Genomic DNA, 490,792 nt, shown 5'->3' on the forward strand with positions numbered 1-490,792 from the left:
GACCATCTAAATACATAAAGCATATATTAACGAACATAAAGAAAGAAACTGACAGTAACATAATAATAGTACAGGACTTTAACACCACACTTACCTCAGTGGACAGATCAACCATACAGAAAATCAATAAGGAAACACTAAGCTTAAATGAAACATTAGATCAGGTGGCCTTAATAGATATATGTAGAACATTCCATACAAAAGCAACAGAATAAACATTATTTTCAAATGCACATGGAACATTCTGCAGGATAGATCACATGCTAGGCCACAAAACAAGTCTCAATAAATTTAAGAAAATTGAAATCAGATCAAGCATTTTTTGCAACCACAGTGATATGACACTAGAAATCAATTACAGGAGAAAAAATAGCAAAAAATGCAAAAACATGGAGTCTAAACAATATGCTACTAAATAGCCAAAGTGGTAATAAAAATATACCTGGAGACAAATGAAAATGTAAACACAATTTTCCAAAATCTTTGCAGCAAAAGCAGTTCTAAGAGGGAAGTGTATAGTAGGTTATACAAACCTACTTTAGAAAACCAACAAATAAATCTCAAACAGTATAACCTTACACCTAAAGGAACTAGAAAAAGAGCAAACAAACCCAAAGGTTATTAGAAGAAATAATAACAATAAGAGCAGAGATAAAAAAACATAGAGACTAAGAAGCAATAGAAAATTCAATGAGACCAAGAATCATCAAGAAAGAAAGAGAGCAGACCCAAATAACTAAAATCAGTAATAAAAATGAAAAGTTACAATCAGCACCAGAGAAATACAAAAGGTCATAGAGATTACTATGAACAACTATGCACCAATAAAATGGAAAACCTAGAAGAAATGAATAAATTCCTAAAAACATACAATCTGCCAGGATTGAATCAGGAAAAAATAGAAAGGATAAACACCCAATTACCAGTAATAAAATTGAATCATTAATTTTAAAACTCTTAACAAACAAAAGTCAAGGACTAGATGGCTTCACAGGTGAATTCTACCAAACATTTAAAGAAAAGTTAATGCTCATCCTTCTCAAACTATTTCAAAAAATTGAAGAGGAAAGTACATTTTCAAACCCATTCTACAAGGCTAGCATCACCTTGATACCAAAATCAGACAAAGACAATATAAAAAAAGGAAAATTACAGGTCAATATAACCAATGAATATAGATGTAAAAATTCCCAAAAATATATTAGCAAACCGATTTCAACAATACACCAAAAGGATCACACTTGACCATAATCAAGTGGGATTTATCCCAGGGATGCAAGAATGGTTCAATATTAACAAATCAATCCATGTGATACTCCTCATTATCAAATTGAGGAATAAAAATCATATGACCTTCTCAATAGATAGAGAAAGCTTTTGACAAAATTCAACATCTATTTAATATAAAATACCAACAAATTAGTTATAGAGGGAACATAACATAATATAGGCCATTTATGACAAACCCACAGCCAACATCTTATTCAATGGTGAAAAACTAAAATCATCTTCTCTAAGATCAGGAGCAAGACAGGGATGCCCATTCTTACCACTTTTATTTAGCATAGTATTGGAATTCCTAGCCACAGCAATCAGACAAAAAAAAAAAAGGGAAACTAAATTGGAAAGAAGTAAATCTGTCACTGTTTGCAGATGACAGGATACTATATATAAAAAATCCTAAAGATTCCACCAAACAACTACTAGAACTCTTCTATGACTTCAATAAAGTTGCAGGATACAAAATTAACACACAAAAATCTGTTGCATTCCTATACACTGATAACAAACTATCAGAAAGAGAAATTATGAAAACAGTCATTTACAATTGCATCAAAAAGAATAACATACCCAGGCATAAATCTAACCACGGAGGTAAAAGATTTGTACTCAAAAAACTATAAGACATTGATGAAAAAAGTTGAAGATGACATAAATAAATGGAAATATACTCCATGCTTATAGATTGGAAGAATTAATATTTTTAAAATGACCATAGTACCCAAGCCAAACTTAGATTCAATTCAATCTCTATCAAAATACCAATGGCGGGCTTCCCTGGTGGTGCAGTGGTTGAGAATCTGCCTGCAAATGCAGGGGACATGGGTTCGAGCCCTGGTCTGGGAGGATCCCACATGCCGCCGAGCAACTAGGCCCGTGAGCCACAATTACTGAGCCTGCGCGTCTGGAGCCTGTGCTCCACAACAAGAGAGGCCGCGATAGTGAGAGGCCCGCACACCGCGATGAAGAGTGGCCCCCACTTGCCACAACTGGAGAAAGCCCTCGCACAGAAACGAAGACCCAGCACAGCCATAAATAAATAAAAAATTAAAAAAAAAATACCAATGGCATTTTTTACAGAACAAGAAGAAATAATTCTAAAATTTTATTAAAAGCTTTAAAAAAAAGCCAAAACAATCTTGAGAAAAAGAACAAAGCCAGAAGTATCATGGTACCTAATTTCAAACTATAATACAAAGCTACAGTAATCAAAACAGTATGGTACTGGCACAAAAACAGACACATAGATCAATAGAACAAAATAGAGAGCCCAGAAATAAACCCATGCTTATATGATCAATTAATCTACAACAAAGGAAGAAAGAATATACAGTGGAGGAAAAGACAGCCTCTTCAATAAATGTTTTTTGGAAAACCAGACAGCTACACTCAAAAGAATAAAAATGGACCACTTCCTCACATCATATACAAAAATAAACTCAAAATTAATTAAAGACTTAAATGTAAGAGCACAAACCATAAAACTCCTAGAAGAAAACCTAGACAGTACATTCTTTGACATCATTCTTAACAATGTTTTTTTGGATTTGTCTCAGGCAAGGTATAAAAAGGCAAAAAAAAAGGGGGGGTGGGACTACATTAAACTAAAATCTTTTGCATAGTGAAGAAAACTATCAACACAATGAAAAGGCAGCCTAATAAATGGTAGAAGATATTTTCAAATGATATATCTGATAAGAAGTTAATATCCAAAGTATGTAACAAACTCATACAACTGAACATCAAAAAAACAAACGACCCAATTAAAAACGAGCAGAGAACCTGAACAGCCATTTTTCCAAAGAAGATATACAGATGGACAACAGATACATGAAAAGATGCTCAACATTACTAAACATCAGGGAAATGCAATTAAAAAACAACATGAGATACCACCTCACACCTATCAGAATGACATTAAATAATCAAAAAGACAACAAATAACTGTTGGTGAGGATGTGGTGAAAAGTGAACTCTTGGGACTTCCCTGGTGGCACAGTGGTTAAGAATGTGCCTGCCAATGCAGGGGACATGGGTTTGAGACCTGGTCCGGGAAGATCCTACATGCAGTGGAGCAGCTAAGTCCGTGCACCACAACTACTGAGCCTTTGTGCCACAACGACTGAAGCCTGCGCACCTAGAGCCTGTGCTCTGCAACAAGAGAAGACACTGCAATGAGAAGCCTGCGCACCACAGTGGAGAGTAGCCCACGGTCACCTTAACTAGAGAAAGCCTGCACCCAGCAACGAAAACCTAATGCAGCCAAAAAATAAAGAAAGACATTTATTTTAAAAAATCATTGAAAAAAATAAATTTGAACTCTCATGCACTATTGGTGGGATTGCAAATTGAGGCAGCCACTATGGAAAACAGTATGGAGTTCCATAAATACAACTGTTATATAATCCAGCAATTTAACTTCTGAGTATTTACACAAAATACACAGTATTTACACAAAGAAAACAAAAACTCTAATTCAAAAAAATATAGATGTACCCCAATATTTATTGCAGCATTATTTATATAGCCAAGATGTGGAAACAGGCTAAGTGTCCATTGATAGGTGAATGAATAAAAATGATATGGTATATATATGCAATGGAACATTACTCACCCATAAAAAGAATGAAATCTTGACATTTATGAAAACATGGATGGACCTATAGGGCATTATGCTAAGTGAATTAAGTCAAATAGATAAAGACAAATACCATATGATCTCAATTATCTTTGGACTCAATTAACAATACAAACAAAAAACCAAAATAAAAACAGACTCACAGATACAGAGAAAAAAATGGGTGGCTTCCAGAGGGATGATGGGCGGGGGATGGGCAAAATAGGTGAAGGGAACTAAGAGGTATAAATTTTCAATTATAAACTAAATAAACCACGGGAATGTAGTATATAGCATAAGGAATATGGTCAATAACATTGTAATAACTTTATATGAGGACAAATGGTTACTAGATTTATTGTGATTATTTCATAATGTATGTAATAAATGTCAAATGACTGTTAGTACACCCGACACTAATATAATATTATACATCAATTGTATTTCAATAAAAAATAAAATATATTAAAAGCTACAGTGACACCATTTTATGTAAGGGACTTGAGCATCCCAGGATTCTATTATCCTCATGGGTCCTGGAACAAATCCCCTGTGGACACCGAGGGACAACTGTACTTACTGTTCTGAAGCTAGCATGGTTGCTGAATGCTTATTCAGAAAATATCTTCACAGGAGTGGAATGGCTATTCAAGGGCTGAGCTGCCCAGCTCAATTTTTCAGATGACTCACGTGGTGAGATCTGAACTGACCTGAGGGAGCCAGCAGCCTGGATGCAAGGCTGATGGTGGAGTAGAAGGACCTGATCTCACCTACTCTCATGAAAACACCAAAATCACAACAAACTGCTGAACAACCATTGACAAAAAAGACTGGAACCTACAGAAAGGATATTCTACTTCTGAAGAGGAAGCCACAACAAGATGGTAGGACAGGCACATTCACAATACAATCAAATCCCATAGCCACCAGGTGGGTGACCCACAAACTGGAAAATAATTATACTGAAGAGGTTCTCCCACAAGAGTGAGAGTTCTGAGCCCCATGTCAGGCTCCCTAGTCTGGGGTCTGGCATCAGGCAGAGGAGCCCCCACGGCATTTGGCTTTGGAGGCCAGTGGGGCTTGATCACAGGAACTCCACAGGATTTGGGGAAACAGAAACTACACTCTTGGAGGGTGCACATTAACTCTTGTGTGCACCAGGACCCAGGGGAAAAAGGAGTGACTTCAGAGGAGCCTGGGACAGACCTACCTGCTGGACTTGGAGGGTCTCCTGAGGAGACATGAGGTGACTGTGGCTCACTAAGGTGACAAGGACACTGGTGGTGGAGGTACTGGGGAGGAATCATTGGCATGAGCTGTTCTAGAGGCCATTTAGATGCCAAGACGTGGCCCCACCCAAGAGCCCTTAGGCTCCAGTCCTAGGATGCCTCAGGCCAAACAACCAACAGGGCTGGAACACAACCCCACCCATTAGCAGATAGGCTACTTAGAGTCTTTCTGAGCCCACAGCCACCACTAAACACACACCTTGTCATTGCCCTGTCCACCAGAGAGACAAAACCCAGCTTCACCCACCAGAGGGCGGGCACCAGTCCCTCCCACCAGGTAGCCTGAAAAAGCCTCTTAGGCCAGCCTCATCCACAAGGGGCCAGACACCAGAAGCAAGAGGAACTACAATACTGCAGCCTGTGGATTAGTTAGACAAAATAAGATGGCAGAGGAATATGTTCCAGATGAAGGAACAAGATAAAATTCCAGAGGAACAACTAAGTGAAATGGAGATAGGCAATGTACCTGAAAAAGAATTCAGACTAATGATAATAAAGATGATCCAAGATATCAGAAAAAGAATGGAGGCATGGACTGAGAAGATACAAGAAATGTTTAATGAAGAGCTAGAAGATATAAAGAAAAAATAGAGATGAACAATAAAATAATTGAAATCAAAAATACACCAGAAGGAATCAATAGCAGAATAAATGAGGCAGAAGAACAGATAAATGAGCTGGAAGACAGAAAGGTGGAAATCACTGCTGCAGAACAGAATAAAGAAAAAAGAGCAAAAAGAAATAAGGACAGTTTAAGAGGCCTCTGGGACAACATTAAATGCACCAACATTCACATTATATGGGTCCCAGAAGGAGAAGAGAGAGAGAAAGGGCCTGAGAAAATATTTGAAGAGATAATAGCTGAAAATTTCCCTAACAAGGGAAAGGAAACAATCACCCAAGTCCAGGAAGTGCAGAGAGTCCCAGGCAGGATAAACCCAAGGAGGAACATGCAGAGACACATATTAATCAAACTGAAAAAAAATAAACACAAAGAGAAGATATTAAAAGCAACAAGGGAAAAACAACAAATAACATACAAGGGAATTCCCATAAGGTTATTAACTGATTTTTTAGCAGAAGCTCTGCAGGCCAGAAGGGAGTGGCATGATATATTTCAAGTGATAAAAGGGAAAAACCTACAACAAATAATACTCTACCATCAAGGCCCTCATTCAGATTCAACAGAGAAATCAAAAGATTTACAGACAAGCAAACTCCAAGAGAATTCAGCACCAGCAAACCAACTTTACAACAAATGCTAAAGGAAGTTCTCTAGGTGGAAAAGAAAAGGCCACAACTAGAAACAAAAAAATTACAAATGGGAAAGCTCACTGGTAAAGGCAAAGAAAAAGTAAAGGTAGGAAATCATCCACATACAAATATGATATCAAAACCAGCAATTATCAGGAGTGTACAAATGCAGGATATTGAAAATGCATTGGAAATTAAAAGACCAGCAACTTAAAACAATCTTGTTTATACATAGACTGCTATATCAAAACCTCATGGTAATGACAAACCAAAAAACTACAATAGATGCACACACAAAAGAAAAAGGAATCCAAATACAACACTAAACATAGTCATCAAATCAGAAGAGAAAGGAACAAAAGAGGAAGAGAAGAAAAAAAACCTACAAAAACAAATCCAAAACAATAAACAAAATGGCATTATGAACAAACATATCAGTAATTGTCTGAAATGTAAATGGATTAAATGCTCCAACCAAAAGACACAAACTGGCTGAATGGACACAAGAACAAGACCTGTATGTATGCTGTCTACAAGAAACCCACTTAAGATCTAGGGACACATACAGACTGAAAGTGAGGGAATGGAAAAAGATATTCCATGCAAATGGAAGTCAAAAGAAAGCTGCAGTAGCAATACTCATATCAGATAAAATAGACTTAATATAAAGACTGTTACAAGAGACAAAGAAGGACACTATATAATGACCAAGGGATCAATCCAAGAAGAATATATAACATTTGTAAATATATATGCACCCAACATAGGAGCACCTCAATATATAAGGCAAATGCTAACAGACATAAAAAGAGAAATTGACAATAACACAATAATAGTGGGGGACTTTAACATACCCCCTTACATCAATGGACAGACCATCCAGACAGAAAATCAATAAGGAAACATAGGCATTAAGTGACACATTATACACTTAATTGATATTTATAGAGCATTCCATCCAAGCAGAAAACACATTCTTTTCAAGTGCACATGGAACATTCTCCAGGATAGATCATAACTTGGGCCAAAATTTGAGCCTCAGTAAATTTAAGAAAATTGAAATCATTTCAAGCATCTTTTCTGCTCACAACGCTATGAGATTAGAGATCAAGTACAAGAAAAAAAACTGTAAAAAACACAAATATGTGGAGGCTAAAAAAATGCTACTAAACAACCAATGGATCACTGAAGAAATCAGAGGAAATCAAAAAATACCTAGAGGCAAACAAAAAAGAAAACACCACGATCCAAAACCTATGGGACACGGCAAAAGCATTTCTAACAGAGAAGTTTATAGCAATACAATCTAACCTCAGGAAACAAGAAAAATCCCAAATGAATGATGTAACCTTACACCTAAAGCAACTAGAGAAAAAATAACAAACAAAACTCAGAGTTAGTAGAAGGAAAGAAATCATAAAGATCAGAGCAGAAATAGTTGAAATAGAGCCAAGGAAACAATAGCAAAGATCAATGAAACTAAAATCTGGTTCTTTGAGAAGATAAACAAAATTGATAAACCTTTAGCCAGACTCATTAAGAAAAAGGGGGAGAGGATTCCAATCAATAAAATTAGGAAGGAGAAAGGAGAAGTTACAACTGACACCACAGAAATACAGAGGATCATAAGAAACTACTACAAGCAAATATATATCAATAAAATGGACAACCTAGAAGAAATAGACAAATTCTTAGAAAGGTACAACCTTCCAAGACTGAATCAGGAAGAAATAGAAAATATAAACAGACCAATCACAAGTACTGAAATTGAAACTGTGATGAAAAAACTTCCAACAAACAAAAGTCCAGGACCAGATAGTTTCACAGGCGAATTCTATCAAGCTTTTACAGAAGAGTTAACATCTATCCTTCTGAAACTCTTCCAAAAAATTGCAGAGGAAAGAACACTCCCAAGCTCATTCTACGAGGCCACCATCATGCTGATACAAAAGCCAGACAAAGATATCACAAAAAAAGAAAATTATAGGCCAAATCACCAAGGAACATAGATGCAAAAATCCTCAACAAAAATACTAGCCAACCAAATCCAACAATACATAATAAAGGATCATACACCATGATCAAGTGGGATGTTTCCCAGGGACTCAAGAATTTTTCAATATCCACAAATCCACAGCTTTCAAAAGAAAGCTGGAGTAGCAATACTCATATCAGACAAAATAGACTTTAAAATAAAGACTGTTACAAGAGACAAAGAAGGACACTACATAATGATCAAGGGATCAATCCATCAATCAGTGTGATGCACCACATTAACAAATTGAAGGAAAAAAACCATATGATCATCTCAATAGAAGCAAAAAAATAATTTGACAAAGTTCAACATCCATTATGATAATAACTCTCCAGAAAGTGGGCAGAGAGGGAACCTACCTCAACATAATAAAGACCATATATGACAAACCCATAGCTAACATCATACTTAATGGTGAAAAGCTGAAAGCATTTCCTGTAAGATCAGTAACAAGACAAGGATGTCCTCTCGCCAATTTTATTCAACATAGTTTTGGAAGTCATAGCCATGGCAATCAGAGAAGAAAAAGAAATAATTGGAAAAGAAGAAGTAAATCTGTCACTGTTTGCAGATGCATGACACTATACGTAGAAAATCCTAAAGATGTTAGCAGAAAACTACTAGCACTCATCAATGAATTCAGTAAAGTTACAGGATACAAAATTAACACACTGGAATCTGTTGCATTTCTATACACTAGCAAGGAATGATGAGAAATTAAGGACGCAATCCCCTTTACCACTGCATAAAAAAGAATAAAATACCTAGGAATAAACCTATCTAAGGAGGTAAAAGACCTGTATTCAGAAAAATATATGATGCTGATAAAAGAAATTGAAGATGACACACACAGGTGGAAAGATATACCATGTTCTTGGATTGGAAGAATCAATATTGTCAAAATGACTATACTACCCAAGGTAATTTACAGATTCAATGTAATCCTTATCAAATTACCCATGACATTTTTTCCAGATCTAGAACCAAAAAAATCTTAAAATTTGTATGGAAACGTAAAAGACTCAAATATCCAAAGCAATCTTGAGAAAGAAAAAAGGAGCTGGAGGAATCAGGCTCCCTGACTTCAGACTATACTACAAAGCTACAGTAATCAAAACAGTTTGGTACTGACACAAAGACAGACTTATAAATCAATGGAACAGGATAGAAAGCCCAGAAAAAAACCCATACACCTATGGTCAACTTATCTATGCCAAAGTAGTCAAGACTATACAATGGAGAAAAGACAGCCTCTTCAATAAGTGGTGCCAGACAGTTACATGTAAAAGAGTGAAATCAGAACGTTCTCTAACACCATACACAAAAATAAACTCAAAATGGATTAAACATCTAAATGTATGACAAGATACTATAAAACTCTTAGAGAGAAATATAGGCAGAACATTCTTTGACATAAATTGCAGCAATATCTTTTGGGATCCATCATCTAGTGTAATGAAAATAAAAACAAAAATAAACAAATGGGACCTAATTAAGCATAAATGCTTTTTCACAACAAGGGAAACCATAAACAAAATGAAAAAACAATCCAGAGAATGGGAGAAAATATTTGCACATGATGCAACTGACAAGGGCTTAGTTTCCAAAATATACAAACAGCTCAGGCAGCTCAATATAAAAAAACAAACAACACAATAAAAAAAATGGGCTGAAGATGTAAATAGACATTTCTCCAAAGAAGACATACAGATGGCCAAAAAGCACGTGAAAAAATGCTCAACATCGCTAATTATTACAGAAATACAAATTAAAACTACAATGAAGTATCACTTCACACCAGTTAGAAAAGCCTTCATGAAAAAGTCTATAAACAATAAATGCTAGAGAGGGTGTGGAGAAAAGGGAATCCTCCTACACTGTTGGTAGGAATGTAAATTGGTATCGCCACTATGGAGAATAGTATGGAAGTTCCTTAAAAATTAAAAATAGAGGTACTATATGATCCAACAATCCCACTACTGGGCATATATCCAGAGAATATATATCCATAATCTGAAAAGATACATGCACCCCAATGTTCATTGCAGCACTATTTATAATACCCAAGACATGGAAACAACCTAAATGTCCATTGACAGATGAATGGATAAAGAAGATGTGATATATATATACAATAGAATATTACTCAGCCATAAAAAAGTATGAAATAATGCCACTTGCAGCAACATGGATGGACCTAGAGATTATCATACTGAGTAAAGTAAGTCAGACAGAGAAAGACAATTATCACATGTTATCACTTATATATGGAATCTAAAAAATTATACAACTGAACTTATTTACAAAACAGAAACAGACTCACAGACTTAGAAAACAAACTTATGGTTACCAAAGGGGAAAGGTGGGGGGAGGGATAAATTAGGAGTTTGGGATTAACAGATACACTCACTACTATATATAAAATAGGTAATCAACAAGACCTACTGTATAGCACAGGGAACTCTACTCAATATTCTGTAATAACCTGTATGGGAAAAAATGTGAAAAATAATAGATATATGTATATGTATAACTAAATCACTCTGCTGTACACCTGAAACTAACACAACATTGTAAATCCACTATACTTCAATATGAAATAAAAATTTAAAAATAAAATAAAAGCTACAATAATTTAAAAAGTATGTTACTGGCATAAAGACAAATATATAGATCAATTGAACAGAATAGTGAGCCCAGAAATAAACCCACACATATATATTCAATGGACCTTCAACAAGGGAACTAAGAGTACACAATGGAAAAATAGTCTCTTCAATCAGTGGTGTTGGGAAAACTCCATCACCACATGCAAAAGCATGAAACTGGACCCTTACCTCACACCACTCACAAATGTTAACACAAAATGTATTAAAGATTTAAACATAAAACCTGAAGCCATAAAACTCCTAGACGAAAACACGGGTAAAAGGGTTCTTGATGTTGGTTTTGGCCATAAATTTTTGATATGATACTAAAAGTGCAGGCAACAAAAGTAAAACTAAACAAGTGGGACTACATCAAATTGAAAAGCTTCTGCACAGCAAAAGAAACAACTAGTAAATTGAAAAGACAACCTACAGAATGGGAGAAAGTATTTGCAAACCATGTATGTGATAAATGATGAATACACAAATACATAACGAACTCGTACAACTCAATAGCAATCATCATCATTCAATTAAAACTGGGCAAAAGACCTGAATATATATATTTCCAATGAAGACAAATGCAAAAGAAGTTCAATATAATTAATCATTAGGGAAATGCAAATCAAAACTACAATGAGTTATCACCATTATGAAAAACAGTATGGAGTTTTCTCAACAAATTTAAAATTGAATATTATATGATCCAGCAATCTGACTCCTGGGTATATAGCCAAAGGAAATGAAATCAGTATCTCAAAGAGATATCTGCACTTCCATGTTCTTTGTAGCATTATTTACAACAGGCGAGATATGGAAACAATGTCCATTCATAGATGAATTGAAAAAGAAAATGTATACATATATAAAATAATGATATATTATGCATAGAAAATAAGAAAATTCTGTGATTTGTGATTACATGGATGAACCTGGAGGGCAGTATGCAAAATGAAAAAACCCAGACAGAGATACAAAAATACAGTATGGTATCACTTATATGTAGAATCTTTTAAAAGGCCAATTTTATAGACACAGAATAGAATACCAGGGGGTAGAGGGGAGGGGGAATTAGGAAGATATAGATCAAAGGGTACAAACTTTTAGTTACTAGATTAGTAACTAATTTAATCTAGTATATAGATCTAATATACAGCATGGTGAATATAGTTAAGAATACAGTATTGCATACTTGAAATTTTGGGGAAGATTTTAAGCATTTTCAACACACACACACACACGAATTAACTGTGGGGCGGGGGATGGATGTGTTAATTGTCTGCATCTTGGTATTTATATTATGATGTAGAGTGTATCAAACCATCATGTTGTACACCTGAAATATATTCAATTATATTTGTCAATTATTCGTCAATAATTCTGGGGAAAAAGAAAAGCTCTTATTGATTTGAACTATAAAACTACCCACAGATATAATCATTTTGTCCCGAAAATTCTTACCAGATATATGTATCCTTAAGCCCTGGTGTTAGAGTAAACTGGAGACTGGAACATTTATTACAACATTCCTGGGTAGCTACCAGGTGTTTCAGGAGATTGAGATTTCATTTTTTCATTATTATTCAATTTGAAAATAACAGTAGTCAGGGATGAGAACTTATCTCTATGTATGTATTGTTCATGTGGACTGTTCTATAATTCTACACAAGGAATATTTTTCTTACTCTAAAAAGTCCAAAATACTTCTGTTGTAGACTAGAGATATATCAATCACAGACATAAACAGATATTTGACAAGTCCTTGGACTTGCATATCTTCAAGGATGCAATATCAAGAACAATAATAATTAATCACATCATGTACTTCCTTTCTAAGGAAAGAAGTAAAGCAATGTAAAAGTCAGGAACATTAAAAGGGATATCAGTTTGCATATATTTCATCCAAGATCACATATCATAGGCAAAACATATATATGAATCTCAAACTTGAGACCTCAATTGCCTGGGTGTCTTAATTATGAGTAGTTTGCCAATGATTAAAACATATCACAACACTATAACCACCCTGGAAATATACAATAGGAATGAATATGTCTAAACATTTTTAGGTTATAATAAATATCACCACAGAATAACAAAATTTCTCGTTTCAATTAAAGCAAATTCAGAAGAAAAACAAAAAATTTCTCATAAGAATCTTGGAAAGTAGGCCAGTCTTTTATGAGAAGAAAACCCATTATAATATTTATGCTTCCCAATTGAATAAAACTATCAGAGAGCCCTGTTTTTCACTTGTCTAATGTTTTATTCGGAATTTTACAGCCACCACGTGGTACATTGGTGCTGTCACTCACATAACATCATAGACTGGGATATCACCTATTAACCAGACATGCAGAAAGAAAAAATGAGAACAAAAAGCACCGTGAATTAGTATCAAAATTCCAAAGCATTAAAAACTGAAGAGTACTAAAATCAAACTCAAACATTTGGAAACTTCCTGCTAATTAGGATCAGATATTAAGAATTTATTCAAGAAATAACTAATTTTTATCAAAAACACAAAACATGACTATTCACAAATATAAATAAAACAGTTCCAGAAAACTCTTACCTGGAATGGAAAGCTTTAATTTTGGTGTACAAGTGACCAGATTGAATGCAGGAAGATCTGATGGTAAAAGTACAGTCAAAAACAATGTCCAAAAAGTCATCTTACTAAATAGTCTTTAATCTAAAAGAAAAATAATGGAGAGTATTAAATGATTAGACATAAAATTTTTATAGGTAAATGACTTACGTTTGACATTCCTTCATATCTAAAGAGAAATATACATTAAATGCACAAAAAGAATCATTAATCATGCAATAGTTGATTCATTCAACATAGGATGATTAAAGAATGAAGGAATTCATACTGGTTCTTCATTGTCTCTTAAAACAATGGGTAGCAGACAGGACATTGGGGTTGTATTCTTGTCAATAAACACACAGACAATGTGGCTGTGAAGTCACGTGGATTTATGCTCTAGGAAGCAAATATCTGGAGACTAGCCCATGGGCTCACCATCAGTCAAACTGGCAAAAACATGCAAGGGAACCTTCAGGCCTGAAATGAGAGCCAACAACTTTTAGTTTTGGGACCCCATCCACAGCCAGACAATGAACAACAAAAAACAGAAAGGCAACTACTCCTCCCTAGGACCACATCTTGAGCCACCACTCTAACTCATGCTTCAAAATGGTCTAACGTTGGAGATGATACAATGGCACCAAAGAGCTGTAAACAGATTTTCCAGAACTGTGGGGGTGGGAGGCAATATAAGAGGGCAGTGTCCACAGAGAAGAAGATTCCACACGAAATGCAGTGGGACCCACTGAAAGTAGGAAAACAAAGAGAAGGGCCCATCAAAACCAACTGGCATTAACGAGAGCCCACTATCCCTGAAAATGTCCTGGCAAAGCCCTACATAATATCAGGGGCCACACTTCAGCTCAAGTAATAAGCAGCAGTGTCTACAAACCAAGTTCGGTGGACTGGTTCATGAATGCATCTGAATGAGTCCAGGCTGGGGCTAGATCATACCATATAATAGATTCTTGGGAGACCACAAAGCACACACCACAAGTGACTGTCCCCTCAATAGATCAGCATTCTATGCCTCCAAATGCGCAGAAACGTGTGGGGATGTATATCAGGGTGCCAGGGAAGGAAACATTGACTCCATGTGCAATCTGACCAGAATTCAAGTCTAACAAAAGGCTATTCAGAGCCTGAGATCCTAGAATGTAGAAATGGCACCAGAGAAGGAATCCCATCTTTATGAGGATTGCAGTTCCCAAAATAACTCCCCCCTCCTGATGTTTTAAGATGGGCCTCTCTCATAGTCCAAAGTCCTCTGAAGCCTGTGTCAAGGACCAAAGAGAGTCTCTCACCTTGAAACATTCAGGTCGTGGAAAAACCTTGCCAGAAGTTATAAGAGAAAAACACAAATCAAAGGAAAGAGATAAGGAAAAGTCACGCCTATGGCATCTGGGCGGGCGGTGGAACTAGGGATCAGGAAAGAAAGCCAAAGACAAGACCATGTCTTGGCCATGTGGCAGCCCCTAAACACGGTAGAGTCTCAAGGGCTTTCCTTCCCCCATACTCACAGCCCAGGGCTCTGTAAGGGACAGGGGGATCCCCAACCTCCTGCCCATGGATGGCCACCTCCATTGCGCCTCAGTGTAATCCTATTGAGCATGACGTTTAGGTCATCCTCTCTCTTCAGGACCATATGAGTTCTCATCATAGACCCAACCAAGGCACTCCCCACACATTGGTGCACTGGCACCTGAGTAACCTTACCTCAGATGCTTTCTGGAAATGAGGGTGCCCAAAAGGAAGTGGGTAGCTGTCTCTTCCAGGTGCTGGACCAAGGCTGACATTGATTGACCCATGGGAAGCAGGCCAAACAAGGAACTGAATTCCTCTGGGGAGTTGTCTGGCTAGAGAGGAGTAGGACAGCAGTGAGAACTCCTACTCCATCACTTTAGGAATTGGGAATCATGCATGCTACACCTTCATGGATCAAATGATGCTACAAGACACACCAACAGTGATACATTCAGGAACACAAAGAGTGACAAAATGTACCTATACACATTACATAAACAAGTAGCTGAAATGCATACCTAAAACCTAAGTATCTACCTACATACCTACCAAAACACATACCTACCTCTCTACTCCTTACCTCCCTAAATCCTTACTTTTCTCCCTCCCTCCAACCCGCCATACGTTATTACAAACATGAAGGAACCAGTGGACGAGTGGATCAGCGCATGAATGTATATATGAATAACGTGTCAAGATATGTAGAAATAACGAATCCCTAAAAAACTTCCAACAGAAGGCAGAGCATCATTGGCTCTCCTTCTAAAGTGAGAGATTCTCAGCCTGCAAAGTTCTAAGGATGAGTCTTGGGGAACAGAGATGTTCCTCTGGGCTCTATCCTGGTCTGTGCAAGCACAGCTGATGGCACATTGGGCTTGGCCACTTGCCCACCAACACTCAAAAAACGAGGACATGAGTCCCAAAATTGGTTGATCAAGGAAGCAGATATATGGAGATGGGCAAATGGGCTCAGCACCAGTGAAACTGGCAAAGCCCTGAATGGGAATGTTCAGGCCGGGACAAGAACCATTGACTATTGGTGCAGCGTCTCCATCCATGGCATGCCCAAGGCCTGCAAACAACAGCAATGCAATTACTCCATACTAAGCCCATATCATGGGGTCATGACTCTACTTCAAGCATACAGGGGCTCATGGTGGAGATGATACCAGGGCTCCTAAGGTCTCTCAACAGCTTTACTAAAAATGGACAGTCAGGAGTTTCTACTCTGGAGGGTGCTCTCTTCAAAGGCATTGGCTCCCACAGAGGAAGAGCTCCCCAGGAGGATCACTGGATGAGAGTGGGAGGCAAAACCCATCAGAGGGCCCATCAAGAACAACTGGCCTCACTGAGACACCACCATCCCTAAAAGTGACCTGGCCAAGTCCCATTAAAGTTCAGGGACCGCCCTTCAGCTTCTCAAAAGCAAGCAGCGTCTACCTGCCAAGAGCCAGTGGACGGGTTCTTGAATGACTCTCCCCACCTCCTGGCCTGGGGCATGATTCTTCCCTACCGATGGTTCTTTGGAGACGGCAAAGCACACATCACAGTGACTGTCCCCTCAGTAGATCAGTGTGCTCTGCCTTGGGGTGGGCACGGACCTGTGTGGATGTTCCCCAGGGACCCAGGGAAGGAAATATCTCCATGTGCAGCCTGACTAGACCTCAGATCTAATGAAATGCTTTTCATTGCCCAAGATCTGAGTCCTTAGATGTGGTGCCATAGCAGAAATCCCCCGTTTGTGAGGACTGAGGTTCCAGAAAGGACTACCCCCTCTTGATGCCTTTGACGTGGGCCTCCCCCATAACCCAAAGTCCATTGAGGTCTCTGTCAAAAATCAAAGACAGCCACTCACTCAAATCATTCTGGCTGTGAAGAGACCTTTGCCAGAACGTCTGACTGAAAGACACAATTTGAAGAGAAAGAGCTAAAGAAAGGCACTGCCTAGGGCCTCCGGGCAGGCAGTGGAACCAGGGATCAGGAAAGAAAGCTGAAGACAGGATCACGTCTTTGCCACATGGAAGCCTCTAGACATGGTAGAGTCCCAAGGGCTCTCCTCCAGGGATAGGTGGCCTCCACACCCACACTCCAGGGCACTGGAAGGGACAGGAGAATCCCTAAACTCTGGCCCCTGGATGGCCACCTCCTTTGGGCCTCAGTGTAATCCTATTGTGCATGATTGTTAGGTCATAATATCTCTTCAGTACCATATGAGTTCTCATCATTGACCCAACCAAGGCACTCCCCACTCATCTGTGCCCTGGCACCTGAGTAGGCTTACCTCACATGCTTTCTGGAAATGAGGATGCCCAAAAGGAACTGAGTTTCTGTTTCTTACAGGTGGTGGACAAAGGCTGACATCGCTTGCTCCATAGGCAGTGGACCAAACTCAGATCTTCCTTCCCATGGGGACTTTGGCTAGAGAGGAGCAGGACAGCTGTGTCAAATCCAAGTCCATACCATTGGCATTAGGGGGTCATGTGTGTACATGTACATGCATTGAATTATGCTACGAGACATACCAATAGATGTCTTGTACATCTAGGAACACTTCCATGAACACAAAGTGTGCCCAAATGTACTTGTATGCATTAAAATAAACACCTACCTGAAACGCATACCTAACACTCATCTACCTACCTATCTGCCTACTTACCTACCAACCCACATACCTACATTTCTAGCTCCCCACCTCTCTACCTCTTTGCCTTTCTCTCTCCCTCCCTCCATACATACATACAAACATAAAGGAACCAGTGGACAAGTGGATCTGTGTATGAATAATTACATAACTAATGTGTCAGGGAAGGAAGAATTGACGAATCACTAAAGACTCCTAGGTGAAGGCAGAGCATCGTTGGCTCTCCTCCCATCAGAAGGCCTGGGGCAAGGGCTTCTTGGCCAGTAAAACTCTATGGACGTGTCTTGCGGAATGGAGATGTTCCTCTGGGCTCGATCCTGGTCTGTGCAATCATGGGATGGTGGACACTGGGCTTGACCACTTGCCCACCAACACACAGAAAATGGGGCCAGGAAGTCCCACGGAATGGATGCTGGGAGAATCAGATATCTGGAGATGGGCCCATGGGCTCAGCAGCAGTCCACCTGGCAAAGCCCTGCATGGGAACGTTCAAGCCAGGGACAAGAGCCATCGTCTGTTGGTTCAGCGTCCCTTCTTGTGGCCCACAGAAGGCCCCCAAACAACAGCAATGCAAGTACTCCCTCCTCAGCCCACGTCATGGGGCCACCCCTCTTCTTTGGTAAACAGGCCCTCACGATGGAGATGATATCAGGGCTTGGAGGGCTCTCAACAGCCTTACTAAGAATGCACACTCAGAAGGGGTTTCTCCTCTTGAGGGTGCTCTCTTTGAAGGCAGTGGCTCCCGGGGAGGAAGGACTCCCCAAGAGACTCAATGGGCACTAGTGGGTGAAGCAAAATCCATCACAGGTCCCATCAGGAAGAACTCGTCTCACCGAGACCCCACCATACCTGAAAGTAACCTGGTCAACTCCCATTAAAGCTCAGGGGCCGCCCTTTAGCTTTCTCAATAGCCAGCAGCGTCTACCTACCAAGCCCCAGTGGACGGGTTCTTGCCTGCCTCTCAACTTCTCCTGTCCTGGGGCACGATTCTTCCCTACCGATGGTTCTTTGGAGATGGCAAAGCACACCACAAGTGACTGTCCCTTCAGTAAGTCAGCGTGCTCTGCCTTCTGGTGCTCACAGATCTGTGTGTATGTTCCCCAGGAGCCCAGGGAAAGAAACGTTGCCTCCAGGTGCAACCTGACTAGAACTCAAGTCTAATGAAAGGGTTTTCAGTGCCCGAGAAACTGGTCCTTATATGTGGTGCCACAGCAGAAATCCCCTCCTTTGCGAGGACTGAGGTTCCCAAAAGGATTTCCCCCCTCTTGACAGCTTTGAGATGGGCCTCCCCAACTGTCTGGGCCTCCCCAACTGTCCAACGTCCACTGGGGCCTGTGTCAAAAATCAAAGAGAGCCACTCTCCTCGAATCATTCAGGCCATGGTGAGACACTTGCCAGAACGTCTGACTGAAAGACATAATTTGAAGAGAAAGCGCTAAGGAAAGGCCCCACGTATGGCCTTTTGGTGGACTGTGAAACCAGGCATCAGGAAATAAAGCCAAAGACAAGACCATGTCTTCGCCACATGGAAGCCCCTTGACGTGGTAGAGTCTCAAGGGCTTCCTCGAGGGATAGGGGCCTCCACACCCACACCTCAGGGCTCTGGAAGGGACAGGAGGATTCATAAACTCCTGCCCCTGGATGGCCACCTCCACTGGGCCTCAGCATAATCCTATTGAACATGATTGTTAGGTCATAATGTCTCTTCAGGACCATATGAGTTCTCATCATTGACTAGACGGAGGCAATCCCCACACCTCCGTGCCCTGGCACTTGAGTAGTCTTACCTCAGATGCTTTCTGGAAATGAGGATGCTCAAAAAGACGTGACTTTCTATCTCTTCCAGGTGTTGAACCAAGGCTGACATTGGTTTCACCATAGGCAGCAGTCCAAACTCAGATCTTCCTTTCCCTGGGGACGTTGTCTGCCTAGAGAGGAGTAGGACATTTGTGTTAACTCCTAGTCCATAGCGTTAGGCATTGGGTGTAGTTGCATGTACATCTTCATGCATCAGATGATACTACAAGACATACAAACAGGGATACATGCATAAACACAAAGAGTGACCAAATGTACCTATATGCATTGACATAAATGCCTATCTGAAACGCATACATAACACCTACCTACCTACCTATCTACCAACCTACTTACCAACCCATCTACCTACCTTTCTAGGTCCCTACCTCCCTAGCTCCTTATTTTTCTCCCTCCCTTCCTCTATATATACTAACAAACATAAATGAACCAGTGGACGTGTGGATCTGTGTATGAATGCGTACATAAATAATGTGTCAAGGAATGAAGAAATGACGAATATCTAAAGGACTGCTGAGAGAAGGCAGAGCATCAGTTGCTCACCTCCTGTCAGAAGGCCTGTTGTCATGGCTTCTTGGCCACCAAAACTCTCTGGACATGTGCTGGGGAGCAGAGACATTCCTTTGGGCTCGATTCTGGTCCATGCAAGCATGGGGAGGTCAATGGGACATTCGGCTTGGCCACTTGCCTGCCAAAACACAGAAAATGAGGCCATGAATTCCCATGGAATGGATGCTTGAAGAAGCAGTTATCTGGAGATGGGCCCATGGGCTGAGCACCAGTCAACCTGGCAAAGCCCTGCATGGGAACGTTCAGGCCGGGAATAAGAGCCATCATCTTTTGGTGCAGCAGCCTGTTTTATGGACCACTGAAGGCCCCCAAAGAACAGCAGTGCAACTACTCCCTCCTTGGCCCACATCATTGGGTCCCCCTCTACTTCGGGCAACAGGGCCTCACAATGGAGATGATACCAGGGCTCAGAAGGGCTCTCAACAACCTTACTAAGTAGGCACACTCAAAAGGGGTTTCTCCTCTTGAGGGTGCTCTCTTTGAAGGCAGTGTCTCCCCTAGTGGAAGAACTCCACAGGAGATGCAATGGCTGCTAGTTGTTGAAGCAAAATCCACCAGAGGGAGTATCAGGAACAATGAACCTCACCGAGACCCCACCATCCCTGAAAGTTACCTGGCCAAGTCCCATTAACTCAGGGGCCGCCCTTCAGCTCTCTCAATAGCCAGCAGTGTCTACATGCCAAGACCTGGTGGATGGGTTCTTGCCTGCCTCTCACCATCTCCTGTCCTGGGGCATGATTCTTCCCTACCGATGGTTCTTTGGAGACTGCAAAATACACACCACAAATGACTGTCCCCTCAGTTAATCAGAGTACTCTGCTTTGAGGTGTGCTCCTCAGGGTCCCAGGGAAGGAAATATTGCTTCCATGTGCAATCTGATTAGAATTCAGGTCTAATGAAAAGATTTTCATTTCCTAAGAGCCTAGCCCTTAGTTGTGGTGCTACAGCAGAAATCCCTCTTTTGGACGATTGAGGTTCCTGAAAGGACTCCTCTCTCTTGACTGCTTTTAGTTGGGCATCCCACATAATCCAATGTCCTTTGGGGCCTGTGTCAAGGACCAAAGAGAGCCACTCACCTCGAATCATTCAGGCCGTGATGAGACCCTTGCCAGAACGTCTGACTGAAAGACACAATTTGAAGAGAAAAGGCTAAGAAGGCCCCGCCTATGGCCTCCGGGCGGGTTGTGGAACTAGGGATCAGGAAAGAAAGCCAAAGACAGGACCATGCCTTGTCCACGTGGAAGCCCCTAGACAAGGTAGAGTCTCACATGCTTTCCTAGAAGGATAGGGTGCCTCCACACCCACATCCGAGGGCTCTGGAAGGGACAGGAAGATTCCAACCTCCTGGATGGCCAATTCCCTTGTGCTTCAGCACAATCCTGTTGAGCATGATTTTTTTTCTCTTGATGATAATATAATTTTTATTTTCTAATCTTTTCTGCTATTTTCATGTATCATTTTCCTCTTTCTTCAACATGCTTACCACAAAATATTTTAAAATTAATACATTATGCTGAATATTATTTCCATAATATTTTTTGACATTTCGCAGAAATATTTTTAGTGTTATTTTTTATTATATACAATATTTTTTGTTCTTTCCTTTTTTACTTTCTCAATTTTAGGATTGATGTAATTGTGTATGTTCATTTAAACATCCTAAATATTTCTGTTTTTTAATTATCATTATATATTTTTTGAATGTTATTATAGTTTTATTTATCTTTTATTTTTTCCTGTAGAATTAGAATGTTTGTGAATTCGTTTTCCTTTTTTCCACCTTTAGTGTTCAGGAAACATGAGGTCATTTCACTGATCAATTTTATTTTATTAAACACTGATCTATATTGTTATCTCTGTATTTTTCTCTTTGCATAAGAACTTCCTGAAGTTCTATTTTTGAAGCCACATGAGTCTTTGGATTACAAATAAAATAACAATACAGTTGTCATTTTGATTTTTTAGTGATGCTTGAAAATGAATTTTAGCCTTTTTGAACATGGTTAATAAGCCATTGTTATATTGTGTGTTTTCTTCAATATCTTACCCACTTTACATGTACAGAAGAAATGAATTTCATAATCAATGTAAATATGCCTTCTTATACATATAGTTAAAAAAAAATCACACCATCAGCTGGCAACCACAGCTCAGTAAATATCTCATCAAAAATACTGGATTTGCCCTTGATAATTCTTTAAAGTTAGTTGGTCACTCATTGAGAAAAAAATGCTTCTCATTCAGTGACACTAGCATAGTCAATTGTAAATGAGAATCTTCTGGCATCATTTATAGCAGGGGTCCCCAACCCCCAGACCACAGGCTGGTACCGGTCCTTGGCCTGTTAGGAACCGGGCCACACAGCAGGAGGTGAGTGGCGGGTGAGTGAGCTAAGCTTCATCTCTATTTACAGCCACTCCCCATTGCTCACATTACCACTTGCGCTCCTCCTCCTTTCAGATCAGTGGCAGCATTAGATTCTCATAGGCGTGCGAGCCCTACTGTGAACTGCACATGCCATGGATCTAGGTTGTGTTCTCTTTATGAGGATCTGATGCCTGATGATCTGAGGTGGAGCTGAGGTGGTGATGCTAGCACTGGGGAGTTGTTGAAAATACAGATTATCATTAGCAGAGAGGTTTGATTACACAGAGACCATAATAAATCAATTGCTTGCAGACTCATATCAAAACCCTATCTGTGAGTGGCAAGTGACAATTAAGCTGCATCTGGTGGCAGATTTATAGTGGCAAGTGAGTTGATGTACTTCAATTGTACAGCTGCATCTGGTGGCAGGCTTTAAGTCAGAATCCAACAATCATTTTAGTCTGCGTGTGGCCTGCCCATTGTTTTATTTACTACTTCCATCCACAACTCTTTCCCACACTGCACACTTTTCTCAGTCACAGTTTTGGTAAGCCCACAAGCTAACCCTAGCCAAAATGAATAAAAAACAAACTTTGCTGGAGAGCTTCTTTAAAAATCGGGAAAGACCCAATGATGAGACAGCAGAAGACTCCAAGACTGCCAAATAAAAAAAGCTGCATTTAAAAGAAAATACCAAGAGTCCTACTTAAATTATGGGTTCATTGCAACAGGTGATTCACATTTTCCAAGCCCACTTTGTATTATATGTGGCAACTGACTATCCAACAAGGCCTTGAAACCTTCAAAACTGCTTCACCACATGGAGACTAATCACCCTGCATTAAAAGACAAGCCTTTGGAGTTTTTCAAAAGAAAAAAACATGGACATGAAGAACAGAAGCAATTATTGAAGGTCAGAACTTCATCAAATGTGTCTGCACTGAGAGCATCATTCTTAGTGGCTAACGGCATTGCTAAAGCTAAGAAGCCCTTTACTATTGGTGAAGAGTTGATCTTGCCTGCTGCTAAGGACATTTGTTGTGAACTTTTAGGAGAGGTTGCAGTTCAAAAGGTGGCACATGTTCCTTTTTCAGCTAGCATCATAAATAGACAAATTGATGAAATAGCAAAGGATATTGAGGCACAATTGTTAGAGAGGATTAATGAGCCACCGTGGTACACAATCCAGGTTGAGGAGTCTACCAATGTTGACAACAAGGCAACAATGCTTGTTTTTGTGCAATATATTTTCCAGGAGGATGTGCATGAGGATATGTTATGTGCACTTTTGCTGCCAACCAGCACCACAGCTGCAGAACTATTCAAGTCTTTGAATGATTACTTATCAGGAAAACTGAATTGGTCATTTTGTGTCAGTATATGCATGGGCAGAGTGGCTGCCATGACCAGACAGCTTTCTGGTTTCACTACTCGGGTCAAAGAGGTCACTTCTGAATGTGAGTCTACACACTGTGTCATCCATAGAGAAATGCTGGCTAGCTGAAAAATGTCACCTGAACTTATTAGCGTTTTGCAGGATGTGATTACAATTATCAACCGTATTAAAGTACATGCCCTTAACTCACGTCTGTTCGCGCAGCTCTGTGAGGAGATGGATGCAGAGCACATATGTCTTCTCCTATACACAGAAGTGACATGGCTTTCTAAAGGTAGATAATTGGTCAGAGTTTTTGAGCTATGAGAGCCGCTCCAGGGATTTCTTTTAGAAAAACAGTCACCACTGGCAGCACACTTCAGTGACACAGAATGGGTCACAAAACTTGCTTACATGTGTGACATATTCAACCTGCTCAATGAACTCAATCTGTCACTTCAGGGGAGAATGACAACTGTGTTCAAGTCAGCAGATAAAGTGGCTGCATTCAAAGCCAAACTGGAGTTATGGGGGCGACAACTGAACATGGCTTTTTGACATGTTTCAAACATTAGCAGAGATTTTGAAAGAGACTGAGCCAGGGCCTTCTTCCTCCCAGCTGGTGCATGATCACCTATCTCAGCTTTCAAAAGAGTTTGAGCATTACTTCCCAACCACAAAAGACCCCTGAACTGGGAAGGAATGGATCCATGACTCATTTGTGAATAAACCAGGTGAATTGACTTTGTCCGTGCTAGAAGAGGATCAACTGCTTGAGATCGCAAATTACGGTGGCCTTAAAAGTATGTTTGAGACAACTTCAAATCTCCATATGTTCTGGATTAAAGTCAAGACGTAATATCCTGACATTGCCACAAAAGCACTGAAAAGCCTGCTTCCATTTCCACCATCCTGTCTTTGTGAAGCAGGGTTTTCTGCAGTGACAACAACCAAAACGAGATTATGGAGTAGACTGGACATAAACAACACACTTCGGGTGTCACTGTCTCCCATCACCCACAGCTGGGACCATCTAGTTGCAGGAAAACAAGCTCAGGGCTCCCACTGATTCTGCTTTATGGTGAGTTGTATAACTATTTCGTTATATATTACAATGTAATAATAATAGAAATAAAGTGCACAATAAATGTAATGAGCTTGAATAATCCCAAAACCATCCCACCCCTCCCCCACGGTCTGTGGAAAAATTGTCTTCCACGAAACTGGTCCCTAGTGTCAAGAAGTTTGGGGACTGCTGATTTATAGCAAATTGTTTATTATATTATATACAGTCGGTCCATATTAAGATCTGTAATTTTGTGTGTTTCTTAGTGTATGTATTAAATTTTAAGCTTAAAATTTTAGTTCTTTAACAGTCCAACTACTGTATCTCAGATCTCTTCAATGGCATTTTCCTTCAGCTATGGGAGATCCTTTAGTACTTGAAAGTAGCGCAAAGCTACTTTTAGAATCCTGTAAAATTATAAAAATATTGTTCTCATCTTGTTTGTTGAATTAGATTAAACATTGTACTGGGGGCCAGTGAATCAAAATTTCTCAACTTCAATATTATTAATTTCATGTTCAAATGAAACTTATAAATTTACATCAAGTAAGTCAGTCACTGTTTAAAAAGGAAATTCCATATTCCTATTCAGTTTACCTTCTGCTTAAATCTATTATGCTTAGGAGTGCATCTTCTCCAGACAATTTTCTATTTGGAATGTAACTATGACTACAGGAATCTAGACACCTATCATCAATGCAGTGTTGCATTCCTTGGTTGAATGTCTTACTCAAAGACACATTGAGAGAAAAGCAGTGGACTAATCCCTGAATGTACCTTACTATTAAAAATTATAAATCTCTGAAACAAAGTTTATAGGATGAGTATTTCTTTTTACTTTTTAGCAGATAGACAGGATTGGTTTACATAAGTTTCCTTTAAGGTTTCATTGCCTCAAGCCCCAAACAAAATGTCTATAAAGGAAATAATGATTAAGTATATATTTTCTTGTATTGTCACCTAGATTTATCTTCATTTTAATTCTATTGATCATGATTTCTAGGTCATCATCTCACTTCAAGACTGTAAGTTCTCATCATTGACTGAAGCCCTGGCTTTCCACACACATATATACACTTGGACCTGAATATATGTGCCAGCCAATTATGGTGCCAATTTGGACTGGCATATTGACATATTCAGTGGTAGGCACCTGACTCACATTAATTCTCCAAGGCTGCAGGTCAAACCATGCTCTTCCTCTGTACTCATTATTTAAGTGTACAGGAGTAGGACAAGTATCAAAAAATAGAACAGTCTTTCATGGAACATGGCTCTTGAAAGTTTTTCCTTAACGGAACAATATGATAAATACTCAGAAAATGACCTAGTATAGAGGTTGTAGACTATTGACAACCCTACACAGGAATGACACAGAATACAGGTTTCTTTGGAGAACCACTCAGAACGTGTCAGGAAAACACAAGAGCATCCCAATTATCATCCTTTATCTATGTATCAAAAGATGCCATACTGGTAACATTTGGCATTGTCTATTGCATATGAACTCTCCTAAAATGACACACCTGAAGCCACTTGAAACTTGGAGTTTACAAATCAAGTATCAGGTTACTGGAAATAGTATTCATTTCCAGGCAGCCTCCATCATTCATAGCACATACATCATTATACTGAAAATAATGCATTAACATGATAGCCAGGCACTGAAATTTATATATGGGTTTCCTCATTAACATAATCAACTTTAGGGTTAATAGAAAATTACTGAATTTCACATTTTAATCTATGTTGGCAGAATTTTCATTTATTAAAAGTTATTCAATGACCCTAAAGCAGCAAGACACTATTAGGATCCCATTCAATATTATATAAATATTGTTCTAGTCATTATAGAGACCTAGATGAGTATTGAACATTGATCTATATGCCAGTTAACAAAATTTTTCTTAACTGTTAATCATGTAAAATTCAAATAATAAGCAAAGGTTTTGTCATAAGATTACATCAAGTAGATCAGTCAATCAATAAGAACACCCCATATCAATATTCAGGCTGACTAAATGAATAAGTCTAAGTGCTTTAGGGTGAAATTTCTCTAGTCCACTGATCTATTTGGAATGAATTTATGAGTAAGGCTGTCATTTGCCACTTACTGAGAAGGTGTAACTCTTAGCAGTATATCTTACTGTAATATGTAAAGAGAGAAAAAGAGCAAAGGATAGAACCCAAAGGTGCAACACTATTAGGAATTATAAATCATTAAACAAAGCTTAATAGATGAACAATTTTTCTTCACTTATAAGCACATAGATTGATTTAGACACATGTGTTTTTCTTAAGGTTCCATTGTCTCAATTCAAATATATCTCCTTGAAGGACTGGCACCCATCTAACATATTAGTTTCACATATGTATAGGAGAAAACTTATGTTCTTTAGTGAAGTTAGTTTTAGTAGTTTTGCTTTCAGAAGTTTCAATCTGCAATTGCCAAGTTTCAGCTCTTCTATGATTAATCTTTTTACAGCATTATTTAATCTCTCCATATATAGTAACATGCCCAAATCTAACTGTTGTTCTAAGTATGTACAATCTTGTATTTCAGTACTAGTAAGAGTATATTGCAATTGTTGAATAACTAATTGTTCAGTTATATGAGTGAAGCCTTGTGAAAAATATTTAGGTACATTTTTTTTTGCAGCAGGGTTTCATTCCCAGGTGTCCAATTCCAAATTATTTCTCAATTCCATTTTCACTTTTCTCTATAGTTGTATTCTGTATTAGGTTTTGATTCCACCCTGTTTGCATCTGAATTACATCTTTCTGCAATTGTCCCAAAGCACTAAGTATGTTTGTCCATATTTCTATATCAATAGAGCTTGCAATTGTTGTCCCAGCTTCTATTTACCTATAAATATGGTATTTAGTAAATCTCTTTTAGTTTGATCATGATACATTTTAATATTCATGTAAAAACTTTTCATAGTCATAAAGCCTATTGCATACAGGTAGAATTGAGTTGAATTGACTCAAATTAGAAGTAGCAATATTAAAAGCAATAGTCCATTTAATGACCCTAGAAATCTTAAGTATGGAGACTGGAGATTGCTAAGTTCTAAATAAGGTAGACTTATTTTTAATGGGACGCTATATTTGGGGACTTTTAAAGGAGTTATGCTATATAATTTGGGCTGGGATATGTCTTCCTCATTGTACATTCATTTCAGTTTTGTCAAACTGGGCTCCAATGGCTATATAATGTAGAGAGAAGTTGGAGTTTTGTGTTATTGTTCAGGGACTTTCAATTTGAATATACCTGTATTTAGTTTGACTGGTTAAAAATTTCTTCCCATTAGTATATTCAATAACACAAAGGGTGATATTTAAGATTGTTTTATTTGGGTAAATAGATCAATAGATAGTCTGTGGGTTTCATTCTTCTAAATTTAAACTATCCAATTGAAGGATCTGAAGTATTATGACAAAATATGTGTTTCTTGAGTCCTCACTCCATATTCAGAACATTTGTAATCAATTCAAAATTCCCTGAGTTTAATATACTCACTTTTAAAGGAAGAAGGTCTAATACTATAAGCTTCATGTTCAACTGATATAAAATAGAATAAGTATCAAAATTATAATGGTCAAGATAATTAAGAAGTAACACAACAATCTATGTCTCCTACTGTCTGTCCACTAGACAAACTTTTTCTTCAGCCTGCATATTATTTTATATTACTATCTAGAGGATTTAACCTTAAGGTTCTTAATGGAAATTGTGGCCCACTCAATCATAGGTGTTGGTCTCACAAGAGAAGCATGCATCTACTTGGGTTTCTTCTTCACCTTGATGTGAATTATCAACAAACCTTGATGTGAATTATCAACAAACCTGGTAGGATTCTCTCTGGTGTGATGACCATCAGTCTGATATTGGAACAATTTGATATATACCAGGTCTCCTGTTCACTATTGATGACATACCTCCTCAGGGGAATTTTTCCAGCATCTGGCAAAATAAGTCCAGGGAAGCCTGCAAACTCTTTAAGTATTATATTTGATCATGACTACTTTTTATTGCATCAGATAATGGGTTAGGCTTAAACCCTAAATTCAAATATCTTCTAATTGAAATTTGAAATTTGTTTACTAGGAGGACTTAACCTAATTTTAATGAAACCAATGGTAAGGCTTTGGGCCACCGTAAGTGAGTGGTTTGGTGTAATTTAGCCAAATAAATTTTAGGATATGGTTCATTAATTCCACTTGTCCAGGAACTGGAAATGATAAAAAGTAGGCAAATTTTGAGTACTTGTAGGATGTTACAAAGCTCCTAAATTACAAAATATAGAATTACTTTCTCTACTGGATTCTAGGTATTTAGGAATTCCAAAAGTTGAGATGATATACTTTAGAAAGGTGTTTTTCAGTGCTCGAGCATCAGTTTTAGCCTATGGAAACATGTCTGTCCATCTAAACATCATACTCAGCATTACTAAAAATATTTGATACCTTCTAAAGGTCTAATCTTGATCAAGTCCATTTGCCACCATATTCCAGGTAACATTGGCTTTAGATGGCTTCCTTGACTTATCTTAGATGTTACCTGTAAATAATTTTTTTCAAACAACACATCTTTGTATTATTTCCTGAATTATAAGTGTTGAATTTTCCAAAATATTCAGTATATTCTTTCTGTTTGAATGAGTCTGTCAGTGGCATGGAAAAGCCACTCAAGCATACAATGGAAATATTGTAAAGAAAAATTCCCATCATGTAATTTCCATTTTCCTATGGTGTTATTCTTATTTACCTTTGATTTATAATTTTCTAATTCTTATAGAGTTAGATATTTCTGAAATTATGAATAGGAGTTTCTGGGTAGAAATAATGGGCATTTAATTTTTCCAGTCCAAAACTCAGTAGCTCTTTTCACAACTTGGTCTGAAAATTCTTTTTTTAGATAATTTTTTTCCAGAGTATGAATTTTACAATCAATAATATAATTCTGTTAGAGAATTTTCAATGACTCTGATACATTGGTGATTCATTTCCCATGTAATATTTTAGTTTCTATCAACGTTTGAAAACCTCCATTCTTCCAAAGTTGGCTGGTGGCCTAACAGACCATAAAGATATTTATTATCAGCATAGATATTCATTTTAAGACTAAAAGCTAGTCTAAGGTAACATTGGCAAGATGGTAAATAGGCATCCCTGTCCCTAGTTCCCTCACAGAAAAACAATTTAGCAACTATACACAGATGAAAATGCTGTTCTGAGTGTCTGACACCTCAGGGGTAAGGCTATAGTACACTGGTGGAGAACAATAAACAAGAAAACTACATAAAAAAGGGTTATAATAAACATTTCACTTTGTACATGTCACCCCTTCTCTGAGCTGGAACAGCAACACACTGAGAAGGATCTCTTTGGCCCATGATTTCTCCAGTTGGGGAAAGAGAAACTAAGACATACATCCAACTTCCCCAGGGTTTCAGGACATTGTCTGAGAGGCCCATTTCTCTCTCAGCTCACATGGAACACTGAGGGAACTGGCACTGGTATACCACCTGGGGACAGCTAGGAACAAGGAAAAGGGTTATGGTCTCACAGTAACATACTGCAGATCTTGACAGAAGCCTTGTGCTCCTAACAGCAACATTGCCTTGTCCAACCAGGGCCCTTGCTACCAACATTGCTAGAACAAGGGGTCCCCCACAAATCCCACCCTGCCAGAGAACACAGGTGCAGCCTTGTCCAACTATAAGGCCCAACTCACACTTCCCCCTATGACAGATCCCAGCGAGTGTCTTCACCCAACCTCAGAGTATTGGTAGTTTGCCTCTCCTGTCTATGGATGCCAAGAACTAGCCTTCTCATAATCCCAGGCTGAGCTGACTGGTGAATGACTTTTTCTTCTGAAGCCAAGCTTTAATGAGTTGCTTTAATGAGTTTGTATAAAGGAAACCAATAAAGCCACAATAACTAACCCTAAAGAAATAGAGATCTACCAACAACCTGATAAAGAACTTAAAATAATTGTTTTAAAGAAGCTCAGAGAACTAAAAGAGAACACATATGAACAACTGAATGAAATCAGAAAAATAATACATGGACAAAATGTGAAGTTCAATAGATAAATAGAAACAAGAAAAAATCAAACAGAAATTCTAGAGCTAAAGAATACAATCATTGCACTAAAAATTTCAATAGAGAGCTTCAGCAGTGTACTTGATCAAACTGGAGAAAGAATTAGTGAACTTGAAGACAAGTCATTTAAAATTATTCAGTCAGAGGAACAAAAAGAGAAAAGAATTTTAAAAAGAAGAAAGGCTACAGGAGTATGGAACACCATCACATGGAACAATATTTGCATTATGGGAATTCCAGAAGGAGAAGAGAAAGAGAAAGAGACAAAAATTCTACTTTTTAAAAAAATGGCTGACAAATTCCCAAATTTGTGGAGAGAAATGGAATTCATGGAGCTTAAGAGTCACCAAATAGCTTGAACCCAAAGAGGTGTACACCAAGGCACATTATAATTAAATTGGCAAAGGCAAAGGCAAAGAGATATCCATGAAATCAGCAAAAGATAAGTGACTTATCACACACAAAGGAACTCACATACGACTATAAGTGGATTTATCTGCAGGAACCTTGTAGACCAGGAGAGAAAGAGATAATATATTCACAATACCGAAAGGAAAAAAAACCTTGCCAATCAAGAATATTAAACTGGTAGGACTGTCCTTTAAAAATAAAGGTGATATTAAGACTTTCCCAGTTAAATAAAAAATTGAGGGAGTTTGTCACAACTAGACCTACCTTACAAGAAAAGTTTAAGGGTGCTCTTCAAGTTGAAATGAATAAACACTAAACAGAAACACAAAAGTGTATGAAAGTACAAATCTCACTTGTAAAAGTAAATATATAGACAAACACAGAATAGTGTTAATAGTTTTAATAATGTATAAATTAGTTTAATTCTGCTATAAAAATGAAAAGACAAAACTATTAAGAATAACTATAACCACAAGAACTTTTTAATAGATTCACAATTTAAAAACAGAAATAAAATACGACATCAATAAATAAAGTTGAGCTTATGGGGGAAAATAAAAGTGTAGAACTTCTTGTGCATTTGAAGTTAAGTTGTTATCAGTTTAAATTAGACCATTATAACTATAGATAGTTCAATGCAAGCCTCATGGAAACCACAAAAGAAATAACCTATGGTAGATCCACAAAAGTTGAAGAGAAAATAAACAGTATAACTGCAAAAAGAATTATCAAACCACAAGAGAACAGGGGAACAAGGGAACTACAAATCAGACAGAAAACAAATTGACAATAGTAAGTCCCTACCTGTGAATGATTACTTTCAATGTAAATGAATTAAACTCATGATTCAAAAGATAGAGTGACTGAATGTCCTCTAAAATAACAAGGCCCAACCATATGCTGTTTACAAGAGACTCAGATTTATGTACATATATAGGCTGAAAGTGAGGAGAAGGAAAAAGTATTTCATGCAAATGACAACAAAAGAGAGCAGGAATGGCAATATTTACATTAGATGAAATTGACTTTAAGACAAAAAAACTGTAATAAGAGACAAATAAATCATCATACAATGATAAAAGGGCCAATTCAACAAGAAGATGTAGCAGTTATGATTATATATGCATCCAACACCCAACATCAAAGCACCTAGCTGACTTAAGAGATTTGACAGAATGAAGGGTGAAATAGCAAGAACAGAATAATAGTAGGTGACTTTAATAACCCTCTTTCAATCATAGATAGATAATCCAGACAAAAAGTCAATAAGAAAACATCAGACTTAACACTATAGACCACTATAGACCTAATAAATATATACAGGACATTCTATCCAATAGCTTCAGAATACATATTCTTTTAAGTACACAAATATTCTTCAGGATAGATTATATGTTAGGCCACAATGCATGTTTTAACAAAATCAAGATTATTGAGATTATCATGTGTCTTTTCCAACCACAATGGTATGAAACTAGAAATCAATAACAGAAGGAATGTTGGAAAATTCACAAATATGTGGAAATTAAACAACACACTCCTGAACAACTAATGAGTCACAAAAAGAAATAAAAAGTCATAAAAGAAATAAAAAGTAAAATTAAAAAAATCTTGAGACAAATGAAAATGGAAACACAACATGCTTATGAGGTGAAGCAAAAGCAGTTCTAAGAGGGAATTTTATAGGAATAAATGCCTACATTAAGAAAAAAAGAAAGATCTCAAATAACCTAACTTTACAATTCAAAAAACTAGAAAAAGAGAAAACTAAGCTCCAAGTTAGCTGAAGGGAGGAAATAATAAAGATCAGAGCAGAAATAAATGAAATAGAGACTAGACAAAACAATATAAATATTTCTAAGGTTTTTTTGTAAAAGATAAACACCATTGACAAACCTTTAGCTAGACTACCTGAGGAAAAAAGAAACACAAATAAATAAAATTATAAATGAAAGAGGAGACATTGCCACTTGGACTAACTTTATGTTTGAGGGAACAGAAGCATCTAAAATCTCATGAGGGTTGACTACTGCATAACATACTATTATAGTCTCTTGTGGGCCAGTGAACAATATTAAGTCAGCTTTGGGAATAGGAATATTAGGTGAATCAGACCAAGGTCCAATATCTACATCAGTGACTGTGAGACAGTCATATTCAACGTGTTTTGTCAGGATAAGGCAACATAGTAGCTGGGTTCAAGAGGCTACACTTGCCCAGAATAGTATTAGGATTAGAAAATAAGATTTGTTCATAGCTAGACTGGCAACACAGTGAGAAATGAATCTAAAAACTTGTAAAATAGTAACATCATGAGGTATCTATAAGTAAATTGTGTTCCAAGATTAAAGCCTGAGTCTTTCAATCAAGAGAGTTTTTGCTATTGTGCCTTGTAAATACCTTTGCATTCCCAGAGCAACAAAATCCAATAACACAGAAAAGTAAGCAATATGCCTATAATTAGGGCCTAATTTTTGAAAAAGCTATTAGAAACACCCTAAATCTTATGACAGAACATGTAGAAGGTTTTATCAAAGTTAAAAACTAACACACATGGAGAAACAACAGCTATTCTAAGAATGTGAAAGGCTTCTTGATTTTATCTGTACTACAATTTTGGTATTTCATGTAACATACCAGGAGAGGTTTAACCATTTCATAAAAGGCAAGGATCCACAACCAACTCTCAGAATCAGTGGAGGGGTGTGTGTGTGTGTGTGTGTGTGTGTGTGTGTGTGTGTGTGTGTGTGTGTGTGTGACATTGTTTCATTTGTATATTAGGGTGAGTTCAGGATGCAACCATCTTCTGTCTGTTGGCCAATAATGCATATCTCAAATATTTGACTTCAGTTTGATAATATTGCAACATATTCAGGAAGACATTATGTCTTGGGAGACTAAGAAATTTAGTAAAGCTAAAGTATCTTCTTTACTAGCATGTAAGATATTAGCAGCTATCAATAAATCAACCAGCATTGAATTAGTTTGGAGCCTCAAGGCAGAGACAATTTGTTAGGTTTTCTTGTAAATACCTAGAGAATACAGTAAATAAATCTCTGAATTTCTGGGGAATCAATTGCCACAAATATTAAAAGCCTACATGGGTAAAGTCAAGTAAGAACATTGACTCCTTAGCTAAAGGTAAAGGAAAGAAAGCGGAACATAAGTCTATTACATAAAAATAATTAGCTTACTCAGACACAGAAGTTAATGTAGTAGCAAGAATGTGTACCACGGGTATCAGACCAATTATGACTTATTTATTGCTCTCAGATCATGGACAAATCTATAAACACATTGACCTCCTTGTCAAATTTTTCTTTCTTTCTTAAGGTAATATGGGAGAATTATAAGGTAAATATACTTTCTTTATTATGCCTATTTTCACATTTCTCTAATTACTGGTTCTATACATTGTATTTGAGCTACAGATAGAGAATATGTTTTATACATGGCCATGTTTTTTCTTTATTGTAAACTATAACAATGAAATTCATCCCTTTTATTAAATTTCTCTATTTTTTTCTGCCCATAAATATAGATTTCCTGTAATTTGGGTGTACTTTTTCAGCACTAGGTGAGACTGCTGTTCTCCCATAGTCCCCTTTTGTTTTTGAAAGCACATATTTACCAACCTAGATGCCTTGCATCCCAGGTGCTCCAACAACACTCTATCCAGAATATAGAATATCATATCCCTTTGTTACATAGTAAGTCCCTTTTTGGCATTATCAAGCATATCAGGAGACAAGGCATATTATTCTATGGAAATACCTGTTTGCGTGGAAACTTCAGAGGAGAAAGAACAGGTAGGTCATCCAGAAACACCCATATCTTGGATATTTTTCTGAGTTAGAGTAAAACAAGAAAGGTAGTAGAAATTTCAGAATTCATGGCTTCAGTATCCACAAGAAAGGACTGGAAAAGTTTAAGACGGGGAAAAGAAACAGACATGTAAGTTCATTCCATTCCCATTTCTAAGGTTCTCTCATTATGTCAATTTTGTCCATAAGTTTGCACCATTTGCCAATTATTTTCTGTCTGATTTCCTGGGGTGGGAAAGAACCTCTTGAGGAGGTGGTAAAGCTTCAGAGTTAGGTTGTATCCCTTGCATCTTCCTCAGTCTCTTCCAGCATTATTTTTGCCAATGTCTTGACTTTTCAATAGTGAATTTATTGACTTTCCATCAGGGTGTGCCCTCTTATTTGTTGGGGTCCCCAGATAATATTGTGTTCCCTTGTAAATAATTATAACTAGGCAGCTAAGCTGCAGTCTTAAGTTTCTTTATGGCTTATCTTCCTACATATTTTCTTAAAGCTAGATTGTAGCCACCAATATCTGAGAAATTATCTGTTCTTATCATCAACCTACTTTTTCTCCTACTTGTATTTATATTCCTGGCAACAAAAGTGCCATAAGTCTATTCTGATCTTCTATTCTGATTTATATATGTAAACTTAGAAAATGCCTCAGTGAACTGTGTTGAAAAACAATGAAGGACTCAGCTTCTGAGTACAGCATTTAGCTTCTCTCTGTTTACTTTCTGCAGAAAGGTTTCAAGGAATCTTGTCAGTAGTCTCTCATGTTAGGTTTCCAAGGTACAAAGAATAGAATAGCCTGAGTTGTTGGAGGAAGTGTACAGTTGGATTCCTGAGGACTTGGAACTCCCTAATATGGGGATTACCATTTTACCTTCATTGTGCCTGTTCCATTAGTCAACTGGAGGCAACAGTTTGTGTAGCAGCCAGTATGCATCCCCATGTATAGGGCCGTAGACTGAAAACACAGTGCAGAGCACCTCAGGAAAATTTTGTGGATCTCTCCAGAGCACTAGGGAAAAGGGCATATGGATTCTTACCATTTCTAGTCCTTCCAGCAGCCCTTAATACATTCTACCAGGTATTTGAGTTGCTGGAGAAACAAAAGTATAGGGATGATATTCTTCATATTGAAATGAAAAATAAATTGTTTTCTATGACAATGTAGTTTCAGTTCCCATTTTGCCATTTAGTAGCATGACTGTTTTGATTCCCTTTCTTCCAGGTCATTAGGCAACCACTGCCCAACCTGATGCTTTCATTCTATGACAGTCTCTTACACAACTTTTCAATGACTACTTGTTTTTTACTCTTAATCATATCTGCTTCCATAGCTCTATTTTGCATAGCCTAGAACACTCCTACATCCTTTCCCAAGAATGGCGCCTATGCTGGGGGTTAGCATAATGACACAAGCCATGGCACTCCCCTTATACATTTATTTGATCCTGAAAAGTCTAACTAGGGTTGGCTTTCTTAAAAACCTTGTGCCAAAGTAGATTGGGGTTTGGGTAGATTTAGTGAAGTTAGTCTGTGTAGCTTTCATGTGTCCCTGGTGTAGCAGGACAAAAAGTCATCTTTCTCAGTAGTCTTTGTCTAAGAGGACAGTAGTCAAAAATGAAAACTGTATTTCATGGGTACTATTCCTAAAAAGTAAATAGGATACCAGGAAGCTCCTAATTTTATTGATTTTTACATCCACAGGAAAACAAATATCTGGATCACAAGGATTCACACTTCCCAGAATCCTTGAATAGTCATAGTCCAAAAACGATCCACAAGTGTAACACATTAAAACTCTGAAATAATATAACAGGTTTCAATTTGTCTACTTGGACATTTAGAACCAAGCAAATATTGCACCATAGAGATGGTATTGATGAATCACAAACCTTTTCCAACTTCCAGTAAAGCACACTCAGGTGAAAAGCGAAATTCTTCTATGAAGGTCCCATTATATATATATCACTCATGGAGAAAAAGAACCCATAATGATATTTATATCATCAGAAAGAATAAAGCTAAATGCCCTAGAAGTAAGTCTTTATTAGTTTAGAAGTCTGTTTCACACTTAGCAGTTATCAAAGGCAGCCTAATCCATTTAATGTACACACAATGTAAAAAAAAAGGAGAGTTGAGGTATAATTTCAAAAAAATATGAGAATAAACCACCAAAATCTGATTAATATAAAAGAAACCATTGTTTACGTGGAAGGAGGTAGAAGAGGTGGATGAAACAAATTTCCCATATGGGCTTTATTACCTGAAGCCCATGAATAGAGTTTCCACTACAGTGAAGCTAAGAACCCTCACTCCCACTTCGTAATCCAGGATTGTCACCTCTGCTGGGCCCCAGAGTAATTTTATTAAGCATGATTTTTATGCAATCACATCTCCTCAAGACATGATGTCCTCATTCACTCAAACCATGGCACCACCCACACCTACAATTTCTTTGTCCTGTAATTTTTTACTAATGGCATCCTTAAGTTCTGGGTCCCAAGTGGACTGGAGATCTGAGAGATTCAGTGCAGGACAACTGGGTAGTTAATCGTGCCCCAGGGGAAGTGAGCTCAAGTGTCTTCTTCCCCATTTGTTTTTGTCTATGAAGAAGGATCAGGGCGGTAGTCAAAGAAGAAAACTATGTATCTCATGTTTGCATTGCTCATGTGTTCCTCTGTGATTTATACAGGAAAGATATTACTAAAAAAAAAAAAAAAAAGACAGGACCACATTCCTTTGTATATAGACCAGTGATTCACCTAACATATTCAAATTGAAGCAAATAAGATACCTTGGCCTCAAGAACCTGTCAGGAGCCTTTATGCAGAAATAAAATCTTACTATTAACCAGCTCTTGGCTGTATCTTCTAGGAAGCCAGAGCAGAAAAAATGGCATCACTCATAGCATGGATTTTCCATTTAAAATAAATCTAATGAAGCCACATGATATTCAGAAGCTAGATATCGGTATCAGGCTGCTTATAATTTTATTCAATCTCACTTATTATACCTGAATCTCAAACCTCAGGCTGCAGTTGCCATGGCCCTTCAATTGTGAGTAGTTCATTTATGATCCACAAATATCACAACACCTTAGCAAACTCAAAATAATCTAACAAGTAAATTTGTCTATATATGAATTTAGATCTAACCAAACAATGCACCGTAGAAATAATACTAGTGAATGATAAGATTTTTCAAATTTAATCAAAGCAAAGCTCAGGTACAAACTACAGTTTTTTTCTCATGAGAATCATATCATCAATATGAGTCACTCATGGAGAAGAATTAGCCATAATAATATCCATGTTTCCTTAAAGAACTAACTTAAACACCTTAGATGCTAGTCTCTATTAGTCCATAGATCTATTTGGAATTATAGCTCTCTGTAATCACTGAAAAGGGTGAGGGTCCAGATTAATTTTCATTTTTGGTAATTCTCATTCTACTTGTACTTCATACCTATTGCTACTGCAGACTATTTTTTCAACCCAGCTCTGAAAACTGTGAATGAGTTATTCCTGTGCTAAAGAATTTTTTTTAGCTTAGCTCTGTAGCTTGTTATTCCACACTGTGTAGGTATTTATTATCTAGCCCTGTGCAGTCCAGATTTTAGTAAAGCAGCATTGTGCTTCTTGGCTCAGCTCCAACAAATGTGGTCATTCTATATGTGAGAGAGCCCCTGCTGAGGCTCTCCCTCCTCTACTGTGTTAGCCTCTCCATTTTTATTTCCCCAGATCTATCTGTTGTTTCACGGTGTGCATATTCCGAGGTTTACTTATCCTTTCAACTCTGGATGGACACTTGGTTTTCAATGTTGTTGCTGTTAGAAATGGTGCTACTGTAAGCATTCACGTGTATGTTTTTTAGGGCATAGATATATGAATTTTTCTTGTACCTGGGATAATGTTTGTGGACACAGTCTAAGAGTATTCTAAATAGACATATAGATAGATTTTTAAATTTTTATATATCTTGTTGATTGTTTATTGTTTGAATGTTCTTTTCTCTCATGGCTAATGACCTTGAGTACCTTTTCGCATGCTTATTAGCCATTTGAATATCCTCCTCTGTGATGGACCTGTTTAAATGTCTTCTTTCTCACTTTTTGACATGTACAAGTTTACTATGTCTTATGTATAATTGTCTTTCATTGAGTATACACTTTGATAAACAGAAGTTTTAATTTTGATAAACAGAAGTTTTCATTTTGATGCAAACCAACTCATCAATTTTTCCTTTATGGTTAGTGCTGTTGTTATTCAATTTTAATTTTTTGCATTCACCAAAATCATGATACTACTCTCCTATGTTATGTTCAAGAATCTTTATTGTTTTGCTTTTCATATGTGTCTACATTACACCTAGAAATTATTTCTCAGCATGGTTGGAAAATGGACTCAAAACAAAAGTTATTTGTTTTGTAGAGTGTCTCTCAAGTGGGATTTGTCTAATTATCATCTCATAATTATGCTGGGCTTATGGGTTTTGGGGAGGAAGACCATAAAGTACCATTCTCATCCTGTCATATCAAGGGTACATCCTATCAATACGACATGACTATTTATATTAGCCTTGATTACCTGGCTGAGGTAGTGTTTGTCAGGTTTCTCCACTGTAAAGTTATTTTTCCTCATATGCAACAGCGACACCTTTATTATAGATCAAGTAACCATATAACATTTGATCTGTTTGTGAAGTCTCTATTTTTTCCCATTAGGCTAGTTTTCTATCTTTTGTCAGTACACGCAGTCTTAACTACTGTAACCTTATGAAATGCTTTGAAATTTTGTCATGTAAGTTATGAAGTTTTTTTTTCAAGTTGTTGACATTTAGACAAAAACTAGCATGTTCCTTTTTTTAAAAAAAACATCTTTATTGAAGTATAATTGCTTTACAATGGTGTGTTAGTTTCTGCTTTATAACAAAGTGAATCAGCTATACATATACATATATCCCCATATCTCCTCCTTCTTGCGTTTCCCTCCCATCCTCCCTACACCACCCTTCTAGGTGGTCACAAAGCACTGAGCTGATCTCCCTGTGCTATGCAGCTGCTTCCCACTAGCTATCTATTTTACATTTGGTAGTGTATATATGTCCCTGCCACTCTTTCACTTCGTCCCAGCTTACCCTTCCCCCTCCCCATGTCCTTAAGTCTGTTCTGTATATCTGTGTCTTTATTCCTGTCCTGCCCATAGGTTCTTCAGAACCAGTTTTTTTTTTGATTCCATATATATGTGTTAGCATACGGTATTTGTTTTTCTCTTTCTGACTTACTTCACTCTGTATGACAGACTCTAGGTCCATCCACCTCACTAAAATAACTCAATTTTGTTTCTTTTTATGGCTCAACCTTGACTCTTCTTGGCTCTTTGCATTATATGTAATTCTTGAAATCAGACTGACAATTTACAAAACACCTAATGGGATTTGGATTTGGAATGCTATTCCATTGAATATTTAAAATGAATCTGGGGGAGAATTAACATCTATATAAATCAAATCTGCCAATCTGAATATATCTCTTCATTTACACGGTATTACTTACTTCCTTTCAATAATGTTTTGTAATGATATATGTTGATCTTTTCTTATGTAATTGATATTTTTGATGTTCCTCAAAATGTTATATTTAAAAATCTTTATTTTTTATGTTTGTTGTTTTACATAAACACATTTCATTACACTTATTTGCTTATTAATACAGCAACTTTGCTAAATTAACTTTCTAATTTTTTTTACTTCAAGTCATTTGGGGATATAGATAGATAGATAGATAGAGGTATATATTAACACACACATACATATAGACACCATTTTGTTGTCTGTAAATAATGATGTTTACATATACCTTTCCATCTCTAATCCTTATACACCTTTTATTCCTTTTCCATGACTTACTGCACTAAAACATCCAGTATAGTGTTGAATAGAAATCGTGATAGAAAATTTGTTTTATTCTCAATTTCAGGAGAAAAGCTTTCAATAGCTCCATTATCAATGATTTTACAATTGACTTATTTTGTAAATACTCTTTATCTCATTAAAGAATTTTGGTAAGTTCCCAGTTCCCATGAGATTTATGAGGAATAGGTTTTTTATTTTATCAAATGCTTTTTATTTTTGAGATGATCATATGATATTTCCCCTCTGTTGTGTTACTACAATGAATTACATTGAATGATTTTTAATTACTTAAAATTATACTTAATTTAGAATAGCTTTAGGCTTGTTTTAAAAAGTTGTGAAAATAGCACAGTTGCCAAATATCCCATACCACATTTCACATATTATTACCATCTTATATTAGTATGGTATATTTGTCACACAACTAATCGATATTGGTACACTGAGTCTACACTTTTTTCAGATTTCCATTGTTTTTGCCTAATGACCTACTACTGTTCCATGATCCCATACAGGATGCTACATTTTAATGTCATGTCTACTTAGGATCCTCTTGACCATGACACATTCTCAGATTTTCCTTGTTTTGATGGTCTTCCCATTTTTGAGAACTAGTCAAGTGTTTTGTACAGTGTCTCTCAAGTGGGATTTGTCTAATTATTATCTCATGATTATGCTGGGGTTATGGGTTTTGGGGAGGAAGACCATAGAGATAAAGTACCATTCTCATCCTGTCATATCAAGGGTACATTCTATCAACATGACATGACTATTTATATCAGCCTTGATTACCTGGCTGAGGTAGTGTTTGTCAGGTTTCTCCACTGTAAAGTTATTTTTCCTCCCACCTGCCATTTTAATACTGTATTCTTCACAAGGAAGTCACTATGCAGAGACCACACTTGAGGAGTGAGGAGTTGTGTTGCACGTCCTTGAAGTCAAAGTATCTACAAAATTTATTTTTAATTATTCTGCATAAGAAATTTGTCTATTCTCCCAATGTATTTATTCATTTTTTTATATTAGTGTGGATTCATGGATAATTAAATTTTGGTTTCTAATTCAATACCATGGTATGTATTTGTTCAAATTGCTCCAGCTTTGATCACTGGAATCTTTTTTGGTTAGCTCCTGTCACTTTGACACTTTGACATGCTTCCATCAATGTGTGTGTGTGTGTGTGTGTGTGTGTGTGAGCGAGAGAGAGAGAGAGAGAGAGCGAGCGAGAGAGAGATTAGCACTTCCTTACTTTCTGGCCATCTAAGATGCTCCAGGTTTATCTTTTATATTTCCTGCCCCTTCATAGAATCAGCCATTTTTGAAAGGACCCCTGGCTTGTTTTATTGGAGAGTGGTATTAGAAACCAAGATATGGGTTCTAGGTGTGATATTTGTTACTAGATTATCATTGCTTCTAGGCTTTCTCAACTGACAGATTAAGGAAAAATGTACGTGCACAGTAACTGTGTGTATATGTATATTTATAACTATTCATATGTGTAACTACATATGTATATACATATATACTTGGGTTGGCCAAAAAGTTCGTTCGGGTTTTTTGTGTTATGGAAGAACCTGAACGAACTTTTTGGCTAACCCAATATATAGAACATAAGTTCACAGTGATGTTTCCAACTCGAATCCATTATTACATGGATTATTCTAACCTCTTTTTGTTTGTCTGTAACCTTCTACTCCAACAGCAAGAAACCTTACACCATCTGCCAACCATTTACTTAATTGTTTAAATCTAGTATACATATGTAGTGGTTTCATACACCGATGAGAAACGACTTTATCTAGTTAAGTACAGGACTATGTACAGTTGTTTTGCCTTTAATCTTACAGATTGCACTAACTCCCCTAGTTACTTAAATTAGCACCTTTTCCTTCCAACCCCATCAGTGAGGTTGTTTCATGCATTTGTAATACAGTAAATCCTTTTTTCACATTTTATATTCCATCCTGGGATCCCCCAACTACTAAATGGTTTTTAAAAATTCATGTATCTTAAGGTTTACTCTTTGCGCTGTGAAGTTCTATGGGTTTTGACAAATGCATAATGTCATGTATATGCCATTACAGTATCACACAGTATCAAGACCTGGGCTGAGGACAGCAGGAGGTGAGCGGCAGGCTAATGATCAAAGCTTCATCTGTCTCTCCCCATAGCTCATATTACCGCCTGAACCAGCCCCCCCATGGCTCGCATTAGTGCCTGAACCATCCCCCAGATAACTTGCATTACCGCCTCAACCATCGCTCACATTGCCACCGGAACCAATCCCCGCCCCACCCTGTCGGTGGAAAAATTGTCTTCCATGAAACCGGTCCCCCTGGTGCCAAAAAGGTTGGGGACTGCTGTACAGGATAGATTCACTGTGCTTTATCTATTCAGCCCTTGCCTTCCCCCTGACAACCACATGTGTTTACTGTATCTTTAGTTTTGCCTTTTCCAGAATGTCATATAAATGGGAGCACACCATATGTACCCTTTTCAACTGGCTTCTTTCACTTAGCAAAATGCATTTAAGATTCATCTGTGTCTTTTTTTTTCTTTTTTTGGTAAAAGTGGATGTACCACAGGGTTTTTTGTTGTTGTTGTTTTTTAATGTCTTTATTGGAGAATAATTGCTTTACAATGTTGTGTTAGTTTTTGCTGTATAACAAAGTGAATCAGTAATATGTATACATATATCCCCATATCCTCTCCCTCTTGTGTCTCCCTCTCACCCTCCCTATCCCACTCTTCTAGGTGGTCACAAAGTACCGAGCTGATCTCCCTGTACCACAGGGTTTTTAAGCATTAACCTATTGGAGGATATCTTACTTACTGCCAGTTTTTGGCAATTATGAATAAAGCTGTTATAAATGTTCATGTGCTAGTTTTTGTGTGGACCTAAGTTTTCAACTCATTTGGTTAAATACCTAGGAGCACAGTGGCTAAATGTAGAACATTTAGCTTTGTAAGAAACTACCACACTGTCTTCCAACATTGCTGTACCATTTTTCATGCTAGCCACCAATGAATAATAGTTTCTGTTGCTTGCATTTTCACAAATAATTGGCATTGCCAGTTCTTTGGATTTTAGCCATTCTCCTAGGTGTGTACTTATATCTTTTTGTTTAATTTGCATCTCCCTAATGACAGATAATGTAGGGCATCTTCACCTATGCTCATTTGTCATCTGTATGTTTCTGTGGTGAGGTCTCTATTCAGATCTTTTGCCCATTTTAAATGGGTTGTTTATTTTCTTTTTGCTGAATTTTAGGAGTTCTTTGTATATTTGGATTGAAGGCCTTTAGCAGATATGTATTTTGAAAATGTTTTCTCCTAATCTGTCCTGTCTTTTCATTAACTTACTAGTGTCTTTTGCCAGAGCAGAGCTTTTAATTTTAATAAAGCTCAACTTATTTTTTTCTTCATGGTTTTGTGCTTTGGGTATTGTATCTAAAAACTCACCATAAAACCCAAGGTCATGTCGATTTTCTCCTATGTTTACTTTTAGAAGTTTTATAGTTTTACATTTCACATTTAGTTCTATGGTTTCTTTTGAGTTAGTTTTTATGTAACATGTAAGGTCTGTGTCTAGGTCCCCTTTTTGCACATGGGCATCCCCTGTTCTAGCATCATTTATTGAAAAGACTATTTTTTATGCATTAAATTGCCTTTGAACACCTGTCAAAGATCAGGTAATTATAAGTGTGTGTATCTACCTTTGGATTCTCTGTTCTGTACTATTGACCTATGTCTATTTATTTGCCAATACTATGTTGTCTTGATTATGGTAGGCTTATAGTAAGAGTCTTAAAATAAGGTAGTGTGAGTCCTCCAAATTTGTTCTCCTTCAGTATTAGGTTGGTTAACTCTAGTTCTTTTGTCTTTCCATATAAACTTTAAAATCAATTCACTGATATCTACAAAATAACTTGCTGGGGTTTTGAAAAGGATTGAATTGTATCTCTATGTAAAGTTGGGTAACAATATTGAGTCTTCCAATCCATGAATACAGAATATCTGTCCGTTATTTACATCTTCTTTGTTATTTTTTAGCAGAATTTTGTATTTTCTGCCTTTAGATCATATACACACACATGTTGTGTGTGCGTGTCTATGATGTATACCAAAGTTTTTTCTTTTTTATTGCAACTGTAAATGGGATTTAAAAGAAACATTATTTATTTCAAACTCCAATTGTTCTTAACTGGTATATAGAAAGCAATTGACTTTTTAAATACTAACCTTATATCTTTTATCTCTGTTATACTCATTTATCTCAATTCCAGGAGGTGTTTGTTTTGTTTACCTTAGTAGATTCTTTGGGATTCTCTATAGATAATCATGTCATCTCTGAATAAAGACAGTTTTATTTCTCTCATTTTCAATCTGTATGCCTCTTAATAGTTTTCTTGTCTTATTGCACTAAGACTTCCAGTATGATGTTGCATAGGAGTGGTGCAAGAGGACATCCTTGCCTTTTTACTGAAATTAGCATAAAGTCTCTCATCAGGAAGTATGATATTAGCTATAAGGCTTTTTGTAGATGTTCTTTATCAAACTGAGAAAATTTCCCTGCGTTACTAGTTTACTGAGAGTTTTTATCTTAAATGAATATTGGATTTTGTCAAAAGCTTTTACAGCATATGACCATATGATTTTTTTATAGCCTTTTAATGTAATGGATTATGTTGATTGATTTTTGAATGGTGAAAAAGTCTTGCATACCTGGAAAAATTTCACCTGGTTGTGGCGTACAATTTTTCTTATACATTGTTGGATTTAATTTGTTAATATTTTTTGAGGAGGCTCATGACAGATATTGGCCTGTAGTTTTTCTTTCTTGTAATGTCTTTATCTGGTTATGGTGTTAGGGTAATAATGGTTTAATGCAGTGAATTACCAAGTGTCTCCTCTCTTTCTATTTTATGGAAGCAATGGTGGAGGACTGGTATTATTTCTTCATTAAATGTTTGGCAAAATAAACCAGCAAAACTATCTGGGCTTGGTGTTTTCTTTTTTGAAGGTTATTAACTATTAATTAATTTCTTTAATAGATTTAGGGCTATTCAGAATATGTATTTTTCCTTGTATGAGTTTTGGTAGTTTGTCTTTTGAGTAATTGGTCTATTTCATCTAAGTTATCTAATTGGGAGCATAGAGTTCATAGTATTCTGTTATTATTCTTTTAATATCCATAGCATCAGAACTGATGATTCTTATTTCTGTTGTTGGTCATTTGTGTGTTTTTATTCCTTTGCTTAACATGGGTAGAGTTTTAGCAATTTTATTGGGCTTTTAAAAGAACTACCTCTTGTTTTTGTTCATTTTCTCTACTGTTTTCCTTTTCTTAATTTTACTGACTTCTAATTGTTATTAATTTTCTTCTACTTGCTTTAGGCTTAAAGTGTTCTTTCTCTATTTTTTTAAGGTAAAAGCTGAGATTATGGATTTAGGTCTTTTGCATTTTCTAACATAAATTTAATGTTAAATTTTTTTCCTGTAAGCAATGTTTTAGCTGCATCTGACAAATTATGATAAGTAGTATTTTCATCTTGACTTCACTCAAAATATTTTAAAAATTTCTCAAATGTTCTTTGATATATCTGTTAGTTAGAAATGTTTTGTTTAATCCAAATATTTGGGGATTTCCCAGCTGTATCTTTATCAACTACCAGCTTTATTCCATTGTTGCTTTGTATAACTTCTAATCTTTTACATTTGTTAAGGTCTGTTTTATGGAACATAATATGATCTATTTTGGTGACTATTTCATATGAGATTTAGAAGAACGTGTATTCTCCTTTTGATGGATGGAGTAGTCTATAAGCATCGGCTGGACAAACTAATTGATAGTGCTCTTTAGATCACCTATATCCTTACTGTTTTTCTGCCTGCTTGATCCATTACTGCCAGAGGGGTGTTGAAGTCTCCAACTGTAATAGTGGACCTGTCTATTTCTACTTTTGGTTCTTTCAACTTTTACCTCACGTATCTTGACACTTTGTCGTTAGGGACATACACGTTTATGATCGTTATGTCTTCCTTAAGAACTGATCCTTTAACATTAAATAATCTTCATGCCTGAGAACCTTCCTTGTTCTGAAGTTGGTTTTGTTTGAAATCAATATAGCTTCTCCAGCTATCTTTTGATTAGTTTTAGCATGATGTATCTTTCTCAATCCCTTTACATTTTTCGACCTAAATCTTTAATTTTAAAGTAAGTTTCTTGTAGACAACATTTAATTGTCTTGCTTCTTTATTCATTCTAGCAAGCCCTGTATTTTAATTTAAACCATTCACATTTAAAATAATTATTAATATTGTTGGATTAGTATCTACCATGTTTATAACTGTTTTCTAGTCACTGCATTACTGTTTCTTCATTCCCCCATTTTACTGCCGTCTCTGATTTTAGTTGATCTTTTTACACGATTCCTTTTTATCTCCTCTCTTAGCATATCAATTATTCTTTCTTTTTTATTTTTTCATTAGTTTCTCTAGAACTTAACAATAAAAATTTTCAACTAACGCAAACTCACTTTCAAAGTACACTATACCACTTCACGTGTAGTACAGGTTCTATAGATCAGAGTATTCTCAACTTCTCCTTCTCATCTCTTGTGACATTGCTGTCATTTATTTCACTATCCATATGCCATAATCAACCAATATTTTGTTACTATTATTACTTTAGACATTTTTTAGATTATTTAAGAATAATGGAAATAATAATTTTATTTTACCTCATTTATTTCTTCTCCAATGCTCTTCTTTTCTTTATGGAGATCCAAGTTTCTGACCTGTATAATTTTCCTTCTTCCTGAAGAACTTGTAACATTTCTTGTAGGGCAGGTCTATTGGCAAGAATTTCCTCATTTTTGGTTTGTCTGAGAGTATTTATTTCTCCTTTACTTTTGAAGTATAATTTTGCTAGATATAGATTTTAGGTAGATTTTTTTTCCTGCAACATTTTAAATATTTTACTTCACTCTCTTTTAACTTTCCTGGTTTCTGATAAGAAGTTCACTGTAATTCACTGTAATTCTCTATAGGTAATGCATTGTAGGTATTTTTCTAGCTTCTTTGAAGATTTTGTCTTTGGTTTTCTTCAGTTGAATATGATATGCCTAGGCTTTAATGTTGTTATTGTCTGTGTGGTTTGCATTTTTTTCCTGCTTTGTGTTCTCTAAACTTCCTGCACCTGTGGTTTGATGTTTGTTATTCATTTAGAAATATCCTTGACGATTATTATAATAGTTTGAAAATTTCTTCTGCTCTGTACTCTCTCTCTCTTCTCATCCTGGTATTCCAATTATATCTATTACATTTTAAAAAATGTTCAACTGTTCTTGGATGGTCTGTTCTGTCTTTCCATTATTTTTTTCTCTTTGTATTTCATTTTGTGAAATTTCTATTGGACTCTTTTCAACATCACTGATTTTTTTCCCTCTATCTTGTTGAGTCTAGTGAAAAGTCTGTTGAAGGCATTCTTCATCTGGGTTACAGTGTTTTTTATTTTTAGCATTTCCTTTTGGTTCTTACAGTTTTTATTTCTCTGCTTATATAACCTACCTATTCTTGCATGATATCTTCTTTTCCTCTAAGAGCTCTTAACACATTGATCACAGTTATTTTAAATTCCCCATTTGATAATTTCAACATCTGTATTCTGAGTCTGGTTTCACTAATTGTTTTGTCTCTTCAGAGTGTTTTTATTTTTTTTTCTTGCCATATAACTTCACTGTAATTGTTTGTTGAGTTGTGTCTGGTATTAGGAATTGAGATAAAAAGTCTTTAGTATGAGATTTATGGTAATCTAACTAAGGGCTGTGTTCTGTTTAATGTTTGCTGTTGCTAGAGGTATCAGAAGTGTCAAATTCCTTTAGTGTGTTTGTTTTTGCCTCCTCTCTTGACTCTGGGTTTCCCTAAGTACCCCTGAGAGAGTTGGTGTCTTTCAGCTCTTTCAACTCTAATCCACTGTTATTATAGTGAAGCCTATTGGTGGAATGGTAAGTTTGTGGGGGAGTTGGGTGATCCACAACGTTTTTGAATAAGTCTCTGTTTTTATGTGCCTGTGTCTTAGAACTGTGACCTTCACAAGTATTTCTTCAGTAATATAGTTTTTTCCTCCTTGTTCTGACTCTAGTGTTCCCAATCTATTTCCTCAAAGCATTGACCTCTATTGACAATTGTGTGTGTGTGTGTGTGTGTGTTTTCTGATTGGTAAGATAGAATGGCTAGAGGCCAGAGTTAGATGAATGCCCTTCCCTCAACTGTGATAATACTTTGCCCAAGTCTTTCCCTTGAAGATAAGGCCTTTGTCATGGAAAATTCTTTGGGTGTATTTCACAATGATCACTCTAGCTTAGCACTCCAGTTCCAGAGTCATTAAGGATATCTTGGGGGTTTTTCTTAACTCTTTACCATAAGAAACATGTGAGGTTCTTCTAGGCAAAGCCCACAGGAGTGTGAGAGTTTCCAGAAGTTTCTCCCTTTCACTCTAGTGAAAAGTCCATTCAGTCCAACTATTCATCTAAATTGCCACTCAAGTTTTCCTACCAATTTGTAGCTTCTGTTTCAGATAAGCAAATCTCACCTGTATCTCAATGGATGTCTGTATCTCCAGAATTTGGGGTGGCAGTTTTCCCTGCAGCTTCAGATCTCTGATGGATACTAGGAAATCAATTGATTTTCTCAGTTTTCCCACCTTTATCTTGTAAGAGCAGAAATAATGATTTCTGATCCCTTCACATGTCAGAGTTGGAATCAGAAGTCTTATATAATTTTTTGAATGTAAAGAAAAACTTTTATTAAATAAGTAAACCCCAAGTGGTTCTGATGCATCAGTTTTGACATGTTTTATGCAATTTGATTTACCATTATTGTATTTAGGATGTTTGCATCTGTATTCATAGTAGTCATATTCTGTAAATTCATTTTTTACAATGTTTAGTTAAGGTTTAGTTAAGCTATTCTGAGAAAATGAGAATTAATAATATATTTTTCGTAAAATACTTGTAAAAATCTACTAGTGAGAATATTTATGCCTGGAGTATTCTCGTTTGGAAAGATTTTCACTTTGGATTCAATGTCTTTAACAGATATAGGACAACTTATACTTTCTATTTTTTTCTGCAATTTTTTCACTAGTTATGTTTTTAAGGAAATTTCCCATTTCATTGGTAGAGTTGACCCGTGAACAACATGGTTTGAACTGCGTAGATCCACTTATACATGGATTTTTTTCAATAAATATGTGCTACAGTACTACAGGATCCGCAGTTGGTTCAATCTGTGAATGCGGGTCATAGGATGCAGGACCACAGATACAGAGTGCTGAATGTAAAGTTACATGCAGATTTTCAACTGGGGAGGGGGGACTTGTTTGCACCTCTAACCCATGTTGTTCAATGGTCAACAGTATTTATTAAGGGGAAAAAAAAGTTAGCTTTCAAATGTTATTTATATTAAAAAAATTTTAATTTAGGAAAATTGCAATTATCTACAAAGGCAAATAAGAGTATCTAGATGATTAGGAACATTATGTTCCCACTTTTATGTTCCCTGTACTTTTCCAGGTTTTGATGGTTAGATTTTAACAAATGCCACCCTTGCCTGAAGGACATCATCCACACATACAAAAATGCTGCAAATTCTACTTTCCCTTGGTAGAATTACCCAGTACTCAGGAAGCTGCAAAAGTGGTCAAAACTGGTTTTTAACTAAATCCCCACATTTAGCAAACACTACTGAAACTGACTTGCTCTCCAATCCTTCCAATCATCTCTATTTGGCTTTGGTCAAATCAACCCCATCCAACCAGCTCCACTTTTGCTTTGATCTACCCAAAATACTGCTTATTATAAATTTGGCCTAAATTCCACTCATCTTCAAAAGTCTATGTAATTTTGCTCTTTTCTTCAACAAGCAAAAAGTTGAAATTTCTCTTGCAGTTTCTCCTTTACCAGACTAATAATTTGAAGTAAATTTATCATTTGATTTTCAAATTTAAGTGAATTTTTATGGTATTAGTATAGTAAAGGACACACAAAAATCTCTATGCTCAGCATGTTTACATTCTAGTGCAAGAAGGAAGACACTCATTAAAAAATATTAAATAAAGTACTTCATATTAGATGATAAGTACTAAAAATCATGGAACAGGATACAAATAAACTTAAAGCCAGAAATAGAGGATTTAATATGAAAAAAAAAACCCTAGAATGGGAAATAGTCACATTATCAGATCTCTAGTACCTCACTAAACATTTTGAGTTTTATAATAAAAACAAAATCAGACTAGAGACAAAACTACATCCTCTCATCCTAGACACCTGTAAACATTAAGTACATTGGGAAAATAATTGTCCTGCATTAGCTGAGAATCTAAACAGGAAAAAAAAAAAGAAATAAGTAATCAATCAAGGTGCTTCAAGTGTGTATCAAGCAAATAATAATCCATTTTACCCTTAAAGTCAAAAGGAAAATTTTCTTTAAATGTTAAAGGATAAACTTGCAATTAAAAAAATTAATATTGGTGCTACATCAATTTTACACACTACCACTATTACATGCATTTCACAATTTGTTCCTCAGAAATGACAAAGTATTCAGGTGGTAGGTTTCTCCAGTAACTCTCACATGTTCCATGTTCCCCATGTTCCAGCTTAGGACAAATCACCCTCAGCCTTTAACTTAATTTCACTTTCTTCCACTGTAATACCATCTCTGCTTTCTTGCTAGGTAGAGATTTACTGTACAAATGGAATTGCAAACTAAACACTCTCTGGATGGTCTGGACCTCAAGTCTCTGAGGATTCCCCTCCTCATAAAGAATTTATAGATAATCTGGAAATTGATTTACTGTTACTTTTGTATCTAAACTGAATCCAAATAGAAGATCTCAAGGAAGAGCCCAATATTCCTGTGCACAAGAATTTCTACTAATATACATAGGATTGTTTGGGCTAAACCCAGTAAGGTTTACATTTATCCATCTAAATTGCTATCCAAACTTGCACAGTATCTTCTAAAACCAGGAACTGAAAAGGACTAAAAACACAAGTCAAAAACTTGTACCAGTCCTTATAATACTTTTACCCTCCAATTCCAAAAACCTACCTGACAAAGATTGAGATTTGTTTAGGACCTCAGAGCCATAAATAGAATCATTATTCCCTGTTTCCCTATAGTACCACACACAAATACCATTTTATTTTCAGTGACTCCTTGAGGCAGTATATTTTATAGTGATAGATTTGTGTTCTAGTTTTTTGTTAGTGTCACTTTGGATCAAAATAGTCTATACTTATTTGTCCACTCAGGAAAATCAACAGCATATTTGGACTATGTCCCAAGGCAAAATATATCCAGAAGGCAGAACTCATTACACTCCACAGATCTGATCATTTAGAGAGAGATAAGAGAGTGATACAGAGTGATAATGAGTATACTTTGAGTGTAGTCCATGATTTTGGAATTCTTTGAGAATAAACAGGGTTCTTGATCTCAGCAGGAGCCTCGATGAAGAATAGTCAGCAAATTAAGTAACTAACTTTAGTTTGAATTTTCCTAAAGAGGTGGCTATTATAAAAGTAAACACTCTGAAGTTTCCTAAAGAGGTGGCTATTATAAAAGTAAACTCTCATACAAGAAGGGATACCATGGAAGCTAAAGGAAATGCCCCAGAAGGCAGTGCTCACTAAGCTCCTATCCCTCATGATTAAATCTTTTGAGAGATTAAAATAGCCTGTTATACAATGCCAGACATTGGCTCCAGAGTTGGCAAAGTGTTACTGGGAGAAATCTGCAGGTAAATTACTTGAGAATAATCTCTAGCACTCTCATTATGGACACTTAGTAGTAGCAGGCAACCTGAAATGGAAAATTGCAAACATTTAACATGAAATTATCCACCACAGCAAAGACGAATTGGCTACTATACATAATCAACATTAGTGGAGAAACTTTACTAAGATCACTCAAGGTGTTTGTGGTGATTGTCACATTTGTTTTCTGGTAAAACTGTAAAGGTGGAGCATGGATAAGAGCTCAAACCTCAGGGTTCCTTTGAACACGACCAAACAGATTTCATATTTTCTGGAATGGGTTTTAAATACATATTGAACCAGTACCATACTGTCTTGATTACTGAAGCTTTGTAGTATAGTCTGAAGTCAGGGAGCCTGATCCCTCCAGCTCTGTTTTTCTTTCTCAAGATTGCTTTGGCTATTTGGGGTCTTTTGTGTTTCCATACCAATTGTGAAATTTTTTGTTCTAGTTCTGTGAAAAATGCCATTGGTAGTTTGATTGGGATTGCATGGAATCTGTAGATTGCTTTGGGTAGTATAGTCATTTTCACAATGTTGATTCTTCCAATCCAAGAGCATGTTATATCTCTCCATCTATTTGTGTCATCTTTAATTTCTTTCATCAGTGTCTATAAGTTTTCTGCATACAGATCTTTTGTCTCCTTAGGTAGGTTTATCCCTAGGTATTTTATTCTTTTTGTTGCAATGGTAACTGGGAGTGTTTCCTTAATTTCTCTTTCAGATTTTTTGTCGTTAGCGTATAGGAATGCAAGAGATTTCTGTGCATTAATTTTGTATCCTGCTACTTTACCGAATTCATTGATTAGCTCTAGTAGTTTTCTGGTAGCATCTTTAGGCTTCTCTATGTATAGTATCATGTCATCTGCAAACAGTGACAGTTTTACTTCTTCTTTTCTGATTTGGATTCCTTTTTCTTCTCTGATTGCTGTGGCTAAAGCTTCCAAAACTATGTTGAATAATAGTGGTGAGAGTGGGCAACCTTGTCTTGTTCCTGATCTTAGAGGAAATACTTTAAGCTTTTCACCATTGAGAATGATGTTGGCTGTGGGTATGTCATATATGGCCTTCATTATGTTGAGGTAGGTTCCCTCTATGCCTACTTTCTGGAGAGTTTTTATCATAAATGGGTGTTGAATTTTATCAAAAGCTTTTTCTGCATCTATTGAGATGATCATATGGTTTTTCTCCTTCAATTTGTTAATATGGTGTATCACATTGATTGATTTGCATATATTGAAGAATCCTTGCATTTCTGTGATAAACCCCATCAATGGAACAGGATAGAAAGTCCAGAGATAAACCCACGGACATATAGTCACCTTATCTTTGATAAAGGAGGCAAGAATATACAATGGAGAAAAGACAGCTTCTTCAATAAGTGGTGCTGGGAAAACTGGACAGCTACATGTAAATGAATGAAAATAGAACACTTATTAACACCATACACAAAAATAAACTCAGAATGGATTAAAGACCTATATGTAAGGCCAGACACTATAAAACTCTTAGAGGAAAACATAGGCAGAGCACTCTATGACATAAATCACAGCAAGATCCTTTTGGACCCACCTCCTAGAGAAATAAATAGATATAAAAACAAAAATAAACAAATGGGACCTAATGAAACTGAAAAGCTTTTGCACAGCAAAGGAAACCACAAACAAGACAAAAAGACAACCCTCAGAATGGGAGAAAATATTTGCAAATGAAGCAACTGACAAAGGATTACTCTCCAAAATGTACAAGCAGCTCAGTATCAGATAAACAAACAACCCAATCCAAAAATGGGCAGAAGACCTAAATAGACATTTCTCCAAAGAAGATATACAGATTGCCAACAAACATATGAAAGGATGCTCAACATCACTAATCATTAGAGAACTGCAAATCAAAACTACAATGAGGTATTACCTCACACCAGTCAGAATGGCCATCATCAAAAACTACAAATAAATGCTGGAGAGGGTGTGGAGAAAAGGGAACCCTCTTGCACTGTTGGTGGGAATGTAAATTGATACAGCCACTATGGAGAACAGTATGGAGTTCCTTAAAAAACTAAAAATAGAACTACCATACGACCCACCAATCCCACTACTGGGCATATACCCTGAGAAAACCATAATTCAAGAAGAGTCATGTACCACAATGTTCATTGCAGCTCTATTTACAATAGCCAGGACATGGAAGCAACCTAAGTGTCCATCCACAGATGAATGGATAAAGATGTGGCACATATATACAATGGAATATTAGCGATAAAAAGAAACAAAATTGAGTTATTTGTAGTGAGGTGGATGGACCTAGAGTCTGTCATACAGAGTGAAGCAAGTCAGAAAGAGAAAAACAAATACAGTATGATAACACATATATATAGAATCAAAAAAAAAAAGGTTCTGATGAACCTTGGGGCAGGCAGGAATAAAGATACAGATGTAGAGAATGGACTTGAGGACATGGGGAAGGGGAAGGGTAAGCTGGGACAAAGTGGGAGAGTAGCATTGACATATATACGCTACCAAATGTAAAATAGATAGCTAGTGGGAAGCAGCTGCACAGCACAGGGAGATCAGCTCGGTGCTTTGTGACCACCTAGTGGGGTGGGAGGGAGACACAAAAGGGAGGGGATATGGGGATATATGTATACATATAGCTGATTCACTTTGTTATACAGCAGAAACTAACACAACATTGTAAAGCAATTATACTCCAATAAAGATGTTAAAAAATATATATATATAGTAATTGTTTGTTTATTTGGGGGGTGGATTAAAGCTTTTTTGGAGAATTCCAGCTCTGCCAGTAGCAATATATTACATGATTTTGTGTTCCCAAACTATCTGTGAGATAGTATTAGGCAAAATTATTTTAATGAGACCATTATTGAAGAGTTTGCACATCTTTTCCAGTCACACAGTAACCCTATTGTCCATATTGCTCCAATCTTCAGAAAGGATAGAACAAACAGAAATCTGAAACTCAGATTAGCAACATTCTCAGATACTCTAAAACTCCCATGGCCTAAGGTTTGCTTTAATGACAATGAGCTTAACTCTTGGGGTTCATTGAATTGTTCCTTTTGAGTTAGCAACAGGACAATGTATTAGTGTAGGAATATCACCTCTGCACTATTGTAAGTAATCCTAGTCAAATACTGCAGGTGACTCAAGCAATTCATCCAGTTGTAATTATAATAAAACTTTCTACCAATTTGTATCTGAGTAATGTGGACAGAAAAACTCTTGGTGTTCTGATTCAACTTCATTGGAATCCTCAGAGACCACCTTACTAAAATATCTGTCTTGACCCAGTGGCAATAGGCATAGCAGCTAAACTGGTGGAAACTTCTGCTGGCTTGGTTTTAGGTTAGGGTCTCCTTTAAATCAAGAGACACAAATAGCTTTCCTCAATATCCTCCTAAACAACTATTAAATTCTGGAGGTCTGGTCTAATATTTGTGAGAGAAAGATAGCCTTCAAACTCTGGGGGAAAAAACCTTATCGGATACTGTTGAGGCTAGTGCAGAAGTAAAATTCCATGAGGTTGATACTTAGAGTGATGTCTTTCAATCAAAGATGCATAAACCATATTAAATCATTACTGGAGATATCAAGCTAAGAAATTTTAGGAACCCATTAGAAGCAGATGTTCTTTGGAAAGAAATGGCTTCTACTGAAGACCTTCTAACCAAGTAGATGGCTATGTAGACAGCTTCCACTCAAGATTCACAAAAAATATGATAAATTATCATCGTTTAATCTGTATTCCTTTATTGTTTATTTTCTTATCTACTTGGTTTAAGGTTTAGGTTACATTTAATTATGTTACTTATAAGGCATTTATTATTTATATTGCTTTATTTGTTTTGCATGTAATCACTCTTTAGTACAAGTCTAATATCTGTTACAGTGTGTGTGCGAAGGGTTAAAGCATACAATCAAACTGACTGCTGAGTTTGTACACATTTTCCCTTGTGAGCCACACAATTTCTCTTGGTTCCAATTCTTTGAAATGAATCAGTAACTGAGGCCCGACTAATAGATTACAAGGCAAACACAACAATATACTAGACAGCCAGAAATCTAAAATCACTATCCTTTCATATCTGGAAAAGGAGTTTCCTATGTCTACGAAGACAATACTGGCGGGTGGAAGTCAGCTTTTGTAACTAACTTTCACAGGAATAGAACTTGCATGAGAACTACAGAGCAGACAGTATTTATTTGGAGGTGTCTAATTTTCTCAGATCTTATAAGTAAGACCCACTACTTTTCTTTTGCTTTAGATCTACTAATGATATTGATACTACAAAATTCATTGTCTAGCACTAAACTATTCTTGATGAGTAGCACTGAAACATTACAAAACTATTTGACAATCTCATAAGGGTATTTTGGCTTTAAACAGATCATTGTGTACCTCTGAAAGACTGGTATTGGATCAGTGAAGCAAAAGTCTCTTGGCTACATCCTGCACACTGGAGGAACCTGCTACCTTGATAAACTAAATTCTGCCTTTCGTATACTCTCTGACATCATCCAGGTTCTACTTTGACCCATTAGTTTCTCCTCTAAGAGGAGATCCTCAGATAATTCTAGAAGAAGAAAAACGAGACCTTGATGTTAGAACCCAAGCCCTACTACTCAAGGGGAATTCTGTATTGCTTTCTTTCTCAAGCCCCCATACTGAAAGATTCACCTTGAATGAAATTTCAGAATGTCCTTCCCTCTCTGATATACTGCTGAGACTCTGCCAAGGTGGGCTATATCTTGCTGTCATAAGGGAGTAAGGTAGATTTGGCGATATTTTTCAGGAGCCAGCATTTGATGTATGTAACATAATCAGTTATTTTTAAATGTATGTTTTCTCAAAGAGTCACAAGTAAAATTTATTGAACACATAATGTGCCAGATGTTGAGCTAAGTGAAACTTTCCCCAACATATCTCCCTTAATTGTGGTAATGGCTGGCACATCTCACTTCCTCTCACCACAGAGACAATTAGGAAACCATGGTGAATGGAATTTGAATCCAGGAAATCTATCCTGGCATCCATTTCTTTGTACCTACTAATATATTCTATTTCCATGATTGCAGGGACCCTTACTATCTTGCTCACAGCTATTTCTCCACTGCCTAGAACAGTTCCTTTCTCATACAACATGATCCACAAATATTTTTAGGGTGAATAGATGAATTTAAAACATACTGCATGATGGTACACAAGAGTGATATCCTAGAACATGGGCTTTGAATCCAGAAGTTCGACTAATATATATGCTACTTGGTTATTATTTACCCTACCTTAAGGTAAATAATTTTTGCAATGGAGAAAATAATACCTAGGCTTGCTTTAAAGATTATATGGTAGAATTATATAAAGCAACAGCCATAGGGGCTAGAATAGACTGGTACTATAAAAATGGTATCTAATATGATGATGATAATGATGATTCTTATATTGTTTTCCCCCCAGTAGTTTTCTTCCCTAACTATGATTTCATTAAGTGATATACTCCCTTACTTTTTCTGGTTATTTAGTAACATAAAATAAGCTGTTGTATAGTTTTAGTTTTGATTCTTTTTTTTTTTATTTTGGAGGTTTCTGAGTGTCTGGAGACAATGCATGAAAGTGGATTGTAACCATTTAATGCCTATTACATCTCATCCAGAATCAGGGATTAAAAGGGGATAGGAAAAGTAGGTAGAATATGTGAGGGAGTAAACTTGTATTTTTATTGTAGTGGGGATTCTGCCCAGCTGCTGTAGAGGTAAACTTCTCTGTCACTAGAGCAATGTATGTCCCAAGACACCTTTCTTGATCTCTAAACATTGGAGTTTCTTCTTAAGTGGGTATAAGCCCTACATAGATGTACATATGTAGATTATATAAGAAAGATGACATAGATACAGGGTAAAGCATGTGGCTGGTATATAGCAAAACCTCAATAAGTGGTAATGAAGGGAAAGTATTATCACATTTACTTCTGCACTATTTGCTCATTCAATGCATAATATTAATCAAACAACAGATAACCCTCAAAAGGAAGGAATTGTGTCAGGTTAAGCACATACAGTATTATGTTTGTAATCTTCTTCATTGATATGACAGGCTAAAAAAAGACCCATCATGACTTCAAAAAATGAAATTTCATCATGATTTTAGCTATGGGTTCTCTCCAGATACTACTCTCTTTCATGGAGGTAATAACTATAAGAAACTTCCCACAGCAGGTAGGGAAAAAAATCCTCTTGCCCATTCATGTTTTTGGTAATTTATTCAATAGACAAGCATTGCTGTAGCATGTCCTCTATGCCTGGTATTGTACTAGACACAAGAAGAGTACAGTCTTTCCTCTGGCTGATTTCATGGAACTCAGTATAGTGCTGACAGCCAATGTGAAGTTGCCAATGCCCTCTTGGCCTCTATATCATATCCACCTGCATCTCTGACACTCACCTCAAATAAGTTTTCTTTATTGTATCCTTTGAACTTTACACATTTGTTCATACTCACTAAAACTCACACCAGATTGAAAGAATAATGTATATGTGTGTGTATGTATGCAGCTGCATATTCCTGAATCTCTATATAGCTTTTTATATGTGTGTGTATGTGTAACATACATACATGTGACTATATATATAATACATATAATAACCCATTTCTTTAATCATTGCATTTATTGAGCACATACTATGATCAGAAAGTGTGAGAAGCACTAATATCTCAATATGAAAAAGACGATCTGAAGCTTATAGTTTACCAAAGATGAAAGGAACACTGACAATAATTAAAAATGATAACTGAACGAACTTACAAACAGGTCTAAGAATGATGACACAACTTATTCCTGAAGTTTTATTTAGAAGATAATATTTTTTTCTAATTTTTTCTCAATTTATACTTCTAATTTTGTTAATGATGAATCTAATTGTCCTCCAAACCAGGATAGAGGAAGGTCAAGCCTACCCAGAAGAGTGTGGAACATGCTGAACAGGGTTCCCTGTGGTCTGACACCAGCTATGTTGTCTAGGGCAGGATTCTCAGTTAGAGGTAAGAGACAGAAAATACTGAGCACTGCCATTTTAAATTGTATAAATATAACATGCAGTTGGTATTGTTTCCTCTGTGGTCTACCCAGAACAATAGTAGCTGCTTCTTCAAGTTGAGAGTTGCTAATACTGCATTTATATGTCTGTGACTAAAATTTAAAAATATGTACCCTGATTGCAATTAGAAAAATGAATGATCCCCAGTGTTTTCCTTTATCTGGTACTATTTTCATTTATGTGGATGAAACCTTTCCATTTGTAGTACAGGTCCTATTTCTATAACAGAGACATAGTTTCTTTTTCAAATTTGTTCCTTTTGTTTATTTTACAAGTGTTACAAGGAGAAATATTAATTTAATTCTACACACTCAATTCCACAACAGCCTGAAAATAGCCTCACTGAGGTGAAGGATGAGCAGGTAGGGTGGGGGTTGGGAGCTCACTCATAATTCAGTGGAAAGGAATCAAAGGTAAAAAGAACGATAATTTGTGTGCCTAACGTATATTACATTCTTCATTCCCCTAGTTCCTTTGAGGAAGTTCTACCATATTCTTATATTCTATGTCTAACTGGTTGGGCTTTCCAATGGAAAACTGGCAGTTACTTTGAGATTATACCAAAGAAGTGTATTACCATATCTTTTGGGATAGTCTTGACCTGAAGTCTTTGGGTCTTGATCAAGAAATGTAATAATGTTAAGGATGTGGTATCTAGTCATAATGGTGCTGCCACAATGAAATAAGTGCCATCCCGAGCTGCCCTTTTAAAAGCAGAGAATAGCATACAGCTTTGTGGAGAAGTCTTTTCTGTGTACAAAATGCAAGGAACCTGAAGGTCGAATTGTCATGAAAGTAGAAAATTTGCAATAGCCATATTCTTCCCAAGCCAGAGTGAGATAAGAAATCTTTACCAATGCCTCCAGATGCACACTTCCTTCCTGAATGGAAGGTGTACACCACTGGCCCTAAAAAGAATCCATTTAGGAGGTTACTGCCTCAGGAAATAAGTGATGCTCTGTTACTCACTTCAGCAGCCTGAAGCCAAGACAGAAAGAACCACTTTTTCTCTAAAGGTAGAGTCATGATTTAAATACCATGATAAGTAATGGTGTCTGATAATGTTTCATATCACAAGAAGTTTCCTCAATCGAACTGCCTGTGTTCTTCAAGAGACCTGCATATTCAAATTAGAAACCTAAAGCCTAACCCTGAAGCCCTGATAAAAGGAATTTTTAAGTCATAATAGTCCACAAAGAAGGAACTCTCCAACCGTTGTCATCATATAGCTTCTAAGGCCTCTAGAAAACTGAGCTCTTCCACAAAAGCAAAACAGGAACAACTGGATTAATTGACCAATGAACTTACTCCAGTAGGGAGGGAGCCCTTGCTGTTGTCTACCAGGCTATACTTCATATTTGGTCGTATGTAGGGTTGTTTGATAATGTAAGCTTGTTGTAATTATTAACATGACATACATGGTCATAAAGGCTTGCATTAGAGCACATGGCACACTAGTGGTGCGTGGTGGCACTTATGCTTTATAGCTGCCTAGCCATGTTTGCAACTAACTCTCTTTCCCTTTCTCTTAGGCGACATTCTCTTCTAGACTATGAGATATTGGAAGGGCTGATAATCATGGGTTACCTTACCTCCACTGGGGATATAACCAGACTACCCAGAGTTCCTATTCTTGGGTCAGTGAATATCTTAGTGACTCAAGTCAGGCCCATCCCTCGACCCTTGGACTTCTATATAGAAAAGCGGAGAGAAAAATTCACATTTTACTAAAATTGCAAAGTAGATAATTGAATTTAGAACTTAAAAAGGCTTTTTTGCCAATCATCTAAAGAAAAAATTGACTGCAGAATTAATTGAAGCCAAGAAACATAGAATTAAGAACTAAGAGATGTGGAATGAGCACAAGGTCAGTGATTCTTTAGATCCTGGACTCCTGGATTCCACTGAGACTGAAGCTAGACTCATCATGATTATAGAAGCTTATGAATTTCCTTTCCTCCTTTTAAGGTATTGTGTTGTATATCTTTCATTTATAACTGAGAGATATGACTAATCAAGACAATTATGAGGAAATGTAAAGAAGGGTTAATAATATCAAGATTGAGGAATTATATTATTCCCAGAGTGCTTCTTGAACAATTCTTCTTGAGAACATAATACTGCCAATGGGGGGAAAAAGAAGATAAAATAAAAGTGATGTGAAGGTGGTACCATGGAGCAAGAGGTGACAACCAAATTCTCTTTTATATGTGATTAATTGTTGATCATGTTGTATCTAGTGCTGTAAAACAGAATGCAATGATGAAATAAATTCAATAATTTGACTTTGTGTAATGTTATGTATTTGTACAGATATTATAATTGAATATAACTGTGCAAATGTAATATGTGACCATGGGATTAAAATTTCAGATTATGCCAACAAAGTGAAGCAAAGATGTGGAGAGAATCAAGGTATAATGGTTAAGCAAACAGTTCTGCAGTTAAGACATATCTGGGTTCAAATGTTCCCTCAACCAGTTACTATAATGATTACCATTACTGTTGCTGTTCCCAGCATCTGTTCACTGCAGCATTATGTTCTAAATTTTTCCAAGCTTCTTTATCTATATGAAGACATTTACTACTTAAAAGAGCAATGTGAGAAAGGCAGTATGAGTATCCTCACTATTTAGGCACATATATAAAATATATTATATATATATCAAATTTATAACATTCTAATACATATCTCATGGGGTAACTGGAAAATTTTTAAAATTCAAGGTTTACAAACCAAAAAAATTCAAGATTTACCCTACCACATTTAAGTGTGCACTTAATAAATAAAAACATTTATTATCAGTCATTAATTATTTTATTACATGAATAAGGAATTCATAGACGTGTTATTTTCTTCTTTCAAAAAAGGAAGCCTCTATTAAGATGATCAAATTAAAAAATATGTTTGCTTCCCAATATAATTTAAAGGTATGTAAGTAACCTAAACTAATCAAAACACACATGCAACACATCTTCTAAATAAGTGAAATGGAGGAAACAGAAGTTATATAAAAACAGATTAAAGTCAAATAAAACACCACAAATCACTTTTTAAAAAGGGAGGATTATAAAATGGTAGGTAATAAAAACAACACTGCCTGTTATATAAATAAGAATAATAGGATTATAATATCTAATTTAAAAAGTAACATTAAATTAAAATAATGCGACAAATTTTTTTTCAAAATGACACATCTGAGATTAAAAAGATCTTTCAACAGAAAAATAAGATGGTTACAATCCACAAGAAGATAAAATTAAATTGACCCCATTAAGGGTAAATATCATAGCATCGGATTTTACAAAGCGAAAATTGTACAAAATCCATGAGATTTAAAGAAAACTACGAAGAAGCTTTAAAGCATTTTACCCAGTATTAGACAAATCAAAGCAATGAAAAACTAGAGTATAAAGTAATTATCAGTATGGTTGGCTTTAAGTCTACTATTTTGCTTTTTATTTTCCATATACCCCTGTATTATTTTTCTTCATTCTTTCCTGCACTATTTTGGGTTAATAAAATATTTATTATCATTATATTTTAATTCTGTTATTGGCTTTTTAGCTATACTTCTCTGTATTTTTTAGTAATTGTTGTATGGTTATAATATGCACCTTTAAATTATCAGAGTCCACTTATAGTTAATATAATATAGCTCCATATAAAATATAAAAACCATGCACCACTATTGTTACATTCTTCCTTGCCCCATCCTGTGTACTACTGTTGTAATATAGATTATATTTACATATGTTACAACACCCATGACCTAGTATTATAATTTTAGGTTTCAATATTAATATGGCTTTCAAATATTGAAAGAAAAGTTAAACTTCTTTTATAACAGTCAACGTATTTCCTAAATTATTTTTTCTCCCCACTCTCTCTTCTTCCAAGACCCCAATTACATGTATGTCAATAGAAACATATTCTAAAATGACTCAGATGTGGTATTAATAGATAAGGACTTTAAAGAACCCATTAAAATATGTTCAGAATAGTTAAAGAAAAAAGATGCTTATAATGAATGAATAGGGCATATAAACAGAGAAAGGGAAATTATAAAAATGAACCAAATGAAAATTCTAGAAATAAAATATTAATTCTAAGATAGTTGTAAGTTAAAGGTACATACTATAATCCATATGAAACCCCTAAATAAAGCTAATTAGAAGTAAAGATAAATGTAAATAGAGAAGTTGATACAGAACACTAAAATATTCAATAATTTGGCAGTTATTCAATTCTTTGCCAAAAGAATAAAGCAAAGCATGGAGAGAAGAGAAAATTAAAAGGGACAAAAAAAAAAAAAGCTAAATGGTAGGCATAAGTCCAATTATATCCAAATATATAAGTATATTTAATGTAAATGGACCAAAAGACTACAAACGATTTAAAAGGAATGATGGGAGGCTTCCCTGGTGGCAGAGTGGTTAAGAATCTGTCTGCCAATGCAGGGAACATGGGTTCGATTCCCAGTCTGGGAAGATCCCACATGCTGTGGAGCAACTAAGCCTGTGCACTAGAACTACTGAGCCTGTGCTCTAGAGCCCACAAGCCACAACTACTGAAGCCCATGCACCTAGAGCCCATGCTCCACAACAAGCGAAGACACAGCAATGAGAAACCTGTGAACCACAATGAAGAGTAGTCCCCACCCGCCGCAACTAGAGAAAGTCCACTCACAGCAACGAAGACCCAACCCAACCAAACATAAATAATACATAAATAAATAAATTTATTAAAAAATAAAATAAAATAAAATAAAAGGAATGGTGGTTAAACTGGATAAAGATCAAGACCGGTCTATATGCTGTCTACAATAGAAAAACTATAAATATAAAGACACAGATAGACTGAAAATAAAGAGATAAAAAAAAATCAGACAAACAGTAAGCATAAGAAGTCTGCTATTACTACTCCAATATAAGACAAAGTAGACTTCAAGACAACAAATATATCTAAGATAAGAGAGATATACAAAATTGGAAAAGAGACAATCCATCAAGAAGTTTTGATAGTCATAAAAGTGTAAAAAATGAAAGATCTTCAAATACATAAAAAGCAAATGAGAGAACCAAAGAAAGTAATTCACAATCACAGGCAGAAAATTTTAACACTTCCTTCTAGAAGACAGAAAAAGAAAATCATCACTAAAGATATAGAAAATCTAAATATTAACTGAACAAAATCTGAACAAACACCCTGAATTATTGACATTTGTATACCATTATACTCAATGACTGCCAAATACACATTCATGTGCATGTGAACTTTCATCAAGATAGACTATATGCTAGACCACAACACAAGTCTCAACAAATTTGGGAAAGCTAAAATATTAGAGTTCTATTTTTACTATAACAAAATTAAAATATAAATCAGTAATAAGTTACCAGGAAAAGTCCCAAATATTTGGAAATTAAATACTTCACTTAAAAATAACTAATAGGTCAAAATAAACTGCAAGAGAAGTGAGAAAAATTTTGAACTAAATGATGATAATTAAAATAACATATCAAAATTTGTGGGATCCATTAATGCAGTGTTTGTAGACTTAAACCATTTACATGAAGATAGAAGATCCACCAGGAATGATCCAAGTTTCAACCTTAAGTAGCTATCACAGAAAAGGAAGAAGGAAAGAAATATGGATAAGAAAATCCCAGGCTAATGGCCATTAAGAACATTGATAAAAAATCCTTAAGTAGTAAACTGAACATAGAAATATAAAGGATAATCGTGACCAAGTGGAGTTTATATCAGGAATGCAATGCTGGATTAACATTTAAAAATTGATCAGTAGGGACTTCCCTGGTGGCACAGTGGTTAAGAATCTGTCTGCCAATGCAGGGAACACGGGTTCAAGCCCTGGTCTGGGAAGATCCCACATGCCGCAGAGCTACTAAGCCTGTGCACCACAACTACTGAGCTTGCACTCTAGAGCCCATGAGCCACAACCACTGAAGCCCGTGTACCTAGAGCCTGTGCTCCACAACAAGAGAAGCCACCAAAATGAGAAGCCCATGCACTGTAACGAAGAGTAGCCCCCACTCGCCACAACTAGAGAAAGCCTGTGTGCATCAATGAAGACCCAACGCAGCCAAAAATAATCAATCAATCGATTTTTTAAAAATTTAAAAAAAATAAAAATTGATCAATATGATTTCCCATAAGAGAATAATGGGAAAATGTGATTACATCAGTAAGTGTAGAAAAACATTCAATAAAGTTAACACTCATTTATTGTAAAAATTATCAGCAAACAAGGGCTAGAAGAAAAGTTGTTCAATATGGTAAAGGGTATTACAAAAAACTTACAGCTAGTGTCTTCCCTAATGGTGAGAAACTGTATAATCTCACCTAAGAATAGGAAAAAAGCAAGAATACCCACTCACATCACTTCTGTTCAGTGTTATACTAGAGGTCCCTGGCAATGTAATAATGCAAAAAAAGGAGGGGAATCCATAGAGATTCAAAAATAAGTAATAAGCTGTTTTATTAACAGATGGCATAACTGCTTATGTAGAAAATTGTAACGTATATGAACAATAATTGCAAGAACTAATAAATTAACTTAGTAGGGCCACAGGACAGAGGCTCAATGTACTAACTCAGTTTTATTTTTATATAATAGCAACAAAGTCTGTAAAAATTTTTAATATTTATTTACAATATTAGCACAAAAACAAATAAAATAGATAAATTTAACAAAGTATGTTTCTCTACTGACAACTACAAAGTATGCTTCTATACTGAAAATTATAAAAGATTACTGTGAGAAATTAAAGATGACCTAATACATGGAAAATAGACCACTTTCATGGATCAGAAGACTCGATCTTGTTAAGATGTCAATTCTCCCTAAATTGATCTATAAGTTCAAGGTAATTAAAATCAATATCTCAGCAGGGTTTCGTGTTTAGGAAGTTGACAAGTTAATTCTAAAATTTAAGTGAAAATACCATAAACCAGCTCCCTCCTCTACAAAAACATTGAAATAAAAGAACAAAGGTTTGGATTCACACTACCTTACTTAAAGATTTACTATGAAGCTTCTATGAAAATGAATGACATAAAAAAGGAAAAATAAAGAGTTCAAAAGAGATCTATACATATATAGTCAACTTATTTTCAACAAAGACATCAGGTGATTCAAAAGAAAAAGAAAAGTCTTTTCAGCAAATTGTTCTGGGACAACTGGAGAAACACATGAAAAAAAAAAAAACAAACAATCCCTTGACCTTGATATCACACCACACATAAAACTGATTTGAGATAGATGCTATATTTATGTGCAGGAGTAATCAATATAAAGTTTCTAAATAGCCAGGACATAGAAGCAACCTAAATGTCCATTGAAAGATGAATGGATAAAGAAGATGTGTCACATATATACAATGGAATATTACTCAGCCATAAAAAGAAATGAAATTGAGTTATTTACAGTGAGGTGGATGGACCTAGAATCTGTCATACAGAGTGAAGTAAGTCAGAAAGAGAAAAACAAATACTGTATGCTAACGCATATATATGGAATCTAAAAAACCGGTTCTGATGAACCTAGTGGCAAGGCAGGAATAAAGATGCAGGCGTAAAGAACAGACTTGAGGACACAGGGATGGGAGGGGAAGCTGGGACGAAGTGAGAGAGTAGCATTGACATACATACACTACCAAATGTAAAATGGATGGCTAGTGGGAAGCTGCTGCATAGCTCAGGGAGATCAACTCCCTGCTTTGTGACGACCTAGAGGCGTGGGATAGGGAGGTTGGGAGGGAGGCTCAAGAGGGAGGGAATATGGAGATACATGTATACATACAGCTGATTCACTTTTTGTTGTACAGCAGAAACTAACACAACATTGTAAAGCAACTATACTCCGATAAAGATGTGAAAAAAATAAAGCTTCTAGAAGAAAACAGAATATATTTGTAAACTTTAGCAGTGAGTTCTCAATAAACACTAAAAAGTAAAGAATCAAACTGATATACTGAACCTTCATCAAAATTAAAAATGTCTGCTTATAAAAACACAACTTAAAAATGAAAAGGTAAGGAAAGGGCAGTGGTACTGACTGCTTGATGGGTATGGGTTTTCTTCTGGGGTACTGAAGATGTTTTGGAATTAGATAAAGATGATGGTTGTACAATATTGTGAATGTATTAAATGCCATTAAATACTACACTTTAAAAGGTTTAATTTTGTGTTATGTCAATTTCATCTCAGTTAAAAAAAAGAGAGCAAAAGAAAAAGGAAAATAGAGTGAGAATAACAGCAGTAAGGGATGAACAATTAGAAAGTTTGGGCTATTTAAAAACTTAGACCACATGGTCATTTAAAGGAAAATAAAGAGAAAGAAAGAAGGAAAATGTAAGCTACTTAATGGGAGAAATATTTGCAATACAAATATTGGTCAAGAAATGTGTATCCTCATAATATAAAGAACCCTTACAAATGAAGAGTGAATAAACAAACCAATTTAAAAGTTTCTGCAATTTAAAATTACTGCAAACAATTCTCATAGAGCACAGTGGTGGAACATATTGCAGTATGTACAGAGTTAAGTATCAACCAAAACACTGAGGAAGACCTCTTTGAATCTCCATACTGATGAAATGATTTCCATGATAATGAAGTGGAAAAGGCAAACTGTAAAAGACCATCTATAATATGCTGCCATTCATGTAAGAAGGATGGGGATATGAAAAAATATACATGTATTTACCCAGTTGTGAACAAGAAAAAAAAGAAAAGATAAACCAGAAACTAAGGAGACTAGTTACCTGGAAAGGTGGGAGGAATGGGACCAGTAATAGGGGAAGAACAACAATCCTCAGAGTTCTAATTCTTAGAACTACAGTAATGCTTCATATTGCAAAAATAAATAGAGTCAACCATGAGGGGGAGGAACTCAAACTGGAATATAAACAATAAGAGAAGTACTTGACTCTAAGATTAACATATGTAGGGGGTTCGGGGGAAAAACTAACCTATCTATTTAGCATGTTGACTGGATACTGTAAGGGTAAAGAAACAAAAGCCCTGTATTTGAACATTGTATTTTAGTTAGTGCTTTCATTTTTAAAGGGGTATGTTTTAGCAATTCTGAAACTACTACATATTGGATTAAGGAAATAAGAAACTATTGTGGATAATGAAAGGTAAGTTTCTTGCTGTTAGAGAAAGGAGTTACAAATAGGGAAAGAGGGAAGAATAAAATAAGTCGTAATCAGAAACATCAGTATGGAGATACAAACACACAGATGGAGAGAGATAGAATTTATTTAGGTGGGTGCATGTGTGTATGAGTAAACCTAAAAATATTTCCCAACTCTGTACATTAGTAGGGCCTAGAAGAAATGATTTCCCAGTAGCAATGAGCACACATAACACTCAGATCTTGGTTTCTAAATACTATTTTCCAATACAAAGAACCAGAGCTCCTTGAACAAATGGTTGATTCCAGGTTTGGGGAAGGAAAATATAAGATAAACCTAGAACATCTGTGGAAGCAGAAAATAAAGAAGTGCTCAAAAAATTATGTGAGCATGGTAAAAGAACACAGGGGCCAACTTAAAAGGAGCTCCCAATGGTCACATCTTAAAAAAAAATTTAGAAGTAAAAATAAATAATTATAACAATATATGAAAACCCATAGACTCAAGTAAATATCATAAATCCATACTGATGTAGAACAACAACAGAATACATAAAAAATGGAGTGGGGGGCATGGAAGAGTTCTGCCCTATAGTTAAATTCTGATGAATAAGTGTAGAAAGCATTATGGAAATAGAAAACTATCATTAGGCAAACATCATAGCATTAATTTATGTAGGCAAGAATGATCAATGGGTACTAAAATTAGTGAGTAAATGTATGATGAGAAAGACAATATTTGCATAGTATCAAAGTATCTCCTCACAAAATATTTGTTAATTGAAAAAAGTAGTAACTTTGTAGTGGAGAAGGCTGGCATACACCACCTTAACCAAAAGTGACCACATTTAACATTTGCCGAAATAAGACGTTGACTTCATGCACTCCTGATATGATCCACTAAAAGCACACACTATCATCACTGTGTTATCTTTACCAAAATTACATAACCCCAATCTCATCATTAAAGTATCAGACAAGCCAGATTGAGGACTCTTGTACAAAATTACAGCCTAGTTCTTCTCAAATGTGTCAAGGTTATGAAATACAAAGAAGGACTGAGGTACTCCCCCAGATTAGGGGGTTGGCATAGAGAAAAAGGAAACATGACAAAGAAATGCAATATGGAATCTTGAACTGGATTCTGAACTAGAAAAAAGAACATTAGTGGACAATTGGCAAAATTAAAATTATGGTCTTCAGACTAAATAGTATTTACATATTTCAAAGATTGTTACATGTATTAACTTTATAATAATGGTTATATAAGATGTTAACATTAGGAGATCAGGGTAAAGAATATATAAGAACTCTCTGTACTATTTTTGAAAATTTCCTGTAAGTCTAAAATTACTTCAAAATAATAAATAAAATTTTGGGAAAAATTAAACAGAAACTTTACCTAAGATTTATAACTGGCAGATAAACTTATGAAAATTTTTTATCTTCTTAAGTGACCAAACTGTAAACTGAAGTCACAGTAAGATAACATCTCACACTCACTCAAGTGAATAAGATTTAAAAGAATGACAACTTCAAATGTTGGTGATGATGGATAGTAATTGAAAATATCATATGTCACTGATATATATGGAGAGTGTGAAAAATTTCCACCTCTTTAGAAGACTCTTTGACAGTTTCTTATAAAATTAAGCAAAATATATCTTATAATCAAGCAAATTCCATTTTTAGGTAATTGCATAAAAGATTTGCTAACATATTCAAAATAGCTAAAGACTGGAAACAACCCAGATGTCCATCAACAGGAGAATGAGTAAACAAATTGCAATATGCCCGTTCAATGGAATGTTACTCTATAACTAAACAGAAAAAAAATTTAAACTTACTGATACAGGGAATAACATGGATAAATCTTAATATCATTATGATGAGTGGAAGAAGTCAGACATATACTGTGTGATTTCATTTAATTAATTGTGAGAACAGGCAAAACTAATCTATGATGATAGAAATCAGAACATTGTCTCCTATGAGAATTAGGCTTAGCTGGAAGGAGGCAGTAGGGGAGGTTCTCAAGTAATAAAAAAAATTCTACCTCCTGAATAAAGTAGTAGTTACATGGGTATATACTTTTAAGAAAAGTCATTGAATTACACTATTAAGATCTATGCATTTAACTATGTAAATTTTACCTGTGTAAAATTATATATATATATATTTAAACATCTTTATTGGAGTATAATTGCTTTACAATGTTGTGTTAGTTTCTGCTGTATAACAAAGTGAATCAGCTATATGTATACATATATCCCCTCCCTCTTGCGTCTCCCTCCCACCCTCCCTATCCCACCTCTCTAGGTGGTCACAAAGCACTGAGCTGATCTCCCTGTGCTATGCAGCTGCTTCCCACTAGACATCTATCTTACATTTGGTAGTGTATATATGTCCATGCCACTCTCTCACTTCATCCCAGCTTACCCTTCCCCCTCCCCGTGTCCTCAAGTCGGTTCTCCACATCTGCATCTTTATTCCTGTCCTGCCCCTGGGTTCATCAGAACTAGTAAAGTATAAATTTTAAAAAATAAGGAAGCTCCTCATTACTGATATAAGCTGATCTGCTAGAAATATTAAAAATATTTATACATTACATAGATATATAAAATAAAAGGAAGTACAGAACACTATAAAAGTATGTGTGTGTATCTATGCATATACTCACACACATTTTGGGATGTGTGTGTGATGTGTGTATGTGTATGTATGTGTATATGTATGTCCGAAAGGAAACACAAGAAACTATAACACTAGTTGTCTCCAGGAAAGGGAAATTGAGTGGTTATAGAAGACAGAATTGAAAAGATAAATTACCTTTCACTGAAAATCTCTTTTTCAATTTTGAATTTTGTAACATATATTATGATTTTAAAAATAAAATTTAAAAAATGCTTCTGGGGGAAAGCAGTGTTATGATTTCTCTAGCTTATTTAAAAATACTTTAAAAATAACATGAAGTGAACATGGCAAAATGTGGTAGAACCTGGGTTACCGGTATTTGCAAAGTCACTGTTCTTTTCTCCTTATACTCTGTATGAAGTTTTATAAAATTCAGAACAGAGAAAATCTTTCATTGCCAAGAACAAGTGAAAATCAGTGGATTACACATGTTTAAGAATTTATTAGGAAAAAACCACAGAGCAATACAGAAAAAATATATAAATAAATTAGAACATTAAAAAAAAAACACTGATAAATTATATCAAAGAGCTGATTGGGGGACAGGGGAATGGAGAACTAGTGATGCTAAAAATCCATGAGTCAAACTCATTTCATTAAAAAAGACATAGCAGAAACAACCAAGACTGGAATGAAATGGATATTAATTGAGACAAGAGAAATTAACAGAGTGATGAAAGAACACTTTGTATTACTTCATCCTATCGTGTTTGCAAATCTACTTGGACTGTGATTTTCTAGTAGAAAGCAAGTTAAATATAAGATATAAAACAAAAAATAAGCAATAACCATAGAAAAAAGTGAGAACACTTTCTAGATAGTTAGCCTCAGTTCTACTCCAAACCACCAAAAACAAAGGAGAATTCAGATGATTTAAATGATGTGTTTGCTTAACTGCTGATGTTAATGCTAAACCTTTTCAACCCATTCTAGAGCACAGAGTAAAAAGAAAATCCTTAAAATTATTTAACACAACCAGAAAATCTAATATACAAACATGACAAAAATAGAACAAAAAAGAAAATTACTGATCAGTTCCATCTAAGTAGTACACCTGCAAAAATTCCAAATCAAATTAAGATACTCATAATTCAGTAGTAAATTTAAAAAGCAAAACTTTTTTTTAACCTAAATGAGTTTGTTGAATGAACAATAAAAGGAATATAAGGAAATTTCAATATTAAAAATGAATTATTTCACAATGATATAAGTTTAAAGAATAATATAATTGTTTATGCAAAAAACATTTGATTACATCTACCACTTGGTTTTGATTAAAATTCTTTAGAAATATATAAAAGGCAAGAGACTTTTCCTAACACAATACACAAGAATCTCAAATTTAAAATTAGCATCTTACTTTGATGACTGAGACCACTTACATCAAAATAACTTACCTATTGGAACTAAGACCTGATACCACCCCTAGCAGGGTTCTATAAACAAGATAGAACTGTAAACCAACAAATAAATTCAGTTTGTTCATCTAAGCAAATAGTTCTTCCATCACTGAAAAAATATTACTCATATAGGGAAGTAGCTCATTCATCAGACAAAAATTTGATTATCTAAACTCACATCAAGGTCCTCATCTTACTCTTTCACCGACTTCAAACTATCGCAGGACAAATTTTGCCCACTCCTAACAAGTTCCCTGCCTTGAAAATCCTGCCTTAAACCACATCAGCCCATCCCTCGAAGCCCTAATTTCCTGCTTTTGAAACCCTACTAAACCTTGTCAAAGTGGTGTTTTCCTTTGCTGCAGTAGGTTTCTGAGAGCCTTTTGCTTAATAGAGCAGCAAAAACATGCTGGTCAAACCCAAGAAGTATCCATTAAAACCTAATTAAATCAACGGTGGGTAATATTTCCACAACTGTTTAAGTGCTCTGAAAGTACCAGTCAGTGAATTTTATCAACATAACTAAAATCCAGATCATTTGGAAGAGGAGAATCACAACTATCAGTATTTTCAAAGGATTTAGTACATAATTTGAAAAAAAATCTGAAAAGCCATGAGAAAGAGTAAGGAGATCACTTACCCCCAAAACAAAACAAAACTTTCAGGTATAGAAAAATTATCAAGTAAGAAAATAAACTGAAAGAAGATACCCCCACCACAAAGTGAAAATATTAACAGTAATTAAAATTATTGAATAAAAAGAAAGACATACCTTGTCCTTGGATAGGAAGACTATTGTTAAAAACCAATTCTCCACTAAATTAATTTATTGAAGTTGATGAAATTGCAGTCTAAACTGTAATTTCTTCCAATGAGAAGACATATGAGACAGGAGGCAGAAGAAGAGACACACAGACCCACAGAACAAAAATGGAGCCAGTCACAGATGAGAATACAGCATATATGCAAGATGGCATTACAGATAAATGGGCAATTATTGGCAAATAATCGCAAGTAATGGCAAATAACTTGGCAACTTTAAGATTTGAAATAAAAAAAAATTCTCATGATTTAAGAATTTGAATTAAAAAACACAAAAGAATTAGAAGTTAACATAGGTGAAGAGTTTTATGGGATCAGTGTAAATATCTTTCTAAAATGACATGAAACTCAGAAGCCATAGAAGCAAACATGGTTATACTTGGACACATAACAATCATACACATTCTTATAACAAAAATGAAGTTTAAAAGTGTGTAAAAAATATCTGTAATGCTTGACAATCGAAAGCTTATTCCCCCAATAATAAATAACTCTCTGAAATTAGCAAGAGATTAAAACCTCCACCCACCCCCAAAATTGGACATAAAAAGAAAATTAAAATTACAGATGGCTAATAAACATATGAAAAAATGATCAAACTCAAAAACGAAAGAAATACAATTTAAGACAATAGTTTGGGCTATCACACTGGCAAAGATTTTAAATAGTCATAAAATTCATTATCTGTGAGGTTGTGGGAAAGCTGGCAATCTCATTCATTGCCATTTGAGGATAAAGTTGTTACTACATTTTAAAGGAAATCTTGTGATCATTTTCAAAATTTGAAATGTGCATATACTTAATCCCAGTATTTCCACTGCTAAGTAATTTATTATGATATAATAGACAAATGCAAATTATTGATATATAGGGAGGTTCATTGCACAGAAATTTGGTGCTAACATAAATATCTATGAATGAGAAATGCTTAAAACATTTAATTATATTTCATGTACAAAACAATCATGCAGTCATTCAACAAATGACACAGATATGTATTACTGAAACAGAAAAAGGGTATTTAAAAAACTGTTAAATGAAATGCAACTTGCAGAATAATGTGTACAATATAGCTCCACTTCCAGAACCCCCCAAAATAGCTTGTGTGTGTGTGTTTGTGTGTGTGTGCATCTATCCACTTAAAGAATGCACACAACTCACTTAATAGAGGATAACTCTGGGAGATAGAATTGGGAGAGAGGAGGGCACTTAATTTATATATTAGATATTTAGATATGCTTTGAATTTTTGAAAAAATTTAATAGATCTTAATTTTTAAATTTACCGCATGGCAAATGAAAATTATAAATGTATATTTATGGGAGCACTGAGCAATTCCATCATTCTGAGTTTCTTGTGCAATAATATTTCCTCTACTGAGGCTCCTGGGATTGAGTCAAGTGGAAGCAAGGGAAACAGTCACCATGCCCAAATTAAAGTCTCATCGATGATATCCCAACATGAGCATTTCTCAGTTAAGCATTTCTTATCTGCAGGAGGAATCCACTGCAACACAGGAAAGAGAAGAGTTTCCATGCACAAAGAAGACTGTATCATTGTTTTGGAGAAGCTGATGGTAGAAGTAATGGTACCCACAGTAACAAATCCACCTCGTCTCTGTGGTCATCACCTGCAAGGACAGAGTGGGGAAAATTGGCAAAGGTGAGGCACACATTTTCTAAGGAGCCTGTCAGGGGGGCTATGAAATCCTTGTACACTCTTCCTCTACATGTTCTGGAAAAAATCTACCCAGAATACACAGAGAAAACCACATTTTCAGCAGCTGGGTGGCTGCTATGGCCAGAAAAGTGACTTTAAGACTTCTTAAAGGATGCCAAACACTGGTGATACTTTTTCTCCTTTGCTTGGCCAAAAAATGATGGAGATCTCCAACTATCTCAGATTTTTATCTGTCTCTTCCCCTCTGAATTTGGCTCTTTAAAGTTCTAGGTCACTCATTCACTGACACAATTATTTCACGCAAAACTACTTGTCTACATTCCAGTCTAATAATTATTGAGAATCTATTATATCTCATGCATATAATAATTCTCTGGTAACACAATGGATCCAGCCAAGGAGTTTAGTTTGTTGGTTAAGAAAAGTTAAGGAAATTTTTCATATTAACAGTAAATGTACTAACTGAGATGTAGAAAAGTTATGAAGGTATACAAGAAAAGTTGTATCTCTTTTTTTTCCCCCCACATCTTTATTGTAGTATAAATGCTTTACAATGTTGTGTTCGTTTCTGCTGTACAACAAAGTGAATCAGCTATATGTATACATATATCCCCATATCCCCTCCCTCTTAAGCCTCCTTCCCACCCTCCCTATCCCATCTCTCTAGGTCGTCACAAAGTACCAAGATGATCTCCCTGTGCTATGCAGTAGCTTCCCACTAGCCATCCATTTTACATTTGGTAGTGTACATACATCAATGCTACTCTCTCACTTCATCCCAGCTTCCCCTTTCCCCCCCACCCCGTGCCCTCAAGTCTGTTCTCTACATCTGCATCTTTATTCCTGCCCTGCCACTAGGTTCATCAGTACCGCTTTTTAAAACTCCATATATATGCATTAGCATATGGTATTTGTTTTTCTCTTTCTGACTTACTTTACTCTGTATGACAGATTCTAGGTCCATCCACCTCATTACAAATAACTCAATTTCGTTTCTTTTTATGGCTGAGTAATATTCCATTGTATATATGTGCCACATCTTCTTTATCCAATCATCTGTTGATGTACATTTAGATTGCTTCCATGTCCTGGCTATTGTAAATAGTGCTGCAGTGAACATTGTGGTACATGTCTCTTTTTGAATTATGGTTTTCTCAGGGTATATGCCAAGTAGTGGGATTGCTGGGTCATATGGTGGTTCTATTTTTAGTTTTTTAAGGAACCTCCATACTGTTCTCCATAGTGGCTGTATCAATTTACATTCCCACCAGCAGTGCAGGAGGGTTCCCTTTTCTCCACACCCTCTCCAGCATTTATTGTTTGTAGATTTTTTTGATGATGGCCATTCTGACTGGTGTGAGGTGATACCTCAAAATGGATGAAAGACCTAAATGTAAGGCCAGACACTATAAAACTCTTAGAGGAAAACATAGACAGAACACTCTATGACATAAATCACAGCAAGATCCTTTTTGACCCAACTCCTAGAGTAAGGGAAATAAAAACAAAAATAAACAAATGGGACCTAATGAAACTTAAAAGCTTTTGCATAGCAAAGGAAACCATAAACAAGACGAAAAGACAACCCTCAGAATGGGAGAAAATATTTGCAAATGAAGCAACTGACAAAGGATTAACCTCCAAAATATACAAGCAGCTCATGCAGCTCAATATCACAAAAACAAACAACCCAGTCCAAAAATGGGCAGAAAACCTAAATAGACATTTCTCCAAAGAAGACATACAGATGGCCAACAAATGCATGAAAAGATGCTCAACATCACTAATCATTAGAGAAATGCAAATCAAAACCACAGTGAGGTATCACCTCACACCAGTCAGAAGTTATATCTCTTAACTCATTATACAATCTGGCCTTTCAATTAGAATGGAACCATAAGTCATCAATCTTCAGAAAATTAACGTCTAACTTTCTACCCAGATGTGGTTGCTCCTAGAAAGCAATGACTATTCTGACAAAAACCTTACCTTCAGAGGGTAGCCCTTGGACAACACGTAGGTGAATAGGCTCTGTCTGAAGAATCTTGCTTCAGGGATTTACTGATATCATTCATTCCCAAAAGAGTTCCCAAGAAGTCATCCTCTGAGGGGGAAAAAAAGAAAAAAAAAAGAAAAGAAACACCACTTCCAGTGAAAAAGGCAATTCAGCTGGAAGCTGGGAAGTCACCCTTCAGTACTCTCCCAGATTGATTTCATTTGGAAGCTGCTTTCTACTCCGTTACGCAGCTCTGAAATTATACCTAGCTGCTCATAACTCTATACATTTCAATATCAGCACCTTGTATCAGAGACGTTCTCTCTTGTACATTTCCAAAGCTGACTAGATTGCCTGGATCCTGCTGAAAATTGTTTCTTTTTTATCATTTATTATTTTCTGCTTAGTTGGCCAGGTTATTTATAAAATCACTCTATATCATCTATTCATATACCTATTCTCAATAAAATTTTATTGAAAGCCTACTCTATGTCTGACAGCCCATTAGGTGCCTGTGTCACAAAATTGGTGACAATTTTGACACTAAAAACATCAGGCCATAAGAAATTAAAACTCCATTTGATGAATCAATCATACAAATAAAGAGCTGAGAAGTAACTTAGTAAATGGTATTATAGAGGTAGCTTTAGTTTTAGGATAGAATAGTTGAGGAAAGACCCCCATTTAGGAAGACCTGTTATGACCCAAAGCTGTAACTTCCAATTACTATTCTCACTCTCATCTGGCTCTTGGATTGGTTTTTAATGCTATTTAGCTACAACCAAATGTCATCAAACTTAAGAAGAGCAAGATCTATCAATGCCTATCCATTTGAGACCTTTTTCTAATAAACATGTAGTTCCCTGCCTGTATAGTCATACCTGCGAGGGTGTCCAAAGGACCACAGGTAGGAAGAGAGAGCATTGGTTGAGAAGTAAGTTGTCACCTCCTTCTCTAGAACTGACATTCAAAAGTTAAGGCAAAGGCATAGACAGTTTCCCTTTCCTTCTAGGCTCTATCACCTGACAGGAAAAAAAAAAAAGAGGAAAAGTAACAGTTTAAGAAAGAGTATATGCAGATATAAATGCACCTATGGGTACATATAAACGGTACACAAACACACATGCATGTAATCTAATTTAACAATAAAACATTCATAAAATGTGAGTATCCTGTGCTACACACAGACTGGGCAGGGTGGATGTTGCTAAGTCCTTTGTGTGTTAAGTGCACAACCTTCAGACATGCACTGTTCTCCCTTCCCCCTGAGGTCCAATAGACACAGAGAGTATCTGACCAATAATTATGTTAGCAAGGTAAAATATTCTCATTCCATTAAGACTAAATGTTAGAAAACAATTTTTTTACTATTATGTACAGATCAATGAAAACATGGTTTCTCTATTACAACCCAGTGAAGTCCAACAGAAGCTCCCAACAATTCCAATGGCAAAAGAAAATTGTTTCTAGTTTATCAATTATCATAAGACCATCTTTAGAAAAAATGTCTGTCAATAATATCCAAATACCTAGAAACATTGGATTAAGCTAAATTACTCTTTTTAAAAAAGTAGTCTAAAATTTGCCCCAAAACAATAATCTAGTGAAAAGGTACAGTTCTGTGCAATAATCAGAAGTGTACTAACTATTCTTCATCTAAAACATATCGATAAATACAATATTTTAATATATGATTTTTAAGCTATCTCAATATAACTATAGATGTGACAAAATGAAGAACACATTTGATTACTATGTTCAGATTATCTTCAAAAATGCAGAGAACAATGGCTTACATGTGATTTACTGATCTCAACTTTGCTGATCACCCGATGAACAAATGAAAAACTGTATCTATCTTAAAGTGATGTCTAAATACTCTTTCTGAAGTCATCTGCAGAACACTATATCACAAATTTTATCAAATGTATTTACAGGTTTTCTTCTATTATCATGTCAACCATTAAAATATATTGAAATACTAGATTTATGTAAAGGAGTAAAATTTTAACTTTTATATTAAAGTTAAGCAAAAAACATACCCTTGTTAAAACATGCATTGGTCTTCTGAATATAAACATATTGATACAAGGCCACTGTCTTATTTCATTTTCTTGCTTCCTGACAAGTCAATAAACAAATTTAGAAACATTTGTCATAATGTGATAGCTTATAATTCTATTTTCCAACATATTTTTCCAAAATAATCTTACCTAAAATTTCAACAAGTATTTTAAAGATGTTATTTTTATAATAACTACATCTCTTATCATATAGTAACATACATGTAATAGCTCTAGATAACTTGTGTCCAATAGAACTTTGGTTTCTGCTGAACAAAGGTCTGGAAATCTTAGGGGTGAGAAATGGCATATCACTGTGCCTATGTTATTGCACAATGGCAATAGCTATTGGTCTCAGACACAGCAAATTTAGTCCTAAATATTCCTGCTGGAAAATATATAGTTGTGGACTTTGAGTTTTCTGAAAGTCCCAATAGAAGATAAGCAGCCATTGCCTTCAAAGGAACCTACACAGACACACTTCTTCAGAAAATATTTAAGACCTAAGTTAAGATAATGTATTGAGGAAGAGAAAGATATTAAGTGCCTCTAATGGGAAAAGAAACACAACCTTCTTAAATCACTGTCTCTGTAAAACCTGCTACTACTAAGGAAATCTTGGCAAATGGTAGCAAGTGCTCTGGCTTACATCACACCTGATTTTTATATAGTTGGACGGCAGAAACATGTTCAACAGTGTTTCACAACCTTTTTTTCCCATCGCCTTCCTGGATATCCTTCTTAGACATTTTCTCCTAGTTTTCAACCCTGCCCCCAAATTTTAGTACCACAGATATGCTGTATATCTGCTTATGTACTATGGCTGTTTGGAGGACAATGAACTACTGTAATATTTAAGATTTCTTTTGATCCCCAAGAACCAATTTTTCACCCCAGGATGATGACATCGACTATGTTGAGAATACACTGTGAATACTCATTAATTTGAGAAAAATAACTAAACAGGTAAGGAGTGCATAGAGTGTTCCATTCTGTCATGAACTGTGTTTGGGGCAGTTTCCCATTCTCTTCAAATGGTCACTCAACAGGACACACTGCTGAGGTTTCAGGGACCTTCTCTCAATCATATACCTCATTTTGGCCCAACATCATCTTCATTCCTAAAAAGGAAGGAACTATTCAAGCACTCTCAATGTCCAATGCTTTTATGCTTTGAGCTAAGCACAGAAGTGTGAAAAATCCTAGAATCTACAGGAATGGAAACCACAGAGGACTCACCATATTATTAATGTATGTATCTGATGTTATAACAAGGGTCCTCCCAAAATAGATTAAACTATTGACAAGCAAAATAAAGTGAACAAATAAACAAAAACAAATCAAAAAAACCACTGGCTAGCAACAGGTAAATTTGAACGGTGGTATATTGTCAATGAATCTTCTGGAAACTTCACAGAGATCAGCACTGATACTGATAGTAATGCAAACCTAATATCAATGGCATGTTACTGAGTTTAGAAATTTTTTTTTAATTTTTTTTATTTATGGCTGTGTTGGGTCTTTCTTTCCTGTGCGAGGGCTTTCTCTAGTTGTGGCAAGCGGGGGCCACTCTTCATCGCGGTGCGCGGGCCTCTCACTATCGCGGCCTCTCTTGTTGTGGAGCACAGGCTCCAGACGCGCAGGCTCAGTAATTGTGGCTCACGGGCCCAGCTGCTCCGCGGCATGTGGGATCTTCCCAGACCAGGGCTCGAACCTGTGTCCCCTGCATTGGCAGGCAGATTCTCAACCACTGCGCCACCAGGGAAGCCCCTGTTACTGAGTTTAAAGTGCAACTAGAACGTTGCTTTCCTCCAGAGCCACTTTCTCTCAAGAAAACACAATGAGACAAATAGTAGCATTCCTCCAACCAATCTAGCTTTCAGTTTCATGGGTTTTCCCTATAGCTATTCTGGGTTTTACTTTTATGTCATTGACCTTTGCTCAGAAATGTATTATTTACTCCCTTTTACTTGATTTGGGTTTAATTCTCTAGTTTAGTCTTTTTCTTGCTTCTTAGTGTTAAAGCTTAGATTATTTGTTTGATATTTTTCCTCTTTTCTAATATAATCATTTAAAACTATAAATTTCCATCTAGGCATGTCTTTAGTTGTATCCCACTCAGTTCTAAATGTTTTCTTTTATAATTTTGTCTTTGACCATGGGTTCTTGTAAAAGATGTTAATTTCCAAATATTTAGTAATAACCCAGATTGACTTGTTTGATTTCTAATTTAATTCTTCTGTGGTCACAGAACATACTCTATACAATTTCAATCTTTTAAAATTCACTGAGTTCAGTTTTATAACTTAGCATATGACCTATGCCAGAAAATGTTCCAGATGTGTTTGAAAATAATTTGTGCTCTGCTATTGTTAGGTAGAGTGTTCTATATATGTCAGGTCAAGTTGGTTGATAAGATTGCTCAAGTATGCTATAACCACACTGATTCTCTATATTGGTCTATCAATTATTAAGAAGAGGGTACTCTTCAGTACCTCTTCAGGCCAGATGTTACTGCTTAATTGCCTATTTATCCTTTTGATCATGTCGGTGTTTGCTTTATGTAATTTGAGACACTATTACTTGATGATTATGTAATTAAACCTTCTATCGTATAATATCCTTCTTCTTTTCTAGTAATATTTTACCATAAAGACTATTTTCTCTGATGTCAGTATAGCCACTCTTGCTCTATTCTGGGTATTCTCTGCATGATATAATTACTAATCTTTTACTTTCAGACAGTTTGTGTTTTTTGTTCTAAAGTATCTCTTTTATGAACAATGTATACCTGTTTAATTTTTTAAATGAAATCTCCCAGTTTCTGTCTTTTAAATTTAATATAATGGTCATGTGGTTGGATTTATGCCTGCCATTTTCCTGTCTGTTTTCTAGAAGTCATATCATTTTGGTTTCTCTGTTCATTCTTAGCTGCCTTTTTTGTATTAAATAGATACTTCTTATTGTACTATTTTAATTCTTCGGTAGTTCTTTTAATGTTTTTGAGTTATTTGCTTAGTACTGACCCTAGGGTTTACAAATGCACCTTAAATTATCACAATCTACTTCAGAGTAACACTAATTTTGTTATATGTCCTTTTATATATATTGAACTCAGTTTCAGAGAAGTGATTCTGTCACTCATTTTGTCCAGATTTTCCAACAGATCAATTATTGAAGCCATCATTGGCCCCAGCATGTTTATAAAGCAACTGTGAGCCTGAGATAGGTGACAAACACTGAACAATAAGGATCCCATCACCACTGGATACACAGTCCATGCTATTAAGTCATGGAGACCAGCAAACACAATCAGTGACCCAGTTCCATGTTTGACTAATGCAGATAGACTCTCAGTGTCATTGGAACATTGCAAGTCCCTAAAAGAATATCAGTATCCTCAGGACAAAATGCTTACCTTTGTGAGAATTCACACAGGCCTTTGAGGATGGAAAGCAGAATTATTCCCAACACTTTCCTTCATGTCTCATCTCAAGGGGAAGGGATAAACTCATCCATATGAAACCCAGTTTTTGGAACACATCAACCTGTGGGAAAGAATAAATGTGCATTTAGATGAGAAGTAGGATGAGTCCATTTGTCAACTATATACAAGACAGGAGCGTTCACTATGTATATGCATGTAATACATATTATCACTCTACTGAGATGTTTCTGAAATTATTCAAAAGACAGATGATAGTGCAAAAATTTGGGGTGGAAAAGTGCCTCATATGACTCACCAGATTATTAATGCCTCACACTCTTTGGATTAACAGACACCTCACAAAAGCAATAAAATTCTAAATTGTTTAATAAAATAATAAAATAATCTAGGAACATACATTTATTAAAATTGGATATTACATATGGAAAGCATTGTTTTGATTTTTCCCAGAGAAAGGAGCTGGTGCAAGTGACAAAAACAGCACTTCTTTGGTGTGGCAGTGAGAATTCCAAGCAGCAAAATGTCCCTTCTCTCTAACATCACTTCCAATCTGCAAAGCACAAGTGAAATTAGGGAGTTGAGCAACAAAACTTTCCTAATGTAATATTTAGTAACAAGTTGCTATAAGGAATACATCAAAGATATTCAGTGGCAATCAATATGACAAGAACTATAAATGCTCACTCCTTGGAACATATCAGTTTAGAAATATTTGTTCTAAGACATTTGTCTCAAAGTTTCCTCAGTGTACCCACCATAACTTCATCCATTATAACTAGGATCCTTCTTTAAACACATTAGAAATCCATTGGGGGTATATAAAAGTGGCTAAGGAAATCCATGTAAAACAAACAAACAAACACAAGAACTGGAAATTTAATCATTTCACATCTGAAAATGTTTAATGCAGTATATAGTTGAAACCAGTACTTGTGTGTTGCTCTTTTGGTTGATGAGAAAAACAAAAAACAAAGAAACAATAATTCAATCCTAGTGACTGGTTGGCAAGCAAATTAAAATATATTGTGAAGGTCTCACATATAGTACCTACTTTTTAATTATCATATATTTGTTTCACTTACTAGGGAAAAGTAAAAATCCATAATTTGTATTTTGACCACCTATAAATAGCCCTCAAGAGAGGACTCCAGCAGCTCAGACAACTGTGTGAATGGCTCAAGTGTAGGTACAACCATTTCTAGAATCTTCGGTGCTCATGTGTTAGTTCCCCAGGGTCTGTTTACTACAAGTGTATTTATGCTGCCAGCTAAAGACTCAAAGGGTTGCAATTTCACCTGAAAATTAGATATGAATAGACACTGTACAGTTCAGTTCCTCTAATGCAGGCAAGCAGCTTAGCTTTCTAATACCACAGTTCTTCCTGATACCACATGAATGACATCACTGATCTCCACCCTGTAAATATTTTGCTTAGGGTGGGTATCTATGCTAGACCTCAGTTTCACAGAAGTGATTGTGTAACTCATTTTGTTCAGATTTTTAAATGAGATCAATTATTATAGCAATCATTGATACACATGAGTTTCTAAAATAGGGCACTGCTCACCTCAGAAAGTGAAAGAAACTCCTAAGTTAATCACTTATCTACTCTACTCAGTTATGGAGACCAGACCCCACATCAGTGATCCAGGCTCCACAGCTGACTATCATAGACAGTGCCTTACGGTAATTGGAATATTATATAATCCTTAGAAGGAAGGTCAATATTTTAGGGACAAATGCTTACTGACTTGAGAATTTCCACTGGCCTCTTAGGATGGGCCTTTCCTTCATGTCGCATCTCAAGGGGAAGGAATAAACATTTTCATAGGAAACCTGAGCTCTATCCTTGTTACCCTGTGGGGGTAGAATAAAAATGTGGAAAGATTAGAAGTAAACCTGTCCATTGGTCTGTCAGGCATAAGACAGTAGGGTTCAATAATGTACCCTCCTATTAAATAAGCTAATGCATTGCTCTGCTAGGATGTTTTCAGTGTTATTCCAACAACATTAATTGTGTTAGGCTCTCTGGCCTCCATAAGAGCAAATATTGTCCAACATTTTCTGCCAGACAAATTAAACGTGCAATCAGACTGTCGGAATGTGCTTAAAGTTCCAGGAAAATGTTGGCCTGGTGAACAATTCAATCAAAACAATACATATAATGCATATATATTCTGTAAATTAAATCTCAGAATTATTTTATCCTCAAAGATGACCGAATGGATTGGGGAGGAGAAAACTGCAAAAAGCCATGATAGGCAAATAAAGAACAGTCGTCTAAAAATCACCTATAGCACTAAACTTGCTTGAGCTCAGGAACCTGGCAATTTGCAGAGAATGCACAGTTACTCTATGCCTGATTCTACATGGTATGGTCACAGCAATGCAGGCAGGACTCACACAGGCACAGTAAATACTGACATGTGACTAGAGAGGTTGGGATGGTGCAGAGAGGAAAAGTCAGACACTGAGCCCTCTCACCATGAAATACTTCCCGTCCTATTGTCAGGGTGGTGCTCACCAGGCCACACTGCTGAGGATTCAGTGACATTTGGCCAAGCACACCGCTCAGTAGAAACAATTTCTCTCTGCCACACTGGTGAGGAATGGCTTTACCATCATCTCCATGCTTAATTCCTGTATGAGGCATTAGTAGGAAGACTGAGAAAATGCAAAAATTCTGGAAAAGAACAGAAAGAAGCCTCAAAGAATCACCAGATTATTAAGTCCTCACACTGTTTGAATTGACAGACTCTACACAACACCAATTAAATTCTTGATTACTTAAAAAATAATAACTCAGGAAAAATTTATAAAAGATTAAATGTTACCTTGAGAGTGCATCATTTGATTTCTTCTTAGATAAGGAGCTGGCAGAAGTGACAAAACCAGCTCTTCTTTGGTGGGGTGGTAAGAATTCCATGCAATTCCAATATTACTTCCAACCTACAAACCACAGAGGAAATTAGAGGAGTTGAGAAAGAAAACCTTCCAAGTTGAATATTAATTGATAAGAGGTTATAAGGAATTAATTACATACATTTGTTGACCACCTGTATGATAAGAATAAAAATAGCATTGTTCCATGGAACAGGAAAGTATAGAAACTCATTTGTTCTAAGACCTAGTCAAAATTTCTCCAAAGGACGCTTAGAATCACTCATTAAAACTGGGATCTCCCTTAAAACACATGTGAAACAGACTGAAGGAATATGAATACTAACCAATAAAATGCCAAGAACTGGAAACGCAATAATTTCACAAATAAAAATATTTAGTGCAGCATATACTTGACTCCATCACTCAAATGTCTAGAAAATTTCTCTTTGGGTGAGAAGAAAAATAACTGTATGAATTTTTGTGACTGAGTTAACAATCAAATCAAAACATGCCCTAAGATATTCCTGTAAATACAAACTACTTTTAAATTTCCATATATTTGCTTTATCTAAAAAAAATGACAAGTAAAGACATAATATCTTTTGAACTGACTATGTAATTGACCTCAATAGACTACTGCTCACTCACAAGATTGTAGCATCTAAGGAAATCTTGTGAATGGCTCAAGGGTAGACAAAAACATATATCCTGGGTCTCACTACTCATTTGCTGGTTCTCCAGAGTCTGATTACTATGAGTGAATGGATGCTGTCAGCCAAGCACTCTAAGAGTTTCCACGTCGTCCCTAAACCAGACATTTATAGATCTCTGTACAGCTCATTTCCCTTAATGTATGCAATCATGTGAGCTTTCAAACACTTCAGTCCTGGCTGGTACTTCTACTAGACCAATTGAGCTCCCTCCACATTTTTTGCCTAGCATGGTACCTGGGAGGGACCTCAGCTGACAAATGATTTTATCACTCAATATGTTCATATTCCAATGAGAAACATATGTGAAGTTATCATTAATCCAGGCACATTAGTAAAAGGGACTTTGATCCTGAGATATGTGGCAGTCACTGAGCACTCAGGGATCTGACACCTTCAGACACATTGACCCACAGTATTCAATAATGCAGACCAGTCATCACAGTCGATGACAGCCCCATGACTGACTAGCACAGCCAGAGTCTCATTGTCATATGAGTGTTACAATGTCCTAAGAGGAATGTCAGTATTTTCAGGATGAAATGCTTACTGATGTTACAATTCCCACTGGCTCTTGAGGATGAGATGGTAAAATTATTTTCAATACTTTCCTTCATGTCACCTCTAAAGAAGAGGGATAAACTCTTTCATATTAAACTCAACCAGTGGTCCATACCTGTGGAAATAGAGTAAAAATATGGAAAAATGAGATGTATATATGTCTATTTGTCAAACATGCACAAGACAAGCAGATTTATTATGTACCTTCATATTAAATATACACATATTACTTTACTAGAATGTTTCTGATGTTATTCAAAGGGAGAAAGCACAAAAACCTTGGAAATAAAGGAGACAAAATATTGGACCTCACCAGATAATTAATAACTCACATTATTTGGATTAACAGATACTTCACAAAACCAATTACCTATCTGATTACAAAAAATATAATAAAAATAAGCCATAAAAAGAAAATTTGTTTAAAATTGGTTATTAGCTTTGGAGTTCATTATTCTGTTCCATCCCAGGAGAGGGAACAGGTGAAAGCAAAAAAATCAGCACTTTTTTATGGTGGTGAGTATTCCATGCAATTCCAAAGTCACTTCTATTTTTCAAAGCACAGAGGAAATAAAGGAAGTTGTGAAATAAAACCTTCCCAATTGAATGTCAATTGATAAAAAGTAATAAGGAATTAACCACAGATATTCACTTGACCATCTATATAATGAGAAAAAATTATGTTTGTTCCTTGGAAAAGGGTAGCATAGGAAATCAATTTTTCTAAGACCTTCATCTCAAAGTTGACCCAAAATTCCCCCTATTACTTACTAAAATTACAACTTCTCTTTAAACATATAAACCCATTGAAGGAATATGAATATTAGCTGATGATATCCACATAAAATTCCAAGAATTAGAAATTTAATCATTTCATGTTAAAAATGTTTAATGACATATCTAAATTTAATCCATCATCAAATATCTAGGAAATTTCTCCCTGAGTGACAAGAAAAAGAAAAAAACATATTCTACTCTTTGAATTGATAGGTTAACAAGCAAATTAAAACATGATATAAGATAATCTCACGAATGCAATAAACTTTTCTATTTTCCCATATTTCTTTTACGTAAGAGATAAATGACAAGCAAAAACTAATAATTTCTTTCTAATTGGCTATCTAATAGACCTAAACAGGCTGATCTTCACAAAAGACTGCAACATCTAAGGAAACTGCGAATGCCCTAGTTTAAGCACAACCATTTCATGTGCTGGTTCTCCACTGTTTGTTTACTATGGGTGTAAAGATGCTGCCTGCCAAACACTCAGAGTTGTCATTCCACAATGGTTATTTATAATTTCTGTACAATTCATTTCCTCTAGCATATGCCAGCATCTTAGTTTTCTAATATCATAGTCCTTTTATGGGGGTTACAACACAAGATGTTTACTATGCACAAGTATACAAAAATACTATTTCTCTAGTAGGATCTTCTGATGTTATTCAAAATGGAGGAAGCATTAAAATCCTGAGGAAAAAGTACACAGAAACCTCAGATGACCCAGACTATTAAAAGCCTCACATTGTTCGGATTAACAGGCTCCAAAACACCATCTGTAATCTTGCTCGCTAAAAACACATACTAGAAAAACCCAGGAAAATACATTTATTAAAAATTGCAATGTTACCTCTGGAGTGCATTGTTGTGATTATTTCCGTAGAAGGGAGCTGGTATGAGTGACAAAATCAGCAGTTCCTTGAAGAAGTGGGAGGAATTCCATCCAACTTCAATATCACCTCTAATCTACTGAATATATTGGGAAATTAGGGAATTTGACAAACCAAACCATCGTAATTGAAAGTTTACTAACTAATAACAGATTATAAGGAATAAACCATAAATATTCCCTTGACTATCTGTATAAGAAGAAAAATAATGCTCACTACTTGGATCAGGGTAACACTGAAAGTCATAAGACTTTGGTCTCAAAGTTTCCCCAAAGCCTTCCCTCAGCATCAGGCATTAATACTAGGATCTCCCCTTCAATACTACGAAACCCACTAACACAATATGAATACTGGGCAATGAAAACTACCTAAAATATAAATAACTGGAAATATAATAATTTTTAATTTAAAATGTTTAATACAGCATCTATTTGGATCCATAACATAAACGTCTAGAAAATTCCTCTTTGGGTGACAGGGAAAAAAACTCTTCCAATACTTGTGACTTGGTCAGCAAGGAAATTAAAACATTCTGGAAGACATTTTGACAAATAGAAACTGCTCTTCAATTTCTATATTTTTCTTTTACTTTAAGAGATAAATAAACACTCATATATTCTGCCTTGAATTGACTTCACTCTGAAGACTTAGGCACCTAAGAAAAATGTGTGACTGGCTCATGGGTAGACATAACCATTTACCACCAGCCTCTCTATTCCTGTGCTGGTTCTCCAGGATCTGGTTACTATGAATGCATGGATACTGCCAGCCAAGCATTCAAAGAGTTGCCATGTCATCCTTAAGTCAGATATTTATAGACCTCTGTGAAATTCAATTCCCTTAATGTATGCAATCAGGATAGCATTCAATTACTATGGACCCTATAGGTTCCACTAGCTGACCAAACTGAGCTCTACCCCAACATTTTTGCCTAGCATGGTCTCTTGTGCTGGACCTCAGTTCACATCAGTGATTTTGTCACTCATTTTGTTCAGATTCCAACAAGATCCATTTTTTAAGTCATCATCGATCCAGGCACATTTGTGAAAGAGACCTTGATCCTTGGATATGTGGCAGACACTGAGCTCTCAGGACTCCGTCTCCCTGGGATGGAGTATTTTCAGGAAAAAATACTTACTGATATTAGAATTCCCGCTGGCCCTTGAGGATGGAGGGCAGAATTATTCCTAATACTTTCCTTCATGGCACATATCAAGGAGTAGGAAGAAACTCGTCCATATGAAACCTAGTTTTTGGTCCATATCTACCTGTGGGAAAGTATAAATGTGAAAAGGTGAAAGGTATACATGTCTATTTGTCAAAATTGCATAAGACAAGAAGATGTGCTATGTATCTTTATGTAAAATATATCCTAATTTATTACTCCTCTAGGATGTTTCTGGTTAAAGTAGAGAAAAGCATAAAATCTTAAAAATAAAGGAGACTGAAGCCCCAGATGCCTCAACAGATTATTAATGCTAGTAAAGTTGTTTGTATTAACTGACTATTCATCAACTCAATACAATTTTTGATTACTTAAAAAATAATAAAAATAATCCAGAAAAGTAAATTTACTAAAATTGGATGTTACCCTAGGAGTGTATTGTTTTGTTACTTCCCAGTTAAGAGAGCTGGCACAAGTGACAAAATCAGTACTTCAATGGTGTGGTGATGATATTCATGGAATTCTAATGTCATGGCCAATAAAAAAGTGCACAGGAAATTAGGGAAACTGCAAAACAAAGTTTTCCTAATGGAATATTCAGCTATAAGAAGTTATAAGAATTCATAATAGATATTCCTTAGATCATGAGATGACAAGAACAATTATGCTCACAACTTTGATCACAGTAGAATAGATATAATTTTTTCTAAGATATTTGTCTCAAAGTTTCCCCAAAACACTCACTGCAAAATCATTTACTGTAACTAGGATGTCTCTTTAAACACATTAGAAACCCATTGAGAATATATGAAAGGGGCCAATGATATCCATGTAAAAATCTAAGAATTTGAAGTATAATCATTTCACATCTAAAAACGTTTAGTAGTTGAAGCCAGCATTCAAAATATATGAAATTACTTGCTCAGTTTGTAGGAAAAATGAAAAACAAAGAAACAACTGTTCTAATTCTGGTGTCTGGGTTGGCAAGCAAATTAAAATATGTTGTGAAGATTCCACACATCTACTCTTCAATTTACATATAATTGTTCCACTTAATAGAAAAGGAAAAGTAGAAGTTCATAATACAATATCTTTGAATTTTGACAATCTAAGCACATTAAAGATATCAATAATCACTCAGAAGATTTTGGTAGCTCAGATAAATGTGTGAATGGTTCAAGTGTAGTTACAAAGATTTCTCATGGAACTCATTATTCAAGTGGTGATTACCCAGAGTTTATTTACTACGTTTGTACATGCTGGCAGCCAAGTACCCAAAGAGTTATCATATCATCCCCAAATTGGTTATTTATTGACCTTTGTACAATTCAGTTCCTCTAGCGTATGCCAGCATCTTAGTTTTTCAATACCATAGTCCTTTCTGGGGGACACCTGCTGAGCAAATTGAATATCCCTCCACACTTTTGCCTAGCATGGTCCGTGGACTGGACCTCAGCTCACATAAGCGATTTTGTCACTCATTACGTTCAGATTCCACTGAGGTCCATTTTTGAAGTCACCATTTATCCAGGCACACTTATAAAAGGGAACTTTAGAATGAAACATGTGGCAGACACTGAGCTCTCAGGAATCCATCTCCCTGGGACACACTGGCCCACACTATTCAACCGTGGAGGTCAGCATCACTGGTGACCCCAGAGTCCCATTGTCACTGGAGGGTTACACTCCCTGAGAGGAATGTCAGTATCTTCAGGACAAAGTGCTTACCAGCATGAAAATTCCCACTGGCCCTTAAGGATGAGAGGCAAAATTGTTACTGAAATACTCCTTCATGTCAGATCTCAAGAAGAGGGAATAAACTCATTCATATGAAACCCAGCTCTTGGTCCATCTTGAATTGTAGTAATAGAATGTAAAGATGTAATATGTAAAGATGAGAAACGATAATGTCCATTTATCAACCAAGCAAAAGATGGAATGGTTCGCTGTGCACCTGCATTTAACTGTATTAATTTATTTCTTTACTTAGGTATTTAAAAATAATATTCCAAACAAAGAAAGAGCAAAAGTTATGGAAATAAAGGAGACAGAAAACATGAATAACTCACCATATTATTAATGCCTCACAGTATTTGAATTAACAGTCTTCAAAAAACCATGTGAATTCCTGATTTCTTAAAAACAATAACAAAAATAATCCTGCAAAAAACTTATTGAAAATTGAGTTATCTCTGGAATACATTGTTCTTGCCATTCCCAGGTGAGAAAGCTGTTATAAAAACAGCAGTTCCTTGGTGTAGTGGTGAGAATTCCAAGCAATAAAATGTACCTTCCATTCAACATCACTTCCAATCTACAAAGCACAAGCAAAAATTAGGGAGGTTGAGAAAGAAAATCTTCTTAATATAATGTTAAATGATAAAAGCTTACATAACATTCACCATAGATAGTCACTGGACAACTGATATCACCAGAAGAGTTACACTCACTATTTGGAACATGGTAGTATACAGATTAATTTTTTTTATAAGACATTAGTTTCAGAGTTCCCCAGAGCACATGCCTCAGAACCATGCATTACAACCAGGATCTCTCTTATACACATTTGAAACACACTGAGGGCAGAAGTCATGAAATCCATATAAAAATGCAAGAATTTTAAACATCATTTCACATCTAAAAATGTTTATTACAGCATATAATTGAAGCCAGCAATCAAATGTATATGAAACTTCTTCTTCACATGATAGGAGGAAAAAGAGAGACACAACTAAACAACAGTTGAAAACTTAAGACTGGGTTGGCGAGCAGATTAAAATATACTGTGAAGACATTCCAAAATATAGTACCTATGCTTCAATTTCCATGTAATTGTTTCACTTAATGTAGAAATGAAGAATAAAAACCCATGAAACCTGTGATCTCTTTGAGTTTTGACCATCTAATTGCCCTAAAGAGCCTGTTACTCAGAAGATTCCAGCAGCTCAGACAAACATGTGTAAGCATAACCATACCCACATTTTCCGCTCTCATGTGCTGGCTCTCTAGAGTCTGTTTACTAAGTACATAAATAATGCTGCCAGGTGAGCACTCAGAGAGTTTCACTATTATCCCAACACTGTAGAAGTACAGCTCTCTGCCTAATTCAGTTTATCGAACGCATGCACGTTCGTGAGCTTTCAAATACAACAGTCCCTGTTGGTACCTCACAGCTGAACAAACTCAACACTCCCTCCACGTATTTTGCACAGGGTGGGTATCTGTGCTGGACCTCAGTTTCCCAGAACTGATTAGGTCACTCATTTTGTTCAGATTTTCTGAGATCAATAATAACAGTCATCATCAATCCAGAGACATTATTAAAAGCGGTACTTTGAGGCTCAGTTAAGCAACAGACCAAGCACTCAGGAGTTCATCACCCATGGACACACTGACCTATCAAATTCAGTCATGGAGACCATATATCACATATACTTCCCAAGGTTCCAAGGCTGACTAGCATAGTCAAAGACTTACTGTTATTAAAATATTACATTACCCCTATGAAAAATGTCAGTATTTCCAGGACAAAATTCTTACCAGTTTGAGAATGGACCTTAAGGATGGAAAGGCAGACTTATTCTGAATCCTGTCCTTTATGTCACCTCTCTTTCATATGAAACACAGTACTTGATCCATGCTGCATGTAGGAATAAAATAAAATGTGGAAAGATGAGAAGTAAATGTGTCCATTGGTCTGCCAGGCACAAGATGGTAAGGTTCACAAATGTACCCTGACATTAAATAAAATAATGTATTTCTCTCCTGAAATATTTCTGATGTTATTCTAACAATATTATTTGTGTTAATCTCTACCCTCCATCAGAGCAAATACTGTCCAGTATTTTCTGCCACCAGATAATCAGATGTTTATAGACAATTAAAAAATTTATCTCCTATAATTTATGCAACCAGGTTAACTTTCAAATACCATAGTCACTATTGGTAGTACTTCTTGATCCATTGAACTCCCTCCATTTTTTGCCTAGTATAGTCCTTTGTGCTGGACCTCACCTCACAGAAGTAATTTTGTCAGTCATTTCATTCAGACTCCACTGAGATCCATTTCTGAAGTCATCATCAATACAGGTACATTTGTAGAAGAATATTAAACGTGAGATATGCGGCAGAGACTGAGCACTCAGGATTCCAACACCCTCAGACACAATGACTCGCAGTTTTAAATCACAGAGACCAATCATCACAGTCAATGACCTAGTCTCACAGTTGACTAGCTTGGCCAGAGTTTTATTATCATTGGAATGTTACAATGTTCTAATGTCAGTATTCTCAGGACAAAATGCTTACCAGTGTGAGAATTCCCACTGGACTGTGAGGTTTGGATGGCAGATATAGTCATGATATTCTCCATCATTTCACTTCTCAAGGTGAAAAAAATTAGTTCTTTCATAAAAAAACAAGTGCTGATTCTAAGTTGAATTACAAAAATAGAGCAAAAGTGAGCAAAGATTTGTAACACATTCACTGATCAGTTGGCCTAGGAATCCCTACACTGCAGGTATTCTCATTTACTTAGCCTCAAAGATGTCTAGAAGAGAGAAACTCTTTCTGTACCTAAAAAGGCTAAAAGCTGGGTGACAAAGGTCAGGTCATCCCTTGTTATTGAGCAACCTTAATTAAGAGGAACTCTTCATTTCTGTATGCTGAAGTCTCCCTTACCCCAGTGAGAGCCTTAGGTAACCCAGTCTAGAAAAAACTTTCCAACACCTTATACAGGACTAGTAGGAGATATGTGAAGGTCCAGCAAAACCAAAGAAACCAAGGGATCAAAACAGCAGCAAATCGGCTCTGACAATCGGACTGCAATTGAAACCACACCTTAGAAAAATATGATAAGACATTGAAATAAACCAACACAAGGATCATGGAACTAAAATAAAAATTTAAGTAGAAATCAGGTATCCTAATTTAATATGAAAAACTGCCCAATAGAGATGCAAATAGACATTATCATATTAAGTGAAGTAAGTCAGAAAGAGAAAGACAAATACAGTATAATATCACTTATACATAGACTCTAAATTATGGCACAAAAGAACCTATCTACAAAACAGAAACAGACTCATAGACATAGAGAACAGACTTGTGGTTGCCAAGGGGGATGAGAGGAGAAAGAAGGATGGACTGTGAGTTTGGGGTTCATAGATGCAAACAATTACATTTAGAATGGATAAACAACAAGGTCCTAATATATAACATGGGGAACTATATACAATATGCTGTGATAAACCATAATGGAAAAGAATATTAAAAAAGAATGTGTATGTGTGTATAACAGAGTCACTTTGCCAAACAGCAGAGATAGTTACAACATTGTTTATCAACTATACTTCAATTAAAAAAAAAACAACTGCCCAATAGGAATGAAAAAATCACACTATACAAGAAAAATAATCATGAACAGAATGTGACCAGAAAATCAATGAAGGAAACAAAAGCTTAAAAGTGCAATTATAGAAAAAATATTAAAATATTGATGAAAAACTTTACAGTGTAAATAAAAAATACCTTAAAACAAATAAAAAAGAAAATAATCTCCAGTAAATAATATGAATTGTAAATAAATAAATAACTGAAATACAAATTAACCTATATAATAAATATGAAAATCTCACCAGATAGGTTCACTATTAGAGCTGACAAAACAGGAAAAATATTAAGAGAAATTAGTGTGGATCAATATATTAAAATCATTTTAAAACCAGAAAATAAAATCTAAGAAACAAATCCTAATAAGGATCTGTGTGATTAAAAAGAAAAGATGCCTAGATATTAAATAACTCATTAAAAAAGAATACTAATCAACTAAAGGTTAAAAATACAGCAGTCGTAGGACAAACATATAAAAGCGTGAATTCAGAATTTTTAAAAATCTACAGTTAAAACACTGTAATCAAAAAGACAGCTGGAAATAAAATGTAAAACTAAAAAGTTCAATTATATAATAACATTTCAGGAAAATATGAAAGCAAAAAATGAAAGAAGGTGTACCTGACACAGCACGGAGAAATATTTAGCTGTAGTTTATTAATTTAAAAAATATCTAGGGACTTCCCAGGCTGTTCAGTGGTAAAGACATTGCCTTCCAATGCAGGGGGTGGGGGTTCAATCCCTGGTTAGGGACATAGGATCCCACATGCCTCGTGGCCAAGAAAAATAAAAAATAAAAAAAAAACAGAAGCAATATTGTAACAAATTCAATAAAGACTTTAAAAACGGTCCATATAAAAAAAAGAGGAAAAACAGAAGACTATGACAATGACATTAAAAGGACAAATAAATAACAAAATAAGGTCAAAAAAGACACTATCCCCTATGAACACACAGGGTCTATTAAAATTCTTGCTGGAAACCATTTGAAAATGTAAAACGTAGGCTCTGAAAAAAACAAACAAAACAACACTGTCTGAAGAAAATGGCAACTGTATCACAATATAACACATATAATAAAAGGTCAAGGAAAAAAACTGGCCAATGACAAAAGATGAATATTTACTATAAAAAATAATCATGATTAACAAAGCTAGAATAAATTAGTTTGCTGGGACACATTACAAAAAGAATGGAAAAACTGCAAGGATATAAGATACAAAGTCAACAAACCACCTGGACCTGGCTCACTTAACTAGGTAAGGGGGACTAACGAGCACAGTTCCATATGAAATTAAAGCCAAGCCAAAGTCTCTTCATTTGGACAACATGGACAGCTAATGGCATAGGAGCCATTCCGATGCCCAAAGTTGCGGGACAAAACCCTTGCAGCAACTGGGTAACTTGCCGTGGTGCTTTGCACTTTTGCACTCTGGGCCTGTCAGTGCCATGACCTCGGAGAAACCGTGAGACCCAGGTCCTTCAGAACTAACGTACCTCCCACAGCCGCAAAAAGAGAGAACCGAGACAACAGCGTGGATTCTTGAAATGGCATGACTTCTCTGGCCTGAGACCAGAAATGCCGGAGAACACAGGCTTGCCGCACCAGCGGGTGGCAGGACGAAATGACCCCCGTACCACACAGCCTCTCCTGCCCTTAAACCTACTGTAGCCTTTCCTTGGCAGCCGACTCCCTTGTTTCCGCATGGAGGCGCCCAATAACATCCGGGAAGAATTATAAACCTCAGGGAACGCTATGTGGGTTTGGTATAGAAAAGACGTTGGGCTGTCCTGAGGAACACCCTCACATCTTCAACACAGGGGGACCATGGCAAAAAGGGGACAAAATACCACCCAGCCTCTGAATCGGCCCCCATGCAAAGACACTATACTATGCCACGAAGGCAAACATTTGATGGCACAGGGACCAGTCATGAAGCAAATCAACAAAGGAGAGGCAAAGGGTGGGATGATCCACAAAATTGCACCCGTATTTCTTCCTTACACGTGCCTCCAACGCGCCTGAGAGCATCACAAAGGAATGGCCTATGGCCACCATCGATCAACACACCCACCAGTAAACCTGTGGGATTAGCCAACTATCTCACGTGTATTTCCTATTCGCCTTGCTTTCTCTCTGGGCCAGGATCCAAACATCTCACGGCAAGGTGCCAGAGCAACCCCTTGCCACAGAAGGTTGATTTCACAGGGAATTGCCTAAGGCATTTTTGAGTCCCTCCGCAAACAAGAAACAAGAGGGACACAACCCAAGGAGGAGCCATCAGCTTGGCCCAACTCCCAGGGACATTGGCCCACTTGATTTCCCCCGATCATGAGGAGAAACCTAAACTGCATCTGGTCTCCCAAGCAGAACATGACAAAGAAGCGTGGCCTAGGCCAGGACTCATGCTCTGACCCTGAGCATACAGACTTCTGTTTCTTTGAGGGCACAAGGCAATGACCAGGGGTTAGGGGAGGCCTGTAGAACTCAATTGCAGGCAACAGGCCCACCAATGGCTCACGCTTCCTCTCCCACCCGCATGCTGAACCGTGGTAGGGGACAGCAGTCGTGGCTAGACAAAGGCGCCCAGAGACGGCATGCTATCCCTAGCCTTCCCACTTGGATGGGCACCTCAGGCTCCTTTCCCAGTGGCTCTTCTCCCCACAAGAAGACCACCACCCTCAACTTGAACAATGAGGCTGTGGACACCCATGGCAGCAAATGCAACGTGAACCTCTCCCTACTTTCCTTTTGGGAGCCACGTGCTGGACCTCAGTTCCAGTGAGGAGACAGTAGGGATTTCTCACTCATTTTGTTCAGATTTCCAAGGAATGCATCTGTGGGAGTCATCATCGATCCAGGTACATGCTCAAACGCTGAACATGCAAAGTTGCCGATTCCACCACGGGACGGCCAGCGAGCTCAATCATGTCAGCATTCGGGAGTGGCCAGAGCAGAGCCATGGGGCAGGTAGTGCAGTAAAGTCTCAGGGCGTCGCAGCTGGTGTTCCCCAGGAAAAGACCAGAGGTGAGGGTGTAGCCCTGGTGCACAAGTTCCCGTGGCCAAACATCTAGGCTTCAGCAAAGAAGTGCTGCTTACTGCCACAAGGGTTAAACCAGGATCCTTACAGATTGCACGCCAACACCCCTCCGAGACGCCTACGCCACGCCTTGCCTTGCCACATCGTCCTCACTTCGCTGGGTATCACGGACTATATGGAGGGCCCCAGGCTGCTGCTGACATTCGTTCCCTGGCATTCCACCTGACTCGGGGTGAGAGAACACACGTACGCTTGATGATGGTGCATGGCACACCGAGGGAAAGGGCAATACCACCCAGGGATGTGCATTCTATCTCGCCTAAACGTTTCATTTGCTGCCCACCTTGTCTGTGTATCAGCAACCAAATGTGAATACCTCGGGATGCGGATGCCTTCAGAGCATGCAGCCATCAGGACAAAGAGCACCACTGTCCATCAATCCCCTGTTCTGGGGCCCTGCAATTCCTCTCCTGAGCTCTCTCCTCTCCGACAAAGGAAAAGGATGTCATCCTGAACAACAGAGACACCCTCAGGGGAACTGGGCTCCCTCAGCCTAAGAGCCACTGCCCTCTAGGGAAACACACCTGCTCTAGGAACGTACACTTCTGCACAGCTGACTCGCCATCAAGTGGAAACAGGGTCCCTGTGATCTTCCACAACGGAACGGCCATGACTGAAAGTGATGACCTCCATCAAAAGGGGTTCCTCGGGCCCCAGGACAAAGGGCACTGAGGCACCGCTGGACTGAACAAGGGCGACTAGCAGCAGGCATGCTTCCTGGTCTCTGGCCAAGCCAGAGGACCTTCACTTGGACCACATGGAGAGCTAATGGCATCGGAGCCATTCTGATGTCCAAAGGTGCAGCGAAAGACCTTTGCAGGAACTGGGTAACTTGCCATGGTGCCTTGTACTTTCACAATTTGGGCCCATCAGTGCCATGTCCTTGGAGATACCATGAGACCCAGGTCCTCCAGAACCAACGTGTCACGCAGAGTCGTACAAGAAGAGAACTCAGCCAACAGCCTGGACCCTTGAACAACCATGACTTCTCTGACCTGAGGCCAGGCATGCCGGAGACCACAGGTTCACCGCACCAGTGGGTGGCAGGATAAAATGATCCCCGCACTCCACATCCTCTCCTGCCCTTAAACCTGTAGCCTTTCCTTGGCAGCCGACTCCCTTGTTTCTGCATGGTTGTGCTCAATGACCTCCAGGAAGAGCTCCAATCCTCAGGGAATGCTATGTGGGCCGGGTATAGAAACGATGCTGGGATGTCCTGAGGAACACCTTCACATCTTCAACACAGGGAGAACGTGGCCAGACGGGACAAAACACCCCACGGCCTCCAAATTGGCCCCCATGAGAAGACACAATACTGTGTCGGGAAGGCAACCATTTCCTGGCACAGGGACCCACCATGAAGCAAATCAACAAAGGAGAGGAAAAGGGCGGGATGGTCCATGAACATGCACCCTTAATCCTTTTCTACACGTGACTCCAAATGTGCCAGAAGGCATCCCAAAGGAGTTCTGGGAACCCTATGGCCACCGTCGATCCATCTACCACCAGTAAAACTTGAGGGCTTAGCCAGCCTTCGCACGTGTATTTCCCGCTCACCTTGCTTTTCTTTCTCTGCCAGGATCAAAATCTCTCACCGCAAGGTGCCAGAGCCACCCCTCACCAGAGAAGCTAGATTTTCCCGTAATTACCTAAGGCATTTTCCAGCCCCTCCGCACATAACACACAAGAGGGACACAACTCAAGGAGTAGCCATCAGCTTGACCCAAGTCCGGGACAGTGGCCCATTTTTTAAAAAAATTATTTATTTAATTTATTTTTTTTGGCTGCATTGGGTCTTCGTTCTGTGTGAGGGCTTTCTATAGTTGTGGCGAGCGGGGGCTACTCTTCATTGTGGTAAGCAGACTTCTCATTGCAGCGGCTTCTCTTGTTGTGGAGCATGGGCTCTAGGCACACAGCTTCAGTAGTTGTAGCATGTGGTCTCCGTAGTTGTGGCTCACGGTCTCTAGAGTGTAGGCTCAGTAGTTGTGATGCACGACTTAGTTGCTCTGCAGCATGTGGGATCTTCCCAGACAAGGGCTTGAACCAGTGTACCCTGCATTGGCAAGCAGATTCTTAACCCCTGCGCCACCAGGGAAGCCCAACAGGGGCCCGTTTGATTTCCCCGATCAGCAGGAGAAACCGAAACTGCATCCTGTCTCCCAAGGAGCCTGGCGTAGGCCAGGACTCCTGCCCTGACCCTGAGGGCAGAGACTTCTGCTTCCTTGAGGACACAAGGCAATGACCAGGGGGCAGGAGACGCCTGTAGAACTCAGTGGCAGGCCATAGTACCGCCAATGGCTCATGCTTCCTCTCCCACCAGAAGGCTGAACCACAGCAGAGAACAGCAGTCCTGGCTAGACTCAGGTGCCCAGAGATGGCACGCTGTCCCTAGCCTTCCCACGTGGATGGGAATCCCAGGCTCCTTCCCAATGGCTCTTTCCCCACAAGAAGCCTGCCACCCTCAAACTGAACAAAGTTGCTGCAGACGCCCACGGTAGCAAATGTAACGTGAACCTCTCCTTATTTTTCCTTTGGGAACCATGTGCTGGACTTCAGTTTCAATGAGGAGATGATGGGGATTGCCCACTCATTTTGTTCAGATTTCAAAGGAATGTATTTATGGGAGTCATCATCGATTGAAGCACCTGCTCAAAGTCTGGATGTGCAAAGTTGCAGCCTCCACTGCCGGAAGCCAGCAAGCTCAATCATGTCCACAGTCAGGAGCGGACAGAGCCGAGCCATGGGGCAGGAAGTGCAGCCACATCGCAGGGCATTGGAGCTCGGGTGCCACGGGAAAAGCCCAGAAGGTGAGAGTGTAGTCCAGGTGCACAAGTCCCCATGGCGAAACATCTAGGTTTTGGCAAAGAAGTTCCACTTACTGCCACAAGGTTTCCACCAGGAAGCTCAAGGACTTCACGCCAACACCTCTCTGAGACTCCTTCACCTTGCCTCACCTTGCCTCGCCTTGCCGCATTGTCCTCACTTCACTGGGTATCATGGACTATACAGAGGGCCCCATGCTGCTGCTGCCATTCGTTAACTGGCACTCCACCTGGCTTGGGGTGAGAGAACACACGCAAGGTTGAGGATGGTGCACGGGTGCACAGAGGGACAGAGCGATACCACCCAGCGATGTGTGCTCTATATTGCCTCAGCATTTCATTTGCTGCCCAGCTTGTCTGTGTGTTCGCAGCCAAACGTGAATGCGTCGTGGGGCAGATGCCTTCAGAGCACGTGGCCATCAGCAAAAAGAGTGCTGCTGTCCATCAACCCCCTGGTACGGGCCCTGCAATTCCCCTCCTGAGCGACCTCCCCACTGACACAGCATAAGGATGTCATCCTGAACCCCTGAGACACCCTCAGGGGAACTGGGACCCCTCAGCCTTACAGCCACTGCCCACCAGGGGAACACACCAGCTCTTGGCAAATACGCTTCCTCACAATGGACTCCCCATCAAGGGGAAACGTGGTCGCTGCAATATTCCACAAGGGAAGGGCCCTTGGCCGAATTCGATGACCTCCATTAAAAGTGGCTCGAAGGGACCCGTGACAAAGGGTACCTGAGGAACCCCTGGACTGACCAAGGGGGACTCACCAGCAGGCATGCTTCCTGGCCTCCAGCCAAGCCAGAGGCCCTTCCCTTGTACCACATGCAAAGCTAATGGTGCCAGAGCAATTCCAAAGCCCAAAGTTGAGGGTCAAACCCTTGCAGCAACTGGGTAACTGACTGCAGCACCATGCGCTTTCGGACTCTAGGCCCATCAGTGACATGACCTTGGAAAAAGCGTGAGACCCAGGACCTCCAGAACCAATGTGTCATCCACAGTCGCACAATGAGAGAACCCAGCCAAGAGCCAGGACCCTTGAACCGGCATGGCCTCTCTGGCCTGAGGCCAGGTACGCCGGAGACCATAGGCTTGCCGCACCAGCAAGTGGCAGGACAAACTAACACCTGCACCACATATCCTCTCCTGCCCTTAAACCTGTAGCCTTTCCTTTGCAGCCAACTCCCTTGTTTCCGCATGGTTGCGCCCAGTGACCTCCGGGAAGAGCTCCAAACCTCAGAGAATGCTATGTGCGCCGGGTATAGAAATGATGCTGGGCTCTCCTGAGGAACACCTTCATGTCTTCAACACATGGGGGAACGTGGAAAGACACTGACAAAACACCCCACGGCCTCCAAATCGGCCCCCATGAGAAGACACAATACTGTGCCACGAAGGCAACCATTCGCTGGAACAGTGACCCTCCATGAAGCAAATCAACAAAGGAGAGGAAAAGGGGAGGATCGTCCATGAACATGCACCATAATCCTTTCCTACACGTGTCTGCATATATGCCTGAAGGCATCCCAAGGAGTTCCGGGAACCTAAAGGCCACCATCAATCTATCCACCCACGAGCAAACCTGTGGGTTTAGTCAACACTCTCACGTGTATTTCCCACTCGCCTTGCCTTTCCCTCTCCACCAGGATCCAAACGGGTCACAGCAAGGTGCCAGACCACCCCTCACCAAAGAAGCTTGATTTCCCAGGGAATTGCCTAAGGCATTTTTCAGCACCTCCACACACAACACACAAGCAGGACACAACCCGAGGAGGAGCCAAGAGCTTGGCCAAACTCCGGGGAACAGTGGCCCATTTGATGTCTCCCCATCATCAGAAGAAACCTAAACTGCACCCCGTCTCCCAAGCAGAACATGACACAGAAACCAGGCTTAGGACAGGACTCCTGCTCTGACCCTGATCGCAGAGACTTCTCTTTCCTTGAGGGCACAAGGCAATGGCCAGGGGGCAGTGGAGGCCTATAGAACTCAATGGCAGGCCAGAGGTCCACCAATGGCTCACACTTCCACGCCCACCCGCATGCTGAACTGCAGAAGGGGACAGGAGACCTGGCTAGACTCAGGGGCCCAGAGACATCAAGCTGTCCCCAGCATTCCCACGTGGATGGGCATCCCTTGCTCCTTTCCAAATGGCTCTTTCCCCACGAGGAGGTTGCCACCCTCAACGTGAACAACGTGGTTCAGATGCCCAAGGTCGCAAATGCAACGTGAACCTCTCTGTAATTTTCTTTTGGGAACCACGTGCTGGACCTCAGTTCCGATGAGGAGACAGTAGAGATTGCTCACTCATTTTGTTCAGATTTCCAGGGAATGCATTTATGGGAGTCATCGTTTATCCAAGCACCTGCTCAAAGGCTGGATGTGCAAAGTCACAGCCTCCACCGCGGGAGGGCTAGAGAGCTCAATCATGTCAGCAGTCAGGAGTGGCCAGAGCCGAGCCATGGGGCAGGAAGTGCAGCCAAGTCTCGGGGCATTGGAGCTCGGGTGCCCCTGGAAGAGCCCAGAAGGTGAGGGTGTAGTCTCGGTCACAAGTCCCCGTCGCCAAACATCTAGGTTTCTGCAAAGAAGTTCTGCTTACTGCCACAAGGTTTCCACAAGGAACCTCAAGGACTTCACGCCAACAGCCCTCTGAGACTCCTTCACCTTGCATCACCTTGACGCACTGTCCTCACTTCGCCGGGTATCACGGACTATACGGAGGGTGCCACGTTGCTGCTGGCATTTGTTCCCTGGCACTGCACCTGGCTCAGGGTGAAAGAACACATGCACTTTTGAGGATGGTGCTCGGGTGCACAGAGAGAAAGGGCGATACCACCCAGTGATGTGCGCTCTATCTCGCCTCAACATTAAATTTGCTGCCCATCTTGTCTGTGTGTCCACAGCCAAACGTGAATGCATCGTGGTGCAGACGCCTTCAGAATGCACAGCCATTAGCACACTGAGTGCTGCCGTCCATTAACCCCCTGCTACGGCCCTGCAGTTCCCCTCCTGAGTGACCTCCACACCGACACAGCAAAAGGATGTCATCCTGAACCCCTCAGAAACCTTCAGGGAAAATGGGCTCCCTTAGCCTAAGAGCCACTACCCTCCAAGAGAACAAATCCGCTCTTGGCATATAGGTTTTCACTTAATGGACTCGCCCTCAATGGGAAATGTGGTCCCTGAGATCTTCCACAAAAGAACGGTCTTGGACCTAATGTGATGACCTCCATTAAAAGCGGCTCATAGTGATCCATGACAAAGGGCACCTGAGGAACCCCTGGACTGACAAAGGGGGACTCAACAGCAGGCATAGTTCTGGCCCTCCTGACAGGCCAGAAGAGCTTCCCTTGAACCACATGCAAAGCTAATGGCATAGGAGCCATTCAGAGGCCCAAATTGCCAGGGCAGACCATTGCAGCAACTGAGTAAGCTGCTGTGGTGCCTTGCACTTTCACACTCTGGACCCGTCAGTGACATGACCTCAGAGAAGCTGTGAGACCCAGATCCTCCAGAACCAACAGGTCACACACAGGTGTGCAATGAGAGAATCCAGCCAACAGCCTGGACACTTGAAACGGCATGACTTGTCTGGCCTGAGGCCAGCCAGCCAGAGACCACAGGCTCACAGCACAAGCGGGTGGCTGGACAAAATGACCCCCGCACCACACATCCTTTCCTGCCCATAAAACTGCAGCCTTTCCTTGGCAGCCGACTACCTTGTCTCCACCGGGTTGCACCCAATGACCTCCGGGAAGAGCTAAATACCTCAGGGAATGCTATGTGGGCTGGGTATAGAAACGATGCTGGGCTGTCCTCAGGAACACCTTCACATATTCAGTACAGGGGGAACGTGGTCAGGCAGGGACAAAACACCCCACGGCCTCCAAATCGGCCTCCATGAGAAGACACCATACTATGCCACGAAGGAAAGCATTTGCTGGCACAGGGACAAGCCATGGGGCAAGCCATGTGTGCTCCCGTATTCCTTCCTTACATGTACCTCCAAACGCTCCTGAGGGAATCCCAAATGTGTTCCGGGAATGCTATGGCCACCGTCAATCTATCCAACCACCAGTAAACTGTGGGCCTAGTCAGCCATCTCACGTGTCTTTTCCACTCTCCTTGCCTTTCTCTCTCCACCGGGATCCCAATGTGTCACAGCAAGATGCCAGAGCCACCCTTCACCAAAGAAGCTTGCCATGACCAAGCTTGACTAAGGCATTTTCTAACCCCTTCACACAGCACACACAAGCAGGACACAACCGGAGGAGGAGCCATCAGATTTGCCAAATTCCCGGGAACAGTGGTCCATTTGATTTCTCCCCTCATCAGGAGAAACATAAACTACATCTGGTCTCCCAAGCAGAACATGACAAAGAAGCCCGACCTAGGCCGGGAATCCTGTTCTGACCCTGAGCATACAGACTTCTATTTCTTTGAGGCCATAAGGCAATGACCAGCAGGTGGGGGCGGCCTGTAGAACTCAAGTGCAGGCGACAGGACCATCAATGGCTCACGCTTCTGCTCCTATCTGCATACTGAACCGTGGCAGGGGACAGCAGTCCTGGCTAGACCAAGGAACCCAGAGATGGGACGCTGTCCCGAGCCTTCCCACTTGGATTGGCATCCCAGGCTCCTTTCCCAATGGCTCTGCTCCCCATGAGAAGACCACAACACTCAACCTAGAACAAAGTGGCTGTGGACACCCATGGCAGAAAATGCAACGTGAAACTCTCCCTACTTTCCTTTTGGGAGCCACGTGCTGGACCTCAGTTCCAACGAAAAGATGGTAGGGATTTCTCCCTCATTTTGTACAGATTTCCAAGGAATGCATTTGTGGGAGTCATCATCGATCCAAGCACATGCTCAAACGTTGGACATGGCAAGTTGCAGATTCCACCAGGGGACGGACAGCGAGCTGAATCATATCAGCATACAGAAGCGGCCAGAGCTGAGCCACGGGGCAGGAAATGCAGCCAGATCTCAGGGCATCGAAGCTCGTGTTCCCCGAGAAAAGACCAGAAGGGGAGGGCGTAGCCCCGGTGAACAAGTTCCCGTGAACAAACCTTTAGGTTTAGCAAAGAAGTGCCGCTTACAGCAACAAGGGTTAAAGCAGGATCCTCATGGAATGCACGCCAACACCCCTCCAAGACTCCTTCGCCTGGCCTCGCCTTGCCACATCGTCCTCACTTCAATGGGTATCAGACATTATACGGATGGCCCAGGCTACTGCTGGCATTTCTTCCCTGGCATTCCAACTGGCTCGGGGTGAGAGAACACACGCATGCTTCAGGAGGGTGCAGGGGCGCTCCGAGGGAAAGGGCGATACCACCCAGCGAATTGGGCTCTATCCCTCCTCAAACATTTCATTTGCTGTCCATCTTGCCTGTGTGTCCACAGCCAAATGTGAAAGCATCGTGGCACAGACGCCTTCAGAGCGTGCGGCCATCAGGACAAAGAGCACCGCCGACCAACAACTCCCTGGTTTCCGGCCCTGCAATTCCTCTCCTGAGCACTCTGCCCTCCATCACAGCAAAAGGATGTCTTCCGGATCCCCTGAGACACAGTCAGGACAACTGGGCCCCCTCAGCCTAAGAGCAAGTGCCCTCTACGGGAACAAACACGCCCTTGGCACTTATGACTCCACACAGTGGACACGCCCTCAAGGGGAACAGATCTTCCACAAGGGAGGGGCCCTTGGCCGAATATGACGCCCTCCATCAAAAGCGGCTCGCAGGGATCCACGACAAAGGGCACCTACGGAACCCCTGGACTGATCAAGGGAGACTCACAGCAGGCATACATCTTGGTCTACTGCCAAGCCAGAGGAACTTCCCTAGGACCGCAACCAAAGCTAATGGCGTGGGAGCCATTCCAATGCCCAAAGTGGCGGGGCAAACCCTTGCAGCAACTGGGTAACTTATCGTAGCACCTTGCACATTCGCACTCTTCTCTTCAATGACAAGACCTTGGAGAAACCGTGAAGCCCAGGTCCTCCAGAACCAAAGTGTCACCCACAGCCGTGCAATGAGAGAACGCATCCAACATTCTGGACCCTTGAACCGGCATGACTTCTCTGGATTGAAGCAATGCACGCTGGAGATCACAGGCTCGCAGCACCAGAGGGTGGCAGGACAAAATGACCCCTGCAGCACACATTCACTCCAGCCCTTAAACCTGTAGCCTTTGCTTGGCAGCCGACTCCCTTCTTTCTGCATGGTTGGGCCCAAAGACCTCTGGGAAGAGCTCCAAACCTCAGGGAATGCTATGCGGACTGGGTATAGCAATGACGCTGGGCTGGCCTAAGGAACACCTTCACATCCTCAACATAGGGGCAGTGAGGCCACACAGGGAAAAAACATCCCAATGCCTCCAAATCGGTCCCAGTGAGAAGACACCATACTGTGCCATGAAGGCAACCATTCGCTGGAACAAGGACCCACTGTGAAGCACATTGAAAAAGGAGAGGAAAAGGGTGGGATGGTCCACGAATGTGCACCTGTATTCCTTCCGTACACGGGCCTCCAAATGCTCCTGAAGATATCCCAAAAGAGTTCTGGGAACCCTATGTCCACCGACCATCTATCCACCCAACAGTAAAACTGTGGGCTTAGCCAACACTCTCACATGTATTTTCCGCTCGCCTTGCCTTCCTGTCTCCACCAGGATCCAAACGTCTCACGTCAAGGTGCCAGAGCCTCCCTCACCTAAGTAGCTTGATATCCCCTGGATTTACCTAAGGCATTTTCCAACCTCTCCACACACAACACAAGAGCAGGACACAACCCAAGGAGGAGCCATCAGCATCGCCCAAATCCCGGGGACAGTGCCCATTTGATTTCCCCGACCATCAGGGCAAACCTAAACTGCATCCCATCTCCTAAGCTGAACATGACAAAGAAGCCTTGTCTGGCCAGGACTCCTTCTCTGACGCTAAGTGCAGAGACTTCTGTTTCCTTGAGGGAACAAGGGAACGACCTGAGCTCGAGGGTGTCCTGTAGATCTCAAAGGCAGGCCAGAGGGCACCAGTGGCTCACGTTTCCTTTCGCACCCGCACGCTAACCGTGGCAGGGGATAGCAGTCTTGGTTGACTCAGGTGCCCAGAGACGTCAAGATGTCCTTAGCCTTCCCACGTGGATGGACATCCCAGGCTCCTTTCCACATGGCTCTTTCTGCACGAGAAACCCGCCACCCTCAAATTGAACAGTGTTGCTGCGCACACCCACAGTAGCAAATGCAACATGGACGTCTCCCTACTTTTCCTTTGGGAGCCACGTGCTGGACCTCAGTTAGGATGAGAAGACGGTAGGTATTGCTCATTCATTTTGTTTAGATTTCCAAGGAATGCATTTATGGGAGTCAACACCGATCTACACACCTGCTCAAAGGCTGGACGTACAAAGTCGCAGCCTCCATAGCGGACTGCCAGTGAGCACAATCATCTCACCAGTAGGGATGGGCCAGACTCGAGCCACGGGGCAGGAAGTGCACCCAAGTCTCAGGGCATCAGAGCTCGGGTGCCCCAGGAAGAGCCCAGTATGTGAGGGTGTAGTCTCCGTGCACAAGTACCCGTGGACAAACATCTAGGTTTCTGCAAAGAAGTTCCGTTTACTGCCACAAGGTTTCCACCAGGAATCTTGTTGAGCCAGAGGTGATGCCCTTGGATCACACAGAAAGCTATTGGCATTGGAGATATTCCGATGCCCAAACTGGCAGGGCAAACCCTTGCAGCAACTGGGAAACTTGTCCTGGCGCCTTGTATTTTCGCACCCTGGGCCCGTCAGTGACATGACCTCGGAGAGACCAGAGACCCATTCATTTTGTTCAGATTTCCAAGCAGTGCATTTATGGAAGTCATCATCAATCCACGCACCTGCTCAAAGGCTGCAGGTTCAAAGTCGCAGGCTGCACCACGGGGCAGCCAATGATCTCATTCATGTCAGCAGTCAGGAGCGGCCAGAGCCGACCCACGGGGCTGCAAATGGAGCTAAAGATCATGGCATCGGATCTGGGGTGTCCCTGGAAGATCCAAGAAGGTGAGGTTGTAGTCTCAGTGCACAAGTCCCCATGGCCAAACATCTACGTTTCTGCAAAGAAGTTCCGCTCAAAACCACAGGGTTCCTACGAGGATCCACAAGGACTTCACGCCAAAACCACTCTGAGACTGCTTCACCTCGCCTTGCCTCACCTTGCCGCACTATCCTCACTTCACCAGGTATCATGGACTATACAGAGGGGCCCATGCTGCTGCAGGCGTTGGTTCCCTGGCACTCCACCACCTGCCTCAGGGTGACAGAACACAGGGATGTTTGAGAAAGGTGAACGGGCGCACAGAGGGAAAGGGTGATACCGCCCAGCGATGTGCGCTATATCTCCCCTCAACATTTCATTTGCTGCCCATCATGTCTGTGTGTCCACAGCCAAACGTGAATGCATCGTGGCACAGATGATTTCAGAGCGCACGGGCATCAGCACAAAGAGCACGGCCGTCCATCAACAGCATGGTACGGGCCTTGAACTTCCCCGCCTGAGCCACCTCCCCGCCGACAAAGCATAGGGATGTCATCCTGAACCGCTGAGACACCCTCAGGGGAAGTGGGATTACTCAGCGTAAGAGCCACTGCCCTCTGGGGAAGAAAACCACTCTTGGCATATATGCTTCCACACAATGAACTCACTCTCAAGGGGAAATGTGATCCCTGAGATCTTCCAAAAGGGAACGGCCCTTGGCCAAATGTGACGACCTCCAAGAAAAGAAGCTTATAGGGACCGGTGACAAAACGCACTGGAGGAGACCCTGGACTGAACAATTGAGATTCACCTGCAGGCATACGTCCTGGCCTACTACCAAGACTGACAACCTGCCCTTGGCCCACACACAAAGCTAATGGCATGGGAACCATTCCGATGCCCAACGTGGTGGGGCAAACCCTTGCAGCAATTGCGTAACTTGCAGTGGTGCCTGGAACTTTCGCCCTCTGGGCCCATCAGTGACGTGACCTTGGAGAAACCGTGAGGCACAGGTCCTCCACAAGCAACTTGTTACCCACAGCTGTGCAATGAGAGAACCCAGCCTACAGCCTAGACACTTGAACCGGTATGACTTTTCTGGCCTGTCGCCAGGCTCGCCAGATACCACAGTCTTGGCGCACCTAGCGGGTGGCAGGAAAAATGACACCCACACATCACACCCTCTCCTGCCCTTAAACCTGTAGACTTTCCTTGGCAGCCGACACCGCTGTTTCCGCATGGTTGCGCCCAATGACCTCCGGGAAGAGCTCCAATCCTCAGGGAACCCTATGTGGGCGGGGTGTAGAAACGATGCTTGGCTGTCCTCAGGGACACCTTCACATCTTCAACACAGGGGGAACGTGGCCAGACAGGGACAAAACACCCTACGGCCTTCAAATCGGCCCCCATGAGAAGACACCATACTGTGCCACGAGGGCAACCATTCGCTGGTACAAGGACCCGCCATGAAGCAAATCGACGAAGGAGAGGAGAAAGGCGGGACAGTTCACAAAGGTGCTCCCGTATTCCCTCCCTACACGTGCCTCCAAACGCTCCTGAGGGAATCCCAAATGTGTTCTGGGAACCCCATTGCCACCGTCGATCTATCCACCCACCAGTAAACCTGTGGGCTTAGCCAGCCATCTCACGTGTCTCTTTCGTTCGCCTTGCTTACTCTCTCTCCACCGGGATCCCAACGTGTCATGGCAAGATGCCAGAGCCACCCCTCACCAAGGAAGCTTGTCATGACCAAGCTTGAGTAAGGCATTTTCGAGCCCCTTCACACAGCACACAGAAGCAGGACACAACCCATGGAGGAGCCATCATATTGGCCAAACTCCCGCGAACAGTGGCCCATTTGATTTCTCCCCTCATCAGGAGAAACCTAAACTATATCTGGTCTCCCAAGCAGAATATTACAAAGAAGCCTGCCCTAGGCCTGGAATCCTGTTTTGACCCTGAGCATACAGACTTCTGTTTCTTTGAGGCCACAAGGCAATGACCAGAAGGTGGGGGCGGCCTGTAGTAGTCAAGTGCAGATGACAGGACCACCAATGGCTCACACTTCCTCTAATACCTGCTTGCTGAACCGTGGCAGGGGACAGCAATCCAGGCTAGACCAAGGAACCCAGAGACAGCATGCTGTCCCAAGCCATCATACCTGGATTGGCATCCCAGGCTCCTTTCCCAATGGCTCTTCTCCCCATGAGATGACCACAACCCTCAACTTGAACAATGTAGCCGTGGACACCCATGGCAGAAAATGCAACCTGAACGTCTCTCTAGTTTCCTTTTGGGAGCCACGTGCTGGACTTCAGTTCCAATGAGGAGACGGTAGGGATTTCTCACTCATTTTGTTCAGATTTCCAAGGAATGCATTTGTGGGAGTCATCATCGATCCAAGCACATGCTCAAACGTTGGACATGCAAAGTTGCAGATTCCACCATGGGACAGCAAGCGAGCTGAATCATGTCAGCGTATGGAAGCGGCCAGAGCCGAGCCATGGGCCAGGAAATGCAGCCAGTTCTCAGGGCATCGAAGCTCGTGTTCCCCGAGAAAAGACCAGAAGGTGAGAGTGTAGCCTTGGTGCACAAGTTCCCGTCACCAAACCTTTAGGTTTAGCAAAGAAGGGTCCCTTACCGCAACAAGGGTTAAAGGAGGATCCTCATGGAATGCACGACAACACCCCTCCGAGGCTCCTTCGCCTGGCCTCGCCTGGCCACACCGTCCTCACTTCAACGGGTATCAGGGGTTATACGGATGGCCCCAGGCTGCTGCTGGCATTCCTTCCCTGGCATTCCACCTGGCTCGGGGTGAGAGAACACACGCATTCTTGAGGAGGGTGCACGGGCGCACCGAGGGAAAGGGCGATACCACCCAGCGATGTGTGCTCTATCTCTCCTCAACATTTCATTTGCTGTCCATCTTGCCTGTGTGTTCACAGCCAAACGTGAAAGCATCGTGGCACAGACGCCTTCAGAGCGTGTGGCCATCAGGACAAAGAGCGCTGCCGACCAACAACCCCCTGGTCTCGTGCCCTGAAATTCCTCTCCTGAGCAATCGGCCCTCCATCACAGCAAAAGGATGTCTTCCTGATCCCCTGAGACACCCTCAGGACTCCTGGGCCCCCTCAGCCTAAGAGCAAGTGTGCTCTACGGGAACAAACACGCCCTTGGCACTGATGATTCCACCCAGTGGACACGCCCTCAAGGGGAGAGATCTTCCACAAGGGAAGGGCCCTTGGCCAAATATGACGATCTCCATCAAAAGCGGCTCATAGGGACCCGTGACAAAGGGCACGTGAGTAACCCCTGGAATGATCAAAGGAGACTCACCAGCAGGCATACTTAATGGTCTCCTGCCAAGCCAGAGGAACTTCCCTAGGACCGCAACCAAAGCTAATGGCATGGGAGCCATTCCAATACCCAAAGTGGCGGGGAAAACCCTTGCAGCACCTGGGTAACATATCGTAGCACCTTGCACATTCGCACTCTTCCCTTCAAGGACAAGACCTTGGAGAAACCGTGAGACCCAGCTCCTCCAGAACCAACGTGTCACCCACAGCCATGCAATGAGAGAACACATCCAACATCCTGGACCCTTGAACCGGCATGACTTCTCTGGCTTGAAGCCATGCACGCTGGAGATCACAGGCTCGCAGCACCAGAGGGTGGCAGGACAAAATGACCCCTGCAGCACACATTCACTCCAGCCCTTAAACCTGTAGCCTTTCCTTGGCAGCCGACTCCTTTCTTTCTGAATGGTTGGGCCCAAAGACCTCCGGGAAGAGCTCCAAACCTTAGGGAATCCTATGCCGACTGGGTATAGCAATGACGCTTGGCTGTCCTAAGGAACATCTTCACATCCTCAACATAGGGGCAATGAGGCCACACAGGGACAAAACATCCCAACGCCTCCAAATCGGTCCCAGTGAGAAGACACCATACTGTGCCGTGAAGGCAACCATTCGCTGGAACAAGGACCCGCCGTGAAGCACTTTGACAAAGGGGAGGAAAAGGTTGGGATGGTCCACGAATGTGCACCTGTATTCCTTCCGTACACGGGCCTCCAAATGCTCCTGAAGATATCCCAAAAGAGTTCTGGGAACCCTATGTCCACCGACCATCTATCCACCCAACAGTAAGCCTGTGGGCTTAGCCAAGACTCTCACGTGTATTTCCCGATCGCCTTGCCTTCCTGTCTCCACCAGGATCCAAACGTCTCACGGCAAGGTGCCAGAGCCACCCCTCACCTAAGTAGCTTGATATCCCCTGGATTTGCCTAAGGCATTTTCCAACCTCTCCACACAACACACAAGCAGGACACAACCCAAGGAAGAGCCATCAGCGTCGCCCAAATCCCGGGGACAGTGGCCCATTTGATTTCCCCCGACCATCAGGGCAAACCTAAACTGCATCCCATCTCCCAAGCTGAACATGACAAAGAAGCCTGGCCTGGCCAGTACTCCTTCTCTGACCCTGAGTGCAGAGACTTCTGTTTCCTTGCGGGAACGAGGCAATCACCTGTGCTCGAGGGTGGCCTGTAGATCTCAATGGCAGGCCAGAGGAGCACCAGTGGCTCACGCTTCCTTTCGCACCCGCACGCTGACCGCGGCAGGGGATAGCAGTCCTGGCTACACTCAGGTGCCCAGAGACGTCAAGTTGTCCTTAGCCTTCCCACGTGGATGGACATCCCAGGCTTCTTTCCACATGGCTCTTTCCGCACGAGAAGCCCGCCACCCTCAACTTGAACAATGTTGCTGCGCACGCCCACAGTAGCAAATGCAACATGGACCTCTCCCTAATTTTCCTTTGGGAGCCACGTGCTGGACCTCAGTGAGGATGAGAAGACGGTAGGTATTCCTCATTCATTTTGTTTAGATTTCCAAGGAATGCATTTATGGGAGTAATCACCGATCCACGCACCTGCTCAAAGGCTGGACGTGCAAAGTCGCAGCCTCCATGGCGGACTGCTAGGGAGCTCTATCATCTCAGCAGTAGGGAGCTGCCAGACTCGAGCCACGGGGCAGGAAGTGCACCCAAGTCTCAGGACATCGGAGTTCGGGTTCCCCAGGAAGAGCCCAGTATGTGAGGGTGTAGTCTTGGTGCACAAATCCCCGTGGCCAAACAATTAGGGTTCTTCAAAGAAGTTCCATTTTCTAGCACAAGGTTTCAACCAGGAACCTTGTCGAGCCAGAGGCGATACCATTGGATCACACAGAATACTATTGGCAGTGGAGATATTTCGATGCCCAAACTGGCAGGGCAAACCCTTGCGGCAACTAGGGTAACTTGCCCTGGCGCCTTGTATTTTCCACCCTGGGCCCGTCAATGACATGAACTCGGAGAAACCTGAGACCCATTCATTTTGTTCAGATTTCCAAGCAGTGCATTTATGGGAGTCATCATGAATCCACGCACCTGCTCAAAGGCTGCATGTTCAAAGTCGCAGGCTCCACCGTGGGGCAGCCAACGATCTCAATAATGTCAGCAGTCAGGAGCGGTCAGAGCCGACCCACGGGGCTGGAAATGGAGCTAAGGATCATGGCATCGGATCTGGGGTGCCCCTGGAAGAGCCAAGAATGTGAGGTTTAGTCTCAGTGCACAAGTCCCCGTGGCCAAACATCTACGTTTCTGCAAAGAAATTCCGCTCACCACCACAAGGTTCCTACGAGGATCCTCAAAGACTTCACGCCAAAACCACTCTGAGACTCTTTCACCTCGACTTGCCTCACCTTGCCGCACTGTCCTTACTTCACCAGGTATCACAGACTATACACAGGGCCCCATGCTGCTGCAGGTGTTTGTTCCCTGGCACTCCACCACCTGCCTCAGGGTGACAGGACACAGGGATGTTTGAGAAAAGTGAACGGGCGCACAGAGGGAAAGGGTGATACCACCCAGCGATGTGTGCTATATCTCCCCTCAACATTTCATTTGCTGCCCATCATGTCTCTGTGTCCACAGCCAAACGTGAATGCATGGTGGAACAAATGCCTTCAGAGCTCACGGGCATCAACACAAAGAGCACGGCCGTCCATCAACCCCCTGGTATGGGCCTTGAACTTCCCCGCTGAGCCACCTCCCTGCCGACAAAGCATAGGGATGTCATTCTGAACCGCTGAGACACACTCAGGGGAAATGGGATTACTCAGCGTAAGAGCCACTGCCCTCTGGGGAACAAAACCACTCCTGGGACATAAGCTTCCACACAATGGACTCACCCTCAAGGGGAAATGTGGTCCCTGAGATCTTCCCCTAGGGAACGGCCCTTGGCCTAATGTGACGACCTCCAACAAAAGCAGCTTGTAGGGACAGGCGACAAAACGCACCAGAGGAACCCCTGGACTGAACAATGGAGACTCACCTGCAGGCATACTTCCTGGCCTGCTGCCAAGACTGACAACCTACCCTTGGCCCACACACAAAGCTAATGGCATGGGAACCATTCTGATGCCCAACGTGGCGGGGCAAATTCCTGCAGCAATTGTGTAACTTGCAGTGGTGCCGGGTACTTTCGCACTCCGGGCCCATCAGTGACGTGACCTTGGAGAAACCGTGAGGCCCAGGCCCTCCACAAGCAACTTGTTACCCAGAGCTGTGCAACGAGAGAACCCAGCCAACAGCCTAGACACTTGAACCGGTATGACTTGTCTGGCCTGTCGCCAGGCTCACCGGATACCACAGTTACGACGCACCAGCGGGTGGCAGGAAAAATGACACCCACACCTCACACCCTCTCCTGCCCTTAAACCTGTAGCTTTTCCTTGGCAGCCTACTCCCTTGTTTCCACATGCTTGTGCCCATTGACTTCCGGGAAGAGCTCCAATCCTCAGGGAACCCTATGTGGGCAGGGTGTAGAAACGATGCTTGGCTGTCCTCAGGGACACCTTCACATCTTCAACACAGGGGGAACGTGGCCAGACAGGGACAAAACACCCTACGGCCTTCAAATCGGCCCCCATGAGAAGACACCATACTGTGCCACGAGGGCAACCATTCGCTGGCACAAGGACCCGCCATGAAGCAAATCGACGAAGGAGAGGAGAAAGGCGGGACAGTTCACAAAGGTGCTCCCGTATTCCCTCCCTACACGTGCCTCCAAATGCTCCTGAGGGAATCCCAAATGTGTTCCGGGAACCCCATTGCCACTGTCGATCTATCCACCCACCAGTAAACCTGTGGGCTTAGCCAGCCATCTCACGTGTCTCTTTCGCTCGCCTTGCCTTACTCTGTCTCCACCGGGATCCCAACGTGTCATGGCAAGATGCCAGAACCACCTCTCACCAAGGAAGCTTGCCATGACCAAGCTTGAGTAAGGCATTTTCCAGCCCCTTCACACAGCACACAGAAGCAGGACACAACCCATGGAGGAGCCATCATATTGGCCAAATTCCCGCGAACAGTGGCCCATTTCATTTCTCCCCTCATCAGGAGAAACCTAAACTATATCTGGTCTCCCAAGCAGAACATGACAAAGAAGCCTGCCCTAGGCCTTGAATCCTGTTTTGACCCTGAGCATAAAGACTTCTGTTTCTTTGAGGCCACAAGGCAATGACCAGAAGGTGGGGGTGGCCTGTAGTAGTCAAGTGCAGACGACAGGACCACCAATGGCTCACGCTTCCTCTAATACCTACTTGCTGAACCGTGGCAGGGGACAGCAATACAGGCTAGACCAAGGAACCCAGAGACAGCATGCTGTCCCAAGCCAGCCCACCTCGATTGGCATCCCAGGCTCCTTTCCCAATGGCTCTTCTCCCCATGAGATGACCACAACCCTCAATTTGAACAATGTGGCTGTGGACACCCACGGCAGAAAATGCAACCTGAACGTCTCTCTAGTTTCCTTTTGGGAGCCACGTGCTGGACTTCAGTTCCAATGAGGAGACAGTAGGGATTTCTCACTCATTTTGTTCAGATTTCCAAGGAATGCATTTGTGGGAGTCATCATCGATGCAAGCACATGCTCAAACGTTGGACATGCAAAGTTGCAGATTCCACCATGGGACAGCAAGCGAACTGAATCATACCAGCATATGGAAGCGGCCAGAGCCGAGCCATGGGCCAGGAAATGCAGCCAGTTCTCAGGGCATCGAAGCTCATGTTCCCCGAGAAAAGACCAGAAGGTGAGAGTGTAGCCTTGGTGCACAAGTTCCCGTCACCAAACCTTTAGGTTTAGCAAAGAAGTGTCGTTTACCCCAACAAGGGTTAAAGCAGGATCCTCATGAAATGCACGCCAACACCCCTCCGAGACTTCTTCGCCTGGCCTCGCCTTACCACACCGTCCTCACTTCAACGGGTATCAGGGATTATAAGGATGGCCCCAGGCTGCTGCTGGCATTCCTTCCCTGGCATTCCACCTGGCTTGGGATGAGAGAACACAAGCACGCTTGAGGAGGGTGCACGGGCGCACCGAGGGAAAGGGCGATACCACCCAGCGATGTGCGTTCTATCTCTCCACAAGATTTCATTTGCTGTCCATCTTGCCAGTGGGTCCGCAGCCAAAAGTGAAAGCATCGTGGCACAGACGCCTTCAGAGCGTGCGGCCATCAGGACAAAGAGCACCGCCGACCAACAACCCCCTGGTCTCGTGCCCTGCAATTCCTCTCCTGAGCACTCTGCCCTCCATCACAGCAAAAGGATGTCTTCATAATCCCCTGAGACACCCTCAGTACAACTGGGCCTCCTCAGCCTAAGAGCCAGTGCCCTCTAGGGGAACAAACACGCCCTTGGCACTGATGATTCCACCCAGTGGACACGCCCTCAAGGGGAGAGATCTTCCACAATGGAAGGGCCCTTGGCCGAATATGACGATCTCCATCAAAAGCGGCTCGTAGGGACCCGTGACCAAGGGCACCTGAGGAACCCCTGGACAGATCAAGGGAGACTCACCAGCAGGCATACTTCCTGGTCTCCTGCCAAGTCAGAGGAACTTCCCTAGGACGGCAACCAAAGCTAATGGCATGGGAGCCATTCCAATGCCCAAAGTGGTGGGGCAAACCCTTGCAGCAAATGGGTAACTTATCATAGAACCTTGCACATTCGCACTCTTCCCTTCAAGGACAAGACCTTGGAGAAACCATGAGACCCAGGTCCTCCAGAACCAACGTGTCACCCACAGCCGTGCAATGAGAGAAAGCATCCAACCTCCTGGACCCTTGAACCGGCATGACTTCTCTGGCTTGAAGCCATGCACGCTGGAGATCACAGGCTCGCAGCACCAGAGGGTGGAAGGACAAAATGACCCCTGCAGCACACATTCACTCCAGCCCTTAAATCTGTAGCCTTTCCTTGGCAGCCGACTCCCTTCTTTCTGCATGGTTGGGCCCAAAGATCTCTGGGAAGCGCTCCAAACCTCAGGGAATGCTATGACGACTGGGTATAGCAATGACGCTGGGCTGTCCTAAGGAACATCTTCACATCCTCAACATAGGGGCAATGAGGTCACACAGGGACAAAACATCCCAACGCCTCCAAATCAGTCCCAGTGAGAAGACACCATACTGTGCCGTGAAGGCAACCATTCGCTGGAACAAGGACCCGCCGTGAAGCACATTGACAAAGGGGAGGAAAAGGGTGGGATGGTCCACGAATGTGCACCTGTATTCCTTCCGTACACGGGCCTCCAAATGCTCCTGAAGATATCCCAAAAGAGTTCTGGGAACCCTATGTCCACCGACCATCTATCCACCCAACAGTAAGCCTGTGGGCTTAGCCACACACTCACGTGTATTTCCCGATCGCCTTGCCTTCCTGTCTCCACCAGGATCCAAACGTCTCACGGCAAGGTGCCAGAGCCACCCCTCACTTAAGTAGCTTGATATCCCCTGGATTTGCCTAAGGCATTTTCCAACCTCAACACACAAGCAGGACACAACCCAAGGACGAGTCATCAGCGTCGCCCAAATCCCGGGGACAGTGGCCCATTTGATTTCCCCCGACCATCAGGGCAAACCTAAACTGCATCCCATCTCCCAAGCTGAACATGACAAAGAAGGCTGGCCTGGCCAGGACTCCTTCTCTGACCCTGAGTGCAGAGACTTCTGTTTCCTTGCGGGAACAAGGCAACGACCTGGGCTCGAGGGTGGCCTGTAGATCTCAATGGCAGGCCAGAGGAGCACCAGTGGCTCACGCTTCCTTTCGCACCCGCACGCTGACCGTGGCAGGGGATGGCAGTCCTGGCTAGACTCAGGTGCCCAGAGACGTCAAGTTGTCTTTAGATTTCCCACGTGGATGGACATCACAGGCTCCTTTCCACTTGGCTCTTTCCGCACGAGAAGCCCGCCACCCTCAACTTGAACAATGTTGCTGCGTACGCCCACAGTAGCACATGCGACATGGACCTCTCCCTACCTTTCCTTTGGGAGCCACGTGCTGGACCTCAGTGAGGATGAGAAGACGGTAGGTATTGCTCATTCATTTTGTTTAGATTTCCAAGGAATGCATTTATGGGAGTCATCACCGATCCACGCACCTGCTCAAAAGCTGGACGTGCAAAGTCGCAGCCTCCATGGCGGACTGCTAGGGAGCTCTATCATCTCAGCAGTAGGGAGCTGCCAGACTCGAGCCACGGGGCAGGAAGTGCACCCAAGTCTCAGGGCATCGGAGCTCGGGTGCCCCAGGAAGAGCCCAGTATGTGAGGGTGTAGTCTTGGTGCACAAGTCCCCGTGGCCAAACAATTAGGGTTCTTCAAAGAAGTTCCATTTTCCACCACAAGGTTTCCACCAGGAACCTTGTCGAGCCAGAGGTGATACTCTTGGATCACACAGAATACTATTGGCATTGCAGATATTCCGATGCCCAAACTGGCAGGGCAAACCCTTGCGGCAACTAGGGTAACTTGCCCTGGCGCCTTGTGTTTTCGCACCCTGGGCCCGTCAGTGACATGAACTCGGAGAAACCTGAGACCCATTCATTTTGTTCAGATTTCCAAGCAGTCATCATCAATCCACGCACCTGCTCAAAGGCTGCATGTTCAAAGTCGCAGGCTCCACCGCGGGGCAGCCAACGATCTCAATAATGTCAGCAGTCAGGAGCGGTCAGAGCCGACCCACGGGGCTGGAAATGGAGCTAAGGATCATGGCATCGGATCTGGGGTGCCCCTGGAAGAGCCAAGAAGGTGAGGTGTAGTCTCAGTGCACAAGTCCCCGTGGCCAAACATCTACGTTTCTGCAAAGAAATTCCGCTCACCACCACAAGGTTCCTACGAGGATCCTCAAAGACTTCACGCCAAAAACACTCTGAGACTCACCTCGCCTTGCCTCACCTTGCCGCACTGTCCTTACTTCGCCAGGTATCAAGGACTGTACAGAGGGCCCCATGCTGCTGCAGGCGTTTGTTCCCTGGCACTCCACCACCTGCCTCAGGGTGACAGAACACAGGGATATTTGAGAAAGGTAACGGGCGCACAGAGAGAAAGGGTGATACCGCCCAGCGATGTGTGCTATATCTCCCCTCAACATTTCATTTGCTGCCCATCATGTCTGTGTGTCCACAGCCAAACGTGAATGCATGGTGGCACAGATGCCTTCAGAGCTCACGGGCATCAGCACAAAGAGCACGGCCGTCCAGCAAACCCCCTCGTATGGGCCTTGAACTTCCCCGCTGAGCCACCTCCCCGCCGACAAAGCATAGGGATGTCATTCTGAACCGCTGAGACACCCTCAGGGGAAGTGCGATTACTCAGCGTAAGAGCCACTGCCCTCTGGGGAACAAAACCACTCCTGGGACATAAGCTTCCACACAATGGACTCACCCTCAAGGGGAAATGTGGTCCCTGAGATCTTCCCCAAGGGAACGGCCCTTGGCCTAATGTGACGACCTCTAAAAAAAGCAGCTTGTAGGGACAGGTGACAAAACGCACCAGAGGAACCCCTGGACTGAACAATGGAGACTCACCTGCAGGCATACTTCCTGGCCTGCTGCCAAGACTGACAACCTACCCTTGGCCCACACACAAAGCTAATGGCATGGGAACCATTCCGATGCCCAACGTGGCGGGGCAAATGCTTGCAGCAATTGTGTAACTTGCAGTGGTGCCTGGTACTTTTGCACTCCGGGCCCATCAGTGACGTGACCTTGGAGAAACCGTGAGGCCCAGGTCCTCCACAAGCAACTTGTTACCCAGAGCTGTGCAACGAGAGAACCCAGCCAACAGCGTAGACAATTGAACCGGTATGACTTGTCTGGCCTGTCGCCAGGCTCGCCGGATACCACAGTTATGACGCACCAGCGGGTGGCAGGAAAAATGACACCCACACCTCACACCCTCTCCTGCCCTTAAACCTGTAGCCTTTCCTTGGCAGCCTACTCCCTTTTTTCCGCATGCTTGTGCCCACTGACCTCCGGGAAGAGCTCCAATCCTCAGGGAGCCCTATGTGGGTGGGGTGTAGAAACGATGCTTGGCTGTCCTCAGGGACACCTTCACATCTTCAACACAGGGGGAACGTGGCCAGACAGGGACAAAACACCCTACGGCCTCCAAATCGGCCCCCATGAGAAGACACAATACTGTGCCACGAGGGCAACCATTCGCTGGCACAAGGACCCGCCAGGAAGCAAATCGACGAAGGAGAGGAAAAAGGCGGGATAGTTCACAAATGTGCTCCCGTATTCCCTCCCTACACGTGTCTCCAAATGCTCCTGAGGGAATCCCAAATGTGTTCCGGGAACCCCATTGCCACCGTCGATCTATCCACCCACCAGTAAATCTGTGGGCTTAGCCAGCCATCTCACGTGTCTCTTTCGCTCGCCTTGCCTTACTCTGTCTCCACCGGGATCCCAACGTGTCATGGCAAGATGCCAGAGCCACCCCTCACCAAGGAAGCTTGCCATGACCAAGCTTGAGTAAGGCATTTTCCAGCCCCTTCACACAGCACACAGAAGCAGGACACAACCCACGGAGGAGCCATCATATTGGCCAAACTCCCGGGAACAGTGGCCCATTTGATTTCTCCCCTCATCAGGAGAAACCTAAACTGCATCTGGTCTCCCAAGCAGAACATGACAAAGAAGCCTGCCCTAGGCCTGGAATCCTGTTCTGACCCTGAGCATACAGACTTCTGTTTCTTTGAGGCCACAAGGCAATGACCAGCAGGTGGGGGCGGCCTGTATCACTCAAGTGCAGGCGACAGGACCATCAATGGCTCATGCTTCCTCTCCTCCCTGCTTGCTGAACCATGGCAGGGGACAGCAATCCTGGCTAGACGAAGGAACCCAGAGACGGCACACTGTCCCAAGCCTTCCCACCTGGATTGGCATCCCAGGCTGCTTTCCCAATGGTTCTTCTCCCCATGAGATGACCACCACCCTCAACTTGAATAACGTGGCTGTGGACACCCACGGCAGCAAATGCAACGTGAACCTCTGCCTACTTTCCTTTTGGGAGCCACGTGCTGGACCTCAGTTCCAACGAGGAGACGGTAGGGATGTCTCACTCATTTTGTTCAGCTTTCCAAGGAATGCATTTGTGGGAGTCATCATCGATCCAAGCACATGCTCAAAAGTTGGACATGGAAAGTTGCAGATTCCACCAGGGGACGGACAGCGAGCTGAATCATATCAGCGTACAGAAGCGGCCAGAGCCAAGCCACGGGGCAGAAAATGCAGCCAGTTCCCAGGGCATCGAAGCTCGTGTTCCCCAAGAAAAACCAGAAGTAGAGGGTGTAGCCATGGTGCACAAGTACCCGTTGCCAAACCTTTAGGTTTAGCAAAGAAGTGCCGCTTACCGCAACAAGGGTTGAAGCAGGATCCTCATGGAATGCACGACAACACCCCTCCGAGGCTCCTTCGCCTGGCCTCGCCTTGCCACACCGTCCTCACTTCAACGGGTATCAGGGCTTATACGGATGGCCCCAGGCTGCTGCTTGCTTTCCTTCCCTGGCATTCCACCTGGCTCGGGGTGAGAGAACACACGCATGCTTGAGGAGGGTGCACGGGCGTACCGAGGGAAAGGGCGATACCACCCAGCGACGTGTGCTCTATCTCTCCTCAACATTTCATTTGCTGTCCATCTTGCTATGTGTCGGCAGCCAAACGTGAAAGGATGGTGACACAGACGCCTTCAGAGCGTGCGGCCATCAGGACAAAGAGCGCCGCCGACCAACAAGCCCCTGGTCTCGGGCCTTGCAACCCCTCCCCTGAGCACTCTGCCCTCCATCACAGCAAAAGGATGTCTTCCCGATCCTCTGAGACACCCTTAGGAAAACTGGGCCCCCTCCGCCTAAGAGCCAGTGCCCTCTAGGGGAACAAACACCCCCTTGGCACTCATGCTTCCACACAGTGGACATGCCCTCAAGGGGAGAGATCTTCCACAAGGGAAGGGCCCTTGGCCGAATATGACGCCCTCCATCTAAAGCGGCTCGTAGGGACCCGTGACAAAGGGCACCTGAGTAACCCCTGGACTGATCAAGGGAGACTCAACAGCAAGCATACTTCCTGGTCTCCTGCCAAGTCAGAGGAACTTCCCTAGGACCACAACCAAAGCTAATGGCATGGGAGCCATTCCAATGCCCAAAGTGGTGGGGCAAACCCTTGCAGCAAATGGGTAACTTATCGTAGCACCTTGCACAACCGCACTCTTCTCTTCAAGGACAAGACCTTGAAGAAACCGAGGGACCCAGGTCCTCCAGAACCAACGTGTCACCCACAGCCGTGCAATGAGAGAACGCATCCAACATCCTGGACCCTTGAACCGGCATGACTTCTCTGGCTTGAAGCCATGCACGCTGGAGATCACAGGCTCGCAGCGCCAGAGGGTGGCAGGACAAAATGACCCCTGCAGCACACATTCACTCCAGCCCTTAAACCTGTAGCCTTTGCTTGGCAGCCGACTCCCTTCTTTCTGCATGGTTGGGCCCAATGACCTCCGGGAAGAGCTCCAAACCTCAGGGAATGCTATGCGGACTGGGTACAGCAATGACGCTGGCATATCCTAAGGAACACCTTCACACCTTCAACATAGGGGCAATGAGGCCACACAGGGACAAAACATCCCAACGCCTCCAAATCGGTCCCAGTGAGAAGACACCATACTGTGCCGTGAAGGCAACCATTCGCTGGAACAAGGACCCGCCGTGAAGCACTTTGACAAAGGGGAGGAAAAGGGTGGGATGGTCCACGAATGTGCACCTGTATTCCTTCCGTACACGGGCCTCCAAATGCTCCTGAAGATATCCCAAAAGAGTTCTGGGAACCCTATGTCCACCGACCATCTATCCACCCAACAGTAAGCCTGTGGGCTTAGCCAAGACTCTCACGTGTATTTCCCGATCGCCTTGCCTTCCTGTCTCCACCAGGATCCAAACGTCTCACGGCAAGGTGCCAGAGCCACCCCTCACCTAAGTAGCTTGATATCCCCTGGATTTGCCTAAGGCATTTTCCAACCTCTCCACACAACACACAAGCAGGACACAACCCAAGGAGGAGCCATCAGCGTCGCCCAAATCCCGGGGACAGTGGCCCATTTGATTTCCCCCGACCATCAGGGCAAACCTAAACTGCATCCCATCTCCCAAGCTGAACATGACAAAGAAGGCTGGCCTGGCCAGGACTCCTTCTCTGACCCTGAGTGCAGAGACTTCTGTTTCCTTGCGGGAACAAGGCAACGACCTGGGCTCGAGGGTGGCCTGTAGATCTCAATGGCAGGCCAGAGGAGCACCAGTGGCTCACGCTTCCTTTCGCACCCGCACGCTGACCGCGGCAGGGGATGGCAGTCCTGGCTAGACTCAGGTGCCCAGAGACGTCAAGTTGTCTTTAGATTTCCCACGTGGATGGACATCACAGGCTCCTTTCCACTTGGCTCTTTCCGCACGAGAAGCCCGCCACCCTCAACTTGAACAATGTTGCTGCGTACGCCCACAGTAGCACATGCGACATGGACCTCTCCCTACCTTTCCTTTGGGAGCCACGTGCTGGACCTCAGTGAGGATGAGAAGACGGTAGGTATTGCTCATTCATTTTGTTTAGATTTCCAAGGAATGCATTTATGGGAGTCATCACCGATCCACGCACCTGCTCAAAAGCTGGACGTGCAAAGTCGCAGCCTCCATGGTGGACTGCTAGGGAGCTCTATCATCTCAGCAGTAGGGAGCTGCCAGACTCGAGCCACGGGGCAGGAAGTGCACCCAAGTCTCAGGGCATCGGAGCTCGGGTGCCCCAGGAAGAGCCCAGTATGTGAGGGTGTAGTCTTGGTGCACAAGTCCCCGTGGCCAAACAATTAGGGTTCTTCAAAGAAGTTCCATTTTCCACCACAAGGTTTCCACCAGGAACCTTGTCGAGCCAGAGGCGATACTCTTGGATCACACAGAATACTATTGGCATTGCAGATATTCCGATGCCCAAACTGGCAGGGCAAACCCTTGCGGCAACTAGGGTAACTTGCCCTGGCGCCTTGTATTTTTGCACCCTGGGCCCGTCAGTGACATGAACTCGGAGAAACCTGAGACCCATTCGTTTTGTTCAGATTTCCAAGCAGTGCATTTATGGGAGTCATCATCAATCCACGCACCTGCTCAAAGGCTGCATGTTCAAAGTCGCAGGCTCCACCGCGGGGCAGCCAACGATCTCAATAATGTCAGCAGTCAGGAGCGGTCAGAGCCGACCCACGGGGCTGGAAATGGAGCTAAGGATCATGGCATCGGATCTGGGGTGCCCCTGGAAGAGCCAAGAAGGTGAGGTGTAGTCTCAGTGCACAAGTCCCCGTGGCCAAACATCTACATTTCTGCAAAGAAATTCCGCTCACCACCACAAGGTTCCTACGAGGATCCTCAAAGACTTCACGCCAAAAACACTCTGAGACTCACCTCGCCTTGCCTCACCTTGCCGCACTGTCCTTACTTCGCCAGGTATCAAGGACTGTACAGAGGGCCCCATGCTGCTGCAGGCGTTTGTTCCCTGGCACTCCACCACCTGCCTCAGGGTGACAGAACACAGGGATATTTGAGAAAGGTAACGGGCGCACAGAGAGAAAGGGTGATACCGCCCAGCGATGTGTGCTATATCTCCCCTCAACATTTCATTTGCTGCCCATCATGTCTGTGTGTCCACAGCCAAACGTGAATGCATGGTGGCACAGATGCCTTCAGAGCTCACGGGCATCAGCACAAAGAGCACGGCCGTCCAGCAAACCCCCTCGTATGGGCCTTGAACTTCCCCGCTGAGCCACCTCCCCGCCGACAAAGCATAGGGATGTCATTCTGAACCGCTGAGACACCCTCAGGGGAAGTGCGATTACTCAGCGTAAGAGCCACTGCCCTCTGGGGAACAAAACCACTCCTGGGACATAAGCTTCCACACAATGGACTCACCCTCAAGGGGAAATGTGGTCCCTGAGATCTTCCCCAAGGGAACGGCCCTTGGCCTAATGTGACGACCTCTAAAAAAAGCAGCTTGTAGGGACAGGTGACAAAACGCACCAGAGGAACCCCTGGACTGAACAATGGAGACTCACCTGCAGGCATACTTCCTGGCCTGCTGCCAAGACTGACAACCTACCCTTGGCCCACACACAAAGCTAATGGCATGGGAACCATTCCGATGCCCAACGTGGCGGGGCAAATGCTTGCAGCAATTGTGTAACTTGCAGTGGTGCCTGGTACTTTTGCACTCCGGGCCCATCAGTGACGTGACCTTGGAGAAACCGTGAGGCCCAGGTCCTCCACAAGCAACTTGTTACCCAGAGCTGTGCAACGAGAGAACCCAGCCAACAGCGTAGACAATTGAACCGGTATGACTTGTCTGGCCTGTCGCCAGGCTCGCCGGATACCACAGTTATGACGCACCAGCGGGTGGCAGGAAAAATGACACCCACACCTCACACCCTCTCCTGCCCTTAAACCTGTGGCCTTTCCTTGGCAGCCTACTCCCTTTTTTCCGCATGCTTGTGCCCACTGACCTCCGGGAAGAGCTCCAATCCTCAGGGAGCCCTATGTGGGTGGGGTGTAGAAACGATGCTTGGCTGTCCTCAGGGACACCTTCACATCTTCAACACAGGGGGAACGTGGCCAGACAGGGACAAAACACCCTACGGCCTCCAAATCGGCCCCCATGAGAAGACACAATACTGTGCCACGAGGGCAACCATTCGCTGGCACAAGGACCCGCCAGGAAGCAAATCGACGAAGGAGAGGAAAAAGGCGGGATAGTTCACAAATGTGCTCCCGTATTCCCTCCCTACACATGCCTCCAAATGCTCCTGAGGGAATCCCAAATGTGTTCCGGGAACCCCATTGCCACCGTCGATCTATCCACCCACCAGTAAACCTGTGGGCTTAGCCAGCCATCTCACGTGTCTCTTTCGCTCGCCTTGCCTTACTCTGTCTCCACCGGGATCCCAACGTGTCATGGCAAGATGCCAGAGCCACCCCTCACCAAGGAAGCTTGCCATGACCAAGCTTGAGTAAGGCATTTTCCAGCCCCTTCACACAGCACACAGAAGCAGGACACAACCCACGGAGGAGCCATCATATTGGCCAAACTCCCGGGAACAGTGGCCCATTTGATTTCTCCCCTCATCAGGAGAAACCTAAACTGCATCTGGTCTCCCAAGCAGAACATGACAAAGAAGCCTGCCCTAGGCCTGGAATCCTGTTCTGACCCTGAGCATACAGACTTCTGTTTCTTTGAGGCCACAAGGCAATGACCAGCAGGTGGGGGCGGCCTGTATCACTCAAGTGCAGGCGACAGGACCATCAATGGCTCATGCTTCCTCTCCTCCCTGCTTGCTGAACCATGGCAGGGGACAGCAATCCTGGCTAGACGAAGGAACCCAGAGATGGCACACTGTCCCAAGCCTTCCCACCTGGATTGGCATCCCAGGCTGCTTTCCCAATGGTTCTTCTCCCCATGAGATGACCACCACCCTCAACTTGAATAACGTGGCTGTGGACACCCACGGCAGCAAATGCAACGTGAACCTCTGCCTGCTTTCCTTTTGGGAGCCACGTGCTGGACCTCAGTTCCAACGAGGAGACGGTAGGGATGTCTCACTCATTTTGTTCAGCTTTCCAAGGAATGCATTTGTGGGAGTCATCATCGATCCAAGCACATGCTCAAAAGTTGGACATGGAAAGTTGCAGATTCCACCAGGGGACGGACAGCGAGCTGAATCATATCAGCGTACAGAAGCGGCCAGAGCCAAGCCACGGGGCAGAAAATGCAGCCAGTTCCCAGGGCATCGAAGCTCGTGTTCCCCAAGAAAAACCAGAAGTAGAGGGTGTAGCCATGGTGCACAAGTACCCGTTGCCAAACCTTTAGGTTTAGCAAAGAAGTGCCGCTTACCGCAACAAGGGTTGAAGCAGGATCCTCATGGAATGCACGACAACACCCCTCCGAGGCTCCTTCGCCTGGCCTCGCCTTGCCACACCGTCCTCACTTCAACGGGTATCAGGGCTTATACGGATGGCCCCAGGCTGCTGCTTGCTTTCCTTCCCTGGCATTCCACCTGGCTCGGGGTGAGAGAACACACGCATGCTTGAGGAGGGTGCACGGGCGTACCGAGGGAAAGGGCGATACCACCCAGCGACGTGTGCTCTATCTCTCCTCAACATTTCATTTGCTGTCCATCTTGCTATGTGTCGGCAGCCAAACGTGAAAGGATGGTGACACAGACGCCTTCAGAGCGTGCGGCCATCAGGACAAAGAGCGCCGCCGACCAACAAGCCCCTGGTCTCGGGCCTTGCAACCCCTCCCCTGAGCACTCTGCCCTCCATCACAGCAAAAGGATGTCTTCCCGATCCTCTGAGACACCCTTAGGAAAACTGGGCCCCCTCAGCCTAAGAGCCAGTGCCCTCTAGGGGAACAAACACCCCCTTGGCACTCATGCTTCCACACAGTGGACATGCCCTCAAGGGGAGAGATCTTCCACAAGGGAAGGGCCCTTGGCCGAATATGACGCCCTCCATCTAAAGCGGCTCGTAGGGACCCGTGACAAAGGGCACCTGAGTAACCCCTGGACTGATCAAGGGAGACTCAACAGCAAGCATACTTCCTGGTCTCCTGCCAAGTCAGAGGAACTTCCCTAGGACCACAACCAAAGCTAATGGCATGGGAGCCATTCCAATGCCCAAAGTGGTGGGGCAAACCCTTGCAGCAAATGGGTAACTTATCGTAGCACCTTGCACAACCGCACTCTTCTCTTCAAGGACAAGACCTTGAAGAAACCGAGGGACCCAGGTCCTCCAGAACCAACGTGTCACCCACAGCCGTGCAATGAGAGAACGCATCCAACATCCTGGACCCTTGAACCGGCATGACTTCTCTGGCTTGAAGCCATGCACGCTGGAGATCACAGGCTCGCAGCGCCAGAGGGTGGCAGGACAAAATGACCCCTGCAGCACACATTCACTCCAGCCCTTAAACCTGTAGCCTTTGCTTGGCAGCCGACTCCCTTCTTTCTGCATGGTTGGGCCCAATGACCTCCGGGAAGAGCTCCAAACCTCAGGGAATGCTATGCGGACTGGGTACAGCAATGACGCTGGCATATCCTAAGGAACACCTTCACACCTTCAACATAGGGGCAATGAGGCCACACAGGGACAAAACATCCCAACGCCTCCAAATCGGTCCCAGTGAGAAGACACCATACTGTGCCGTGAAGGCAACCATTCGCTGGAACAAGGACCCGCCGTGAAGCACTTTGACAAAGGGGAGGAAAAGGGTGGGATGGTCCACGAATGTGCACCTGTATTCCTTCCGTACACGGGCCTCCAAATGCTCCTGAAGATATCCCAAAAGAGTTCTGGGAACCCTATGTCCACCGACCATCTATCCACCCAACAGTAAGCCTGTGGGCTTAGCCAAGACTCTCACGTGTATTTCCCGATCGCCTTGCCTTCCTGTCTCCACCAGGATCCAAACGTCTCACGGCAAGGTGCCAGAGCCACCCCTCACCTAAGTAGCTTGATATCCCCTGGATTTGCCTAAGGCATTTTCCAACCTCTCCACACAACACACAAGCAGGACACAACCCAAGGAGGAGCCATCAGCGTCGCCCAAATCCCAGGGACAGTGGCCCATTTGATTTCCCCCGACCATCAGGGCAAACCTAAACTGCATCCCATCTCCCAAGCTGAACATGACAAAGAAGGCTGGCCTGGCCAGGACTCCTTCTCTGACCCTGAGTGCAGAGACTTCTGTTTCCTTGCGGGAACAAGGCAACGACCTGGGCTCGAGGGTGGCCTGTAGATCTCAATGGCAGGCCAGAGGAGCACCAGTGGCTCACGCTTCCTTTCGCACCCGCACGCTGACCGCGGCAGGGGATGGCAGTCCTGGCTAGACTCAGGTGCCCAGAGACGTCAAGTTGTCTTTAGATTTCCCACGTGGATGGACATCACAGGCTCCTTTCCACTTGGCTCTTTCCGCACGAGAAGCCCGCCACCCTCAACTTGAACAATGTTGCTGCGTACGCCCACAGTAGCACATGCGACATGGACCTCTCCCTACCTTTCCTTTGGGAGCCACGTGCTGGACCTCAGTGAGGATGAGAAGACGGTAGGTATTGCTCATTCATTTTGTTTAGATTTCCAAGGAATGCATTTATGGGAGTCATCACCGATCCACGCACCTGCTCAAAGGCTGGACGTGCAAAGTCGCAGCCTCCATGGCGGACTGCTAGGGAGCTCTATCATCTCAGCAGTAGGGAGCTGCCAGACTCGAGCCACGGGGCAGGAAGTGCACCCAAGTCTCAGGGCATCGGAGCTCGGGTGCCCCAGGAAGAGCCCAGTATGTGAGGGTGTAGTCTTGGTGCACAAGTCCCCGTGGCCAAACAATTAGGGTTCTTCAAAGAAGTTCCATTTTCCACCACAAGGTTTCCACCAGGAACCTTGTCGAGCCAGAGGCGATACTCTTGGATCACACAGAATACTATTGGCATTGCAGATATTCCGATGCCCAAACTGGCAGGGCAAACCCTTGCGGCAACTAGGGTAACTTGCCCTGGCGCCTTGTATTTTTGCACCCTGGGCCCGTCAGTGACATGAACTCGGAGAAACCTGAGACCCATTCGTTTTGTTCAGATTTCCAAGCAGTGCATTTATGGGAGTCATCATCAATCCACGCACCTGCTCAAAGGCTGCATGTTCAAAGTCGCAGGCTCCACCGCGGGGCAGCCAACGATCTCAATAATGTCAGCAGTCAGGAGCGGTCAGAGCCGACCCACGGGGCTGGAAATGGAGCTAAGGATCATGGCATCGGATCTGGGGTGCCCCTGGAAGAGCCAAGAAGGTGAGGTGTAGTCTCAGTGCACAAGTCCCCGTGGCCAAACATCTACGTTTCTGCAAAGAAATTCCGCTCACCACCACAAGGTTCCTACGAGGATCCTCAAAGACTTCACGCCAAAAACACTCTGAGACTCACCTCGCCTTGCCTCACCTTGCCGCACTGTCCTTACTTCGCCAGGTATCAAGGACTGTACAGAGGGCCCCATGCTGCTGCAGGCGTTTGTTCCCTGGCACTCCACCACCTGCCTCAGGGTGACAGAACACAGGGATATTTGAGAAAGGTAACGGGCGCACAGAGAGAAAGGGTGATACCGCCCAGCGATGTGTGCTATATCTCCCCTCAACATTTCATTTGCTGCCCATCATGTCTGTGTGTCCACAGCCAAACGTGAATGCATGGTGGCACAGATGCCTTCAGAGCTCACGGGCATCAGCACAAAGAGCACGGCCGTCCAGCAAACCCCCTCGTATGGGCCTTGAACTTCCCCGCTGAGCCACCTCCCCGCCGACAAAGCATAGGGATGTCATTCTGAACCGCTGAGACACCCTCAGGGGAAGTGCGATTACTCAGCGTAAGAGCCACTGCCCTCTGGGGAACAAAACCACTCCTGGGACATAAGCTTCCACACAATGGACTCACCCTCAAGGGGAAATGTGGTCCCTGAGATCTTCCCCAAGGGAACGGCCCTTGGCCTAATGTGACGACCTCTAAAAAAAGCAGCTTGTAGGGACAGGTGACAAAACGCACCAGAGGAACCCCTGGACTGAACAATGGAGACTCACCTGCAGGCATACTTCCTGGCCTGCTGCCAAGACTGACAACCTACCCTTGGCCCACACACAAAGCTAATGGCATGGGAACCATTCCGATGCCCAACGTGGCGGGGCAAATGCTTGCAGCAATTGTGTAACTTGCAGTGGTGCCTGGTACTTTTGCACTCCGGGCCCATCAGTGACGTGACCTTGGAGAAACCGTGAGGCCCAGGTCCTCCACAAGCAACTTGTTACCCAGAGCTGTGCAACGAGAGAACCCAGCCAACAGCGTAGACAATTGAACCGGTATGACTTGTCTGGCCTGTCGCCAGGCTCGCCGGATACCACAGTTATGACGCACCAGCGGGTGGCAGGAAAAATGACACCCACACCTCACACCCTCTCCTGCCCTTAAACCTGTGGCCTTTCCTTGGCAGCCTACTCCCTTTTTTCCGCATGCTTGTGCCCACTGACCTCCGGGAAGAGCTCCAATCCTCAGGGAGCCCTATGTGGGTGGGGTGTAGAAACGATGCTTGGCTGTCCTCAGGGACACCTTCACATCTTCAACACAGGGGGAACGTGGCCAGACAGGGACAAAACACCCTACGGCCTCCAAATCGGCCCCCATGAGAAGACACAATACTGTGCCACGAGGGCAACCATTCGCTGGCACAAGGACCCGCCAGGAAGCAAATCGACGAAGGAGAGGAAAAAGGCGGGATAGTTCACAAATGTGCTCCCGTATTCCCTCCCTACACATGCCTCCAAATGCTCCTGAGGGAATCCCAAATGTGTTCCGGGAACCCCATTGCCACTGTCGATCTATCCACCCACCAGTAAACCTGTGGGCTTAGCCAGCCATCTCACGTGTCTCTTTCGCTCGCCTTGCCTTACTCTGTCTCCACCGGGATCCCAACGTGTCATGGCAAGATGCCAGAGCCACCCCTCACCAAGGAAGCTTGCCATGACCAAGCTTGAGTAAGGCATTTTCCAGCCCCTTCACACAGCACACAGAAGCAGGACACAACCCACGGAGGAGCCATCATATTGGCCAAACTCCCGGGAACAGTGGCCCATTTGATTTCTCCCCTCATCAGGAGAAACCTAAACTGCATCTGGTCTCCCAAGCAGAACATGACAAAGAAGCCTGCCCTAGGCCTGGAATCCTGTTCTGACCCTGAGCATACAGACTTCTGTTTCTTTGAGGCCACAAGGCAATGACCAGCAGGTGGGGGCGGCCTGTATCACTCAAGTGCAGGCGACAGGACCATCAATGGCTCATGCTTCCTCTCCTCCCTGCTTGCTGAACCATGGCAGGGGACAGCAATCCTGGCTAGACGAAGGAACCCAGAGATGGCACACTGTCCCAAGCCTTCCCACCTGGATTGGCATCCCAGGCTGCTTTCCCAATGGTTCTTCTCCCCATGAGATGACCACCACCCTCAACTTGAATAACGTGGCTGTGGACACCCACGGCAGCAAATGCAACGTGAACCTCTGCCTGCTTTCCTTTTGGGAGCCACGTGCTGGACCTCAGTTCCAACGAGGAGACGGTAGGGATGTCTCACTCATTTTGTTCAGCTTTCCAAGGAATGCATTTGTGGGAGTCATCATCGATCCAAGCACATGCTCAAAAGTTGGACATGGAAAGTTGCAGATTCCACCAGGGGACGGACAGCGAGCTGAATCATATCAGCGTACAGAAGCGGCCAGAGCCAAGCCACGGGGCAGAAAATGCAGCCAGTTCCCAGGGCATCGAAGCTCGTGTTCCCCAAGAAAAACCAGAAGTAGAGGGTGTAGCCATGGTGCACAAGTACCCGTTGCCAAACCTTTAGGTTTAGCAAAGAAGTGCCGCTTACCGCAACAAGGGTTGAAGCAGGATCCTCATGGAATGCACGACAACACCCCTCCGAGGCTCCTTCGCCTGGCCTCGCCTTGCCACACCGTCCTCACTTCAACGGGTATCAGGGCTTATACGGATGGCCCCAGGCTGCTGCTTGCTTTCCTTCCCTGGCATTCCACCTGGCTCGGGGTGAGAGAACACACGCATGCTTGAGGAGGGTGCACGGGCGTACCGAGGGAAAGGGCGATACCACCCAGCGACGTGTGCTCTATCTCTCCTCAACATTTCATTTGCTGTCCATCTTGCTATGTGTCGGCAGCCAAACGTGAAAGGATGGTGACACAGACGCCTTCAGAGCGTGCGGCCATCAGGACAAAGAGCGCCGCCGACCAACAAGCCCCTGGTCTCGGGCCTTGCAACCCCTGCCCTGAGCACTCTGCCCTCCATCACAGCAAAAGGATGTCTTCCCGATCCTCTGAGACACCCTTAGGAAAACTGGGCCCCCTCAGCCTAAGAGCCAGTGCCCTCTAGGGGAACAAACACCCCCTTGGCACTCATGCTTCCACACAGTGGACATGCCCTCAAGGGGAGAGATCTTCCACAAGGGAAGGGCCCTTGGCCGAATATGACGCCCTCCATCTAAAGCGGCTCGTAGGGACCCGTGACAAAGGGCACCTGAGTAACCCCTGGACTGATCAAGGGAGACTCAACAGCAAGCATACTTCCTGGTCTCCTGCCAAGTCAGAGGAACTTCCCTAGGACCACAACCAAAGCTAATGGCATGGGAGCCATTCCAATGCCCAAAGTGGTGGGGCAAACCCTTGCAGCAAATGGGTAACTTATCGTAGCACCTTGCACAACCGCACTCTTCTCTTCAAGGACAAGACCTTGAAGAAACCGAGGGACCCAGGTCCTCCAGAACCAACGTGTCACCCACAGCCGTGCAATGAGAGAACGCATCCAACATCCTGGACCCTTGAACCGGCATGACTTCTCTGGCTTGAAGCCATGCACGCTGGAGATCACAGGCTCGCAGCGCCAGAGGGTGGCAGGACAAAATGACCCCTGCAGCACACATTCACTCCAGCCCTTAAACCTGTAGCCTTTGCTTGGCAGCCGACTCCCTTCTTTCTGCATGGTTGGGCCCAATGACCTCCGGGAAGAGCTCCAAACCTCAGGGAATGCTATGCGGACTGGGTACAGCAATGACGCTGGCATATCCTAAGGAACACCTTCACACCTTCAACATAGGGGCAATGAGGCCACACAGGGACAAAACATCCCAACGCCTCCAAATCGGTCCCAGTGAGAAGACACCATACTGTGCCGTGAAGGCAACCATTCGCTGGAACAAGGACCCGCCGTGAAGCACTTTGACAAAGGGGAGGAAAAGGGTGGGATGGTCCACGAATGTGCACCTGTATTCCTTCCGTACACGGGCCTCCAAATGCTCCTGAAGATATCCCAAAAGAGTTCTGGGAACCCTATGTCCACCGACCATCTATCCACCCAACAGTAAGCCTGTGGGCTTAGCCAAGACTCTCACGTGTATTTCCCGATCGCCTTGCCTTCCTGTCTCCACCAGGATCCAAACGTCTCACGGCAAGGTGCCAGAGCCACCCCTCACCTAAGTAGCTTGATATCCCCTGGATTTGCCTAAGGCATTTTCCAACCTCTCCACACAACACACAAGCAGGACACAACCCAAGGAGGAGCCATCAGCGTCGCCCAAATCCCAGGGACAGTGGCCCATTTGATTTCCCCCGACCATCAGGGCAAACCTAAACTGCATCCCATCTCCCAAGCTGAACATGACAAAGAAGGCTGGCCTGGCCAGGACTCCTTCTCTGACCCTGAGTGCAGAGACTTCTGTTTCCTTGCGGGAACAAGGCAACGACCTGGGCTCGAGGGTGGCCTGTAGATCTCAATGGCAGGCCAGAGGAGCACCAGTGGCTCACGCTTCCTTTCGCACCCGCACGCTGACCGCGGCAGGGGATGGCAGTCCTGGCTAGACTCAGGTGCCCAGAGACGTCAAGTTGTCTTTAGATTTCCCACGTGGATGGACATCACAGGCTCCTTTCCACTTGGCTCTTTCCGCACGAGAAGCCCGCCACCCTCAACTTGAACAATGTTGCTGCGTACGCCCACAGTAGCACATGCGACATGGACCTCTCCCTACCTTTCCTTTGGGAGCCACGTGCTGGACCTCAGTGAGGATGAGAAGACGGTAGGTATTGCTCATTCATTTTGTTTAGATTTCCAAGGAATGCATTTATGGGAGTCATCACCGATCCACGCACCTGCTCAAAAGCTGGACGTGCAAAGTCGCAGCCTCCATGGTGGACTGCTAGGGAGCTCTATCATCTCAGCAGTAGGGAGCTGCCAGACTCGAGCCACGGGGCAGGAAGTGCACCCAAGTCTCAGGGCATCGGAGCTCGGGTGCCCCAGGAAGAGCCCAGTATGTGAGGGTGTAGTCTTGGTGCACAAGTCCCCGTGGCCAAACAATTAGGGTTCTTCAAAGAAGTTCCATTTTCCACCACAAGGTTTCCACCAGGAACCTTGTCGAGCCAGAGGCGATACTCTTGGATCACACAGAATACTATTGGCATTGCAGATATTCCGATGCCCAAACTGGCAGGGCAAACCCTTGCGGCAACTAGGGTAACTTGCCCTGGCGCCTTGTATTTTCGCACCCTGGGCCCGTCAGTGACATGAACTCGGAGAAACCTGAGACCCATTCGTTTTGTTCAGATTTCCAAGCAGTGCATTTATGGGAGTCATCATCAATCCACGCACCTGCTCAAAGGCTGCATGTTCAAAGTCGCAGGCTCCACCGCGGGGCAGCCAACGATCTCAATAATGTCAGCAGTCAGGAGCGGTCAGAGCCGACCCACGGGGCTGGAAATGGAGCTAAGGATCATGGCATCGGATCTGGGGTGCCCCTGGAAGAGCCAAGAAGGTGAGGTGTAGTCTCAGTGCACAAGTCCCCGTGGCCAAACATCTACGTTTCTGCAAAGAAATTCCGCTCACCACCACAAGGTTCCTACGAGGATCCTCAAAGACTTCACGCCAAAAACACTCTGAGACTCACCTCGCCTTGCCTCACCTTGCCGCACTGTCCTTACTTCGCCAGGTATCAAGGACTGTACAGAGGGCCCCATGCTGCTGCAGGCGTTTGTTCCCTGGCACTCCACCACCTGCCTCAGGGTGACAGAACACAGGGATATTTGAGAAAGGTAACGGGCGCACAGAGAGAAAGGGTGATACCGCCCAGCGATGTGTGCTATATCTCCCCTCAACATTTCATTTGCTGCCCATCATGTCTGTGTGTCCACAGCCAAACGTGAATGCATGGTGGCACAGATGCCTTCAGAGCTCACGGGCATCAGCACAAAGAGCACGGCCGTCCAGCAAACCCCCTCGTATGGGCCTTGAACTTCCCCGCTGAGCCACCTCCCCGCCGACAAAGCATAGGGATGTCATTCTGAACCGCTGAGACACCCTCAGGGGAAGTGCGATTACTCAGCGTAAGAGCCACTGCCCTCTGGGGAACAAAACCACTCCTGGGACATAAGCTTCCACACAATGGACTCACCCTCAAGGGGAAATGTGGTCCCTGAGATCTTCCCCAAGGGAACGGCCCTTGGCCTAATGTGACGACCTCTAAAAAAAGCAGCTTGTAGGGACAGGTGACAAAACGCACCAGAGGAACCCCTGGACTGAACAATGGAGACTCACCTGCAGGCATACTTCCTGGCCTGCTGCCAAGACTGACAACCTACCCTTGGCCCACACACAAAGCTAATGGCATGGGAACCATTCCGATGCCCAACGTGGCGGGGCAAATGCTTGCAGCAATTGTGTAACTTGCAGTGGTGCCTGGTACTTTTGCACTCCGGGCCCATCAGTGACGTGACCTTGGAGAAACCGTGAGGCCCAGGTCCTCCACAAGCAACTTGTTACCCAGAGCTGTGCAACGAGAGAACCCAGCCAACAGCGTAGACAATTGAACCGGTATGACTTGTCTGGCCTGTCGCCAGGCTCGCCGGATACCACAGTTATGACGCACCAGCGGGTGGCAGGAAAAATGACACCCACACCTCACACCCTCTCCTGCCCTTAAACCTGTGGCCTTTCCTTGGCAGCCTACTCCCTTTTTTCCGCATGCTTGTGCCCACTGACCTCCGGGAAGAGCTCCAATCCTCAGGGAGCCCTATGTGGGTGGGGTGTAGAAACGATGCTTGGCTGTCCTCAGGGACACCTTCACATCTTCAACACAGGGGGAACGTGGCCAGACAGGGACAAAACACCCTACGGCCTCCAAATCGGCCCCCATGAGAAGACACAATACTGTGCCACGAGGGCAACCATTCGCTGGCACAAGGACCCGCCAGGAAGCAAATCGACGAAGGAGAGGAAAAAGGCGGGATAGTTCACAAATGTGCTCCCGTATTCCCTCCCTACACGTGCCTCCAAATGCTCCTGAGGGAATCCCAAATGTGTTCCGGGAACCCCATTGCCACCGTCGATCTATCCACCCACCAGTAAACCTGTGGGCTTAGCCAGCCATCTCACGTGTCTCTTTCGCTCGCCTTGCCTTACTCTGTCTCCACCGGGATCCCAACGTGTCATGGCAAGATGCCAGAGCCACCCCTCACCAAGGAAGCTTGCCATGACCAAGCTTGAGTAAGGCATTTTCCAGCCCCTTCACACAGCACACAGAAGCAGGACACAACCCACGGAGGAGCCATCATATTGGCCAAACTCCCGGGAACAGTGGCCCATTTGATTTCTCCCCTCATCAGGAGAAACCTAAACTGCATCTGGTCTCCCAAGCAGAACATGACAAAGAAGCCTGCCCTAGGCCTGGAATCCTGTTCTGACCCTGAGCATACAGACTTCTGTTTCTTTGAGGCCACAAGGCAATGACCAGCAGGTGGGGGCGGCCTGTATCACTCAAGTGCAGGCGACAGGACCATCAATGGCTCATGCTTCCTCTCCTCCCTGCTTGCTGAACCATGGCAGGGGACAGCAATCCTGGCTAGACGAAGGAACCCAGAGACGGCACACTGTCCCAAGCCTTCCCACCTGGATTGGCATCCCAGGCTGCTTTCCCAATGGTTCTTCTCCCCATGAGATGACCACCACCCTCAACTTGAATAACGTGGCTGTGGACACCCACGGCAGCAAATGCAACGTGAACCTCTGCCTGCTTTCCTTTTGGGAGCCACGTGCTGGACCTCAGTTCCAAAGAGGAGACGGTAGGGATGTCTCACTCATTTTGTTCAGCTTTCCAAGGAATGCATTTGTGGGAGTCATCATCGATCCAAGCACATGCTCAAAAGTTGGACATGGAAAGTTGCAGATTCCACCAGGGGACGGACAGCGAGCTGAATCATATCAGCGTACAGAAGCGGCCAGAGCCAAGCCACGGGGCAGAAAATGCAGCCAGTTCCCAGGGCATCGAAGCTCGTGTTCCCCAAGAAAAACCAGAAGTAGAGGGTGTAGCCATGGTGCACAAGTACCCGTTGCCAAACCTTTAGGTTTAGCAAAGAAGTGCCGCTTACCGCAACAAGGGTTGAAGCAGGATCCTCATGGAATGCACGACAACACCCCTCCGAGGCTCCTTCGCCTGGCCTCGCCTTGCCACACCGTCCTCACTTCAACGGGTATCAGGGCTTATACGGATGGCCCCAGGCTGCTGCTTGCTTTCCTTCCCTGGCATTCCACCTGGCTCGGGGTGAGAGAACACACGCATGCTTGAGGAGGGTGCACGGGCGTACCGAGGGAAAGGGCGATACCACCCAGCGACGTGTGCTCTATCTCTCCTCAACATTTCATTTGCTGTCCATCTTGCTATGTGTCGGCAGCCAAACGTGAAAGGATGGTGACACAGACGCCTTCAGAGCGTGCGGCCATCAGGACAAAGAGCGCCGCCGACCAACAAGCCCCTGGTCTCGGGCCTTGCAACCCCTCCCCTGAGCACTCTGCCCTCCATCACAGCAAAAGGATGTCTTCCCGATCCTCTGAGACACCCTTAGGAAAACTGGGCCCCCTCAGCCTAAGAGCCAGTGCCCTCTAGGGGAACAAACACCCCCTTGGCACTCATGCTTCCACACAGTGGACATGCCCTCAAGGGGAGAGATCTTCCACAAGGGAAGGGCCCTTGGCCGAATATGACGCCCTCCATCTAAAGCGGCTCGTAGGGACCCGTGACAAAGGGCACCTGAGTAACCCCTGGACTGATCAAGGGAGACTCAACAGCAAGCATACTTCCTGGTCTCCTGCCAAGTCAGAGGAACTTCCCTAGGACCACAACCAAAGCTAATGGCATGGGAGCCATTCCAATGCCCAAAGTGGTGGGGCAAACCCTTGCAGCAAATGGGTAACTTATCGTAGCACCTTGCACAACCGCACTCTTCTCTTCAAGGACAAGACCTTGAAGAAACCGAGGGACCCAGGTCCTCCAGAACCAACGTGTCACCCACAGCCGTGCAATGAGAGAACGCATCCAACATCCTGGACCCTTGAACCGGCATGACTTCTCTGGCTTGAAGCCATGCACGCTGGAGATCACAGGCTCGCAGCGCCAGAGGGTGGCAGGACAAAATGACCCCTGCAGCACACATTCACTCCAGCCCTTAAACCTGTAGCCTTTGCTTGGCAGCCGACTCCCTTCTTTCTGCATGGTTGGGCCCAATGACCTCCGGGAAGAGCTCCAAACCTCAGGGAATGCTATGCGGACTGGGTACAGCAATGACGCTGGCATATCCTAAGGAACACCTTCACACCTTCAACATAGGGGCAATGAGGCCACACAGGGACAAAACATCCCAACGCCTCCAAATCGGTCCCAGTGAGAAGACACCATACTGTGCCGTGAAGGCAACCATTCGCTGGAACAAGGACCCGCCGTGAAGCACATTGACAAAGGGGAGGAAAAGGGTGGGATGGTCCACGAATGTGCACCTGTATTCCTTCCGTACACGGGCCTCCAAATGCTCCTGAAGATATCCCAAAAGAGTTCTGGGAACCCTATGTCCACCGACCATCTATCCACCCAACAGTAAGCCTGTGGGCTTAGCCAAGACTCTCACGTGTATTTCCCGATCGCCTTGCCTTCCTGTCTCCACCAGGATCCAAACGTCTCACGGCAAGGTGCCAGAGCCACCCCTCACCTAAGTAGCTTGATATCCCCTGGATTTGCCTAAGGCATTTTCCAACCTCTCCACACAACACACAAGCAGGACACAACCCAAGGAGGAGCCATCAGCGTCGCCCAAATCCCAGGGACAGTGGCCCATTTGATTTCCCCCGACCATCAGGGCAAACCTAAACTGCATCCCATCTCCCAAGCTGAACATGACAAAGAAGGCTGGCCTGGCCAGGACTCCTTCTCTGACCCTGAGTGCAGAGACTTCTGTTTCCTTGCGGGAACAAGGCAACGACCTGGGCTCGAGGGTGGCCTGTAGATCTCAATGGCAGGCCAGAGGAGCACCAGTGGCTCACGCTTCCTTTCGCACCCGCACGCTGACCGCGGCAGGGGATGGCAGTCCTGGCTAGACTCAGGTGCCCAGAGACGTCAAGTTGTCTTTAGATTTCCCACGTGGATGGACATCACAGGCTCCTTTCCACTTGGCTCTTTCCGCACGAGAAGCCCGCCACCCTCAACTTGAACAATGTTGCTGCGTACGCCCACAGTAGCACATGCGACATGGACCTCTCCCTACCTTTCCTTTGGGAGCCACGTGCTGGACCTCAGTGAGGATGAGAAGACGGTAGGTATTGCTCATTCATTTTGTTTAGATTTCCAAGGAATGCATTTATGGGAGTCATCACCGATCCACGCACCTGCTCAAAGGCTGGACGTGCAAAGTCGCAGCCTCCATGGCGGACTGCTAGGGAGCTCTATCATCTCAGCAGTAGGGAGCTGCCAGACTCGAGCCACGGGGCAGGAAGTGCACCCAAGTCTCAGGGCATCGGAGCTCGGGTGCCCCAGGAAGAGCCCAGTATGTGAGGGTGTAGTCTTGGTGCACAAGTCCCCGTGGCCAAACAATTAGGGTTCTTCAAAGAAGTTCCATTTTCCACCACAAGGTTTCCACCAGGAACCTTGTCGAGCCAGAGGCGATACTCTTGGATCACACAGAATACTATTGGCATTGCAGATATTCCGATGCCCAAACTGGCAGGGCAAACCCTTGCGGCAACTAGGGTAACTTGCCCTGGCGCCTTGTATTTTCGCACCCTGGGCCCGTCAGTGACATGAACTCGGAGAAACCTGAGACCCATTCGTTTTGTTCAGATTTCCAAGCAGTGCATTTATGGGAGTCATCATCAATCCACGCACCTGCTCAAAGGCTGCATGTTCAAAGTTGCAGGCTCCACCGCGGGGCAGCCAACGATCTCAATAATGTCAGCAGTCAGGAGCGGTCAGAGCCGACCCACGGGGCTGGAAATGGAGCTAAGGATCATGGCATCGGATCTGGGGTGCCCCTGGAAGAGCCAAGAAGGTGAGGTGTAGTCTCAGTGCACAAGTCCCCGTGGCCAAACATCTACGTTTCTGCAAAGAAATTCCGCTCACCACCACAAGGTTCCTACGAGGATCCTCAAAGACTTCACGCCAAAAACACTCTGAGACTCACCTCGCCTTGCCTCACCTTGCCGCACTGTCCTTACTTCGCCAGGTATCAAGGACTGTACAGAGGGCCCCATGCTGCTGCAGGCGTTTGTTCCCTGGCACTCCACCACCTGCCTCAGGGTGACAGAACACAGGGATATTTGAGAAAGGTAACGGGCGCACAGAGAGAAAGGGTGATACCGCCCAGCGATGTGTGCTATATCTCCCCTCAACATTTCATTTGCTGCCCATCATGTCTGTGTGTCCACAGCCAAACGTGAATGCATGGTGGCACAGATGCCTTCAGAGCTCACGGGCATCAGCACAAAGAGCACGGCCGTCCAGCAAACCCCCTCGTATGGGCCTTGAACTTCCCCGCTGAGCCACCTCCCCGCCGACAAAGCATAGGGATGTCATTCTGAACCGCTGAGACACCCTCAGGGGAAGTGCGATTACTCAGCGTAAGAGCCACTGCCCTCTGGGGAACAAAACCACTCCTGGGACATAAGCTTCCACACAATGGACTCACCCTCAAGGGGAAATGTGGTCCCTGAGATCTTCCCCAAGGGAACGGCCCTTGGCCTAATGTGACGACCTCTAAAAAAAGCAGCTTGTAGGGACAGGTGACAAAACGCACCAGAGGAACCCCTGGACTGAACAATGGAGACTCACCTGCAGGCATACTTCCTGGCCTGCTGCCAAGACTGACAACCTACCCTTGGCCCACACACAAAGCTAATGGCATGGGAACCATTCCGATGCCCAACGTGGCGGGGCAAATGCTTGCAGCAATTGTGTAACTTGCAGTGGTGCCTGGTACTTTTGCACTCCGGGCCCATCAGTGACGTGACCTTGGAGAAACCGTGAGGCCCAGGTCCTCCACAAGCAACTTGTTACCCAGAGCTGTGCAACGAGAGAACCCAGCCAACAGCGTAGACAATTGAACCGGTATGACTTGTCTGGCCTGTCGCCAGGCTCGCCGGATACCACAGTTATGACGCACCAGCGGGTGGCAGGAAAAATGACACCCACACCTCACACCCTCTCCTGCCCTTAAACCTGTGGCCTTTCCTTGGCAGCCTACTCCCTTTTTTCCGCATGCTTGTGCCCACTGACCTCCGGGAAGAGCTCCAATCCTCAGGGAGCCCTATGTGGGTGGGGTGTAGAAACGATGCTTGGCTGTCCTCAGGGACACCTTCACATCTTCAACACAGGGGGAACGTGGCCAGACAGGGACAAAACACCCTACGGCCTCCAAATCGGCCCCCATGAGAAGACACAATACTGTGCCACGAGGGCAACCATTCGCTGGCACAAGGACCCGCCAGGAAGCAAATCGACGAAGGAGAGGAAAAAGGCGGGATAGTTCACAAATGTGCTCCCGTATTCCCTCCCTACACGTGCCTCCAAATGCTCCTGAGGGAATCCCAAATGTGTTCCGGGAACCCCATTGCCACCGTCGATCTATCCACCCACCAGTAAACCTGTGGGCTTAGCCAGCCATCTCACGTGTCTCTTTCGCTCGCCTTGCCTTACTCTGTCTCCACCGGGATCCCAACGTGTCATGGCAAGGTGCCAGAGCCACCCCTCACCAAGGAAGCTTGCCATGACCAAGCTTGAGTAAGGCATTTTCCAGCCCCTTCACACAGCACACAGAAGCAGGACACAACCCACGGAGGAGCCATCATATTGGCCAAACTCCCGGGAACAGTGGCCCATTTGATTTCTCCCCTCATCAGGAGAAACCTAAACTGCATCTGGTCTCCCAAGCAGAACATGACAAAGAAGCCTGCCCTAGGCCTGGAATCCTGTTCTGACCCTGAGCATACAGACTTCTGTTTCTTTGAGGCCACAAGGCAATGACCAGCAGGTGGGGGCGGCCTGTATCACTCAAGTGCAGGCGACAGGACCATCAATGGCTCATGCTTCCTCTCCTCCCTGCTTGCTGAACCATGGCAGGGGACAGCAATCCTGGCTAGACGAAGGAACCCAGAGACGGCACACTGTCCCAAGCCTTCCCACCTGGATTGGCATCCCAGGCTGCTTTCCCAATGGTTCTTCTCCCCATGAGATGACCACCACCCTCAACTTGAATAACGTGGCTGTGGACACCCACGGCAGCAAATGCAACGTGAACCTCTGCCTGCTTTCCTTTTGGGAGCCACGTGCTGGACCTCAGTTCCAACGAGGAGACGGTAGGGATGTCTCACTCATTTTGTTCAGCTTTCCAAGGAATGCATTTGTGGGAGTCATCATCGATCCAAGCACATGCTCAAAAGTTGGACATGGAAAGTTGCAGATTCCACCAGGGGACGGACAGCGAGCTGAATCATATCAGCGTACAGAAGCGGCCAGAGCCAAGCCACGGGGCAGAAAATGCAGCCAGTTCCCAGGGCATCGAAGCTCGTGTTCCCCAAGAAAAACCAGAAGTAGAGGGTGTAGCCATGGTGCACAAGTACCCGTTGCCAAACCTTTAGGTTTAGCAAAGAAGTGCCGCTTACCGCAACAAGGGTTGAAGCAGGATCCTCATGGAATGCACGACAACACCCCTCCGAGGCTCCTTCGCCTGGCCTCGCCTTGCCACACCGTCCTCACTTCAACGGGTATCAGGGCTTATACGGATGGCCCCAGGCTGCTGCTTGCTTTCCTTCCCTGGCATTCCACCTGGCTCGGGGTGAGAGAACACACGCATGCTTGAGGAGGGTGCACGGGCGTACCGAGGGAAAGGGCGATACCACCCAGCGACGTGTGCTCTATCTCTCCTCAACATTTCATTTGCTGTCCATCTTGCTATGTGTCGGCAGCCAAACGTGAAAGGATGGTGACACAGACGCCTTCAGAGCGTGCGGCCATCAGGACAAAGAGCGCCGCCGACCAACAAGCCCCTGGTCTCGGGCCTTGCAACCCCTCCCCTGAGCACTCTGCCCTCCATCACAGCAAAAGGATGTCTTCCCGATCCTCTGAGACACCCTTAGGAAAACTGGGCCCCCTCAGCCTAAGAGCCAGTGCCCTCTAGGGGAACAAACACCCCCTTGGCACTCATGCTTCCACACAGTGGACATGCCCTCAAGGGGAGAGATCTTCCACAAGGGAAGGGCCCTTGGCCGAATATGACGCCCTCCATCTAAAGCGGCTCGTAGGGACCCGTGACAAAGGGCACCTGAGTAACCCCTGGACTGATCAAGGGAGACTCAACAGCAAGCATACTTCCTGGTCTCCTGCCAAGTCAGAGGAACTTCCCTAGGACCACAACCAAAGCTAATGGCATGGGAGCCATTCCAATGCCCAAAGTGGTGGGGCAAACCCTTGCAGCAAATGGGTAACTTATCGTAGCACCTTGCACAACCGCACTCTTCTCTTCAAGGACAAGACCTTGAAGAAACCGAGGGACCCAGGTCCTCCAGAACCAACGTGTCACCCACAGCCGTGCAATGAGAGAACGCATCCAACATCCTGGACCCTTGAACCGGCATGACTTCTCTGGCTTGAAGCCATGCACGCTGGAGATCACAGGCTCGCAGCGCCAGAGGGTGGCAGGACAAAATGACCCCTGCAGCACACATTCACTCCAGCCCTTAAACCTGTAGCCTTTGCTTGGCAGCCGACTCCCTTCTTTCTGCATGGTTGGGCCCAATGACCTCCGGGAAGAGCTCCAAACCTCAGGGAATGCTATGCGGACTGGGTACAGCAATGACGCTGGCATATCCTAAGGAACACCTTCACACCTTCAACATAGGGGCAATGAGGCCACACAGGGACAAAACATCCCAACGCCTCCAAATCGGTCCCAGTGAGAAGACACCATACTGTGCCGTGAAGGCAACCATTCGCTGGAACAAGGACCCGCCGTGAAGCACATTGACAAAGGGGAGGAAAAGGGTGGGATGGTCCACGAATGTGCACCTGTATTCCTTCCGTACACGGGCCTCCAAATGCTCCTGAAGATATCCCAAAAGAGTTCTGGGAACCCTATGTCCACCGACCATCTATCCACCCAACAGTAAGCCTGTGGGCTTAGCCAAGACTCTCACGTGTATTTCCCGATCGCCTTGCCTTCCTGTCTCCACCAGGATCCAAACGTCTCACGGCAAGGTGCCAGAGCCACCCCTCACCTAAGTAGCTTGATATCCCCTGGATTTGCCTAAGGCATTTTCCAACCTCTCCACACAACACACAAGCAGGACACAACCCAAGGAGGAGCCATCAGCGTCGCCCAAATCCCAGGGACAGTGGCCCATTTGATTTCCCCCGACCATCAGGGCAAACCTAAACTGCATCCCATCTCCCAAGCTGAACATGACAAAGAAGGCTGGCCTGGCCAGGACTCCTTCTCTGACCCTGAGTGCAGAGACTTCTGTTTCCTTGCGGGAACAAGGCAACGACCTGGGCTCGAGGGTGGCCTGTAGATCTCAATGGCAGGCCAGAGGAGCACCAGTGGCTCACGCTTCCTTTCGCACCCGCACGCTGACCGCGGCAGGGGATGGCAGTCCTGGCTAGACTCAGGTGCCCAGAGACGTCAAGTTGTCTTTAGATTTCCCACGTGGATGGACATCACAGGCTCCTTTCCACTTGGCTCTTTCCGCACGAGAAGCCCGCCACCCTCAACTTGAACAATGTTGCTGCGTACGCCCACAGTAGCACATGCGACATGGACCTCTCCCTACCTTTCCTTTGGGAGCCACGTGCTGGACCTCAGTGAGGATGAGAAGACGGTAGGTATTGCTCATTCATTTTGTTTAGATTTCCAAGGAATGCATTTATGGGAGTCATCACCGATCCACGCACCTGCTCAAAGGCTGGACGTGCAAAGTCGCAGCCTCCATGGCGGACTGCTAGGGAGCTCTATCATCTCAGCAGTAGGGAGCTGCCAGACTCGAGCCACGGGGCAGGAAGTGCACCCAAGTCTCAGGGCATCGGAGCTCAGGTGCCCCAGGAAGAGCCCAGTATGTGAGGGTGTAGTCTTGGTGCACAAGTCCCCGTGGCCAAACAATTAGGGTTCTTCAAAGAAGTTCCATTTTCCACCACAAGGTTTCCACCAGGAACCTTGTCGAGCCAGAGGCGATACTCTTGGATCACACAGAATACTATTGGCATTGCAGATATTCCGATGCCCAAACTGGCAGGGCAAACCCTTGCGGCAACTAGGGTAACTTGCCCTGGCGCCTTGTATTTTCGCACCCTGGGCCCGTCAGTGACATGAACTCGGAGAAACCTGAGACCCATTCGTTTTGTTCAGATTTCCAAGCAGTGCATTTATGGGAGTCATCATCAATCCACGCACCTGCTCAAAGGCTGCATGTTCAAAGTCGCAGGCTCCACCGCGGGGCAGCCAACGATCTCAATAATGTCAGCAGTCAGGAGCGGTCAGAGCCGACCCACGGGGCTGGAAATGGAGCTAAGGATCATGGCATCGGATCTGGGGTGCCCCTGGAAGAGCCAAGAAGGTGAGGTGTAGTCTCAGTGCACAAGTCCCCGTGGCCAAACATCTACGTTTCTGCAAAGAAATTCCGCTCACCACCACAAGGTTCCTACGAGGATCCTCAAAGACTTCACGCCAAAAACACTCTGAGACTCACCTCGCCTTGCCTCACCTTGCCGCACTGTCCTTACTTCGCCAGGTATCAAGGACTGTACAGAGGGCCCCATGCTGCTGCAGGCGTTTGTTCCCTGGCACTCCACCACCTGCCTCAGGGTGACAGAACACAGGGATATTTGAGAAAGGTAACGGGCGCACAGAGAGAAAGGGTGATACCGCCCAGCGATGTGTGCTATATGTCCCCTCAACATTTCATTTGCTGCCCATCATGTCTGTGTGTCCACAGCCAAACGTGAATGCATGGTGGCACAGATGCCTTCAGAGCTCACGGGCATCAGCACAAAGAGCACGGCCGTCCAGCAAACCCCCTCGTATGGGCCTTGAACTTCCCCGCTGAGCCACCTCCCCGCCGACAAAGCATAGGGATGTCATTCTGAACCGCTGAGACACCCTCAGGGGAAGTGCGATTACTCAGCGTAAGAGCCACTGCCCTCTGGGGAACAAAACCACTCCTGGGACATAAGCTTCCACACAATGGACTCACCCTCAAGGGGAAATGTGGTCCCTGAGATCTTCCCCAAGGGAACGGCCCTTGGCCTAATGTGACGACCTCTAAAAAAAGCAGCTTGTAGGGACAGGTGACAAAACGCACCAGAGGAACCCCTGGACTGAACAATGGAGACTCACCTGCAGGCATACTTCCTGGCCTGCTGCCAAGACTGACAACCTACCCTTGGCCCACACACAAAGCTAATGGCATGGGAACCATTCCGATGCCCAACGTGGCGGGGCAAATGCTTGCAGCAATTGTGTAACTTGCAGTGGTGCCTGGTACTTTTGCACTCCGGGCCCATCAGTGACGTGACCTTGGAGAAACCGTGAGGCCCAGGTCCTCCACAAGCAACTTGTTACCCAGAGCTGTGCAACGAGAGAACCCAGCCAACAGCGTAGACAATTGAACCGGTATGACTTGTCTGGCCTGTCGCCAGGCTCGCCGGATACCACAGTTATGACGCACCAGCGGGTGGCAGGAAAAATGACACCCACACCTCACACCCTCTCCTGCCCTTAAACCTGTGGCCTTTCCTTGGCAGCCTACTCCCTTTTTTCCGCATGCTTGTGCCCACTGACCTCCGGGAAGAGCTCCAATCCTCAGGGAGCCCTATGTGGGTGGGGTGTAGAAACGATGCTTGGCTGTCCTCAGGGACACCTTCACATCTTCAACACAGGGGGAACGTGGCCAGACAGGGACAAAACACCCTACGGCCTCCAAATCGGCCCCCATGAGAAGACACAATACTGTGCCACGAGGGCAACCATTCACTGGCACAAGGACCCGCCAGGAAGCAAATCGATGAAGGAGAGGAAAAAGGCGGGATAGTTCACAAATGTGCTCCCGTATTCCCTCCCTACACGTGCCTCCAAATGCTCCTGAGGGAATCCCAAATGTGTTCCGGGAACCCCATTGCCACCGTCGATCTATCCACCCACCAGTAAACCTGTGGGCTTAGCCAGCCATCTCACGTGTCTCTTTCGCTCGCCTTGCCTTACTCTGTCTCCACCGGGATCCCAACGTGTCATGGCAAGATGCCAGAGCCACCCCTCACCAAGGAAGCTTGCCATGACCAAGCTTGAGTAAGGCATTTTCCAGCCCCTTCACACAGCACACAGAAGCAGGACACAACCCACGGAGGAGCCATCATATTGGCCAAACTCCCGGGAACAGTGGCCCATTTGATTTCTCCCCTCATCAGGAGAAACCTAAACTGCATCTGGTCTCCCAAGCAGAACATGACAAAGAAGCCTGCCCTAGGCCTGGAATCCTGTTCTGACCCTGAGCATACAGACTTCTGTTTCTTTGAGGCCACAAGGCAATGACCAGCAGGTGGGGGCGGCCTGTATCACTCAAGTGCAGGCGACAGGACCATCAATGGCTCATGCTTCCTCTCCTCCCTGCTTGCTGAACCATGGCAGGGGACAGCAATCCTGGCTAGACGAAGGAACCCAGAGACGGCACACTGTCCCAAGCCTTCCCACCTGGATTGGCATCCCAGGCTGCTTTCCCAATGGTTCTTCTCCCCATGAGATGACCACCACCCTCAACTTGAATAACGTGGCTGTGGACACCCACGGCAGCAAATGCAACGTGAACCTCTGCCTGCTTTCCTTTTGGGAGCCACGTGCTGGACCTCAGTTCCAACGAGGAGACGGTAGGGATGTCTCACTCATTTTGTTCAGCTTTCCAAGGAATGCATTTGTGGGAGTCATCATCGATCCAAGCACATGCTCAAAAGTTGGACATGGAAAGTTGCAGATTCCACCAGGGGACGGACAGCGAGCTGAATCATATCAGCGTACAGAAGCGGCCAGAGCCAAGCCACGGGGCAGAAAATGCAGCCAGTTCCCAGGGCATCGAAGCTCGTGTTCCCCAAGAAAAACCAGAAGTAGAGGGTGTAGCCATGGTGCACAAGTACCCGTTGCCAAACCTTTAGGTTTAGCAAAGAAGTGCCGCTTACCGCAACAAGGGTTGAAGCAGGATCCTCATGGAATGCACGACAACACCCCTCCGAGGCTCCTTCGCCTGGCCTCGCCTTGCCACACCGTCCTCACTTCAACGGGTATCAGGGCTTATACGGATGGCCCCAGGCTGCTGCTTGCTTTCCTTCCCTGGCATTCCACCTGGCTCGGGGTGAGAGAACACACGCATGCTTGAGGAGGGTGCACGGGCGTACCGAGGGAAAGGGCGATACCACCCAGCGACGTGTGCTCTATCTCTCCTCAACATTTCATTTGCTGTCCATCTTGCTATGTGTCGGCAGCCAAACGTGAAAGGATGGTGACACAGACGCCTTCAGAGCGTGCGGCCATCAGGACAAAGAGCGCCGCCGACCAACAAGCCCCTGGTCTCGGGCCTTGCAACCCCTCCCCTGAGCACTCTGCCCTCCATCACAGCAAAAGGATGTCTTCCCGATCCTCTGAGACACCCTTAGGAAAACTGGGCCCCCTCAGCCTAAGAGCCAGTGCCCTCTAGGGGAACAAACACCCCCTTGGCACTCATGCTTCCACACAGTGGACATGCCCTCAAGGGGAGAGATCTTCCACAAGGGAAGGGCCCTTGGCCGAATATGACGCCCTCCATCTAAAGCGGCTCGTAGGGACCCGTGACAAAGGGCACCTGAGTAACCCCTGGACTGATCAAGGGAGACTCAACAGCAAGCATACTTCCTGGTCTCCTGCCAAGTCAGAGGAACTTCCCTAGGACCACAACCAAAGCTAATGGCATGGGAGCCATTCCAATGCCCAAAGTGGTGGGGCAAACCCTTGCAGCAAATGGGTAACTTATCGTAGCACCTTGCACAACCGCACTCTTCTCTTCAAGGACAAGACCTTGAAGAAACCGAGGGACCCAGGTCCTCCAGAACCAACGTGTCACCCACAGCCGTGCAATGAGAGAACGCATCCAACATCCTGGACCCTTGAACCGGCATGACTTCTCTGGCTTGAAGCCATGCACGCTGGAGATCACAGGCTCGCAGCGCCAGAGGGTGGCAGGACAAAATGACCCCTGCAGCACACATTCACTCCAGCCCTTAAACCTGTAGCCTTTGCTTGGCAGCCGACTCCCTTCTTTCTGCATGGTTGGGCCCAATGACCTCCGGGAAGAGCTCCAAACCTCAGGGAATGCTATGCGGACTGGGTACAGCAATGACGCTGGCATATCCTAAGGAACACCTTCACACCTTCAACATAGGGGCAATGAGGCCACACAGGGACAAAACATCCCAACGCCTCCAAATCGGTCCCAGTGAGAAGACCCCATACTGTGCCGTGAAGGCAACCATTCGCTGGAACAAGGACCCGCCGTGAAGCACTTTGACAAAGGGGAGGAAAAGGGTGGGATGGTCCACGAATGTGCACCTGTATTCCTTCCGTACACGGGCCTCCAAATGCTCCTGAAGATATCCCAAAAGAGTTCTGGGAACCCTATGTCCACCGACCATCTATCCACCCAACAGTAAGCCTGTGGGCTTAGCCAAGACTCTCACGTGTATTTCCCGATCGCCTTGCCTTCCTGTCTCCACCAGGATCCAAACGTCTCACGGCAAGGTGCCAGAGCCACCCCTCACCTAAGTAGCTTGATATCCCCTGGATTTGCCTAAGGCATTTTCCAACCTCTCCACACAACACACAAGCAGGACACAACCCAAGGAGGAGCCATCAGCGTCGCCCAAATCCCAGGGACAGTGGCCCATTTGATTTCCCCCGACCATCAGGGCAAACCTAAACTGCATCCCATCTCCCAAGCTGAACATGACAAAGAAGGCTGGCCTGGCCAGGACTCCTTCTCTGACCCTGAGTGCAGAGACTTCTGTTTCCTTGCGGGAACAAGGCAACGACCTGGGCTCGAGGGTGGCCTGTAGATCTCAATGGCAGGCCAGAGGAGCACCAGTGGCTCACGCTTCCTTTCGCACCCGCACGCTGACCGCGGCAGGGGATGGCAGTCCTGGCTAGACTCAGGTGCCCAGAGACGTCAAGTTGTCTTTAGATTTCCCACGTGGATGGACATCACAGGCTCCTTTCCACTTGGCTCTTTCCGCACGAGAAGCCCGCCACCCTCAACTTGAACAATGTTGCTGCGTACGCCCACAGTAGCACATGCGACATGGACCTCTCCCTACCTTTCCTTTGGGAGCCACGTGCTGGACCTCAGTGAGGATGAGAAGACGGTAGGTATTGCTCATTCATTTTGTTTAGATTTCCAAGGAATGCATTTATGGGAGTCATCACCGATCCACGCACCTGCTCAAAGGCTGGACGTGCAAAGTCGCAGCCTCCATGGCGGACTGCTAGGGAGCTCTATCATCTCAGCAGTAGGGAGCTGCCAGACTCGAGCCACGGGGCAGGAAGTGCACCCAAGTCTCAGGGCATCGGAGCTCGGGTGCCCCAGGAAGAGCCCAGTATGTGAGGGTGTAGTCTTGGTGCACAAGTCCCCGTGGCCAAACAATTAGGGTTCTTCAAAGAAGTTCCATTTTCCACCACAAGGTTTCCACCAGGAACCTTGTCGAGCCAGAGGCGATACTCTTGGATCACACAGAATACTATTGGCATTGCAGATATTCCGATGCCCAAACTGGCAGGGCAAACCCTTGCGGCAACTAGGGTAACTTGCCCTGGCGCCTTGTATTTTCGCACCCTGGGCCCGTCAGTGACATGAACTCGGAGAAACCTGAGACCCATTCGTTTTGTTCAGATTTCCAAGCAGTGCATTTATGGGAGTCATCATCAATCCACGCACCTGCTCAAAGGCTGCATGTTCAAAGTCGCAGGCTCCACCGCGGGGCAGCCAACGATCTCAATAATGTCAGCAGTCAGGAGCGGTCAGAGCCGACCCACGGGGCTGGAAATGGAGCTAAGGATCATGGCATCGGATCTGGGGTGCCCCTGGAAGAGCCAAGAAGGTGAGGTGTAGTCTCAGTGCACAAGTCCCCGTGGCCAAACATCTACGTTTCTGCAAAGAAATTCCGCTCACCACCACAAGGTTCCTACGAGGATCCTCAAAGACTTCACGCCAAAAACACTCTGAGACTCACCTCGCCTTGCCTCACCTTGCCGCACTGTCCTTACTTCGCCAGGTATCAAGGACTGTACAGAGGGCCCCATGCTGCTGCAGGCGTTTGTTCCCTGGCACTCCACCACCTGCCTCAGGGTGACAGAACACAGGGATATTTGAGAAAGGTAACGGGCGCACAGAGAGAAAGGGTGATACCGCCCAGCGATGTGTGCTATATCTCCCCTCAACATTTCATTTGCTGCCCATCATGTCTGTGTGTCCACAGCCAAACGTGAATGCATGGTGGCACAGATGCCTTCAGAGCTCACGGGCATCAGCACAAAGAGCACGGCCGTCCAGCAAACCCCCTCGTATGGGCCTTGAACTTCCCCGCTGAGCCACCTCCCCGCCGACAAAGCATAGGGATGTCATTCTGAACCGCTGAGACACCCTCAGGGGAAGTGCGATTACTCAGCGTAAGAGCCACTGCCCTCTGGGGAACAAAACCACTCCTGGGACATAAGCTTCCACACAATGGACTCACCCTCAAGGGGAAATGTGGTCCCTGAGATCTTCCCCAAGGGAACGGCCCTTGGCCTAATGTGACGACCTCTAAAAAAAGCAGCTTGTAGGGACAGGTGACAAAACGCACCAGAGGAACCCCTGGACTGAACAATGGAGACTCACCTGCAGGCATACTTCCTGGCCTGCTGCCAAGACTGACAACCTACCCTTGGCCCACACACAAAGCTAATGGCATGGGAACCATTCCGATGCCCAACGTGGCGGGGCAAATGCTTGCAGCAATTGTGTAACTTGCAGTGGTGCCTGGTACTTTTGCACTCCGGGCCCATCAGTGACGTGACCTTGGAGAAACCGTGAGGCCCAGGTCCTCCACAAGCAACTTGTTACCCAGAGCTGTGCAACGAGAGAACCCAGCCAACAGCGTAGACAATTGAACCGGTATGACTTGTCTGGCCTGTCGCCAGGCTCGCCGGATACCACAGTTATGACGCACCAGCGGGTGGCAGGAAAAATGACACCCACACCTCACACCCTCTCCTGCCCTTAAACCTGTGGCCTTTCCTTGGCAGCCTACTCCCTTTTTTCCGCATGCTTGTGCCCACTGACCTCCGGGAAGAGCTCCAATCCTCAGGGAGCCCTATGTGGGTGGGGTGTAGAAACGATGCTTGGCTGTCCTCAGGGACACCTTCACATCTTCAACACAGGGGGAACGTGGCCAGACAGGGACAAAACACCCTACGGCCTCCAAATCGGCCCCCATGAGAAGACACAATACTGTGCCACGAGGGCAACCATTCGCTGGCACAAGGACCCGCCAGGAAGCAAATCGACGAAGGAGAGGAAAAAGGCGGGATAGTTCACAAATGTGCTCCCGTATTCCCTCCCTACACGTGCCTCCAAATGCTCCTGAGGGAATCCCAAATGTGTTCCGGGAACCCCATTGCCACCGTCGATCTATCCACCCACCAGTAAACCTGTGGGCTTAGCCAGCCATCTCACGTGTCTCTTTCGCTCGCCTTGCCTTACTCTGTCTCCACCGGGATCCCAACGTGTCATGGCAAGATGCCAGAGCCACCCCTCACCAAGGAAGCTTGCCATGACCAAGCTTGAGTAAGGCATTTTCCAGCCCCTTCACACAGCACACAGAAGCAGGACACAACCCACGGAGGAGCCATCATATTGGCCAAACTCCCGGGAACAGTGGCCCATTTGATTTCTCCCCTCATCAGGAGAAACCTAAACTGCATCTGGTCTCCCAAGCAGAACATGACAAAGAAGCCTGCCCTAGGCCTGGAATCCTGTTCTGACCCTGAGCATACAGACTTCTGTTTCTTTGAGGCCACAAGGCAATGACCAGCAGGTGGGGGCGGCCTGTATCACTCAAGTGCAGGCGACAGGACCATCAATGGCTCATGCTTCCTCTCCTCCCTGCTTGCTGAACCATGGCAGGGGACAGCAATCCTGGCTAGACGAAGGAACCCAGAGACGGCACACTGTCCCAAGCCTTCCCACCTGGATTGGCATCCCAGGCTGCTTTCCCAATGGTTCTTCTCCCCATGAGATGACCACCACCCTCAACTTGAATAACGTGGCTGTGGACACCCACGGCAGCAAATGCAACGTGAACCTCTGCCTGCTTTCCTTTTGGGAGCCACGTGCTGGACCTCAGTTCCAAAGAGGAGACGGTAGGGATGTCTCACTCATTTTGTTCAGCTTTCCAAGGAATGCATTTGTGGGAGTCATCATCGATCCAAGCACATGCTCAAAAGTTGGACATGGAAAGTTGCAGATTCCACCAGGGGACGGACAGCGAGCTGAATCATATCAGCGTACAGAAGCGGCCAGAGCCAAGCCACGGGGCAGAAAATGCAGCCAGTTCCCAGGGCATCGAAGCTCGTGTTCCCCAAGAAAAACCAGAAGTAGAGGGTGTAGCCATGGTGCACAAGTACCCGTTGCCAAACCTTTAGGTTTAGCAAAGAAGTGCCGCTTACCGCAACAAGGGTTGAAGCAGGATCCTCATGGAATGCACGACAACACCCCTCCGAGGCTCCTTCGCCTGGCCTCGCCTTGCCACACCGTCCTCACTTCAACGGGTATCAGGGCTTATACGGATGGCCCCAGGCTGCTGCTTGCTTTCCTTCCCTGGCATTCCACCTGGCTCGGGGTGAGAGAACACACGCATGCTTGAGGAGGGTGCACGGGCGTACCGAGGGAAAGGGCGATACCACCCAGCGACGTGTGCTCTATCTCTCCTCAACATTTCATTTGCTGTCCATCTTGCTATGTGTCGGCAGCCAAACGTGAAAGGATGGTGACACAGACGCCTTCAGAGCGTGCGGCCATCAGGACAAAGAGCGCCGCCGACCAACAAGCCCCTGGTCTCGGGCCTTGCAACCCCTCCCCTGAGCACTCTGCCCTCCATCACAGCAAAAGGATGTCTTCCCGATCCTCTGAGACACCCTTAGGAAAACTGGGCCCCCTCAGCCTAAGAGCCAGTGCCCTCTAGGGGAACAAACACCCCCTTGGCACTCATGCTTCCACACAGTGGACATGCCCTCAAGGGGAGAGATCTTCCACAAGGGAAGGGCCCTTGGCCGAATATGACGCCCTCCATCTAAAGCGGCTCGTAGGGACCCGTGACAAAGGGCACCTGAGTAACCCCTGGACTGATCAAGGGAGACTCAACAGCAAGCATACTTCCTGGTCTCCTGCCAAGTCAGAGGAACTTCCCTAGGACCACAACCAAAGCTAATGGCATGGGAGCCATTCCAATGCCCAAAGTGGTGGGGCAAACCCTTGCAGCAAATGGGTAACTTATCGTAGCACCTTGCACAACCGCACTCTTCTCTTCAAGGACAAGACCTTGAAGAAACCGAGGGACCCAGGTCCTCCAGAACCAACGTGTCACCCACAGCCGTGCAATGAGAGAACGCATCCAACATCCTGGACCCTTGAACCGGCATGACTTCTCTGGCTTGAAGCCATGCACGCTGGAGATCACAGGCTCGCAGCGCCAGAGGGTGGCAGGACAAAATGACCCCTGCAGCACACATTCACTCCAGCCCTTAAACCTGTAGCCTTTGCTTGGCAGCCGACTCCCTTCTTTCTGCATGGTTGGGCCCAATGACCTCCGGGAAGAGCTCCAAACCTCAGGGAATGCTATGCGGACTGGGTACAGCAATGACGCTGGCATATCCTAAGGAACACCTTCACACCTTCAACATAGGGGCAATGAGGCCACACAGGGACAAAACATCCCAACGCCTCCAAATCGGTCCCAGTGAGAAGACACCATACTGTGCCGTGAAGGCAACCATTCGCTGGAACAAGGACCCGCCGTGAAGCACATTGACAAAGGGGAGGAAAAGGGTGGGATGGTCCACGAATGTGCACCTGTATTCCTTCCGTACACGGGCCTCCAAATGCTCCTGAAGATATCCCAAAAGAGTTCTGGGAACCCTATGTCCACCGACCATCTATCCACCCAACAGTAAGCCTGTGGGCTTAGCCAAGACTCTCACGTGTATTTCCCGATCGCCTTGCCTTCCTGTCTCCACCAGGATCCAAACGTCTCACGGCAAGGTGCCAGAGCCACCCCTCACCTAAGTAGCTTGATATCCCCTGGATTTGCCTAAGGCATTTTCCAACCTCTCCACACAACACACAAGCAGGACACAACCCAAGGAGGAGCCATCAGCGTCGCCCAAATCCCAGGGACAGTGGCCCATTTGATTTCCCCCGACCATCAGGGCAAACCTAAACTGCATCCCATCTCCCAAGCTGAACATGACAAAGAAGGCTGGCCTGGCCAGGACTCCTTCTCTGACCCTGAGTGCAGAGACTTCTGTTTCCTTGCGGGAACAAGGCAACGACCTGGGCTCGAGGGTGGCCTGTAGATCTCAATGGCAGGCCAGAGGAGCACCAGTGGCTCACGCTTCCTTTCGCACCCGCACGCTGACCGCGGCAGGGGATGGCAGTCCTGGCTAGACTCAGGTGCCCAGAGACGTCAAGTTGTCTTTAGATTTCCCACGTGGATGGACATCACAGGCTCCTTTCCACTTGGCTCTTTCCGCACGAGAAGCCCGCCACCCTCAACTTGAACAATGTTGCTGCGTACGCCCACAGTAGCACATGCGACATGGACCTCTCCCTACCTTTCCTTTGGGAGCCACGTGCTGGACCTCAGTGAGGATGAGAAGACGGTAGGTATTGCTCATTCATTTTGTTTAGATTTCCAAGGAATGCATTTATGGGAGTCATCACCGATCCACGCACCTGCTCAAAGGCTGGACGTGCAAAGTCGCAGCCTCCATGGCGGACTGCTAGGGAGCTCTATCATCTCAGCAGTAGGGAGCTGCCAGACTCGAGCCACGGGGCAGGAAGTGCACCCAAGTCTCAGGGCATCGGAGCTCGGGTGCCCCAGGAAGAGCCCAGTATGTGAGGGTGTAGTCTTGGTGCACAAGTCCCCGTGGCCAAACAATTAGGGTTCTTCAAAGAAGTTCCATTTTCCACCACAAGGTTTCCACCAGGAACCTTGTCGAGCCAGAGGCGATACTCTTGGATCACACAGAATACTATTGGCATTGCAGATATTCCGATGCCCAAACTGGCAGGGCAAACCCTTGCGGCAACTAGGGTAACTTGCCCTGGCGCCTTGTATTTTCGCACCCTGGGCCCGTCAGTGACATGAACTCGGAGAAACCTGAGACCCATTCGTTTTGTTCAGATTTCCAAGCAGTGCATTTATGGGAGTCATCATCAATCCACGCACCTGCTCAAAGGCTGCATGTTCAAAGTCGCAGGCTCCACCGCGGGGCAGCCAACGATCTCAATAATGTCAGCAGTCAGGAGCGGTCAGAGCCGACCCACGGGGCTGGAAATGGAGCTAAGGATCATGGCATCGGATCTGGGGTGCCCCTGGAAGAGCCAAGAAGGTGAGGTGTAGTCTCAGTGCACAAGTCCCCGTGGCCAAACATCTACGTTTCTGCAAAGAAATTCCGCTCACCACCACAAGGTTCCTACGAGGATCCTCAAAGACTTCACGCCAAAAACACTCTGAGACTCACCTCGCCTTGCCTCACCTTGCCGCACTGTCCTTACTTCGCCAGGTATCAAGGACTGTACAGAGGGCCCCATGCTGCTGCAGGCGTTTGTTCCCTGGCACTCCACCACCTGCCTCAGGGTGACAGAACACAGGGATATTTGAGAAAGGTAACGGGCGCACAGAGAGAAAGGGTGATACCGCCCAGCGATGTGTGCTATATCTCCCCTCAACATTTCATTTGCTGCCCATCATGTCTGTGTGTCCACAGCCAAACGTGAATGCATGGTGGCACAGATGCCTTCAGAGCTCACGGGCATCAGCACAAAGAGCACGGCCGTCCAGCAAACCCCCTCGTATGGGCCTTGAACTTCCCCGCTGAGCCACCTCCCCGCCGACAAAGCATAGGGATGTCATTCTGAACCGCTGAGACACCCTCAGGGGAAGTGCGATTACTCAGCGTAAGAGCCACTGCCCTCTGGGGAACAAAACCACTCCTGGGACATAAGCTTCCACACAATGGACTCACCCTCAAGGGGAAATGTGGTCCCTGAGATCTTCCCCAAGGGAACGGCCCTTGGCCTAATGTGACGACCTCTAAAAAAAGCAGCTTGTAGGGACAGGTGACAAAACGCACCAGAGGAACCCCTGGACTGAACAATGGAGACTCACCTGCAGGCATACTTCCTGGCCTGCTGCCAAGACTGACAACCTACCCTTGGCCCACACACAAAGCTAATGGCATGGGAACCATTCCGATGCCCAACGTGGCGGGGCAAATGCTTGCAGCAATTGTGTAACTTGCAGTGGTGCCTGGTACTTTTGCACTCCGGGCCCATCAGTGACGTGACCTTGGAGAAACCGTGAGGCCCAGGTCCTCCACAAGCAACTTGTTACCCAGAGCTGTGCAACGAGAGAACCCAGCCAACAGCGTAGACAATTGAACCGGTATGACTTGTCTGGCCTGTCGCCAGGCTCGCCGGATACCACAGTTATGACGCACCAGCGGGTGGCAGGAAAAATGACACCCACACCTCACACCCTCTCCTGCCCTTAAACCTGTGGCCTTTCCTTGGCAGCCTACTCCCTTTTTTCCGCATGCTTGTGCCCACTGACCTCCGGGAAGAGCTCCAATCCTCAGGGAGCCCTATGTGGGTGGGGTGTAGAAACGATGCTTGGCTGTCCTCAGGGACACCTTCACATCTTCAACACAGGGGGAACGTGGCCAGACAGGGACAAAACACCCTACGGCCTCCAAATCGGCCCCCATGAGAAGACACAATACTGTGCCACGAGGGCAACCATTCGCTGGCACAAGGACCCGCCAGGAAGCAAATCGACGAAGGAGAGGAAAAAGGCGGGATAGTTCACAAATGTGCTCCCGTATTCCCTCCCTACACGTGCCTCCAAATGCTCCTGAGGGAATCCCAAATGTGTTCCGGGAACCCCATTGCCACCGTCGATCTATCCACCCACCAGTAAACCTGTGGGCTTAGCCAGCCATCTCACGTGTCTCTTTCGCTCGCCTTGCCTTACTCTGTCTCCACCGGGATCCCAACGTGTCATGGCAAGATGCCAGAGCCACCCCTCACCAAGGAAGCTTGCCATGACCAAGCTTGAGTAAGGCATTTTCCAGCCCCTTCACACAGCACACAGAAGCAGGACACAACCCACGGAGGAGCCATCATATTGGCCAAACTCCCGGGAACAGTGGCCCATTTGATTTCTCCCCTCATCAGGAGAAACCTAAACTGCATCTGGTCTCCCAAGCAGAACATGACAAAGAAGCCTGCCCTAGGCCTGGAATCCTGTTCTGACCCTGAGCATACAGACTTCTGTTTCTTTGAGGCCACAAGGCAATGACCAGCAGGTGGGGGCGGCCTGTATCACTCAAGTGCAGGCGACAGGACCATCAATGGCTCATGCTTCCTCTCCTCCCTGCTTGCTGAACCATGGCAGGGGACAGCAATCCTGGCTAGACGAAGGAACCCAGAGACGGCACACTGTCCCAAGCCTTCCCACCTGGATTGGCATCCCAGGCTGCTTTCCCAATGGTTCTTCTCCCCATGAGATGACCACCACCCTCAACTTGAATAACGTGGCTGTGGACACCCACGGCAGCAAATGCAACGTGAACCTCTGCCTGCTTTCCTTTTGGGAGCCACGTGCTGGACCTCAGTTCCAACGAGGAGACGGTAGGGATGTCTCACTCATTTTGTTCAGCTTTCCAAGGAATGCATTTGTGGGAGTCATCATCGATCCAAGCACATGCTCAAAAGTTGGACATGGAAAGTTGCAGATTCCACCAGGGGACGGACAGCGAGCTGAATCATATCAGCGTACAGAAGCGGCCAGAGCCAAGCCACGGGGCAGAAAATGCAGCCAGTTCCCAGGGCATCGAAGCTCGTGTTCCCCAAGAAAAACCAGAAGTAGAGGGTGTAGCCATGGTGCACAAGTACCCGTTGCCAAACCTTTAGGTTTAGCAAAGAAGTGCCGCTTACCGCAACAAGGGTTGAAGCAGGATCCTCATGGAATGCACGACAACACCCCTCCGAGGCTCCTTCGCCTGGCCTCGCCTTGCCACACCGTCCTCACTTCAACGGGTATCAGGGCTTATACGGATGGCCCCAGGCTGCTGCTTGCTTTCCTTCCCTGGCATTCCACCTGGCTCGGGGTGAGAGAACACACGCATGCTTGAGGAGGGTGCACGGGCGTACCGAGGGAAAGGGCGATACCACCCAGCGACGTGTGCTCTATCTCTCCTCAACATTTCATTTGCTGTCCATCTTGCTATGTGTCGGCAGCCAAACGTGAAAGGATGGTGACACAGACGCCTTCAGAGCGTGCGGCCATCAGGACAAAGAGCGCCGCCGACCAACAAGCCCCTGGTCTCGGGCCTTGCAACCCCTCCCCTGAGCACTCTGCCCTCCATCACAGCAAAAGGATGTCTTCCCGATCCTCTGAGACACCCTTAGGAAAACTGGGCCCCCTCAGCCTAAGAGCCAGTGCCCTCTAGGGGAACAAACACCCCCTTGGCACTCATGCTTCCACACAGTGGACATGCCCTCAAGGGGAGAGATCTTCCACAAGGGAAGGGCCCTTGGCCGAATATGACGCCCTCCATCTAAAGCGGCTCGTAGGGACCCGTGACAAAGGGCACCTGAGTAACCCCTGGACTGATCAAGGGAGACTCAACAGCAAGCATACTTCCTGGTCTCCTGCCAAGTCAGAGGAACTTCCCTAGGACCACAACCAAAGCTAATGGCATGGGAGCCATTCCAATGCCCAAAGTGGTGGGGCAAACCCTTGCAGCAAATGGGTAACTTATCGTAGCACCTTGCACAACCGCACTCTTCTCTTCAAGGACAAGACCTTGAAGAAACCGAGGGACCCAGGTCCTCCAGAACCAACGTGTCACCCACAGCCGTGCAATGAGAGAACGCATCCAACATCCTGGACCCTTGAACCGGCATGACTTCTCTGGCTTGAAGCCATGCACGCTGGAGATCACAGGCTCGCAGCGCCAGAGGGTGGCAGGACAAAATGACCCCTGCAGCACACATTCACTCCAGCCCTTAAACCTGTAGCCTTTGCTTGGCAGCCGACTCCCTTCTTTCTGCATGGTTGGGCCCAATGACCTCCGGGAAGAGCTCCAAACCTCAGGGAATGCTATGCGGACTGGGTACAGCAATGACGCTGGCATATCCTAAGGAACACCTTCACACCTTCAACATAGGGGCAATGAGGCCACACAGGGACAAAACATCCCAACGCCTCCAAATCGGTCCCAGTGAGAAGACCCCATACTGTGCCGTGAAGGCAACCATTCGCTGGAACAAGGACCCGCCGTGAAGCACTTTGACAAAGGGGAGGAAAAGGGTGGGATGGTCCACGAATGTGCACCTGTATTCCTTCCGTACACGGGCCTCCAAATGCTCCTGAAGATATCCCAAAAGAGTTCTGGGAACCCTATGTCCACCGACCATCTATCCACCCAACAGTAAGCCTGTGGGCTTAGCCAAGACTCTCACGTGTATTTCCCGATCGCCTTGCCTTCCTGTCTCCACCAGGATCCAAACGTCTCACGGCAAGGTGCCAGAGCCACCCCTCACCTAAGTAGCTTGATATCCCCTGGATTTGCCTAAGGCATTTTCCAACCTCTCCACACAACACACAAGCAGGACACAACCCAAGGAGGAGCCATCAGCGTCGCCCAAATCCCAGGGACAGTGGCCCATTTGATTTCCCCCGACCATCAGGGCAAACCTAAACTGCATCCCATCTCCCAAGCTGAACATGACAAAGAAGGCTGGCCTGGCCAGGACTCCTTCTCTGACCCTGAGTGCAGAGACTTCTGTTTCCTTGCGGGAACAAGGCAACGACCTGGGCTCGAGGGTGGCCTGTAGATCTCAATGGCAGGCCAGAGGAGCACCAGTGGCTCACGCTTCCTTTCGCACCCGCACGCTGACCGCGGCAGGGGATGGCAGTCCTGGCTAGACTCAGGTGCCCAGAGACGTCAAGTTGTCTTTAGATTTCCCACGTGGATGGACATCACAGGCTCCTTTCCACTTGGCTCTTTCCGCACGAGAAGCCCGCCACCCTCAACTTGAACAATGTTGCTGCGTACGCCCACAGTAGCACATGCGACATGGACCTCTCCCTACCTTTCCTTTGGGAGCCACGTGCTGGACCTCAGTGAGGATGAGAAGACGGTAGGTATTGCTCATTCATTTTGTTTAGATTTCCAAGGAATGCATTTATGGGAGTCATCACCGATCCACGCACCTGCTCAAAAGCTGGACGTGCAAAGTCGCAGCCTCCATGGCGGACTGCTAGGGAGCTCTATCATCTCAGCAGTAGGGAGCTGCCAGACTCGAGCCACGGGGCAGGAAGTGCACCCAAGTCTCAGGGCATCGGAGCTCGGGTGCCCCAGGAAGAGCCCAGTATGTGAGGGTGTAGTCTTGGTGCACAAGTCCCCGTGGCCAAACAATTAGGGTTCTTCAAAGAAGTTCCATTTTCCACCACAAGGTTTCCACCAGGAACCTTGTCGAGCCAGAGGCGATACTCTTGGATCACACAGAATACTATTGGCATTGCAGATATTCCGATGCCCAAACTGGCAGGGCAAACCCTTGCGGCAACTAGGGTAACTTGCCCTGGCGCCTTGTATTTTCGCACCCTGGGCCCGTCAGTGACATGAACTCGGAGAAACCTGAGACCCATTCGTTTTGTTCAGATTTCCAAGCAGTGCATTTATGGGAGTCATCATCAATCCACGCACCTGCTCAAAGGCTGCATGTTCAAAGTCGCAGGCTCCACCGCGGGGCAGCCAACGATCTCAATAATGTCAGCAGTCAGGAGCGGTCAGAGCCGACCCACGGGGCTGGAAATGGAGCTAAGGATCATGGCATCGGATCTGGGGTGCCCCTGGAAGAGCCAAGAAGGTGAGGTGTAGTCTCAGTGCACAAGTCCCCGTGGCCAAACATCTACGTTTCTGCAAAGAAATTCCGCTCACCACCACAAGGTTCCTACGAGGATCCTCAAAGACTTCACGCCAAAAACACTCTGAGACTCACCTCGCCTTGCCTCACCTTGCCGCACTGTCCTTACTTCGCCAGGTATCAAGGACTGTACAGAGGGCCCCATGCTGCTGCAGGCGTTTGTTCCCTGGCACTCCACCACCTGCCTCAGGGTGACAGAACACAGGGATATTTGAGAAAGGTAACGGGCGCACAGAGAGAAAGGGTGATACCGCCCAGCGATGTGTGCTATATCTCCCCTCAACATTTCATTTGCTGCCCATCATGTCTGTGTGTCCACAGCCAAACGTGAATGCATGGTGGCACAGATGCCTTCAGAGCTCACGGGCATCAGCACAAAGAGCACGGCCGTCCAGCAAACCCCCTCGTATGGGCCTTGAACTTCCCCGCTGAGCCACCTCCCCGCCGACAAAGCATAGGGATGTCATTCTGAACCGCTGAGACACCCTCAGGGGAAGTGCGATTACTCAGCGTAAGAGCCACTGCCCTCTGGGGAACAAAACCACTCCTGGGACATAAGCTTCCACACAATGGACTCACCCTCAAGGGGAAATGTGGTCCCTGAGATCTTCCCCAAGGGAACGGCCCTTGGCCTAATGTGACGACCTCTAAAAAAAGCAGCTTGTAGGGACAGGTGACAAAACGCACCAGAGGAACCCCTGGACTGAACAATGGAGACTCACCTGCAGGCATACTTCCTGGCCTGCTGCCAAGACTGACAACCTACCCTTGGCCCACACACAAAGCTAATGGCATGGGAACCATTCCGATGCCCAACGTGGCGGGGCAAATGCTTGCAGCAATTGTGTAACTTGCAGTGGTGCCTGGTACTTTTGCACTCCGGGCCCATCAGTGACGTGACCTTGGAGAAACCGTGAGGCCCAGGTCCTCCACAAGCAACTTGTTACCCAGAGCTGTGCAACGAGAGAACCCAGCCAACAGCGTAGACAATTGAACCGGTATGACTTGTCTGGCCTGTCGCCAGGCTCGCCGGATACCACAGTTATGACGCACCAGCGGGTGGCAGGAAAAATGACACCCACACCTCACACCCTCTCCTGCCCTTAAACCTGTGGCCTTTCCTTGGCAGCCTACTCCCTTTTTTCCGCATGCTTGTGCCCACTGACCTCCGGGAAGAGCTCCAATCCTCAGGGAGCCCTATGTGGGTGGGGTGTAGAAACGATGCTTGGCTGTCCTCAGGGACACCTTCACATCTTCAACACAGGGGGAACGTGGCCAGACAGGGACAAAACACCCTACGGCCTCCAAATCGGCCCCCATGAGAAGACACAATACTGTGCCACGAGGGCAACCATTCGCTGGCACAAGGACCCGCCAGGAAGCAAATCGACGAAGGAGAGGAAAAAGGCGGGATAGTTCACAAATGTGCTCCCGTATTCCCTCCCTACACGTGCCTCCAAATGCTCCTGAGGGAATCCCAAATGTGTTCCGGGAACCCCATTGCCACCGTCGATCTATCCACCCACCAGTAAACCTGTGGGCTTAGCCAGCCATCTCACGTGTCTCTTTCGCTCGCCTTGCCTTACTCTGTCTCCACCGGGATCCCAACGTGTCATGGCAAGATGCCAGAGCCACCCCTCACCAAGGAAGCTTGCCATGACCAAGCTTGAGTAAGGCATTTTCCAGCCCCTTCACACAGCACACAGAAGCAGGACACAACCCACGGAGGAGCCATCATATTGGCCAAACTCCCGGGAACAGTGGCCCATTTGATTTCTCCCCTCATCAGGAGAAACCTAAACTGCATCTGGTCTCCCAAGCAGAACATGACAAAGAAGCCTGCCCTAGGCCTGGAATCCTGTTCTGACCCTGAGCATACAGACTTCTGTTTCTTTGAGGCCACAAGGCAATGACCAGCAGGTGGGGGCGGCCTGTATCACTCAAGTGCAGGCGACAGGACCATCAATGGCTCATGCTTCCTCTCCTCCCTGCTTGCTGAACCATGGCAGGGGACAGCAATCCTGGCTAGACGAAGGAACCCAGAGACGGCACACTGTCCCAAGCCTTCCCACCTGGATTGGCATCCCAGGCTGCTTTCCCAATGGTTCTTCTCCCCATGAGATGACCACCACCCTCAACTTGAATAACGTGGCTGTGGACACCCACGGCAGCAAATGCAACGTGAACCTCTGCCTGCGTTCCTTTTGGGAGCCACGTGCTGGACCTCAGTTCCAACGAGGAGACGGTAGGGATGTCTCACTCATTTTGTTCAGCTTTCCAAGGAATGCATTTGTGGGAGTCATCATCGATCCAAGCACATGCTCAAAAGTTGGACATGGAAAGTTGCAGATTCCACCAGGGGACGGACAGCGAGCTGAATCATATCAGCGTACAGAAGCGGCCAGAGCCAAGCCACGGGGCAGAAAATGCAGCCAGTTCCCAGGGCATCGAAGCTCGTGTTCCCCAAGAAAAACCAGAAGTAGAGGGTGTAGCCATGGTGCACAAGTACCCGTTGCCAAACCTTTAGGTTTAGCAAAGAAGTGCCGCTTACCGCAACAAGGGTTGAAGCAGGATCCTCATGGAATGCACGACAACACCCCTCCGAGGCTCCTTCGCCTGGCCTCGCCTTGCCACACCGTCCTCACTTCAACGGGTATCAGGGCTTATACGGATGGCCCCAGGCTGCTGCTTGCTTTCCTTCCCTGGCATTCCACCTGGCTCGGGGTGAGAGAACACACGCATGCTTGAGGAGGGTGCACGGGCGTACCGAGGGAAAGGGCGATACCACCCAGCGACGTGTGCTCTATCTCTCCTCAACATTTCATTTGCTGTCCATCTTGCTATGTGTCAGCAGCCAAACGTGAAAGGATGGTGACACAGACGCCTTCAGAGCGTGCGGCCATCAGGACAAAGAGCGCCGCCGACCAACAAGCCCCTGGTCTCGGGCCTTGCAACCCCTCCCCTGAGCACTCTGCCCTCCATCACAGCAAAAGGATGTCTTCCCGATCCTCTGAGACACCCTTAGGAAAACTGGGCCCCCTCAGCCTAAGAGCCAGTGCCCTCTAGGGGAACAAACACCCCCTTGGCACTCATGCTTCCACACAGTGGACATGCCCTCAAGGGGAGAGATCTTCCACAAGGGAAGGGCCCTTGGCCGAATATGACGCCCTCCATCTAAAGCGGCTCGTAGGGACCCGTGACAAAGGGCACCTGAGTAACCCCTGGACTGATCAAGGGAGACTCAACAGCAAGCATACTTCCTGGTCTCCTGCCAAGTCAGAGGAACTTCCCTAGGACCACAACCAAAGCTAATGGCATGGGAGCCATTCCAATGCCCAAAGTGGTGGGGCAAACCCTTGCAGCAAATGGGTAACTTATCGTAGCACCTTGCACAACCGCACTCTTCTCTTCAAGGACAAGACCTTGAAGAAACCGAGGGACCCAGGTCCTCCAGAACCAACGTGTCACCCACAGCCGTGCAATGAGAGAACGCATCCAACATCCTGGACCCTTGAACCGGCATGACTTCTCTGGCTTGAAGCCATGCACGCTGGAGATCACAGGCTCGCAGCGCCAGAGGGTGGCAGGACAAAATGACCCCTGCAGCACACATTCACTCCAGCCCTTAAACCTGTAGCCTTTGCTTGGCAGCCGACTCCCTTCTTTCTGCATGGTTGGGCCCAATGACCTCCGGGAAGAGCTCCAAACCTCAGGGAATGCTATGCGGACTGGGTACAGCAATGACGCTGGCATATCCTAAGGAACACCTTCACACCTTCAACATAGGGGCAATGAGGCCACACAGGGACAAAACATCCCAACGCCTCCAAATCGGTCCCAGTGAGAAGACACCATACTGTGCCGTGAAGGCAACCATTCGCTGGAACAAGGACCCGCCGTGAAGCACATTGACAAAGGGGAGGAAAAGGGTGGGATGGTCCACGAATGTGCACCTGTATTCCTTCCGTACACGGGCCTCCAAATGCTCCTGAAGATATCCCAAAAGAGTTCTGGGAACCCTATGTCCACCGACCATCTATCCACCCAACAGTAAGCCTGTGGGCTTAGCCAAGACTCTCACGTGTATTTCCCGATCGCCTTGCCTTCCTGTCTCCACCAGGATCCAAACGTCTCACGGCAAGGTGCCAGAGCCACCCCTCACCTAAGTAGCTTGATATCCCCTGGATTTGCCTAAGGCATTTTCCAACCTCTCCACACAACACACAAGCAGGACACAACCCAAGGAGGAGCCATCAGCGTCGCCCAAATCCCAGGGACAGTGGCCCATTTGATTTCCCCCGACCATCAGGGCAAACCTAAACTGCATCCCATCTCCCAAGCTGAACATGACAAAGAAGGCTGGCCTGGCCAGGACTCCTTCTCTGACCCTGAGTGCAGAGACTTCTGTTTCCTTGCGGGAACAAGGCAACGACCTGGGCTCGAGGGTGGCCTGTAGATCTCAATGGCAGGCCAGAGGAGCACCAGTGGCTCACGCTTCCTTTCGCACCCGCACGCTGACCGCGGCAGGGGATGGCAGTCCTGGCTAGACTCAGGTGCCCAGAGACGTCAAGTTGTCTTTAGATTTCCCACGTGGATGGACATCACAGGCTCCTTTCCACTTGGCTCTTTCCGCACGAGAAGCCCGCCACCCTCAACTTGAACAATGTTGCTGCGTACGCCCACAGTAGCACATGCGACATGGACCTCTCCCTACCTTTCCTTTGGGAGCCACGTGCTGGACCTCAGTGAGGATGAGAAGACGGTAGGTATTGCTCATTCATTTTGTTTAGATTTCCAAGGAATGCATTTATGGGAGTCATCACCGATCCACGCACCTGCTCAAAAGCTGGACGTGCAAAGTCGCAGCCTCCATGGCGGACTGCTAGGGAGCTCTATCATCTCAGCAGTAGGGAGCTGCCAGACTCGAGCCACGGGGCAGGAAGTGCACCCAAGTCTCAGGGCATCGGAGCTCGGGTGCCCCAGGAAGAGCCCAGTATGTGAGGGTGTAGTCTTGGTGCACAAGTCCCCGTGGCCAAACAATTAGGGTTCTTCAAAGAAGTTCCATTTTCCACCACAAGGTTTCCACCAGGAACCTTGTCGAGCCAGAGGCGATACTCTTGGATCACACAGAATACTATTGGCATTGCAGATATTCCGATGCCCAAACTGGCAGGGCAAACCCTTGCGGCAACTAGGGTAACTTGCCCTGGCGCCTTGTATTTTCGCACCCTGGGCCCGTCAGTGACATGAACTCGGAGAAACCTGAGACCCATTCGTTTTGTTCAGATTTCCAAGCAGTGCATTTATGGGAGTCATCATCAATCCACGCACCTGCTCAAAGGCTGCATGTTCAAAGTCGCAGGCTCCACCGCGGGGCAGCCAACGATCTCAATAATGTCAGCAGTCAGGAGCGGTCAGAGCCGACCCACGGGGCTGGAAATGGAGCTAAGGATCATGGCATCGGATCTGGGGTGCCCCTGGAAGAGCCAAGAAGGTGAGGTGTAGTCTCAGTGCACAAGTCCCCGTGGCCAAACATCTACGTTTCTGCAAAGAAATTCCGCTCACCACCACAAGGTTCCTACGAGGATCCTCAAAGACTTCACGCCAAAAACACTCTGAGACTCACCTCGCCTTGCCTCACCTTGCCGCACTGTCCTTACTTCGCCAGGTATCAAGGACTGTACAGAGGGCCCCATGCTGCTGCAGGCGTTTGTTCCCTGGCACTCCACCACCTGCCTCAGGGTGACAGAACACAGGGATATTTGAGAAAGGTAACGGGCGCACAGAGAGAAAGGGTGATACCGCCCAGCGATGTGTGCTATATCTCCCCTCAACATTTCATTTGCTGCCCATCATGTCTGTGTGTCCACAGCCAAACGTGAATGCATGGTGGCACAGATGCCTTCAGAGCTCACGGGCATCAGCACAAAGAGCACGGCCGTCCAGCAAACCCCCTCGTATGGGCCTTGAACTTCCCCGCTGAGCCACCTCCCCGCCGACAAAGCATAGGGATGTCATTCTGAACCGCTGAGACACCCTCAGGGGAAGTGCGATTACTCAGCGTAAGAGCCACTGCCCTCTGGGGAACAAAACCACTCCTGGGACATAAGCTTCCACACAATGGACTCACCCTCAAGGGGAAATGTGGTCCCTGAGATCTTCCCCAAGGGAACGGCCCTTGGCCTAATGTGACGACCTCTAAAAAAAGCAGCTTGTAGGGACAGGTGACAAAACGCACCAGAGGAACCCCTGGACTGAACAATGGAGACTCACCTGCAGGCATACTTCCTGGCCTGCTGCCAAGACTGACAACCTACCCTTGGCCCACACACAAAGCTAATGGCATGGGAACCATTCCGATGCCCAACGTGGCGGGGCAAATGCTTGCAGCAATTGTGTAACTTGCAGTGGTGCCTGGTACTTTTGCACTCCGGGCCCATCAGTGACGTGACCTTGGAGAAACCGTGAGGCCCAGGTCCTCCACAAGCAACTTGTTACCCAGAGCTGTGCAACGAGAGAACCCAGCCAACAGCGTAGACAATTGAACCGGTATGACTTGTCTGGCCTGTCGCCAGGCTCGCCGGATACCACAGTTATGACGCACCAGCGGGTGGCAGGAAAAATGACACCCACACCTCACACCCTCTCCTGCCCTTAAACCTGTGGCCTTTCCTTGGCAGCCTACTCCCTTTTTTCCGCATGCTTGTGCCCACTGACCTCCGGGAAGAGCTCCAATCCTCAGGGAGCCCTATGTGGGTGGGGTGTAGAAACGATGCTTGGCTGTCCTCAGGGACACCTTCACATCTTCAACACAGGGGGAACGTGGCCAGACAGGGACAAAACACCCTACGGCCTCCAAATCGGCCCCCATGAGAAGACACAATACTGTGCCACGAGGGCAACCATTCGCTGGCACAAGGACCCGCCAGGAAGCAAATCGACGAAGGAGAGGAAAAAGGCGGGATAGTTCACAAATGTGCTCCCGTATTCCCTCCCTACACGTGCCTCCAAATGCTCCTGAGGGAATCCCAAATGTGTTCCGGGAACCCCATTGCCACCGTCGATCTATCCACCCACCAGTAAACCTGTGGGCTTAGCCAGCCATCTCACGTGTCTCTTTCGCTCGCCTTGCCTTACTCTGTCTCCACCGGGATCCCAACGTGTCATGGCAAGATGCCAGAGCCACCCCTCACCAAGGAAGCTTGCCATGACCAAGCTTGAGTAAGGCATTTTCCAGCCCCTTCACACAGCACACAGAAGCAGGACACAACCCACGGAGGAGCCATCATATTGGCCAAACTCCCGGGAACAGTGGCCCATTTGATTTCTCCCCTCATCAGGAGAAACCTAAACTGCATCTGGTCTCCCAAGCAGAACATGACAAAGAAGCCTGCCCTAGGCCTGGAATCCTGTTCTGACCCTGAGCATACAGACTTCTGTTTCTTTGAGGCCACAAGGCAATGACCAGCAGGTGGGGGCGGCCTGTATCACTCAAGTGCAGGTGACAGGACCATCAATGGCTCATGCTTCCTCTCCTCCCTGCTTGCTGAACCATGGCAGGGGACAGCAATCCTGGCTAGACGAAGGAACCCAGAGACGGCACACTGTCCCAAGCCTTCCCACCTGGATTGGCATCCCAGGCTGCTTTCCCAATGGTTCTTCTCCCCATGAGATGACCACCACCCTCAACTTGAATAACGTGGCTGTGGACACCCACGGCAGCAAATGCAACGTGAACCTCTGCCTGCGTTCCTTTTGGGAGCCACGTGCTGGACCTCAGTTCCAACGAGGAGACGGTAGGGATGTCTCACTCATTTTGTTCAGCTTTCCAAGGAATGCATTTGTGGGAGTCATCATCGATCCAAGCACATGCTCAAAAGTTGGACATGGAAAGTTGCAGATTCCACCAGGGGACGGACAGCGAGCTGAATCATATCAGCGTACAGAAGCGGCCAGAGCCAAGCCACGGGGCAGAAAATGCAGCCAGTTCCCAGGGCATCGAAGCTCGTGTTCCCCAAGAAAAACCAGAAGTAGAGGGTGTAGCCATGGTGCACAAGTACCCGTTGCCAAACCTTTAGGTTTAGCAAAGAAGTGCCGCTTACCGCAACAAGGGTTGAAGCAGGATCCTCATGGAATGCACGACAACACCCCTCCGAGGCTCCTTCGCCTGGCCTCGCCTTGCCACACCGTCCTCACTTCAACGGGTATCAGGGCTTATACGGATGGCCCCAGGCTGCTGCTTGCTTTCCTTCCCTGGCATTCCACCTGGCTCGGGGTGAGAGAACACACGCATGCTTGAGGAGGGTGCACGGGCGTACCGAGGGAAAGGGCGATACCACCCAGCGACGTGTGCTCTATCTCTCCTCAACATTTCATTTGCTGTCCATCTTGCTATGTGTCAGCAGCCAAACGTGAAAGGATGGTGACACAGACGCCTTCAGAGCGTGCGGCCATCAGGACAAAGAGCGCCGCCGACCAACAAGCCCCTGGTCTCGGGCCTTGCAACCCCTCCCCTGAGCACTCTGCCCTCCATCACAGCAAAAGGATGTCTTCCCGATCCTCTGAGACACCCTTAGGAAAACTGGGCCCCCTCAGCCTAAGAGCCAGTGCCCTCTAGGGGAACAAACACCCCCTTGGCACTCATGCTTCCACACAGTGGACATGCCCTCAAGGGGAGAGATCTTCCACAAGGGAAGGGCCCTTGGCCGAATATGACGCCCTCCATCTAAAGCGGCTCGTAGGGACCCGTGACAAAGGGCACCTGAGTAACCCCTGGACTGATCAAGGGAGACTCAACAGCAAGCATACTTCCTGGTCTCCTGCCAAGTCAGAGGAACTTCCCTAGGACCACAACCAAAGCTAATGGCATGGGAGCCATTCCAATGCCCAAAGTGGTGGGGCAAACCCTTGCAGCAAATGGGTAACTTATCGTAGCACCTTGCACAACCGCACTCTTCTCTTCAAGCACAAGACCTTGAAGAAACCGAGGGACCCAGGTCCTCCAGAACCAACGTGTCACCCACAGCCGTGCAATGAGAGAACGCATCCAACATCCTGGACCCTTGAACCGGCATGACTTCTCTGGCTTGAAGCCATGCACGCTGGAGATCACAGGCTCGCAGCGCCAGAGGGTGGCAGGACAAAATGACCCCTGCAGCACACATTCACTCCAGCCCTTAAACCTGTAGCCTTTGCTTGGCAGCCGACTCCCTTCTTTCTGCATGGTTGGGCCCAATGACCTCCGGGAAGAGCTCCAAACCTCAGGGAATGCTATGCGGACTGGGTACAGCAATGACGCTGGCATATCCTAAGGAACACCTTCACACCTTCAACATAGGGGCAATGAGGCCACACAGGGACAAAACATCCCAACGCCTCCAAATCGGTCCCAGTGAGAAGACACCATACTGTGCCGTGAAGGCAACCATTCGCTGGAACAAGGACCCGCCGTGAAGCACATTGACAAAGGGGAGGAAAAGGGTGGGATGGTCCACGAATGTGCACCTGTATTCCTTCCGTACACGGGCCTCCAAATGCTCCTGAAGATATCCCAAAAGAGTTCTGGGAACCCTATGTCCACCGACCATCTATCCACCCAACAGTAAGCCTGTGGGCTTAGCCAAGACTCTCACGTGTATTTCCCGATCGCCTTGCCTTCCTGTCTCCACCAGGATCCAAACGTCTCACGGCAAGGTGCCAGAGCCACCCCTCACCTAAGTAGCTTGATATCCCCTGGATTTGCCTAAGGCATTTTCCAACCTCTCCACACAACACACAAGCAGGACACAACCCAAGGAGGAGCCATCAGCGTCGCCCAAATCCCAGGGACAGTGGCCCATTTGATTTCCCCCGACCATCAGGGCAAACCTAAACTGCATCCCATCTCCCAAGCTGAACATGACAAAGAAGGCTGGCCTGGCCAGGACTCCTTCTCTGACCCTGAGTGCAGAGACTTCTGTTTCCTTGCGGGAACAAGGCAACGACCTGGGCTCGAGGGTGGCCTGTAGATCTCAATGGCAGGCCAGAGGAGCACCAGTGGCTCACGCTTCCTTTCGCACCCGCACGCTGACCGCGGCAGGGGATGGCAGTCCTGGCTAGACTCAGGTGCCCAGAGACGTCAAGTTGTCTTTAGATTTCCCACGTGGATGGACATCACAGGCTCCTTTCCACTTGGCTCTTTCCGCACGAGAAGCCCGCCACCCTCAACTTGAACAATGTTGCTGCGTACGCCCACAGTAGCACATGCGACATGGACCTCTCCCTACCTTTCCTTTGGGAGCCACGTGCTGGACCTCAGTGAGGATGAGAAGACGGTAGGTATTGCTCATTCATTTTGTTTAGATTTCCAAGGAATGCATTTATGGGAGTCATCACCGATCCACGCACCTGCTCAAAAGCTGGACGTGCAAAGTCGCAGACTCCATGGCGGACTGCTAGGGAGCTCTATCATCTCAGCAGTAGGGAGCTGCCAGACTCGAGCCACGGGGCAGGAAGTGCACCCAAGTCTCAGGGCATCGGAGCTCGGGTGCCCCAGGAAGAGCCCAGTATGTGAGGGTGTAGTCTTGGTGCACAAGTCCCCGTGGCCAAACAATTAGGGTTCTTCAAAGAAGTTCCATTTTCCACCACAAGGTTTCCACCAGGAACCTTGTCGAGCCAGAGGCGATACTCTTGGATCACACAGAATACTATTGGCATTGCAGATATTCCGATGCCCAAACTGGCAGGGCAAACCCTTGCGGCAACTAGGGTAACTTGCCCTGGCGCCTTGTATTTTCGCACCCTGGGCCCGTCAGTGACATGAACTCGGAGAAACCTGAGACCCATTCGTTTTGTTCAGATTTCCAAGCAGTGCATTTATGGGAGTCATCATCAATCCACGCACCTGCTCAAAGGCTGCATGTTCAAAGTCGCAGGCTCCACCGCGGGGCAGCCAACGATCTCAATAATGTCAGCAGTCAGGAGCGGTCAGAGCCGACCCACGGGGCTGGAAATGGAGCTAAGGATCATGGCATCGGATCTGGGGTGCCCCTGGAAGAGCCAAGAAGGTGAGGTGTAGTCTCAGTGCACAAGTCCCCGTGGCCAAACATCTACGTTTCTGCAAAGAAATTCCGCTCACCACCACAAGGTTCCTACGAGGATCCTCAAAGACTTCACGCCAAAAACACTCTGAGACTCACCTCGCCTTGCCTCACCTTGCCGCACTGTCCTTACTTCGCCAGGTATCAAGGACTGTACAGAGGGCCCCATGCTGCTGCAGGCGTTTGTTCCCTGGCACTCCACCACCTGCCTCAGGGTGACAGAACACAGGGATATTTGAGAAAGGTAACGGGCGCACAGAGAGAAAGGGTGATACCGCCCAGCGATGTGTGCTATATCTCCCCTCAACATTTCATTTGCTGCCCATCATGTCTGTGTGTCCACAGCCAAACGTGAATGCATGGTGGCACAGATGCCTTCAGAGCTCACGGGCATCAGCACAAAGAGCACGGCCGTCCAGCAAACCCCCTCGTATGGGCCTTGAACTTCCCCGCTGAGCCACCTCCCCGCCGACAAAGCATAGGGATGTCATTCTGAACCGCTGAGACACCCTCAGGGGAAGTGCGATTACTCAGCGTAAGAGCCACTGCCCTCTGGGGAACAAAACCACTCCTGGGACATAAGCTTCCACACAATGGACTCACCCTCAAGGGGAAATGTGGTCCCTGAGATCTTCCCCAAGGGAACGGCCCTTGGCCTAATGTGACGACCTCTAAAAAAAGCAGCTTGTAGGGACAGGTGACAAAACGCACCAGAGGAACCCCTGGACTGAACAATGGAGACTCACCTGCAGGCATACTTCCTGGCCTGCTGCCAAGACTGACAACCTACCCTTGGCCCACACACAAAGCTAATGGCATGGGAACCATTCCGATGCCCAACGTGGCGGGGCAAATGCTTGCAGCAATTGTGTAACTTGCAGTGGTGCCTGGTACTTTTGCACTCCGGGCCCATCAGTGACGTGACCTTGGAGAAACCGTGAGGCCCAGGTCCTCCACAAGCAACTTGTTACCCAGAGCTGTGCAACGAGAGAACCCAGCCAACAGCGTAGACAATTGAACCGGTATGACTTGTCTGGCCTGTCGCCAGGCTCGCCGGATACCACAGTTATGACGCACCAGCGGGTGGCAGGAAAAATGACACCCACACCTCACACCCTCTCCTGCCCTTAAACCTGTGGCCTTTCCTTGGCAGCCTACTCCCTTTTTTCCGCATGCTTGTGCCCACTGACCTCCGGGAAGAGCTCCAATCCTCAGGGAGCCCTATGTGGGTGGGGTGTAGAAACGATGCTTGGCTGTCCTCAGGGACACCTTCACATCTTCAACACAGGGGGAACGTGGCCAGACAGGGACAAAACACCCTACGGCCTCCAAATCGGCCCCCATGAGAAGACACAATACTGTGCCACGAGGGCAACCATTCGCTGGCACAAGGACCCGCCAGGAAGCAAATCGACGAAGGAGAGGAAAAAGGCGGGATAGTTCACAAATGTGCTCCCGTATTCCCTCCCTACACGTGCCTCCAAATGCTCCTGAGGGAATCCCAAATGTGTTCCGGGAACCCCATTGCCACTGTCGATCTATCCACCCACCAGTAAACCTGTGGGCTTAGCCAGCCATCTCACGTGTCTCTTTCGCTCGCCTTGCCTTACTCTGTCTCCACCGGGATCCCAACGTGTCATGGCAAGATGCCAGAGCCACCCCTCACCAAGGAAGCTTGCCATGACCAAGCTTGAGTAAGGCATTTTCCAGCCCCTTCACACAGCACACAGAAGCAGGACACAACCCACGGAGGAGCCATCATATTGGCCAAACTCCCGGGAACAGTGGCCCATTTGATTTCTCCCCTCATCAGGAGAAACCTAAACTGCATCTGGTCTCCCAAGCAGAACATGACAAAGAAGCCTGCCCTAGGCCTGGAATCCTGTTCTGACCCTGAGCATACAGACTTCTGTTTCTTTGAGGCCACAAGGCAATGACCAGCAGGTGGGGGCGGCCTGTATCACTCAAGTGCAGGCGACAGGACCATCAATGGCTCATGCTTCCTCTCCTCCCTGCTTGCTGAACCATGGCAGGGGACAGCAATCCTGGCTAGACGAAGGAACCCAGAGACGGCACACTGTCCCAAGCCTTCCCACCTGGATTGGCATCCCAGGCTGCTTTCCCAATGGTTCTTCTCCCCATGAGATGACCACCACCCTCAACTTGAATAACGTGGCTGTGGACACCCACGGCAGCAAATGCAACGTGAACCTCTGCCTGCGTTCCTTTTGGGAGCCACGTGCTGGACCTCAGTTCCAACGAGGAGACGGTAGGGATGTCTCACTCATTTTGTTCAGCTTTCCAAGGAATGCATTTGTGGGAGTCATCATCGATCCAAGCACATGCTCAAAAGTTGGACATGGAAAGTTGCAGATTCCACCAGGGGACGGACAGCGAGCTGAATCATATCAGCGTACAGAAGCGGCCAGAGCCAAGCCACGGGGCAGAAAATGCAGCCAGTTCCCAGGGCATCGAAGCTCGTGTTCCCCAAGAAAAACCAGAAGTAGAGGGTGTAGCCATGGTGCACAAGTACCCGTTGCCAAACCTTTAGGTTTAGCAAAGAAGTGCCGCTTACCGCAACAAGGGTTGAAGCAGGATCCTCATGGAATGCACGACAACACCCCTCCGAGGCTCCTTCGCCTGGCCTCGCCTTGCCACACCGTCCTCACTTCAACGGGTATCAGGGCTTATACGGATGGCCCCAGGCTGCTGCTTGCTTTCCTTCCCTGGCATTCCACCTGGCTCGGGGTGAGAGAACACACGCATGCTTGAGGAGGGTGCACGGGCGTACCGAGGGAAAGGGCGATACCACCCAGCGACGTGTGCTCTATCTCTCCTCAACATTTCATTTGCTGTCCATCTTGCTATGTGTCGGCAGCCAAACGTGAAAGGATGGTGACACAGACGCCTTCAGAGCGTGCGGCCATCAGGACAAAGAGCGCCGCCGACCAACAAGCCCCTGGTCTCGGGCCTTGCAACCCCTCCCCTGAGCACTCTGCCCTCCATCACAGCAAAAGGATGTCTTCCCGATCCTCTGAGACACCCTTAGGAAAACTGGGCCCCCTCAGCCTAAGAGCCAGTGCCCTCTAGGGGAACAAACACCCCCTTGGCACTCATGCTTCCACACAGTGGACATGCCCTCAAGGGGAGAGATCTTCCACAAGGGAAGGGCCCTTGGCCGAATATGACGCCCTCCATCTAAAGCGGCTCGTAGGGACCCGTGACAAAGGGCACCTGAGTAACCCCTGGACTGATCAAGGGAGACTCAACAGCAAGCATACTTCCTGGTCTCCTGCCAAGTCAGAGGAACTTCCCTAGGACCACAACCAAAGCTAATGGCATGGGAGCCATTCCAATGCCCAAAGTGGTGGGGCAAACCCTTGCAGCAAATGGGTAACTTATCGTAGCACCTTGCACAACCGCACTCTTCTCTTCAAGGACAAGACCTTGAAGAAACCGAGGGACCCAGGTCCTCCAGAACCAACGTGTCACCCACAGCCATGCAATGAGAGAACGCATCCAACATCCTGGACCCTTGAACCGGCATGACTTCTCTGGCTTGAAGCCATGCACGCTGGAGATCACAGGCTCGCAGCGCCAGAGGGTGGCAGGACAAAATGACCCCTGCAGCACACATTCACTCCAGCCCTTAAACCTGTAGCCTTTGCTTGGCAGCCGACTCCCTTCTTTCTGCATGGTTGGGCCCAATGACCTCCGGGAAGAGCTCCAAACCTCAGGGAATGCTATGCGGACTGGGTACAGCAATGACGCTGGCATATCCTAAGGAACACCTTCACACCTTCAACATAGGGGCAATGAGGCCACACAGGGACAAAACATCCCAACGCCTCCAAATCGGTCCCAGTGAGAAGACACCATACTGTGCCGTGAAGGCAACCATTCGCTGGAACAAGGACCCGCCGTGAAGCACTTTGACAAAGGGGAGGAAAAGGGTGGGATGGTCCACGAATGTGCACCTGTATTCCTTCCGTACACGGGCCTCCAAATGCTCCTGAAGATATCCCAAAAGAGTTCTGGGAACCCTATGTCCACCGACCATCTATCCACCCAACAGTAAGCCTGTGGGCTTAGCCAAGACTCTCACGTGTATTTCCCGATCGCCTTGCCTTCCTGTCTCCACCAGGATCCAAACGTCTCACGGCAAGGTGCCAGAGCCACCCCTCACCTAAGTAGCTTGATATCCCCTGGATTTGCCTAAGGCATTTTCCAACCTCTCCACACAACACACAAGCAGGACACAACCCAAGGAGGAGCCATCAGCGTCGCCCAAATCCCGGGGACAGTGGCCCATTTGATTTCCCCCGACCATCAGGGCAAACCTAAACTGCATCCCATCTCCCAAGCTGAACATGACAAAGAAGGCTGGCCTGGCCAGGACTCCTTCTCTGACCCTGAGTGCAGAGACTTCTGTTTCCTTGCGGGAACAAGGCAACGACCTGGGCTCGAGGGTGGCCTGTAGATCTCAATGGCAGGCCAGAGGAACACCAGTGGCTCACGCTTCCTTTCGCACCCGCACGCTGACCGCGGCAGGGGATGGCAGTCCTGGCTAGACTCAGGTGCCCAGAGACGTCAAGTTGTCTTTAGATTTCCCACGTGGATGGACATCACAGGCTCCTTTCCACTTGGCTCTTTCCGCACGAGAAGCCCGCCACCCTCAACTTGAACAATGTTGCTGCGTACGCCCACAGTAGCACATGCGACATGGACCTCTCCCTACCTTTCCTTTGGGAGCCACGTGCTGGACCTCAGTGAGGATGAGAAGACGGTAGGTATTGCTCATTCATTTTGTTTAGATTTCCAAGGAATGCATTTATGGGAGTCATCACCGATCCACGCACCTGCTCAAAAGCTGGACGTGCAAAGTCGCAGCCTCCATGGCGGACTGCTAGGGAGCTCTATCATCTCAGCAGTAGGGAGCTGCCAGACTCGAGCCACGGGGCAGGAAGTGCACCCAAGTCTCAGGGCATCGGAGCTCGGGTGCCCCAGGAAGAGCCCAGTATGTGAGGGTGTAGTCTTGGTGCACAAGTCCCCGTGGCCAAACAATTAGGGTTCTTCAAAGAAGTTCCATTTTCCACCACAAGGTTTCCACCAGGAACCTTGTCGAGCCAGAGGCGATACTCTTGGATCACACAGAATACTATTGGCATTGCAGATATTCCGATGCCCAAACTGGCAGGGCAAACCCTTGCGGCAACTAGGGTAACTTGCCCTGGCGCCTTGTATTTTCGCACCCTGGGCCCGTCAGTGACATGAACTCGGAGAAACCTGAGACCCATTCGTTTTGTTCAGATTTCCAAGCAGTGCATTTATGGGAGTCATCATCAATCCACGCACCTGCTCAAAGGCTGCATGTTCAAAGTCGCAGGCTCCACCGCGGGGCAGCCAACGATCTCAATAATGTCAGCAGTCAGGAGCGATCAGAGCCGACCCACGGGGCTGGAAATGGAGCTAAGGATCATGGCATCGGATCTGGGGTGCCCCTGGAAGAGCCAAGAAGGTGAGGTGTAGTCTCAGTGCACAAGTCCCCGTGGCCAAACATCTACGTTTCTGCAAAGAAATTCTGCTCACCACCACAAGGTTCCTACGAGGATCCTCAAAGACTTCACGCCAAAAACACTCTGAGACTCACCTCGCCTTGCCTCACCTTGCCGCACTGTCCTTACTTCGCCAGGTATCAAGGACTGTACAGAGGGCCCCATGCTGCTGCAGGCGTTTGTTCCCTGGCACTCCACCACCTGCCTCAGGGTGACAGAACACAGGGATATTTGAGAAAGGTAACGGGCGCACAGAGAGAAAGGGTGATACCGCCCAGCGATGTGTGCTATATCTCCCCTCAACATTTCATTTGCTGCCCATCATGTCTGTGTGTCCACAGCCAAACGTGAATGCATGGTGGCACAGATGCCTTCAGAGCTCACGGGCATCAGCACAAAGAGCACGGCCGTCCAGCAAACCCCCTCGTATGGGCCTTGAACTTCCCCGCTGAGCCACCTCCCCGCCGACAAAGCATAGGGATGTCATTCTGAACCGCTGAGACACCCTCAGGGGAAGTGCGATTACTCAGCGTAAGAGCCACTGCCCTCTGGGGAACAAAACCACTCCTGGGACATAAGCTTCCACACAATGGACTCACCCTCAAGGGGAAATGTGGTCCCTGAGATCTTCCCCAAGGGAACGGCCCTTGGCCTAATGTGACGACCTCTAAAAAAAGCAGCTTGTAGGGACAGGTGACAAAACGCACCAGAGGAACCCCTGGACTGAACAATGGAGACTCACCTGCAGGCATACTTCCTGGCCTGCTGCCAAGACTGACAACCTACCCTTGGCCCACACACAAAGCTAATGGCATGGGAACCATTCCGATGCCCAACGTGGCGGGGCAAATGCTTGCAGCAATTGTGTAACTTGCAGTGGTGCCTGGTACTTTTGCACTCCGGGCCCATCAGTGACGTGACCTTGGAGAAACCGTGAGGCCCAGGTCCTCCACAAGCAACTTGTTACCCAGAGCTGTGCAACGAGAGAACCCAGCCAACAGCGTAGACAATTGAACCGGTATGACTTGTCTGGCCTGTCGCCAGGCTCGCCGGATACCACAGTTATGACGCACCAGCGGGTGGCAGGAAAAATGACACCCACACCTCACACCCTCTCCTGCCCTTAAACCTGTGGCCTTTCCTTGGCAGCCTACTCCCTTTTTTCCGCATGCTTGTGCCCACTGACCTCCGGGAAGAGCTCCAATCCTCAGGGAGCCCTATGTGGGTGGGGTGTAGAAACGATGCTTGGCTGTCCTCAGGGACACCTTCACATCTTCAACACAGGGGGAACGTGGCCAGACAGGGACAAAACACCCTACGGCCTCCAAATCGGCCCCCATGAGAAGACACAATACTGTGCCACGAGGGCAACCATTCGCTGGCACAAGGACCCGCCAGGAAGCAAATCGACGAAGGAGAGGAAAAAGGCGGGATAGTTCACAAATGTGCTCCCGTATTCCCTCCCTACACGTGCCTCCAAATGCTCCTGAGGGAATCCCAAATGTGTTCCGGGAACCCCATTGCCACCGTCGATCTATCCACCCACCAGTAAACCTGTGGGCTTAGCCAGCCATCTCACGTGTCTCTTTCGCTCGCCTTGCCTTACTCTGTCTCCACCGGGATCCCAACGTGTCATGGCAAGATGCCAGAGCCACCCCTCACCAAGGAAGCTTGCCATGACCAAGCTTGAGTAAGGCATTTTCCAGCCCCTTCACACAGCACACAGAAGCAGGACACAACCCACGGAGGAGCCATCATATTGGCCAAACTCCCGGGAACAGTGGCCCATTTGATTTCTCCCCTCATCAGGAGAAACCTAAACTGCATCTGGTCTCCCAAGCAGAACATGACAAAGAAGCCTGCCCTAGGCCTGGAATCCTGTTCTGACCCTGAGCATACAGACTTCTGTTTCTTTGAGGCCACAAGGCAATGACCAGCAGGTGGGGGCGGCCTGTATCACTCAAGTGCAGGCGACAGGACCATCAATGGCTCATGCTTCCTCTCCTCCCTGCTTGCTGAACCATGGCAGGGGACAGCAATCCTGGCTAGACGAAGGAACCCAGAGACGGCACACTGTCCCAAGCCTTCCCACCTGGATTGGCATCCCAGGCTGCTTTCCCAATGGTTCTTCTCCCCATGAGATGACCACCACCCTCAACTTGAATAACGTGGCTGTGGACACCCACGGCAGCAAATGCAACGTGAACCTCTGCCTGCTTTCCTTTTGGGAGCCACGTGCTGGACCTCAGTTCCAACGAGGAGACGGTAGGGATGTCTCACTCATTTTGTTCAGCTTTCCAAGGAATGCATTTGTGGGAGTCATCATCGATCCAAGCACATGCTCAAAAGTTGGACATGGAAAGTTGCAGATTCCACCAGGGGACGGACAGCGAGCTGAATCATATCAGCGTACAGAAGCGGCCAGAGCCAAGCCACGGGGCAGAAAATGCAGCCAGTTCCCAGGGCATCGAAGCTCGTGTTCCCCAAGAAAAACCAGAAGTAGAGGGTGTAGCCATGGTGCACAAGTACCCGTTGCCAAACCTTTAGGTTTAGCAAAGAAGTGCCGCTTACCGCAACAAGGGTTGAAGCAGGATCCTCATGGAATGCACGACAACACCCCTCCGAGGCTCCTTCGCCTGGCCTCGCCTTGCCACACCGTCCTCACTTCAACGGGTATCAGGGCTTATACGGATGGCCCCAGGCTGCTGCTTGCTTTCCTTCCCTGGCATTCCACCTGGCTCGGGGTGAGAGAACACACGCATGCTTGAGGAGGGTGCACGGGCGTACCGAGGGAAAGGGCGATACCACCCAGCGACGTGTGCTCTATCTCTCCTCAACATTTCATTTGCTGTCCATCTTGCTATGTGTCGGCAGCCAAACGTGAAAGGATGGTGACACAGACGCCTTCAGAGCGTGCGGCCATCAGGACAAAGAGCGCCGCCGACCAACAAGCCCCTGGTCTCGGGCCTTGCAACCCCTCGCCTGAGCACTCTGCCCTCCATCACAGCAAAAGGATGTCTTCCCGATCCTCTGAGACACCCTTAGGAAAACTGGGCCCCCTCAGCCTAAGAGCCAGTGCCCTCTAGGGGAACAAACACCCCCTTGGCACTCATGCTTCCACACAGTGGACATGCCCTCAAGGGGAGAGATCTTCCACAAGGGAAGGGCCCTTGGCCGAATATGACGCCCTCCATCTAAAGCGGCTCGTAGGGACCCGTGACAAAGGGCACCTGAGTAACCCCTGGACTGATCAAGGGAGACTCAACAGCAAGCATACTTCCTGGTCTCCTGCCAAGTCAGAGGAACTTCCCTAGGACCACAACCAAAGCTAATGGCATGGGAGCCATTCCAATGCCCAAAGTGGTGCGGCAAACCCTTGCAGCAAATGGGTAACTTATCGTAGCACCTTGCACAACCGCACTCTTCTCTTCAAGGACAAGACCTTGAAGAAACCGAGGGACCCAGGTCCTCCAGAACCAACGTGTCACCCACAGCCGTGCAATGAGAGAACGCATCCAACATCCTGGACCCTTGAACCGGCATGACTTCTCTGGCTTGAAGCCATGCACGCTGGAGATCACAGGCTCGCAGCGCCAGAGGGTGGCAGGACAAAATGACCCCTGCAGCACACATTCACTCCAGCCCTTAAACCTGTAGCCTTTGCTTGGCAGCCGACTCCCTTCTTTCTGCATGGTTGGGCCCAATGACCTCCGGGAAGAGCTCCAAACCTCAGGGAATGCTATGCGGACTGGGTACAGCAATGACGCTGGCATATCCTAAGGAACACCTTCACACCTTCAACATAGGGGCAATGAGGCCACACAGGGACAAAACATCCCAACGCCTCCAAATCGGTCCCAGTGAGAAGACACCATACTGTGCCGTGAAGGCAACCATTCGCTGGAACAAGGACCCGCCGTGAAGCACTTTGACAAAGGGGAGGAAAAGGGTGGGATGGTCCACGAATGTGCACCTGTATTCCTTCCGTACACGGGCCTCCAAATGCTCCTGAAGATATCCCAAAAGAGTTCTGGGAACCCTATGTCCACCGACCATCTATCCACCCAACAGTAAGCCTGTGGGCTTAGCCAAGACTCTCACGTGTATTTCCCGATCGCCTTGCCTTCCTGTCTCCACCAGGATCCAAACGTCTCACGGCAAGGTGCCAGAGCCACCCCTCACCTAAGTAGCTTGATATCCCCTGGATTTGCCTAAGGCATTTTCCAACCTCTCCACACAACACACAAGCAGGACACAACCCAAGGAGGAGCCATCAGCGTCGCCCAAATCCCGGGGACAGTGGCCCATTTGATTTCCCCCGACCATCAGGGCAAACCTAAACTGCATCCCATCTCCCAAGCTGAACATGACAAAGAAGGCTGGCCTGGCCAGGACTCCTTCTCTGACCCTGAGTGCAGAGACTTCTGTTTCCTTGCGGGAACAAGGCAACGACCTGGGCTCGAGGGTGGCCTGTAGATCTCAATGGCAGGCCAGAGGAGCACCAGTGGCTCACGCTTCCTTTCGCACCCGCACGCTGACCGCGGCAGGGGATGGCAGTCCTGGCTAGACTCAGGTGCCCAGAGACGTCAAGTTGTCTTTAGATTTCCCACGTGGATGGACATCACAGGCTCCTTTCCACTTGGCTCTTTCCGCACGAGAAGCCCGCCACCCTCAACTTGAACAATGTTGCTGCGTACGCCCACAGTAGCACATGCGACATGGACCTCTCCCTACCTTTCCTTTGGGAGCCACGTGCTGGACCTCAGTGAGGATGAGAAGACGGTAGGTATTGCTCATTCGTTTTGTTTAGATTTCCAAGGAATGCATTTATGGGAGTCATCACCGATCCACGCACCTGCTCAAAGGCTGGACGTGCAAAGTCGCAGCCTCCATGGCGGACTGCTAGGGAGCTCTATCATCTCAGCAGTAGGGAGCTGCCAGACTCGAGCCACGGGGCAGGAAGTGCACCCAAGTCTCAGGGCATCGGAGCTCGGGTGCCCCAGGAAGAGCCCAGTATGTGAGGGTGTAGTCTTGGTGCACAAGTCCCCGTGGCCAAACAATTAGGGTTCTTCAAAGAAGTTCCATTTTCCACCACAAGGTTTCCACCAGGAACCTTGTCGAGCCAGAGGCGATACTCTTGGATCACACAGAATACTATTGGCATTGCAGATATTCCGATGCCCAAACTGGCAGGGCAAACCCTTGCGGCAACTAGGGTAACTTGCCCTGGCGCCTTGTATTTTCGCACCCTGGGCCCGTCAGTGACATGAACTCGGAGAAACCTGAGACCCATTCGTTTTGTTCAGATTTCCAAGCAGTGCATTTATGGGAGTCATCATCAATCCACGCACCTGCTCAAAGGCTGCATGTTCAAAGTCGCAGGCTCCACCGCGGGGCAGCCAACGATCTCAATAATGTCAGCAGTCAGGAGCGGTCAGAGCCGACCCACGGGGCTGGAAATGGAGCTAAGGATCATGGCATCGGATCTGGGGTGCCCCTGGAAGAGCCAAGAAGGTGAGGTGTAGTCTCAGTGCACAAGTCCCCGTGGCCAAACATCTACGTTTCTGCAAAGAAATTCCGCTCACCACCACAAGGTTCCTACGAGGATCCTCAAAGACTTCACGCCAAAAACACTCTGAGACTCACCTCGCCTTGCTTCACCTTGCCGCACTGTCCTTACTTCGCCAGGTATCAAGGACTGTACAGAGGGCCCCATGCTGCTGCAGGCGTTTGTTCCCTGGCACTCCACCACCTGCCTCAGGGTGACAGAACACAGGGATATTTGAGAAAGGTAACGGGCGCACAGAGAGAAAGGGTGATACCGCCCAGCGATGTGTGCTATATCTCCCCTCAACATTTCATTTGCTGCCCATCATGTCTGTGTGTCCACAGCCAAACGTGAATGCATGGTGGCACAGATGCCTTCAGAGCTCACGGGCATCAGCACAAAGAGCACGGCCGTCCAGCAAACCCCCTCGTATGGGCCTTGAACTTCCCCGCTGAGCCACCTCCCCGCCGACAAAGCATAGGGATGTCATTCTGAACCGCTGAGACACCCTCAGGGGAAGTGCGATTACTCAGCGTAAGAGCCACTGCCCTCTGGGGAACAAAACCACTCCTGGGACATAAGCTTCCACACAATGGACTCACCCTCAAGGGGAAATGTGGTCCCTGAGATCTTCCCCAAGGGAACGGCCCTTGGCCTAATGTGACGACCTCTAAAAAAAGCAGCTTGTAGGGACAGGTGACAAAACGCACCAGAGGAACCCCTGGACTGAACAATGGAGACTCACCTGCAGGCATACTTCCTGGCCTGCTGCCAAGACTGACAACCTACCCTTGGCCCACACACAAAGCTAATGGCATGGGAACCATTCCGATGCCCAACGTGGCGGGGCAAATGCTTGCAGCAATTGTGTAACTTGCAGTGGTGCCTGGTACTTTTGCACTCCGGGCCCATCAGTGACGTGACCTTGGAGAAACCGTGAGGCCCAGGTCCTCCACAAGCAACTTGTTACCCAGAGCTGTGCAACGAGAGAACCCAGCCAACAGCGTAGACAATTGAACCGGTATGACTTGTCTGGCCTGTCGCCAGGCTCGCCGGATACCACAGTTATGACGCACCAGCGGGTGGCAGGAAAAATGACACCCACACCTCACACCCTCTCCTGCCCTTAAACCTGTGGCCTTTCCTTGGCAGCCTACTCCCTTTTTTCCGCATGCTTGTGCCCACTGACCTCCGGGAAGAGCTCCAATCCTCAGGGAGCCCTATGTGGGTGGGGTGTAGAAACGATGCTTGGCTGTCCTCAGGGACACCTTCACATCTTCAACACAGGGGGAACGTGGCCAGACAGGGACAAAACACCCTACGGCCTCCAAATCGGCCCCCATGAGAAGACACAATACTGTGCCACGAGGGCAACCATTCGCTGGCACAAGGACCCGCCAGGAAGCAAATCGACGAAGGAGAGGAAAAAGGCGGGATAGTTCACAAATGTGCTCCCGTATTCCCTCCCTACACGTGCCTCCAAATGCTCCTGAGGGAATCCCAAATGTGTTCCGGGAACCCCATTGCCACCGTCGATCTATCCACCCACCAGTAAACCTGTGGGCTTAGCCAGCCATCTCACGTGTCTCTTTCGCTCGCCTTGCCTTACTCTGTCTCCACCGGGATCCCAACGTGTCATGGCAAGATGCCAGAGCCACCCCTCACCAAGGAAGCTTGCCATGACCAAGCTTGAGTAAGGCATTTTCCAGCCCCTTCACACAGCACACAGAAGCAGGACACAACCCACGGAGGAGCCATCATATTGGCCAAACTCCCGGGAACAGTGGCCCATTTGATTTCTCCCCTCATCAGGAGAAACCTAAACTGCATCTGGTCTCCCAAGCAGAACATGACAAAGAAGCCTGCCCTAGGCCTGGAATCCTGTTCTGACCCTGAGCATACAGACTTCTGTTTCTTTGAGGCCACAAGGCAATGACCAGCAGGTGGGGGCGGCCTGTATCACTCAAGTGCAGGCGACAGGACCATCAATGGCTCATGCTTCCTCTCCTCCCTGCTTGCTGAACCATGGCAGGGGACAGCAATCCTGGCTAGACGAAGGAACCCAGAGACGGCACACTGTCCCAAGCCTTCCCACCTGGATTGGCATCCCAGGCTGCTTTCCCAATGGTTCTTCTCCCCATGAGATGACCACCACCCTCAACTTGAATAACGTGGCTGTGGACACCCACGGCAGCAAATGCAACGTGAACCTCTGCCTGCTTTCCTTTTGGGAGCCACGTGCTGGACCTCAGTTCCAACGAGGAGACGGTAGGGATGTCTCACTCATTTTGTTCAGCTTTCCAAGGAATGCATTTGTGGGAGTCATCATCGATCCAAGCACATGCTCAAAAGTTGGACATGGAAAGTTGCAGATTCCACCAGGGGACGGACAGCGAGCTGAATCATATCAGCGTACAGAAGCGGCCAGAGCCAAGCCACGGGGCAGAAAATGCAGCCAGTTCCCAGGGCATCGAAGCTCGTGTTCCCCAAGAAAAACCAGAAGTAGAGGGTGTAGCCATGGTGCACAAGTACCCGTTGCCAAACCTTTAGGTTTAGCAAAGAAGTGCCGCTTACCGCAACAAGGGTTGAAGCAGGATCCTCATGGAATGCACGACAACACCCCTCCGAGGCTCCTTCGCCTGGCCTCGCCTTGCCACACCGTCCTCACTTCAACGGGTATCAGGGCTTATACGGATGGCCCCAGGCTGCTGCTTGCTTTCCTTCCCTGGCATTCCACCTGGCTCGGGGTGAGAGAACACACGCATGCTTGAGGAGGGTGCACGGGCGTACCGAGGGAAAGGGCGATACCACCCAGCGACGTGTGCTCTATCTCTCCTCAACATTTCATTTGCTGTCCATCTTGCTATGTGTCGGCAGCCAAACGTGAAAGGATGGTGACACAGACGCCTTCAGAGCGTGCGGCCATCAGGACAAAGAGCGCCGCCGACCAACAAGCCCCTGGTCTCGGGCCTTGCAACCCCTCCCCTGAGCACTCTGCCCTCCATCACAGCAAAAGGATGTCTTCCCGATCCTCTGAGACACCCTTAGGAAAACTGGGCCCCCTCAGCCTAAGAGCCAGTGCCCTCTAGGGGAACAAACACCCCCTTGGCACTCATGCTTCCACACAGTGGACATGCCCTCAAGGGGAGAGATCTTCCACAAGGGAAGGGCCCTTGGCCGAATATGACGCCCTCCATCTAAAGCGGCTCGTAGGGACCCGTGACAAAGGGCACCTGAGTAACCCCTGGACTGATCAAGGGAGACTCAACAGCAAGCATACTTCCTGGTCTCCTGCCAAGTCAGAGGAACTTCCCTAGGACCACAACCAAAGCTAATGGCATGGGAGCCATTCCAATGCCCAAAGTGGTGCGGCAAACCCTTGCAGCAAATGGGTAACTTATCGTAGCACCTTGCACAACCGCACTCTTCTCTTCAAGGACAAGACCTTGAAGAAACCGAGGGACCCAGGTCCTCCAGAACCAACGTGTCACCCACAGCCGTGCAATGAGAGAACGCATCCAACATCCTGGACCCTTGAACCGGCATGACTTCTCTGGCTTGAAGCCATGCACGCTGGAGATCACAGGCTCGCAGCGCCAGAGGGTGGCAGGACAAAATGACCCCTGCAGCACACATTCACTCCAGCCCTTAAACCTGTAGCCTTTGCTTGGCAGCCGACTCCCTTCTTTCTGCATGGTTGGGCCCAATGACCTCCGGGAAGAGCTCCAAACCTCAGGGAATGCTATGCGGACTGGGTACAGCAATGACGCTGGCATATCCTAAGGAACACCTTCACACCTTCAACATAGGGGCAATGAGGCCACACAGGGACAAAACATCCCAACGCCTCCAAATCGGTCCCAGTGAGAAGACACCATACTGTGCCGTGAAGGCAACCATTCGCTGGAACAAGGACCCGCCGTGAAGCACTTTGACAAAGGGGAGGAAAAGGGTGGGATGGTCCACGAATGTGCACCTGTATTCCTTCCGTACACGGGCCTCCAAATGCTCCTGAAGATATCCCAAAAGAGTTCTGGGAACCCTATGTCCACCGACCATCTATCCACCCAACAGTAAGCCTGTGGGCTTAGCCAAGACTCTCACGTGTATTTCCCGATCGCCTTGCCTTCCTGTCTCCACCAGGATCCAAACGTCTCACGGCAAGGTGCCAGAGCCACCCCTCACCTAAGTAGCTTGATATCCCCTGGATTTGCCTAAGGCATTTTCCAACCTCTCCACACAACACACAAGCAGGACACAACCCAAGGAGGAGCCATCAGCGTCGCCCAAATCCCGGGGACAGTGGCCCATTTGATTTCCCCCGACCATCAGGGCAAACCTAAACTGCATCCCATCTCCCAAGCTGAACATGACAAAGAAGGCTGGCCTGGCCAGGACTCCTTCTCTGACCCTGAGTGCAGAGACTTCTGTTTCCTTGCGGGAACAAGGCAACGACCTGGGCTCGAGGGTGGCCTGTAGATCTCAATGGCAGGCCAGAGGAGCACCAGTGGCTCACGCTTCCTTTCGCACCCGCACGCTGACCGCGGCAGGGGATGGCAGTCCTGGCTAGACTCAGGTGCCCAGAGACGTCAAGTTGTCTTTAGATTTCCCACGTGGATGGACATCACAGGCTCCTTTCCACTTGGCTCTTTCCGCACGAGAAGCCCGCCACCCTCAACTTGAACAATGTTGCTGCGTACGCCCACAGTAGCACATGCGACATGGACCTCTCCCTACCTTTCCTTTGGGAGCCACGTGCTGGACCTCAGTGAGGATGAGAAGACGGTAGGTATTGCTCATTCGTTTTGTTTAGATTTCCAAGGAATGCATTTATGGGAGTCATCACCGATCCACGCACCTGCTCAAAGGCTGGACGTGCAAAGTCGCAGCCTCCATGGCGGACTGCTAGGGAGCTCTATCATCTCAGCAGTAGGGAGCTGCCAGACTCGAGCCACGGGGCAGGAAGTGCACCCAAGTCTCAGGGCATCGGAGCTCGGGTGCCCCAGGAAGAGCCCAGTATGTGAGGGTGTAGTCTTGGTGCACAAGTCCCCGTGGCCAAACAATTAGGGTTCTTCAAAGAAGTTCCATTTTCCACCACAAGGTTTCCACCAGGAACCTTGTCGAGCCAGAGGCGATACTCTTGGATCACACAGAATACTATTGGCATTGCAGATATTCCGATGCCCAAACTGGCAGGGCAAACCCTTGCGGCAACTAGGGTAACTTGCCCTGGCGCCTTGTATTTTCGCACCCTGGGCCCGTCAGTGACATGAACTCGGAGAAACCTGAGACCCATTCGTTTTGTTCAGATTTCCAAGCAGTGCATTTATGGGAGTCATCATCAATCCACGCACCTGCTCAAAGGCTGCATGTTCAAAGTCGCAGGCTCCACCGCGGGGCAGCCAACGATCTCAATAATGTCAGCAGTCAGGAGCGGTCAGAGCCGACCCACGGGGCTGGAAATGGAGCTAAGGATCATGGCATCGGATCTGGGGTGCCCCTGGAAGAGCCAAGAAGGTGAGGTGTAGTCTCAGTGCACAAGTCCCCGTGGCCAAACATCTACGTTTCTGCAAAGAAATTCCGCTCACCACCACAAGGTTCCTACGAGGATCCTCAAAGACTTCACGCCAAAAACACTCTGAGACTCACCTCGCCTTGCCTCACCTTGCCGCACTGTCCTTACTTCGCCAGGTATCAAGGACTGTACAGAGGGCCCCATGCTGCTGCAGGCGTTTGTTCCCTGGCACTCCACCACCTGCCTCAGGGTGACAGAACACAGGGATATTTGAGAAAGGTAACGGGCGCACAGAGAGAAAGGGTGATACCGCCCAGCGATGTGTGCTATATCTCCCCTCAACATTTCATTTGCTGCCCATCATGTCTGTGTGTCCACAGCCAAACGTGAATGCATGGTGGCACAGATGCCTTCAGAGCTCACGGGCATCAGCACAAAGAGCACGGCCGTCCAGCAAACCCCCTCGTATGGGCCTTGAACTTCCCCGCTGAGCCACCTCCCCGCCGACAAAGCATAGGGATGTCATTCTGAACCGCTGAGACACCCTCAGGGGAAGTGCGATTACTCAGCGTAAGAGCCACTGCCCTCTGGGGAACAAAACCACTCCTGGGACATAAGCTTCCACACAATGGACTCACCCTCAAGGGGAAATGTGGTCCCTGAGATCTTCCCCAAGGGAACGGCCCTTGGCCTAATGTGACGACCTCTAAAAAAAGCAGCTTGTAGGGACAGGTGACAAAACGCACCAGAGGAACCCCTGGACTGAACAATGGAGACTCACCTGCAGGCATACTTCCTGGCCTGCTGCCAAGACTGACAACCTACCCTTGGCCCACACACAAAGCTAATGGCATGGGAACCATTCCGATGCCCAACGTGGCGGGGCAAATGCTTGCAGCAATTGTGTAACTTGCAGTGGTGCCTGGTACTTTTGCACTCCGGGCCCATCAGTGACGTGACCTTGGAGAAACCGTGAGGCCCAGGTCCTCCACAAGCAACTTGTTACCCAGAGCTGTGCAACGAGAGAACCCAGCCAACAGCGTAGACAATTGAACCGGTATGACTTGTCTGGCCTGTCGCCAGGCTCGCCGGATACCACAGTTATGACGCACCAGCGGGTGGCAGGAAAAATGACACCCACACCTCACACCCTCTCCTGCCCTTAAACCTGTGGCCTTTCCTTGGCAGCCTACTCCCTTTTTTCCGCATGCTTGTGCCCACTGACCTCCGGGAAGAGCTCCAATCCTCAGGGAGCCCTATGTGGGTGGGGTGTAGAAACGATGCTTGGCTGTCCTCAGGGACACCTTCACATCTTCAACACAGGGGGAACGTGGCCAGACAGGGACAAAACACCCTACGGCCTCCAAATCGGCCCCCATGAGAAGACACAATACTGTGCCACGAGGGCAACCATTCGCTGGCACAAGGACCCGCCAGGAAGCAAATCGACGAAGGAGAGGAAAAAGGCGGGATAGTTCACAAATGTGCTCCCGTATTCCCTCCCTACACGTGCCTCCAAATGCTCCTGAGGGAATCCCAAATGTGTTCCGGGAACCCCATTGCCACCGTCGATCTATCCACCCACCAGTAAACCTGTGGGCTTAGCCAGCCATCTCACGTGTCTCTTTCGCTCGCCTTGCCTTACTCTGTCTCCACCGGGATCCCAACGTGTCATGGCAAGATGCCAGAGCCACCCCTCACCAAGGAAGCTTGCCATGACCAAGCTTGAGTAAGGCATTTTCCAGCCCCTTCACACAGCACACAGAAGCAGGACACAACCCACGGAGGAGCCATCATATTGGCCAAACTCCCGGGAACAGTGGCCCATTTGATTTCTCCCCTCATCAGGAGAAACCTAAACTGCATCTGGTCTCCCAAGCAGAACATGACAAAGAAGCCTGCCCTAGGCCTGGAATCCTGTTCTGACCCTGAGCATACAGACTTCTGTTTCTTTGAGGCCACAAGGCAATGACCAGCAGGTGGGGGCGGCCTGTATCACTCAAGTGCAGGCGACAGGACCATCAATGGCTCATGCTTCCTCTCCTCCCTGCTTGCTGAACCATGGCAGGGGACAGCAATCCTGGCTAGACGAAGGAACCCAGAGACGGCACACTGTCCCAAGCCTTCCCACCTGGATTGGCATCCCAGGCTGCTTTCCCAATGGTTCTTCTCCCCATGAGATGACCACCACCCTCAACTTGAATAACGTGGCTGTGGACACCCACGGCAGCAAATGCAACGTGAACCTCTGCCTGCTTTCCTTTTGGGAGCCACGTGCTGGACCTCAGTTCCAACGAGGAGACGGTAGGGATGTCTCACTCATTTTGTTCAGCTTTCCAAGGAATGCATTTGTGGGAGTCATCATCGATCCAAGCACATGCTCAATAGTTGGACATGGAAAGTTGCAGATTCCACCAGGGGACGGACAGCGAGCTGAATCATATCAGCGTACAGAAGCGGCCAGAGCCAAGCCACGGGGCAGAAAATGCAGCCAGTTCCCAGGGCATCGAAGCTCGTGTTCCCCAAGAAAAACCAGAAGTAGAGGGTGTAGCCATGGTGCACAAGTACCCGTTGCCAAACCTTTAGGTTTAGCAAAGAAGTGCCGCTTACCGCAACAAGGGTTGAAGCAGGATCCTCATGGAATGCACGACAACACCCCTCCGAGGCTCCTTCGCCTGGCCTCGCCTTGCCACACCGTCCTCACTTCAACGGGTATCAGGGCTTATACGGATGGCCCCAGGCTGCTGCTTGCTTTCCTTCCCTGGCATTCCACCTGGCTCGGGGTGAGAGAACACACGCATGCTTGAGGAGGGTGCACGGGCGTACCGAGGGAAAGGGCGATACCACCCAGCGACGTGTGCTCTATCTCTCCTCAACATTTCATTTGCTGTCCATCTTGCTATGTGTCGGCAGCCAAACGTGAAAGGATGGTGACACAGACGCCTTCAGAGCGTGCGGCCATCAGGACAAAGAGCGCCGCCGACCAACAAGCCCCTGGTCTCGGGCCTTGCAACCCCTCCCCTGAGCACTCTGCCCTCCATCACAGCAAAAGGATGTCTTCCCGATCCTCTGAGACACCCTTAGGAAAACTGGGCCCCCTCAGCCTAAGAGCCAGTGCCCTCTAGGGGAACAAACACCCCCTTGGCACTCATGCTTCCACACAGTGGACATGCCCTCAAGGGGAGAGATCTTCCACAAGGGAAGGGCCCTTGGCCGAATATGACGCCCTCCATCTAAAGCGGCTCGTAGGGACCCGTGACAAAGGGCACCTGAGTAACCCCTGGACTGATCAAGGGAGACTCAACAGCAAGCATACTTCCTGGTCTCCTGCCAAGTCAGAGGAACTTCCCTAGGACCACAACCAAAGCTAATGGCATGGGAGCCATTCCAATGCCCAAAGTGGTGGGGCAAACCCTTGCAGCAAATGGGTAACTTATCGTAGCACCTTGCACAACCGCACTCTTCTCTTCAAGGACAAGACCTTGAAGAAACCGAGGGACCCAGGTCCTCCAGAACCAACGTGTCACCCACAGCCGTGCAATGAGAGAACGCATCCAACATCCTGGACCCTTGAACCGGCATGACTTCTCTGGCTTGAAGCCATGCACGCTGGAGATCACAGGCTCGCAGCGCCAGAGGGTGGCAGGACAAAATGACCCCTGCAGCACACATTCACTCCAGCCCTTAAACCTGTAGCCTTTGCTTGGCAGCCGACTCCCTTCTTTCTGCATGGTTGGGCCCAATGACCTCCGGGAAGAGCTCCAAACCTCAGGGAATGCTATGCGGACTGGGTACAGCAATGACGCTGGCATATCCTAAGGAACACCTTCACACCTTCAACATAGGGGCAATGAGGCCACACAGGGACAAAACATCCCAACGCCTCCAAATCGGTCCCAGTGAGAAGACACCATACTGTGCCGTGAAGGCAACCATTCGCTGGAACAAGGACCCGCCGTGAAGCACTTTGACAAAGGGGAGGAAAAGGGTGGGATGGTCCACGAATGTGCACCTGTATTCCTTCCGTACACGGGCCTCCAAATGCTCCTGAAGATATCCCAAAAGAGTTCTGGGAACCCTATGTCCACCGACCATCTATCCACCCAACAGTAAGCCTGTGGGCTTAGCCAAGACTCTCACGTGTATTTCCCGATCGCCTTGCCTTCCTGTCTCCACCAGGATCCAAACGTCTCACGGCAAGGTGCCAGAGCCACCCCTCACCTAAGTAGCTTGATATCCCCTGGATTTGCCTAAGGCATTTTCCAACCTCTCCACACAACACACAAGCAGGACACAACCCAAGGAGGAGCCATCAGCGTCGCCCAAATCCCGGGGACAGTGGCCCATTTGATTTCCCCCGACCATCAGGGCAAACCTAAACTGCATCCCATCTCCCAAGCTGAACATGACAAAGAAGGCTGGCCTGGCCAGGACTCCTTCTCTGACCCTGAGTGCAGAGACTTCTGTTTCCTTGCGGGAACAAGGCAACGACCTGGGCTCGAGGGTGGCCTGTAGATCTCAATGGCAGGCCAGAGGAGCACCAGTGGCTCACGCTTCCTTTCGCACCCGCACGCTGACCGCGGCAGGGGATGGCAGTCCTGGCTAGACTCAGGTGCCCAGAGACGTCAAGTTGTCTTTAGATTTCCCACGTGGATGGACATCACAGGCTCCTTTCCACTTGGCTCTTTCCGCACGAGAAGCCCGCCACCCTCAACTTGAACAATGTTGCTGCGTACGCCCACAGTAGCACATGCGACATGGACCTCTCCCTACCTTTCCTTTGGGAGCCACGTGCTGGACCTCAGTGAGGATGAGAAGACGGTAGGTATTGCTCATTCGTTTTGTTTAGATTTCCAAGGAATGCATTTATGGGAGTCATCACCGATCCACGCACCTGCTCAAAGGCTGGACGTGCAAAGTCGCAGCCTCCATGGCGGACTGCTAGGGAGCTCTATCATCTCAGCAGTAGGGAGCTGCCAGACTCGAGCCACGGGGCAGGAAGTGCACCCAAGTCTCAGGGCATCGGAGCTCGGGTGCCCCAGGAAGAGCCCAGTATGTGAGGGTGTAGTCTTGGTGCACAAGTCCCCGTGGCCAAACAATTAGGGTTCTTCAAAGAAGTTCCATTTTCCACCACAAGGTTTCCACCAGGAACCTTGCCGAGCCAGAGGCGATACTCTTGGATCACACAGAATACTATTGGCATTGCAGATATTCCGATGCCCAAACTGGCAGGGCAAACCCTTGCGGCAACTAGGGTAACTTGCCCTGGCGCCTTGTATTTTCGCACCCTGGGCCCGTCAGTGACATGAACTCGGAGAAACCTGAGACCCATTCGTTTTGTTCAGATTTCCAAGCAGTGCATTTATGGGAGTCATCATCAATCCACGCACCTGCTCAAAGGCTGCATGTTCAAAGTCGCAGGCTCCACCGCGGGGCAGCCAACGATCTCAATAATGTCAGCAGTCAGGAGCGGTCAGAGCCGACCCACGGGGCTGGAAATGGAGCTAAGGATCATGGCATCGGATCTGGGGTGCCCCTGGAAGAGCCAAGAAGGTGAGGTGTAGTCTCAGTGCACAAGTCCCCGTGGCCAAACATCTACGTTTCTGCAAAGAAATTCCGCTCACCACCACAAGGTTCCTACGAGGATCCTCAAAGACTTCACGCCAAAAACACTCTGAGACTCACCTCGCCTTGCCTCACCTTGCCGCACTGTCCTTACTTCGCCAGGTATCAAGGACTGTACAGAGGGCCCCATGCTGCTGCAGGCGTTTGTTCCCTGGCACTCCACCACCTGCCTCAGGGTGACAGAACACAGGGATATTTGAGAAAGGTAACGGGCGCACAGAGAGAAAGGGTGATACCGCCCAGCGATGTGTGCTATATCTCCCCTCAACATTTCATTTGCTGCCCATCATGTCTGTGTGTCCACAGCCAAACGTGAATGCATGGTGGCACAGATGCCTTCAGAGCTCACGGGCATCAGCACAAAGAGCACGGCCGTCCAGCAAACCCCCTCGTATGGGCCTTGAACTTCCCCGCTGAGCCACCTCCCCGCCGACAAAGCATAGGGATGTCATTCTGAACCGCTGAGACACCCTCAGGGGAAGTGCGATTACTCAGCGTAAGAGCCACTGCCCTCTGGGGAACAAAACCACTCCTGGGACATAAGCTTCCACACAATGGACTCACCCTCAAGGGGAAATGTGGTCCCTGAGATCTTCCCCAAGGGAACGGCCCTTGGCCTAATGTGACGACCTCTAAAAAAAGCAGCTTGTAGGGACAGGTGACAAAACGCACCAGAGGAACCCCTGGACTGAACAATGGAGACTCACCTGCAGGCATACTTCCTGGCCTGCTGCCAAGACTGACAACCTACCCTTGGCCCACACACAAAGCTAATGGCATGGGAACCATTCCGATGCCCAACGTGGCGGGGCAAATGCTTGCAGCAATTGTGTAACTTGCAGTGGTGCCTGGTACTTTTGCACTCCGGGCCCATCAGTGACGTGACCTTGGAGAAACCGTGAGGCCCAGGTCCTCCACAAGCAACTTGTTACCCAGAGCTGTGCAACGAGAGAACCCAGCCAACAGCGTAGACAATTGAACCGGTATGACTTGTCTGGCCTGTCGCCAGGCTCGCCGGATACCACAGTTATGACGCACCAGCGGGTGGCAGGAAAAATGACACCCACACCTCACACCCTCTCCTGCCCTTAAACCTGTGGCCTTTCCTTGGCAGCCTACTCCCTTTTTTCCGCATGCTTGTGCCCACTGACCTCCGGGAAGAGCTCCAATCCTCAGGGAGCCCTATGTGGGTGGGGTGTAGAAACGATGCTTGGCTGTCCTCAGGGACACCTTCACATCTTCAACACAGGGGGAACGTGGCCAGACAGGGACAAAACACCCTACGGCCTCCAAATCGGCCCCCATGAGAAGACACAATACTGTGCCACGAGGGCAACCATTCGCTGGCACAAGGACCCGCCAGGAAGCAAATCGACGAAGGAGAGGAAAAAGGCGGGATAGTTCACAAATGTGCTCCCGTATTCCCTCCCTACACGTGCCTCCAAATGCTCCTGAGGGAATCCCAAATGTGTTCCGGGAACCCCATTGCCACCGTCGATCTATCCACCCACCAGTAAACCTGTGGGCTTAGCCAGCCATCTCACGTGTCTCTTTCGCTCGCCTTGCCTTACTCTGTCTCCACCGGGATCCCAACGTGTCATGGCAAGATGCCAGAGCCACCCCTCACCAAGGAAGCTTGCCATGACCAAGCTTGAGTAAGGCATTTTCCAGCCCCTTCACACAGCACACAGAAGCAGGACACAACCCACGGAGGAGCCATCATATTGGCCAAACTCCCGGGAACAGTGGCCCATTTGATTTCTCCCCTCATCAGGAGAAACCTAAACTGCATCTGGTCTCCCAAGCAGAACATGACAAAGAAGCCTGCCCTAGGCCTGGAATCCTGTTCTGACCCTGAGCATACAGACTTCTGTTTCTTTGAGGCCACAAGGCAATGACCAGCAGGTGGGGGCGGCCTGTATCACTCAAGTGCAGGCGACAGGACCATCAATGGCTCATGCTTCCTCTCCTCCCTGCTTGCTGAACCATGGCAGGGGACAGCAATCCTGGCTAGACGAAGGAACCCAGAGACGGCACACTGTCCCAAGCCTTCCCACCTGGATTGGCATCCCAGGCTGCTTTCCCAATGGTTCTTCTCCCCATGAGATGACCACCACCCTCAACTTGAATAACGTGGCTGTGGACACCCACGGCAGCAAATGCAACGTGAACCTCTGCCTGCTTTCCTTTTGGGAGCCACGTGCTGGACCTCAGTTCCAACGAGGAGACGGTAGGGATGTCTCACTCATTTTGTTCAGCTTTCCAAGGAATGCATTTGTGGGAGTCATCATCGATCCAAGCACATGCTCAAAAGTTGGACATGGAAAGTTGCAGATTCCACCAGGGGACGGACAGCGAGCTGAATCATATCAGCGTACAGAAGCGGCCAGAGCCAAGCCACGGGGCAGAAAATGCAGCCAGTTCCCAGGGCATCGAAGCTCGTGTTCCCCAAGAAAAACCAGAAGTAGAGGGTGTAGCCATGGTGCACAAGTACCCGTTGCCAAACCTTTAGGTTTAGCAAAGAAGTGCCGCTTACCGCAACAAGGGTTGAAGCAGGATCCTCATGGAATGCACGACAACACCCCTCCGAGGCTCCTTCGCCTGGCCTCGCCTTGCCACACCGTCCTCACTTCAACGGGTATCAGGGCTTATACGGATGGCCCCAGGCTGCTGCTTGCTTTCCTTCCCTGGCATTCCACCTGGCTCGGGGTGAGAGAACACACGCATGCTTGAGGAGGGTGCACGGGCGTACCGAGGGAAAGGGCGATACCACCCAGCGACGTGTGCTCTATCTCTCCTCAACATTTCATTTGCTGTCCATCTTGCTATGTGTCGGCAGCCAAACGTGAAAGGATGGTGACACAGACGCCTTCAGAGCGTGCGGCCATCAGGACAAAGAGCGCCGCCGACCAACAAGCCCCTGGTCTCGGGCCTTGCAACCCCTCCCCTGAGCACTCTGCCCTCCATCACAGCAAAAGGATGTCTTCCCGATCCTCTGAGACACCCTTAGGAAAACTGGGCCCCCTCAGCCTAAGAGCCAGTGCCCTCTAGGGGAACAAACACCCCCTTGGCACTCATGCTTCCACACAGTGGACATGCCCTCAAGGGGAGAGATCTTCCACAAGGGAAGGGCCCTTGGCCGAATATGACGCCCTCCTTCTAAAGCGGCTCGTAGGGACCCGTGACAAAGGGCACCTGAGTAACCCCTGGACTGATCAAGGGAGACTCAACAGCAAGCATACTTCCTGGTCTCCTGCCAAGTCAGAGGAACTTCCCTAGGACCACAACCAAAGCTAATGGCATGGGAGCCATTCCAATGCCCAAAGTGGTGGGGCAAACCCTTGCAGCAAATGGGTAACTTATCGTAGCACCTTGCACAACCGCACTCTTCTCTTCAAGGACAAGACCTTGAAGAAACCGAGGGACCCAGGTCCTCCAGAACCAACGTGTCACCCACAGCCGTGCAATGAGAGAACGCATCCAACATCCTGGACCCTTGAACCGGCATGACTTCTCTGGCTTGAAGCCATGCACGCTGGAGATCACAGGCTCGCAGCGCCAGAGGGTGGCAGGACAAAATGACCCCTGCAGCACACATTCACTCCAGCCCTTAAACCTGTAGCCTTTGCTTGGCAGCCGACTCCCTTCTTTCTGCATGGTTGGGCCCAATGACCTCCGGGAAGAGCTCCAAACCTCAGGGAATGCTATGCGGACTGGGTACAGCAATGACGCTGGCATATCCTAAGGAACACCTTCACACCTTCAACATAGGGGCAATGAGGCCACACAGGGACAAAACATCCCAACGCCTCCAAATCGGTCCCAGTGAGAAGACACCATACTGTGCCGTGAAGGCAACCATTCGCTGGAACAAGGACCCGCCGTGAAGCACTTTGACAAAGGGGAGGAAAAGGGTGGGATGGTCCACGAATGTGCACCTGTATTCCTTCCGTACACGGGCCTCCAAATGCTCCTGAAGATATCCCAAAAGAGTTCTGGGAACCCTATGTCCACCGACCATCTATCCACCCAACAGTAAGCCTGTGGGCTTAGCCAAGACTCTCACGTGTATTTCCCGATCGCCTTGCCTTCCTGTCTCCACCAGGATCCAAACGTCTCACGGCAAGGTGCCAGAGCCACCCCTCACCTAAGTAGCTTGATATCCCCTGGATTTGCCTAAGGCATTTTCCAACCTCTCCACACAACACACAAGCAGGACACAACCCAAGGAGGAGCCATCAGCGTCGCCCAAATCCCGGGGACAGTGGCCCATTTGATTTCCCCCGACCATCAGGGCAAACCTAAACTGCATCCCATCTCCCAAGCTGAACATGACAAAGAAGGCTGGCCTGGCCAGGACTCCTTCTCTGACCCTGAGTGCAGAGACTTCTGTTTCCTTGCGGGAACAAGGCAACGACCTGGGCTCGAGGGTGGCCTGTAGATCTCAATGGCAGGCCAGAGGAGCACCAGTGGCTCACGCTTCCTTTCGCACCCGCACGCTGACCGCGGCAGGGGATGGCAGTCCTGGCTAGACTCAGGTGCCCAGAGACGTCAAGTTGTCCTTAGATTTCCCACGTGGATGGACATCACAGGCTCCTTTCCACTTGGCTCTTTCCGCACGAGAAGCCCGCCACCCTCAACTTGAACAATGTTGCTGCGTACGCCCACAGTAGCACATGCGACATGGACCTCTCCCTACCTTTCCTTTGGGAGCCACGTGCTGGACCTCAGTGAGGATGAGAAGACGGTAGGTATTGCTCATTCGTTTTGTTTAGATTTCCAAGGAATGCATTTATGGGAGTCATCACCGATCCACGCACCTGCTCAAAGGCTGGACGTGCAAAGTCGCAGCCTCCATGGCGGACTGCTAGGGAGCTCTATCATCTCAGCAGTAGGGAGCTGCCAGACTCGAGCCACGGGGCAGGAAGTGCACCCAAGTCTCAGGGCATCGGAGCTCGGGTGCCCCAGGAAGAGCCCAGTATGTGAGGGTGTAGTCTTGGTGCACAAGTCCCCGTGGCCAAACAATTAGGGTTCTTCAAAGAAGTTCCATTTTCCACCACAAGGTTTCCACCAGGAACCTTGTCGAGCCAGAGGCGATACTCTTGGATCACACAGAATACTATTGGCATTGCAGATATTCCGATGCCCAAACTGGCAGGGCAAACCCTTGCGGCAACTAGGGTAACTTGCCCTGGCGCCTTGTATTTTCGCACCCTGGGCCCGTCAGTGACATGAACTCGGAGAAACCTGAGACCCATTCGTTTTGTTCAGATTTCCAAGCAGTGCATTTATGGGAGTCATCATCAATCCACGCACCTGCTCAAAGGCTGCATGTTCAAAGTCGCAGGCTCCACCGCGGGGCAGCCAACGATCTCAATAATGTCAGCAGTCAGGAGCGGTCAGAGCCGACCCACGGGGCTGGAAATGGAGCTAAGGATCATGGCATCGGATCTGGGGTGCCCCTGGAAGAGCCAAGAAGGTGAGGTGTAGTCTCAGTGCACAAGTCCCCGTGGCCAAACATCTACGTTTCTGCAAAGAAATTCCGCTCACCACCACAAGGTTCCTACGAGGATCCTCAAAGACTTCACGCCAAAAACACTCTGAGACTCACCTCGCCTTGCCTCACCTTGCCGCACTGTCCTTACTTCGCCAGGTATCAAGGACTGTACAGAGGGCCCCATGCTGCTGCAGGCGTTTGTTCCCTGGCACTCCACCACCTGCCTCAGGGTGACAGAACACAGGGATATTTGAGAAAGGTAACGGGCGCACAGAGAGAAAGGGTGATACCGCCCAGCGATGTGTGCTATATCTCCCCTCAACATTTCATTTGCTGCCCATCATGTCTGTGTGTCCACAGCCAAACGTGAATGCATGGTGGCACAGATGCCTTCAGAGCTCACGGGCATCAGCACAAAGAGCACGGCCGTCCAGCAAACCCCCTCGTATGGGCCTTGAACTTCCCCGCTGAGCCACCTCCCCGCCGACAAAGCATAGGGATGTCATTCTGAACCGCTGAGACACCCTCAGGGGAAGTGCGATTACTCAGCGTAAGAGCCACTGCCCTCTGGGGAACAAAACCACTCCTGGGACATAAGCTTCCACACAATGGACTCACCCTCAAGGGGAAATGTGGTCCCTGAGATCTTCCCCAAGGGAACGGCCCTTGGCCTAATGTGACGACCTCTAAAAAAAGCAGCTTGTAGGGACAGGTGACAAAACGCACCAGAGGAACCCCTGGACTGAACAATGGAGACTCACCTGCAGGCATACTTCCTGGCCTGCTGCCAAGACTGACAACCTACCCTTGGCCCACACACAAAGCTAATGGCATGGGAACCATTCCGATGCCCAACGTGGCGGGGCAAATGCTTGCAGCAATTGTGTAACTTGCAGTGGTGCCTGGTACTTTTGCACTCCGGGCCCATCAGTGACGTGACCTTGGAGAAACCGTGAGGCCCAGGTCCTCCACAAGCAACTTGTTACCCAGAGCTGTGCAACGAGAGAACCCAGCCAACAGCGTAGACAATTGAACCGGTATGACTTGTCTGGCCTGTCGCCAGGCTCGCCGGATACCACAGTTATGACGCACCAGCGGGTGGCAGGAAAAATGACACCCACACCTCACACCCTCTCCTGCCCTTAAACCTGTGGCCTTTCCTTGGCAGCCTACTCCCTTTTTTCCGCATGCTTGTGCCCACTGACCTCCGGGAAGAGCTCCAATCCTCAGGGAGCCCTATGTGGGTGGGGTGTAGAAACGATGCTTGGCTGTCCTCAGGGACACCTTCACATCTTCAACACAGGGGGAACGTGGCCAGACAGGGACAAAACACCCTACGGCCTCCAAATCGGCCCCCATGAGAAGACACAATACTGTGCCACGAGGGCAACCATTCGCTGGCACAAGGACCCGCCAGGAAGCAAATCGACGAAGGAGAGGAAAAAGGCGGGATAGTTCACAAATGTGCTCCCGTATTCCCTCCCTACACGTGCCTCCAAATGCTCCTGAGGGAATCCCAAATGTGTTCCGGGAACCCCATTGCCACCGTCGATCTATCCACCCACCAGTAAACCTGTGGGCTTAGCCAGCCATCTCACGTGTCTCTTTCGCTCGCCTTGCCTTACTCTGTCTCCACCGGGATCCCAACGTGTCATGGCAAGATGCCAGAGCCAACCCTCACCAAGGAAGCTTGCCATGACCAAGCTTGAGTAAGGCATTTTCCAGCCCCTTCACACAGCACACAGAAGCAGGACACAACCCACGGAGGAGCCATCATATTGGCCAAACTCCCGGGAACAGTGGCCCATTTGATTTCTCCCCTCATCAGGAGAAACCTAAACTGCATCTGGTCTCCCAAGCAGAACATGACAAAGAAGCCTGCCCTAGGCCTGGAATCCTGTTCTGACCCTGAGCATACAGACTTCTGTTTCTTTGAGGCCACAAGGCAATGACCAGCAGGTGGGGGCGGCCTGTATCACTCAAGTGCAGGCGACAGGACCATCAATGGCTCATGCTTCCTCTCCTCCCTGCTTGCTGAACCATGGCAGGGGACAGCAATCCTGGCTAGACGAAGGAACCCAGAGACGGCACACTGTCCCAAGCCTTCCCACCTGGATTGGCATCCCAGGCTGCTTTCCCAATGGTTCTTCTCCCCATGAGATGACCACCACCCTCAACTTGAATAACGTGGCTGTGGACACCCACGGCAGCAAATGCAACGTGAACCTCTGCCTGCTTTCCTTTTGGGAGCCACGTGCTGGACCTCAGTTCCAACGAGGAGACGGTAGGGATGTCTCACTCATTTTGTTCAGCTTTCCAAGGAATGCATTTGTGGGAGTCATCATCGATCCAAGCACATGCTCAATAGTTGGACATGGAAAGTTGCAGATTCCACCAGGGGACGGACAGCGAGCTGAATCATATCAGCGTACAGAAGCGGCCAGAGCCAAGCCACGGGGCAGAAAATGCAGCCAGTTCCCAGGGCATCGAAGCTCGTGTTCCCCAAGAAAAACCAGAAGTAGAGGGTGTAGCCATGGTGCACAAGTACCCGTTGCCAAACCTTTAGGTTTAGCAAAGAAGTGCCGCTTACCGCAACAAGGGTTGAAGCAGGATCCTCATGGAATGCACGACAACACCCCTCCGAGGCTCCTTCGCCTGGCCTCGCCTTGCCACACCGTCCTCACTTCAACGGGTATCAGGGCTTATACGGATGGCCCCAGGCTGCTGCTTGCTTTCCTTCCCTGGCATTCCACCTGGCTCGGGGTGAGAGAACACACGCATGCTTGAGGAGGGTGCACGGGCGTACCGAGGGAAAGGGCGATACCACCCAGCGACGTGTGCTCTATCTCTCCTCAACATTTCATTTGCTGTCCATCTTGCTATGTGTCGGCAGCCAAACGTGAAAGGATGGTGACACAGACGCCTTCAGAGCGTGCGGCCATCAGGACAAAGAGCGCCGCCGACCAACAAGCCCCTGGTCTCGGGCCTTGCAACCCCTCCCCTGAGCACTCTGCCCTCCATCACAGCAAAAGGATGTCTTCCCGATCCTCTGAGACACCCTTAGGAAAACTGGGCCCCCTCAGCCTAAGAGCCAGTGCCCTCTAGGGGAACAAACACCCCCTTGGCACTCATGCTTCCACACAGTGGACATGCCCTCAAGGGGAGAGATCTTCCACAAGGGAAGGGCCCTTGGCCGAATATGACGCCCTCCATCTAAAGCGGCTCGTAGGGACCCGTGACAAAGGGCACCTGAGTAACCCCTGGACTGATCAAGGGAGACTCAACAGCAAGCATACTTCCTGGTCTCCTGCCAAGTCAGAGGAACTTCCCTAGGACCACAACCAAAGCTAATGGCATGGGAGCCATTCCAATGCCCAAAGTGGTGGGGCAAACCCTTGCAGCAAATGGGTAACTTATCGTAGCACCTTGCACAACCGCACTCTTCTCTTCAAGGACAAGACCTTGAAGAAACCGAGGGACCCAGGTCCTCCAGAACCAACGTGTCACCCACAGCCGTGCAATGAGAGAACGCATCCAACATCCTGGACCCTTGAACCGGCATGACTTCTCTGGCTTGAAGCCATGCACGCTGGAGATCACAGGCTCGCAGCGCCAGAGGGTGGCAGGACAAAATGACCCCTGCAGCACACATTCACTCCAGCCCTTAAACCTGTAGCCTTTGCTTGGCAGCCGACTCCCTTCTTTCTGCATGGTTGGGCCCAATGACCTCCGGGAAGAGCTCCAAACCTCAGGGAATGCTATGCGGACTGGGTACAGCAATGACGCTGGCATATCCTAAGGAACACCTTCACACCTTCAACATAGGGGCAATGAGGCCACACAGGGACAAAACATCCCAACGCCTCCAAATCGGTCCCAGTGAGAAGACACCATACTGTGCCGTGAAGGCAACCATTCGCTGGAACAAGGACCCGCCGTGAAGCACTTTGACAAAGGGGAGGAAAAGGGTGGGATGGTCCACGAATGTGCACCTGTATTCCTTCCGTACACGGGCCTCCAAATGCTCCTGAAGATATCCCAAAAGAGTTCTGGGAACCCTATGTCCACCGACCATCTATCCACCCAACAGTAAGCCTGTGGGCTTAGCCAAGACTCTCACGTGTATTTCCCGATCGCCTTGCCTTCCTGTCTCCACCAGGATCCAAACGTCTCACGGCAAGGTGCCAGAGCCACCCCTCACCTAAGTAGCTTGATATCCCCTGGATTTGCCTAAGGCATTTTCCAACCTCTCCACACAACACACAAGCAGGACACAACCCAAGGAGGAGCCATCAGCGTCGCCCAAATCCCGGGGACAGTGGCCCATTTGATTTCCCCCGACCATCAGGGCAAACCTAAACTGCATCCCATCTCCCAAGCTGAACATGACAAAGAAGGCTGGCCTGGCCAGGACTCCTTCTCTGACCCTGAGTGCAGAGACTTCTGTTTCCTTGCGGGAACAAGGCAACGACCTGGGCTCGAGGGTGGCCTGTAGATCTCAATGGCAGGCCAGAGGAGCACCAGTGGCTCACGCTTCCTTTCGCACCCGCACGCTGACCGCGGCAGGGGATGGCAGTCCTGGCTAGACTCAGGTGCCCAGAGACGTCAAGTTGTCTTTAGATTTCCCACGTGGATGGACATCACAGGCTCCTTTCCACTTGGCTCTTTCCACACGAGAAGCCCGCCACCCTCAACTTGAACAATGTTGCTGCGTACGCCCACAGTAGCACATGCGACATGGACCTCTCCCTACCTTTCCTTTGGGAGCCACGTGCTGGACCTCAGTGAGGATGAGAAGACGGTAGGTATTGCTCATTCATTTTGTTTAGATTTCCAAGGAATGCATTTATGGGAGTCATCACCGATCCACGCACCTGCTCAAAAGCTGGACGTGCAAAGTCGCAGCCTCCATGGCGGACTGCTAGGGAGCTCTATCATCTCAGCAGTAGGGAGCTGCCAGACTCGAGCCACGGGGCAGGAAGTGCACCCAAGTCTCAGGGCATCGGAGCTCGGGTGCCCCAGGAAGAGCCCAGTATGTGAGGGTGTAGTCTTGGTGCACAAGTCCCCGTGGCCAAACAATTAGGGTTCTTCAAAGAAGTTCCATTTTCCACCACAAGGTTTCCACCAGGAACCTTGTCGAGCCAGAGGCGATACTCTTGGATCACACAGAATACTATTGGCATTGCAGATATTCCGATGCCCAAACTGGCAGGGCAAACCCTTGCGGCAACTAGGGTAACTTGCCCTGGCGCCTTGTATTTTCGCACCCTGGGCCCGTCAGTGACATGAACTCGGAGAAACCTGAGACCCATTCGTTTTGTTCAGATTTCCAAGCAGTGCATTTATGGGAGTCATCATCAATCCACGCACCTGCTCAAAGGCTGCATGTTCAAAGTCGCAGGCTCCACCGCGGGGCAGCCAACGATCTCAATAATGTCAGCAGTCAGGAGCGGTCAGAGCCGACCCACGGGGCTGGAAATGGAGCTAAGGATCATGGCATCGGATCTGGGGTGCCCCTGGAAGAGCCAAGAAGGTGAGGTGTAGTCTCAGTGCACAAGTCCCCGTGGCCAAACATCTACGTTTCTGCAAAGAAATTCCGCTCACCACCACAAGGTTCCTACGAGGATCCTCAAAGACTTCACGCCAAAAACACTCTGAGACTCACCTCGCCTTGCCTCACCTTGCCGCACTGTCCTTACTTCGCCAGGTATCAAGGACTGTACAGAGGGCCCCATGCTGCTGCAGGCGTTTGTTCCCTGGCACTCCACCACCTGCCTCAGGGTGACAGAACACAGGGATATTTGAGAAAGGTAACGGGCGCACAGAGAGAAAGGGTGATACCGCCCAGCGATGTGTGCTATATCTCCCCTCAACATTTCATTTGCTGCCCATCATGTCTGTGTGTCCACAGCCAAACGTGAATGCATGGTGGCACAGATGCCTTCAGAGCTCACGGGCATCAGCACAAAGAGCACGGCCGTCCAGCAAACCCCCTCGTATGGGCCTTGAACTTCCCCGCTGAGCCACCTCCCCGCCGACAAAGCATAGGGATGTCATTCTGAACCGCTGAGACACCCTCAGGGGAAGTGCGATTACTCAGCGTAAGAGCCACTGCCCTCTGGGGAACAAAACCACTCCTGGGACATAAGCTTCCACACAATGGACTCACCCTCAAGGGGAAATGTGGTCCCTGAGATCTTCCCCAAGGGAACGGCCCTTGGCCTAATGTGACGACCTCTAAAAAAAGCAGCTTGTAGGGACAGGTGACAAAACGCACCAGAGGAACCCCTGGACTGAACAATGGAGACTCACCTGCAGGCATACTTCCTGGCCTGCTGCCAAGACTGACAACCTACCCTTGGCCCACACACAAAGCTAATGGCATGGGAACCATTCCGATGCCCAACGTGGCGGGGCAAATGCTTGCAGCAATTGTGTAACTTGCAGTGGTGCCTGGTACTTTTGCACTCCGGGCCCATCAGTGACGTGACCTTGGAGAAACCGTGAGGCCCAGGTCCTCCACAAGCAACTTGTTACCCAGAGCTGTGCAACGAGAGAACCCAGCCAACAGCGTAGACAATTGAACCGGTATGACTTGTCTGGCCTGTCGCCAGGCTCGCCGGATACCACAGTTATGACGCACCAGCGGGTGGCAGGAAAAATGACACCCACACCTCACACCCTCTCCTGCCCTTAAACCTGTGGCCTTTCCTTGGCAGCCTACTCCCTTTTTTCCGCATGCTTGTGCCCACTGACCTCCGGGAAGAGCTCCAATCCTCAGGGAGCCCTATGTGGGTGGGGTGTAGAAACGATGCTTGGCTGTCCTCAGGGACACCTTCACATCTTCAACACAGGGGGAACGTGGCCAGACAGGGACAAAACACCCTACGGCCTCCAAATCGGCCCCCATGAGAAGACACAATACTGTGCCACGAGGGCAACCATTCGCTGGCACAAGGACCCGCCAGGAAGCAAATCGACGAAGGAGAGGAAAAAGGCGGGATAGTTCACAAATGTGCTCCCGTATTCCCTCCCTACACGTGCCTCCAAATGCTCCTGAGGGAATCCCAAATGTGTTCCGGGAACCCCATTGCCACCGTCGATCTATCCACCCACCAGTAAACCTGTGGGCTTAGCCAGCCATCTCACGTGTCTCTTTCGCTCGCCTTGCCTTACTCTGTCTCCACCGGGATCCCAACGTGTCATGGCAAGATGCCAGAGCCACCCCTCACCAAGGAAGCTTGCCATGACCAAGCTTGAGTAAGGCATTTTCCAGCCCCTTCACACAGCACACAGAAGCAGGACACAACCCACGGAGGAGCCATCATATTGGCCAAACTCCCGGGAACAGTGGCCCATTTGATTTCTCCCCTCATCAGGAGAAACCTAAACTGCATCTGGTCTCCCAAGCAGAACATGACAAAGAAGCCTGCCCTAGGCCTGGAATCCTGTTCTGACCCTGAGCATACAGACTTCTGTTTCTTTGAGGCCACAAGGCAATGACCAGCAGGTGGGGGCGGCCTGTATCACTCAAGTGCAGGCGACAGGACCATCAATGGCTCATGCTTCCTCTCCTCCCTGCTTGCTGAACCATGGCAGGGGACAGCAATCCTGGCTAGACGAAGGAACCCAGAGACGGCACACTGTCCCAAGCCTTCCCACCTGGATTGGCATCCCAGGCTGCTTTCCCAATGGTTCTTCTCCCCATGAGATGACCACCACCCTCAACTTGAATAACGTGGCTGTGGACACCCACGGCAGCAAATGCAACGTGAACCTCTGCCTGCTTTCCTTTTGGGAGCCACGTGCTGGACCTCAGTTCCAACGAGGAGACGGTAGGGATGTCTCACTCATTTTGTTCAGCTTTCCAAGGAATGCATTTGTGGGAGTCATCATCGATCCAAGCACATGCTCAAAAGTTGGACATGGAAAGTTGCAGATTCCACCAGGGGACGGACAGCGAGCTGAATCATATCAGCGTACAGAAGCGGCCAGAGCCAAGCCACGGGGCAGAAAATGCAGCCAGTTCCCAGGGCATCGAAGCTCGTGTTCCCCAAGAAAAACCAGAAGTAGAGGGTGTAGCCATGGTGCACAAGTACCCGTTGCCAAACCTTTAGGTTTAGCAAAGAAGTGCCGCTTACCGCAACAAGGGTTGAAGCAGGATCCTCATGGAATGCACGACAACACCCCTCCGAGGCTCCTTCGCCTGGCCTCGCCTTGCCACACCGTCCTCACTTCAACGGGTATCAGGGCTTATACGGATGGCCCCAGGCTGCTGCTTGCTTTCCTTCCCTGGCATTCCACCTGGCTCGGGGTGAGAGAACACACGCATGCTTGAGGAGGGTGCACGGGCGTACCGAGGGAAAGGGCGATACCACCCAGCGACGTGTGCTCTATCTCTCCTCAACATTTCATTTGCTGTCCATCTTGCTATGTGTCGGCAGCCAAACGTGAAAGGATGGTGACACAGACGCCTTCAGAGCGTGCGGCCATCAGGACAAAGAGCGCCGCCGACCAACAAGCCCCTGGTCTCGGGCCTTGCAACCCCTCCCCTGAGCACTCTGCCCTCCATCACAGCAAAAGGATGTCTTCCCGATCCTCTGAGACACCCTTAGGAAAACTGGGCCCCCTCAGCCTAAGAGCCAGTGCCCTCTAGGGGAACAAACACCCCCTTGGCACTCATGCTTCCACACAGTGGACATGCCCTCAAGGGGAGAGATCTTCCACAAGGGAAGGGCCCTTGGCCGAATATGACGCCCTCCATCTAAAGCGGCTCGTAGGGACCCGTGACAAAGGGCACCTGAGTAACCCCTGGACTGATCAAGGGAGACTCAACAGCAAGCATACTTCCTGGTCTCCTGCCAAGTCAGAGGAACTTCCCTAGGACCACAACCAAAGCTAATGGCATGGGAGCCATTCCAATGCCCAAAGTGGTGCGGCAAACCCTTGCAGCAAATGGGTAACTTATCGTAGCACCTTGCACAACCGCACTCTTCTCTTCAAGGACAAGACCTTGAAGAAACCGAGGGACCCAGGTCCTCCAGAACCAACGTGTCACCCACAGCCGTGCAATGAGAGAACGCATCCAACATCCTGGACCCTTGAACCGGCATGACTTCTCTGGCTTGAAGCCATGCACGCTGGAGATCACAGGCTCGCAGCGCCAGAGGGTGGCAGGACAAAATGACCCCTGCAGCACACATTCACTCCAGCCCTTAAACCTGTAGCCTTTGCTTGGCAGCCGACTCCCTTCTTTCTGCATGGTTGGGCCCAATGACCTCCGGGAAGAGCTCCAAACCTCAGGGAATGCTATGCGGACTGGGTACAGCAATGACGCTGGCATATCCTAAGGAACACCTTCACACCTTCAACATAGGGGCAATGAGGCCACACAGGGACAAAACATCCCAACGCCTCCAAATCGGTCCCAGTGAGAAGACACCATACTGTGCCGTGAAGGCAACCATTCGCTGGAACAAGGACCCGCCGTGAAGCACTTTGACAAAGGGGAGGAAAAGGGTGGGATGGTCCACGAATGTGCACCTGTATTCCTTCCGTACACGGGCCTCCAAATGCTCCTGAAGATATCCCAAAAGAGTTCTGGGAACCCTATGTCCACCGACCATCTATCCACCCAACAGTAAGCCTGTGGGCTTAGCCAAGACTCTCACGTGTATTTCCCGATCGCCTTGCCTTCCTGTCTCCACCAGGATCCAAACGTCTCACGGCAAGGTGCCAGAGCCACCCCTCACCTAAGTAGCTTGATATCCCCTGGATTTGCCTAAGGCATTTTCCAACCTCTCCACACAACACACAAGCAGGACACAACCCAAGGAGGAGCCATCAGCGTCGCCCAAATCCCGGGGACAGTGGCCCATTTGATTTCCCCCGACCATCAGGGCAAACCTAAACTGCATCCCATCTCCCAAGCTGAACATGACAAAGAAGGCTGGCCTGGCCAGGACTCCTTCTCTGACCCTGAGTGCAGAGACTTCTGTTTCCTTGCGGGAACAAGGCAACGACCTGGGCTCGAGGGTGGCCTGTAGATCTCAATGGCAGGCCAGAGGAGCACCAGTGGCTCACGCTTCCTTTCGCACCCGCACGCTGACCGCGGCAGGGGATGGCAGTCCTGGCTAGACTCAGGTGCCCAGAGACGTCAAGTTGTCTTTAGATTTCCCACGTGGATGGACATCACAGGCTCCTTTCCACTTGGCTCTTTCCGCACGAGAAGCCCGCCACCCTCAACTTGAACAATGTTGCTGCGTACGCCCACAGTAGCACATGCGACATGGACCTCTCCCTACCTTTCCTTTGGGAGCCACGTGCTGGACCTCAGTGAGGATGAGAAGACGGTAGGTATTGCTCATTCGTTTTGTTTAGATTTCCAAGGAATGCATTTATGGGAGTCATCACCGATCCACGCACCTGCTCAAAGGCTGGACGTGCAAAGTCGCAGCCTCCATGGCGGACTGCTAGGGAGCTCTATCATCTCAGCAGTAGGGAGCTGCCAGACTCGAGCCACGGGGCAGGAAGTGCACCCAAGTCTCAGGGCATCGGAGCTCGGGTGCCCCAGGAAGAGCCCAGTATGTGAGGGTGTAGTCTTGGTGCACAAGTCCCCGTGGCCAAACAATTAGGGTTCTTCAAAGAAGTTCCATTTTCCACCACAAGGTTTCCACCAGGAACCTTGTCGAGCCAGAGGCGATACTCTTGGATCACACAGAATACTATTGGCATTGCAGATATTCCGATGCCCAAACTGGCAGGGCAAACCCTTGCGGCAACTAGGGTAACTTGCCCTGGCGCCTTGTATTTTCGCACCCTGGGCCCGTCAGTGACATGAACTCGGAGAAACCTGAGACCCATTCGTTTTGTTCAGATTTCCAAGCAGTGCATTTATGGGAGTCATCATCAATCCACGCACCTGCTCAAAGGCTGCATGTTCAAAGTCGCAGGCTCCACCGCGGGGCAGCCAACGATCTCAATAATGTCAGCAGTCAGGAGCGGTCAGAGCCGACCCACGGGGCTGGAAATGGAGCTAAGGATCATGGCATCGGATCTGGGGTGCCCCTGGAAGAGCCAAGAAGGTGAGGTGTAGTCTCAGTGCACAAGTCCCCGTGGCCAAACATCTACGTTTCTGCAAAGAAATTCCGCTCACCACCACAAGGTTCCTACGAGGATCCTCAAAGACTTCACGCCAAAAACACTCTGAGACTCACCTCGCCTTGCCTCACCTTGCCGCACTGTCCTTACTTCGCCAGGTATCAAGGACTGTACAGAGGGCCCCATGCTGCTGCAGGCGTTTGTTCCCTGGCACTCCACCACCTGCCTCAGGGTGACAGAACACAGGGATATTTGAGAAAGGTAACGGGCGCACAGAGAGAAAGGGTGATACCGCCCAGCGATGTGTGCTATATCTCCCCTCAACATTTCATTTGCTGCCCATCATGTCTGTGTGTCCACAGCCAAACGTGAATGCATGGTGGCACAGATGCCTTCAGAGCTCACGGGCATCAGCACAAAGAGCACGGCCGTCCAGCAAACCCCCTCGTATGGGCCTTGAACTTCCCCGCTGAGCCACCTCCCCGCCGACAAAGCATAGGGATGTCATTCTGAACCGCTGAGACACCCTCAGGGGAAGTGCGATTACTCAGCGTAAGAGCCACTGCCCTCTGGGGAACAAAACCACTCCTGGGACATAAGCTTCCACACAATGGACTCACCCTCAAGGGGAAATGTGGTCCCTGAGATCTTCCCCAAGGGAACGGCCCTTGGCCTAATGTGACGACCTCTAAAAAAAGCAGCTTGTAGGGACAGGTGACAAAACGCACCAGAGGAACCCCTGGACTGAACAATGGAGACTCACCTGCAGGCATACTTCCTGGCCTGCTGCCAAGACTGACAACCTACCCTTGGCCCACACACAAAGCTAATGGCATGGGAACCATTCCGATGCCCAACGTGGCGGGGCAAATGCTTGCAGCAATTGTGTAACTTGCAGTGGTGCCTGGTACTTTTGCACTCCGGGCCCATCAGTGACGTGACCTTGGAGAAACCGTGAGGCCCAGGTCCTCCACAAGCAACTTGTTACCCAGAGCTGTGCAACGAGAGAACCCAGCCAACAGCGTAGACAATTGAACCGGTATGACTTGTCTGGCCTGTCGCCAGGCTCGCCGGATACCACAGTTATGACGCACCAGCGGGTGGCAGGAAAAATGACACCCACACCTCACACCCTCTCCTGCCCTTAAACCTGTGGCCTTTCCTTGGCAGCCTACTCCCTTTTTTCCGCATGCTTGTGCCCACTGACCTCCGGGAAGAGCTCCAATCCTCAGGGAGCCCTATGTGGGTGGGGTGTAGAAACGATGCTTGGCTGTCCTCAGGGACACCTTCACATCTTCAACACAGGGGGAACGTGGCCAGACAGGGACAAAACACCCTACGGCCTCCAAATCGGCCCCCATGAGAAGACACAATACTGTGCCACGAGGGCAACCATTCGCTGGCACAAGGACCCGCCAGGAAGCAAATCGACGAAGGAGAGGAAAAAGGCGGGATAGTTCACAAATGTGCTCCCGTATTCCCTCCCTACACGTGCCTCCAAATGCTCCTGAGGGAATCCCAAATGTGTTCCGGGAACCCCATTGCCACCGTCGATCTATCCACCCACCAGTAAACCTGTGGGCTTAGCCAGCCATCTCACGTGTCTCTTTCGCTCGCCTTGCCTTACTCTGTCTCCACCGGGATCCCAACGTGTCATGGCAAGATGCCAGAGCCACCCCTCACCAAGGAAGCTTGCCATGACCAAGCTTGAGTAAGGCATTTTCCAGCCCCTTCACACAGCACACAGAAGCAGGACACAACCCACGGAGGAGCCATCATATTGGCCAAACTCCCGGGAACAGTGGCCCATTTGATTTCTCCCCTCATCAGGAGAAACCTAAACTGCATCTGGTCTCCCAAGCAGAACATGACAAAGAAGCCTGCCCTAGGCCTGGAATCCTGTTCTGACCCTGAGCATACAGACTTCTGTTTCTTTGAGGCCACAAGGCAATGACCAGCAGGTGGGGGCGGCCTGTATCACTCAAGTGCAGGCGACAGGACCATCAATGGCTCATGCTTCCTCTCCTCCCTGCTTGCTGAACCATGGCAGGGGACAGCAATCCTGGCTAGACGAAGGAACCCAGAGACGGCACACTGTCCCAAGCCTTCCCACCTGGATTGGCATCCCAGGCTGCTTTCCCAATGGTTCTTCTCCCCATGAGATGACCACCACCCTCAACTTGAATAACGTGGCTGTGGACACCCACGGCAGCAAATGCAACGTGAACCTCTGCCTGCTTTCCTTTTGGGAGCCACGTGCTGGACCTCAGTTCCAACGAGGAGACGGTAGGGATGTCTCACTCATTTTGTTCAGCTTTCCAAGGAATGCATTTGTGGGAGTCATCATCGATCCAAGCACATGCTCAAAAGTTGGACATGGAAAGTTGCAGATTCCACCAGGGGACGGACAGCGAGCTGAATCATATCAGCGTACAGAAGCGGCCAGAGCCAAGCCACGGGGCAGAAAATGCAGCCAGTTCCCAGGGCATCGAAGCTCGTGTTCCCCAAGAAAAACCAGAAGTAGAGGGTGTAGCCATGGTGCACAAGTACCCGTTGCCAAACCTTTAGGTTTAGCAAAGAAGTGCCGCTTACCGCAACAAGGGTTGAAGCAGGATCCTCATGGAATGCACGACAACACCCCTCCGAGGCTCCTTCGCCTGGCCTCGCCTTGCCACACCGTCCTCACTTCAACGGGTATCAGGGCTTATACGGATGGCCCCAGGCTGCTGCTTGCTTTCCTTCCCTGGCATTCCACCTGGCTCGGGGTGAGAGAACACACGCATGCTTGAGGAGGGTGCACGGGCGTACCGAGGGAAAGGGCGATACCACCCAGCGACGTGTGCTCTATCTCTCCTCAACATTTCATTTGCTGTCCATCTTGCTATGTGTCGGCAGCCAAACGTGAAAGGATGGTGACACAGACGCCTTCAGAGCGTGCGGCCATCAGGACAAAGAGCGCCGCCGACCAACAAGCCCCTGGTCTCGGGCCTTGCAACCCCTCCCCTGAGCACTCTGCCCTCCATCACAGCAAAAGGATGTCTTCCCGATCCTCTGAGACACCCTTAGGAAAACTGGGCCCCCTCAGCCTAAGAGCCAGTGCCCTCTAGGGGAACAAACACCCCCTTGGCACTCATGCTTCCACACAGTGGACATGCCCTCAAGGGGAGAGATCTTCCACAAGGGAAGGGCCCTTGGCCGAATATGACGCCCTCCATCTAAAGCGGCTCGTAGGGACCCGTGACAAAGGGCACCTGAGTAACCCCTGGACTGATCAAGGGAGACTCAACAGCAAGCATACTTCCTGGTCTCCTGCCAAGTCAGAGGAACTTCCCTAGGACCACAACCAAAGCTAATGGCATGGGAGCCATTCCAATGCCCAAAGTGGTGCGGCAAACCCTTGCAGCAAATGGGTAACTTATCGTAGCACCTTGCACAACCGCACTCTTCTCTTCAAGGACAAGACCTTGAAGAAACCGAGGGACCCAGGTCCTCCAGAACCAACGTGTCACCCACAGCCGTGCAATGAGAGAACGCATCCAACATCCTGGACCCTTGAACCGGCATGACTTCTCTGGCTTGAAGCCATGCACGCTGGAGATCACAGGCTCGCAGCGCCAGAGGGTGGCAGGACAAAATGAGCCCTGCAGCACACATTCACTCCAGCCCTTAAACCTGTAGCCTTTGCTTGGCAGCCGACTCCCTTCTTTCTGCATGGTTGGGCCCAATGACCTCCGGGAAGAGCTCCAAACCTCAGGGAATGCTATGCGGACTGGGTACAGCAATGACGCTGGCATATCCTAAGGAACACCTTCACACCTTCAACATAGGGGCAATGAGGCCACACAGGGACAAAACATCCCAACGCCTCCAAATCGGTCCCAGTGAGAAGACACCATACTGTGCCGTGAAGGCAACCATTCGCTGGAACAAGGACCCGCCGTGAAGCACTTTGACAAAGGGGAGGAAAAGGGTGGGATGGTCCACGAATGTGCACCTGTATTCCTTCCGTACACGGGCCTCCAAATGCTCCTGAAGATATCCCAAAAGAGTTCTGGGAACCCTATGTCCACCGACCATCTATCCACCCAACAGTAAGCCTGTGGGCTTAGCCAAGACTCTCACGTGTATTTCCCGATCGCCTTGCCTTCCTGTCTCCACCAGGATCCAAACGTCTCACGGCAAGGTGCCAGAGCCACCCCTCACCTAAGTAGCTTGATATCCCCTGGATTTGCCTAAGGCATTTTCCAACCTCTCCACACAACACACAAGCAGGACACAACCCAAGGAGGAGCCATCAGCGTCGCCCAAATCCCGGGGACAGTGGCCCATTTGATTTCCCCCGACCATCAGGGCAAACCTAAACTGCATCCCATCTCCCAAGCTGAACATGACAAAGAAGGCTGGCCTGGCCAGGACTCCTTCTCTGACCCTGAGTGCAGAGACTTCTGTTTCCTTGCGGGAACAAGGCAACGACCTGGGCTCGAGGGTGGCCTGTAGATCTCAATGGCAGGCCAGAGGAGCACCAGTGGCTCACGCTTCCTTTCGCACCCGCACGCTGACCGCGGCAGGGGATGGCAGTCCTGGCTAGACTCAGGTGCCCAGAGACGTCAAGTTGTCTTTAGATTTCCCACGTGGATGGACATCACAGGCTCCTTTCCACTTGGCTCTTTCCGCACGAGAAGCCCGCCACCCTCAACTTGAACAATGTTGCTGCGTACGCCCACAGTAGCACATGCGACATGGACCTCTCCCTACCTTTCCTTTGGGAGCCACGTGCTGGACCTCAGTGAGGATGAGAAGACGGTAGGTATTGCTCATTCGTTTTGTTTAGATTTCCAAGGAATGCATTTATGGGAGTCATCACCGATCCACGCACCTGCTCAAAGGCTGGACGTGCAAAGTCGCAGCCTCCATGGCGGACTGCTAGGGAGCTCTATCATCTCAGCAGTAGGGAGCTGCCAGACTCGAGCCACGGGGCAGGAAGTGCACCCAAGTCTCAGGGCATCGGAGCTCGGGTGCCCCAGGAAGAGCCCAGTATGTGAGGGTGTAGTCTTGGTGCACAAGTCCCCGTGGCCAAACAATTAGGGTTCTTCAAAGAAGTTCCATTTTCCACCACAAGGTTTCCACCAGGAACCTTGTCGAGCCAGAGGCGATACTCTTGGATCACACAGAATACTATTGGCATTGCAGATATTCCGATGCCCAAACTGGCAGGGCAAACCCTTGCGGCAACTAGGGTAACTTGCCCTGGCGCCTTGTATTTTCGCACCCTGGGCCCGTCAGTGACATGAACTCGGAGAAACCTGAGACCCATTCGTTTTGTTCAGATTTCCAAGCAGTGCATTTATGGGAGTCATCATCAATCCACGCACCTGCTCAAAGGCTGCATGTTCAAAGTCGCAGGCTCCACCGCGGGGCAGCCAACGATCTCAATAATGTCAGCAGTCAGGAGCGGTCAGAGCCGACCCACGGGGCTGGAAATGGAGCTAAGGATCATGGCATCGGATCTGGGGTGCCCCTGGAAGAGCCAAGAAGGTGAGGTGTAGTCTCAGTGCACAAGTCCCCGTGGCCAAACATCTACGTTTCTGCAAAGAAATTCCGCTCACCACCACAAGGTTCCTACGAGGATCCTCAAAGACTTCACGCCAAAAACACTCTGAGACTCACCTCGCCTTGCCTCACCTTGCCGCACTGTCCTTACTTCGCCAGGTATCAAGGACTGTACAGAGGGCCCCATGCTGCTGCAGGCGTTTGTTCCCTGGCACTCCACCACCTGCCTCAGGGTGACAGAACACAGGGATATTTGAGAAAGGTAACGGGCGCACAGAGAGAAAGGGTGATACCGCCCAGCGATGTGTGCTATATCTCCCCTCAACATTTCATTTGCTGCCCATCATGTCTGTGTGTCCACAGCCAAACGTGAATGCATGGTGGCACAGATGCCTTCAGAGCTCACGGGCATCAGCACAAAGAGCACGGCCGTCCAGCAAACCCCCTCGTATGGGCCTTGAACTTCCCCGCTGAGCCACCTCCCCGCCGACAAAGCATAGGGATGTCATTCTGAACCGCTGAGACACCCTCAGGGGAAGTGCGATTACTCAGCGTAAGAGCCACTGCCCTCTGGGGAACAAAACCACTCCTGGGACATAAGCTTCCACACAATGGACTCACCCTCAAGGGGAAATGTGGTCCCTGAGATCTTCCCCAAGGGAACGGCCCTTGGCCTAATGTGACGACCTCTAAAAAAAGCAGCTTGTAGGGACAGGTGACAAAACGCACCAGAGGAACCCCTGGACTGAACAATGGAGACTCACCTGCAGGCATACTTCCTGGCCTGCTGCCAAGACTGACAACCTACCCTTGGCCCACACACAAAGCTAATGGCATGGGAACCATTCCGATGCCCAACGTGGCGGGGCAAATGCTTGCAGCAATTGTGTAACTTGCAGTGGTGCCTGGTACTTTTGCACTCCGGGCCCATCAGTGACGTGACCTTGGAGAAACCGTGAGGCCCAGGTCCTCCACAAGCAACTTGTTACCCAGAGCTGTGCAACGAGAGAACCCAGCCAACAGCGTAGACAATTGAACCGGTATGACTTGTCTGGCCTGTCGCCAGGCTCGCCGGATACCACAGTTATGACGCACCAGCGGGTGGCAGGAAAAATGACACCCACACCTCACACCCTCTCCTGCCCTTAAACCTGTGGCCTTTCCTTGGCAGCCTACTCCCTTTTTTCCGCATGCTTGTGCCCACTGACCTCCGGGAAGAGCTCCAATCCTCAGGGAGCCCTATGTGGGTGGGGTGTAGAAACGATGCTTGGCTGTCCTCAGGGACACCTTCACATCTTCAACACAGGGGGAACGTGGCCAGACAGGGACAAAACACCCTACGGCCTCCAAATCGGCCCCCATGAGAAGACACAATACTGTGCCACGAGGGCAACCATTCGCTGGCACAAGGACCCGCCAGGAAGCAAATCGACGAAGGAGAGGAAAAAGGCGGGATAGTTCACAAATGTGCTCCCGTATTCCCTCCCTACACGTGCCTCCAAATGCTCCTGAGGGAATCCCAAATGTGTTCCGGGAACCCCATTGCCACCGTCGATCTATCCACCCACCAGTAAACCTGTGGGCTTAGCCAGCCATCTCACGTGTCTCTTTCGCTCGCCTTGCCTTACTCTGTCTCCACCGGGATCCCAACGTGTCATGGCAAGATGCCAGAGCCACCCCTCACCAAGGAAGCTTGCCATGACCAAGCTTGAGTAAGGCATTTTCCAGCCCCTTCACACAGCACACAGAAGCAGGACACAACCCACGGAGGAGCCATCATATTGGCCAAACTCCCGGGAACAGTGGCCCATTTGATTTCTCCCCTCATCAGGAGAAACCTAAACTGCATCTGGTCTCCCAAGCAGAACATGACAAAGAAGCCTGCCCTAGGCCTGGAATCCTGTTCTGACCCTGAGCATACAGACTTCTGTTTCTTTGAGGCCACAAGGCAATGACCAGCAGGTGGGGGCCGCCTGTATCACTCAAGTGCAGGCGACAGGACCATCAATGGCTCATGCTTCCTCTCCTCCCTGCTTGCTGAACCATGGCAGGGGACAGCAATCCTGGCTAGACGAAGGAACCCAGAGACGGCACACTGTCCCAAGCCTTCCCACCTGGATTGGCATCCCAGGCTGCTTTCCCAATGGTTCTTCTCCCCATGAGATGACCACCACCCTCAACTTGAATAACGTGGCTGTGGACACCCACGGCAGCAAATGCAACGTGAACCTCTGCCTGCTTTCCTTTTGGGAGCCACATGCTGGACCTCAGTTCCAACGAGGAGACGGTAGGGATGTCTCACTCATTTTGTTCAGCTTTCCAAGGAATGCATTTGTGGGAGTCATCATCGATCCAAGCACATGCTCAAAAGTTGGACATGGAAAGTTGCAGATTCCACCAGGGGACGGACAGCGAGCTGAATCATATCAGCGTACAGAAGCGGCCAGAGCCAAGCCACGGGGCAGAAAATGCAGCCAGTTCCCAGGGCATCGAAGCTCGTGTTCCCCAAGAAAAACCAGAAGTAGAGGGTGTAGCCATGGTGCACAAGTACCCGTTGCCAAACCTTTAGGTTTAGCAAAGAAGTGCCGCTTACCGCAACAAGGGTTGAAGCAGGATCCTCATGGAATGCACGACAACACCCCTCCGAGGCTCCTTCGCCTGGCCTCGCCTTGCCACACCGTCCTCACTTCAACGGGTATCAGGGCTTATACGGATGGCTCCAGGCTGCTGCTTGCTTTCCTTCCCTGGCATTCCACCTGGCTCGGGGTGAGAGAACACACGCATGCTTGAGGAGGGTGCACGGGCGTACCGAGGGAAAGGGCGATACCACCCAGCGACGTGTGCTCTATCTCTCCTCAACATTTCATTTGCTGTCCATCTTGCTATGTGTCGGCAGCCAAACGTGAAAGGATGGTGACACAGACGCCTTCAGAGCGTGCGGCCATCAGGACAAAGAGCGCCGCCGACCAACAAGCCCCTGGTCTCGGGCCTTGCAACCCCTCCCCTGAGCACTCTGCCCTCCATCACAGCAAAAGGATGTCTTCCCGATCCTCTGAGACACCCTTAGGAAAACTGGGCCCCCTCAGCCTAAGAGCCAGTGCCCTCTAGGGGAACAAACACCCCCTTGGCACTCATGCTTCCACACAGTGGACATGCCCTCAAGGGGAGAGATCTTCCACAAGGGAAGGGCCCTTGGCCGAATATGACGCCCTCCATCTAAAGCGGCTCGTAGGGACCCGTGACAAAGGGCACCTGAGTAACCCCTGGACTGATCAAGGGAGACTCAACAGCAAGCATACTTCCTGGTCTCCTGCCAAGTCAGAGGAACTTCCCTAGGACCACAACCAAAGCTAATGGCATGGGAGCCATTCCAATGCCCAAAGTGGTGGGGCAAACCCTTGCAGCAAATGGGTAACTTATCGTAGCACCTTGCACAACCGCACTCTTCTCTTCAAGGACAAGACCTTGAAGAAACCGAGGGACCCAGGTCCTCCAGAACCAACGTGTCACCCACAGCCGTGCAATGAGAGAACGCATCCAACATCCTGGACCCTTGAACCGGCATGACTTCTCTGGCTTGAAGCCATGCACGCTGGAGATCACAGGCTCGCAGCGCCAGAGGGTGGCAGGACAAAATGACCCCTGCAGCACACATTCACTCCAGCCCTTAAACCTGTAGCCTTTGCTTGGCAGCCGACTCCCTTCTTTCTGCATGGTTGGGCCCAATGACCTCCGGGAAGAGCTCCAAACCTCAGGGAATGCTATGCGGACTGGGTACAGCAATGACGCTGGCATATCCTAAGGAACACCTTCACACCTTCAACATAGGGGCAATGAGGCCACACAGGGACAAAACATCCCAACGCCTCCAAATCGGTCCCAGTGAGAAGACACCATACTGTGCCGTGAAGGCAACCATTCGCTGGAACAAGGACCCGCCATGAAGCACTTTGACAAAGGGGAGGAAAAGGGTGGGATGGTCCACGAATGTGCACCTGTATTCCTTCCGTACACGGGCCTCCAAATGCTCCTGAAGATATCCCAAAAGAGTTCTGGGAACCCTATGTCCACCGACCATCTATCCACCCAACAGTAAGCCTGTGGGCTTAGCCAAGACTCTCACGTGTATTTCCCGATCGCCTTGCCTTCCTGTCTCCACCAGGATCCAAACGTCTCACGGCAAGGTGCCAGAGCCACCCCTCACCTAAGTAGCTTGATATCCCCTGGATTTGCCTAAGGCATTTTCCAACCTCTCCACACAACACACAAGCAGGACACAACCCAAGGAGGAGCCATCAGCGTCGCCCAAATCCCGGGGACAGTGGCCCATTTGATTTCCCCCGACCATCAGGGCAAACCTAAACTGCATCCCATCTCCCAAGCTGAACATGACAAAGAAGGCTGGCCTGGCCAGGACTCCTTCTCTGACCCTGAGTGCAGAGACTTCTGTTTCCTTGCGGGAACAAGGCAACGACCTGGGCTCGAGGGTGGCCTGTAGATCTCAATGGCAGGCCAGAGGAGCACCAGTGGCTCACGCTTCCTTTCGCACCCGCACGCTGACCGCGGCAGGGGATGGCAGTCCTGGCTAGACTCAGGTGCCCAGAGACGTCAAGTTGTCTTTAGATTTCCCACGTGGATGGACATCACAGGCTCCTTTCCACTTGGCTCTTTCCGCACGAGAAGCCCGCCACCCTCAACTTGAACAATGTTGCTGCGTACGCCCACAGTAGCACATGCGACATGGACCTCTCCCTACCTTTCCTTTGGGAGCCACGTGCTGGACCTCAGTGAGGATGAGAAGACGGTAGGTATTGCTCATTCGTTTTGTTTAGATTTCCAAGGAATGCATTTATGGGAGTCATCACCGATCCACGCACCTGCTCAAAAGCTGGACGTGCAAAGTCGCAGCCTCCATGGCGGACTGCTAGGGAGCTCTATCATCTCAGCAATAGGGAGCTGCCAGACTCGAGCCACGGGGCAGGAAGTGCACCCAAGTCTCAGGGCATCGGAGCTCGGGTGCCCCAGGAAGAGCCCAGTATGTGAGGGTGTAGTCTTGGTGCACAAGTCCCCGTGGCCAAACAATTAGGGTTCTTCAAAGAAGTTCCATTTTCCACCACAAGGTTTCCACCAGGAACCTTGTCGAGCCAGAGGCGATACTCTTGGATCACACAGAATACTATTGGCATTGCAGATATTCCGATGCCCAAACTGGCAGGGCAAACCCTTGCGGCAACTAGGGTAACTTGCCCTGGCGCCTTGTATTTTCGCACCCTGGGCCCGTCAGTGACATGAACTCAGAGAAACCTGAGACCCATTCATTTTGTTCAGATTTCCAAGCAGTGCATTTATGGGAGTCATCATCAATCCACGCACCTGCTCAAAGGCTGCACGTTCAAAGTCGCAGGCTCCACCGCGGGGCAGCCAACGATCGCAATCATTTCAGCAGTCAGGAGCGGCCAGAGCCAACCCACGGGGCTGCAAATGGAGCTAAGGGTCATGGCATCGGATCTGCGGTGCCCCTGGAAGAGCCAGGAAGGTGAGGGTATAGTCTCAGTGCACAAGTCCCCATGGCCAAACATCTAGGTTTCTGCAAAGAAGGTCTGCTCACCACCACGAGTTTCCTACAAGGATCCTCAAGGACTTCTCGCCAAAACCACTCTGAGACTCCTTCGCCTCGCCTTGCCTCACCTTGCCGCACTGTCCTCACTTGGCCAGGTATCACGGAGTATACAGAGGGCTCCAAGCTGCTGCAGGCGTTTGTTCCCTGGCACTCCACCACCTGCCTCAGGGTGACAGTACACAGGGATGTTTGACAAAGGTGAACGGGTGCACAGAGGGAAAGGGTGATACCGCCCAGCGATGTGCGCTGTATCTCCCCTCAACATTTCATTTGTTGCCCATCACGTCTGTGTGTCCACAGCCAAACGTGAATGCATCATGGCACAGATGCCTTCAGAGCGCACGGGCATCAGCACAAAGAGCACGGCCATCCATCAACCCCCTGGTATGGGCCTTGAACTTCCCCGCCTGAGCCACCTCCCCCCGACACAGCATAGGGATGTCATCCTGAACCGCTGAGACACCCTCAGGGGAACTGGGATTACTCAGCGTAAGAGCCACTGCCCTCTGGGGAACAAAACCACTCCTGGCACATACGCTCCCACACAATGGACTCACCCTCAAGGGGAAATGTGGTCCCTGAGATCTTCCACAAGGGAACGGCCCTTGGCCAAATGTGACGACCTCCATCAAAAGCAGCTCTTAGGGACCGGTGACAAAGGGGACCTGAGGAACCCCTGGACTGAACAAGGGAGATTCACCTGCAGGCATACTTCCTGGCCTGCTGCCAAGACTGACAACCTACCCTTGGCCCACACACAAAGCTAATGGCATGGGAACCATTCCGATGCCCAACGTGGCGGGGCAAATGCTTGCAGCAATTTTGTAACTTGCAGTGGTGCCTGGCACTTTCGCACTCTGGGCCCGTCAGTGACGTGACCTTGGAGAAACCGTGAGGCCCAGGTCCTCTACAAGCAACTTGTTACCCACAGCTGTGCAATGAGAGAACCCAGCCAACAGCGTAGACACTTGAACCGGTATGACTTGTCTGGCCTGTGGCCAGGCTCGCCGGTTACCACAGTCTCGACGCACCAGCCGGTGGCGGGAAAAATGAAACCCACACCACACCTCCTCTCCTGCCCTGAAACCTGTAGCTTTTCCTTGGCAGCCGATTCCCTTGTTTCCACATGGTTGTGCCCAATGACCTCCGGGAAGAGCTCCAATCCTCAGGGAACGCTATGTGGGCCGGGTGTAGAAAAGATGCTTGGCTGTCCTCAGGAACACCTTCACGTCTTCAACACAGGGGGAACGTGGCCAGACAGGGCATAACACCCCACGGCCTACAAATCGGCCCCCATGAGAAGACACCATGCTGTGCCACGAGGGCAACCATTCGCTGGCACAAGGATCCGCCAGGAAGCAAATGGACCAAGGAGAGGAAAACGGTGGGACAGTCCACAAATCTGCTCCCGTATTCCCTCCCTTCACTTGCCTCCAAACGTTCCTGAGGTAATCCCAAACGTGTTCCGGGAACCCCATGGCCACCGTCGATCTATCCATCCACTAGTAAACCTGTGGGCTTAGCCAGCCATCTCACAGGTCTCTTTCGCTCCTCTTGCCTTACTCTCTCTCCACCGGCATCCCAACGCGTCACGGCAAGATGTCAGAGCCACCCCTCACCAAAGAAGCTTGCTGTGACCAAGCTTGACTAAGGCATTTTCCAGCCCCTTCACACAGCACACACAAGCAGGACACAACTCGAGGATGAGCCATCAGATTGGCCAAACGTCCGGGAACAGTGGCCCATTTGATTTCTCCCCTCATCAGGAGAAACCTAAACTGCATCTGGTCTCCCAAGCAGAACATGACAAAGAAGCCTGCCCTAGGCCTGGAATCCTGTTCTGACCCTGAGCATACAGACTTCTGTTTCTTTGAGGCCACAAGGCAATGACCAGCAGGTGGGGGCGGCCTGTAGAACTCAAGTGCAGGCGACAGGACCATCAATGGCTCATGCTTCCTCTCCTCCCTGCTTGCTGAACCGTGGCAGGGGACAGCAATCCTGGCTAGACGAAGGAACCCAGAGACGGCACACTGTCCCAAGCCTTCCCACCTGGATTGGCATCCCAGGCTGCTTTCCCAATGGTTCTTCTCCCCATGAGATGACCACAACCCTCAACTTGAACAACGTGGCTGTGGACACCCACGGCAGCAAATGCAACGTGAACCTCTGCCTGCTTTCCTTTTGGGAGCCACGTGCTGGACCTCAGTTCCAACGAGGAGACGGTAGGGATGTCTCACTCATTTTGTTCAGATTTCCAAGGAATGCATTTGTGGGAGTCATCATCGATCCAAGCACATGCTCAAACGTTGGACATGGCAAGTTGCAGATTCCACCTGGGGACGGACAGCGAGCTGAATCATATCAGCGTACAGAAGCGGCCAGAGCCAAGCCACAGGGCAGGAAATGCAGCCAGTTCCCAGGGCATCGAAGCTCGTGTTCCCCAAGAAAAGACCAGAAGGTGAGGGTGTAGCCACGGTGCACAAGTACCCGTTGCCAAACCTTTAGGTTTAGCAAAGAAGTGCCGCTTACCGCAACAAGGGTTGAAGCAGGATCCTCATGGAATGCACGACAACACCCCTCCGAGGCTCCTTCGCCTGGCCTCGCCTTGCCACACCGTCCTCACTTCAACGGGTATCAGGGCTTATACGGATGGCCCCAGGCTGCTGCTTGCTTTCCTTCCCTGGCATTCCACCTGGCTCGGGGTGAGAGAACACACGCATGCTTGAGGAGGGTGCACGGGCGCACCGAGGGAAAGGGCGATACCACCCAGCGATGTGTGCTCTATCTCTCCTCAACATTTCATTTGCTGTCCATCTTGCTATGTGTCGGCAGCCAAACGTGAAAGGATGGTGACACAGACGCCTTCAGAGCGTGCGGCCATCAGGACAAAGAGCGCCGCCGACCAACAACCCCCTGGTCTCGGGCCTTGCAATCCCTCCCCTGAGCACTCTGCCCTCCATCACAGCAAAAGGATGTCTTCCTGATCCTCTGAGACACCCTTAGGAAAACTGGGCCCCCTCAGCCTAAGAGCCAGTGCCCTCTAGGGGAACAAACACCCCCTTGGCACTCATGCTTCCACACAGTGGACATGCCCTCAAGGGGAGAGATCTTCCACAAGGGAAGGGCCCTTGGCCGAATATGACGCCCTCCATCAAAAGCGGCTCGTAGGGACCCGTGACAAAGGGCACCTGAGTAACCCCTGGACTGATCAAGGGAGACTCAACAGCAAGCATACTTCCTGGTCTCCTGCCAAGTCAGAGGAACTTCCCTAGGACCACAACCAAAGCTAATGGCATGGGAGCCATTCCAATGCCCAAAGTGGTGGGGCAAACCCTTGCAGCCAATGGGTAACTTATCGTAGCACCTTGCACAACCGCACTCTTCTCTTCAAGGACAAGACCTTGGAGAAACCGTGAGACCCAGGTCCTCCAGAACCAACGTGTCACCCACAGCCGTGCAATGAGAGAACGCATCCAACATCCTGGACCCTTGAACCGGCATGACTTCTCTGGCTTGAAGCCATGCACGCTGGAGATCACAGGCTCGCAGCACCAGAGGGTGGCAGGACAAAATGACCCCTGCAGCACACATTCACTCCAGCCCTTAAACCTGTAGCCTTTGCTTGGCAGCCGACTCCCTTCTTTCTGCATGGTTGGGCCCAATGACCTCCGGGAAGAGCTCCAAACCTCAGGGAATGCTATGCGGAATGGGTATAGCAATGACACTGGCATATCCTAAGGAACACCTTCACATCTTCAACATAGGGCCAATGAGGCCACACAGGGACAAAAGATCCCAACACCTCCAAATCGGTCCCAGTGAGAAGACCCCATACTGTGCCGTGAAGGCAACCATTCGCTGGAACAAGGACCCACCGTGAAGCACATTGTCAAAAGAGAGGAAAATGGTGGGATGGTCCACGAATGTGCACCTGTATTCCTTCCCTACATAGGCCTCCAGATGCTCCTGTCGATATCCCAAAAGAGTTCCGGGAACCCTAGGTCCACCGACCATCTATCCACCCAACAGTGAACCTGTGGGCTTAGCCAACACTCTCACGTGTATTTCCCGCTCGCCTTGCCTTCCTCTCTCCACCAGGATCCAAACGTCTCACGGTAAGGTGCCAGAGCCACCCCTCACCTAAGTAGCTTGATATCCCCTGGATTTGCCTAAGGCATTTTCCAACCTCTCCACACACAACACACAAGCAGGACACAACCCAAGGAGGAGCCATCAGCGTCGCCCAAATCCCAGGGACAGTGGCCCATTTGATTTCCCCCGACCATCAGGGCAAACCTAAACTGCATCCCATCTCCAAGCTGAACATGACAAAGAAGCCTGGCCTGGCCAGGACTCCTTCTCTGACCCTGAGTGCAGAGACTTCTGTTTCCTTGCAGGAACAAGGCAACGACCTGGGCTCGAGGGTGGCCCGTAGATCTCAATGGCAGGCCAGAGGAGCACCAGTGGCTCACGCTTCCTTTCGCACCCGCACGCTGACCGCGGCAGGGGATGGCAGTCCTGGCTAGACTCAGGTGCCCAGAGACGTCAAGTTGTCCTTAGATTTCCCACGTGGATGGACATCACAGGCTCCTTTCCACTTGGCTCTTTCCGCACGAGAAGTCCGCCACCCTCAACTTGAACAATGTTGCTGCGCATGCCCACAGTAGCACATGCGACATGGACCTCTCCCTACCTTTCCTTTGGGAGCCACGTGCTGGACCTCAGTTAGGATGAGAAGACGCTAGGCATTGCTCATTCATTTTGTTTAGATTTCCAAGGAATGCATTTATGGGAGTCATCACCGATCCACGCACCTGCTCAAAGGCTGGACGTGCAAAGTCGCAGCCTCCATGGCAGACTGCCAGCGAGCTCAATCCTCTCAGCAGTAGGGAGCGGCCAGACTCGAGCCACGTGGCAGGAAGTGCACCCAAGTCTCAGGGCATCGGAGCTCGGGTGCCCCAGTAAGAGCCCAGAATGTGAGGGTGTAGTCTCGGTGCACAAGTCCCCGTGGACAAACATCTAGGTTTCTGCAAAGAAGTTCCGTGTACCGCCACAAGGTTTCCACCAGGAACCTTATCGAGTCACAGGCGATGCCCTTGGATCACACAGAAAGCTATTGGCATTGGAGATATTCCGATGCCCAAACTGGCAGGGCAAACCCTTGCGGCAACTGGGTACCTTGCCCTGGCGCCTTGTATTTTCGCACCCTGGGCCCGTCAGTGACATGACCTCGGAGAAACCTGAGACCCATTCATTTTGTTCAGATTTCCAAGCAGTGCATTTATGGGAGTCATCATCAATCCACGCACCTGCTCAAAGGCTGCACGTTCAAAGTCGCAGGCTCCACCGCGGGGCAGCCAACGATTGCAATCATTTCAGCAGTCAGGAGGGGCCAGAGCCAACCCACGGGGCTGCAAATGGAGCTAAGGGTCATGGCATCGGATCTGCGGTGCCCCTGGAAGAGCCAAGAAGGTGAGGGTATAGTCTCAGTGCACAAGTCCCCGTGGCCAAACATCTAGGTTTCTGCAAAGAAGGTCTGCTCACCACCACACGAGTTTCCTACAAGGATCCTCAAGGACTTCACGCCAAAACCACTCTGAGACTCCTTCGCCTCGCCTTGCCTCACCTTGCCGCACTGTCCTCACTTGGCCAGGTATCACGGAGTATACAGAGGGCTCCAAGCTGCTGCAGGCGTTTGTTCCCTGGCACTCCACCACCTGCCTCAGGGTGACAGAACACAGGGATGTTTGACAAAGGTGAACGGGCGCACAGAGGGAAAGGGTGATACCGCCCAGCGATGTGCGCTATATCTCCCCTCAACATTTCATTTGCTGCCCATCATGTCTGTGTGTCCACAGCCAAACGTGAATGCATCGTGGCACAGATGCCTTCAGAGCGCACGGGCATCAGCACAAAGAGCACGGCCATCCATCATCCCCCTGGTATGGGCCTTGAACTTCCCCGCCTGAGCCACCTCCCCCCGACACAGCATAGGGACGTCATCCTGAACCGCTGAGACACCCTCAGGGGAACTGGGATTACTCAGCGTAAGAGCCACTGCCCTCTGGGGAACAAAACCACTCCTGGCACATACGCTCCCACACAATGGACTCACCCTCAAGGGGAAATGTGGTCCCTGAGATCTTCCACAAGGGAACGGCCCTTGGCCAAATGTGACGACCTCCATCAAAAGCAGCTCTTAGGGACCGGTGACAAAGGGGACCTGAGGAACCCCTGGACTGAACAAGGGAGATTCACCTGCAGGCATACTTCCTGGCCTGCTGCCAAGACTGACAACCTACCCTTGGCCCACACACAAAGCTAATGGCATGGGAACCATTCCGATGCCCAACGTGGTGGGGCAAACCCTTGCAGCAATTTTGTAACTTGCAGTGGTGCCTGACACTTTCGCACTCTGGGCCCGTCAGTGACGTGACCTTGGAGAAACCATGAGGCCCAGGTCCTCTACAAGCAACTTGTTACCCACAGCTGTGCAATGAGAGAACCCAGCCAACAGCGTAGACACTTGAACCGGTATGACTTGTCTGGCCTGTGGCCAGGCTCGCCGGTTACCACAGTCTCGACGTACCAGCCGGTGGCGGGAAAAATGAAACCCACACCACACCTCCTCTCCTGCCCTGAAACCTGTAGCTTTTCCTTGGCAGCCGATTCCCTTGTTTCCACATGGTTGTGCCCAATGACCTCCGGGAAGAGCTCCAATCCTCAGGGAACGCTATGTGGGCCGGGTGTAGAAAAGATGCTTGGCTGTCCTCAGGAACACCTTCACGTCTTCAACACAGGGGGAACGTGGCCAGACAGGGCATAACACCCCACGGCCTACAAATCGGCCCCCATGAGAAGACACCATGCTGTGCCACGAGGGCAACCATTCGCTGGCACAAGGATCCGCCAGGAAGCAAATGGACCAAGGAGAGGAAAACGGCGGGACAGTCCACAAATGTGCTCCCGTATTCCCTCCCTTCACTTGCCTCCAAACGTTCCTGAGGTAATCCCAAACGTGTTCCGGGAACCCCATGGCCACCGTCGATCTATCCATCCACTAGTAAACCTGTGGGCTTAGCCAGCCATCTCACAGGTCTCTTTCGCTCCTCTTGCCTTACTCTCTCTCCACCGGCATCCCAACGCGTCACGGCAAGATGCCAGAGCCACCCCTCACCAAAGAAGCTTGCCGTGACCAAGCTTGACTAAGGCATTTTCCAGCCCCTTCACACAGCACACACAAGCAGGACACAACTCGAGGATGAGCCATCAGATTGGCCAAACGTCCGGGAACAGTGGCCCATTTGATTTCTCCCCTCATCAGGAGAAACCTAAACTGCATCTGGTCTCCCAAGCAGAACATGACAAAGAAGCCTGCCCTAGGCCTGGAATCCTGTTCTGACCCTGAGCATACAGACTTCTGTTTCTTTGAGGCCACAAGGCAATGACCAGCAGGTGGGGGCGGCCTGCAGAACTCAAGTGCAGGCGACAGGACCATCAATGGCTCATGCTTCCTCTCCTCCCTGCTTGCTGAACCGTGGCAGGGGACAGCAATCCTGGCTAGACGAAGGAACCCAGAGACGGCACAGTGTCCCAAGCCTTCCCACCTGGATTGGCATCCCAGGCTGCTTTCCCAATGGTTCTTCTCCCCATGAGATGACCACAACCCTCAACTTGAACAACGTGGCTGTGGACACCCACGGCAGCAAATGCAACGTGAACCTCTGCCTGCTTTCCTTTTGGGAGCCACGTGCTGGACCTCAGTTCCAACGAGGAGACGGTAGGGATGTCTCACTCATTTTGTTCAGCTTTCCAAGGAATGCATTTGTGGGAGTCATCATCGATCCAAGCACATGCTCAAACGTTGGACATGGCAAGTTGCAGATTCCACCAGGGGACGGACAGCGAGCTGAATCATATCAGCGTACAGAAGCGGCCAGAGCCAAGCCACAGGGCAGGAAATGCAGCCAGTTCCCAGGGCATCGAAGCTCGTGTTCCCCAAGAAAAGACCAGAAGGTGAGGGTGTAGCCACGGTGCACAAGTACCCGTTGCCAAACCTTTAGGTTTAGCAAAGAAGTGCCGCTTACCGCAACAAGGGTTGAAGCAGGATCCTCATGGAATGCACGACAACACCCCTCCGAGGCTCCTTCGCCTGGCCTCGCCTTGCCACACCGTCCTCACTTCAACGGGTATCAGGGCTTATACGGATGGCCCCAGGCTGCTGCTTGCTTTCCTTCCCTGGCATTCCACCTGGCTCGGGGTGAGAGAACACACGCATGCTTGAGGAGGGTGCACGGGCGCACCGAGGGAAAGGGCGATACCACCCAGCGATGTGTGCTCTATCTCTCCTCAACATTTCATTTGCTGTCCATCTTGCTATGTGTCGGCAGCCAAACGTGAAAGGATGGTGACACAGACGCCTTCAGAGCGTGCGGCCATCAGGACAAAGAGCGCCGCCGACCAACAACCCCCTGGTCTCAGGCCTTGCAATCCCTCCCCTGAGCACTCTGCCCTCCATCACAGCAAAAGGATGTCTTCCTGATCCTCTGAGACACCCTTAGGAAAACTGGGCCCCCTCAGCCTAAGAGCCAGTGCCCTCTAGGGGAACAAACACCCCCTTGGCACTCATGCTTCCACACAGTGGACATGCCCTCAAGGGGAGAGATCTTCCACAAGGGAAGGGCCCTTGGCCGAATATGACGCCCTCCATCAAAAGCGGCTCGTAGGGACCCGTGACAAAGGGCACCTGAGTAACCCCTGGACTGATCAAGGGAGACTCAACAGCAAGCATACTTCCTGGTCTCCTGCCAAGTCAGAGGAACTTCCCTAGGACCACAACCAAAGCTAATGGCATGGGAGCCATTCCAATGCCCAAAGTGGTGGGGCAAACCCTTGCAGCCAATGGGTAACTTATCGTAGCACCTTGCACAGCCGCACTCTTCTCTTCAATGACAAGACCTTGGAGAAACCGTGAGACCCAGGTCCTCCAGAACCAACGTGTCACCCACAGCCGTGCAATGAGAGAACGCATCCAACATCCTGGACCCTTGAACCGGCATGACTTCTCTGGCTTGAAGCCATGCACGCTGGAGATCACAGGCTCGCAGCACCAGAGGGTGGCAGGACAAAATGACCCCTGCAGCACACATTCACTCCAGCCCTTAAACCTGTAGCCTTTGCTTGGCAGCCGACTCCCTTCTTTCTGCATGGTTGGGCCCAATGACCTCCGGGAAGAGCTCCAAACCTCAGGGAATGCTATGCGGAATGGGTATAGCAATGACACTGGCATATCCTAAGGAACACCTTCACATCTTCAACATAGGGCCAATGAGGCCACACAGGGACAAAAGATCCCAACACCTCCAAATCGGTCCCAGTGAGAAGACCCCATACTGTGCCGTGAAGGCAACCATTCGCTGGAACAAGGACCCACCGTGAAGCACATTGTCAAAAGAGAGGAAAATGGTGGGATGGTCCACGAATGTGCACCTGTATTCCTTCCCTACATAGGCCTCCAGATGCTCCTGTCGATATCCCAAAAGAGTTCCGGGAACCCTAGGTCCACCGACCATCTATCCACCCAACAGTGAACCTGTGGGCTTAGCCAACACTCTCACGTGTATTTCCCGCTCGCCTTGCCTTCCTCTCTCCACCAGGATCCAAACGTCTCACGGTAAGGTGCCAGAGCCACCCCTCAACTAAGTAGCTTGATATCCCCTGGATTTGCCTAAGGCATTTTCCAACCTCTCCACACACAACACACAAGCAGGACACAACCCAAGGAGGAGCCATCAGCGTCGCCCAAATCCCAGGGACAGTGGCCCATTTGATTTCCCCCGACCATCAGGGCAAACCTAAACTGCATCCCATCTCCAAGCTGAACATGACAAAGAAGCCTGGCCTGGCCAGGACTCCTTCTCTGACCCTGAGTGCAGAGACTTCTGTTTCCTTGCAGGAACAAGGCAACGACCTGGGCTCGAGGGTGGCCCGTAGATCTCAATGGCAGGCCAGAGGAGCACCAGTGGCTCACGCTTCCTTTCGCACCCGCACGCTGACCGCGGCAGGGGATGGCAGTCCTGGCTAGACTCAGGTGCCCAGAGACGTCAAGTTGTCCTTAGATTTCCCACGTGGATGGACATCACAGGCTCCTTTCCACTTGGCTCTTTCCACACGAGAAGTCCGCCACCCTCAACTTGAACAATGTTGCTGCGCATGCCCACAGTAGCACATGCGACATGGACCTCTCCCTACCTTTCCTTTGGGAGCCACGTGCTGGACCTCAGTTAGGATGAGAAGCCGCTAGGCATTGCTCATTCATTTTGTTTAGATTTCCAAGGAATGCATTTATGGGAGTCATCACCGATCCACGCACCTGCTCAAAGGCTGGACGTGCAAAGTCGCAGCCTCCATGGCGGACTGCCAGCGAGCTCAATCCTCTCAGCAGTAGGGAGCGGCCAGACTCGAGCCACGTGGCAGGAAGTGCACCCAAGTCTCAGGGCATCGGAGCTCGGGTGCCCCAGTAAGAGCCCAGAATGTGAGGGTGTAGTCTCGGTGCACAAGTCCCCGTGGACAAACATCTAGGTTTCTGCAAAGAAGTTCCGTGTACCGCCACAAGGTTTCCACCAGGAACCTTATCGAGTCACAGGCGATGCCCTTGGATCACACAGAAAGCTATTGGCATTGGAGATATTCCGATGCCCAAACTGGCAGGGCAAACCCTTGCGGCAACTGGGTACCTTGCCCTGGCGCCTTGTATTTTCGCACCCTGGGCCCGTCAGTGACATGACCTCGGAGAAACCTGAGACCCATTCATTTTGTTCAGATTTCCAAGCAGTACATTTATGGGAGTCATCATCAATCCACGCACCTGCTCAAAGGCTGCACGTTCAAAGTCGCAGGCTCCACCGCGGGGCAGCCAACGATCGCAATCATTTCAGCAGTCAGGAGCGGCCAGAGCCAACCCACGGGGCTGCAAATGGAGCTAAGGGTCATGGCATTGGATCTGCGGTGCCCCTGGAAGAGCCAAGAAGGTGAGGGTATAGTCTCAGTGCACAAGTCCCCATGGCCAAACATCTAGGTTTCTGCAAAGAAGGTCTGCTCACCACCACGAGGTTCCTACAAGGATCCTCAAGGACTTCACGCCAAAACCACTCTGAGACTCCTTCGCCTCGCCTTGCCTCACCTTGCCGCACTGTCCTCACTTGGCCAGGTATCACGGAGTATACAGAGGGCTCCAAGCTGCTGCAGGCGTTTGTTCCCTGGCACTCCACCACCTGCCTCAGGGTGACAGAACACAGGGATGTTTGACAAAGGTGAACGGGCGCACAGAGGGAAAGAGTGATACCGCGCAGCGATGTGCGCTATATCTCCCATCAACATTTCATTTGCTGCCCATCATGTCTGTGTGTCCACAGCCAAACGTGAATGCATCGTGGCACAGATGCCTTCAGAGCACACGGGCATCTGCACAAAGAGCACGGCCATCCATCAACCCCCTGGTATGGGCCTTGAACTTCCCCGCCTGAGCCACCTCCCCCCGACACAGCATAGGGACGTCATCCTGAACCGCTGAGACACCCTCAGGGGAACTGGGATTACTCAGCGTAAGAGCCACTGCCCTCTGGGGAACAAAACCACTCCTGGCACATAGGCTCCCACACAATAGACTCACCCTCAAGGGGAAATGTGGTCCCTGAGATCTTCCACAAGGGAACGGCCCTTGGCCAAATGTGACGACCTCCATCAAAAGCAGCTCTTAGGGACCGGTGACAAAGGGGACCTGAGGAACCCCTGGACTGAACAAGGGAGATTCACCTGCAGGCATACTTCCTGGCCTGCTGCCAAGACTGACAACCTACCCTTGGCCCACACACAAAGCTAATGGCATGGGAACCATTCCGATGCCCACCGTGGTGGGGCAAACCCTTGCAGCAATTTTGTAACTTGCAGTGGTGCCTGGCACTTTCGCACTCTGGGCCCGTCAGTGACGTGACCTTGGAGAAACCGTGAGGCCCAGGTCCTCTACAAGCAACTTGTTACCCACAGCTGTGCAATGAGAGAACCCAGCCAACAGCGTAGACACTTGAACCGGTATGACTTGTCTGGCCTGTGGCCAGGCTCGCCGGTTACCACAGTCTCGACGCACCAGCCGGTGGCGGGAAATATGAAACCCACACCACACCTCCTCTCCTGCCCTGAAACCTGTAGCTTTTCCTTGGCAGCCGATTCCCTTGTTTCCACATGGTTGTGCCCAATGACCTCCGGGAAGAGCTCCAATCCTCAGGGAACGCTATGTGGGCCGGGTGTAGAAAAGATGCTTGGCTGTCCTCAGGAACACCTTCACGTCTTCAACACAGGGGGAACGTGGCCAGACAGGGCATAACACCCCACGGCCTACAAATCGGCCCCCATGAGAAGACACCATGCTGTGCCACGAGGGCAACCATTCGCTGGCACAAGGATCCGCCAGGAAGCAAATGGACCAAGGAGAGGAAAACGGCGGGACAGTCCACAAATGTGCTCCCGTATTCCCTCCCTTCACTTGCCTCCAAACGTTCCTGAGGTAATCCCAAACGTGTTCCGGGAACCCCATGGCCACCGTCGATCTATCCATCCACTAGTAAACCTGTGGGCTTAGCCAGCCATCTCACAGGTCTCTTTCGCTCCTCTTGCCTTACTCTCTCTCCACCGGCATCCCAACGCATCACGGCAAGATGCCAGAGCCACCCCTCACCAAAGAAGCTTGCCGTGACCAAGCTTGACTAAGGCATTTTCCAGCCCCTTCACACAGCACACACAAGCAGGACACAACTCGAGGATGAGCCATCAGATTGGCCAAACGTCCGGGAACAGTGGCCCATTTGATTTCTCCCCTCATCAGGAGAAACCTAAACTGCATCTGGTCTCCCAAGCAGAACATGACAAAGAAGCCTGCCCTAGGCCTGGATTCCTGTTCTGACCCTGAGCATACAGACTTCTGTTTCTTTGAGGCCACAAGGCAATGACCAGCAGGTGGGGGCGGCCTGCAGAACTCAAGTGCAGGCGACAGGACCATCAATGGCTCATGCTTCCTCTCCTCCCTGCTTGCTGAACCGTGGCAGGGGACAGCAATCCTGGCTAGACGAAGGAACCCAGAGACGGCACAGTGTCCCAAGCCTTCCCACCTGGATTGGCATCCCAGGCTGCTTTCCCAATGGTTCTTCTCCCCATGAGATGACCACAACCCTCAACTTGAACAACGTGGCTGTGGACACCCACGGCAGCAAATGCAACGTGAACCTCTGCCTGCTTTCCTTTTGGGAGCCACGTGCTGGACCTCAGTTCCAACGAGGAGACGGTAGGGATGTCTCACTCATTTTGTTCAGATTTCCAAGGAATGCATTTGTGGGAGTCATCATCGATCCAAGCACATGCTCAAACGTTGGACATGGCAAGTTGCAGATTCCACCAGGGGACGGACAGTGAGCTGAATCATATCAGCGTACAGAAGCGGCCAGAGCCAAGCCACAGGGCAGGAAATGCAGCCAGTTCCCAGGGCATCGAAGCTCGTGTTCCCCAAGAAAAGACCAGAAGGTGAGGGTGTAGCCACGGTGCACAAGTACCCGTTGCCAAACCTTTAGGTTTAGCAAAGAAGTGCCGCTTACCGCAACAAGGGTTGAAGCAGGATCCTCATGGAATGCACGACAACACCCCTCCGAGGCTCCTTCGCCTGGCCTCGCCTTGCCACACCGTCCTCACTTCAACGGGTATCAGGGCTTATACGGATGGCCCCAGGCTGCTGCTTGCTTTCCTTCCCTGGCATTCCACCTGGCTCGGGGTGAGAGAACACACGCATGCTTGAGGAGGGTGCACGGGCGCACCGAGGGAAAGGGCGATACCACCCAGCGATGTGTGCTCTATCTCTCCTCAACATTTCATTTGCTGTCCATCTTGCTATGTGTCGGCAGCCAAACGTGAAAGGATGGTGACACAGACGCCTTCAGAGCGTGCGGCCATCAGGACAAAGAGCGCCGCCGACCAACAACCCCCTGGTCTCGGGCCTTGCAATCCCTCCCCTGAGCACTCTGCCCTCCATCACAGCAAAAGGATGTCTTCCTGATCCTCTGAGACACCCTTAGGAAAACTGGGCCCCCTCAGCCTAAGAGCCAGTGCCCTCTAGGGGAACAAACACCCCCTTGGCACTCATGCTTCCACACAGTGGACATGCCCTCAAGGGGAGAGATCTTCCACAAGGGAAGGGCCCTTGGCCGAATATGACGCCCTCCATCAAAAGCGGCTCGTAGGGACCCGTGACAAAGGGCACCTGAGTAACCCCTGGACTGATCAAGGGAGACTCAACAGCAAGCATACTTCCTGGTCTCCTGCCAAGTCAGAGGAACTTCCCTAGGACCACAACCAAAGCTAATGGCATGGGAGCCATTCCAATGCCCAAAGTGGTGGGGCAAACCCTTGCAGCCAATGGGTAACTTATCGTAGCACCTTGCACAGCCGCACTCTTCTCTTCAATGACAAGACCTTGGAGAAACCGTGAGACCCAGGTCCTCCAGAACCAACGTGTCACCCACAGCCGTGCAATGAGAGAACGCATCCAACATCCTGGACCCTTGAACCGGCATGACTTCTCTGGCTTGAAGCCATGCACGCTGGAGATCACAGGCTCGCAGCACCAGAGGGTGGCAGGACAAAATGACCCCTGCAGCACACATTCACTCCAGCCCTTAAACCTGTAGCCTTTGCTTGGCAGCCGACTCCCTTCTTTCTGCATGGTTGGGCCCAATGACCTCCGGGAAGAGCTCCAAACCTCAGGGAATGCTATGCGGAATGGGTATAGCAATGACACTGGCATATCCTAAGGAACACCTTCACATCTTCAACATAGGGCCAATGAGGCCACACAGGGACAAAAGATCCCAACACCTCCAAATCGGTCCCAGTGAGAAGACCCCATACTGTGCCGTGAAGGCAACCATTCGCTGGAACAAGGACCCACCGTGAAGCACATTGTCAAAAGAGAGGAAAATGGTGGGATGGTCCACGAATGTGCACCTGTATTCCTTCCCTACATAGGCCTCCAGATGCTCCTGTCGATATCCCAAAAGAGTTCCGGGAACCCTAGGTCCACCGACCATCTATCCACCCAACAGTGAACCTGTGGGCTTAGCCAACACTCTCACGTGTATTTCCCGCTCGCCTTGCCTTCCTCTCTCCACCAGGATCCAAACGTCTCACGGTAAGGTGCCAGAGCCACCCCTCACCTAAGTAGCTTGATATCCCCTGGATTTGCCTAAGGCATTTTCCAACCTCTCCACACACAACACACAAGCAGGACACAACCCAAGGAGGAGCCATCAGCGTCGCCCAAATCCCAGGGACAGTGGCCCATTTGATTTCCCCCGACCATCAGGGCAAACCTAAACTGCATCCCATCTCCAAGCTGAACATGACAAAGAAGCCTGGCCTGGCCAGGACTCCTTCTCTGACCCTGAGTGCAGAGACTTCTGTTTCCTTGCAGGAACAAGGCAACGACCTGGGCTCGAGGGTGGCCCGTAGATCTCAATGGCAGGCCAGAGGAGCACCAGTGGCTCACGCTTCCTTTCGCACCCGCACGCTGACCGCGGCAGGGGATGGCAGTCCTGGCTAGACTCAGGTGCCCAGAGACGTCAAGTTGTCCTTAGATTTCCCACGTGGATGGACATCACAGGCTCCTTTCCACTTGGCTCTTTCCGCACGAGAAGTCCGCCACCCTCAACTTGAACAATGTTGCTGCGCATGCCCACAGTAGCACATGCGACATGGACCTCTCCCTACCTTTCCTTTGGGAGCCACGTGCTGGACCTCAGTTAGGATGAGAAGACGCTAGGCATTGCTCATTCATTTTGTTTAGATTTCCAAGGAATGCATTTATGGGAGTCATCACCGATCCACGCACCTGCTCAAAGGCTGGACGTGCAAAGTCGCAGCCTCCATGGCGGACTGCCAGCGAGCTCAATCCTCTCAGCAGTAGGGAGCGGCCAGACTCGAGCCACGTGGCAGGAAGTGCACCCAAGTCTCAGGGCATCGGAGCTCGGGTGCCCCAGTAAGAGCCCAGAATGTGAGGGTGTAGTCTCGGTGCACAAGTCCCCGTGGACAAACATCTAGGTTTCTGCAAAGAAGTTCCGTGTACCGCCACAAGGTTTCCACCAGGAACCTTATCGAGTCCGAGGTGATGCCCTTGGATCACACAGAAAGCTATTGGCATTGGAGATATTCCGATGCCCAAACTGGCAGGGCAAACCCTTGCGGCAACTGGGTACCTTGCCCTGGCGCCTTGTATTTACGCACCCTGGGCCCGTCAGTGACATGACCTCGGAGAAACCTGAGACCCATTCATTTTGTTCAGATTTCCAAGCAGTGCATTTATGGGAGTCATCATCAATCCACGCACCTGCTCAAAGGCTGCACGTTCAAAGTCGCAGGCTCCACCGCGGGGCAGCCAACGATCGCAATCATTTCAGCAGTCAGGAGCGGCCAGAGCCAACCCACGGGGCTGCAAATGGAGCTAAGGGTCATGGCATCGGATCTGCGGTGCCCCTGGAAGAGCCAAGAAGGTGAGGGTATAGTCTCAGTGCACAAGTCCCCGTGGCCAAACATCTAGGTTTCTGCAAAGAAGGTCTGCTCACCACCACACGAGGTTCCTACAAGGATCCTCAAGGACTTCACGCCAAAACCACTCTGAGACTCCTTCGCCTCGCCTTGCCTCACCTTGCCGCACTGTCCTCACTTGGCCAGGTATCACGGAGTATACAGAGGGCTCCAAGCTGCTGCAGGCGTTTGTTCCCTGGCACTCCACCACCTGCCTCAGGGTGACAGAACACAGGGATGTTTGACAAAGGTGAACGGGCGCACAGAGGGAAAGGGTGATACCGCCCAGCGATGTGTGCTATATCTCCCCTCAACATTTCATTTGCTGCCCATCATGTCTGTGTGTCCACAGCCAAACGTGAATGCATCGTGGCACAGATGCCTTCAGAGCGCACGGGCATCAGCACAAAGAGCACGGCCATCCATCATCCCCCTGGTATGGGCCTTGAACTTCCCCGCCTGAGCCACCTCCCCCGGACACAGCATAGGGATGTCATCCTGAACCGCTGAGACACCCTCAGGGGAACTGGGATTACTCAGCGTAAGAGCCACTGCCCTCTGGGGAACAAAACCACTCCTGGCACATACGCTCCCACACAATGGACTCACCCTCAAGGGGAAATGTGGTCCCTGAGATCTTCCACAAGGGAACGGCCCTTGGCCAAATGTGACGACCTCCATCAAAAGCAGCTCTTAGGGACCGGTGACAAAGGGGACCTGAGGAACCCCTGGACTGAACAAGGGAGATTCACCTGCAGGCATACTTCCTGGCCTGCTGCCAAGACTGACAACCTACCCTTGGCCCACACACAAAGCTAATGGCATGGGAACCATTCCGATGCCCAACGTGGTGGGGCAAACCCTTGCAGCAATTTTGTAACTTGCAGTGGTGCCTGGCACTTTCGCACTCTGGGCCCGTCAGTGACGTGACCTTGGAGAAACCGTGAGGCCCAGGTCCTCTACAAGCAACTTGTTACCCACAGCTGTGCAATGAGAGAACCCAGCCAACAGCGTAGACACTTGAACCGGTATGACTTGTCTGGCCTGTGGCCAGGCTCGCCGGTTACCACAGTCTCGACGCACCAGCCGGTGGCGGGAAAAATGAAACCCACACCACACCTCCTCTCCTGCCCTGAAACCTGTAGCTTTTCCTTGGCAGCCGATTCCCTTGTTTCCACATGGTTGTGCCCAATGACCTCCGGGAAGAGCTCCAATCCTCAGGGAACGCTATGTGGGCCGGGTGTAGAAAAGATGCTTGGCTGTCCTCAGGAACACCTTCACGTCTTCAACACAGGGGGAACGTGGCCACACAGGGCATAACACCCCACGGCCTACAAATCGGCCCCCATGAGAAGACACCATGCTGTGCCACGAGGGCAACCATTCGCTGGCACAAGGATCCGCCAGGAAGCAAATGGACCAAGGAGAGGAAAACGGCGGGACAGTCCACAAATCTGCTCCCGTATTCCCTCCCTTCACTTGCCTCCAAACGTTCCTGAGGTAATCCCAAACGTGTTCCGGGAACCCCATGGCCACCGTCGATCTATCCATCCACTAGTAAACCTGTGGGCTTAGCCAGCCATCTCACAGGTCTCTTTCGCTCCTCTTGCCTTACTCTCTCTCCACCGGCATCCCAACGCGTCACGGCAAGATGCCAGAGCCACCCCTCACCAAAGAAGCTTGCCGTGACCAAGCTTGACTAAGGCATTTTCCAGCCCCTTCACACAGCACACACAAGCAGGACACAACTCGAGGATGAGCCATCAGATTGGCCAAACGTCCGGGAACAGTGGCCCATTTGATTTCTCCCCTCATCAGGAGAAACCTAAACTGCATCTGGTCTCCCAAGCAGAACATGACAAAGAAGCCTGCCCTAGGCCTGGAATCCTGTTCTGACCCTGAGCATACAGACTTCTGTTTCTTTGAGGCCACAAGGCAATGACCAGCAGGTGGGGGCGGCCTGCAGAACTCAAGTGCAGGTGACAGGACCATCAATGGCTCATGCTTCCTCTCCTCCCTGCTTGCTGAACCGTGGCAGGGGACAGCAATTCTGGCTAGACGAAGGAACCAAGAGACGGCACAGTGTCCCAAGCCTTCCCACCTGGATTGGCATCCTAGGCTGCTTTCCCAATGGTTCTTCTCCCCATGAGATGACCACAACCCTCAACTTGAACAACGTGGCTGTGGACACCCACGGCAGCAAATGCAACGTGAACCTCTGCCTGCTTTCCTTTTGGGAGCCACGTGCTGGACCTCAGTTCCAACGAGGAGACGGTAGGGATGTCTCACTCATTTTGTTCAGATTTCCAAGGAATGCATTTGTGGGAGTCATCATCGATCCAAGCACATGCTCAAACGTTGGACATGGCAAGTTGCAGATTCCACCAGGGGACGGACAGCGAGCTGAATCATATCAGCGTACAGAAGCGGCCAGAGCCAAGCCACAGGGCAGGAAATGCAGCCAGTTCCCAGGGCATCGAAGCTCGTGTTCCCCAAGAAAAGACCAGAAGGTGAGGGTGTAGCCACGGTGCACAAGTACCCGTTGCCAAACCTTTAGGTTTAGCAAAGAAGTGCCGCTTACCGCAACAAGGGTTGAAGCAGGATCCTCATGGAATGCACGACAACACCCCTCCGAGGCTCCTTCACCTGGCCTCGCCTTGCCACACCGTCCTCACTTCAACGGGTATCAGGGCTTATACGGATGGCCCCAGGCTGCTGCTTGCTTTCCTTCCCTGGCATTCCACCTGGCTCGGGGTGAGAGAACACACGCATGCTTGAGGAGGGTGCACGGGCGCACCGAGGGAAAGGGCGATACCACCCAGCGATGTGTGCTCTATCTCTCCTCAACATTTCATTTGCTGTCCATCTTGCTATGTGTCAGCAGCCAAACGTGAAAGGATGGTGACACAGACGCCTTCAGAGCGTGCGGCCATCAGGACAAAGAGCGCCGCCGACCAACAACCCCCTGGTCTTGGGCCTTGCAATCCCTCCCCTGAGCACTCTGCCCTCCATCACAGCAAAAGGATGTCTTCCTGATCCTCTGAGACACCCTTAGGAAAACTGGGCCCCCTCAGCCTAAGAGCCAGTGCCCTCTAGGGGAACAAACACCCCCTTGGCACTCATGCTTCCACACAGTGGACATGCCCTCAAGGGGAGAGATCTTCCACAAGGGAAGGGCCCTTGGCCGAATATGACGCCCTCCATCAAAAGCGGCTCGTAGGGACCCGTGACAAAGGGCACCTGAGTAACCCCTGGACTGATCAAGGGAGACTCAACAGCAAGCATACTTCCTGGTCTCCTGCCAAGTCAGAGGAACTTCCCTAGGACCACAACCAAAGCTAATGGCATGGGAGCCATTCCAATGCCCAAAGTGGTGGGGCAAACCCTTGCAGCCAATGGGTAACTTATCGTAGCACCTTGCACAGCCGCACTCTTCTCTTCAATGACAAGACCTTGGAGAAACCGTGAGACCCAGGTCCTCCAGAACCAACGTGTCACCCACAGCCGTGCAATGAGAGAACGCATCCAACATCCTGGACCCTTGAACCGGCATGACTTCTCTGGCTTGAAGCCATGCACGCTGGAGATCACAGGCTCGCAGCACCAGAGGGTGGCAGGACAAAATGACCCCTGCAGCACACATTCACTCCAGCCCTTAAACCTGTAGCCTTTGCTTGGCAGCCGACTCCCTTCTTTCTGCATGGTTGGGCCCAATGACCTCCAGGAAGAGCTCCAAACCTCAGGGAATGCTATGCGGAATGGGTATAGCAATGACACTGGCATATCCTAAGGAACACCTTCACATCTTCAACATAGGGCCAATGAGGCCACACAGGGACAAAAGATCCCAACACCTCCAAATCGGTCCCAGTGAGAAGACCCCATACTGTGCCGTGAAGGCAACCATTCGCTGGAACAAGGACCCACCGTGAAGCACATTGTCAAAAGAGAGGAAAATGGTGGGATGGTCCACGAATGTGCACCTGTATTCCTTCCCTACATAGGCCTCCAGATGCTCCTGTCGATATCCCAAAAGAGTTCCGGGAACCCTAGGTCCACCGACCATCTATCCACCCAACAGTGAACCTGTGGGCTTAGCCAACACTCTCACGTGTATTTCCCGCTCGCCTTGCCTTCCTCTCTCCACCAGGATCCAAACGTCTCACGGTAAGGTGCCAGAGCCACCCCTCACCTAAGTAGCTTGATATCCCCTGGATTTGCCTAAGGCATTTTCCAACCTCTCCACACACAACACACAAGCAGGACACAACCCAAGGAGGAGCCATCAGCGTCGCCCAAATCCCAGGGACAGTGGCCCATTTGATTTCCCCCGACCATCAGGGCAAACCTAAACTGCATCCCATCTCCAAGCTGAACATGACAAAGAAGCCTGGCCTGGCCAGGACTCCTTCTCTGACCCTGAGTGCAGAGACTTCTGTTTCCTTGCAGGAACAAGGCAACGACCTGGGCTCGAGGGTGGCCCGTAGATCTCAATGGCAGGCCAGAGGAGCACCAGTGGCTCACGCTTCCTTTCGCACCCGCACGCTGACCGCGGCAGGGGATGGCAGTCCTGGCTAGACTCAGGTGCCCAGAGACGTCAAGTTGTCCTTAGATTTCCCACGTGGATGGACATCACAGGCTCCTTTCCACTTGGCTCTTTCCGCACGAGAAGTCCGCCACCCTCAACTTGAACAATGTTGCTGCGCATGCCCACAGTAGCACATGCTACATGGACCTCTCCCTACCTTTCCTTTGGGAGCCACGTGCTGGACCTCAGTTAGGATGAGAAGACGCTAGGCATTGCTCATTCATTTTGTTTAGATTTCCAAGGAATGCATTTATGGGAGTCATCACCGATCCACGCACCTGCTCAAAGGCTGGACGTGCAAAGTCGCAGCCTCCATGGCGGACTGCCAGCGAGCTCAATCCTCTCAGCAGTAGGGAGCGGCCAGACTCGAGCCACGTGGCAGGAAGTGCACCCAAGTCTCAGGGCATCGGAGCTCGGGTGCCCCAGTAAGAGCCCAGAATGTGAGGGTGTAGTCTCGGTGCACAAGTCCCCGTGGCCAAACATCTAGGTTTCTGCAAAGAAGTTCCGTGTACCGCCACAAGGTTTCCACCAGGAACCTTATCGAGTCCGAGGTGATGCCCTTGGATCACACAGAAAGCTATTGGCATTGGAGATATTCCGATGCCCAAACTGGCAGGGCAAACCCTTGCGGCAACTGGGTACCTTGCCCTGGCGCCTTGTATTTACGCACCCTGGGCCCGTCAGTGACATGACCTCGGAGAAACCTGAGACCCATTCATTTTGTTCAGATTTCCAAGCAGTGCATTTATGGGAGTCATCATCAATCCACGCACCTGCTCAAAGGCTGCACGTTCAAAGTCGCAGGCTCCACCGCGGGGCAGCCAACGATCGCAATCATTTCAGCAGTCAGGAGCGGCCAGAGCCAACCCACGGGGCTGCAAATGGAGCTAAGGGTCATGGCATCGGATCTGCGGTGCCCCTGGAAGAGCCAAGAAGGTGAGGGTATAGTCTCAGTGCACAAGTCCCCGTGGCCAAACATCTAGGTTTCTGCAAAGAAGGTCTGCTCACCACCACACGAGGTTCCTACAAGGATCCTCAAGGACTTCACGCCAAAACCACTCTGAGACTCCTTCGCCTCGCCTTGCCTCACCTTGCCGCACTGTCCTCACTTGGCCAGGTATCACGGAGTATACAGAGGGCTCCAAGCTGCTGCAGGCGTTTGTTCCCTGGCACTCCACCACCTGCCTCAGGGTGACAGAACACAGGGATGTTTGACAAAGGTGAACGGGCGCACAGAGGGAAAGGGTGATACCGCCCAGCGATGTGTGCTATATCTCCCCTCAACATTTCATTTGCTGCCCATCATGTCTGTGTGTCCACAGCCAAACGTGAATGCATCGTGGCACAGATGCCTTCAGAGCGCACGGGCATCAGCACAAAGAGCACGGCCATCCATCATCCCCCTGGTATGGGCCTTGAACTTCCCCGCCTGAGCCACCTCCCCCGGACACAGCATAGGGATGTCATCCTGAACCGCTGAGACACCCTCAGGGGAACTGGGATTACTCAGCGTAAGAGCCACTGCCCTCTGGGGAACAAAACCACTCCTGGCACATACGCTCCCACACAATGGACTCACCCTCAAGGGGAAATGTGGTCCCTGAGATCTTCCACAAGGGAACGGCCCTTGGCCAAATGTGACGACCTCCATCAAAAGCAGCTCTTAGGGACCGGTGACAAAGGGGACCTGAGGAACCCCTGGACTGAACAAGGGAGATTCACCTGCAGGCATACTTCCTGGCCTGCTGCCAAGACTGACAACCTACCCTTGGCCCACACACAAAGCTAATGGCATGGGAACCATTCCGATGCCCAACGTGGTGGGGCAAACCCTTGCAGCAATTTTGTAACTTGCAGTGGTGCCTGGCACTTTCGCACTCTGGGCCCGTCAGTGACGTGACCTTGGAGAAACCGTGAGGCCCAGGTCCTCTACAAGCAACTTGTTACCCACAGCTGTGCAATGAGAGAACCCAGCCAACAGCGTAGACACTTGAACCGGTATGACTTGTCTGGCCTGTGGCCAGGCTCGCCGGTTACCACAGTCTCGACGCACCAGCCGGTGGCGGGAAAAATGAAACCCACACCACACCTCCTCTCCTGCCCTGAAACCTGTAGCTTTTCCTTGGCAGCCGATTCCCTTGTTTCCACATGGTTGTGCCCAATGACCTCCGGGAAGAGCTCCAATCCTCAGGGAACGCTATGTGGGCCGGGTGTAGAAAAGATGCTTGGCTGTCCTCAGGAACACCTTCACGTCTTCAACACAGGGGGAACGTGGCCAGACAGGGCATAACACCCCACGGCCTACAAATCGGCCCCCATGAGAAGACACCATGCTGTGCCACGAGGGCAACCATTCGCTGGCACAAGGATCCGCCAGGAAGCAAATGGACCAAGGAGAGGAAAACGGCGGGACAGTCCACAAATCTGCTCCCGTATTCCCTCCCTTCACTTGCCTCCAAACGTTCCTGAGGTAATCCCAAACGTGTTCCGGGAACCCCATGGCCACCGTCGATCTATCCATCCACTAGTAAACCTGTGGGCTTAGCCAGCCATCTCACAGGTCTCTTTCGCTCCTCTTGCCTTACTCTCTCTCCACCGGCATCCCAACGCGTCACGGCAAGATGCCAGAGCCACCCCTCACCAAAGAAGCTTGCCGTGACCAAGCTTGACTAAGGCATTTTCCAGCCCCTTCACACAGCACACACAAGCAGGACACAACTCGAGGATGAGCCATCAGATTGGCCAAACGTCCGGGAACAGTGGCCCATTTGATTTCTCCCCTCATCAGGAGAAACCTAAACTGCATCTGGTCTCCCAAGCAGAACATGACAAAGAAGCCTGCCCTAGGCCTGGAATCCTGTTCTGACCCTGAGCATACAGACTTCTGTTTCTTTGAGGCCACAAGGCAATGACCAGCAGGTGGGGGCGGCCTGCAGAACTCAAGTGCAGGTGACAGGACCATCAATGGCTCATGCTTCCTCTCCTCCCTGCTTGCTGAACCGTGGCAGGGGACAGCAATTCTGGCTAGACGAAGGAACCAAGAGACGGCACAGTGTCCCAAGCCTTCCCACCTGGATTGGCATCCTAGGCTGCTTTCCCAATGGTTCTTCTCCCCATGAGATGACCACAACCCTCAACTTGAACAACGTGGCTGTGGACACCCACGGCAGCAAATGCAACGTGAACCTCTGCCTGCTTTCCTTTTGGGAGCCACGTGCTGGACCTCAGTTCCAACGAGGAGACGGTAGGGATGTCTCACTCATTTTGTTCAGATTTCCAAGGAATGCATTTGTGGGAGTCATCATCGATCCAAGCACATGCTCAAACGTTGGACATGGCAAGTTGCAGATTCCACCAGGGGACGGACAGCGAGCTGAATCATATCAGCGTACAGAAGCGGCCAGAGCCAAGCCACAGGGCAGGAAATGCAGCCAGTTCCCAGGGCATCGAAGCTCGTGTTCCCCAAGAAAAGACCAGAAGGTGAGGGTGTAGCCACGGTGCACAAGTACCCGTTGCCAAACCTTTAGGTTTAGCAAAGAAGTGCCGCTTACCGCAACAAGGGTTGAAGCAGGATCCTCATGGAATGCACGACAACACCCCTCCGAGGCTCCTTCACCTGGCCTCGCCTTGCCACACCGTCCTCACTTCAACGGGTATCAGGGCTTATACGGATGGCCCCAGGCTGCTGCTTGCTTTCCTTCCCTGGCATTCCACCTGGCTCGGGGTGAGAGAACACACGCATGCTTGAGGAGGGTGCACGGGCGCACCGAGGGAAAGGGCGATACCACCCAGCGATGTGTGCTCTATCTCTCCTCAACATTTCATTTGCTGTCCATCTTGCTATGTGTCAGCAGCCAAACGTGAAAGGATGGTGACACAGACGCCTTCAGAGCGTGCGGCCATCAGGACAAAGAGCGCCGCCGACCAACAACCCCCTGGTCTCGGGCCTTGCAATCCCTCCCCTGAGCACTCTGCCCTCCATCACAGCAAAAGGATGTCTTCCTGATCCTCTGAGACACCCTTAGGAAAACTGGGCCCCCTCAGCCTAAGAGCCAGTGCCCTCTAGGGGAACAAACACCCCCTTGGCACTCATGCTTCCACACAGTGGACATGCCCTCAAGGGGAGAGATCTTCCACAAGGGAAGGGCCCTTGGCCGAATATGACGCCCTCCATCAAAAGCGGCTCGTAGGGACCCGTGACAAAGGGCACCTGAGTAACCCCTGGACTGATCAAGGGAGACTCAACAGCAAGCATACTTCCTGGTCTCCTGCCAAGTCAGAGGAACTTCCCTAGGACCACAACCAAAGCTAATGGCATGGGAGCCATTCCAATGCCCAAAGTGGTGGGGCAAACCCTTGCAGCCAATGGGTAACTTATCGTAGCACCTTGCACAGCCGCACTCTTCTCTTCAATGACAAGACCTTGGAGAAACCGTGAGACCCAGGTCCTCCAGAACCAACGTGTCACCCACAGCCGTGCAATGAGAGAACGCATCCAACATCCTGGACCCTTGAACCGGCATGACTTCTCTGGCTTGAAGCCATGCACGCTGGAGATCACAGGCTCGCAGCACCAGAGGGTGGCAGGACAAAATGACCCCTGCAGCACACATTCACTCCAGCCCTTAAACCTGTAGCCTTTGCTTGGCAGCCGACTCCCTTCTTTCTGCATGGTTGGGCCCAATGACCTCCGGGAAGAGCTCCAAACCTCAGGGAATGCTATGCGGAATGGGTATAGCAATGACACTGGCATATCCTAAGGAACACCTTCACATCTTCAACATAGGGCCAATGAGGCCACACAGGGACAAAAGATCCCAACACCTCCAAATCGGTCCCAGTGAGAAGACCCCATACTGTGCCGTGAAGGCAACCATTCGCTGGAACAAGGACCCACCGTGAAGCACATTGTCAAAAGAGAGGAAAATGGTGGGATGGTCCACGAATGTGCACCTGTATTCCTTCCCTACATAGGCCTCCAGATGCTCCTGTCGATATCCCAAAAGAGTTCCGGGAACCCTAGGTCCACCGACCATCTATCCACCCAACAGTGAACCTGTGGGCTTAGCCAACACTCTCACGTGTATTTCCCGCTCGCCTTGCCTTCCTCTCTCCACCAGGATCCAAACGTCTCACGGTAAGGTGCCAGAGCCACCCCTCACCTAAGTAGCTTGATATCCCCTGGATTTGCCTAAGGCATTTTCCAACCTCTCCACACACAACACACAAGCAGGACACAACCCAAGGAGGAGCCATCAGCGTCGCCCAAATCCCAGGGACAGTGGCCCATTTGATTTCCCCCGACCATCAGGGCAAACCTAAACTGCATCCCATCTCCAAGCTGAACATGACAAAGAAGCCTGGCCTGGCCAGGACTCCTTCTCTGACCCTGAGTGCAGAGACTTCTGTTTCCTTGCAGGAACAAGGCAACGACCTGGGCTCGAGGGTGGCCCGTAGATCTCAATGGCAGGCCAGAGGAGCACCAGTGGCTCACGCTTCCTTTCGCACCCGCACGCTGACCGCGGCAGGGGATGGCAGTCCTGGCTAGACTCAGGTGCCCAGAGACGTCAAGTTGTCCTTAGATTTCCCACGTGGATGGACATCACAGGCTCCTTTCCACTTGGCTCTTTCCGCACGAGAAGTCCGCCACCCTCAACTTGAACAATGTTGCTGCGCATGCCCACAGTAGCACATGCGACATGGACCTCTCCCTACCTTTCCTTTGGGAGCCACGTGCTGGACCTCAGTTAGGATGAGAAGACGCTAGGCATTGCTCATTCATTTTGTTTAGATTTCCAAGGAATGCATTTATGGGAGTCATCACCGATCCACGCACCTGCTCAAAGGCTGGACGTGCAAAGTCGCAGCCTCCATGGCGGACTGCCAGCGAGCTCAATCCTCTCAGCAGTAGGGAGCGGCCAGACTCGAGCCACGTGGCAGGAAGTGCACCCAAGTCTCAGGGCATCGGAGCTCGGGTGCCCCAGTAAGAGCCCAGAATGTGAGGGTGTAGTCTCGGTGCACAAGTCCCCGTGGACAAACATCTAGGTTTCTGCAAAGAAGTTCCGTGTACCGCCACAAGGTTTCCACCAGGAACCTTATCGAGTCACAGGCGATGCCCTTGGATCACACAGAAAGCTATTGGCATTGGAGATATTCCGATGCCCAAACTGGCAGGGCAAACCCTTGCGGCAACTGGGTACCTTGCCCTGGCGCCTTGTATTTTCGCACCCTGGGCCCGTCAGTGACATGACCTCGGAGAAACCTGAGACCCATTCATTTTGTTCAGATTTCCAAGCAGTGCATTTATGGGAGTCATCATCAATCCACGCACCTGCTCAAGGCTGCACGTTCAAAGTCGCAGGCTCCACCGTGGGGCAGCCAACGATCGCAATCATTTCAGCAGTCAGGAGCGGCCAGAGCCAACCCACGGGGCTGCAAATGGAGCTAAGGGTCATGGCATCGGATCTGCGGTGCCCCTGGAAGAGCCAAGAAGGTGAGGGTATAGTCTCAGTGCACAAGTCCCCGTGGCCAAACATCTAGGTTTCTGCAAAGAAGGTCTGCTCACCACCACGAGGTTCCTACAAGGATCCTCAAGGACTTCACGCCAAAACCACTCTGAGACTCCTTCGCCTCGCCTTGCCTCACCTTGCCGCACTGTCCTCACTTGGCCAGGTATCACGGAGTATACAGAGGGCTCCAAGCTGCTGCAGGCGTTTGTTCCCTGGCACTCCACCACCTGCCTCAGGATGACAGAACACAGGGATGTTTGACAAAGGTGAACGGGCGCACAGAGGGAAAGGGTGATACCGCCCAGCGATGTGCGCTGTATCTCCCCTCAACATTTCATTTGCTGCCCATCATGTCTGTGTGTCCACAGCCAAACGTGAATGCATCGTGGCACAGATGCCTTCAGAGCGCACGGGCATCAGCAGAAAGAGCACGGCCATCCATCAACCCCCTGGTATGGGCCTTGAACTTCCCCGCCTGAGCCACCTCCCCCCGACACAGCATAGGGACGTCATCCTGAACCGCTGAGACACCCTCAGGGGAACTGGGATTACTCAGCGTAACAGCCACTGCCCTCTGGGGAACAAAACCACTCCTGGCACATACGCTCCCACACAATGGACTCACCCTCAAGGGGAAATGTGGTCCCTGAGATCTTCCACAAGGGAACGGCCCTTGGCCAAATGTGACGACCTCCATCAAAAGCAGCTCTTAGAGACCGGTGACAAAGGGGACCTGAGGAACCCCTGGACTAAACAAGGGAGATTCACCTGCAGGCATACTTCCTGGCCTGCTGCCAAGACTGACAACCTACCCTTGGCCCACACACAAAGCTAATGGCATGGGAACCATTCCGATGCCCAACGTGGTGGGGCAAACCCTTGCAGCAATTTTGTAACTTGCAGGGGTGGCTGGCACTTTCGCACTCTGGGCCCGTCAGTGATGTGACCTTGGAGAAACCGTGAGGCCCAGGTCCTCTACAAGCAACTTGTTACCCACAGCTGTGCAATGAGAGAACCCAGCCAACAGCGTAGACACTTGAACGGGTATGACTTGTCTGGCCTGTGGCCAGGCTCGCCGGTTACCACAGTCTCGACGCACCAGCCGGTGGCGGGAAAAATGAAACCCACACCACACCTCCTCTCCTGCCCTGAAACCTGTAGCTTTTCCTTGGCAGCCGATTCCCTTGTTTCCACATGGTTGTGCCCAATGACCTCCGGGAAGAGCTCCAATCCTCAGGGAACGCTATGTGGGCCGGGTGTAGAAAAGATGCTTGGCTGTCCTCAGGAACACCTTCACGTCTTCAACACAGGGGGAACGTGGCCAGACAGGGCATAACACCCCACGGCCTACAAATCGGCCCCCATGAGAAGACACCATGCTGTGCCACGAGGGCAACCATTCGCTGGCACAAGGATCCGCCAGGAAGCAAATGGACCAAGGAGAGGAAAACGGCGGGACAGTCCACAAATCTGCTCCCGTATTCCCTCCCTTCACTTGCCTCCAAACGTTCCTGAGGTAATCCCAAACGTGTTCCGGGAACCCCATGGCCACCGTCGATCTATCCATCCACTAGTAAACCTGTGGGCTTAGCCAGCCATCTCACAGGTCTCTTTCGCTCCTCTTGCCTTACTCTCTCTCCACCGGCATCCCAACGCGTCACGGCAAGATGCCAGAGCCACCCCTCACCAAAGAAGCTTGCCGTGACCAAGCTTGACTAAGGCATTTTCCAGCCCCTTCACACAGCACACACAAGCAGGACACAACTCGAGGATGAGCCATCAGATTGGCCAAACGTCCGGGAACAGTGGCCCATTTGATTTCTCCCCTCATCAGGAGAAACCTAAACTGCATCTGGTCTCCCAAGCAGAACATGACAAAGAAGCCTGCCCTAGGCCTGGAATCCTGTTCTGACCCTGAGCATACAGACTTCTGTTTCTTTGAGGCCACAAGGCAATGACCAGCAGGTGGGGGCGGCCTGCAGAACTCAAGTGCAGGTGACAGGACCATCAATGGCTCATGCTTCCTCTCCTCCCTGCTTGCTGAACCGTGGCAGGGGACAGCAATTCTGGCTAGACGAAGGAACCAAGAGACGGCACAGTGTCCCAAGCCTTCCCACCTGGATTGGCATCCTAGGCTGCTTTCCCAATGGTTCTTCTCCCCATGAGATGACCACAACCCTCAACTTGAACAACGTGGCTGTGGACACCCACGGCAGCAAATGCAACGTGAACCTCTGCCTGCTTTCCTTTTGGGAGCCACGTGCTGGACCTCAGTTCCAACGAGGAGACGGTAGGGATGTCTCACTCATTTTGTTCAGATTTCCAAGGAATGCATTTGTGGGAGTCATCATCGATCCAAGCACATGCTCAAACGTTGGACATGGCAAGTTGCAGATTCCACCAGGGGACGGACAGCGAGCTGAATCATATCAGCGTACAGAAGCGGCCAGAGCCAAGCCACAGGGCAGGAAATGCAGCCAGTTCCCAGGGCATCGAAGCTCGTGTTCCCCAAGAAAAGACCAGAAGGTGAGGGTGTAGCCACGGTGCACAAGTACCCGTTGCCAAACCTTTAGGTTTAGCAAAGAAGTGCCGCTTACCGCAACAAGGGTTGAAGCAGGATCCTCATGGAATGCACGACAACACCCCTCCGAGGCTCCTTCACCTGGCCTCGCCTTGCCACACCGTCCTCACTTCAACGGGTATCAGGGCTTATACGGATGGCCCCAGGCTGCTGCTTGCTTTCCTTCCCTGGCATTCCACCTGGCTCGGGGTGAGAGAACACACGCATGCTTGAGGAGGGTGCACGGGCGCACCGAGGGAAAGGGCGATACCACCCAGCGATGTGTGCTCTATCTCTCCTCAACATTTCATTTGCTGTCCATCTTGCTATGTGTCAGCAGCCAAACGTGAAAGGATGGTGACACAGACGCCTTCAGAGCGTGCGGCCATCAGGACAAAGAGCGCCGCCGACCAACAACCCCCTGGTCTCGGGCCTTGCAATCCCTCCCCTGAGCACTCTGCCCTCCATCACAGCAAAAGGATGTCTTCCTGATCCTCTGAGACACCCTTAGGAAAACTGGGCCCCCTCAGCCTAAGAGCCAGTGCCCTCTAGGGGAACAAACACCCCCTTGGCACTCATGCTTCCACACAGTGGACATGCCCTCAAGGGGAGAGATCTTCCACAAGGGAAGGGCCCTTGGCCGAATATGACGCCCTCCATCAAAAGCGGCTCGTAGGGACCCGTGACAAAGGGCACCTGAGTAACCCCTGGACTGATCAAGGGAGACTCAACAGCAAGCATACTTCCTGGTCTCCTGCCAAGTCAGAGGAACTTCCCTAGGACCACAACCAAAGCTAATGGCATGGGAGCCATTCCAATGCCCAAAGTGGTGGGGCAAACCCTTGCAGCCAATGGGTAACTTATCGTAGCACCTTGCACAGCCGCACTCTTCTCTTCAATGACAAGACCTTGGAGAAACCGTGAGACCCAGGTCCTCCAGAACCAACGTGTCACCCACAGCCGTGCAATGAGAGAACGCATCCAACATCCTGGACCCTTGAACCGGCATGACTTCTCTGGCTTGAAGCCATGCACGCTGGAGATCACAGGCTCGCAGCACCAGAGGGTGGCAGGACAAAATGACCCCTGCAGCACACATTCACTCCAGCCCTTAAACCTGTAGCCTTTGCTTGGCAGCCGACTCCCTTCTTTCTGCATGGTTGGGCCCAATGACCTCCGGGAAGAGCTCCAAACCTCAGGGAATGCTATGCGGAATGGGTATAGCAATGACACTGGCATATCCTAAGGAACACCTTCACATCTTCAACATAGGGCCAATGAGGCCACACAGGGACAAAAGATCCCAACACCTCCAAATCGGTCCCAGTGAGAAGACCCCATACTGTGCCGTGAAGGCAACCATTCGCTGGAACAAGGACCCACCGTGAAGCACATTGTCAAAAGAGAGGAAAATGGTGGGATGGTCCACGAATGTGCACCTGTATTCCTTCCCTACATAGGCCTCCAGATGCTCCTGTCGATATCCCAAAAGAGTTCCGGGAACCCTAGGTCCACCGACCATCTATCCACCCAACAGTGAACCTGTGGGCTTAGCCAACACTCTCACGTGTATTTCCCGCTCGCCTTGCCTTCCTCTCTCCACCAGGATCCAAACGTCTCACGGTAAGGTGCCAGAGCCACCCCTCACCTAAGTAGCTTGATATCCCCTGGATTTGCCTAAGGCATTTTCCAACCTCTCCACACACAACACACAAGCAGGACACAACCCAAGGAGGAGCCATCAGCGTCGCCCAAATCCCAGGGACAGTGGCCCATTTGATTTCCCCCGACCATCAGGGCAAACCTAAACTGCATCCCATCTCCAAGCTGAACATGACAAAGAAGCCTGGCCTGGCCAGGACTCCTTCTCTGACCCTGAGTGCAGAGACTTCTGTTTCCTTGCAGGAACAAGGCAACGACCTGGGCTCGAGGGTGGCCCGTAGATCTCAATGGCAGGCCAGAGGAGCACCAGTGGCTCACGCTTCCTTTCGCACCCGCACGCTGACCGCGGCAGGGGATGGCAGTCCTGGCTAGACTCAGGTGCCCAGAGACGTCAAGTTGTCCTTAGATTTCCCACGTGGATGGACATCACAGGCTCCTTTCCACTTGGCTCTTTCCGCACGAGAAGTCCGCCACCCTCAACTTGAACAATGTTGCTGCGCATGCCCACAGTAGCACATGCGACATGGACCTCTCCCTACCTTTCCTTTGGGAGCCACGTGCTGGACCTCAGTTAGGATGAGAAGACGCTAGGCATTGCTCATTCATTTTGTTTAGATTTCCAAGGAATGCATTTATGGGAGTCATCACCGATCCACGCACCTGCTCAAAGGCTGGACGTGCAAAGTCGCAGCCTCCATGGCGGACTGCCAGCGAGCTCAATCCTCTCAGCAGTAGGGAGCGGCCAGACTCGAGCCACGTGGCAGGAAGTGCACCCAAGTCTCAGGGCATCGGAGCTCGGGTGCCCCAGTAAGAGCCCAGAATGTGAGGGTGTAGTCTCGGTGCACAAGTCCCCGTGGACAAACATCTAGGTTTCTGCAAAGAAGTTCCGTGTACCGCCACAAGGTTTCCACCAGGAACCTTATCGAGTCACAGGCGATGCCCTTGGATCACACAGAAAGCTATTGGCATTGGAGATATTCCGATGCCCAAACTGGCAGGGCAAACCCTTGCGGCAACTGGGTACCTTGCCCTGGCGCCTTGTATTTTCGCACCCTGGGCCCGTCAGTGACATGACCTCGGAGAAACCTGAGACCCATTCATTTTGTTCAGATTTCCAAGCAGTGCATTTATGGGAGTCATCATCAATCCACGCACCTGCTCAAGGCTGCACGTTCAAAGTCGCAGGCTCCACCGTGGGGCAGCCAACGATCGCAATCATTTCAGCAGTCAGGAGCGGCCAGAGCCAACCCACGGGGCTGCAAATGGAGCTAAGGGTCATGGCATCGGATCTGCGGTGCCCCTGGAAGAGCCAAGAAGGTGAGGGTATAGTCTCAGTGCACAAGTCCCCGTGGCCAAACATCTAGGTTTCTGCAAAGAAGGTCTGCTCACCACCACGAGGTTCCTACAAGGATCCTCAAGGACTTCACGCCAAAACCACTCTGAGACTCCTTCGCCTCGCCTTGCCTCACCTTGCCGCACTGTCCTCACTTGGCCAGGTATCACGGAGTATACAGAGGGCTCCAAGCTGCTGCAGGCGTTTGTTCCCTGGCACTCCACCACCTGCCTCAGGATGACAGAACACAGGGATGTTTGACAAAGGTGAACGGGCGCACAGAGGGAAAGGGTGATACCGCCCAGCGATGTGCGCTGTATCTCCCCTCAACATTTCATTTGCTGCCCATCATGTCTGTGTGTCCACAGCCAAACGTGAATGCATCGTGGCACAGATGCCTTCAGAGCGCACGGGCATCAGCAGAAAGAGCACGGCCATCCATCAACCCCCTGGTATGGGCCTTGAACTTCCCCGCCTGAGCCACCTCCCCCCGACACAGCATAGGGACGTCATCCTGAACCGCTGAGACACCCTCAGGGGAACTGGGATTACTCAGCGTAACAGCCACTGCCCTCTGGGGAACAAAACCACTCCTGGCACATACGCTCCCACACAATGGACTCACCCTCAAGGGGAAATGTGGTCCCTGAGATCTTCCACAAGGGAACGGCCCTTGGCCAAATGTGACGACCTCCATCAAAAGCAGCTCTTAGAGACCGGTGACAAAGGGGACCTGAGGAACCCCTGGACTAAACAAGGGAGATTCACCTGCAGGCATACTTCCTGGCCTGCTGCCAAGACTGACAACCTACCCTTGGCCCACACACAAAGCTAATGGCATGGGAACCATTCCGATGCCCAACGTGGTGGGGCAAACCCTTGCAGCAATTTTGTAACTTGCAGGGGTGGCTGGCACTTTCGCACTCTGGGCCCGTCAGTGATGTGACCTTGGAGAAACCGTGAGGCCCAGGTCCTCTACAAGCAACTTGTTACCCACAGCTGTGCAATGAGAGAACCCAGCCAACAGCGTAGACACTTGAACCGGTATGACTTGTCTGGCCTGTGGCCAGGCTCGCCGGTTACCACAGTCTCGACGCACCAGCCGGTGGCGGGAAAAATGAAACCCACACCACACCTCCTCTCCTGCCCTGAAACCTGTAGCTTTTCCTTGGCAGCCGATTCCCTTGTTTCCACATGGTTGTGCCCAATGACCTCCGGGAAGAGCTCCAATCCTCAGGGAATGCTATGTGGGCCGGGTGTAGAAAAGATGCTTGGCTGTCCTCAGGAACACCTTCACGTCTTCAACACAGGGGGAACGTGGCCAGACAGGGCATAACACCCCACGGCCTACATATCGGCCACCACGAGAAGACACCATACTGTGCCACGAGGGCAACCATTCGCTGGCACAAGGATCCGCCAGGAAGCAAATGGACCAAGGAGAGGAAAACGGCGGGACAGTCCACAAATGTGCTCCCGTATTCCCTCCCTTCACTTGCCTCCAAACGTTCCTGAGGTAATCCCAAACGTGTTCCGGGAACCCCATGGCCACCGTCGATCTATCCATCCACTAGTAAACCTGTGGGCTTAGCCAGCCATCTCACAGGTCTCTTTCGCTCCTCTTGCCTTACTCTCTCTCCACCGGCATCCCAACGCATCACGGCAAGATGCCAGAGCCACCCCTCACCAAAGAAGCTTGCCGTGACCAAGCTTGACTAAGGCATTTTCCAGCCCCTTCACACAGCACACACAAGCAGGACACAACTCGAGGATGAGCCATCAGATTGGCCAAACGTCCGGGAACAGTGGCCCATTTGATTTCTCCCCTCATCAGGAGAAACCTAAACTGCATCTGGTCTCCCAAGCAGAACATGACAAAGAAGCCTGCCCTAGGCCTGGATTCCTGTTCTGACCCTGAGCATACAGACTTCTGTTTCTTTGAGGCCACAAGGCAATGACCAGCAGGTGGGGGCGGCCTGCAGAACTCAAGTGCAGGCGACAGGACCATCAATGGCTCATGCTTCCTCTCCTCCCTGCTTGCTGAACCGTGGCAGGGGACAGCAATCCTGGCTAGACGAAGGAACCCAGAGACGGCACAGTGTCCCAAGCCTTCCCACCTGGATTGGCATCCCAGGCTGCTTTCCCAATGGTTCTTCTCCCCATGAGATGACCACAACCCTCAACTTGAACAACGTGGCTGTGGACACCCACGGCAGCAAATGCAACGTGAACCTCTGCCTGCTTTCCTTTTGGGAGCCACGTGCTGGACCTCAGTTCCAACGAGGAGACGGTAGGGATGTCTCACTCATTTTGTTCAGATTTCCAAGGAATGCATTTGTGGGAGTCATCATCGATCCAAGCACATGCTCAAACGTTGGACATGGCAAGTTGCAGATTCCACCAGGGGACGGACAGCGAGCTGAATCATATCAGCGTACAGAAGCGGCCAGAGCCAAGCCACAGGGCAGGAAATGCAGCCAGTTCCCAGGGCATCGAAGCTCGTGTTCCCCAAGAAAAGACCAGAAGGTGAGGGTGTAGCCACGGTGCACAAGTACCCGTTGCCAAACCTTTAGGTTTAGCAAAGAAGTGCCGCTTACCGCAACAAGGGTTGAAGCAGGATCCTCATGGAATGCACGACAACACCCCTCCGAGGCTCCTTCGCCTGGCCTCGCCTTGCCACACCGTCCTCACTTCAACGGGTATCAGGGCTTATACGGATGGCCCCAGGCTGCTGCTTGCTTTCCTTCCCTGGCATTCCACCTGGCTCGGGGTGAGAGAACACACGCATGCTTGAGGAGGGTGCACGGGCGCACCGAGGGAAAGGGCGATACCACCCAGCGATGTGTGCTCTATCTCTCCTCAACATTTCATTTGCTGTCCATCTTGCTATGTGTCGGCAGCCAAACGTGAAAGGATGGTGACACAGACGCCTTCAGAGCGTGCGGCCATCAGGACAAAGAGCGCCGCCGACCAACAACCCCCTGGTCTCGGGCCTTGCAATCCCTCCCCTGAGCACTCTGCCCTCCATCACAGCAAAAGGATGTCTTCCTGATCCTCTGAGACACCCTTAGGAAAACTGGGCCCCCTCAGCCTAAGAGCCAGTGCCCTCTAGGGGAACAAACACCCCCTTGGCACTCATGCTTCCACACAGTGGACATGCCCTCAAGGGGAGAGATCTTCCACAAGGGAAGGGCCCTTGGCCGAATATGACGCCCTCCATCAAAAGCGGCTCGTAGGGACCCGTGACAAAGGGCACCTGAGTAACCCCTGGACTGATCAAGGGAGACTCAACAGCAAGCATACTTCCTGGTCTCCTGCCAAGTCAGAGGAACTTCCCTAGGACCACAACCAAAGCTAATGGCATGGGAGCCATTCCAATGCCCAAAGTGGTGGGGCAAACCCTTGCAGCCAATGGGTAACTTATCGTAGCACCTTGCACAGCCGCACTCTTCTCTTCAATGACAAGACCTTGGAGAAACCGTGAGACCCATGTCCTCCAGAACCAACGTGTCACCCACAGCCGTGCAATGAGAGAACGCATCCAACATCCTGGACCCTTGAACCGGCATGACTTCTCTGGCTTGAAGCCATGCACGCTGGAGATCACAGGCTCGCAGCACCAGAGGGTGGCAGGACAAAATGACCCCTGCAGCACACATTCACTCCAGCCCTTAAACCTGTAGCCTTTGCTTGGCAGCCGACTCCCTTCTTTCTGCATGGTTGGGCCCAATGACCTCCGGGAAGAGCTCCAAACCTCAGGGAATGCTATGCGGAATGGGTATAGCAATGACACTGGCATATCCTAAGGAACACCTTCACATCTTCAACATAGGGCCAATGAGGCCACACAGGGACAAAAGATCCCAACACCTCCAAATCGGTCCCAGTGAGAAGACCCCATACTGTGCCGTGAAGGCAACCATTCGCTGGAACAAGGACCCACCGTGAAGCACATTGTCAAAAGAGAGGAAAATGGTGGGATGGTCCACGAATGTGCACCTGTATTCCTTCCCTACATAGGCCTCCAGATGCTCCTGTCGATATCCCAAAAGAGTTCCGGGAACCCTAGGTCCACCGACCATCTATCCACCCAACAGTGAACCTGTGGGCTTAGCCAACACTCTCACGTGTATTTCCCGCTCGCCTTGCCTTCCTCTCTCCACCAGGATCCAAACGTCTCACGGTAAGGTGCCAGAGCCACCCCTCACCTAAGTAGCTTGATATCCCCTGGATTTGCCTAAGGCATTTTCCAACCTCTCCACACACAACACACAAGCAGGACACAACCCAAGGAGGAGCCATCAGCGTCGCCCAAATCCCAGGGACAGTGGCCCATTTGATTTCCCCCGACCATCAGGGCAAACCTAAACTGCATCCCATCTCCAAGCTGAACATGACAAAGAAGCCTGGCCTGGCCAGGACTCCTTCTCTGACCCTGAGTGCAGAGACTTCTGTTTCCTTGCAGGAACAAGGCAACGACCTGGGCTCGAGGGTGGCCCGTAGATCTCAATGGCAGGCCAGAGGAGCACCAGTGGCTCACGCTTCCTTTCGCACCCGCACGCTGACCGCGGCAGGGGATGGCAGTCCTGGCTAGACTCAGGTGCCCAGAGACGTCAAGTTGTCCTTAGATTTCCCACGTGGATGGACATCACAGGCTCCTTTCCACTTGGCTCTTTCCGCACGAGAAGTCCGCCACCCTCAACTTGAACAATGTTGCTGCGCATGCCCACAGTAGCACATGCGACATGGACCTCTCCCTACCTTTCCTTTGGGAGCCACGTGCTGGACCTCAGTTAGGATGAGAAGACGCTAGGCATTGCTCATTCATTTTGTTTAGATTTCCAAGGAATGCATTTATGGGAGTCATCACCGATCCACGCACCTGCTCAAAGGCTGGACGTGCAAAGTCGCAGCCTCCATGGCGGACTGCCAGCGAGCTCAATCCTCTCAGCAGTAGGGAGCGGCCAGACTCGAGCCACGTGGCAGGAAGTGCACCCAAGTCTCAGGGCATCGGAGCTCGGGTGCCCCAGTAAGAGCCCAGAATGTGAGGGTGTAGTCTCGGTGCACAAGTCCCCGTGGACAAACATCTAGGTTTCTGCAAAGAAGTTCCGTGTACCGCCACAAGGTTTCCACCAGGAACCTTATCGAGTCACAGGCGATGCCCTTGGATCACACAGAAAGCTATTGGCATTGGAGATATTCCGATGCCCAAACTGGCAGGGCAAACCCTTGCGGCAACTGTGTACCTTGCCCTGGCGCCTTGTATTTTCGCACCCTGGGCCCGTCAGTGACATGACCTCGGAGAAACCTGAGACCCATTCATTTTGTTCAGATTTCCAAGCAGTGCATTTATGGGAGTCATCATCAATCCACGCACCTGCTCAAAGGCTGCACGTTCAAAGTCGCAGGCTCCACCGCGGGGCAGCCAACGATCGCAATCACTTCAGCAGCCAGGAGCAGCCAGAGCCAACCCACGGGGCTGCAAATGGAGCTAAGGGTCATGGCATCGGATCTGCGGTGCCCCTGGAAGAGCCAAGAAGGTGAGGGTATAGTCTCAGTGCACAAGTCCCCGTGGCCAAACATCTAGGTTTCTGCAAAGAACGTCTGCTCACCACCACGAGGTTCCTACAAGGATCCTCAAGGACTTCACGCCAAAACCACTCTGAGACTCCTTCGCCTCGCCTTGCCTCACCTTGCCGCACTGTCCTCACTTGGCCAGGTATCACGGAGTATACAGAGGGCTCCAAGCTGCTGCAGGCGTTTGTTCCCTGGCACTCCACCACCTGCCTCAGGGTGACAGAACACAGGGATGTTTGAGAAAGGTGAACGGGCGCACAGAGGGAAAGGGTGATACCGCCCAGCGATGTGCGCTATATCTCCCCTCAACATTTCATTTGCTGCCCATCACGTCTGTGTGTCCACAGCCAAACGTGAATGCATCATGGCACAGATGCCTTCAGAGCGCACGGGCATCAGCACAAAGAGCACAGCCATCCATCAACCCCCTGGTATGGGCCTTGAACTTCCCCGCCTGAGCCACCTCCCCCCGACACAGCATAGGGACGTCATCCTGAACCGCTGAGACACCCTCAGGGGAACTGGGATTACTCAGCGTAAGAGCCACTGCCCTCTGGGGAACAAAACCACTCCTGGCACATACGCTCCCACACAATGGACTCACCCTCAAGGGGAAATGTGGTCCCTGAGATCTTCCACAAGGGAACGGCCCTTGGCCAAATGTGACGACCTCCATCAAAAGCAGCTCTTAGGGACCGGTGACAAAGGGGACCTGAGGAACCCCTGGACTGAACAAGGGAGATTCACCTGCAGGCATACTTCCTGGCCTGCTGCCAAGACTGACAACCTACCCTTGGCCCACACACAAAGCTAATGGCATGGGAACCATTCCGATGCCCAACGTGGTGGGGCAAACCCTTGCAGCAATTTTGTAACTTGCAGTGGTGCCTGGCACTTTCGCACTCTGGGCCCGTCAGTGACGTGACCTTGGAGAAACCGTGAGGCCCAGGTCCTCTACAAGCAACTTGTTACCCACAGCTGTGCAATGAGAGAACCCAGCCAACAGCGTAGACACTTGAACCGGTATGACTTGTCTGGCCTGTGGCCAGGCTCGCCGGTTACCACAGTCTCGACGTACCAGCCGGTGGCGGGAAAAATGAAACCCACACCACACCTCCTCTCCTGCCCTGAAACCTGTAGCTTTTCCTTGGCAGCCGATTCCCTTGTTTCCACATGGTTGTGCCCAATGACCTCCGGGAAGAGCTCCAATCCTCAGGGAACGCTATGTGGGCCGGGTGTAGAAAAGATGCTTGGCTGTCCTCAGGAACACCTTCACGTCTTCAACACAGGGGGAACGTGGCCAGACAGGGCATAACACCCCACGGCCTACAAATCGGCCACCACGAGAAGACACCATACTGTGCCACGAGGGCAACCATTCGCTGGCACAAGGATCCGCCAGGAAGCAAATGGACCAAGGAGAGGAAAACGGCGGGACAGTCCACAAATGTGCTCCCGTATTCCCTCCCTTCACTTGCCTCCAAACGTTCCTGAGGTAATCCCAAACGTGTTCCGGGAACCCCATGGCCACCGTCGATCTATCCATCCACTAGTAAACCTGTGGGCTTAGCCAGCCATCTCACAGGTCTCTTTCGCTCCTCTTGCCTTACTCTCTCTCCACCGGCATCCCAACGCGTCACGGCAAGATGCCAGAGCCACCCCTCACCAAAGAAGCTTGCCGTGACCAAGCTTGACTAAGGCATTTTCCAGCCCCTTCACACAGCACACACAAGCAGGACACAACTCGAGGATGAGCCATCAGATTGGCCAAACGTCCGGGAACAGTGGCCCATTTCATTTCTCCCCTCATCAGGAGAAACCTAAACTGCATCTGGTCTCCCAAGCAGAACATGACAAAGAAGCCTGCCCTAGGCCTGCAATCCTGTTCTGACCCTGAGCATACAGACTTCTGTTTCTTTGAGGCCACAAGGCAATGACCAGCAGGTGGGGGCGGCCTGTAGAACTCAAGTGCAGGCGACAGGACCATCAATGGCTCATGCTTCCTCTCCTCCCTGCTTGCTGAACCGTGGCAGGGGACGGTTGCAATCCTGGCTAGACGAAGGAACCCAGAGACGGCACAGTGTCCCAAGCCTTCCCACCTGGATTGGCATCCCAGGCTGCTTTCCCAATGGTTCTTCTCCCCATGAGATGACCACAACCCTCAACTTGAACAACGTGGCTGTGGACACCCACGGCAGCAAATGCAACGTGAACCTCTGCCTGCTTTCCTTTTGGGAGCCACGTGCTGGACCTCAGTTCCAACGAGGAGACGGTAGGGATGTCTCACTCATTTTGTTCAGATTTCCAAGGAATGCATTTGTGGGAGTCATCATCGATCCAAGCACATGCTCAAACGTTGGACATGGCAAGTTGCAGATTCCACCAGGGGACGGACAGCGAGCTGAATCATATCAGCGTACAGAAGCGGCCAGAGCCAAGCCACAGGGCAGGAAATGCAGCCAGTTCCCAGGGCATCGAAGCTCGTGTTCCACAAGAAAAGACCAGAAGGTGAGGGTGTAGCCACGGTGCACAAGTACCCGTTGCCAAACCTTTAGGTTTAGCAAAGAAGTGCCGCTTACCGCAACAAGGGTTGAAGCAGGATCCTCATGGAATGCACGACAACACCCCTCCGAGGCTCCTTCGCCTGGCCTCGCCTTGCCACACCGTCCTCACTTCAACGGGTATCAGGGCTTATACGGATGGCCCCAGGCTGCTGCTTGCTTTCCTTCCCTGGCATTCCACCTGGCTCGGGGTGAGAGAACACACGCATGCTTGAGGAGGGTGCACGGGCGCACCGAGGGAAAGGGCGATACCACCCAGCGATGTGTGCTCTATCTCTCCTCAACATTTCATTTGCTGTCCATCTTGCTATGTGTCGGCAGCCAAACGTGAAAGGATGGTGACACAGACGCCTTCAGAGCGTGCGGCCATCAGGACAAAGAGCGCCGCCGACCAACAACCCCCTGGTCTCGGGCCTTGCAATCCCTCCCCTGAGCACTCTGCCCTCCATCACAGCAAAAGGATGTCTTCCTGATCCTCTGAGACACCCTTAGGAAAACTGGGCCCCCTCAGCCTAAGAGCCAGTGCCCTCTAGGGGAACAAACACCCCCTTGGCACTCATGCTTCCACACAGTGGACATGCCCTCAAGGGGAGAGATCTTCCACAAGGGAAGGGCCCTTGGCCGAATATGACGCCCTCCATCAAAAGCGGCTCGTAGGGACCCGTGACAAAGGGCACCTGAGTAACCCCTGGACTGATCAAGGGAGACTCAACAGCAAGCATACTTCCTGGTCTCCTGCCAAGTCAGAGGAACTTCCCTAGGACCACAACCAAAGCTAATGGCATGGGAGCCATTCCAATGCCCAAAGTGGTGGGGCAAACCCTTGCAGCCAATGGGTAACTTATCGTAGCACCTTGCACAGCCGCACTCTTCTCTTCAATGACAAGACCTTGGAGAAACCGTGAGACCCAGGTCCTCCAGAACCAACGTGTCACCCACAGCCGTGCAATGAGAGAACGCATCCAACATCCTGGACCCTTGAACCGGCATGACTTCTCTGGCTTGAAGCCATGCACGCTGGAGATCACAGGCTCGCAGCACCAGAGGGTGGCAGGACAAAATGACCCCTGCAGCACACATTCACTCCAGCCCTTAAACCTGTAGCCTTTGCTTGGCAGCCGACTCCCTTCTTTCTGCATGGTTGGGCCCAATGACCTCCGGGAAGAGCTCCAAACCTCAGGGAATGCTATGCGGAATGGGTATAGCAATGACACTGGCATATCCTAAGGAACACCTTCACATCTTCAACATAGGGCCAATGAGGCCACACAGGGACAAAAGATCCCAACACCTCCAAATCGGTCCCAGTGAGAAGACCCCATACTGTGCCGTGAAGGCAACCATTCGCTGGAACAAGGACCCACCGTGAAGCACATTGTCAAAAGAGAGGAAAATGGTGGGATGGTCCACGAATGTGCACCTGTATTCCTTCCCTACATAGGCCTCCAGATGCTCCTGTCGATATCCCAAAAGAGTTCCGGGAACCCTAGGTCCACCGACCATCTATCCACCCAACAGTGAACCTGTGGGCTTAGCCAACACTCTCACGTGTATTTCCCGCTCGCCTTGCCTTCCTCTCTCCACCAGGATCCAAACGTCTCACGGTAAGGTGCCAGAGCCACCCCTCACCTAAGTAGCTTGATATCCCCTGGATTTGCCTAAGGCATTTTCCAACCTCTCCACACACAACACACAAGCAGGACACAACCCAAGGAGGAGCCATCAGCGTCGCCCAAATCCCAGGGACAGTGGCCCATTTGATTTCCCCCGACCATCAGGGCAAACCTAAACTGCATCCCATCTCCAAGCTGAACATGACAAAGAAGCCTGGCCTGGCCAGGACTCCTTCTCTGACCCTGAGTGCAGAGACTTCTGTTTCCTTGCAGGAACAAGGCAACGACCTGGGCTCGAGGGTGGCCCGTAGATCTCAATGGCAGGCCAGAGGAGCACCAGTGGCTCACGCTTCCTTTCGCACCCGCACGCTGACCGCGGCAGGGGATGGCAGTCCTGGCTAGACTCAGGTGCCCAGAGATGTCAAGTTGTCCTTAGATTTCCCACGTGGATGGACATCACAGGCTCCTTTCCACTTGGCTCTTTCCGCACGAGAAGTCCGCCACCCTCAACTTGAACAATGTTGCTGCGCATGCCCACAGTAGCACATGCGACATGGACCTCTCCCTACCTTTCCTTTGGGAGCCACGTGCTGGACCTCAGTTAGGATGAGAAGACGCTAGGCATTGCTCATTCATTTTGTTTAGATTTCCAAGGAATGCATTTATGGGAGTCATCACCGATCCACGCACCTGCTCAAAGGCTGGACGTGCAAAGTCGCAGCCTCCATGGCGGACTGCCAGCGAGCTCAATCCTCTCAGCAGTAGGGAGCGGCCAGACTCGAGCCACGTGGCAGGAAGTGCACCCAAGTCTCAGGGCATCGGAGCTCGGGTGCCCCAGTAAGAGCCCAGAATGTGAGGGTGTAGTCTCGGTGCACAAGTCCCCGTGGCCAAACATCTAGGTTTCTGCAAAGAAGTTCCGTGTACCGCCACAAGGTTTCCACCAGGAACCTTATCGAGTCACAGGCGATGCCCTTGGATCACACAGAAAGCTATTGGCATTGGAGATATTCCGATGCCCAAACTGGCAGGGCAAACCCTTGCGGCAACTGGGTACCTTGCCCTGGCACCTTGTATTTTCGCACCCTGGGCCCGTCAGTGACATGACCTCGGAGAAACCTGAGACCCATTCATTGTGTTCAGATTTCCAAGCAGTACATTTATGGGAGTCATCATCAATCCACGCACCTGCTCAAAGGCTGCACGTTCAAAGTCGCAGGCTCCACCGCGGGGCAGCCAACGATCGCAATCACTTCAGCAGTCAGGAGCGGCCAGAGCCAACCCACGGGGCTGCAAATGGAGCTAAGGGTCATGGCATCGGATCTGCGGTGCCCCTGGAAGAGCCAAGAAGGTGAGGGTATAGTCTCAGTGCACAAGTCCCCGTGGCCAAACATCTAGGTTTCTGCAAAGAAGGTCTGCTCACCACCACACGAGGTTCCTACAAGGATCCTCAAGGACTTCACGCCAAAACCACTCTGAGACTCCTTCACCTCGCCTTGCCTCACCTTGCCGCACTGTCCTCACTTGGCCAGGTATCACGGAGTATACAGAGGGCTCCAAGCTGCTGCAGGCGTTTGTTCCCTGGCACTCCACCACCTGCCTCAGGGTGACAGAACACAGGGATGTTTGAGAAAGGTGAACGGGCGCACAGAGGGAAAGGGTGATACCGCCCAGCGATGTGCGCTATATCTCCCCTCAACATTTCATTTGCTGCCCATCACGTCTGTGTGTCCACAGCCAAACGTGAATGCATCGTGGCACAGATGCCTTCAGAGCGCACGGGCATCAGCACAAAGAGCACGGCCATCCATCAACCCCCTGGTATGGGCCTTGAACTTCCCCGCCTGAGCCACCTCCCCCCGACACAGCATAGGGATGTCATCCTGAACCGCTGAGACACCCTCAGGGGAACTGGGATTACTCAGCGTAAGAGCCACTGCCCTCTGGGGAACAAAACCACTCCTGGCACATACGCTCCCACACAATGGACTCACCCTCAAGGGGAAATGTGGTCCCTGAGATCTTCCACAAGGGACGGCCCTTGGCCAAATGTGACGACCTCCATCAAAAGCAGCTCTTAGGGACCGGTGACAAAGGGGACCTGAGGAACCCCTGGACTGAACAAGGGAGATTCACCTGCAGGCATACTTCCTGGCCTGCTGCCAAGACTGACAACCTACCCTTGGCCCACACACAAAGCTAATGGCATGGGAACCATTCCGATGCCCAACGTGGTGGGGCAAACCCTTGCAGCAATTTTGTAACTTGCAGTGGTGCCTGGCACTTTCGCACTCTGGGCCCGTCAGTGACGTGACCTTGGAGAAACCGTGAGGCCCAGGTCCTCTACAAGCAACTTGTTACCCACAGCTGTGCAATGAGAGAACCCAGCCAACAGCGTAGACACTTGAACCGGTATGACTTGTCTGGCCTGTGGCCAGGCTCGCCGGTTACCACAGTCTCGACGCACCAGCCGGTGGCGGGAAAAATGAAACCCACACCACACCTCCTCTCCTGCCCTGAAACCTGTAGCTTTTCCTTGGCAGCCGATTCCCTTGTTTCCACATGGTTGTGCCCAATGACCTCCGGGAAGAGCTCCAATCCTCAGGGAACGCTATGTGGGCCGGGTGTAGAAAAGATGCTTGGCTGTCCTCAGGAACACCTTCACGTCTTCAACACAGGGGGAACGTGGCCAGACAGGGCATAACACCCCACGGCCTACAAATCGGCCACCACGAGAAGACACCATACTGTGCCACGAGGGCAACCATTCGCTGGCACAAGGATCCGCCAGGAAGCAAATGGACCAAGGAGAGGAAAACGGCGGGACAGTCCACAAATGTGCTCCCGTATTCCCTCCCTTCACTTGCCTCCAAACGTTCCTGAGGTAATCCCAAACGTGTTCCGGGAACCCCATGGCCACCGTCGATCTATCCATCCACTAGTAAACCTGTGGGCTTAGCCAGCCATCTCACAGGTCTCTTTCGCTCCTCTTGCCTTACTCTCTCTCCACCGGCATCCCAACGCGTCACGGCAAGATGCCAGAGCCACCCCTCACCAAAGAAGCTTGCCGTGACCAAGCTTGACTAAGGCATTTTCCAGCCCCTTCACACAGCACACACAAGCAGGACACAACTCGAGGATGAGCCATCAGATTGGCCAAACGTCCGGGAACAGTGGCCCATTTCATTTCTCCCCTCATCAGGAGAAACCTAAACTGCATCTGGTCTCCCAAGCAGAACATGACAAAGAAGCCTGCCCTAGGCCTGCAATCCTGTTCTGACCCTGAGCATACAGACTTCTGTTTCTTTGAGGCCACAAGGCAATGACCAGCAGGTGGGGGCGGCCTGTAGAACTCAAGTGCAGGCGACAGGACCATCAATGGCTCATGCTTCCTCTCCTCCCTGCTTGCTGAACCGTGGCAGGGGACGGTTGCAATCCTGGCTAGACGAAGGAACCCAGAGACGGCACAGTGTCCCAAGCCTTCCCACCTGGATTGGCATCCCAGGCTGCTTTCCCAATGGTTCTTCTCCCCATGAGATGACCACAACCCTCAACTTGAACAACGTGGCTGTGGACACCCACGGCAGCAAATGCAACGTGAACCTCTGCCTGCTTTCCTTTTGGGAGCCACGTGCTGGACCTCAGTTCCAACGAGGAGACGGTAGGGATGTCTCACTCATTTTGTTCAGATTTCCAAGGAATGCATTTGTGGGAGTCATCATCGATCCAAGCACATGCTCAAACGTTGGACATGGCAAGTTGCAGATTCCACCAGGGGACGGACAGCGAGCTGAATCATATCAGCGTACAGAAGCGGCCAGAGCCAAGCCACAGGGCAGGAAATGCAGCCAGTTCCCAGGGCATCGAAGCTCGTGTTCCACAAGAAAAGACCAGAAGGTGAGGGTGTAGCCACGGTGCACAAGTACCCGTTGCCAAACCTTTAGGTTTAGCAAAGAAGTGCCGCTTACCGCAACAAGGGTTGAAGCAGGATCCTCATGGAATGCACGACAACACCCCTCCGAGGCTCCTTCGCCTGGCCTCGCCTTGCCACACCGTCCTCACTTCAACGGGTATCAGGGCTTATACGGATGGCCCCAGGCTGCTGCTTGCTTTCCTTCCCTGGCATTCCACCTGGCTCGGGGTGAGAGAACACACGCATGCTTGAGGAGGGTGCACGGGCGCACCGAGGGAAAGGGCGATACCACCCAGCGATGTGTGCTCTATCTCTCCTCAACATTTCATTTGCTGTCCATCTTGCTATGTGTCGGCAGCCAAACGTGAAAGGATGGTGACACAGACGCCTTCAGAGCGTGCGGCCATCAGGACAAAGAGCGCCGCCGACCAACAACCCCCTGGTCTCGGGCCTTGCAATCCCTCCCCTGAGCACTCTGCCCTCCATCACAGCAAAAGGATGTCTTCCTGATCCTCTGAGACACCCTTAGGAAAACTGGGCCCCCTCAGCCTAAGAGCCAGTGCCCTCTAGGGGAACAAACACCCCCTTGGCACTCATCTCATGCTTCCACACAGTGGACATGCCCTCAAGGGGAGAGATCTTCCACAAGGGAAGGGCCCTTGGCCGAATATGATGCCCTCCATCAAAAGCGGCTCGTAGGGACCCGTGACAAAGGGCACCTGAGTAACCCCTGGACTGATCAAGGGAGACTCAACAGCAAGCATACTTCCTGGTCTCCTGCCAAGTCAGAGGAACTTCCCTAGGACCACAACCAAAGCTAATGGCATGGGAGCCATTCCAATGCCCAAAGTGGTGGGGCAAACCCTTGCAGCCAATGGGTAACTTATCGTAGCACCTTGCACAGCCGCACTCTTCTCTTCAATGACAAGACCTTGGAGAAACCGTGAGACCCAGGTCCTCCAGAACCAACGTGTCACCCACAGCCGTGCAATGAGAGAACGCATCCAACATCCTGGACCCTTGAACCGGCATGACTTCTCTGGCTTGAAGCCATGCACGCTGGAGATCACAGGCTCGCAGCACCAGAGGGTGGCAGGACAAAATGACCCCTGCAGCACACATTCACTCCAGCCCTTAAACCTGTAGCCTTTGCTTGGCAGCCGACTCCCTTCTTTCTGCATGGTTGGGCCCAATGACCTCCGGGAAGAGCTCCAAACCTCAGGGAATGCTATGCGGAATGGGTATAGCAATGACACTGGCATATCCTAAGGAACACCTTCACATCTTCAACATAGGGCCAATGAGGCCACACAGGGACAAAAGATCCCAACACCTCCAAATCGGTCCCAGTGAGAAGACCCCATACTGTGCCGTGAAGGCAACCATTCGCTGGAACAAGGACCCACCGTGAAGCACATTGTCAAAAGAGAGGAAAATGGTGGGATGGTCCACGAATGTGCACCTGTATTCCTTCCCTACATAGGCCTCCAGATGCTCCTGTCGATATCCCAAAAGAGTTCCGGGAACCCTAGGTCCACCGACCATCTATCCACCCAACAGTGAACCTGTGGGCTTAGCCAACACTCTCACGTGTATTTCCCGCTCGCCTTGCCTTCCTCTCTCCACCAGGATCCAAACGTCTCACGGTAAGGTGCCAGAGCCACCCCTCACCTAAGTAGCTTGATATCCCCTGGATTTGCCTAAGGCATTTTCCAACCTCTCCACACACAACACACAAGCAGGACACAACCCAAGGAGGAGCCATCAGCGTCGCCCAAATCCCAGGGACAGTGGCCCATTTGATTTCCCCCGACCATCAGGGCAAACCTAAACTGCATCCCATCTCCAAGCTGAACATGACAAAGAAGCCTGGCCTGGCCAGGACTCCTTCTCTGACCCTGAGTGCAGAGACTTCTGTTTCCTTGCAGGAACAAGGCAACGACCTGGGCTCGAGGGTGGCCCGTAGATCTCAATGGCAGGCCAGAGGAGCACCAGTGGCTCACGCTTCCTTTCGCACCCGCACGCTGACCGCGGCAGGGGATGGCAGTCCTGGCTAGACTCAGGTGCCCAGAGATGTCAAGTTGTCCTTAGATTTCCCACGTGGATGGACATCACAGGCTCCTTTCCACTTGGCTCTTTCCGCACGAGAAGTCCGCCACCCTCAACTTGAACAATGTTGCTGCGCATGCCCACAGTAGCACATGCGACATGGACCTCTCCCTACCTTTCCTTTGGGAGCCACGTGCTGGACCTCAGTTAGGATGAGAAGACGCTAGGCATTGCTCATTCATTTTGTTTAGATTTCCAAGGAATGCATTTATGGGAGTCATCACCGATCCACGCACCTGCTCAAAGGCTGGACGTGCAAAGTCGCAGCCTCCATGGCGGACTGCCAGCGAGCTCAATCCTCTCAGCAGTAGGGAGCGGCCAGACTCGAGCCACGTGGCAGGAAGTGCACCCAAGTCTCAGGGCATCGGAGCTCGGGTGCCCCAGTAAGAGCCCAGAATGTGAGGGTGTAGTCTCGGTGCACAAGTCCCCGTGGCCAAACATCTAGGTTTCTGCAAAGAAGTTCCGTGTACCGCCACAAGGTTTCCACCAGGAACCTTATCGAGTCACAGGCGATGCCCTTGGATCACACAGAAAGCTATTGGCATTGGAGATATTCCGATGCCCAAACTGGCAGGGCAAACCCTTGCGGCAACTGGGTACCTTGCCCTGGCACCTTGTATTTTCGCACCCTGGGCCCGTCAGTGACATGACCTCGGAGAAACCTGAGACCCATTCATTGTGTTCAGATTTCCAAGCAGTACATTTATGGGAGTCATCATCAATCCACGCACCTGCTCAAAGGCTGCACGTTCAAAGTCGCAGGCTCCACCGCGGGGCAGCCAACGATCGCAATCACTTCAGCAGTCAGGAGCGGCCAGAGCCAACCCACGGGGCTGCAAATGGAGCTAAGGGTCATGGCATCGGATCTGCGGTGCCCCTGGAAGAGCCAAGAAGGTGAGGGTATAGTCTCAGTGCACAAGTCCCCGTGGCCAAACATCTAGGTTTCTGCAAAGAAGGTCTGCTCACCACCACACGAGGTTCCTACAAGGATCCTCAAGGACTTCACGCCAAAACCACTCTGAGACTCCTTCACCTCGCCTTGCCTCACCTTGCCGCACTGTCCTCACTTGGCCAGGTATCACGGAGTATACAGAGGGCTCCAAGCTGCTGCAGGCGTTTGTTCCCTGGCACTCCACCACCTGCCTCAGGGTGACAGAACACAGGGATGTTTGAGAAAGGTGAACGGGCGCACAGAGGGAAAGGGTGATACCGCCCAGCGATGTGCGCTATATCTCCCCTCAACATTTCATTTGCTGCCCATCACGTCTGTGTGTCCACAGCCAAACGTGAATGCATCGTGGCACAGATGCCTTCAGAGCGCACGGGCATCAGCACAAAGAGCACGGCCATCCATCAACCCCCTGGTATGGGCCTTGAACTTCCCCGCCTGAGCCACCTCCCCCCGACACAGCATAGGGATGTCATCCTGAACCGCTGAGACACCCTCAGGGGAACTGGGATTACTCAGCGTAAGAGCCACTGCCCTCTGGGGAACAAAACCACTCCTGGCACATACGCTCCCACACAATGGACTCACCCTCAAGGGGAAATGTGGTCCCTGAGATCTTCCACAAGGGACGGCCCTTGGCCAAATGTGACGACCTCCATCAAAAGCAGCTCTTAGGGACCGGTGACAAAGGGGACCTGAGGAACCCCTGGACTGAACAAGGGAGATTCACCTGCAGGCATACTTCCTGGCCTGCTGCCAAGACTGACAACCTACCCTTGGCCCACACACAAAGCTAATGGCATGGGAACCATTCCGATGCCCAACGTGGTGGGGCAAACCCTTGCAGCAATTTTGTAACTTGCAGTGGTGCCTGGCACTTTCGCACTCTGGGCCCGTCAGTGACGTGACCTTGGAGAAACCGTGAGGCCCAGGTCCTCTACAAGCAACTTGTTACCCACAGCTGTGCAATGAGAGAACCCAGCCAACAGCGTAGACACTTGAACCGGTATGACTTGTCTGGCCTGTGGCCAGGCTCGCCGGTTACCACAGTCTCGACGCACCAGCCGGTGGCGGGAAAAATGAAACCCACACCACACCTCCTCTCCTGCCCTGAAACCTGTAGCTTTTCCTTGGCAGCCGATTCCCTTGTTTCCACATGGTTGTGCCCAATGACCTCCGGGAAGAGCTCCAATCCTCAGGGAACGCTATGTGGGCCGGGTGTAGAAAAGATGCTTGGCTGTCCTCAGGAACACCTTCACGTCTTCAACACAGGGGGAACGTGGCCAGACAGGGCATAACACCCCACGGCCTACAAATCGGCCACCACGAGAAGACACCATACTGTGCCACGAGGGCAACCATTCGCTGGCACAAGGATCCGCCAGGAAGCAAATGGACCAAGGAGAGGAAAACGGCGGGACAGTCCACAAATGTGCTCCCGTATTCCCTCCCTTCACTTGCCTCCAAACGTTCCTGAGGTAATCCCAAACGTGTTCCGGGAACCCCATGGCCACCGTCGATCTATCCATCCACTAGTAAACCTGTGGGCTTAGCCAGCCATCTCACACGTCTCTTTCGCTCCTCTTGCCTTACTCTCTCTCCACCGGCATCCCAACGCGTCACGGCAAGATGCCAGAGCCACCCCTCACCAAAGAAGCTTGCCGTGACCAAGCTTGACTAAGGCATTTTCCAGCCCCTTCACACAGCACACACAAGCAGGACACAACTCGAGGATGAGCCATCAGATTGGCCAAACGTCCGGGAACAGTGGCCCATTTCATTTCTCCCCTCATCAGGAGAAACCTAAACTGCATCTGGTCTCCCAAGCAGAACATGACAAAGAAGCCTGCCCTAGGCCTGCAATCCTGTTCTGACCCTGAGCATACAGACTTCTGTTTCTTTGAGGCCACAAGGCAATGACCAGCAGGTGGGGGCGGCCTGTAGAACTCAAGTGCAGGCGACAGGACCATCAATGGCTCATGCTTCCTCTCCTCCCTGCTTGCTGAGCCGTGGCAGGGGACGGTTGCAATCCTGGCTAGACGAAGGAACCCAGAGACGGCACAGTGTCCCAAGCCTTCCCACCTGGATTGGCATCCCAGGCTGCTTTCCCAATGGTTCTTCTCCCCATGAGATGACCACAACCCTCAACTTGAACAACGTGGCTGTGGACACCCACGGCAGCAAATGCAACGTGAACCTCTGCCTGCTTTCCTTTTGGGAGCCACGTGCTGGACCTCAGTTCCAACGAGGAGACGGTAGGGATGTCTCACTCATTTTGTTCAGATTTCCAAGGAATGCATTTGTGGGAGTCATCATCGATCCAAGCACATGCTCAAACGTTGGACATGGCAAGTTGCAGATTCCACCAGGGGACGGACAGCGAGCTGAATCATATCAGCGTACAGAAGCGGCCAGAGCCAAGCCACAGGGCAGGAAATGCAGCCAGTTCCCAGGGCATCGAAGCTCGTGTTCCACAAGAAAAGACCAGAAGGTGAGGGTGTAGCCACGGTGCACAAGTACCCGTTGCCAAACCTTTAGGTTTAGCAAAGAAGTGCCGCTTACCGCAACAAGGGTTGAAGCAGGATCCTCATGGAATGCACGACAACACCCCTCCGAGGCTCCTTCGCCTGGCCTCGCCTTGCCACACCGTCCTCACTTCAACGGGTATCAGGGCTTATACGGATGGCCCCAGGCTGCTGCTTGCTTTCCTTCCCTGGCATTCCACCTGGCTCGGGGTGAGAGAACACACGCATGCTTGAGGAGGGTGCACGGGCGCACCGAGGGAAAGGGCGATACCACCCAGCGATGTGTGCTCTATCTCTCCTCAACATTTCATTTGCTGTCCATCTTGCTATGTGTCGGCAGCCAAACGTGAAAGGATGGTGACACAGACGCCTTCAGAGCGTGCGGCCATCAGGACAAAGAGCGCCGCCGACCAACAACCCCCTGGTCTCGGGCCTTGCAATCCCTCCCCTGAGCACTCTGCCCTCCATCACAGCAAAAGGATGTCTTCCTGATCCTCTGAGACACCCTTAGGAAAACTGGGCCCCCTCAGCCTAAGAGCCAGTGCCCTCTAGGGGAACAAACACCCCCTTGGCACTCATCTCATGCTTCCACACAGTGGACATGCCCTCAAGGGGAGAGATCTTCCACAAGGGAAGGGCCCTTGGCCGAATATGATGCCCTCCATCAAAAGCGGCTCGTAGGGACCCGTGACAAAGGGCACCTGAGTAACCCCTGGACTGATCAAGGGAGACTCAACAGCAAGCATACTTCCTGGTCTCCTGCCAAGTCAGAGGAACTTCCCTAGGACCACAACCAAAGCTAATGGCATGGGAGCCATTCCAATGCCCAAAGTGGTGGGGCAAACCCTTGCAGCCAATGGGTAACTTATCGTAGCACCTTGCACAGCCGCACTCTTCTCTTCAATGACAAGACCTTGGAGAAACCGTGAGACCCAGGTCCTCCAGAACCAACGTGTCACCCACAGCCGTGCAATGAGAGAACGCATCCAACATCCTGGACCCTTGAACCGGCATGACTTCTCTGGCTTGAAGCCATGCACGCTGGAGATCACAGGCTCGCAGCACCAGAGGGTGGCAGGACAAAATGACCCCTGCAGCACACATTCACTCCAGCCCTTAAACCTGTAGCCTTTGCTTGGCAGCCGACTCCCTTCTTTCTGCATGGTTGGGCCCAATGACCTCCGGGAAGAGCTCCAAACCTCAGGGAATGCTATGCGGAATGGGTATAGCAATGACACTGGCATATCCTAAGGAACACCTTCACATCTTCAACATAGGGCCAATGAGGCCACACAGGGACAAAAGATCCCAACACCTCCAAATCGGTCCCAGTGAGAAGACCCCATACTGTGCCGTGAAGGCAACCATTCGCTGGAACAAGGACCCACCGTGAAGCACATTGTCAAAAGAGAGGAAAATGGTGGGATGGTCCACGAATGTGCACCTGTATTCCTTCCCTACATAGGCCTCCAGATGCTCCTGTCGATATCCCAAAAGAGTTCCGGGAACCCTAGGTCCACCGACCATCTATCCACCCAACAGTGAACCTGTGGGCTTAGCCAACACTCTCACGTGTATTTCCCGCTCGCCTTGCCTTCCTCTCTCCACCAGGATCCAAACGTCTCACGGTAAGGTGCCAGAGCCACCCCTCACCTAAGTAGCTTGATATCCCCTGGATTTGCCTAAGGCATTTTCCAACCTCTCCACACACAACACACAAGCAGGACACAACCCAAGGAGGAGCCATCAGCGTCGCCCAAATCCCAGGGACAGTGGCCCATTTGATTTCCCCCGACCATCAGGGCAAACCTAAACTGCATCCCATCTCCAAGCTGAACATGACAAAGAAGCCTGGCCTGGCCAGGACTCCTTCTCTGACCCTGAGTGCAGAGACTTCTGTTTCCTTGCAGGAACAAGGCAACGACCTGGGCTCGAGGGTGGCCCGTAGATCTCAATGGCAGGCCAGAGGAGCACCAGTGGCTCACGCTTCCTTTCGCACCCGCACGCTGACCGCGGCAGGGGATGGCAGTCCTGGCTAGACTCAGGTGCCCAGAGATGTCAAGTTGTCCTTAGATTTCCCACGTGGATGGACATCACAGGCTCCTTTCCACTTGGCTCTTTCCGCACGAGAAGTCCGCCACCCTCAACTTGAACAATGTTGCTGCGCATGCCCACAGTAGCACATGCGACATGGACCTCTCCCTACCTTTCCTTTGGGAGCCACGTGCTGGACCTCAGTTAGGATGAGAAGACGCTAGGCATTGCTCATTCATTTTGTTTAGATTTCCAAGGAATGCATTTATGGGAGTCATCACCGATCCACGCACCTGCTCAAAGGCTGGACGTGCAAAGTCGCAGCCTCCATGGCGGACTGCCAGCGAGCTCAATCCTCTCAGCAGTAGGGAGCGGCCAGACTCGAGCCACGTGGCAGGAAGTGCACCCAAGTCTCAGGGCATCGGAGCTCGGGTGCCCCAGTAAGAGCCCAGAATGTGAGGGTGTAGTCTCGGTGCACAAGTCCCCGTGGCCAAACATCTAGGTTTCTGCAAAGAAGTTCCGTGTACCGCCACAAGGTTTCCACCAGGAACCTTATCGAGTCACAGGCGATGCCCTTGGATCACACAGAAAGCTATTGGCATTGGAGATATTCCGATGCCCAAACTGGCAGGGCAAACCCTTGCGGCAACTGGGTACCTTGCCCTGGCACCTTGTATTTTCGCACCCTGGGCCCGTCAGTGACATGACCTCGGAGAAACCTGAGACCCATTCATTGTGTTCAGATTTCCAAGCAGTACATTTATGGGAGTCATCATCAATCCACGCACCTGCTCAAAGGCTGCACGTTCAAAGTCGCAGGCTCCACCGCGGGGCAGCCAACGATCGCAATCACTTCAGCAGTCAGGAGCGGCCAGAGCCAACCCACGGGGCTGCAAATGGAGCTAAGGGTCATGGCATCGGATCTGCGGTGCCCCTGGAAGAGCCAAGAAGGTGAGGGTATAGTCTCAGTGCACAAGTCCCCGTGGCCAAACATCTAGGTTTCTGCAAAGAAGGTCTGCTCACCACCACACGAGGTTCCTACAAGGATCCTCAAGGACTTCACGCCAAAACCACTCTGAGACTCCTTCACCTCGCCTTGCCTCACCTTGCCGCACTGTCCTCACTTGGCCAGGTATCACGGAGTATACAGAGGGCTCCAAGCTGCTGCAGGCGTTTGTTCCCTGGCACTCCACCACCTGCCTCAGGGTGACAGAACACAGGGATGTTTGAGAAAGGTGAACGGGCGCACAGAGGGAAAGGGTGATACCGCCCAGCGATGTGCGCTATATCTCCCCTCAACATTTCATTTGCTGCCCATCACGTCTGTGTGTCCACAGCCAAACGTGAATGCATCGTGGCACAGATGCCTTCAGAGCGCACGGGCATCAGCACAAAGAGCACGGCCATCCATCAACCCCCTGGTATGGGCCTTGAACTTCCCCGCCTGAGCCACCTCCCCCCGACACAGCATAGGGATGTCATCCTGAACCGCTGAGACACCCTCAGGGGAACTGGGATTACTCAGCGTAAGAGCCACTGCCCTCTGGGGAACAAAACCACTCCTGGCACATACGCTCCCACACAATGGACTCACCCTCAAGGGGAAATGTGGTCCCTGAGATCTTCCACAAGGGACGGCCCTTGGCCAAATGTGACGACCTCCATCAAAAGCAGCTCTTAGGGACCGGTGACAAAGGGGACCTGAGGAACCCCTGGACTGAACAAGGGAGATTCACCTGCAGGCATACTTCCTGGCCTGCTGCCAAGACTGACAACCTACCCTTGGCCCACACACAAAGCTAATGGCATGGGAACCATTCCGATGCCCAACGTGGTGGGGCAAACCCTTGCAGCAATTTTGTAACTTGCAGTGGTGCCTGGCACTTTCGCACTCTGGGCCCGTCAGTGACGTGACCTTGGAGAAACCGTGAGGCCCAGGTCCTCTACAAGCAACTTGTTACCCACAGCTGTGCAATGAGAGAACCCAGCCAACAGCGTAGACACTTGAACCGGTATGACTTGTCTGGCCTGTGGCCAGGCTCGCCGGTTACCACAGTCTCGACGCACCAGCCGGTGGCGGGAAAAATGAAACCCACACCACACCTCCTCTCCTGCCCTGAAACCTGTAGCTTTTCCTTGGCAGCCGATTCCCTTGTTTCCACATGGTTGTGCCCAATGACCTCCGGGAAGAGCTCCAATCCTCAGGGAACGCTATGTGGGCCGGGTGTAGAAAAGATGCTTGGCTGTCCTCAGGAACACCTTCACGTCTTCAACACAGGGGGAACGTGGCCAGACAGGGCATAACACCCCACGGCCTACAAATCGGCCACCACGAGAAGACACCATACTGTGCCACGAGGGCAACCATTCGCTGGCACAAGGATCCGCCAGGAAGCAAATGGACCAAGGAGAGGAAAACGGCGGGACAGTCCACAAATGTGCTCCCGTATTCCCTCCCTTCACTTGCCTCCAAACGTTCCTGAGGTAATCCCAAACGTGTTCCGGGAACCCCATGGCCACCGTCGATCTATCCATCCACTAGTAAACCTGTGGGCTTAGCCAGCCATCTCACACGTCTCTTTCGCTCCTCTTGCCTTACTCTCTCTCCACCGGCATCCCAACGCGTCACGGCAAGATGCCAGAGCCACCCCTCACCAAAGAAGCTTGCCGTGACCAAGCTTGACTAAGGCATTTTCCAGCCCCTTCACACAGCACACACAAGCAGGACACAACTCGAGGATGAGCCATCAGATTGGCCAAACGTCCGGGAACAGTGGCCCATTTCATTTCTCCCCTCATCAGGAGAAACCTAAACTGCATCTGGTCTCCCAAGCAGAACATGACAAAGAAGCCTGCCCTAGGCCTGCAATCCTGTTCTGACCCTGAGCATACAGACTTCTGTTTCTTTGAGGCCACAAGGCAATGACCAGCAGGTGGGGGCGGCCTGTAGAACTCAAGTGCAGGCGACAGGACCATCAATGGCTCATGCTTCCTCTCCTCCCTGCTTGCTGAACCGTGGCAGGGGACGGTTGCAATCCTGGCTAGACGAAGGAACCCAGAGACGGCACAGTGTCCCAAGCCTTCCCACCTGGATTGGCATCCCAGGCTGCTTTCCCAATGGTTCTTCTCCCCATGAGATGACCACAACCCTCAACTTGAACAACGTGGCTGTGGACACCCACGGCAGCAAATGCAACGTGAACCTCTGCCTGCTTTCCTTTTGGGAGCCACGTGCTGGACCTCAGTTCCAACGAGGAGACGGTAGGGATGTCTCACTCATTTTGTTCAGATTTCCAAGGAATGCATTTGTGGGAGTCATCATCGATCCAAGCACATGCTCAAACGTTGGACATGGCAAGTTGCAGATTCCACCAGGGGACGGACAGCGAGCTGAATCATATCAGCGTACAGAAGCGGCCAGAGCCAAGCCACAGGGCAGGAAATGCAGCCAGTTCCCAGGGCATCGAAGCTCGTGTTCCACAAGAAAAGACCAGAAGGTGAGGGTGTAGCCACGGTGCACAAGTACCCGTTGCCAAACCTTTAGGTTTAGCAAAGAAGTGCCGCTTACCGCAACAAGGGTTGAAGCAGGATCCTCATGGAATGCACGACAACACCCCTCCGAGGCTCCTTCGCCTGGCCTCGCCTTGCCACACCGTCCTCACTTCAACGGGTATCAGGGCTTATACGGATGGCCCCAGGCTGCTGCTTGCTTTCCTTCCCTGGCATTCCACCTGGCTCGGGGTGAGAGAACACACGCATGCTTGAGGAGGGTGCACGGGCGCACCGAGGGAAAGGGCGATACCACCCAGCGATGTGTGCTCTATCTCTCCTCAACATTTCATTTGCTGTCCATCTTGCTATGTGTCGGCAGCCAAACGTGAAAGGATGGTGACACAGACGCCTTCAGAGCGTGCGGCCATCAGGACAAAGAGCGCCGCCGACCAACAACCCCCTGGTCTCGGGCCTTGCAATCCCTCCCCTGAGCACTCTGCCCTCCATCACAGCAAAAGGATGTCTTCCTGATCCTCTGAGACACCCTTAGGAAAACTGGGCCCCCTCAGCCTAAGAGCCAGTGCCCTCTAGGGGAACAAACACCCCCTTGGCACTCATGCTTCCACACAGTGGACATGCCCTCAAGGGGAGAGATCTTCCACAAGGGAAGGGCCCTTGGCCGAATATGACGCCCTCCATCAAAAGCGGCTCGTAGGGACCCGTGACAAAGGGCACCTGAGTAACCCCTGGACTGATCAAGGGAGACTCAACAGCAAGCATACTTCCTGGTCTCCTGCCAAGTCAGAGGAACTTCCCTAGGACCACAACCAAAGCTAATGGCATGGGAGCCATTCCAATGCCCAAAGTGGTGGGGCAAACCCTTGCAGCCAATGGGTAACTTATCGTAGCACCTTGCACAGCCGCACTCTTCTCTTCAATGACAAGACCTTGGAGAAACCGTGAGACCCAGGTCCTCCAGAACCAACGTGTCACCCACAGCCGTGCAATGAGAGAACGCATCCAACATCCTGGACCCTTGAACCGGCATGACTTCTCTGGCTTGAAGCCATGCACGCTGGAGATCACAGGCTCGCAGCACCAGAGGGTGGCAGGACAAAATGACCCCTGCAGCACACATTCACTCCAGCCCTTAAACCTGTAGCCTTTGCTTGGCAGCCGACTCCCTTCTTTCTGCATGGTTGGGCCCAATGACCTCCGGGAAGAGCTCCAAACCTCAGGGAATGCTATGCGGAATGGGTATAGCAATGACACTGGCATATCCTAAGGAACACCTTCACATCTTCAACATAGGGCCAATGAGGCCACACAGGGACAAAAGATCCCAACACCTCCAAATCGGTCCCAGTGAGAAGACCCCATACTGTGCCGTGAAGGCAACCATTCGCTGGAACAAGGACCCACCGTGAAGCACATTGTCAAAAGAGAGGAAAATGGTGGGATGGTCCACGAATGTGCACCTGTATTCCTTCCCTACATAGGCCTCCAGATGCTCCTGTCGATATCCCAAAAGAGTTCCGGGAACCCTAGGTCCACCGACCATCTATCCACCCAACAGTGAACCTGTGGGCTTAGCCAACACTCTCACGTGTATTTCCCGCTCGCCTTGCCTTCCTCTCTCCACCAGGATCCAAACGTCTCACGGTAAGGTGCCAGAGCCACCCCTCACCTAAGTAGCTTGATATCCCCTGGATTTGCCTAAGGCATTTTCCAACCTCTCCACACACAACACACAAGCAGGACACAACCCAAGGAGGAGCCATCAGCGTCGCCCAAATCCCAGGGACAGTGGCCCATTTGATTTCCCCCGACCATCAGGGCAAACCTAAACTGCATCCCATCTCCAAGCTGAACATGACAAAGAAGCCTGGCCTGGCCAGGACTCCTTCTCTGACCCTGAGTGCAGAGACTTCTGTTTCCTTGCAGGAACAAGGCAACGACCTGGGCTCGAGGGTGGCCCGTAGATCTCAATGGCAGGCCAGAGGAGCACCAGTGGCTCACGCTTCCTTTCGCACCCGCACGCTGACCGCGGCAGGGGATGGCAGTCCTGGCTAGACTCAGGTGCCCAGAGATGTCAAGTTGTCCTTAGATTTCCCACGTGGATGGACATCACAGGCTCCTTTCCACTTGGCTCTTTCCGCACGAGAAGTCCGCCACCCTCAACTTGAACAATGTTGCTGCGCATGCCCACAGTAGCACATGCGACATGGACCTCTCCCTACCTTTCCTTTGGGAGCCACGTGCTGGACCTCAGTTAGGATGAGAAGACGCTAGGCATTGCTCATTCATTTTGTTTAGATTTCCAAGGAATGCATTTATGGGAGTCATCACCGATCCACGCACCTGCTCAAAGGCTGGACGTGCAAAGTCGCAGCCTCCATGGCGGACTGCCAGCGAGCTCAATCCTCTCAGCAGTAGGGAGCGGCCAGACTCGAGCCACGTGGCAGGAAGTGCACCCAAGTCTCAGGGCATCGGAGCTCGGGTGCCCCAGTAAGAGCCCAGAATGTGAGGGTGTAGTCTCGGTGCACAAGTCCCCGTGGCCAAACATCTAGGTTTCTGCAAAGAAGTTCCGTGTACCGCCACAAGGTTTCCACCAGGAACCTTATCGAGTCACAGGCGATGCCCTTGGATCACACAGAAAGCTATTGGCATTGGAGATATTCCGATGCCCAAACTGGCAGGGCAAACCCTTGCGGCAACTGGGTACCTTGCCCTGGCGCCTTGTATTTTCGCACCCTGGGCCCGTCAGTGACATGACCTCGGAGAAACCTGAGACCCATTCATTGTGTTCAGATTTCCAAGCAGTACATTTATGGGAGTCATCATCAATCCACGCACCTGCTCAAAGGCTGCACGTTCAAAGTCGCAGGCTCCACCGCGGGGCAGCCAACGATCGCAATCACTTCAGCAGTCAGGAGCGGCCAGAGCCAACCCACGGGGCTGCAAATGGAGCTAAGGGTCATGGCATCGGATCTGCGGTGCCCCTGGAAGAGCCAAGAAGGTGAGGGTATAGTCTCAGTGCACAAGTCCCCGTGGCCAAACATCTAGGTTTCTGCAAAGAAGGTCTGCTCACCACCACACGAGGTTCCTACAAGGATCCTCAAGGACTTCACGCCAAAACCACTCTGAGACTCCTTCACCTCGCCTTGCCTCACCTTGCCGCACTGTCCTCACTTGGCCAGGTATCACGGAGTATACAGAGGGCTCCAAGCTGCTGCAGGCGTTTGTTCCCTGGCACTCCACCACCTGCCTCAGGGTGACAGAACACAGGGATGTTTGAGAAAGGTGAACGGGCGCACAGAGGGAAAGGGTGATACCGCCCAGCGATGTGCGCTATATCTCCCCTCAACATTTCATTTGCTGCCCATCACGTCTGTGTGTCCACAGCCAAACGTGAATGCATCGTGGCACAGATGCCTTCAGAGCGCACGGGCATCAGCACAAAGAGCACGGCCATCCATCAACCCCCTGGTATGGGCCTTGAACTTCCCCGCCTGAGCCACCTCCCCCCGACACAGCATAGGGATGTCATCCTGAACCGCTGAGACACCCTCAGGGGAACTGGGATTACTCAGCGTAAGAGCCACTGCCCTCTGGGGAACAAAACCACTCCTGGCACATACGCTCCCACACAATGGACTCACCCTCAAGGGGAAATGTGGTCCCTGAGATCTTCCACAAGGGACGGCCCTTGGCCAAATGTGACGACCTCCATCAAAAGCAGCTCTTAGGGACCGGTGACAAAGGGGACCTGAGGAACCCCTGGACTGAACAAGGGAGATTCACCTGCAGGCATACTTCCTGGCCTGCTGCCAAGACTGACAACCTACCCTTGGCCCACACACAAAGCTAATGGCATGGGAACCATTCCGATGCCCAACGTGGTGGGGCAAACCCTTGCAGCAATTTTGTAACTTGCAGTGGTGCCTGGCACTTTCGCACTCTGGGCCCGTCAGTGACGTGACCTTGGAGAAACCGTGAGGCCCAGGTCCTCTACAAGCAACTTGTTACCCACAGCTGTGCAATGAGAGAACCCAGCCAACAGCGTAGACACTTGAACCGGTATGACTTGTCTGGCCTGTGGCCAGGCTCGCCGGTTACCACAGTCTCGACGTACCAGCCGGTGGCGGGAAAAATGAAACCCACACCACACCTCCTCTCCTGCCCTGAAACCTGTAGCTTTTCCTTGGCAGCCGATTCCCTTGTTTCCACATGGTTGTGCCCAATGACCTCCGGGAAGAGCTCCAATCCTCAGGGAACGCTATGTGGGCCGGGTGTAGAAAAGATGCTTGGCTGTCCTCAGGAACACCTTCACGTCTTCAACACAGGGGGAACGTGGCCAGACAGGGCATAACACCCCACGGCCTACAAATCGGCCACCACGAGAAGACACCATACTGTGCCACGAGGGCAACCATTCGCTGGCACAAGGATCCGCCAGGAAGCAAATGGACCAAGGAGAGGAAAACGGCGGGACAGTCCACAAATGTGCTCCCGTATTCCCTCCCTTCACTTGCCTCCAAACGTTCCTGAGGTAATCCCAAACGTGTTCCGGGAACCCCATGGCCACCGTCGATCTATCCATCCACTAGTAAACCTGTGGGCTTAGCCAGCCATCTCACAGGTCTCTTTCGCTCCTCTTGCCTTACTCTCTCTCCACCGGCATCCCAACGCGTCACGGCAAGATGCCAGAGCCACCCCTCACCAAAGAAGCTTGCCGTGACCAAGCTTGACTAAGGCATTTTCCAGCCCCTTCACACAGCACACACAAGCAGGACACAACTCGAGGATGAGCCATCAGATTGGCCAAACGTCCGGGAACAGTGGCCCATTTCATTTCTCCCCTCATCAGGAGAAACCTAAACTGCATCTGGTCTCCCAAGCAGAACATGACAAAGAAGCCTGCCCTAGGCCTGCAATCCTGTTCTGACCCTGAGCATACAGACTTCTGTTTCTTTGAGGCCACAAGGCAATGACCAGCAGGTGGGGGCGGCCTGTAGAACTCAAGTGCAGGCGACAGGACCATCAATGGCTCATGCTTCCTCTCCTCCCTGCTTGCTGAACCGTGGCAGGGGACGGTTGCAATCCTGGCTAGACGAAGGAACCCAGAGACGGCACAGTGTCCCAAGCCTTCCCACCTGGATTGGCATCCCAGGCTGCTTTCCCAATGGTTCTTCTCCCCATGAGATGACCACAACCCTCAACTTGAACAACGTGGCTGTGGACACCCACGGCAGCAAATGCAACGTGAACCTCTGCCTGCTTTCCTTTTGGGAGCCACGTGCTGGACCTCAGTTCCAACGAGGAGACGGTAGGGATGTCTCACTCATTTTGTTCAGATTTCCAAGGAATGCATTTGTGGGAGTCATCATCGATCCAAGCACATGCTCAAACGTTGGACATGGCAAGTTGCAGATTCCACCAGGGGACGGACAGCGAGCTGAATCATATCAGCGTACAGAAGCGGCCAGAGCCAAGCCACAGGGCAGGAAATGCAGCCAGTTCCCAGGGCATCGAAGCTCGTGTTCCACAAGAAAAGACCAGAAGGTGAGGGTGTAGCCACGGTGCACAAGTACCCGTTGCCAAACCTTTAGGTTTAGCAAAGAAGTGCCGCTTACCGCAACAAGGGTTGAAGCAGGATCCTCATGGAATGCACGACAACACCCCTCCGAGGCTCCTTCGCCTGGCCTCGCCTTGCCACACCGTCCTCACTTCAACGGGTATCAGGGCTTATACGGATGGCCCCAGGCTGCTGCTTGCTTTCCTTCCCTGGCATTCCACCTGGCTCGGGGTGAGAGAACACACGCATGCTTGAGGAGGGTGCACGGGCGCACCGAGGGAAAGGGCGATACCACCCAGCGATGTGTGCTCTATCTCTCCTCAACATTTCATTTGCTGTCCATCTTGCTATGTGTCGGCAGCCAAACGTGAAAGGATGGTGACACAGACGCCTTCAGAGCGTGCGGCCATCAGGACAAAGAGCGCCGCCGACCAACAACCCCCTGGTCTCGGGCCTTGCAATCCCTCCCCTGAGCACTCTGCCCTCCATCACAGCAAAAGGATGTCTTCCTGATCCTCTGAGACACCCTTAGGAAAACTGGGCCCCCTCAGCCTAAGAGCCAGTGCCCTCTAGGGGAACAAACACCCCCTTGGCACTCATGCTTCCACACAGTGGACATGCCCTCAAGGGGAGAGATCTTCCACAAGGGAAGGGCCCTTGGCCGAATATGACGCCCTCCATCAAAAGCGGCTCGTAGGGACCCGTGACAAAGGGCACCTGAGTAACCCCTGGACTGATCAAGGGAGACTCAACAGCAAGCATACTTCCTGGTCTCCTGCCAAGTCAGAGGAACTTCCCTAGGACCACAACCAAAGCTAATGGCATGGGAGCCATTCCAATGCCCAAAGTGGTGGGGCAAACCCTTGCAGCCAATGGGTAACTTATCGTAGCACCTTGCACAGCCGCACTCTTCTCTTCAATGACAAGACCTTGGAGAAACCGTGAGACCCAGGTCCTCCAGAACCAACGTGTCACCCACAGCCGTGCAATGAGAGAACGCATCCAACATCCTGGACCCTTGAACCGGCATGACTTCTCTGGCTTGAAGCCATGCACGCTGGAGATCACAGGCTCGCAGCACCAGAGGGTGGCAGGACAAAATGACCCCTGCAGCACACATTCACTCCAGCCCTTAAACCTGTAGCCTTTGCTTGGCAGCCGACTCCCTTCTTTCTGCATGGTTGGGCCCAATGACCTCCGGGAAGAGCTCCAAACCTCAGGGAATGCTATGCGGAATGGGTATAGCAATGACACTGGCATATCCTAAGGAACACCTTCACATCTTCAACATAGGGCCAATGAGGCCACACAGGGACAAAAGATCCCAACACCTCCAAATCGGTCCCAGTGAGAAGACCCCATACTGTGCCGTGAAGGCAACCATTCGCTGGAACAAGGACCCACCGTGAAGCACATTGTCAAAAGAGAGGAAAATGGTGGGATGGTCCACGAATGTGCACCTGTATTCCTTCCCTACATAGGCCTCCAGATGCTCCTGTCGATATCCCAAAAGAGTTCCGGGAACCCTAGGTCCACCGACCATCTATCCACCCAACAGTGAACCTGTGGGCTTAGCCAACACTCTCACGTGTATTTCCCGCTCGCCTTGCCTTCCTCTCTCCACCAGGATCCAAACGTCTCACGGTAAGGTGCCAGAGCCACCCCTCACCTAAGTAGCTTGATATCCCCTGGATTTGCCTAAGGCATTTTCCAACCTCTCCACACACAACACACAAGCAGGACACAACCCAAGGAGGAGCCATCAGCGTCGCCCAAATCCCAGGGACAGTGGCCCATTTGATTTCCCCCGACCATCAGGGCAAACCTAAACTGCATCCCATCTCCAAGCTGAACATGACAAAGAAGCCTGGCCTGGCCAGGACTCCTTCTCTGACCCTGAGTGCAGAGACTTCTGTTTCCTTGCAGGAACAAGGCAACGACCTGGGCTCGAGGGTGGCCCGTAGATCTCAATGGCAGGCCAGAGGAGCACCAGTGGCTCACGCTTCCTTTCGCACCCGCACGCTGACCGCGGCAGGGGATGGCAGTCCTGGCTAGACTCAGGTGCCCAGAGATGTCAAGTTGTCCTTAGATTTCCCACGTGGATGGACATCACAGGCTCCTTTCCACTTGGCTCTTTCCGCACGAGAAGTCCGCCACCCTCAACTTGAACAATGTTGCTGCGCATGCCCACAGTAGCACATGCGACATGGACCTCTCCCTACCTTTCCTTTGGGAGCCACGTGCTGGACCTCAGTTAGGATGAGAAGACGCTAGGCATTGCTCATTCATTTTGTTTAGATTTCCAAGGAATGCATTTATGGGAGTCATCACCGATCCACGCACCTGCTCAAAGGCTGGACGTGCAAAGTCGCAGCCTCCATGGCGGACTGCCAGCGAGCTCAATCCTCTCAGCAGTAGGGAGCGGCCAGACTCGAGCCACGTGGCAGGAAGTGCACCCAAGTCTCAGGGCATCGGAGCTCGGGTGCCCCAGTAAGAGCCCAGAATGTGAGGGTGTAGTCTCGGTGCACAAGTCCCCGTGGCCAAACATCTAGGTTTCTGCAAAGAAGTTCCGTGTACCGCCACAAGGTTTCCACCAGGAACCTTATCGAGTCACAGGCGATGCCCTTGGATCACACAGAAAGCTATTGGCATTGGAGATATTCCGATGCCCAAACTGGCAGGGCAAACCCTTGCGGCAACTGGGTACCTTGCCCTGGCACCTTGTATTTTCGCACCCTGGGCCCGTCAGTGACATGACCTCGGAGAAACCTGAGACCCATTCATTGTGTTCAGATTTCCAAGCAGTACATTTATGGGAGTCATCATCAATCCACGCACCTGCTCAAAGGCTGCACGTTCAAAGTCGCAGGCTCCACCGCGGGGCAGCCAACGATCGCAATCACTTCAGCAGTCAGGAGCGGCCAGAGCCAACCCACGGGGCTGCAAATGGAGCTAAGGGTCATGGCATCGGATCTGCGGTGCCCCTGGAAGAGCCAAGAAGGTGAGGGTATAGTCTCAGTGCACAAGTCCCCGTGGCCAAACATCTAGGTTTCTGCAAAGAAGGTCTGCTCACCACCACACGAGGTTCCTACAAGGATCCTCAAGGACTTCACGCCAAAACCACTCTGAGACTCCTTCACCTCGCCTTGCCTCACCTTGCCGCACTGTCCTCACTTGGCCAGGTATCACGGAGTATACAGAGGGCTCCAAGCTGCTGCAGGCGTTTGTTCCCTGGCACTCCACCACCTGCCTCAGGGTGACAGAACACAGGGATGTTTGAGAAAGGTGAACGGGCGCACAGAGGGAAAGGGTGATACCGCCCAGCGATGTGCGCTATATCTCCCCTCAACATTTCATTTGCTGCCCATCACGTCTGTGTGTCCACAGCCAAACGTGAATGCATCGTGGCACAGATGCCTTCAGAGCGCACGGGCATCAGCACAAAGAGCACGGCCATCCATCAACCCCCTGGTATGGGCCTTGAACTTCCCCGCCTGAGCCACCTCCCCCCGACACAGCATAGGGATGTCATCCTGAACCGCTGAGACACCCTCAGGGGAACTGGGATTACTCAGCGTAAGAGCCACTGCCCTCTGGGGAACAAAACCACTCCTGGCACATACGCTCCCACACAATGGACTCACCCTCAAGGGGAAATGTGGTCCCTGAGATCTTCCACAAGGGACGGCCCTTGGCCAAATGTGACGACCTCCATCAAAAGCAGCTCTTAGGGACCGGTGACAAAGGGGACCTGAGGAACCCCTGGACTGAACAAGGGAGATTCACCTGCAGGCATACTTCCTGGCCTGCTGCCAAGACTGACAACCTACCCTTGGCCCACACACAAAGCTAATGGCATGGGAACCATTCCGATGCCCAACGTGGTGGGGCAAACCCTTGCAGCAATTTTGTAACTTGCAGTGGTGCCTGGCACTTTCGCACTCTGGGCCCGTCAGTGACGTGACCTTGGAGAAACCGTGAGGCCCAGGTCCTCTACAAGCAACTTGTTACCCACAGCTGTGCAATGAGAGAACCCAGCCAACAGCGTAGACACTTGAACCGGTATGACTTGTCTGGCCTGTGGCCAGGCTCGCCGGTTACCACAGTCTCGACGCACCAGCCGGTGGCGGGAAAAATGAAACCCACACCACACCTCCTCTCCTGCCCTGAAACCTGTAGCTTTTCCTTGGCAGCCGATTCCCTTGTTTCCACATGGTTGTGCCCAATGACCTCCGGGAAGAGCTCCAATCCTCAGGGAACGCTATGTGGGCCGGGTGTAGAAAAGATGCTTGGCTGTCCTCAGGAACACCTTCACGTCTTCAACACAGGGGGAACGTGGCCAGACAGGGCATAACACCCCACGGCCTACAAATCGGCCACCACGAGAAGACACCATACTGTGCCACGAGGGCAACCATTCGCTGGCACAAGGATCCGCCAGGAAGCAAATGGACCAAGGAGAGGAAAACGGCGGGACAGTCCACAAATGTGCTCCCGTATTCCCTCCCTTCACTTGCCTCCAAACGTTCCTGAGGTAATCCCAAACGTGTTCCGGGAACCCCATGGCCACCGTCGATCTATCCATCCACTAGTAAACCTGTGGGCTTAGCCAGCCATCTCACAGGTCTCTTTCGCTCCTCTTGCCTTACTCTCTCTCCACCGGCATCCCAACGCGTCACGGCAAGATGCCAGAGCCACCCCTCACCAAAGAAGCTTGCCGTGACCAAGCTTGACTAAGGCATTTTCCAGCCCCTTCACACAGCACACACAAGCAGGACACAACTCGAGGATGAGCCATCAGATTGGCCAAACGTCCGGGAACAGTGGCCCATTTCATTTCTCCCCTCATCAGGAGAAACCTAAACTGCATCTGGTCTCCCAAGCAGAACATGACAAAGAAGCCTGCCCTAGGCCTGCAATCCTGTTCTGACCCTGAGCATACAGACTTCTGTTTCTTTGAGGCCACAAGGCAATGACCAGCAGGTGGGGGCGGCCTGTAGAACTCAAGTGCAGGCGACAGGACCATCAATGGCTCATGCTTCCTCTCCTCCCTGCTTGCTGAACCGTGGCAGGGGACGGTTGCAATCCTGGCTAGACGAAGGAACCCAGAGACGGCACAGTGTCCCAAGCCTTCCCACCTGGATTGGCATCCCAGGCTGCTTTCCCAATGGTTCTTCTCCCCATGAGATGACCACAACCCTCAACTTGAACAACGTGGCTGTGGACACCCACGGCAGCAAATGCAACGTGAACCTCTGCCTGCTTTCCTTTTGGGAGCCACGTGCTGGACCTCAGTTCCAACGAGGAGACGGTAGGGATGTCTCACTCATTTTGTTCAGATTTCCAAGGAATGCATTTGTGGGAGTCATCATCGATCCAAGCACATGCTCAAACGTTGGACATGGCAAGTTGCAGATTCCACCAGGGGACGGACAGCGAGCTGAATCATATCAGCGTACAGAAGCGGCCAGAGCCAAGCCACAGGGCAGGAAATGCAGCCAGTTCCCAGGGCATCGAAGCTCGTGTTCCACAAGAAAAGACCAGAAGGTGAGGGTGTAGCCACGGTGCACAAGTACCCGTTGCCAAACCTTTAGGTTTAGCAAAGAAGTGCCGCTTACCGCAACAAGGGTTGAAGCAGGATCCTCATGGAATGCACGACAACACCCCTCCGAGGCTCCTTCGCCTGGCCTCGCCTTGCCACACCGTCCTCACTTCAACGGGTATCAGGGCTTATACGGATGGCCCCAGGCTGCTGCTTGCTTTCCTTCCCTGGCATTCCACCTGGCTCGGGGTGAGAGAACACACGCATGCTTGAGGAGGGTGCACGGGCGCACCGAGGGAAAGGGCGATACCACCCAGCGATGTGTGCTCTATCTCTCCTCAACATTTCATTTGCTGTCCATCTTGCTATGTGTCGGCAGCCAAACGTGAAAGGATGGTGACACAGACGCCTTCAGAGCGTGCGGCCATCAGGACAAAGAGCGCCGCCGACCAACAACCCCCTGGTCTCGGGCCTTGCAATCCCTCCCCTGAGCACTCTGCCCTCCATCACAGCAAAAGGATGTCTTCCTGATCCTCTGAGACACCCTTAGGAAAACTGGGCCCCCTCAGCCTAAGAGCCAGTGCCCTCTAGGGGAACAAACACCCCCTTGGCACTCATGCTTCCACACAGTGGACATGCCCTCAAGGGGAGAGATCTTCCACAAGGGAAGGGCCCTTGGCCGAATATGACGCCCTCCATCAAAAGCGGCTCGTAGGGACCCGTGACAAAGGGCACCTGAGTAACCCCTGGACTGATCAAGGGAGACTCAACAGCAAGCATACTTCCTGGTCTCCTGCCAAGTCAGAGGAACTTCCCTAGGACCACAACCAAAGCTAATGGCATGGGAGCCATTCCAATGCCCAAAGTGGTGGGGCAAACCCTTGCAGCCAATGGGTAACTTATCGTAGCACCTTGCACAGCCGCACTCTTCTCTTCAATGACAAGACCTTGGAGAAACCGTGAGACCCAGGTCCTCCAGAACCAACGTGTCACCCACAGCCGTGCAATGAGAGAACGCATCCAACATCCTGGACCCTTGAACCGGCATGACTTCTCTGGCTTGAAGCCATGCACGCTGGAGATCACAGGCTCGCAGCACCAGAGGGTGGCAGGACAAAATGACCCCTGCAGCACACATTCACTCCAGCCCTTAAACCTGTAGCCTTTGCTTGGCAGCCGACTCCCTTCTTTCTGCATGGTTGGGCCCAATGACCTCCGGGAAGAGCTCCAAACCTCAGGGAATGCTATGCGGAATGGGTATAGCAATGACACTGGCATATCCTAAGGAACACCTTCACATCTTCAACATAGGGCCAATGAGGCCACACAGGGACAAAAGATCCCAACACCTCCAAATCGGTCCCAGTGAGAAGACCCCATACTGTGCCGTGAAGGCAACCATTCGCTGGAACAAGGACCCACCGTGAAGCACATTGTCAAAAGAGAGGAAAATGGTGGGATGGTCCACGAATGTGCACCTGTATTCCTTCCCTACATAGGCCTCCAGATGCTCCTGTCGATATCCCAAAAGAGTTCCGGGAACCCTAGGTCCACCGACCATCTATCCACCCAACAGTGAACCTGTGGGCTTAGCCAACACTCTCACGTGTATTTCCCGCTCGCCTTGCCTTCCTCTCTCCACCAGGATCCAAACGTCTCACGGTAAGGTGCCAGAGCCACCCCTCACCTAAGTAGCTTGATATCCCCTGGATTTGCCTAAGGCATTTTCCAACCTCTCCACACACAACACACAAGCAGGACACAACCCAAGGAGGAGCCATCAGCGTCGCCCAAATCCCAGGGACAGTGGCCCATTTGATTTCCCCCGACCATCAGGGCAAACCTAAACTGCATCCCATCTCCAAGCTGAACATGACAAAGAAGCCTGGCCTGGCCAGGACTCCTTCTCTGACCCTGAGTGCAGAGACTTCTGTTTCCTTGCAGGAACAAGGCAACGACCTGGGCTCGAGGGTGGCCCGTAGATCTCAATGGCAGGCCAGAGGAGCACCAGTGGCTCACGCTTCCTTTCGCACCCGCACGCTGACCGCGGCAGGGGATGGCAGTCCTGGCTAGACTCAGGTGCCCAGAGATGTCAAGTTGTCCTTAGATTTCCCACGTGGATGGACATCACAGGCTCCTTTCCACTTGGCTCTTTCCGCACGAGAAGTCCGCCACCCTCAACTTGAACAATGTTGCTGCGCATGCCCACAGTAGCACATGCGACATGGACCTCTCCCTACCTTTCCTTTGGGAGCCACGTGCTGGACCTCAGTTAGGATGAGAAGACGCTAGGCATTGCTCATTCATTTTGTTTAGATTTCCAAGGAATGCATTTATGGGAGTCATCACCGATCCACGCACCTGCTCAAAGGCTGGACGTGCAAAGTCGCAGCCTCCATGGCGGACTGCCAGCGAGCTCAATCCTCTCAGCAGTAGGGAGCGGCCAGACTCGAGCCACGTGGCAGGAAGTGCACCCAAGTCTCAGGGCATCGGAGCTCGGGTGCCCCAGTAAGAGCCCAGAATGTGAGGGTGTAGTCTCGGTGCACAAGTCCCCGTGGCCAAACATCTAGGTTTCTGCAAAGAAGTTCCGTGTACCGCCACAAGGTTTCCACCAGGAACCTTATCGAGTCACAGGCGATGCCCTTGGATCACACAGAAAGCTATTGGCATTGGAGATATTCCGATGCCCAAACTGGCAGGGCAAACCCTTGCGGCAACTGGGTACCTTGCCCTGGCACCTTGTATTTTCGCACCCTGGGCCCGTCAGTGACATGACCTCGGAGAAACCTGAGACCCATTCATTGTGTTCAGATTTCCAAGCAGTACATTTATGGGAGTCATCATCAATCCACGCACCTGCTCAAAGGCTGCACGTTCAAAGTCGCAGGCTCCACCGCGGGGCAGCCAACGATCGCAATCACTTCAGCAGTCAGGAGCGGCCAGAGCCAACCCACGGGGCTGCAAATGGAGCTAAGGGTCATGGCATCGGATCTGCGGTGCCCCTGGAAGAGCCAAGAAGGTGAGGGTATAGTCTCAGTGCACAAGTCCCCGTGGCCAAACATCTAGGTTTCTGCAAAGAAGGTCTGCTCACCACCACACGAGGTTCCTACAAGGATCCTCAAGGACTTCACGCCAAAACCACTCTGAGACTCCTTCACCTCGCCTTGCCTCACCTTGCCGCACTGTCCTCACTTGGCCAGGTATCACGGAGTATACAGAGGGCTCCAAGCTGCTGCAGGCGTTTGTTCCCTGGCACTCCACCACCTGCCTCAGGGTGACAGAACACAGGGATGTTTGAGAAAGGTGAACGGGCGCACAGAGGGAAAGGGTGATACCGCCCAGCGATGTGCGCTATATCTCCCCTCAACATTTCATTTGCTGCCCATCACGTCTGTGTGTCCACAGCCAAACGTGAATGCATCGTGGCACAGATGCCTTCAGAGCGCACGGGCATCAGCACAAAGAGCACGGCCATCCATCAACCCCCTGGTATGGGCCTTGAACTTCCCCGCCTGAGCCACCTCCCCCCGACACAGCATAGGGATGTCATCCTGAACCGCTGAGACACCCTCAGGGGAACTGGGATTACTCAGCGTAAGAGCCACTGCCCTCTGGGGAACAAAACCACTCCTGGCACATACGCTCCCACACAATGGACTCACCCTCAAGGGGAAATGTGGTCCCTGAGATCTTCCACAAGGGACGGCCCTTGGCCAAATGTGACGACCTCCATCAAAAGCAGCTCTTAGGGACCGGTGACAAAGGGGACCTGAGGAACCCCTGGACTGAACAAGGGAGATTCACCTGCAGGCATACTTCCTGGCCTGCTGCCAAGACTGACAACCTACCCTTGGCCCACACACAAAGCTAATGGCATGGGAACCATTCCGATGCCCAACGTGGTGGGGCAAACCCTTGCAGCAATTTTGTAACTTGCAGTGGTGCCTGGCACTTTCGCACTCTGGGCCCGTCAGTGACGTGACCTTGGAGAAACCGTGAGGCCCAGGTCCTCTACAAGCAACTTGTTACCCACAGCTGTGCAATGAGAGAACCCAGCCAACAGCGTAGACACTTGAACCGGTATGACTTGTCTGGCCTGTGGCCAGGCTCGCCGGTTACCACAGTCTCGACGCACCAGCCGGTGGCGGGAAAAATGAAACCCACACCACACCTCCTCTCCTGCCCTGAAACCTGTAGCTTTTCCTTGGCAGCCGATTCCCTTGTTTCCACATGGTTGTGCCCAATGACCTCCGGGAAGAGCTCCAATCCTCAGGGAACGCTATGTGGGCCGGGTGTAGAAAAGATGCTTGGCTGTCCTCAGGAACACCTTCACGTCTTCAACACAGGGGGAACGTGGCCAGACAGGGCATAACACCCCACGGCCTACAAATCGGCCACCACGAGAAGACACCATACTGTGCCACGAGGGCAACCATTCGCTGGCACAAGGATCCGCCAGGAAGCAAATGGACCAAGGAGAGGAAAACGGCGGGACAGTCCACAAATGTGCTCCCGTATTCCCTCCCTTCACTTGCCTCCAAACGTTCCTGAGGTAATCCCAAACGTGTTCCGGGAACCCCATGGCCACCGTCGATCTATCCATCCACTAGTAAACCTGTGGGCTTAGCCAGCCATCTCACAGGTCTCTTTCGCTCCTCTTGCCTTACTCTCTCTCCACCGGCATCCCAACGTGTCACGGCAAGATGCCAGAGCCACCCCTCACCAAAGAAGCTTGCCGTGACCAAGCTTGACTAAGGCATTTTCCAGCCCCTTCACACAGCACACACAAGCAGGACACAACTCGAGGATGAGCCATCAGATTGGCCAAACGTCCGGGAACAGTGGCCCATTTCATTTCTCCCCTCATCAGGAGAAACCTAAACTGCATCTGGTCTCCCAAGCAGAACATGACAAAGAAGCCTGCCCTAGGCCTGCAATCCTGTTCTGACCCTGAGCATACAGACTTCTGTTTCTTTGAGGCCACAAGGCAATGACCAGCAGGTGGGGGCGGCCTGTAGAACTCAAGTGCAGGCGACAGGACCATCAATGGCTCATGCTTCCTCTCCTCCCTGCTTGCTGAACCGTGGCAGGGGACGGTTGCAATCCTGGCTAGACGAAGGAACCCAGAGACGGCACAGTGTCCCAAGCCTTCCCACCTGGATTGGCATCCCAGGCTGCTTTCCCAATGGTTCTTCTCCCCATGAGATGACCACAACCCTCAACTTGAACAACGTGGCTGTGGACACCCACGGCAGCAAATGCAACGTGAACCTCTGCCTGCTTTCCTTTTGGGAGCCACGTGCTGGACCTCAGTTCCAACGAGGAGACGGTAGGGATGTCTCACTCATTTTGTTCAGATTTCCAAGGAATGCATTTGTGGGAGTCATCATCGATCCAAGCACATGCTCAAACGTTGGACATGGCAAGTTGCAGATTCCACCAGGGGACGGACAGCGAGCTGAATCATATCAGCGTACAGAAGCGGCCAGAGCCAAGCCACAGGGCAGGAAATGCAGCCAGTTCCCAGGGCATCGAAGCTCGTGTTCCACAAGAAAAGACCAGAAGGTGAGGGTGTAGCCACGGTGCACAAGTACCCGTTGCCAAACCTTTAGGTTTAGCAAAGAAGTGCCGCTTACCGCAACAAGGGTTGAAGCAGGATCCTCATGGAATGCACGACAACACCCCTCCGAGGCTCCTTCGCCTGGCCTCGCCTTGCCACACCGTCCTCACTTCAACGGGTATCAGGGCTTATACGGATGGCCCCAGGCTGCTGCTTGCTTTCCTTCCCTGGCATTCCACCTGGCTCGGGGTGAGAGAACACACGCATGCTTGAGGAGGGTGCACGGGCGCACCGAGGGAAAGGGCGATACCACCCAGCGATGTGTGCTCTATCTCTCCTCAACATTTCATTTGCTGTCCATCTTGCTATGTGTCGGCAGCCAAACGTGAAAGGATGGTGACACAGACGCCTTCAGAGCGTGCGGCCATCAGGACAAAGAGCGCCGCCGACCAACAACCCCCTGGTCTCGGGCCTTGCAATCCCTCCCCTGAGCACTCTGCCCTCCATCACAGCAAAAGGATGTCTTCCTGATCCTCTGAGACACCCTTAGGAAAACTGGGCCCCCTCAGCCTAAGAGCCAGTGCCCTCTAGGGGAACAAACACCCCCTTGGCACTCATCTCATGCTTCCACACAGTGGACATGCCCTCAAGGGGAGAGATCTTCCACAAGGGAAGGGCCCTTGGCCGAATATGACGCCCTCCATCAAAAGCGGCTCGTAGGGACCCGTGACAAAGGGCACCTGAGTAACCCCTGGACTGATCAAGGGAGACTCAACAGCAAGCATACTTCCTGGTCTCCTGCCAAGTCAGAGGAACTTCCCTAGGACCACAACCAAAGCTAATGGCATGGGAGCCATTCCAATGCCCAAAGTGGTGGGGCAAACCCTTGCAGCCAATGGGTAACTTATCGTAGCACCTTGCACAGCCGCACTCTTCTCTTCAATGACAAGACCTTGGAGAAACCGTGAGACCCAGGTCCTCCAGAACCAACGTGTCACCCACAGCCGTGCAATGAGAGAACGCATCCAACATCCTGGACCCTTGAACCGGCATGACTTCTCTGGCTTGAAGCCATGCACGCTGGAGATCACAGGCTCGCAGCACCAGAGGGTGGCAGGACAAAATGACCCCTGCAGCACACATTCACTCCAGCCCTTAAACCTGTAGCCTTTGCTTGGCAGCCGACTCCCTTCTTTCTGCATGGTTGGGCCCAATGACCTCCGGGAAGAGCTCCAAACCTCAGGGAATGCTATGCGGAATGGGTATAGCAATGACACTGGCATATCCTAAGGAACACCTTCACATCTTCAACATAGGGCCAATGAGGCCACACAGGGACAAAAGATCCCAACACCTCCAAATCGGTCCCAGTGAGAAGACCCCATACTGTGCCGTGAAGGCAACCATTCGCTGGAACAAGGACCCACCGTGAAGCACATTGTCAAAAGAGAGGAAAATGGTGGGATGGTCCACGAATGTGCACCTGTATTCCTTCCCTACATAGGCCTCCAGATGCTCCTGTCGATATCCCAAAAGAGTTCCGGGAACCCTAGGTCCACCGACCATCTATCCACCCAACAGTGAACCTGTGGGCTTAGCCAACACTCTCACGTGTATTTCCCGCTCGCCTTGCCTTCCTCTCTCCACCAGGATCCAAACGTCTCACGGTAAGGTGCCAGAGCCACCCCTCACCTAAGTAGCTTGATATCCCCTGGATTTGCCTAAGGCATTTTCCAACCTCTCCACACACAACACACAAGCAGGACACAACCCAAGGAGGAGCCATCAGCGTCGCCCAAATCCCAGGGACAGTGGCCCATTTGATTTCCCCCGACCATCAGGGCAAACCTAAACTGCATCCCATCTCCAAGCTGAACATGACAAAGAAGCCTGGCCTGGCCAGGACTCCTTCTCTGACCCTGAGTGCAGAGACTTCTGTTTCCTTGCAGGAACAAGGCAACGACCTGGGCTCGAGGGTGGCCCGTAGATCTCAATGGCAGGCCAGAGGAGCACCAGTGGCTCACGCTTCCTTTCGCACCCGCACGCTGACCGCGGCAGGGGATGGCAGTCCTGGCTAGACTCAGGTGCCCAGAGATGTCAAGTTGTCCTTAGATTTCCCACGTGGATGGACATCACAGGCTCCTTTCCACTTGGCTCTTTCCGCACGAGAAGTCCGCCACCCTCAACTTGAACAATGTTGCTGCGCATGCCCACAGTAGCACATGCGACATGGACCTCTCCCTACCTTTCCTTTGGGAGCCACGTGCTGGACCTCAGTTAGGATGAGAAGACGCTAGGCATTGCTCATTCATTTTGTTTAGATTTCCAAGGAATGCATTTATGGGAGTCATCACCGATCCACGCACCTGCTCAAAGGCTGGACGTGCAAAGTCGCAGCCTCCATGGCGGACTGCCAGCGAGCTCAATCCTCTCAGCAGTAGGGAGCAGCCAGACTCGAGCCACGTGGCAGGAAGTGCACCCAAGTCTCAGGGCATCGGAGCTCGGGTGCCCCAGTAAGAGCCCAGAATGTGAGGGTGTAGTCTCGGTGCACAAGTCCCCGTGGCCAAACATCTAGGTTTCTGCAAAGAAGTTCCGTGTACCGCCACAAGGTTTCCACCAGGAACCTTATCGAGTCACAGGCGATGCCCTTGGATCACACAGAAAGCTATTGGCATTGGAGATATTCCGATGCCCAAACTGGCAGGGCAAACCCTTGCGGCAACTGGGTACCTTGCCCTGGCACCTTGTATTTTCGCACCCTGGGCCCGTCAGTGACATGACCTCGGAGAAACCTGAGACCCATTCATTGTGTTCAGATTTCCAAGCAGTACATTTATGGGAGTCATCATCAATCCACGCACCTGCTCAAAGGCTGCACGTTCAAAGTCGCAGGCTCCACCGCGGGGCAGCCAACGATCGCAATCACTTCAGCAGTCAGGAGCGGCCAGAGCCAACCCACGGGGCTGCAAATGGAGCTAAGGGTCATGGCATCGGATCTGCGGTGCCCCTGGAAGAGCCAAGAAGGTGAGGGTATAGTCTCAGTGCACAAGTCCCCGTGGCCAAACATCTAGGTTTCTGCAAAGAAGGTCTGCTCACCACCACACGAGGTTCCTACAAGGATCCTCAAGGACTTCACGCCAAAACCACTCTGAGACTCCTTCACCTCGCCTTGCCTCACCTTGCCGCACTGTCCTCACTTGGCCAGGTATCACGGAGTATACAGAGGGCTCCAAGCTGCTGCAGGCGTTTGTTCCCTGGCACTCCACCACCTGCCTCAGGGTGACAGAACACAGGGATGTTTGAGAAAGGTGAACGGGCGCACAGAGGGAAAGGGTGATACCGCCCAGCGATGTGCGCTATATCTCCCCTCAACATTTCATTTGCTGCCCATCACGTCTGTGTGTCCACAGCCAAACGTGAATGCATCGTGGCACAGATGCCTTCAGAGCGCACGGGCATCAGCACAAAGAGCACGGCCATCCATCAACCCCCTGGTATGGGCCTTGAACTTCCCCGCCTGAGCCACCTCCCCCCGACACAGCATAGGGATGTCATCCTGAACCGCTGAGACACCCTCAGGGGAACTGGGATTACTCAGCGTAAGAGCCACTGCCCTCTGGGGAACAAAACCACTCCTGGCACATACGCTCCCACACAATGGACTCACCCTCAAGGGGAAATGTGGTCCCTGAGATCTTCCACAAGGGACGGCCCTTGGCCAAATGTGACGACCTCCATCAAAAGCAGCTCTTAGGGACCGGTGACAAAGGGGACCTGAGGAACCCCTGGACTGAACAAGGGAGATTCACCTGCAGGCATACTTCCTGGCCTGCTGCCAAGACTGACAACCTACCCTTGGCCCACACACAAAGCTAATGGCATGGGAACCATTCCGATGCCCAACGTGGTGGGGCAAACCCTTGCAGCAATTTTGTAACTTGCAGTGGTGCCTGGCACTTTCGCACTCTGGGCCCGTCAGTGACGTGACCTTGGAGAAACCGTGAGGCCCAGGTCCTCTACAAGCAACTTGTTACCCACAGCTGTGCAATGAGAGAACCCAGCCAACAGCGTAGACACTTGAACCGGTATGACTTGTCTGGCCTGTGGCCAGGCTCGCCGGTTACCACAGTCTCGACGTACCAGCCGGTGGCGGGAAAAATGAAACCCACACCACACCTCCTCTCCTGCCCTGAAACCTGTAGCTTTTCCTTGGCAGCCGATTCCCTTGTTTCCACATGGTTGTGCCCAATGACCTCCGGGAAGAGCTCCAATCCTCAGGGAACGCTATGTGGGCCGGGTGTAGAAAAGATGCTTGGCTGTCCTCAGGAACACCTTCACGTCTTCAACACAGGGGGAACGTGGCCAGACAGGGCATAACACCCCACGGCCTACAAATCGGCCACCACGAGAAGACACCATACTGTGCCACGAGGGCAACCATTCGCTGGCACAAGGATCCGCCAGGAAGCAAATGGACCAAGGAGAGGAAAACGGCGGGACAGTCCACAAATGTGCTCCCGTATTCCCTCCCTTCACTTGCCTCCAAACGTTCCTGAGGTAATCCCAAACGTGTTCCGGGAACCCCATGGCCACCGTCGATCTATCCATCCACTAGTAAACCTGTGGGCTTAGCCAGCCATCTCACAGGTCTCTTTCGCTCCTCTTGCCTTACTCTCTCTCCACCGGCATCCCAACGCGTCACGGCAAGATGCCAGAGCCACCCCTCACCAAAGAAGCTTGCCGTGACCAAGCTTGACTAAGGCATTTTCCAGCCCCTTCACACAGCACACACAAGCAGGACACAACTCGAGGATGAGCCATCAGATTGGCCAAACGTCCGGGAACAGTGGCCCATTTCATTTCTCCCCTCATCAGGAGAAACCTAAACTGCATCTGGTCTCCCAAGCAGAACATGACAAAGAAGCCTGCCCTAGGCCTGCAATCCTGTTCTGACCCTGAGCATACAGACTTCTGTTTCTTTGAGGCCACAAGGCAATGACCAGCAGGTGGGGGCGGCCTGTAGAACTCAAGTGCAGGCGACAGGACCATCAATGGCTCATGCTTCCTCTCCTCCCTGCTTGCTGAACCGTGGCAGGGGACGGTTGCAATCCTGGCTAGACGAAGGAACCCAGAGACGGCACAGTGTCCCAAGCCTTCCCACCTGGATTGGCATCCCAGGCTGCTTTCCCAATGGTTCTTCTCCCCATGAGATGACCACAACCCTCAACTTGAACAACGTGGCTGTGGACACCCACGGCAGCAAATGCAACGTGAACCTCTGCCTGCTTTCCTTTTGGGAGCCACGTGCTGGACCTCAGTTCCAACGAGGAGACGGTAGGGATGTCTCACTCATTTTGTTCAGATTTCCAAGGAATGCATTTGTGGGAGTCATCATCGATCCAAGCACATGCTCAAACGTTGGACATGGCAAGTTGCAGATTCCACCAGGGGACGGACAGCGAGCTGAATCATATCAGCGTACAGAAGCGGCCAGAGCCAAGCCACAGTGCAGGAAATGCAGCCAGTTCCCAGGGCATCGAAGCTCGTGTTCCACAAGAAAAGACCAGAAGGTGAGGGTGTAGCCACGGTGCACAAGTACCCGTTGCCAAACCTTTAGGTTTAGCAAAGAAGTGCCGCTTACCGCAACAAGGGTTGAAGCAGGATCCTCATGGAATGCACGACAACACCCCTCCGAGGCTCCTTCGCCTGGCCTCGCCTTGCCACACCGTCCTCACTTCAACGGGTATCAGGGCTTATACGGATGGCCCCAGGCTGCTGCTTGCTTTCCTTCCCTGGCATTCCACCTGGCTCGGGGTGAGAGAACACACGCATGCTTGAGGAGGGTGCACGGGCGCACCGAGGGAAAGGGCGATACCACCCAGCGATGTGTGCTCTATCTCTCCTCAACATTTCATTTGCTGTCCATCTTGCTATGTGTCGGCAGCCAAACGTGAAAGGATGGTGACACAGACGCCTTCAGAGCGTGCGGCCATCAGGACAAAGAGCGCCGCCGACCAACAACCCCCTGGTCTCGGGCCTTGCAATCCCTCCCCTGAGCACTCTGCCCTCCATCACAGCAAAAGGATGTCTTCCTGATCCTCTGAGACACCCTTAGGAAAACTGGGCCCCCTCAGCCTAAGAGCCAGTGCCCTCTAGGGGAACAAACACCCCCTTGGCACTCATGCTTCCACACAGTGGACATGCCCTCAAGGGGAGAGATCTTCCACAAGGGAAGGGCCCTTGGCCGAATATGACGCCCTCCATCAAAAGCGGCTCGTAGGGACCCGTGACAAAGGGCACCTGAGTAACCCCTGGACTGATCAAGGGAGACTCAACAGCAAGCATACTTCCTGGTCTCCTGCCAAGTCAGAGGAACTTCCCTAGGACCACAACCAAAGCTAATGGCATGGGAGCCATTCCAATGCCCAAAGTGGTGGGGCAAACCCTTGCAGCCAATGGGTAACTTATCGTAGCACCTTGCACAGCCGCACTCTTCTCTTCAATGACAAGACCTTGGAGAAACCGTGAGACCCAGGTCCTCCAGAACCAACGTGTCACCCACAGCCGTGCAATGAGAGAACGCATCCAACATCCTGGACCCTTGAACCGGCATGACTTCTCTGGCTTGAAGCCATGCACGCTGGAGATCACAGGCTCGCAGCACCAGAGGGTGGCAGGACAAAATGACCCCTGCAGCACACATTCACTCCAGCCCTTAAACCTGTAGCCTTTGCTTGGCAGCCGACTCCCTTCTTTCTGCATGGTTGGGCCCAATGACCTCCGGGAAGAGCTCCAAACCTCAGGGAATGCTATGCGGAATGGGTATAGCAATGACACTGGCATATCCTAAGGAACACCTTCACATCTTCAACATAGGGCCAATGAGGCCACACAGGGACAAAAGATCCCAACACCTCCAAATCGGTCCCAGTGAGAAGACCCCATACTGTGCCGTGAAGGCAACCATTCGCTGGAACAAGGACCCACCGTGAAGCACATTGTCAAAAGAGAGGAAAATGGTGGGATGGTCCACGAATGTGCACCTGTATTCCTTCCCTACATAGGCCTCCAGATGCTCCTGTCGATATCCCAAAAGAGTTCCGGGAACCCTAGGTCCACCGACCATCTATCCACCCAACAGTGAACCTGTGGGCTTAGCCAACACTCTCACGTGTATTTCCCGCTCGCCTTGCCTTCCTCTCTCCACCAGGATCCAAACGTCTCACGGTAAGGTGCCAGAGCCACCCCTCACCTAAGTAGCTTGATATCCCCTGGATTTGCCTAAGGCATTTTCCAACCTCTCCACACACAACACACAAGCAGGACACAACCCAAGGAGGAGCCATCAGCGTCGCCCAAATCCCAGGGACAGTGGCCCATTTGATTTCCCCCGACCATCAGGGCAAACCTAAACTGCATCCCATCTCCAAGCTGAACATGACAAAGAAGCCTGGCCTGGCCAGGACTCCTTCTCTGACCCTGAGTGCAGAGACTTCTGTTTCCTTGCAGGAACAAGGCAACGACCTGGGCTCGAGGGTGGCCCGTAGATCTCAATGGCAGGCCAGAGGAGCACCAGTGGCTCACGCTTCCTTTCGCACCCGCACGCTGACCGCGGCAGGGGATGGCAGTCCTGGCTAGACTCAGGTGCCCAGAGATGTCAAGTTGTCCTTAGATTTCCCACGTGGATGGACATCACAGGCTCCTTTCCACTTGGCTCTTTCCGCACGAGAAGTCCGCCACCCTCAACTTGAACAATGTTGCTGCGCATGCCCACAGTAGCACATGCGACATGGACCTCTCCCTACCTTTCCTTTGGGAGCCACGTGCTGGACCTCAGTTAGGATGAGAAGACGCTAGGCATTGCTCATTCATTTTGTTTAGATTTCCAAGGAATGCATTTATGGGAGTCATCACCGATCCACGCACCTGCTCAAAGGCTGGACGTGCAAAGTCGCAGCCTCCATGGCGGACTGCCAGCGAGCTCAATCCTCTCAGCAGTAGGGAGCGGCCAGACTCGAGCCACGTGGCAGGAAGTGCACCCAAGTCTCAGGGCATCGGAGCTCGGGTGCCCCAGTAAGAGCCCAGAATGTGAGGGTGTAGTCTCGGTGCACAAGTCCCCGTGGCCAAACATCTAGGTTTCTGCAAAGAAGTTCCGTGTACCGCCACAAGGTTTCCACCAGGAACCTTATCGAGTCACAGGCGATGCCCTTGGATCACACAGAAAGCTATTGGCATTGGAGATATTCCGATGCCCAAACTGGCAGGGCAAACCCTTGCGGCAACTGGGTACCTTGCCCTGGCACCTTGTATTTTCGCACCCTGGGCCCGTCAGTGACATGACCTCGGAGAAACCTGAGACCCATTCATTGTGTTCAGATTTCCAAGCAGTACATTTATGGGAGTCATCATCAATCCACGCACCTGCTCAAAGGCTGCACGTTCAAAGTCGCAGGCTCCACCGCGGGGCAGCCAACGATCGCAATCACTTCAGCAGTCAGGAGCGGCCAGAGCCAACCCACGGGGCTGCAAATGGAGCTAAGGGTCATGGCATCGGATCTGCGGTGCCCCTGGAAGAGCCAAGAAGGTGAGGGTATAGTCTCAGTGCACAAGTCCCCGTGGCCAAACATCTAGGTTTCTGCAAAGAAGGTCTGCTCACCACCACACGAGGTTCCTACAAGGATCCTCAAGGACTTCACGCCAAAACCACTCTGAGACTCCTTCACCTCGCCTTGCCTCACCTTGCCGCACTGTCCTCACTTGGCCAGGTATCACGGAGTATACAGAGGGCTCCAAGCTGCTGCAGGCGTTTGTTCCCTGGCACTCCACCACCTGCCTCAGGGTGACAGAACACAGGGATGTTTGAGAAAGGTGAACGGGCGCACAGAGGGAAAGGGTGATACCGCCCAGCGATGTGCGCTATATCTCCCCTCAACATTTCATTTGCTGCCCATCACGTCTGTGTGTCCACAGCCAAACGTGAATGCATCGTGGCACAGATGCCTTCAGAGCGCACGGGCATCAGCACAAAGAGCACGGCCATCCATCAACCCCCTGGTATGGGCCTTGAACTTCCCCGCCTGAGCCACCTCCCCCCGACACAGCATAGGGATGTCATCCTGAACCGCTGAGACACCCTCAGGGGAACTGGGATTACTCAGCGTAAGAGCCACTGCCCTCTGGGGAACAAAACCACTCCTGGCACATACGCTCCCACACAATGGACTCACCCTCAAGGGGAAATGTGGTCCCTGAGATCTTCCACAAGGGACGGCCCTTGGCCAAATGTGACGACCTCCATCAAAAGCAGCTCTTAGGGACCGGTGACAAAGGGGACCTGAGGAACCCCTGGACTGAACAAGGGAGATTCACCTGCAGGCATACTTCCTGGCCTGCTGCCAAGACTGACAACCTACCCTTGGCCCACACACAAAGCTAATGGCATGGGAACCATTCCGATGCCCAACGTGGTGGGGCAAACCCTTGCAGCAATTTTGTAACTTGCAGTGGTGCCTGGCACTTTCGCACTCTGGGCCCGTCAGTGACGTGACCTTGGAGAAACCGTGAGGCCCAGGTCCTCTACAAGCAACTTGTTACCCACAGCTGTGCAATGAGAGAACCCAGCCAACAGCGTAGACACTTGAACCGGTATGACTTGTCTGGCCTGTGGCCAGGCTCGCCGGTTACCACAGTCTCGACGCACCAGCCGGTGGCGGGAAAAATGAAACCCACACCACACCTCCTCTCCTGCCCTGAAACCTGTAGCTTTTCCTTGGCAGCCGATTCCCTTGTTTCCACATGGTTGTGCCCAATGACCTCCGGGAAGAGCTCCAATCCTCAGGGAACGCTATGTGGGCCGGGTGTAGAAAAGATGCTTGGCTGTCCTCAGGAACACCTTCACGTCTTCAACACAGGGGGAACGTGGCCAGACAGGGCATAACACCCCACGGCCTACAAATCGGCCACCACGAGAAGACACCATACTGTGCCACGAGGGCAACCATTCGCTGGCACAAGGATCCGCCAGGAAGCAAATGGACCAAGGAGAGGAAAACGGCGGGACAGTCCACAAATGTGCTCCCGTATTCCCTCCCTTCACTTGCCTCCAAACGTTCCTGAGGTAATCCCAAACGTGTTCCGGGAACCCCATGGCCACCGTCGATCTATCCATCCACTAGTAAACCTGTGGGCTTAGCCAGCCATCTCACAGGTCTCTTTCGCTCCTCTTGCCTTACTCTCTCTCCACCGGCATCCCAACGCGTCACGGCAAGATGCCAGAGCCACCCCTCACCAAAGAAGCTTGCCGTGACCAAGCTTGACTAAGGCATTTTCCAGCCCCTTCACACAGCACACACAAGCAGGACACAACTCGAGGATGAGCCATCAGATTGGCCAAACGTCCGGGAACAGTGGCCCATTTCATTTCTCCCCTCATCAGGAGAAACCTAAACTGCATCTGGTCTCCCAAGCAGAACATGACAAAGAAGCCTGCCCTAGGCCTGCAATCCTGTTCTGACCCTGAGCATACAGACTTCTGTTTCTTTGAGGCCACAAGGCAATGACCAGCAGGTGGGGGCGGCCTGTAGAACTCAAGTGCAGGCGACAGGACCATCAATGGCTCATGCTTCCTCTCCTCCCTGCTTGCTGAACCGTGGCAGGGGACGGTTGCAATCCTGGCTAGACGAAGGAACCCAGAGACGGCACAGTGTCCCAAGCCTTCCCACCTGGATTGGCATCCCAGGCTGCTTTCCCAATGGTTCTTCTCCCCATGAGATGACCACAACCCTCAACTTGAACAACGTGGCTGTGGACACCCACGGCAGCAAATGCAACGTGAACCTCTGCCTGCTTTCCTTTTGGGAGCCACGTGCTGGACCTCAGTTCCAACGAGGAGACGGTAGGGATGTCTCACTCATTTTGTTCAGATTTCCAAGGAATGCATTTGTGGGAGTCATCATCGATCCAAGCACATGCTCAAACGTTGGACATGGCAAGTTGCAGATTCCACCAGGGGACGGACAGCGAGCTGAATCATATCAGCGTACAGAAGCGGCCAGAGCCAAGCCACAGGGCAGGAAATGCAGCCAGTTCCCAGGGCATCGAAGCTCGTGTTCCACAAGAAAAGACCAGAAGGTGAGGGTGTAGCCACGGTGCACAAGTACCCGTTGCCAAACCTTTAGGTTTAGCAAAGAAGTGCCGCTTACCGCAACAAGGGTTGAAGCAGGATCCTCATGGAATGCACGACAACACCCCTCCGAGGCTCCTTCGCCTGGCCTCGCCTTGCCACACCGTCCTCACTTCAACGGGTATCAGGGCTTATACGGATGGCCCCAGGCTGCTGCTTGCTTTCCTTCCCTGGCATTCCACCTGGCTCGGGGTGAGAGAACACACGCATGCTTGAGGAGGGTGCACGGGCGCACCGAGGGAAAGGGCGATACCACCCAGCGATGTGTGCTCTATCTCTCCTCAACATTTCATTTGCTGTCCATCTTGCTATGTGTCGGCAGCCAAACGTGAAAGGATGGTGACACAGACGCCTTCAGAGCGTGCGGCCATCAGGACAAAGAGCGCCGCCGACCAACAACCCCCTGGTCTCGGGCCTTGCAATCCCTCCCCTGAGCACTCTGCCCTCCATCACAGCAAAAGGATGTCTTCCTGATCCTCTGAGACACCCTTAGGAAAACTGGGCCCCCTCAGCCTAAGAGCCAGTGCCCTCTAGGGGAACAAACACCCCCTTGGCACTCATCTCATGCTTCCACACAGTGGACATGCCCTCAAGGGGAGAGATCTTCCACAAGGGAAGGGCCCTTGGCCGAATATGACGCCCTCCATCAAAAGCGGCTCGTAGGGACCCGTGACAAAGGGCACCTGAGTAACCCCTGGACTGATCAAGGGAGACTCAACAGCAAGCATACTTCCTGGTCTCCTGCCAAGTCAGAGGAACTTCCCTAGGACCACAACCAAAGCTAATGGCATGGGAGCCATTCCAATGCCCAAAGTGGTGGGGCAAACCCTTGCAGCCAATGGGTAACTTATCGTAGCACCTTGCACAGCCGCACTCTTCTCTTCAATGACAAGACCTTGGAGAAACCGTGAGACCCAGGTCCTCCAGAACCAACGTGTCACCCACAGCCGTGCAATGAGAGAACGCATCCAACATCCTGGACCCTTGAACCGGCATGACTTCTCTGGCTTGAAGCCATGCACGCTGGAGATCACAGGCTCGCAGCACCAGAGGGTGGCAGGACAAAATGACCCCTGCAGCACACATTCACTCCAGCCCTTAAACCTGTAGCCTTTGCTTGGCAGCCGACTCCCTTCTTTCTGCATGGTTGGGCCCAATGACCTCCGGGAAGAGCTCCAAACCTCAGGGAATGCTATGCGGAATGGGTATAGCAATGACACTGGCATATCCTAAGGAACACCTTCACATCTTCAACATAGGGCCAATGAGGCCACACAGGGACAAAAGATCCCAACACCTCCAAATCGGTCCCAGTGAGAAGACCCCATACTGTGCCGTGAAGGCAACCATTCGCTGGAACAAGGACCCACCGTGAAGCACATTGTCAAAAGAGAGGAAAATGGTGGGATGGTCCACGAATGTGCACCTGTATTCCTTCCCTACATAGGCCTCCAGATGCTCCTGTCGATATCCCAAAAGAGTTCCGGGAACCCTAGGTCCACCGACCATCTATCCACCCAACAGTGAACCTGTGGGCTTAGCCAACACTCTCACGTGTATTTCCCGCTCGCCTTGCCTTCCTCTCTCCACCAGGATCCAAACGTCTCACGGTAAGGTGCCAGAGCCACCCCTCACCTAAGTAGCTTGATATCCCCTGGATTTGCCTAAGGCATTTTCCAACCTCTCCACACACAACACACAAGCAGGACACAACCCAAGGAGGAGCCATCAGCGTCGCCCAAATCCCAGGGACAGTGGCCCATTTGATTTCCCCCGACCATCAGGGCAAACCTAAACTGCATCCCATCTCCAAGCTGAACATGACAAAGAAGCCTGGCCTGGCCAGGACTCCTTCTCTGACCCTGAGTGCAGAGACTTCTGTTTCCTTGCAGGAACAAGGCAACGACCTGGGCTCGAGGGTGGCCCGTAGATCTCAATGGCAGGCCAGAGGAGCACCAGTGGCTCACGCTTCCTTTCGCACCCGCACGCTGACCGCGGCAGGGGATGGCAGTCCTGGCTAGACTCAGGTGCCCAGAGATGTCAAGTTGTCCTTAGATTTCCCACGTGGATGGACATCACAGGCTCCTTTCCACTTGGCTCTTTCCGCACGAGAAGTCCGCCACCCTCAACTTGAACAATGTTGCTGCGCATGCCCACAGTAGCACATGCGACATGGACCTCTCCCTACCTTTCCTTTGGGAGCCACGTGCTGGACCTCAGTTAGGATGAGAAGACGCTAGGCATTGCTCATTCATTTTGTTTAGATTTCCAAGGAATGCATTTATGGGAGTCATCACCGATCCACGCACCTGCTCAAAGGCTGGACGTGCAAAGTCGCAGCCTCCATGGCGGACTGCCAGCGAGCTCAATCCTCTCAGCAGTAGGGAGCGGCCAGACTCGAGCCACGTGGCAGGAAGTGCACCCAAGTCTCAGGGCATCGGAGCTCGGGTGCCCCAGTAAGAGCCCAGAATGTGAGGGTGTAGTCTCGGTGCACAAGTCCCCGTGGCCAAACATCTAGGTTTCTGCAAAGAAGTTCCGTGTACCGCCACAAGGTTTCCACCAGGAACCTTATCGAGTCACAGGCGATGCCCTTGGATCACACAGAAAGCTATTGGCATTGGAGATATTCCGACGCCCAAACTGGCAGGGCAAACCCTTGCGGCAACTGGGTACCTTGCCCTGGCACCTTGTATTTTCGCACCCTGGGCCCGTCAGTGACATGACCTCGGAGAAACCTGAGACCCATTCATTGTGTTCAGATTTCCAAGCAGTACATTTATGGGAGTCATCATCAATCCACGCACCTGCTCAAAGGCTGCACGTTCAAAGTCGCAGGCTCCACCGCGGGGCAGCCAACGATCGCAATCACTTCAGCAGTCAGGAGCGGCCAGAGCCAACCCACGGGGCTGCAAATGGAGCTAAGGGTCATGGCATCGGATCTGCGGTGCCCCTGGAAGAGCCAAGAAGGTGAGGGTATAGTCTCAGTGCACAAGTCCCCGTGGCCAAACATCTAGGTTTCTGCAAAGAAGGTCTGCTCACCACCACACGAGGTTCCTACAAGGATCCTCAAGGACTTCACGCCAAAACCACTCTGAGACTCCTTCACCTCGCCTTGCCTCACCTTGCCGCACTGTCCTCACTTGGCCAGGTATCACGGAGTATACAGAGGGCTCCAAGCTGCTGCAGGCGTTTGTTCCCTGGCACTCCACCACCTGCCTCAGGGTGACAGAACACAGGGATGTTTGAGAAAGGTGAACGGGCGCACAGAGGGAAAGGGTGATACCGCCCAGCGATGTGCGCTATATCTCCCCTCAACATTTCATTTGCTGCCCATCACGTCTGTGTGTCCACAGCCAAACGTGAATGCATCGTGGCACAGATGCCTTCAGAGCGCACGGGCATCAGCACAAAGAGCACGGCCATCCATCAACCCCCTGGTATGGGCCTTGAACTTCCCCGCCTGAGCCACCTCCCCCCGACACAGCATAGGGATGTCATCCTGAACCGCTGAGACACCCTCAGGGGAACTGGGATTACTCAGCGTAAGAGCCACTGCCCTCTGGGGAACAAAACCACTCCTGGCACATACGCTCCCACACAATGGACTCACCCTCAAGGGGAAATGTGGTCCCTGAGATCTTCCACAAGGGACGGCCCTTGGCCAAATGTGACGACCTCCATCAAAAGCAGCTCTTAGGGACCGGTGACAAAGGGGACCTGAGGAACCCCTGGACTGAACAAGGGAGATTCACCTGCAGGCATACTTCCTGGCCTGCTGCCAAGACTGACAACCTACCCTTGGCCCACACACAAAGCTAATGGCATGGGAACCATTCCGATGCCCAACGTGGTGGGGCAAACCCTTGCAGCAATTTTGTAACTTGCAGTGGTGCCTGGCACTTTCGCACTCTGGGCCCGTCAGTGACGTGACCTTGGAGAAACCGTGAGGCCCAGGTCCTCTACAAGCAACTTGTTACCCACAGCTGTGCAATGAGAGAACCCAGCCAACAGCGTAGACACTTGAACCGGTATGACTTGTCTGGCCTGTGGCCAGGCTCGCCGGTTACCACAGTCTCGACGTACCAGCCGGTGGCGGGAAAAATGAAACCCACACCACACCTCCTCTCCTGCCCTGAAACCTGTAGCTTTTCCTTGGCAGCCGATTCCCTTGTTTCCACATGGTTGTGCCCAATGACCTCCGGGAAGAGCTCCAATCCTCAGGGAACGCTATGTGGGCCGGGTGTAGAAAAGATGCTTGGCTGTCCTCAGGAACACCTTCACGTCTTCAACACAGGGGGAACGTGGCCAGACAGGGCATAACACCCCACGGCCTACAAATCGGCCACCACGAGAAGACACCATACTGTGCCACGAGGGCAACCATTCGCTGGCACAAGGATCCGCCAGGAAGCAAATGGACCAAGGAGAGGAAAACGGCGGGACAGTCCACAAATGTGCTCCCGTATTCCCTCCCTTCACTTGCCTCCAAACGTTCCTGAGGTAATCCCAAACGTGTTCCGGGAACCCCATGGCCACCGTCGATCTATCCATCCACTAGTAAACCTGTGGGCTTAGCCAGCCATCTCACAGGTCTCTTTCGCTCCTCTTGCCTTACTCTCTCTCCACCGGCATCCCAACGCGTCACGGCAAGATGCCAGAGCCACCCCTCACCAAAGAAGCTTGCCGTGACCAAGCTTGACTAAGGCATTTTCCAGCCCCTTCACACAGCACACACAAGCAGGACACAACTCGAGGATGAGCCATCAGATTGGCCAAACGTCCGGGAACAGTGGCCCATTTCATTTCTCCCCTCATCAGGAGAAACCTAAACTGCATCTGGTCTCCCAAGCAGAACATGACAAAGAAGCCTGCCCTAGGCCTGCAATCCTGTTCTGACCCTGAGCATACAGACTTCTGTTTCTTTGAGGCCACAAGGCAATGACCAGCAGGTGGGGGCGGCCTGTAGAACTCAAGTGCAGGCGACAGGACCATCAATGGCTCATGCTTCCTCTCCTCCCTGCTTGCTGAACCGTGGCAGGGGACGGTTGCAATCCTGGCTAGACGAAGGAACCCAGAGACGGCACAGTGTCCCAAGCCTTCCCACCTGGATTGGCATCCCAGGCTGCTTTCCCAATGGTTCTTCTCCCCATGAGATGACCACAACCCTCAACTTGAACAACGTGGCTGTGGACACCCACGGCAGCAAATGCAACGTGAACCTCTGCCTGCTTTCCTTTTGGGAGCCACGTGCTGGACCTCAGTTCCAACGAGGAGACGGTAGGGATGTCTCACTCATTTTGTTCAGATTTCCAAGGAATGCATTTGTGGGAGTCATCATCGATCCAAGCACATGCTCAAACGTTGGACATGGCAAGTTGCAGATTCCACCAGGGGACGGACAGCGAGCTGAATCATATCAGCGTACAGAAGCGGCCAGAGCCAAGCCACAGGGCAGGAAATGCAGCCAGTTCCCAGGGCATCGAAGCTCGTGTTCCCCAAGAAAAGACCAGAAGGTGAGGGTGTAGCCACGGTGCACAAGTACCCGTTGCCAAACCTTTAGGTTTAGCAAAGAAGTGCCGCTTACCGCAACAAGGGTTGAAGCAGGATCCTCATGGAATGCACGACAACACCCCTCCGAGGCTCCTTCGCCTGGCCTCGCCTTGCCACACCGTCCTCACTTCAACGGGTATCAGGGCTTATACGGATGGCCCCAGGCTGCTGCTTGCTTTCCTTCCCTGGCATTCCACCTGGCTCGGGGTGAGAGAACACACGCATGCTTGAGGAGGGTGCACGGGCGCACCGAGGGAAAGGGCGATACCACCCAGCGATGTGTGCTCTATCTCTCCTCAACATTTCATTTGCTGTCCATCTTGCTATGTGTCGGCAGCCAAACGTGAAAGGATGGTGACACAGACGCCTTCAGAGCGTGCGGCCATCAGGACAAAGAGCGCCGCCGACCAACAACCCCCTGGTCTCGGGCCTTGCAATCCCTCCCCTGAGCACTCTGCCCTCCATCACAGCAAAAGGATGTCTTCCTGATCCTCTGAGACACCCTTAGGAAAACTGGGCCCCCTCAGCCTAAGAGCCAGTGCCCTCTAGGGGAACAAACACCCCCTTGGCACTCATGCTTCCACACAGTGGACATGCCCTCAAGGGGAGAGATCTTCCACAAGGGAAGGGCCCTTGGCCGAATATGACGCCCTCCATCAAAAGCGGCTCGTAGGGACCCGTGACAAAGGGCACCTGAGTAACCCCTGGACTGATCAAGGGAGACTCAACAGCAAGCATACTTCCTGGTCTCCTGCCAAGTCAGAGGAACTTCCCTAGGACCACAACCAAAGCTAATGGCATGGGAGCCATTCCAATGCCCAAAGTGGTGGGGCAAACCCTTGCAGCCAATGGGTAACTTATCGTAGCACCTTGCACAGCCGCACTCTTCTCTTCAATGACAAGACCTTGGAGAAACCGTGAGACCCAGGTCCTCCAGAACCAACGTGTCACCCACAGCCGTGCAATGAGAGAACGCATCCAACATCCTGGACCCTTGAACCGGCATGACTTCTCTGGCTTGAAGCCATGCACGCTGGAGATCACAGGCTCGCAGCACCAGAGGGTGGCAGGACAAAATGACCCCTGCAGCACACATTCACTCCAGCCCTTAAACCTGTAGCCTTTGCTTGGCAGCCGACTCCCTTCTTTCTGCATGGTTGGGCCCAATGACCTCCGGGAAGAGCTCCAAACCTCAGGGAATGCTATGCGGAATGGGTATAGCAATGACACTGGCATATCCTAAGGAACACCTTCACATCTTCAACATAGGGCCAATGAGGCCACACAGGGACAAAAGATCCCAACACCTCCAAATCGGTCCCAGTGAGAAGACCCCATACTGTGCCGTGAAGGCAACCATTCGCTGGAACAAGGACCCACCGTGAAGCACATTGTCAAAAGAGAGGAAAATGGTGGGATGGTCCACGAATGTGCACCTGTATTCCTTCCCTACATAGGCCTCCAGATGCTCCTGTCGATATCCCAAAAGAGTTCCGGGAACCCTAGGTCCACCGACCATCTATCCACCCAACAGTGAACCTGTGGGCTTAGCCAACACTCTCACGTGTATTTCCCGCTCGCCTTGCCTTCCTCTCTCCACCAGGATCCAAACGTCTCACGGTAAGGTGCCAGAGCCACCCCTCACCTAAGTAGCTTGATATCCCCTGGATTTGCCTAAGGCATTTTCCAACCTCTCCACACACAACACACAAGCAGGACACAACCCAAGGAGGAGCCATCAGCGTCGCCCAAATCCCAGGGACAGTGGCCCATTTGATTTCCCCCGACCATCAGGGCAAACCTAAACTGCATCCCATCTCCAAGCTGAACATGACAAAGAAGCCTGGCCTGGCCAGGACTCCTTCTCTGACCCTGAGTGCAGAGACTTCTGTTTCCTTGCAGGAACAAGGCAACGACCTGGGCTCGAGGGTGGCCCGTAGATCTCAATGGCAGGCCAGAGGAGCACCAGTGGCTCACGCTTCCTTTCGCACCCGCACGCTGACCGCGGCAGGGGATGGCAGTCCTGGCTAGACTCAGGTGCCCAGAGATGTCAAGTTGTCCTTAGATTTCCCACGTGGATGGACATCACAGGCTCCTTTCCACTTGGCTCTTTCCGCACGAGAAGTCCGCCACCCTCAACTTGAACAATGTTGCTGCGCATGCCCACAGTAGCACATGCGACATGGACCTCTCCCTACCTTTCCTTTGGGAGCCACGTGCTGGACCTCAGTTAGGATGAGAAGACGCTAGGCATTGCTCATTCATTTTGTTTAGATTTCCAAGGAATGCATTTATGGGAGTCATCACCGATCCACGCACCTGCTCAAAGGCTGGACGTGCAAAGTCGCAGCCTCCATGGCGGACTGCCAGCGAGCTCAATCCTCTCAGCAGTAGGGAGCGGCCAGACTCGAGCCACGTGGCAGGAAGTGCACCCAAGTCTCAGGGCATCGGAGCTCGGGTGCCCCAGTAAGAGCCCAGAATGTGAGGGTGTAGTCTCGGTGCACAAGTCCCCGTGGCCAAACATCTAGGTTTCTGCAAAGAAGTTCCGTGTACCGCCACAAGGTTTCCACCAGGAACCTTATCGAGTCACAGGCGATGCCCTTGGATCACACAGAAAGCTATTGGCATTGGAGATATTCCGATGCCCAAACTGGCAGGGCAAACCCTTGCGGCAACTGGGTACCTTGCCCTGGCGCCTTGTATTTTCGCACCCTGGGCCCGTCAGTGACATGACCTCGGAGAAACCTGAGACCCATTCATTGTGTTCAGATTTCCAAGCAGTACATTTATGGGAGTCATCATCAATCCACGCACCTGCTCAAAGGCTGCACGTTCAAAGTCGCAGGCTCCACCGCGGGGCAGCCAACGATCGCAATCACTTCAGCAGTCAGGAGCGGCCAGAGCCAACCCACGGGGCTGCAAATGGAGCTAAGGGTCATGGCATCGGATCTGCGGTGCCCCTGGAAGAGCCAAGAAGGTGAGGGTATAGTCTCAGTGCACAAGTCCCCGTGGCCAAACATCTAGGTTTCTGCAAAGAAGGTCTGCTCACCACCACACGAGGTTCCTACAAGGATCCTCAAGGACTTCACGCCAAAACCACTCTGAGACTCCTTCACCTCGCCTTGCCTCACCTTGCCGCACTGTCCTCACTTGGCCAGGTATCACGGAGTATACAGAGGGCTCCAAGCTGCTGCAGGCGTTTGTTCCCTGGCACTCCACCACCTGCCTCAGGGTGACAGAACACAGGGATGTTTGAGAAAGGTGAACGGGCGCACAGAGGGAAAGGGTGATACCGCCCAGCGATGTGCGCTATATCTCCCCTCAACATTTCATTTGCTGCCCATCACGTCTGTGTGTCCACAGCCAAACGTGAATGCATCGTGGCACAGATGCCTTCAGAGCGCACGGGCATCAGCACAAAGAGCACGGCCATCCATCAACCCCCTGGTATGGGCCTTGAACTTCCCCGCCTGAGCCACCTCCCCCCGACACAGCATAGGGATGTCATCCTGAACCGCTGAGACACCCTCAGGGGAACTGGGATTACTCAGCGTAAGAGCCACTGCCCTCTGGGGAACAAAACCACTCCTGGCACATACGCTCCCACACAATGGACTCACCCTCAAGGGGAAATGTGGTCCCTGAGATCTTCCACAAGGGACGGCCCTTGGCCAAATGTGACGACCTCCATCAAAAGCAGCTCTTAGGGACCGGTGACAAAGGGGACCTGAGGAACCCCTGGACTGAACAAGGGAGATTCACCTGCAGGCATACTTCCTGGCCTGCTGCCAAGACTGACAACCTACCCTTGGCCCACACACAAAGCTAATGGCATGGGAACCATTCCGATGCCCAACGTGGTGGGGCAAACCCTTGCAGCAATTTTGTAACTTGCAGTGGTGCCTGGCACTTTCGCACTCTGGGCCCATCAGTGACGTGACCTTGGAGAAACCGTGAGGCCCAGGTCCTCTACAAGCAACTTGTTACCCACAGCTGTGCAATGAGAGAACCCAGCCAACAGCGTAGACACTTGAACCGGTATGACTTGTCTGGCCTGTGGCCAGGCTCGCCGGTTACCACAGTCTCGACGTACCAGCCGGTGGCGGGAAAAATGAAACCCACACCACACCTCCTCTCCTGCCCTGAAACCTGTAGCTTTTCCTTGGCAGCCGATTCCCTTGTTTCCACATGGTTGTGCCCAATGACCTCCGGGAAGAGCTCCAATCCTCAGGGAACGCTATGTGGGCCGGGTGTAGAAAAGATGCTTGGCTGTCCTCAGGAACACCTTCACGTCTTCAACACAGGGGGAACGTGGCCAGACAGGGCATAACACCCCACGGCCTACAAATCGGCCACCACGAGAAGACACCATACTGTGCCACGAGGGCAACCATTCGCTGGCACAAGGATCCGCCAGGAAGCAAATGGACCAAGGAGAGGAAAACGGCGGGACAGTCCACAAATGTGCTCCCGTATTCCCTCCCTTCACTTGCCTCCAAACGTTCCTGAGGTAATCCCAAACGTGTTCCGGGAACCCCATGGCCACCGTCGATCTATCCATCCACTAGTAAACCTGTGGGCTTAGCCAGCCATCTCACAGGTCTCTTTCGCTCCTCTTGCCTTACTCTCTCTCCACCGGCATCCCAACGCGTCACGGCAAGATGCCAGAGCCACCCCTCACCAAAGAAGCTTGCCGTGACCAAGCTTGACTAAGGCATTTTCCAGCCCCTTCACACAGCACACACAAGCAGGACACAACTCGAGGATGAGCCATCAGATTGGCCAAACGTCCGGGAACAGTGGCCCATTTCATTTCTCCCCTCATCAGGAGAAACCTAAACTGCATCTGGTCTCCCAAGCAGAACATGACAAAGAAGCCTGCCCTAGGCCTGCAATCCTGTTCTGACCCTGAGCATACAGACTTCTGTTTCTTTGAGGCCACAAGGCAATGACCAGCAGGTGGGGGCGGCCTGTAGAACTCAAGTGCAGGCGACAGGACCATCAATGGCTCATGCTTCCTCTCCTCCCTGCTTGCTGAACCGTGGCAGGGGACGGTTGCAATCCTGGCTAGACGAAGGAACCCAGAGACGGCACAGTGTCCCAAGCCTTCCCACCTGGATTGGCATCCCAGGCTGCTTTCCCAATGGTTCTTCTCCCCATGAGATGACCACAACCCTCAACTTGAACAACGTGGCTGTGGACACCCACGGCAGCAAATGCAACGTGAACCTCTGCCTGCTTTCCTTTTGGGAGCCACGTGCTGGACCTCAGTTCCAACGAGGAGACGGTAGGGATGTCTCACTCATTTTGTTCAGATTTCCAAGGAATGCATTTGTGGGAGTCATCATCGATCCAAGCACATGCTCAAACGTTGGACATGGCAAGTTGCAGATTCCACCAGGGGACGGACAGCGAGCTGAATCATATCAGCGTACAGAAGCGGCCAGAGCCAAGCCACAGGGCAGGAAATGCAGCCAGTTCCCAGGGCATCGAAGCTCGTGTTCCACAAGAAAAGACCAGAAGGTGAGGGTGTAGCCACGGTGCACAAGTACCCGTTGCCAAACCTTTAGGTTTAGCAAAGAAGTGCCGCTTACCGCAACAAGGGTTGAAGCAGGATCCTCATGGAATGCACGACAACACCCCTCCGAGGCTCCTTCGCCTGGCCTCGCCTGGCCACACCGTCCTCACTTCAACGGGTATCAGGGCTTATACGGATGGCCCCAGGCTGCTGCTTGCTTTCCTTCCCTGGCATTCCACCTGGCTCGGGGTGAGAGAACACACGCATGCTTGAGGAGGGTGCACGGGCGCACCGAGGGAAAGGGCGATACCACCCAGCGATGTGTGCTCTATCTCTCCTCAACATTTCATTTGCTGTCCATCTTGCTATGTGTCGGCAGCCAAACGTGAAAGGATGGTGACACAGACGCCTTCAGAGCGTGCGGCCATCAGGACAAAGAGCGCCGCCGACCAACAACCCCCTGGTCTCGGGCCTTGCAATCCCTCCCCTGAGCACTCTGCCCTCCATCACAGCAAAAGGATGTCTTCCTGATCCTCTGAGACACCCTTAGGAAAACTGGGCCCCCTCAGCCTAAGAGCCAGTGCCCTCTAGGGGAACAAACACCCCCTTGGCACTCATGCTTCCACACAGTGGACATGCCCTCAAGGGGAGAGATCTTCCACAAGGGAAGGGCCCTTGGCCGAATATGACGCCCTCCATCAAAAGCGGCTCGTAGGGACCCGTGACAAAGGGCACCTGAGTAACCCCTGGACTGATCAAGGGAGACTCAACAGCAAGCATACTTCCTGGTCTCCTGCCAAGTCAGAGGAACTTCCCTAGGACCACAACCAAAGCTAATGGCATGGGAGCCATTCCAATGCCCAAAGTGGTGGGGCAAACCCTTGCAGCCAATGGGTAACTTATCGTAGCACCTTGCACAGCCGCACTCTTCTCTTCAATGACAAGACCTTGGAGAAACCGTGAGACCCAGGTCCTCCAGAACCAACGTGTCACCCACAGCCGTGCAATGAGAGAACGCATCCAACATCCTGGACCCTTGAACCGGCATGACTTCTCTGGCTTGAAGCCATGCACGCTGGAGATCACAGGCTCGCAGCACCAGAGGGTGGCAGGACAAAATGACCCCTGCAGCACACATTCACTCCAGCCCTTAAACCTGTAGCCTTTGCTTGGCAGCCGACTCCCTTCTTTCTGCATGGTTGGGCCCAATGACCTCCGGGAAGAGCTCCAAACCTCAGGGAATGCTATGCGGAATGGGTATAGCAATGACACTGGCATATCCTAAGGAACACCTTCACATCTTCAACATAGGGCCAATGAGGCCACACAGGGACAAAAGATCCCAACACCTCCAAATCGGTCCCAGTGAGAAGACCCCATACTGTGCCGTGAAGGCAACCATTCGCTGGAACAAGGACCCACCGTGAAGCACATTGTCAAAAGAGAGGAAAATGGTGGGATGGTCCACGAATGTGCACCTGTATTCCTTCCCTACATAGGCCTCCAGATGCTCCTGTCGATATCCCAAAAGAGTTCCGGGAACCCTAGGTCCACCGACCATCTATCCACCCAACAGTGAACCTGTGGGCTTAGCCAACACTCTCACGTGTATTTCCCGCTCGCCTTGCCTTCCTCTCTCCACCAGGATCCAAACGTCTCACGGTAAGGTGCCAGAGCCACCCCTCACCTAAGTAGCTTGATATCCCCTGGATTTGCCTAAGGCATTTTCCAACCTCTCCACACACAACACACAAGCAGGACACAACCCAAGGAGGAGCCATCAGCGTCGCCCAAATCCCAGGGACAGTGGCCCATTTGATTTCCCCCGACCATCAGGGCAAACCTAAACTGCATCCCATCTCCAAGCTGAACATGACAAAGAAGCCTGGCCTGGCCAGGACTCCTTCTCTGACCCTGAGTGCAGAGACTTCTGTTTCCTTGCAGGAACAAGGCAACGACCTGGGCTCGAGGGTGGCCCGTAGATCTCAATGGCAGGCCAGAGGAGCACCAGTGGCTCACGCTTCCTTTCGCACCCGCACGCTGACCGCGGCAGGGGATGGCAGTCCTGGCTAGACTCAGGTGCCCAGAGATGTCAAGTTGTCCTTAGATTTCCCACGTGGATGGACATCACAGGCTCCTTTCCACTTGGCTCTTTCCGCACGAGAAGTCCGCCACCCTCAACTTGAACAATGTTGCTGCGCATGCCCACAGTAGCACATGCGACATGGACCTCTCCCTACCTTTCCTTTGGGAGCCACGTGCTGGACCTCAGTTAGGATGAGAAGACGCTAGGCATTGCTCATTCATTTTGTTTAGATTTCCAAGGAATGCATTTATGGGAGTCATCACCGATCCACGCACCTGCTCAAAGGCTGGACGTGCAAAGTCGCAGCCTCCATGGCGGACTGCCAGCGAGCTCAATCCTCTCAGCAGTAGGGAGCGGCCAGACTCGAGCCACGTGGCAGGAAGTGCACCCAAGTCTCAGGGCATCGGAGCTCGGGTGCCCCAGTAAGAGCCCAGAATGTGAGGGTGTAGTCTCGGTGCACAAGTCCCCGTGGCCAAACATCTAGGTTTCTGCAAAGAAGTTCCGTGTACCGCCACAAGGTTTCCACCAGGAACCTTATCGAGTCACAGGCGATGCCCTTGGATCACACAGAAAGCTATTGGCATTGGAGATATTCCGATGCCCAAACTGGCAGGGCAAACCCTTGCGGCAACTGGGTACCTTGCCCTGGCGCCTTGTATTTTCGCACCCTGGGCCCGTCAGTGACATGACCTCGGAGAAACCTGAGACCCATTCATTGTGTTCAGATTTCCAAGCAGTACATTTATGGGAGTCATCATCAATCCACGCACCTGCTCAAAGGCTGCACGTTCAAAGTCGCAGGCTCCACCACGGGGCAGCCAACGATCGCAATCACTTCAGCAGTCAGGAGCGGCCAGAGCCAACCCACGGGGCTGCAAATGGAGCTAAGGGTCATGGCATCGGATCTGCGGTGCCCCTGGAAGAGCCAAGAAGGTGAGGGTATAGTCTCAGTGCACAAGTCCCCGTGGCCAAACATCTAGGTTTCTGCAAAGAAGGTCTGCTCACCACCACACGAGGTTCCTACAAGGATCCTCAAGGACTTCACGCCAAAACCACTCTGAGACTCCTTCACCTCGCCTTGCCTCACCTTGCCGCACTGTCCTCACTTGGCCAGGTATCACGGAGTATACAGAGGGCTCCAAGCTGCTGCAGGCGTTTGTTCCCTGGCACTCCACCACCTGCCTCAGGGTGACAGAACACAGGGATGTTTGAGAAAGGTGAACGGGCGCACAGAGGGAAAGGGTGATACCGCCCAGCGATGTGCGCTATATCTCCCCTCAACATTTCATTTGCTGCCCATCACGTCTGTGTGTCCACAGCCAAACGTGAATGCATCGTGGCACAGATGCCTTCAGAGCGCACGGGCATCAGCACAAAGAGCACGGCCATCCATCAACCCCCTGGTATGGGCCTTGAACTTCCCCGCCTGAGCCACCTCCCCCCGACACAGCATAGGGATGTCATCCTGAACCGCTGAGACACCCTCAGGGGAACTGGGATTACTCAGCGTAAGAGCCACTGCCCTCTGGGGAACAAAACCACTCCTGGCACATACGCTCCCACACAATGGACTCACCCTCAAGGGGAAATGTGGTCCCTGAGATCTTCCACAAGGGACGGCCCTTGGCCAAATGTGACGACCTCCATCAAAAGCAGCTCTTAGGGACCGGTGACAAAGGGGACCTGAGGAACCCCTGGACTGAACAAGGGAGATTCACCTGCAGGCATACTTCCTGGCCTGCTGCCAAGACTGACAACCTACCCTTGGCCCACACACAAAGCTAATGGCATGGGAACCATTCTGATGCCCAACATGGTGGGGCAAACCCTTGCAGCAATTTTGTAACTTGCAGTGGTGCCTGGCACTTTCGCACTCTGGGCCCGTCAGTGACGTGACCTTGGAGAAACCGTGAGGCCCAGGTCCTCTACAAGCAACTTGTTACCCACAGCTGTGCAATGAGAGAACCCAGCCAACAGCGTAGACACTTGAACCGGTATGACTTGTCTGGCCTGTGGCCAGGCTCGCCGGTTACCACAGTCTCGACGTACCAGCCGGTGGCGGGAAAAATGAAACCCACACCACACCTCCTCTCCTGCCCTGAAACCTGTAGCTTTTCCTTGGCAGCCGATTCCCTTGTTTCCACATGGTTGTGCCCAATGACCTCCGGGAAGAGCTCCAATCCTCAGGGAACGCTATGTGGGCCGGGTGTAGAAAAGATGCTTGGCTGTCCTCAGGAACACCTTCACGTCTTCAACACAGGGGGAACGTGGCCAGACAGGGCATAACACCCCACGGCCTACAAATCGGCCACCACGAGAAGACACCATACTGTGCCACGAGGGCAACCATTCGCTGGCACAAGGATCCGCCAGGAAGCAAATGGACCAAGGAGAGGAAAACGGCGGGACAGTCCACAAATGTGCTCCCGTATTCCCTCCCTTCACTTGCCTCCAAACGTTCCTGAGGTAATCCCAAACGTGTTCCGGGAACCCCATGGCCACCGTCGATCTATCCATCCACTAGTAAACCTGTGGGCTTAGCCAGCCATCTCACAGGTCTCTTTCGCTCCTCTTGCCTTACTCTCTCTCCACCGGCATCCCAACGCGTCACGGCAAGATGCCAGAGCCACCCCTCACCAAAGAAGCTTGCCGTGACCAAGCTTGACTAAGGCATTTTCCAGCCCCTTCACACAGCACACACAAGCAGGACACAACTCGAGGATGAGCCATCAGATTGGCCAAACGTCCGGGAACAGTGGCCCATTTCATTTCTCCCCTCATCAGGAGAAACCTAAACTGCATCTGGTCTCCCAAGCAGAACATGACAAAGAAGCCTGCCCTAGGCCTGCAATCCTGTTCTGACCCTGAGCATACAGACTTCTGTTTCTTTGAGGCCACAAGGCAATGACCAGCAGGTGGGGGCGGCCTGTAGAACTCAAGTGCAGGCGACAGGACCATCAATGGCTCATGCTTCCTCTCCTCCCTGCTTGCTGAACCGTGGCAGGGGACGGTTGCAATCCTGGCTAGACGAAGGAACCCAGAGACGGCACAGTGTCCCAAGCCTTCCCACCTGGATTGGCATCCCAGGCTGCTTTCCCAATGGTTCTTCTCCCCATGAGATGACCACAACCCTCAACTTGAACAACGTGGCTGTGGACACCCACGGCAGCAAATGCAACGTGAACCTCTGCCTGCTTTCCTTTTGGGAGCCACGTGCTGGACCTCAGTTCCAACGAGGAGACGGTAGGGATGTCTCACTCATTTTGTTCAGATTTCCAAGGAATGCATTTGTGGGAGTCATCATCGATCCAAGCACATGCTCAAACGTTGGACATGGCAAGTTGCAGATTCCACCAGGGGACGGACAGCGAGCTGAATCATATCAGCGTACAGAAGCGGCCAGAGCCAAGCCACAGGGCAGGAAATGCAGCCAGTTCCCAGGGCATCGAAGCTCGTGTTCCACAAGAAAAGACCAGAAGGTGAGGGTGTAGCCACGGTGCACAAGTACCCGTTGCCAAACCTTTAGGTTTAGCAAAGAAGTGCCGCTTACCGCAACAAGGGTTGAAGCAGGATCCTCATGGAATGCACGACAACACCCCTCCGAGGCTCCTTCGCCTGGCCTCGCCTGGCCACACCGTCCTCACTTCAACGGGTATCAGGGCTTATACGGATGGCCCCAGGCTGCTGCTTGCTTTCCTTCCCTGGCATTCCACCTGGCTCGGGGTGAGAGAACACACGCATGCTTGAGGAGGGTGCACGGGCGCACCGAGGGAAAGGGCGATACCACCCAGCGATGTGTGCTCTATCTCTCCTCAACATTTCATTTGCTGTCCATCTTGCTATGTGTCGGCAGCCAAACGTGAAAGGATGGTGACACAGACGCCTTCAGAGCGTGCGGCCATCAGGACAAAGAGCGCCGCCGACCAACAACCCCCTGGTCTCGGGCCTTGCAATCCCTCCCCTGAGCACTCTGCCCTCCATCACAGCAAAAGGATGTCTTCCTGATCCTCTGAGACACCCTTAGGAAAACTGGGCCCCCTCAGCCTAAGAGCCAGTGCCCTCTAGGGGAACAAACACCCCCTTGGCACTCATGCTTCCACACAGTGGACATGCCCTCAAGGGGAGAGATCTTCCACAAGGGAAGGGCCCTTGGCCGAATATGACGCCCTCCATCAAAAGCGGCTCGTAGGGACCCGTGACAAAGGGCACCTGAGTAACCCCTGGACTGATCAAGGGAGACTCAACAGCAAGCATACTTCCTGGTCTCCTGCCAAGTCAGAGGAACTTCCCTAGGACCACAACCAAAGCTAATGGCATGGGAGCCATTCCAATGCCCAAAGTGGTGGGGCAAACCCTTGCAGCCAATGGGTAACTTATCGTAGCACCTTGCACAGCCGCACTCTTCTCTTCAATGACAAGACCTTGGAGAAACCGTGAGACCCAGGTCCTCCAGAACCAACGTGTCACCCACAGCCGTGCAATGAGAGAACGCATCCAACATCCTGGACCCTTGAACCGGCATGACTTCTCTGGCTTGAAGCCATGCACGCTGGAGATCACAGGCTCGCAGCACCAGAGGGTGGCAGGACAAAATGACCCCTGCAGCACACATTCACTCCAGCCCTTAAACCTGTAGCCTTTGCTTGGCAGCCGACTCCCTTCTTTCTGCATGGTTGGGCCCAATGACCTCCGGGAAGAGCTCCAAACCTCAGGGAATGCTATGCGGAATGGGTATAGCAATGACACTGGCATATCCTAAGGAACACCTTCACATCTTCAACATAGGGCCAATGAGGCCACACAGGGACAAAAGATCCCAACACCTCCAAATCGGTCCCAGTGAGAAGACCCCATACTGTGCCGTGAAGGCAACCATTCGCTGGAACAAGGACCCACCGTGAAGCACATTGTCAAAAGAGAGGAAAATGGTGGGATGGTCCACGAATGTGCACCTGTATTCCTTCCCTACATAGGCCTCCAGATGCTCCTGTCGATATCCCAAAAGAGTTCCGGGAACCCTAGGTCCACCGACCATCTATCCACCCAACAGTAAACCTGTGGGCTTAGCCAACACTCTCACGTGTATTTCCCGCTCGCCTTGCCTTCCTCTCTCCACCAGGATCCAAACGTCTCACGGTAAGGTGCCAGAGCCACCCCTCACCTAAGTAGCTTGATATCCCCTGGATTTGCCTAAGGCATTTTCCAACCTCTCCACACACAACACACAAGCAGGACACAACCCAAGGAGGAGCCATCAGCGTCGCCCAAATCCCAGGGACAGTGGCCCATTTGATTTCCCCCGACCATCAGGGCAAACCTAAACTGCATCCCATCTCCAAGCTGAACATGACAAAGAAGCCTGGCCTGGCCAGGACTCCTTCTCTGACCCTGAGTGCAGAGACTTCTGTTTCCTTGCAGGAACAAGGCAACGACCTGGGCTCGAGGGTGGCCCGTAGATCTCAATGGCAGGCCAGAGGAGCACCAGTGGCTCACGCTTCCTTTCGCACCCGCACGCTGACCGCGGCAGGGGATGGCAGTCCTGGCTAGACTCAGGTGCCCAGAGACGTCAAGTTGTCCTTAGATTTCCCACGTGGATGGACATCACAGGCTCCTTTCCACTTGGCTCTTTCCGCACGAGAAGTCCGCCACCCTCAACTTGAACAATGTTGCTGCGCATGCCCACAGTAGCACATGCGACATGGACCTCTCCCTACCTTTCCTTTGGGAGCCACGTGCTGGACCTCAGTTAGGATGAGAAGACGCTAGGCATTGCTCATTCATTTTGTTTAGATTTCCAAGGAATGCATTTATGGGAGTCATCACCGATCCACGCACCTGCTCAAAGGCTGGACGTGCAAAGTCGCAGCCTCCATGGCGGACTGCCAGCGAGCTCAATCCTCTCAGCAGTAGGGAGCGGCCAGACTCGAGCCACGTGGCAGGAAGTGCACCCAAGTCTCAGGGCATCGGAGCTCGGGTGCCCCAGTAAGAGCCCAGAATGTGAGGGTGTAGTCTCGGTGCACAAGTCCCCGTGGCCAAACATCTAGGTTTCTGCAAAGAAGTTCCGTGTACCGCCACAAGGTTTCCACCAGGAACCTTATCGAGTCACAGGCGATGCCCTTGGATCACACAGAAAGCTATTGGCATTGGAGATATTCCGATGCCCAAACTGGCAGGGCAAACCCTTGCGGCAACTGGGTACCTTGCCCTGGCGCCTTGTATTTTCGCACCCTGGGCCCGTCAGTGACATGACCTCGGAGAAACCTGAGACCCATTCATTGTGTTCAGATTTCCAAGCAGTACATTTATGGGAGTCATCATCAATCCACGCACCTGCTCAAAGGCTGCACGTTCAAAGTCGCAGGCTCCACCGCGGGGCAGCCAACGATCGCAATCACTTCAGCAGCCTGGAGCGGCCAGAGCCAACCCACGGGGCTGCAAATGGAGCTAAGGGTCATGGCATCGGATCTGCGGTGCCCCTGGAAGAGCCAAGAAGGTGAGGGTATAGTCTCAGTGCACAAGTCCCCGTGGCCAAACATCTAGGTTTCTGCAAAGAAGGTCTGCTCACCACCACACGAGGTTCCTACAAGGATCCTCAAGGACTTCACGCCAAAACCACTCTGAGACTCCTTCACCTCGCCTTGCCTCACCTTGCCGCACTGTCCTCACTTGGCCAGGTATCACGGAGTATACAGAGGGCTCCAAGCTGCTGCAGGCGTTTGTTCCCTGGCACTCCACCACCTGCCTCAGGGTGACAGAACACAGGGATGTTTGAGAAAGGTGAACGGGCGCACAGAGGGAAAGGGTGATACCGCCCAGCGATGTGCGCTATATCTCCCCTCAACATTTCATTTGCTGCCCATCACGTCTGTGTGTCCACAGCCAAACGTGAATGCATCGTGGCACAGATGCCTTCAGAGCGCACGGGCATCAGCACAAAGAGCACGGCCATCCATCAACCCCCTGGTATGGGCCTTGAACTTCCCCGCCTGAGCCACCTCCCCCCGACACAGCATAGGGATGTCATCCTGAACCGCTGAGACACCCTCAGGGGAACTGGGATTACTCAGCGTAAGAGCCACTGCCCTCTGGGGAACAAAACCACTCCTGGCACATACGCTCCCACACAATGGACTCACCCTCAAGGGGAAATGTGGTCCCTGAGATCTTCCACAAGGGAACGGCCCTTGGCCAAATGTGACGACCTCCATCAAAAGCAGCTCTTAGGGACCGGTGACAAAGGGGACCTGAGGAACCCCTGGACTGAACAAGGGAGATTCACCTGCAGGCATACTTCCTGGCCTGCTGCCAAGACTGACAACCTACCCTTGGCCCACACACAAAGCTAATGGCATGGGAACCATTCCGATGCCCAACGTGGTGGGGCAAACCCTTGCAGCAATTTTGTAACTTGCAGTGGTGCCTGGCACTTTCGCACTCTGGGCCCGTCAGTGACGTGACCTTGGAGAAACCGTGAGGCCCAGGTCCTCTACAAGCAACTTGTTACCCACAGCTGTGCAATGAGAGAACCCAGCCAACAGCGTAGACACTTGAACCGGTATGACTTGTCTGGCCTGTGGCCAGGCTCGCCGGTTACCACAGTCTCGACGTACCAGCCGGTGGCGGGAAAAATGAAACCCACACCACACCTCCTCTCCTGCCCTGAAACCTGTAGCTTTTCCTTGGCAGCCGATTCCCTTGTTTCCACATGGTTGTGCCCAATGACCTCCGGGAAGAGCTCCAATCCTCAGGGAACGCTATGTGGGCCGGGTGTAGAAAAGATGCTTGGCTGTCCTCAGGAACACCTTCACGTCTTCAACACAGGGGGAACGTGGCCAGACAGGGCATAACACCCCACGGCCTACAAATCGGCCACCACGAGAAGACACCATACTGTGCCACGAGGGCAACCATTCGCTGGCACAAGGATCCGCCAGGAAGCAAATGGACCAAGGAGAGGAAAACGGCGGGACAGTCCACAAATGTGCTCCCGTATTCCCTCCCTTCACTTGCCTCCAAACGTTCCTGAGGTAATCCCAAACGTGTTCCGGGAACCCCATGGCCACCGTCGATCTATCCATCCACTAGTAAACCTGTGGGCTTAGCCAGCCATCTCACAGGTCTCTTTCGCTCCTCTTGCCTTACTCTCTCTCCACCGGCATCCCAACGCGTCACGGCAAGATGCCAGAGCCACCCCTCACCAAAGAAGCTTGCCATGACCAAGCTTGACTAAGGCATTTTCCAGCCCCTTCACACAGCACACACAAGCAGGACACAACTCGAGGATGAGCCATCAGATTGGCCAAACGTCCGGGAACAGTGGCCCATTTCATTTCTCCCCTCATCAGGAGAAACCTAAACTGCATCTGGTCTCCCAAGCAGAACATGACAAAGAAGCCTGCCCTAGGCCTGCAATCCTGTTCTGACCCTGAGCATACAGACTTCTGTTTCTTTGAGGCCACAAGGCAATGACCAGCAGGTGGGGGCGGCCTGTAGAACTCAAGTGCAGGCGACAGGACCATCAATGGCTCATGCTTCCTCTCCTCCCTGCTTGCTGAACCGTGGCAGGGGACAGCAATCCCGGCTAGACGATGGAACCCAGAGACGGCACAGTGTCCCAAGCCTTCCCACCTGGATTGGCATCCCAGGCTGCTTTCCCAATGGTTCTTCTCCCCATGAGATGACCACAACCCTCAACTTGAACAACGTGGCTGTGGACACCCACGGCAGCAAATGCAACGTGAACCTCTGCCTGCTTTCCTTTTGGGAGCCACGTGCTGGACCTCAGTTCCAACGAGGAGACGGTAGGGATGTCTCACTCATTTTGTTCAGATTTCCAAGGAATGCATTTGTGGGAGTCATCATCGATCCAAGCACATGCTCAAACGTTGGACATGGCAAGTTGCAGATTCCACCAGGGGACGGACAGCGAGCTGAATCATATCAGCGTACAGAAGCGGCCAGAGCCAAGCCACAGGGCAGGAAATGCAGCCAGTTCCCAGGGCATCGAAGCTCGTGTTCCCCAAGAAAAGACCAGAAGGTGAGGGTGTAGCCACGGTGCACAAGTACCCGTTGCCAAACCTTTAGGTTTAGCAAAGAAGTGCCGCTTACCGCAACAAGGGTTGAAGCAGGATCCTCATGGAATGCACGACAACACCCCTCCGAGGCTCCTTCGCCTGGCCTCGCCTTGCCACACCGTCCTCACTTCAACGGGTATCAGGGCTTATACGGATGGCCCCAGGCTGCTGCTTGCTTTCCTTCCCTGGCATTCCACCTGGCTCGGGGTGAGAGAACACACGCATGCTTGAGGAGGGTGCACGGGCGCACCGAGGGAAAGGGCGATACCACCCAGCGATGTGTGCTCTATCTCTCCTCAACATTTCATTTGCTGTCCATCTTGCTATGTGTCGGCAGCCAAACGTGAAAGGATGGTGACACAGACGCCTTCAGAGCGTGCGGCCATCAGGACAAAGAGCGCCGCCGACCAACAACCCCCTGGTCTCGGGCCTTGCAATCCCTCCCCTGAGCACTCTGCCCTCCATCACAGCAAAAGGATGTCTTCCTGATCCTCTGAGACACCCTTAGGAAAACTGGGCCCCCTCAGCCTAAGAGCCAGTGCCCTCTAGGGGAACAAACACCCCCTTGGCACTCATGCTTCCACACAGTGGACATGCCCTCAAGGGGAGAGATCTTCCACAAGGGAAGGGCCCTTGGCCGAATATGACGCCCTCCATCAAAAGCGGCTCGTAGGGACCCGTGACAAAGGGCACCTGAGTAACCCCTGGACTGATCAAGGGAGACTCAACAGCAAGCATACTTCCTGGTCTCCTGCCAAGTCAGAGGAACTTCCCTAGGACCACAACCAAAGCTAATGGCATGGGAGCCATTCCAATGCCCAAAGTGGTGGGGCAAACCCTTGCAGCCAATGGGTAACTTATCGTAGCACCTTGCACAGCCGCACTCTTCTCTTCAATGACAAGACCTTGGAGAAACCGTGAGACCCAGGTCCTCCAGAACCAACGTGTCACCCACAGCCGTGCAATGAGAGAACGCATCCAACATCCTGGACCCTTGAACCGGCATGACTTCTCTGGCTTGAAGCCATGCATGCTGGAGATCACAGGCTCGCAGCACCAGAGGGTGGCAGGACAAAATGACCCCTGCAGCACACATTCACTCCAGCCCTTAAACCTGTAGCCTTTGCTTGGCAGCCGACTCCCTTCTTTCTGCATGGTTGGGCCCAATGACCTCCGGGAAGAGCTCCAAACCTCAGGGAATGCTATGCGGAATGGGTATAGCAATGACACTGGCATATCCTAAGGAACACCTTCACATCTTCAACATAGGGCCAATGAGGCCACACAGGGACAAAAGATCCCAACACCTCCAAATCGGTCCCAGTGAGAAGACCCCATACTGTGCCGTGAAGGCAACCATTCGCTGGAACAAGGACCCACCGTGAAGCACATTGTCAAAAGAGAGGAAAATGGTGGGATGGTCCACGAATGTGCACCTGTATTCCTTCCCTACATAGGCCTCCAGATGCTCCTGTCGATATCCCAAAAGAGTTCCGGGAACCCTAGGTCCACCGACCATCTATCCACCCAACAGTAAACCTGTGGGCTTAGCCAACACTCTCACGTGTATTTCCCGCTCGCCTTGCCTTCCTCTCTCCACCAGGATCCAAACGTCTCACGGTAAGGTGCCAGAGCCACCCCTCACCTAAGTAGCTTGATATCCCCTGGATTTGCCTAAGGCATTTTCCAACCTCTCCACACACAACACACAAGCAGGACACAACCCAAGGAGGAGCCATCAGCGTCGCCCAAATCCCAGGGACAGTGGCCCATTTGATTTCCCCCGACCATCAGGGCAAACCTAAACTGCATCCCATCTCCAAGCTGAACATGACAAAGAAGCCTGGCCTGGCCAGGACTCCTTCTCTGACCCTGAGTGCAGAGACTTCTGTTTCCTTGCAGGAACAAGGCAACGACCTGGGCTCGAGGGTGGCCCGTAGATCTCAATGGCAGGCCAGAGGAGCACCAGTGGCTCACGCTTCCTTTCGCACCCGCACGCTGACCGCGGCAGGGGATGGCAGTCCTGGCTAGACTCAGGTGCCCAGAGACGTCAAGTTGTCCTTAGATTTCCCACGTGGATGGACATCACAGGCTCCTTTCCACTTGGCTCTTTCCGCACGAGAAGTCCGCCACCCTCAACTTGAACAATGTTGCTGCGCATGCCCACAGTAGCACATGCGACATGGACCTCTCCCTACCTTTCCTTTGGGAGCCACGTGCTGGACCTCAGTTAGGATGAGAAGACGCTAGGCATTGCTCATTCATTTTGTTTAGATTTCCAAGGAATGCATTTATGGGAGTCATCACCGATCCACGCACCTGCTCAAAGGCTGGACGTGCAAAGTCGCAGCCTCCATGGCGGACTGCCAGCGAGCTCAATCCTCTCAGCAGTAGGGAGCGGCCAGACTCGAGCCACGTGGCAGGAAGTGCACCCAAGTCTCAGGGCATCGGAGCTCGGGTGCCCCAGTAAGAGCCCAGAATGTGAGGGTGTAGTCTCGGTGCACAAGTCCCCGTGGACAAACATCTAGGTTTCTGCAAAGAAGTTCCGTGTACCGCCACAAGGTTTCCACCAGGAACCTTATCGAGTCAGAGGCGATGCCCTTGGATCACACAGAAAGCTATTGGCATTGGAGATATTCCGATGCCCAAACTGGCAGGGCAAACCCTTGCGGCAACTGGGTACCTTGCCCTGGCGCCTTGTATTTTCGCACCCTGGGCCCGTCAGTGACATGACCTCGGAGAAACCTGAGACCCATTCATTTTGTTCAGATTTCCAAGCAGTGCATTTATGGGAGTCATCATCAATCCACGCACCTGCTCAAAGGCTGCACGTTCAAAGTCGCAGGCTCCACCGCGGGGCAGCCAACGATCGCAATCACTTCAGCAGCCAGGAGCGGCCAGAGCCAACCCACGGGGCTGCAAATGGAGCTAAGGGTCATGGCATCGGATCTGCGGTGCCTCTGGAAGAGCCAAGAAGGTGAGGGTATAGTCTCAGTGCACAAGTCCCCGTGGCCAAACATCTAGGTTTCTGCAAAGAAGGTCTGCTCACCACCATGAGGTTCCTACAAGGATCCTCAAGGACTTCACGCCAAAACCACTCTGAGACTCCTTCACCTCGCCTTGCCTCACCTTGCCGCACTGTCCTCACTTGGCCAGGTATCACGGAGTATACAGAGGGCTCCAAGCTGCTGCAGGCGTTTGTTCCCTGGCACTCCACCACCTGCCTCAGGGTGACAGAACACAGGGATGTTTGAGAAAGGTGAACGGGCGCACAGAGGGAAAGGGTGATACCGCCCAGCGATGTGCGCTATATCTCCCCTCAACATTTCATTTGCTGCCCATCACGTCTGTGTGTCCACAGCCAAACGTGAATGCATCGTGGCACAGATGCCTTCAGAGCGCACGGGCATCAGCACAAAGAGCACGGCCATCCATCAACCCCCTGGTATGGGCCTTGAACTTCCCCGCCTGAGCCACCTCCCCCCGACACAGCATAGGGACGTCATCCTGAACCGCTGAGACACCCTCAGGGGAACTGGGATTACTCAGCGTAAGAGCCACTGCCCTCTGGGGAACAAAACCACTCCTGGCACATACGCTCCCACACAATGGACTCACCCTCAAGGGGAAATGTGGTCCCTGAGATCTTCCACAAGGGAACGGCCCTTGGCCAAATGTGACGACCTCCATCAAAAGCAGCTCTTAGGGACCGGTGACAAAGGGGACCTGAGGAACCCCTGGACTGAACAAGGGAGATTCACCTGCAGGCATACTTCCTGGCCTGCTGCCAAGACTGACAACCTACCCTTGGCCCACACACAAAGCTAATGGCATGGGAACCATTCCGATGCCCAACGTGGTGGGGCAAACCCTTGCAGCAATTTTGTAACTTGCAGTGGTGCCTGGCACTTTCGCACTCTGGGCCCGTCAGTGACGTGACCTTGGAGAAACCGTGAGGCCCAGGTCCTCTACAAGCAACTTGTTACCCACAGCTGTGCAATGAGAGAACCCAGCCAACAGCGTAGACACTTGAACCGGTATGACTTGTCTGGCCTGTGGCCAGGCTCGCCGGTTACCACAGTCTCGACGTACCAGCCGGTGGCGGGAAAAATGAAACCCACACCACACCTCCTCTCCTGCCCTGAAACCTGTAGCTTTTCCTTGGCAGCCGATTCCCTTGTTTCCACATGGTTGTGCCCAATGACCTCCGGGAAGAGCTCCAATCCTCAGGGAACGCTATGTGGGCCGGGTGTAGAAAAGATGCTTGGCTGTCCTCAGGAACACCTTCACGTCTTCAACACAGGGGGAACGTGGCCAGACAGGGCATAACACCCCACGGCCTACAAATCGGCCACCACGAGAAGACACCATACTGTGCCACGAGGGCAACCATTCGCTGGCACAAGGATCCGCCAGGAAGCAAATGGACCAAGGAGAGGAAAACGGCGGGACAGTCCACAAATGTGCTCCCGTATTCCCTCCCTTCACTTGCCTCCAAACGTTCCTGAGGTAATCCCAAACGTGTTCCGGGAACCCCATGGCCACCGTCGATCTATCCATCCACTAGTAAACCTGTGGGCTTAGCCAGCCATCTCACAGGTCTCTTTCGCTCCTCTTGCCTTACTCTCTCTCCACCGGCATCCCAACGCGTCACGGCAAGATGCCAGAGCCACCCCTCACCAAAGAAGCTTGCCGTGACCAAGCTTGACTAAGGCATTTTCCAGCCCCTTCACACAGCACACACAAGCAGGACACAACTCGAGGATGAGCCATCAGATTGGCCAAACGTCCGGGAACAGTGGCCCATTTCATTTCTCCCCTCATCAGGAGAAACCTAAACTGCATCTGGTCTCCCAAGCAGAACATGACAAAGAAGCCTGCCCTAGGCCTGCAATCCTGTTCTGACCCTGAGCATACAGACTTCTGTTTCTTTGAGGCCACAAGGCAATGACCAGCAGGTGGGGGCGGCCTGTAGAACTCAAGTGCAGGCGACAGGACCATCAATGGCTCATGCTTCCTCTCCTCCCTGCTTGCTGAACCGTGGCAGGGGACAGCAATCCCGGCTAGACGATGGAACCCAGAGACGGCACAGTGTCCCAAGCCTTCCCACCTGGATTGGCATCCCAGGCTGCTTTCCCAATGGTTCTTCTCCCCATGAGATGACCACAACCCTCAACTTGAACAACGTGGCTGTGGACACCCACGGCAGCAAATGCAACGTGAACCTCTGCCTGCTTTCCTTTTGGGAGCCACGTGCTGGACCTCAGTTCCAACGAGGAGACGGTAGGGATGTCTCACTCATTTTGTTCAGATTTCCAAGGAATGCATTTGTGGGAGTCATCATCGATCCAAGCACATGCTCAAACGTTGGACATGGCAAGTTGCAGATTCCACCAGGGGACGGACAGCGAGCTGAATCATATCAGCGTACAGAAGCGGCCAGAGCCAAGCCACAGGGCAGGAAATGCAGCCAGTTCCCAGGGCATCGAAGCTCGTGTTCCCCAAGAAAAGACCAGAAGGTGAGGGTGTAGCCACGGTGCACAAGTACCCGTTGCCAAACCTTTAGGTTTAGCAAAGAAGTGCCGCTTACCGCAACAAGGGTTGAAGCAGGATCCTCATGGAATGCACGACAACACCCCTCCGAGGCTCCTTCGCCTGGCCTCGCCTTGCCACACCGTCCTCACTTCAACGGGTATCAGGGCTTATACGGATGGCCCCAGGCTGCTGCTTGCTTTCCTTCCCTGGCATTCCACCTGGCTCGGGGTGAGAGAACACACGCATGCTTGAGGAGGGTGCACGGGCGCACCGAGGGAAAGGGCGATACCACCCAGCGATGTGTGCTCTATCTCTCCTCAACATTTCATTTGCTGTCCATCTTGCTATGTGTCGGCAGCCAAACGTGAAAGGATGGTGACACAGACGCCTTCAGAGCGTGCGGCCATCAGGACAAAGAGCGCCGCCGACCAACAACCCCCTGGTCTCGGGCCTTGCAATCCCTCCCCTGAGCACTCTGCCCTCCATCACAGCAAAAGGATGTCTTCCTGATCCTCTGAGACACCCTTAGGAAAACTGGGCCCCCTCAGCCTAAGAGCCAGTGCCCTCTAGGGGAACAAACACCCCCTTGGCACTCATGCTTCCACACAGTGGACATGCCCTCAAGGGGAGAGATCTTCCACAAGGGAAGGGCCCTTGGCCGAATATGACGCCCTCCATCAAAAGCGGCTCGTAGGGACCCGTGACAAAGGGCACCTGAGTAACCCCTGGACTGATCAAGGGAGACTCAACAGCAAGCATACTTCCTGGTCTCCTGCCAAGTCAGAGGAACTTCCCTAGGACCACAACCAAAGCTAATGGCATGGGAGCCATTCCAATGCCCAAAGTGGTGGGGCAAACCCTTGCAGCCAATGGGTAACTTATCGTAGCACCTTGCACAGCCGCACTCTTCTCTTCAATGACAAGACCTTGGAGAAACCGTGAGACCCAGGTCCTCCAGAACCAACGTGTCACCCACAGCCGTGCAATGAGAGAACGCATCCAACATCCTGGACCCTTGAACCGGCATGACTTCTCTGGCTTGAAGCCATGCATGCTGGAGATCACAGGCTCGCAGCACCAGAGGGTGGCAGGACAAAATGACCCCTGCAGCACACATTCACTCCAGCCCTTAAACCTGTAGCCTTTGCTTGGCAGCCGACTCCCTTCTTTCTGCATGGTTGGGCCCAATGACCTCCGGGAAGAGCTCCAAACCTCAGGGAATGCTATGCGGAATGGGTATAGCAATGACACTGGCATATCCTAAGGAACACCTTCACATCTTCAACATAGGGCCAATGAGGCCACACAGGGACAAAAGATCCCAACACCTCCAAATCGGTCCCAGTGAGAAGACCCCATACTGTGCCGTGAAGGCAACCATTTGCTGGAACAAGGACCCACCGTGAAGCACATTGTCAAAAGAGAGGAAAATGGTGGGATGGTCCACGAATGTGCACCTGTATTCCTTCCCTACATAGGCCTCCAGATGCTCCTGTCGATATCCCAAAAGAGTTCCGGGAACCCTAGGTCCACCGACCATCTATCCACCCAACAGTAAACCTGTGGGCTTAGCCAACACTCTCACGTGTATTTCCCGCTCGCCTTGCCTTCCTCTCTCCACCAGGATCCAAACGTCTCACGGTAAGGTGCCAGAGCCACCCCTCACCTAAGTAGCTTGATATCCCCTGGATTTGCCTAAGGCATTTTCCAACCTCTCCACACACAACACACAAGCAGGACACAACCCAAGGAGGAGCCATCAGCGTCGCCCAAATCCCAGGGACAGTGGCCCATTTGATTTCCCCCGACCATCAGGGCAAACCTAAACTGCATCCCATCTCCAAGCTGAACATGACAAAGAAGCCTGGCCTGGCCAGGACTCCTTCTCTGACCCTGAGTGCAGAGACTTCTGTTTCCTTGCAGGAACAAGGCAACGACCTGGGCTCGAGGGTGGCCCGTAGATCTCAATGGCAGGCCAGAGGAGCACCAGTGGCTCACGCTTCCTTTCGCACCCGCACGCTGACCGCGGCAGGGGATGGCAGTCCTGGCTAGACTCAGGTGCCCAGAGACGTCAAGTTGTCCTTAGATTTCCCACGTGGATGGACATCACAGGCTCCTTTCCACTTGGCTCTTTCCGCACGAGAAGTCCGCCACCCTCAACTTGAACAATGTTGCTGCGCATGCCCACAGTAGCACATGCGACATGGACCTCTCCCTACCTTTCCTTTGGGAGCCACGTGCTGGACCTCAGTTAGGATGAGAAGACGCTAGGCATTGCTCATTCATTTTGTTTAGATTTCCAAGGAATGCATTTATGGGAGTCATCACCGATCCACGCACCTGCTCAAAGGCTGGACGTGCAAAGTCGCAGCCTCCATGGCGGACTGCCAGCGAGCTCAATCCTCTCAGCAGTAGGGAGCGGCCAGACTCGAGCCACGTGGCAGGAAGTGCACCCAAGTCTCAGGGCATCGGAGCTCGGGTGCCCCAGTAAGAGCCCAGAATGTGAGGGTGTAGTCTCGGTGCACAAGTCCCCGTGGCCAAACATCTAGGTTTCTGCAAAGAAGTTCCGTGTACCGCCACAAGGTTTCCACCAGGAACCTTATCGAGTCACAGGCGATGCCCTTGGATCACACAGAAAGCTATTGGCATTGGAGATATTCCGATGCCCAAACTGGCAGGGCAAACCCTTGCGGCAACTGGGTACCTTGCCCTGGCGCCTTGTATTTTCGCACCCTGGGCCCGTCAGTGACATGACCTCGGAGAAACCTGAGACCCATTCATTGTGTTCAGATTTCCAAGCAGTACATTTATGGGAGTCATCATCAATCCACGCACCTGCTCAAAGGCTGCACGTTCAAAGTCGCAGGCTCCACCGCGGGGCAGCCAACGATCGCAATCATTTCAGACGTCAGGAGCGGCCAGAGCCAACCCACGGGGCTGCAAATGGAGCTAAGGGTCATGGCATCGGATCTGCGGTGCCCCTGGAAGAGCCAAGAAGGTGAGGGTATAGTCTCAGTGCACAAGTCCCCGTGGCCAAACATCTAGGTTTCTGCAAAGAAGGTCTGCTCACCACCACACGAGGTTCCTACAAGGATCCTCAAGGACTTCACGCCAAAACCACTCTGAGACTCCTTCACCTCGCCTTGCCTCACCTTGCCGCACTGTCCTCACTTGGCCAGGTATCACGGAGTATACAGAGGGCTCCAAGCTGCTGCAGGCGTTTGTTCCCTGGCACTCCACCACCTGCCTCAGGGTGACAGAACACAGGGATGTTTGAGAAAGGTGAACGGGCGCACAGAGGGAAAGGGTGATACCGCCCAGCGATGTGCGCTATATCTCCCCTCAACATTTCATTTGCTGCCCATCACGTCTGTGTGTCCACAGCCAAACGTGAATGCATCGTGGCACAGATGCCTTCAGAGCGCACGGGCATCAGCACAAAGAGCACGGCCATCCATCAACCCCCTGGTATGGGCCTTGAACTTCCCCGCCTGAGCCACCTCCCCCCGACACAGCATAGGGATGTCATCCTGAACCGCTGAGACACCCTCAGGGGAACTGGGATTACTCAGCGTAAGAGCCACTGCCCTCTGGGGAACAAAACCACTCCTGGCACATACGCTCCCACACAATGGACTCACCCTCAAGGGGAAATGTGGTCCCTGAGATCTTCCACAAGGGAACGGCCCTTGGCCAAATGTGACGACCTCCATCAAAAGCAGCTCTTAGGGACCGGTGACAAAGGGGACCTGAGGAACCCCTGGACTGAACAAGGGAGATTCACCTGCAGGCATACTTCCTGGCCTGCTGCCAAGACTGACAACCTACCCTTGGCCCACACACAAAGCTAATGGCATGGGAACCATTCCGATGCCCAACGTGGTGGGGCAAACCCTTGCAGCAATTTTGTAACTTGCAGTGGTGCCTGGCACTTTCGCACTCTGGGCCCGTCAGTGACGTGACCTTGGAGAAACCGTGAGGCCCAGGTCCTCTACAAGCAACTTGTTACCCACAGCTGTGCAATGAGAGAACCCAGCCAACAGCGTAGACACTTGAACCGGTATGACTTGTCTGGCCTGTGGCCAGGCTCGCCGGTTACCACAGTCTCGACGTACCAGCCGGTGGCGGGAAAAATGAAACCCACACCACACCTCCTCTCCTGCCCTGAAACCTGTAGCTTTTCCTTGGCAGCCGATTCCCTTGTTTCCACATGGTTGTGCCCAATGACCTCCGGGAAGAGCTCCAATCCTCAGGGAACGCTATGTGGGCCGGGTGTAGAAAAGATGCTTGGCTGTCCTCAGGAACACCTTCACGTCTTCAACACAGGGGGAACGTGGCCAGACAGGGCATAACACCCCACGGCCTACAAATCGGCCACCATGAGAAGACACCATACTGTGCCACGAGGGCAACGATTCGCTGGCACAAGGATCCGCCAGGAAGCAAATGGACCAAGGAGAGGAAAACGGCGGGACAGTCCACAAATGTGCTCCCGTATTCCCTCCCTTCACTTGCCTCCAAACGTTCCTGAGGTAATCCCAAACGTGTTCCGGGAACCCCATGGCCACCGTCGATCTATCCATCCACTAGTAAACCTGTGGGCTTAGCCAGCCATCTCACAGGTCTCTTTCGCTCCTCTTGCCTTACTCTCTCTCCACCGGCATCCCAACGCGTCACGGCAAGATGCCAGAGCCACCCCTCACCAAAGAAGCTTGCCGTGACCAAGCTTGACTAAGGCATTTTCCAGCCCCTTCACACAGCACACACAAGCAGGACACAACTCGAGGATGAGCCATCAGATTGGCCAAACGTCCGGGAACAGTGGCCCATTTCATTTCTCCCCTCATCAGGAGAAACCTAAACTGCATCTGGTCTCCCAAGCAGAACATGACAAAGAAGCCTGCCCTAGGCCTGCAATCCTGTTCTGACCCTGAGCATACAGACTTCTGTTTCTTTGAGGCCACAAGGCAATGACCAGCAGGTGGGGGCGGCCTGTAGAACTCAAGTGCAGGCGACAGGACCATCAATGGCTCATGCTTCCTCTCCTCCCTGCTTGCTGAACCGTGGCAGGGGACAGCAATCCTGGCTAGACGAAGGAACCCAGAGACGGCACAGTGTCCCAAGCCTTCCCACCTGGATTGGCATCCCAGGCTGCTTTCCCAATGGTTCTTCTCCCCATGAGATGACCACAACCCTCAACTTGAACAACGTGGCTGTGGACACCCACGGCAGCAAATGCAACGTGAACCTCTGCCTGCTTTCCTTTTGGGAGCCACGTGCTGGACCTCAGTTCCAACGAGGAGACGGTAGGGATGTCTCACTCATTTTGTTCAGATTTCCAAGGAATGCATTTGTGGGAGTCATCATCGATCCAAGCACATGCTCAAACGTTGGACATGGCAAGTTGCAGATTCCACCAGGGGACGGACAGCGAGCTGAATCATATCAGCGTACAGAAGCGGCCAGAGCCAAGCCACAGGGCAGGAAATGCAGCCAGTTCCCAGGGCATCGAAGCTCGTGTTCCCCAAGAAAAGACCAGAAGGTGAGGGTGTAGCCACGGTGCACAAGTACCCGTTGCCAAACCTTTAGGTTTAGCAAAGAAGTGCCGCTTACCGCAACAAGGGTTGAAGCAGGATCCTCATGGAATGCACGACAACACCCCTCCGAGGCTCCTTCGCCTGGCCTCGCCTTGCCACACCGTCCTCACTTCAACGGGTATCAGGGCTTATACGGATGGCCCCAGGCTGCTGCTTGCTTTCCTTCCCTGGCATTCCACCTGGCTCGGGGTGAGAGAACACACGCATGCTTGAGGAGGGTGCACGGGCGCACCGAGGGAAAGGGCGATACCACCCAGCGATGTGTGCTCTATCTCTCCTCAACATTTCATTTGCTGTCCATCGTGCTATGTGTCGGCAGCCAAACGTGAAAGGATGGTGACACAGACGCCTTCAGAGCGTGCGGCCATCAGGACAAAGAGCGCCGCCGACCAACAACCCCCTGGTCTCGGGCCTTGCAATCCCTCCCCTGAGCACTCTGCCCTCCATCACAGCAAAAGGATGTCTTCCTGATCCTCTGAGACACCCTTAGGAAAACTGGGCCCCCTCAGCCTAAGAGCCAGTGCCCTCTAGGGGAACAAACACCCCCTTGGCATTCATGCTTCCACACAGTGGACATGCCCTCAAGGGGAGAGATCTTCCACAAGGGAAGGGCCCTTGGCCGAATATGACGCCCTCCATCAAAAGCGGCTCGTAGGGACCCGTGACAAAGGGCACCTGAGTAACCCCTGGACTGATCAAGGGAGACTCAACAGCAAGCATACTTCCTGGTCTCCTGCCAAGTCAGAGGAACTTCCCTAGGACCACAACCAAAGCTAATGGCATGGGAGCCATTCCAATGCCCAAAGTGGTGGGGCAAACCCTTGCAGCCAATGGGTAACTTATCGTAGCACCTTGCACAGCCGCACTCTTCTCTTCAATGACAAGACCTTGGAGAAACCGTGAGACCCAGGTCCTCCAGAACCAACGTGTCACCCACAGCCGTGCAATGAGAGAACGCATCCAACATCCTGGACCCTTGAACCGGCATGACTTCTCTGGCTTGAAGCCATGCATGCTGGAGATCACAGGCTCGCAGCACCAGAGGGTGGCAGGACAAAATGACCCCTGCAGCACACATTCACTCCAGCCCTTAAACCTGTAGCCTTTGCTTGGCAGCCGACTCCCTTCTTTCTGCATGGTTGGGCCCAATGACCTCCGGGAAGAGCTCCAAACCTCAGGGAATGCTATGCGGAATGGGTATAGCAATGACACTGGCATATCCTAAGGAACACCTTCACATCTTCAACATAGGGCCAATGAGGCCACACAGGGACAAAAGATCCCAACACCTCCAAATCGGTCCCAGTGAGAAGACCCCATACTGTGCCGTGAAGGCAACCATTCGCTGGAACAAGGACCCACCGTGAAGCACATTGTCAAAAGAGAGGAAAATGGTGGGATGGTCCACGAATGTGCACCTGTATTCCTTCCCTACATAGGCCTCCAGATGCTCCTGTCGATATCCCAAAAGAGTTCCGGGAACCCTAGGTCCACCGACCATCTATCCACCCAACAGTAAACCTGTGGGCTTAGCCAACACTCTCACGTGTATTTCCCGCTCGCCTTGCCTTCCTCTCTCCACCAGGATCCAAACGTCTCACGGTAAGGTGCCAGAGCCACCCCTCACCTAAGTAGCTTGATATCCCCTGGATTTGCCTAAGGCATTTTCCAACCTCTCCACACACAACACACAAGCAGGACACAACCCAAGGAGGAGCCATCAGCGTCGCCCAAATCCCAGGGACAGTGGCCCATTTGATTTCCCCCGACCATCAGGGCAAACCTAAACTGCATCCCATCTCCAAGCTGAACATGACAAAGAAGCCTGGCCTGGCCAGGACTCCTTCTCTGACCCTGAGTGCAGAGACTTCTGTTTCCTTGCAGGAACAAGGCAACGACCTGGGCTCGAGGGTGGCCCGTAGATCTCAATGGCAGGCCAGAGGAGCACCAGTGGCTCACGCTTCCTTTCGCACCCGCACGCTGACCGCGGCAGGGGATGGCAGTCCTGGCTAGACTCAGGTGCCCAGAGACGTCAAGTTGTCCTTAGATTTCCCACGTGGATGGACATCACAGGCTCCTTTCCACTTGGCTCTTTCCGCACGAGAAGTCCGCCACCCTCAACTTGAACAATGTTGCTGCGCATGCCCACAGTAGCACATGCGACATGGACCTCTCCCTACCTTTCCTTTGGGAGCCACGTGCTGGACCTCAGTTAGGATGAGAAGACGCTAGGCATTGCTCATTCATTTTGTTTAGATTTCCAAGGAATGCATTTATGGGAGTCATCACCGATCCACGCACCTGCTCAAAGGCTGGACGTGCAAAGTCGCAGCCTCCATGGCGGACTGCCAGCGAGCTCAATCCTCTCAGCAGTAGGGAGCGGCCAGACTCGAGCCACGTGGCAGGAAGTGCACCCAAGTCTCAGGGCATCGGAGCTCGGGTGCCCCAGTAAGAGCCCAGAATGTGAGGGTGTAGTCTCGGTGCACAAGTCCCCGTGGACAAACATCTAGGTTTCTGCAAAGAAGTTCCGTGTACCGCCACAAGGTTTCCACCAGGAACCTTATCGAGTCAGAGGCGATGCCCTTGGATCACACAGAAAGCTATTGGCATTGGAGATATTCCGATGCCCAAACTGGCAGGGCAAACCCTTGCGGCAACTGGGTACCTTGCCCTGGCGCCTTGTATTTTCGCACCCTGGGCCCGTCAGTGACATGACCTCGGAGAAACCTGAGACCCATTCATTTTGTTCAGATTTCCAAGCAGTGCATTTATGGGAGTCATCATCAATCCACGCACCTGCTCAAAGGCTGCACGTTCAAAGTCGCAGGCTCCACCGCGGGGCAGCCAACGATCGCAATCACTTCAGCAGCCAGGAGCGGCCAGAGCCAACCCACGGGGCTGCAAATGGAGCTAAGGGTCATGGCATCGGATCTGCGGTGCCTCTGGAAGAGCCAAGAAGGTGAGGGTATAGTCTCAGTGCACAAGTCCCCGTGGCCAAACATCTAGGTTTCTGCAAAGAAGGTCTGCTCACCACCATGAGGTTCCTACAAGGATCCTCAAGGACTTCACGCCAAAACCACTCTGAGACTCCTTCACCTCGCCTTGCCTCACCTTGCCGCACTGTCCTCACTTGGCCAGGTATCACGGAGTATACAGAGGGCTCCAAGCTGCTGCAGGCGTTTGTTCCCTGGCACTCCACCACCTGCCTCAGGGTGACAGAACACAGGGATGTTTGAGAAAGGTGAACGGGCGCACAGAGGGAAAGGGTGATACCGCCCAGCGATGTGCGCTATATCTCCCCTCAACATTTCATTTGCTGCCCATCACGTCTGTGTGTCCACAGCCAAACGTGAATGCATCGTGGCACAGATGCCTTCAGAGCGCACGGGCATCAGCACAAAGAGCACGGCCATCCATCAACCCCCTGGTATGGGCCTTGAACTTCCCCGCCTGAGCCACCTCCCCCCGACACAGCATAGGGACGTCATCCTGAACCGCTGAGACACCCTCAGGGGAACTGGGATTACTCAGCGTAAGAGCCACTGCCCTCTGGGGAACAAAACCACTCCTGGCACATACGCTCCCACACAATGGACTCACCCTCAAGGGGAAATGTGGTCCCTGAGATCTTCCACAAGGGAACGGCCCTTGGCCAAATGTGACGACCTCCATCAAAAGCAGCTCTTAGGGACCGGTGACAAAGGGGACCTGAGGAACCCCTGGACTGAACAAGGGAGATTCACCTGCAGGCATACTTCCTGGCCTGCTGCCAAGACTGACAACCTACCCTTGGCCCACACACAAAGCTAATGGCATGGGAACCATTCCGATGCCCAACGTGGTGGGGCAAACCCTTGCAGCAATTTTGTAACTTGCAGTGGTGCCTGGCACTTTCGCACTCTGGGCCCGTCAGTGACGTGACCTTGGAGAAACCGTGAGGCCCAGGTCCTCTACAAGCAACTTGTTACCCACAGCTGTGCAATGAGAGAACCCAGCCAACAGCGTAGACACTTGAACCGGTATGACTTGTCTGGCCTGTGGCCAGGCTCGCCGGTTACCACAGTCTCGACGTACCAGCCGGTGGCGGGAAAAATGAAACCCACACCACACCTCCTCTCCTGCCCTGAAACCTGTAGCTTTTCCTTGGCAGCCGATTCCCTTGTTTCCACATGGTTGTGCCCAATGACCTCCGGGAAGAGCTCCAATCCTCAGGGAACGCTATGTGGGCCGGGTGTAGAAAAGATGCTTGGCTGTCCTCAGGAACACCTTCACGTCTTCAACACAGGGGGAACGTGGCCAGACAGGGCATAACACCCCACGGCCTACAAATCGGCCACCACGAGAAGACACCATACTGTGCCACGAGGGCAACCATTCGCTGGCACAAGGATCCGCCAGGAAGCAAATGGACCAAGGAGAGGAAAACGGCGGGACAGTCCACAAATGTGCTCCCGTATTCCCTCCCTTCACTTGCCTCCAAACGTTCCTGAGGTAATCCCAAACGTGTTCCGGGAACCCCATGGCCACCGTCGATCTATCCATCCACTAGTAAACCTGTGGGCTTAGCCAGCCATCTCACAGGTCTCTTTCGCTCCTCTTGCCTTACTCTCTCTCCACCGGCATCCCAACGCGTCACGGCAAGATGCCAGAGCCACCCCTCACCAAAGAAGCTTGCCGTGACCAAGCTTGACTAAGGCATTTTCCAGCCCCTTCACACAGCACACACAAGCAGGACACAACTCGAGGATGAGCCATCAGATTGGCCAAACGTCCGGGAACAGTGGCCCATTTCATTTCTCCCCTCATCAGGAGAAACCTAAACTGCATCTGGTCTCCCAAGCAGAACATGACAAAGAAGCCTGCCCTAGGCCTGCAATCCTGTTCTGACCCTGAGCATACAGACTTCTGTTTCTTTGAGGCCACAAGGCAATGACCAGCAGGTGGGGGCGGCCTGTAGAACTCAAGTGCAGGCGACAGGACCATCAATGGCTCATGCTTCCTCTCCTCCCTGCTTGCTGAACCGTGGCAGGGGACAGCAATCCCGGCTAGACGATGGAACCCAGAGACGGCACAGTGTCCCAAGCCTTCCCACCTGGATTGGCATCCCAGGCTGCTTTCCCAATGGTTCTTCTCCCCATGAGATGACCACAACCCTCAACTTGAACAACGTGGCTGTGGACACCCACGGCAGCAAATGCAACGTGAACCTCTGCCTGCTTTCCTTTTGGGAGCCACGTGCTGGACCTCAGTTCCAACGAGGAGACGGTAGGGATGTCTCACTCATTTTGTTCAGATTTCCAAGGAATGCATTTGTGGGAGTCATCATCGATCCAAGCACATGCTCAAACGTTGGACATGGCAAGTTGCAGATTCCACCAGGGGACGGACAGCGAGCTGAATCATATCAGCGTACAGAAGCGGCCAGAGCCAAGCCACAGGGCAGGAAATGCAGCCAGTTCCCAGGGCATCGAAGCTCGTGTTCCCCAAGAAAAGACCAGAAGGTGAGGGTGTAGCCACGGTGCACAAGTACCCGTTGCCAAACCTTTAGGTTTAGCAAAGAAGTGCCGCTTACCGCAACAAGGGTTGAAGCAGGATCCTCATGGAATGCACGACAACACCCCTCCGAGGCTCCTTCGCCTGGCCTCGCCTTGCCACACCGTCCTCACTTCAACGGGTATCAGGGCTTATACGGATGGCCCCAGGCTGCTGCTTGCTTTCCTTCCCTGGCATTCCACCTGGCTCGGGGTGAGAGAACACACGCATGCTTGAGGAGGGTGCACGGGCGCACCGAGGGAAAGGGCGATACCACCCAGCGATGTGTGCTCTATCTCTCCTCAACATTTCATTTGCTGTCCATCTTGCTATGTGTCGGCAGCCAAACGTGAAAGGATGGTGACACAGACGCCTTCAGAGCGTGCGGCCATCAGGACAAAGAGCGCCGCCGACCAACAACCCCCTGGTCTCGGGCCTTGCAATCCCTCCCCTGAGCACTCTGCCCTCCATCACAGCAAAAGGATGTCTTCCTGATCCTCTGAGACACCCTTAGGAAAACTGGGCCCCCTCAGCCTAAGAGCCAGTGCCCTCTAGGGGAACAAACACCCCCTTGGCACTCATGCTTCCACACAGTGGACATGCCCTCAAGGGGAGAGATCTTCCACAAGGGAAGGGCCCTTGGCCGAATATGACGCCCTCCATCAAAAGCGGCTCGTAGGGACCCGTGACAAAGGGCACCTGAGTAACCCCTGGACTGATCAAGGGAGACTCAACAGCAAGCATACTTCCTGGTCTCCTGCCAAGTCAGAGGAACTTCCCTAGGACCACAACCAAAGCTAATGGCATGGGAGCCATTCCAATGCCCAAAGTGGTGGGGCAAACCCTTGCAGCCAATGGGTAACTTATCGTAGCACCTTGCACAGCCGCACTCTTCTCTTCAATGACAAGACCTTGGAGAAACCGTGAGACCCAGGTCCTCCAGAACCAACGTGTCACCCACAGCCGTGCAATGAGAGAACGCATCCAACATCCTGGACCCTTGAACCGGCATGACTTCTCTGGCTTGAAGCCATGCATGCTGGAGATCACAGGCTCGCAGCACCAGAGGGTGGCAGGACAAAATGACCCCTGCAGCACACATTCACTCCAGCCCTTAAACCTGTAGCCTTTGCTTGGCAGCCGACTCCCTTCTTTCTGCATGGTTGGGCCCAATGACCTCCGGGAAGAGCTCCAAACCTCAGGGAATGCTATGCGGAATGGGTATAGCAATGACACTGGCATATCCTAAGGAACACCTTCACATCTTCAACATAGGGCCAATGAGGCCACACAGGGACAAAAGATCCCAACACCTCCAAATCGGTCCCAGTGAGAAGACCCCATACTGTGCCGTGAAGGCAACCATTTGCTGGAACAAGGACCCACCGTGAAGCACATTGTCAAAAGAGAGGAAAATGGTGGGATGGTCCACGAATGTGCACCTGTATTCCTTCCCTACATAGGCCTCCAGATGCTCCTGTCGATATCCCAAAAGAGTTCCGGGAACCCTAGGTCCACCGACCATCTATCCACCCAACAGTAAACCTGTGGGCTTAGCCAACACTCTCACGTGTATTTCCCGCTCGCCTTGCCTTCCTCTCTCCACCAGGATCCAAACGTCTCACGGTAAGGTGCCAGAGCCACCCCTCACCTAAGTAGCTTGATATCCCCTGGATTTGCCTAAGGCATTTTCCAACCTCTCCACACACAACACACAAGCAGGACACAACCCAAGGAGGAGCCATCAGCGTCGCCCAAATCCCAGGGACAGTGGCCCATTTGATTTCCCCCGACCATCAGGGCAAACCTAAACTGCATCCCATCTCCAAGCTGAACATGACAAAGAAGCCTGGCCTGGCCAGGACTCCTTCTCTGACCCTGAGTGCAGAGACTTCTGTTTCCTTGCAGGAACAAGGCAACGACCTGGGCTCGAGGGTGGCCCGTAGATCTCAATGGCAGGCCAGAGGAGCACCAGTGGCTCACGCTTCCTTTCGCACCCGCACGCTGACCGCGGCAGGGGATGGCAGTCCTGGCTAGACTCAGGTGCCCAGAGACGTCAAGTTGTCCTTAGATTTCCCACGTGGATGGACATCACAGGCTCCTTTCCACTTGGCTCTTTCCGCACGAGAAGTCCGCCACCCTCAACTTGAACAATGTTGCTGCGCATGCCCACAGTAGCACATGCGACATGGACCTCTCCCTACCTTTCCTTTGGGAGCCACGTGCTGGACCTCAGTTAGGATGAGAAGACGCTAGGCATTGCTCATTCATTTTGTTTAGATTTCCAAGGAATGCATTTATGGGAGTCATCACCGATCCACGCACCTGCTCAAAGGCTGGACGTGCAAAGTCGCAGCCTCCATGGCGGACTGCCAGCGAGCTCAATCCTCTCAGCAGTAGGGAGCGGCCAGACTCGAGCCACGTGGCAGGAAGTGCACCCAAGTCTCAGGGCATCGGAGCTCGGGTGCCCCAGTAAGAGCCCAGAATGTGAGGGTGTAGTCTCGGTGCACAAGTCCCCGTGGCCAAACATCTAGGTTTCTGCAAAGAAGTTCCGTGTACCGCCACAAGGTTTCCACCAGGAACCTTATCGAGTCACAGGCGATGCCCTTGGATCACACAGAAAGCTATTGGCATTGGAGATATTCCGATGCCCAAACTGGCAGGGCAAACCCTTGCGGCAACTGGGTACCTTGCCCTGGCGCCTTGTATTTTCGCACCCTGGGCCCGTCAGTGACATGACCTCGGAGAAACCTGAGACCCATTCATTGTGTTCAGATTTCCAAGCAGTACATTTATGGGAGTCATCATCAATCCACGCACCTGCTCAAAGGCTGCACGTTCAAAGTCGCAGGCTCCACCGCGGGGCAGCCAACGATCGCAATCATTTCAGACGTCAGGAGCGGCCAGAGCCAACCCACGGGGCTGCAAATGGAGCTAAGGGTCATGGCATCGGATCTGCGGTGCCCCTGGAAGAGCCAAGAAGGTGAGGGTATAGTCTCAGTGCACAAGTCCCCGTGGCCAAACATCTAGGTTTCTGCAAAGAAGGTCTGCTCACCACCACACGAGGTTCCTACAAGGATCCTCAAGGACTTCACGCCAAAACCACTCTGAGACTCCTTCACCTCGCCTTGCCTCACCTTGCCGCACTGTCCTCACTTGGCCAGGTATCACGGAGTATACAGAGGGCTCCAAGCTGCTGCAGGCGTTTGTTCCCTGGCACTCCACCACCTGCCTCAGGGTGACAGAACACAGGGATGTTTGAGAAAGGTGAACGGGCGCACAGAGGGAAAGGGTGATACCGCCCAGCGATGTGCGCTATATCTCCCCTCAACATTTCATTTGCTGCCCATCACGTCTGTGTGTCCACAGCCAAACGTGAATGCATCGTGGCACAGATGCCTTCAGAGTGCACGGGCATCAGCACAAAGAGCACGGCCATCCATCAACCCCCTGGTATGGGCCTTGAACTTCCCCGCCTGAGCCACCTCCCCCCGACACAGCATAGGGATGTCATCCTGAACCGCTGAGACACCCTCAGGGGAACTGGGATTACTCAGCGTAAGAGCCACTGCCCTCTGGGGAACAAAACCACTCCTGGCACATACGCTCCCACACAATGGACTCACCCTCAAGGGGAAATGTGGTCCCTGAGATCTTCCACAAGGGAACGGCCCTTGGCCAAATGTGACGACCTCCATCAAAAGCAGCTCTTAGGGACCGGTGACAAAGGGGACCTGAGGAACCCCTGGACTGAACAAGGGAGATTCACCTGCAGGCATACTTCCTGGCCTGCTGCCAAGACTGACAACCTACCCTTGGCCCACACACAAAGCTAATGGCATGGGAACCATTCCGATGCCCAACGTGGTGGGGCAAACCCTTGCAGCAATTTTGTAACTTGCAGTGGTGCCTGGCACTTTCGCACTCTGGGCCCGTCAGTGACGTGACCTTGGAGAAACCGTGAGGCCCAGGTCCTCTACAAGCAACTTGTTACCCACAGCTGTGCAATGAGAGAACCCAGCCAACAGCGTAGACACTTGAACCGGTATGACTTGTCTGGCCTGTGGCCAGGCTCGCCGGTTACCACAGTCTCGACGTACCAGCCGGTGGCGGGAAAAATGAAACCCACACCACACCTCCTCTCCTGCCCTGAAACCTGTAGCTTTTCCTTGGCAGCCGATTCCCTTGTTTCCACATGGTTGTGCCCAATGACCTCCGGGAAGAGCTCCAATCCTCAGGGAACGCTATGTGGGCCGGGTGTAGAAAAGATGCTTGGCTGTCCTCAGGAACACCTTCACGTCTTCAACACAGGGGGAACGTGGCCAGACAGGGCATAACACCCCACGGCCTACAAATCGGCCACCATGAGAAGACACCATACTGTGCCACGAGGGCAACGATTCGCTGGCACAAGGATCCGCCAGGAAGCAAATGGACCAAGGAGAGGAAAACGGCGGGACAGTCCACAAATGTGCTCCCGTATTCCCTCCCTTCACTTGCCTCCAAACGTTCCTGAGGTAATCCCAAACGTGTTCCGGGAACCCCATGGCCACCGTCGATCTATCCATCCACTAGTAAACCTGTGGGCTTAGCCAGCCATCTCACAGGTCTCTTTCGCTCCTCTTGCCTTACTCTCTCTCCACCGGCATCCCAACGCGTCACGGCAAGATGCCAGAGCCACCCCTCACCAAAGAAGCTTGCCGTGACCAAGCTTGACTAAGGCATTTTCCAGCCCCTTCACACAGCACACACAAGCAGGACACAACTCGAGGATGAGCCATCAGATTGGCCAAACGTCCGGGAACAGTGGCCCATTTCATTTCTCCCCTCATCAGGAGAAACCTAAACTGCATCTGGTCTCCCAAGCAGAACATGACAAAGAAGCCTGCCCTAGGCCTGCAATCCTGTTCTGACCCTGAGCATACAGACTTCTGTTTCTTTGAGGCCACAAGGCAATGACCAGCAGGTGGGGGCGGCCTGTAGAACTCAAGTGCAGGCGACAGGACCATCAATGGCTCATGCTTCCTCTCCTCCCTGCTTGCTGAACCGTGGCAGGGGACAGCAATCCTGGCTAGACGAAGGAACCCAGAGACGGCACAGTGTCCCAAGCCTTCCCACCTGGATTGGCATCCCAGGCTGCTTTCCCAATGGTTCTTCTCCCCATGAGATGACCACAACCCTCAACTTGAACAACGTGGCTGTGGACACCCACGGCAGCAAATGCAACGTGAACCTCTGCCTGCTTTCCTTTTGGGAGCCACGTGCTGGACCTCAGTTCCAACGAGGAGACGGTAGGGATGTCTCACTCATTTTGTTCAGATTTCCAAGGAATGCATTTGTGGGAGTCATCATCGATCCAAGCACATGCTCAAACGTTGGACATGGCAAGTTGCAGATTCCACCAGGGGACGGACAGCGAGCTGAATCATATCAGCGTACAGAAGCGGCCAGAGCCAAGCCACAGGGCAGGAAATGCAGCCAGTTCCCAGGGCATCGAAGCTCGTGTTCCCCAAGAAAAGACCAGAAGGTGAGGGTGTAGCCACGGTGCACAAGTACCCGTTGCCAAACCTTTAGGTTTAGCAAAGAAGTGCCGCTTACCGCAACAAGGGTTGAAGCAGGATCCTCATGGAATGCACGACAACACCCCTCCGAGGCTCCTTCGCCTGGCCTCGCCTTGCCACACCGTCCTCACTTCAACGGGTATCAGGGCTTATACGGATGGCCCCAGGCTGCTGCTTGCTTTCCTTCCCTGGCATTCCACCTGGCTCGGGGTGAGAGAACACACGCATGCTTGAGGAGGGTGCACGGGCGCACCGAGGGAAAGGGCGATACCACCCAGCGATGTGTGCTCTATCTCTCCTCAACATTTCATTTGCTGTCCATCGTGCTATGTGTCGGCAGCCAAACGTGAAAGGATGGTGACACAGACGCCTTCAGAGCGTGCGGCCATCAGGACAAAGAGCGCCGCCGACCAACAACCCCCTGGTCTCGGGCCTTGCAATCCCTCCCCTGAGCACTCTGCCCTCCATCACAGCAAAAGGATGTCTTCCTGATCCTCTGAGACACCCTTAGGAAAACTGGGCCCCCTCAGCCTAAGAGCCAGTGCCCTCTAGGGGAACAAACACCCCCTTGGCATTCATGCTTCCACACAGTGGACATGCCCTCAAGGGGAGAGATCTTCCACAAGGGAAGGGCCCTTGGCCGAATATGACGCCCTCCATCAAAAGCGGCTCGTAGGGACCCGTGACAAAGGGCACCTGAGTAACCCCTGGACTGATCAAGGGAGACTCAACAGCAAGCATACTTCCTGGTCTCCTGCCAAGTCAGAGGAACTTCCCTAGGACCACAACCAAAGCTAATGGCATGGGAGCCATTCCAATGCCCAAAGTGGTGGGGCAAACCCTTGCAGCCAATGGGTAACTTATCGTAGCACCTTGCACAGCCGCACTCTTCTCTTCAATGACAAGACCTTGGAGAAACCGTGAGACCCAGGTCCTCCAGAACCAACGTGTCACCCACAGCCGTGCAATGAGAGAACGCATCCAACATCCTGGACCCTTGAACCGGCATGACTTCTCTGGCTTGAAGCCATGCACGCTGGAGATCACAGGCTCGCAGCACCAGAGGGTGGCAGGACAAAATGACCCCTGCAGCACACATTCACTCCAGCCCTTAAACCTGTAGTCTTTGCTTGGCAGCCGACTCCCTTCTTTCTGCATGGTTGGGCCCAATGACCTCCGGGAAGAGCTCCAAACCTCAGGGAATGCTATGCGGAATGGGTATAGCAATGACACTGGCATATCCTAAGGAACACCTTCACATCTTCAACATAGGGCCAATGAGGCCACACAGGGACAAAAGATCCCAACACCTCCAAATCGGTCCCAGTGAGAAGACCCCATACTGTGCCGTGAAGGCAACCATTTGCTGGAACAAGGACCCACCGTGAAGCACATTGTCAAAAGAGAGGAAAATGGTGGGATGGTCCACGAATGTGCACCTGTATTCCTTCCCTACATAGGCCTCCAGATGCTCCTGTCGATATCCCAAAAGAGTTCCGGGAACCCTAGGTCCACCGACCATCTATCCACCCAACAGTAAACCTGTGGGCTTAGCCAACACTCTCACGTGTATTTCCCGCTCGCCTTGCCTTCCTCTCTCCACCAGGATCCAAACGTCTCACGGTAAGGTGCCAGAGCCACCCCTCACCTAAGTAGCTTGATATCCCCTGGATTTGCCTAAGGCATTTTCCAACCTCTCCACACACAACACACAAGCAGGACACAACCCAAGGAGGAGCCATCAGCGTCGCCCAAATCCCAGGGACAGTGGCCCATTTGATTTCCCCCGACCATCAGGGCAAACCTAAACTGCATCCCATCTCCAAGCTGAACATGACAAAGAAGCCTGGCCTGGCCAGGACTCCTTCTCTGACCCTGAGTGCAGAGACTTCTGTTTCCTTGCAGGAACAAGGCAACGACCTGGGCTCGAGGGTGGCCCGTAGATCTCAATGGCAGGCCAGAGGAGCACCAGTGGCTCACGCTTCCTTTCGCACCCGCACGCTGACCGCGGCAGGGGATGGCAGTCCTGGCTAGACTCAGGTGCCCAGAGACGTCAAGTTGTCCTTAGATTTCCCACGTGGATGGACATCACAGGCTCCTTTCCACTTGGCTCTTTCCGCACGAGAAGTCCGCCACCCTCAACTTGAACAATGTTGCTGCGCATGCCCACAGTAGCACATGCGACATGGACCTCTCCCTACCTTTCCTTTGGGAGCCACGTGCTGGACCTCAGTTAGGATGAGAAGACGCTAGGCATTGCTCATTCATTTTGTTTAGATTTCCAAGGAATGCATTTATGGGAGTCATCACCGATCCACGCACCTGCTCAAAGGCTGGACGTGCAAAGTCGCAGCCTCCATGGCGGACTGCCAGCGAGCTCAATCCTCTCAGCAGTAGGGAGCGGCCAGACTCGAGCCACGTGGCAGGAAGTGCACCCAAGTCTCAGGGCATCGGAGCTCGGGTGCCCCAGTAAGAGCCCAGAATGTGAGGGTGTAGTCTCGGTGCACAAGTCCCCGTGGCCAAACATCTAGGTTTCTGCAAAGAAGTTCCGTGTACCGCCACAAGGTTTCCACCAGGAACCTTATCGAGTCACAGGCGATGCCCTTGGATCACACAGAAAGCTATTGGCATTGGAGATATTCCGATGCCCAAACTGGCAGGGCAAACCCTTGCGGCAACTGGGTACCTTGCCCTGGCGCCTTGTATTTTCGCACCCTGGGCCCGTCAGTGACATGACCTCGGAGAAACCTGAGACCCATTCATTTTGTTCAGATTTCCAAGCAGTGCATTTATGGGAGTCATCATCAATCCACGCACCTGCTCAAAGGCTGCACGTTCAAAGTCGCAGGCTCCACCGCGGGGCAGCCAACGATCGCAATCACTTCAGCAGCCAGGAGCGGCCAGAGCCAACCCACGGGGCTGCAAATGGAGCTAAGGGTCATGGCATCGGATCTGCGGTGCTCCTGGAAGAGCCAAGAAGGTGAGGGTATAGTCTCAGTGCACAAGTCCCCGTGGCCAAACATCTAGGTTTCTGCAAAGAAGGTCTGCTCACCACCACGAGGTTCCTACAAGGATCCTCAAGGACTTCACGCCAAAACCACTCTGAGACTCCTTCGCCTCGCCTTGCCTCACCTTGCCGCACTGTCCTCACTTGGCCAGGTATCACGGAGTATACAGAGGGCTCCAAGCTGCTGCAGGCGTTTGTTCCCTGGCACTCCACCACCTGCCTCAGGGTGACAGAACACAGGGATGTTTGAGAAAGGTGAACAGGCGCACAGAGGGAAAGGGTGATACCGCCCAGCGATGTGCGCTGTATCTCCCCTCAACATTTCATTTGCTGCCCATCACGTCTGTGTGTCCACAGCCAAACGTGAATGCATCGTGGCACAGATGCCTTCAGAGCGCACGGGCATCAGCACAAAGAGCACGGCCATCCATCAACCCCCTGGTATGGGCCTTGAACTTCCCCGCCTGAGCCACCTCCCCCCGACACAGCATAGGGATGTCATCCTGAACCGCTGAGACACCCTCAGGGGAACTGGGATTACTCAGCGTAAGAGCCACTGCCCTCTGGGGAACAAAACCACTCCTGGCACATACGCTCCCACACAATGGACTCACCCTCAAGGGGAAATGTGGTCCCTGAGATCTTCCACAAGGGAACGGCCCTTGGCCAAATGTGACGACCTCCATCAAAAGCAGCTCTTAGGGACCGGTGACAAAGGGGACCTGAGGAACCCCTGGACTGAACAAGGGAGATTCACCTGCAGGCATACTTCCTGGCCTGCTGCCAAGACTGACAACCTACCCTTGGCCCACACACAAAGCTAATGGCATGGGAACCATTCCGATGCCCAACGTGGTGGGGCAAACCCTTGCAGCAATTTTGTAACTTGCAGTGGTGCCTGGCACTTTCGCACTCTGGGCCCGTCAGTGACGTGACCTTGGAGAAACCGTGAGGCCCAGGTCCTCTACAAGCAACTTGTTACCCACAGCTGTGCAATGAGAGAACCCAGCCAACAGCGTAGACACTTGAACCGGTATGACTTGTCTGGCCTGTGGCCAGGCTCGCCGGTTACCACAGTCTCGACGTACCAGCCGGTGGCGGGAAAAATGAAACCCACACCACACCTCCTCTCCTGCCCTGAAACCTGTAGCTTTTCCTTGGCAGCCGATTCCCTTGTTTCCACATGGTTGTGCCCAATGACCTCCGGGAAGAGCTCCAATCCTCAGGGAACGCTATGTGGGCCGGGTGTAGAAAAGATGCTTGGCTGTCCTCAGGAACACCTTCACGTCTTCAACACAGGGGGAACGTGGCCAGACAGGGCATAACACCCCACGGCCTACAAATCGGCCACCACGAGAAGACACCATACTGTGCCACGAGGGCAACCATTCGCTGGCACAAGGATCCGCCAGGAAGCAAATGGACCAAGGAGAGGAAAACGGCGGGACAGTCCACAAATGTGCTCCCGTATTCCCTCCCTTCACTTGCCTCCAAACGTTCCTGAGGTAATCCCAAACGTGTTCCGGGAACCCCATGGCCACCGTCGATCTATCCATCCACTAGTAAACCTGTGGGCTTAGCCAGCCATCTCACAGGTCTCTTTCGCTCCTCTTGCCTTACTCTCTCTCCACCGGCATCCCAACGCGTCACGGCAAGATGCCAGAGCCACCCCTCACCAAAGAAGCTTGCCGTGACCAAGCTTGACTAAGGCATTTTCCAGCCCCTTCACACAGCACACACAAGCAGGACACAACTCGAGGATGAGCCATCAGATTGGCCAAACGTCCGGGAACAGTGGCCCATTTCATTTCTCCCCTCATCAGGAGAAACCTAAACTGCATCTGGTCTCCCAAGCAGAACATGACAAAGAAGCCTGCCCTAGGCCTGCAATCCTGTTCTGACCCTGAGCATACAGACTTCTGTTTCTTTGAGGCCACAAGGCAATGACCAGCAGGTGGGGGCGGCCTGTAGAACTCAAGTGCAGGCGACAGGACCATCAATGGCTCATGCTTCCTCTCCTCCCTGCTTGCTGAACCGTGGCAGGGGACAGCAATCCCGGCTAGACGATGGAACCCAGAGACGGCACAGTGTCCCAAGCCTTCCCACCTGGATTGGCATCCCAGGCTGCTTTCCCAATGGTTCTTCTCCCCATGAGATGACCACAACCCTCAACTTGAACAACGTGGCTGTGGACACCCACGGCAGCAAATGCAACGTGAACCTCTGCCTGCTTTCCTTTTGGGAGCCACGTGCTGGACCTCAGTTCCAACGAGGAGACGGTAGGGATGTCTCACTCATTTTGTTCAGATTTCCAAGGAATGCATTTGTGGGAGTCATCATCGATCCAAGCACATGCTCAAACGTTGGACATGGCAAGTTGCAGATTCCACCAGGGGACGGACAGCGAGCTGAATCATATCAGCGTACAGAAGCGGCCAGAGCCAAGCCACAGGGCAGGAAATGCAGCCAGTTCCCAGGGCATCGAAGCTCGTGTTCCACAAGAAAAGACCAGAAGGTGAGGGTGTAGCCACGGTGCACAAGTACCCGTTGCCAAACCTTTAGGTTTAGCAAAGAAGTGCCGCTTACCGCAACAAGGGTTGAAGCAGGATCCTCATGGAATGCACGACAACACCCCTCCGAGGCTCCTTCGCCTGGCCTCGCCTTGCCACACCGTCCTCACTTCAACGGGTATCAGGGCTTATACGGATGGCCCCAGGCTGCTGCTTGCTTTCCTTCCCTGGCATTCCACCTGGCTCGGGGTGAGAGAACACACGCATGCTTGAGGAGGGTGCACGGGCGCACCGAGGGAAAGGGCGATACCACCCAGCGATGTGTGCTCTATCTCTCCTCAACATTTCATTTGCTGTCCATCTTGCTATGTGTCGGCAGCCAAACGTGAAAGGATGGTGACACAGACGCCTTCAGAGCGTGCGGCCATCAGGACAAAGAGCGCCGCCGACCAACAACCCCCTGGTCTCGGGCCTTGCAATCCCTCCCCTGAGCACTCTGCCCTCCATCACAGCAAAAGGATGTCTTCCTGATCCTCTGAGACACCCTTAGGAAAACTGGGCCCCCTCAGCCTAAGAGCCAGTGCCCTCTAGGGGAACAAACACCCCCTTGGCACTCATGCTTCCACACAGTGGACATGCCCTCAAGGGGAGAGATCTTCCACAAGGGAAGGGCCCTTGGCCGAATATGACGCCCTCCATCAAAAGCGGCTCGTAGGGACCCGTGACAAAGGGCACCTGAGTAACCCCTGGACTGATCAAGGGAGACTCAACAGCAAGCATACTTCCTGGTCTCCTGCCAAGTCAGAGGAACTTCCCTAGGACCACAACCAAAGCTAATGGCATGGGAGCCATTCCAATGCCCAAAGTGGTGGGGCAAACCCTTGCAGCCAATGGGTAACTTATCGTAGCACCTTGCACAGCCGCACTCTTCTCTTCAATGACAAGACCTTGGAGAAACCGTGAGACCCAGGTCCTCCAGAACCAACGTGTCACCCACAGCCGTGCAATGAGAGAACGCATCCAACATCCTGGACCCTTGAACCGGCATGACTTCTCTGGCTTGAAGCCATGCACGCTGGAGATCACAGGCTCGCAGCACCAGAGGGTGGCAGGACAAAATGACCCCTGCAGCACACATTCACTCCAGCCCTTAAACCTGTAGCCTTTGCTTGGCAGCCGACTCCCTTCTTTCTGCATGGTTGGGCCCAATGACCTCCGGGAAGAGCTCCAAACCTCAGGGAATGCTATGCGGAATGGGTATAGCAATGACGCTGGCATATCCTAAGGAACACCTTCAGATCTTCAACATAGGGCCAATGAGGCCACACAGGGACAAAAGATCCCAACACCTCCAAATCGGTCCCAGTGAGAAGACCCCATACTGTGCCGTGAAGGCAACCATTCGCTGGAACAAGGACCCACCGTGAAGCACATTGTCAAAAGAGAGGAAAATGGTGGGATGGTCCAGGAATGTGCACCTGTATTCCTCCCTACATAGGCCTCCAGATGCTCCTGTCGATATCCCAAAAGAGTTCCGGGAACCCTAGGTCCACCGACCATCTATCCACCCAACAGTAAACCTGTGGGCTTAGCCAACACTCTCACGTGTATTTCCCGCTCGCCTTGCCTTCCTCTCTCCACCAGGATCCAAACGTCTCACGGTAAGGTGCCAGAGCCACCCCTCACCTAAGTAGCTTGATATCCCCTGGATTTGCCTAAGGCATTTTCCAACCTCTCCACACACAACACACAAGCAGGACACAACCCAAGGAGGAGCCATCAGCGTCGCCCAAATCCCAGGGACAGTGGCCCATTTGATTTCCCCCGACCATCAGGGCAAACCTAAACTGCATCCCATCTCCAAGCTGAACATGACAAAGAAGCCTGGCCTGGCCAGGACTCCTTCTCTGACCCTGAGTGCAGAGACTTCTGTTTCCTTGCAGGAACAAGGCAACGACCTGGGCTCGAGGGTGGCCCGTAGATCTCAATGGCAGGCCAGAGGAGCACCAGTGGCTCACGCTTCCTTTCGCACCCGCACGCTGACCGCGGCAGGGGATGGCAGTCCTGGCTAGACTCAGGTGCCCAGAGACGTCAAGTTGTCCTTAGATTTCCCACGTGGATGGACATCACAGGCTCCTTTCCACTTGGCTCTTTCCGCACGAGAAGTCCGCCACCCTCAACTTGAACAATGTTGCTGCGCATGCCCACAGTAGCACATGCGACATGGACCTCTCCCTACCTTTCCTTTGGGAGCCACGTGCTGGACCTCAGTTAGGATGAGAAGACGCTAGGCATTGCTCATTCATTTTGTTTAGATTTCCAAGGAATGCATTTATGGGAGTCATCACCGATCCACGCACCTGCTCAAAGGCTGGACGTGCAAAGTCGCAGCCTCCATGGCGGACTGCCAGCGAGCTCAATCCTCTCAGCAGTAGGGAGCGGCCAGACTCGAGCCACGTGGCAGGAAGTGTACCCAAGTCTCAGGGCATCGGAGCTCGGGTGCCCCAGTAAGAGCCCAGAATGTGAGGGTGTAGTCTCGGTGCACAAGTCCCCGTGGACAAACATCTAGGTTTCTGCAAAGAAGTTCCGTGTACCGCCACAAGGTTTCCACCAGGAACCTTATCGAGTCAGATGCGATGCCCTTGGATCACACAGAAAGCTATTGGCATTGGAGATATTCCGATGCCCAAACTGGCAGGGCAAACCCTTGCGGCAACTGGGTACCTTGCCCTGGCGCCTTGTATTTTCGCACCCTGGGCCCGTCAGTGACATGACCTCGGAGAAACCTGAGACCCATTCATTTTGTTCAGATTTCCAAGCAGTGCATTTATGGGAGTCATCATCAATCCACGCACCTGCTCAAAGGCTGCACGTTCAAAGTCGCAGGCTCCACCGCGGGGCAGCCAACGATCGCAATCATTTCAGCAGTCAGGAGCGGCCAGAGCCAACCCACGGGGCTGCAAATGGAGCTAAGGGTCATGGCATCGGATCTGCGGTGCCCCTGGAAGAGCCAAGAAGGTGAGGGTATAGTCTCAGTGCACAAGTCCCCGTGGCCAAACATCTAGGTTTCTGCAAAGAAGGTCTGCTCACCACCACACGAGGTTCCTACAAGGATCCTCAAGGACTTCACGCCAAAACCACTCTGAGACTCCTTCACCTCGCCTTGCCTCACCTTGCCGCACTGTCCTCACTTGGCCAGGTATCACGGAGTATACAGAGGGCTCCAAGCTGCTGCAGGCGTTTGTTCCCTGGCACTCCACCACCTGCCTCAGGGTGACAGAACACAGGGATGTTTGAGAAAGGTGAACGGGCGCACAGAGGGAAAGGGTGATACCGCCCAGCGATGTGCGCTATATCTTCCCTCAACATTTCATTTGCTGCCCATCACGTCTGTGTGTCCACAGCCAAACGTGAATGCATCGTGGCACAGATGCCTTCAGAGCGCACGGGCATCAGCACAAAGAGCACGGCCATCCATCAACCCCCTGGTATGGGCCTTGAACTTCCCCGCCTGAGCCACCTCCCCCCGACACAGCATAGGGATGTCATCCTGAACCGCTGAGACACCCTCAGGGGAACTGGGATTACTCAGCGTAAGAGCCACTGCCCTCTGGGGAACAAAACCACTCCTGGCACATACGCTCCCACACAATGGACTCACCCTCAAGGGGAAATGTGGTCCCTGAGATCTTCCACAAGGGAACGGCCCTTGGCCAAATGTGACGACCTCCATCAAAAGCAGCTCTTAGGGACCGGTGACAAAGGGGACCTGAGGAACCCCTGGACTGAACAAGGGAGATTCACCTGCAGGCATACTTCCTGGCCTGCTGCCAAGACTGACAACCTACCCTTGGCCCACACACAAAGCTAATGGCATGGGAACCATTCCGATGCCCAACGTGGTGGGGCAAACCCTTGCAGCAATTTTGTAACTTGCAGTGGTGCCTGGCACTTTCGCACTCTGGGCCCGTCAGTGACGTGACCTTGGAGAAACCGTGAGGCCCAGGTCCTCTACAAGCAACTTGTTACCCACAGCTGTGCAATGAGAGAACCCAGCCAACAGCGTAGACACTTGAACCGGTATGACTTGTCTGGCCTGTGGCCAGGCTCGCCGGTTACCACAGTCTCGACGTACCAGCCGGTGGCGGGAAAAATGAAACCCACACCACACCTCCTCTCCTGCCCTGAAACCTGTAGCTTTTCCTTGGCAGCCGATTCCCTTGTTTCCACATGGTTGTGCCCAATGACCTCCGGGAAGAGCTCCAATCCTCAGGGAACGCTATGTGGGCCGGGTGTAGAAAAGATGCTTGGCTGTCCTCAGGAACACCTTCACGTCTTCAACACAGGGGGAACGTGGCCAGACAGGGCATAACACCCCACGGCCTACAAATCGGCCACCACGAGAAGACACCATACTGTGCCACGAGGGCAACCATTCGCTGGCACAAGGATCCGCCAGGAAGCAAATGGACCAAGGAGAGGAAAACGGCGGGACAGTCCACAAATGTGCTCCCGTATTCCCTCCCTTCACTTGCCTCCAAACGTTCCTGAGGTAATCCCAAACGTGTTCCGGGAACCCCATGGCCACCGTCGATCTATCCATCCACTAGTAAACCTGTGGGCTTAGCCAGCCATCTCACAGGTCTCTTTCGCTCCTCTTGCCTTACTATCTCTCCACCGGCATCCCAACGCGTCACGGCAAGATGCCAGAGCCACCCCTCACCAAAGAAGCTTGCCGTGACCAAGCTTGACTAAGGCATTTTCCAGCCCCTTCACACAGCACACACAAGCAGGACACAACTCGAGGATGAGCCATCAGATTGGCCAAACGTCCGGGAACAGTGGCCCATTTCATTTCTCCCCTCATCAGGAGAAACCTAAACTGCATCTGGTCTCCCAAGCAGAACATGACAAAGAAGCCTGCCCTAGGCCTGCAATCCTGTTCTGACCCTGAGCATACAGACTTCTGTTTCTTTGAGGCCACAAGGCAATGACCAGCAGGTGGGGGTGGCCTGTAGAACTCAAGTGCAGGCGACAGGACCATCAATGGCTCATGCTTCCTCTCCTCCCTGCTTGCTGAACCGTGGCAGGGGACAGCAATCCCGGCTAGACGATGGAACCCAGAGACGGCACAGTGTCCCAAGCCTTCCCACCTGGATTGGCATCCCAGGCTGCTTTCCCAATGGTTCTTCTCCCCATGAGATGACCACAACCCTCAACTTGAACAACGTGGCTGTGGACACCCACGGCAGCAAATGCAACGTGAACCTCTGCCTGCTTTCCTTTTGGGAGCCACGTGCTGGACCTCAGTTCCAACGAGGAGACGGTAGGGATGTCTCACTCATTTTGTTCAGATTTCCAAGGAATGCATTTGTGGGAGTCATCATCGATCCAAGCACATGCTCAAACGTTGGACATGGCAAGTTGCAGATTCCACCAGGGGACGGACAGCGAGCTGAATCATATCAGCGTACAGAAGCGGCCAGAGCCAAGCCACAGGGCAGGAAATGCAGCCAGTTCCCAGGGCATCGAAGCTCGTGTTCCCCAAGAAAAGACCAGAAGGTGAGGGTGTAGCCACGGTGCACAAGTACCCGTTGCCAAACCTTTAGGTTTAGCAAAGAAGTGCCGCTTACCGCAACAAGGGTTGAAGCAGGATCCTCATGGAATGCACGACAACACCCCTCCGAGGCTCCTTCGCCTGGCCTCGCCTTGCCACACCGTCCTCACTTCAACGGGTATCAGGGCTTATACGGATGGCCCCAGGCTGCTGCTTGCTTTCCTTCCCTGGCATTCCACCTGGCTCGGGGTGAGAGAACACACGCATGCTTGAGGAGGGTGCACGGGCGCACCGAGGGAAAGGGCGATACCACCCAGCGATGTTGCTCTATCTCTCCTCAACATTTCATTTGCTGTCCATCTTGCTATGTGTCGGCAGCCAAACGTGAAAGGATGGTGACACAGACGCCTTCAGAGCGTGCGGCCATCAGGACAAAGAGCGCCGCCGACCAACAACCCCCTGGTCTCGGGCCTTGCAATCCCTCCCCTGAGCACTCTGCCCTCCATCACAGCAAAAGGATGTCTTCCTGATCCTCTGAGACACCCTTAGGAAAACTGGGCCCCCTCAGCCTAAGAGCCAGTGCCCTCTAGGGGAACAAACACCCCCTTGGCACTCATGCTTCCACACAGTGGACATGCCCTCAAGGGGAGAGATCTTCCACAAGGGAAGGGCCCTTGGCCGAATATGACGCCCTCCATCAAAAGCGGCTCGTAGGGACCCGTGACAAAGGGCACCTGAGTAACCCCTGGACTGATCAAGGGAGACTCAACAGCAAGCATACTTCCTGGTCTCCTGCCAAGTCAGAGGAACTTCCCTAGGACCACAACCAAAGCTAATGGCATGGGAGCCATTCCAATGCCCAAAGTGGTGGGGCAAACCCTTGCAGCCAATGGGTAACTTATCGTAGCACCTTGCACAGCCGCACTCTTCTCTTCAATGACAAGACCTTGGAGAAACCGTGAGACCCAGGTCCTCCAGAACCAACGTGTCACCCACAGCCGTGCAATGAGAGAACGCATCCAACATCCTGGACCCTTGAACCGGCATGACTTCTCTGGCTTGAAGCCATGCACGCTGGAGATCACAGGCTCGCAGCACCAGAGGGTGGCAGGACAAAATGACCCCTGCAGCACACATTCACTCCAGCCCTTAAACCTGTAGCCTTTGCTTGGCAGCCGACTCCCTTCTTTCTGCATGGTTGGGCCCAATGACCTCCGGGAAGAGCTCCAAACCTCAGGGAATGCTATGCGGAATGGGTATAGCAATGACGCTGGCATATCCTAAGGAACACCTTCACACCTTCAACATAGGGGCAATGAGGCCACACAGGGACAAAACATCCCAATGCCTCCAAATCGGTCCCAGTGAGAAGACACCATACTGTGCCGTGAAGGCAACCATTCGCTGGAACAAGGACCCACCATGAAGCACATTGTCAAAGGAGAGGAAATGGGTGGGATGGTCCACGAATGTGCACCTGTATTCCTTCCCTACACGGGCCTCCAAATGCTCCTGACGATATCCCAAAAGAGTTCCGGGAACCCTAGGTCCACCGACCATCTATCCACCCAACAGTAAACCTGTGGGCTTAGCCAACACTCTCACGTGTATTTCCCGCTCGCCTTGCCTTCTTCTCTCCACCAGGATCCAAACGTCTCACGGTAAGGTGCCAGAGCCACCCCTCACCTAAGTGGCTTGATATCCCCTGGATTTGCCTAAGGCATTTTCCAACCTCTCCACACACAACACACAAGCAGGACACAACCCAAGGAGGAGCCATCAGCGTCGCCCAAATCCCAGGGACAGTGGCCCATTTGATTTCCCCCGACCATCAGGGCAAACCTAAACTGCATCCCATCTCCACGCTGAACATGACAAAGAAGCCTGGCCTGGTCAGGACTCCTTCTCTGACCCTGAGTGCAGAGACTTCTGTTTCCTTGCGGGAACAAGGCAACGACCTGGGCTCGAGGGTGGCCCGTAAATCTCAATGGCAGGCCAGAGGACCACCAGTGGCTCACGCTTCCTTTCGCACCCGCACGCTGACCGCGGCAGGGGATGGCAGTCCTGGCTAGACTCAGGTGCCCAGAGACGTCAAGTTGTCCTTAGATTTCCCACGTGGATGGACATCACAGGCTCATTTCCACTTGGCTCTTTCCGCACGAGAAGTGCGCCACACTCAACTTGAACAATGTTGCTGCGCATGCCCACAGTAGCACATGCGACATGGACCTCTCCCTACCTTTCCTTTGGGTGCCACGTGCTGGACCTCAGTTTGGATGAGAAGACGGTAGGTATTTCTCATTCATTTTGTTTAGATTTCCAAGGAATGCATTTATGGGAGTCATCACCGATCCACGCACCTGCTCAAAGGCTGGACGTGCAAAGTCGCAGCCTCCATGGCGGACTGCCAGCGAGCTCAATCCTCTCAGCAGTAGGGAGCGGCCAGACTCGAGCCACGTGGCAGGAAGTGCACCCAAGTCTCAGGGCATCGGAGCTCGGGTGCCCCAGTAAGAGCCCAGAATGTGAGGGTGTAGTCTCGGTGCACAAGTCCCCGTGGACAAACATCTAGGTTTCTGCAAAGAAGTTCCGTGTACCGCCACAAGGTTTCCACCAGGAACCTTATCGAGTCACAGGCGATGCCCTTGGATCACACAGAAAGCTATTGGCATTGGAGATATTCCGATGCCCAAACTGGCAGGGCAAACCCTTGCGGCAACTGGGTACCTTGCCCTGGCGCCTTGTATTTTCGCACCCTGGGCCCGTCAGTGACATGACCTCGGAGAAACCTGAGACCCATTCATTTTGTTCAGATTTCCAAGCAGTGCATTTATGGGAGTCATCATCAATCCACGCACCTGCTCAAAGGCTGCACGTTCAAAGTCGCAGGCTCCACCGCGGGGCAGCCAACGATCGCAATCATTTCAGCAGTCAGGAGCGGCCAGAGCCAACCCACGGGGCTGCAAATGGAGCTAAGGGTCATGGCATCGGATCTGCGGTGCCCCTGGAAGAGCCAAGAAGGTGAGGGTATAGTCTCAGTGCACAAGTCCCCGTTGCCAAACATCTAGGTTTCTGCAAAGAAGGTCTGCTCACCACCACAAGGTTCCTACAAGGATCCTCAAGGACGTCACGCCAAAACCACTCTGAGACTCCTTCGCCTCGCCTTGCCTCGCCTTGCCGCACTGTCCTCACTTGGCCAGGTATCACGGAGTATACAGAGGGCTCCAAGCTGCTGCAGGCGTTTGTTCCCTGGCACTCCACCACCTGCCTCAGGGTGACAGAACACAGGGATGTTTGAGAAAGGCGAACGGGCGCACAGAGGGAAAGGGTGATACCGCCCAGCGATGTGCGCTATATCTCCCCTCAACATTTCATTTGCTGCCCATCACGTCTGTGTGTCCACAGCCAAACGTGAATGCATCGTGGCACAGATGCCTTCAGAGCACACGGGCATCAGCACAAAGAGCACGGCCATCCATCAACCCCCTGGTATGGGCCTTGAACTTCCCCGCCTGAGCCACCTCCCCCCGACACAGCATAGGGATGTCATCCTGAACCGCTGAGACACCCTCAGGGGAACTGGGATTACTCAGCGTAAGAGCCACTGCCCTCTGGGGAACAAAACCACTCCTGGCACATACGCCCCCACACAATGGACTCACCCTCAAGGGGAAATGTGGTCCCTGAGATCTTCCACAAGGGACGGCCCTTGGCCAAATGTGACGACCTCCATCAAAAGCAGCTCTTAGGGACCGGTGACAAAGGGGACCTGAGGAACCCCTGGACTGAACAAGGGAGATTCACCTGCAGGCATACTTCCTGGCCTGCTGCCAAGACTGACAACCTACCCTTGGCCCACACACAAAGCTAATGGCATGGGAACCATTCCGATGCCCAACGTGGTGGGGCAAACCCTTGCAGCAATTTTGTAACTTGCAGTGGTGCCTGGCACTTTCGCACTCTGGGCCCGTCAGTGACGTGACCTTGGAGAAACCGTGAGGCCCAGGTCCTCTACAAGCAACTTGTTACCCACAGCTGTGCAATGAGAGAACCCAGCCAACAGCGTAGACACTTGAACCGGTATGACTTGTCTGGCCTGTGGCCAGGCTCGCCGGTTACCACAGTCTCGACGCACCAGCCGGTGGCGGGAAAAATGAAACCCACACCACACCTCCTCTCCTGCCCTGAAACCTGTAGCTTTTCCTTGGCAGCCGATTCCCTTGTTTCCACATGGTTGTGCCCAATGACCTCCGGGAAGAGCTCCAATCCTCAGGGAACGCTATGTGGGCCGGGTGTAGAAAAGATGCTTGGCTGTCCTCAGGAACACCTTCACGTCTTCAACACAGGGGGAACGTGGCCAGACAGGGCATAACACCCCACGGCCTACAAATCGGCCACCACGAGAAGACACCATACTGTGCCACGAGGGCAACCATTCGCTGGCACAAGGATCCGCCAGGAAGCAAATGGACCAAGGAGAGGAAAACGGCGGGACAGTCCACAAATGTGCTCCCGTATTCCCTCCCTTCACTTGCCTCCAAACGTTCCTGAGGTAATCCCAAACGTGTTCCGGGAACCCCATGGCCACCGTCGATCTATCCATCCACTAGTAAACCTGTGGGCTTAGCCAGCCATCTCACAGGTCTCTTTCGCTCCTCTTGCCTTACTCTCTCTCCACCGGCATCCTAACGCGTCACGGCAAGATGCCAGAGCCACCCCTCACCAAAGAAGCTTGCCGTGACCAAGCTTGACTAAGGCATTTTCCAGCCCCTTCACACAGCACACACAAGCAGGACACAACTCGAGGATGAGCCATCAGATTGGCCAAACGTCCGGGAACAGTGGCCCATTTCATTTCTCCCCTCATCAGGAGAAACCTAAACTGCATCTGGTCTCCCAAGCAGAACATGACAAAGAAGCCTGCCCTAGGCCTGCAATCCTGTTCTGACCCTGAGCATACAGACTTCTGTTTCTTTGAGGCCACAAGGCAATGACCAGCAGGTGGGGGCGGCCTGTAGAACTCAAGTGCAGGCGACAGGACCATCAATGGCTCATGCTTCCTCTCCTCCCTGCTTGCTGAACCGTGGCAGGGGACAGCAATCCTGGCTAGACGAAGGAACCCAGAGACGGCACACTGTCCCAAGCCTTCCCACCTGGATTGGCATCCCAGGCTGCTTTCCCAATGGTTCTTCTCCCCATGAGATGACCACAACCCTCAACTTGAACAACGTGGCTGTGGACACCCACGGCAGCAAATGCAACGTGAACCTCTGCCTGCTTTCCTTTTGGGAGCCACGTGCTGGACCTCAGTTCCAACGAGGAGACGGTAGGGATGTCTCACTCATTTTGTTCAGATTTCCAAGGAATGCATTTGTGGGAGTCATCATCGATCCAAGCACATGCTCAAACGTTGGACATGGCAAGTTGCAGATTCCACCAGGGGACGGACAGCGAGCTGAATCATATCAGCGTACAGAAGCGGCCAGAGCCAAGCCACAGGGCAGGAAATGCAGCCAGTTCCCAGGGCATCGAAGCTCGTGTTCCCCAAGAAAAGACCAGAAGGTGAGGATGTAGCCACGGTGCACAAGTACCCGTTGCCAAACCTTTAGGTTTAGCAAAGAAGTGCCGCTTACCGCAACAAGGGTTGAAGCAGGATCCTCATGGAATGCACGACAACACCCCTCCGAGGCTCCTTCGCCTGGCCTCACCTTGCCACACCGTCCTCACTTCAACGGGTATCAGGGCTTATACGGATGGCCCCAGGCTGCTGCTTGCTTTCCTTCCCTGGCATTCCACCTGGCTCGGGGTGAGAGAACACACGCATGCTTGAGGAGGGTGCACGGGCGCACCGAGGGAAAGGGTGATACCACCCAGCGATGTGTGCTCTATCTCTCCTCAACATTTCATTTGCTGTCCATCTTGCTATGTGTCGGCAGCCAAACGTGAAAGATGGTGACACAGATGCCTTCAGAGCGTGCGGCCATCAGGACAAAGAGCGCCGCCGACCAACAACCCCCTGGTCTCGGGCCTTGCAATCCCTCCCCTGAGCACTCTGCCCTCCATCACAGCAAAAGGATGTCTTCCTGATCCTCTGAGACACCCTTAGGAAAACTGGGCCCCCTCAGCCTAAGAGCCAGTGCCCTCTAGGGGAACAAACACCCCCTTGGCACTCATGCTTCCACACAGTGGACATGCCCTCAAGGGGAGAGATCTTCCACAAGGGAAGGGCCCTTGGCCGAATATGACGCCCTCCATCAAAAGCGGCTCGTAGGGACCCGTGACAAAGGGCACCTGAGTAACCCCTGGACTGATCAAGGGAGACTCAACAGCAAGCATACTTCCTGGTCTCCTGCCAAGTCAGAGGAACTTCCCTAGGACCACAACCAAAGCTAATGGCATGGGAGCCATTCCAATGCCCAAAGTGGTGGGGCAAACCCTTGCAGCCAATGGGTAACTTATCGTAGCACCTTGCACAGCCGCACTCTTCTCTTCAATGACAAGACCTTGGAGAAACCGTGAGACCCAGGTCCTCCAGAACCAACGTGTCACCCACAGCCGTGCAATGAGAGAACGCATCCAACATCCTGGACCCTTGAACCGGCATGACTTCTCTGGCTTGAAGCCATGCACGCTGGAGATCACAGGCTCGCAGCACCAGAGGGTGGCAGGACAAAATGACCCCTGCAGCACACATTCACTCCAGCCCTTAAACCTGTAGCCTTTGCTTGGCAGCCGACTCCCTTCTTTCTGCATGGTTGGGCCCAATGACCTCCGGGAAGAGCTCCAAACCTCAGGGAATGCTATGCGGAATGGGTATAGCAATGACGCTGGCATATCCTAAGGAACACCTTCACACCTTCAACATAGGGGCAATGAGGCCACACAGGGACAAAACATCCCAATGCCTCCAAATCGGTCCCAGTGAGAAGACACCATACTGTGCCGTGAAGGCAACCATTCGCTGGAACAAGGACCCACCGTGAAGCACATTGTCAAAGGAGAGGAAATGGGTGGGATGGTCCACGAATGTGCACCTGTATTCCTTCCCTACACGGGCCTCCAAATGCTCCTGACGATATCCCAAAAGAGTTCCGGGAACCCTAGGTCCACCGACCATCTATCCACCCAACAGTAAACCTGTGGGCTTAGCCAACACTCTCACGTGTATTTCCCGCTCGCCTTGCCTTCCTCTCTCCACCAGGATCCAAACGTCTCACGGTAAGGTGCCAGAGCCACCCCTCACCTAAGTGGCTTGATATCCCCTGGATTTGCCTAAGGCATTTTCCAACCTCTCCACACACAACACACAAGCAGGACACAACCCAAGGAGGAGCCATCAGCGTCGCCCAAATCCCAGGGACAGTGGCCCATTTGATTTCCCCCGACCATCAGGGCAAACCTAAACTGCATCCCATCTCCACGCTGAACATGACAAAGAAGCCTGGCCTGGTCAGGACTCCTTCTCTGACCCTGAGTGCAGAGACTTCTGTTTCCTTGCGGGAACAAGGCAACGACCTGGGCTCGAGGGTGGCCCGTAAATCTCAATGGCAGGCCAGAGGACCACCAGTGGCTCACGCTTCCTTTCGCACCCGCACGCTGACCGCGGCAGGGGATGGCAGTCCTGGCTAGACTCAGGTGCCCAGAGACGTCAAGTTGTCCTTAGATTTCCCACGTGGATGGACATCACAGGCTCATTTCCACTTGGCTCTTTCCGCACGAGAAGTGCGCCACACTCAACTTGAACAATGTTGCTGCGCATGCCCACAGTAGCACATGCGACATGGACCTCTCCCTACCTTTCCTTTGGGTGCCACGTGCTGGACCTCAGTTAGGATGAGAAGACGGTAGGTATTGCTCATTCATTTTGTTTAGATTTCCAAGGAATGCATTTATGGGAGTCATCACCGATCCACGCACCTGCTCAAAGGCTGGACGTGCAAAGTCGCAGCCTCCATGGCGGACTGCCAGCGAGCTCAATCCTCTCAGCAGTAGGGAGCGGCCAGACTCGAGCCACGTGGCAGGAAGTGCACCCAAGTCTCAGGGCATCGGAGCTCGGGTGCCCCAGTAAGAGCCCAGAATGTGAGGGTGTAGTCTCGGTGCACAAGTCCCCGTGGACAAACATCTAGGTTTCTGCAAAGAAGTTCCGTGTACCGCCACAAGGTTTCCACCAGGAACCTTATCGAGTCAGAGGCGATGCCCTTGGATCACACAGAAAGCTATTGGCATTGGAGATATTCCGATGCCCAAACTGGCAGGGCAAACCCTTGCGGCAACTGGGTACCTTGCCCTGGCGCCTTGTATTTTCGCACCCTGGGCCCGTCAGTGACATGACCTCGGAGAAACCTGAGACCCATTCATTTTGTTCAGATTTCCAAGCAGTGCATTTATGGGAGTCATCATCAATCCACGCACCTGCTCAAAGGCTGCACGTTCAAAGTCGCAGGCTCCACCGCGGGGCAGCCAACGATCGCAATCATTTCAGCAGTCAGGAGCGGCCAGAGCCAACCCACGGGGCTGCAAATGGAGCTAAGGGTCATGGCATCGGATCTGCGGTGCCCCTGGAAGAGCCAAGAAGGTGAGGGTATAGTCTCAGTGCACAAGTCCCCGTTGCCAAACATCTAGGTTTCTGCAAAGAAGGTCTGCTCACCACCACAAGGTTCCTACAAGGATCCTCAAGGACGTCACGCCAAAACCACTCTGAGACTCCTTCGCCTCGCCTTGCCTCGCCTTGCCGCACTGTCCTCACTTGGCCAGGTATCACGGAGTATACAGAGGGCTCCAAGCTGCTGCAGGCGTTTGTTCCCTGGCACTCCACCACCTGCCTCAGGGTGACAGAACACAGGGATGTTTGAGAAAGGTGAACGGGCGCACAGAGGGAAAGGGTGATACCGCCCAGCGATGTGCGCTATATCTCCCCTCAACATTTCATTTGCTGCCCATCACGTCTGTGTGTCCACAGCCAAACGTGAATGCATCGTGGCACAGATGCCTTCAGAGCGCACGGGCATCAGCACAAAGAGCACGGCCATCCATCAACCCCCTGGTATGGGCCTTGAACTTCCCCGCCTGAGCCACCTCCCCCCGACACAGCATAGGGATGTCATCCTGAACCGCTGAGACACCCTCAGGGGAACTGGGATTACTCAGCGTAAGAGCCACTGCCCTCTGGGGAACAAAACCACTCCTGGCACATACGCCCCCACACAATGGACTCACCCTCAAGGGGAAATGTGGTCCCTGAGATCTTCCACAAGGGAACGGCCCTTGGCCAAATGTGACGACCTCCATCAAAAGCAGCTCTTAGGGACCGGTGACAAAGGGGACCTGAGGAACCCCTGGACCGAACAAGGGAGATTCACCTGCAGGCATACTTCCTGGCCTGCTGCCAAGACTGACAACCTACCCTTGGCCCACACACAAAGCTAATGGCATGGGAACCATTCCGATGCCCAACGTGGTGGGGCAAACCCTTGCAGCAATTTTGTAACTTGCAGTGGTGCCTGGCACTTTCGCACTCTGGGCCCGTCAGTGACGTGACCTTGGAGAAACCGTGAGGCCCAGGTCCTCTACAAGCAACTTGTTACCCACAGCTGTGCAATGAGAGAACCCAGCCAACAGCGTAGACACTTGAACCGGTATGACTTGTCTGGCCTGTGGCCAGGCTCGCCGGTTACCACAGTCTCGACGCACCAGCCGGTGGCGGGAAAAATGAAACCCACACCACACCTCCTCTCCTGCCCTGAAACCTGTAGCTTTTCCTTGGCAGCCGATTCCCTTGTTTCCACATGGTTGTGCCCAATGACCTCCGGGAAGAGCTCCAATCCTCAGGGAACGCTATGTGGGCCGGGTGTAGAAAAGATGCTTGGCTGTCCTCAGGAACACCTTCACGTCTTCAACACAGGGGGAACGTGGCCAGACAGGGCATAACACCCCACGGCCTACAAATCGGCCCCCACGAGAAGACACCATACTGTGCCACGAGGGCAACCATTCGCTGGCACAAGGATCCGCCAGGAAGCAAATGGACCAAGGAGAGGAAAACGGCGGGACAGTCCACAAATGTGCTCCCGTATTCCCTCCCTTCACTTGCCTCCAAACGTTCCTGAGGTAATCCCAAACGTGTTCCGGGAACCCCATGGCCACCGTCGATCTATCCATCCACTAGTAAACCTGTGGGCTTAGCCAGCCATCTCACAGGTCTCTTTCGCTCCTCTTGCCTTACTCTCTCTCCACCGGCATCCTAACGCGTCACGGCAAGATGCCAGAGCCACCCCTCACCAAAGAAGCTTGCCGTGACCAAGCTTGACTAAGGCATTTTCCAGCCCCTTCACACAGCACACACAAGCAGGACACAACTCGAGGATGAGCCATCAGATTGGCCAAACGTCCGGGAACAGTGGCCCATTTCATTTCTCCCCTCATCAGGAGAAACCTAAACTGCATCTGGTCTCCCAAGCAGAACATGACAAAGAAGCCTGCCCTAGGCCTGCAATCCTGTTCTGACCCTGAGCATACAGACTTCTGTTTCTTTGAGGCCACAAGACAATGACCAGCAGGTGGGGGCGGCCTGTAGAACTCAAGTGCAGGCGACAGGACCATCAATGGCTCATGCTTCCTCTCCTCCCTGCTTGCTGAACCGTGGCAGGGGACAGCAATCCTGGCTAGACGAAGGAACCCAGAGACGGCACACTGTCCCAAGCCTTCCCACCTGGATTGGCATCCCAGGCTGCTTTCCCAATGGTTCTTCTCCCCATGAGATGACCACAACCCTCAACTTGAACAACGTGGCTGTGGACACCCACGGCAGCAAATGCAACGTGAACCTCTGCCTGCTTTCCTTTTGGGAGCCACGTGCTGGACCTCAGTTCCAACGAGGAGACGGTAGGGATGTCTCACTCATTTTGTTCAGATTTCCAAGGAATGCATTTGTGGGAGTCATCATCGATCCAAGCACATGCTCAAACGTTGGACATGGCAAGTTGCAGATTCCACCAGGGGACGGACAGCGAGCTGAATCATATCAGCGTACAGAAGCGGCCAGAGCCAAGCCACAGGGCAGGAAATGCAGCCAGTTCCCAGGGCATCGAAGCTCGTGTTCCCCAAGAAAAGACCAGAAGGTGAGGGTGTAGCCACGGTGCACAAGTACCCGTTGCCAAACCTTTAGGTTTAGCAAAGAAGTGCCGCTTACCGCAACAAGGGTTGAAGCAGGATCCTCATGGAATGCACGACAACACCCCTCCGAGGCTCCTTCGCCTGGCCTCACCTTGCCACACCGTCCTCACTTCAACGGGTATCAGGGCTTATACGGATGGCCCCAGGCTGCTGCTTGCTTTCCTTCCCTGGCATTCCACCTGGCTCGGGGTGAGAGAACACACGCATGCTTGAGGAGGGTGCACGGGCGCACCGAGGGAAAGGGTGATACCACCCAGCGATGTGTGCTCTATCTCTCCTCAACATTTCATTTGCTGTCCATCTTGCTATGTGTCGGCAGCCAAACGTGAAAGATGGTGACACAGATGCCTTCAGAGCGTGCGGCCATCAGGACAAAGAGCGCCGCCGACCAACAACCCCCTGGTCTCGGGCCTTGCAATCCCTCCCCTGAGCACTCTGCCCTCCATCACAGCAAAAGGATGTCTTCCTGATCCTCTGAGACACCCTTAGGAAAACTGGGCCCCCTCAGCCTAAGAGCCAGTGCCCTCTAGGGGAACAAACACCCCCTTGGCACTCATGCTTCCACACAGTGGACATGCCCTCAAGGGGAGAGATCTTCCACAAGGGAAGGGCCCTTGGCCGAATATGACGCCCTCCATCAAAAGCGGCTCGTAGGGACCCGTGACAAAGGGCACCTGAGTAACCCCTGGACTGATCAAGGGAGACTCAACAGCAAGCATACTTCCTGGTCTCCTGCCAAGTCAGAGGAACTTCCCTAGGACCACAACCAAAGCTAATGGCATGGGAGCCATTCCAATGCCCAAAGTGGTGGGGCAAACCCTTGCAGCCAATGGGTAACTTATCGTAGCACCTTGCACAGCCGCACTCTTCTCTTCAATGACAAGACCTTGGAGAAACCGTGAGACCCAGGTCCTCCAGAACCAACGTGTCACCCACAGCCGTGCAATGAGAGAACGCATCCAACATCCTGGACCCTTGAACCGGCATGACTTCTCTGGCTTGAAGCCATGCACGCTGGAGATCACAGGCTCGCAGCACCAGAGGGTGGCAGGACAAAATGACCCCTGCAGCACACATTCACTCCAGCCCTTAAACCTGTAGCCTTTGCTTGGCAGCCGACTCCCTTCTTTCTGCATGGTTGGGCCCAATGACCTCCGGGAAGAGCTCCAAACCTCAGGGAATGCTATGCGGAATGGGTATAGCAATGACGCTGGCATATCCTAAGGAACACCTTCACACCTTCAACATAGGGGCAATGAGGCCACACAGGGACAAAACATCCCAATGCCTCCAAATCGGTCCCAGTGAGAAGACACCATACTGTGCCGTGAAGGCAACCATTCGCTGGAACAAGGACCCACCGTGAAGCACATTGTCAAAGGAGAGGAAATGGGTGGGATGGTCCACGAATGTGCACCTGTATTCCTTCCCTACACGGGCCTCCAAATGCTCCTGACGATATCCCAAAAGAGTTCCGGGAACCCTAGGTCCACCGACCATCTATCCACCCAACAGTAAACCTGTGGGCTTAGCCAACACTCTCACGTGTATTTCCCGCTCGCCTTGCCTTCCTCTCTCCACCAGGATCCAAACGTCTCACGGTAAGGTGCCAGAGCCACCCCTCACCTAAGTGGCTTGATATCCCCTGGATTTGCCTAAGGCATTTTCCAACCTCTCCACACACAACACACAAGCAGGACACAACCCAAGGAGGAGCCATCAGCGTCGCCCAAATCCCAGGGACAGTGGCCCATTTGATTTCCCCCGACCATCAGGGCAAACCTAAACTGCATCCCATCTCCACGCTGAACATGACAAAGAAGCCTGGCCTGGTCAGGACTCCTTCTCTGACCCTGAGTGCAGAGACTTCTGTTTCCTTGCGGGAACAAGGCAACGACCTGGGCTCGAGGGTGGCCCGTAAATCTCAATGGCAGGCCAGAGGACCACCAGTGGCTCACGCTTCCTTTCGCACCCGCACGCTGACCGCGGCAGGGGATGGCAGTCCTGGCTAGACTCAGGTGCCCAGAGACGTCAAGTTGTCCTTAGATTTCCCACGTGGATGGACATCACAGGCTCATTTCCACTTGGCTCTTTCCGCACGAGAAGTGCGCCACACTCAACTTGAACAATGTTGCTGCGCATGCCCACAGTAGCACATGCGACATGGACCTCTCCCTACCTTTCCTTTGGGTGCCACGTGCTGGACCTCAGTTAGGATGAGAAGACGGTAGGTATTGCTCATTCATTTTGTTTAGATTTCCAAGGAATGCATTTATGGGAGTCATCACCGATCCACGCACCTGCTCAAAGGCTGGACGTGCAAAGTCGCAGCCTCCATGGCGGACTGCCAGCGAGCTCAATCCTCTCAGCAGTAGGGAGCGGCCAGACTCGAGCCACGTGGCAGGAAGTGCACCCAAGTCTCAGGGCATCGGAGCTCGGGTGCCCCAGTAAGAGCCCAGAATGTGAGGGTGTAGTCTCGGTGCACAAGTCCCCGTGGACAAACATCTAGGTTTCTGCAAAGAAGTTCCGTGTACCGCCACAAGGTTTCCACCAGGAACCTTATCGAGTCAGAGGCGATGCCCTTGGATCACACAGAAAGCTATTGGCATTGGAGATATTCCGATGCCCAAACTGGCAGGGCAAACCCTTGCGGCAACTGGGTACCTTGCCCTGGCGCCTTGTATTTTCGCACCCTGGGCCCGTCAGTGACATGACCTCGGAGAAACCTGAGACCCATTCATTTTGTTCAGATTTCCAAGCAGTGCATTTATGGGAGTCATCATCAATCCACGCACCTGCTCAAAGGCTGCACGTTCAAAGTCGCAGGCTCCACCGCGGGGCAGCCAACGATCGCAATCATTTCAGCAGTCAGGAGCGGCCAGAGCCAACCCACGGGGCTGCAAATGGAGCTAAGGGTCATGGCATCGGATCTGCGGTGCCCCTGGAAGAGCCAAGAAGGTGAGGGTATAGTCTCAGTGCACAAGTCCCCGTTGCCAAACATCTAGGTTTCTGCAAAGAAGGTCTGCTCACCACCACAAGGTTCCTACAAGGATCCTCAAGGACGTCACGCCAAAACCACTCTGAGACTCCTTCGCCTCGCCTTGCCTCGCCTTGCCGCACTGTCCTCACTTGGCCAGGTATCACGGAGTATACAGAGGGCTCCAAGCTGCTGCAGGCGTTTGTTCCCTGGCACTCCACCACCTGCCTCAGGGTGACAGAACACAGGGATGTTTGAGAAAGGCGAACGGGCGCACAGAGGGAAAGGGTGATACCGCCCAGCGATGTGCGCTATATCTCCCCTCAACATTTCATTTGCTGCCCATCACGTCTGTGTGTCCACAGCCAAACGTGAATGCATCGTGGCACAGATGCCTTCAGAGCGCACGGGCATCAGCACAAAGAGCACGGCCATCCATCAACCCCCTGGTATGGGCCTTGAACTTCCCCGCCTGAGCCACCTCCCCCCGACACAGCATAGGGATGTCATCCTGAACCGCTGAGACACCCTCAGGGGAACTGGGATTACTCAGCGTAAGAGCCACTGCCCTCTGGGGAACAAAACCACTCCTGGCACATACGCCCCCACACAATGGACTCACCCTCAAGGGGAAATGTGGTCCCTGAGATCTTCCACAAGGGAACGGCCCTTGGCCAAATGTGACGACCTCCATCAAAAGCAGCTCTTAGGGACCGGTGACAAAGGGGACCTGAGGAACCCCTGGACTGAACAAGGGAGATTCACCTGCAGGCATACTTCCTGGCCTGCTGCCAAGACTGACAACCTACCCTTGGCCCACACACAAAGCTAATGGCATGGGAACCATTCCAATGCCCAACGTGGTGGGGCAAACCCTTGCAGCAATTTTGTAACTTGCAGTGGTGCCTGGCACTTTCGCACTCTGGGCCCGTCAGTGACGTGACCTTGGAGAAACCGTGAGGCCCAGGTCCTCTACAAGCAACTTGTTACCCACAGCTGTGCAACGAGAGAACCCAGCCAACAGCGTAGACACTTGAACCGGTATGACTTGTCTGGCCTGTGGCCAGGCTCGCCGGTTACCACAGTCTCGACGCACCAGCCGGTGGCGGGAAAAATGAAACCCACACCACACCTCCTCTCCTGCCCTGAAACCTGTAGCTTTTCCTTGGCAGCCGATTCCCTTGTTTCCACATGGTTGTGCCCAATGACCTCCGGGAAGAGCTCCAATCCTCAGGGAACGCTATGTGGGCCGGGTGTAGAAAAGATGCTTGGCTGTCCTCAGGAACACCTTCACGTCTTCAACACAGGGGGAACGTGGCCAGACAGGGCATAACACCCCACGGCCTACAAATCGGCCCCCACGAGAAGACACCATACTGTGCCACGAGGGCAACCATTCGCTGGCACAAGGATCCGCCAGGAAGCAAATGGACCAAGGAGAGGAAAAAGGCGGGACAGTCCACAAATGTGCTCCTGTATTCCCTCCCTTCACTTGCCTCCAAACGTTCCTGAGGTAATCCCAAACGTGTTCCGGGAACCCCATGGCCACTGTCGATCTATCCATCCACTAGTAAACCTGTGGGCTTAGCCAGCCATCTCACAGGTCTCTTTCGCTCCTCTTGCCTTACTCTCTCTCCACCGGCATCCCAACGCGTCACGGCAAGATGCCAGAGCCACCCCTCACCAAAGAAGCTTGCCGTGACCAAGCTTGACTAAGGCATTTTCCAGCCCCTTCACACAGCACACACAAGCAGGACACAACTCGAGGATGAGCCATCAGATTGGCCAAACGTCCGGGAACAGTGGCCCATTTCATTTCTCCCCTCATCAGGAGAAACCTAAACTGCATCTGGTCTCCCAAGCAGAACATGACAAAGAAGCCTGCCCTAGGCCTGCAATCCTGTTCTGACCCTGAGCATACAGACTTCTGTTTCTTTGAGGCCACAAGGCAATGACCAGCAGGTGGGGGCGGCCTGTAGAACTCAAGTGCAGGCGACAGGACCATCAATGGCTCATGCTTCCTCTCCTCCCTGCTTGCTGAACCGTGGCAGGGGACAGCAATCCTGGCTAGACGAAGGAACCCAGAGACGGCACACTGTCCCAAGCCTTCCCACCTGGATTGGCATCCCAGGCTGCTTTCCCAATGGTTCTTCTCCCCATGAGATGACCACAACCCTCAACTTGAACAACGTGGCTGTGGACACCCACGGCAGCAAATGCAACGTGAACCTCTGCCTGCTTTCCTTTTGGGAGCCACGTGCTGGACCTCAGTTCCAACGAGGAGACGGTAGGGATGTCTCACTCATTTTGTTCAGATTTCCAAGGAATGCATTTGTGGGAGTCATCATCGATCCAAGCACATGCTCAAACGTTGGACATGGCAAGTTGCAGATTCCACCAGGGGACGGACAGCGAGCTGAATCATATCAGCGTACAGAAGCGGCCAGAGCCAAGCCACAGGGCAGGAAATGCAGCCAGTTCCCAGGGCATCGAAGCTCGTGTTCCCCAAGAAAAGACCAGAAGGTGAGGATGTAGCCACGGTGCACAAGTACCCGTTGCCAAACCTTTAGGTTTAGCAAAGAAGTGCCGCTTACCGCAACAAGGGTTGAAGCAGGATCCTCATGGAATGCACGACAACACCCCTCCGAGGCTCCTTCGCCTGGCCTCGCCTTGCCACACCGTCCTCACTTCAACGGGTATCAGGGCTTATACGGATGGCCCCAGGCTGCTGCTTGCTTTCCTTCCCTGGCATTCCACCTGGCTCGGGGTGAGAGAACACACGCATGCTTGAGGAGGGTGCACGGGCACACCGAGGGAAAGGGTGATACCACCCAGCGATGTGTGCTCTATCTCTCCTCAACATTTCATTTGCTGTCCATCTTGCTATGTGTCGGCAGCCAAACGTGAAAGATGGTGACACAGATGCCTTCAGAGCGTGCGGCCATCAGGACAAAGAGCGCCGCCGACCAACAACCCCCTGGTCTCGGGCCTTGCAATCCCTCCCCTGAGCACTCTGCCCTCCATCACAGCAAAAGGATGTCTTCCTGATCCTCTGAGACACCCTTAGGAAAACTGGGCCCCCTCAGCCTAAGAGCCAGTGCCCTCTAGGGGAACAAACACCCCCTTGGCACTCATGCTTCCACACAGTGGACATGCCCTCAAGGGGAGAGATCTTCCACAAGGGAAGGGCCCTTGGCCGAATATGACGCCCTCCATCAAAAGCGGCTCGTAGGGACCCGTGACAAAGGGCACCTGAGTAACCCCTGGACTGATCAAGGGAGACTCAACAGCAAGCATACTTCCTGGTCTCCTGCCAAGTCAGAGGAACTTCCCTAGGACCACAACCAAAGCTAATGGCATGGGAGCCATTCCAATGCCCAAAGTGGTGGGGCAAACCCTTGCAGCCAATGGGTAACTTATCGTAGCACCTTGCACAGCCGCACTCTTCTCTTCAATGACAAGACCTTGGAGAAACCGTGAGACCCAGGTCCTCCAGAACCAACGTGTCACCCACAGCCGTGCAATGAGAGAACGCATCCAACATCCTGGACCCTTGAACCGGCATGACTTCTCTGGCTTGAAGCCATGCACGCTGGAGATCACAGGCTTGCAGCACCAGAGGGTGGCAGGACAAAATGACCCCTGCAGCACACATTCACTCCAGCCCTTAAACCTGTAGCCTTTGCTTGGCAGCCGACTCCCTTCTTTCTGCATGGTTGGGCCCAATGACCTCCGGGAAGAGCTCCAAACCTCAGGGAATGCTATGCGGAATGGGTATAGCAATGACGCTGGCATATCCTAAGGAACACCTTCACACCTTCAACATAGGGGCAATGAGGCCACACAGGGACAAAACATCCCAATGCCTCCAAATCGGTCCCAGTGAGAAGACACCATACTGTGCCGTGAAGGCAACCATTCGCTGGAACAAGGACCCACCGTGAAGCACATTGTCAAAGGAGAGGAAATGGGTGGGATGGTCCACGAATGTGCACCTGTATTCCTTCCCTACACGGGCCTCCAAATGCTCCTGACGATATCCCAAAAGAGTTCCGGGAACCCTAGGTCCACCGACCATCTATCCACCCAACAGTAAACCTGTGGGCTTAGCCAACACTCTCACGTGTATTTCCCGCTCGCCTTGCCTTCCTCTCTCCACCAGGATCCAAACGTCTCACGGTAAGGTGCCAGAGCCACCCCTCACCTAAGTGGCTTGATATCCCCTGGATTTGCCTAAGGCATTTTCCAACCTCTCCACACACAACACACAAGCAGGACACAACCCAAGGAGGAGCCATCAGCGTCGCCCAAATCCCAGGGACAGTGGCCCATTTGATTTCCCCCGACCATCAGGGCAAACCTAAACTGCATCCCATCTCCACGCTGAACATGACAAAGAAGCCTGGCCTGGTCAGGACTCCTTCTCTGACCCTGAGTGCAGAGACTTCTGTTTCCTTGCGGGAACAAGGCAACGACCTGGGCTCGAGGGTGGCCCGTAAATCTCAATGGCAGGCCAGAGGACCACCAGTGGCTCACGCTTCCTTTCGCACCCGCACGCTGACCGCGGCAGGGGATGGCAGTCCTGGCTAGACTCAGGTGCCCAGAGACGTCAAGTTGTCCTTAGATTTCCCACGTGGATGGACATCACAGGCTCATTTCCACTTGGCTCTTTCCGCACGAGAAGTGCGCCACACTCAACTTGAACAATGTTGCTGCGCATGCCCACAGTAGCACATGCGACATGGACCTCTCCCTACCTTTCCTTTGGGTGCCACGTGCTGGACCTCAGTTAGGATGAGAAGACGGTAGGTATTGCTCATTCATTTTGTTTAGATTTCCAAGGAATGCATTTATGGGAGTCATCACCGATCCACGCACCTGCTCAAAGGCTGGACGTGCAAAGTCGCAGCCTCCATGGCGGACTGCCAGCGAGCTCAATCCTCTCAGCAGTAGGGAGCGGCCAGACTCGAGCCACGTGGCAGGAAGTGCACCCAAGTCTCAGGGCATCGGAGCTCGGGTGCCCCAGTAAGAGCCCAGAATGTGAGGGTGTAGTCTCGGTGCACAAGTCCCCGTGGACAAACATCTAGGTTTCTGCAAAGAAGTTCCGTGTACCGCCACAAGGTTTCCACCAGGAACCTTATCGAGTCAGAGGCGATGCCCTTGGATCACACAGAAAGCTATTGGCATTGGAGATATTCCGATGCCCAAACTGGCAGGGCAAACCCTTGCGGCAACTGGGTACCTTGCCCTGGCGCCTTGTATTTTCGCACCCTGGGCCCGTCAGTGACATGACCTCGGAGAAACCTGAGACCCATTCATTTTGTTCAGATTTCCAAGCAGTGCATTTATGGGAGTCATCATCAATCCACGCACCTGCTCAAAGGCTGCACGTTCAAAGTCGCAGGCTCCACCGCGGGGCAGCCAACGATCGCAATCATTTCAGCAGTCAGGAGCGGCCAGAGCCAACCCACGGGGCTGCAAATGGAGCTAAGGGTCATGGCATCGGATCTGCGGTGCCCCTGGAAGAGCCAAGAAGGTGAGGGTATAGTCTCAGTGCACAAGTCCCCGTTGCCAAACATCTAGGTTTCTGCAAAGAAGGTCTGCTCACCACCACAAGGTTCCTACAAGGATCCTCAAGGACGTCACGCCAAAACCACTCTGAGACTCCTTCGCCTCGCCTTGCCTCGCCTTGCCGCACTGTCCTCACTTGGCCAGGTATCACGGAGTATACAGAGGGCTCCAAGCTGCTGCAGGCGTTTGTTCCCTGGCACTCCACCACCTGCCTCAGGGTGACAGAACACAGGGATGTTTGAGAAAGGCGAACGGGCGCACAGAGGGAAAGGGTGATACCGCCCAGCGATGTGCGCTATATCTCCCCTCAACATTTCATTTGCTGCCCATCACGTCTGTGTGTCCACAGCCAAACGTGAATGCATCGTGGCACAGATGCCTTCAGAGCGCACGGGCATCAGCACAAAGAGCACGGCCATCCATCAACCCCCTGGTATGGGCCTTGAACTTCCCCGCCTGAGCCACCTCCCCCCGACACAGCATAGGGATGTCATCCTGAACCGCTGAGACACCCTCAGGGGAACTGGGATTACTCAGCGTAAGAGCCACTGCCCTCTGGGGAACAAAACCACTCCTGGCACATACGCCCCCACACAATGGACTCACCCTCAAGGGGAAATGTGGTCCCTGAGATCTTCCACAAGGGAACGGCCCTTGGCCAAATGTGACGACCTCCATCAAAAGCAGCTCTTAGGGACCGGTGACAAAGGGGACCTGAGGAACCCCTGGACTGAACAAGGGAGATTCACCTGCAGGCATACTTCCTGGCCTGCTGCCAAGACTGACAACCTACCCTTGGCCCACACACAAAGCTAATGGCATGGGAACCATTCCAATGCCCAACGTGGTGGGGCAAACCCTTGCAGCAATTTTGTAACTTGCAGTGGTGCCTGGCACTTTCGCACTCTGGGCCCGTCAGTGACGTGACCTTGGAGAAACCGTGAGGCCCAGGTCCTCTACAAGCAACTTGTTACCCACAGCTGTGCAATGAGAGAACCCAGCCAACAGCGTAGACACTTGAACCGGTATGACTTGTCTGGCCTGTGGCCAGGCTCGCCGGTTACCACAGTCTCGACGCACCAGCCGGTGGCGGGAAAAATGAAACCCACACCACACCTCCTCTCCTGCCCTGAAACCTGTAGCTCTTCCTTGGCAGCCGATTCCCTTGTTTCCACATGGTTGTGCCCAATGACCTCCGGGAAGAGCTCCAATCCTCAGGGAACGCTATGTGGGCCGGGTGTAGAAAAGATGCTTGGCTGTCCTCAGGAACACCTTCACGTCTTCAACACAGGGGGAACGTGGCCAGACAGGGCATAACACCCCACGGCCTACAAATCGGCCCCCACGAGAAGACACCATACTGTGCCACGAGGGCAACCATTCGCTGGCACAAGGATCCGCCAGGAAGCAAATGGACCAAGGAGAGGAAAAAGGCGGGACAGTCCACAAATGTGCTCCTGTATTCCCTCCCTTCACTTGCCTCCAAACGTTCCTGAGGTAATCCCAAACGTGTTCCGGGAACCCCATGGCCACTGTCGATCTATCCATCCACTAGTAAACCTGTGGGCTTAGCCAGCCATCTCACAGGTCTCTTTCGCTCCTCTTGCCTTACTCTCTCTCCACCGGCATCCCAACGCGTCACGGCAAGATGCCAGAGCCACCCCTCACCAAAGAAGCTTGCCGTGACCAAGCTTGACTAAGGCATTTTCCAGCCCCTTCACACAGCACACACAAGCAGGACACAACTCGAGGATGAGCCATCAGATTGGCCAAACGTCCGGGAACAGTGGCCCATTTCATTTCTCCCCTCATCAGGAGAAACCTAAACTGCATCTGGTCTCCCAAGCAGAACATGACAAAGAAGCCTGCCCTAGGCCTGCAATCCTGTTCTGACCCTGAGCATACAGACTTCTGTTTCTTTGAGGCCACAAGGCAATGACCAGCAGGTGGGGGCGGCCTGTAGAACTCAAGTGCAGGCGACAGGACCATCAATGGCTCATGCTTCCTCTCCTCCCTGCTTGCTGAACCGTGGCAGGGGACAGCAATCCTGGCTAGACGAAGGAACCCAGAGACGGCACACTGTCCCAAGCCTTCCCACCTGGATTGGCATCCCAGGCTGCTTTCCCAATGGTTCTTCTCCCCATGAGATGACCACAACCCTCAACTTGAACAACGTGGCTGTGGACACCCACGGCAGCAAATGCAACGTGAACCTCTGCCTGCTTTCCTTTTGGGAGCCACGTGCTGGACCTCAGTTCCAACGAGGAGACGGTAGGGATGTCTCACTCATTTTGTTCAGATTTCCAAGGAATGCATTTGTGGGAGTCATCATCGATCCAAGCACATGCTCAAACGTTGGACATGGCAAGTTGCAGATTCCACCAGGGGACGGACAGCGAGCTGAATCATATCAGCGTACAGAAGCGGCCAGAGCCAAGCCACAGGGCAGGAAATGCAGCCAGTTCCCAGGGCATCGAAGCTCGTGTTCCCCAAGAAAAGACCAGAAGGTGAGGATGTAGCCACGGTGCACAAGTACCCGTTGCCAAACCTTTAGGTTTAGCAAAGAAGTGCCGCTTACCGCAACAAGGGTTGAAGCAGGATCCTCATGGAATGCACGACAACACCCCTCCGAGGCTCCTTCGCCTGGCCTCGCCTTGCCACACCGTCCTCACTTCAACGGGTATCAGGGCTTATACGGATGGCCCCAGGCTGCTGCTTGCTTTCCTTCCCTGGCATTCCACCTGGCTCGGGGTGAGAGAACACACGCATGCTTGAGGAGGGTGCACGGGCACACCGAGGGAAAGGGTGATACCACCCAGCGATGTGTGCTCTATCTCTCCTCAACATTTCATTTGCTGTCCATCTTGCTATGTGTCGGCAGCCAAACGTGAAAGATGGTGACACAGATGCCTTCAGAGCGTGCGGCCATCAGGACAAAGAGCGCCGCCGACCAACAACCCCCTGGTCTCGGGCCTTGCAATCCCTCCCCTGAGCACTCTGCCCTCCATCACAGCAAAAGGATGTCTTCCTGATCCTCTGAGACACCCTTAGGAAAACTGGGCCCCCTCAGCCTAAGAGCCAGTGCCCTCTAGGGGAACAAACACCCCCTTGGCACTCATGCTTCCACACAGTGGACATGCCCTCAAGGGGAGAGATCTTCCACAAGGGAAGGGCCCTTGGCCGAATATGACGCCCTCCATCAAAAGCGGCTCGTAGGGACCCGTGACAAAGGGCACCTGAGTAACCCCTGGACTGATCAAGGGAGACTCAACAGCAAGCATACTTCCTGGTCTCCTGCCAAGTCAGAGGAACTTCCCTAGGACCACAACCAAAGCTAATGGCATGGGAGCCATTCCAATGCCCAAAGTGGTGGGGCAAACCCTTGCAGCCAATGGGTAACTTATCGTAGCACCTTGCACAGCCGCACTCTTCTCTTCAATGACAAGACCTTGGAGAAACCGTGAGACCCAGGTCCTCCAGAACCAACGTGTCACCCACAGCCGTGCAATGAGAGAACGCATCCAACATCCTGGACCCTTGAACCGGCATGACTTCTCTGGCTTGAAGCCATGCACGCTGGAGATCACAGGCTTGCAGCACCAGAGGGTGGCAGGACAAAATGACCCCTGCAGCACACATTCACTCCAGCCCTTAAACCTGTAGCCTTTGCTTGGCAGCCGACTCCCTTCTTTCTGCATGGTTGGGCCCAATGACCTCCGGGAAGAGCTCCAAACCTCAGGGAATGCTATGCGGAATGGGTATAGCAATGACGCTGGCATATCCTAAGGAACACCTTCACACCTTCAACATAGGGGCAATGAGGCCACACAGGGACAAAACATCCCAATGCCTCCAAATCGGTCCCAGTGAGAAGACACCATACTGTGCCGTGAAGGCAACCATTCGCTGGAACAAGGACCCACCGTGAAGCACATTGTCAAAGGAGAGGAAATGGGTGGGATGGTCCACGAATGTGCACCTGTATTCCTTCCCTACACGGGCCTCCAAATGCTCCTGACGATATCCCAAAAGAGTTCCGGGAACCCTAGGTCCACCGACCATCTATCCACCCAACAGTAAACCTGTGGGCTTAGCCAACACTCTCACGTGTATTTCCCGCTCGCCTTGCCTTCCTCTCTCCACCAGGATCCAAACGTCTCACGGTAAGGTGCCAGAGCCACCCCTCACCTAAGTGGCTTGATATCCCCTGGATTTGCCTAAGGCATTTTCCAACCTCTCCACACACAACACACAAGCAGGACACAACCCAAGGAGGAGCCATCAGCGTCGCCCAAATCCCAGGGACAGTGGCCCATTTGATTTCCCCCGACCATCAGGGCAAACCTAAACTGCATCCCATCTCCACGCTGAACATGACAAAGAAGCCTGGCCTGGTCAGGACTCCTTCTCTGACCCTGAGTGCAGAGACTTCTGTTTCCTTGCGGGAACAAGGCAACGACCTGGGCTCGAGGGTGGCCCGTAAATCTCAATGGCAGGCCAGAGGACCACCAGTGGCTCACGCTTCCTTTCGCACCCGCACGCTGACCGCGGCAGGGGATGGCAGTCCTGGCTAGACTCAGGTGCCCAGAGACGTCAAGTTGTCCTTAGATTTCCCACGTGGATGGACATCACAGGCTCATTTCCACTTGGCTCTTTCCGCACGAGAAGTGCGCCACACTCAACTTGAACAATGTTGCTGCGCATGCCCACAGTAGCACATGCGACATGGACCTCTCCCTACCTTTCCTTTGGGTGCCACGTGCTGGACCTCAGTTAGGATGAGAAGACGGTAGGTATTGCTCATTCATTTTGTTTAGATTTCCAAGGAATGCATTTATGGGAGTCATCACCGATCCACGCACCTGCTCAAAGGCTGGACGTGCAAAGTCGCAGCCTCCATGGCGGACTGCCAGCGAGCTCAATCCTCTCAGCAGTAGGGAGCGGCCAGACTCGAGCCACGTGGCAGGAAGTGCACCCAAGTCTCAGGGCATCGGAGCTCGGGTGCCCCAGTAAGAGCCCAGAATGTGAGGGTGTAGTCTCGGTGCACAAGTCCCCGTGGACAAACATCTAGGTTTCTGCAAAGAAGTTCCGTGTACCGCCACAAGGTTTCCACCAGGAACCTTATCGAGTCAGAGGCGATGCCCTTGGATCACACAGAAAGCTATTGGCATTGGAGATATTCCGATGCCCAAACTGGCAGGGCAAACCCTTGCGGCAACTGGGTACCTTGCCCTGGCGCCTTGTATTTTCGCACCCTGGGCCCGTCAGTGACATGACCTCGGAGAAACCTGAGACCCATTCATTTTGTTCAGATTTCCAAGCAGTGCATTTATGGGAGTCATCATCAATCCACGCACCTGCTCAAAGGCTGCACGTTCAAAGTCGCAGGCTCCACCGCGGGGCAGCCAACGATCGCAATCATTTCAGCAGTCAGGAGCGGCCAGAGCCAACCCACGGGGCTGCAAATGGAGCTAAGGGTCATGGCATCGGATCTGCGGTGCCCCTGGAAGAGCCAAGAAGGTGAGGGTATAGTCTCAGTGCACAAGTCCCCGTGGCCAAACATCTAGGTTTCTGCAAAGAAGGTCTGCTCACCACCACAAGGTTCCTACAAGGATCCTCAAGGACGTCACGCCAAAACCACTCTGAGACTCCTTCGCCTCGCCTTGCCTCGCCTTGCCGCACTGTCCTCACTTGGCCAGGTATCACGGAGTATACAGAGGGCTCCAAGCTGCTGCAGGCGTTTGTTCCCTGGCACTCCACCACCTGCCTCAGGGTGACAGAACACTGGGATGTTTGAGAAAGGCGAACGGGCGCACAGAGGGAAAGGGTGATACCGCCCAGCGATGTGCGCTATATCTCCCCTCAACATTTCATTTGCTGCCCATCACGTCTGTGTGTCCACAGCCAAACGTGAATGCATCGTGGCACAGATGCCTTCAGAGCGCACGGGCATCAGCACAAAGAGCACGGCCATCCATCAACCCCCTGGTATGGGCCTTGAACTTCCCCGCCTGAGCCACCTCCCCCCGACACAGCATAGGGATGTCATCCTGAACCGCTGAGACACCCTCAGGGGAACTGGGATTACTCAGCGTAAGAGCCACTGCCCTCTGGGGAACAAAACCACTCCTGGCACATACGCCCCCACACAATGGACTCACCGTCAAGGGGAAATGTGGTCCCTGAGATCTTCCACAAGGGAACGGCCCTTGGCCAAATGTGACGACCTCCATCAAAAGCAGCTCTTAGGGACCGGTGACAAAGGGGACCTGAGGAACCCCTGGACTGAACAAGGGAGATTCACCTGCAGGCATACTTCCTGGCCTGCTGCCAAGACTGACAACCTACCCTTGGCCCACACACAAAGCTAATGGCATGGGAACCATTCCGATGCCCAACGTGGTGGGGCAAACCCTTGCAGCAATTTTGTAACTTGCAGTGGTGCCTGGCACTTTCGCACTCTGGGCCCGTCAGTGACGTGACCTTGGAGAAACCGTGAGGCCCAGGTCCTCTACAAGCAACTTGTTACCCACAGCTGTGCAATGAGAGAACCCAGCCAACAGCGTAGACACTTGAACCGGTATGACTTGTCTGGCCTGTGGCCAGGCTCGCCGGTTACCACAGTCTCGACGCACCAGCCGGTGGCGGGAAAAATGAAACCCACACCACACCTCCTCTCCTGCCCTGAAACCTGTAGCTTTTCCTTGGAAGCCGATTCCCTTGTTTCCACATGGTTGTGCCCAATGACCTCCGGGAAGAGCTCCAATCCTCAGGGAACGCTATGTGGGCCGGGTGTAGAAAAGATGCTTGGCTGTCCTCAGGAACACCTTCACGTCTTCAACACAGGGGGAACGTGGCCAGACAGGGCATAACACCCCACGGCCTACAAATCAGCCACCACGAGAAGACACCATACTGTGCCACGAGGGCAACCATTCGCTGGCACAAGGATCCGCCAGGAAGCAAATGGACCAAGGAGAGGAAAACGGCGGGACAGTCCACAAATGTGCTCCCGTATTCCCTCCCTTCACTTGCCTCCAAACGTTCCTGAGGTAATCCCAAACGTGTTCCGGGAACCCCATGGCCACCGTCGATCTATCCATCCACTAGTAAACCTGTGGGCTTAGCCAGCCATCTCACAGGTCTCTTTCGCTCCTCTTGCCTTACTCTCTCTCCACCGGCATCCTAACGCGTCACGGCAAGATGCCAGAGCCACCCCTCACCAAAGAAGCTTGCCGTGACCAAGCTTGACTAAGGCATTTTCCAGCCCCTTCACACAGCACACACAAGCAGGACACAACTCGAGGATGAGCCATCAGATTGGCCAAACGTCCGGGAACAGTGGCCCATTTCATTTCTCCCCTCATCAGGAGAAACCTAAACTGCATCTGGTCTCCCAAGCAGAACATGACAAAGAAGCCTGCCCTAGGCCTGCAATCCTGTTCTGACCCTGAGCATACAGACTTCTGTTTCTTTGAGGCCACAAGGCAATGACCAGCAGGTGGGGGCAGCCTGTAGAACTCAAGTGCAGGCGACAGGACCATCAATGGCTCATGCTTCCTCTCCTCCCTGCTTGCTGAACCGTGGCAGGGGACAGCAATCCTGGCTAGACGAAGGAACCCAGAGACGGCACACTGTCCCAAGCCTTCCCACCTGGATTGGCATCCCAGGCTGCTTTCCCAATGGTTCTTCTCCCCATGAGATGACCACAACCCTCAACTTGAACAACGTGGCTGTGGACACCCACGGCAGCAAATGCAACGTGAACCTCTGCCTGCTTTCCTTTTGGGAGCCACGTGCTGGACCTCAGTTCCAACGAGGAGACGGTAGGGATGTCTCACTCATTTTGTTCAGATTTCCAAGGAATGCATTTGTGGGAGTCATCATCGATCCAAGCACATGCTCAAACGTTGGACATGGCAAGTTGCAGATTCCACCAGGGGACGGACAGCGAGCTGAATCATATCAGCGTACAGAAGCGGCCAGAGCCAAGCCACAGGGCAGGAAATGCAGCCAGTTCCCAGGGCATCGAAGCTCGTGTTCCCCAAGAAAAGACCAGAAGGTGAGGGTGTAGCCACGGTGCACAAGTACCCGTTGCCAAACCTTTAGGTTTAGCAAAGAAGTGCCGCTTACCGCAACAAGGGTTGAAGCAGGATCCTCATGGAATGCACGACAACACCCCTCCGAGGCTCCTTCGCCTGGCCTCGCCTTGCCACACCGTCCTCACTTCAACGGGTATCAGGGCTTATACGGATGGCCCCAGGCTGCTGCTTGCTTTCCTTCCCTGGCATTCCACCTGGCTCGGGGTGAGAGAACACACGCATGCTTGAGGAGGGTGCACGGGCGCACCGAGGGAAAGGGCGATACCACCCAGCGATGTGTGCTCTATCTCTCCTCAACATTTCATTTGCTGTCCATCTTGCTATGTGTCGGCAGCCAAACGTGAAAGGATGGTGACACAGACGCCTTCAGAGCGTGCGGCCATCAGGACAAAGAGCGCCGCCGACCAACAACCCCCTGGTCTCGGGCCTTGCAATCCCTCCCCTGAGCACTCTGCCCTCCATCACAGCAAAAGGATGTCTTCCTGATCCTCTGAGACACCCTTAGGAAAACTGGGCCCCCTCAGCCTAAGAGCCAGTGCCCTCTAGGGGAACAAACACCCCCTTGGCACTCATGCTTCCACACAGTGGACATGCCCTCAAGGGGAGAGATCTTCCACAAGGGAAGGGCCCTTGGCCGAATATGACGCCCTCCATCAAAAGCGGCTCGTAGGGACCCGTGACAAAGGGCACCTGAGTAACCCCTGGACTGATCAAGGGAGACTCAACAGCAAGCATACTTCCTGGTCTCCTGCCAAGTCAGAGGAACTTCCCTAGGACCACAACCAAAGCTAATGGCATGGGAGCCATTCCAATGCCCAAAGTGGTGGGGCAAACCCTTGCAGCCAATGGGTAACTTATCGTAGCACCTTGCACAGCCGCACTCTTCTCTTCAATGACAAGACCTTGGAGAAACCGTGAGACCCAGGTCCTCCAGAACCAACGTGTCACCCACAGCCGTGCAATGAGAGAACGCATCCAACATCCTGGACCCTTGAACCGGCATGACTTCTCTGGCTTGAAGCCATGCACGCTGGAGATCACAGGCTCGCAGCACCAGAGGGTGGCAGGACAAAATGACCCCTGCAGCACACATTCACTCCAGCCCTTAAACCTGTAGCCTTTGCTTGGCAGCCGACTCCCTTCTTTCTGCATGGTTGGGCCCAATGACCTCCGGGAAGAGCTCCAAACCTCAGGGAATGCTATGCGGAATGGGTATAGCAATGACGCTGGCATATCCTAAGGAACACCTTCACACCTTCAACATAGGGGCAATGAGGCCACACAGGGAGAAAACATCCCAACGCCTCCAAATCGGTCCCAGTGAGAAGACACCATACTGTGCCGTGAAGGCAACCATTCGCTGGAACAAGGACCCACCGTGAAGCACATTGTCAAAGGAGAGGAAAAGGGTGGGATGGTCCACGAATGTGCACCTGTATTCCTTCCCTACACGGGCCTCCAAATGCTCCTGACGATATCCCAAAAGAGTTCCGGGAACCCTAGGTCCACCGACCATCTATCCACCCAACAGTAAACCTGTGGGCTTAGCCAACAGTCTCACGTGTATTTCCCGCTCGCCTTGCCTTCCTCTCTCCACCAGGATCCAAACGTCTCACGGTAAGGTGCCAGAGCCACCCCTCACCTAAGTGGCTTGATATCCCCTGGATTTGCCTAAGGCATTTTCCAACCTCTCCACACACAACACACAAGCAGGACACAACCCAAGGAGGAGCCATCAGTGTCGCCCAAATCCCAGGGACAGTGGCCCATTTGATTTCCCCCGACCATCAGGGCAAACCTAAACTGCATCCCATCTCCAAGCTGAACATGACAAAGAAGGCTGGCCTGGCCAGGACTCCTTCTCTGACCCTGAGTGCAGAGACTTCTGTTTCCTTGCGGGTAGAAGGCAATGACCTGTGCTCGAGGGTGGCCTGTAGATCTCAATGGCAGGCCAGAGGACCACCAGTGGCTCACGCTTCCTTTCGCACCCGCACGCTGATCGCGGCAGGGGATGGCAGTCCTGGCTAGACTCAGGTGCCCAGAGACGTCAAGTTGTCCTTAGATTTCCCACGTGGATGGACATCACAGGCTCCTTTCCACTTGGCTCTTTCCGCACGAGAAACCCGCCACGCTCAACTTGAAGAATGTTGCTGCGTACGCCCACAGTAGCACATGCGACATGGACCTGTCCCTACTTTTCCTTTGGGAGCCACGTGCTGGGGCCCTCAGTTAGGATGAGAAGATGGTAGGTATTTCTCACCCATTTTGTTCATATTTCCAAGGAATGCATTTATGGGAGTCCTCACCGATCCACGCACTTGCTCAAAGGCTGGACGTGCAAAGTCGCAGCCACCATGGCAGACTGCCAGCGAGCTCAATCATCTTAGCAGTAGTGATCGGCCAGACTCGAACCACAGGGCAGGAAGTGCACCCAAGTCTCAGGGCATCGGAGCTCGGGTGCCCCAGTAAGAGCCCAGAATGTGAGGGTGTAGTCTCGGTGCACAAGTCCCCGTGGACAAACATCTAGGTTTCTGCAAAGAAGTTCCGTTTACTGCCACAAGGTTTCCACCAGGAACCTTATCAAGTCAGAGGCGATGCCCTTGGATCACACAGAAAGCTATTGGCATTGGAGATATTCCGATGCCCAAACTGGCAGGGCAAACCCTTGCAGCAACTGGGTAACTTGCCCTGGCGCTTTGTATTTTCGCACCCTGGGCCCGTCAGTGACATGACCTCGGAGAAACCTGAGACCCATTCATTTTGTTCAGATTTCCAAGCAGTGCATTTATGGGAGTCATCGTCAATCTAGGCACCTGCTCAAAGGCTGCACGTCCAAAGTCGCAGGCTCCACCACGTGGCAGCCAACTCTCTCAATCATGTCCACAGTCTGGAGTGGCCAGAGCTAACCGGCGGGGCTGGAAATGGATCTAAGGATCATGGCATTGGATATGGGGTGCCCCTGGAAGAGCCAAGAATGTGAGGGTGTAGTCTCAGTGCACAAGTCCCTGTGGCCAAACATCTAGGTTTCTGCAGAGAAGTTCTGCTCACCTCCACAAGGTTCCTACGAAGATCCTCAAGGACTTCACGCCAAAACCCCTCTGAGATTCTTTTGCCTCGCCTTGTCTCACCTTGCCGCACTGTCCTTACTTCGCCGGGTATCACAGACTATACAGAGGGCCCCATGCTGCTGCAGGCGCTCGTTCCCTGGCACTCCACCACCTGGCTCAGTTTGAGAGAACACAGGGATGTTTGAGAAATGTGAACAGGTTCATAGAGGGAAAGGGTGATACCGCCCAGCGATGTGCACTATATCTCCCCTCAACATTTCATTTGCTGCCTATCTTGTCTGTGTGTCCACAGCCAAACGTGAAAGCATTGTGGTGCAGACGTCCTCAGAGCGTGCAGCCATCAGGACAAAGAACGCCACCATCCAACAACTTCTGGTCTTGGGCCCTGCAATTCCTCTCCTGAGCACTCTCCCCTCCATCACAGCAAAAGGATGTCTCCTGAACCCCTGAGACACCCTCAGGACAACTGAGTCCACTCAGTCTAAGAGCCACTGTCCTCTAAAGGAGCAAACCCGCCCTTGATACACATGCTTCCACAGAATGGACTCGCCCTCAAGGGAAAATGTGGTCCCTGTGATCGTCCATAAGGGAAGGGACCTTGTCCGAATATGACCCCCTCCATGAAATGCGGCTCGTAGGGACCTGTGACAAAGCACACCTGGGGAACCCCTGGACTGACGAAGTGTTACTCAACAGCAGGCATATTTTCTGGCCCTCAGCCAAGCCAGAGGACCTTCCCTTGGACCACACGCAAAGCTAATGTCATGGGTGCCATTTCTATTCCCAAAATGGTGGGGCAAATGCTTGCAGCCTAATGGCATGGGAGCCATTCTGATGCCCAAAGTGGCAGGGCAAACCCTTGCAGCAACTGGGTAACTTATCATGGCACCTTGCACTTTTGCACTTATGATGGCATCTTGCACTTTCGCACTCCTCTCTTCAGTTACAAGAACTTGGAGAAAACGTGAGAGCCAGGTCCTCCAGAACCAACGTGTCACCCACAGCCATACAATGAGAGAACACAGCCAACATCTGGACCCTTGAACCGGCATGACTTCTCTGGCCTGAGGCCAGACACACTGGAGACCACAGGCTCACCGTGGCAGTGGGTGGCAGGACCAAATTACCCCCACACCACACATCCTCTGCTGCCCTTAAACCTGTAGCCTTTCCTTGCAGCTGACTCCCTTGTTTCCACATAGTTGCACCCAATGACCTCTGGGAACAGCTCAAAACCTCAGGGAACGCTATTGGGCTGTGTTTAGAAATGACGCTCTGCTGTCCTGAGGAACAACTTCACATCTTCAACACGGGGGAACGTGTCCAGATAGAGACAATACACCGCATGGTTTACAAATCGGCCCCCATGAGAAGACAGCATACTCTGCTGTGAAGGCAACCATTTGCTGGTACAGGGACAAGCCATGAAGCAGATCGACAATGGAGAGGAAAAGCGTGGGATGGTCCATGAACGTGCACCTGTACTCTTTCCCTACACGTACCTCCAAACGGTCCTGAAGGAATCCCAAAAGTGTTCCTGGAACCCTGTGGCCACCGCTGATCTCGCCACCCAGTGGTAAACCTGTGGGCTTTGCCAGCCATCTCACGTGTATTTCCTGCTCGCCTTTCCTTTCTCCCCCAACCAGGATCGAAATGTCTGAAGGCAAGGTGCCAGAGCCATCCCTCACCAAAGAAGCTTTATTTTCCTGAGAATTGCCTAAGGTATATTCAAGCCCGCCTCCACACAATACACAAGCGGGTCACAACCGAGGAGGAACCATCAGCTTGGCCCTACTCCCGGGGACAGTGGCCCATTTGATTTCACCCCTCATCACTAGAAACCTAATCTGCAACCTGTCTCCCAAGCAGAACATGACAAGGAAGACTGACCTAGGCTAGGACTCCTGCTCTGACCCTGAGCACAGAGACTCTTGTTTCCTTGAGGGCACAAGGCAATGAATAGGGGGCGGGGGAGGACATTAGAACTCAATGGCAGGCCAGTGCCCCACCAAGGGCTAGTGCTTCCTCTTCTGAATGCACGCAAAACTGTGGCAGGAAACAGCAGACCTTGATAGACTCAGTTGACCATAGACGACTAATTGTCCTAAGCCTTCCCAGGTGGATGGGCATAACAGGCTCCTCTCCAAATGGCCCTTTCCCCAGAGAAGGCCACCACTCTCCACTTGAACAACGTAGCTGTGGATCCCTACAGTAGTTAAATGCAACGTGACCTCTCCCTACTCTTCCTTTGGGAGTCACGTGCTGGACCTCAGTTCCGATGAGGAGATGGTAGAGATTGCTCATTCATTTTGTTCAGATTTCCAAGGAATTCATTTTTGGGAGTCATCATCGATCCAAGCATGTGCTCAAAGCCTGGACATGCAAAGTCACAGCCTCCACCACGGGACAGCCAGCGAGCTCAATCATGTCAGCAGTCAGGAGCGGCCAGAATCGAGCCATGGGGCAGGAAGTGCAGCCAAGTCTCAGGGCATCGGAGCTCGGGTGCCCTGGAAAGAGCCCAGAAAGTAATGGTGTACTCTTCATGTACAATATCCTGTGGACAAACATCTAGGTTTCTGCAAAGAAGTTCCACTTACCGCCACAAGGTTTCCACCAGGAACCTCAAGGACTTCACGCCAACACCCCTCTGAGACTCCGTTGCCTCACCTCTCCTTGCCGCAATGTCCTCTATTCGCCAGATACCATGGACTATACGGAGGGCCCAATGTTGCTGCTGGCATTCATTCTCTGGCACTGCACCTGGCTCGGGGTGAGAGAACACACGAACGTTTGAGGATGGTGCACAGGTGCACAGAGGGAATGGGCGACACCACCCAGAGATGTGCGTTCTATCTTGCCTCAACATTTCATTTGCTGCCCATTTTTTCTGTGTGTCTGCAGCCAAACGTGAATGCATCATGACGCAGATGCCATCAGAACACGCGGCCATCAGCACAAAGAGCGCCACTGTCCATCAACCCCCTGATATGGGCCCTGCAATTCCCCTCTGAGAGACCTCCCCACCAACACAGCATAAGGATGTCATCCTGAACCCCTGAGACACCCTCAGGGGAAGAGGGTCCCCTCAGCCTAAGAGCCACTGTCCTCCAGGTGAACACACCCACTCTTGGCATATACACTTCCACACAATGGACTGACCCTCAAGGGGAAATTTGGTCCCTGAGATCTTCCACAAGCAAATGGCCCTTCGCCGAATGTGATGACCTCCATCAAATGCGGCTTGTAGGGACCCGTGACAAAGGGCACCTGAGGAATCCCTGGACTGACCAAGGGTGACTCACCAGCAGGCATACTTCCTAGCCTCCCGCCAAGCCAGAGGACCTTCCCTTTGACCACACGCAAAGCTAAAGGCATCGGAGCCATTCCAATGTCCAAATTTGCGGTGCAAACCCTTGCAGCAACTGGGTAACTTGCCGTGGTTCCTTGCAATTTTGAAGTCTTGGCCCGTCAGTGAAATGACTTCGGAGGACCCGTGAGACCCAGGTCCTCCAGCACCGAAATGCACCCACAGCCATGAAACAAGAGAACCCAGCCAACAGCATGGACACTTGAACTGGCATGACATCTGTGGCCTGAGGTCAGCCACGCCGGAGACCACAGGCTCCCTGCACCAGCTGGTGGTGGGACCAAATGATCCCCGCACCACACATCCTCTCCTGCCCTTAAACCTGTAGCCTTTCCTTGGCAGCCGACTCCCTTGTTTCCACGTGGTTGCGCCCAATGACCTCTGGGAAGAGCTCAAATCCTCAGGGAATGTTACTTGGGCCGGGTATAGAAACGATGCTCTGTTGTCCTGAGGAACACCTTCACATCTTCAACACAGGGGGAACGTGGCCAGACAGGGACAAAACACCCCACGGCCTCCAAATCAGCCCCCATGAGAAGACACCATACTGTGCCACGAAGGCAACCATTCGTTGGCACAGGGACAATCCATGAAGCAAATCGACAAAGGAGAGGAAAACAGTGAGACGGTCCTCGAACGTGCACCCATATTCCTTCCCTGCACATGCCTCCAAATGCTCCTGAATGCATCACAAAGGCCTTCCGGGAACCCTATGCCCACCGTGATCTATCCACCCCCCAGTCTACCTGAGGGATTAGCCAAGCAACTCATGTGTATTTCCCGCTCACCTTGCCCTTCTCTCTCTGCCTGCATAAAAACGTCTCATGGCAAGGTGCAAGAGCAACCCCTCACCACAGAAGCTTGATTTCCCAGGGAGTTGCCTAAGGCATTTTCCAGCCCCCCAGCCCACTAACACACAAGGGGGACACAACCCCAGGAGGAGCCATCAGCTTGGCCCAACTTCTGGGGACAATGGCCCATTTGATTTCCCCTGATCAACAGGAGACACCTACCTTGCGTCCCATCTCCCAAGAAGACCATGACAAAGAAGTCTGGCCTAGGCTAGGACTCCTGCTCTGACACTGAGTGTAGAGACACCTGTTTCCTTGAGGGAACCAAGCAATGACCAGGGGGCGGGGAAGGCCTGTAGAACTCAATGGCAGGCTCAAGGCCCACCACAAGCTCACACTTCCTCTGTCACCCGCATGCTCAACTGCGGCAGGGGACAGCAATCCTGGCTAGACTCAAGCACATTGAGACAGCACGCTGTCCCTAGCCTTCCCACATGGATGGGTATCTCAGGCACCTTTCCCAATGGCTCTTCTCCCCACAAGAAGCCTGCCACCCTCAACTTGAACAACGTTGCTGCGGACGCCCACGGTAGCAAATGCAATGTGAACCTTTCTCTACTTTCCCTTTGGGAGCCACGTGCTGGACCTCAATTCCAATTAGGAGACGGTAGGGATTGCTCACTCATTTTGTTCAGATTTACAAGGAATGCATTTGTGGGAGACTTCATCGATGCAAGTACCTCCTGAAAGGCTGGATGTGCAAAGTCACAGCCTCCACCACGGGTTGGCCAGCGAGCTCAATCATGTCAGCAGTTGGGAGCGCCCAGAGCTGAGCCAAATGGCAGGAAGTGCAGCCAAGTGTCAGGGCGTCGGAGCTCAGGTGCCACAGGTAAAGCTCTGAAGTTGAGTGTGTAGCCCCGGTGCACAAGTCCCCTTTGCCAAACATCTAGGTTTTTGCATATAAGTGCCGCTTACCACCATGAGGGTTCCACCACTAACCTCATGGACTGCACTCCAACACGCCTCCGAGACTCCATCTTTCGCCTGGCTGCCACACCGTCCTCACCTCACAGGATATTACGGAATATGCTGAGCGTCTCACGCTGCTGCTGGCATTCATTCATGGTGCTCGACCTGGCTCGGCATGAGAGAACACATGCACTCTTGAGGATGGTGCACTGGCGCACAAAGGGAAAGGGCGATACCACCCTGGGATGTGCGCCTTATCTCGCCTCTGTGTTTCATTTGCTGTCCAGCTTGTCTGTGTGTCAACAGCCAAATGAGAATGCATCGGGGTGAGGATGCCTAGAGAGCATGTGATCATCAGGAAAAGAGCACCACTATCTATCAAACCCCTGGGTTTCGGCCCTGCAATTCCCGTCCTGAGCGCCCTCCCCACCGACACAGCATAATGATGTCATCCTGAACCCGAGAAACCCTCAGGGGAACTGGGGCCACTCAGCCAAAGAGCCACTGCACTCCAGGGAAACACACCCGCTCTTGGTACATATGCTTCTTCACAATGGACTCGCTCTCAAGGGGAAAAGTGGTCCCTGAGATCTTCCACAAGAGAATGGCCCTTGCCCGAAAATGATTACCTCCATCAAAAGCGGGTCCTCGGCCCAGCGACAAAGGGCACCTGAGGCACCCCTGGACTGACCAAGGGGGACTCACCAGCTGGCATGCTTCCTTGCCTCTTGCCAAGCCAGAGGCACTTCACTTGGATCACACACAAAGCTAATGACATTGGAGCCATTCCAATGCCCAAAGCTGTGGGGCAAGACCCTTGCTACAACTGGGTAACGTGCCATGGTGCCTTGCACTTTCGCACTCTGGGCCCGTCAGTGACATGACCTCAGAGAAGCCATGAGACCCAGGTCCTCCAGAACCAACTTGTCACCCACAGTTGTGTGAAGAGAGAACCCAGTCAACAGCCTGGACTCTTGAACCAGCATGACTTCTCTGTCTTGAGGCCAGGCATGCCAGAGACCACAGGCTCACGGCCCCAGTGGGTGGCAGGACAAAATGACCCCCACGCCACACAACCTCTCCTGCCCTTAAACCTGTAGCCTTTCCTTGGCAGCTGACTCCCTTGTTTCCACATGGTTGCGCCCAATGACCTCCAGAAAGAGCTCCAATCCTCAGGGAATGCTATGTGGGCCGGGTATAGAAACGATGCTGGGCTCTCCTGAGGAACACCTTCACATCTTCAACACAGGGGTAATGTGGCCAGAGAGAGACAAATGGCCTCCAAATCATCCCCCTTTCGAACACCACATACTGTGCCACGAAGGCAACAATTCACTGGCACGGGGACCAGTCAGGAAGCAAATCGACAAAGGAGAGGCATAGGGCGGGATGGTCCATGAATGTCCACACATAATCCTTCCCTACACGTGCCTCCACACGCAACTGAAGGCATCCCAAAGGAGTTCCGGGAACCCTATGGCCACCTTCGATCTATTCAGCCACCAGTCTACCAGAGGGATTAGCCAAGCAACTCATGTGTATTTCCCGCTCACCTTGCCTTTCTCTCTCCACCCGCATGCAAACGTCTCATGGCAAGGTGCCAGAGCAACCCTTTGGCACAGAAGCTTGATTTCCCTGGGAATTGCCTAAAGCATTGTCCTGTCCCCCAGCCCACAAACACACAAGGAGGACACAACCCAAGGAGAAGGCATCAGCTTGGCCCAACCTCCGGGGACAGTGGCCCATTTGATTTCCCCCCATCATCAGGAGAAACCTACTCTGCATCCCATCTCTGAAGCAGAACATGACAAAGAAGCCTGGTCTAGGCCAGGACTCCTGCTCTGACCCTGAGTGTAGAGACATCTGTTTCCTTGAGGGAGCAAAGTAATGACAGGGGGTCTGGGAGGCCTGTAGAACTCAATGGTAGGCCAGAGGCCCACCAGTGGCTCCCACTTCCTCTGCCACCTGCACACTTACCCGTGGCAGGGGACAGCAGTCCTGGCAAGACTCAGGCGCTCAGAGACGGCATGCTGTCTGAGCTTTCCCACCTGGATGGGCATCCCAGGCTCCTTTCCCAATGGCTCTTCTCCCCGTGAGAACGCCGTCACCCTCAACATGAGCAAGGTGTCTGTGGATGCCCAATGCAGCAAATGCAACATGAACTTCTCCCTACTTTCCCTTTGGGAGACAAGTGTTGGACCTCAGTTCTGATGAGACAGTAGGGATTGCTCACTCATTCTGTTCAGATTTCCAAGGAGTGTATTTGTGGGAGTAATCATTGATCCAAGCACCTGCTTAAAGGCTGGACATGCAAAGTCACAGCCTCCACCATGGGACGGCCAGCGAGCTCAATCTTGTCAGCCTTCAGGAGTGCCCAGAGCCGAGACTTGGGCAGGAATTGCAGCCAAGTCTCAGAGCATCGGGGCTTGTGTTCCTTGGGAAAACCCCAGAAGATTACGGTGCAGCCCTGATGCAAAAGTACCATGGGCAAACATCTATGTTTTGTAAAGAAGTGCAGTTTACCGCAACAAGGGTTCCACCAGTAACCTCACAGACTGCATGCCAACACGCGTCTGAGACTCCCTCTCCTCGCCTCACATTGCCTCGTCTTGCCACGCCTTCCTTGACTCGCTGGGTATTACAGAATATGCAGAGGGTCACACGCTGTCACTGGCCTTCGTTCCCTGGCACTCCACCTGGCTCAAAGTGATAGAAAACACGGATGCTTGAGAATGGTACAAGGGTGCACAGGCGCACAGAGGGAAAGGGTGATACTACCCAGACATGTGAGCTCTATGTCGCCTCTATGTTTAATTTGCTGCCCATTTTTTCTGTGTGTCAGCAGCCAAACCTGAAAAGATCGGGGTGTGGATGCCTTCAGAGCAGGCGTCCATCAGGACAATGTGCGCTGCAGTCCATCAACCCCCTGGTCTCGAGCCCTGTAATTCCCCTCCTGAGTGCCTTCCCCACCGACACAGCATAATGATGTCATCCTGAACCCCTGAGACACCCTCAGGGGAACTGGGTCCCCTCAGCCTAAGAGCCACTGCCCTCCAGGGAAACACACCCACTCTTGGCACATATGCTTCCTCACAATGGACTCACAATCAAGGGGAAACATGGTCCCAGTTACTTTCCAGAAGGGAATGGCCCTTGGCCAAAAGTGATGACCTCCTTCAAAAGCGGATCGACGGACCCCGCAACAAAGGGCACCCGAGGCACTCCTGGACTGACCAAGGGGACTCACCAACTGGCATTCTTCCTGGCCTCCTGCCAAGCCAGAGCCCCTTTACTTGGACCACATGGAAAGTGAATGGCATCAGAGCCATTTTGATGCCCAAAGTTGCGGGACAAGACCCTTGCTGCAACTGGCTTACTTTGCGTTGGTGCCTTGCACTTTCACATGCTGGGCCCATCAGTGCCACGACTTCGGAGAAAGCTTGAGACCCAGGTCCTCCAGAACCAATGTGTCAGCCAGAGCCACGCAATAAGAAAACCCAGCCAGCAGCCTGGACTCTTGAACCGGCATGACTTCTCTGGCCTGAGGCCAGGCACACCAGAGACCACAGGTTCGCCCCACCAGCGGGTGACGGGACAAAGTGATCCCAGTGCCACAAAACCCCTCCTGCCCTTAAACCTGCAGGCTTTCCTTGGAAGCCGAATCCCTTGTTTCTGGGTTGCGCCCAAAGACCTCCAGGAAGAGCTCCAATTCTCAGGGAACAGTGTGTGGGCTGGGTACAGAAATGATGCTGGGAAGTCCTGAGGAACACCTTCACATCTTCAACATAGGGTGAACGTGGCCAGACAAGGTCAAAACACCCCATGGCCTCCAAATCGGCCCTCTTGCAAAGACACCATACTGTGCCACAAAGGCAACCACTAGCTGGCACAGGGACACGCCATGATGCAAATCGACAAAGGAGAGGCCAAGGGTGGGATGTTCACGAACGTGCACCTGTAATCCTTCCCTATACATGACTTCAAACGCACCTGAAGGCATCCCAAAGGAGTTCCAGGAACCCTATGCCCACTGTCAATCTATCCACCCACCAGTCTACCCATGGGCTTAGCCAATCATGTCATGCTTATTTCCCGCTTGCCTTGCCTTTCTCTCTCTCCCCAGATCAAAACGTCTCATGGCAAGGTTCCAGAGCCACCCCTCACCACAGAAGCTTGATTAAACTCGGGTGCCCAGAGATGACATGCTCTCCCTAGCCTTCCTCCGTGGATGTGCATCCCAGGCTCTTTCCCAATGGCTCTTCACCCCACAAGAATCCTGCCAACTAAACTTGCACAACGTGACTGCAGATATCCAAGGCAGCAATTGCAACGTGACACTCTCCTTACATTCCCTCTGGAAGCCATGGAGTGGACCTCAGTTTCAATAAGGAGACGGTAGGGTGTTCACAATCATTTCCTGTAGATCTTCCAAGGAATGCATATGAGGAAGACATCATTGTTCTGAGCACGTGCTGGGATGCTGCAGAACACAAAGGGCAGGCCTCTCAGTGTTAAGATCAGTCAATCTCTATGGGTCCACAGAGAACCCAGTGACCTCGGAGAGCTCCAGAGCCTGGGGAATCCCCACCACCCAGGCCTCTCGGCATTAAGATCAGTCAATCCACGCTTGCAACCACTGGGACCGTCCAAGGAAACCCTAATATCGAACGGCACATCTTGGAGTGGGAGAATACCTACTGTCCTGAGTGATCCACAGCCATGCTCGGCACCCTGGGCTGCCCCATTTCTTCTAGGTCTCCCTTGCACCTCCAGTCATCAGACCATGTGAAGGTCTTTTTGTCTTAGCCGATGGCCAGCCTTGCCCAGCAAATGCACCTGAGAAGTGGACAGAAATCATGCAGGCTTCAGAATTGGACCGGGGTACTCAGAGAACACTATTCATGCCAACATTTACCTGGGGATAAGCCCTGCACCTGCTTCCCAAGTACCTCAATCCCTTATGGAGGAGTGAATGCGTGTCTGACAGCAGGACTGAAGGAAGGTAGGCACATACGTGGGCCCACGAGTGTGAGGGTGTATGTGTACACGTGCACACTTGCCCGTGTGTGTGACTGTGACTGTGCACGAGGACTCACTTGCGGGTTTCTGTGTGTGCCTCTGTACCCGCGTCTGGGCCTCTGTGTGTCCCTGTACCCCTCTGCAAAGGCCTCAGACATGAAAAGCAACAACTTATACACAGAGCCATGGCCTTGGGCCCTGCCACAGAATGTTGAAAGACCCCTGCTACCTTCAAGAGGCCGCATGCGAACTTTGACCCCAGGAGCTGTTGAAATAAGCAACAGATTCCTGCACTCCTACAGCACTGTCTTCTAACCAAAGCACATAGACTCGATGAGACTGGCCTGGCCTCCTGGCTGTGAGTATGACGTCTACATAAACCTGGAGACCCTGCCAGCTACCCTAGCACATCTGATGTGCACTTGCTGGCCACTCCCAGCACCTCCGGGAAGAAGGGAAACTCCCACAGGCAGGCCGACACTGCCCTGCAGCTGGCTACAGGCAAGATGCAGCCCCTCTTCCTTTCAAGGGGCCAAAGGACTTAAGACCAGGTGCCACTTAAGGCCAACTACGCCAAATCACTTTCCATGGACCCGCGGGCATGCTGGCCATAAGAAGTGTTGGTCTTCAGCCACCATTATGCAGGGTCGAACCACACAAGGAAACTAGGCCACCTTCCTGGCCAGGTTCCAGCCAGCTAAACAACTGGCAGGATTCGTATCTCTGGTCCCTGAGGAAATGCTCAGATGCTGGATATCCTTGTCCCACGTGCCCTCCTCCTGCCCACAGGGCGATTGGACACAACAAAAAGCCACAGACACCATGCTAACATGGGAGACACTAAGCACCATGGAAGACAGACAGCAAGCATGTCGGCTTTGATGAGGTCGACCCCACGCCATACATTCTGTAACCTCTTCACCATAAAGGACCTCACAGACATCCAAGGCGCCATCCACCAGGATCACAGAAAGACTTCAAATGGAGGACCTATGCCACAGGAGGGGAACTGAAACCCTGAAAGCGCACAACTGGCTGTACATGGCAGCATGCCTGGCATCACAATATAGCTCCCATCTCTGCCACACCCACGGTTTTCCACAGATAAACCTCTGGCCCTGTGAAGGGCTTGCGTGCTACCTGGGAAGGCCGTGTCATGCCCTTTGGGAGAAACACTTTTGCCTCACACATTTGATAACCAGGGAACAAAGGGGCCAAAGGGCATGTTTGCATAACTCACCTCCCCTTAGGGGGGCCAGCCCCAACCCCTCAGCAGTTGGATCTCTTCTACCCCCCACAATAAACCCTTTGGGTGTCATTCCTCAGGCAAGGAGTCCCCGGTCAACACAGGTCACCAATCACAACACATCCACTTGGACCGCAAAAGCCCTCTCCTCCCTAGGCAGCTGATGGCAACCCTCACGGTTCAGGGACATACTAGGGAAGCCGAGGCGAATGCCTGCCACCCAATGATGAGAGCCCATCCCATGACATCACACAGGACCTGTCCTCATCATGCCTTACCTTCCTGTCCAGGCCATCAGCCACCATGCAGGCTTAAAGGCAGCACTCGGTCCTCACCCGACTACACGATGACCCACTTGGTGCCAATACTGTGCCAAGAGTTGCAGTACACGAGCTGACAAGGGCAACACTGAGGCCTAATCCATCAGCCCCCTTCTGCTGACGCCCAGCCCCAGCCCACCCCCACCCACTGCTCCAGCCCCACTGGGCACTCAAGAAACTCATCGCGGCAAAGGCAACAACAGGGAGGACCACATGCCTGGCCTGGGGCTCCAGGCCACAACCAGGGAAGCTTGCTCATTTTGGCTTCCAAACACCCCCCAAAGTGCCACGACCAAAGAGGAAACATGGCCAAAACACACCTCTCCAATCTGCAAGCTCACCGGGCCTGGACCAGCACACACTACGACTCCTAAAACCAGCAGGACAGCCTGCCACCTTGTAATCCATCATCGGCCTTTCACCAAGGACCTGGGATCCATAGACGACCCAGCTAAGGTGCAGACATGGTCGACCCTCAGACAGGACCCCCTCAAATGCTGGTGCCCTGGGTGGTGTTTGCATGCATGTCAGCAAGGGGACGCTGGCCCACACTCCCAACTGTACCCTACCCCTGAGGGAGGAAACGTGCTGGACCTCAGTTTTGATGAGGAGACGGTAGAGCATTCTCACTCATCTTATTCAGATCTTCCAAGGGATGCATAAAAGGGTTTCATCTTACATCCAAGCACATGCTGGGACAGTGCACAACACAACAGAGCAGGCTGCTTGGCTCTGCAGAGGATCCATGACCCCGGAGTATTCGAAAAGCCTGGGGAATCCACAGCCCTCAGGCCACTCAGCAAGAGGAACAGGAAATCCACTATTGCAGCCACTGGGTCCGGCTCAGGAAACCCAAATATCCATTGGCACATCTTGTGGTGGTTGAATGCCTACCGTCCTGAGTTATCCATGGCCATGGTCGGCAACATGGGCATGCCTCAATTTTCCATAGCTCCTTAACACCTCCAGTCATCACACCACGCGAAGTACTTCTCTATGCTGACGGCCAGCCTTGCCCAGCAAGATCACCTGAGAAATGGACAGAAACCACACAGGCTTCAGAATTGTAATGGGGTCCTCAGAGAACATGATATATGTGAATATTAACCTAGGTGTGAGGCTTGAACGTGCTTTCCAAGGACCTCTATCCCTTACCGAAAACTGAATGCGTTTCTGACAGCACGACTTCAGGAAGTCAGGCACGTACATTGGCCCGTGTGTGAGACGGTGTTTGTGTGTATTTACGTGTGTGCATGTGTCTGTCTGTGACTGCACACGAGGACGGGCTGGCGGGTTTCGGTGAGTCCCTCTGAATCTTGGTCTCTGTGTGACACTGTGGCCCTCTGCAGAGACCCCGAACAGTAAAAAACAAAGTTTATATGAAGTGCCCTGTCTTTGGACCCTCCCAATGAATGGAGAAAGACCTCTATCACCTTCAAGAGGCCACATGCGAACATTGACCCTCAGGGGCTGTTGAAATAGGCCACGGACTCCCACTCTCCCACAGCCACGCCTTCTGACCAAAGCACAAAGAATGGACGAGACCTGTCTCTTGGCCATGGGTTTGACATATACGTGGACCTGGAGCCCCTGCCAGCTACCAACAGATCTAATGTGCACTTGGGGTCACTCCCAGCGCTTCTGGAAGCAAGGGAAGCTCTCATGGGCAGACCGACACTGACATGCAGCTGTCTACAGGCAAGATGCAGCCCGGCACCTCTCAAGGGGCTAATGAACATCGGCCCAAGTGCCACTTCTTGCCAACTAGGACAAATCACTTTCCGTGGACCCATGGGAATACCCATAATGGGAAGTGGTAGGCCTCAGCAACCATGACCAGATTGGAACCCCACAGTAGAAACTAGGCCACCTTCCCGGTCACGTTTCAGCCAGCTCCCCACCGGCAGTGTTCGTGGCCCTGACCCCTAAGGAAAGGCTCAAATGCTCGGCAGCCTCAGACTAAGTGCCCTCCTCCTGCCCGCAGGGCGACTCGACCCTACTGGAAGACACACACATCATGCGAACACGAGGAAACAGAACACCAGGGAAGACAGACCGCAAGCATGCCTGCTTTGATGATGCTCACACCACCCCATGCATCCTGGCAATTCTCCACTGCCACAGCGACACTACCAAGGACCTCACAGTGATCAAAGGTACTATCCCTGAGGACCACAGACAGAATTTCAATGGAAGACCTATGCCACACGAGGGGACCTGGAAGCTTGAAAGGGCACAGTGGCTGTCCAGAGCAGCACACCTGGCATCGCAACAGTGCCCTCATCTCTGCCCCACCAACAGACTACTCCGGATAAACCTCTACCTGTTCGAAAGGCCTGCATGCCACACGGGCCGGCTGCATCATGTGCTCCGGGAGAAACACTTTCGCTTTGCACATTCACAAACGAGGGAACAAAGCGGCCAAAGGGCATGTTCGCATAACTCACCTACCTCCAAGGAGCCGGGCACAGACGCCTCAGCATGTCCATCTTCTTTAGGTCCAACAAGAGAGCGTTAGGGCGTCATTCCTCTGGCAACGGGATCACAAGTCTACACAGGTTACCTACCTCACTGAATCCACATGAAGTGACAAAGCCATCCCCTCTATAGGCAGCTAATGCCAGCCCATCAGGAACAGGCCAGCGCCTGCAACCCAATGATGATAGACCATCTCACGACATCACACAGGACCTGTCCTCATCATCTCTTACCTTCCTGTCTAGGCCAAGAGCCACCACGCAGGCTTAAATGCAGCACTCGGTCCTCACTGCAGTCCACAATGACCCACTTAGAAGCAACATTGTGCAGGGAGCTGCAGTAGAGGAGCTGACATGGGCAGCACCGAGGCCTAATCCATCAGCCCCATTCCACCGACGCCCAATGGCAGCCCAACCCCGCCCACTGCTCCAGCCCCACCGGGCACGCAAGAAGCTCATCACACCAAACACAACAACAGGGAGGGCCACAGGCTTAGTCTGAGGCTCCAGGCTACAACGAGGGAAACTTGCTCATTTTGGCTTCCAGAAACCACCCCTGAAGCAGCATGCACAAAGCGTGATCCTGGCCAAAACACACCTCTCCAAGCTGCAAGCTCACTGGGCCTAGACCAGCACACACTCCGAATCTGAAGACCAGCAGGAGAGCCTGCCCCTCGCATTCCCTCAACGGCCTTTCAGAAGGGACCCGGGATTCATAGATGACCCAGCTTATGTGCAGACACAGCCGACCCTCAGACAGGAGCCCCTCCAATGCTGGAGCCCTTAGTGGAGTTTGTATGCAGGTCAGGAGGGGATGCTGGCCCACACTCCTAACTGTCCCCTACCCCCGAGAGAGGAAATGTGCTGGACCTCAGTTTCATTGAGGAGATGGTACAGCGTTCTCACTCATTTTGTTCAGATTTCCCAAGGAATGCATACAAGAGTGTCATCGTCAATCCAAGCACATGCTGGGACGTTGCAGAACACAACCGGGCAGGCTGTGGTGCAGTGCAGAGGAGCCATGAGCCCGGGGTACTCCAAAAGCCTGGGGAATCCACAGCCCTCAGGCCACTCAGCAAGAGGAAAAATCAACCCACATTTGCAGCCACTGGACCAGTCTGAGGTAAACCTAATATCTAATAGCACATCTTGGGGTGATTGAATACCTACAGTCCTGAGTTATCCACGAAAATGCTCAGGAACATGGGCCACCTCACTTTTTCCAGTTCTTCTTAGCACCTCCAGTCATCAGACCACACGAAGGTCTTCTTCCTTTTGCCGACGGCCAGCCTTGCCCAGCAACTGCACCTGAGAAGTGGACAGAAATCACCAAGGCTTCAGAAGTGGACCGGTGTCCTCAGAGGACATGATCCATGCAAAAATTTACCTGGGCTTGAGCTCTGAACCTGCTTACCGAGGACCGCTATCCGTTACTGAGAATTGATTACACGTCTGATAGTACGACTGGAGGAAGTTAGGCACATACATTGGCCGGTGTGTGAGAGGCTGTATGTGTGTGTTCACGCGTGTGGACCTGTGTGACTGTGACTGTGCACGAGGACGCGCGTGTGCATTTCTCTATGTGCCGGTGAATAGGATTCTTGCTCTCTGTGTGTCCCTGTGGCCCTGTGAAGAGGTTTCAAAAGTAAACGCCACAGTTTATACACAGCACCCTGGTTAGACCCCCAACTGAAAGGAGAAAGAATGCTGTCAGCTTCAAGAGGCCACATGCGAACTTTGACCCACAGGGGCTATTTAAATAGGCAACGGACTCCCGCTCTCCCAGATACGCCTTCTGACCAAAGCAAAAATACTGGACGAGACCTGACTTTCGGCCGTGGGTGTCACATCTACGTGGAACTGGAGACCCTGACAGATACCAGCACATCTGATGTTCACTTCGGGACACGCCCAGCACTTCCGGAAGCAAGGGAACTCCCATGGACTGGCCGACACAGACCTGCAGCTCTCTACAGGAAGGTGCAGCCTGCCAACACTAAAGGGACTAACGAACCTCGGCCAAAGTGCCACTTCTCACCAACTAGGCAAAATCACATTCCGTGGACCCGTGGGAATGCCCACCATGGGAAGTGGTGGGCTTAAGAAACTATGAACAAGGTTCGAACCCCATGGCGTAAACTAGGCCACCTTCCCGGCCACGTCTCGGGTGGCTCCCATCCTGCAAGGTTCGCAGCCCTGACCTCTAAGGAAATGCTCAAACGTTCAACAGCCTCTTCCTACGTACCCTCCTCATTCCCGCAGGGTGACGCGACCCTACTGGAATCCACAGACATCTTGTGAACACGGGAACACTGAACACCAGGGAAGACAGACTGCAAGCCTGTCTGCTTTGATGATGCTGACCCCACCCCATGAATCCTGGCAATTCTCCCCTGTCACAGTGACACTACCGAGGAACTCACAGTGATCACAGGCAGGGTCCCCGAGGACCACACACAGACTTTAAACGGAAGACCTCTGCCATGCGAGGGGAACTGGAAGCCTGAAAGGGGTCAGGGGCTGTCCACGGCAACGCACCAGGCATGGTAACAGTGCCCCCATCTCTGCCCCTCCAATGGACTGCTCCAGATAAACAACTGGCAGTTTGAAAGGCCTCCATGCCACACGGTCCAGCCGCATCATGCTCTCTGGGAGAAACACTATCGCTTTGCACATTCCCAAACTAGGGAACAAAGCGAACAAAGGGCTTGTTCGCATAACTCAACTACGCCCAAGGAGGCCGGAACAGACGTCGCAGCATGTCCATCTTCTCTACGTCCCACAAGACACCCTTGGGGGTCACTCCTCCGGAAACGGGATCACAATTCTACACAGGTTACCTACCTCACCACATCCTCATGAACTGCCAAAGCAACCCATCCATAGGCAGCTGATAACAGCGCATCACGAACTAGAGACTTCCTTGGGAAGCCGAATCCAGCACCAGAAAGCCAATGATGACAGCCCATCCCACGACATCACACAGGAACTGTCCTGATGCTACCTTTCTCTCCAGGCCAACAGCCACCACGGAGGCTTAAATGCAGCACTCGATCCTCACCCCACTCCACGATGATCCACTTAGCACCAACAGTGTGCCGGCAGCTTCAGCAGAGGAGCTGAAAGGGGCAGCCCCGAGGGCTAGTCCATCGGCCCCCTTCTGCCATCGCTCAACTCCAGCCCACTCCCGCTCACTGCTCCAGCCCCACCGGGCACTCAGGAACCTCACCACACCACACACAACATCAGAGAGGGACACAGGCCTGGCCTGAGGCTCCAGGCTCCAACCAGGAAAGCTTGCTCATTTTAGCTTCCAGAATCAACCTCCGAAGCGGCATGCACAAAGCGTGATCCTGCCCAAAACACACCTCTCCAAGCTGCAAGCTCACTGGGCCTCCAGCAGAACACACTCTGACTCTGAGGACTAGCAGGAGAGCCTGCCCCCTTGTATTCCCTCAACGGTCTTTTAGCAGGGACCTGGGATTCATAGATGACCCAGCTTATGGGCAGGCATGGTCGACACCCAGACAGGAGCCCTTCCAATAATAGAGCCCTCAGTTGTGTTTGCATGCATGTCAGCAGGGGACGATGGCCCTCACTCCTAACTGTCCTATACCCCCGAGAGAGGAAACGTGCTAGACCTCAGTTTCGATGAGGAGACGGTAGAGCGTTCTCACTCATTTGGTTCAGATTGTCCAAGGAATGCATACAAGGGTGTCATCATCGATCCAAGCACATGCTGGGACACTGCAGAACACAAATGGGCAGGCCATGGGGCTCTGCAGAGGAGCCATGACCCGGAAGTACTCCAACAGCCTGGGGAATCCACAGTCCTCAGGCCACTCAGCAAGACCAACAATCAATCCACTCTTGCAGCCACTGGGCCCATCTGATGAAAACCTAATATCCAATGGCTCATTTTAGTATGGGTGAATGCCTACCGTCCTGAGTTATCCACAGCCACGCTCAGCAACGTACGCCCGCCCCACTTTTTCCAGTTCTCCTTAGGATATCCAGTCATCAGACAACGCGAAGGTCTTCTTGTCTTTGCCGGCGGCCAGCCTTACCCTGCAGCTGCACCTGAGCAGTGGACAGAAATCATGCAGGCTTCTGAATTGCACCACGGTTCAGAGAACATGATTCTTGTGAACACTTACCTTGCCGTGAGCCCAGAACCTGCTTTCCAAGTAACACTGTCCATTACCGAAAACAGATTGCATGCCTCACAGCATGACTGGAGGAAGTTAGGCACGAACGTTGGTCGGTGTGTCAGACACTGTATCTGTGTATTCACGTGAGTGGGCGTGTGTGACTGTGACTGCGCACGAGGATGCGCTTGTGAGTTCCTTTGTGTGGCGCTGAATACGCGTCTTGGTCTCTGGGTGTCGCTGTGGCCCTCTGCAGACACCTCCAAAAGTAAACGCCATAGATTATACACAGCACCCTGGTTGGACCCCCAACTGAAAGGAGAAAGACCCCTGTCAGCTTCAAGAGGCCGCCTGCGAAGTTCAACCCCCAGGGGCTGCTGAAATAGGTCACAGACTCCCGCTCTCCCACAGCCACGTCTTCTGACCAAAGCACAAAGACTGGACGAGACCTGCCTCCCGGCCGTGGGTGTCACATCTACGTGGACCTGGAGACCCTGCCACCTACAAGCACACCTGATGTGCCCTTGGGGTCTCTCCCAGCGCTCCCAGAAGCAAGGGAACCTCCCATGGGGGGGCTGACTCCGACCTGCATTTGCCTACAGGCAAAATGCAGCCCGGCACTACTCAAGGGGCTAACGAACTTCGGCCCAAGTTCCTCTTCTCGCCAACTAGACCATATCACTTTCCGTGACCCCATGGGAATGCCCACAACGGGAAGTGTTGGGCTTCAGCAACCAGGACACAGGTTGGGACCTGACAGCGGAAATTAGGCCACCTTCCCGGCCACGTATCGGCAAGCTTCCAACTGGCAGGTTTCGCGGCCCAGACCACTGAGGAAACGCTCAAACGCTTCACAGCCTCGTCCTAAGTGCCCTCCTGCTGCCTGCAGGGCGACTCAACCCTACTTGAAGCCACAGACATCATGCGAACACGGGGACACTGAACACCAGGGAAGACAGACCGCAAGCCTGTCTGCTTTGATGAGGCCCACGGCACCGCATGCATCCTGGCAATTCTCCACTGCCACAGCGACACTACCGAGGAACTCACAGTGATCAAAGGCACTGTCCCCGAGGACCACAGACAGACTTTCAATGGAAGACCTCTGCCATGCGAGGGGACTTGGAAGCCTGAAAGGGAAAGGTGGTTGGCCACGGCAGGGCACCTGGCAGGGCAACTGTGTCCCCATCTCTTCCCGGCCAATGGACTGCTCCGGATAAAGCTCTGGCTCTTCGAACGGCCTGCATGCCACATGGGCCGGCCGCGTCATGCCCTCCGGGAGAAACACTATCGCTTTGCACATTCCCAAAAGAAGGAACAAAACGACCAAAGGGCTTGTTCCCATAACTCACCTACCCCCAAGGAGGCCGGCACAGATGCCTCAGCATGTCCATCTTCTCTACGTCCCGCAAGACACCCGTGTGGAGTCACTCCTCCGGAAATGGGATCGCAACTCTACACAGGTTACCTACCTCACTACATCCTCATGAACTGCCAAAGCCATCCCCTCCATAGGCAGCTGATGCCAGCCCTTCACGAACAAGACACATCCTCGGGAAGCTGAGGCCAGCACCTGCAACCCAATGATGACAGCCCATCCCACGACATTACATAGGACGTGTCCTCATGATACCTTAACTTTCTCTCCAGGCCCCCAGCCACCACACAGGCTTAAATGCAGCACTCGATCCTCAGCCCACTCCACGATGATCCACTTAGCACCAACAGTGTGCCGGCAGCTTCAGCAGAGGAGCTGAAAGGGGCAGCCCCGTGGCCTAGTCCATCGGCCCCCTTCTGCCATCGCTCAACTCCAGCCCACCCCTGCTCACTGCTCCAGCCCCACCGGGCACTCAGGAACCTCACCACACCACACACAACATCACAGAGGGCCTCAGGCCTGGCCTGAGGCTCCAGGCTCCAACCAGGGAAGCTTGCTCACTTTGGCTTCCAGAATCAGCCTCCGAAGCGGCATGCACAAAGCGTGATCCTGGCCAAAACACACCTCTCCAAGCTGCAAGCTCACTGGGCCTCCACCAGCACACGCTCCGACTCTGAAGACTAGCAGGAGAGCCTGCCCCCTTGTATTCCCTCAGCGGTCTTTTAGCAGGGACCGGGGATTCATAGATGACCCAGCTTATGGGCAGACACGGTCGACCCTCACACAGGAGTCCCTCCAATGCTGGAGCCCTTAGTGGTGTTTGCATGCCTGTCAGCAGGGGACGTCGGCCCTCACTCCTAACTGTCCCATACCCCCGAGAGAGGAAACGTGCTGGACCTCAGTTTCGATGAGGAGACGGTAGAGCGTTCTCACTCATTTTGTTCAGATTTTCCAAGGAATGCATACAAGGGTGTCATCATCGATCCAAGCACATGCTGGGACGCTGCAGAACACAAACGGGCAGGCCGTGGGGCTCTGCAGAGGAGCCATGACCCGGAAGTACTCCAACAGCATGGGGAATCCACAGTCTTCAGGCCACTCAGCAAGACCAACAATCAATCCACTCTTGCAGCCACTGGGCCCATCTGATGAAAACCTAATATCCAATGGCACATTTTAGTATGGGTGAATGCATACCGTCCTGAGTTATCCACAGCCACGCTCAGCAACGTGCGCCCGCCCCACTTTTTCCAGTTCTCCTTAGGACATCCAGTCATCAGACAACGCGAAGGTCTTCTTGTCTTTGCCGACGGCCAGCCTTGCCCTGCAGCTGCACCTGAGAAGTGGACAGAAATCATGCAGGCTTCTGAATTGCACCACGGTTCAGAGAACATGATTCTTGCGAACACTTACCTTGCCGTGAGCCCAGAACCTGCTTTCCAAGTACCACTATCCATTACCGAAAACTGATTGCGTGTCTCACAGCATGACTGGAGGAAGTTAGGCACGTACATTGGTCGGTGTGCCAGACACTGTATCTGTGTATTCACGTGAGTGGGCGTGTGTGACTGTGACTGCGCACGAGGATGCGCTTGTGGGTTCCTGTGTGTGGCGCTGAATACGCGTCTTGGGCTCTGGGTGTCGCTGTGGCCCTCTGCAGACACCTCCAACAGTAAACGCCATAGTTTATACACAGCACCCTGGTTGGACCCCCAACTGAAAGGAGAAAGACCCCTGTCAGCTTCAAGAGGCCGCATGCGAAGTTTAACGCCCAGGGGCTGCTGAAATAGGTCACAGACTCCCGCTCTCCCACAGCCACGCCTTCTGACCAAAGCACAAAGACTGGACGAGACCTGCCTCCCGGCCGTGGGTGTCACATCTACGTGGACCTGGAGACCCTGCCACCTACAAGCACATCTGATGTGCCCTTGGGGTCACTCCCAGCGCTCCCAGAAGCAAGGGAACCTCCCATGGGGGGGCTGACTCCGACCTGCAGTTGCCTACAGGCAAGATGCAGCCCGGCACTACTCAAGGGGCTAACGAACTTCGGCCCAAGTGCCTCTTCTCGCCAACTAGACCATATCACTTTCCGTGACCCCGTGGGAATGCCCACAACGGGAAGTGTTGGGCTTCAGCAACCATGACACAGGTTGGGACCTGACAGCGGAAATTAGGCCACCTTCCCGGCCACGTATCGGCAAGCTTCCAACTGGCAGGTTTCGCGGCCCAGACCACTGAGGAAACGCTCAAACGCTTCACAGCCTCGTCCTAAGTGCCCTCCTGCTGCCTGCAGGGCGACTCAACCCTACTTGAAGCCACAGACATCATGCGAACACGGGGACACTGAACACCAGGGAAGACAGACCGCAAGCCTGTCTGCTTTGATGAGGCCCACGGCACCGCATGCATCCTGGCAATTCTCCACTGCCACAGCGACACTACCGAGGAACTCACAGTGATCAAAGGCACTGTCCCCGAGGACCACAGACAGACTTTCAATGGAAGACCTCTGCCATGCGAGGGGACTTGGAAGCCTGAAAGGGAAAGGTGGTTGGCCACGGCAGGGCACCTGGCAGGGCAACTGTGTCCCCATCTCTTCCCGGCCAATGGACTGCTCCGGATAAAGCTCTGGCTCTTCGAACGGCCTGCAGGCCACATGGGCCGGCCGCGTCATGCCCTCCGGGAGAAACACTATCGCTTTGCACATTCCCAAAAGAAGGAACGAAACGACCAAAGGGCTTGTTCCCATAACTCACCTACCCCCAAGGAGGCCGGCACAGATGCCTCAGCATGTCCATCTTCTCTACGTCCCGCAAGACACCCGTGTGGAGTCACTCCTCGGGGAATGGGATCGCAACTCTACACAGGTTACCTACCTCACTACATCCTCATGAACTGCCAAAGCCATCCCCTCCATAGGCAGCTGATGCCAGCCCTTCACGAACAAGACACATCCTCGGGAAGCTGAGGCCAGCACCTGCAACCCAATGATGACAGCCCATCCCACGACATTACATAGGACGTGTCCTCATGATACCTTAACTTTCTCTCCAGGCCCCCAGCCACCACACAGGCTTAAATGCAGCACTCGATCCTCAGCCCACTCCACGATGATCCACTTAGCACCAACAGTGTGCCGGCAGCTTCAGCAGAGGAGCTGAAAGGGGCAGCCCCGTGGCCTAGTCCATCGGCCCCCTTCTGCCATCGCTCAACTCCAGCCCACCCCTGCTCACTGCTCCAGCCCCACCGGGCACTCAGGAACCTCACCACACCACACACAACATCACAGAGGGCCTCAGGCCTGGCCTGAGGCTCCAGGCTCCAACCAGGGAAGCTTGCTCACTTTGGCTTCCAGAATCAACCTCCGAAGCGGCATGCACAAAGCGTGATCCTGGCCAAAACACACCTCTCCAAGCTGCAAGCTCACTGGGCCTCCACCAGCACACGCTCCGACTCTGAAGACTAGCAGGAGAGCCTGCCCCCTTGTATTCCCTCAGCGGTCTTTTAGCAGGGACCGGGGATTCATAGATGACCCAGCTTATGGGCAGACACGGTCGACCCTCACACAGGAGTCCCTCCAATGCTGGAGCCCTTAGTGGTGTTTGCATGCCTGTCAGCAGGGGACGTCGGCCCTCACTCCTAACTGTCCCATACCCCCGAGAGAGGAAACGTGCTGGACCTCAGTTTCGATAAGGAGACGGTAGAGCGTTCTCACTCATTTTGTTCAGATTTTCCAAGGAATGCATACAAGGGTGTCATCATCGATCCAAGCACATGCTGGGACGCTGCAGAACACAAACGGGCAGGCCGTGGGGCTCTGCAGAGGAGCCATGACCCGGAAGTACTCCAACAGCATGGGGAATCCACAGTCTTCAGGCCACTCAGCAAGACCAACAATCAATCCACTCTTGCAGCCACTGGGCCCATCTGATGAAAACCTAATATCCAATGGCACATTTTAGTATGGGTGAATGCATACCGTCCTGAGTTATCCACAGCCACGCTCAGCAACGTGCGCCCGCCCCACTTTTTCCAGTTCTCCTTAGGACATCCAGTCATCAGACAACGCGAAGGTCTTCTTGTCTTTGCCGACGGCCAGCCTTGCCCTGCAGCTGCACCTGAGAAGTGGACAGAAATCATGCAGGCTTCTGAATTGCACCACGGTTCAGAGAACATGATTCTTGCGAACACTTACCTTGCCGTGAGCCCAGAACCTGCTTTCCAAGTACCACTATCCATTACCGAAAACTGATTGCGTGTCTCACAGCATGACTGGAGGAAGTTAGGCACGTACATTGGTCGGTGTGTCAGACACTGTATCTGTGTATTCACGTGAGTGGGCGTGTGTGACTGTGACTGCGCACGAGGATGCGCTTGTGGGTTCCTGTGTGTGGCGCTGAATACGCGTCTTGGTCTCTGGGTGTCGCTGTGGCCCTCTGCAGACACCTCCAACAGTAAACGCCATAGTTTATACACAGCACCCTGGTTGGACCCCCAACTGAAAGGAGAAAGACCCCTGTCAGCTTCAAGAGGCCGCATGCGAAGTTTAACGCCCAGGGGCTGCTGAAATAGGTCACAGACTCCCGCTCTCCCACAGCCACGCCTTCTGACCAAAGCACAAAGACTGGACGAGACCTGCCTCCCGGCCGTGGGTGTCACATCTACGTGGACCTGGAGACCCTGCCACCTACAAGCACATCTGATGTGCCCTTGGGGTCACTCCCAGCGCTCCCAGAAGCAAGGGAACCTCCCATGGGGGGGCTGACTCCGACCTGCAGTTGCCTACAGGCAAGATGCAGCCCGGCACTACTCAAGGGGCTAACGAACTTCGGCCCAAGTGCCTCTTCTCGCCAACTAGACCATATCACTTTCCGTGACCCCGTGGGAATGCCCACAACGGGAAGTGTTGGGCTTCAGCAACCATGACACAGGTTGGGACCTGACAGCGGAAATTAGGCCACCTTCCCGGCCACGTATCGGCAAGCTTCCAACTGGCAGGTTTCGCGGCCCAGACCACTGAGGAAACGCTCAAACGCTTCACAGCCTCGTCCTAAGTGCCCTCCTGCTGCCTGCAGGGCGACTCAACCCTACTTGAAGCCACAGACATCATGCGAACACGGGGACACTGAACACCAGGGAAGACAGACCGCAAGCCTGTCTGCTTTGATGAGGCCCACGGCACCGCATGCATCCTGGCAATTCTCCACTGCCACAGCGACACTACCGAGGAACTCACAGTGATCAAAGGCACTGTCCCCGAGGACCACAGACAGACTTTCAATGGAAGACCTCTGCCATGCGAGGGGACTTGGAAGCCTGAAAGGGAAAGGTGGTTGGCCACGGCAGGGCACCTGGCAGGGCAACTGTGTCCCCATCTCTTCCCGGCCAATGGACTGCTCCGGATAAAGCTCTGGCTCTTCGAACGGCCTGCATGCCACATGGGCCGGCCGCGTCATGCCCTCCGGGAGAAACACTATCGCTTTGCACATTCCCAAAAGAAGGAACAAAACGACCAAAGGGCTTGTTCCCATAACTCACCTACCCCCAAGGAGGCCGGCACAGATGCCTCAGCATGTCCATCTTCTCTACGTCCCGCAAGACACCCGTGTGGAGTCACTCCTCCGGAAATGGGATCGCAACTCTACACAGGTTACCTACCTCACTACATCCTCATGAACTGCCAAAGCCATCCCCTCCATAGGCAGCTGATGCCAGCCCTTCACGAACAAGACACATCCTCGGGAAGCTGAGGCCAGCACCTGCAACCCAATGATGACAGCCCATCCCACGACATTACATAGGACGTGTCCTCATGATACCTTAACTTTCTCTCCAGGCCCCCAGCCACCACACAGGCTTAAATGCAGCACTCGATCCTCAGCCCACTCCACGATGATCCACTTAGCACCAACAGTGTGCCGGCAGCTTCAGCAGAGGAGCTGAAAGGGGCAGCCCCGTGGCCTAGTCCATCGGCCCCCTTCTGCCATCGCTCAACTCCAGCCCACCCCTGCTCACTGCTCCAGCCCCACCGGGCACTCAGGAACCTCACCACACCACACACAACATCACAGAGGGCCTCAGGCCTGGCCTGAGGCTCCAGGCTCCAACCAGGGAAGCTTGCTCACTTTGGCTTCCAGAATCAACCTCCGAAGCGGCATGCACAAAGCGTGATCCTGGCCAAAACACACCTCTCCAAGCTGCAAGCTCACTGGGCCTCCACCAGCACACGCTCCGACTCTGAAGACTAGCAGGAGAGCCTGCCCCCTTGTATTCCCTCAGCGGTCTTTTAGCAGGGACCGGGGATTCATAGATGACCCAGCTTATGGGCAGACACGGTCGACCCTCACACAGGAGTCCCTCCAATGCTGGAGCCCTTAGTGGTGTTTGCATGCCTGTCAGCAGGGGACGTCGGCCCTCACTCCTAACTGTCCCATACCCCCGAGAGAGGAAACGTGCTGGACCTCAGTTTCGATAAGGAGACGGTAGAGCGTTCTCACTCATTTTGTTCAGATTTTCCAAGGAATGCATACAAGGGTGTCATCATCGATCCAAGCACATGCTGGGACGCTGCAGAACACAAACGGGCAGGCCGTGGGGCTCTGCAGAGGAGCCATGACCCGGAAGTACTCCAACAGCATGGGGAATCCACAGTCTTCAGGCCACTCAGCAAGACCAACAATCAATCCACTCTTGCAGCCACTGGGCCCATCTGATGAAAACCTAATATCCAATGGCACATTTTAGTATGGGTGAATGCATACCGTCCTGAGTTATCCACAGCCACGCTCAGCAACGTGCGCCCGCCCCACTTTTTCCAGTTCTCCTTAGGACATCCAGTCATCAGACAACGCGAAGGTCTTCTTGTCTTTGCCGACGGCCAGCCTTGCCCTGCAGCTGCACCTGAGAAGTGGACAGAAATCATGCAGGCTTCTGAATTGCACCACGGTTCAGAGAACATGATTCTTGCGAACACTTACCTTGCCGTGAGCCCAGAACCTGCTTTCCAAGTACCACTATCCATTACCGAAAACTGATTGCGTGTCTCACAGCATGACTGGAGGAAGTTAGGCACGTACATTGGTCGGTGTGTCAGACACTGTATCTGTGTATTCACGTGAGTGGGCGTGTGTGACTGTGACTGCGCACGAGGATGCGCTTGTGGGTTCCTGTGTGTGGCGCTGAATACGCGTCTTGGTCTCTGGGTGTCGCTGTGGCCCTCTGCAGACACCTCCAACAGTAAACGCCATAGTTTATACACAGCACCCTGGTTGGACCCCCAACTGAAAGGAGAAAGACCCCTGTCAGCTTCAAGAGGCCGCATGCGAAGTTTAACGCCCAGGGGCTGCTGAAATAGGTCACAGACTCCCGCTCTCCCACAGCCACGCCTTCTGACCAAAGCACAAAGACTGGACGAGACCTGCCTCCCGGCCGTGGGTGTCACATCTACGTGGACCTGGAGACCCTGCCACCTACAAGCACATCTGATGTGCCCTTGGGGTCACTCCCAGCGCTCCCAGAAGCAAGGGAACCTCCCATGGGGGGGCTGACTCCGACCTGCAGTTGCCTACAGGCAAGATGCAGCCCGGCACTACTCAAGGGGCTAACGAACTTCGGCCCAAGTGCCTCTTCTCGCCAACTAGACCATATCACTTTCCGTGACCCCGTGGGAATGCCCACAACGGGAAGTGTTGGGCTTCAGCAACCATGACACAGGTTGGGACCTGACAGCGGAAATTAGGCCACCTTCCCGGCCACGTATCGGCAAGCTTCCAACTGGCAGGTTTCGCGGCCCAGACCACTGAGGAAACGCTCAAACGCTTCACAGCCTCGTCCTAAGTGCCCTCCTGCTGCCTGCAGGGCGACTCAACCCTACTTGAAGCCACAGACATCATGCGAACACGGGGACACTGAACACCAGGGAAGACAGACCGCAAGCCTGTCTGCTTTGATGAGGCCCACGGCACCGCATGCATCCTGGCAATTCTCCACTGCCACAGCGACACTACCGAGGAACTCACAGTGATCAAAGGCACTGTCCCCGAGGACCACAGACAGACTTTCAATGGAAGACCTCTGCCATGCGAGGGGACTTGGAAGCCTGAAAGGGAAAGGTGGTTGGCCACGGCAGGGCACCTGGCAGGGCAACTGTGTCCCCATCTCTTCCCGGCCAATGGACTGCTCCGGATAAAGCTCTGGCTCTTCGAACGGCCTGCATGCCACATGGGCCGGCCGCGTCATGCCCTCCGGGAGAAACACTATCGCTTTGCACATTCCCAAAAGAAGGAACAAAACGACCAAAGGGCTTGTTCCCATAACTCACCTACCCCCAAGGAGGCCGGCACAGATGCCTCAGCATGTCCATCTTCTCTACGTCCCGCAAGACACCCGTGTGGAGTCACTCCTCCGGAAATGGGATCGCAACTCTACACAGGTTACCTACCTCACTACATCCTCATGAACTGCCAAAGCCATCCCCTCCATAGGCAGCTGATGCCAGCCCTTCACGAACAAGACACATCCTCGGGAAGCTGAGGCCAGCACCTGCAACCCAATGATGACAGCCCATCCCACGACATTACATAGGACGTGTCCTCATGATACCTTAACTTTCTCTCCAGGCCCCCAGCCACCACACAGGCTTAAATGCAGCACTCGATCCTCAGCCCACTCCACGATGATCCACTTAGCACCAACAGTGTGCCGGCAGCTTCAGCAGAGGAGCTGAAAGGGGCAGCCCCGTGGCCTAGTCCATCGGCCCCCTTCTGCCATCGCTCAACTCCAGCCCACCCCTGCTCACTGCTCCAGCCCCACCGGGCACTCAGGAACCTCACCACACCACACACAACATCACAGAGGGCCTCAGGCCTGGCCTGAGGCTCCAGGCTCCAACCAGGGAAGCTTGCTCACTTTGGCTTCCAGAATCAACCTCCGAAGCGGCATGCACAAAGCGTGATCCTGGCCAAAATACACCTCTCCAAGCTGCAAGCTCACTGGGCCTCCACCAGCACACGCTCCGACTCTGAAGACTAGCAGGAGAGCCTGCCCCCTTGTATTCCCTCAGCGGTCTTTTAGCAGGGACCGGGGATTCATAGATGACCCAGCTTATGGGCAGACACGGTCGACCCTCACACAGGAGTCCCTCCAATGCTGGAGCCCTTAGTGGTGTTTGCATGCCTGTCAGCAGGGGACGTCGGCCCTCACTCCTAACTGTCCCATACCCCCGAGAGAGGAAACGTGCTGGACCTCAGTTTCGATAAGGAGACGGTAGAGCGTTCTCACTCATTTTGTTCAGATTTTCCAAGGAATGCATACAAGGGTGTCATCATCGATCCAAGCACATGCTGGGACGCTGCAGAACACAAACGGGCAGGCCGTGGGGCTCTGCAGAGGAGCCATGACCCGGAAGTACTCCAACAGCATGGGGAATCCACAGTCTTCAGGCCACTCAGCAAGACCAACAATCAATCCACTCTTGCAGCCACTGGGCCCATCTGATGAAAACCTAATATCCAATGGCACATTTTAGTATGGGTGAATGCATACCGTCCTGAGTTATCCACAGCCACGCTCAGCAACGTGCGCCCGCCCCACTTTTTCCAGTTCTCCTTAGGACATCCAGTCATCAGACAACGCGAAGGTCTTCTTGTCTTTGCCGACGGCCAGCCTTGCCCTGCAGCTGCACCTGAGAAGTGGACAGAAATCATGCAGGCTTCTGAATTGCACCACGGTTCAGAGAACATGATTCTTGCGAACACTTACCTTGCCGTGAGCCCAGAACCTGCTTTCCAAGTACCACTATCCATTACCGAAAACTGATTGCGTGTCTCACAGCATGACTGGAGGAAGTTAGGCACGTACATTGGTCGGTGTGTCAGACACTGTATCTGTGTATTCACGTGAGTGGGCGTGTGTGACTGTGACTGCGCACGAGGATGCGCTTGTGGGTTCCTGTGTGTGGCGCTGAATACGCGTCTTGGTCTCTGGGTGTCGCTGTGGCCCTCTGCAGACACCTCCAACAGTAAACGCCACAGTTTATACACAGCACCCTGGTTGGACCCCCAACTGAAAGGAGAAAGACCCCTGTCAGCTTCAAGAGGCCGCATGCGAAGTTTAACGCCCAGGGGCTGCTGAAATAGGTCACAGACTCCCGCTCTCCCACAGCCACGCCTTCTGACCAAAGCACAAAGACTGGACGAGACCTGCCTCCCGGCCGTGGGTGTCACATCTACGTGGACCTGGAGACCCTGCCACCTACAAGCACATCTGATGTGCCCTTGGGGTCACTCCCAGCGCTCCCAGAAGCAAGGGAACCTCCCATGGGGGGGCTGACTCCGACCTGCAGTTGCCTACAGGCAAGATGCAGCCCGGCACTACTCAAGGGGCTAACGAACTTCGGCCCAAGTGCCTCTTCTCGCCAACTAGACCATATCACTTTCCGTGACCCCGTGGGAATGCCCACAACGGGAAGTGTTGGGCTTCAGCAACCAGGACACAGGTTGGGACCTGACAGCGGAAATTAGGCCACCTTCCCGGCCACGTATCGGCAAGCTTCCAACTGGCAGGTTTCGCGGCCCAGACCACTGAGGAAACGCTCAAACGCTTCACAGCCTCGTCCTAAGTGCCCTCCTGCTGCCTGCAGGGCGACTCAACCCTACTTGAAGCCACAGACATCATGCGAACACGGGGACACTGAACACCAGGGAAGACAGACCGCAAGCCTGTCTGCTTTGATGAGGCCCACGGCACCGCATGCATCCTGGCAATTCTCCACTGCCACAGCGACACTACCGAGGAACTCACAGTGATCAAAGGCACTGTCCCCGAGGACCACAGACAGACTTTCAATGGAAGACCTCTGCCATGCGAGGGGACTTGGAAGCCTGAAAGGGAAAGGTGGTTGGCCACGGCAGGGCACCTGGCAGGGCAACTGTGTCCCCATCTCTTCCCGGCCAATGGACTGCTCCGGATAAAGCTCTGGCTCTTCGAACGGCCTGCATGCCACATGGGCCGGCCGCGTCATGCCCTCCGGGAGAAACACTATCGCTTTGCACATTCCCAAAAGAAGGAACAAAACGACCAAAGGGCTTGTTCCCATAACTCACCTACCCCCAAGGAGGCCGGCACAGATGCCTCAGCATGTCCATCTTCTCTACGTCCCGCAAGACACCCGTGTGGAGTCACTCCTCCGGAAATGGGATCACAACTCTACACAGGTTACCTACCTCACTACATCCTCATGAACTGCCAAAGCCATCCCCTCCATAGGCAGCTGATGCCAGCCCTTCACGAACAAGACACATCCTCGGGAAGCTGAGGCCAGCACCTGCAACCCAATGATGACAGCCCATCCCACGACATTACATAGGACGTGTCCTCATGATACCTTAACTTTCTCTCCAGGCCCCCAGCCACCACACAGGCTTAAATGCAGCACTCGATCCTCAGCCCACTCCACGATGATCCACTTAGCACCAACAGTGTGCCGGCAGCTTCAGCAGAGGAGCTGAAAGGGGCAGCCCCGTGGCCTAGTCCATCGGCCCCCTTCTGCCATCGCTCAACTCCAGCCCACCCCTGCTCACTGCTCCAGCCCCACCGGGCACTCAGGAACCTCACCACACCACACACAACATCACAGAGGGCCTCAGGCCTGGCCTGAGGCTCCAGGCTCCAACCAGGGAAGCTTGCTCACTTTGGCTTCCAGAATCAACCTCCGAAGCGGCATGCACAAAGCGTGATCCTGGCCAAAACACACCTCTCCAAGCTGCAAGCTCACTGGGCCTCCACCAGCACACGCTCCGACTCTGAAGACTAGCAGGAGAGCCTGGCCCCTTGTATTCCCTCAGCGGTCTTTTAGCAGGGACCGGGGATTCATAGATGACCCAGCTTATGGGCAGACACGGTCGACCCTCACACAGGAGTCCCTCCAATGCTGGAGCCCTTAGTGGTGTTTGCATGCCTGTCAGCAGGGGACGTCGGCCCTCACTCCTAACTGTCCCATACCCCCGAGAGAGGAAACGTGCTGGACCTCAGTTTCGATAAGGAGACGGTAGAGCGTTCTCACTCATTTTGTTCAGATTTTCCAAGGAATGCATACAAGGGTGTCATCATCGATCCAAGCACATGCTGGGACGCTGCAGAACACAAACGGGCAGGCCGTGGGGCTCTGCAGAGGAGCCATGACCCGGAAGTACTCCAACAGCCTGGGGAATCCACAGTCTTCAGGCCACTCAGCAAGACCAACAATCAATCCACTCTTGCAGCCACTGGGCCCATCTGATGAAAACCTAATATCCAATGGCACATTTTAGTATGGGTGAATGCATACCGTCCTGAGTTATCCACAGCCACGCTCAGCAACGTGCGCCCGCCCCACTTTTCCCAGTTCTCCTTAGGACATCCAGTCATCAGACAACGCGAAGGTCTTCTTGTCTTTGCCGACGGCCAGCCTTGCCCTGCAGCTGCACCTGAGAAGTGGACAGAAATCATGCAGGCTTCTGAATTGCACCACGGTTCAGAGAACATGATTCTTGCGAACACTTACCTTGCCGTGAGCCCAGAACCTGCTTTCCAAGTACCACTATCCATTACCGAAAACTGATTGCGTGTCTCACATCATGACTGGAGGAAGTTAGGCACGTACATTGGTCGGTGTGTCAGACACTGTATCTGTGTATTCACGTGAGTGGGCGTGTGTGACTGTGACTGCGCACGAGGATGCGCTTGTGGGTTCCTGTGTGTGGCGCTGAATACGCGTCTTGGTCTCTGGGTGTCGCTGTGGCCCTCTGCAGACACCTCCAACAGTAAACGCCACAGTTTATACACAGCACCCTGGTTGGACCCCCAACTGAAAGGAGAAAGACCCCTGTCAGCTTCAAGAGGCCGCATGCGAAGTTTAACGCCCAGGGGCTGCTGAAATAGGTCACAGACTCCCGCTCTCCCACAGCCACGCCTTCTGACCAAAGCACAAAGACTGGACGAGACCTGCCTCCCGGCCGTGGGTGTCACATCTACGTGGACCTGGAGACCCTGCCACCTACAAGCACATCTGATGTGCCCTTGGGGTCACTCCCAGCGCTCCCAGAAGCAAGGGAACCTCCCATGGGGGGGCTGACTCCGACCTGCAGTTGCCTACAGGCAAGATGCAGCCCGGCACTACTCAAGGGGCTAACGAACTTCGGCCCAAGTGCCTCTTCTCGCCAACTAGACCATATCACTTTCCGTGACCCCGTGGGAATGCCCACAACGGGAAGTGTTGGGCTTCAGCAACCATGACACAGGTTGGGACCTGACAGCGGAAATTAGGCCACCTTCCCGGCCACGTATCGGCAAGCTTCCAACTGGCAGGTTTCGCGGCCCAGACCACTGAGGAAACGCTCAAACGCTTCACAGCCTCGTCCTAAGTGCCCTCCTGCTGCCTGCAGGGCGACTCAACCCTACTTGAAGCCACAGACATCATGCGAACACGGGGACACTGAACACCAGGGAAGACAGACCGCAAGCCTGTCTGCTTTGATGAGGCCCACGGCACCGCATGCATCCTGGCAATTCTCCACTGCCACAGCGACACTACCGAGGAACTCACAGTGATCAAAGGCACTGTCCCCGAGGACCACAGACAGACTTTCAATGGAAGACCTCTGCCATGCGAGGGGACTTGGAAGCCTGAAAGGGAAAGGTGGTTGGCCACGGCAGGGCACCTGGCAGGGCAACTGTGTCCCCATCTCTTCCCGGCCAATGGACTGCTCCGGATAAAGCTCTGGCTCTTCGAACGGCCTGCATGCCACATGGGCCGGCCGCGTCATGCCCTCCGGGAGAAACACTATCGCTTTGCACATTCCCAAAAGAAGGAACAAAACGACCAAAGGGCTTGTTCCCATAACTCACCTACCCCCAAGGAGGCCGGCACAGATGCCTCAGCATGTCCATCTTCTCTACGTCCCGCAAGACACCCGTGTGGAGTCACTCCTCCGGAAATGGGATCGCAACTCTACACAGGTTACCTACCTCACTACATCCTCATGAACTGCCAAAGCCATCCCCTCCATAGGCAGCTGATGCCAGCCCTTCACGAACAAGACACATCCTCGGGAAGCTGAGGCCAGCACCTGCAACCCAATGATGACAGCCCATCCCACGACATTACATAGGACGTGTCCTCATGATACCTTAACTTTCTCTCCAGGCCCCCAGCCACCACACAGGCTTAAATGCAGCACTCGATCCTCAGCCCACTCCACGATGATCCACTTAGCACCAACAGTGTGCCGGCAGCTTCAGCAGAGGAGCTGAAAGGGGCAGCCCCGTGGCCTAGTCCATCGGCCCCCTTCTGCCATCGCTCAACTCCAGCCCACCCCTGCTCACTGCTCCAGCCCCACCGGGCACTCAGGAACCTCACCACACCACACACAACATCACAGAGGGCCTCAGGCCTGGCCTGAGGCTCCAGGCTCCAACCAGGGAAGCTTGCTCACTTTGGCTTCCAGAATCAACCTCCGAAGCGGCATGCACAAAGCGTGATCCTGGCCAAAACACACCTCTCCAAGCTGCAAGCTCACTGGGCCTCCACCAGCACACGCTCCGACTCTGAAGACTAGCAGGAGAGCCTGGCCCCTTGTATTCCCTCAGCGGTCTTTTAGCAGGGACCGGGGATTCATAGATGACCCAGCTTATGGGCAGACACGGTCGACCCTCACACAGGAGTCCCTCCAATGCTGGAGCCCTTAGTGGTGTTTGCATGCCTGTCAGCAGGGGACGTCGGCCCTCACTCCTAACTGTCCCATACCCCCGAGAGAGGAAACGTGCTGGACCTCAGTTTCGATAAGGAGACGGTAGAGCGTTCTCACTCATTTTGTTCAGATTTTCCAAGGAATGCATACAAGGGTGTCATCATCGATCCAAGCACATGCTGGGACGCTGCAGAACACAAACGGGCAGGCCGTGGGGCTCTGCAGAGGAGCCATGACCCGGAAGTACTCCAACAGCATGGGGAATCCACAGTCTTCAGGCCACTCAGCAAGACCAACAATCAATCCACTCTTGCAGCCACTGGGCCCATCTGATGAAAACCTAATATCCAATGGCACATTTTAGTATGGGTGAATGCATACCGTCCTGAGTTATCCACAGCCACGCTCAGCAACGTGCGCCCGCCCCACTTTTCCCAGTTCTCCTTAGGACATCCAGTCATCAGACAACGCGAAGGTCTTCTTGTCTTTGCCGACGGCCAGCCTTGCCCTGCAGCTGCACCTGAGAAGTGGACAGAAATCATGCAGGCTTCTGAATTGCACCACGGTTCAGAGAACATGATTCTTGCGAACACTTACCTTGCCGTGAGCCCAGAACCTGCTTTCCAAGTACCACTATCCATTACCGAAAACTGATTGCGTGTCTCACATCATGACTGGAGGAAGTTAGGCACGTACATTGGTCGGTGTGTCAGACACTGTATCTGTGTATTCACGTGAGTGGGCGTGTGTGACTGTGACTGCGCACGAGGATGCGCTTGTGGGTTCCTGTGTGTGGCGCTGAATACGCGTCTTGGTCTCTGGGTGTCGCTGTGGCCCTCTGCAGACACCTCCAACAGTAAACGCCACAGTTTATACACAGCACCCTGGTTGGACCCCCAACTGAAAGGAGAAAGACCCCTGTCAGCTTCAAGAGGCCGCATGCGAAGTTTAACGCCCAGGGGCTGCTGAAATAGGTCACAGACTCCCGCTCTCCCACAGCCACGCCTTCTGACCAAAGCACAAAGACTGGACGAGACCTGCCTCCCGGCCGTGGGTGTCACATCTACGTGGACCTGGAGACCCTGCCACCTACAAGCACATCTGATGTGCCCTTGGGGTCACTCCCAGCGCTCCCAGAAGCAAGGGAACCTCCCATGGGGGGGCTGACTCCGACCTGCAGTTGCCTACAGGCAAGATGCAGCCCGGCACTACTCAAGGGGCTAACGAACTTCGGCCCAAGTGCCTCTTCTCGCCAACTAGACCATATCACTTTCCGTGACCCCGTGGGAATGCCCACAACGGGAAGTGTTGGGCTTCAGCAACCATGACACAGGTTGGGACCTGACAGCGGAAATTAGGCCACCTTCCCGGCCACGTATCGGCAAGCTTCCAACTGGCAGGTTTCGCGGCCCAGACCACTGAGGAAACGCTCAAACGCTTCACAGCCTCGTCCTAAGTGCCCTCCTGCTGCCTGCAGGGCGACTCAACCCTACTTGAAGCCACAGACATCATGCGAACACGGGGACACTGAACACCAGGGAAGACAGACCGCAAGCCTGTCTGCTTTGATGAGGCCCACGGCACCGCATGCATCCTGGCAATTCTCCACTGCCACAGCGACACTACCGAGGAACTCACAGTGATCAAAGGCACTGTCCCCGAGGACCACAGACAGACTTTCAATGGAAGACCTCTGCCATGCGAGGGGACTTGGAAGCCTGAAAGGGAAAGGTGGTTGGCCACGGCAGGGCACCTGGCAGGGCAACTGTGTCCCCATCTCTTCCCGGCCAATGGACTGCTCCGGATAAAGCTCTGGCTCTTCGAACGGCCTGCAGGCCACATGGGCCGGCCGCGTCATGCCCTCCGGGAGAAACACTATCGCTTTGCACATTCCCAAAAGAAGGAACAAAACGACCAAAGGGCTTGTTCCCATAACTCACCTACCCCCAAGGAGGCCGGCACAGATGCCTCAGCATGTCCATCTTCTCTACGTCCCGCAAGACACCCGTGTGGAGTCACTCCTCCGGAAATGGGATCGCAACTCTACACAGGTTACCTACCTCACTACATCCTCATGAACTGCCAAAGCCATCCCCTCCATAGGCAGCTGATGCCAGCCCTTCACGAACAAGACACATCCTTGGGAAGCTGAGGCCAGCACCTGCAACCCAATGATGACAGCCCATCCCACGACATTACATAGGACGTGTCCTCATGATAACTTAACTTTCTCTCCAGGCCCCCAGCCACCACACAGGCTTAAATGCAGCACTCGATCCTCAGCCCACTCCACGATGATCCACTTAGCACCAACAGTGTGCCGGCAGCTTCAGCAGAGGAGCTGAAAGGGGCAGCCCCGTGGCCTAGTCCATCGGCCCCCTTCTGCCATCGCTCAACTCCAGCCCACCCCTGCTCACTGCTCCAGCCCCACCGGGCACTCAGGAACCTCACCACACCACACACAACATCACAGAGGGCCTCAGGCCTGGCCTGAGGCTCCAGGCTCCAACCAGGGAAGCTTGCTCACTTTGGCTTCCAGAATCAACCTCCGAAGCGGCATGCACAAAGCGTGATCCTGGCCAAAACACACCTCTCCAAGCTGCAAGCTCACTGGGCCTCCACCAGCACACGCTCCGACTCTGAAGACTAGCAGGAGAGCCTGGCCCCTTGTATTCCCTCAGCGGTCTTTTAGCAGGGACCGGGGATTCATAGATGACCCAGCTTATGGGCAGACACGGTCGACCCTCACACAGGAGTCCCTCCAATGCTGGAGCCCTTAGTGGTGTTTGCATGCCTGTCAGCAGGGGACGTCGGCCCTCACTCCTAACTGTCCCATACCCCCGAGAGAGGAAACGTGCTGGACCTCAGTTTCGATAAGGAGACGGTAGAGCGTTCTCACTCATTTTGTTCAGATTTTCCAAGGAATGCATACAAGGGTGTCATCATCGATCCAAGCACATGCTGGGACGCTGCAGAACACAAACGGGCAGGCCGTGGGGCTCTACAGAGGAGCCATGACCCGGAAGTACTCCAACAGCATGGGGAATCCACAGTCTTCAGGCCACTCAGCAAGACCAACAATCAATCCACTCTTGCAGCCACTGGGCCCATCTGATGAAAACCTAATATCCAATGGCACATTTTAGTATGGGTGAATGCATACCGTCCTGAGTTATCCACAGCCACGCTCAGCAACGTGCGCCCGCCCCACTTTTTCCAGTTCTCCTTAGGACATCCAGTCATCAGACAACGCGAAGGTCTTCTTGTCTTTGCCGACGGCCAGCCTTGCCCTGCAGCTGCACCTGAGAAGTGGACAGAAATCATGCAGGCTTCTGAATTGCACCACGGTTCAGAGAACATGATTCTTGCGAACACTTACCTTGCCGTGAGCCCAGAACCTGCTTTCCAAGTACCACTATCCATTACCGAAAACTGATTGCGTGTCTCACAGCATGACTGGAGGAAGTTAGGCACGTACATTGGTCGGTGTGTCAGACACTGTATCTGTGTATTCACGTGAGTGGGCGTGTGTGACTGTGACTGCGCACGAGGATGCGCTTGTGGGTTCCTGTGCGTGGTGCTGAATACGCGTCTTGGTCTCTGGGTGTCGCTGTGGCCCTCTGCAGACACCTCCAACAGTAAACGCCACAGTTTATACACAGCACCCTGGTTGGACCCCCAACTGAAAGGAGAAAGACCCCTGTCAGCTTCAAGAGGCCGCATGCGAAGTTTATCGCCCAGGGGCTGCTGAAATAGGTCACAGACTCCCGCTCTCCCACAGCCACGCCTTCTGACCAAAGCACAAAGACTGGACGAGACCTGCCTCCCGGCCGTGGGTGTCACATCTACGTGGACCTGGAGACCCTGCCACCTACAAGCACATCTGATGTGCCCTTGGGGTCACTCCCAGCGCTCCCAGAAGCAAGGGAACCTCCCATGGGGGGGCTGACTCCGACCTGCAGTTGCCTACAGGCAAGATGCAGCCCGGCACTACTCAAGGGGCTAACGAACTTCGGCCCAAGTGCCTCTTCTCGCCAACTAGACCATATCACTTTCCGTGACCCCGTGGGAATGCCCACAACGGGAAGTGTTGGGCTTCAGCAACCATGACACAGGTTGGGACCTGACAGCGGAAATTAGGCCACCTTCCCGGCCACGTATCGGCAAGCTTCCAACTGGCAGGTTTCGCGGCCCAGACCACTGAGGAAACGCTCAAACGCTTCACAGCCTCATCCTAAGTGCCCTCCTGCTGCCTGCAGGGCGACTCAACCCTACTTGAAGCCACAGACATCATGCGAACACGGGGACACTGAACACCAGGGAAGACAGACCGCAAGCCTGTCTGCTTTGATGAGGCCCACGGCACCGCATGCATCCTGGCAATTCTCCACTGCCACAGCGACACTACCGAGGAACTCACAGTGATCAAAGGCACTGTCCCCGAGGACCACAGACAGACTTTCAATGGAAGACCTCTGCCATGCGAGGGGACTTGGAAGCCTGAAAGGGAAAGGTGGTTGGCCACGGCAGGGCACCTGGCAGGGCAACTGTGTCCCCATCTCTTCCCGGCCAATGGACTGCTCCGGATAAAGCTCTGGCTCTTCGAACGGCCTGCATGCCACATGGGCCGGCCGCGTCATGCCCTCCGGGAGAAACACTATCGCTTTGCACATTCCCAAAAGAAGGAACAAAACGACCAAAGGGCTTGTTCCCATAACTCACCTACCCCCAAGGAGGCCGGCACAGATGCCTCAGCATGTCCATCTTCTCTACGTCCCGCAAGACACCCGTGTGGAGTCACTCCTCCGGAAATGGGATCGCAACTCTACACAGGTTACCTACCTCACTACATCCTCATGAACTGCCAAAGCCATCCCCTCCATAGGCAGCTGATGCCAGCCCTTCACGAACAAGACACATCCTCGGGAAGCTGAGGCCAGCACCTGCAACCCAATGATGACAGCCCATCCCACGACATTACATAGGACGTGTCCTCATGATAACTTAACTTTCTCTCCAGGCCCCCAGCCACCACACAGGCTTAAATGCAGCACTCGATCCTCAGCCCACTCCACGATGATCCACTTAGCACCAACAGTGTGCCGGCAGCTTCAGCAGAGGAGCTGAAAGGGGCAGCCCCGTGGCCTAGTCCATCGGCCCCCTTCTGCCATCGCTCAACTCCAGCCCACCCCTGCTCACTGCTCCAGCCCCACCGGGCACTCAGGAACCTCACCACACCACACACAACATCACAGAGGGCCTCAGGCCTGGCCTGAGGCTCCAGGCTCCAACCAGGGAAGCTTGCTCACTTTGGCTTCCAGAATCAACCTCCGAAGCGGCATGCACAAAGCGTGATCCTGGCCAAAACACACCTCTCCAAGCTGCAAGCTCACTGGGCCTCCACCAGCACACGCTCCGACTCTGAAGACTAGCAGGAGAGCCTGGCCCCTTGTATTCCCTCAGCGGTCTTTTAGCAGGGACCGGGGATTCATAGATGACCCAGCTTATGGGCAGACACGGTCGACCCTCACACAGGAGTCCCTCCAATGCTGGAGCCCTTAGTGGTGTTTGCATGCCTGTCAGCAGGGGACGTCGGCCCTCACTCCTAACTGTCCCATACCCCCGAGAGAGGAAACGTGCTGGACCTCAGTTTCGATAAGGAGACGGTAGAGCGTTCTCACTCATTTTGTTCAGATTTTCCAAGGAATGCATACAAGGGTGTCATCATCGATCCAAGCACATGCTGGGACGCTGCAGAACACAAACGGGCAGGCCGTGGGGCTCTGCAGAGGAGCCATGACCCGGAAGTACTCCAACAGCATGGGGAATCCACAGTCTTCAGGCCACTCAGCAAGACCAACAATCAATCCACTCTTGCAGCCACTGGGCCCATCTGATGAAAACCTAATATCCAATGGCACATTTTAGTATGGGTGAATGCATACCGTCCTGAGTTATCCACAGCCACGCTCAGCAACGTGCGCCCGCCCCACTTTTTCCAGTTCTCCTTAGGACATCCAGTCATCAGACAACGCGAAGGTCTTCTTGTCTTTGCCGACGGCCAGCCTTGCCCTGCAGCTGCACCTGAGAAGTGGACAGAAATCATGCAGGCTTCTGAATTGCACCACGGTTCAGAGAACATGATTCTTGCGAACACTTACCTTGCCGTGAGCCCAGAACCTGCTTTCCAAGTACCACTATCCATTACCGAAAACTGATTGCGTGTCTCACAGCATGACTGGAGGAAGTTAGGCACGTACATTGGTCGGTGTGTCAGACACTGTATCTGTGTATTCACGTGAGTGGGCGTGTGTGACTGTGACTGCGCACGAGGATGCGCTTGTGGGTTCCTGTGTGTGGCGCTGAATACGCGTCTTGGTCTCTGGGTGTCGCTGTGGCCCTCTGCAGACACCTCCAACAGTAAACGCCACAGTTTATACACAGCACCCTGGTTGGACCCCAAATGAAAGGAGAAAGACCCCTGTCAGCTTCAAGAGGCCGCATGCGAAGTTTAACGCCCAGGGGCTGCTGAAATAGGTCACAGACTCCCGCTCTCCCACAGCCACGCCTTCTGACCAAAGCACAAAGACTGGACGAGACCTGCCTCCCGGCCGTGGGTGTCACATCTACGTGGACCTGGAGACCCTGCCACCTACAAGCACATCTGATGTGCCCTTGGGGTCACTCCCAGCGCTCCCAGAAGCAAGGGAACCTCCCATGGGGGGGCTGACTCCGACCTGCAGTTGCCTACAGGCAAGATGCAGCCCGGCACTACTCAAGGGGCTAACGAACTTCGGCCCAAGTGCCTCTTCTCGCCAACTAGACCATATCACTTTCCGTGACCCCGTGGGAATGCCCACAACGGGAAGTGTTGGGCTTCAGCAACCATGACACAGGTTGGGACCTGACAGCGGAAATTAGGCCACCTTCCCGGCCACGTATCGGCAAGCTTCCAACTGGCAGGTTTCGCGGCCCAGACCACTGAGGAAACGCTCAAACGCTTCACAGCCTCGTCCTAAGTGCCCTCCTGCTGCCTGCAGGGCGACTCAACCCTACTTGAAGCCACAGACATCATGCGAACACGGGGACACTGAACACCAGGGAAGACAGACCGCAAGCCTGTCTGCTTTGATGAGGCCCACGGCACCGCATGCATCCTGGCAATTCTCCACTGCCACAGCGACACTACCGAGGAACTCACAGTGATCAAAGGCACTGTCCCCGAGGACCACAGACAGACTTTCAATGGAAGACCTCTGCCATGCGAGGGGACTTGGAAGCCTGAAAGGGAAAGGTGGTTGGCCACGGCAGGGCACCTGGCAGGGCAACTGTGTCCCCATCTCTTCCCGGCCAATGGACTGCTCCGGATAAAGCTCTGGCTCTTCGAACGGCCTGCAGGCCACATGGGCCGGCCGCGTCATGCCCTCCGGGAGAAACACTATCGCTTTGCACATTCCCAAAAGAAGGAACAAAACGACCAAAGGGCTTGTTCCCATAACTCACCTACCCCCAAGGAGGCCGGCACAGATGCCTCAGCATGTCCATCTTCTCTACGTCCCGCAAGACACCCGTGTGGAGTCACTCCTCCGGAAATGGGATCGCAACTCTACACAGGTTACCTACCTCACTACATCCTCATGAACTGCCAAAGCCATCCCCTCCATAGGCAGCTGATGCCAGCCCTTCACGAACAAGACACATCCTCGGGAAGCTGAGGCCAGCACCTGCAACCGAATGATGACAGCCCATCCCACGACATTACATAGGACGTGTCCTCATGATACCTTAACTTTCTCTCCAGGCCCCCAGCCACCACACAGGCTTAAATGCAGCACTCGATCCTCAGCCCACTCCACGATGATCCACTTAGCACCAACAGTGTGCCGGCAGCTTCAGCAGAGGAGCTGAAAGGGGCAGCCCCGTGGCCTAGTCCATCGGCCCCCTTCTGCCATCGCTCAACTCCAGCCCACCCCTGCTCACTGCTCCAGCCCCACCGGGCACTCAGGAACCTCACCACACCACACACAACATCACAGAGGGCCTCAGGCCTGGCCTGAGGCTCCAGGCTCCAACCAGGGAAGCTTGCTCACTTTGGCTTCCAGAATCAACCTCCGAAGCGGCATGCACAAAGCGTGATCCTGGCCAAAACACACCTCTCCAAGCTGCAAGCTCACTGGGCCTCCACCAGCACACGCTCCGACTCTGAAGACTAGCAGGAGAGCCTGGCCCCTTGTATTCCCTCAGCGGTCTTTTAGCAGGGACCGGGGATTCATAGATGACCCAGCTTATGGGCAGACACGGTCGACCCTCACACAGGAGTCCCTCCAATGCTGGAGCCCTTAGTGGTGTTTGCATGCCTGTCAGCAGGGGACGTCGGCCCTCACTCCTAACTGTCCCATACCCCCGAGAGAGGAAACGTGCTGGACCTCAGTTTCGATAAGGAGACGGTAGAGCGTTCTCACTCATTTTGTTCAGATTTTCCAAGGAATGCATACAAGGGTGTCATCATCGATCCAAGCACATGCTGGGACGCTGCAGAACACAAACGGGCAGGCCGTGGGGCTCTGCAGAGGAGCCATGACCCGGAAGTACTCCAACAGCATGGGGAATCCACAGTCTTCAGGCCACTCAGCAAGACCAACAATCAATCCACTCTTGCAGCCACTGGGCCCATCTGATGAAAACCTAATATCCAATGGCACATTTTAGTATGGGTGAATGCATACCGTCCTGAGTTATCCACAGCCACGCTCAGCAACGTGCGCCCGCCCCACTTTTTCCAGTTCTCCTTAGGACATCCAGTCATCAGACAACGCGAAGGTCTTCTTGTCTTTGCCGACGGCCAGCCTTGCCCTGCAGCTGCACCTGAGAAGTGGACAGAAATCATGCAGGCTTCTGAATTGCACCACGGTTCAGAGAACATGATTCTTGCGAACACTTACCTTGCCGTGAGCCCAGAACCTGCTTTCCAAGTACCACTATCCATTACCGAAAACTGATTGCGTGTCTCACAGCATGACTGGAGGAAGTTAGGCACGTACATTGGTCGGTGTGTCAGACACTGTATCTGTGTATTCACGTGAGTGGGCGTGTGTGACTGTGACTGCGCACGAGGATGCGCTTGTGGGTTCCTGTGTGTGGCGCTGAATACGCGTCTTGGTCTCTGGGTGTCGCTGTGGCCCTCTGCAGACACCTCCAACAGTAAACGCCACAGTTTATACACAGCACCCTGGTTGGACCCCAAATGAAAGGAGAAAGACCCCTGTCAGCTTCAAGAGGCCGCATGCGAAGTTTAACGCCCAGGGGCTGCTGAAATAGGTCACAGACTCCCGCTCTCCCACAGCCACGCCTTCTGACCAAAGCACAAAGACTGGACGAGACCTGCCTCCCGGCCGTGGGTGTCACATCTACGTGGACCTGGAGACCCTGCCACCTACAAGCACATCTGATGTGCCCTTGGGGTCACTCCCAGCGCTCCCAGAAGCAAGGGAACCTCCCATGGGGGGGCTGACTCCGACCTGCAGTTGCCTACAGGCAAGATGCAGCCCGGCACTACTCAAGGGGCTAACGAACTTCGGCCCAAGTGCCTCTTCTCGCCAACTAGACCATATCACTTTCCGTGACCCCGTGGGAATGCCCACAACGGGAAGTGTTGGGCTTCAGCAACCATGACACAGGTTGGGACCTGACAGCGGAAATTAGGCCACCTTCCCGGCCACGTATCGGCAAGCTTCCAACTGGCAGGTTTCGCGGCCCAGACCACTGAGGAAACGCTCAAACGCTTCACAGCCTCGTCCTAAGTGCCCTCCTGCTGCCTGCAGGGCGACTCAACCCTACTTGAAGCCACAGACATCATGCGAACACGGGGACACTGAACACCAGGGAAGACAGACCGCAAGCCTGTCTGCTTTGATGAGGCCCACGGCACCGCATGCATCCTGGCAATTCTCCACTGCCACAGCGACACTACCGAGGAACTCACAGTGATCAAAGGCACTGTCCCCGAGGACCACAGACAGACTTTCAATGGAAGACCTCTGCCATGCGAGGGGACTTGGAAGCCTGAAAGGGAAAGGTGGTTGGCCACGGCAGGGCACCTGGCAGGGCAACTGTGTCCCCATCTCTTCCCGGCCAATGGACTGCTCCGGATAAAGCTCTGGCTCTTCGAACGGCCTGCAGGCCACATGGGCCGGCCGCGTCATGCCCTCCGGGAGAAACACTATCGCTTTGCACATTCCCAAAAGAAGGAACAAAACGACCAAAGGGCTTGTTCCCATAACTCACCTACCCCCAAGGAGGCCGGCACAGATGCCTCAGCATGTCCATCTTCTCTACGTCCCGCAAGACACCCGTGTGGAGTCACTCCTCCGGAAATGGGATCGCAACTCTACACAGGTTACCTACCTCACTACATCCTCATGAACTGCCAAAGCCATCCCCTCCATAGGCAGCTGATGCCAGCCCTTCACGAACAAGACACATCCTCGGGAAGCTGAGGCCAGCACCTGCAACCCAATGATGACAGCCCATCCCACGACATTACATAGGACGTGTCCTCATGATACCTTAACTTTCTCTCCAGGCCCCCAGCCACCACACAGGCTTAAATGCAGCACTCGATCCTCAGCCCACTCCACGATGATCCACTTAGCACCAACAGTGTGCCGGCAGCTTCAGCAGAGGAGCTGAAAGGGGCAGCCCCGTGGCCTAGTCCATCGGCCCCCTTCTGCCATCGCTCAACTCCAGCCCACCCCTGCTCACTGCTCCAGCCCCACCGGGCACTCAGGAACCTCACCACACCACACACAACATCACAGAGGGCCTCAGGCCTGGCCTGAGGCTCCAGGCTCCAACCAGGGAAGCTTGCTCACTTTGGCTTCCAGAATCAACCTCCGAAGCGGCATGCACAAAGCGTGATCCTGGCCAAAACACACCTCTCCAAGCTGCAAGCTCACTGGGCCTCCACCAGCACACGCTCCGACTCTGAAGACTAGCAGGAGAGCCTGGCCCCTTGTATTCCCTCAGCGGTCTTTTAGCAGGGACCGGGGATTCATAGATGACCCAGCTTATGGGCAGACACGGTCGACCCTCACACAGGAGTCCCTCCAATGCTGGAGCCCTTAGTGGTGTTTGCATGCCTGTCAGCAGGGGACGTCGGCCCTCACTCCTAACTGTCCCATACCCCCGAGAGAGGAAACGTGCTGGACCTCAGTTTCGATAAGGAGACGGTAGAGCGTTCTCACTCATTTTGTTCAGATTTTCCAAGGAATGCATACAAGGGTGTCATCATCGATCCAAGCACATGCTGGGACGCTGCAGAACACAAACGGGCAGGCCGTGGGGCTCTGCAGAGGAGCCATGACCCGGAAGTACTCCAACAGCATGGGGAATCCACAGTCTTCAGGCCACTCAGCAAGACCAACAATCAATCCACTCTTGCAGCCACTGGGCCCATCTGATGAAAACCTAATATCCAATGGCACATTTTAGTATGGGTGAATGCATACCGTCCTGAGTTATCCACAGCCACGCTCAGCAACGTGCGCCCGCCCCACTTTTTCCAGTTCTCCTTAGGACATCCAGTCATCAGACAACGCGAAGGTCTTCTTGTCTTTGCCGACGGCCAGCCTTGCCCTGCAGCTGCACCTGAGAAGTGGACAGAAATCATGCAGGCTTCTGAATTGCACCACGGTTCAGAGAACATGATTCTTGCGAACACTTACCTTGCCGTGAGCCCAGAACCTGCTTTCCAAGTACCACTATCCATTACCGAAAACTGATTGCGTGTCTCACAGCATGACTGGAGGAAGTTAGGCACGTACATTGGTCGGTGTGTCAGACACTGTATCTGTGTATTCACGTGAGTGGGCGTGTGTGACTGTGACTGCGCACGAGGATGCGCTTGTGGGTTCCTGTGTGTGGCGCTGAATACGCGTCTTGGTCTCTGGGTGTCGCTGTGGCCCTCTGCAGACACCTCCAACAGTAAACGCCACAGTTTATACACAGCACCCTGGTTGGACCCCAAATGAAAGGAGAAAGACCCCTGTCAGCTTCAAGAGGCCGCATGCGAAGTTTAACGCCCAGGGGCTGCTGAAATAGGTCACAGACTCCCGCTCTCCCACAGCCACGCCTTCTGACCAAAGCACAAAGACTGGACGAGACCTGCCTCCCGGCCGTGGGTGTCACATCTACGTGGACCTGGAGACCCTGCCACCTACAAGCACATCTGATGTGCCCTTGGGGTCACTCCCAGCGCTCCCAGAAGCAAGGGAACCTCCCATGGGGGGGCTGACTCCGACCTGCAGTTGCCTACAGGCAAGATGCAGCCCGGCACTACTCAAGGGGCTAACGAACTTCGGCCCAAGTGCCTCTTCTCGCCAACTAGACCATATCACTTTCCGTGACCCCGTGGGAATGCCCACAACGGGAAGTGTTGGGCTTCAGCAACCATGACACAGGTTGGGACCTGACAGCGGAAATTAGGCCACCTTCCCGGCCACGTATCGGCAAGCTTCCAACTGGCAGGTTTCGCGGCCCAGACCACTGAGGAAACGCTCAAACGCTTCACAGCCTCGTCCTAAGTGCCCTCCTGCTGCCTGCAGGGCGACTCAACCCTACTTGAAGCCACAGACATCATGCGAACACGGGGACACTGAACACCAGGGAAGACAGACCGCAAGCCTGTCTGCTTTGATGAGGCCCACGGCACCGCATGCATCCTGGCAATTCTCCACTGCCACAGCGACACTACCGAGGAACTCACAGTGATCAAAGGCACTGTCCCCGAGGACCACAGACAGACTTTCAATGGAAGACCTCTGCCATGCGAGGGGACTTGGAAGCCTGAAAGGGAAAGGTGGTTGGCCACGGCAGGGCACCTGGCAGGGCAACTGTGTCCCCATCTCTTCCCGGCCAATGGACTGCTCCGGATAAAGCTCTGGCTCTTCGAACGGCCTGCATGCCACATGGGCCGGCCGCGTCATGCCCTCCGGGAGAAACACTATCGCTTTGCACATTCCCAAAAGAAGGAACAAAACGACCAAAGGGCTTGTTCCCATAACTCACCTACCCCCAAGGAGGCCGGCACAGATGCCTCAGCATGTCCATCTTCTCTACGTCCCGCAAGACACCCGTGTGGAGTCACTCCTCCGGAAATGGGATCGCAACTCTACACAGGTTACCTACCTCACTACATCCTCATGAACTGCCAAAGCCATCCCCTCCATAGGCAGCTGATGCCAGCCCTTCACGAACAAGACACATCCTCGGGAAGCTGAGGCCAGCACCTGCAACCCAATGATGACAGCCCATCCCACGACATTACATAGGACGTGTCCTCATGATAACTTAACTTTCTCTCCAGGCCCCCAGCCACCACACAGGCTTAAATGCAGCACTCGATCCTCAGCCCACTCCACGATGATCCACTTAGCACCAACAGTGTGCCGGCAGCTTCAGCAGAGGAGCTGAAAGGGGCAGCCCCGTGGCCTAGTCCATCGGCCCCCTTCTGCCATCGCTCAACTCCAGCCCACCCCTGCTCACTGCTCCAGCCCCACCGGGCACTCAGGAACCTCACCACACCACACACAACATCACAGAGGGCCTCAGGCCTGGCCTGAGGCTCCAGGCTCCAACCAGGGAAGCTTGCTCACTTTGGCTTCCAGAATCAACCTCCGAAGCGGCATGCACAAAGCGTGATCCTGGCCAAAACACACCTCTCCAAGCTGCAAGCTCACTGGGCCTCCACCAGCACACGCTCCGACTCTGAAGACTAGCAGGAGAGCCTGGCCCCTTGTATTCCCTCAGCGGTCTTTTAGCAGGGACCGGGGATTCATAGATGACCCAGCTTATGGGCAGACACGGTCGACCCTCACACAGGAGTCCCTCCAATGCTGGAGCCCTTAGTGGTGTTTGCATGCCTGTCAGCAGGGGACGTCGGCCCTCACTCCTAACTGTCCCATACCCCCGAGAGAGGAAACGTGCTGGACCTCAGTTTCGATAAGGAGACGGTAGAGCGTTCTCACTCATTTTGTTCAGATTTTCCAAGGAATGCATACAAGGGTGTCATCATCGATCCAAGCACATGCTGGGACGCTGCAGAACACAAACGGGCAGGCCGTGGGGCTCTGCAGAGGAGCCATGACCCGGAAGTACTCCAACAGCATGGGGAATCCACAGTCTTCAGGCCACTCAGCAAGACCAACAATCAATCCACTCTTGCAGCCACTGGGCCCATCTGATGAAAACCTAATATCCAATGGCACATTTTAGTATGGGTGAATGCATACCGTCCTGAGTTATCCACAGCCACGCTCAGCAACGTGCGCCCGCCCCACTTTTTCCAGTTCTCCTTAGGACATCCAGTCATCAGACAACGCGAAGGTCTTCTTGTCTTTGCCGACGGCCAGCCTTGCCCTGCAGCTGCACCTGAGAAGTGGACAGAAATCATGCAGGCTTCTGAATTGCACCACGGTTCAGAGAACATGATTCTTGCGAACACTTACCTTGCCGTGAGCCCAGAACCTGCTTTCCAAGTACCACTATCCATTACCGAAAACTGATTGCGTGTCTCACAGCATGACTGGAGGAAGTTAGGCACGTACATTGGTCGGTGTGTCAGACACTGTATCTGTGTATTCACGTGAGTGGGCGTGTGTGACTGTGACTGCGCACGAGGATGCGCTTGTGGGTTCCTGTGCGTGGTGCTGAATACGCGTCTTGGTCTCTGGGTGTCGCTGTGGCCCTCTGCAGACACCTCCAACAGTAAACGCCACAGTTTATACACAGCACCCTGGTTGGACCCCCAACTGAAAGGAGAAAGACCCCTGTCAGCTTCAAGAGGCCGCATGCGAAGTTTATCGCCCAGGGGCTGCTGAAATAGGTCACAGACTCCCGCTCTCCCACAGCCACGCCTTCTGACCAAAGCACAAAGACTGGACGAGACCTGCCTCCCGGCCGTGGGTGTCACATCTACGTGGACCTGGAGACCCTGCCACCTACAAGCACATCTGATGTGCCCTTGGGGTCACTCCCAGCGCTCCCAGAAGCAAGGGAACCTCCCATGGGGGGGCTGACTCCGACCTGCAGTTGCCTACAGGCAAGATGCAGCCCGGCACTACTCAAGGGGCTAACGAACTTCGGCCCAAGTGCCTCTTCTCGCCAACTAGACCATATCACTTTCCGTGACCCCGTGGGAATGCCCACAACGGGAAGTGTTGGGCTTCAGCAACCATGACACAGGTTGGGACCTGACAGCGGAAATTAGGCCACCTTCCCGGCCACGTATCGGCAAGCTTCCAACTGGCAGGTTTCGCGGCCCAGACCACTGAGGAAACGCTCAAACGCTTCACAGCCTCATCCTAAGTGCCCTCCTGCTGCCTGCAGGGCGACTCAACCCTACTTGAAGCCACAGACATCATGCGAACACGGGGACACTGAACACCAGGGAAGACAGACCGCAAGCCTGTCTGCTTTGATGAGGCCCACGGCACCGCATGCATCCTGGCAATTCTCCACTGCCACAGCGACACTACCGAGGAACTCACAGTGATCAAAGGCACTGTCCCCGAGGACCACAGACAGACTTTCAATGGAAGACCTCTGCCATGCGAGGGGACTTGGAAGCCTGAAAGGGAAAGGTGGTTGGCCACGGCAGGGCACCTGGCAGGGCAACTGTGTCCCCATCTCTTCCCGGCCAATGGACTGCTCCGGATAAAGCTCTGGCTCTTCGAACGGCCTGCATGCCACATGGGCCGGCCGCGTCATGCCCTCCGGGAGAAACACTATCGCTTTGCACATTCCCAAAAGAAGGAACAAAACGACCAAAGGGCTTGTTCCCATAACTCACCTACCCCCAAGGAGGCCGGCACAGATGCCTCAGCATGTCCATCTTCTCTACGTCCCGCAAGACACCCGTGTGGAGTCACTCCTCCGGAAATGGGATCGCAACTCTACACAGGTTACCTACCTCACTACATCCTCATGAACTGCCAAAGCCATCCCCTCCATAGGCAGCTGATGCCAGCCCTTCACGAACAAGACACATCCTCGGGAAGCTGAGGCCAGCACCTGCAACCCAATGATGACAGCCCATCCCACGACATTACATAGGACGTGTCCTCATGATAACTTAACTTTCTCTCCAGGCCCCCAGCCACCACACAGGCTTAAATGCAGCACTCGATCCTCAGCCCACTCCACGATGATCCACTTAGCACCAACAGTGTGCCGGCAGCTTCAGCAGAGGAGCTGAAAGGGGCAGCCCCGTGGCCTAGTCCATCGGCCCCCTTCTGCCATCGCTCAACTCCAGCCCACCCCTGCTCACTGCTCCAGCCCCACCGGGCACTCAGGAACCTCACCACACCACACACAACATCACAGAGGGCCTCAGGCCTGGCCTGAGGCTCCAGGCTCCAACCAGGGAAGCTTGCTCACTTTGGCTTCCAGAATCAACCTCCGAAGCGGCATGCACAAAGCGTGATCCTGGCCAAAACACACCTCTCCAAGCTGCAAGCTCACTGGGCCTCCACCAGCACACGCTCCGACTCTGAAGACTAGCAGGAGAGCCTGGCCCCTTGTATTCCCTCAGCGGTCTTTTAGCAGGGACCGGGGATTCATAGATGACCCAGCTTATGGGCAGACACGGTCGACCCTCACACAGGAGTCCCTCCAATGCTGGAGCCCTTAGTGGTGTTTGCATGCCTGTCAGCAGGGGACGTCGGCCCTCACTCCTAACTGTCCCATACCCCCGAGAGAGGAAACGTGCTGGACCTCAGTTTCGATAAGGAGACGGTAGAGCGTTCTCACTCATTTTGTTCAGATTTTCCAAGGAATGCATACAAGGGTGTCATCATCGATCCAAGCACATGCTGGGACGCTGCAGAACACAAACGGGCAGGCCGTGGGGCTCTGCAGAGGAGCCATGACCCGGAAGTACTCCAACAGCATGGGGAATCCACAGTCTTCAGGCCACTCAGCAAGACCAACAATCAATCCACTCTTGCAGCCACTGGGCCCATCTGATGAAAACCTAATATCCAATGGCACATTTTAGTATGGGTGAATGCATACCGTCCTGAGTTATCCACAGCCACGCTCAGCAACGTGCGCCCGCCCCACTTTTTCCAGTTCTCCTTAGGACATCCAGTCATCAGACAACGCGAAGGTCTTCTTGTCTTTGCCGACGGCCAGCCTTGCCCTGCAGCTGCACCTGAGAAGTGGACAGAAATCATGCAGGCTTCTGAATTGCACCACGGTTCAGAGAACATGATTCTTGCGAACACTTACCTTGCCGTGAGCCCAGAACCTGCTTTCCAAGTACCACTATCCATTACCGAAAACTGATTGCGTGTCTCACAGCATGACTGGAGGAAGTTAGGCACGTACATTGGTCGGTGTGTCAGACACTGTATCTGTGTATTCACGTGAGTGGGCGTGTGTGACTGTGACTGCGCACGAGGATGCGCTTGTGGGTTCCTGTGTGTGGCGCTGAATACGCGTCTTGGTCTCTGGGTGTCGCTGTGGCCCTCTGCAGACACCTCCAACAGTAAACGCCACAGTTTATACACAGCACCCTGGTTGGACCCCAAATGAAAGGAGAAAGACCCCTGTCAGCTTCAAGAGGCCGCATGCGAAGTTTAACGCCCAGGGGCTGCTGAAATAGGTCACAGACTCCCGCTCTCCCACAGCCACGCCTTCTGACCAAAGCACAAAGACTGGACGAGACCTGCCTCCCGGCCGTGGGTGTCACATCTACGTGGACCTGGAGACCCTGCCACCTACAAGCACATCTGATGTGCCCTTGGGGTCACTCCCAGCGCTCCCAGAAGCAAGGGAACCTCCCATGGGGGGGCTGACTCCGACCTGCAGTTGCCTACAGGCAAGATGCAGCCCGGCACTACTCAAGGGGCTAACGAACTTCGGCCCAAGTGCCTCTTCTCGCCAACTAGACCATATCACTTTCCGTGACCCCGTGGGAATGCCCACAACGGGAAGTGTTGGGCTTCAGCAACCATGACACAGGTTGGGACCTGACAGCGGAAATTAGGCCACCTTCCCGGCCACGTATCGGCAAGCTTCCAACTGGCAGGTTTCGCGGCCCAGACCACTGAGGAAACGCTCAAACGCTTCACAGCCTCGTCCTAAGTGCCCTCCTGCTGCCTGCAGGGCGACTCAACCCTACTTGAAGCCACAGACATCATGCGAACACGGGGACACTGAACACCAGGGAAGACAGACCGCAAGCCTGTCTGCTTTGATGAGGCCCACGGCACCGCATGCATCCTGGCAATTCTCCACTGCCACAGCGACACTACCGAGGAACTCACAGTGATCAAAGGCACTGTCCCCGAGGACCACAGACAGACTTTCAATGGAAGACCTCTGCCATGCGAGGGGACTTGGAAGCCTGAAAGGGAAAGGTGGTTGGCCACGGCAGGGCACCTGGCAGGGCAACTGTGTCCCCATCTCTTCCCAGCCAATGGACTGCTCCGGATAAAGCTCTGGCTCTTCGAACGGCCTGCAGGCCACATGGGCCGGCCGCGTCATGCCCTCCGGGAGAAACACTATCGCTTTGCACATTCCCAAAAGAAGGAACAAAACGACCAAAGGGCTTGTTCCCATAACTCACCTACCCCCAAGGAGGCCGGCACAGATGCCTCAGCATGTCCATCTTCTCTACGTCCCGCAAGACACCCGTGTGGAGTCACTCCTCCGGAAATGGGATCGCAACTCTACACAGGTTACCTACCTCACTACATCCTCATGAACTGCCAAAGCCATCCCCTCCATAGGCAGCTGATGCCAGCCCTTCACGAACAAGACACATCCTCGGGAAGCTGAGGCCAGCACCTGCAACCCAATGATGACAGCCCATCCCACGACATTACATAGGACGTGTCCTCATGATACCTTAACTTTCTCTCCAGGCCCCCAGCCACCACACAGGCTTAAATGCAGCACTCGATCCTCAGCCCACTCCACGATGATCCACTTAGCACCAACAGTGTGCCGGCAGCTTCAGCAGAGGAGCTGAAAGGGGCAGCCCCGTGGCCTAGTCCATCGGCCCCCTTCTGCCATCGCTCAACTCCAGCCCACCCCTGCTCACTGCTCCAGCCCCACCGGGCACTCAGGAACCTCACCACACCACACACAACATCACAGAGGGCCTCAGGCCTGGCCTGAGGCTCCAGGCTCCAACCAGGGAAGCTTGCTCACTTTGGCTTCCAGAATCAACCTCTGAAGCGGCATGCACAAAGCGTGATCCTGGCCAAAACACACCTCTCCAAGCTGCAAGCTCACTGGGCCTCCACCAGCACACGCTCCGACTCTGAAGACTAGCAGGAGAGCCTGGCCCCTTGTATTCCCTCAGCGGTCTTTTAGCAGGGACCGGGGATTCATAGATGACCCAGCTTATGGGCAGACACGGTCGACCCTCACACAGGAGTCCCTCCAATGCTGGAGCCCTTAGTGGTGTTTGCATGCCTGTCAGCAGGGGACGTCGGCCCTCACTCCTAACTGTCCCATACCCCCGAGAGAGGAAACGTGCTGGACCTCAGTTTCGATAAGGAGACGGTAGAGCGTTCTCACTCATTTTGTTCAGATTTTCCAAGGAATGCATACAAGGGTGTCATCATCGATCCAAGCACATGCTGGGACGCTGCAGAACACAAACGGGCAGGCCGTGGGGCTCTGCAGAGGAGCCATGACCCGGAAGTACTCCAACAGCATGGGGAATCCACAGTCTTCAGGCCACTCAGCAAGACCAACAATCAATCCACTCTTGCAGCCACTGGGCCCATCTGATGAAAACCTAATATCCAATGGCACATTTTAGTATGGGTGAATGCATACCGTCCTGAGTTATCCACAGCCACGCTCAGCAACGTGCGCCCGCCCCACTTTTTCCAGTTCTCCTTAGGACATCCAGTCATCAGACAACGCGAAGGTCTTCTTGTCTTTGCCGACGGCCAGCCTTGCCCTGCAGCTGCACCTGAGAAGTGGACAGAAATCATGCAGGCTTCTGAATTGCACCACGGTTCAGAGAACATGATTCTTGCGAACACTTACCTTGCCGTGAGCCCAGAACCTGCTTTCCAAGTACCACTATCCATTACCGAAAACTGATTGCGTGTCTCACAGCATGACTGGAGGAAGTTAGGCACGTACATTGGTCGGTGTGTCAGACACTGTATCTGTGTATTCACGTGAGTGGGCGTGTGTGACTGTGACTGCGCACGAGGATGCGCTTGTGGGTTCCTGTGTGTGGCGCTGAATACACGTCTTGGTCTCTGGGTGTCGCTGTGGCCCTCTGCAGACACCTCCAACAGTAAACGCCACAGTTTATACACAGCACCCTGGTTGGACCCCAAATGAAAGGAGAAAGACCCCTGTCAGCTTCAAGAGGCCGCATGCGAAGTTTAACGCCCAGGGGCTGCTGAAATAGGTCACAGACTCCCGCTCTCCCACAGCCACGCCTTCTGACCAAAGCACAAAGACTGGACGAGACCTGCCTCCCGGCCGTGGGTGTCACATCTACGTGGACCTGGAGACCCTGCCACCTACAAGCACATCTGATGTGCCCTTGGGGTCACTCCCAGCGCTCCCAGAAGCAAGGGAACCTCCCATGGGGGGGCTGACTCCGACCTGCAGTTGCCTACAGGCAAGATGCAGCCCGGCACTACTCAAGGGGCTAACGAACTTCGGCCCAAGTGCCTCTTCTCGCCAACTAGACCATATCACTTTCCGTGACCCCGTGGGAATGCCCACAACGGGAAGTGTTGGGCTTCAGCAACCATGACACAGGTTGGGACCTGACAGCGGAAATTAGGCCACCTTCCCGGCCACGTATCGGCAAGCTTCCAACTGGCAGGTTTCGCGGCCCAGACCACTGAGGAAACGCTCAAACGCTTCACAGCCTCGTCCTAAGTGCCCTCCTGCTGCCTGCAGGGCGACTCAACCCTACTTGAAGCCACAGACATCATGCGAACACGGGGACACTGAACACCAGGGAAGACAGACCGCAAGCCTGTCTGCTTTGATGAGGCCCACGGCACCGCATGCATCCTGGCAATTCTCCACTGCCACAGCGACACTACCGAGGAACTCACAGTGATCAAAGGCACTGTCCCCGAGGACCACAGACAGACTTTCAATGGAAGACCTCTGCCATGCGAGGGGACTTGGAAGCCTGAAAGGGAAAGGTGGTTGGCCACGGCAGGGCACCTGGCAGGGCAACTGTGTCCCCATCTCTTCCCGGCCAATGGACTGCTCCGGATAAAGCTCTGGCTCTTCGAACGGCCTGCAGGCCACATGGGCCGGCCGCGTCATGCCCTCCGGGAGAAACACTATCGCTTTGCACATTCCCAAAAGAAGGAACAAAACGACCAAAGGGCTTGTTCCCATAACTCACCTACCCCCAAGGAGGCCGGCACAGATGCCTCAGCATGTCCATCTTCTCTACGTCCCGCAAGACACCCGTGTGGAGTCACTCCTCCGGAAATGGGATCGCAACTCTACACAGGTTACCTACCTCACTACATCCTCATGAACTGCCAAAGCCATCCCCTCCATAGGCAGCTGATGCCAGCCCTTCACGAACAAGACACATCCTCGGGAAGCTGAGGCCAGCACCTGCAACCCAATGATGACAGCCCATCCCACGACATTACATAGGACGTGTCCTCATGATACCTTAACTTTCTCTCCAGGCCCCCAGCCACCACACAGGCTTAAATGCAGCACTCGATCCTCAGCCCACTCCACGATGATCCACTTAGCACCAACAGTGTGCCGGCAGCTTCAGCAGAGGAGCTGAAAGGGGCAGCCCCGTGGCCTAGTCCATCGGCCCCCTTCTGCCATCGCTCAACTCCAGCCCACCCCTGCTCACTGCTCCAGCCCCACCGGGCACTCAGGAACCTCACCACACCACACACAACATCACAGAGGGCCTCAGGCCTGGCCTGAGGCTCCAGGCTCCAACCAGGGAAGCTTGCTCACTTTGGCTTCCAGAATCAACCTCCGAAGCGGCATGCACAAAGCGTGATCCTGGCCAAAACACACCTCTCCAAGCTGCAAGCTCACTGGGCCTCCACCAGCACACGCTCCGACTCTGAAGACTAGCAGGAGAGCCTGGCCCCTTGTATTCCCTCAGCGGTCTTTTAGCAGGGACCGGGGATTCATAGATGACCCAGCTTATGGGCAGACACGGTCGACCCTCACACAGGAGTCCCTCCAATGCTGGAGCCCTTAGTGGTGTTTGCATGCCTGTCAGCAGGGGACGTCGGCCCTCACTCCTAACTGTCCCATACCCCCGAGAGAGGAAACGTGCTGGACCTCAGTTTCGATAAGGAGACGGTAGAGCGTTCTCACTCATTTTGTTCAGATTTTCCAAGGAATGCATACAAGGGTGTCATCATCGATCCAAGCACATGCTGGGACGCTGCAGAACACAAACGGGCAGGCCGTGGGGCTCTGCAGAGGAGCCATGACCCGGAAGTACTCCAACAGCATGGGGAATCCACAGTCTTCAGGCCACTCAGCAAGACCAACAATCAATCCACTCTTGCAGCCACTGGGCCCATCTGATGAAAACCTAATATCCAATGGCACATTTTAGTATGGGTGAATGCATACCGTCCTGAGTTATCCACAGCCACGCTCAGCAACGTGCGCCCGCCCCACTTTTTCCAGTTCTCCTTAGGACATCCAGTCATCAGACAACGCGAAGGTCTTCTTGTCTTTGCCGACGGCCAGCCTTGCCCTGCAGCTGCACCTGAGAAGTGGACAGAAATCATGCAGGCTTCTGAATTGCACCACGGTTCAGAGAACATGATTCTTGCGAACACTTACCTTGCCGTGAGCCCAGAACCTGCTTTCCAAGTACCACTATCCATTACCGAAAACTGATTGCGTGTCTCACAGCATGACTGGAGGAAGTTAGGCACGTACATTGGTCGGTGTGTCAGACACTGTATCTGTGTATTCACGTGAGTGGGCGTGTGTGACTGTGACTGCGCACGAGGATGCGCTTGTGGGTTCCTGTGTGTGGCGCTGAATACGCGTCTTGGTCTCTGGGTGTCGCTGTGGCCCTCTGCAGACACCTCCAACAGTAAACGCCACAGTTTATACACAGCACCCTGGTTGGACCCCAAATGAAAGGAGAAAGACCCCTGTCAGCTTCAAGAGGCCGCATGCGAAGTTTAACGCCCAGGGGCTGCTGAAATAGGTCACAGACTCCCGCTCTCCCACAGCCACGCCTTCTGACCAAAGCACAAAGACTGGACGAGACCTGCCTCCCGGCCGTGGGTGTCACATCTACGTGGACCTGGAGACCCTGCCACCTACAAGCACATCTGATGTGCCCTTGGGGTCACTCCCAGCGCTCCCAGAAGCAAGGGAACCTCCCATGGGGGGGCTGACTCCGACCTGCAGTTGCCTACAGGCAAGATGCAGCCCGGCACTACTCAAGGGGCTAACGAACTTCGGCCCAAGTGCCTCTTCTCGCCAACTAGACCATATCACTTTCCGTGACCCCGTGGGAATGCCCACAACGGGAAGTGTTGGGCTTCAGCAACCATGACACAGGTTGGGACCTGACAGCGGAAATTAGGCCACCTTCCCGGCCACGTATCGGCAAGCTTCCAACTGGCAGGTTTCGCGGCCCAGACCACTGAGGAAACGCTCAAACGCTTCACAGCCTCGTCCTAAGTGCCCTCCTGCTGCCTGCAGGGCGACTCAACCCTACTTGAAGCCACAGACATCATGCGAACACGGGGACACTGAACACCAGGGAAGACAGACCGCAAGCCTGTCTGCTTTGATGAGGCCCACGGCACCGCATGCATCCTGGCAATTCTCCACTGCCACAGCGACACTACCGAGGAACTCACAGTGATCAAAGGCACTGTCCCCGAGGACCACAGACAGACTTTCAATGGAAGACCTCTGCCATGCGAGGGGACTTGGAAGCCTGAAAGGGAAAGGTGGTTGGCCACGGCAGGGCACCTGGCAGGGCAACTGTGTCCCCATCTCTTCCCGGCCAATGGACTGCTCCGGATAAAGCTCTGGCTCTTCGAACGGCCTGCAGGCCACATGGGCCGGCCGCGTCATGCCCTCCGGGAGAAACACTATCGCTTTGCACATTCCCAAAAGAAGGAACAAAACGACCAAAGGGCTTGTTCCCATAACTCACCTACCCCCAAGGAGGCCGGCACAGATGCCTCAGCATGTCCATCTTCTCTACGTCCCGCAAGACACCCGTGTGGAGTCACTCCTCCGGAAATGGGATCGCAACTCTACACAGGTTACCTACCTCACTACATCCTCATGAACTGCCAAAGCCATCCCCTCCATAGGCAGCTGATGCCAGCCCTTCACGAACAAGACACATCCTCGGGAAGCTGAGGCCAGCACCTGCAACCCAATGATGACAGCCCATCCCACGACATTACATAGGACGTGTCCTCATGATACCTTAACTTTCTCTCCAGGCCCCCAGCCACCACACAGGCTTAAATGCAGCACTCGATCCTCAGCCCACTCCACGATGATCCACTTAGCACCAACAGTGTGCCGGCAGCTTCAGCAGAGGAGCTGAAAGGGGCAGCCCCGTGGCCTAGTCCATCGGCCCCCTTCTGCCATCGCTCAACTCCAGCCCACCCCTGCTCACTGCTCCAGCCCCACCGGGCACTCAGGAACCTCACCACACCACACACAACATCACAGAGGGCCTCAGGCCTGGCCTGAGGCTCCAGGCTCCAACCAGGGAAGCTTGCTCACTTTGGCTTCCAGAATCAACCTCCGAAGCGGCATGCACAAAGCGTGATCCTGGCCAAAACACACCTCTCCAAGCTGCAAGCTCACTGGGCCTCCACCAGCACACGCTCCGACTCTGAAGACTAGCAGGAGAGCCTGGCCCCTTGTATTCCCTCAGCGGTCTTTTAGCAGGGACCGGGGATTCATAGATGACCCAGCTTATGGGCAGACACGGTCGACCCTCACACAGGAGTCCCTCCAATGCTGGAGCCCTTAGTGGTGTTTGCATGCCTGTCAGCAGGGGACGTCGGCCCTCACTCCTAACTGTCCCATACCCCCGAGAGAGGAAACGTGCTGGACCTCAGTTTCGATAAGGAGACGGTAGAGCGTTCTCACTCATTTTGTTCAGATTTTCCAAGGAATGCATACAAGGGTGTCATCATCGATCCAAGCACATGCTGGGACGCTGCAGAACACAAACGGGCAGGCCGTGGGGCTCTGCAGAGGAGCCATGACCCGGAAGTACTCCAACAGCATGGGGAATCCACAGTCTTCAGGCCACTCAGCAAGACCAACAATCAATCCACTCTTGCAGCCACTGGGCCCATCTGATGAAAACCTAATATCCAATGGCACATTTTAGTATGGGTGAATGCATACCGTCCTGAGTTATCCACAGCCACGCTCAGCAACGTGCGCCCGCCCCACTTTTTCCAGTTCTCCTTAGGACATCCAGTCATCAGACAACGCGAAGGTCTTCTTGTCTTTGCCGACGGCCAGCCTTGCCCTGCAGCTGCACCTGAGAAGTGGACAGAAATCATGCAGGCTTCTGAATTGCACCACGGTTCAGAGAACATGATTCTTGCGAACACTTACCTTGCCGTGAGCCCAGAACCTGCTTTCCAAGTACCACTATCCATTACCGAAAACTGATTGCATGTCTCACAGCATGACTGGAGGAAGTTAGGCACGTACATTGGTCGGTGTGTCAGACACTGTATCTGTGTATTCACGTGAGTGGGCGTGTGTGACTGTGACTGCGCACGAGGATGCGCTTGTGGGTTCCTGTGTGTGGCGCTGAATACGCGTCTTGGTCTCTGGGTGTCGTTGTGGCCCTCTGCAGACACCTCCAACAGTAAACGCCACAGTTTATACACAGCACCCTGGTTGGACCCCCAACTGAAAGGAAAAGGAGAAAGACCCCTGTCAGCTTCAAGAGGCCGCATGCGAAGTTTAACGCCCAGGGGCTGCTGAAATAGGTCACAGACTCCCGCTCTCCCACAGCCACGCCTTCTGACCAAAGCACAAAGACTGGACGAGACCTGCCTCCCGGCCGTGGGTGTCACATCTACGTGGACCTGGAGACCCTGCCACCTACAAGCACATCTGATGTGCCCTTGGGGTCACTCCCAGCGCTCCCAGAAGCAAGGGAACCTCCCATGGGGGGGCTGACTCCGACCTGCAGTTGCCTACAGGCAAGATGCAGCCCGGCACTACTCAAGGGGCTAACGAACTTCGGCCCAAGTGCCTCTTCTCGCCAACTAGACCATATCACTTTCCGTGACCCCGTGGGAATGCCCACAACGGGAAGTGTTGGGCTTCAGCAACCATGACACAGGTTGGGACCTGACAGCGGAAATTAGGCCACCTTCCCGGCCACGTATCGGCAAGCTTCCAACTGGCAGGTTTCGCGGCCCAGACCACTGAGGAAACGCTCAAACGCTTCACAGCCTCGTCCTAAGTGCCCTCCTGCTGCCTGCAGGGCGACTCAACCCTACTTGAAGCCACAGACATCATGCGAACACGGGGACACTGAACACCAGGGAAGACAGACCGCAAGCCTGTCTGCTTTGATGAGGCCCACGGCACCGCATGCATCCTGGCAATTCTCCACTGCCACAGCGACACTACCGAGGAACTCACAGTGATCAAAGGCACTGTCCCCGAGGACCACAGACAGACTTTCAATGGAAGACCTCTGCCATGCGAGGGGACTTGGAAGCCTGAAAGGGAAAGGTGGTTGGCCACGGCAGGGCACCTGGCAGGGCAACTGTGTCCCCATCTCTTCCCGGCCAATGGACTGCTCCGGATAAAGCTCTGGCTCTTCGAACGGCCTGCAGGCCACATGGGCCGGCCGCGTCATGCCCTCCGGGAGAAACACTATCGCTTTGCACATTCCCAAAAGAAGGAACAAAACGACCAAAGGGCTTGTTCCCATAACTCACCTACCCCCAAGGAGGCCGGCACAGATGCCTCAGCATGTCCATCTTCTCTACGTCCCGCAAGACACCCGTGTGGAGTCACTCCTCCGGAAATGGGATCGCAACTCTACACAGGTTACCTACCTCACTACATCCTCATGAACTGCCAAAGCCATCCCCTCCATAGGCAGCTGATGCCAGCCCTTCACGAACAAGACACATCCTCGGGAAGCTGAGGCCAGCACCTGCAACCCAATGATGACAGCCCATCCCACGACATTACATAGGACGTGTCCTCATGATACCTTAACTTTCTCTCCAGGCCCCCAGCCACCACACAGGCTTAAATGCAGCACTCGATCCTCAGCCCACTCCACGATGATCCACTTAGCACCAACAGTGTGCCGGCAGCTTCAGCAGAGGAGCTGAAAGGGGCAGCCCCGTGGCCTAGTCCATCGGCCCCCTTCTGCCATCGCTCAACTCCAGCCCACCCCTGCTCACTGCTCCAGCCCCACCGGGCACTCAGGAACCTCACCACACCACACACAACATCACAGAGGGCCTCAGGCCTGGCCTGAGGCTCCAGGCTCCAACCAGGGAAGCTTGCTCACTTTGGCTTCCAGAATCAACCTCCGAAGCGGCATGCACAAAGCGTGATCCTGGCCAAAACACACCTCTCCAAGCTGCAAGCTCACTGGGCCTCCACCAGCACACGCTCCGACTCTGAAGACTAGCAGGAGAGCCTGGCCCCTTGTATTCCCTCAGCGGTCTTTTAGCAGGGACCGGGGATTCATAGATGACCCAGCTTATGGGCAGACACGGTCGACCCTCACACAGGAGTCCCTCCAATGCTGGAGCCCTTAGTGGTGTTTGCATGCCTGTCAGCAGGGGACGTCGGCCCTCACTCCTAACTGTCCCATACCCCCGAGAGAGGAAACGTGCTGGACCTCAGTTTCGATAAGGAGACGGTAGAGCGTTCTCACTCATTTTGTTCAGATTTTCCAAGGAATGCATACAAGGGTGTCATCATCGATCCAAGCACATGCTGGGACGCTGCAGAACACAAACGGGCAGGCCGTGGGGCTCTGCAGAGGAGCCATGACCCGGAAGTACTCCAACAGCATGGGGAATCCACAGTCTTCAGGCCACTCAGCAAGACCAACAATCAATCCACTCTTGCAGCCACTGGGCCCATCTGATGAAAACCTAATATCCAATGGCACATTTTAGTATGGGTGAATGCATACCGTCCTGAGTTATCCACAGCCACGCTCAGCAACGTGCGCCCGCCCCACTTTTTCCAGTTCTCCTTAGGACATCCAGTCATCAGACAACGCGAAGGTCTTCTTGTCTTTGCCGACGGCCAGCCTTGCCCTGCAGCTGCACCTGAGAAGTGGACAGAAATCATGCAGGCTTCTGAATTGCACCACGGTTCAGAGAACATGATTCTTGCGAACACTTACCTTGCCGTGAGCCCAGAACCTGCTTTCCAAGTACCACTATCCATTACCGAAAACTGATTGCGTGTCTCACAGCATGACTGGAGGAAGTTAGGCACGTACATTGGTCGGTGTGTCAGACACTGTATCTGTGTATTCACGTGAGTGGGCGTGTGTGACTGTGACTGCGCACGAGGATGCGCTTGTGGGTTCCTGTGTGTGGCGCTGAATACGCGTCTTGGTCTCTGGGTGTCGTTGTGGCCCTCTGCAGACACCTCCAACAGTAAACGCCACAGTTTATACACAGCACCCTGGTTGGACCCCCAACTGAAAGGAAAAGGAGAAAGACCCCTGTCAGCTTCAAGAGGCCGCATGCGAAGTTTAACGCCCAGGGGCTGCTGAAATAGGTCACAGACTCCCGCTCTCCCACAGCCACGCCTTCTGACCAAAGCACAAAGACTGGACGAGACCTGCCTCCCGGCCGTGGGTGTCACATCTACGTGGACCTGGAGACCCTGCCACCTACAAGCACATCTGATGTGCCCTTGGGGTCACTCCCAGCGCTCCCAGAAGCAAGGGAACCTCCCATGGGGGGGCTGACTCCGACCTGCAGTTGCCTACAGGCAAGATGCAGCCCGGCACTACTCAAGGGGCTAACGAACTTCGGCCCAAGTGCCTCTTCTCGCCAACTAGACCATATCACTTTCCGTGACCCCGTGGGAATGCCCACAACGGGAAGTGTTGGGCTTCAGCAACCATGACACAGGTTGGGACCTGACAGCGGAAATTAGGCCACCTTCCCGGCCACGTATCGGCAAGCTTCCAACTGGCAGGTTTCGCGGCCCAGACCACTGAGGAAACGCTCAAACGCTTCACAGCCTCGTCCTAAGTGCCCTCCTGCTGCCTGCAGGGCGACTCAACCCTACTTGAAGCCACAGACATCATGCGAACACGGGGACACTGAACACCAGGGAAGACAGACCGCAAGCCTGTCTGCTTTGATGAGGCCCACGGCACCGCATGCATCCTGGCAATTCTCCACTGCCACAGCGACACTACCGAGGAACTCACAGTGATCAAAGGCACTGTCCCCGAGGACCACAGACAGACTTTCAATGGAAGACCTCTGCCATGCGAGGGGACTTGGAAGCCTGAAAGGGAAAGGTGGTTGGCCACGGCAGGGCACCTGGCAGGGCAACTGTGTCCCCATCTCTTCCCGGCCAATGGACTGCTCCGGATAAAGCTCTGGCTCTTCGAACGGCCTGCAGGCCACATGGGCCGGCCGCGTCATGCCCTCCGGGAGAAACACTATCGCTTTGCACATTCCCAAAAGAAGGAACAAAACGACCAAAGGGCTTGTTCCCATAACTCACCTACCCCCAAGGAGGCCGGCACAGATGCCTCAGCATGTCCATCTTCTCTACGTCCCGCAAGACACCCGTGTGGAGTCACTCCTCCGGAAATGGGATCGCAACTCTACACAGGTTACCTACCTCACTACATCCTCATGAACTGCCAAAGCCATCCCCTCCATAGGCAGCTGATGCCAGCCCTTCACGTACAAGACACATCCTCGGGAAGCTGAGGCCAGCACCTGCAACCCAATGATGACAGCCCATCCCACGACATTACATAGGACGTGTCCTCATGATACCTTAACTTTCTCTCCAGGCCCCCAGCCACCACACAGGCTTAAATGCAGCACTCGATCCTCAGCCCACTCCACGATGATCCACTTAGCACCAACAGTGTGCCGGCAGCTTCAGCAGAGGAGCTGAAAGGGGCAGCCCCGTGGCCTAGTCCATCGGCCCCCTTCTGCCATCGCTCAACTCCAGCCCACCCCTGCTCACTGCTCCAGCCCCACCGGGCACTCAGGAACCTCACCACACCACACACAACATCACAGAGGGCCTCAGGCCTGGCCTGAGGCTCCAGGCTCCAACCAGGGAAGCTTGCTCACTTTGGCTTCCAGAATCAACCTCCGAAGCGCCATGCACAAAGCGTGATCCTGGCCAAAACACACCTCTCCAAGCTGCAAGCTCACTGGGCCTCCACCAGCACACGCTCCGACTCTGAAGACTAGCAGGAGAGCCTGGCCCCTTGTATTCCCTCAGCGGTCTTTTAGCAGGGACCGGGGATTCATAGATGACCCAGCTTATGGGCAGACACGGTCGACCCTCACACAGGAGTCCCTCCAATGCTGGAGCCCTTAGTGGTGTTTGCATGCCTGTCAGCAGGGGACGTCGGCCCTCACTCCTAACTGTCCCATACCCCCGAGAGAGGAAACGTGCTGGACCTCAGTTTCGATAAGGAGACGGTAGAGCGTTCTCACTCATTTTGTTCAGATTTTCCAAGGAATGCATACAAGGGTGTCATCATCGATCCAAGCACATGCTGGGACGCTGCAGAACACAAACGGGCAGGCCGTGGGGCTCTGCAGAGGAGCCATGACCCGGAAGTACTCCAACAGCATGGGGAATCCACAGTCTTCAGGCCACTCAGCAAGACCAACAATCAATCCACTCTTGCAGCCACTGGGCCCATCTGATGAAAACCTAATATCCAATGGCACATTTTAGTATGGGTGAATGCATACCGTCCTGAGTTATCCACAGCCACGCTCAGCAACGTGCGCCCGCCCCACTTTTTCCAGTTCTCCTTAGGACATCCAGTCATCAGACAACGCGAAGGTCTTCTTGTCTTTGCCGACGGCCAGCCTTGCCCTGCAGCTGCACCTGAGAAGTGGACAGAAATCATGCAGGCTTCTGAATTGCACCACGGTTCAGAGAACATGATTCTTGCGAACACTTACCTTGCCGTGAGCCCAGAACCTGCTTTCCAAGTACCACTATCCATTACCGAAAACTGATTGCGTGTCTCACAGCATGACTGGAGGAAGTTAGGCACGTACATTGGTCGGTGTGTCAGACACTGTATCTGTGTATTCACGTGAGTGGGCGTGTGTGACTGTGACTGCGCACGAGGATGCGCTTGTGGGTTCCTGTGTGTGGCGCTGAATACGCGTCTTGGTCTCTGGGTGTCGTTGTGGCCCTCTGCAGACACCTCCAACAGTAAACGCCACAGTTTATACACAGCACCCTGGTTGGACCCCCAACTGAAAGGAAAAGGAGAAAGACCCCTGTCAGCTTCAAGAGGCCGCATGCGAAGTTTAACGCCCAGGGGCTGCTGAAATAGGTCACAGACTCCCGCTCTCCCACAGCCACGCCTTCTGACCAAAGCACAAAGACTGGACGAGACCTGCCTCCCGGCCGTGGGTGTCACATCTACGTGGACCTGGAGACCCTGCCACCTACAAGCACATCTGATGTGCCCTTGGGGTCACTCCCAGCGCTCCCAGAAGCAAGGGAACCTCCCATGGGGGGGCTGACTCCGACCTGCAGTTGCCTACAGGCAAGATGCAGCCCGGCACTACTCAAGGGGCTAACGAACTTCGGCCCAAGTGCCTCTTCTCGCCAACTAGACCATATCACTTTCCGTGACCCCGTGGGAATGCCCACAACGGGAAGTGTTGGGCTTCAGCAACCATGACACAGGTTGGGACCTGACAGCGGAAATTAGGCCACCTTCCCGGCCACGTATCGGCAAGCTTCCAACTGGCAGGTTTCGCGGCCCAGACCACTGAGGAAACGCTCAAACGCTTCACAGCCTCGTCCTAAGTGCCCTCCTGCTGCCTGCAGGGCGACTCAACCCTACTTGAAGCCACAGACATCATGCGAACACGGGGACACTGAACACCAGGGAAGACAGACCGCAAGCCTGTCTGCTTTGATGAGGCCCACGGCACCGCATGCATCCTGGCAATTCTCCACTGCCACAGCGACACTACCGAGGAACTCACAGTGATCAAAGGCACTGTCCCCGAGGACCACAGACAGACTTTCAATGGAAGACCTCTGCCATGCGAGGGGACTTGGAAGCCTGAAAGGGAAAGGTGGTTGGCCACGGCAGGGCACCTGGCAGGGCAACTGTGTCCCCATCTCTTCCCGGCCAATGGACTGCTCCGGATAAAGCTCTGGCTCTTCGAACGGCCTGCAGGCCACATGGGCCGGCCGCGTCATGCCCTCCGGGAGAAACACTATCGCTTTGCACATTCCCAAAAGAAGGAACAAAACGACCAAAGGGCTTGTTCCCATAACTCACCTACCCCCAAGGAGGCCGGCACAGATGCCTCAGCATGTCCATCTTCTCTACGTCCCGCAAGACACCCGTGTGGAGTCACTCCTCCGGAAATGGGATCGCAACTCTACACAGGTTACCTACCTCACTACATCCTCATGAACTGCCAAAGCCATCCCCTCCATAGGCAGCTGATGCCAGCCCTTCACGTACAAGACACATCCTCGGGAAGCTGAGGCCAGCACCTGCAACCCAATGATGACAGCCCATCCCACGACATTACATAGGACGTGTCCTCATGATACCTTAACTTTCTCTCCAGGCCCCCAGCCACCACACAGGCTTAAATGCAGCACTCGATCCTCAGCCCACTCCACGATGATCCACTTAGCACCAACAGTGTGCCGGCAGCTTCAGCAGAGGAGCTGAAAGGGGCAGCCCCGTGGCCTAGTCCATCGGCCCCCTTCTGCCATCGCTCAACTCCAGCCCACCCCTGCTCACTGCTCCAGCCCCACCGGGCACTCAGGAACCTCACCACACCACACACAACATCACAGAGGGCCTCAGGCCTGGCCTGAGGCTCCAGGCTCCAACCAGGGAAGCTTGCTCACTTTGGCTTCCAGAATCAACCTCCGAAGCGCCATGCACAAAGCGTGATCCTGGCCAAAACACACCTCTCCAAGCTGCAAGCTCACTGGGCCTCCACCAGCACACGCTCCGACTCTGAAGACTAGCAGGAGAGCCTGGCCCCTTGTATTCCCTCAGCGGTCTTTTAGCAGGGACCGGGGATTCATAGATGACCCAGCTTATGGGCAGACACGGTCGACCCTCACACAGGAGTCCCTCCAATGCTGGAGCCCTTAGTGGTGTTTGCATGCCTGTCAGCAGGGGACGTCGGCCCTCACTCCTAACTGTCCCATACCCCCGAGAGAGGAAACGTGCTGGACCTCAGTTTCGATAAGGAGACGGTAGAGCGTTCTCACTCATTTTGTTCAGATTTTCCAAGGAATGCATACAAGGGTGTCATCATCGATCCAAGCACATGCTGGGACGCTGCAGAACACAAACGGGCAGGCCGTGGGGCTCTGCAGAGGAGCCATGACCCGGAAGTACTCCAACAGCATGGGGAATCCACAGTCTTCAGGCCACTCAGCAAGACCAACAATCAATCCACTCTTGCAGCCACTGGGCCCATCTGATGAAAACCTAATATCCAATGGCACATTTTAGTATGGGTGAATGCATACCGTCCTGAGTTATCCACAGCCATGCTCAGCAACGTGCGCCCGCCCCACTTTTTCCAGTTCTCCTTAGGACATCCAGTCATCAGACAACGCGAAGGTCTTCTTGTCTTTGCCGACGGCCAGCCTTGCCCTGCAGCTGCACCTGAGAAGTGGACAGAAATCATGCAGGCTTCTGAATTGCACCACGGTTCAGAGAACATGATTCTTGCGAACACTTACCTTGCCGTGAGCCCAGAACCTGCTTTCCAAGTACCACTATCCATTACCGAAAACTGATTGCGTGTCTCACAGCATGACTGGAGGAAGTTAGGCACGTACATTGGTCGGTGTGCCAGACACTGTATCTGTGTATTCACGTGAGTGGATGTGTGTGACTGTGACTGCGCACGAGGATGCGCTTGTGGGTTCCTGTGTGTGGCGCTGAATACGCGTCTTGGTCTCTGGGTGTCGCTGTGGCCCTCTGCAGACACCTCCAACAGTAAACGCCACAGTTTATACACAGCACCCTGGTTGGACCCCAAATGAAAGGAGAAAGACCCCTGTCAGCTTCAAGAGGCCGCATGCGAAGTTTAACGCCCAGGGGCTGCTGAAATAGGTCACAGACTCCCGCTCTCCCACAGCCACGCCTTCTGACCAAAGCACAAAGAATGGACGAGACCTGCCTCCCGGCCGTGGGTGTCACATCTACGTGGACCTGGAGACCCTGCCACCTACAAGCACATCTGATGTGCCCTTGGGGTCACTCCCAGCGCTCCCAGAAGCAAGGGAACCTCCCATGGGGGGGCTGACTCCGACCTGCAGTTGCCTACAGGCAAGATGCAGCCCGGCACTACTCAAGGGGCTAACGAACTTCGGCCCAAGTGCCTCTTCTCGCCAACTAGACCATATCACTTTCCGTGACCCCGTGGGAATGCCCACAACGGGAAGTGTTGGGCTTCAGCAACCATGACACAGGTTGGGACCTGACAGCGGAAATTAGGCCACCTTCCCGGCCACGTATCGGCAAGCTTCCAACTGGCAGGTTTCGCGGCCCAGACCACTGAGGAAACGCTCAAACGCTTCACAGCCTCGTCCTAAGTGCCCTCCTGCTGCCTGCAGGGCGACTCAACCCTACTTGAAGCCACAGACATCATGCGAACACGGGGACACTGAACACCAGGGAAGACAGACCGCAAGCCTGTCTGCTTTGATGAGGCCCACGGCACCGCATGCATCCTGGCAATTCTCCACTGCCACAGCGACACTACCGAGGAACTCACAGTGATCAAAGGCACTGTCCCCGAGGACCACAGACAGACTTTCAATGGAAGACCTCTGCCATGCGAGGGGACTTGGAAGCCTGAAAGGGAAAGGTGGTTGGCCACGGCAGGGCACCTGGCAGGGCAACTGTGTCCCCATCTCTTCCCGGCCAATGGACTGCTCCGGATAAAGCTCTGGCTCTTCGAACGGCCTGCAGGCCACATGGGCCGGCCGCGTCATGCCCTCCGGGAGAAACACTATCGCTTTGCACATTCCCAAAAGAAGGAACAAAACGACCAAAGGGCTTGTTCCCATAACTCACCTACCCCCAAGGAGGCCGGCACAGATGCCTCAGCATGTCCATCTTCTCTACGTCCCGCAAGACACCCGTGTGGAGTCACTCCTCCGGAAATGGGATCGCAACTCTACACAGGTTACCTACCTCACTACATCCTCATGAACTGCCAAAGCCATCCCCTCCATAGGCAGCTGATGCCAGCCCTTCACGAACAAGACACATCCTCGGGAAGCTGAGGCCAGCACCTGCAACCCAATGATGACAGCCCATCCCACGACATTACATAGGACGTGTCCTCATGATACCTTAACTTTCTCTCCAGGCCCCCAGCCACCACACAGGCTTAAATGCAGCACTCGATCCTCAGCCCACTCCACGATGATCCACTTAGCACCAACAGTGTGCCGGCAGCTTCAGCAGAGGAGCTGAAAGGGGCAGCCCCGTGGCCTAGTCCATCGGCCCCCTTCTGCCATCGCTCAACTCCAGCCCACCCCTGCTCACTGCTCCAGCCCCACCGGGCACTCAGGAACCTCACCACACCACACACAACATCACAGAGGGCCTCAGGCCTGGCCTGAGGCTCCAGGCTCCAACCAGGGAAGCTTGCTCACTTTGGCTTCCAGAATCAACCTCCGAAGCGGCATGCACAAAGCGTGATCCTGGCCAAAACACACCTCTCCAAGCTGCAAGCTCACTGGGCCTCCACCAGCACACGCTCCGACTCTGAAGACTAGCAGGAGAGCCTGGCCCCTTGTATTCCCTCAGCGGTCTTTTAGCAGGGACCGGGGATTCATAGATGACCCAGCTTATGGGCAGACACGGTCGACCCTCACACAGGAGTCCCTCCAATGCTGGAGCCCTTAGTGGTGTTTGCATGCCTGTCAGCAGGGGACGTCGGCCCTCACTCCTAACTGTCCCATACCCCCGAGAGAGGAAACGTGCTGGACCTCAGTTTCGATAAGGAGACGGTAGAGCGTTCTCACTCATTTTGTTCAGATTTTCCAAGGAATGCATACAAGGGTGTCATCATCGATCCAAGCACATGCTGGGACGCTGCAGAACACAAACGGGCAGGCCGTGGGGCTCTGCAGAGGAGCCATGACCCGGAAGTACTCCAACAGCATGGGGAATCCACAGTCTTCAGGCCACTCAGCAAGACCAACAATCAATCCACTCTTGCAGCCACTGGGCCCATCTGATGAAAACCTAATATCCAATGGCACATTTTAGTATGGGTGAATGCATACCGTCCTGAGTTATCCACAGCCATGCTCAGCAACGTGCGCCCGCCCCACTTTTTCCAGTTCTCCTTAGGACATCCAGTCATCAGACAACGCGAAGGTCTTCTTGTCTTTGCCGACGGCCAGCCTTGCCCTGCAGCTGCACCTGAGAAGTGGACAGAAATCATGCAGGCTTCTGAATTGCACCACGGTTCAGAGAACATGATTCTTGCGAACACTTACCTTGCCGTGAGCCCAGAACCTGCTTTCCAAGTACCACTATCCATTACCGAAAACTGATTGCGTGTCTCACAGCATGACTGGAGGAAGTTAGGCACGTACATTGGTCGGTGTGCCAGACACTGTATCTGTGTATTCACGTGAGTGGGCGTGTGTGACTGTGACTGCGCACGAGGATGCGCTTGTGGGTTCCTGTGTGTGGCGCTGAATACGCGTCTTGGTCTCTGGGTGTCGCTGTGGCCCTCTGCAGACACCTCCAACAGTAAACGCCACAGTTTATACACAGCACCCTGGTTGGACCCCCAACTGAAAGGAAAAGGAGAAAGACCCCTGTTAGCTTCAAGAGGCCGCATGCGAAGTTTAACGCCCAGGGGCTGCTGAAATAGGTCACAGACTCCCGCTCTCCCACAGCCACGCCTTCTGACCAAAGCACAAAGACTGGACGAGACCTGCCTCCCGGCCGTGGGTGTCACATCTACGTGGACCTGGAGACCCTGCCACCTACAAGCACATCTGATGTGCCCTTGGGGTCACTCCCAGCGCTCCCAGAAGCAAGGGAACCTCCCATGGGGGGGCTGACTCCGACCTGCAGTTGCCTACAGGCAAGATGCAGCCCGGCACTACTCAAGGGGTTAACGAACTTCGGCCCAAGTGCCTCTTCTCGCCAACTAGACCATATCACTTTCCGTGACCCCGTGGGAATGCCCACAACGGGAAGTGTTGGGCTTCAGCAACCATGACACAGGTTGGGACCTGACAGCGGAAATTAGGCCACCTTCCCGGCCACGTATCGGCAAGCTTCCAACTGGCAGGTTTCGCGGCCCAGACCACTGAGGAAACGCTCAAACGCTTCACAGCCTCGTCCTAAGTGCCCTCCTGCTGCCTGCAGGGCGACTCAACCCTACTTGAAGCCACAGACATCATGCGAACACGGGGACACTGAACACCAGGGAAGACAGACCGCAAGCCTGTCTGCTTTGATGAGGCCCACGGCACCGCATGCATCCTGGCAATTCTCCACTGCCACAGCGACACTACCGAGGAACTCACAGTGATCAAAGGCACTGTCCCCGAGGACCACAGACAGACTTTCAATGGAAGACCTCTGCCATGCGAGGGGACTTGGAAGCCTGAAAGGGAAAGGTGGTTGGCCACGGCAGGGCACCTGGCAGGGCAACTGTGTCCCCATCTCTTCCCGGCCAATGGACTGCTCCGGATAAAGCTCTGGCTCTTCGAACGGCCTGCATGCCACATGGGCCGGCCGCGTCATGCCCTCCGGGAGAAACACTATCGCTTTGCACATTCCCAAAAGAAGGAACAAAACGACCAAAGGGCTTGTTCCCATAACTCACCTACCCCCAAGGAGGCCGGCACAGATGCCTCAGCATGTCCATCTTCTCTACGTCCCGCAAGACACCCGTGTGGAGTCACTCCTCCGGAAATGGGATCGCAACTCTACACAGGTTACCTACCTCACTACATCCTCATGAACTGCCAAAGCCATCCCCTCCATAGGCAGCTGATGCCAGCCCTTCACGAACAAGACACATCCTCGGGAAGCTGAGGCCAGCACCTGCAACCCAATGATGACAGCCCATCCCACGACATTACATAGGACGTGTCCTCATGATACCTTAACTTTCTCTCCAGGCCCCCAGCCACCACACAGGCTTAAATGCAGCACTCGATCCTCAGCCCACTCCACGATGATCCACTTAGCACCAACAGTGTGCCGGCAGCTTCAGCAGAGGAGCTGAAAGGGGCAGCCCCGTGGCCTAGTCCATCGGCCCCCTTCTGCCATCGCTCAACTCCAGCCCACCCCTGCTCACTGCTCCAGCCCCACCGGGCACTCAGGAACCTCACCACACCACACACAACATCACAGAGGGCCTCAGGCCTGGCCTGAGGCTCCAGGCTCCAACCAGGGAAGCTTGCTCACTTTGGCTTCCAGAATCAACCTCCGAAGCGGCATGCACAAAGCGTGATCCTGGCCAAAACACACCTCTCCAAGCTGCAAGCTCACTGGGCCTCCACCAGCACACGCTCCGACTCTGAAGACTAGCAGGAGAGCCTGGCCCCTTGTATTCCCTCAGCGGTCTTTTAGCAGGGACCGGGGATTCATAGATGACCCAGCTTATGGGCAGACACGGTCGACCCTCACACAGGAGTCCCTCCAATGCTGGAGCCCTTAGTGGTGTTTGCATGCCTGTCAGCAGGGGACGTCGGCCCTCACTCCTAACTGTCCCATACCCCCGAGAGAGGAAACGTGCTGGACCTCAGTTTCGATAAGGAGATGGTAGAGCGTTCTCACTCATTTTGTTCAGATTTTCCAAGGAATGCATACAAGGGTGTCATCATCGATCCAAGCACATGCTGGGACGCTGCAGAACACAAACGGGCAGGCCGTGGGGCTCTGCAGAGGAGCCATGACCCGGAAGTACTCCAACAGCATGGGGAATCCACAGTCTTCAGGCCACTCAGCAAGACCAACAATCAATCCACTCTTGCAGCCACTGGGCCCATCTGATGAAAACCTAATATCCAATGGCACATTTTAGTATGGGTGAATGCATACCGTCCTGAGTTATCCACAGCCACGCTCAGCAACGTGCGCCCGCCCCACTTTTTCCAGTTCTCCTTAGGACATCCAGTCATCAGACAACGCGAAGGTCTTCTTGTCTTTGCCGACGGCCAGCCTTGCCCTGCAGCTGCACCTGAGAAGTGGACAGAAATCATGCAGGCTTCTGAATTGCACCACGGTTCAGAGAACATGATTCTTGCGAACACTTACCTTGCCGTGAGCCCAGAACCTGCTTTCCAAGTACCACTATCCATTACCGAAAACTGATTGCGTGTCTCACAGCATGACTGGAGGAAGTTAGGCACGTACATTGGTCGGTGTGTCAGACACTGTATCTGTGTATTCACGTGAGTGGGCGTGTGTGACTGTGACTGCGCACGAGGATGCGCTTGTGGGTTCCTGTGTGTGGCGCTGAATACGCGTCTTGGTCTCTGGGTGTCGCTGTGGCCCTCTGCAGACACCTCCAACAGTAAACGCCACAGTTTATACACAGCACCCTGGTTGGACCCCCAACTGAAAGGAAAAGGAGAAAGACCCCTGTTAGCTTCAAGAGGCCGCATGCGAAGTTTAACGCCCAGGGGCTGCTGAAATAGGTCACAGACTCCCGCTCTCCCACAGCCACGCCTTCTGACCAAAGCACAAAGACTGGACGAGACCTGCCTCCCGGCCGTGGGTGTCACATCTACGTGGACCTGGAGACCCTGCCACCTACAAGCACATCTGATGTGCCCTTGGGGTCACTCCCAGCGCTCCCAGAAGCAAGGGAACCTCCCATGGGGGGGCTGACTCCGACCTGCAGTTGCCTACAGGCAAGATGCAGCCCGGCACTACTCAAGGGGTTAACGAACTTCGGCCCAAGTGCCTCTTCTCGCCAACTAGACCATATCACTTTCCGTGACCCCGTGGGAATGCCCACAACGGGAAGTGTTGGGCTTCAGCAACCATGACACAGGTTGGGACCTGACAGCGGAAATTAGGCCACCTTCCCGGCCACGTATCGGCAAGCTTCCAACTGGCAGGTTTCGCGGCCCAGACCACTGAGGAAACGCTCAAACGCTTCACAGCCTCGTCCTAAGTGCCCTCCTGCTGCCTGCAGGGCGACTCAACCCTACTTGAAGCCACAGACATCATGCGAACACGGGGACACTGAACACCAGGGAAGACAGACCGCAAGCCTGTCTGCTTTGATGAGGCCCACGGCACCGCATGCATCCTGGCAATTCTCCACTGCCACAGCGACACTACCGAGGAACTCACAGTGATCAAAGGCACTGTCCCCGAGGACCACAGACAGACTTTCAATGGAAGACCTCTGCCATGCGAGGGGACTTGGAAGCCTGAAAGGGAAAGGTGGTTGGCCACGGCAGGGCACCTGGCAGGGCAACTGTGTCCCCATCTCTTCCCGGCCAATGGACTGCTCCGGATAAAGCTCTGGCTCTTCGAACGGCCTGCAGGCCACATGGGCCGGCCGCGTCATGCCCTCCGGGAGAAACACTATCGCTTTGCACATTCCCAAAAGAAGGAACAAAACGACCAAAGGGCTTGTTCCCATAACTCACCTACCCCCAAGGAGGCCGGCACAGATGCCTCAGCATGTCCATCTTCTCTACGTCCCGCAAGACACCCGTGTGGAGTCACTCCTCCGGAAATGGGATCGCAACTCTACACAGGTTACCTACCTCACTACATCCTCATGAACTGCCAAAGCCATCCCCTCCATAGGCAGCTGATGCCAGCCCTTCACGAACAAGACACATCCTCGGGAAGCTGAGGCCAGCACCTGCAACCCAATGATGACAGCCCATCCCACGACATTACATAGGACGTGTCCTCATGATACCTTAACTTTCTCTCCAGGCCCCCAGCCACCACACAGGCTTAAATGCAGCACTCGATCCTCAGCCCACTCCACGATGATCCACTTAGCACCAACAGTGTGCCGGCAGCTTCAGCAGAGGAGCTGAAAGGGGCAGCCCCGTGGCCTAGTCCATCGGCCCCCTTCTGCCATCGCTCAACTCCAGCCCACCCCTGCTCACTGCTCCAGCCCCACCGGGCACTCAGGAACCTCACCACACCACACACAACATCACAGAGGGCCTCAGGCCTGGCCTGAGGCTCCAGGCTCCAACCAGGGAAGCTTGCTCACTTTGGCTTCCAGAATCAACCTCCGAAGCGGCATGCACAAAGCGTGATCCTGGCCAAAACACACCTCTCCAAGCTGCAAGCTCACTGGGCCTCCACCAGCACACGCTCCGACTCTGAAGACTAGCAGGAGAGCCTGGCCCCTTGTATTCCCTCAGCGGTCTTTTAGCAGGGACCGGGGATTCATAGATGACCCAGCTTATGGGCAGACACGGTCGACCCTCACACAGGAGTCCCTCCAATGCTGGAGCCCTTAGTGGTGTTTGCATGCCTGTCAGCAGGGGACGTCGGCCCTCACTCCTAACTGTCCCATACCCCCGAGAGAGGAAACGTGCTGGACCTCAGTTTCGATAAGGAGACGGTAGAGCGTTCTCACTCATTTTGTTCAGATTTTCCAAGGAATGCATACAAGGGTGTCATCATCGATCCAAGCACATGCTGGGACGCTGCAGAACACAAACGGGCAGGCCGTGGGGCTCTGCAGAGGAGCCATGACCCGGAAGTACTCCAACAGCATGGGGAATCCACAGTCTTCAGGCCACTCAGCAAGACCAACAATCAATCCACTCTTGCAGCCACTGGGCCCATCTGATGAAAACCTAATATCCAATGGCACATTTTAGTATGGGTGAATGCATACCGTCCTGAGTTATCCACAGCCACGCTCAGCAACGTGCGCCCGCCCCACTTTTTCCAGTTCTCCTTAGGACATCCAGTCATCAGACAACGCGAAGGTCTTCTTGTCTTTGCCGACGGCCAGCCTTGCCCTGCAGCTGCACCTGAGAAGTGGACAGAAATCATGCAGGCTTCTGAATTGCACCACGGTTCAGAGAACATGATTCTTGCGAACACTTACCTTGCCGTGAGCCCAGAACCTGCTTTCCAAGTACCACTATCCATTACCGAAAACTGATTGCATGTCTCACAGCATGACTGGAGGAAGTTAGGCACGTACATTGGTCGGTGTGTCAGACACTGTATCTGTGTATTCACGTGAGTGGGTGTGTGTGACTGTGACTGCGCACGAGGATGCGCTTGTGGGTTCCTGTGTGTGGCGCTGAATATGCGTCTTGGTCTCTGGGTGTCGCTGTGGCCCTCTGCAGACACCTCCAACAATAAACGCCACAGTTTATACACAGCACCCTGGTTGGACCCCCAACTGAAAGGAGAAAGACCCCTGTCAGCTTCAAGAGGCCGCATGCGAAGTTTAACGCCCAGGGGCTGCTGAAATAGGTCACAGACTCCCGCTCTCCCACAGCCACGCCTTCTGACCAAAGCACAAAGACTGGACGAGACCTGCCTCCCGGCCGTGCGTGTCACATCTACGTGGACCTGGAGACCCTGCCACCTACAAGCACATCTGATGTGCCCTTGGGGTCACTCCCAGCACTCCCAGAAGCAAGGGAACCTCCCATGGGGGGGCTGACTCCGACCTGCAGTTGCCTACAGGCAAGATGCAGCCCGGCACTACTCAAGGGGCTAACGAACTTCGGCCCAAGTGCCTCTTCTCGCCAACTAGACCATATCACTTTCCGTGACCCCGTGGGAATGCCCACAACGGGAAGTGTTGGGCTTCAGCAACCATGACACAGGTTGGGACCTGACAGCGGAAATTAGGCCACCTTCCCGGCCACGTATCGGCAAGCTTCCAACTGGCAGGTTTCGCGGCCCAGACCACTGAGGAAACGCTCAAACGCTTCACAGCCTCGTCCTAAGTGCCCTCCTGCTGCCTGCAGGGCGACTCAACCCTACTTGAAGCCACAGACATCATGCGAACACGGGGACACTGAACACCAGGGAAGACAGACCGCAAGCCTGTCTGCTTTGATGAGGCCCACGGCACCGCATGCATCCTGGCAATTCTCCACTGCCACAGCGACACTACCGAGGAACTCACAGTGATCAAAGGCACTGTCCCCGAGGACCACAGACAGACTTTCAATGGAAGACCTCTGCCATGCGAGGGGACTTGGAAGCCTGAAAGGGAAAGGTGGTTGGCCACGGCAGGGCACCTGGCAGGGCAACTGTGTCCCCATCTCTTCCCGGCCAATGGACTGCTCCGGATAAAGCTCTGGCTCTTCGAACGGCCTGCATGCCACATGGGCCGGCCGCGTCATGCCCTCCGGGAGAAACACTATCGCTTTGCACATTCCCAAAAGAAGGAACAAAACGACCAAAGGGCTTGTTCCCATAACTCACCTACCCCCAAGGAGGCCGGCACAGATGCCTCAGCATGTCCATCTTCTCTACGTCCCGCAAGACACCCGTGTGGAGTCACTCCTCCGGAAATGGGATCGCAACTCTACACAGGTTACCTACCTCACTACATCCTCATGAACTGCCAAAGCCATCCCCTCCATAGGCAGCTGATGCCAGCCCTTCACGAACAAGACACATCCTCGGGAAGCTGAGGCCAGCGCCTGCAACCCAATGATGACAGCCCATCCCACGACATTACATAGGACGTGTCCTCATGATACCTTAACTTTCTCTCCAGGCCCCCAGCCACCACACAGGCTTAAATGCAGCACTCGATCCTCAGCCCACTCCACGATGATCCACTTAGCACCAACAGTGTGCCGGCAGCTTCAGCAGAGGAGCTGAAAGGGGCAGCCCCGTGGCCTAGTCCATCGGCCCCCTTCTGCCATCGCTCAACTCCAGCCCACCCCTGCTCACTGCTCCAGCCCCACCGGGCACTCAGGAACCTCACCACACCACACACAACATCACAGAGGGCCTCAGGCCTGGCCTGAGGCTCCAGGCTCCAACCAGGGAAGCTTGCTCACTTTGGCTTCCAGAATCAACCTCCGAAGCGGCATGCACAAAGCGTGATCCTGGCCAAAACACACCTCTCCAAGCTGCAAGCTCACTGGGCCTCCACCAGCACACGCTCCGACTCTGAAGACTAGCAGGAGAGCCTGGCCCCTTGTATTCCCTCAGCGGTCTTTTAGCAGGGACCGGGGATTCATAGATGACCCAGCTTATGGGCAGACACGGTCGACCCTCACACAGGAGTCCCTCCAATGCTGGAGCCCTTAGTGGTGTTTGCATGCCTGTCAGCAGGGGACGTCGGCCCTCACTCCTAACTGTCCCATACCCCCGAGAGAGGAAACGTGCTGGACCTCAGTTTCGATGAGGAGACGGTAGAGCGTTCTCACTCATTTTGTTCAGATTTTCCAAGGAATGCATACAAGGGTGTCATCATCGATCCAAGCACATGCTGGGACGCTGCAGAACACAAACGGGCAGGCCGTGGGGCTCTGCAGAGGAGCCATGACCCGGAAGTACTCCAACAGCCTGGGGAATCCACAGTCTTCAGGCCACTCAGCAAGACCAACAATCAATCCACTCTTGCAGCCACTGGGCCCATCTGATGAAAACCTAATATCCAATGGCACATTTTAGTATGGGTGAATGCATACCGTCCTGAGTTATCCACAGCCACGCTCAGCAACGTGCGCCCGCCCCACTTTTTCCAGTTCTCCTTAGGACATCCAGTCATCAGACAACGCGAAGGTCTTCTTGTCTTTGCCGACGGCCAGCCTTGCCCTGCAGCTGCACCTGAGAAGTGGACAGAAATCATGCAGGCTTCTGAATTGCACCACGGTTCAGAGAACATGATTCTTGCGAACACTTACCTTGCCGTGAGCCCAGAACCTGCTTTCCAAGTACCACTATCCATTACCGAAAACTGATTGCGTGTCTCACAGCATGACTGGAGGAAGTTAGGCACGTACATTGGTCGGTGTGTCAGACACTGTATCTGTGTATTCACGTGAGTGGGCGTGTGTGACTGTGACTGCGCACGAGGATGCGCTTGTGGGTTCCTGTGCGTGGCGCTGAATACGCGTCTTGGTCTCTGGGTGTCGCTGTGGCCCTCTGCAGACACCTCCAACAGTAAACGCCGCAGTTTATACACAGCACCCTGGTTGGACCCCCAACTGAAAGGAAAAGGAGAAAGACCCCTGTCAGCTTCAAGAGGCCGCATGCGAAGTTTAACCCCCAGGGGCTGCTGAAATAGGTCACAGACTCCCGCTCTCCCACAGCCACGCCTTCTGACCAAAGCACAAAGACTGGACGAGACCTGCCTCCCGGCCGTGCGTGTCACATCTACGTGGACCTGGAGACCCTGCCACCTACAAGCACATCTGATGTGCCCTTGGGGTCACTCCCAGCGCTCCCAGAAGCAAGGGAACCTCCCATGGGGGGGCTGACTCCGACCTGCAGTTGCCTACAGGCAAGATGCAGCCCGGCACTACTCAAGGGGCTAACGAACTTCGGCCCAAGTGCCTCTTCTCGCCAACTAGACCATATCACTTTCCGTGACCCCGTGGGAATGCCCACAACGGGAAGTGTTGGGCTTCAGCAACCATGACACAGGTTGGGACCTGACAGCGGAAATTAGGCCACCTTCCCGGCCACGTATCGGCAAGCTTCCAACTGGCAGGTTTCGCGGCCCAGACCACTGAGGAAACGCTCAAACCCTTCACAGCCTCGTCCTAAGTGCCCTCCTGCTGCCTGCAGGGCGACTCAACCCTACTTGAAGCCACAGACATCATGCGAACACGGGGACACTGAACACCAGGGAAGACAGACCGCAAGCCTGTCTGCTTTGATGAGGCCCACGGCACCGCATGCATCCTGGCAATTCTCCACTGCCACAGCGACACTACCGAGGAACTCACAGTGATCAAAGGCACTGTCCCCGAGGACCACAGACAGACTTTCAATGGAAGACCTCTGCCATGCGAGGGGACTTGGAAGCCTGAAAGGGAAAGGTGGTTGGCCACGGCAGGGCACCTGGCAGGGCAACTGTGTCCCCATCTCTTCCCGGCCAATGGACTGCTCCGGATAAAGCTCTGGCTCTTCGAACGGCCTGCATGCCACATGGGCCGGCCGCGTCATGCCCTCCGGGAGAAACACTATCGCTTTGCACATTCCCAAAAGAAGGAACAAAACGACCAAAGGGCTTGTTCCCATAACTCACCTACCCCCAAGGAGGCCGGCACAGATGCCTCAGCATGTCCATCTTCTCTACGTCCCGCAAGACACCCGTGTGGAGTCACTCCTCCGGAAATGGGATCGCAACTCTACACAGGTTACCTACCTCACTACATCCTCATGAACTGCCAAAGCCATCCCCTCCATAGGCAGCTGATGCCAGCCCTTCACGAACAAGACACATCCTCGGGAAGCTGAGGCCAGCACCTGCAACCCAATGATGACAGCCCATCCCACGACATTACATAGGACGTGTCCTCATGATACCTTAACTTTCTCTCCAGGCCCCCAGCCACCACACAGGCTTAAATGCAGCACTCGATCCTCAGCCCACTCCACGATGATCCACTTAGCACCAACAGTGTGCCGGCAGCTTCAGCAGAGGAGCTGAAAGGGGCAGCCCCGTGGCCTAGTCCATCGGCCCCCTTCTGCCATCGCTCAACTCCAGCCCACCCCTGCTCACTGCTCCAGCCCCACCGGGCACTCAGGAACCTCACCACACCACACACAACATCACAGAGGGCCTCAGGCCTGGCCTGAGGCTCCAGGCTCCAACCAGGGAAGCTTGCTCACTTTGGCTTCCAGAATCAACCTCCGAAGCGGCATGCACAAAGCGTGATCCTGGCCAAAACACACCTCTCCAAGCTGCAAACTCACTGGGCCTCCACCAGCACACGCTCCGACTCTGAAGACTAGCAGGAGAGCCTGGCCCCTTGTATTCCCTCAGCGGTCTTTTAGCAGGGACCGGGGATTCATAGATGACCCAGCTTATGGGCAGACACGGTCGACCCTCACACAGGAGTCCCTCCAATGCTGGAGCCCTTAGTGGTGTTTGCATGCCTGTCAGCAGGGGACGTCGGCCCTCACTCCTAACTGTCCCATACCCCCGAGAGAGGAAACGTGCTGGACCTCAGTTTCGATAAGGAGACGGTAGAGCGTTCTCACTCATTTTGTTCAGATTTTCCAAGGAATGCATACAAGGGTGTCATCATCGATCCAAGCACATGCTGGGACGCTGCAGAACACAAACGGGCAGGCCGTGGGGCTCTGCAGAGGAGCCATGACCCGGAAGTACTCCAACAGCCTGGGGAATCCACAGTCTTCAGGCCACTCAGCAAGACCAACAATCAATCCACTCTTGCAGCCACTGGGCCCATCTGATGAAAACCTAATATCCAATGGCACATTTTAGTATGGGTGAATGCATACCGTCCTGAGTTATCCACAGCCACGCTCAGCAACGTGCGCCCGCCCCACTTTTTCCAGTTCTCCTTAGGACATCCAGTCATCAGACAACGCGAAGGTCTTCTTGTCTTTGCCGACGGCCAGCCTTGCCCTGCAGCTGCACCTGAGAAGTGGACAGAAATCATGCAGGCTTCTGAATTGCACCACGGTTCAGAGAACATGATTCTTGCGAACACTTACCTTGCCGTGAGCCCAGAACCTGCTTTCCAAGTACCACTATCCATTACCGAAAACTGATTGCGTGTCTCACAGCATGACTGGAGGAAGTTAGGCACGTACATTGGTCGGTGTGTCAGACACTGTATCTGTGTATTCACGTGAGTGGGCGTGTGTGACTGTGACTGCGCACGAGGATGCGCTTGTGGGTTCCTGTGCGTGGCGCTGAATACGCGTCTTGGTCTCTGGGTGTCGCTGTGGCCCTCTGCAGACACCTCCAACAGTAAACGCCACAGTTTATACACAGCACCCTGGTTGGACCCCCAACTGAAAGGAAAAGGAGAAAGACCCCTGTCAGCTTCAAGAGGCCGCATGCGAAGTTTAACGCCCAGGGGCTGCTGAAATAGGTCACAGACTCCCGCTCTCCCACAGCCACGCCTTCTGACCAAAGCACAAAGACTGGACGAGACCTGCCTCCCGGCCGTGGGTGTCACATCTACGTGGACCTGGAGACCCTGCCACCTACAAGCACATCTGATGTGCCCTTGGGGTCACTCCCAGCGCTCCCAGAAGCAAGGGAACCTCCCATGGGGGGGCTGACTCCGACCTGCAGTTGCCTACAGGCAAGATGCAGCCCGGCACTACTCAAGGGGCTAACGAACTTCGGCCCAAGTGCCTCTTCTCGCCAACTAGACCATATCACTTTCCGTGACCCCGTGGGAATGCCCACAACGGGAAGTGTTGGGCTTCAGCAACCATGACACAGGTTGGGACCTGACAGCGGAAATTAGACCACCTTCCCGGCCACGTATCGGCAAGCTTCCAACTGGCAGGTTTCGCGGCCCAGACCACTGAGGAAACGCTCAAACGCTTCACAGCCTCGTCCTAAGTGCCCTCCTGCTGCCTGCAGGGCGACTCAACCCTACTTGAAGCCACAGACATCATGCGAACACGGGGACACTGAACACCAGGGAAGACAGACCGCAAGCCTGTCTGCTTTGATGAGGCCCACGGCACCGCATGCATCCTGGCAATTCTCCACTGCCACAGCGACACTACCGAGAAACTCACAGTGATCAAAGGCACTGTCCCCGAGGACCACAGACAGACTTTCAATGGAAGACCTCTGCCATGCGAGGGGACTTGGAAGCCTGAAAGGGAAAGGTGGTTGGCCACGGCAGGGCACCTGGCAGGGCAACTGTGTCCCCATCTCTTCCCGGCCAATGGACTGCTCCGGATAAAGCTCTGGCTCTTCGAACGGCCTGCATGCCACATGGGCCGGCCGCGTCATGCCCTCCGGGAGAAACACTATCGCTTTGCACATTCCCAAAAGAAGGAACAAAACGACCAAAGGGCTTGTTCCCATAACTCACCTACCCCCAAGGAGGCCGGCACAGATGCCTCAGCATGTCCATCTTCTCTACGTCCCGCAAGACACCCGTGTGGAGTCACTCCTCCGGAAATGGGATCGCAACTCTACACAGGTTACCTACCTCACTACATCCTCATGAACTGCCAAAGCCATCCCCTCCATAGGCAGCTGATGCCAGCCCTTCACGAACAAGACACATCCTCGGGAAGCTGAGGCCAGCACCTGCAACCCAATGATGACAGCCCATCCCACGACATTACATAGGACGTGTCCTCATGATACCTTAACTTTCTCTCCAGGCCCCCAGCCACCACACAGGCTTAAATGCAGCACTCGATCCTCAGCCCACTCCACGATGATCCACTTAGCACCAACAGTGTGCCGGCAGCTTCAGCAGAGGAGCTGAAAGGGGCAGCCCCGTGGCCTAGTCCATCGGCCCCCTTCTGCCATCGCTCAACTCCAGCCCACCCCTGCTCACTGCTCCAGCCCCACCGGGCACTCAGGAACCTCACCACACCACACACAACATCACAGAGGGCCTCAGGCCTGGCCTGAGGCTCCAGGCTCCAACCAGGGAAGCTTGCTCACTTTGGCTTCCAGAATCAACCTCCGAAGCGGCATGCACAAAGCGTGATCCTGGCCAAAACACACCTCTCCAAGCTGCAAGCTCACTGGGCCTCCACCAGCACACGCTCCGACTCTGAAGACTAGCAGGAGAGCCTGGCCCCTTGTATTCCCTCAGCGGTCTTTTAGCAGGGACCGGGAATTCATAGATGACCCAGCTTATGGGCAGACACGGTCGACCCTCACACAGGAGTCCCTCCAATGCTGGAGCCCTTAGTGGTGTTTGCATGCCTGTCAGCAGGGGACGTCGGCCCTCACTCCTAACTGTCCCATACCCCCGAGAGAGGAAACGTGCTGGACCTCAGTTTCGATGAGGAGACGGTAGAGCGTTCTCACTCATTTTGTTCAGATTTTCCAAGGAATGCATACAAGGGTGTCATCATCGATCCAAGCACATGCTGGGACGCTGCAGAACACAAACGGGCAGGCCGTGGGGCTCTGCAGAGGAGCCATGACCCGGAAGTACTCCAACAGCCTGGGGAATCCACAGTCTTCAGGCCACTCAGCAAGACCAACAATCAATCCACTCTTGCAGCCACTGGGCCCATCTGATGAAAACCTAATATCCAATGGCACATTTTAGTATGGGTGAATGCATACCGTCCTGAGTTATCCACAGCCACGCTCAGCAACGTGCGCCCACCCCACTTTTTCCAGTTCTCCTTAGGACATCCAGTCATCAGACAACGCGAAGGTCTTCTTGTCTTTGCCGACGGCCAGCCTTGCCCTGCAGCTGCACCTGAGAAGTGGACAGAAATCATGCAGGCTTCTGAATTGCACCACGGTTCAGAGAACATGATTCTTGCGAACACTTACCTTGCCGTGAGCCCAGAACCTGCTTTCCAAGTACCACTATCCATTACCGAAAACTGATTGCGTGTCTCACAGCATGACTGGAGGAAGTTAGGCACGTACATTGGTCGGTGTGTCAGACACTGTATCTGTGTATTCACGTGAGTGGGCGTGTGTGACTGTGACTGCGCACGAGGATGCGCTTGTGGGTTCCTGTGCGTGGCGCTGAATACGCGTCTTGGTCTCTGGGTGTCGCTGTGGCCCTCTGCAGACACCTCCAACAGTAAACGCCGCAGTTTATACACAGCACCCTGGTTGGACCCCCAACTGAAAGGAAAAGGAGAAAGACCCCTGTCAGCTTCAAGAGGCCGCATGCGAAGTTTAACCCCCAGGGGCTGCTGAAATAGGTCACAGACTCCCGCTCTCCCACAGCCACGCCTTCTGACCAAAGCACAAAGACTGGACGAGACCTGCCTCCCGGCCGTGGGTGTCACATCTACGTGGACCTGGAGACCCTGCCACCTACAAGCACATCTGATGTGCCCTTGGGGTCACTCCCAGCGCTCCCAGAAGCAAGGGAACCTCCCATGGGGGGGCTGACTCCGACCTGCAGTTGCCTACAGGCAAGATGCAGCCGGCACTATTCAAGGGGCTAACGAACTTCGGCCCAAGTGCCTCTTCTCGCCAACTAGACCATATCACTTTCCGTGACCCCGTGGGAATGCCCACAACGGGAAGTGTTGGGCTTCAGCAACCATGACACAGGTTGGGACCTGACAGCGGAAATTAGGCCACCTTCCCGGCCACGTATCGGCAAGCTTCCAACTGGCAGGTTTCGCGGCCCAGACCACTGAGGAAACGCTCAAACGCTTCACAGCCTCGTCCTAAGTGCCTTCCTGCTGCCTGCAGGGTGACTCAACCCTACTTGAAGCCACAGACATCATGCGAACACGGGGACACTGAACACCAGGGAAGACAGACCGCAAGCCTGTCTGCTTTGATGAGGCCCACGGCACCGCATGCATCCTGGCAATTCTCCACTGCCACAGCGACACTACCGAGGAACTCACAGTGATCAAAGGCACTGTCCCCAAGGACCACAGACAGACTTTCAATGGAAGACCTCTGCCATGCGAGGGGACTTGGAAGCCTGAAAGGGAAAGGTGGTTGGCCACGGCAGGGCACCTGGCAGGGCAACTGTGTCCCCATCTCTTCCCGGCCAATGGACTGCTCCGGATAAAGCTCTGGCTCTTCGAACGGCCTGCATGCCACATGGGCCGGCCGCGTCATGCCCTCCGGGAGAAACACTATCGCTTTGCACATTCCCAAAAGAAGGAACAAAACGACCAAAGGGCTTGTTCCCATAACTCACCTACCCCCAAGGAGGCCGGCACAGATGCCTCAGCATGTCCATCTTCTCTACGTCCCGCAAGACACCCGTGTGGAGTCACTCCTCCGGAAATGGGATCGCAACTCTACACAGGTTACCTACCTCACTACATCCTCATGAACTGCCAAAGCCATCCCCTCCATAGGCAGCTGATGCCAGCCCTTCACGAACAAGACACATCCTCGGGAAGCTGAGGCCAGCACCTGCAACCCAATGATGACAGCCCATCCCACGACATTACATAGGACGTGTCCTCATGATACCTTAACTTTCTCTCCAGGCCCCCAGCCACCACACAGGCTTAAATGCAGCACTCGATCCTCAGCCCACTCCACGATGATCCACTTAGCACCAACAGTGTGCCGGCAGCTTCAGCAGAGGAGCTGAAAGGGGCAGCCCCGTGGCCTAGTCCATCGGCCCCCTTCTGCCATCGCTCAACTCCAGCCCACCCCTGCTCACTGCTCCAGCCCCACCGGGCACTCAGGAACCTCACCACACCACACACAACATCACAGAGGGCCTCAGGCCTGGCCTGAGGCTCCAGGCTCCAACCAGGGAAGCTTGCTCACTTTGGCTTCCAGAATCAACCTCCGAAGCGCCATGCACAAAGCGTGATCCTGGCCAAAACACACCTCTCCAAGCTGCAAGCTCACTGGGCCTCCACCAGCACATGCTCCGACTCTGAAGACTAGCAGGAGAGCCTGGCCCCTTGTATTCCCTCAGCGGTCTTTTAGCAGGGACCGGGGATTCATAGATGACCCAGCTTATGGGCAGACACGGTCGACCCTCACACAGGAGTCCCTCCAATGCTGGAGCCCTTAGTGGTGTTTGCATGCCTGTCAGCAGGGGACGTCGGCCCTCACTCCTAACTGTCCCATACCCCCGAGAGAGGAAACGTGCTGGACCTCAGTTTCGATGAGGAGACGGTAGAGCGTTCTCACTCATTTTGTTCAGATTTTCCAAGGAATGCATACAAGGGTGTCATCATCGATCCAAGCACATGCTGGGACGCTGCAGAACACAAACGGGCAGGCCGTGGGGCTCTGCAGAGGAGCCATGACCTGGAAGTACTCCAACAGCCTGGGGAATCCACAGTCTTCAGGCCACTCAGCAAGACCAACAATCAATCCACTCTTGCAGCCACTGGGCCCATCTGATGAAAACCTAATATCCAATGGCACATTTTAGTATGGGTGAATGCATACCGTCCTGAGTTATCCACAGCCACGCTCAGCAACGTGCGCCCGCCCCACTTTTTCCAGTTCTCCTTAGGACATCCAGTCATCAGACAACGCGAAGGTCTTCTTGTCTTTGCCGACGGCCAGCCTTGCCCTGCAGCTGCACCTGAGAAGTGGACAGAAATCATGCAGGCTTCTGAATTGCACCACGGTTCAGAGAACATGATTCTTGCGAACACTTACCTTGCCGTGAGCCCAGAACCTGCTTTCCAAGTACCACTATCCATTACCGAAAACTGATTGCGTGTCTCACAGCATGACTGGAGGAAGTTAGGCACGTACATTGGTCGGTGTGTCAGACACTGTATCTGTGTATTCACGTGAGTGGGCGTGTGTGACTGTGACTGCGCACGAGGATGCGCTTGTGGGTTCCTGTGCGTGGCGCTGAATACGCGTCTTGGTCTCTGGGTGTCGCTGTGGCCCTCTGCAGACACCTCCAACAGTAAACGCCACAGTTTATACACAGCACCCTGGTTGGACCCCCAACTGAAAGGAAAAGGAGAAAGACCCCTGTCAGCTTCAAGAGGCCGCATGCGAAGTTTAACCCCCAGGGGCTGCTGAAATAGGTCACAGACTCCCGCTCTCCCACAGCCACGCCTTCTGACCAAAGCACAAAGACTGGACGAGACCTGCCTCCCGGCCGTGGGTGTCACATCTACGTGGACCTGGAGACCCTGCCACCTACAAGCACATCTGATGTGCCCTTGGGGTCACTCCCAGCGCTCCCAGAAGCAAGGGAACCTCCCATGGGGGGGCTGACTCCGACCTGCAGTTGCCTACAGGCAAGATGCAGCCCGGCACTACTCAAGGGGCTAACGAACTTCGGCCCAAGTGCCTCTTCTCGCCAACTAGACCATATCACTTTCCGTGACCCCGTGGGAATGCCCACAACGGGAAGTGTTGGGCTTCAGCAACCATGACACAGGTTGGGACCTGACAGCGGAAATTAGGCCACCTTCCCGGCCACGTATCGGCAAGCTTCCAACTGGCAGGTTTCGCGGCCCAGACCACTGAGGAAACGCTCAAACGCTTCACAGCCTCGTCCTAAGTGCCCTCCTGCTGCCTGCAGGGCGACTCAACCCTACTTGAAGCCACAGACATCATGCGAACACGGGGACACTGAACACCAGGGAAGACAGACCGCAAGCCTGTCTGCTTTGATGAGGCCCACGGCACCGCATGCATCCTGGCAATTCTCCACTGCCACAGCGACACTACCGAGGAACTCACAGTGATCAAAGGCACTGTCCCCGAGGACCACAGACAGACTTTCAATGGAAGACCTCTGCCATGCGAGGGGACTTGGAAGCCTGAAAGGGAAAGGTGGTTGGCCACGGCAGGGCACCTGGCAGGGCAACTGTGTCCCCATCTCTTCCCGGCCAATGGACTGCTCCGGATAAAGCTCTGGCTCTTCGAACGGCCTGCATGCCACATGGGCCGGCCGCGTCATGCCCTCCGGGAGAAACACTATCGCTTTGCACATTCCCAAAAGAAGGAACAAAACGACCAAAGGGCTTGTTCCCATAACTCACCTACCCCCAAGGAGGCCGGCACAGATGCCTCAGCATGTCCATCTTCTCTACGTCCCGCAAGACACCCGTGTGGAGTCACTCCTCCGGAAATGGGATCGCAACTCTACACAGGTTACCTACCTCACTACATCCTCATGAACTGCCAAAGCCATCCCCTCCATAGGCAGCTGATGCCAGCCCTTCACGAACAAGACACATCCTCGGGAAGCTGAGGCCAGCGCCTGCAACACAATGATGACAGCCCATCCCACGACATTACATAGGACGTGTCCTCATGATACCTTAACTTTCTCTCCAGGCCCCCAGCCACCACACAGGCTTAAATGCAGCACTCGATCCTCAGCCCACTCCACGATGATCCACTTAGCACCAACAGTGTGCCGGCAGCTTCAGCAGAGGAGCTGAAAGGGGCAGCCCCGTGGCCTAGTCCATCGGCCCCCTTCTGCCATCGCTCAACTCCAGCCCACCCCTGCTCACTGCTCCAGCCCCACCGGGCACTCAGGAACCTCACCACACCACACACAACATCACAGAGGGCCTCAGGCCTGGCCTGAGGCTCCAGGCTCCAACCAGGGAAGCTTGCTCACTTTGGCTTCCAGAATCAACCTCCGAAGCGGCATGCACAAAGCGTGATCCTGGCCAAAACACACCTCTCCAAGCTGCAAGCTCACTGGGCCTCCACCAGCACACGCTCCGACTCTGAAGACTAGCAGGAGAGCCTGGCCCCTTGTATTCCCTCAGCGGTCTTTTAGCAGGGACCGGGGATTCATAGATGACCCAGCTTATGGGCAGACACGGTCGACCCTCACACAGGAGTCCCTCCAATGCTGGAGCCCTTAGTGGTGTTTGCATGCCTGTCAGCAGGGGACGTCGGCCCTCACTCCTAACTGTCCCATACCCCCGAGAGAGGAAACGTGCTGGACCTCAGTTTCGATGAGGAGACGGTAGAGCGTTCTCACTCATTTTGTTCAGATTTTCCAAGGAATGCATACAAGGGTGTCATCATCGATCCAAGCACATGCTGGGACGCTGCAGAACACAAACGGGCAGGCCGTGGGGCTCTGCAGAGGAGCCATGACCCGGAAGTACTCCAACAGCCTGGGGAATCCACAGTCTTCAGGCCACTCAGCAAGACCAACAATCAATCCACTCTTGCAGCCACTGGGCCCATCTGATGAAAACCTAATATCCAATGGCACATTTTAGTATGGGTGAATGCATACCGTCCTGAGTTATCCACAGCCACGCTCAGCAACGTGCGCCCGCCCCACTTTTTCCAGTTCTCCTTAGGACATCCAGTCATCAGACAACGCGAAGGTCTTCTTGTCTTTGCCGACGGCCAGCCTTGCCCTGCAGCTGCACCTGAGAAGTGGACAGAAATCATGCAGGCTTCTGAATTGCACCACGGTTCAGAGAACATGATTCTTGCGAACACTTACCTTGCCGTGAGCCCAGAACCTGCTTTCCAAGTACCACTATCCATTACCGAAAACTGATTGCGTGTCTCACAGCATGACTGGAGGAAGTTAGGCACGTACATTGGTCGGTGTGTCAGACACTGTATCTGTGTATTCACGTGAGTCGGCGTGTGTGACTGTGACTGCGCACGAGGATGCGCTTGTGGGTTCCTGTGCGTGGCGCTGAATACGCGTCTTGGTCTCTGGGTGTCGCTGTGGCCCTCTGCAGACACCTCCAACAGTAAACGCCACAGTTTATACACAGCACCCTGGTTGGACCCCCAACTGAAAGGAAAAGGAGAAAGACCCCTGTCAGCTTCAAGAGGCCGCATGCGAAGTTTAACCCCCAGGGGCTGCTGAAATAGGTCACAGACTCCCGCTCTCCCACAGCCACGCCTTCTGACCAAAGCACAAAGACTGGACGAGACCTGCCTCCCGGCCGTGGGTGTCACATCTACGTGGACCTGGAGACCCTGCCACCTACAAGCACATCTGATGTGCCCTTGGGGTCACTCCCAGCGCTCCCAGAAGCAAGGGAACCTCCCATGGGGGGGCTGACTCCGACCTGCAGTTGCCTACAGGCAAGATGCAGCCCGGCACTACTCAAGGGGCTAACGAACTTCGGCCCAAGTGCCTCTTCTCGCCAACTAGACCATATCACTTTCCGTGACCCCGTGGGAATGCCCACAACGGGAAGTGTTGGGCTTCAGCAACCATGACACAGGTTGGGACCTGACAGCGGAAATTAGGCCACCTTCCCGGCCACGTATCGGCAAGCTTCCAACTGGCAGGTTTCGCGGCCCAGACCACTGAGGAAACGCTCAAACCCTTCACAGCCTCGTCCTAAGTGCCCTCCTGCTGCCTGCAGGGCGACTCAACCCTACTTGAAGCCACAGACATCATGCGAACACGGGGACACTGAACACCAGGGAAGACCGACCGCAAGCCTGTCTGCTTTGATGAGGCCCACGGCACCGCATGCATCCTGGCAATTCTCCACTGCCACAGCGACACTACCGAGGAACTCACAGTGATCAAAGGCACTGTCCCCGAGGACCACAGACAGACTTTCAATGGAAGACCTCTGCCATGCGAGGGGACTTGGAAGCCTGAAAGGGAAAGGTGGTTGGCCACGGCAGGGCACCTGGCAGGGCAACTGTGTCCCCATCTCTTCCCGGCCAATGGACTGCTCCGGATAAAGCTCT

At 51.6% G+C, this 490,792-nt stretch overlaps 198 non-coding genes and 4 pseudogenes across 198 annotated transcripts; all 202 read right to left on the bottom strand.

Moving 5' to 3' along the window:
• Window positions 1–15,302: 15,302 nt before the first annotated feature.
• On the bottom strand, window positions 15,303–15,383 carry LOC133086128 (small nucleolar RNA SNORD115). The gene has a single exon (XR_009699898.1). It is a non-coding gene; the product is annotated as a small nucleolar RNA SNORD115 (small nucleolar RNA).
• Window positions 15,384–17,391: 2,008 nt separating this feature from the next.
• On the bottom strand, window positions 17,392–17,472 carry LOC133086127 (small nucleolar RNA SNORD115). Its single transcript, XR_009699897.1, has one exon. It is a non-coding gene; the product is annotated as a small nucleolar RNA SNORD115 (small nucleolar RNA).
• Window positions 17,473–19,538: 2,066 nt separating this feature from the next.
• On the bottom strand, window positions 19,539–19,619 carry LOC133086131 (small nucleolar RNA SNORD115). Its single transcript, XR_009699900.1, has one exon. It is a non-coding gene; the product is annotated as a small nucleolar RNA SNORD115 (small nucleolar RNA).
• Window positions 19,620–26,045: 6,426 nt separating this feature from the next.
• Window positions 26,046–26,124, bottom strand: LOC133086132 (small nucleolar RNA SNORD115). Its single transcript, XR_009699901.1, has one exon. It is a non-coding gene; the product is annotated as a small nucleolar RNA SNORD115 (small nucleolar RNA).
• Window positions 26,125–37,765: 11,641 nt separating this feature from the next.
• On the bottom strand, window positions 37,766–37,841 carry LOC133086133 (small nucleolar RNA SNORD115). The gene has a single exon (XR_009699902.1). It is a non-coding gene; the product is annotated as a small nucleolar RNA SNORD115 (small nucleolar RNA).
• A 47,148-nt stretch (window positions 37,842–84,989) lies between these two features.
• Window positions 84,990–85,074, bottom strand: LOC133085966 (small nucleolar RNA SNORD116; annotated as a pseudogene).
• A 5,239-nt stretch (window positions 85,075–90,313) lies between these two features.
• LOC133085926 (small nucleolar RNA SNORD116) lies at window positions 90,314–90,395 on the bottom strand (annotated as a pseudogene).
• Window positions 90,396–93,755: 3,360 nt separating this feature from the next.
• Window positions 93,756–93,837, bottom strand: LOC133085967 (small nucleolar RNA SNORD116; annotated as a pseudogene).
• A 4,849-nt stretch (window positions 93,838–98,686) lies between these two features.
• LOC133086157 (small nucleolar RNA SNORD116) lies at window positions 98,687–98,778 on the bottom strand. Its single transcript, XR_009699924.1, has one exon. It is a non-coding gene; the product is annotated as a small nucleolar RNA SNORD116 (small nucleolar RNA).
• Window positions 98,779–101,566: 2,788 nt separating this feature from the next.
• Window positions 101,567–101,658, bottom strand: LOC133085900 (small nucleolar RNA SNORD116). Its single transcript, XR_009699700.1, has one exon. It is a non-coding gene; the product is annotated as a small nucleolar RNA SNORD116 (small nucleolar RNA).
• A 2,451-nt stretch (window positions 101,659–104,109) lies between these two features.
• LOC133085796 (small nucleolar RNA SNORD116) lies at window positions 104,110–104,201 on the bottom strand. Its single transcript, XR_009699589.1, has one exon. It is a non-coding gene; the product is annotated as a small nucleolar RNA SNORD116 (small nucleolar RNA).
• A 2,408-nt stretch (window positions 104,202–106,609) lies between these two features.
• Window positions 106,610–106,701, bottom strand: LOC133086498 (small nucleolar RNA SNORD116). Its single transcript, XR_009700252.1, has one exon. It is a non-coding gene; the product is annotated as a small nucleolar RNA SNORD116 (small nucleolar RNA).
• A 2,424-nt stretch (window positions 106,702–109,125) lies between these two features.
• On the bottom strand, window positions 109,126–109,217 carry LOC133086574 (small nucleolar RNA SNORD116). The gene has a single exon (XR_009700326.1). It is a non-coding gene; the product is annotated as a small nucleolar RNA SNORD116 (small nucleolar RNA).
• Window positions 109,218–109,618: 401 nt separating this feature from the next.
• LOC133085925 (small nucleolar RNA SNORD116) lies at window positions 109,619–109,712 on the bottom strand. The gene has a single exon (XR_009699724.1). It is a non-coding gene; the product is annotated as a small nucleolar RNA SNORD116 (small nucleolar RNA).
• A 2,452-nt stretch (window positions 109,713–112,164) lies between these two features.
• On the bottom strand, window positions 112,165–112,256 carry LOC133086192 (small nucleolar RNA SNORD116). The gene has a single exon (XR_009699955.1). It is a non-coding gene; the product is annotated as a small nucleolar RNA SNORD116 (small nucleolar RNA).
• A 2,427-nt stretch (window positions 112,257–114,683) lies between these two features.
• On the bottom strand, window positions 114,684–114,775 carry LOC133086568 (small nucleolar RNA SNORD116). The gene has a single exon (XR_009700320.1). It is a non-coding gene; the product is annotated as a small nucleolar RNA SNORD116 (small nucleolar RNA).
• Window positions 114,776–115,176: 401 nt separating this feature from the next.
• LOC133085947 (small nucleolar RNA SNORD116) lies at window positions 115,177–115,270 on the bottom strand. Its single transcript, XR_009699745.1, has one exon. It is a non-coding gene; the product is annotated as a small nucleolar RNA SNORD116 (small nucleolar RNA).
• A 2,450-nt stretch (window positions 115,271–117,720) lies between these two features.
• On the bottom strand, window positions 117,721–117,812 carry LOC133086510 (small nucleolar RNA SNORD116). The gene has a single exon (XR_009700264.1). It is a non-coding gene; the product is annotated as a small nucleolar RNA SNORD116 (small nucleolar RNA).
• A 2,419-nt stretch (window positions 117,813–120,231) lies between these two features.
• On the bottom strand, window positions 120,232–120,323 carry LOC133086511 (small nucleolar RNA SNORD116). Its single transcript, XR_009700265.1, has one exon. It is a non-coding gene; the product is annotated as a small nucleolar RNA SNORD116 (small nucleolar RNA).
• Window positions 120,324–123,251: 2,928 nt separating this feature from the next.
• LOC133086136 (small nucleolar RNA SNORD116) lies at window positions 123,252–123,343 on the bottom strand. The gene has a single exon (XR_009699905.1). It is a non-coding gene; the product is annotated as a small nucleolar RNA SNORD116 (small nucleolar RNA).
• Window positions 123,344–125,768: 2,425 nt separating this feature from the next.
• LOC133086512 (small nucleolar RNA SNORD116) lies at window positions 125,769–125,860 on the bottom strand. Its single transcript, XR_009700266.1, has one exon. It is a non-coding gene; the product is annotated as a small nucleolar RNA SNORD116 (small nucleolar RNA).
• Window positions 125,861–126,262: 402 nt separating this feature from the next.
• LOC133085927 (small nucleolar RNA SNORD116) lies at window positions 126,263–126,356 on the bottom strand. The gene has a single exon (XR_009699725.1). It is a non-coding gene; the product is annotated as a small nucleolar RNA SNORD116 (small nucleolar RNA).
• A 2,446-nt stretch (window positions 126,357–128,802) lies between these two features.
• LOC133086137 (small nucleolar RNA SNORD116) lies at window positions 128,803–128,894 on the bottom strand. The gene has a single exon (XR_009699906.1). It is a non-coding gene; the product is annotated as a small nucleolar RNA SNORD116 (small nucleolar RNA).
• A 2,425-nt stretch (window positions 128,895–131,319) lies between these two features.
• LOC133086513 (small nucleolar RNA SNORD116) lies at window positions 131,320–131,411 on the bottom strand. Its single transcript, XR_009700267.1, has one exon. It is a non-coding gene; the product is annotated as a small nucleolar RNA SNORD116 (small nucleolar RNA).
• A 402-nt stretch (window positions 131,412–131,813) lies between these two features.
• On the bottom strand, window positions 131,814–131,907 carry LOC133085928 (small nucleolar RNA SNORD116). Its single transcript, XR_009699726.1, has one exon. It is a non-coding gene; the product is annotated as a small nucleolar RNA SNORD116 (small nucleolar RNA).
• A 2,446-nt stretch (window positions 131,908–134,353) lies between these two features.
• On the bottom strand, window positions 134,354–134,445 carry LOC133086138 (small nucleolar RNA SNORD116). The gene has a single exon (XR_009699907.1). It is a non-coding gene; the product is annotated as a small nucleolar RNA SNORD116 (small nucleolar RNA).
• A 2,425-nt stretch (window positions 134,446–136,870) lies between these two features.
• Window positions 136,871–136,962, bottom strand: LOC133086515 (small nucleolar RNA SNORD116). Its single transcript, XR_009700269.1, has one exon. It is a non-coding gene; the product is annotated as a small nucleolar RNA SNORD116 (small nucleolar RNA).
• Window positions 136,963–137,364: 402 nt separating this feature from the next.
• On the bottom strand, window positions 137,365–137,458 carry LOC133085929 (small nucleolar RNA SNORD116). The gene has a single exon (XR_009699727.1). It is a non-coding gene; the product is annotated as a small nucleolar RNA SNORD116 (small nucleolar RNA).
• A 2,446-nt stretch (window positions 137,459–139,904) lies between these two features.
• LOC133086134 (small nucleolar RNA SNORD116) lies at window positions 139,905–139,996 on the bottom strand. Its single transcript, XR_009699903.1, has one exon. It is a non-coding gene; the product is annotated as a small nucleolar RNA SNORD116 (small nucleolar RNA).
• Window positions 139,997–142,421: 2,425 nt separating this feature from the next.
• LOC133086516 (small nucleolar RNA SNORD116) lies at window positions 142,422–142,513 on the bottom strand. The gene has a single exon (XR_009700270.1). It is a non-coding gene; the product is annotated as a small nucleolar RNA SNORD116 (small nucleolar RNA).
• Window positions 142,514–142,915: 402 nt separating this feature from the next.
• On the bottom strand, window positions 142,916–143,009 carry LOC133085930 (small nucleolar RNA SNORD116). Its single transcript, XR_009699728.1, has one exon. It is a non-coding gene; the product is annotated as a small nucleolar RNA SNORD116 (small nucleolar RNA).
• A 2,446-nt stretch (window positions 143,010–145,455) lies between these two features.
• Window positions 145,456–145,547, bottom strand: LOC133086139 (small nucleolar RNA SNORD116). The gene has a single exon (XR_009699908.1). It is a non-coding gene; the product is annotated as a small nucleolar RNA SNORD116 (small nucleolar RNA).
• Window positions 145,548–147,972: 2,425 nt separating this feature from the next.
• LOC133086517 (small nucleolar RNA SNORD116) lies at window positions 147,973–148,064 on the bottom strand. Its single transcript, XR_009700271.1, has one exon. It is a non-coding gene; the product is annotated as a small nucleolar RNA SNORD116 (small nucleolar RNA).
• A 402-nt stretch (window positions 148,065–148,466) lies between these two features.
• Window positions 148,467–148,560, bottom strand: LOC133085931 (small nucleolar RNA SNORD116). Its single transcript, XR_009699729.1, has one exon. It is a non-coding gene; the product is annotated as a small nucleolar RNA SNORD116 (small nucleolar RNA).
• A 2,446-nt stretch (window positions 148,561–151,006) lies between these two features.
• On the bottom strand, window positions 151,007–151,098 carry LOC133086140 (small nucleolar RNA SNORD116). The gene has a single exon (XR_009699909.1). It is a non-coding gene; the product is annotated as a small nucleolar RNA SNORD116 (small nucleolar RNA).
• Window positions 151,099–153,523: 2,425 nt separating this feature from the next.
• On the bottom strand, window positions 153,524–153,615 carry LOC133086518 (small nucleolar RNA SNORD116). Its single transcript, XR_009700272.1, has one exon. It is a non-coding gene; the product is annotated as a small nucleolar RNA SNORD116 (small nucleolar RNA).
• Window positions 153,616–154,017: 402 nt separating this feature from the next.
• Window positions 154,018–154,111, bottom strand: LOC133085932 (small nucleolar RNA SNORD116). The gene has a single exon (XR_009699730.1). It is a non-coding gene; the product is annotated as a small nucleolar RNA SNORD116 (small nucleolar RNA).
• Window positions 154,112–156,557: 2,446 nt separating this feature from the next.
• LOC133086135 (small nucleolar RNA SNORD116) lies at window positions 156,558–156,649 on the bottom strand. Its single transcript, XR_009699904.1, has one exon. It is a non-coding gene; the product is annotated as a small nucleolar RNA SNORD116 (small nucleolar RNA).
• Window positions 156,650–159,074: 2,425 nt separating this feature from the next.
• On the bottom strand, window positions 159,075–159,166 carry LOC133086519 (small nucleolar RNA SNORD116). The gene has a single exon (XR_009700273.1). It is a non-coding gene; the product is annotated as a small nucleolar RNA SNORD116 (small nucleolar RNA).
• A 402-nt stretch (window positions 159,167–159,568) lies between these two features.
• LOC133085933 (small nucleolar RNA SNORD116) lies at window positions 159,569–159,662 on the bottom strand. Its single transcript, XR_009699731.1, has one exon. It is a non-coding gene; the product is annotated as a small nucleolar RNA SNORD116 (small nucleolar RNA).
• Window positions 159,663–162,108: 2,446 nt separating this feature from the next.
• LOC133086142 (small nucleolar RNA SNORD116) lies at window positions 162,109–162,200 on the bottom strand. The gene has a single exon (XR_009699911.1). It is a non-coding gene; the product is annotated as a small nucleolar RNA SNORD116 (small nucleolar RNA).
• Window positions 162,201–164,625: 2,425 nt separating this feature from the next.
• LOC133086520 (small nucleolar RNA SNORD116) lies at window positions 164,626–164,717 on the bottom strand. Its single transcript, XR_009700274.1, has one exon. It is a non-coding gene; the product is annotated as a small nucleolar RNA SNORD116 (small nucleolar RNA).
• Window positions 164,718–165,119: 402 nt separating this feature from the next.
• Window positions 165,120–165,213, bottom strand: LOC133085934 (small nucleolar RNA SNORD116). Its single transcript, XR_009699732.1, has one exon. It is a non-coding gene; the product is annotated as a small nucleolar RNA SNORD116 (small nucleolar RNA).
• A 2,446-nt stretch (window positions 165,214–167,659) lies between these two features.
• LOC133086143 (small nucleolar RNA SNORD116) lies at window positions 167,660–167,751 on the bottom strand. The gene has a single exon (XR_009699912.1). It is a non-coding gene; the product is annotated as a small nucleolar RNA SNORD116 (small nucleolar RNA).
• Window positions 167,752–170,176: 2,425 nt separating this feature from the next.
• LOC133086521 (small nucleolar RNA SNORD116) lies at window positions 170,177–170,268 on the bottom strand. The gene has a single exon (XR_009700275.1). It is a non-coding gene; the product is annotated as a small nucleolar RNA SNORD116 (small nucleolar RNA).
• A 402-nt stretch (window positions 170,269–170,670) lies between these two features.
• On the bottom strand, window positions 170,671–170,764 carry LOC133085936 (small nucleolar RNA SNORD116). The gene has a single exon (XR_009699734.1). It is a non-coding gene; the product is annotated as a small nucleolar RNA SNORD116 (small nucleolar RNA).
• Window positions 170,765–173,210: 2,446 nt separating this feature from the next.
• Window positions 173,211–173,302, bottom strand: LOC133086144 (small nucleolar RNA SNORD116). The gene has a single exon (XR_009699913.1). It is a non-coding gene; the product is annotated as a small nucleolar RNA SNORD116 (small nucleolar RNA).
• A 2,425-nt stretch (window positions 173,303–175,727) lies between these two features.
• LOC133086522 (small nucleolar RNA SNORD116) lies at window positions 175,728–175,819 on the bottom strand. The gene has a single exon (XR_009700276.1). It is a non-coding gene; the product is annotated as a small nucleolar RNA SNORD116 (small nucleolar RNA).
• Window positions 175,820–176,221: 402 nt separating this feature from the next.
• Window positions 176,222–176,315, bottom strand: LOC133085937 (small nucleolar RNA SNORD116). Its single transcript, XR_009699735.1, has one exon. It is a non-coding gene; the product is annotated as a small nucleolar RNA SNORD116 (small nucleolar RNA).
• Window positions 176,316–178,761: 2,446 nt separating this feature from the next.
• On the bottom strand, window positions 178,762–178,853 carry LOC133086145 (small nucleolar RNA SNORD116). The gene has a single exon (XR_009699914.1). It is a non-coding gene; the product is annotated as a small nucleolar RNA SNORD116 (small nucleolar RNA).
• A 2,425-nt stretch (window positions 178,854–181,278) lies between these two features.
• On the bottom strand, window positions 181,279–181,370 carry LOC133086523 (small nucleolar RNA SNORD116). Its single transcript, XR_009700277.1, has one exon. It is a non-coding gene; the product is annotated as a small nucleolar RNA SNORD116 (small nucleolar RNA).
• A 402-nt stretch (window positions 181,371–181,772) lies between these two features.
• Window positions 181,773–181,866, bottom strand: LOC133085938 (small nucleolar RNA SNORD116). The gene has a single exon (XR_009699736.1). It is a non-coding gene; the product is annotated as a small nucleolar RNA SNORD116 (small nucleolar RNA).
• Window positions 181,867–184,312: 2,446 nt separating this feature from the next.
• LOC133086147 (small nucleolar RNA SNORD116) lies at window positions 184,313–184,404 on the bottom strand. The gene has a single exon (XR_009699915.1). It is a non-coding gene; the product is annotated as a small nucleolar RNA SNORD116 (small nucleolar RNA).
• Window positions 184,405–186,829: 2,425 nt separating this feature from the next.
• On the bottom strand, window positions 186,830–186,921 carry LOC133086561 (small nucleolar RNA SNORD116). Its single transcript, XR_009700313.1, has one exon. It is a non-coding gene; the product is annotated as a small nucleolar RNA SNORD116 (small nucleolar RNA).
• A 402-nt stretch (window positions 186,922–187,323) lies between these two features.
• Window positions 187,324–187,417, bottom strand: LOC133085939 (small nucleolar RNA SNORD116). The gene has a single exon (XR_009699737.1). It is a non-coding gene; the product is annotated as a small nucleolar RNA SNORD116 (small nucleolar RNA).
• A 2,446-nt stretch (window positions 187,418–189,863) lies between these two features.
• On the bottom strand, window positions 189,864–189,955 carry LOC133086148 (small nucleolar RNA SNORD116). Its single transcript, XR_009699916.1, has one exon. It is a non-coding gene; the product is annotated as a small nucleolar RNA SNORD116 (small nucleolar RNA).
• Window positions 189,956–192,380: 2,425 nt separating this feature from the next.
• On the bottom strand, window positions 192,381–192,472 carry LOC133086562 (small nucleolar RNA SNORD116). Its single transcript, XR_009700314.1, has one exon. It is a non-coding gene; the product is annotated as a small nucleolar RNA SNORD116 (small nucleolar RNA).
• Window positions 192,473–192,874: 402 nt separating this feature from the next.
• LOC133085940 (small nucleolar RNA SNORD116) lies at window positions 192,875–192,968 on the bottom strand. The gene has a single exon (XR_009699738.1). It is a non-coding gene; the product is annotated as a small nucleolar RNA SNORD116 (small nucleolar RNA).
• A 2,446-nt stretch (window positions 192,969–195,414) lies between these two features.
• On the bottom strand, window positions 195,415–195,506 carry LOC133086149 (small nucleolar RNA SNORD116). Its single transcript, XR_009699917.1, has one exon. It is a non-coding gene; the product is annotated as a small nucleolar RNA SNORD116 (small nucleolar RNA).
• A 2,425-nt stretch (window positions 195,507–197,931) lies between these two features.
• On the bottom strand, window positions 197,932–198,023 carry LOC133086563 (small nucleolar RNA SNORD116). The gene has a single exon (XR_009700315.1). It is a non-coding gene; the product is annotated as a small nucleolar RNA SNORD116 (small nucleolar RNA).
• A 402-nt stretch (window positions 198,024–198,425) lies between these two features.
• On the bottom strand, window positions 198,426–198,519 carry LOC133085941 (small nucleolar RNA SNORD116). Its single transcript, XR_009699739.1, has one exon. It is a non-coding gene; the product is annotated as a small nucleolar RNA SNORD116 (small nucleolar RNA).
• Window positions 198,520–200,965: 2,446 nt separating this feature from the next.
• Window positions 200,966–201,057, bottom strand: LOC133086150 (small nucleolar RNA SNORD116). Its single transcript, XR_009699918.1, has one exon. It is a non-coding gene; the product is annotated as a small nucleolar RNA SNORD116 (small nucleolar RNA).
• Window positions 201,058–203,482: 2,425 nt separating this feature from the next.
• Window positions 203,483–203,574, bottom strand: LOC133086564 (small nucleolar RNA SNORD116). Its single transcript, XR_009700316.1, has one exon. It is a non-coding gene; the product is annotated as a small nucleolar RNA SNORD116 (small nucleolar RNA).
• A 402-nt stretch (window positions 203,575–203,976) lies between these two features.
• LOC133085942 (small nucleolar RNA SNORD116) lies at window positions 203,977–204,070 on the bottom strand. The gene has a single exon (XR_009699740.1). It is a non-coding gene; the product is annotated as a small nucleolar RNA SNORD116 (small nucleolar RNA).
• A 2,446-nt stretch (window positions 204,071–206,516) lies between these two features.
• On the bottom strand, window positions 206,517–206,608 carry LOC133086151 (small nucleolar RNA SNORD116). The gene has a single exon (XR_009699919.1). It is a non-coding gene; the product is annotated as a small nucleolar RNA SNORD116 (small nucleolar RNA).
• A 2,425-nt stretch (window positions 206,609–209,033) lies between these two features.
• LOC133086524 (small nucleolar RNA SNORD116) lies at window positions 209,034–209,125 on the bottom strand. The gene has a single exon (XR_009700278.1). It is a non-coding gene; the product is annotated as a small nucleolar RNA SNORD116 (small nucleolar RNA).
• Window positions 209,126–209,527: 402 nt separating this feature from the next.
• On the bottom strand, window positions 209,528–209,621 carry LOC133085943 (small nucleolar RNA SNORD116). The gene has a single exon (XR_009699741.1). It is a non-coding gene; the product is annotated as a small nucleolar RNA SNORD116 (small nucleolar RNA).
• A 2,446-nt stretch (window positions 209,622–212,067) lies between these two features.
• LOC133086152 (small nucleolar RNA SNORD116) lies at window positions 212,068–212,159 on the bottom strand. The gene has a single exon (XR_009699920.1). It is a non-coding gene; the product is annotated as a small nucleolar RNA SNORD116 (small nucleolar RNA).
• Window positions 212,160–214,584: 2,425 nt separating this feature from the next.
• LOC133086565 (small nucleolar RNA SNORD116) lies at window positions 214,585–214,676 on the bottom strand. Its single transcript, XR_009700317.1, has one exon. It is a non-coding gene; the product is annotated as a small nucleolar RNA SNORD116 (small nucleolar RNA).
• Window positions 214,677–215,078: 402 nt separating this feature from the next.
• LOC133085944 (small nucleolar RNA SNORD116) lies at window positions 215,079–215,172 on the bottom strand. The gene has a single exon (XR_009699742.1). It is a non-coding gene; the product is annotated as a small nucleolar RNA SNORD116 (small nucleolar RNA).
• A 2,446-nt stretch (window positions 215,173–217,618) lies between these two features.
• On the bottom strand, window positions 217,619–217,710 carry LOC133086154 (small nucleolar RNA SNORD116). Its single transcript, XR_009699921.1, has one exon. It is a non-coding gene; the product is annotated as a small nucleolar RNA SNORD116 (small nucleolar RNA).
• A 2,425-nt stretch (window positions 217,711–220,135) lies between these two features.
• On the bottom strand, window positions 220,136–220,227 carry LOC133086566 (small nucleolar RNA SNORD116). The gene has a single exon (XR_009700318.1). It is a non-coding gene; the product is annotated as a small nucleolar RNA SNORD116 (small nucleolar RNA).
• A 402-nt stretch (window positions 220,228–220,629) lies between these two features.
• Window positions 220,630–220,723, bottom strand: LOC133085945 (small nucleolar RNA SNORD116). The gene has a single exon (XR_009699743.1). It is a non-coding gene; the product is annotated as a small nucleolar RNA SNORD116 (small nucleolar RNA).
• A 2,446-nt stretch (window positions 220,724–223,169) lies between these two features.
• LOC133086155 (small nucleolar RNA SNORD116) lies at window positions 223,170–223,261 on the bottom strand. Its single transcript, XR_009699922.1, has one exon. It is a non-coding gene; the product is annotated as a small nucleolar RNA SNORD116 (small nucleolar RNA).
• Window positions 223,262–225,686: 2,425 nt separating this feature from the next.
• On the bottom strand, window positions 225,687–225,778 carry LOC133086567 (small nucleolar RNA SNORD116). The gene has a single exon (XR_009700319.1). It is a non-coding gene; the product is annotated as a small nucleolar RNA SNORD116 (small nucleolar RNA).
• A 402-nt stretch (window positions 225,779–226,180) lies between these two features.
• LOC133085923 (small nucleolar RNA SNORD116) lies at window positions 226,181–226,274 on the bottom strand. Its single transcript, XR_009699722.1, has one exon. It is a non-coding gene; the product is annotated as a small nucleolar RNA SNORD116 (small nucleolar RNA).
• A 2,450-nt stretch (window positions 226,275–228,724) lies between these two features.
• LOC133086158 (small nucleolar RNA SNORD116) lies at window positions 228,725–228,816 on the bottom strand. Its single transcript, XR_009699925.1, has one exon. It is a non-coding gene; the product is annotated as a small nucleolar RNA SNORD116 (small nucleolar RNA).
• A 2,427-nt stretch (window positions 228,817–231,243) lies between these two features.
• On the bottom strand, window positions 231,244–231,335 carry LOC133086526 (small nucleolar RNA SNORD116). Its single transcript, XR_009700280.1, has one exon. It is a non-coding gene; the product is annotated as a small nucleolar RNA SNORD116 (small nucleolar RNA).
• Window positions 231,336–231,736: 401 nt separating this feature from the next.
• On the bottom strand, window positions 231,737–231,830 carry LOC133085907 (small nucleolar RNA SNORD116). The gene has a single exon (XR_009699706.1). It is a non-coding gene; the product is annotated as a small nucleolar RNA SNORD116 (small nucleolar RNA).
• A 2,452-nt stretch (window positions 231,831–234,282) lies between these two features.
• Window positions 234,283–234,374, bottom strand: LOC133086156 (small nucleolar RNA SNORD116). Its single transcript, XR_009699923.1, has one exon. It is a non-coding gene; the product is annotated as a small nucleolar RNA SNORD116 (small nucleolar RNA).
• A 2,427-nt stretch (window positions 234,375–236,801) lies between these two features.
• LOC133086573 (small nucleolar RNA SNORD116) lies at window positions 236,802–236,893 on the bottom strand. Its single transcript, XR_009700325.1, has one exon. It is a non-coding gene; the product is annotated as a small nucleolar RNA SNORD116 (small nucleolar RNA).
• Window positions 236,894–237,294: 401 nt separating this feature from the next.
• Window positions 237,295–237,388, bottom strand: LOC133085948 (small nucleolar RNA SNORD116). The gene has a single exon (XR_009699746.1). It is a non-coding gene; the product is annotated as a small nucleolar RNA SNORD116 (small nucleolar RNA).
• Window positions 237,389–239,838: 2,450 nt separating this feature from the next.
• On the bottom strand, window positions 239,839–239,930 carry LOC133086159 (small nucleolar RNA SNORD116). The gene has a single exon (XR_009699926.1). It is a non-coding gene; the product is annotated as a small nucleolar RNA SNORD116 (small nucleolar RNA).
• A 2,427-nt stretch (window positions 239,931–242,357) lies between these two features.
• Window positions 242,358–242,449, bottom strand: LOC133086527 (small nucleolar RNA SNORD116). Its single transcript, XR_009700281.1, has one exon. It is a non-coding gene; the product is annotated as a small nucleolar RNA SNORD116 (small nucleolar RNA).
• Window positions 242,450–242,850: 401 nt separating this feature from the next.
• LOC133085908 (small nucleolar RNA SNORD116) lies at window positions 242,851–242,944 on the bottom strand. Its single transcript, XR_009699707.1, has one exon. It is a non-coding gene; the product is annotated as a small nucleolar RNA SNORD116 (small nucleolar RNA).
• A 2,452-nt stretch (window positions 242,945–245,396) lies between these two features.
• LOC133086160 (small nucleolar RNA SNORD116) lies at window positions 245,397–245,488 on the bottom strand. The gene has a single exon (XR_009699927.1). It is a non-coding gene; the product is annotated as a small nucleolar RNA SNORD116 (small nucleolar RNA).
• Window positions 245,489–247,915: 2,427 nt separating this feature from the next.
• Window positions 247,916–248,007, bottom strand: LOC133086528 (small nucleolar RNA SNORD116). The gene has a single exon (XR_009700282.1). It is a non-coding gene; the product is annotated as a small nucleolar RNA SNORD116 (small nucleolar RNA).
• A 401-nt stretch (window positions 248,008–248,408) lies between these two features.
• Window positions 248,409–248,502, bottom strand: LOC133085909 (small nucleolar RNA SNORD116). Its single transcript, XR_009699708.1, has one exon. It is a non-coding gene; the product is annotated as a small nucleolar RNA SNORD116 (small nucleolar RNA).
• A 2,452-nt stretch (window positions 248,503–250,954) lies between these two features.
• Window positions 250,955–251,046, bottom strand: LOC133086161 (small nucleolar RNA SNORD116). The gene has a single exon (XR_009699928.1). It is a non-coding gene; the product is annotated as a small nucleolar RNA SNORD116 (small nucleolar RNA).
• Window positions 251,047–253,473: 2,427 nt separating this feature from the next.
• On the bottom strand, window positions 253,474–253,565 carry LOC133086529 (small nucleolar RNA SNORD116). The gene has a single exon (XR_009700283.1). It is a non-coding gene; the product is annotated as a small nucleolar RNA SNORD116 (small nucleolar RNA).
• A 401-nt stretch (window positions 253,566–253,966) lies between these two features.
• LOC133085910 (small nucleolar RNA SNORD116) lies at window positions 253,967–254,060 on the bottom strand. The gene has a single exon (XR_009699709.1). It is a non-coding gene; the product is annotated as a small nucleolar RNA SNORD116 (small nucleolar RNA).
• A 2,449-nt stretch (window positions 254,061–256,509) lies between these two features.
• Window positions 256,510–256,601, bottom strand: LOC133086162 (small nucleolar RNA SNORD116). Its single transcript, XR_009699929.1, has one exon. It is a non-coding gene; the product is annotated as a small nucleolar RNA SNORD116 (small nucleolar RNA).
• A 2,427-nt stretch (window positions 256,602–259,028) lies between these two features.
• Window positions 259,029–259,120, bottom strand: LOC133086530 (small nucleolar RNA SNORD116). Its single transcript, XR_009700284.1, has one exon. It is a non-coding gene; the product is annotated as a small nucleolar RNA SNORD116 (small nucleolar RNA).
• A 401-nt stretch (window positions 259,121–259,521) lies between these two features.
• Window positions 259,522–259,615, bottom strand: LOC133085911 (small nucleolar RNA SNORD116). The gene has a single exon (XR_009699710.1). It is a non-coding gene; the product is annotated as a small nucleolar RNA SNORD116 (small nucleolar RNA).
• A 2,449-nt stretch (window positions 259,616–262,064) lies between these two features.
• Window positions 262,065–262,156, bottom strand: LOC133086163 (small nucleolar RNA SNORD116). The gene has a single exon (XR_009699930.1). It is a non-coding gene; the product is annotated as a small nucleolar RNA SNORD116 (small nucleolar RNA).
• A 2,427-nt stretch (window positions 262,157–264,583) lies between these two features.
• LOC133086531 (small nucleolar RNA SNORD116) lies at window positions 264,584–264,675 on the bottom strand. Its single transcript, XR_009700285.1, has one exon. It is a non-coding gene; the product is annotated as a small nucleolar RNA SNORD116 (small nucleolar RNA).
• Window positions 264,676–265,076: 401 nt separating this feature from the next.
• On the bottom strand, window positions 265,077–265,170 carry LOC133085912 (small nucleolar RNA SNORD116). Its single transcript, XR_009699711.1, has one exon. It is a non-coding gene; the product is annotated as a small nucleolar RNA SNORD116 (small nucleolar RNA).
• A 2,453-nt stretch (window positions 265,171–267,623) lies between these two features.
• LOC133086165 (small nucleolar RNA SNORD116) lies at window positions 267,624–267,715 on the bottom strand. Its single transcript, XR_009699931.1, has one exon. It is a non-coding gene; the product is annotated as a small nucleolar RNA SNORD116 (small nucleolar RNA).
• Window positions 267,716–270,142: 2,427 nt separating this feature from the next.
• LOC133086532 (small nucleolar RNA SNORD116) lies at window positions 270,143–270,234 on the bottom strand. Its single transcript, XR_009700286.1, has one exon. It is a non-coding gene; the product is annotated as a small nucleolar RNA SNORD116 (small nucleolar RNA).
• A 401-nt stretch (window positions 270,235–270,635) lies between these two features.
• Window positions 270,636–270,729, bottom strand: LOC133085950 (small nucleolar RNA SNORD116). Its single transcript, XR_009699747.1, has one exon. It is a non-coding gene; the product is annotated as a small nucleolar RNA SNORD116 (small nucleolar RNA).
• A 2,454-nt stretch (window positions 270,730–273,183) lies between these two features.
• LOC133086166 (small nucleolar RNA SNORD116) lies at window positions 273,184–273,275 on the bottom strand. The gene has a single exon (XR_009699932.1). It is a non-coding gene; the product is annotated as a small nucleolar RNA SNORD116 (small nucleolar RNA).
• Window positions 273,276–275,707: 2,432 nt separating this feature from the next.
• Window positions 275,708–275,799, bottom strand: LOC133086533 (small nucleolar RNA SNORD116). Its single transcript, XR_009700287.1, has one exon. It is a non-coding gene; the product is annotated as a small nucleolar RNA SNORD116 (small nucleolar RNA).
• Window positions 275,800–276,200: 401 nt separating this feature from the next.
• LOC133085951 (small nucleolar RNA SNORD116) lies at window positions 276,201–276,294 on the bottom strand. Its single transcript, XR_009699748.1, has one exon. It is a non-coding gene; the product is annotated as a small nucleolar RNA SNORD116 (small nucleolar RNA).
• Window positions 276,295–278,748: 2,454 nt separating this feature from the next.
• On the bottom strand, window positions 278,749–278,840 carry LOC133086167 (small nucleolar RNA SNORD116). Its single transcript, XR_009699933.1, has one exon. It is a non-coding gene; the product is annotated as a small nucleolar RNA SNORD116 (small nucleolar RNA).
• Window positions 278,841–281,272: 2,432 nt separating this feature from the next.
• On the bottom strand, window positions 281,273–281,364 carry LOC133086534 (small nucleolar RNA SNORD116). The gene has a single exon (XR_009700288.1). It is a non-coding gene; the product is annotated as a small nucleolar RNA SNORD116 (small nucleolar RNA).
• Window positions 281,365–281,765: 401 nt separating this feature from the next.
• LOC133085952 (small nucleolar RNA SNORD116) lies at window positions 281,766–281,859 on the bottom strand. The gene has a single exon (XR_009699749.1). It is a non-coding gene; the product is annotated as a small nucleolar RNA SNORD116 (small nucleolar RNA).
• A 2,454-nt stretch (window positions 281,860–284,313) lies between these two features.
• Window positions 284,314–284,405, bottom strand: LOC133086168 (small nucleolar RNA SNORD116). Its single transcript, XR_009699934.1, has one exon. It is a non-coding gene; the product is annotated as a small nucleolar RNA SNORD116 (small nucleolar RNA).
• A 2,427-nt stretch (window positions 284,406–286,832) lies between these two features.
• Window positions 286,833–286,924, bottom strand: LOC133086535 (small nucleolar RNA SNORD116). The gene has a single exon (XR_009700289.1). It is a non-coding gene; the product is annotated as a small nucleolar RNA SNORD116 (small nucleolar RNA).
• A 401-nt stretch (window positions 286,925–287,325) lies between these two features.
• On the bottom strand, window positions 287,326–287,419 carry LOC133085953 (small nucleolar RNA SNORD116). The gene has a single exon (XR_009699750.1). It is a non-coding gene; the product is annotated as a small nucleolar RNA SNORD116 (small nucleolar RNA).
• Window positions 287,420–289,873: 2,454 nt separating this feature from the next.
• Window positions 289,874–289,965, bottom strand: LOC133086169 (small nucleolar RNA SNORD116). Its single transcript, XR_009699935.1, has one exon. It is a non-coding gene; the product is annotated as a small nucleolar RNA SNORD116 (small nucleolar RNA).
• Window positions 289,966–292,392: 2,427 nt separating this feature from the next.
• On the bottom strand, window positions 292,393–292,484 carry LOC133086539 (small nucleolar RNA SNORD116). The gene has a single exon (XR_009700291.1). It is a non-coding gene; the product is annotated as a small nucleolar RNA SNORD116 (small nucleolar RNA).
• Window positions 292,485–292,885: 401 nt separating this feature from the next.
• Window positions 292,886–292,979, bottom strand: LOC133085954 (small nucleolar RNA SNORD116). Its single transcript, XR_009699751.1, has one exon. It is a non-coding gene; the product is annotated as a small nucleolar RNA SNORD116 (small nucleolar RNA).
• A 2,454-nt stretch (window positions 292,980–295,433) lies between these two features.
• Window positions 295,434–295,525, bottom strand: LOC133086170 (small nucleolar RNA SNORD116). The gene has a single exon (XR_009699936.1). It is a non-coding gene; the product is annotated as a small nucleolar RNA SNORD116 (small nucleolar RNA).
• A 2,427-nt stretch (window positions 295,526–297,952) lies between these two features.
• Window positions 297,953–298,044, bottom strand: LOC133086540 (small nucleolar RNA SNORD116). Its single transcript, XR_009700292.1, has one exon. It is a non-coding gene; the product is annotated as a small nucleolar RNA SNORD116 (small nucleolar RNA).
• A 401-nt stretch (window positions 298,045–298,445) lies between these two features.
• LOC133085955 (small nucleolar RNA SNORD116) lies at window positions 298,446–298,539 on the bottom strand. Its single transcript, XR_009699752.1, has one exon. It is a non-coding gene; the product is annotated as a small nucleolar RNA SNORD116 (small nucleolar RNA).
• Window positions 298,540–300,993: 2,454 nt separating this feature from the next.
• On the bottom strand, window positions 300,994–301,085 carry LOC133086171 (small nucleolar RNA SNORD116). The gene has a single exon (XR_009699937.1). It is a non-coding gene; the product is annotated as a small nucleolar RNA SNORD116 (small nucleolar RNA).
• A 2,432-nt stretch (window positions 301,086–303,517) lies between these two features.
• On the bottom strand, window positions 303,518–303,609 carry LOC133086541 (small nucleolar RNA SNORD116). The gene has a single exon (XR_009700293.1). It is a non-coding gene; the product is annotated as a small nucleolar RNA SNORD116 (small nucleolar RNA).
• Window positions 303,610–304,010: 401 nt separating this feature from the next.
• On the bottom strand, window positions 304,011–304,104 carry LOC133085956 (small nucleolar RNA SNORD116). The gene has a single exon (XR_009699753.1). It is a non-coding gene; the product is annotated as a small nucleolar RNA SNORD116 (small nucleolar RNA).
• A 2,454-nt stretch (window positions 304,105–306,558) lies between these two features.
• LOC133086172 (small nucleolar RNA SNORD116) lies at window positions 306,559–306,650 on the bottom strand. The gene has a single exon (XR_009699938.1). It is a non-coding gene; the product is annotated as a small nucleolar RNA SNORD116 (small nucleolar RNA).
• Window positions 306,651–309,077: 2,427 nt separating this feature from the next.
• LOC133086542 (small nucleolar RNA SNORD116) lies at window positions 309,078–309,169 on the bottom strand. Its single transcript, XR_009700294.1, has one exon. It is a non-coding gene; the product is annotated as a small nucleolar RNA SNORD116 (small nucleolar RNA).
• Window positions 309,170–309,570: 401 nt separating this feature from the next.
• Window positions 309,571–309,664, bottom strand: LOC133085958 (small nucleolar RNA SNORD116). The gene has a single exon (XR_009699755.1). It is a non-coding gene; the product is annotated as a small nucleolar RNA SNORD116 (small nucleolar RNA).
• Window positions 309,665–312,118: 2,454 nt separating this feature from the next.
• Window positions 312,119–312,210, bottom strand: LOC133086173 (small nucleolar RNA SNORD116). Its single transcript, XR_009699939.1, has one exon. It is a non-coding gene; the product is annotated as a small nucleolar RNA SNORD116 (small nucleolar RNA).
• A 2,432-nt stretch (window positions 312,211–314,642) lies between these two features.
• LOC133086543 (small nucleolar RNA SNORD116) lies at window positions 314,643–314,734 on the bottom strand. The gene has a single exon (XR_009700295.1). It is a non-coding gene; the product is annotated as a small nucleolar RNA SNORD116 (small nucleolar RNA).
• A 401-nt stretch (window positions 314,735–315,135) lies between these two features.
• On the bottom strand, window positions 315,136–315,229 carry LOC133085959 (small nucleolar RNA SNORD116). Its single transcript, XR_009699756.1, has one exon. It is a non-coding gene; the product is annotated as a small nucleolar RNA SNORD116 (small nucleolar RNA).
• Window positions 315,230–317,683: 2,454 nt separating this feature from the next.
• LOC133086174 (small nucleolar RNA SNORD116) lies at window positions 317,684–317,775 on the bottom strand. Its single transcript, XR_009699940.1, has one exon. It is a non-coding gene; the product is annotated as a small nucleolar RNA SNORD116 (small nucleolar RNA).
• A 2,427-nt stretch (window positions 317,776–320,202) lies between these two features.
• Window positions 320,203–320,294, bottom strand: LOC133086544 (small nucleolar RNA SNORD116). The gene has a single exon (XR_009700296.1). It is a non-coding gene; the product is annotated as a small nucleolar RNA SNORD116 (small nucleolar RNA).
• A 401-nt stretch (window positions 320,295–320,695) lies between these two features.
• LOC133085960 (small nucleolar RNA SNORD116) lies at window positions 320,696–320,789 on the bottom strand. The gene has a single exon (XR_009699757.1). It is a non-coding gene; the product is annotated as a small nucleolar RNA SNORD116 (small nucleolar RNA).
• Window positions 320,790–323,243: 2,454 nt separating this feature from the next.
• Window positions 323,244–323,335, bottom strand: LOC133086176 (small nucleolar RNA SNORD116). Its single transcript, XR_009699941.1, has one exon. It is a non-coding gene; the product is annotated as a small nucleolar RNA SNORD116 (small nucleolar RNA).
• A 2,427-nt stretch (window positions 323,336–325,762) lies between these two features.
• LOC133086545 (small nucleolar RNA SNORD116) lies at window positions 325,763–325,854 on the bottom strand. Its single transcript, XR_009700297.1, has one exon. It is a non-coding gene; the product is annotated as a small nucleolar RNA SNORD116 (small nucleolar RNA).
• A 401-nt stretch (window positions 325,855–326,255) lies between these two features.
• Window positions 326,256–326,349, bottom strand: LOC133085961 (small nucleolar RNA SNORD116). Its single transcript, XR_009699758.1, has one exon. It is a non-coding gene; the product is annotated as a small nucleolar RNA SNORD116 (small nucleolar RNA).
• A 2,454-nt stretch (window positions 326,350–328,803) lies between these two features.
• Window positions 328,804–328,895, bottom strand: LOC133086178 (small nucleolar RNA SNORD116). The gene has a single exon (XR_009699942.1). It is a non-coding gene; the product is annotated as a small nucleolar RNA SNORD116 (small nucleolar RNA).
• Window positions 328,896–331,322: 2,427 nt separating this feature from the next.
• Window positions 331,323–331,414, bottom strand: LOC133086546 (small nucleolar RNA SNORD116). Its single transcript, XR_009700298.1, has one exon. It is a non-coding gene; the product is annotated as a small nucleolar RNA SNORD116 (small nucleolar RNA).
• A 401-nt stretch (window positions 331,415–331,815) lies between these two features.
• Window positions 331,816–331,909, bottom strand: LOC133085962 (small nucleolar RNA SNORD116). The gene has a single exon (XR_009699759.1). It is a non-coding gene; the product is annotated as a small nucleolar RNA SNORD116 (small nucleolar RNA).
• Window positions 331,910–334,361: 2,452 nt separating this feature from the next.
• On the bottom strand, window positions 334,362–334,453 carry LOC133086179 (small nucleolar RNA SNORD116). Its single transcript, XR_009699943.1, has one exon. It is a non-coding gene; the product is annotated as a small nucleolar RNA SNORD116 (small nucleolar RNA).
• A 2,427-nt stretch (window positions 334,454–336,880) lies between these two features.
• Window positions 336,881–336,972, bottom strand: LOC133086547 (small nucleolar RNA SNORD116). Its single transcript, XR_009700299.1, has one exon. It is a non-coding gene; the product is annotated as a small nucleolar RNA SNORD116 (small nucleolar RNA).
• A 401-nt stretch (window positions 336,973–337,373) lies between these two features.
• LOC133085914 (small nucleolar RNA SNORD116) lies at window positions 337,374–337,467 on the bottom strand. Its single transcript, XR_009699713.1, has one exon. It is a non-coding gene; the product is annotated as a small nucleolar RNA SNORD116 (small nucleolar RNA).
• A 2,450-nt stretch (window positions 337,468–339,917) lies between these two features.
• LOC133086180 (small nucleolar RNA SNORD116) lies at window positions 339,918–340,009 on the bottom strand. The gene has a single exon (XR_009699944.1). It is a non-coding gene; the product is annotated as a small nucleolar RNA SNORD116 (small nucleolar RNA).
• Window positions 340,010–342,436: 2,427 nt separating this feature from the next.
• On the bottom strand, window positions 342,437–342,528 carry LOC133086548 (small nucleolar RNA SNORD116). Its single transcript, XR_009700300.1, has one exon. It is a non-coding gene; the product is annotated as a small nucleolar RNA SNORD116 (small nucleolar RNA).
• Window positions 342,529–342,929: 401 nt separating this feature from the next.
• Window positions 342,930–343,023, bottom strand: LOC133085964 (small nucleolar RNA SNORD116). The gene has a single exon (XR_009699761.1). It is a non-coding gene; the product is annotated as a small nucleolar RNA SNORD116 (small nucleolar RNA).
• Window positions 343,024–345,475: 2,452 nt separating this feature from the next.
• LOC133086181 (small nucleolar RNA SNORD116) lies at window positions 345,476–345,567 on the bottom strand. The gene has a single exon (XR_009699945.1). It is a non-coding gene; the product is annotated as a small nucleolar RNA SNORD116 (small nucleolar RNA).
• Window positions 345,568–347,994: 2,427 nt separating this feature from the next.
• On the bottom strand, window positions 347,995–348,086 carry LOC133086550 (small nucleolar RNA SNORD116). Its single transcript, XR_009700302.1, has one exon. It is a non-coding gene; the product is annotated as a small nucleolar RNA SNORD116 (small nucleolar RNA).
• A 401-nt stretch (window positions 348,087–348,487) lies between these two features.
• LOC133085915 (small nucleolar RNA SNORD116) lies at window positions 348,488–348,581 on the bottom strand. The gene has a single exon (XR_009699714.1). It is a non-coding gene; the product is annotated as a small nucleolar RNA SNORD116 (small nucleolar RNA).
• A 2,450-nt stretch (window positions 348,582–351,031) lies between these two features.
• LOC133086182 (small nucleolar RNA SNORD116) lies at window positions 351,032–351,123 on the bottom strand. Its single transcript, XR_009699946.1, has one exon. It is a non-coding gene; the product is annotated as a small nucleolar RNA SNORD116 (small nucleolar RNA).
• A 2,427-nt stretch (window positions 351,124–353,550) lies between these two features.
• LOC133086551 (small nucleolar RNA SNORD116) lies at window positions 353,551–353,642 on the bottom strand. The gene has a single exon (XR_009700303.1). It is a non-coding gene; the product is annotated as a small nucleolar RNA SNORD116 (small nucleolar RNA).
• A 401-nt stretch (window positions 353,643–354,043) lies between these two features.
• LOC133085965 (small nucleolar RNA SNORD116) lies at window positions 354,044–354,137 on the bottom strand. Its single transcript, XR_009699762.1, has one exon. It is a non-coding gene; the product is annotated as a small nucleolar RNA SNORD116 (small nucleolar RNA).
• Window positions 354,138–356,589: 2,452 nt separating this feature from the next.
• LOC133086183 (small nucleolar RNA SNORD116) lies at window positions 356,590–356,681 on the bottom strand. The gene has a single exon (XR_009699947.1). It is a non-coding gene; the product is annotated as a small nucleolar RNA SNORD116 (small nucleolar RNA).
• Window positions 356,682–359,108: 2,427 nt separating this feature from the next.
• On the bottom strand, window positions 359,109–359,200 carry LOC133086552 (small nucleolar RNA SNORD116). The gene has a single exon (XR_009700304.1). It is a non-coding gene; the product is annotated as a small nucleolar RNA SNORD116 (small nucleolar RNA).
• Window positions 359,201–359,601: 401 nt separating this feature from the next.
• LOC133085916 (small nucleolar RNA SNORD116) lies at window positions 359,602–359,695 on the bottom strand. Its single transcript, XR_009699715.1, has one exon. It is a non-coding gene; the product is annotated as a small nucleolar RNA SNORD116 (small nucleolar RNA).
• A 2,450-nt stretch (window positions 359,696–362,145) lies between these two features.
• Window positions 362,146–362,237, bottom strand: LOC133086184 (small nucleolar RNA SNORD116). The gene has a single exon (XR_009699948.1). It is a non-coding gene; the product is annotated as a small nucleolar RNA SNORD116 (small nucleolar RNA).
• Window positions 362,238–364,663: 2,426 nt separating this feature from the next.
• On the bottom strand, window positions 364,664–364,755 carry LOC133086553 (small nucleolar RNA SNORD116). The gene has a single exon (XR_009700305.1). It is a non-coding gene; the product is annotated as a small nucleolar RNA SNORD116 (small nucleolar RNA).
• A 401-nt stretch (window positions 364,756–365,156) lies between these two features.
• Window positions 365,157–365,250, bottom strand: LOC133085917 (small nucleolar RNA SNORD116). Its single transcript, XR_009699716.1, has one exon. It is a non-coding gene; the product is annotated as a small nucleolar RNA SNORD116 (small nucleolar RNA).
• A 2,452-nt stretch (window positions 365,251–367,702) lies between these two features.
• On the bottom strand, window positions 367,703–367,794 carry LOC133086185 (small nucleolar RNA SNORD116). The gene has a single exon (XR_009699949.1). It is a non-coding gene; the product is annotated as a small nucleolar RNA SNORD116 (small nucleolar RNA).
• Window positions 367,795–370,220: 2,426 nt separating this feature from the next.
• LOC133086465 (small nucleolar RNA SNORD116) lies at window positions 370,221–370,312 on the bottom strand. Its single transcript, XR_009700220.1, has one exon. It is a non-coding gene; the product is annotated as a small nucleolar RNA SNORD116 (small nucleolar RNA).
• Window positions 370,313–370,713: 401 nt separating this feature from the next.
• On the bottom strand, window positions 370,714–370,807 carry LOC133085918 (small nucleolar RNA SNORD116). Its single transcript, XR_009699717.1, has one exon. It is a non-coding gene; the product is annotated as a small nucleolar RNA SNORD116 (small nucleolar RNA).
• Window positions 370,808–373,256: 2,449 nt separating this feature from the next.
• LOC133086186 (small nucleolar RNA SNORD116) lies at window positions 373,257–373,348 on the bottom strand. Its single transcript, XR_009699950.1, has one exon. It is a non-coding gene; the product is annotated as a small nucleolar RNA SNORD116 (small nucleolar RNA).
• A 2,426-nt stretch (window positions 373,349–375,774) lies between these two features.
• On the bottom strand, window positions 375,775–375,866 carry LOC133086504 (small nucleolar RNA SNORD116). Its single transcript, XR_009700258.1, has one exon. It is a non-coding gene; the product is annotated as a small nucleolar RNA SNORD116 (small nucleolar RNA).
• A 401-nt stretch (window positions 375,867–376,267) lies between these two features.
• LOC133085919 (small nucleolar RNA SNORD116) lies at window positions 376,268–376,361 on the bottom strand. Its single transcript, XR_009699718.1, has one exon. It is a non-coding gene; the product is annotated as a small nucleolar RNA SNORD116 (small nucleolar RNA).
• Window positions 376,362–378,811: 2,450 nt separating this feature from the next.
• Window positions 378,812–378,903, bottom strand: LOC133086188 (small nucleolar RNA SNORD116). Its single transcript, XR_009699951.1, has one exon. It is a non-coding gene; the product is annotated as a small nucleolar RNA SNORD116 (small nucleolar RNA).
• Window positions 378,904–381,329: 2,426 nt separating this feature from the next.
• Window positions 381,330–381,421, bottom strand: LOC133086505 (small nucleolar RNA SNORD116). The gene has a single exon (XR_009700259.1). It is a non-coding gene; the product is annotated as a small nucleolar RNA SNORD116 (small nucleolar RNA).
• A 401-nt stretch (window positions 381,422–381,822) lies between these two features.
• LOC133085920 (small nucleolar RNA SNORD116) lies at window positions 381,823–381,916 on the bottom strand. The gene has a single exon (XR_009699719.1). It is a non-coding gene; the product is annotated as a small nucleolar RNA SNORD116 (small nucleolar RNA).
• A 2,450-nt stretch (window positions 381,917–384,366) lies between these two features.
• On the bottom strand, window positions 384,367–384,458 carry LOC133086189 (small nucleolar RNA SNORD116). Its single transcript, XR_009699952.1, has one exon. It is a non-coding gene; the product is annotated as a small nucleolar RNA SNORD116 (small nucleolar RNA).
• A 2,426-nt stretch (window positions 384,459–386,884) lies between these two features.
• Window positions 386,885–386,976, bottom strand: LOC133086506 (small nucleolar RNA SNORD116). Its single transcript, XR_009700260.1, has one exon. It is a non-coding gene; the product is annotated as a small nucleolar RNA SNORD116 (small nucleolar RNA).
• A 401-nt stretch (window positions 386,977–387,377) lies between these two features.
• LOC133085921 (small nucleolar RNA SNORD116) lies at window positions 387,378–387,471 on the bottom strand. Its single transcript, XR_009699720.1, has one exon. It is a non-coding gene; the product is annotated as a small nucleolar RNA SNORD116 (small nucleolar RNA).
• Window positions 387,472–389,921: 2,450 nt separating this feature from the next.
• On the bottom strand, window positions 389,922–390,013 carry LOC133086190 (small nucleolar RNA SNORD116). The gene has a single exon (XR_009699953.1). It is a non-coding gene; the product is annotated as a small nucleolar RNA SNORD116 (small nucleolar RNA).
• Window positions 390,014–392,439: 2,426 nt separating this feature from the next.
• On the bottom strand, window positions 392,440–392,531 carry LOC133086507 (small nucleolar RNA SNORD116). The gene has a single exon (XR_009700261.1). It is a non-coding gene; the product is annotated as a small nucleolar RNA SNORD116 (small nucleolar RNA).
• A 401-nt stretch (window positions 392,532–392,932) lies between these two features.
• Window positions 392,933–393,026, bottom strand: LOC133085922 (small nucleolar RNA SNORD116). The gene has a single exon (XR_009699721.1). It is a non-coding gene; the product is annotated as a small nucleolar RNA SNORD116 (small nucleolar RNA).
• Window positions 393,027–395,476: 2,450 nt separating this feature from the next.
• Window positions 395,477–395,568, bottom strand: LOC133086191 (small nucleolar RNA SNORD116). Its single transcript, XR_009699954.1, has one exon. It is a non-coding gene; the product is annotated as a small nucleolar RNA SNORD116 (small nucleolar RNA).
• A 2,429-nt stretch (window positions 395,569–397,997) lies between these two features.
• Window positions 397,998–398,089, bottom strand: LOC133085801 (small nucleolar RNA SNORD116). The gene has a single exon (XR_009699594.1). It is a non-coding gene; the product is annotated as a small nucleolar RNA SNORD116 (small nucleolar RNA).
• A 417-nt stretch (window positions 398,090–398,506) lies between these two features.
• Window positions 398,507–398,584, bottom strand: LOC133085949 (small nucleolar RNA SNORD116; annotated as a pseudogene).
• A 2,525-nt stretch (window positions 398,585–401,109) lies between these two features.
• On the bottom strand, window positions 401,110–401,201 carry LOC133086508 (small nucleolar RNA SNORD116). Its single transcript, XR_009700262.1, has one exon. It is a non-coding gene; the product is annotated as a small nucleolar RNA SNORD116 (small nucleolar RNA).
• Window positions 401,202–403,645: 2,444 nt separating this feature from the next.
• Window positions 403,646–403,737, bottom strand: LOC133085797 (small nucleolar RNA SNORD116). The gene has a single exon (XR_009699590.1). It is a non-coding gene; the product is annotated as a small nucleolar RNA SNORD116 (small nucleolar RNA).
• A 2,431-nt stretch (window positions 403,738–406,168) lies between these two features.
• Window positions 406,169–406,257, bottom strand: LOC133086557 (small nucleolar RNA SNORD116). The gene has a single exon (XR_009700309.1). It is a non-coding gene; the product is annotated as a small nucleolar RNA SNORD116 (small nucleolar RNA).
• Window positions 406,258–408,342: 2,085 nt separating this feature from the next.
• LOC133085906 (small nucleolar RNA SNORD116) lies at window positions 408,343–408,435 on the bottom strand. The gene has a single exon (XR_009699705.1). It is a non-coding gene; the product is annotated as a small nucleolar RNA SNORD116 (small nucleolar RNA).
• A 2,712-nt stretch (window positions 408,436–411,147) lies between these two features.
• Window positions 411,148–411,240, bottom strand: LOC133085905 (small nucleolar RNA SNORD116). Its single transcript, XR_009699704.1, has one exon. It is a non-coding gene; the product is annotated as a small nucleolar RNA SNORD116 (small nucleolar RNA).
• A 2,660-nt stretch (window positions 411,241–413,900) lies between these two features.
• Window positions 413,901–413,993, bottom strand: LOC133085798 (small nucleolar RNA SNORD116). Its single transcript, XR_009699591.1, has one exon. It is a non-coding gene; the product is annotated as a small nucleolar RNA SNORD116 (small nucleolar RNA).
• A 2,678-nt stretch (window positions 413,994–416,671) lies between these two features.
• LOC133085799 (small nucleolar RNA SNORD116) lies at window positions 416,672–416,764 on the bottom strand. Its single transcript, XR_009699592.1, has one exon. It is a non-coding gene; the product is annotated as a small nucleolar RNA SNORD116 (small nucleolar RNA).
• Window positions 416,765–419,453: 2,689 nt separating this feature from the next.
• Window positions 419,454–419,546, bottom strand: LOC133086195 (small nucleolar RNA SNORD116). Its single transcript, XR_009699958.1, has one exon. It is a non-coding gene; the product is annotated as a small nucleolar RNA SNORD116 (small nucleolar RNA).
• Window positions 419,547–422,235: 2,689 nt separating this feature from the next.
• LOC133086304 (small nucleolar RNA SNORD116) lies at window positions 422,236–422,328 on the bottom strand. Its single transcript, XR_009700063.1, has one exon. It is a non-coding gene; the product is annotated as a small nucleolar RNA SNORD116 (small nucleolar RNA).
• A 2,689-nt stretch (window positions 422,329–425,017) lies between these two features.
• On the bottom strand, window positions 425,018–425,110 carry LOC133086306 (small nucleolar RNA SNORD116). Its single transcript, XR_009700064.1, has one exon. It is a non-coding gene; the product is annotated as a small nucleolar RNA SNORD116 (small nucleolar RNA).
• Window positions 425,111–427,799: 2,689 nt separating this feature from the next.
• Window positions 427,800–427,892, bottom strand: LOC133086307 (small nucleolar RNA SNORD116). The gene has a single exon (XR_009700065.1). It is a non-coding gene; the product is annotated as a small nucleolar RNA SNORD116 (small nucleolar RNA).
• Window positions 427,893–430,581: 2,689 nt separating this feature from the next.
• On the bottom strand, window positions 430,582–430,674 carry LOC133086308 (small nucleolar RNA SNORD116). The gene has a single exon (XR_009700066.1). It is a non-coding gene; the product is annotated as a small nucleolar RNA SNORD116 (small nucleolar RNA).
• Window positions 430,675–433,363: 2,689 nt separating this feature from the next.
• Window positions 433,364–433,456, bottom strand: LOC133086309 (small nucleolar RNA SNORD116). The gene has a single exon (XR_009700067.1). It is a non-coding gene; the product is annotated as a small nucleolar RNA SNORD116 (small nucleolar RNA).
• Window positions 433,457–436,145: 2,689 nt separating this feature from the next.
• On the bottom strand, window positions 436,146–436,238 carry LOC133086310 (small nucleolar RNA SNORD116). Its single transcript, XR_009700068.1, has one exon. It is a non-coding gene; the product is annotated as a small nucleolar RNA SNORD116 (small nucleolar RNA).
• Window positions 436,239–438,927: 2,689 nt separating this feature from the next.
• Window positions 438,928–439,020, bottom strand: LOC133086312 (small nucleolar RNA SNORD116). The gene has a single exon (XR_009700070.1). It is a non-coding gene; the product is annotated as a small nucleolar RNA SNORD116 (small nucleolar RNA).
• Window positions 439,021–441,708: 2,688 nt separating this feature from the next.
• On the bottom strand, window positions 441,709–441,801 carry LOC133086313 (small nucleolar RNA SNORD116). Its single transcript, XR_009700071.1, has one exon. It is a non-coding gene; the product is annotated as a small nucleolar RNA SNORD116 (small nucleolar RNA).
• A 2,688-nt stretch (window positions 441,802–444,489) lies between these two features.
• LOC133086314 (small nucleolar RNA SNORD116) lies at window positions 444,490–444,582 on the bottom strand. The gene has a single exon (XR_009700072.1). It is a non-coding gene; the product is annotated as a small nucleolar RNA SNORD116 (small nucleolar RNA).
• A 2,688-nt stretch (window positions 444,583–447,270) lies between these two features.
• LOC133086315 (small nucleolar RNA SNORD116) lies at window positions 447,271–447,363 on the bottom strand. The gene has a single exon (XR_009700073.1). It is a non-coding gene; the product is annotated as a small nucleolar RNA SNORD116 (small nucleolar RNA).
• Window positions 447,364–450,052: 2,689 nt separating this feature from the next.
• Window positions 450,053–450,145, bottom strand: LOC133086316 (small nucleolar RNA SNORD116). Its single transcript, XR_009700074.1, has one exon. It is a non-coding gene; the product is annotated as a small nucleolar RNA SNORD116 (small nucleolar RNA).
• A 2,688-nt stretch (window positions 450,146–452,833) lies between these two features.
• LOC133086317 (small nucleolar RNA SNORD116) lies at window positions 452,834–452,926 on the bottom strand. The gene has a single exon (XR_009700075.1). It is a non-coding gene; the product is annotated as a small nucleolar RNA SNORD116 (small nucleolar RNA).
• Window positions 452,927–455,614: 2,688 nt separating this feature from the next.
• LOC133086318 (small nucleolar RNA SNORD116) lies at window positions 455,615–455,707 on the bottom strand. Its single transcript, XR_009700076.1, has one exon. It is a non-coding gene; the product is annotated as a small nucleolar RNA SNORD116 (small nucleolar RNA).
• Window positions 455,708–458,395: 2,688 nt separating this feature from the next.
• Window positions 458,396–458,488, bottom strand: LOC133086319 (small nucleolar RNA SNORD116). Its single transcript, XR_009700077.1, has one exon. It is a non-coding gene; the product is annotated as a small nucleolar RNA SNORD116 (small nucleolar RNA).
• A 2,695-nt stretch (window positions 458,489–461,183) lies between these two features.
• LOC133086320 (small nucleolar RNA SNORD116) lies at window positions 461,184–461,276 on the bottom strand. Its single transcript, XR_009700078.1, has one exon. It is a non-coding gene; the product is annotated as a small nucleolar RNA SNORD116 (small nucleolar RNA).
• Window positions 461,277–463,971: 2,695 nt separating this feature from the next.
• LOC133086322 (small nucleolar RNA SNORD116) lies at window positions 463,972–464,064 on the bottom strand. The gene has a single exon (XR_009700079.1). It is a non-coding gene; the product is annotated as a small nucleolar RNA SNORD116 (small nucleolar RNA).
• A 2,695-nt stretch (window positions 464,065–466,759) lies between these two features.
• LOC133086324 (small nucleolar RNA SNORD116) lies at window positions 466,760–466,852 on the bottom strand. The gene has a single exon (XR_009700081.1). It is a non-coding gene; the product is annotated as a small nucleolar RNA SNORD116 (small nucleolar RNA).
• Window positions 466,853–469,540: 2,688 nt separating this feature from the next.
• Window positions 469,541–469,633, bottom strand: LOC133086325 (small nucleolar RNA SNORD116). The gene has a single exon (XR_009700082.1). It is a non-coding gene; the product is annotated as a small nucleolar RNA SNORD116 (small nucleolar RNA).
• Window positions 469,634–472,328: 2,695 nt separating this feature from the next.
• LOC133086496 (small nucleolar RNA SNORD116) lies at window positions 472,329–472,421 on the bottom strand. The gene has a single exon (XR_009700250.1). It is a non-coding gene; the product is annotated as a small nucleolar RNA SNORD116 (small nucleolar RNA).
• Window positions 472,422–475,116: 2,695 nt separating this feature from the next.
• On the bottom strand, window positions 475,117–475,209 carry LOC133086326 (small nucleolar RNA SNORD116). Its single transcript, XR_009700083.1, has one exon. It is a non-coding gene; the product is annotated as a small nucleolar RNA SNORD116 (small nucleolar RNA).
• Window positions 475,210–477,898: 2,689 nt separating this feature from the next.
• LOC133086196 (small nucleolar RNA SNORD116) lies at window positions 477,899–477,991 on the bottom strand. Its single transcript, XR_009699959.1, has one exon. It is a non-coding gene; the product is annotated as a small nucleolar RNA SNORD116 (small nucleolar RNA).
• A 2,695-nt stretch (window positions 477,992–480,686) lies between these two features.
• On the bottom strand, window positions 480,687–480,779 carry LOC133086327 (small nucleolar RNA SNORD116). The gene has a single exon (XR_009700084.1). It is a non-coding gene; the product is annotated as a small nucleolar RNA SNORD116 (small nucleolar RNA).
• A 2,695-nt stretch (window positions 480,780–483,474) lies between these two features.
• Window positions 483,475–483,567, bottom strand: LOC133086197 (small nucleolar RNA SNORD116). The gene has a single exon (XR_009699960.1). It is a non-coding gene; the product is annotated as a small nucleolar RNA SNORD116 (small nucleolar RNA).
• Window positions 483,568–486,261: 2,694 nt separating this feature from the next.
• LOC133086199 (small nucleolar RNA SNORD116) lies at window positions 486,262–486,354 on the bottom strand. Its single transcript, XR_009699961.1, has one exon. It is a non-coding gene; the product is annotated as a small nucleolar RNA SNORD116 (small nucleolar RNA).
• A 2,695-nt stretch (window positions 486,355–489,049) lies between these two features.
• On the bottom strand, window positions 489,050–489,142 carry LOC133086200 (small nucleolar RNA SNORD116). Its single transcript, XR_009699962.1, has one exon. It is a non-coding gene; the product is annotated as a small nucleolar RNA SNORD116 (small nucleolar RNA).
• Between the last annotated feature and the right edge of the window lie 1,650 nt (window positions 489,143–490,792).

Source organism: Eubalaena glacialis, chromosome 2 (assembly GCF_028564815.1).
Source record: "Eubalaena glacialis isolate mEubGla1 chromosome 2, mEubGla1.1.hap2.+ XY, whole genome shotgun sequence".
Classification (NCBI taxonomy): domain Eukaryota; kingdom Metazoa; phylum Chordata; class Mammalia; order Artiodactyla; family Balaenidae; genus Eubalaena; species Eubalaena glacialis.